The 474,542-nt window shown below is 42.0% G+C and overlaps 8 protein-coding genes and 1 long non-coding RNA gene across 33 annotated transcripts; 5 read left to right on the top strand and 4 right to left on the bottom strand.

The window, feature by feature from the left end:
- Nucleotides 1-1,538: 1,538 nt before the first annotated feature.
- On the top strand, nucleotides 1,539-120,197 carry CAMK2G (calcium/calmodulin dependent protein kinase II gamma). 11 transcript variants are annotated; one of them, XR_008432015.1, is made up of 23 exons: nucleotides 1,539-1,805; nucleotides 3,645-3,739; nucleotides 54,481-54,540; nucleotides 70,284-70,338; nucleotides 70,902-70,967; nucleotides 73,823-73,895; nucleotides 77,178-77,280; nucleotides 78,151-78,234; nucleotides 79,109-79,203; nucleotides 81,771-81,893; nucleotides 84,095-84,178; nucleotides 84,816-84,858; nucleotides 91,457-91,497; nucleotides 104,130-104,198; nucleotides 105,778-105,822; nucleotides 106,465-106,513; nucleotides 108,599-108,712; nucleotides 110,353-110,478; nucleotides 112,960-113,035; nucleotides 113,528-113,622; nucleotides 114,666-114,911; nucleotides 117,479-117,999; nucleotides 118,815-120,197. XR_008432015.1 is itself a non-coding variant. In XM_053948724.1 (23 exons), exons 1-22 carry the CDS (start codon nucleotides 1,741-1,743, stop codon nucleotides 114,896-114,898), a joined length of 1,827 nt encoding a protein of 608 aa, XP_053804699.1. In that variant the 5' UTR covers nucleotides 1,539-1,740; the 3' UTR covers nucleotides 114,899-114,911; nucleotides 117,479-120,197. The 11 variants fall into 11 exon arrangements, 10 of the variants coding, with proteins under 10 accessions (XP_053804699.1, XP_053804690.1, XP_053804689.1 ...); XM_053948724.1 differs by adding an exon at nucleotides 100,223-100,255 and having other exon boundaries at nucleotides 117,479-120,197; XM_053948715.1 differs by lacking the exon at nucleotides 117,479-117,999.
- A 5,349-nt stretch (nucleotides 120,198-125,546) lies between these two features.
- NDST2 (N-deacetylase and N-sulfotransferase 2) lies at nucleotides 125,547-257,230 on the top strand. 7 transcript variants are annotated; one of them, XM_053948984.1, is made up of 15 exons: nucleotides 125,547-125,635; nucleotides 205,655-205,714; nucleotides 231,805-233,205; nucleotides 240,265-240,352; nucleotides 240,528-240,682; nucleotides 242,179-242,364; nucleotides 242,758-242,886; nucleotides 247,882-248,064; nucleotides 248,865-248,961; nucleotides 250,113-250,236; nucleotides 251,719-251,893; nucleotides 252,122-252,292; nucleotides 253,640-253,749; nucleotides 255,202-255,304; nucleotides 255,457-257,230. In XM_053948984.1, exons 3-15 carry the CDS (start codon nucleotides 232,213-232,215, stop codon nucleotides 255,580-255,582), a joined length of 2,640 nt encoding a protein of 879 aa, XP_053804959.1. In that variant the 5' UTR covers nucleotides 125,547-125,635; nucleotides 205,655-205,714; nucleotides 231,805-232,212; the 3' UTR covers nucleotides 255,583-257,230. The 7 variants fall into 7 exon arrangements, with proteins under 7 accessions (XP_053804959.1, XP_053804962.1, XP_053804964.1 ...); XM_053948987.1 differs by lacking the exon at nucleotides 125,547-125,635 and adding an exon at nucleotides 131,793-131,852; XM_053948989.1 differs by lacking the exons at nucleotides 125,547-125,635; nucleotides 205,655-205,714 and adding an exon at nucleotides 205,831-205,953.
- A 5,504-nt stretch (nucleotides 257,231-262,734) lies between these two features.
- ZSWIM8 (zinc finger SWIM-type containing 8) lies at nucleotides 262,735-316,412 on the bottom strand. Of its 3 annotated transcripts, none has more exons than XM_053948833.1 (26): nucleotides 315,570-316,412; nucleotides 294,923-295,076; nucleotides 293,663-293,757; nucleotides 291,224-291,396; nucleotides 289,410-289,517; nucleotides 286,533-286,614; nucleotides 285,800-285,920; nucleotides 285,252-285,453; nucleotides 284,198-284,373; nucleotides 280,837-281,845; nucleotides 279,911-280,042; nucleotides 279,215-279,394; nucleotides 277,748-277,931; nucleotides 277,090-277,188; nucleotides 276,073-276,197; nucleotides 274,598-274,829; nucleotides 274,239-274,334; nucleotides 273,009-273,231; nucleotides 272,539-272,828; nucleotides 271,576-271,799; nucleotides 270,804-271,286; nucleotides 270,063-270,231; nucleotides 267,615-267,788; nucleotides 266,075-266,194; nucleotides 264,963-265,141; nucleotides 262,735-263,756 (listed from the first exon to the last, which is right to left on the bottom strand). In XM_053948833.1, the coding sequence occupies exons 1-26, from the start codon at nucleotides 315,745-315,747 to the stop codon at nucleotides 263,553-263,555; spliced, it is 5,412 nt and encodes a 1,803-aa protein (XP_053804808.1). In that variant the 5' UTR covers nucleotides 315,748-316,412; the 3' UTR covers nucleotides 262,735-263,552. The 3 variants fall into 3 exon arrangements, with proteins under 3 accessions (XP_053804808.1, XP_053804807.1, XP_053804809.1); XM_053948832.1 differs by having other exon boundaries at nucleotides 274,182-274,334; nucleotides 315,570-316,411; XM_053948834.1 differs by lacking the exons at nucleotides 266,075-266,194; nucleotides 267,615-267,788 and having other exon boundaries at nucleotides 274,182-274,334.
- A 366-nt stretch (nucleotides 316,413-316,778) lies between these two features.
- LOC128791709 (uncharacterized) lies at nucleotides 316,779-319,530 on the top strand. The gene is made up of 3 exons (XR_008432121.1): nucleotides 316,779-317,381; nucleotides 318,696-319,066; nucleotides 319,447-319,530. It is a non-coding gene; the product is annotated as an uncharacterized LOC128791709 (long non-coding RNA).
- Nucleotides 319,531-330,279: 10,749 nt separating this feature from the next.
- LOC128791707 (neurotrypsin-like) lies at nucleotides 330,280-349,494 on the bottom strand. The gene is made up of 16 exons (XM_053949542.1): nucleotides 346,485-349,494; nucleotides 344,647-344,940; nucleotides 342,563-342,608; nucleotides 341,105-341,341; nucleotides 339,708-339,831; nucleotides 338,819-338,994; nucleotides 338,345-338,492; nucleotides 337,346-337,524; nucleotides 336,816-336,957; nucleotides 335,717-335,919; nucleotides 334,612-334,753; nucleotides 334,156-334,361; nucleotides 333,532-333,610; nucleotides 333,175-333,297; nucleotides 332,359-332,639; nucleotides 330,280-330,843 (listed from the first exon to the last, which is right to left on the bottom strand). Exons 2-16 carry the CDS (start codon nucleotides 344,716-344,718, stop codon nucleotides 330,533-330,535), a joined length of 2,469 nt encoding a protein of 822 aa, XP_053805517.1. The 5' UTR covers nucleotides 344,719-344,940; nucleotides 346,485-349,494; the 3' UTR covers nucleotides 330,280-330,532.
- A 1,257-nt stretch (nucleotides 349,495-350,751) lies between these two features.
- Nucleotides 350,752-367,123, bottom strand: FUT11 (fucosyltransferase 11). Of its 2 annotated transcripts, none has more exons than XM_053949543.1 (4): nucleotides 366,425-367,123; nucleotides 364,513-365,138; nucleotides 360,477-360,759; nucleotides 350,752-350,870 (listed from the first exon to the last, which is right to left on the bottom strand). In XM_053949543.1, the coding sequence occupies exons 1-3, from the start codon at nucleotides 367,121-367,123 to the stop codon at nucleotides 360,612-360,614; spliced, it is 1,473 nt and encodes a 490-aa protein (XP_053805518.1). In that variant the 3' UTR covers nucleotides 350,752-350,870; nucleotides 360,477-360,611. The 2 variants fall into 2 exon arrangements, with proteins under 2 accessions (XP_053805518.1, XP_053805519.1); XM_053949544.1 differs by lacking the exon at nucleotides 350,752-350,870 and adding an exon at nucleotides 352,357-352,390.
- Nucleotides 367,124-368,254: 1,131 nt separating this feature from the next.
- On the bottom strand, nucleotides 368,255-406,588 carry SEC24C (SEC24 homolog C, COPII coat complex component). Of its 5 annotated transcripts, none has more exons than XM_053949002.1 (25): nucleotides 406,513-406,588; nucleotides 398,768-398,970; nucleotides 395,666-395,752; nucleotides 393,015-393,156; nucleotides 391,976-392,154; nucleotides 390,304-390,744; nucleotides 388,862-388,992; nucleotides 387,620-387,688; nucleotides 385,795-385,906; nucleotides 384,842-384,969; nucleotides 382,160-382,298; nucleotides 380,150-380,265; nucleotides 379,191-379,315; nucleotides 378,740-378,931; nucleotides 377,624-377,717; nucleotides 376,436-376,552; nucleotides 375,769-375,939; nucleotides 375,287-375,383; nucleotides 374,875-375,020; nucleotides 374,346-374,484; nucleotides 373,416-373,534; nucleotides 372,853-373,032; nucleotides 372,025-372,216; nucleotides 371,519-371,608; nucleotides 368,255-371,082 (listed from the first exon to the last, which is right to left on the bottom strand). In XM_053949002.1, the coding sequence occupies exons 2-25, from the start codon at nucleotides 398,940-398,942 to the stop codon at nucleotides 370,942-370,944; spliced, it is 3,522 nt and encodes a 1,173-aa protein (XP_053804977.1). In that variant the 5' UTR covers nucleotides 398,943-398,970; nucleotides 406,513-406,588; the 3' UTR covers nucleotides 368,255-370,941. The 5 variants fall into 5 exon arrangements, with proteins under 5 accessions (XP_053804977.1, XP_053804981.1, XP_053804978.1 ...); XM_053949006.1 differs by having other exon boundaries at nucleotides 390,304-390,543; XM_053949003.1 differs by lacking the exon at nucleotides 406,513-406,588 and adding an exon at nucleotides 406,031-406,094.
- Nucleotides 406,589-409,166: 2,578 nt separating this feature from the next.
- On the top strand, nucleotides 409,167-442,913 carry SYNPO2L (synaptopodin 2 like). The gene is made up of 4 exons (XM_053949538.1): nucleotides 409,167-409,271; nucleotides 422,550-422,701; nucleotides 425,171-425,832; nucleotides 440,578-442,913. The coding sequence occupies exons 1-4, from the start codon at nucleotides 409,167-409,169 to the stop codon at nucleotides 442,911-442,913; spliced, it is 3,255 nt and encodes a 1,084-aa protein (XP_053805513.1).
- Nucleotides 442,914-453,232: 10,319 nt separating this feature from the next.
- MYOZ1 (myozenin 1) lies at nucleotides 453,233-469,204 on the top strand. 2 transcript variants are annotated; one of them, XM_053949539.1, is made up of 6 exons: nucleotides 453,233-453,337; nucleotides 455,445-455,546; nucleotides 456,458-456,639; nucleotides 465,032-465,266; nucleotides 467,662-467,821; nucleotides 468,660-469,204. In XM_053949539.1, the coding sequence occupies exons 2-6, from the start codon at nucleotides 455,471-455,473 to the stop codon at nucleotides 468,889-468,891; spliced, it is 885 nt and encodes a 294-aa protein (XP_053805514.1). In that variant the 5' UTR covers nucleotides 453,233-453,337; nucleotides 455,445-455,470; the 3' UTR covers nucleotides 468,892-469,204. The 2 variants fall into 2 exon arrangements, with proteins under 2 accessions (XP_053805514.1, XP_053805515.1); XM_053949540.1 differs by lacking the exon at nucleotides 455,445-455,546.
- The last annotated feature ends 5,338 nt before the right edge of the window (nucleotides 469,205-474,542 follow it).

Genomic DNA, 474,542 nt, shown 5'->3' with positions numbered 1-474,542 from the left:
TCATTTGTTGGTTCTCTGAATTACACAGCTGTCTCAGCAGGTTTCCAGGTTTAAATGCTGGCATGGTGTAAGACGCAGAATGCTGTTGTTTCATAATCACCTTCTAGAGGTATTGCTTTGTTGTAATGCCACTGTTATGTTGTCCTACTTTTGCTATCTACTTTCTGCATAGGAGGAGGGAATTTTTGCACACTGCATCACTTCGATGTAGTCTTTGCAGCACTGGGCTGGCTGCATTTAACCTGGAGACAGGGAGCAGGGGGGGATATGCAGGTGGCTGCTGTCACTGCTTTTCATATGATTGAATAATATGATGATTTCATAGTCCAGACATGGCACAGAAATATATGGTACTTATACAGTACTCTTAATTTTCATATCAGTTTAATGCTACTCCTGGCTTATGGTACACTCATCTGTCTCTCTGAATGTTCTTAACACAGCTTGCACTCCCAGTCACGCAGGAGAGGCCAGTGCAGCCTTTCCCTCTCTGGATGGATCAGTGACTGCCCTATATAAATCTGCATATTAAGCAGATTTGGCAATTGTTCAGACAGAGACAGACTCACTTAAGTTAAAGGAGAAAACAAACTTGCTTATGAAGGCACTGCAGCAGCACTCTCAGATGCTGTGCTAGTAGAGACAGCACAGAGGCTGGTTTGTTTTCTTTTGTAGTTGGGAGACTGATGATTTCTGTTTGTCATCTGCGTCCAAGTCCCATCACCATAAACCACGCGTGTGCGCGAATGCCGGTTCGCACTCTCTTAACAGTTTCAAGCCATTTCGCGTGTTACCGCTTTACCTCTGCACCAGATGGTTCATTTCCTCGGGGACTTCCACACGCGTCCCCAAGGTCGGGCAGCCTGACAGCGCTCGGGAGCACAGGGCCCAACTTTGAGGTGGATCAGCAGAAAGGCTTGAGGCCCCGCTTCCATAGGTCGCGGGCGGCAGCGCAGCGTGCCGGGCTCCCTGCGCTGTGCGCCGGGCTGTGACTGCGGTCGGGACGGGCGGCGGCGGCCGGGAATTGCCGCCTCTCCCTCCCCGCGCACGGAGCGGCCGGAGCGAGCCGGCCGTTGCTGCCGGCGGGCCGCGACACGCAGGGGCCGGGTGGCCCAGCGTTAGCCCCGCTGACGTGCGCCCGGGGGAGGGCGGCGGCGGCAGCTCCCTCTTCCCTCCCCTCCTGCCGCACGCAGGAAGCTTATCCGGCCGCGGCTGGCCCGGCGCTCCTCGCGCGGGGAATTAAGAGAAATATCCGCGGTGTCCCCGGCCGGGGTCTGCTCCCGGCCGCCTGCGGAGCGCGTGGGGAGGGGGCGCGCCCGCCGCAGTCCGCCCGCCCTTGGCGCGGGGCGGGGGCGCTCACTGCAGTGCCCGCTCCGCGCCCGCGGGCGGGGGGAGCGGCCGCGCCCCGGCTGCAGCCCCCGGCGGGCGACGGCGCTGCGGGCGCCCCGGGAGCGCCCCCGGCGGCCACACCCCGCGGCGGGCCGGGGCCGGCGGAGGGAGGGGGCCGGCGCGGGGTGTCTCCGAGCCAGTTCTCGCGGTGCTGGCCAGGCTCAGCCTCCTTCCCCTCCCCGGCGAGCGGTGACTGTGCACGGCGGAGCGGGGAGCGCCGAGCCGGGCGCCGGGGGAGCCCGCGCCGCCCCGCCGAGCTAGGAAGAAGGCCGCCGAGCAGCGCGCCCGCCCGGCCCGTCCCCGCCGCCCTGCCCCATGCCCCAACGACGCTGAGCCTCCCGCAGCCCGAACATGGCCACCACGGCAACGTGCACCCGCTTCACCGACGAGTACCAGCTCTACGAGGAGCTTGGCAAGTACGGAGCCTGCTGTGCACCCCGCGCCGCGCCCCGCCGCCCGCCCCGGCCCCGGGACCCACCGGCGCTGCTGGGAGCACTGTGCCGGCGACCCGGCTCTCCCGGGAGCCGGAGAAGGATTAGCTGTCGCGCTGTAATCCCGTTCTCCAGCCCCCCGTCCACCCCAGCGGCACAGCCGCTGGAGGGAAAGGTGTTCTTGCCCTCCTGGGTCGCCCCGCCGCAGCGGGTGTCCCTGCAGCTTGTCTCGGGCTGCGTGCTCCTGTTGCACCCCGAGATTCTCTCTTTTCCCTCCTTTCCTTCCTCAGGACCTGGCTGCCCCGTTCTCCTTCCCGCACCGTCTCCCAGCTACACGTTGCCGTTCCCTGCAACTGTTTCTGCGCTGGGACGCGGCACTGTTACAGCCACTCCGCGATGCTTCAGTCCCCACTTCCTTGTCCCTGTGAAAGGACCAGGTGCTGCTGCACCGCGCTTCTCTTCCCTCCCCGCTTCCTCGCTTCTTCCCTCCCTCTCTCCGCACTTGTCTCCGCATTGGCAGACTTGCTGCTGCACCCTAGGACAGGGCTTTGCAGGGGAGCGCAGCTGGGCAGGAAAGCAGTGCAGAAAGGGCTAGAGTAGGATTATGGGGACAGTGCTTTCGTGGGTGCTGCTGCTCGCTCCCTCCCTTCCTGCACCAACTGCTGGGCTCTGCTGCATCTCTTCTCTCCAGCCCGGTGTCCCTGTCCCTCCCCAGGCTGCTGCAGCTGTGTGACACCAAGCCTGGGCCCCAGTGCTGGTGCTCACCTTGGTGCTCATTGGTTTGTATGTAGAGGTTGAGGAAGGGGGTAAAAAGGCAGGACTCTGCAGTATTGGAAGGATTCAAGCTATTTTAGGCTCCCTGTAGGACTAACTGTCTGCGGGGCCCTTGTGCAGCTTCTGTTCCCCTCTCTCATAGTTGAAATATGGACATTTGTCCCTAGACATGGGTTTGCATTCCTGATCGGAAGGACTTGGAATTTTCTGCTAGTTTTCTCATATTTGTCCTTTCCCCTTTTCAGATCTTTCCTGTAAAGCCAGTTGTTGTTCTTTACCCACCATGGGGTTTTCTTTTGTTGTTTTTAAAAAATAAGGGGCTGTTCCCAAGTGCTAATTGTGTAGTCCTGTAGATTTTTCAGTCTCTATCTTTTCACCTTGGTCTCTTGTATTCACTCTTTTTCCTCACAGAAATCCTTCTTCCCTCTTTCTCAGACCTTTTCTCCAAGAATAGTTCTCGTTGGAATAGTTGTAATAATATCAATAGATCCAGCTTGAGAAAATGTAGAAAGCTTTGTAGTTTTCTACTCACTTCGTTAATAGGTACATGGATATCCCCATTTTGTAAGTGGGTTGAGGGATATAAGAGAACTAGTAAGTTCTGCAAAGTGTTGCAGTGATTTTGTGACTGAGCATGAAGACATGAGTCCTGGTTTTGTGCTGTGATTGCTGGGGATGCAGTCTCTGGGAGATGGACTTACCAGCTAGTGTTTGCAGCATCCTTCGGGGCTGTTTGTTTCTTGTTTATCAATCCCTTCATGTCCTGTTTCTATGCCTGTATGGTCTCTCTCTCCCCACACAGTGTGCTCTTCCTACTGCACTGTCTGTGAGGGAGCTTGAGGAGTCTTCAGGAGGCTTGAGTACCATATAGACTTAAGTTTTTTGCTGATCAGACAGCATGCATTGTTCATCAGATTCTCAGGTGTTGTGTCCCTCCTCTGTATGTCTTCTGCCCTGTCCTTAATCTGGTCCACTCTGGGAACAGGAATTGTTAATATTATAGTCTCATTTTCAGTTTCATAGCACCTACCATCTTTATTTTTCTTCCAGGGGAGCCTTCTCTGTGGTCCGCAGATGTGTAAAGAAAAATTCTTCACAGGAATATGCTGCAAAAATCATCAACACCAAAAAACTGTCGGCCAGAGGTTAGTGTCTCTATCTACATTTCTTCCCTGTATTAGTAGGAAAATACTTCACTAGAGTTGAGGCTGTAATAAATTTAAGGGATCTGGAGTTGCTTGTTTCAGTCATTATTTTTAGGTGTTTCAAAATAATTGAGTTGTGTGGCAAAGACGAGCCTGAAATAAGGTAGTGTAGGATGATAGAAAAATTCCTGTGTCTGGAAATGGATACTCTGTAAAGTGATGTTGTCTTTTTTCTTCTTGAGATCTTTCTTCTTCAACCTGAGCTAGAGGTAGATTCATCTATGTGTGTGTCTGTACCAATCACTCATAATAAAGAGAAGTGTTGCGGACTTATTTTGCTGAATGTCTTTTTTACCTAGGAGATCTGTCTTACCAGAACAGATGTGATTATTTTTTTGAAAGATAGATGCTATATGCCTTGCTCCTTTCATGCTGTAGTTAAAGGTGGTGTGTTTGGAAGATTAAAAGTCTTCTTTCAAAAGCAGAAATATGTTGGATAGAGAAATCTTGCCAATTTGACTTCTCAGCATATTAAAACAAGGGGCTTGTGCTTTCATTACTCCTGGAGACTTACAAAACCTGAAACTAGACTGTAGTGTTAGAAAAAAGAAAAAATCTAACTCTTCCAGGCTGTTAGTCTTCTGCTTTCCAGGGACATACGTATGCATGAAGAGTAGTAGGCCATATAGTATGAGGGGAAAGTGCATCTTCTAGTGTGTCGGAAATCACTACAGGGATTGGATGGGGTGGGGTGGATGAGGGGGAGAATGAGAGAAATTGAACTGCAATGAAAGATGCTGAAAAGAGGGAGTGCAACAAGTTGAGATGCCAGAGGCAACTCTTTCTGGAAAAGGTGAGCAAGAAGAGTTGTAAGTCTTTAGAGTCCTTTCAGATTTCACAAAATTAATGTAGGAAGCCCTTGACTATCTAGTTGAGTAGAGGGCTTAGTAGGAGGGTTGACTGAGAAATGAAAGGGAAAAACATGAGGAGAAAGCAAGTGATCTTGAGAAATTATTTAGAAATGAATAATGTTTTACCTAATCCTTACAAAAAAGAAAAATAGAATATGTATTCTCCTTTTTGTCAGAATATGAAATGTGGTGATAAGAGCAGAAGACAGCTTGAAGAATAGTGAAAAATTTTCATTTACTGTAGTTTGTATGGTTTGTATGAAGAAGTAGTGTCAGTGGTAGTGTGCTTTTTTACTTCTGGAAGCAAGCATATCTGCTGAGGTGTTTAGTATTTAGCCTGAGTGAGGCTGTTTGGGGGGCCAACCAGTGGAGCCCTGGATTGTTAATGAGGTGGCTGCAGATCTTTTGAGAATCAGTGTACCCTCAATGGTCACGTGACAGTGCCTGCTGATGTAGGTGGGATATCCAATCTCTTGAGTTCAAAATTAGTTCAACTTAATATGGGAAAGGTTTGAAGAGTGGCTTTGCTTTGCTGACGGCCATTAATGCAGTGTTTGCTCTGCAGACTTCTCTGTCCATCTTGTAGTGAGGACTAAAGCTCAGGAGAGCCATTGTTCAGATGTTAGTGGACACCAGGCTGCTTGGAGAAGGGAAGGGGCAGTTTGATAAACTCATTGTGAAGGTTAAACCGTTATCGTATGAAGGACAGGGTATTGAAGTTAGCTCTGGAGATAATAAAAATGGGAAAAAAGGCATGCTGAATATAGTTGAAAATTCAAAAATATATTAGCTGAAGGCCAAAACTCTCAGAAAAACGGATTGAGTCAGTTTTTAAGTGTTTGGTCATTTAATGAGTAACAGAGGGAGAAATGTATAGATTCTAATTGTTTTTCATAGTAAAGTGATGACAGTTTAATGACCCAACAAGTAGGAAAAGTAAGTGTGGGTGAATATAGGCCATGTTTTGATCTATACTTACTATTTAGATTTCATACCTTCTTATAAATAAAATACACTGAGGCTGCTAGCCTGGTCCTCAGCTACTCAACTCGAGGCAGCTGGCAATGCTTTACTTAAAAGCTTACTGGTTAGGTAGGGTAGGTGTGAGGAGAACCAAGAAAGAAAATGTGTGTTTCTGCTACTACAGAGGAGTATCAAAAACAAGGTACTGATCAGGTTGTGTTGGAGTTTTAACTGAGAACCAAGGAATCTGTGAAAATTGGATGGTGACTTTAGCTGAATATGTAGGTTCCTCAGTTATTCCAGCTGTGTTTGCTGAGAGCTCAAGGGGTAAGTACAAAAAGTACTTATAGTAAAAGACTTGAGTATTTTGATAGGAAGTTGGTGAATTCACCTTGGAATAGGTCTTTAAAACATCGAAGGAGAAATGTGTGCTATTTAGACATTGCAGCTGTAAATCAGTGATTAGGGAGATTCAATTCAGCAACCTGAAAATGACAGTCTTGGGAAAAGGCGTTTCAGAAAGCTGTCTCCCTAAGGAGCAGAATTATGGTGTTAATTCTGCAGCATCTTGGATATGTGTTGCCTGATGCGTCCTTTTCCCAGGCTGGCACTTCTCCTTGGGCTGTCTGTGTCTCTGCCCATCAGTACCTCTGTCCAGGGCTCTCCTGTGCACCCAGCTGCACACTGTCCATTGTGCAGGGTAACCCAGCCTCCTGACCTGCCTCTCACACTGCTGGTTTTCTTCTAGGCATGGTCAGAGAGCCAGAATATTCCCTTATGTGGGGACTGCCAGCCCCTCTCCAACTTAAGCATAGCTACATTTAACATTTTATACTATCTCTAGCAGAATTTGAACCTGTACGGACACTTAATGCAGTAACTGCTACTTCAAGAGTCAGCATCTTGCTGCTGCTGCAAAGTATAGCCCACAGAAGTTTTGCCTGCTGTAGTGCTTTCCTTGAATCTGTTCAAGGCAATGGTAACAGAGCCTTGCTCTCCTCCTGCAGTACTTCTTGTTACCTTTGTTTTTCAAGACTTGTGATGAAGAAATACTAGATAGCTAGCTGGGAAGTGCTGAAAAGCTTACTGTATGTGGCTGAAAAGGAGGAAGAGGAATGCTTCAGGGTGAATTAGATGCAATGAAAGGGTAAAGACCTGAAGAGGCATGGTGTTTCTCTGTGAAAGCAAGGAGGATGGACAGGATGCTGGTCCTAACAGCTTCAGTCTAGTAAACTTCACCCTTCATAAAATAAATACCAAGTCAGCAGTTGAAAGGAGTCTCTTTTTTATATTGTCTGTGATTTTTGGATGCCTGTTCTCTCTTTTAATAAGTTTTGTCAGTAAGAGCTGGTCTAAATTAAAATTCATATTTTGGCTTTAGTGAAGTATTTGCTGTTATTCACGTTGTGTTGATGCATATGACTGCCCAGTGAAGACCATGCCAAGAAGTTTAATGTTAAATAGGGTCCAAATGCTTGTGGAAAGGGAGAGGAAACAGATTTCACCTTAGTCAGCATTCAGCTGACATATAAGAGCAGTTGTTATTACACATGGAGGAAATACAATGCTTCAGTCATCTGAAATTCCTATGGGATTGAATGCACAGACTTTTACCAGCGCTACGGGTAGAGGGAAGTAATAACTGTAATTTTTTGAAAGTTGTCTTGTGGCTTTCACCAGAATACTTTTGAACATGAAAATTCATAGCAAGTAGTGCTACAGTGAAGTTCAAATAAAGTAAAATTACTTGCAGTGCTCAAAAGATCAAGAGAGAAGCAGCAGCTTCAGTAGCAGTAGGGAGATATCCCCAATTTGACTTGCTAGCATATACTTCAAGAGAGACTCTGGCTTTTGAAAGAGGTAGGCAGAGCTTTAGGATTTGATAATTTTCAGGATGCTTTTTATACCAAATAGTATTTAGTTATCCTGCCACCATCTGTAGTATTTCTACCCTATTTTTTAGGTGCAGAAGGAAAAATCTCTGTGTATTACATCTATTGCTAAATTTAATTTGCTGTTGAAAATCTGTATTTTTTAACTCTTGCAAGTGACATCTCTTGATGAAAGAATTAAAAACAGCTATCATATAAGTTAGTCCACTTCACTGTCCTTACTGTGGCTTTGCTTTTGACTGTGAAATAGAGGTGGCTTCTCTCCCTGATTTTCATCTTTCCAAATTTGCAGATAAAAATTTGCAGTCTACTGAGTTATTTTGTTGTTGTTCCTGTAGGAGATTATGTGGATTGTGGGAGGAGCAAGGAATTACTTCTGTGTATCAAACCCCAACAGGGAAAAACCACTCTTTAGACTTCAAACTCTGCTATTTTCCCACTGTTGTCCGGGCTTTTGGTTCTATAGTGGTTGCTGATTTGGGCTTTACAATATGATTTGTTGAAGGTGTCAGCAGTAGTTTCCCTGGACACTAAAACCTTGAGCTTGAATGCTGCAGAGGAAGTTTAGCAGCATCAGTCCCTAACATCTCTCTTGATCTGTTCTGTACGTGTCCATAGCTGCTACTTGCATTAAAACTCCCTTGGACTGCTCTTGAGGCTGCCAGGATTCGAGTCTGTGTGGGGCAGTGCACACTGCTGGAATTGGCTGTGTGCAGGCTGCTGCACTGCAGCGGGGCCACCAGCTCCGCCAGGGCAGGCGAGCCCAGCACCCGGGCACAGGGGGCTCAAGCGCAAAGCCAGACTTGCATAGGAATGTCCTGTGATAGGCGTCCTCTATGTGTTCCTATGTTTGCAGGTTGAGGACAAATGTCCTTTCTTGCAAAGGATGGCAAATCAAACTGTGTCTGCTCAGCCATACTCGCTGAGCAGCCAAATCAGGTCCAGTCATTTGGTTTGGGAGAGAAGCTTTCTTTCCTGCAGCTGACTGAACAGCTTCCCTGCGCCCCAGCTCCACCCTGTGCCTCCCCTTTGCTGCCTGCAGAAGTCTGAGAGATGCTGTGATTAGGGAGCATATATAGCAGACCAGCTGCAGTGGATTGGAAATTTTTTGGAGGTCTTTGTACACGTGGAGGGAAGCAGGGAGCAGAGCAGTGTGCCGCACACCTCCCAGAGCAGTGCACGAGGCTGGGAACTGCCTGGTGGAGCAACTGTAAGAGGCTGGGTGCTCAGGATGGGGGCTGCAGGGGAGGAATCAGTTGGTTGAGTGGGCTTGTAGGTAGCAAAGGGCTGAACTCTTCACTCTGCTCCACAGCACACAAGTGCGGCAGGGGCTGGTGGTGAGCCTGCTCAGCTGATGTTAGAAACAGCAGCCCTCTACCTCCCACCAGCAGCCTGCCTCCCCCTGCTCTTCCTACCTGCCTCTGCTTGCAGTCCCCTGCATAGGGGAAGAGGGATTGAAATAGTATATATATACACCAGTAGGGGAAACTTCATTGGAAGAGGTGTTTGGAGAAGAGGAGGGCTTGTGCCAAAGAGGAGACCCTGACCTTGGAGGAGAGGTTGGACTTGGGAACTTAGTGGGGGGCTGCTGAGGGTTGGTTTGGCTTTTTGTCTTCCCCAACATATCAGTACAGACAGGAAAATGCTCTGCCATGAGAGCCAGCAGAGATTGTTGGGGTGGTGAGTGGTGGAAGCCTTGCTTTGCTGTGGCTCACTATGGCTAGAAGCTGGCTTCCTCCCACTGTGGATGTTAGTGATGGTTGGGGTTACCCCAGGTTGCCTCTCAGTTTACGCTGTATATTTTATAAAGGAGCTGGAACAGAGCAGACAGGATTTCAGCTTGTGTCTGTCTTCTCAGTGGTCACATTGAGTATTAAATTTCCGGCATTAACAATGGTGGGGGGGGGGGAATTGGGCACACAGATTGGGCAGGAATTCCTACTGCCTCTGCATGAGGTTAGAGAAAGGAGCTTGGTGAGAGAGTCAGGTTTCTTGTTTTCCCAATATAAACTGGATTTGTGTATGGCAGAAATGTGATTAGACTAACTCCTGCACGTGTCCCGAAGCCCTTGGCTCTAGAGCATTTTCTCTGATCAGCCAGCCATGGTTGAAATATTTGTAGGTGTCCCTGCGGTGCAGAGCAGGGTGTTGAGCAGCCTGTAGATATTTTGGGTAGGGAGAGCTACTTCGAGTTCTTGCAAGAAGGATCCAGTGAAAAAACTATTTGCTTTTTTTCCACTCTTTTAAGAGAGGACTATGACAATAATTTTGTTCCTTTCCATGCCCTGCAAGTATTCTAGTTGTTTTGGCCCTCCAGATTGGGTGAAGACAGTTTTTAAAAGGGACACATGCTAATGCAAAAATTTCTCTCCACTGTGCTGTCTGTGAGCACAACCCTGACAATGAAGGCATCACCCCCCACTTTTTCTGACCTGTCACCTGTTTTGGTATTTCAGGTGTTTCTTTTTGTTTCCTCTGCTCTTGAAATCTCCTGATTTTTACCAACATAACAGACGTAAAAAAAAATCACATTCATTTGCCAGTGTTTGACTATAAAGTGAGCTATTGCTGTTTTCTTGGTTGGGTGAAGAGGGCAATATTGCCTGGCACCAGGGTCACCAGCACAGGAAAGAAGCCTTGAATGCTGTTAAAAAAAGAAAAATGGAGTATCTCACATAATTGTGTGTTTGCTTGCAGCTGAAGTGATGTCAGTGCTCAGAGTAGTCATCTTCGAGAAAACAGAGGTGCACTGATTTCTGATGGGCAAATGCATCCTTAAAATTTTGAATTGCTCACTAGATGTTTTGGGGTTTTTTTTAGTGTATGGAGGAGATATGACTCTAACTTCAACTGCTGTAGTTGCTGCTGATCCGTATGACAATAAGCTTAATGCTTCAAAAATAGGGGTCCTATGAATTAGGCTGACATCATGTTCCTTTTTATACCTTATCAAATTTAAATACCACTTTATACTTTGGTAATGTCTCCCCAGACATTCTGGTATTGCTGCCTACATGATTTTTTTGAGAACAGTTGCAGAATACCTCTGAAGAAATGGGCTGGCAGTATCTTAGAAGTAAGCTTTCTGAACACTGAGGGTAGTCAAAGATAAGTGGGGCATGGATTAACTTTCTGCTGAAACTGAGTCTATAGTTGTTAGATTTTATTTCCTTGTGGCTTTTTTTACCTTTTACTCTTCATCTGCCTTTCTTTCCTTTTTAATTTTGAGTTCATTTAGAATGTCAATTTGTTTCTCATGGATCAGTTACTTTAACCCATAATTATATTAATTTATAATGCTTTGATTGAAAGTAGCCCTTTAGTAATGCTGCTTTACTCTCCTTCCCTCCCAGAGAATATTGTACAATTTCTGTTGCTCCCACAATTTAGATGACCAGACTGGGAAGTTTGGCTGTTGGTGCAAGTGGCTGCTAACTGGTGTCTGAGACTAATACAGACATGCCAGGAGAGCTGGTTAATGTTGTATCTTGCCTTTTTATGATGGAATCAGGAGAGGAGGAGATGACCGTGTGGCATTACTTCTGGTGTCAGGATCTGTCTCGCTCTGCTCCTGGCAGAGCCAGAGGGAGAATTCCCCATCTCTGAGATGTGAGTTGAGTAAATGCGATGACATTTCAGGGAATGTGTGTGTGCGTGTAACTTTCGCGTTATGTTCCTGAGAGCATGAGTTACATATCTCTCTGGTGACCCCCTGTCCTGCTGCTCCCGTCCAAAGTTCCCATCCTGAGTTAGCTCTTGTCCAAGCCTCCAGAGTCATGAGCCCTTGTCTTACCTGTGGCTGGACTGTGCTTACCTGTGACGCTGGGACAAGTCCAGGTTAGTCTGGTGCTTCAGATAAGGTTGCTAGCTAATCTTTTCTCTTTACTAGAACTTTTTGCTAGAAAGGTGATTTCACTGTTAAACACAAAACTTTTATTTCTGGGACAGCAAAGGTAGCATCTCTTTTTGTAGTGCTATTTTTTTGTGTGATTCTGTCAGAGTCCCAAAAATTGAGCTGAGAATTGTCTCAGTAGGCATTGTGGGAATGAAGACACAGTTAATTTTAAAGAAAAACGCCATGTAAACTTATTTCTAAGGAAGGAATATGCTTGTGAAGAGGAACCTGGGAGCGGCCACAGCTCTTTGTAGGCCTACGAGCCAAAGGCTAAATGACAGATCAGGCAGGGAGTGGCAGCCTGCCTGCTGTGGCAGAGCTGCTGGGTTATCTCTGGGGGCTGTTGCCATGATGACAGTGGCAAACAGGGACTGAAAAATTTACCAGATGCATGTGAGCCAAAGGATTAAACTTTCTCATAGGAGACAAGGGAGGGGAGGAGGGTGGGTGATGAATTAACGAAGGACAGTATCCTAGTGAGAAATACCAGGCTCACTTTCTATACTACTGGGATGGCAGGGGGGAATGCAGACTGGCATTCCTCCTCCAGTCTAAACTGAGCAACACTGCCCTGACACAGTTCCTCTTTGAAGAGAGGGTGAATGCATCCTGCTTTCACTGCATAAGTCATCGGGATTTGCATTGCTTTGGCAGGTGGAAAGTAAGAAGTGGGAAAAGATGGTCTCTCTTTTTTAGTATTTTTCCCTATTCCCTATACCTACAAGTAACTCTAGTTCTTTACTTTGTGCTTAGAGATTTTCTGCACTAGAGTTCATGCAAATCAAGTTTCAGTGTTGCCTGCAGGTTGCAGACTATCAAACATGGTTCTGACCAGCCTGCAATACTGTCATCAATAGCACAAGACTGTTGTCATTGAAAATGTCTGATGCAAAACCGTATCAGCACTACTAGGGCTAGTAGTGGTCTTGACCCTGCATATGTTTTTGTTCCCTTCCCAGAGCTGGGGCAGTGTCCCTGCATGTCAGAGTTGATAGCATGGTGGGCAGGCAGTGCATGAGAGAGGCTAAGCTTGGCAGTTTTCCCTCCACTGAAGTCTGAGGAAGTCCTATTCTGACCTGGTGCTGCGGCCTCCTTTGTGGAGGTTAACTGCAATAAGGACTGGTCCTAGGAGAATTACTGATTTGCAGCTGGCTGGGGAGGACAGAGCTGGTGAGGGGGTCTCTGCACTCAGTGCCCAAAACCTCAGTGCTTCATAGCAAAAGGTGGTATCACTTGGTTGTTTGCAGTACTGCAAATTATTACAATACCGTCTTGCAGGCAGCTTCAGGAAAGGCCTACCTGGCTGTGCCTGGAAAACTTCTGAACAGCAATATACTAGTATAAAATGTTTGTCTGAAGGCTTAGTAAGATAGAATTGTGGTAATAAAAACTAGGTTCATTCTAGAAAGGCTTCTTCAACTTAAAACATTTATTTATGGAATGAGACACTAATATCTATGGAAATTATTGATATAGGTCTTTCCCACCAGGCCAAATCTCAGTGGACTCTTTAAGCTCCTGTGAATACAGGCTATATGTGAGAACAAGGATTTTAAGCCTCCAAAGCCAGTTCCTGAAAGCCTATGGAAAGGATTCTTTCCTTTCCTGTCCTTCATTTCTACTCCTCTTCTAGGCACCTGAGTTAGCTGGTGTAGGCTGCAGTTTGTCTTATGAAGTAACTCAGTGTTTGGATGTGCTTTATCTTCTGCAGTTACTGTGTCATCCCTGATAAGTCAGTTGGTGTAGACTGTGGCAAGTGATAGCTGTGAAGACAGAGATGTCATTCCATGATGTTGAAGGCAACTCTTTTTTGAAAGAGGTTTTCTCAGTCCCAGGGGAGCAGTGAGAAAAAGAGAAGCAGTCTGACATAGCCTGACATCTGAGGTGAAAAAAAGGAGACTGAAGAGTTAAATCCTTAAACTTCAGCATACTTCCTCTGTTCCCTGTTCTTTTACAGGGCCCTCTCTTTCACAAGGGTCTCCTTGCCTGTGCAGCAGAATTTAGTCTGTAAAGTTTCCTGCAGCTCTGGAGATGGGTGAGATGTGTGTGTTTATCCAGCTGTGTTGGCTGCTAGAGACCTGATCTCATACACCTGACTTGAAATGTGACTTCACAGGGACAGTCCAGTGCTTTCTCTGCGATGCACTTTCTATATGCACATTTCAAATTACATGGGTACCCTGGAAGCTTTCTCAGGAAAAACAGCTGGTTAAAACTCATCCTATATTGGTCTCCAGTGCCTGCCAAATAAACTTTTTGTTTCTACTGTATTACAGCAACTGCCATTCTGAAAATGTCCATGTGTATCTTGGTTGTTTTTTGTTGTGTTTTTTTTTTTTTTTTTGTTTTGTTTTTTTTTTTTTTTTTTTTTGTTTTGTTTTTTTTTTTTTTTTTTAATTTTATTTATTTCCTCATATTCCTTTATGTCAAAGCATATAACATTTCATGAGTAATGGGCCAAGAAATTGCCCATTGGCTTGAGGAAAAAAATAGATGTAAAAGGAAGAACTTGTCTTTAGTGGCCCCCGGAACATTTTTCTTGGAGGCTACTAGAGAGTATGGCCTGGTGATGCCAAGCAGGACTTTTCTGTTGTTTGCCAAAATAATTGGTGTGCTGTTAAGTTTAATTTTGCCTGCCTCAGGGCCTGTCCATGTAAGCTTTGGGTATCAAATGTCCTCTGTTGAGATTGTGTCAGAGAGATTAGGAGCATTGAAGTTGCACAGCTTTATTTTATAACTGGTGCCTGTGCAGAGACAAAGCTTGATTCTGATGATGTGTTCTTCACTACAAGTTAGTGATTCATAGTTCCTGCGTTATTTTAAATATTCCTGATTTTTGGATTGCAGATTGAAAAGTGGCTTTCATTTCTGCCCATTTTTGTTTGACTTGTGTGTCATCTGGCCTAGAATCTGCCAGCTCTGCAGATTAGGATGTTGTGTTGTGTCTGCTGCTTGTTATTGAAGTTGCCTGGATTAAAATTTTTGATGCAGAGCAATGATCCACAGCCTTCTCTGTCTGTCTGAATTGCTCTTGCACTTAATAAGGATGATGTAGAGGACTGAAGTGTTGGTCAACTTGTCCTTTGTGGGGAAGCAGTTCTACAGTAGTAGACTGGGAATTGAGCTCTCATTTGTCTTCTCCAGACAGCCAAGTTCAGCAAGAAGAGATAGGAAAAAAGAGACCCAAGGCAGTTGGCTTTTTTGATAATCATTATCAAATATTGCTAACAAGTTCAGGTGACTCTAATTGCTGCTAGCAGTTTATGTTGCTGCAGACCTGGTTACAGTTTTAAGGAAGCACATTATGCCTTCTTAACTCTTTGTGGCTATGTACGTTTAATTTCTTCAGTAGTCCTGAAGCTGAGCTTAAAAAGCTTTCCCTCCCACCACTTCACAAATAGTCAAGTTTCTTATCTTCCTGATGAATTATGAAATGTTAATTGCTGAAGTTTTTTCTCATTTGAAAACACAGCCAAATTTCTTCCACGTCTTGGAAACAAAGCTTGGGTCTCTGGTTGCAGTCACCTTATCTAAAGGGGTGGTGGGGATTGGCTCAGGAACAAGGCAACATGCAGCTCGACTGAGCCAGAGGAACTTAAATTCTTCCTTCTGCATCTTTGAATTCCTGGATCCTGCATTGCAGTGACTTGACACTGCTGAGATCTGCCTCCCTGTCGCACTGTTACCTTGTCTGCTAACCAGCTGTAGTCTGATATGTACTTAGCTGGTTCATCCAAAACCACCGACGCCTGATGTGATCAGCTGATGGGGAGAAGAAGGGAACTTATGTCCAGAAATAAGCTCACTTGGTGTGTTTCTCTTTGTTAGGCTGTGCTCTTCAGGACCCTCTGTGCCTAGTGAGTTTAAGACAGAGCTGCTGGAGTTCTTGCACATGTACAGTTGCTGTGAATACAGCAGAGAAGGTGCTGATATGGCTGTGTTGCCTTTGGAGCAGCTCTGTGTCCTACTGTCTCACTTACTGCGTGTCCACTTTAAGAGAGTTCATCTGCAATGCAGCTGTTAGCAGGGAAGTTCTGTAAATCAAGAGGGAGTGAGTGCAAGTGAGCCCAGTGTCTGCAGTTGTGGCTGGGTCCTCCCCACAGCACAGGGAAACTTGTTCAGAAAAGACTTTTTGCAGGAGGAGAAAGGGATAGCAACACAGTGCTGATGGTAGGAGCCCCTCCCTTCTGTGCCTGTGTATGCATCAGCTGCTCAGGAGCGGGAAAACATGGAAAAGCACAGTGGGCAGCAATCCTGGAACTGGAAAATCCTGTCATGCTTTTCCCCTCCTCACTCTGCCACAGTCTAACCAGGTGTTTGCTTAGGGCCAGTCCTGTCAGGATGTCTTTACAGCACACTCCCTTCTTACACAGGATGTCCTGTTAGAATTTGGAGCTTGTTGTGATCTTCTGCACATCACTCAGAAGTGCACAGAGGCCCCATGGGTCACAGGTTTACAGTTGTGTTGGCTTTTGTTGCATGGCTGTCAGAGAGACCACGTGCTGGTGCAAAGGGATGATGCCAGGGAGAGAGCCCACAGGTGGAGTCAGCTGGAGTGCCCTGGCTGTTCAGGTGTTGCACCTGGCAGGCTGGGGACTGCTGATGAGTGACTTGCTATGAGGGGAAGGAGGAGGAGAAGAGCCATGTGTGCAGTGGCTCTGCTACAAGTGGGGTAGATGAGCTGTCTGAGGGAAACTCTGAGAGGATTGCAGCCCCTCCAGCACATGTCAGGAAGGCTGGCTGGGGAGCTTGTGGCTTTAACCATGTGGCTGAGGAGTGGACCGCTGGTTGTTCTGCTCTTCCCTTGCCTCTCCTCTGCTTCTCCAGGAAGTAGAAGCTCCTCAAAAGGCTGCCTGGCTATCATCTATGACAGGAACACTTGTACAATTTCTTTCTGGTTCCCCATCCATAAGTTTCTGAGGATATTCTGGTGAAGAAATTCCTCTGTAACTCACAGGGATTCCTAGGGCCCCTTAGTCCATTGCTGGAGAGGGCCCTAAAGGACCTTCCTCCAAGGTGGCTGCAGCTTATAGGGAGTGCATAATGCTTTTCATTCTGGTGCTTAGCAGGCAAGGCTTCCTCCTTCACAGTATTTAAAAGTATTCTGGGCAGACTTGGTTCCAGATTTCTATTTCAGTTTCTTTATTTTCACTTGGGAAAGTGTTTACAATTGACAGTCATTGGTGATGCAGAAAAAATTGATGTATGATTCAACACCCACTTTTCCTCCTCTGCTTTCTCTTTGCCTCTCCTGTTTTCTGGACATTTGTTGTCCCTCTCGTAATAACCAAATTGTGCTGTGTGTAAGCAATGTCCCTCCCCTTTTGCTGGGGGACTGTCTGACTTGTTGTAAGAAGTTATTTTTAGGGTTTGCTTCCTGGGATATTCTACCCGTGGCCAGTTATGGTGATGAAAATGTCACGGAGATGCAGAAAGGACTCCCAATTCATTGATAGCATGCCTGATCTTTCTTTTGTAAGGGTGCCCATGGAGATCATGAGTCCTTACAAATACATTGCCAGTGCTCAGGGACGCAGCCCCAGTGACTGTGCAGCCTGACTCCCTGTTAAAAGCATAATGGGCTTCTGAATTAGCCCAGGGCAAAAGAAGAAAACAAGAAAAAAAGAAATTAAAAATAAGTAAAGACTTTATTGGGTTGCAGTGGAGTTTGTTTCTTTTTTTTTTTTCTTTGTATAGGGATGTCAGTGCTGCAGTGCTGTGTGTCAGTGTACAGGCCAGTCCCTCACAGGCAATTTGCTCCTTGTACTGGATGTATTATGTTGCACTGGGTTGCTGCCAAATGGCTGGTCTAGGCTAGAGAAGAAGGTGTGTGCTTATTCTTTTGAAACACCTCTCCCACCCTCCAGGTCTGTGGCTTGCAACACCCAAAAAAGTTGATCTTTATGGCAGCTATAGCTAACAAAGCATGAATGTAATACAGGCAAATTACAAAGCTCAACTGACCAAGGCTGTTGGCTGACAAAATTCTTGGCTTAAGGAGCACCTGTGTCTTCCTCTGAAGATGTCTGTTCCCTCTGTATTGCAGCACATTTCCTTTTCAGTCTTGAATCAGGAAAGCAAGTTCAGAAGAACCATTCAGTAAGGAATTATTGAAGTGGTGGGGATGGGCAGTTATTTGTTCTGTGGGTAGACTGGAGATCTGTTTAGATCTTCATATTTCTTGGAGGAACTGTAGAAGGGGTTGCTTTAGTGTAGCTGTGGAAACCAGGATCTTCTGCAGCTGGGTCTGAGAAGAGTGCATGTGGGGTGTTATGTTGGTGACGTGGAGATGTTGAAATAGCTTTTTTGTGCCTGTATTGTACTCCTGGAAGAGAGCATAGGAAGCAGAGCCCCTTGAGTGGCTTTGGATCAAGGTAATGGAGAAGTTGAACTTGGTTTTCAGGCCTGATGCTGCTGGGATCAGGAAGCCGTGTGGCTGCAGTGCAGAGATGGTGGCAGCAGTCTCGAGTGGGTGGGTGCTGTGCCTGTGCAACACAGAGACTTGTCAACTGCCTGCAAGAAAAGCCTGTTACAGAAAGACTGGGGGAGACTTCTCCCTGATTAGATAGCATCTTCAAAGTTATCAGTGCTTAGAAACCCCTCTCGTGCTTTTACATACAAAGAGTTTCTATGTGTGTAATATACACACATAGCCCTGTGTATGTTTTTAAGTAATCCTGACATTTGAAATTGTTTTAGTGAGTGGTAGCTTTTATTATGTCTTCTTGCTGTCTTGCTTCCATACAATACCTTGAAGAGCCTGAGCACTTTATATGCAGAGGATGAAGTTCTTGGACTCTTCAGGAGCTGGAGGCAACCACGCTGTTGCTTTCCCTGCTGCCCTGTGTTCCTAACTGCCACATGGATTTACTGAGACATGGTGCACTTTGCTCTTTGGTACAGAAGTATTTTGGTGGCTCTGCTACAGGTGGTATCTGCTGTGGCACATGTGTGCATTTTAAATATTCTCTCATTTAAATGTCTGGTTAGCTGCTCTGTATTTACTGCTTGCTCTGCTTAATTTAAAGTTCTCCTAACATTGCTAGGGGAACTTAGCCTTAAAATAGATGGCTTGACCTTTTTTTTTTTTAATTATTCTAATCCCCTGAGGCTTGATGTTCCTTCTTGTCAGAAGAGCGTATTTTAACAGAGGTATTATCTCTTTCAGAGAGAAGTCATTCAGCACGGGGGTGCAATGCCATTCATCTGTGCCTTTAAGAAGATTTTCTATTTAGTTTACTTCTGTCATTCATGTCTCTCAAATATCAAATCAAGGCAGCATTTCCAGCATCCTTCCTTCTCCCAGCTGGCTAGAATAGCTAAAAAGAAGCAATGGATGTAGACTAGGTGTTGGATGGACACAGGCCCCACAGCATCTCCTGCAGTGAAGGATGGCATTATGCATTGAACAATGATGTTCTACTGAATACCAGTATTAGGAGTATGCAAAAATTCTGAGGTTTTGTTTCCCTCCTGAGCATCTCTCATTTTCATTCAAGCATAAATTTCCTTGGTTCATTCAAAATAAATCCAGCTGTTTGGTGACCAGTGGCTGCGTTATCATGTAGCATTTTATTCAAGAGCCACATTGTACAGATGTGTTATGGGAAAACTGGGACTGGATGCAGTAGATGTGCAGGCTTGGACAGCTCTGACAGGGATGGCTGAATTGGAGCACATTGGTTCTGAGAGGGAGCTTTTGTAGCCCCTTGTGCACAGGGAGAGCATTATGGTTTCTGTTCATATATTGGTACAGGTGGAGTCAATGCCAGGGACTTCCTCTTCCAAGTAGGATTTTTCCCAGGGTTTTGTTAATGTGCTTTCACCTGTGGGTGTTTAGTCTTGTTCTCCAGGAGATTGGTTCTCTTTGCCCCCACTGCTTTGTCCTTCCAAAATATGTATTCCTCTGCCTGGAGGAATATCATCATTCCACTGCAGTGTGCTCCTCTGCGCCACCAGGAAAGTGTTCCTGCAGCTTTTTTTTAACCATGTACCCTCAGTTTTACTTTGTTGTTCTCCCTGTCAACTGTGTAATACATCAACAGGTTTCATTAAGTATCCTTGATCCTCCCAGTACTACTACTGGGCAGGGAAGTATTAGCCCTGTTTTACACTTGGGAATACTGAGAAAGATGTAAATTTTCAAGTGCTTTCCAGAACACTTGGCAATGAGCCATGATGAGTTAGGAAAAGAGTCCAAGTCATATTCTTTGCTGTAACAGTGATAGGAAAAGTGTAGGTAGAAAAAAAAAAAAAACTGTGGGCATTTGACAGAAAATAATGTGGGCTAAAGCATGTAGTAGTACAAGGAGTTGTAGTATAGTTTGCTGGTTACAGGAATAATATTTTAATGTGTTTTCTGTACTACTTTTTGCTCTGATTTGCTTACTGTTTGTGTAATACAGCTCCAACATATGTTATATTTGGTATACCTTTGGACTCTCCCTTTCTGTGGTTTTTCCAGGTGAAGAGGATTGAAAACTCAGTAAGATGTAACTGCTGTTGGTACAGAAGGCTCTTACATGACAGTAAACTATAAATGGTTTTGTGTGTGTGTTTGAAGACCAATCAGAAAAATTAAAGGAGGTCACAAGGTAAAATTATTACCTTGTATTAGTCATAACTACAGGGACAGTACCATCTGCAATAGTTTATTTTCTGAAGTGTGTTAAAGTAAGGTGGCAAAAATGAAAACTTTAATCTCTAAGATAAGCAACTGTACCTAAGAGTTAAGAAAACCCCATTTTCATGACAAGAATTTAGGTAAACTCTAAAATTGTCTGCATTTTGAGATCTAATTAATTGATTTGGTTGTGAAAATTTGGGTTATGGGATGCTGTCAGGAAACTGTTCCTGCCCCACTCTTGCTGTGTCTTTTGGCTAATAATCTGTCTGTTAGTGCAATGGTTTCTGCTTCCTGGAGAATTTGGAAACATCCGTATTAATGCATGGTTAAGGCATTTGAAGTCTTTCTCCAGGAAACAGCTGTAGGTGCACAAGGTATACTGCTGCAAGCCCTCTTGACCATATGATAATGTCAAACTAATATGAAGTCTTCAGGAGCAGAAGTTCCTTTACCACCCAGGGAGGAATAAAATCTTGTGTGTGTTTAAGAAGATTACTGTTAGCTCGTTGGAAGGAATAATGAGAAGTTATGGGACAGAGCTGAAGACCTGTCATTAACTGAAAGCCAGTCCAGGGGAAGGAATAAAAACTATGAGGGAATGACCAGAAAGCTATTCTACACTTAATAATGTGTATACTGGGGATACTGCTTACTTTTCAAATTCTGTGATTCAGGTTTTGTTTAGAAGACAGTTAGAAACCATACTGTGGCAGTGCTGCAAGGAATAGCCATATAAGAGTAGAAGGAAAAGGAAAATAGTAGAGAGAGGTGGAATGTGATTAAGTTTAATGAAAGTGTAGCATGAAAACTAGTTAGAGTCTCTAGTCTGCCCTTTCTGTAATAAAAACAAACATGGTTATGCAATGAATGGAAAATTTATCTTTTCAATAATTCACTTAAAACTTGTTGCATTTAGACAAATATTGTAGGTTAGGAAAAAAGAATGAAAAACTTGTGTGTAATTTAAGCCAGCATATTTGAAGAGGAATGCTTTTAAAAAAAGGAATGGATTTACATACAGACTTATTTCTTCACGTTATGTTTTGCATTGCAAGATTCATCTGTTCTTTCTTTTGTACAGGATGACTAGGATCATCCTGAAACAAAGATACATGTCTTTTTTTTTAATCTTTTAATTGACTGCTGTTTTCTTCATAACTTCAGCAAAGAATACAGGCTTCCCTTTGGAGAGAAAGGTGCTCTCCTAGCACCTGAGCAGGAGAGTGAAAGATGGAGGAAGGGGTGGATATTTGACTCCAGCATTGGGAATGATTCATCCTATGCCTTGATACAAAAAAGCCCAAACAAATAAGCAAGAAAACCCACGAAAACCAAACCAAACAACAACAGAAAAAAAGCAGCAATATGCATCCAGACACTATCCTTTTTCAGTCTGTCCTTTCTGCCATCTGGCTGTCCTAATGTTCCAGTATGTTGCAAGTTGTATTGTTGCTATTCTACCTGAATTAGCAGGTTTCAGACACCCTTGGTTACAGAAAGTGAGGCAAAATGAATTAGAGGTCTGGCAATGAGTGTATATTAAATTTAGGAGCTGACAGTACAAGCCTATCATGACTTGACTTTCTCCACTTTTGGAAATTGTATTTGTCTTTTTGTGCTTGAACTTTGTTTTCATCTTTAGCAGGTTTGCATAGTGTGTAATGGTGCTGAGGACTAATGCTCAAGCATGGACCTATGCTAGCACTATTGCACATAATGTTTTGGCCTCCAGGTTGCAAAGAATTTTTCTGCTAGTTTGTTGGGTTTTTTTGATGGAGGACCAAGGAGAAAAGGAGAGCCTCAATAAAATGTAGCATTCCATGATGCTGTTTTTAGAAATTCTGTGTGGTGTAGGTTTATATAAAAGACACTTCAGAAGCATTTCCCTGCCACCCCCAGTTTTTTACCTCCTATGAATAAAAGAATGTTAATACTGTGAAGGAGGATGCAAAGCACTATTTTTCTAGGCTCAGTCCTATGAACAACCTTGATGTGGTGCATGGTTGGAATTAACTTTTTACACTGGAGCTATAAACATTGTTCTGCTTCTCTCTGTGGATGATATGCCAGTCACCTCCAAACAAACAGGGTGTCTGTTCATGTATAGAAATTCACTTTGAGTTAAGCAATATTTGAATTGAAAGTGTGAAGAGCATGATGTCAAGCCTTCTCCATAGAAAATTATATTAAAAGTTGCTAGCTGTTTCAATGCACAAGTTGTAGTGGTGTCAACTAACTGAAAGCCCTGGTGATTCTACAAGTTTTGTGAAGCACTAAAACACTGCAACAAGTGGGGAAGGCACTTCTCTGACTCTTGAGTGGATTATAATTTTCATGGAATCACAGAATCATAGAATGGTCTGGGTTGGAAAGGACCTTAAAGGTCATCTAGTTCTAGCCCCCCTGCCATGGACAGAGATATCTTTCAGAAGTCCATGTTGTTCAGAGTCCCATCCAACCTGGCCTCGAACACTCCCAGGGATGGGGCAGGCACAGCTTCTCTGGGCAACCAGTGCCAATGCCTCATCACCCTTACAGGGAAGAATTTCTTCTTAATATCTAATCTAAACCTCTTTAAGTTTGAAGACATTCCCCCTTGTCCTGTCACTACATGCCCTTGTAAATAGTCCCCCTCCATCTTTCTTGTGGGCTCCCTTCACATACTGGAAGGCTGCAATTAGGTCACTTCTCTTCTCTAGGCTGAACAATCTCAGTTCTCTCAGCCTTTCCTCATAGGAGAAGTTGATTAGATCCCTCTAATCAACTTGGTGGCCCCCCCTATGGACTTGTTCCAACCGATCGATGTCCTCCTTGTGCTGGGGACTCCAGAGCTGAAGGCAGCACTCCAGGTGCATGTTGTTGGCTCGTGTCCAGTGTCTCATCCACCAGCACCCCCAGGTTCTCAGCATGGCTGCTCTGGAGTGTTCATACCCCAGCCTGGATAGATACCTGGGGTTGCCCTGCCAGGTGCAGCACCTTGCACTTGGCCTTGTTAAACGTAATGAGATTCCCACAGACCCGCTTCTTGAACTCATCCACATCCCTCTGAACGTCAGCCTGGGCTGACTCTTCTAGGAAGAAGCCAACTTTCCCTGTGCTCAGTAGCTCTGTAGCTTCATAAAAGTGAAATTTTTGTTCAGGCTTCTCTTTGGGCTTCCAAACACATATATATTATTTCAGACTTTCAGTAGAAGTAAGAGCTCACTGTTCAGTCTGTATGTGTGGGGTGGGGGCAGGGGGGAAATCTGTAGTTGTTTCTTTAGGTTGCTTATATGCCTGAAATTCAAGGGTATGGTTGCATATCTTTATAAATCCATGATGTGATCATTAACCCCAGAAAGTTTCGCTTGAGTAAAGCTTCTATTTTAAAATGAAGTATTGTTAATTTTTAAGTCATGCTTAATTGCAAACTGGAGATCTTTAAAACCATCCTTCTCTTAACTGTCTACTAATTTGAAGTAACTGTGAAACCAAATGAAGAAAAAATAGTGCTTGGTTATGAATTATTGGTATTTATGGAAAGGCAAACTGTTTCCTTCCCTCTTGCCCTTGCCACAATAAGGGCATTGCTTTTGTGCAGTGTAAACTGCATTTAGTAATGGTCTTGTGCTTAAGAGCTTCTAGTTAATGAGACCTATTAACAATAATGAAAAATGGCATCCTTAAAGTGCAGAGCTAGTCAGAAAAATAATTCTTCAAGAATGACTGGATGGCTGTGGACTCTTTCTTGGCTTATTTAATTTAAGGGGTGGGGGAGGAGCATAGTCTTGGCTCTGAAACTAATTATTCTCCTACATATGTGCCCGTGCTCTGCAGTTCCTGCTGGGGATTTGCAGAGCTGGGGCTCCTAGAGGTAAAGAGCTTCCCGGACTGAGCCTAGCTGAGACTGAGGCACGTAGGCTTGGCTTTGCTTCCCCAAGCCTCAGTGGGAGCGGCAGTAGTAAAACCTTTTTTTTCTGTTCAAATGAACACATCTGAGTCAACAACACAGAGCAGTTGCATGGAGTAGAAAAGTGATTTTTTACATAATTATTCATCTGGCTATGTTTGTATTGTAGTGTGTTGCCACCTCCGCATCATGTGCTGTTTTAGTTAGACAGGATATACATTGCTTTTCAATATGTGAATAATCCTGCTTAAGGAAAGGGGAGGATTGGCAATGATTTTATTGGATTTGAGATACAAAAACCGCTACATTTGTGCATAGGAAAGGACACAAGGACACTGCCTGGATGATGGCTGTTCAAGGCATTACAAGGAAAGTCTAAAGAAGTGAAAGCTACCTTTATCTCTGCTTTGGTGTCCTCCCACTCAATATTGCACTCCTATGTACATTTTAGTAATTTCCTTTTCAGCTAGGACAGTCTGTCATGCCAGCCAGCAGACTTCACTTAGTACGGGACCACTTTGTCCATCTTCACTGAAAAGGATTTCTCTGGTTCTGTTACTTCTCTGTTTGTGCTAAGAATTATAGCTTTTTGTGGTTATAGGTTCTGTGTATTGGGAAAACTTCCATGCCATGGGACAAAGTGGGCACATTTTAGGACAAAGGAGAGATTTTAATGTAAAGGAAATATTTCTTCACCCACTTTGGGGGCAGCATTGATTTGTGAAGACGGACTTGATTTCTTGGTTCTGTACCCTGGCTGCCAACTAAAGCTAATGGTACCACACCCCTCAGGGTTTTAACTGAACTTCATCTCTAAGAAGGTACCATCCTATTAACTGCCATCTGTGACAGGATCACATGCTCAAAACAGTCCTAGATGGATAGACAGTGTCCAGCTCAGTGGCGATTCTTCTGTCTCTCTATCCTCTGGTGCTAAACAGAAAGGTGTCAGTGTCTGCTTACAGAGGAGCTGTTTCTGTGCTATAAAGAAAGCATTTCAAACCACTTTGTCCTTGCCTCTAGCAGGTTTTGGGAGGTTCATGTAATTTTTCAGGATATTTTATATGCTAATGTGTGTGTCCTTTGTGGAAGAGAAGAGTTGAAGTGCTTGCCATAGAGCACTCAACCCCTACTGTAGAGACTGTTGAGCCATCTGGAGGAGGCAATCACCTTCTTGAAAACAGGCTTCTGAAGCTGTTTCTTTGTGGAAATTGGAATCTAGTGGATACCTAGGGCATGCAGGAGCTTCCTTTAAAATGGAGCTGAGAAATATGCTGCATGGTGAGCTGCTGCATCCCCAGTGAAGCTGCAAGATTGTTAGACAGGAAGCAGGCCAGTGCATGGAGGATGAAGTGGCTGACAGTGAAGCAGGGAGCAGAGCACTGATGAGGGTATGCAGAGCGCTGCTCTGTAGGTGAGAGGAGAAATTAGTTCTTGGTGCAAAGTGTTTTGTGGCCTGATGGCCAAGGCCACTCACCAGTGCCAGCTTTGCATGCACATTTGGCCAGATTTTCTTTCCAGGTCTTGCTCTCTCCTGCTGTACACTGCCACAAGTCCAAGATTTGTGAGTTTAAACCAGAATTGCAAGGATATGCCTCTGCTCTGTTTACTTAGACCGGTGTGTTTGAAAAGATTCAGATTTCCTTACTGAAAAATCAAAACAGAGATTATTTCCCCTGGAATTTCGTATCTTCTAATAAGGTGTTAACAGAAGGAAGGGAAAAAGTAATTCAGCAGACCTGAATACTATGATGTAAGCTTGTGCTAAAACTTGGACTTTATTAATTGCCTCTTGCTCTCCTTAGCTTGTCTGTTTTTAAGGTGGAAGCACTGAGCACCGATGCATCTATTGGGCATAATTTATCTTGACATTCCCATTGTCAAGCATTCTTTGGGATCAAACATCTAATGATGCATTCTCTAATCACATCTATGATGTGGCATCACTACCAATTTGCATAGACACTGTTAATTCTGCTATTTTTTTAACTTCTAGGTATTTTGGAACAGATCTTAGGTATTCCATTTTTAAAAATATGTGTTTTGCCTACTGGATCAATATAAATATTTTTCCTCTTTCTCTTCATTGACTTGGTCATTCAGTGCTGCAATCCAGTGTTTTTTATTACTCCACTCCTGAGTATACTGTTGGCTGGTAGGGAAGGCAGGCTTTTACATCTATGAATCCTTTGCTAGGAGATAATGTCTTTTGCAGTAGCTGCCATTTCTCCTTCTATCTCCCTTTCTATGACTTGTGAAAAGTATGCAAAAGAGCATGGTGAACAAAGATGCAGTTTGTCACAATCTGCCATCACTTCCAAGATGTCTAGAGTGTCTTGACTAGAGTGAATCGGGATAAATGGCTGGGTGCCACTTCAAAGTGCATTTAATGTTTGGATATTAGAGCATAGTTTCTGTGTAGCTGGCATGGAGGAGGAGACACAAGAAGTGCCCTTTATTAGAAGCACCTATAGCAAATGGGTATCTCTGGAGCAATATTGCCCTTTTCCTTAACAACTTTACTCATAGCTTGTGTAATAAGATGATAAGGGAGTCATTGCATTTTGGTGTCTGCTGAGGTTTGGTATTAAATTCAGACAGAAAGCCCAATACCCCATCTTTTTTTTTTTTTTTATCCTTTTCTCTCCATAGTTTCAGAAGTAGCTAATGTCTGGTCAAGGCAAGTCAGATTGTTGGGCAGACATCATCTGTGGAAAAGCAGAGAGTCATACTGGGCCTCAACCTTTTAGAATGCAGACAATTTTGAGTCTTGGATTATGTTTCTGTAAAATGCTGTATTCTGTTATGGCTGGAACTATTAGGCTAAGTTAATTGTTGTCCAAAGCATCTGAAAATTTAGCGCTAAAAGTTGTCATAGGAAATGCTAGGTGCTCTTTTTGCAGCCAATATGAAATGCTAGATCTGTCTTTTGTTTGAAGAGCGTTTCAAATTCTTCTTGATGCTTAGTCATGACCTGTCTATATGTTAACATCCATTTTCTACATAGTAAATGCAAACTTTAACAATTTATGTACTGAGCAGATGGATCTTTCCTATAACATGAAATATTTGCTAATAATCTGTCATGTTTTGGGTCACTCTGGTCAACTGAGGTAGATGATTAGAGCTGGTCTAGTGATGCCCTTAGAGCTTTGCTAGTAGAATCTTATGAACTGAACCAGGAGCAAATATTTTATCTTTGTAATAAAATTTCATAAGCTGAGGGATCTCAAAGTGCATTCCAAGCTGACAGTGGTAATGGGACCACTGAATTGCAGTCATAGGCTGGGGAATCATAGAACAAAGCTGTATCTTACATTGGAGCTGAATCTGAATTCTCCTATTGCATAGTTCAGACATGGTAAGGACAGTTAACATGTTGGGAATATGATGGTTCAGCATAAAATCAGAAGAAATAATAAAGCTTTTTTCTTGGAGTGGGGGAGTAGTGATAGTTATTGCTCTTTTAAAAGTATGAGGAGCAGAGGGAAACAGCCTTGCACTGACGAACACAGGAAGATGCAAAATAAAGATCTGGGGTATTTTTGCCAAAATATGACTCATTGTTTCTCTTGTCTGACTTATATTCCTGGGAGCATCTGATCACAGAGTTGCAAACTGATTTTGCCCAGTGGTTAAGACTAAAGGATGCATCTTGTTATTATGAAGGCAACCAAAAGCTCCTAAGGACTGTCTTTTGTCAGAATAGCTGGATAGGACAAAACATCTTTACTCAGCAGGAGGCAGAGAAGACTGGAAAAGCACCTTAGAGCAGCAGACATTTGGTTTTCTGAGATCTGTTGCCCTCTTTCACCTCTGATGTCAGAAAGCCAACTGCCCCAAGTCCTCCTATGTGAGGACCTGCTTATTTGATAAACAAAGCAAACTCTTCAAAATCCACTCTTTTCCTGGTAAAATGGGTTTTCCCTCTCTGGACTCCACTTATCTTGTCTTCCCTGTGCTGCAGATCAGAGAGGCCAAGACAGGTTTATCTTAGTCCACAGCAGTGCAGCGTGCCATCAGTGTGAGTCTGGCACAGCACTTCCTGCCAGCCATGGCGATTGGTGGTGTCGCCCGGCTCTTCCTTCTGAAACACCTTCCTCCCACATCTGCCTGGGCTGTTTGGTAGCTGCTTTCCCCAGACATGTCTTCACTTTCTTTGTTCCTGTGGAGCCATCTTTGCGATTTTTCTCTTAGCATGAGAATTATGTATAGGCTGTAATAATGAAGAGCTTCTCACATAAGCAGTCACTGATGTGCTTTCCTGGATAAGTTGCTCTTCCCTTGAAGCTTCCATTTCTTTTAATTGCAGAGTCAAGTGTCCTGTTTCTCTAATATTTGAATTATTCTTGATGTGTGGCTTTATTCTTGTCAGGCAAACTGGGAAGCTTTAGCTGTCTCCAGTTTTAACTTTGGATGCTGTAAATGCCTCAGTGCTCTGACCTAGTGGTTTCCTGACCAGCTAGAACTAGAGAGAGAATTGCTCTTTATGCTTATGGACATAGGAGGAGATGCTGCTCCTTGCAAGTTCTTCAGTATATTGAATGAATGAAAGGGGGCTAAATGCAGATTTAGGAGTTGGTACACTGTAGTTTTGGCTGTACTTGTTAAAGAGCAGTAGGCAATCTGAAGGATATCACACAGTGTGTATTCTCATGGGACAGGTCCTTGGTTCTGACTGTAAGCAGCCAACTGCATAATTACTTTTTGGGAAATCGCTGTGTTTCACTGACTGCTAAACAGCCCATCTCTAAGCACTGCTGTCTCAATAGCAATGTCCTATTTGCCTTGATACAATCCAGATAGCATATGATACCCTGGTATTCTATGGATTGGGTTTTATTTCTTTATTTTAGGTGCAGGATCTGACTTCTTGCAAATTTCAAATAAATTGCTGTATTCTCACTCTACTTTTTTGATCTCCAGAACTGAGTATTTTTCTTCACTACATGAAACAAGGATGGTAAAGATAGATATTCCCTATGTACTTATAAAAATGATTGCCTCTTTATGAGTGCCAGAAGTTATGAAGGGAGAATATTAGGGGAGCTCTGAACAGTTTTCTCTTATGATGGATCAGAAACTAGGGGTAATTCAGTCAGGAGACTAGAACATCTCATGGTCTGACATGAACTGTGTGTGAGCAGTATCTTGGAGTATCACAGCAAAGGGTAGTTGAACTGTCCCCTATAGGAACATGAGCAGTCTCAGCCAGCATGAGCTCTGCTGCTGCTGAGAGAGGCAGTCTTTCTTCTGGCTGTTCCCTCCTTGCACTAGCACAAATTCTTTATATAGGTGTGTAGTGAACCAGGTTAATGATGGATCAGTTCAGTTATCCAGTTCAGTGCACTGCTGCACAAGTGCTTGCGTCAGCATCAAAAGTAAAGAGGATACAGGGCCATTAGCAAGAGGCAAGGGAAGGATGTGATTGCCAGCTGTGCAACAAGGGGATCTCCTTTACCTGCTGTTGGACAAATCTGCACCACAGACAGAAGAGTGATTTCTTTTTTTTTCCCTAGAAATACAAAAAAAAAAAAAAAATAGGCTTTATCTTAGCTGTGGCCTTTCACAGGAGGGAGTCGGGGTACTACATCAGTGCTGTAGTGGGATGTTAACTCCTACAGCTGTACCACTGAAACCCTCAATTCCAGTAGCTTATGTAAGGAATCAGAGGTGCTGTTGCATCTCTGTGCAGCTGAATTACTAAAATACTATCTAATGGGTATCTGGGCTTTTTTTGGAGGAAGTGTGAGATTCTTCAGGGTAAACAGTGTCTTACTTTGCTGATGTGCACTAGCCTTTGCTGAAGGAACTCTTCTAATGTAACAACCTGGAATTGTTATGCCTATGAAATTTATTTACTGGTAGACATGATCCAGACAGAAAGGAAGACCAGCAGTGGTTAGTATCACCTCTAGAAGGGAATTTTAATGTTCTGGATGGTGTTTTCTATCCCCTCAAGCCTCTGTGTCAGATGCTGAACCCAGCATTTGGGTCTGAGACTTGTCTGATTATCTATTTAAAGCTATTGCATGGTTGAAGAGAATGTCATACAGTCTTAAGATCACTTGAATGAAGAGATCTCTATGCAGTGTGTCCTTTGTCTCTGTGGCAAGTCATTTCATACAATTCAGGAGCTCGGCTCCAGGAGTGGGAGCGGTTATCTACGTGATCCCTCGCAGTGTCATTGCCCACACGGTGAGTCACTGGTAATGCCTGAGTTCTTATTTTTAGTCCTGTTGCTGCCATCGTGCTGAAACCATTGGCCGGTAAGAGACTTAAGCGAGGAGATAAACGTGTTAATCTCCCTAGACCTTCCCCCTCAGCTGCTGCCTCTCTGCCTTTGTGCATCTCAAGATGTAGCCTTTCCTGGGCTATTGGGCAGAACAATGTCCCCTGTGCACCCTGGTGCGATGTCACTCAAATATTTTCACAATTAAGCGCTGGAGCTGGGAGGAATGCCTTCCGTGCACGTGGGTTTGCATGTGCAGGCAGAACACTGTGCTTTGTCAGCGAGCAAAGCAAGCTGGGCAGGTTGTTACTGTTCACCCAAGCATCTTTGCCACCAGGGCTTTACAGGGAACATCGCTCTTTCCTCGGGTCCTGTCACCCAAGTGCCTTTCCCTCAGTTCCCTCAGAAGAGTTCTGAAACAAAGTAGCTTTTGTATAAGCTTGCTGTAACAATTAAGCAAGTCTGTCCCTTTTGGTGAGTTTTTAAAGTATCCTGTTGAATTCTTGGGCGAGGCCACTGGTCTCTCTGATATATTATTTTACTCTAATAACTGTTTTTGCATTTATTCTTAGGCTTCCTATTTTACTTGCTTTCTTGACATGGCAAGATAGAGGATATGGGAGTACTAGTGACTGCTTCTTTGCCCAGTAGTGGGCTGGTAGAGATGCAGACTGAATAGAGTGTTTTCTTCTGCCGTGTCCTTCTTGTGCTCTCTTTCCTAGATACTTCTGATCCTGCAAAATTAACTAGTTTGCAGATCCCTAGGGGTCCAGCTAGTTGTTTGCTGTGGTTAATTTTGTTAGCATGTTTGTCTCCAACTTCGGGGACTCTTAAACAGATTTACACTGTGTGAATTTTAAGGGAAGAAAGGAGTGTGTTCAGCTGTTCTACCGTTTTGTTAGCAGGGTTGATTATTTTCTTAAATTATGTATTTTGAGGGTTTTGCTTGGTGAAGAGAAGTGAAGGAAATACAATCAGCTGGTGGGGGCTTGCTCTTGCTCCAGCAATAACCTGAGCTCTCGTGGACCTCACTGTTTCAGAAGTCCCAAAACACACATCCATAGTTAGTAGCACTGTGTGTTTATGGGTGATCTGCTTCTCAGTTTCTTTGACTCAGTGGCCTCGGGTAGCCAGCTGTAGCTCGTAATTTGAGTATGGTTCAGACTCCTGAACTCCTGGCAGCATGTTGATGGTACAACAAGCACATGCTTAACTGGGATGGAGTTCAGTCTTGTTGATGATGGCTCTGTTGGTGTCATTCTTCTGACCTTCCTGGTCCAAAGCCTCTTTCAGTTCTGTACCCTCATTTTTGTTCCTGTCCATGTGCCTTTGAGGGTGGCCCAACCTTTTTAAAATTCAGAATGATAATTTTGAAAACCTCTTTTCTTTCTGATGCCTACCTTTTGGAGGGAAAATAATGAAATGCTGGGTGATTGAGGCCTGGCCTCTTTTTTGTTTGTCTGTTTGCAATCTCTTCTGTTTGTCAGACCTGGGAGAACATTAACTCAACCTAGGAATAGCACATTCAAGTATAGAGTTGGGCCATTGAACACAGTAACTACCAGTACTGCCCCATCCTGCTGGGTGATGAGATGTAGAAAGGCAGGTGAATGGAGTGATCACAGTTTTGAATGAGGAAGTAGTGCTGCCAACATGCTGAGATGAGGGACCAGTCCTGTGTGCGACTGAACTCACCTGCAGTGTCTCTGGAGGCTGCTCATTGCACTGAAAATGAATCACTTCACCCATATGTGCTGTGAGTTCCTGGAGCTGGTCTTCATGTGTCTCTCCCTTTTGATGTGTTTTTATGTTATTAGTATTTATTTATACAATTACTGTTATTGTATAATTTTGTTTTTGGATGTGCTCAGTGTTTGAGAGTAAAAATGTTCAGGACTGGACAAGCAAAGCACAATTAGTAATACTTCAGTGTCTGTATTCTCTCTCTGTCTCCCTCTGTCCGTTCCTTTTGCTGTGCTACTCCTAGTCTAAACACAAGTACTAAGCATCCGAAGCTGATGAAGAGAGAGCTGAGTCTCTGCTGGTAGTGTAGCAGAAGGTGATTGCAGCATGAAGGATATAGTTCACTAACTTTATTCTCAGTGGTGTAGAGATAATAGCATTGAAACCCCAGTGATATGGGTTTCAGTGGAGGCTAGCAGCTTAGGCACATATGTAAGTCCCCAGCAGGCCTTAGAATTTGTGTTCAAGTCTATGAATCCTACTATTACTAGTCCTGCTGGTGAGGTGTAGTGCTAACATGGATATGTATGTTCATGCTGTGATTAAACCTTTGATTGTGGAGTAGACATCTCCATAAAGATTTGAGTTCTTTTTCAAGGACAGAAGGTGCCCAGCAGGAGCAATATCAGAAGCTGGGTGTCTGTCTCCTGCTCATGAGTGCCAGTTCCAGAGGAAATTGTTATGCAGTTTGCTTATCACTTCAGTTTTATACCATCTCTCTCTCTCTGCTGCTGTACTTTAAAAGTGAAGGTCTTGGCTTCTCAGAGGACAGCTGCTCATGATATCCCCTTGCACAGGGTCTCATTCACTGAAGCCCAGCCTCCTGGAACTTTTCTCCTCTCTAACCCTATGGAGAAAAATCTGTGTGATCACTGGAGTCCTTATAGGCAACAGCTTGTCCACGATGCTGTATTAATCATCATCATGAGATCCAAGGGACGGCTGATTTCTGTCCCCTTAGTTGAGGTGAGGAGGCAGATGGATGGAAGACACTTTGAGAGCCATCCATCTGTCCTTTCATGGCACAGTAGCAGAGAGGGTTCTGGAAAGCCAAAGGATTTTGATAGCCTGTGTCCGTGCTAGCTGTGGTGTGTTAGGGGTGCTGGTGTTTTTAACGTCCTGAGAGTCAGTACTATGGCTGTAGTGTGCATGGGGAATTACCATGACTTTCATGGCTTATGAAATGTGAAAAAGGGATCTAAAAACTAGGAAAGTGACCACAAAGCCTAGTAACCCATGTGTGCTGTAGTATACCTTACTTTGCTCCTCCACACACCTTTCCTGCCAAAGGAATGAAAATGCAAGCGTGGGAATTATTAGCTGTGTTGGTGTCAAAGTTTCAGCAGTGGGATTGCTGGGTTGTGGTTTGAAGAGGCCTTGGTTTTTGTGGTTCGTTTAGGGTTTTTTCTCCCTCCTCACAAAGCTCCAGAGAAAACTGTGTTCTTGGAAAGGTGACTCAACTCTGCCTCATGGATGTGTTAGCCCTTCAGCTCCCTGGGGCAGATGCTTCGAGCACTGCAGTAAATAGGGGAGAACTGTGGGGATGGCAAGACTGAAACCAAGATCACCTGATTCTTGAAATCAAAATAAGAGATACCTGCTGCTTCCCTGCATGCTCTGGAGAAGGAAACAGCTTGCACGTAAACTGATGGCTCAGCCACCTTCTGTTACTCCTTTGCAGTAGCCTTAGCTCCATTTGAACAGCTGTTTCTGCTGGGCACTAGAGTGAAATCCTGTCCCTCATGCTGCAGTTTCTTCCCCCACTTATTCTTCCCCAGGCAGACATGCACAGATGCTCTATGCTGGCCATGCCATGGACTGCCTCTCTGAGCCCTCAGTTTTTCAGTGTTCCTGCTTCTCCTCAGTTGGACACAACTCTGGATACACTGCCTGTGTTGTCCTTCTTTGTTGTGCTTTACAACTAGTTCTGTGCTCTGAACCTCAGTTGTACTGATGCAGGGAGTTCCTGTCTTGGTTCCTGTGAAGCTCTGTGGCAGGAGATGAGAATTATCATCCAGCTTCTGAATGAGGGTACAGCCAGAAGGGAATTAGCCTCTGACGTATGGCTGAAGGGACAGTGAACGCACAACATCACTGATGGCATGTGGGCATAGGTTAAGAAGGTCAGGATAGCAAAGCAACATCTGCGTAATCCCTTTGCTATTTTGTGTGAAGATGAATGAGTGGCTGGGCAGGACAAAGAGGCAGCAAAATCACTGTTAGCAGGGCAGACTAGAGTGTGGCTACAGGTTTGATTTTTGTGTTGTTTTTTTTTTTTATTATTTTTTTAGCAGAAATGAACAGGTTTTTGGTATAGTAGCAGTAAAACATGCACTGAGCTGGCAGCCCTCTTCTCAGGAATTTGAGAACTTCCTAGAATTGCTCATGTGAACTGGAGGCAGATTCCCCACAGCTCAGAAACTCTTGAAGAGTTGATAACAGCTCAACATTTGAAGGGACAGCATACTTACTCTCTGATTACTCTTGCATTCCTCAGCCTGCCTGACCCTCCAGCCCTCTGGAATGTGAACCTCTCTTCAGATGCTGGTGGAAGCATGGCAGTAGCATTTCCTTGGTGGTCCCTTCATGCTGAGGGGCATGTCCTTCTTACTGCAGCCTTCCTTGTTGGCTGTAGCCAACACTTAACAAGGAGGTGTGCAGGAAGAGATGATTCCTGTTGGACTGCTGGGGATGAGGTGTGCTCAAAAAGCTGGAGCAGGTACAGAAGCCCTGCAGGAGTACAGTGTAATTCAGACACCTCAATCTACCCTGGCTAGGGGAGAGTCTTTGTGTATTTTGGGCTTTCTGCAGCATGCTGCAGCTTTAGGGAGGCAAAGAGGAGTGGCTGTCTTTTCAAAACCTCTGAACTGCTTGCCTTGCACTCTTCCTTTGTGGATGAGCTTTCATGAGAACAGTGACAGCTACTAGAGAAGCTGCAGCCTCCGGATTTTCCTGCATCTTCTCCCCGCCAGAGCTGGTGGTGCTGTTTTGATGTGTGTTTGATAGACCAAGCCTCGAGACAGTGTGGGCCAATGCCAATTGGAAGGATCCATTTTCCAGCTGCATCTTCCTAGTCGGTGTCTGTCAGAGAGCAGAAAGCAGTGCCTAGATGAAGGGATATGGAGACCTTGTGCCATTGTGAGCACTTTCTGGAAGGAAATGCACAGCAGATGCCCTTTGGGGCATGGAGGCCTTGTCTCCGATGGAAGCCGGGAAGATAGAGCCCTCCTCAGCTTCCTCTGGAAAAAAAAAAAGTGGATAACTAATGTACTCTGTGTAAATACAACTTATCCTATCAGTCCTATCAGTAACTAATGAAGGCTTTTTTCTCCCTTCCTCTCCTATCTCACTAATATAAATGCAGTTGCTCAGAGCTCTCTTTCCTCTTGTTTTATTTTATTCTTATCAGTGGTGTAGCAGGCGATGCAGGTCTTTTACAAAAGGCAGCTTATTGCTCCTTTTTCTCATGTGATACTTAATTCTAGATGGTAATTTGTGTATTCTTTTTTTATGAGGGTCATGGTGCATTCCTAAAGTGAATTTAGGAATTCACTAGAAGTTCCATATGGAAAGTTCCATATGCTGATCTTTGTTTCTCATATTGGAACCTGTGTCATGTCTACAATGCAGGAGAATACACCCTTTCTTTAAATTTGTTGGTTAGACATGTGACAGCATGCAGTTAGTCCTGTATGTTTGGACTGTGCTCAGACTCTTGCTCCTGATTGCACACCTAATCCTTGTGGAGGGGCAGCCTATTTTTTTTCCTGGCATTCTACTAACAGACAGCTGCCAGCCTGCAGGTTAGGAAGCCTGTGGGCTTGCTAAAAGCTCTTGGAGTAAGCTCACTGTGCTAGTGCCATGCTGTCTGGCCTTCACAGATACACACAGTATGCTAACAAGCTACCCTAAAGAACCAGAAACAGTATTTACCAAGATGTCGAGGGAGATACCACTCATGTGGTAAGTGCATTATTAAAAAGAAGGACTTGTAATTCAATAGAAAGCTTAGTTTTAGGTGGAAATGGTATATCAAATAGAAAAATTGCACACAGAAATTCTCTGAACCCTGCTCTGAATTGTCTCCATAGTCTCAAAGGTAATTCATCATCAGAGACAGATCCATAAGGGACTTGGAAGAATAATGTTCTTGAGTGCTGTCTTGGATTTGGCAAGCAGATTCCATAAAAGCCTATCTGACCTTGTCACATTGACCTTTTCTGAAAAGAAGTCTAGAAAACTGCTTGCAAGTTGAGTCAGGTTGTTTTGCACCTCAGATATATTTATATTTTCAAGGCAGCAAGGACTGGAAAAGATGTCTTAATGTTGTCAAATACTGTCCTTCCAGCCCTGCCTTGTGAACCTTCTGGAGAGAGCAAAGAAGAGCAGTACTTGGTAAGACCATGTGTCTTCTTTTGAGGGGGCCGCCAAGTGCATCTTATTCCTTCCCGCTCTGTGCAAACCAGCCTGTATAACATTCCTCTGGCAGTTCTATGTTGCTAGAGTAGTAGTTTAACTGTCACTGCAAGGTTACAAAAAATAATTTTTCAGATTTTTTTTTTTTTTTTTTTTGGTCCTTTGTCAGGCAGGATCATGCCTCGTTTACTCTCTGTTTTGCTCTGCAGCTCCCATCCTGCCCTTCCCTCCACCAAATCATGACTTGTTCTCTTTGGTTGCTCTGTCTGCCTGTCCTGGTATGACACTAAGTCTTCACTGCAGCCTTTCCCCACCCTCTCTTTATATCCAGCTTATAACTGACCTTAGTTGCTGCTCCTGTGGCAGGCTAGCTGCTTGCTCTTTTCTACACTTGTACTTGCAGGTCTCTGGGATGCTTGTAGAAGTGAATCATAGAATCACCGAATATCCCGAGCTGGAAGGGACCCACAAGGATCATTGAAGTCCAGCTCCTGGCACTGAACAGGACCATCCCCAGGTGTCTCACCAGGTGCCTAGGAACATTGTCCAAAACCTTCTTGAACTCTGTCAGGCTGGTGTGACTACTTCCCTGGGGAGCCTGCTCCAGGGTCCAACCACCTGCTAGGTGCAGAACCTTTTCCTATCCAACATAAACCTCCCCTCAGCTCTCAGGTCATTTCCTCAGGTCCTGTCACTGGTCACCAGAGAGGAAAGATTGGTACCTGCCCCTTTGCTTCCCCTCATAAGGAAGTTGTGAGTTGCAATGGGGTCTCTCCTCAGTCTCCTCCAGGCTGAACAGGCCAAGTCACCTCAGCCATTCCTCATAAGCCTTCCCCTCAAGGCCCTTTGCAATCTTCATAGTGCTTCTTTGGATGCTTGTTATATGTTTCTTAAATTGCGGTGCCCAGAACTGCCCCCAGCACTCGAGGTGAGGCCACCCCAGGGCAGAGCAGAGCAGGACAATCCCCTCCCTTGCCCAGCTGGCCCTGCTGTCCCTGATGCCCCCCAGGACAGGCTTGGTCCTCCTGGCTGCCAGGGCACTGCTGGCTCATGTTCAACTTGCCATTGCCCAGGACCCTGAGATCTCCTCTAGGGCTGCTCTCCTGCATCTCATTACCCAGTCTGTACGCACAAGTGGAGATAGCCAAGTCTTATGGTCCTGCCTGACTTTCAGAGGTCACCAGCAGTGGCCCTCAGCTGTCTTTTGGGTACCTTCTAAATTAAGATTTATATGAAGTTACTTGCTGACTTTACTATAAAGAGCCAAAGTATGCATTTTCTTCTATAGGCCTTTTGAGCTTGTTGTTTATATTTCAAAACGAAAAATAGTTTTATTTATAAGCACAAATCTATTGGTTAAAATGTGAAGTAAGGAAAGAGTCCACAATTACGGTGAGATGGAAGGAATATAAGAGGGGAAACTTGGACTTCAAAAACAAGAAATCTGTGCTGGAATCAGTCACAGGTTTATTCAAAGTCCGGTCATGAAATGGAAACAAATTTGCCATATAAAAAGTAGTATAATTGCTGGTAGCAACAAGCTGTTTCTCCTAAAAATGTTTCTTTCTCCAAAGAACATAGTCCCCTGCTCTATCCCACACAGGTTCAACAATCCTAGTGACTTCCTCCTCCCACAGACCTTTTATCTCTGAGTTCTTGGTCTCCTTGAAAGCTCAGTGAGCAGTCTCTTGCCCTAGGCTTCAGAGTTAGGCTAAAGAAATGCCGCTCTTAAATATGGCAAAGTGTGATTAATTGCACAAGCAGGACCTGAGCCAGTTGATATGAATCTGCCTCTGTCACAGATGTATAAGCAGTGGGGCACGTGATGTATGTTCTGTGCTCAGGAGCCAGATGCTTAGGGAAGTAAAGCAGAGATTACTTTAGAGTGGTATTGGATGGACCAAGCTTGACTGATAGAAGGAAATAAAGAAGTCTTCCCAGGTCTCCAAGTCCACTGCTTGACTTGTCCATTGCTGTACTTTTACATGATCTCAGTATAATGGGAAGATGCTTTTCTCTGCCCCTCCACAGTTCATTGAGTCCCTGGACCATTTTCTTCTAAAGCAAGGATTTGCTGGTTTAGGATACCTTTGCTAGAGCTGGGTGGAAGACAGAACTTTTTAAGGCAGGACATCTTTACATTTTCAGGAGACTTTAGAAGCCTCGTGAATAACACATCATTATCTTGGGCCAGCCTGTTTTTTGGCACATCAGCATTGCTAGCCAGGTGTTTTCTTGGAACAGGCAGCAGCACTGGGTGCTTCAGAAGAACCAGTGCGCTGGAGACTGGATAGAGTGCTTGTGACTAGTGTAAGTCTGTTTGCTTTGCCTGTCTTAGGGTACCATAGGCAGTACTTCATGTCTTGACCACTCGTTTCATTCATTCTCGTGCTGTTTCTCAGTGTGCACTGTGTTGGTCTGAAGGATGTAGAAATGATCATCGCTTTCCTCTTCACTTTTTAGTAACGCAGTAAAGGAGCTCAGATACACTTGTTTTGGCTGTTTCATTAGAGAAACCTGGCATCAAAGCTTTCCAGCAATTCCACCTGCATAGGGACTGCACAAGTAGTTTAATCCGTTGGCCTTTTGTCAGTATTTAGTTATATCAGTGACCCTTTATGGAGCTATTGCATGTATGTGTCCTTGGTAGGATTTGTTGTTAACGTGCCCTGGGTTGAGGCGGGTGCCCTCTGCAGCACCTTACTTGCTTTCTTGTGCTGCTCTCTCTTCTTCGTATATTCCTTGCTTTTAACCATGTGTGGCAACACTGCAGTCCTCCCATCATGTGTCAAAAGTTGCAGGCAGGAAGTTTTACAGGTGCATCTAAAATAACTGGGTTTTTTTTTGTGGTAGGGAGTGGGAAAATCACTGTAACATATATCTTCAGGCCAGAGGGAAAGATGGATTAGATGAAGGATAAGCTGTTATTTTATTTCTTTGGATTCTATGAAATACTTACAATAATGACTTGGAAGAGACACCAGTGCAATCTTGGTCAGTTTTAACTGTGAGTACAACTGTGTTTTGCCCAGGGTTCCATTTGTCCTGTAATTTCACAACCAAGAGTCATGAGGGAAGTTTGCAGAACTGTGTGACATAGAAAGTAGAATTTAGAAAATTGCAAAATGTAGCATTATTAGCCTGAAACTTGGGGTTTGTGGCCTGACCTTTTCTTCTGGGTATGAGTATCAGCTAGCCAGCTTCTGTTTCTGAAATCCTTAGCATCCAGCATGTACACCAGTGTTGTAGATGCAGCTAATTGAGACTCTCCTCCTTCGAGGTTCGTTTCCTTTTCTTGCCATGTTCCTTCTGGTATGTTTGTACGCTTGGGAAACCAGAGTAAAAAAATCTGTCACATTCTCAGGGAGTGAGGACAGTTAAAACTTCAGTAGCTGTCCCACAGGGATTGCATTGGGCACAGGACTTACTTAAACTCCTTCATTCTTAAAACAATGAGTGATGTGACTGCAGGATTTGCAGCGGTGGTGCCTCAGTATTACAGCATTTAAGGCTTTGCCTTACAGAGATCTAACTAGCTGGAGTGTCTGTTTTAGACCAGTTCCCTGACCTTGGTGCATCTGTAGTGGAGATGTTACATGTGGTATAGACTTGAAATGATTTGCTCTTAATTCTGATGCAATTTGTGCTTTGGGTAATTCTGCCTTCATCCTAAACTTCTGCATCAAGGTAAGACACTTCTGATCCAGCAGGATTTGTTGCTCAGATGGTACAGATGAAAATCCTGCACTGTAAACAACCTAATGCCAGTGCAGGCACTCAGAGCAACATCCTACATAGTGTCTTTATTACTATTTTTATTATCTATTTGCTTTCACACTTTTTTCAGTGTTTTCCTTGTCTAAATGGGCAAACTTTATTATGCATTCTCACTTGCCTGAGATCTCGGCCCTTGAGGGACAATTCCTGAAAGCAGGAGCAAAGGCAAGAAGAGACATAAAAGTCAATCATAGCCAAATGGGAACACCTGAGCCCTAATGGTGATTGTGACTACCTCTCTTGCTTGTCCACTAGCACAAGGATGGTGTTGTTCAGTGCAGGCTTTGTGCCCACCAGGAGATGAGCAGCAGGGATGCTGTGGGCTTAAGAGTTGGTTTGCAGCACCCATCATCGACTGGCAGCAGCATTTATCTAGGCCAGCAGGGATGCAGGGAGTGAGTGACTCACTCAAGGATTCATGCGCGCTTTCCCCCTCTCCTCCCCCACCCCGGCGCAGCTGTGGCTTGGTCATCAGCCATTTGGGAACTAGCAGCTTTATTTGGTTGCTGTTTGCAGTGGGCAGTTTCTGTTAGGGTTGTTAATTTTATCAGCTGCTTTCAAAGCTAACTGACTTCAGAGAGGACTTAAAATTGCCTTTGCTGCTCTCTTCTCCTTCCCTGCTCAAAGGGCTGTCACCCAAACAGCTGATCTGGCACTGAACTTGGCTGAGGAGGTGAGAACAAGCAAATGGGCTGGAGGCAGAAACTTCCTGAGCTGATCTGCCAACAGCATGGTCACTGTTTTGGATGGTGGCTATTGTGGTTAGGCTGTGTGCCCTCTCCGGGCACCTCCTTGGCTGTGCTGTGAGGACTGGAGGGTCTTATGGTTTTGCTCCAGCTGAACAGAGAAACATGGTTCAGTGTGTGGTGGAGGAGTGAATATGGGTACAGTGTGAAGAACAGGAAATTGTTTAAATAACTGTAAAATGAAAACCAGGTTCATTTGTGATTATAACAGTTGCTAAACTAATCAGAAGTTGCCAAACTTAATTTCTGTTGAACTCTGGGTGACATGGTCATTAAGGCTGCTGAGGGTTATGGCCCATGACGGAAAGCAGCCTGCCCTGGGCAGCCACTGTGCTGCCCTTTGCTCCCATTCACCAAAGCCAACAAGTCACATCTCTGAGTAGGGCCTTCTCATCTCACATGAGCCTGTTTTCTTTATGCTGCCCCTTTTGGTGGGTTCTCTGTCCTTCCCATGCTTCATACACGTGGCTTTGTCTTCCCTCTGGACACTTCTTCAGTTGTCTTTGTCTCCTGTCTCTCTTCCTGTCTACAAGTGCCGTTAATATTTTTCTTTTAGAAGCACATTTTATGCTTGCATTTCCCAGGGCCTGGAGGACACGCTCTCTAGGCCTTCCTGCCCGCTGGCTGCTGTCACTCCAGATCCTGGCTGTGTTAGATATAAGCAGCTTGGGAGATGTGCTGTCCCCAAGTCCTGAACACTGCTTCTTGCTCTGCCACTGCTCCCCTCCTCTGCTGGGTCACAGAACCCAGGAACCTCTTTTTCTGCAGAGACCAGTCCACAGGTGGCTATTTAGTTAGTTGTTTTAGGTAATGGGCCATACTGCTTTTTTCCATGTTCCTCAGCTGTCTGTGAGCTTGTGAGCTATGTATTTCTGTGCTGAGGCTGCAGCAGTATCTTCACAGTATACACCTGCAGTTGTCCTCTGCCTGCTGTGCTGGAGGACTGCACGATTTGGACACACTTATTGACAGAAGAACTGAAGAAAAGGAGAGAGGCTTAGAAAGGGACAGGGATCACCTTTGGTAGCATTCCCCTTGAAATGAAGATAGCAGCTTTAGTGATAGGATGAGCAAGGTCCCAAATCTTATTTTGCTTTACCAGCTGTCCAGGTAGAGATAGCAAAAAAAGTAAGCATAAGGATACATTTTTTTACTGTGCTGTCTGCTGCAAATGGTGCCTGTTCAGAAGCTTCTTCTACCAGGGGGTGCTGCAGTCTACAGCCCACCTTTGTGCTCCACAGATCTCTCATTGGACTGTGAAGGCTCCTCAGGCACTGGCATAGGCGAGACCATGCTCTGATGTCTTTTTTGGATTTGAAATTCAAACTCTTTGTGGAAATAACACAAAGAGTAGGACAGAAGTGTTCCTTTTAGGTCAAAGCTGAGGCTGCCTGGTGGATAATGTGGAGAAGATTTTTCTGCCACTCTTCTCATTTATGTGTTCTGTAGACAAAGAAGGGTTTTTAGTCTTCAGACGGGTTGGCTTGACATCTTAACCGCCACCTCATTAAAACTGAATCTCAACAGAGAAAGTTCCTTTGTAGCCATCAGTGTTAGTGCTTTAATAACTGTTTCACTTCATTTTCTTTCTCCATCTGACACACTACCCTTTCCCTTCTCATCTTTTGCCTCAGATAGGCAGCAATTTACAGAACTGTGTGCTCTGAGATAACATGAGGGCTACAGTTTCAACCCCTCATCTTCAGTCTTTCTTTGTGGCGGGGTGGACTTCATCAGTGAGAATGTTCTGGGTGTGTTGTCTGTTAATCAGCAAATCTGACCATCTCTTGAGATGCAGTTCAAGTCTGTTGACTTGATATGGTGCTGTGCAATTCAATGCCAAAATGTACCACATAATTTAGATCCAAATCACAGCAAAATACTTGGTTGGGGGGAGGTGTAGATGACCTTAAAATCAGTATTACAGTAATGTAGCAGCTTGCTCTAGGCAAGCAAGATCTAAACTTCTCTACCCAGGAGCATTAAACATTGATCAAAACAAGAAATTAACTTAGCCAAAGAATAAATCAAATCTGTAGCATAACAGCTGCTTTTTTGGAAAAAGGTGCAAGTCAGGTGCCTCATTCCCTGAAAATCTGAAAGCAAGCATGGTAATGGAACAGAGTGACCACTTTAAAGCTGTTGTGCACACCAGATTGTCCAAATCTGGAGCTTTCATGTGAAGAAGCTATTTTCAGGCTGTGCTCTCGTCAAGTGCAATGCAGTCTTTGTTGGGTGGCAGTTCCCAAAGAGACTAAATGTGGGGTTTTTTTAAAAGAAAAATATTTTTTTCCAATTCTGAACACCAGACCTCATACTAAAAATTCTTTAGGTCCTAGCATGCCATTGAAGTCAGATTTCATGCTTCCCAGAGTGAGACATGATGAGGTATCACAGCAGTACTAATGCTGCCTCTATCAATTTTTGCTTTGAGTGTTCAAAATCCATTAGATCTGAACTGCATTGTTTCTATCTTCATTTCTCTTTCTGCAGAGGGATGAAAAACGGCGTAGTGAAAGGCTCAGATTCCAAAGATCTGAGTTTGTTCATAGACTTGTCTCTGACATGTTTCTCTGGGTTTAGTACCTCTACTTTTCTTTTCCAGCTTTTTAAAGGTAGGGAAAGAAACCTCATGCTTCAAGGTTTTTCTGGCCTTATAGTAAATATTTAGACAGCTAGAGATTCTCCAAAAAAGATAGTATTGAAGTAGTTGTTCATTTATGAGCATATTTTGTTTGTTTTCTAACATATTTTTTTCCACCATTTAATTATCTGTCTTTTAGAAATTTACCAGAATTTCTATTTTCCCAAATCTCTGCTTGTGCTGTATAGGTTTAGGGGCAATTCCAGAGAGGTGTCTAAAGAGCACCTAAGGAAATACATTATTGTACAGCTCTGTGTGAACTAAGAGATGCTGCCATGCATATTACCCTGTCTATCTCATTGCAGAAAGCATATGGAACCCATTAAAATTTAGACTGTGTATTTTTTTCAAAAATCACTTATCCCCTCCCCATGTCTCTGTGAGAGCATATTGGAATGCTCTTTATTTAAGCATGCATCCTACAGCCAGCCTCTTGGATCTAAAACATTCCCCCTCAACTTTCTAACCAAAATATTGTGGTGTGTTTGTGTAAGTTTGCATTAGTGCTGCAGCCTCCTGCCTCAGCGTCTCCTAACCCGCAACTTCTCCCTTTCTCTGTGTGGGAGCCATAACCTTTGTGGGAGAGATGAGCTCCTTGAATGTTTGCCTTCAGTGGATCTGCTGGGATGCAAAGCTGGTGTCCCACCTTTTTTTGGACTTGATGGTTGGCTTGTAGGCGTGTGAGCTACCAGGTTGTCCTGTTGTGCATTTGCTCTGCACCTCTGCTGTGAGAGTGTAGGGGGAAGGGGCTGTGGTAAAGGAGGGGTGCGAGTAGAGGATCTGCTCTTGCTCTTAGCAAAGTTTCTGGTAAGCTGGTCACATGAAACAAAAAATACATCAGCTCCCTTCCCCCATAGACCAGAGTGTTTCTTGGCTCGGCACCCAAACTAGCAGCTGATCACGTGATTTACTTGTAAAATGCAGTTTAAAAAAAATGGTGCCCTGGCAGATGGGAAACTAGGGATGGGAGAGCTGGACTGGGCTGCCCTGTGTGCAGCTGGGGCTGCCATCAAGGGGAACGGGGCTGTCTCTCTGCTGAGATGCTGAAACTGGGGGGATGTGGGGCTGCAGAGGAAGGCGCAAGCTGCGGCAGGCAGAATGGAGGAGAATGTGCTGAACCACAGCCTTGCCGGGGGAAGGAGGTGGGCGTGCTGCATGTGGGGCAGGGACAAGGAAAAAAAGGACACTGTTGCACGTGGTGTGGCGGGCTCTGCTTTGAGAGTTGGGCTACACAAGAACTCTGAACTGAAGGTCTTCTTGCAAGAAACAGGGTCTGAAATGATTGTGACAGAGAGTTGTAGTCATTTTTGCTCTGGTTTGGTGCAAGAAAGGGAAGGTTGTTTGACCATTCACAGCTGGGGAGCTCAGCATCTTCTGTTTTGAAAAATTGTTCATTTTGCTAGTCTGCTTCTACCCACACTTCTTCTTTTCTCTGGGATATAGGCTTTTGAAAGCTTTTTAAATTACATTAAGCTAATATGCCCAAGATGAGCTAAAATAAGCTGTTATGCTCGTCGCACAATTAGTGGAGACCTTCAAGCAAATGCCCCCAATGTGCCAGGCTGGCCAGCAGAGCAATCACACCATTCTTAAGGGGTGTGCAATTGCACCACCTTTCTTCCTGTGTCAGGGCTGTGATGGGTGCACTAATGCCTCCTGGCCACAGCAGATAATATTTGTGCCCTTTGCTGTGCTTCTGTCACATGACAGAATTTGTGGTTGGTGATCTCCATTGCTTCAGATTAGGAGGAAGGTGGCTGCATTTTTGTTCTTGTCAGCTGGAGGATGTATTCCTTCAGGGGGGAGCTACAATCTGCTGCTGCGGGAATGGTTGCCAGTACCTCCCACTGCAGCACTGATTTTCCTTGTGTTCCATCCCACCCTGAGCAAGGAAGAAGTTCGTAAAGCAAGGAATGGCATTCTTTGCAGTAGCCAATGGAACAGGTGGAGTTGGTGAATGATGGGTAATTTTAATGGTCAGTTTGTAGAGTTCTTAATTATTGCAGCAGGCTGTAGGTGTTAATCTAGCACACAGATTTGCAGGCAACCTCTGAGCTGAAACATTTCCTTCCTACCCATTCACCACCAACCCTGGAAGGGTACTTCCTTCTGTGACTTGCCTCCATCATATTGACATGAAATAAACTGATGGTTAGCAGGGAAAAAGAGAAGGAATGAAATTCAGGTCAGAGGCTCTTGAAAATTCTTCATTGGTTTTTAGCAACTAAAGTAAATAGTTGATGGGAAAAGCAGATAATAATAAAGCAGAGTTGGCACAGGCCTTGTATATCCCACTGGTGGCATGGGAAGGATGGCTGGGGAGATGAAGAGATGTTTATCTTGCCAGCAAGAGAGACTGATATGTCCTGAAAAATGTGGACCACAAACAGGGCTCGCGCGTGAGATGGCATGTGTGTCATGTCAGATTTTATTGAAGACTCTAACTGGGGCCTCATTGGTGCTTTGGCTTCTGTCAGTTGTTCTGTAGGCAGGTATCCTCCACTCTCCTAATGCAGTCATGCTGCTGGCTCATTTGTCAGTGGCTGCATTGACACCAAGGCTTCCAGCTGAATCCACTGGGCTCTACTTGGCTCATTGCACTTTGCTGAGTAAGACTGGGAACAGTAAAGCTTTTGAAACAGCCTGAAGAGCAGGGGCTGCAGGAGCCTGTGACTTGTGGGGAGGGGGCAGTGTATGTTGTGGAGGGATGTCTCATGAAGGGGTTTACAAAATGCTTCTCTGAGTGCTGTAGAAAGGTCAGAAGGAGTTCCCTTGCCCAGATCCTGAGTTTATCTCAAGTTTGAAGCCAAGGACTATGTCTGCAGTGGATGGCTGGCATGCTTGCTCCTTCCCCTTCCTGAATGCCCATGCAGTTGCATTTCATGTTGCTTTGCAGTGCTGGCTTTGGTCAAACTGTGCAATCTTCTTCAGGCAAGAACCTAAGTGAATGGTTACCATTCTCTCTAAGATAGTGAAAACACAAATATGGCTTTATCTGTGCCTTTGTAGGCAAAGAATGGCATGTTAGGCTTGAGCACACTTAGTCTGCTCACATCATTAATTGCGACAGAGATCACTCGCACCTATAGCAGTGAGCCTGTGCTGACTCACTAATTTGGCCTCCTTTGATTCTTGAAGTTCCTGGAAAGTTGCCGGTGGCTCTGAGAGCCCAAGCTCCCCACTTCCTCTTAATGTGCACATCGGAGTGCTGCTGGTTTGCTTTATAAGCTGTACAGTAGGCAGTACTCAGGGTATGTGTTCCTGTTAAAAACAAGTGGATAGGAATTGTCTTATCAGGTCCACCTGTTGGATAATTCAAAGAAAAATTTTGGACAAGTTGTTAGCTGATAAACTGAAAAATATACATGTGAATAGAAAAGGCAGCTTTGAGTGTAGAAAGTGCAATGTCAAAGGTGCACACTATGACATTTTTAAAAAGATTCCTCTCTTCTAGGTATTTTTAATAGCTTTTTTGCTTTTGCCACTGTGGTATACATATTAATATCTGCCTTCAGTCAGATTATCTTTGCAAGGTAAGTACAAGGTAATGAAATGCAGGAAAAGAGAATAAATTGCCTTGGCCCACTCTTCAGGGTGCTCATTTGAGATACAAATAGAATTACTTAAACTGTCTTGATTTCTACTCTGTGGTGTTCAAAGTCTAATTTCTGTGTTACTTGAGCAGAAAAGTGGAGACTGTGCTAAGTTTATGTACGTTGTTTCTTTTAATTTGTTTTGTTTTCCCAGTACAGTAATACCAAGGGGTTCACAGATACTAGTGTGTGTAAACAGAGCTTGTGACCAACGGTGTAGACTTCAAGTTGTCTTTAAGATCTGTGTGTATGTGTACTGTTAGGGGTCATATTACACTTTTACACATGGAGTTGTTTGTTTCTGGGAAGTTGTGAGAGCATGGGAAAAGGCTGTTACAAGGTGTTGATGTTAATGGTTTTACTGGAGGAAAGGCTTTCAGAAAATATGTTTGCCAGCATTTCTTGAAAGAAGTCTTAAATTTGTTTATTGTGTCATGTTGGCACTTGAACCTCCTCCTTCTGTCTGTAGCTGAAGGCAAGAGATGAGGATTTTGCCACTGTCTTGTTTCTCTAGCTTTCACTGGCTGAGAAAAGTGGAGCTTGGCTCTTTCATCTTCACATGCTGGCTCCAGACATGTGTTCCCCTCGGTGACATTGTGACTCTTGCACGGTTGCTACTGCAGCGGTGCTGAGGTGCTGCTGTTTGGGTGTGGGAGCCCCTCTGCTCTTGCACCTGGGACATCGTGGTACTGGGATCATTCTGCACTGAGAGGCTGGAAAACAGACTCTGGCTTTCAGAAATGTCACCTGCAATGGCAGTAGTATGCTGCTACAGATTTATTAATTTTAGCTGGTATTTGAAATGGCAGTGTAGAAACACTGAAATGGAAAGGAGAGAGGGAGGGGTCATTATATGCTTCTTTTCTTTGCATTTTTTCTTAGGCATCTGCTCTTAGCTCTTGTCAGAAAGGATATACTGAATCGTTGGGGGCCTCTGGTCATTCCTAAGGCCTAGGATGATTTTTTATGTTTGTTTCTACTAATTCTGCAGATGGGGAAGTGGTGTCAGTCTAAGACTTGCTGGTATCCCTATCTAAGGCGGTGGTTTGGTATGGCATACTGTCCTCTGCTACCCTGTTGCAAAGGCTGAGACATGTCAGTTGTTCTGTAGTACAATCGTGCTGGAAAAAATGACAGAATATGGGGAGAAGTCTGTGTCTTGAAGTGTAGGATGAGGGAGCTAATTCGCTTTTGCTGAGAATGTCTCAGAGAGGAAGTTTAAATTTAAACAAGCATGAAGGAACCTGAAGGTTCAGACTAGTCTCACACTACAAAATGTATTTGATGTAGAATCGGTTTCTGTCTTGAAGCAACTCAAATGATATCTTAGCAGCTGGCACCAATTGACTATCTCCCGGAACTGGCATGATGACAGCAATCAAACTGAATTTATTGCTTTGAGTTTGATTCTTCTTCCGGACTCTTCCCATTCTCAGAAATGTAATCTAGAACGTGTTCCCACAGGAATGATAGTTGTAAGCCTCCTTTAACAGCAAGGACAGAGCATGGTCCTAATGCAGGATGAAGACAGGTGGACTGAGTATTGAGCAGCCAGATTGTGTATTCCAGTTGAGAATAGGAAGATTATGCATTTGTAAAGGAAGGAACACTGTTTTTTTCTTCATGACATAGATGCTTATCACAGAGCTGGTTCACATCTAAGTGTTAGTTTTCTTGATGCTTCTTTTTACTGCTTTAGGAAAGAATCTGCCTTTTCACTGAAGTGGCTAAAATTTAGGCTGCCAAAAGTAACCCCCTGCTCATTTTTCTTTTTCCTTTCTTAAGGCAGGTGTACTAAATAAAGAGTGAGCTTTAGACACAAGACCTTAGTGTGTATATACGTACACTATACATACATACATATTACATATATATATATATATCTGTAACCAGCACACTATGGTTTGGTAAAGTAAGCCAGTAAATGCTGCAGCAGATATAGTCCTTTGCACAGGGAAGCATTTTGAAACAGTGCTGTGTTTCTAATGCTTGTTGATGAAAGTATGTTGGAATTAAGTTTTTACACCTTGTTTTCTGGTAGGTGTGAAAATAATCACTTTTACTGATAAATCTTGGTTTATGTCAATAATTGTGTTGTCCAGTATTTAAATTAGTTTTTAATGCTGACTTCTACTTCCTCTTGCCAGAAGAGGGAATAACCTGAAACAGGTGTGCTTTTGCTCACATTTGTTCCTAAAGCAATAAATAAATTTCAGTGGAGGGGGGTGGGATTCAAAAAAGGCACTTCTCTTTCAACCTTCCTGGCAGGTGATCCTTTGTGGAGCTTATGGCAAAGCTGTGACTGGAGGGCATGTTCACATGGCAGCTGCCCGTAGCTGAAACAGAAGCCCCCTGTGTATCTCTTCGGAGCAGGAGTCACTCAGGGCATCACAGCTCTGTCTGAATTCGGGAGGATCTCGTGCTGTGTTGCCAGTGCAGGGTGGCAGTGCCAGCACCTGACACCTAACCAGCTCCTCCTGCTCTCTGGCTCGGGTTTGGCCCTCACCCCGCCTACTTGGGACTGATCTCCTTTTTGGGTTTGTGGTAGGTGTCGTTCTCCAGGCTCTGCCTCTCACAAGCATACCTCAGCTCCATGCAGACAGGTCTCTGTGCTTCCTTGGCAGTCCCTTCTCACACAGCTTCCTAACAGGCTGATTAGGCACACTGAACTTTTTCTTCATCTTGTTGTTGTTGTTGTTATGTAAATGTTCTCACTTGGCAGCTCTAGACTACTGGGATTGGTAGATATCCTCTACCTATCTGTGTCTGAAAAGGTTCTCCAGGTCTTGGGTGCTCTTGGAGGGGAAAGACCTGGTGAGGATGAACCTCCTGCAAAGCAGTCATGCATGTAGTAACTAGAGTAGAAAACTGGGAACTATTTCCCTGGAGAAAAATGGAGCCTAGAAAATGGGTCTCATGTTATTCAGCCATCTCTGCCACTGCATCTTTGGGATATCAGCCAGAACTGGTCAGACAATAAAATTATTTTCTTAGGAAACTGTAAGATATACTGTGCATCAGTATAAAACCAGTCATATTCCACACTCTGCTGGAGATTGCCAGGTGTTTGTGAAATGAAGTTATCTGCTTCTAGAATTTTATTTCTGTTGGGTATACCTTTCTTTAGCATCAAGTTATCCTGAGTGTCTGCTGAAGTTTGATACACTGTGGAAAATCAGGTCTGCTTTTGGTCTGCTGTCTTCTGTACTCAGGCAGGGTTGTTGTTTTAACCTTCCCAGTTAGAGTTTCTTACAGCAGTGACTTGACTGATTGTGCACAGCCATTTCTGTCCATCCATTGTGCATGAAGAGTCCTGCCTCAGTTAATGGACTGCATGTTTGTGTAAAATGCAGCAGTTTCATTTTTATAGGTCCTTAACTCTTACAAATGATGGCATTTGGTTATAGAAATAGAAAGCCATTCTTGCTTTCTATTTAAGTAAATCAAAATCAAAAGCCATCCCAGAGAAATCCCAGTTCTTTTAAAAGGCATTTTCTCATCAGGTATGTTCTCAAGAAACCCAGCAGTAATGTCACTAAAATGACAGTGCTATGTTTCCAGAGCAATGATGTTAAAGGTACTTGGGTTAAATGTAGGTTTACATGCTGAACAGAGATACAAAAATCATACTATATAAAGAACGGATAAAGATAAATAGATATTCACACTTTAGTTTGCGTATCAAACATTAGTAAGTTTTCTCTTTTTTTTAAGCACCATCTTAGCATTTACATTTTAAGTTTTGCTACAAAGAGATACATAGGCTGCACTTTCCTGTCTGTGTAGATACTCATTGCTTCAGACTGCAGATAGAATAATTTTCCAAATTGCAAGATTCTTTTTTTTGGCTGGAAAACAGTAAATGAATATTAGATGAGTGTTTGTAATATCCTGTACTTAAGTTTTAAGCATCAGCTATTGTTCAGGGCTAGACAGCTCTGTAACGTAGCAGGAAAAGAGCTTAATGAAATCCAATATTTGAAAGCAGGAGGTAGATGAATTCAGACTTGGAACAGCAGTGCCGAATTTTAACAGGAAGGATAGCTAACATTTGCAGTAATTTCTGTGGGTGTATGACTTTATTTATCACTTGAATTCTTGAATGTGAACCCTTATGTTTTCTAAAGGATATACTTTGTTTTAGGCAGATTATGGAAATTACTGGTTGAATTTAACAGTTTTGTGAAAGGTGGGAAATAGGCCCAATGTCCCAGGCCTAGAATCCTGTAAGGTAGGTCAGATGTGTTGTTGTGCTCCTGTTAGCTATAAGGTATAGTTCCACTGTGCATTAGGAATAAACACTTCCTGTCCACAAATGACCTGCAGAAATAAGTTTTATCTTTAGGGCAGAGGAAGGAGAAATTATTTCTTTGCGAGCTCTTGGTAAGGAAGGGATCTTTTAATTGTTATTTTAATACACTTAAGACTACTTTGCATTTTAAAGTTCAGAGAGACCCTGTATGAGAAAAGTGTTAAAGCCAACCCATTCACTGCTCTGCTGAACTCAAAAAATTTTGGAAATTTTGTCTCCTACTGGGAATAAACCTTTGTTAGACCAGAGTAAGGTAGAAAATTGAGGTTTTCTTTTTATTCCTTATGTGTTTAGGTACCAGGTTGTTCCCCATAAGTACTGAATTGACTCTGGTGCTGATTTGATACGAGTCAAATGTTTACACTGTGCCAAAGGCCACCAGGTGATGAAGACCTTTGGGGATGGGGTGGGTGAGCGTTTATCAGGTCACTGCTTGGGCTGTGTGCTGGTGCTGCCTGGAACAGGACGAGTGATCCTGCAGGAAGAGGAGCTGTGATCCTCTAGGACTCGCGGCAGGAAACCCACCCAGCCTGACCTTTCACTGCTCTCAGTCATGGCGGCTGACTGCTGCAGGCTGGTGCTCCCAGGGCTGGAGTGTGCTTTTTCTCTGTGAGTTGTGCTTGAGTTGGCCTGTTTTGTTGCCCTGGAGACAGAAGAGAGTGGTATGCTTTCCCCCCGACCAGAAATAGTTTCCTGTACCTTGTGACCGGAGTGCTGTACTCCTCCTCTGGTCTCCAGCCAGGCTGTGTGGTGCTGGAGGGATGGAGTGTGGGGTGGTGACCTCTTGTCACAAGTTCTGGTGTGGCTGCTGCCCATGAACACTAGCTGCCCTGCCAGCTCGCCTCCCTCTGCATGATGGTGTAGGATTTCAGGGGAGCAATTGCTCTTGATTTACATCTCCCATGGCATTTTGATGGTTATGTCATTTTGTTTGAGCCTTGCTCCTGTCAGCTGTCTGTCCTGACTGTCAGGACTTGGGAGCTGAATAGCACGTGGTGAGCTCTTGCCTCTTCTTCCCCCTTTGCTCAGCTGTTTTTGCTGCCTGCTTCTCTGTGTCCTTGTACTTGGGAACAGATTCTCAGCAAGTATAGCTGTGCACGAGGGCAACATGATCTGGGTAGATGAAGGATCCCCTTCTGTAGGAGTTCCAAGCAGAGCTGGGAGGGAAAGTGGGGAATTTGCAAGGCCAAAGCATGCGAGCAGTGGACAGTTTATCTTAAACCGGTGTCCTGCTGTGAGAATCTATGCTGAGTGCAGAGTGTGCAGCACTCTCTGTTGCTTTGCTACTGTGTTTTGCAAAACTTCATGTGTGAGAGATGTTGCTAAAAGGGAAGCAAAGACACCCCCACCTCTCCCAACCAATGCAGGTGAGAAAGTGCTTGCACTGCACCAAGGCCTCAGGAGCATGGAAGCTCTCCAGGCTTTCTTGCTGCCTGGTATTTTATTGGAGAGTGGTTCTGGCACAGAACCTAAAATATATGCAAACAACAACAATAATTTCCAGGACTGAGAAAGAAGGAGAGATGAAAGGAGTAATTTACCTTCCCCCATTCCTGAACAGTAGCAGATGAGGATGTAAGCACATCTCAGCCCTATAATGTATTAATTGGGACATTTTCTATAGTTCAGCAGTGGAAAAGAAGACAGGAATCGTGCAATGCCCTGAGTTTTTATTCCCAGCCTGGGAGAGAAAAGAGTTCTGTGCTGAGATTTGGCTCAGTCTCTGTCTTCTGCTTATGGGGAAGAGAACAATTGCCCAAAGCCTCCTTTACAGAGAGAAGGGAAGATGATGCAGAGACCAAGGAGCTGAACAGGCAATTTTCAGGCAGAGCAGTGCAGGGCACCTTTGTTGAAGTGGGTCTCCAGTGGGGTTCCTATAAATCAAAGGGTGCTGCGTTCCTACCAGTGATCTGCTGAGTAGTCCAACCAGCCAAGGGTCCTGCTTACTCCTGTGAAGGTCTGTGTGTCACAGGGATACAGAGTCACATCTGTGCTGAAGATCTGCTGGAGATGAAATGTCAAGAGTGGGCAGGGACTGCTACTTCCCTTTGCTATGTTCTTTAGATGGCTGGAACTTGAAGTCCAAGAACTGGACGTTCTTACTTGTCTTGTTCTAGGCATCTGCATCCACAAAAGTCTAGATTTTAGCAGCTGCCAGGGCTGCCTAAAAGATTTTGTCTCCCTCAGTTCCTTTCAGTCAATCTGTGCTTGTCCAGTGTAAGCATTTTACAGGAGAAGATGGGGTTGTTGTAGTGTAAATTCAGGAGTCAACCACTGCTGTAGTGAAATGTCTCAGTGGCTAAAAAGCCCCCCTGCTCCTTGGCTGAGAAAGGCAGAGTTGTTCTAAGTCCTTCTCCTTTCCTTGAACTCACACATGGGAACAGAAACCATTTTTTAGTCTCCTTGATATTTTTCTTTAATCCAGATGAATGTCATGCTTGAACTGATGTTGCCTTTGGGCTGGAATAAGCATACTTAGCATTTGAGCAGAACTTCTTGCCTGGAGATTTCTAAGTGCATGATCAGCATTTCACCGGCGAGTCTGTCCATGGACACTGAAGTATGGTTACCTTTACAGTTCACTGAAGCTGGCAGAGTTCTCTATTTCATGTGATGGTTGTGCACTAGCAGGAGCTGTATATTTCTCCCTCCTACTCTGCCCTTCTTTCGCAGGGTGTCTTTGGAGCGGAAGCAGTTCCTTTTCCCATTTCATGTGTGTTATTTCTTCTGAGACTTTTCCTCCAACTCTCCAGCCTTGGAAAAAGGATAAGTCCCAGAAAAGGTCTCATTGGAAGTGGCTTTGCATATTTGAGAAGCTGATGGTAGAGCAGTGCCTTTCATTCTGCAGCTAGTCACTTTGAATCAAAGGGTGCAATACCAGTTTAGTGCTGGCTCTGTAGTGTGAGCAGCAGTCCTTGTGCAGCCTCAGCTGCATAGCCCCTTCCTGAAATGCCTGTGAAGTTCTGGGAGACGGACATGTTCCAGCAGTTCTCAGCCTTCAGGATGTCTGCTGGGTCACTGTGTTCCTCTCTCTGTTGAATATGACCAAGAGCTTAATTCAGAGTTGTGGTACCTAACACCTTGTTTCTTATTCTCTTTCAGATCACCAGAAACTGGAACGTGAAGCTCGAATTTGCCGACTTCTAAAGCATCCAAATATTGGTAAATTTCCTTGGGCTCAGAGGGGTAGGGGTGAGGCAAGAGTAGCAATGCGTCTCAGCTAGCATGCTGTAAGAGAACAGATGTATTCTGAATGTTCACAGCAGCTCGTCAAAGTTGCCTGTTGAAATCACCTCAAGAGTTTCCCTCTCTGACAAATTCTGCATCCAGCCCTGTCCCATGCCTTAGCATCCTGCCCCAGATGTTCACCAAAGAGTGCCATGTTCCTGCCAGCTCACCCCTGCGGTGCTGTCCCTGCTCTTTGGGTGAGGCATGACTCTTGTCTGCTCATCTGACATTCTACAATGGAAGTGAGGTGTTGTGTTTGTTTTCCCCACATCCATCCTCTGTTTGTTCTCCTTGGCCCTTACTGAAGTGTCAGTTTAACTACTGTATTCAGAGACAAGCCTGAACTTAAAGGGGGTGGGCTAATTCTTCAGCTCCTCTCATTGCAGTGGCCACTTACTTTGCAAGCAAGGAACCAAGACCAAATTGCCTATATTGAAGGGGGAAAACAGAAGAGTACTGAAGCAAAGGGAATAGTTTGTCTAAAAATACAGAGGGAGGCAAAATAAGGCACAATATAAAAAAAACCTTCCTTATTTACTGAAATGTAGAGAGGGGATATGGTTTTTTTCTAGTTCCAAAGCACCATGGAAGCTTGGACCATTAATAACCCCCATTTTAGCTTTTTTAAATAAATAAAGCCTCTAGGATCCTAGCTACAATCTGATTTGAGCTAATTTATTTAAGAAAACATTAAGAAATACCAAACTGCCACTTTTAACCAAACCACAGTTAAAATGTCCATTCCTGGGAAGACTATGATGTATTACTTTGTATATTATTTTGCATAACTCAGTCAGTGGAGATAATACTTTAAAGGCATCTCTCTGGTCTTCTGACTTTCAGCTTTGTAATCATTTGCTCCTGTCCTCTGAGGGCCTGGGAGAGGAAAGGTGCCTTAGAGCATAGCCCATGGACTGGCATCTGTACTCCATCCCATGTGTGATGAACAAGCAGGTTCCACAAGCTCAGGACCTGACTTAATGGGAAGTTCCTTAGCAGCAGCTTTTAAAGAGAAAGAGCTTTCTTGCATCTGAGTGTAGTTGTGATATAGGTACGGCTTGAGAGGCCCAGGGGCCACCTTCTGCAGTAATTTGCACTGATTAATATATTAGCCAGCAAATTTATTGCTCAGCAATATTCAGACTGACTAAAACTCTAGTTATTGCACTTCATTTGCCCTGTAAGACTTGATATACTTAGTTTAGTAGATGATGTCACTTTTTATTTTGACCTTAACTTCACTTCCATAATCTCTCCTTTTTATAATCTCTTACATCTTTTCTTTCCAAACCTCTCACAGAGTAAATCTTGTACACAAAAGGAAAACCACTCTTATAAGTAAACAGCATGGATAGAGAAATATTTCACATTCCTGGGTCAGTTCTACAGTTGTGATGAGTGGCAGTGCTAGTCTCCTGTTCTGTTGTGGTTTGGAAGAGACAACAGTTTGGGGGAATGTCAGTGGTCCCTTGCATTTTCTACAGAGAATTTCTTGTCTTCCTAGAAAGAACAATTTTTCTTTTAAGAAAAGGAACTAGTCATTGTAAACTCAACGAATGCTTACAAATAAAAATAAGGGAATTAATTTTTATGCCTACAACACAAAATCAAAGTGCATTGAATAAGACCTCAAGAAGTCGTGTGGTTCATTTAGCAGTCCTGTGAAAATCTTTCATACCTGGCTGGTTCCAGGCATGTTTGTACTTAAAAACCTTTAATCCTTTCACAGCCCCTGGTGGCACTCTTTCAAATGTTTCATTTTTCTGTCAGTTAAACATTAAAAACATAATTTGCCTTTCTCTTAGCTTGTTGTTTCTAGTTCTATCTGGAGTATCTGGGGAAAGTAGTTTTTCTTTCTTGTAACAATCTTTTACATATTTGAAGACTGTTATCATGTCTCTTTTTAGTCTTTTTCTTCAGACTAAACAAACCCAGTTCTTTCAGTCTTTTCTCATATGTCATGTTTTCTAGACCTCCAGTCCTTTTTTTTTTTTTTCCTTTTTCTCCCTCTTCCTTCTCTGGACTCTCTCCAGTTGCTTCATATCTTTCTAGAAATGTGATGCCCAAAATTGGACATGACTGAGGTCATGTCAGTGCTGTCCAGAGGGGAAAGAATTGCTTCACCTGTCCCACCAAAGATGTTTGTTTTGTACATCAACCTTTGAAGCTTTTCATTTAAATATATTGTTGATGCACATTTGTTTTTTGACACATTATTGGTCCAGACTACTTTCTGCACAACTTCTGGCAAGCAGATTTTTTTTTTTTTCTTGCATAAAAGAGATCCCTATTGAAGTGAATGTATATTACCTTTGTCTTTATTTAAAAAGACAGAAAAAAGAAGAAATGCAGTTTGGAGGTTTGCCTCTCCACATTTGTCAAAACCATTTTGATTTATCTTCTGACAGTGTAAAAGGGTCGTAGCTCCCACAGTAACATGCTCTTTGATAACAATGCCATATATTGAATCATGTAGCTAGTTAATAACTGTCCTGGTTCAGGGCAAATTTGGGAGAGAGCCCCCAAAGGGGTTCCTCTAGAAGGCCCCTCCCCCCAGCCGGTTCAGGAAAAAATACTTCCTTGGAGAAAAGTGGAAATAAACGTTTATTAAACAAGAAAACCTAAACAATATTAAACAATGAAACTTCTTACGGCTCCAAAAGAGGGACAAACTCAGAAAAATCCCCCCCCAGGCTGCAGCTCAGCTCACTCAGTCTCCGATCAGTCCCTCCGGTGCTGGAAATGCCGCGGCGCAGGCCCGGCCCGGGCCACAGGTGTGAGCTGCTGGTGCTCCTCTGGCTGTTCAGTCCAGAGCAGGTTTGAGCAGGTCCAAAGAAAAGGAAAGCCACAGTCCAGGGAACTTCTTTGCCTCAGCTAGCTAAAACTAACTAAAAAGCAAAGGAGAGCTCTGCCTCGCTGTCTGTCCATCCGCAGACAACACAGTCCAGCAGCAGGAATGTGGAGGAGTGAGTGCAGTTTCTGAAAACAAACTCCGCGCTTCTTCTCCTCCCCTTCACTCCTGGAACAAGTCTTAAAGGTGCAAAACTTATTATTCAGCATAAACAGAACAGACAATTGGGGATAAAAGCATCATACAGTCAACCTAGGACAATAACACTGTTGAATACTGTTGGACTCCAGTCAAACTCTTGAAGATATCACTTGATACATTGTTCCAGTTTGACAATGATCAGTTTTGAGTATTTTTTCAATGAGTTGTATACCCTGTTGTCAGCTAGTTTTGAATACACTTTTTTTTTTTTCTTAATTGCTTGTGGAAAGAGCATGTAAGATGCTGAAGTCCAGATGCTACATTCATTGCTGCTTCCATGTTCCTTGGACTTGTTATTTTGTCATAGAAGGGAAACATGTTGTTCTGATATAGTGGGGTTTTTTTTCCTCGAAATGTGTATTAGCAGTTGGTAATCACTAAGTTACTGGCATTCCATGTTGTAAACTCTTCTGAGTGAGTGCTTGGTGTGTTGCCTCAGTGTGAGCTGCACAGACCATAAGGAATTCTGCAGCTTTTGCAGTTGCTTTCAATTTCAACTTTTGTTGTTACTGTTTTTGTTGCAAACTGTGTTGCAGCAAATCAACAGGGACATGAGCCTGTAGCGGGTCTGGGGCAGAAGACTGAAAGTTAGAACTCTGTGAGGCAGGCTGTTTTTCCCTCTTGCCTGTACACAGGATATAAAGCAAGCCTGTTGTTGAATTAGTGTTCCTATGCATTTACTGCAGGACAGTTGATTCTGAACTGCAATGCACTGACCATAACACTGCTACTCTGATAAAATAAAGATTCCTCTAGATACAAAGTAGAAGTGATATTTCCATTTGCTGTTGCTTTTTTTTTTGGGAAATGACTGCTTTCTGAGTTATCCTAAAATGCCTTCATCAAATATCAGCTCTAATTACAGGCTTTGGCTCTGTAGCTGGGTGTTTGGCTTGTCTTTAGATGCACATTATGGCCAAGGTAATCACAGTGGAGTAATCCCCCTAAAAGCTTGATGTTGCAATAAGGGTTTTTTGTCTGGACTAAAGAAAGTTGACTTGAGACAATTTTCTTCTGATTTCTGACTTACGGTATGCATGATATGGAATGTGTCATTATAGCTGGTCAGACTTCACTGGAGTAAGGACTTCTTTCCCTAAATTTCAGTTTGTTCTTTCTCCTTCTGACAACTCCTAGAGAACTTTGCATTCTGGCTCAGAGAGGCATTTGCCAGCCATGGTCATCAAATTCAACAGAAATGGACAGAGATCAGTCAGTGATCTGTTCTTTTCAAAAAAGGCATCCATTACTGAGGATATGGGTGTGTAGAAGAGGCAGAAGACACCATCATTAAAACCCCACTGTCCATAAAGAGATAAAGTGCCTGTGGAAGTTGGCAAGAGTTATGGCTCTGTGGGAAATTCCACTTCTAGAACAACTTAGTGTTCCAGTGATTCACTTACTTATAGATCTTGTGGCATTAGACATGGATGTATTTGTGAATGTGTAGGACTGATGATACACCTGCTTCCCCCTTTATCCCTGTTATGCTGGAAAGAGGCAGATTTCTATAAGAGCACTCACAGTCCTGAGCCTTCATTTGCACATACTTTGCTGGTTGTGCCACTGAAAATTGTGCAATTGCTAAGATTACAATGTCTTGAATATCAACTCCTGCTTACAGGAACAGCTCTTTTGGTCTTCTGCTTAGCTGAAAACTTTAGTCAGTCTGAAAATCTGAATTTGATTTTTAAGTCCTGTAGTTCATCCACTACAGACACTGTCTTGTGAAACATTCATTTTTTCCCCATGCTTCCTGCTACCCATCAGATGTTTAAAGCAGTAACAGAGCTAGGAACCCTAGAATCTTCCTGCAGGTTTCTTCAGTGCAAATACAAATTTCAGAAACATGTTAAACATGACCTTTCCTGTCTTATTTCCCAAAGCAATAATGATGCAAAATTCAATCAAAATAATCATTCATCATTTTGAAAAGTCTTTTCTAGTATTCTCCTACAAAGATAAGGTTGTGACTTGTTATGTCTGCTCTGTGTGTGGATTTTGTCCACTGTGTTTTTAGGTGCTGCCCTTCTCCTAAATTTTCTTTGTTATGGCCGTCTAAATATGGGCCTCTTCTCTGGATTTGTCACCATTTGAGCTGTACTCCTTCTTAGGTATTTTTAATCTAACTGTACAAAAGAAGGTCTTGAATATCTTTTGTTCATAGTTGGAACTGAACACTTCTGGTTGGTCATTGTGCCCCAGCTCATGGCAGCCCATTGCTGTGAAGAACTGCATGCACTTAGGTCTAGAATAATAAAAACACATATTTTAAGAGAGTTTGGTAGTAACCCAAGAGCCAGAGCCAAATTATTTTTCTGATTTCTGCCTTTGTATCCTCTGCTGAATGCTTCAGAGTTAATTTCTTTGAGGGAATTTATAGCAGTGGTGAAATGCTGTCCTCAGCATCTATCAGAATTATTGCCTTTTCAGGTTTTTCCTACTTCAGACTTCTTCTCCAAAATATGCTTGCACCTGAATTCTTCTTATTATAACTTCTATCTGTTGGCTTTTCTCAGCATAAAACCACAATTTTGGGCATGTGCTTATTTGAAATGGGGAGAAAATGGTATAGAAATCTCCTGTGAATTAGAAGAATTTATTTTGACCCAGCTGAGTTTTATTTCCTTTGACAAGTGGTCTGTCCTCCTAGTACCTCTGAGTTGTGGGAGTGATTTTGATGGATGTGTATAAGAAAAGGGCTGCAGTTTGTGTGCCCTTAAATGATGGTTACAGCTGAGGTGTGAAGTGGGGCAAAGACAGAAAGAAGGATGGATGCTGTGCTTCTGTGTCCTGCCCAGCTGGATTATCCCACAATGTTCATAGCGAGCCTTTGTGGGAAAGAGGGTGTGTGGATCATGTCTGCAGACTTAGTACTTGTCTTGGTGGTATCAGACACACTTCAAGTTCATTCATTCCTCATTTTAGCATACTAGTCTTGATTACAAAGCCTTCAGTATTTCCCCCCTGCTGCCATTTGGAATGTTTTCTTATCACCTTTTCCTTAACAAGAGATTTGAATTGCTTCCTTAGTGAACAAGAAAAAAAAACTGTAGGCTGTGTTTTGCTGTAAACAGCAGATTTCCTTGTTTTTTTTTTTTTGGCTGCAGGCATCCAGACTGCCTTTGCATTTGGGACAGAAAGGATGTAATGTGCAAAGAATAGTTAAAATGCTGGGGATTCTCCAGTGTTTTGGCCATGATTGCTGCCCTGTGGATACTCAGTGGTATCCAAGTGGGATGCTCCTGTGCATGTCTGCCTGTGTAAATTTGCTGCCCTGCAATTTCTATTGCTGGGGGACTGTTTCTGGTGCAGAGGGGATGGTATGGGGAAGGTGGAGTAGGGTGAAAAGAGACCTTGTAGTAAGAGTTATGCTTTGAGACTTTCTCAGTTACTGAGCAGCTTTTCCTTGGAAGTGTCATGGGGCTGTCTCAGAGGACAGCAAGTTGCTGAGCTTCCTAAGGGTTAGGAAGCTCAAACAATAATATTCTTGGACTTATACCTTTAACCTGCTCTCCTCCTACCCTGCCAAAAGGAAAAAAAACCCACCAACAAACACTCAAAAATCCCTCAAACAGACTATCAGCTGAAGTGAGTTCCTGCTAAAAAGTTTGAGCTTTTGAGCTGCAATTTACCATTTGTTATTTATAGTCCCTGTACTGTTAGAGATTTAGGTGAGTGCCCATGCATGTTTGCCTGCTGGAATGCTCTCCAAAACCCCAGGCAGTCATGTCTCATTCTGATTTTCATAGTTAATTATTTCAGTACTATTTACATCTGCATGTTTTCTTCTTTTACTGCCACCTCTTCCTATAGCTTTTCCTGTGGTTTTAAGAAAACTATTTCTCCGTAATCCATCTCAATTTGGGAAATGAATAATAATTGCATTTTTTTCCTTGCCAGGGGATATATTTATTCTGTATGTCTCTCTGGTCTGTACTAGAGACATATTTAGATTCTGTTATTCATCTATTTAGCTGTGAGATTTATCTGTATGCAAGCAATCCCTTAAAAAAATAGTGGGATAAGGGCCAGATTCTGTGCACTCAGAGGTACTGCAGAAATCAGAGGAGGATTCCCCTACTTTCTGCCTTCCCCCCCACACTGAGGAATGGAGAGAGCCTCCTTTGGGCTCCCTCTGCCCGAGGCCTGATCGGAGCAGGGGGTGGCTGCACTCTGGTCAAATCCTGCAGGCGACAGGCGGCCTTTGGAGCAGAGCCTGCGTCCGTGCCAGGGGGTCGTGGCTGTCCTGGGCAATGCGAGGCATGAGCTGAGAACATCAGGTTCACACAGCAAGGGTTGGGGATGGCAGGCAGAGCACCTGCCTGCATGGATCCATCCCTGATGGCAGAAATGCCAAGATGCAGAGCATTGTATGAGAGATCTAAAATTTGTTGTGGCCACTATCTGTATTTTATTAATTTTAATAAAGTGGGTGTTCTCTGCATATTTTCTTTGAGACACCAGTGAAGGTGGCTTGTTATTATTTTGGGTGTTTTTAGAAAAAGCTCTTATATAATACTAGTGGTTATCAGAAGTACTTTGCTTATCTGCTATGTGGCTAATAGGAAATTATTAATAACAATTCTGGATGGTCATAATTGCACAGTTATCAGGAGAGCAGGAAATATTCCTGTGAATGCACTTCTTTCGCTCATCTAATGTTTAAGTAGGGCATTCTAGATGTTATGTATCATGTGCTGAACTTCAGCTTTTCAATACAGACATTATAAAATCAAAGGAAAAATAACATTTACTTGGCACTGAAATGTTTTTTAAAAATACTTTGTGGGTTTTTTTTCTTTTTATTTTTGCTTTTTACTTCTTCAGAAAGATAGGTTTCTTAACAGGAATGGTACTGTTCTCCCTGCAGCTCTTTTTCTAGGCTGTGATTTTCTGTGCCTAAGGGAATTTCCGAACTGGGCACTACCTTAGCTTCATTTTTTAAGGCTGGAGAGTTAAAAAGGTTACAGTAAGAACAATGGCAAATGAGACAGGAAGCCCACCTCTGTGCTTGTGGGCCTTTTCATACTTCCTTAGCACTGTTCCTTGCCTTTCTTTGCAGAGCCTGCAGCAGCTTGGTTCTGCCTGAACCTGAGCAGAGTGTTAACGAATCCTACTTCTCTTCCATTTTCCAAAGCTTTGGAACTGCAGTTGGTGTGAAATGCTGTGTGCTTGGGGAGTTTACAGCAAGCTGGTATATGTCCAGCATAGCCTGACCTCACTGTGTCAGATTTGGGAGAGGACGTTTCTGAGGGGCTGGGGACCAGCAGCCTGCTATGTCCTGTTAGCTAACTGTCCTGCTGCTGCTGGTTACTGCTCTCATAGAGCTGGTCATTAGCTGCTGGGACAGATGATTTCTAGAGGATTATTTGCATTACACAATTTAATGCTTTTTAATAGCGAATTTTTAATTAAAAGGAGAGTCCTTTTGGAAGCTGCCTGAGCAGCTGCAACTGAATTCTGCGTGTTAAATGTAATTAGAGAAACAGCTGGGGTGGGAGCTGAGCACCCAGCTCACAGGCAGTCACAGGTTGGTGGTGGCTCCTCGTGGGACAGACATCCTGAGTGATGTGAAGCGTGCAGGAAGTGTCCTGGCACACAGCCAGGCTTGGAGATGGTGGGACAGTTCCCATCTTGGCTGCCCAGGCTGGTGAGCAGCTGGGGAAGCAGAGAGTGTGGGTGGTAGCCATCTGCGTCAGTTCACTTGTCACTTGTGCTGCCATGGACCATAGTGCTCAGTTTGCAGTCTGTCGGGCCATGTGTATTTGTAATAGCTTCAGTACCTCCTGGCACATTGCAGAGTATCAGTGGAAGAGGACATCAGGTAGGTTTTACCCTCCAGTTTTATTCTGCTGGTTCTGATATGCAGAGTGTCTTGAAATAAACCCTTGCAGCATCTCTTACCTCCTCCATTTCTCCGTGATACTGGCAAATGTCTGATATCTACTTGAAAGTTGCTGAGAAGTTAAGCTGTGGTTGTTCCTAATGAGTGGCTGATGTTTAAATGACGTGGCTCAGTCCAGAAGATCCCAGAGCACTTTTGTGTTTGCACTACTAAGGCTGCATGGAAGAGTTCCTGTGTTGCAACTACCATGACCCAGGAGACAGCCATAAACCTCTGCATTGTCTTTTATTGGCTCTGCAACACCAGCAACTTAATTTGAGAGCCCTAAATAAACACAGCACTCAATGTGTGTTGGTGCAGAGGTAGTTGGCTGATACTGTCCTTTATGTGCCCATAGTATCAAAATGCTTTACACTTCAGAGTACCAGTGAACCTACATTTAGCAGACAAGATTACCTGTAGCTCGAACACTTTCCCTAAGGACAGGCAAAGACCACTGATATGTAGGAGCAAGCAGATTTCATCCCATGTTACCTTTTCCTAAGCAGAGAGGAGTGATTGCTGCATGAAGATACTGGAAATTGTCCTGTGAAATTCTGCTTCTATACTTGGTTTTTGTTGCAACTTTGGAAATTTCTTTGCTTTAAGATATTTACTTGCAACTGGTTGCCAGAAATCGCCCTGTGTCAACAAGAGCCTGCCTGCCCCAATCATGGGCTAAGCCCTGTACAGCTCTGCTCTATTTCCTGTGGGTATGGGATACAGGGAATGTTCATCCTGGGGCTTACGTGGCAGGCATAAATCCTCCTGGCCTCTTGTGCTTGACGTAAGAGTAAAAAGATAATAATATTCAGCACACTGGACAGAGTGAAAGGGAGATGTGGGTCAAAGCTAGGCTAGGCATATTCTGTGTTTGTGACCCCAATAGCAATTAGCCTTTTAGATATGACCTTTTAAAAATGAGATGTCTGTTGCTTTTCAATGTCTTATGTTCTTGTAGTTCAGGTGGATTTTTATAAAATTGGATAGCTCTTTTCTGATTTCTTCATGATTCACTTCAACTTTTGCATTCACAGAGTCTTGCTTTGCGTGACTCAGCAGCAATTTGCATTTGTTGTTAGGCTGGTGCAGTTTGTTATGAAGGATATTTTCCTCTTATGTTCAGTTGGTTTTGTATCACATTCAGGAATCAGAGAGCTGAGGCTGTCTGTACAGGGTCACTTTATTCAGGCATGGAATGCAAACTATATGGCATGACTGTTACTGCATTGCTGGTTTTAGGCATTTTTAAAATGCCTAATTTTCTCTCATTATTATAATAGCTTATCAGTATTATTTCTTAGTAAAATAAAAAATGTAAGTGTACAAGGATTTTGGAACATTTTGAAGTAGCAGCTTGAAGTTCTGTTCTTGAGGCAAGATTTCCAGTGAGACTCTGAAGACAGCAGGCAGGGAAAAGTAATATTCACGGCAGATGTTCTTAGAAAGTGCTTGAACTCTGCTCCACAGCTGCTGTTAGGTTCAGTAACCGCAGCACGTCCCCTTGAGCCGCTCAGTGTGGTATCAGGCTCTTTGCAAATGCTCTGGATTGCGTTAGGGCCTCGGACCTTGCACACACACCCACACAAGACAGAAAAATCTTGCCCTAACTTGCAGGGTGTGCTGAAGATCTGAGTTTTTGGGGAAAGAGAGCCATTTGGTATCTTTGTTTTTCTGTTGTCAGTTACTTTTCCAAAAGACTAGTGTTGCGGGAGATGCTCCCTGTACAGTAAAATTAGTTTACATAGGTTAAGGCTGGAGAGAAGACTGAGGGAAGAAAAGGATGCTTAAAGCAGTTAGCTAGGTTGTGTCTTGTGTGTTGTGATGCCTCACAGCTCTTTAACAGTGCAGTTACGTGTGTGCATTTAAAATTGGACACACATTTAAAAAGGGACAGCTTTGAGTTGCACTCTCATCACCCTTGGTGAAGTACCACTGCAGTACCAGATTCAGGAGATACTTAAAAACCCATTAGGCTTTCTTTGTGGCTTGCTGAAAACATTGTTTCATCAAGATGCTGTATTGAAACCACTGCTTATTCCTCCCAGAATCTGTGTGCTTATTGGCAATATCATCCAAATGGTGATGCACACTTTCTCCTGACTGAGCAGCTGGTTTTGTTGGAAAGGTTTCTACCTACCAGTCTGTAATTGATGCTGCTCCTTTGGACAGTATTTGTTCTGGCAGTGCTTGCTAGTGCTCTGTGGTTTTTTAGGTATTATTTCGAAAGTTATCTGTAAGACTTATCAGTATGACAAAATTAGATGTGCTTGTGAACTCTACAAAACCTCTGGGTTTTTGGGTGGATGGGACCTTTTTTTTCTCCTGAATTAAACTTTGGGTGAAGTCTTTCACCATATCCTGTAATTGATTTAGTGCCTTGTTGTCTGACTTGCTTCTGTTTTCTTTCCTACTCCCCTCTCTGTCTGTTCTTGTGAACCTAACCATTGTATTACGTCCATCAGAGATCTTTGAATGGGAAGAATCATCAGGTGACTCCAGCTGTGAGTGGTGTTGGCAGGGTCTAATTTCCTACATCTAAAAGAATCCCTGTGTTAAAAGTGTTTGGCTAGGAAGGAAATATGGTTTGAATTGCTGCTTCTTGGTAATAGAATCAGCTAATAGAAATAATCCACCTCATCTTCTCGTGAATAGACTGAGATGAGCTTCCTTGGCAAATACTGACCTCTTTTTAGTTTGGTTGCATTTTGAAGGACACTCTGTTATTGTTGTGCAACTTCTCTCTTGCTGCAGCTTGCGACTTCTTTTGTGATGTGTGCATTTATCTAGCCTACTGTGCTAGACACATGCATCACTGGTCCCCTGATGAGAGAAAAAAAAAAAAAAAAGAGTACTGTAATATTTTTAAAGAAAAGTTTAACTGGATGAATACTTTTTACTGTTTTTCTTATTATGGATAATCAGGTTTCAGGAGTACTTTGCCCTCCACTGTCTCCATATAATGACATTTTTCACTCCCTTGTAACCTCTGTCAACAGGTTAACAGATATGAGCAGCTTTTGTGGGCTCTGCTCAACCACTGTGTTAAAGCTGAACTTGTGGTAGTAAAGGAGTTGTTAGACAGTGTGTCAAGACCAGCAGCCTGTGGAAGAAATGGGATCCTCTTTTCATGGGAAGATGTTTGAAACAGAGGACAGCCAGCCCAGTACTTGAGTTTTGCTCTTGGAACTGGCCATTTGGGAACCGGTGTTTTACCTTCAGGTGGAGGACATTTGCACAAGTTACCTTTAAGCAGAGAGGGCTCTATACTGTCTGGATGGTGAAGGTATCAGATGTTTTCTGATGTTTGTGTATCTTCATGGTGAATACTCACACAATGTGGGTCATATTTGTGAACCACCAAAGTGAAGAGGAGGCACAGAGACTTTTAAAATATTTTTTATCATTCAGTTACTTCTGAATATATGCCATTTCATGGACTAGCTGAATAGTTTTGGAAAAGGCAGGTCATGTTTTTAAGCTAATCATCCCTCAGTTAGGGATGTTAGCACTGTAGTAGAAAGCAGAGTGTTTTAACTTTGCAGGTCAGCAGAGTGAACCATGGCCTCAGAGCTGTCCATTGCAGACTCCTTGCTAGTCAGGAAAGCTCTTGTGGCTCTGCAGGAGGGTAGGTAAGCAAAACTTTAGGGTGAAAGGACACCAGGTTTTATTTCTGTTCTGCTACTTTGTATTGGTTTTGTTTCTTCACATCAGTGTGAAGTTAGGGCTGGAATTGAGAGTCACAAGAGTTTTGGTATATTCGGACTTTTATTTTGATCCTTTCTGACTCCCCTTATTGCTGTCCCACTTCACACTTAAAGCCTACAATTCTGAGCTGTCACTCATTATTCCTGTGCAAGGTGGTGGTACCCAGTGTAATTTTTCCTACAGCTTTTCTGGATTTTGCTATTCTACCATTACTCCCTGAGCTTCATTACCTCAGCAGATGAAATCCCAGGCAGATTTTATTCCAGCATCATTGTGGGCTGTTGTGAGGAGGCAGCTCCCTTGTTAAGTTAATGACCTGTGTCCTGCCTTCAAGGCCTTCTTTTGCTGTGCAGCCCTACGGTGGTGCACAACGTCAATATTTATGAACTGTCTCTGTCACGGCTCCTCACCTAAGGATGCAAGTAGTGTTTTACTGTCCTTGAAGGCTCCTTTTGCTGCCTCTGCCAGTTTCTGCCAGCTGAATTGCTACTTCCTTCCCTTTTCATAATGTAGTTGACAAAATTGTTTTCCTTGAGACAAAGGAATAGCTCATTTGTGTTTTATTTTCTGATGTAATTTGCTGCCCGAATCTTTGCATCAAAGTTTATCGTTCACTGTTCCTCACTTCTAACTGCCAACGTGTTTACATGTCTTTTTTAAGGCCACTGTTCTCAGCATGCTGGAGGCTGTACTCCTCCATCGTGATATTACTCGTGGCACTCTCCTCTGTGCTTGGTGTTTCTTGCAGTGCTTTGGTGACCATTCAGGTGCCAGAGGAAGGAGAATGCTTTTTCATGCCCACTGAGCATCACCAAACATGACCTTGTTAGTACATTCAGCTTTCCTTGAAGTTTCTCCATCTGTTCATAACGTCTCTCTGCAGACTTTTGCCTGTGTTCTGGGTTTCAGCTCTTGTTGATGTGCTTTTGTCCTGGTTTCACCTCAAGCAGTCTTCACTGGAGTGAAAACTGCCCTGCACTGGAAATCCAAGTGTCTATTTCAGCTGCTTTCTATCCTGTTTCCAATCTTGAATGGAAATCTCTCCTAAGAAATACCTTTCTTCTCACTTGTGTTTTTGTAATGCCACCTCTGCTGCTTTCTGCCAAGTGCTTGGGAGGCAAGTTTTCTTGTAAACACAAATTTGTGTTACAATAAAGTTATTACAAACACAACTAAAACTGCTTACTTGGAAGAATTTTTTGTTTGCAGCAAGTGATTTACAGGACATAGTTGGTCAGGGTGATGTGTCTGTTCTCACACATTAGGAACAGCATGTTGCACCTGAATGCTGTACTGACTTGTTCGCAGCATTTTGCTGGATGGAGTGCTCCTCCCAGACCCCTGCAGTTAGATATGGGGAAATGCTAAGGAAAGGAAACTAGCCAAGGGACCAGGTCAGAGAGCTTTTAGATAAAGGGAGAAAAAAAATGGGAATCAACAGGCAAAAAGAGCAAGGAAAGAATTAAATCATCTGAGGAAGGGTACTGGCACTGGTCTCTGCACATCTCTGCTACTCTCTCTTCTTTGTTTGAGTATGTTTGCATGCACATGGAAGGATGCCTGAACAAAGGAGAGTTGCAAGGAAGAGTAAAGAAGAGCACTAACAACATGTGCAAAAGCTGTTCCGTATGTGCCCAGTGCTAGTTTGAAACCTTCCCAAGACAGTGTTGATGGTAGCTGATGTCATGCACTGATAAGAGGTGCAAACTGACTTCTTGATACTGACAGAGAGAAAATCATGACGCTGGGAAAATCAAGGCAGGTCACCTGTGTTGTATGAGGAAGAGAATGGAAGATAGGGAAGAGAGGCAAAGGCAACATTGAAGTGACAGAGCAGGATAATGAGATTTTTCTTGTAACGATGAGAATGGTCAACACTACTTTGGTCAATACTCAATTACAAGGTGTTAAAGTGACTGAGACCCAGTCTTGTCTCTGCTTGTTGCTTTACTTGGGTGAATCGATAGGCAAAGATTATAGACGGTCATGTGAAGAAGACGTCTTGTTCTAGTCAGGATGTGAAGGCTTAGGAATTGAGTGAAAGAGAATTACTAACTTGTGACTGTTTGGCAGGGAAAAGAGTGATGTTCCGCAGCAGAGGAAAAAAACCAAAAAGTATGGTTTCTGTAGCCATATGAAGCTTCTCCTTTTGGGTTACAATAGTGCCTAGGTATCCAAGAATGGTCAAAGAAATTGAGATTTTGATTCAGACAAGAGGAAATGGCACCATGCTGAATGCATAGATACAATAGTTATTGCCTGTGTGTAACATGGGGAAAGGGGAACAGAACCTCAGAGATCCCAAAATATCAGGGGATAGTGGCCCATCATGGGCCTGGGACATAGAATGATAAAATATGAAAGTTAATTTAGGAAATAGGAACAGAATTAAGGAGGGATAGCTGAAGGTGGATGAAATTTTGAGAAGCAGAATGTGATCAAATATGTCATTGGAAACAAGCAGGTCAGAAAAATGAGACAAGAAACTGGTTCTGAATTTTGGGTAAGGATTTGCAGTGTAAGTCAGAATGAAGTGAGAAAAAAGGAATAACAGAAGAGAGAACATTATTGAGACTTACAGATAAATGGCAGAAAGGAGGCCAATGGTACTGACATGCAGGTAGAGTCAGAAGTCAATTTATGGATTGAGGGCTTGTTTCAGGACTCAGAAAAATGTTTGTTTTAGGAAATAGCGGACTAGGAGAGATGCCAAAATATGAGCATGTAGGAAAAACTTGGCAGATATGAAAGGAGGGTACTGAAATATTAGAGAGGAAGAATGAACAGGAGGTCAAAAATACTCCGAGCTTGTTTTGATGCTGGAGAGGGGTGAATGTATGTGCAGGACACCCATCTGTTCCTTTGAGATAACGGAAGAAAATAGGTCACTAAGGGAGTGCACAGAGTAAAGGGCATGGGGAATTAATAGACTGAGTAGGTTGAGGGAGAACTTGGTTGTGTGCATGAGTTTGATTTGTGAAGTGTCATATTTGCTCTTTAAATCTTCACTTCTTGATTATGTTTTTGCAGTGCGACTCCATGACAGTATTTCAGAAGAAGGTTTCCATTACCTCGTCTTTGATCTGTAAGTGTCTGTCTCTGATGCTTCACCAGTGATGCAGGCACGTTGGCGGTTGACTAAGAGTGGAGTAAAAAGCACCTGCATTAGTATAATTCTCCCTTTCTCTTTTGAGACCTGTAAATACCTCTGGCCTATTTGACAAAAATCCATTGACTGTGTGGTGGGGACAGACCAGGAAGGCTCCTGGTACCAGGTGTAAGTGTGGGATGGCAAAGAATGTCTATCCTGTGTATGGAGACAGTTTGATTTTTGTCTCTGAGGCAGCCCAGCGGGGGTCAGAGGAGGGCTGTCCTTCCCAAGCTCAGCATACACTACACTCAGCAGAGGTGTGTGGGCAGTTCATGTGCAGTGTGTCAACAGTGTCCTGTACACTGCTGGTAAAAAGGCAGTCCAGGGGCTCAGTCATGTGGATATAGCAGTGCTGGTGCCATGGTGGTGGAGCTCTGCCCTGGTTCCCCTGTAAGGCAGCATTCCACGCAGGCTGTGGCAAAGGGCCCAGGTGGGTGGCCAGCCTTTAACTGCACAGGCATGGGCTCTGTAACATCCTTTCTTCTTCTGCACTCCAGGGTTACTGGTGGGGAGCTCTTTGAAGATATTGTTGCTAGAGAATACTACAGTGAAGCAGATGCCAGGTAAGGCTGTTTCCAGACCCTTGCATGTGTGTTCCATGTACATGTACAAGTGGAATGAGTTTCCTGACTGCTGATCTGCGTGTGGCTTTGTTCTAACACTCTTGCCCCTTGTCTGGATAAAACAAATCCTCTTTCTGCTATTAGCATGAACTTAATTGTCACCAGACAGCCTGACTCAATATAGCTGTAGACCTTGCCCACTTGCAGACGTTGCTGTCTCTGCCACTTGCACATTCTGTGCTCTTTTCTGGGAGTGCCACTGCTAGCAGCTTTGTCTACCTGGCCTTTTTGGTGGGTGGTGACAGTGTGTCCTTACTGAGCAAACATAAAGGAGAGCTGTGAGGGTGCTGCCTGCTTGGCTTTCTTCTTCTAGCATGGTTTCCAGTGATACGCCACTGCTGTTGGGCAGATCCAATCAGTTTGCCTGTGTCTAGGTAGTGGTTTACTAGGCAGTGAGGAGAGGGGGCTTTGAAGGCTGTGTTTTTGTGGAAGCCCTCTCTGACAGTCAGCTGGTCAGTGCAGTGACAGAAGGCACAACATGAGAGACCAACCTTCATATTTTAATGTTAAAAAGATTTGGAGTTATGCCCTTCTGTTCCTGAATGTGTCCCCTCTCTCCCACATGTGAGTTTCCTGAAGTGGCACGTGCATGTCCCTGTTTATACAGGGTGGATGTTATGTGCAGCAGTAGCTGAGGGTGTTGTCTGACCCATCCATCTGCTGGACATGCAGCATCTGGAATCAAAGCCGGGATTAGGCCACTCCTGTTCTGCTTTTTTGCACGGCCTCGGAGTGACCCAGTGGTGACATTTCACCCTGCTGACTGAACACCCAGTCATGTTCTTATCCCATACTAACCCTTGCTGAAGCAGAAATCAGGGGAGCCGTGAGAAGAGAGGAGTAAGAAGGAAGTAGTGGGTACTGTGGCAGGTTGAGCTTGGTAGGCAGTACTTTAAGGACGATGATACTGAATGCAGGGAAGGAAAGAGAGCGTGACCTGGGGTATTGGTGTAGGTACTGCTAATGGAGTCTGCTGGCACTTATTTGCTTTCCCTGTGGTTCACTTACAGCGTCTGTCTTCTGGTCATTGCAGGCTTTCAAATGAGGCACTGCCCTGCGTGCTCTGCCAGGAGCCAACTGGTGATTGGGAAGGCCAGTGAACTCATCAGCTCTGCTGGAGCTGCTGGCAGAGAGGTCTGAGAGCCCCACAGATGTTTTCAGTGGGGTGTACAGATCTTGTAGGCACAGCATCTCAGATGAATACACAGTCAATCATGCCACTCTGCCTTGAAGTTGGGAAGTTTTGAGGTTATCAATCACAATCCTTCCCCTATTCCTCTTGCCAGTGCCTGTTCCCTGAAGTGCTCAAAAGCTGTCAGTGACTGACACTGTTCAGGAAAATTATGGCAGGGTTAGGGGAAAAGGAGGACTATCTGTTGCTCTGTGAGCTCTCCTTAGGGTGCTCAGCCCTCTGACTGTCAGCTGGTCAGGTCTCCAAGTGCCCATAAGATGACAGAGTGAAACTCCTCCCTTTCTCTCCCCATGCTGTGCTGAATTCCAGAGCAGTCTGAGAGAGCGAGGGAGCGAGGTCTGTGCCAATCTGCCGTGTTTGGCTCGCCTGGGACACCTCACACTTTTGCCATTTTTGGCCAGAAAATCTCTCTCGCTCAGACTCAGCTCTGTTCTAATTATACATTTTTGTTTTGGGAGCAGGGAGATTTTCATGGATTCCGACCCTGAGGATCATACTGCCAGCTCCAGAGGGGTGGGGGTAGCAAATACACAGTGCTGTACCTCCTCTCCTCTCCTCTTCCTCTCCTCACCCTCTTCCCATCTTTTCCTGTAGCCTTTTTTCAAATATTTGAAAAAATATTTTCTTTCAAATATTTCAATCATTTCGAATTTGTTCCTCTGAGATTTGTAGAAGTCAGTGAAGGGTCTGAGAGATCCTACACTGAGGACATAGACCTCTCTGAGTTGTCCACATCTGCATGCTTACCGCCCAGCTATAGTTGTCAAAATCCCTGTTCCATTCCAGATTCACCCTTGGGAACCAAGTAAGAGTTTATTGGAAGAGATAGTTCCAACCCAGAATCTCACCCATGGGTGGGCTGTGCTGTTGTTATGCGACAGGTGTAAATAACATCTTGGTTTTGTCCCTGTGGTTTACAGCAGTGGGAATGGTAGAGAGGGTTTTCTGTGAGCTGGGGGAGTGCAGCACGCTGCACTTAACAAAATGATTCTGCTTTTCAGATTACTAACCCCTTAAGTGGGATCTGTACTTAAAAGGCACCCAGCAAGCGGGTGTGTGTGCACATTGTGTATATAAAGTGCTTGAGATGCTGCTCTGAAAGCTTTGCAAACTGGCAGGCACCCAGGCGTCGTCATCCTGAATTTTCTGGGGGAGGCTGCTGCTCTCCCAAAGTTTATTCTTCGCTCGGGACTAGCCCAGTGGAATGTTTCCTGGAGTGACTTGATCTTGCTTGCACAATTTCAGCTGCTGTTTGAAGATATTCAGATGCCTTGGTTGTTCTGTGTGGGGTGGGCACTGTTGGCTGAAGGAACAAGTGAGAGGCTTAGTATGATGGGAAGGGAAGGAAGGAAATGATGGGAGGTAGGAGTGAGGCTTTGTGGTCCTGCTACAGAAAGGATGTTTGGCATCCTGTTGCTGGGGGGGCTGGTGTTGTTCAGCTGTGATGGTGCTGAGCTGTGGCATCCACTGGTCATGATGAAGAGATTCAGCACGAGCTCTTGAATGCCCCCTAGTATAAATATAAAAGTTAGGGAAGAAGTTCTGGGATGAGATGTTAAATGCTTGTGCGTAACTTTGTGTGTCTCTCCCTTTTATCTTGCAGCCACTGTATTCATCAGATACTGGAGAGTGTGAATCACATTCACCAGCATGATATCGTGCACAGGGACTTGAAGGTAATGTTTCCTCTGTGCTGTAGTCTAAGGAGAGCAGCCAGGGAATCATTGGAAGAGGCAAGACAGGAATATTGTGTTGCCAGCTGGCAGGAATTTTTGTGTGGACTTTTTTTGGGTTTGGTTGTTTTGGGTTTTTTTTTTTTTGTTTTGTTTGTCGTTTTAGTTGTTTTGGTTTTTTAGGTTTTTTTTTTGGTTTTTTTTTTGTTTTGTTTGTCGTTTTAGTTGTTTTGGTTTTTTAGTTTTTTTTTTTTTATTTATTTGAACTGTGTTGCAGGGCTCCTGAAGCACAAATTTGCTTCTTCAGAGTTTTCTAGAGGGCTAGAGAGTGTGCTGAACTCCCAAGGAAGTTTTCAGTCTTTGTGAACCTTGCCAGCTCTCAGCCTCTCTGAGGTAGCTCCAGGATGTGGTAGTTGTGAATCTTGGAGAAAAGTATGCTTCCAGAGAAAGTTGGGTAGCATTCATTATAATGAAGGACACTTTCTAGTTTGTGATTGAAGAGATCTCTAAAGACCTGGAGCAATCTTTGTTCAATCTGCCAGGATGAGTTTGTCTGCACAGAGCATGTATATTTTTATTCTGCAGTGTTGCCAAATACATGCCACTGCGCTAGGGCAGAGATGTTCAACAAGAATTTTTTGTGTTATGTCTTTCTTCTCTCATCAGTAGAAGCACTTTTAATCTAAAACCAAAACTGCTGGCCAGTTAAAGACTGGATGAATCAATCATTTGACGCATTATAACACATTTATAGCCCCTAAGCCTCCCCAGTGGAGTCACCTAAACTCCCCAAACTGGGCAGCTGTGCTGGGAGCTGGGCAGGCTCCAGCATGAAGAGATTTGTGTGGGAAAGTCTGCGTGCCCTGGAGCCTTCTCTGTCTAAAGTGGCAATGGTGATGGTCACCAACAGTCCAGTTAAATTAATGCAGGATGACACCTGCTGCTAGTGTTGGTTTGGGCTTGTTAAACAATGTACAAGGGAGAAAGTAAAAAAATATTTTGCAGAGAGCAAGGTAAAAGCACATTGCAAGCTTGGTAGCAGTGTTCCTCTGGTGTTTTGATCTGTGGAGAACTCTTTGTGTTTCTGACAAACTCCTATGCAACACTTTTGACCTTCTGCTTCACTACACTGTGAAAATATACAAATTATCTACTGTGGACTGTGGCTGCTCCTGATTAGACCCAACACCAGCTCCTGAGAAAGCAACATCCAAGAAGCACTACTGCCCAAAATTAGGGAGTCTATGAAAATCAATGTTTTCCAGTACAGAAGAAGCTTTTGTTGTGTTCAAATATAATCTGATTTCCTTCCAAAAGTTTTGTTTGTAGGAAAGCTAGCAACTTGTTCAGAATTTATCATGTTCTAGACACTCCCTACTGTAGTTAATATGTTTCTTCTGTTGCTTGCTCTGATTGACTGAAACTATCCAGGCCTGAAGAGTAACCATTCCTTTTAGCAATGAAAGTTCCTATGCTTTTTTATTTAATATTTAGCTTCTCTCCAAAAGCTTGGCCTTCAGGGTCAATGTGTAATAACTGCAGAGCCTGCTTCAAGTAAAGTTTTGTCTTTTGCACCTCACTCTCATAAGCCTGTCTTTTGGCTGACATTAAAGAATGCTATTAAAAAAGCTATTAAAGAATGTCAAATGTTGATCTGCCTATAGGGACTGTAAGAAATTAGGGAGTGCATTCACATCCTCACCAAAAAGTATGTGAAACCTGAGACAACCCATATGTTGGCAAACATGCACATGAATTAGCACCATTGGCCTTAAGGTGTTTGCTTCTAAAGTAGAGGTACAAAGTGCTTAACTAGCACAAGTCTGTCTTAAATGTTGCTCTTAGTCAACAGGTGCAATCTGGAGTTGAGAGGGAATTTCAGAATATTTAATTGTTCTTCTGCTTTAGGGTCTTGTTTATAGTGGTGAATTTTCATTAGTGTAACTTGATTACCACAATCTCTTCTTCTTGCTGAAAGGCCAGTAGCATCCAAATGTATGGAGACCCAGTTGTCCTTCCTTCCATGCTGCTTATGGCAAGGACTGTGTTGAGGAAGGCTTTTCTCCTTTCATTCAAAGCAGAAGTAGGCACATGCCCAGTACTTTAGGACAGATGAGTGAGCAAAGCACCTTGTGCCTGTCAGGCAGAACAGGGGTAAAGAGTGGCTATGGGGTGAAAATAGTGAGCAGGCTGTAAAAAAAACCTTTATCAGATTTGTTAAACTGAGACAAGCTCCTGTTTCTGGATTTCCAGGCTTCTATCCTGCTCAGTTAAAAAATCGACTTGATAACGAATTGCATAAAAGATGAGAAGAGGATAGGATGAGAAACCACCTATTTGTTTTGACCTGCCTATCTTCAAGTTGATTTTCCAGCAAAGCCATAATAGCCATCACCTTAAAGTCTTTGGGGTTTCAAGGGGTCCCATGTAACTAGCTGCTCTGGTGCCTCAGAGGAAGCTGCCAATTCTCAGTCCAGTTTTTGGAGCTGTGTAAAGCCTTCTCCTGAATTCCTCTGCTAGAACATAACAGAATTATGGTTTGAGTGAGATTTATTCAAGGTGGAAATGTGAGGGTCAAAAGTCTGTCTCCCTTTCCTGGCACATGGAAAAAGTGACATGGTTGCTTCTTGTATAGGTGATGGCAGCAGTAGCAAGACAGAATATTTTATGCTGCTGTAAATGTGTAGCATGAAAGAATTGCTTACAAGAATACTCACTGCTGTGCTGCTTATGCCAGTTTGAGGCTTTTTCTGTAAGGGATGAAAACTACTGCCTAGCCAGATGATGCCTTCCCACATTACAGCAGTGTATTTGGCAGCCCTTATTAGCATCATATTTACTTTTTCAGTGCCTTGGGGACTGTCTAATGTTCAAGGGGAGAAACATCACTGCAGATTGTATCTCCTGCATTGTCCCTCCCTTCTTCCCCGCTTCCCTTTCCCCTCCCCCCAGTTATCCTCTTTGAAGAGGGCAGAATAGAATTTTGGCTTAAGTGCTGCAGGAACTGTACTGCCAGTGCCCTCTGGTGTCAGCATGTAATGTATGGGCTGGCTTGGAAGAGGCTCTGTCTCCCACAGAAGAGCCAGAGGATTTGTGTTAGACTTAACAATTTTCTGCTGCTCTAGGTCAAGGCCATTCGTTGCTGTTGCTGTGTCTTCATCTGAATAGGTGTAGTACTGCATGCTAAATTCAGTCAGCAGGTGCAATTTAGTGAATGCTAGGTGAGAGGTTTTAACAAGGATGTCAGTCTTTCATTTTTACTCTCTTTTTTCTTTCTTTCCTCAGCCTGAGAATTTACTACTAGCGAGTAAATGTAAGGGTGCTGCTGTCAAACTGGCTGACTTCGGACTGGCTATAGAAGTCCAGGGAGAGCAGCAGGCCTGGTTTGGTAAGACTGTTTGAGCTTTCCCAGCTTTGCTCCCCTGTTTTCTGGTGGCTGGTTGAGTTGCATCCTCCTGAGTACTTTCTCTCAGCTCTTCCAGCTCACTTCTCTGTATTTGGCTGTTTCTTTGCCAAGCATGACAGCCTCTGGGTCTTAGGCTCAAGCCTAGGTGTAATAGAGGAAAAATTAATAAAGAACAAATGGCTATGTGTTTCTCTATTTTTCTTCTCAATTTACAGTAGATGCTAGTTTCAAAGATGAATGCAGCTGCTAAGTTTAGACCCTGATCTGAACTCTCCTACTGCTTAGAAGTGTAGACATCTGGAATTTGTTTGGTCACTTTACAGAAATGTATTTGACCTAGCCTTCCTCAGGCACATTTGGATCTGACCTTATCTTTGTTTAGCTAAAACATAATTAGAAATGAGACCTTTTCAGGTTAAAAATCGGCTCTGATACTCTGCAATGCTGCAGAGATTCTGGAAAAACGACTTCTTCTCCTGGTCGCCCCATATCACTCGGCAGTCAGATGTGTCCCATTTGTGTCTTGTGTTTTCAAACTCCAAGCCATTATATGTAACAATGATATAAGGCCTGGCATACAAGTTCGTGCCCAGCTGGTTGACATGGTCCCTCTTATTTGTCTGTTTTTCTTGCAATACACAGGCACTGGATCCCATCTGATTTTCTGGTTTATTTTGGGGTTTCTTGCCTCTTTTTGTTGGTTTACCAAGAGACAGCTCTAGCAAATAAGAGATGAAGGGTGGGAGAGACAAGTTTTGGAATTTGTTAGTTACCACTAGTGGATTTTGTGATATGGCAAGCTCTCTTCTGCTTGGGTACTGTAAGTACTTCATGTCATCCATTTTCTGGCAGGGTTTGCTGGTACTCCAGGCTACCTCTCCCCTGAAGTCTTAAGAAAAGATCCTTATGGAAAACCAGTGGATATATGGGCATGTGGTAAGATTTGACAAAATGTTTTACACTTAAACAACATCATTCCATGTAAAAGAGTGGTTCCATGTAGCCTGTTGCTGGGAGGGTGCAGAGTGCTTCTTCTTACTGGGTGGAGACACGAAGGCACAATTGAGGATAAGCACCTTGTGTAGATGGAATGAATACTGGAGCCTGAACTCATTTGATTCTGGCTCCTCATCTTCTCCTTGGGCCATCTATCAAATGTTTGAGACTCAAGAGATAGGACCTGTCTATACTTTGCAGTCAGTTGTTTAGATAACTGTAGCAATTTCCTATTACACTAACTACGTAGAAGATGAAATACTGAAGAGGCATGATTTTTTTAAGACAAAAGAAGTAAGTGTTAATGTATCTGGGATAGATAAGTTTAAAGATTTATGATATCAGTGTTGCCTGACATGGACTAAATGGTTCTCTGCAGGCCAGGAGTGTCAGCTTTGTCAGTGTCATTTTTGTCCCAACACCACGCACAGTAAGCATCTAAAAACAGAGTCCTTCCTAAAACAGAGTCCCTTGCTGCCCAGGAACCCTAGGAGATGTGGCTTCATCTTACTCTGAGAGCAGCTGGGAGTTGTGGCTCGCCAGCCATGGTAGCCAGAGGAGGGTAGAAGGACATTGTGCAGCTCGTTCTAGCTCCTGACACTGGCGTTAAGAGCTGAACATGAAGTGCCAGGGTGAGGTCCAGCAGATGACAGATTTGTACTGTGTTTTGCTATCTCAGAAGACTAAATATGATGGCAAATGAATATATGGAGAAATCATTGCCTTGGGGACTGTCAAGAGGGAAGGAAGAGGGGCTGAAGGAATAAATGGCACATTAGCCTAACCATAGTGTATCTGTGTCTCTCCCTCCCAGGAGTGATTCTGTACATATTACTAGTGGGGTACCCTCCCTTTTGGGATGAAGATCAGCACAAACTCTATCAGCAGATCAAAGCCGGAGCCTATGACGTAAGGGCACTTTCTTGCTGAGTACCTGCATGGGTGTAGAAGCCATCCAAAACATGGCACTGTCTTACCTGGCGTCCTGCAGCAGGCCCAAGCTTCTGTGCAAAGTGACGTTTGACGTGCTCATACACCTCGTTGTCTTCACTGCCTGGGATACAGTCCTGTCTGGGGCTGCTGGAGGGATATGAAGGGAAAGCATCACAGCGGGCGCTAGAACATTGACACTTGTTAGGGAAATGCAGAGGGTGGGACATGATGTCTTCTAGTAATGCTGATATTTTCAGTGGAGTAGAGTGAAGGAGCTTGTCTTTGTCAAGGCCTAATAAAAAGTATGGGGATGTATTCTGTAGAATAATAGCTTAAATTATGGTCCTTTACTCCTCTGTGCCGTAGTCTATGGAAAGCATGGAGCCCAGTGAGAAGACTGAATGGTGGGGGACCATTGGAGGGATGGCTTTGTGGTGGGGATCAGCATGGTGGATTGGGTCGGAGGCTCTGGTAAAAAGCCAAGCAGATCATGCAACACTTCTTAGAGCACGGCAAAACTGAGGTATAAAAAGTGTCTGAAAGAGGAATAGCAAGGAGGTTAGTACTGAGGGAAGCAAAGATGGAATAAAATGTAGTATGAGTACCACAGCTTTAATGTTTGGCATAAATTCTTCCATGTAAGGAAAGGCTTGAGAGGGAAGAAGGAACTCCTGGAAATCCTAGCTCAAAGCCTGTGGGCATGAATATCAAGAGGAAGTTGGGGAGTTCTTTTTGTAGGCTGTCTTGTGGTTTGTAGTAAACAAAAATAAAACCCCAAAAGGTGAGGGGTCTGCTGGACTCCTTCTGCTGGTTACCTCCCAGCTTCTGTGCTTGAGACCATGAGAGCAGCTGTACTGGTGAGAACAAAGGTCTGCCTGGGTCCTGGCTCTGTGGCTTTCCTGTGTGAAAGCAAAGTGATGTTCTTGTACTTGATAGCCTGGAATGGACTTGTGTTCTTCTCTTTCCTTGCTGCCCCTCCAGTTTTTGTGTTGGTTGTTATTGGAAGCATTTTTGCACTAATTATATCAATGGGGATTTTCAAAGCACTTCAGGGATTAAATACCTCTTTCTGTAAGTCTTGAAGAGTGAAGTGCCTGATTCCTCCTTACCTATCTATTGTTTTTGAATTCTTACCTATAGTGAACAAATTTTACTAGATTCTTCCCTCATTTTGCCTGATAGAAAACTGCTGCATTTTACTGATGCACCCGTGCCTGATGTCCTTACCCAGCACCAAGGGGCCTGTATGCACAGAACCAGTCTGTTGTTCTCCCTTGACAAGAGAGGAAGTAGCAACAGTGAAAACAGTGACTTTTTACTTTGTGCTGTTGGGTAGGGGTTTTGCAAGACATTACCACGAATACTTCAGAGTTCAGGTGTGGGAAAAGTGTCCTTGCTTGAAACTTCAGCATCATGATTTTTGAGTATCCTCTTGCAATATTTGCAGAACAAATTGTATAATACCCTAGTGATGCCTGCAAATGCAGAAAAGAGATTATATGCAAATCAAATACAGCAGGTATATTGTTATGACCCAACTGAGTAAAGCAATAAAAAAGCATGACAAAAAAAGATGGAATAAACTTTTTCTAAATTATGTCATACTGTAAGGAAACGTTTTCAGGAAAAATCCATTTTTTTTCTCCCACTTAAAGACAGGGAGCTTTACCCCAACAGCATATTTGTGTTCTGAAGTTCACCTGTATTTGTACAGTAGATTCATAGGATTTAATCTCTGCATGCTGTCATCCATACTGCATGCAAGCCTTTAAGGGATGATGCAAATAACTCATCTTTATCATCACTGGAATTATAGCAGAAAGCAGTTACCCCTCATGGATGATCAGCAGCTGAAATACTTAAAATTATTAAAATTATTTTCTTTGTTTTCATGCTTCTCTATTCCAATCCACTGTTACATCTCTCTTGCCCCCCAGGTAAAGATCTTGGTATGGTAGGTGGTTGCTAACAACTTGCTGGTGGCTTGCTACACCCAAGTGACTGGTATTGTTCCAGGATATTGTGTTTTATGGTGGGAAAAGTGTACCTGATGGGATGTTCCCTGTTAGTGGGTTTTGCTTTCATACAGTTTTGCTGTAGTTAACTGTTTGTGATTTTCCATAAGCTGTTAGAGCTTTTAGCATGCTGGAGAAAGAGACAGGTGGGGTAAAAGATAGTGCCTGTGTTTTTCATGTAAGAGCTCAGTTAAAAAGATCTGTGACTTTACTTTTTTAACTGTTGAGTGTGAAAGAAATTCAAAGGTCTGAGTGATTCCTAAAAGGCTTTTAAACTCTTAATCTTTTTGTTTATGTCTGGTGAATGGTACAGGTGTGTCCTGCTGTCTGGTACCATTCATTTGCTGGACTCTGGATGATTTTTGTTCAGTATGAGTTTTCATAAAAATTGGTGGGTTTTGCAAATGTGTTAGCCCTGGTATCAAAAGGGCAAAGGCTGGAATTTAGCTGTGTGGCAGGGGAGAATCTCTTCTGCTAGTAGAAGATATTTCTATTCAGTTCATTATCTGTGCCTTCTTCCTCTTTTAGTTCCCATCACCTGAGTGGGACACTGTGACTCCTGAAGCCAAGAATTTGATCAACCAGATGCTGACGATAAACCCAGCGAAGCGCATCACAGCTGACCAGGCTCTCAAACACCCATGGGTTTGTGTAAGTGTTCTCCTTATTACAGGTTGATTTGTGGCTTGCCTTGAATGGAAATTCCAGGAAGACTTGAAGGACTCAGTATATTTCAAATATTTCAGATTTTTTTTTGTTTTGTTTTTTTTGGATACTGATCTTCAACAAGCCAACTTTGTCATGCTGTGGTGCTTTTATTGCCACAGTAGTAAAAAGAATTCCCTTATTCTTTTAGAATTTTGTCAGTGTCCACAGTTTCTCTTTTTTTCCCCACATCTTTTCCAATCCATAGCATCCTAAAATATCAAATGGAGTTTGGCAACAGACAAAAATTTTAGGACCATTTTGTTCTTCATCTCTGCTTCAGTTTATGGCATAGCATCTTGGCAATATTTGGGACATTTCTGCTATGCTTCAGCTTAACTGGCTGTAAACTTGAAATCAGCAAAAAATCTTTTGCTGCTCTATGTAGTTTCTGCCTTGCCAGACCTCACACATAAGTATTTTTCATCTTTTGCAAAGTTGGCAAGGAAATCCCAGAACAAGCTGGGTGTGGGTGTAGGGGAGGGCAGCAGTGATGTGCTTTTATCTCTGCAGGATGAAATAGTTTGACCTAAGTCTTACCAGATGCTCTGGTAATGCCACAGCATACTTCTGAGATGGGTCTACTGTGCTCCTTCGCTCATTTGTTCTTGAGAAACTGTGGTGGTGGTGTCCTTATACCACAAATCAACAGATAGCAATTTAAAGTTAATTATGTGAATATCTGTCTAACAGAAGTGTCTGCTGTAAAATGATGCAAGTTCCTTGGAAGTCAAAACTTCATGCTAGCTGAGACTGCATCTCTTTTTATTCTTTGCATGCATATAATCAAGTTCCTGTGTTTTAAACTTTCCTCCCAATGCCTGTACCCAAAGTTGTATTATGGTAGCCCACTCCCTGTGGCAACTTTCCTTCTCTGAGCTAGGGAGAGTCTGATTTCACTTCCCAGCCATGTCAGCCTCTCGCTGAAACTGCCTCCTGTCAAGTCTGTTGTTTCCTTTTGCTTTGCAGTCCCTGTGTGCACAACATATGTTTTTTCTGGATATAAATGGCTGCTCTAAAGTAAATGTTGTAGGAAATCTAAAAACTTCTGAAGTATGTGTCCTGATTCTTGTGAGCACACATCGAATAACTGGGCATCACTGTCTCTCCTGAAGAGGCTGGAAGAACAGTGACCACCAGAGTTGTTTGAGGACACTTTGGCTACATTCTCCCCACACAGTGCTGTGTGTACTGCAATAGGTGGTCAGCTTTGACAATAGGATCAAAGCAGAGACTTCCCATTAAACTAGTTGAATATACGCACAATTTACAGTTCTTTTGGGTGTTGCAGAATTTTTTCCAAGTAAGAGAAAGTTAGTGAAGACTTTGTTCACACTTATCTGCCAGGTTAGAAATTCCCCCACTATCCTCATAAAGGGAATTCAGGCTTGTGGTTCTATGCAAGAGCAACAGCTACTTTGGCATTAGTCAGTGGCTTCCTCATGTGCTCTAAATGCTTGGCAGTAACAGTCTTCGATTTCCTCTTGTGGTCGTAATGGCTGCAACACTTCTGGGAGGTTGTCTTTTTGCAGTGGATGGCATCCCAGTCTGCTGTGGATGACAGATGTGCATCACTGCATAGAGATTATGCTCATTTTTTTTCCATTGGTACAATAGAAATACATGTTCTTTCCTCTTACATGATGAGAATCTGTTTCTGCAATACTGATTCAAAGATGCCAAGGCCTCTGCTGGTCAGCCTCTTGCATTCAGGGGGTTGCCATGTCCAGGAAGGCTGCTGCTCACATGTATTCCCTTACTGCTTGAAATTTCCCTTTCAAACTAGCTAATGCAGCTCAGGTTTTTTCTGTAGTGCCTCTCAGTTCCCCATGGTATGCTTGTTCATTTGGCTTCGTCTTCATACTGTCTTAAATCTTGTGTGTGCCTGAAAGGCAGGGAGCACTGATTCTCACCTTTACCTCAGCCATAAATTTCTTGGGTGCAGTCCTGTCACAGCCCATCTTGATTTAATGTGTCTTGATGGAAGTTCTCAGGTTATGAACCAGTTGCAGTGCTTTGCATCCATGCAGTGGTGAGAGGCTTGGCCATGTCAGCCTGAATGTGTGGATTGTGTGCAAGTGGAATGAACTTCCCTGGCTGATTTGGTATGGGTATGTTCTTGATCTTCTGCTGTTCCTGTTTTTCAGCAACGATCCACTGTCGCATCAATGATGCACAGGCAGGAGACTGTGGAATGCTTGAGAAAGTTCAATGCTAGAAGGAAGCTAAAGGTAAGTATATCTTAAGTTGCTTCAGGTTTGATTTTAGTTCTCTAAATTTGAGGTTAGTGCCTTCCTAGCAGCAATGCTTTTTTTCATGACTAGCAGTGTTAGATGCTATGTGATACTCCAGTATAGGGCACTGAAGTAGTATACTGAGGAGCTGGCTAGTTTCTTTCTCCAAGCTCTAACCTTCCATGCCTCTTCTGCTACATATTCACCCCTTCTAGTTTCTACCAGTGAGTTGAAATAGAGCAGATAGTTCTGGAACTTTTAGTTCTGAACACTCTGCACCTTCCAGTACTAGTGGTACCAGTTGCGTGCAGCTGGGGCAAAGCCTCCTGGCCTATGCAAAAGCAGCTCTCTGCTGTGTGAAATCTAGGAAGCAGCTATGTGTTGAATTCTTAGTGCCATTTCAGATTTCCTAGTCTATCCTGGCATCTAGCTGCTGCTCTAGAAAGGCAGGACTGCAAGTGGTCCCATGTCGAGCCTAAGAGCCACACGTGGGAATCCTGGATACACTGGGGTTCTTCAGGGTACCAGTGGTATACCCCTGCATTGGATACTGATGAGTTGTGTCCTCCATGGGTCAGCTCAGCCCCTTTCTCAAGTGGCACCTTCTTTTATCCCTGCTTTGTCTTCCCCACAGGGTGCAATCCTCACGACGATGCTTGTGTCTCGGAATTTTTCAGGTAAGTCCTCAATGTTCCCATCCTTCCTTGGTTTTGTCTTGTGTGAGTGAGCTGGAGAATATTTTAACCATTTTGGGGTCAAGTGGGAGGGGGGGAAATACGGTTTCAGTTCATCATGGTGTAATGGTGGTCACTTTGCTTCAGCTGGTGACCAGTGTGAAATAGGAAATGATTTGTTTGGAAAGGAGCACATGGTATTGTAGTCTGGTACAAAACATAAGTCAGCTTCCATAATCATCTCATGATATTTTATTAGCAAATTACTTATGAGAAATTCTAGCTGATATCATTAGCTTTCCCATCATAAACCAGGACTGAAGAGCTCTTATTAGGTAGGAGTGTTTCCTTCAGACCTGAGGCAGGGACAGGGAAGTAATATTGGTGAGAATAGGGACAGGAACTATTTAGGTATTGCATTACTTTGACTCATCAAGAATGGGTCTGAAGTGTCTGGCTATTAGTTTTCCTTCTTGGAGTCTCAGAAGTGGTTTTCATCCTTCTAAATTTAATAGCTGGTAGTCTGGCTCCCACCCAACTGCATTACGTAGTGCATTTACTGAAAATGCAAATCTCAACATGTAAATCCATGCTTTTTGGAAGATTATTGTCTTGTCTCGGCACACCTAGGTGACGCAGTCTTATCTGTGCTCATTTTCATTTGGGTGGAAAACCTCTATTTGTAAGTGCTTTTGGTTTATGGGATCTTTGTTTTCTTTACCCTCTTTGTAATTTTCTTTCTCTTTTAAAAGAGCAGTCACTGAATGCATGAGTCAGATTTTTATTGCATCTGGCTACAGCTGCTTTCAAGTGGACCTCTGCTATATGGATTATGTGATGATGGAAGTGTATTAATTTCATCTGGCCATTTACTAACCATTACTTATATTCTGGATGTTGTTACAATAAACTTGTAATTGGAATGAAAACCTCTGTGAAATGATCATCCCAGCACACAAAGTGCACATTTGTGCATACATTCTTCTGTGAACTCAAGGCAGCATTTTTAACCTTCTGTATGGTGATGTAAAAAAAAAATTTACATGAAACTATGCTACAATTAAGGGCCAGCCCTCACCAACATCCAAACATTTTTTTCTTGGTTCTTGCTTTCAGGTAGACCTGTGCCAGTATGTCAGCATTGCTTGTAGCTACAACAATTTCTTTTTTCTGCATTTCTCATAGTTTGGTCTTAAAGGGACAGAGTAATTTTATCCATTCATCTGTCTCACAATTGTGCTATTACAGTACTTTAAAATTCTGTACTGTTTTCTGGGATTGATTCTGAAATAACTGTCTGAGGAGCTATGGCACAATGACAGGACTTCCACAGGCCTCTACAGAGCTAAACATTTTCTTGTGCTTTCTGCTGGTGTGAACTGTTTTTGTTCTATTTACACAGCTCATCTTTATTTCACTTAATTGATGATTCTGAAATAGTCAGGGGTTTTATTCTTCTTTTTATAAACAGAAGTTTTAGATTAATTTTTAATTTGCAAATGTTGTCACTTGTAATGAGGCTGCAGAAGTGCTTGGGTAAGAAAATCTCTTATGGGTAAGATTTTGAGTATTTGAAATGCCAGAGAGAAGGGTTTTCCTTAATGGTGTGTGACCTATACATCCACTTAATCCCTGAGCTAGTACTGAGGAGGAAAAGACTTGCTCTACTCATTCTTCTCTGTGTCAAGGGCTGAAGCTGCTGGATGCACTTCAGTTAACAGCTGAAGAAAAGGAAATCCTAGGTGGCTCTTAGTGACTGCAGGGTTTGCAGTGTCACTGAGCTCTACTTTGAATATAAACTGTGATTCCAAGTATGAGACACTCAGAGAAACTGTCCAGAGAGAGATGTTGTGAATTTAGATGCAAAGCCTCTGTCAAGAGTAGCAATTCCTTACATTTTTATGTGTTTTTAGACAGATGAGATCATCTAGTCTTGTTTCCTTTGCAGGACTGTATGAAATATGAGCTTGACCTTTTAAAATTGTAATTACTTTTTAATTTACTTAGGTTTTCTAGTTGGCTGCAGTTGAAGTAGATGCATCTGCTGGAATTAAAGAATAAATGCATGCTAACTGAAAGTAATAAGTTAAAAAGTTTGTGTGGGAACGTTAGGTAGAGCTCAGACTTTTCTTACCATGACAAACATCTAACTGCTCTTGAAGGGTTCTGCAGTAATATTTCTTTCTTTCCCCAAAGCCCTTAAGGGGTTTTTATTTTTCTCTAATTGGGTGACACTATTTTGTGGGTTTTTAAAAGTCCCATTCCCAGCAGACAGGGAACTAGATTTATGAAGAGAGAAGCTTCTTCCTGCCTAGGGATGAGATCTCCTAAAAGCTTCTTTCATAGGTGTTTTGAACAAAGAGGAAAATGAAGGCTCATGTGACCCCAGTATCAATTAATTAGGCACGATTGTACTATCTGCAGGAAATATGAGAAGACTCCTTTAATCTCGCTGTCATTACTATCTCCTGTGTCACATTTTGTAATATGGAGTTCCTTCTCTGTGTAGGCATGTGACAAATTCCTAAAGAATCTGTAGCAGTACTCTCTCTCTTTTTAGCCCATCAAAACTTAATTTTTTTTACAAAGCAAAAAAAAAAAAAAAAGTTTCTATTCCTTTGTGAGTAATTTGTTGCTTGCTGTGTGCCTTTTGCCCCAGGCCAGTTAAGTTAAAGGATATCTGGTTCCTTTCCCCAGTTACAATATATTCAGCCATTTAATATTGGCTGTTTGTGGTTCTTTTTAGAAGATTGCATCTCAGGCCAGCTGTAGGCTATTTGTTAAAAGCAGGTACAGTTGCACTCCTTTCAGCATAAGGCAGGAAGTTGAAACCTGGTTACAATAAGGGGTTTGTAGCTTCTCTCCACACTTTGGTAGGTATTAATTCAGATGCAATCTAAATTTTACTGTAGGATTGTTAGGGTCACACCAAGGTATACACAGGATTGCTTCAGATGATCCAAGCAAGCACTGATCTGATCTGCATTCACTTACAGAATACAGAAGTGCAGTTGGTAAATCAACTGATTAGATCATATGCAAGAAACTCCTAAATCATCTTCTGATAAGTAAATGTATATTTATTGCTAGAAGAGAATTGGCAAGGTTTTTAGATTCCTGCTATATTTAAGGGTGCCTGGACTCATTTGTGTAGATAAAACTCTGTAAATAAGCTTGCTATTAGAATAATTTCTTCTACTTCTACCTCCCTCTCTCTAAAGTTCAGGAAAGCTCTGGGAATACTTCTTATTGTGGTATTTGTCCTTAAGAAATAGATATTCTTGAAGTTACATTGCATTCATGGGCATTGTGTGTGATGGTAGCCAAAAGTGCCTCTTGTGACTGCACACTGACTGTTGGCTCCTTTGTGGTGACCTCAGAAGTGACATCAAGTTGAGAAATAGTTAATATTACTTACTTTGAACTGAGAATATGAGAATGACAAGCTGCAACTCTGTGTCATAAGTCTGTGTTGGTATGATACAATTTTTATTTTACGAAGTCTTAGTAAAGTCCAGAATTCCTCAGGTATAAATGCTTGTGTTTAGAAGGCAGAACTTGGCTTGTTTGTTAGGATAGCATCATAAGTTAGTCAGACTTCATAAAATCAGCCTCAGTGTTCTTCCTGCATCCCAAAAAAAGAATTCTCTGGAAGCTTAACTGAAGTGAGAAATGTAACTGAGTTTTGGCAACTGAGGACAGGGCAAATCCAGGGACAAACTGGATGAAGGGTTGCTCTCTCTGGAAGAGGAAGAGGAAGAGTGGGGCTGGCAGTGGGGAAGACACTCTCTGTGGCTGTCTTTGGAGTGAGTGTTACCTCTTCAGTCACCTCTTGGCTCTGGTACATCCAGAGTGTCTGGTGTTTATTGCTGACGAGTTCAGCATTAGGGATTTGTGTTTCTGCCAGGAGCATGGTCCAGAGCCCAGGCTGTTTACTGTGGAGGCCAGAACTGAAAAATGTGGGAAGAGGGAGTGGTATGTGCAGGAGAGGCATTTTGTGTTTCTCTTCAGAGTTTAATTGAAGAGTGTCTTGTTAAGCTAGGAACAGAATTGTGTTTTTAAGTTACTGGGTTAGCAGCATGTGCTTTCATGTTTCTTTATTCTAGAAGAACTCTTAACTTCTAGAGGTTAAGAGAAGAGGGAATTTACTCCCTTTAACATGTAGAGGAAATGGGAAAGATAGAAAAAATTAATCCTAGCATCTCACACCTGGAAAACCACAGAGCATTGGTACAAGACTGTTTCAGGAACAGTAAAGAATCTGCCTGCATGTGTCTTTGCATATTTCCCCTCCTGTTGTCTCTTTGCTAATCTGCCTGTCTTTTAAAAGGATTATTGGTACAGGAAGTCTTGTCTGTTGCTTGTGCAGAAATTCCTCTTGCATCCCCTTTTATTTCTGTCTTGTAATTTGTACAGGTTGATCTGTGGGTAGACCTGCATGCATCCCTGTTGTCTGAGGTATCTGAGTCATCTGTGTGTGTAAATGCATTTGGGCTCTCTAGCTCTCTATAAACAGTACAATGCATGAACCAAATACACCAAGTTTCTTTCTACAGTACTGGGATGCTGTCAGGCCTGTGGGAGAGCAGTGTGTGCCATGCAGAGGTGCAATCAGGGAGGGAGGCTGGATGGGCAGGCTGCACCAGGGAACATGGATCAACATTACATAGTGCTGGGCTGCATGGAGGGACTTCTCTGCTGAATTTGCTGTAATGTTGTAGAATGGGATTTTAGCTGTCTTCTGTCCACAAAGACAAATATGAGGTTGTGGGAAAACTGCAGAAAGTGTGAAAAATGTTGCTTCCCTGCTTGTCTCTGGGATGTTCCCAGAACATATGGTGGTACTATTTTGCTTCTCTGATGGTGGGGTTTTTTTCCCACTTCAAGGATGTCCCATTTGATGTATTTGTTAAGTTGCAGAATCCTTTACTTCTTCTGAAGTGTTGTAAGGCTGTAACAGTTTCTTGTTTTCAGCAGCTGTTGTGTGAGATGCCTTCATGCATGTATGGTATGAATGCTGGACCCCTTTTGACCCCATAGTCACATGGTTCTCCTTCTCACTTGCATGTAGAATCAAGCTGGCCTTTGTCATGCCTTGAAGGTGGCAAGAACTTACTTGTCTTGCAGTCTTGCAATGCTTTAATATGTGTACACTCAGAAAAGAGACTGTTGCAGGGCAGATGAGTTGCTTTGCCCACCTTCATGTGCGCACATTGGAACACTGTTTTGGCACATCACATTCAGAAAACCTCTGCATAAGGTTCTTCCAATGTTCTTGGCTTCTGAGAGCTGGAATGAAAACAAAATTGTAATCTAGCTTTATACTTGCATTAGAGAGTAGAATTAGGAAAACAATTCAGAGATTCTAGTAAGCTTATATGGGGTGCCACCTCTTTGTTGGGAGGAGATGCTGTAGTCATTTGCACCAACTCAGCTAATATTGTTTAGTTAATCCATGTCTGTAAGGTCTTCTAGGGAAGGCAGACCAGAAAATATGGTTGACATAAAATTTGAACAGTTAATTAGATGTTGTACAAACCTTTTTTGCCTAATGTTGCTGCTTCTAGAGAGACTGAGCACTCTGTGCAAGTTGGTCAGTATGTCTTTGGGAATTTCAACAGTCATGTCAGCATTGTTTTAGGACTTGCCTTTTCTCTAAGCCTCATCTTTGCTGCACCAAAACCCAGAAGCTAGCTGCTTAGGAGAGCCATAGCATGTGTTGGTACAGTACAGGTACTTGCATGCTGTTTACAGAAGGTGATACAACTGAATACATTCTTCATAAGTATACAAGAAATGGTTTGTACCTGTTGAAGTTGCAGATGGGATCTTGCTGTTGACAATCATGGTTAATGTACCACTTTGCTGTAACAGATGAAGCAGCTCCTTCATCACTCCCAAGTGTGCCTTCTGCCAGGCATTTGTTGTGGGCTCTCTGTGTGGGCTTATCATTCTCTCAGTTTCATTGGTACTGCCAGTTGTTCAAGTTGAGCACAGCAGAACATCTTTATCTTTCAATTAAGAAATTCAGCCTAGTTCCCTAGTCTCTTTTGCCATTCTTCCTTTTTTTAGCAGTTTTCAGATGCTGCCTTTTACACTTTTTCAGTCCCTTTCTTTTAGCTATCCAGCTATCTCCAGAGAAACTGTGAATAACAGTAATTAGAAGGCTTCTGTATTATCAGCACCCCCTTTATAAACCACATATGTTATGTGAATGGCTGCACTTAGAGGTGCAGCCTTTATCCTGTTGCAAAAATCAGAATCAAAGGTATTTTTTGCCCCTGTAACTGCTGGCACTTCTGGGTGGGGTCACAGTGTGCGAGTGGGAGATTGACAGAGAAGCTCAGACTTGGTCTTCTTGAGGTGGTGAAAGTGGTAGTATTTTGCCTGAATAGGTGAACAACGGGCTAGATGACCTTCTGCTATCAGGATGAATTTGATGAGTGACTTATCCTGTTTTCTAGGTCTCCTGCTGCTAGCGAGGAATTGGCAGGATGGTTGTCCTTCTGAAGTTTGGTGCATTTTTGAGGGAAGTGGTGGGGAGAGAGAGAGAAGATAGTCTTGAAACCAGAATCTGACCTACTTCTGCTTTTCTCCACAGCTGCCAAAAGCCTGCTGAACAAGAAGTCAGATGGAGTGAAGGTAAGTTCTTGCTTTGCCATTTCACTGTCTCTCCCACCATCTGAACAGAAGGTAGCCAGTCTCTCTGGTGCCTGTCCCTTTCCAGGGTAAAATCACAGCCCTGTGGCCTGGATTGCTATAATCAGTGTCTTGTTATGGAACCCTGGGTGGGATCTTAGTGTTCCTTACATGCATAACTAGCTAAGTGGACTGTTGCAGCAGCAGGAATTCCTTTTCCCCTTTCTGTGATGTATGGAGAACTGGTCAGCACTGGATTAGAAACACCAAGGACTTGCTCAGTTGTTACACATGCCTCTGACTAGGCTGTTCTGTTCAGTGCTTCTGACTGAAAATTGCACAGAGCAATTGTGAGTGACTGATATACCCAGCAGACCCCATGGAAGTTTCTTGGTCTACTCATTTAGACAGATGCTGAAGGCTGAGCTAGGAAGAAGGGTGGGGAAGGAGGAGCCTCCAAATGTTCATGTTTGGACAGAACAGAAACTGAGGATTGTGTTAAAAGTTCAGTTCATGTGCCTGAAGTTGAGGCACTCTTCTATTCCCTTCAGAAGGGATTTTTTTTTTTTTTTTTTTTTTTTTTTTTTTACTTGAATGTCACTCTTTATGTTGCATGGTCATCATTTACTTCTGGAGGTCACACAGGCCCTTGCCAAAGCTCTGTTCTTGCAGGCAGCAGCCCTTTACTGTCTGGTACTGGAGGAGAGACAATTATAGGCTAGAGCATGGTCCTCCCCTAACTGTTCTGAAGGATAATTGTCCTCCACATGGAAAAGAAGAGTTGGGTTTATTTGCTTGCATTTTCCTTTGAAGTCCAAACCTTTCTCCACAGCTGCTAGGTGGAACAGTTCATCTCCTGGTTTAGCACTGTGGGCAGTCTTCATTCCTCCTGTGCTAGGGGGCTGACATTCACACTGTAGGACCAGCACACTTGTTCTCTCCTGCTCTCTGAGCCTTTGTCCATTTTAATGAGGTTTTGTTCCCCAGAGGGCTCACAGTACAAGCAAGCTGCTGGAAAAAGAGGTGTTTTCAGAAGAGGTGTCTTTGTTAAAATACGCATTCTTACAGTTCTGCAGTATTCTGCCCTATTGACATCCAGGTTTTGGGGTTTGTTTAATTTTTGATCAAAATGCTCTGTGAAAATGTTGTTCCTGCTCTAGGATTCTTGTCTTTGATATGTGCCTGCAAGAGTGAGCTTTTGGCCATTGCACCAGCCTGCCTCTTGTACAGACATGCATTGAACACATGCACACTAATACAGCAAGTATGTTAGAGTTGTTGCATCTGTTGATATTTAAAACATTACAGTAGAATTCCAGTGGAATAAGAATGGATTATCCCTAATGTTGTGAAATGAGAACCAACAGGTGGTTGCTTCAAAATCCCAATGAGGCAGGGGAGAAGTAATTGGAAAAACAGTGGGTTTGGTAGTACTTTCATGCATAACACATCTACAAAGTTTTGCTACCTATCTAGAAAAAAATAACGTCTTTCTTCTTAGGATTCTTGATTTCTAACAAGCTTTCAGGGAGTGTCACATCTTGGGTTAAAATATTCAAAAATGGACAAAGGATGTACACGTAAATCTTGAGGCACAACTTCCTGGTAATGTAGTTACAAGGGGACCCTGTACATTAGAACCTTCCAGCTCCTTAGAAAGCTTGTGGTGTTTGGTTCATGGAGTACACAATGTCTTCCTCTGTGAAAAGGATAATTCTGGATTGACTTTTCTTCATCCCTTTGCAGTGTATGTTGCTCCTTGTATGTGTAATTGAATACTTTGATAAAGTGGAATGTATATTAGAGAGCATAGCATTCTCTGTTCATGGTGAATGAGATTGTCCTCTGGAAACCGCTGCTTCTGCAGGACACTGGAGACCTGCAGTCAGGAGTCTGACTGCAGCTTCCTCCATGCAGCTTCCTCCCTCCCAAGTGTTACAGCAGTCTGGCTTTGCAGTGTGAACCTCAGTGTTGTCCATGAGGGGCATTGCTCATGTTCACCCTGAGCTGAGGGCCGCCAGGAGAGGTGTTTAAGCTTCCCATTTTTCCTAAATGGTATTTATCTTCAGGTATGGATTTTGAGTCCTTATTTCTGTAAGTGTTAAAACTCAGAAATAAATCATGTATTTCTTATTAAAGCTCCTGTTTAGAGTTATTCTTCTGCTCAGTAATACAGACTTTTAAAAGTACAAGTTGTTTTCCCCCAGTGCTAAGCCTGGAGAAGACAGAGAGTGCGTAATGGTCTGTGTGTGTTAGTAGGACAGCCTTAACACTTCTGTTGTAGGATTTCTGTGTCTACATGCTTATCTCGTTCCTAGCCCTACTGAAATGAGTGCTGCATCCCATTTGAAGTGTAATCTTTTACCACATTCATTTGCTTGTTGGAACAGTACTGGTCCATTGACTGCTGAGGACAGTCTTTGGGCTGGTCACTGTCTGGTTGGTGGCCTCACCATTGTGACCAGCATACTTGTCATGTGTTGCTCCTTATGCAGGAAACTTGTAATTTTAGCTCCACTCACTTTCTCATCCTGTACAGTTCTGACAAACAAGTTGTGCCAGTGTCTGGTTAAGGTAAGAGCATCTGGTCTTACTTGTGGCAAGCAATGATTTTCTGCCCATTGCAGTAGTGCAGAGCACAAATACAGTGGCTTGAACACCAACCAAAGATTTTCAGCTTTGTGGTATCCTTTTCACTCCCACTTCCTATACAAATTATTCTATATCTGATGTAGGTTTAGAAAAAGCACTTCATGCTGTACTTCTAACTGGAGTCTGCTGCTGACCACATGCCATCTGGTTAGGCTGTTTCTCATGTTTCCTCCAGATAAGAAGACTGGTTTGTTTTATTGTTGAGTTTTCTGTTTGTCTCTTACAACCTTCTTGGAATTCAACTCTTTATGGAGATTTGAGAGAAAATATGTTTCAGTTTCTTCATTGGTTTTATCTGATCCAGGGTGACTATGCACCATAAGACTGTTGTCACAAATATTCACAAAGTAGATAAGAATTGAAAGAGTATTTCTTCCACAAATGGATTATTGCACTAGTGTAAAAGTTAATGGCTTTAAAGACATTGAGAAAAAAGCATCACCAGTTTGTGTTAATTTACTTTCTGTTCAAAGTAACTTTCCCTTTTTTTGGCTGGTATTCAGAGCTGACTGTGCTAGAATTCCACATTGTTTGACAAGGATAGTGGGAGTTTCTATTACATAGTATTACACAAGCTTGAGTGAGACATACATCTTCCTTGTGTTTTATTCCCAATAACACCATGAAAATGTGTGTTGGTGAATTTCTGATGCAAGGTACAGCATGTACTTGCTGACTTAGTATAAATGAGAGAGGAATTATTTCATAGTCATACATGGTGATATGAGCATCTAGCGTGAGTTGTGTTGAGCTGATACTAAAAAAAAAAAAGCACAATTTTTGTTTCTCTAGCAATAGGCCCAAATCCTTCACTGAAGAACATTTAGCACTAAAGCACTGAGGATGTATGCATTTTACTTGGATCAGACCATTTTGGAAGGCAGTGGGAGAAGCTTACATCAGGAGGGGAGGACGGGAAAGAAACGTTTTTAAAAATTCCAATACTAGTGTGTCCACACTGGGGTTGTTTTGATAAATTTCCATAGATATGACTGCCCCCTCCACCAAATTCCTTTCCAAATTTTATTTGAAGCATTCCTGGCTTTCATTTTGCACTGTTGCTTCTATTTCAAGTACTAATTCTGCTAATTGGTAGAGATTTCATCAGCTTGGCACTTGAGAACTTTTCCATTATCTTAAATAATGAATGATTTAAACTGCCTTGAATCTTAAATTCTGCCTGCTCACCAAACCTTTGTAGTGCTGCACTCACTTTCTTCAAGCAGAACTTGGATCCAAGCTGTTGGAGTAGCAGCAGAAAGGCCCAAGTTTTATCCCCAAGGAATAGGGTTTTCTGCTTTCAAATCCAGAAAGTGAGGCTAGAAGATACTGAGTGATGAGTTGCAGAGCCCCTGTTGCATACCACATATCTTGTGGTCATCACTGTAGGTCCCAGGTATCTTTTTAAGATTCTAAATTTATGAGCAACATTGTGCATCTGCCATTTAAAAATTTATTTTAGATAGTTTCAAATCAGATTTATTTGCTTTCTTGTTCCCCTTTCTAACTGTAATCTGGAGTTGCCATCTACTGCAAGGTGAGAGGGTTTAAGGAGTGGGCTGGGGTAAACACGTGGATGAAGCTTAAGGACACTTTAAGCTGAGTGTCCTTCCTCTAAGCTTGTCATGGTCTGGGCTCCCTGTAGTGAGTGTTACAGTCCTACTGCTGGGGTTTTTTTTGGTTTTTTTTTTTTTTTTTTTTTTGGTGGTGTTGTTTTGTTTGTTTGTTTGTTTGTTTTTGGGGTTTTTTGGGGTTTTTTTGGGTTTTTTTTTGTCTCTGGGTAGCACTTCAAAGAGTCGTGTTCCCTTTTTTCCAAAGGGGTATTTCACTTCCTTCTGGTGTGAGAGGTTGTGTTGTGTGTGTTTCCAGTTCTAGCAGGGCCTGTAAGACTCATTTCTATAATCAGATTTTTTTAATGCACAAAGTCTTATTTTCAGTTAAGCATGTAATGATAATTATATTTTAAGTAGTCCTTCTCTAAGCTCTTTGTCAGTTTCTTTTTTTCTTTCTTGTTTACTTCTGACCACTTGGGTTTGTGACTAGGATTTACAAAATTATATCAGTAATGTTCCTCAGGCCCACTGTAACACTATACAGATAGTAAATTGAGGAGCATGCTGTGGGATGCAGGAGATTTTAACAGCATTCACTTGCAATGCTCTGCCAAGTCTGTTGATTTTCTACCTTGTCTTTCTGCCATGTGCACTCTGGTTTTTTTCCCAGTAAAAGCTGAATAGGACAGCTGAAAGGAGAACTCGACTGAAAGAGGAAAAATCCATTTATTTGGTTTAACAAGGTTAATGTTCTAAAATCTGCCCTATATATGACATAACTGCAAAGAGGTACCAAATACCATTTGTTCTACAGTTTGTAAGGAATATTGCAGTAAGTGTACATTTTATGCCTGATGTGTACCACTTTCCCTGCCCTTTGCCCAGTAAAGAGTATGTGGGGAAGGAAGGATGCTCTGTAAACTGGCATGGCTGCTGGGAAGCAGTTGGTGAAAGCATGCCTTAAACAGAGAAGGCACCGTAGCAAGGTAAAGCAACCTATAAAATCTGCAAGGGTCAAGTACCATTCACACAGTGACCAACAGGAGTTAATGCTCCTATCTCTGTATCTGGACTTGTTACTATCTTAAAGCCATACTGTTTAAAGATTGTTTAAACAGGGAGAACCCAAGTTCATCTGAACAGCAGAGTTTTGTGCTGAACTGTGCTATGCAAGACACCTGGGGAGTGCTTCAGATCTGTTTAAGTGCTGACATCCAGTAGCACATTATATCCACCTTCAATGCAGTTAGTTTTTTCACTGCATTGTTGTAATGCCTAGAAACACCGAGATCAAGGGTCCAGTGTGCTTAGTTAGTGGTGGCTAAGCAGAAAATCCCTGCCACTTAGCTTACAATTTAAATAGACAAGCTGACAAAAGGGCAAGAGAGAAGACGGATTGACAAAGATTACATTAATTGCTCAGCATTACAGAAAAGGGCTAAAGCAGAAGTAGAAATAGGACCTCCAATTTGCTGGTTCAAGATGACTCTCACTATGATGATCTGCTTTTAGTTCAACATATTTTTTTCTACCTTAAGTTCTGAAATGACTGTACTCTCCATAGGAATATGAGTTGCTGCAAGTGTGATATTTTAACATAAATACTGTCAGGATCAGGCTGGGGGAGAACTGCATGTAGAAGATGGAAACACAGAAAGCTGTCATAAAGAAAAATAGCCATGTTAAGTTCTTGGGACTGTGAATGGGACCTTGCTTGGAATCACTCTAATCACTCTACTCCTTATAGTATGTTTTAGTATGTGCCGTGGAATGATTTACACTCACCATTTCTAGTATTGCTGCCATGCTGAAGAGAAAGTGATTCTACAGATTGTCTTCTGTCACCTTCTGACTTCTGTTGATTGTTACCTAAAGCATGACTCTTCCTTAAGTTTTACTGTAGAGAATATGCTTCTCTTTGAGAGGTGAACACCTAAAATGCGCACACCTAATAAAACCAGAACTGTAACAAACATTCATCCCTAGGTTTGTTGTCTGTACTGCTTTGGGAGAATGTTTTGTCACTCAGGTGTAGGGAAACCCTTCAAGTGATCAATGAGGTACTTTACCATAGGCTGTGTCGGCCTTTAACAATTTTTTTCATTCCCTGGGACATCTCTGCCCTGCCTTAGTAGTTCTTAAGAGAGTTCTGTTTTATGGAAGGGAAAGAGAACTCTATAACTAAACTTCTGTTCTCTTATTTACTTTGCTAAGTTGCAGTCACATTACAAGAAGAACAAAAAGCTTTGCTCACTCAGCTAGTCACCTTGGGAAGGTAACAATAGATGGTTCTGATGCAGCTGTTAAGATGTACTGGGAGATTGATCTGGTTTAGTAACTTCCTTGTATATGATTTGACTTCATAAATTTTGATGCTTTAGCACTTACTACCAGTGCCTCATGTTGGCATTATCTAACCTGTCTTGTGTTTTAGTAGTACTGTCATGCATTACACAGACCTCACTCCCTGTCCTTTTCATACTGCAAACACAATACATAGCTTTTCTTCCACATGTTTTTATAGTAGCCAGTAATAATTTGCTTTCTGGGATTTCTACACTACATCATGCCCTGTAATAGACTAACACTGTTTTAAATTTAGCTTGTACTCTAATTAAGTTCCGATCTGCAGAGGGTTCTGTTTCCTCCTGTGTCAGTGTTACTTGTGCCTCTGTGTAGGAGGGTGTTTGTTTTCTGCATGGCTTGGTTGATTCTTTTCATATTGAACCTTTTGCTTGTATCCTAACATTTTCTGTCCCTTTTTTCTTTTGTAATTTACTGGAAGCCAGTATGAATTTCAAATGAGATTGTCTTTCTTAGAGACAGGTTTACCTCAGTATCCATATAGTTTCTTTTTGTCTGCTGCAACTTACAGGATACATTAAAAGTAAAAACAGTAGTTTTACACTGTTGTGAATTTCCACTTTTCCCAATGAAAAATTCCCTGTTGTGATGGGGTACAAGGATTTCTCTGGGTTGATGGCAGTCTAAGCTTTATATTCATGCAGTGGTAGTACATGCTATTTTAGTTCTAGCTTGAGGAAAAGCCTGTGGAGAAGCTAAAGAAATGAGAGGAAACACAAATTTGTAAATCATGTAATGGCAAGCCCTGTGTTGTGCCTCCATGAAATGGAAGATTTGTGAGCCAAATGGTGAACAGATCAGAGTCTGTCTGTTCTGGAATTAAATATCAGATGAGGCAGCAGCTTTGCTAGTTTGATCTGTTCATGCAGTGCTATGTGACTGTGGACTGTATGTTGTGATTAGGAATGTGGTTCTGGGTATGAGGTGAACATGGGCACTTCTGCTTTCAAAGACATGCCAGTGTGTGTGTGTGTGCGCTTGGGCTCTGATGTGAGGATAGCAGGGATGAAGGCAATATTCAAGGGAAGAGCTGTGAAGGCTCAGTAAGTGTATGAAGTGGGGAGCTACAGCTCCATGGCCTGTTCTGTGTTCTGCTCCAGGGGTGCTGTGGTAGTGTGCAGGACTCCAGAGCTACGGAACTGAGCCCACGCCATCGTGGGTTTTGACTGATGTGAGCTGTGCTGTCCTATACCACTCTGGGCTAGTCTGTAGTAAGCAGCAGAGAAATAGCCTGGTTAGTACCAAAGGAGAAGGGCAGATGGGCAAGGGGAAGGCATAGCATTATAATGCTGAAAGACCTGCCAGGCTCAGCTTGAACTGGATGACACTAAGAGTTTAGTGAAAGAGGAGGGAAGTGCATGCTGAGCCTCATTTACTGGAGAGTGCAATTTGGTGTGAAGGTATCTTTGAAGATGACTGAAGATGCCATTGAACAAGAGTAGAGTCCAAGAAGGTTGACTAGTGTTTGAACCTGTTTGTTCTTCTACAAGCATCTGGGAGTGCAAAGTGTTCTGGCTGTTGAGTGCTTCTGTCTTTCTTGTTCGAGCATTAGTGCACCTTACCTCTTCAATCTCTCCAATCTCTCCAAATTCTATGTGAGGGAGCCTTTCTCTTCCCCATGCTATGCACACAAGTTCCCTCTTCTTTCTTTAGTCCCTGTGTGTGCTTTTCTGTTGTGGCCTCCTCCCTACCCTCTAATTTGAGTTGCAAACACACTTCTGCATTCTCCAAATGTTAACACACAGGGGGTTTCTGCCTACCTCTTCAGTTTGGCTGGGGAAGCTGCCCCATTTTCTGAGGTGGGAGAGCACAGAGAGACACCCCCTTGTATCCCACATCGTGTGCATATATATTACTCTCTCTTCTTCTCTCCTTATATCAGTGTGTGGGGCACCTATATTCTGACCTCAGTGTTTGAGGGGATGGGGGTCTTCAGCCCTGCACTTTCCCCTGGTGTGTAGTCATGTGCTTTAATGGTGACTTCTCTCTCTGTTCCTTTTTTCTGTGTCTGTTCATTTCTGCTGCTGCTTATACCTGCCTCAGGGGAGCTTTATTGGCAGGGGGGCCCTTGCTGGCACACTAATGTGTGAATAGTTTCTGTGCTTTTCTTCTCATCTCCTCTCTTCCCTTCTCTTTCCCTCTCTCAATGATGTGTCCAGAAAAGGAAGTCGAGCTCCAGTGTGCATTTGATGGTGAGCACCTCCCGTAAGCTGCCTGCGATTCGTGCCTCCGCCATTTTCCATGCCATGCACGCTCGGCTTGTGCTCATCACCCTACATAGCATGTCCGTGCAAGGGGGTGGCAGGGGGGATCAGTGTGCACTCAGGGGTCCATGTCCTCACCAAAAGGCCTCTGTGATCCTCTAGCCACATACAGCTCCCATTTTGTGCAGAAAATCCAGCCGTTGGCAACTCAGTTTGACTTTGCCTGCTCTGAGTGTGAAATGAAAAAAGACAGTGGTTCTCCTGGGCTCAGCAGAGCAGGTGTGTGCCTTGCCTGGACATGAGGCTTTGTCATTCTGTTGCAGAGGTGCCAAAAAGAGGAACGGGTGCTTTGCCTGGTGTTGGTGCTGTCATCCTTGATAGGAGTCTTGCAGCGTAAAACAAACTGGGAGTCACTCCAAATGTGGCAGAGATTGATGGGGCTTAACTGCTCAGATGCAATGTGTGGGCACAGCACCACTGGGCAGCTCAGAGCTGCCAGTCACTTCTTTTTTTAGCATACTTACTGAAAAAGTTTGTCAGAGCCTTTATAATCCAAAATTTCCTTTTGTCCTGATCTTGTTTATGTATCCCAGCATGACCAAATACCCAGTAACTGCCCCCCCTGTTCATTTCCTTTTTCATCCATCAAGGTGTTTGGCATTTATAGAATTTGTTAAAAAAGTAGTCAAATCCACTCTCAAGGGTCCAAAGAGGAAATTGGCCAGTGTCATATTGTCAGAAGTCATACACAGCCCAATGACACACTTTGACACCAAGATATGAACAGTAACCAAAGGACAAGAATTCCTTCTTGTATCCCTGTGCACAGGAAAATAACAGAAAATATTTCTCCCATTTCAGATAGAAGTGGGAATGTTACACTACCGAGACAGCAGAATAATTGTTTTTGCATTACTACCTAGAAGATATTTTTCCTCTTCCACCTTCAATGACACCTTAAAACTGTGTAAAAAAACCCCACTAAAAAAGTAGTCCCAAAATACTGCTTTGAAAATCTGAAGTGAGTGACTAACTTTTCAGCAGCTCTGCCTTTATGCGGGGCGGAAGTTTGCTTTGCCTTTGTTGCCCTTCTTTTTGCCCACTTCCCACTGCCAGCAATGCTTAAATTCCCTTTGCATATTGTTTTAAAGCAGCTGGGATATGTAAACCGTGTAAGCATCAGCCTCTGAAAACATGGAAGTAGTGAAAGTGGCCGAATAACCAGACACAGCCCATGTGTTGGTAGTTACTTTCTCCTAGTTGGCTACATGTGTGTGTCCCTACGATATGAGCACTGGTCTGTTTTCTTTCTCTTGTACCCTCTGTGTTTCTCGTGCCTGTCTGTCTGTCTGTCTCTTGTCGAGCTCAGGAAATGTTGCCAACTGCTGTGCCAAAATGAATTGTGTTACAGATCTTAGGAAGGGCCTATCACCTTTTTAGGGAATGGGCCTCTTTTAACTTGAGTGGTACAGAATTACCAGGGATTGTAGCCTGGCCAGTGACTGATGTTGGCTGGCAGCAGGGGGGAAGGAGGGGTAAGAGTTGGCTGTGCTGCCTGCATCTCTGGGAAGGAAAGGCTAGCTTCTTCCAGGGTAGAGCACTTGGTTAGATGGCCACATGACGTGAGTGTGTGTAGGAAGCTCAATATGTCAGATACCTTCCTTCACCTGAGAAAGAGCTGTGAAAAATGTGCAGGCTAAGCTGCCTCTAATTTCATTGGGACACCATCCTGTAGTAAAATGCTATCCAGTTCTGGACTGGCAAACATGATACTTGGTCTTCTTCAGCCCACTGGCTGGGGAAGAATATCGTGGGTGAGCTGGGTGCTTGGTGCAGACTGGAAGGTAGGCTGTGTGCTTTGACTATGTGGGGCTTTGCACTTTATAAGGCAACATGACACTCCTAACAGGCTGTTGTCAACTTTTTATTTGGAACAGTGGCTTCGTGGATGTTTGTTTAGGTTTTGGTTGTTTTGTTGGGGTTTTTTTCCCATTTGGCCTTAGGTATAAAGCCTTCCAAAACAGTGGAATTGTTTTTGTATCGCTTCCTCCATGCTTATGTTATTTTCTTATCCCCATGGGCTTAGAAAAATGATTTACCTTCCTCTCACTGGAAGAGGTTTGGAAGATAGATCTCTGCATTAGGATCACTGTTTCTGAAGAAGTACAAGAGCCTCAGTGCTGTGTGGAGAGGTGGACCATTGTCAGAAGTTCGTGTTTGTGCCACAAAATAGCTTGGGATTAACTTTTTCAGGTTGATCTGCTCCTCTTCAACATCCACAATGACCTGTCATCTCTTCTGCCATCAGGCTGGAAATACATGAATAAAACAAAACTCTTGGAAGGTCAGAGTCTTAGGACAATGCAGAGATATATAGAAAGAGGCAGCAAACCATAATTTCTGTGGTATTTCTCCTTTCTTAGGTTAGAGTTTGACTGTAAGTGTTTGGGTTTTTTTCCCACAGACTTCTAAAGAGTTCATTTCTGCCTCTCTCTCTCTTCTACTTCCTCCCCCCTCCACCTGCCCCATCTTCCTCTTTTGTTTCTCCTCTCTCCCTCTCCAAAAGGGACAGTTAAGCCAAGACCTGTTGCTTGCGAAGAAGAGCCGAATTTTTAGTAGGTGTATTTTAAGTCTCGGTCTTATAAGATCTGTCACTGGTTGACAAAATTATACCTTTGGCAGATGTTTTCCAACTTAGCATTTGACTTCTCCATTCTTTGTGGTGTTTGTGGTGTGGTGAAGAGGGCCTGATGTTTTGCAGTATGAGTTTGCACTCCCTGAGTGGGATAGAGAGCCACTGCAACAAGAGCACTCTACTGTGAGTTCCCATCGGGTGCCCTGATCTGTAAAATAAGGAGTGTGAGTGACGCTCCTCAGAGACAATTTTGACCTTGCTGCTGGCATCTAGCAGCAAAAGAGACATTGCCTGGTGTGGGGGTCACACGTGGGCTGGATTTGTGGGCTAGGAACCCTGTACTTATGGATAGGTTTGTCTTCCTACAGATGTAGACTTGGCTCATTCCTGACATACATAACTCAATGGGATGATTCTTTTCAGCAAGCTGGTGATGGCCTCACTGTTGTGCTGATTGAATGCAGGAAATTGAGATTTTATTCTTCTACCACAGCTACAGGAGAGTCTGAAGAGGGGAAAGATGAAAAGCTGCTGGGCACCATCCAGAGAACTTTGTACTTGTGGAACTATATGGCCTTTTCCTTATGTCCCAATCCCATTCTTTTCAATATTTTGGTCTTGAAGTCTCTTTGTTCAGGTCACAGCAGGGATACAACATATAATACATTTCCTTTTCTCTACCTTTTTTTAGGGCTGGCCACACTTTTACTTGGCTCAGTAGATTCCCTGAAACTCTCAGCATTATCACATACCTAGAACTGTTTCTGTATACTTTGGGACACCTCAGACTTGACTCACATTTGTTTGAGATCATGACTACTGTGTGTCTCTCACTTCTGTAGTCTCTTTCTCTCAGGACAGCTGCCATGTCTCATTTTCCTTCACCAGATATTTTTTCCTTCACCAGATATTTTTGTTAGTGCTCATTGCAGGATTCTCCCCACCCCTTTGGGCTGCTGCCTTTTTGCCTTCTGTTTTCCTTCCTTATAGCTCTAGCAGTCCATTCACATTTGAATTTTGGTACATCCCTTACAACTTCTATTGCCTCTGGGAGAAGGATGATGTCCAGCAACTGGGGCAGCACTCCTCCTTCCTCCCTCTTCTTGGTAATTGAGCCTGTGGGGAGGGTCGGGTCTGAGAAGATGGTTGGGGTTGAAACAATACTGTCATTTTCTTGCTGCCACTGCTGCCCAGCATGGGAACTAAAACCATGTTTTTCTGTCTCAGCCACAGAGCAACAACAAAACCAGTATAGTAAGCACTGCAAAAGAAACACCCCCAGTGCAGACGTCCATGGTATCTTCCCCAAACGCTATTTTTTTTCCTGTTTGGTTTAATTTTGATTCTGTCCTCTCCCCTTCTCCTCCCAAACCCCTTCCCAAGTGCTGCTTGTGCCACTCTGTTTCAGCTTTGTTTTGGCTTCGTTCTGTCTGTGTCCCTGTGCTGCTGTGGGGCCTGATCACAGCCTCACAGGCTTTGGGATGGGGGTGCTGAGCAGAGCTGTGGTTGGATGTGGGGATCGCAGCTTGCCTGGACTTCCCCGTGTGCCACCCCTGTATAGTTCTGTGTGTCCCGTTCAACTGTTCCTGCTGGCTTTGGGAAGGATGGTTTTGAAGAAGAGAGTGTCAAGCTCCATCCACTCTCCAACACTCAGGAAATGGAGGATGGACTTCAGGACACCAGAGGAGAAAGGGCAGACAAAGGGTTTTTAGAAGAATCCTTTGCTGGCCTATTTGGCCTGCTCAGTTGAGTGGCTGATCTGCAGCTCACTGACTTGCTGGGCTGGCACTTTCAGTTTGGCCTGTGTGCAAGCTCTACAGTGCCAGTTCAGTGCCAGTGCCAAGTACATTGAACAGCACAGCTTGGGTGTGTGGCCTGCCTCAGCACCCGTGGAAGATCAGGCAGCAGTGCAGCGGGTAGCAGAGGCAGATGGGTGAGTGTACAGCACTGCCCAGCACTGTCCCTGCTGCCCTTGCTGAGCCACCCAGCAAGAACGACAGCAGTGGGAGGAGATGGTGCAGGATCCTGAAGTCTTGTCCTGGTAATGAAAGGATGAGTGCAGCAGCTAGTTAGCACCCATAGGCCTGGTAGCTGCTCTTTGTTGTCTGTCTCTGGAGAGTTGGATTTGGCATTTTTGGGGCATGGAGGGTGGGATTTGGTGTTGGGATTTTTTTTGTTGTTGTAGAATACAGAATTCTTGGGACACTTCATAATTTTCTGCTTTCCTTTCACTAGCTTTTTCATTTTTTTTTTGATATTGGGAGAGCCTTTCTAAATTATTAAATATGGTTATTATTGAAATTGGAGCTCATTTCAGAGACTTTTAGAAAAATGTGCCTTTTTTCACAATTTCTTAGCAACTCATCTCTGAGAGGTATTGAGGTGGTCTGGCTCATCCTATTTTTATTATGGAAATTATGAATGTCCCTTTTTTAGGGTAAAATACCCGGCAATCTTTCCAAAAAAACTGGGAGACAAAGACCCCAGCCCAGTATTATCCTCTCTTCCCCCTCTCCTGAAGCATTTTCCAGCGAGGATGCTGCTGAGGGGTCCTTACCTCATGAAGGGCTGCAGAGGGTGCAGACGGGCTGCTTGGTTGCCCCCTGGTGTCTGTGCCAGCCTGGTTCACTGGAAGCGAATTGGGAATTAGGGGCAGTTGCAGGGAAGCTGGGGGCTTTGTCTCCTTGTGGCTGTAGCTTTAGTGCAGCCTCTCTCTTAATGAAACTGTGCAGGAAGTGTGTACACACGCAGGCACACATGTGCTGTTGGAGTTTGTGATTTGATTTGACTTTTTTTTCTCCACTTGCTGGGGAGTGAAAGTAAATTAGAGAATGCTTTGGAACTAGAGTTTAATGATTCTTCCATCCTTTCCTAGGAGCCTCAAACAACTGTTGTCCATAATGCTACAGATGGCATAAAGGTAAGGGATGGGAGTGTTGCCAGAAAAACCTCTGCTTCTCTCTTGTTCTTGTCTTCATGTGTCTTAATTCAGTTTCTGACTTTCCAATGTCTGGTTTGTAGCATGCTCCTGAATACTGCTGACAATAGACTAGGAGGGTTGTGTTATATGGCTGTGGATCTCTGAAAGAGGCTGAGTAAAGACAACTGTTCAGATAGTAGCACATCTTTCCTATTGTGGTGTATAACCACCACTCTCATATGTGAGATGAAAGAGGAGATATAGGCACTTAAGCAATTTTTTTTTTCTTCTACAAATGGACACTTCCTCTGAGAAAGCCTAGCAGCCCTTCTTTAGCTTCTTGTGGCTATTCTTTCAAACAGAAGTAACTCTCATTAGATTTAATTTGACGGAGTTTGGTAACTTCCATACTTGTAAAAGTTCTGGGTTAAGAGCTCGAACATGCAAAAGCTGAGCAAAGATGCTGTTACATTATGCTTTGTATTTGGCCTGCTTACATTCAAATCTTCCTTGTATCATCCTCTCCCTTCCATCCCTGCCAACGTTTTTGTGCTTTTCCCCATCGTTCTTCATAAAGAAATCAAAGTATTTGCTCATTCTCCCGACTGCTGATGCCTGGTAATGCTCTGTTCTGCCATGCAGGGTTCCACAGAGAGCTGTAACACCACAACTGAAGATGAGGATCTGAAAGGTAGGTATTTTGCCTGTAATTTCTAATACAGTTAAGTGTAGGCAAGGGATTTTAGAGATTCAATCATTGCCTTGAACTAACTTCCCAGATTTCTGTGTCTGACTCAGTTCATAAATGCGCCATGACGCTGTCATTCCTGTCACAGTGGGACTGTGCATCGGGGAACCATCTGACTTGGCCTCTGTGGTATATAAACACTGAGCTAATTTGTTTTTGTCTCAGAGTTGGAATTCTTTTCTTGCATATATCATAATCTGTTCATCTCCAGTCCATTTCTAGGTGTGGAAAATACCCTACCAGTCCCTAGAGGTTTGAACTCTGCTTGTGTTTTTGTGCTTCTCTGTAGATTACAGAGAGTTGAAACCTCTCTGTTACCAGTCAGTCTCCCTTTTCACCCTTTTCTGGGAATATCTTTTGTGACATGCAAAGACTTCCCTTGTTATTTTTTCTCTTTCGGTCTATTTTTTTTTTCCTAAGATGAAGATCATTCTCAGCCTGTTGTCCTTGACTGAGATATCAGTAGAGGGAGAGGCTGAGAAGAGATTTCATGCCTTTCAGTGACCAAATCATAAATATTGTGTACTTGTAAAACTCTTTAAATGAAGGAGCTCCAAGTTCCATATGTGCTCGTGTTGTTTGAGCAGCTATCTTTTGCCTAACTTCCCTAATGAAGGAGGAGCAGACATTTTCCTGAATAAACAAGTTTGAGATGGGTGAAGGTAGTTTGCATTCTGAGGCAAATGTGTTAATAACTTGCATTTTGAGGCAGAGGTATTCTCATTCTCCCTGTAGTCCATTTGACTTACATAGCCAGGGAAAAATCAGTGCTGACCCTGTGATGTAGCAGCCATGTCACCTCTGTCAGTGGGGTAGTTCCTGATGCTTTTCCCATGGCTTGTCACAAGCCCCAGCTGATGCTTTTCCCATGGCTTGTCACAAGCTGCTGGCTTCTCTTCTGAGGAATCACAGGGAGCAGAAACGCATGTGAATGAATGAGCTCTGCAATACAGATTGTTTCAGATAAGACCTGGCCTCATTACAGGACAGTCTTCTAACTCCCACCTTTTTGCCAAAGAATAAGCCGTGGTTTAAGAACCTAGCTTTGAGGGACAGGAACTGGATGGATTTCGTAGTGCGGTAATAAATTTGATTTATCATCTCTGCTGGATAGCCATCCAGAATGGGTATTTGTCCAGAACCTTGTGTCCTGTGGCACTTTTTATTCTGGAGAGGTCACATGGTTGAGCTAGCTGAGCTGATGGGTGTTGTTAAGTCAGGAATACAAATGCTGCAAGGAAAAGAAGACTAGGACTGGAATAGAAAGTGGGGAGGAAGGAATGCAGCTGGTTAGTGTACACAGTTGTATAGGGCTACATTGCTACAGATCAAAACTGTGTTTTGGGTTTTTTTGGCAGAGGTTAGAAAATTTTGTTACGATTTTAATAGAAGGGAGCATTTGAATGGTGATTGGGAGGGAAAGAGTTTGCACAGTAGTGGTTTGTGCTGTGGCCAGCTCTGGTAATTTTAGTCCTCCAGTTTTAAGTGTAGCTGTGTTCACCAGTGTTCTTTTTCCATTCCTCCCCTTCCACGTTTTAAGATAAGCAAGCACTTGAGCAAAACTAAGTAGATCAAAAGGTTTGGGAGTGTTGAAGTTCTCAGTGTTCTGCATAGCCGTGACTCTCAGAAAAGGGAAGTGTTTGTACAGTTCCTCTGCCAACTTCTTTAAAACTTCTTGTTTTAAATAGACACCAGGATACACAGATCAGTTCTGCTGTGGTGTAGGAGACGTTATCTTTATCCATCAGTGACAGTTACCTCAGGGATATGTTTTTTCCACTGTGGTGGGGCTAAAGGCAGTGTGTGTCTTCGTTCTTCCTCCGCCCCCCTGCCCTTGTGTCATTCTAAATTGCACAGCAGGTTCATGTTGTCGAGCTGTCTACTTGGCTTTGCCCTGGAGGATACTCCTGCATGTTTTGTGCCCAGCATTGTGGTTTCTTTAATGTTCTCCTATTTACTTTCTCTTTTTTTATTTACTGAAATTGCGTGTTTTGTTTGTGTTTGTGTTTTAATTCCCTGCCATGCTAGCTCCCCCTCTCTCCACCGGGGACGGCAGCTCAGTGCTTGAAGGACGGAGGCACAGTGAGAGCAAAACACAGACTGAGTCCATGCAGTCCCAGCTTTCTCTCTGTTTCTCAGCCAGTAAGTCCAGGGGTGCAGTGCTTCACAGCATCTTTTTCTCACCCCTTCCTCCACCCTTCTCATTTCTCCTTACCTAAGATTTTTCCTTTCCTCAACTTCCTTACAAAATGTTGATTTTCCATTTCCAGTGTTCCAGAATAAAAAGAAATCATCTCCCTTCCTGCAAAATACCCCCCTTTGCACACTGAAATTTTCCAAACATTTCCTTCCCTTTCTGAAAAAAAAAACAAACCCAGAACCTCATCCTAGCTAATTTCATTCCCTTGCTTTCATCTGGGTGAGATGTGGAGTTCTCTGCAGAGACACTGCCTTTTGGGGTTTCCTTGGGCAAGTCACTGCATCTCTTAGTTCTCCTTGTGGTAAATGGGGTCAGTGGTGCAGGTCTGCTTATGGAGGGGATGCATGAGACTGAATTCAGTCTCACTTGTCAGAACTTCTGAGGACCTCAGACATGAATGGTGCTCAGAAGTACCAAAGGAACAAAAACCAGTATTTTCAGACTAGTTTAAGGTGCTTTCAGGCTGTGGCTCCTGAAAGACCCCAAAGCATTTTTGAATCCATTATCAGGTGTTTGAGTGAAAATCCTGGGATAATGTTGGCTCTGAAGAGCATTTGTCTGTCATGAGCTTTACCTTGTGTGTTTGTCTTTAGCTGAGTTAGCTGGTACTATGGTTAGTCTGTGAGTTATGGTAAGTTCTGCGTGCTATCTCCTGAACTTGCTAGCTCTGTAGAGGAGCCTGTGGCTGAAAAACTCTGAAAATGCATATGAAAAAAGCTATTAGGTTGGAGAAAATCTAGGTGGCATTCTCAGCCATTCTCCTGCACAGACATAGTGTACTAGCTGCCTGACTATTTAAAGCACTAGTAGAAGGATCTTTAGTGTGAGCTGGGAGCATCTGGAGTATTTGATTCTGTTCAGGTCAGTCTAGGAAGGAAGAACCAGGCGTGCCCTCTTCTGTCTCTTCCTGTTGTACTTCCCTGGTTTCACACAGCACCAGTATCTCATATGATGCAGCAGTTGGAGCATCTCTGTTACTTGTTTTTGAAGTGGCTCAAAGGATGCCAGACTGCTCGTTTGTAAGGTGCAAGTGGAAAGGTGTTTTGCCTAGCCAGAATGGAAGGGAAATGATCTCTTCTGAAGTCCTTTTTGCTGTGAGCTGTCCATCACTGCTCTCTTATTAATTCCTTCCTCTTGCTCATAGCAAGGCCCTGCTTGGTACACTGAGGAGTGCCGAATCACTTCTCTGCCAAGTCGGTCAGTGTTCTCCCACTTCACTTCCCTCCAAGTTGAGATGTGCAGTGATTTGGATATCCCTGCTTTCTTTAATCCCATCTTGTACTTGCCCTTGTGCTGCTGTCACTACTCCGACCACTGTTTTAGGTCTTCCTCAACCTCCCTCCAGCACTGGTGTTATTCCTGCTGTGCTTTTTGCACCAGTGCTCGGGTGGCCCATGCCAAGCAGTGTCTGGCCCAAGTGATGTGACAGAGGCAGGAGAGCAGGTAGAAGTTATTGGGATGTGGATATGTCTGTGTGCTGACTGGGGCTGGGGCTATGTGTGTCTCTACTTCTTTGTTGGTTTTTATTTTACTTTCTAATTTTTGTCTGTTTATTATTTTAACGCTTACATTTGTTTTGCAGCTACACAGTCTTGTGAAGAGAAGCTCCATGCCTGGGACAGCCCAGGGCAGACATTGGAGTTAGAGCGTGCTCGGTCGGAGCCTTTGCTAACTCCAGTAGTTCCCTTTGTACTTAACCGAGCACCGTGTAAGTTAGCAGCTGGGTAGCAGTAGTGGAATAGTGCAACTTATGCTAGTTACCCTAGATGTAAAGTTCCCTTCTCTCTCCTCCCCTGCCCCTCACCCTGTCCGTCCGAGCCGGGCCGGGGCTGAGCGCTCCGAGCCGGCGCCATCGGTCCTGGCGGGGCCGCGGCCGCAGGAGCCGGGTGCGGGGAGCGGCGGCGGCCGCCGGGGGGCGCCACGCGCAGGGGCGGGGAGCGGGGCCGCCCTCAGCCCGTCCCGCCCGCGGCCTCCGCTGCGCCCCGGCCCGCGGGGGAGACGGAGCCCGGCCCAGCTCTGCCCCGGCCGCGAACGGTGCTCGCTGAACGCGCCCGCAGCCCTCCCCGGCCGGCGGCGTAGCTGGTGTAGCTGCCTCCCGGGCTCGCACAAAGCAGGGTGAAGCAGCCGGGGGACATGCTCGATGACCGTGCTGGTGCGTGTCGCCTCCCGCTTGTGCCTCTGCCGTGCCAGTTTGGAGGACCCGCGGATTCATCGGGAGCGGCAGGCGCGAATGCCGTCCCCCTGCACGTCCCGAGGCTCTCTGTCCTTCGGACAGACTGGTCACCTTCCGTGTGCCGGTTCTAGCTCGGGACATGTAGTGAGAGCCAGGAGACCAGCACAGTCTGATGGGATGGGCTAGCGTTGAAGGACAGGCCAGATGTCCTTCAGGCATCAAGGCACCTTGGAAGAGGATGCAAATTTCCTTAAGATGAGCCAGCACAACATGACTTGTGGACTGCAGACTCCCTCACTCATCAGAAATGCAGCCTTTCCCATGCACTCCATCTTCTGGACATTGGTGGTGCATGGCTTGGAGGTCCAACAAGTAGCCCTTCTTCATGTGAAAGTAGTCCCAGACAACTTGCTTGTAAGGACATTTTTCACAACAGATATAGCCCACCATATCATTTTGACCCATTCCCTGTGTAGATCTTTTCACATGTGGTAGTGTATACAGCCTGCATAGTAAAACCAGCCACCTTATTGTTATGAGCCAGATGTCCCCTATCTAAGGGGTTTCTGAGGGTGGCTCAGTAGTAAAATTCTCTTAACTGATTTCCAGAGTGGGTACGGACATCTTTCATGGCCAGTGAAATTATTATCTTGTTGCTCTTTGGCTGCACTTACCCATGGCAGGATGGGAGAGCAGTTCAGAGTAGCATCTTCTGGCATTTAGAATGGAATTCAGCTTCCCTGACTTGAACATCTAAAGGTGGTAGGTCAGATTTAAACACCGTCCTTCTAATAATAGGCATCTAAGATGCCTATGTGAGACTTCCCAGAAGTCCCAATTTGTTTCAGGGCCCAAAGGGAGAACAGTCAGGGGACTGGTTCCATTTCAGACACCTATATTTTAGATGCTGAAGGGCACAAGAATGGCACTTTTAGTGGTAGGAATTGTATCCTATCTGATAACATTGAAAAGAATGCTAGAGAACCTCTTAAATGCCTGTATAATGTGCAGAAGAGTCTACCTACAGGTGTGAGGAAGGCTGAAGAGATGTAAGGTTGTGCATATAGGCTCAGGCATAGGTATGGTGCACATAGTAGTCATAGAATAGAATTATGTTGTTTAACAGACCTAATTGAAACTTTGTAAATGTTATTAATTCTTGAGACCAGCATGGATGATGGAACGCTGCAGAGGGGAAGGGGCCTGGGCAATCTGCTGTGGGGAACCAAGAGAAGAGAGTGCAGAGGTGCTGGGCACATGGGGGCCAAACAACAGTAGACAGACAGCCCTTGTCTTCATACATCTTGAAGTCCAGTGTGCTGGGCTGGCTTAACGGCAATGCTGTCAGAGTGCTGGAAAGAACTGTGCCATAGGGACTGGCAGAAGCTAACTGCCTGAGGAGCAGTGCACTCTCAGACATAGCTAGGACCTGCTCATCCAACCTGTCCATCCTGCTGCCATCATCTTTCTAGCTTGCAGAAGCCATCCCTACATGTCCCAGTTGCTTGTTTGCAGCGTTCACAATAGCTGAGGTATTGATGATGGTGATAGGCAAGTTGTTGGGAGACTCTTTCCAATTGGCTTGATCTGTGTGGTCATTTGTATATGGCTACTGTGGTTAAGGTTTTCCACATCTTAAGCTGCCAGACAACTACTTCACGTGGGCAGGGCCACTGCCATTCATTGGTCAGACTCCCCAGAAGCAGCTCTGACTGTCATTCAGGAGACACCTCTGGTGCCTTAGACCTTTCTGGAAGAAAAAAAAAAAAAAAAAAATGGTCTCTTTATTTCCTTTCTCCCTGCATTATGGGATCACCATTTCCCTTTCATACCACTGCCCCCCTACTCTCATGTGGATGACTGTCTTAACTGCATATCTCCAGAATGCAGGGAGCAGCATCCTATGAGATCTAGACTAATGGTGCTCTACAAATTGCTTGTAGGAAGCACCCACTAGCCTCATATTTCTACTGAACTCTTCAGCACAGCTAAATTGCTCTTTCTTCTTGTTCACAGTGCGTAAGCAAGAGATCATTAAGATAACAGAGCAGCTGATAGAGGCCATCAACAATGGAGATTTTGAGGCTTATACGTAAGTAGAGATGCTTTCTGACAGGTTGTTTATCAGTTTGTGTGCAAGTGATGCTCTGGCTTCTAGGTATGAGGAGCTGTCACGCAGTCAGGGATGGTAAAATGTTTAGCCTTCTTAGCCTACATCAGTTAGGAGTAAGAGATGGAGTAGTAGAGCTCTAAATGAATATCAAATCAGGTAGCAAAAAGCAACAGGAGCAACAACAGGAAAATATCCTGGGTTTGTAAGAAAAGTACAGGAGAGGGCAACGAGAAGAGCAGAAAGAGAATAAAAGGAAAGTCAGTAACCTAGAAATTTATTTCATGTGAAATGTCATCTAGTTGGCTCCTTGAGTTATAGTAGGGCTGAGTCTTCAGGAACTTACTTATTGGAGTAGGAAGATGTAGTTAGGTGGACATAGGGTGTGAGTCAAATGGCATACTAGCACTTCACTGTGTGAATAGCTCTTGGGATCAAATGCAAACTGTAAACCTGGGCTGCTTTTCTTTGCAGAAAAATCTGTGATCCTGGCTTGACCTCATTTGAACCTGAAGCACTGGGGAACCTGGTTGAAGGAATGGATTTCCATAAGTTTTACTTTGAAAACTGTGAGTGGGTAGATTTGGTAACTCCAACACCTTTCTCTCTACTCTTCCTTTATGTCACATTTGTGGGGGAAAATTTGCCTTGTTTTTACTGGTTATCAGAATAAGCAGGAACTTGATTGTGCTTGGGTTATGATGCATTCATAAAAGCAAGCAGCCTTTCTGTCAAAAAGCCTGTTCAGCAACAATTTCAATTCTAAACCCCATATCCCTTCACTCTAGGCATACAATCTGCCTGGTGGAAATGTTTTGTACCTGGCATGGACTGCAGGGCCTTTAAAAGTTTGACTTACTGTACTTCTTACTGATATGAAAATGGAAAAAATGATCAGATTTTGGTGGAAGCAAGATGTATATTTCGGGTAAACATACACAATGGTCAGGCATAAAGACGCTTTCGCTTTGAGTTTCCCTGGATGGTTTCAGATCTCTTAACACCTAATGAAACTTTTACATAGATATAAGGGTCACCTTGTCAGCCTGGGGCAGGAAAGAGTTAGCAGAAATCCTATCATTTATACTATGGGATTTGTCTCCTTTCCTGGATGTCTCCACAGGATGAGATAATTGAAATTTAAATCCTGAGCTGTTCAATCTGTTTTATTTTGGGGGTTAGGTCAAGGTCCTTAGTATGGGCAATATGTAGTTCTCTTAATTATGCAGAGACTTTGTCTCTCTCAACAGCCTCTTATGGAGTGTTTTTAACACTTCTCTGAGGTTTGTTCATATTTAATGCTATCCTGGCATAAAGGTCTCCTGATTACTGACTCCTTTGCAACGATATTCTCTAAGTGAAAGATCTTTCCCCATAACTGAAGACACAGCAGCAGAGGAAGTGGGGGCAAAGGGGTCAGGGGATTCCTGGCAATAAGTGTGCAGTTCCTAAGGAGAACAACAGGTGATAGGGGTAAGAATTGCAGGAGCAATTTTTGTGGTATTCCAGAATCCAGTGAAAGGTGAGTAGAATATAGAAGAGGTTGGAGAATGTGGGACGCTGATCCTTCTTAGTTGTAAAATGAACCTGATGGTTTTGCATGTCCTGCCAGTACTGTCGAAGAACAGCAAGCCAATCCACACGACCATCCTGAACCCTCACGTCCACGTCATCGGGGAGGACGCCGCCTGCATCGCGTACATCCGCCTGACGCAGTACATCGACGGCCAAGGCCGGCCCCGCACCACGCAGTCGGAGGAGACCCGTGTCTGGCACCGCCGAGATGGCAAGTGGCTCAATGTCCACTACCACTGCTCTGGAGCTCCTGCAGCACCTCTCCAGTGAGGATCAAATACGGGTATGGATTCTCAGGGAAGGAGTACATCACACGCTCAGCTGAGGCTGCTGTATGTGGGAATTCAGTGTTCAAGGCTGTTTAGCAGGCTGTGAGAGAACCATATTTAGTTGTCTGTAGGGCTGAAAACTTTGGCTTGTAGACGGTGTTCCTTTAAGTCCTGTCCTCTGGCATCAGTAGGGTTATCTGCCACTCCTGACAAATGGGAGTCATGTGCCAGGCAGCTGTTCCTGGGCATAGGTACCCTTGTAGCAGCTGTGCTTCCTCCCAGGTGCTCAGGTCTGTACTTGGACAAACACCTTATCTGGAGCAGAGAGGAAGAGTATCTCATGCTGTGCACAGGTTGGCCCTTTCACATCTACCTTTCCATGCTGGGGGTCATTTCAGAGGATTTTTTTGATGATTATGTCATTTTCTAGAAAGGATATTGTATAATCCATACAGAACAATTTCTGTGCCATAAGGGGTAAGGGTTTATTCATATAAATTTTACCACTGATTTTCTGATAAGCAAAAGCTATTTAATATACCACGTTGAGAAAACTCAGGGGAAAAGAATCTAAACAAATAGTAATATCAGAGGATTTAAAATGTCCCCCAATTAACTTGCCACAATTCATAATTTGAAGAAACTTTGACTCTAAAATATGTCATGATGAAATGATTGTTGCTTGCTCCTTAAGGACATTGGATCCATTTACTTCTTCAGCATTAATTCATTCTGGTTTATTGCCTTAATCATCTCTTTTAATTAGATATACAAAGTCTTTCTGCATCCTTTTGGTTTATGCTGAAATATACGTTACATTCATTTTATAACCCTAAGTTTCCTAATCTTAGGACCTTTTTACTAAGTATTTTCTATTTAAGGGCAAACACAACGAATATTTACAACTAGGAGGCAATCTTTTCTTAATGTGGTCATTTAAGGATGAACCACTCAAGTATAGTTGCTACTTGAGTTCTAGTTCTGTGAACAACTTGGTACTAAGCCAAGAGCAGTTTGTAGTCATGTGTTTTGAGGTATTCAACCCTACTGAAGGCACTGGGAAGGAATGTGAACTATCACAAGCAAGCTGCAGAGGTCACAGATGGAATTTGAAAAGCAGAAGCCAGTTGGGGGCACCAGAAGCAGGGAAGCTTTCAAGGGAGCTGGAAAATCAGCTGAATTTCCAGGGAGTAAGGCAGTGAGAAGGAAAAAGCCTTTGCAGGAAACGAAAAAAACCTTGGATCAGATTTCATCACAGAAATGTTGAGGGAGACATCTGTCCTGGACTTGGACGTTTGTCCAAAAAAATATGCAGAAGAAATTATTAAATTAAAGATCAGTATGGCTCAGTGGCTATGCCTAGGACTTCTGAGGAAATTTAGGAATGGAAAGTCTGCTGCAGAAGAGGTATGTTTCTTGGCTATGGAAATGCTGAAGCCCTCCAAAAGTATGTGCTGGAGGGTTTCTGCAAACTGCAGAGCAGAAGGTATTTCCAAACCACAAAATGTTGGTTAAAACAATATTTAAAAATACCCTGTAAACAAATAGAAGTTGAAGTATTTGCATGCATTTCTGGGTTCTGAAGGAGGTATACCCACAAGCAATTGCAAATGGGGTCAGTGTGGGTAGCCCCCATCTGAATGCACTGAATCATTTTGGAGTTGTGTGCAGTGAAAGCTAAGGCTGAAGAATGAATGAGGTGAGTAAGAATGATTAAATAGAAATTAGTGGTTTCTTCTCACCTGGAAGGCAGAGTTCAGTTCTGGGTAAATCATCTCAAAAGGAAGCTGCAGCCAGAAAATAAGTTTGATATTAATCACAGGACTTCTGTGTAAGGAGAAAGTGGGAACCAAGAAGGGAGAAGACTTATAAAGGAGATTCTGCAAAGATTTGCAAACTAAGAAATGGTAGAAAGAAGGGTTTGGCTATACTTTCATGACAGGATAATGCTAAACAGATAGGAAAAAAACCCAGACTTTAAACTGAACAAAATAAATCGAGTAATTTGGCACCTGAGGGTTAACTAGGAAGGGCCTTTGCTAAAAGCAGTCACTAGGGCTACAATTTCACAAAACTGCAGACAAACTCATACATTTGTTTAAATATTAAGTAAGTTCAGAGATAAAATTACTGAAGATTTGAAAAATAAAAACCCTAAGAAAAATATAATTATCTTTCAGTTCAAGGCAAAAGCCAATGGAAAGTGAAGGAGAAAATGTTCCTTAGAACCAGAGCCTTTGAGCACTCCTTAGGAAACTTCTTCAGCTTCTGGGTCATAGCTGTGAGAGGGTGGGCTCAGGGCTGCTCCAAAGCAGCATGTAATACATTTTAGCAATTTGTTAATTTTCACTGGCACTCTCAGCCACCTGGAAGGGGAAGTGAGTGCCTCTTACCTTTAGAGGTCTCCTCATGAGCCCCAGTTTGTCTTGTGTTAGGGGTTTCTACCTACCCTAAATAATTAACCTGTAGAAAACATGTTTTTTTAATTGTGTACAGCTAATGTATGGCTTTATTTCCTTCCATCTTCCATCCTGTTCTCCCCTCTCCTTTCTGGGTGGACACTACCTCTTCCTGACTGCAGCAACTTGTGGAGATACTCAGCTGGAGGGCAATATCTTCTTAGCAAGCAGCTCTGGAGTGCCTGAGTGACAGCAACGGTCATGTCTGTTTTGACATTAAAAAAATAAATACAAATTACAAACAGGCAGCAGCCAAATGCACGAAACCCTGCATGCATCTGATGCTCCGGGCACTGCCTTTCTGTTGTTTTCCATGGATCCATCGTGTCTGTTTCTGCTGTACGAAGGTGTTTTTAAATCTAAAAAAAAAGACATGTTGTTTGTATAAAATAATAAAAAAAACAGGAATAATGCTAAATAAATGACAGATTATCCAACATGCCCCCTCCCCCAGGGCTAAGAAAGTAGCAGCAGCCGGAACATCTTTCAGAAATGAAGTGAGGGGGGAAAGCAAAAGTGAAGGAGAGAAGGAGAGAGGGAGAGCAAGAAAGGAGGCAGCTTGAACAGCGGACGGCTGAACTGAGCTCCGCAAAGCGATGGTGGAAGTTAATACCACATTCGGGCTGTGCTGCAGCTACAGTCGGTGAGAAGTGGCAAGGAGACCCCAGAGGAGCCAGTGTGAAGACTGGGGTTCAAGAGAGAGGAGCTGCTTCTCTTCCTGTTGCCCAGCAGTCTGACTTCAGCCTGTTTCTTCTTTGATTTCTGCACAGCAAGAACGCTATGGAGACCTGGTTGCTCGGGCTGCTGGATCCCAAAACAGACTTTTCTTTTTTTTTTTTTTTTTTTTCTTTTTTTTTTTTTTAAGAAATAAAATGGAATGTTGATTTAAAACTAAAGATGGAAGTAGGGATTTAAAAATGGGTTTAAGTAACCCATTTTTAACCCAATTAATTAACTTGAATAGAAGCTCGCTCTTTAGTGATACTGGTTTTAGAAACAGCCACTACCTGGAAAAACATGGAGTTTTGAAACCAGCTTATTTAATTTAACAAAATAAAAAAAACATTTCATTAAGAGCAGAGATTTTAGAGGAAGAGGGTATTTGTATGGGATTTTCTATTTTTTTTTCCTTTTTAGTAGCATAGTTGGGATCCACAGTGTGCAGAACACATGTTCCTTAGGAAGCAAACAAAAAACTTAGTGTTATGTTCTTCATGAAAACTTGCACATACACTCCTATATGAGGCATAAATAGCGTGTGTTTTTTATACTGAAATATATGCACCCGTAGAATTAAAGGGGTTACCTGGCCTCCTGTATGATTTGTTGGTCTCCAGTAAAATAGCAGTGGGAGCCAGCAGCCCCAGCCAGGTGCTTCTCCCCACCACTAACCCATCTGATGTTTGTAAGTGTCATGTTTCCTAGTGTTTATTTGGGTAATTTTTCTATTTTTTACAGTGATGTTGTAACACAGAAAACTATCAGATCAGAACCTCAAAAGCTGTAGCTGAAGGAATCCAGGCCACCCCCCATCCCGTGTTGCCTCTGGGTGTTAGAGGATACCTCATGAAGCAGAGGGGAAAGGGAATGAACATGTGATCTGATGTTCGTCCTTTGGGCCAATTCATCTTCCTTTCTTTTCTTTGCTGCAAAAAGATTTCAGTTCCTTTATTCATTGGGTGGGAGATATGGAAGTGTTTTGTTGAGCTTACCAAGGAGGGAGCCTAGCCCCAAGAAGAAAATGGCCTTTCTGGCAGACCTGATGGGATTTGTCTTGACCAAGGGAAAGGCATCACTTGCAGAAGTTGGAATGGGCTTTTACCTGAATTTATCTACCCCTAATAATTTTTGGATCTCTAGAGAGTTAAAATTATTTCCATGACAGCGTACTAAGTGCGTGGCAATCTTTTAGCAGACTATAGAAGAGAAGAAAGACAATTTGGAATTTTAACCCTTATTCAATAAAATGCAGAAAATAAAAGCTGTTGCACAAAGTGGAGCTGTCACTTCGCAGCAGATAGCGCTCTGCTCCCTTTATTGGAGAGGTGCTACCCCATACCAGGATTAGATCAGCTTACCACTCTTGAAGGAAAAGACCATCCACACTTCCCAGGTTTATTTTGAGCAAACACCCTTTTCTTCCTCCCTCTGCTATCCCAGGGGAGGAGTGAGGAGGGGATTGACTCCATGGTGGGGCAAACACTAGATTTTATTATTTCAAAACATTTTAAAGACAGTGACTGAAGTGGAAAAGTAAAAAGCCTTGATATTACATTCAGAAAAATTTTTAAGCCACAAAGAGAGCAAACAGATTACAGTTATGCCACTTAAAAAAGATAAATACAAAACATTATGCATGCCTTCTTTTGGTCTGATCTTCCTTGTCTCTTTACCTGATAATTATTAATAGTTAAAAAAAAAGAACCCTCTATATTAAGTATATGCATCTTTCAGAGAAAATTTTAAAAGAACAGAACTGTTGTTTTTTTTGTTTTTGCACAGTCTTGGAGACAAACTCTTTTGGATTTTTTTTTTTTTTGTTTAAGTTAATGAGAACCGTAGCTTGGTATGGCCATTATCAAACACAGCTGTACACCTTTAGCATTCTTAATGTTCTCTTATGGGGCTAATGTAAGCATCTATATAATATATATTATAAATATCACATTTTAAACAGGAAATGGAAGGCATTTGATGCAGAATTTTTGCATGATATAGAAATAATTAAAGTTAGCTAGTGTTTGTTTGTTTGGTCTGAATGTTGGTAGAACCTTCATAGCTTTGTTACAATGAAACCTTGAACTGAAGATATTTAATAAAATAACATTTAAACAGTGTAAAGTTTGGAGTGTCACATTATTCTCCTGAGGAATATGAAATTGGTACTTCTGGGATAGGAATCAATTGACAGAAGAGGGTTTTTTTCCCTGTGTCATTTAAAAATGTAATGTTTAAAAAGTTAAGTGGTACCATACCTAAAAGGGGGGAGCAGAGAATACTAGCATTTAAAATAACAGGATGACAGAACCTGTTAAAATTACCTTTATGGCATTTCACTGACAGACCAGGGATAATAGAGAAATTCTGCTTTTGTTCCCAATAGCCTGCCTGATCCTTGGCAAATCTATGCTATTATTTCCTTTCCTGGTCTTCATTTTCCTCACCAATATTTAAGCTTCTTCTTGCTATTTGGTTTGCCTGATGTAAACATGCTGATCTCAAGTTGTGTGACTTAGTTATTTGTCAACTGTTAGTGTATTTTGTGTCCTAGCTGGGATGCTCCTGCAGAGGCACAGAACTTGTCAGGTCTAGCAGCGTAAGCATCATTTCTTAAGTTAAAAGTTAGTTGATTTTAACTTGTTTTGGTTTTATACTGCCTCTTGCTGTTAGCATTTTACGTATGCCCCATTAGGTAGGCTTTGTTCCGCTCAGGCCTTTGCTGCTTTGCCGTTTCTGTTATTTCCACCTCGCAGATCTCAGCTGCTCTCGAGGGCCGGTGCTGAGCCGTGAGGCTGCAGCAGGTGCTGCCCGCACCCTCTGCTGAGCCCCTGCCCGCGCGGGCCTGTGGGACAGAGACGCTCAGGGGCTTCCCCGCGCCTGTGCCACCCGCTGGCCTTGTGTGTGGCACGGTTCCTGCTGTCATTGCCTGGGGGACACGCATCTCGTTTTGGCACTGGCTGCAGCAAAGGGGCTCTAGCCAGCATGTAGCCCCTCCATTTAGCAGGCCTGACTGGCCTCCATTCCCCTGAGCTCTCCCCAGGTGTGTCTGGGAAGTGCGGCAGAGGGGAGGGGGTGGCTTTGCCTTATCACTGAAAGCGAGTTCATTGTGCTTAATCCCCTTTAACTGCAGCAATTACCCAGTAAATAGGTGTCAGCTGTTGCTGCTTAGAGAGATGATTACTTTTGCTGCCTGATGGAACAGGAGGAAAAAATCGTCCTTAGTGTTTAAAGGGAGAAGGTAAGAGTTTTATAGTCCGTTTTACTGGGACTAAAGGCAACCTGTTCGTGCCCAGAAGAAATGGCTCCTGCTATTTCGGGAGCAAAGAGACGTTCTGCTCTCGTTTCTGACATGAGGTAGGAGCATTCATCAGGTAAGGTTTCTCCTGAAGCAGTTAATCCTGTCTTAATGATCTTTGAAGTTATGTTGCAGTATAAGCTGATGAACACCAGGAAGGTACTCTTAAAATTAGTTGTGATATCCCACGTTCTTAGTAACTCTTTTAACCACGATAAGACTAATTGTAACACTTGTTGAAAGTGAAATAGTCAGACTAACACTCAGGTCAAGAATATTTATTGTAGTATATATATGGGGCCTGTTTAATGTCTTACGTTTTAGCTGACAGCAAGGATTGGGAATGGTACTTCCCTGCATTGTAATAGCTCCAGTGTTGAGCTATCAAACAGGGATGTTCCCAGAACCTTAGTTTCCAGTATGCTATAGCTATTTAAAATCTGTTCATCCTATTAGATGAAGTTTTGCAATCTTCCTACCAAAGACAAGTGTCTGAGCATGGTTTTTGAAGTTCCCTTCCAATTTGTGCACATACATGATTGTATACATAGGTGAATTACTCTCTGGGAGACCTGTAATTGATGGTAGCTTTTATTTATGCCCAAGTAGATTTCCTTTTAAACTAAGATTGCTTTGCTCTCACTTGCTGGGCTAATAGCACAAAGGATGCTCCTATACTTGTAGTATCTATGAGATGTGGGGAGAAGCATGGGCAGAACTGGACCCTGAATGTCAATATCCTTTCCATTTTATTATGAAAACTGTTACTTATGTGTAATTGATAACGTAGAAAAACAAACAGAGCATTTCACTAATGATTGGATTTGTGATCTGGTTTGGGGTTTGCTATGGCTTTGCAGGGTGACTGCAGATAAGACAGCTGTGTGCTCTGTGCTTCAGCTTTCCCATTTGTACAAGCAGATGATAAGGCTGACCTCTGTAGAAACCGATGTAAGGGACTGATGAACAGTGCTGCAGAGAAGCTAAGGTGGTATTGCTGCTACACATCACAGATGATTTTTTTTTTGCCTGAGAATTTGAAAGGTTTGGGACTGCAGATTAATGCACCTGGAATGCTTGGTTATTTGGGTTTGTTATATGTTTATTTAAGAGTAGAGAAAGGTGATCCTTTGGGGGCACTTAAAGCAGCTTGAATGGAGGATTATGAATTTTTTCCTTGAGATCCTTAGTGCCTGAGAACAACTCACCTGCCAGAATGTCCTCTTTGCCTGCTGATAAGGAATAGGAATTTACTGGTTGATGTGTAGTACTCTAAAGAATTTTAAGTCAATTTCTTATATACTTAACAAGTATTAGAAAACAAATATGTTTGTGGTTTTTAAGGCAGACTGGATGGATATCATTAAGTTAATAAAATCTCATTCTGAAAGTTTCTTGTGCTACAGGAAGGTCCTCTAAAGCACTGGTGGATGGGGAGAGAGGGAAAGGTGGTTGTGCCTAATTTGTTGCAATTTATATAGTTTAACCATAATTATCCATGAATGGATGGGCAGGATGACATTCACAGAAAACCATTTTGTTAATGCATCATAAGACTGCATATTGGCAGACTTGGGTTTTGGCAGTACTTGCAATGAAATACTGTCTCATCATGGTTTATTTCTCCTTCACGCTTCTGTGGGAAAGAGTAGTGCTCATACCAAGAGAGGACAGCCTGCAAAAATGGCACCAGGGCTCTGCTTCAGAGGCTTGTTTACATTGGAACGTGCTATAGGTTACATCAGTAGTCAGAGCAGTGCTACTGCCGTATGGTTGTTCCTGTTCCAGAAAGCATTTTTTTGTTTGTTTCTTGCTACATGTCTAGTTCAAAATAAACTGAAAAAATTACTTACACAAAAAAGATATGTTCTATTAAAGTGACATTTGAAATTCATTGCTTTAGATTTAGCATATTTTTCTTGTATAAAAAAGGCCCAAACTTGGCACAGATAGTCTTAAATGTTTTTAAGAATTGTAAGCAGATTTCAGTCTTTTTCATTCCAAAACAGTATTAATGCTGAAATTGTTTTATATATGGTAAGTTAGCAAGTTTTAACACCTTCTAATCTGTTACAATATCAGTAAAAATCTTCCATACCTATTACAAAGTCTATATTGATCCTCCACAGAAACAGCAAGACATTTAATCTTCTACTTTGACTTTCCCTTTGGGAAGAAACAGGCCTGAGCCATTAAATGGAACATCCAGGGAAAGATGGTTTATGTGACCTTAAGAAAGAGAAATTGCTTCAGTGAAGTGCAATGTTGCCAGGGATAGCACATGCTAAGTGAGGTAGGCACAGAGCAATGTGATAGCCTGGAAGATGGGCATCATAGAACCAAACACTCAGAGTGGTTTGGAGTGTGAGGAAGAGAGTGGAGATGCAAGATGGGGTTGAAGGTGTCTTGCAAGTGAGGAGAGGAAGTTACATATGAGGTAGCTAGAAAGGCAGGGAGGACAGTAGGATGGAGAGTTGTTTTGTGGTCAAATGAGAAGGAAAGCAGGTGAATTCTGTGCTGGTGGTTTGAGGAAGGGTTTGGAGAGATGGGGAATATTTTGGGGTAGTTTCTTCTATGGCACATTTAACTAGAGTTTTAAACTGATACTCTTGCACCTGTATAGCAAACTATAGTATACAACATACCCTCCTGTCACTGATTTCCCTTCCTCACTGTAACTGAGATAGGTTGGATTGATAGACTGAGGAAGAAATTTTGTTTGTTTGTTTGTTTTTTCATTTTATTTCTTTTTTTTTTTTTGTTTTTCTTTTACCAGACTATCAATTTGTACTTTGAAATGGTAAATCCCATTTCACAGAATGTAGTACTGGATGATAAATGCTACAAACACATGACACAAAGTTCTGAGTTGCCACATAGTGCCTCTGTTGGCTCAGATTTGATCAGCTGTTTTGGAAAGTGCAAGGTCTGTGGTAGACTGGGCATCACCTGTTGCTGCCACACTAGCTTTGGGACAGCTGCAGGCAGGGGAACGATATTAATCTGATTCGAGCACTGTGGCACGTGTTTGGATTAACTCAACAGAAATGCAATCCTGTGTTAAAATATGTGCTGCTGGGTATTTTGGCAGCACAGACCTGTGCAATGGGACTGCAGGTGGTGGGAGCAGCTGCCTCATCCACCTCTGCTGAGCGGGGGGTGCTGTCAGCCAGAGGCAGAACAGGCTTTTGAAGCATGCTAAGATATGATTGCTCATAGCTTAGTCTGCTTTTTTTCAGTTATTTGATTCACCTGCTGACATGGGCTTAACAGGCTTGCAGAAGTCTGGTCAGTGCTTCAGATGCAAATTGGTTAGCTGAAGATTAAAAACCCTCTATAAATGTGTCCATAAACCATGACTTTTGAGCTTTTTAAACTTTTCAATAGAGGAGCAGGTTCCTATACAGCAAATCTACATATTGCATTGCCTTTTTGAGGGTTTTCTGAGAGTTATTCACAAGGTGCCAGCGATCCTCTGACAGCAGGATGGGAAGCAGTACGTTGCCGACATGAGGCCTTATTCCCTGAGCACCTGCTTTCCCTTTGCTATCCCTTTTCTTCTGTCGCTTTTGACTGCTCCAGGTCCCAGTCGTGTTAACCTGTCCCAAACGTTTGCTCTCTGCAGCACGGTGGGTTCTTTCTCCACAGCAGATCCAAAAGCTGTGTAATAGCACTCCTGGACTACTGTCCACTCCTCCAGCCTCCCGAGAATGTTTCTGTGATGTGGCTTCACATACCATTCTGGCTTCCTACTACAATTTCCTCCACCTCTTTAACGTAGCAAATTGCACCGTGCGTGTTTGTGTTTCTCGGGCGGCTGCTGCCGGCGATGTCACAGCAGTGTCAATCCCTACCTACTGCTTTCCTGGGCATCCCACGCCCTCCGCGCTGCCGGGAGCGCGGCGGCCGCGACCGTGCCGGGCAGCGCCGGTCCACGGCGGCGCCGCCGGTCCCCGCGGCCGCGGGGCAGCCCCCGGCACGTGTTTGAGCGCGGGGCGCGGCCGGGCCGCGGGACCCCGGCCCGAGCCCTCCCCGGCGGGCGGGGCCCCGCGCCCCTCCCTCGCCCCGTCCCTCCCTCCCCGCGGAAGATGGCGGCCGGGCGGCGCGGCGGCGGCGGCTCCCCCAGCGGCCGGACGGACGCGCAGCGCCCCGGAGCCGGCGGGCCGCGACCGGCCTGAGCGCTGCTCGCGGCGCCGGGGGACGCCCGTCCGCTGTCCCTCCGGGACCCGTGCCCTGCCCGCTCGGCGGGGGCTCCTTGCGGCAGGTGAGGTGGAGGACGAGGAGGGCAGCGCGGTGGTGGCGGCCCAGCCCGGTCCGGCTCGGAGGGCGGCGGGGCTGAGCGAGCGGCGCTGGCGGGGCCGGGGGAAGTTGTGCCGGCCGGGGGCGATGGGCACGGGTGGGGGCGGTCTGTGAGGGGCGGCCGGAGCGTGGGAGGAGGCGGGGGGGCCGGGCCGGGGCGGGCGGTGCGGAGGGCGCTGCCCCCCGCCCCGGAGCCACCTGTGCGGCCGGGGGACCCCGCCGGGAGCCCACTCCGGAGGGGCCCGTGCCCCAGCACGGAGCTCTGTTGCCGGCCGTGCCCGGGGCCGAAGGTTTCGCAGCCCTGCCCGGCTGCTTTTGTCGGATGCTGGGCCCCCGACACGCGGCTGGGAGCGGCAGCCCCTGCCCCATCGTGGCTGCCTCCCCTCGGATCCCCCTGTGCTCCGGCCGCCGGCGGCGAGCGGGGTCCTGGGCAGGAGCTGCGCTCCCGGCCTCACTCCAGCTTTGTTGACCCCACGGCGTCGTGTTGCGGGCGGCGAGGTTGCCGAGTACGTCGGGACCGGCGCCCAAGTAGTCGGCATGCACCGGGGCAGGGGATGCTCTGTCCCCGTGGCGAGGCTGCGGCTGCACTGCCCGTGCTGCACACGCTGCTCTCTGGGGGCTGCTCTCAGAGCAGGCCACTGTGGATACAGTTGTGGTATTATAAAGACACAACAAACATTACATAGAGAAAGCCTAATGGAACGTGAGGAATCGTTCCTGTAGTATTTCCAATCATATTTTAGTTGTTAAAACATTTTTGCAGAGGTAAAGTGATAAATAAAAGCACGAGACGTCCCTGTTTGCTTATGCAAGAGTGAGTAAACTGTGTTGCCTGAATTAGAAGTGGGCAAATGTCAGACCTCTGAATTCAGCCACAAGTTACACTACTCCACGCTGGGATCCTTTGTGACCAATTTTGCCAAATAAATATTCAGAGTTGTTAATTGTATGTGCATTTCTCATTAGGAAATGTAACTTCATCCTTTGTGGCAGAGGTAAACTAGAAACTTCTGATGAATTGTTCAGGTTATGTACAGTCAATTATCTTTGGTAATTGGGCTGGGAAATTTTGGATAATGGCGGTATGGAGGGACACATTGTGTACAAAAACACACGAAGAGCCAGAAAAAATTAGAAGCTTAGTATCAGCCTCAAGAGTTCGTTGGCCTGGGTGCCTACATGTGCTGGTATTGCCCATGTGAGCTGGCTCTGCACCTGGAGAGTGATCCCAAAGCCAAGCCCTGTAGAGCTGCTCCACAAAGACACCTGAGGCGCTCGGTCCACAGTGGGTTTGTGCAGTGTTTCTTCATTGGGCCTCTCAGTGCAGCTGTTTTCATGGCACTGAGATCACTGATCTGCTGACAGAATGGACATAGAAAGGCATTTTAGTTTGTTCTTCACCCTGCACAAAAGTGATTGTGGTGTGTTGAGATAGTTGGTTCCAAAAACAGCCAGACTGCAGTAGACCAGTTTTGAGCCAGTGGAAAATCTCTGTGCTTACGTCTGGCAACCAGCAGAAAGTGGTCTAAAAACTTTCTGCTGTCAGCAGCAGTGAACAAGTACGTATCTCTTACAGTTATTATCTTGTTCAATTGCTGCTGCTTAAATTTTTCTTTCTTATCCCAAATTCCTCTCTTTCTTTGTTCTTCCCTTTTAGTTTTTGTTCTCCTCTAAGCACATGGTAGTGTTTTCCTTGTTGCTTCTTGAACATGGTTTTGTAATGGGTCTTCTCTTCCTCTGTTTCAGTATTTCTTCAGTCTTTGTAAAACTGCATTTTTGCATGTATATATGAACTATGAAGAGCTGGAATGTTCAAAAAAAGGTACAGCTCAGAATGAGCTGAGAGCAAGGACACAGAGCAGGAGTAGTGGTACATCTGTCCAAATCAAAATTTTTGCTCCAGTCGCAGAAATGACTTTTGCTTTTGGGTGTGGGTTCTCAGACTGGATGTCAGAATGGAGAGAGGGTGCCAGTCTGGCAACAAAATGAGATTGTGATACAGAAAAATTGAGGGTCAGTGTTTTGAGGTATGGTATAATATGTGCAATTGTTTATCAGGATGTGAGCGTGTGCCTGGGCAAGCTGTGTCTCCAGCAGCATCTAGTAGTGCAGTGATGGTGGGATCTGCTGCATGGATTTTGCATAAAGCATGTTTCACTATTGTGCCTAACCTTCAGTCTGATCTGCATCAGAATTCATGTAGGGGCCTGGTAAATATAGCTTGAGCCTACTTTTGTATTTACATTTGTAATTCCATGTTTGTTTGTTTTTTTTTTTTAAATGGGGGAAGGGGAAATAACCAAATGCAGCTAAGATTTCAGTGTGTCCTGAACCACAGCCTATCTCCCCATCACTGAGCCTTGTTTCAGAAGACTGAATGACTGTCTCAGATCTCTCCATGGTATATCTGGAGTATGTGGTGATTCTCTGAGCAGAGCTGCACAGATAAGATAATCCATTTCATTTTAATTGGCAGAGTTGTTTACACATGATCTCTTGCTCATTTTCCTCTTTTAAAGGAATGCATATCCATCCCTGATTACAGCTCAGGTCAAAATCCCTCAGCACTCGTAGCAAATCTCCTTTAATTGGTCTCATTTAACTCTCATAAGGTTGTGTTTTAATTCTTGCTCTTCTGAATTCCTTTTCCCCAATCTGTAATGTAATTTATTACAGGATATTTTATAGACAAGGGAGCAGCCTCTGGCTGTCATCAACCTTTGCAGTTTATCAAGTTTCCAGCTCAACAGGCAGCTGCAGTGGAGTTTGTGGGTGTAAGGCAGTGATGCTGCAGCAGCAGCACACAGTCAGTGGTGGCGGCACTGGGCATGAGTGCAGGGTTTGTCCTGGATTCTGGAGATAATTGGGATGAATGCTCCTGTTTGCTCTCTCTGCTTCTCTAGTCTTATTTTTGCTTTGCTGGTGCAGGGGTCTTTGAGTTCAATTTTTTCCATTCTAGCTGGCTTTCCAATCTCTTTGTTTCAAGGCAAATACATCCAAGCTGCTGCTGTTTTCTGATGACGGGCTTTGAGCAGCACAGGAGTGGTGAAAGGCAAGTACTGGTAGCGTATTTTTAGAAGGCCCAAAGCAACATTAGCTGTCTTTAGAAAATTCCCTGTGACTTTGCTGAACACAGTTGCTTTGGTTAATTGAAGATAATACGAAGAGGTGAAACTCTGTATTTCGTTATGCCTGCGCTGAGGCACTTCACCTCTGGCCTGTAACAGCACAGTCTGCAGGCACCACGTGCTGTGCAGCTCCTGCCTGATTGCTGGCTGCTCTGACATCAGCTGTGAAAGTCTCAAAAGTCTGGCTTTTTTCTTTTTTTGAGCTGTACTCTCTGCTTTTACACTGGCAATTTTCTCACTACAGTAAAATCAGAAGGGACCATGTGCCTCTGCTTCAGCTGTTGGAGATGGCAGACTGTATGGTGCATCAGTGAAGGTACAGACAGACCTTTTGCTTTGCTGATCCTGCTCGTGGAAGCAGGAATCTCCAGTAGAGCTGTGGAGCACACTTATGTCTTAAATCATCACTGAAAGATCTAGTGGAGTGGACAGATGAGAGCCCTACTTCTTCTTCCTGCATAATGATTTTTGAAGGTCTTTGTCCTCTGGCAGTTGCTGTTTGGGGACTGTTTTTCGATATAGATCCGTATCCTGAAAGGAAATTATATAGATCACTAGACTCAGTCCATATGTGCTCTGTTAAAAATGCAGTAGAACTCTCTAGACATGAGTGATGAATTAATCTTATGCACCAGGAAGCTACCCTCCATCACATTCTTGCCTGCTCTAATATTTTTTAGTAAGCTAACTGATTTAGCAGTGAATGTGAGGGTTTTGGTAAGATTGTAAGTGCAGTTTGAACCTTCTCAAAATATTTGTGGCTTATGCTGGGCAGTGTAACAAGATCTGTTTTCACAGAAGTGGGATTTGCTGTTTGCTTGTTTTCTAAAGCTGCCCAAATTCTTCAAACAAGGAGAAGGGATGGTCACACGTTCTCTCTATATAGACTCAGCCTGCTTTTAAGTTTGTCAAGGAAAATAAATAGTGGGAAAAAAAAAAAAAAAAGGACAGCTTAATGCAGCACTAACTTATGTACTAGCAGTACCAAGAAGGAAATACCTGTCTCTTCCAAATGTGTTTGTAGCTGTGTGTAACCACAGCTGTTCTTCCTGCTGGGGTTGCAGATGTGGTGTATCAACAGTGCTTGCAGCTCTTCTCAGGCTGAAATGTTACCACCTTAACTTACTCTGTGATAGTGCCCTCTTCTTCAATCAGATACCCACACTCATTTTTTTTCTCCAAAATCAAAGGAGGTAGAAGACAGATACATCAAAGGAGGTAGGAGAGATACATTTTGTCCTTTGCTTAGTGTACAGGCTTGTGCTGGTCCTAGTGCTGGTAGTCCCTGTGCTTTGGGTGTCTCTGCACTTAACATCTACAGCATTTTGTCACATTTTGAATGTGGAATGGAAGTGAGGGAGTGTGGGATACAGTTGTACTGCACTAGTACAGTAGCTCACAAGAGGAGGATGCCTCCTCAGGGAGGGTTTCCATGGTGGGGGAGAGAGTAGGTCATAAAGTTGCGTGTGTTAGATGGCATACCAGGAAGTCATAGCCCTCTCCAGAGCCAGGGATCACTGCTGAATTTATTTATTGATGTATGTGTTTTCTCTGGATTGAGTTGTTGGATTGGGAGCTGGGTTGGCATAACTGATGGAAGAGGGAAGGAGTAAAGAGGGACAGCAAAATGACAATTTTATCCCTACTTAATCTCTTTTTGCAGTTCTGGTCTGCCATCTGGTCAGTCTCTTTGAAAGCATACAACCCTGTCCTTACTCTTCCCTTTGTTTCTCCAGTCTTTTACATCCTTCACTTCTGTGTTAGGAGCTCTCCAAGAATATTACACTCCTCTGAGTGGTTTGTGTTGGGAGGCTCCTGTGTCAGGACCGTTAGATTAGGTGATGGAGCAACTTGTTTTCCTTTGATCGTATTTAGTTTTACAGTTCCAGATGATTCCATTAGCCTAATATTTTATTGGTCTTTAAGCTTGTCTTTAATTAATGCTAATTTGCTTGGCAGTACTTCTGAAGTAAAATCAGAGCTTGCACGTGGGTTTTTAGAGCTCTTCAACAGATCTTAACTCTTACATTTTCAATCACTTTGGTATTAATTCCTCAAAGGAAACAGTGGAATGATAGGCCTTAGCTGTCCTACATTGTGAGTAGTAGAGCTCAATTTAGAAAAGCAGAGAAACTTGAGATTTACTTCAGAAAGGTTAGAAGAACCACAGAACATTTACAAATGTCTATTTTTGTTTTAAGAACCTCTTATTGAATGACTTTGCATTAGCTCTTCAGGCTTTACTGATGCTTTAGAGTGAATGGAAAATTTTGTATCACAAAGGGCTTTTAAAGCAGTCAGATCTGGCTTCTCTTGGATGATGAGAGTTGGACTCATCTGATTACATGTGAAAATATAGAATGTAAATACAGCTCAAGTGTCCACATCCGAGCTGGGCACTGTAAGTTCCCTTGTTAAGGGTATATTAGGGCACTGTTCATTTCTAAATCTACCCTAAGGTAGATGTCCACATTTTTTGAGGTGAATCAGTTGCTGGAAGTTCTTTTTTGCTTTTCCATTGAATATATTACAAACTGAGAATGTCACTCCAGATGTAGAGAATGTTAGCAGGATAAGTATCTGAGCAGAAGCTGTGTTGAACACCTTCCAGAGTGACAACTAACTTGCTTGTAATCCTGGACTGCTTTTCAGTGTAGTACTTTTAATATAATCACTGTTAATAATGTAAATTTGTCTCTTCTGATCTTAACTACCTTTCCCATATTCAGAAGATTTTTTCTGTACATTTTTCTTTTTAAGCTAATGCTGATATGGGGATTCTGTGCCACTCACACTTTATTCTGAAACTTTTGCAAGTGCTGACTGTTACAGCTTGTTCTGCAGCTGTTGATTGTCTTTGCCCTAGCCTCTGTGGTTAAGTTGTTCAACAGCCAGGATTCCATTGTAAGTGGTAACCACGACCTTACTGTGGTCCTGGACAGCCATGCCTATCCCAGAGAAGAGTCAGACCAAATCGTTGGGTGGGTCTTTGATTCAAAATGTAGCTGCAGAGATTGTAGTTGACTCTAAGAGAGGAGAATGTCAAAATGTCAGGTACCGCCCAATGATTTTTTTCTGTAAAGAGACCGGTTTATCTCCTGCACAGTCTGGGTTTTGCACTCCTGGAAGCTTAACTTTGAACAAATGGTGAGATCAGCTTTGGAGTGGCCCAACACAGTGGCACATAGCATGACTGAGATGAATATTGCAATTTCACAGCAAGTTGAATATCTCTTAATATTTAACGGCCCAAGATGAACAAGGAACATAACAAGACTGGGAACTCTTGTGCAATTTAATTAAAGGCAGAAATTTCAGTGGAGAAATGTTTAGTGTTTTGCCTGACCCCTTAAAATGTCATCCTCTTGAATCTGTCATCACGCATGTTTTATTTGTGTTTCTTTTCTGGACATCACCTGTGTGTAGGTCGGTTTCAAGTATAGAGATGTGTTTGAAGTGTTATCCTTTGTCTCAGAAATGGAGCTACAGAACTGGTATCATCATCACCTAACTGTTGGAAAACTGCTTGTCCTTTTATTGAGGGCTGCAGAGGTATTAAAAGAGCAGACAAACTAGTGTAGGCACTGCATCGATCAACACAGAGGGCTGCTGTAGCTCCCTGTTTCATCAGCTGTGTGAATCCACTTTCAGGAGAATGATGTGAACTATTGTAGTGTTAAACCTGCTTTTTCAGTGGGATAAAGTGGGATCCTGGCCCAGTCCAGCAGTTGTGAAGAGGCAGATTCATTTCAGCACTGAAGCCTGGCATAAATTGCTACTCTCCATGGCTGATCTATTGTCCAGAACAGCTCTGAAACACGCAACTTTCCCCTGCCCCCCATTTTGGTTGCAAATATTGTATTTAATTGTTACTTGTAGTTTCATTGTCTTTATTTTTAATTAAATGCTCTGGATTCACTCAGTGATACTGAGTGCATGTGCTTTACTTATGGCTGAGTCATAATCATCTTCCTCATAAGCAGAGAACTGTCACTGTCTCCTGATTTAGTTTTGTCTGGAGACTTCTATCCATATCCTTCCTTTATGTTCCTTTTTCTGATCTGGTCCTTTTTCTGATTCTATTGTATCAAAGCATGATGTGAATAAGTCTACTTTCCTGAGTCAAGGCTACCATGAAAACGTGCTGTTATCATGTGCTTGCATCTATATTTTAGTATCCTGTAACTGTGCATGGAACAGGGTGTGTTTCCATGGCCCAAGATCCACATAAACATATAAACACAAAGCTTTCTGCAGGAAAACTTGCTTTGCCTCAAACAAAATATTGATGTTTGCCTTTCCCAGCATTACTTATAAATACAAATTCCTCACTAACCACACGTGGTGCTACAGTGCCTGTGGTAGCAGGCAGAGCTTGAAAGTTCTTTTTGGTATTGCGTTGTGTATGTGGGCAGGTTAAGAGCAAACTGGTCTTCAGGAATTGTCATAATTGCAGTTGGTGTTGAATGTAAGGTTTCTCTGGGGTTGTTAACTCCTGCATGTAGTAGAGCTATGGTATAATTATTTTTATGTTAGTCCTAGCATTTTCCTATTGCTAAATGAAAGCAGCGTGAAGATGTCCTTTGAGCATATTCCTCTGGTTGCATTTAAACTGATACTGCCACTGAGAAAAGCAATCCAGTTCTATAGTGGTGCTTCTCTGTATTGGTACAAGAACTGATACAGAGGATCAGGAAACTCATGTGGAAATTAAAATAACAGAACAAAGCAAACCTACTTTTTTGCTATGTTATCATTCTCCAGAAGGGAGAATGTTACTTATCAGTAAAAAACCCAGTCGGGCTCAAATGCTCTTGCAGTGGCACACCACAGAGTACCTTGAGGATAAGACGAATTGATGGCATGCCAGGGCAGCTGTCTTGGGAGGAGAGGAGTGACCACCTAAAGACATGCCAGATGGTCACCTCAGGACAGTTTCACATGGTGTAAGCTGAAGAGGAGTCTTGTGCTACTTCTCTCTGCATCAGTCCTGCAAAGTTTTTAAATCTAGGTTAGCCTTAACTAACAGTGGTCATGAGAAAGTCTGAAACAAGCAGCATGCCCCAGAGACTGAGAGCCAGTAAGTGCAGTCCTTTGTTGCTGCCTGTTCTTCTCCACTTCTCATTGGACACTGGATTAATTTTTATATTGCTGATTTCTTGTAAGGAGTAAGATTGAAGAAGTAATAGCAATAGTAATTTCTGATGAAAATGGGTCCTGAGGAAGAGCAAAGTAGTCATTTTGATGAAAGTGCAGACCAGCCCTGAATTCACAGGTTCTGCATTTTTTTTTTTTTTAATCTGTTCTGCACTTTATTTTTTTGCATCTACTCCAAGACTTCCCAGCTTCTCTGATGAGCAGTACTGTATTATCTTTATGGTCCTGTGCTATTTACCAGAACAACATGACATGTTATGTCAGAAAACTAGTTATGTTTCTATGGAATTAATCTTGGGCTTGATTTTTTTCCGTATCTTGTTGGGAAAAAAAAAAAACAAACAAAAACAAACAAAGAAAAAACCAAACAAACAATAGCAATGTTTCTGTATTTTCCTCAACAATTTTTTTCTAGCACCCTTGCACAGTTTGTCCCATGATACTATTCTGGACAGATCTTTGAGGACGAAATTGTTGGGAGTGCTCAGGCCCCTTCCCCTTCCTGCAATTATATCTTCCTGAAATGCATCCTGTGCAAGGGTGAAGATCAGCTCCAGGCAGTGCTGGGAGACAGGGCAGTGGAAATTGATACAGTGGCTACACTGGAAGCAAGGCTTTTCTTGAAGGGTATGTCTGTAAACTCTTTGATCTTAAAGTATACTGAGTACTTCTAAAAATGCAGAAAGAATAGAAATACGGCCAAACACATCTTCATGCAGCTCTAGGGCGTAAACCACAAATGCAAGATTCTGGTTTTCCCTGTCATTAGGCTTTATCTGGAGAGAGCATTTGGTGGGGATACAGATGTTACTTAGTTTTCATGGGTTAGTGATTTAGAAACCTCATGCTTGATCGGATGGGATGGGATGGGTAACACCAAGCCTGAAAATGAGTGTTAAGAGCGCTGCTCATTTTGTTCTGTCTTCGCATCTCTTTCACACTGGTGTTACACAGTCTCTGCTAGCTCCTCTCTGTTGGGATACTGTAACTTTTCCTGGGGCTCTGTGGAGTTCCATCCTCATTTGCAGTCATGACCTTTTACCACGAGAGTCTTCCAGTGTAGCTATGAAACTGCTGACAGAGCTGGGGAAGTGGTTGCAATGCTTATGAGGCAAATGTCAGGACTTTCATGATAGCCAGAATAACATGAGGGAGCTCTCAGCCAAATGAAGTGGGAATGACCTTGTATACACAGACATTAGGATATAACACTCAAGTCTTAAAATTTAAATTTCATAAAATTAATTATCCTTAGGTAATACTTTTTAGAAAATCTTACCTAGCTTGATTCCATCTGTCTTGAAGGAAAAGGAAGGAGATGCAAGAAGAAATGGGGGGGGGGGTTCATGTAAAGTTATGGGAACAAGCTGGCTACTGCAGTGAAATTCATTCTGTGAATGTGAGGAGACTTCTTATCCCTTTTTTCTGCTTGTAAGGCTGGCTTCACTGAGACCACAGAAATCAGTGTGGAATACAAGAAAAAAGGAGAAATGGGTTTTGACTAATACTGATCTGAATCTAACTTTGAGTTGGTAATGCTGGTGCAGAAGATTCTTTGTCCTATCACTGTCACCCAAGATCATCATAAACAGTGATGAGAAAGTGTCACACAAAAATTCTTAGAAATGTTAGTTAATTATTATTGGGTTTGGAAATGACAAATTCTAGGAAGCAGTCCTTGAGAGCAGTGAGTGCAATACTTTTTCCCCTGTTACAGTTGCTCAGATATATTGTCTCTCTCCTGGGGAGCAAGTCATACAATGCAATTTTTTGGCTTGGCAAGCTTCTTGCACGAGGTCAGCATTGCCATTACATGGCTAGCACAGCATAGTCATGCTTTGAATGTACTAGCTGCAGAGGTTGTACATCAGAGGTTGTACATGACTACTGACTTTTTTGAGTGGTACAATATTAAGTATTCAGCTTGAGGCCTTTTATTCATTGCCAGTGCCAAGTGCTGTAAAAATTCTGTGCCTGTATAATGTAGCTCATATTGGGCATAACTAATCACTGCTAGGGTTTAAAACCTTTGGTGCATAGTGCATCTGGGAGCAGGTAGCTATAAGACTGGGCAGAGGAATCCCCTTTTCCTTCTTCAGTAAAAGCTCTTTCATAATATGAAGGTCCAGTTGCTGCTGTTTCTTGTATAATGTGCAAAGCACAGCAGTATGTGGGCAGCAAACTAATGCAAAGTGTTCTCCTGTCTAGTGTTTCATTGTTCTTTCTGCCTGAGGCTTTGCAACCTTGGTCTTTTTTAGTTAAAATCTTTAAACAATGGATTATCTGTTTTCTCAGGCTTTAGACGATTTGATGTAGCAGTCACCCTTAGGCATTTGGCTCAAGATTACAGCAATAAATACATTCATCAGAGCCCCCTGGCCCTTCCAAGAGCCAGGCAGTCATAAGATTATCTCTACCATATTCATCTACTTCTAACTCCAGTGAAGTGTGTCACCCTGTTAAGAATTCGAGTTAAGCCCTGTTCTTCTGAGCATTTGCACTCAGATGGTTTGTAGGAAAAGGGGGGGTGTCTGTGGTGAGGTTGAGAGCACCTGCAGTAGGCAGACTTCATTCTTGCTGCAATATTGGCTTTTACAGCATTACCAATTTGTACTTTCCAGGAGATCAGAAACCTTTTTGGAAAACCAGCTTTGCTTCTTTTCCCCCAAGGTCCAGCAGTCTGAAAATTTCATGTGGCTTTAAAATTTTGACATTGGAATGTAATTTTAATCAATATTGACATTTCTGATCTTTGTGTGCCAGCTGCTATTTTTCTGAATGGTTCTGGGAATGGAGGGCCCTGTGCCAGAGATTACAAACCAGTTGCCACCCAGTTGTGATATCTGACGTGGCAGTTTCTGTAAGAGTGCTTCCTGATTGCACTGTTTAAAGAGTCCACTGTGATGTTTTTCTTCTGTTACTATGAGATCTAAGGTAGAGAAATCTGTGATGTCTGTATATCTGTGAAGATTCTGCTCTTAGCAGCTTCTATTGATTTTCACCAAGTACTATTTCCCGGCCTTCTGAGCTGTTGTTATCACACCATATCACGTTGCTCATCACAATTAACTTGTGCTGGTTGGCCACTGGATCTCAACTGGCTCTCAAAAGACTCTCCCAACACAGGTATGCAAATGGGAAAAAGAGAAAATGAGATTCTCTTTGGCTTTTGTACTTTATTTCTTCTTTACAGCAAGAAAGTAATGATAAACATTTATTCAATTACACAGTGTTTTTTCATAGTGTATAACACACATTACCTTTGCCTTGGAAAACTTCCAGCTTAGTTTTCAGCAACAGGTAACAGTATTGAAAGTGTTTGTAAATTGAGTGAGTCAGCTTCAGCCCTTGATCACATAATTTTACATCAGAAGATGGTGGAATCATGGAGTCTTTTTGGGGGGCTGGTACATGCAATGTTTGCAGACTAAAACTACTTTACTGTAGTTTTAGTCTTTACCACCATTTCTTAATTTGCTTTCCAGGGAAAAAGTAATCTTTTTTAAGTAGATGGATAAGAAATGGTAATTTAACTGAGCAGTGTAGCCAGTTTGTCTTTGCTCTAGAGAATCTTGGTATGGAGGCTGGGGTCTTTTCTTAATATAGATAGTGAATATAAACTATAGCGAACATGAATATCTGTTACTGTGGTTCTGACTATCAAAAAGAAGTATATATACAAAATAGATGTAGTATATGGTTACTAATATTGGCATTATACCTAGAATACTCTTTTGTGTTCCCATGAGAATTAACTTAGAGATGCAATGTCAAGAGAATAGCTCTATCTTTAGCATGGTTAAGACTTTGTAGGGCTGGCTAGAGATGCTGAAGATGCCCACACCACTGGGTATGTGTGAGCCTGGGCCTGAGCCTGATGTTCCCCTGGATTGCTGATCCATGCCTGTTGGATATGGTCAGCACTGGAGCCATGCCAAAACTGAGAAGCTGTCCTGTAGCCTGGACTCTGCAGTTTCTGTATAGAGGGGAGAGGAGGGAGCTCCAGTACTGAGACATCCCAGAATTGTGAGCTGGAGCAGGCCAGCGTACAGACTGATGGTTAAGGAAGATGGAAGCTGAAGCTTCTAGGTTGTGGGAACTATGGCTCTTGAAAAAGGATCGCAGAACCACAAAATACTGAGTTGGAAGGGACCCACAAGGATCATTGCATCCAGCTCTTAAGTGAATGGCTTGAACAGGGATCGCAACCTTGTTGTTAGTAGTGTCACACCCCAATCAACTGAGCTAATCTCAGTCTGATTTGAGGATATTAATGGGGTTCATAGAAATGGCAGATGTGCTGAGGGGCTACTAGGTTTTTGGGTGCTGATAAATGGAAAATACTGCATCAGGAGGGTGCTGCATCTGTCAGCTTGGGTTGCCAAAAGAGAAATGTTAGCTAGGGAATTGACAGATGACCAGTGAGGATGAGCAAATGTGGCATGAGGAATGTGAGAAGGTTAGATGGAAAAGACAGGTTTTGGAGGAGAACGGAAGATGAAGTAGCTGAGATACAAATAGCAGAAGTAGATACAAAGCTTTGTAGCATCTTCCTGTGCTGTGGATGGAATCTAGGTCTCTGAATCTGAAGACCTGGCTGTCAGAGAATACCTAAAACCTTTTGGCAATGCTGCTTCAGTTCTGTAGTTCTTCCACCCTGAGAACAACCACCTATAACATTGGGCTAAGTCAAAAAGAGTTGCTGTGTCCCTGTTCCTTCCATGGGTCGCAGCAGCCAAAGCTCTAGGTGAATTGGGCCATCTAGAGTGCTGGGTGGTCAAACAGGCAAACCTGATGTCCACCGCCATCAGCTCTCTCCTAGAAGACGAGGAAATTACTAGACAGGCCACATTTCAAAACCGCGCTGCTATAGATTTCCTTTTGTTACTGCATGGACATGAATGCCACGAATTTGAAGGACTCTGTCGCATGAACCGGACCTTGAAAGCCCCACATTGGGCGCCAACTGAAATAATTACCCCTGCAGCCCCTCAGAGTTAATAGACTAGCCCAGATCTGAGAGGGCTTTGGGGGAATATTTCAAGGTCAAGGCAAAAGATTCCAAAAGAGGCTCTAACCCCCGATGTAGTCCAAGACGTTTATTCTTGAAGGTTTCCAGGGGAGAGAGAGAGTGAACAAGGAAGAACAGGGCCTTTATCTAGGGCCTTTATCCTGCTCAGGAAAAGATAATTGGCTCTCAGCTACCCATGCGACCCATGGAAGGAACAGGGACACAGCAACTCTTTTTGACTTAGCCCAATGTTATAGGTGGTTGTTCTCAGGGTGGAAGAACTACAGAACTGAAGCAGCATTGCCAAAAGGTTTTAGGTATTCTCTGACAGCCAGGTCTTCAGATTCAGAGACCTAGATTCCATCCACAGCACAGGAAGATGCTACAAAGCTTTGTATCTACTTCTGCTATTTGTATCTCAGCTACTTCATCTTCCGTTCTCCTCCAAAACCTGTCTTTTCCATCTAACCTTCTCACATTCCTCATGCCACACTTGCTCATCCTCACTGGTCATCTGTCAATTCCCTAGCTAACATTTCTCTTTTGGCAACCCAAGCTGACAGATGCAGCATCCTCCTGATGCAGTATTTTCCATTTATCAGCACCCAAAATTGGCTCTCAGCCAATTAGGCACACCAAAATTGGCTCTCAGCCAATTAGGTCAAGAAAGGAAGGAAGGGTTAAACTAACATAGTTACAGCTACAGGGGTCTCTGTGGAGGGGAGAACCCTTTCCCAGAGGATTACAACATCTAACAGGTTGCTATAACTTATAGTTAGCTCAAGATGCCCCTGTGGCTTATCAGATGATTGCTCAGCCCGTGTGATACCAGTGGGATGCTTGTGTAGTGGAGTTTGTCATTCAGGATTTTGCTTTAACATGGAAATTGTAGACAGGAGGAGGGACACACATAGAGATGTGTATGGATGTACACTACCACATTCAGAAGGTGGTGAAGACAAACATAAGATAGAACATATCAGAATTAATTTTGTTTGAGCAGCTTTGGTATGTCCCTCTTAAATAAAACAAGTTCTAGCATGCACAAGTCATAAAAATACAGTGGGAAAATTTAATTTTTCAAAATGTGCTTGTTTAATTCTACCATATATATGTGCTTTATTGTAATTACTGTAAGGATGAAAGCATGCTATAGATTGAGTGTTATTTTCTGTCTTCTGGTATTAATTGATCTTTTGGAATCCAACAGTGTGAGTAAGCGTGTATTACTTCTTGCTGGTGTTTAAGAGTGGTATGTGCTGTTTACACATTTGAATACCCAATCTTGGGAGCTGAGCTTGCTCAGACTTTTTTGTCTGTCTTTGGGGAATAATGATTTGGGAAAAAAAATTGTACCTTGAATTACTTCCTCTGTTTTATCATTTGGTCTTCTCTGACAACAGTATTAGTGTTTTGGCCTAAATGATAGTGAGACTTTGCTAGCATATGGGGAGAAAAATAAACTAAGAACGTTTGGGAAGTGGAGAGGTTGAGGGTGGGTGATTCTGTGAAACACTTAATATAGAGCTATGAGTGAACAATTTCCTTTTGCAGCCATCTTGTCCAGATGGGGTATTTTCTTTTACCTTATCAAACTAGCCTCTTTTTCTATCCTGTTTCTTTAGGGAAAAAAAGTCTGCAAGAATAACATGGGGTAGGACAGGTGGTTTCTTTAGGACATGGAACTCAGCCAGGTGACAGGCAAGAATCCACAGTGGGAGAGCAGATGCCAGAGATGGTAGGATAAGTGATGGTCAGATCCCTTTCCTGATCAATCTCCGTTTCCTAGCAGCCCAAATCTCTGAGCACCTTGCATTGTGTTGCCTGTGAAGAAGTGTGCAGCTCCAAAATATATTCTAACATAACAACTAACATGCAAAGTCTTTAGACAAAACAAGTTATTGTGAGTGAATGAGAGGAAATCCTTTTAGACTCAAGACTGGGGCAGTTGTTCAGAGAGGTATGGCTCTCTTCATCCTAGGGCCAAATTATCAGAAAGTCATTTCACTAGTTGCACTGTTTAAAATTTCCTTTAGAACGGAATAGACTACTACTTTTTTATTATTGTTTTCTACATTAAGAATTCAACATTATTTTCCAGGAGAATTCTTCATTTGTAATTGATGTATGTAGGTATTTGAATCTGTGTGCTCTTAGTGGAGTTACTGGGTTTTCTGTAGACCCGAGTATTTGGTTACATTAGTCCCATTTGTTTTGCACTTGATGTAGCTGAGCAGTCCCTGTGGTCTGGTACTTAATTCTTAAGCAGTTCTAAACAAAAATATGTGTGATCAGCACTATAACTAAAGCAGACCCATTTTTCATATTACCTAGTTAAAATCCAGATCTTCACATTGAAGAGACTAGAGAAGTTAACAATAAGTTGATCACTATGTTAAAAAATAATATTTCACCTCTGTGCTGTTACAAGGCCACCTTATTTTAACACTCCTGCTGACAACATGCATGCAAATTTTGAGGTGTCTGCCTCTTTGGTAACTTTGTTGAAATTGTTTATTTGGAGTAGTCAGCTTTTATAGATTGAACAAGAAATACAGGATGCAGCAAACACTGGTGTTACTGCCTGCTTACCCGTGGCTGGTGTGGGCTTCATTTCTGAGGGCTGGTTGTGAGCCACCTACCCTTAGGGATGGAAGGAGGGCTGATGGTGGAGTGGCCACTAGATCTCCCAGAGCAGAAGGTTGGGGCAGGAAACAGTTGCAGACTTTGCTGATGGATTTAAAAAAAGAAACAGCAAGTCAGTCACCTTCCTCTACCTCTTCAGCAGCACTCAAAATGAAAAAGTTGCTGCTTACACTTTTCTATAGTAAAAGACAAATTCACTGTGCAAGGTGTTGAGGATTGGAAGAGAAACGTAGGCAAAAGAGGGAAAATAAATGCAGAAAAGTCCTTTTAAAAATGTTTTTAAAAGGAGATCTTTATTTGTAATTGACTTTTTCATTTTGCACACACCCAGTGTCGAATTCAGGTGTTTTGAAGTTCTCGGTAGATTGTCTGTGCTAGAAGTAATTATTTGGGCTCAAATGAAAATAACATTTGCTTAAGGACTTTTTGTGGAGTGCTCTTGCCTTTTATTTAATCTGCATAACATACATTGGTGGAAGGTGCCCATGGTATCTACTATGACCTGCTCCTTGACTCTTTAATTTGCAAGGAAGTATTTTTAGTTGTTTGTCAGTACTATTTCAAGGAAAGGTAAAAACGGGTGAATTCAGTAGAGCACAGATTACTCTGGAAATAGTTAAACTGAGTTTCCCATGATGGAAGGAGAGAAACAGGAGAGCAGTAGCTTACCTGCACAACAGATCTCTGTCCTTTCAGTGTTTGTGGGTAGATTATGTATTGTTGTTTCTTTTTTCACAAGACTTGCTGAAATGATGCTTCTCCAAGTAGGTGTGTCTGAATTGTGTCACAGATTCACTGGAAGCAAGTGTGCAGTGAAAGGGATAACAGCAGATACAGTGTCTGTGTCTGCTGCATCAGAGAGGGAAGAGTCATGTGTCTTTACTTACAGCCTTTGTTGACAAGGATGAACTCAGTGAATATCTATTATATTTAACTTCTTAGCATTAGATAAATGTGCCAAAAATGCTGTTTTACTGACATTTTGTTGTATGAACACTTTGAATGTCTCTGGCTCATCCAGACCGAACACTCTTTGTCATAACCTCTCTCTAAAGTGCTAAGAGACCTTTTTTTTGTATATCTAAAAAGCACAATGTCATCTCTACTTGGTCATTGCCAGCATCAAATGAATCAAAACCATTGCATAAGCTTGTGTCATTTCAGAATTAGTGGTGATGTCATCATTAGGCCTATCAGACACATCCTTTAATATTTTGAAAACTGTTGAATCATCTGGAATTGTTCTTCTAATAAATGGAAAGATTATTTGACCCAAGTAAAAACCTGATGGCTAACATCAGGGAGATATTAGATCTCTTTAGCAGTACTTAGATATCCATCCATGTTTTCGAACTGTCAATACAAGAAAAGCTGAAATCAAGTAAAAGTACCTTTGAAGATGGATAGCAAGATATTTAAACTATTTGAGGGACACCATTAATTGCAAAAGATGAATTAATGGCTATATGAGGCTTTTTAATGGGGGAGAGGGTCACACAGTTCCTGTCCATGTTTTCAGATGATGGAGAGGAAGCTAACCAGGACACTGATGAGGTTTGGCTTTTGCTGCTCTAAGTAGTTCTGGCCAGATCAGGACAGAAGATTCAGTTCATGACAGTGAAAAATATAAGAAAATGAACTTAGCTGTTCTAACAGTTTGTGGTGGATTAAGAGATCAAATTACTGTATTGGAATCTCAAGTAGGTTGTTCACTGTATTTCTTTCTTTCTGTCACTTAGTTGAGTAATCACAATTTTTATGTGTTGTTTGGCTGATTTTGTATGTGCTACCTCAGATTTTTAGAAAACGGCATCATGAGGACACCAGCTGCTTCAAATTCTGCAGGTAGGAGTCTCATATAAAGGCAAGTTCAAAAGAGCAGCAGTCCAGTGAATGGCTAATTCATACAGCTGTTCCAACCATCAAGGGAGGCATCAATCTTTCTGGTATACCACAGCTGTGCTGACATGTTCAGAAAGCTTTGTATTTATCATAACTCCTTGAGATAATGGTATTGCTGGTCCTGTTGTTCCTGGGCCTGGGTGTTAAGCTGTGAGGAAGGTGCTCTGAGCTCTGCCCTTCAAGCCTTAGTGCAGGGGCACATGAAGGGTAATCCTGCTGTTGAGAAACGTAGGCAGAGAATGTGCAGTGCATGCATTGTCAGTATCTTTCATACTGATTGCAGCATCTTTATTAATTACTGTGATTTCAGAGTCATTTCTATTTGTGAAATTGTTTCTCTGTAAAAAAGATCTTTCAAAAGGGATATTGACGATTTTTTGTTTGAAGTAGTGGCTTAGTTGAGAGACACAGTGCTGTCATCAGAAAGGGAGACTGTCAATTATACTAGGAAATGACAAATTCAGTTCTGGCCAAAGGAAATGTATTCCATTCAGTACACAAATTAGTGTGTGGAATGTATCGCTACACTACATCATTGAGGTTAAAAATGTGTATAGTCAAAAGTAATCTGATATTTATGTGTCAGTTATATAGGCAAATCCTGCAAAAGAAAACATTTTTAAGGTCTTCTGGACAGCTTCCTTGAGCTCAAGATATCCATAAGTATAAACACTAATAAGAAGGACTACTTTTCCTTACTCCTATTTTGCAAATTTGTCTTCAAGGCTTTCTTCTGCTAGTCTTTGAAATACCTGGGGCTGGACAGTACAGGTTGTAGGAACCAATGTGAATGAGTTTTAGGCCAAATTCAGAATGTGTTTCTTATGTCCTGTATTTTTCAAGTGTTTTAAATAGCTATGATTCTTTTCAGATCACAAAGCAATTACAAATATCCCATTTAAAACAAGGTGTTAAATTCAGATTATTACACTGGTGATAAAATATTTGGTAGAAATGTTTCTGCATTGCAGATTAACACTAAAAATAAATACAGAGTTTTGACAGGATTGAGAAAAAATGTAGTTCAAGGGGATGTGGTTTTCCCCTTTTTGTGATGTGCTCAAGAACTGTAACATGGAATACAACTATAACAGAGAGTAGACCTAGTTGTTATTTGGATGGAACAGGCAATGGCACATCTTCAACTTATTCTCCCACCATGTTCAATTTAAACCAAGTCCGGTGTTAGCTTATTTTACACAGACGTCTATGTGCTGTTGTGTTTGTTTAAACCTTTGTCCTTGTTTGGAAACTGAGGAAAGGTTACAGGCCTGTGCCAGCGCTCAACCCTTGCTCCACAGGAGTGTGACTTGTAAGTGGGCAGTTTCTGTGCTGGTCACAAACACAAAAGTATTTCCAAAGCAGTTTCTACCTCTCCTAAATGATTAGGCTTCTCTTTGAGGTTTTTTTTTTAGGGGGTGAAAAGGTAATATTCAGATCCTTACTGGTTTATTAGTCACAGTTTTTAAAAAAATCATTTGCTTTGTGTATTTGGAAACTACAGTTTATGACCAGAAGGTCACATCTGTAGTTGAAGGTCAAATTACTGGTACTGTATATGGGAGTTGTTGTTTGCTATCCATTCAATCATAAAGTGCCAGTAAATTAATGACACCAGTGTACTACCATTACAGCATGTTATCTTTTGGCTGTATAAAAACAGGAAGATGTTGCTTCTATTGTCAGCAATAGAAGATCTGAAGAGAAACTGTTTAAAACAATACATGCATTATAGTTTTGGGCATCTTCTGCATGTGTGTGTCTGGCTTATGCTTTTTCACCTTTATGCCGGAGTTTCTTGGCTTGAGCTCTGTGCCCTTTTTTGTTGTGATGTCAGATACTGGCCTCTCAGACAGGCATGACTGACCTGATGTGCTATCACAGTTTATAAATAGCCCTAGAAAATTAGGGCGTATTCCCAGTAAGGGCTGAGCTCTGTGTGTTGGAATTGCAGTGGTGGACCAGGACTGGGTAAGGTGTGCAGCTGCCAGGAACTGAGGTGTTTTGGGATGGGTTCATGGTCTCAGCTTTGGAATAGTAGATAAGGGAATGGGAAAGTATAAAATGGGATGAGTGCATTTTAACTGATGTTTTCTAGTTTTCCTTTTCCTTACTTAAAAATTCATTCCATGTGTGTTGATTAGTTTAGATTCTTTTCTACCTCCTTGACTTGTATTATTTCAAAGTCCTAGTGGTCTGACATGTTAAAAGATTTTTGTATACAGACTGCTGGAAGTACACAGTGCAAACAGGGAAAGGAGGAGACTTCTTGTAGAAGGGTCCAAACAGAATACATTTAGATGCCAAAGGCACCTTTGTGTAACAGCTGTTACTTAAGAATGACATTTTTTATTATAATCCACTGGAGAGAAACTAATGCTATTGAAAAGTTACTATTTTGTAGATATATATGTGATATTTTATGTCTCTCCTCTTTTAGCATATTCTGCACAGTGCTTTATTGCCATCTATGTCTTCTTGTCCCACTATTTTCTTTCATATCCTCTTTTGCTTTCTCAATGCTGAAGTCAAAATATATACTGCTAAAACTAGAAATTCTCTTTTTTTTTTAATCTTGGAGAATAAATTTGTGGTTGGAATTATTTTCATCCAAGATTGAAATTCTTTCTGTTTTGCTATGGATACTACAGTTGAAAGGATACTTTCAACTGATTCTTGGATACTACAGCTGAAAGGATATTGGCCATGTATTAGTGCATATGAGGCTGGAAGGGATATGTGGAAGTGAAAGTCAAAAGCTGGTATTTTATTTCCTTCTGTTTTTAAGACAGAAACTAAATATAGTGAATGTTAAACAGATGAATATGCTGTCGCATAATAAATATTTAAAGAAAATTAAATTATGTCCTGCCTGCTCACTGACGACAGTTCCAGCCCCCATAGTAACAGCAGTAATAATAATAGGAGGTTTTACAGTGTATTTATTTTTTAATTCTCAAAGTGAGCTACCTAGTAAGGTCATTTAAGGAGATATTTTTTAATGTGGGAAAGATAAGTGATGTACTTGAGGTCATCCAGCATGTCAGAGAGTCTCTTGAAAGAGCATGCAGTGTCCCCTTGACTTCCAGACAGTACGTTTCCATTTTAAACCGTGCTGAATTGCAGATACTTACTCGAGTACTTGCTACAGAACTTTGGGCTTTGATGTGTTTTTTTCCTTAATTGCAACCTAGTTGTTCATAAATGTTAAGTTGGCAAGAGGAGATAATAAAACCAGGCTTGCATTCCTGTCCAATGTACTTGAGCAAAAAACCCTGCACTGTAGGTCCTCTCAAGAGTTTTGTTGTGAAGAGACAGTGGTGGATGCCAGAGAGATGACGAAGACTTAGCTGAAATGAGGGGTTTTATTTATACAGCTGAGTTTCATCTTGTGGTATTAATAGCATACAGGCATTTCTTTTGGAGAGAGGGGATGAATACTGTATTTAGCAGAGGTCAGTGTGCTACTCTTTCTGCCATGAGCCAGAAAATCCCATTGCCTTTGACTGTTTGCATGCTGGGAGGAGTCTTCTGTAAATCATTCTGATGTTGCAAGTTTGAAAGCTCTGCAAGAGATACAGGATGAGGACAAGAACTGTAATTCTCTCACTTAAAGGTGAGAAGGCTGGATAGCAGATCAGGTTCATGGCAGCAACAAAGTTCATCTGGCTCATGGTCCTTCTTTTCCTTAGGATTCTGCAGATGTGCTGGAGAGCAGGTTGAGAAGTTCATGAATTGCCTCAATTACCTATTTCTTGCTAACTTTTGCCAATACTTTTCCATCCTCTGCAAGTAATTATATCACATAATAGAAGTGGAACTGGTGCTTATTGTATGATAATTCACATAATGGGAGTAGTTTGCTGCTGTATTGCAGCAGAGTGTATAATCTGGGGGGTGAGTAGGATGGTTTTTGGATTTGGGGGCAGTTTTTTTCCAGTTAGTGGGGAAATGAGGCCTGGAATTCTTCACTTCCTCTGTAAAAATTTGTCATCTGCCCCAGATATATTAATAGTATCATGATCTCTTACAGGCATGGTTGGTCCTGTTGCCTGGATACAAACATAAAGTGATTAGAAAGATATCGTTAATATGAAGTGAACAAAATAGGTCATAGAAGTACCCAGTTATATGTTTTTCCTATGTGCCCACTATGCATATTGGTACTTGCCTCTTTTGCTTGCTTGTTGCAGATTGTGCTTTGCTCTAATGCTGCATTAGGCTTTTCAATAAGCTGCAAGTGTGACCTGTGTGATATTATCTGCCAGCTCTTTCTCTGTGGTTTCTTCCCTGTTCTTTGAAATATACCCTTATCAGTTTTTCTCACATCATTTGTACCCTTCTGTGGTCTGTTACCTTTGTGTGTCTGATCAAATGCTATTGTGTCTCCTGAACTTTTTTCGGTATGCAAATGTATTTTTAGTTTCTGCATACTGCATTACTCTTCTTTGTAAATATATGCACTGTGTCACATAAAAGAGTATTAAAAATGCTACAAAACCCCTTGTTTTTTAACATCTCCCTCAGGTCTTGTGATAGATTTGTTAAGGCTCTGAGGAGATGTCCCTTTCTAGCCTAGCTTCTGGTTTAGCTCTTTGCTTTTCCATCATTTCCTGCAGCATTTCTGATTTTCTTCATAAAAACATATACTTACTTCTGATACACTCTTAGCTGGTTTTGCATGCTTTTTTTCAAGTGTAGATGAAAATGTCTATGGCTGGCTTGCTTTTTTTTCAGTTAGTCCTTTATTTCTTAAAGTCTGCACTCTAACTTAAGGTGTGATTTTTCTCTCTCCAGCTGTTCTAGTGTAGCACTCCATCGTACTGTAGTTTTTAGAGTGAAGAAACTAAAGCAATTTTTTAGTTCTCCTGATTTAACAACCAGCTGCTGGAGGTGGACTGTAGTCACAGAGTTCCTTGTTTCCTTCAGTTGTGAAATGAGCTTTTTGCTTAAACCCTGCTTGTGTAGGCCTTTGGTATGAACTGGCATGAACTTAGGAGAAGGAAGAATGAAAATAGTGATGTTGGCTTCCTAAATGCAGGATGGTAAAGAAAGAAAATATTTCCTGCTTTCTTTTGGAGAATCATTGCATGTTGTTCGACCACCACTGTTACTGTGAACGTGCATTAGGCGTGAGCGAGCGTCATCCATGTGTATTGTTTGGTGATAAGGGAGAGGAGAGGAGGATTGCTTTGTGGTTAATGAGCTTTGTAACTGTGATTAGAAAATTGGATCTAGGCTTCTTGCTCTGCTTTTCATGTGAACTTTGGTAGTTCACTTCACTGCTGTCTCAGTTCTGTTTGTGTAAAATTTGGATAAAACTTCTGTTTGTGTGCTGTATCCATTTCTTTTGAAAAGGATGTGGTACAACATCTGTCTTTTGTTAGGCATACAGAAATCTGATTGCATATACAGATACTGTTAGAATCATAGTGGTTTTGGTTAGAAGAGACCTTATTAGCCCTCCTGCCATGACCGGGGACCTCTCCACTAGCCCAGGTTGCTCAAAGCCAATCCAACCTGACTTGAATACTTCCAGGATGAGGCATCTGCAGCTTCTCTGGATCATGTATTGCTGTGCCCCACCACCCTCATAGTAAAGAATTTCTTCCTAAATGAAACCTGCCTTCTTTCAGTTTAAAGCCATTCCTCCAAGTCCTATTACTACATGCCCTTGTAAAAAGGGCAGCTGTGTAGATACATAATATGCAATGAAGTTAACCTTGGCTGAAGCCTTTTGGTGTGTGCTGTAATGTAAATAGAAGTGACAATATAGTTGAAACAAATGATACAAAGTTTTCTCATCAATTTGGTGATAAAATACTGTTTCCCGTTTTTTACAGTAGGTGACATTTTTAGGTCATAATTACTGTGTGGTGGCTTTCAGATGTCATATATCCATGCACAAATACATTAAAGATTGCTGTCATTTCATTAATTTGTTTATTTGATATCATTATTGTTTTATTTTAACAGTCAGTCTCCTTTCTGGCTTATTTTGAGGCATAGAATGCACTGATGAGAAATAAAAAAGGAGAAAAGAATGCTGTATCCAGTCATAGAAGTGATATGTGTAATACAGTGATCTGTTCTTAGTACCTAATCTGTCGTTTTGGAGGAAGTGATAGAATCTTTCTTTTTTGTATTATGGAAAATTGATCAATGGAAGAAACTGACCTGGGTTGCTCCAGTCTGAACTCAGATCATGTAGGACTGTTGTAGTCTTTCTCTTTACTGTGTTCTGGAACAATGGACCGCTGCAGATATTTTTGCACTCCATATTTGAGGAAAGATGAGGGCCAACTGAAAGTAGCTCAGGAGAAAGTAATAGCAAAGAAAACATGACCTACCAGGAGGAATGGAACAATCAGGATTATTCAGGCTGGAGGAGTTACAATAATGTAAAAATTTTAAAGTGTGCTGCAAAGAGAAAAAAAAAAAAAATCTCTCCTGTGTTCACACAGCCCAGAAGTAAAGGGTGTAAATTGTATAATTATAATTCCGGAAAAGTTTTCCAACAGCGCCAGCAGTTAAGCAGGAGACTGGATTGCCTAGAAACCAGGCATACTCTGTCCTGGAGGATACTAGCAGAGATAACAGGCAAATGTGGAAATGCCTTAGGTGTCACTGATTCCAGGCCTGTTTTCAGTACCCTTGAAATCACAGACATGATTTCTGTAGAGTTTCCCTTCAATTTTAGGTGTATTCTTTGCCCTGATAATTTTAATTGAATTTTCTTGAGGATTTCTCTTTCTGCTAAATATTGCTTCAGTCAAGCTGGACTTAAATACATTAAAGGTGAGGGTATAGGTTTAGAAAGTGTATGCTAGAGAATGCTAATATGTATAATGTTTTTTTTTTTTTTCTAAACATCTTGTTTACTTTTTTACAGGATCACATGACTGTTTTCACTGACAGACAACATAAATTTTTAGAGGGTAACAACAGGAAATTTATAGTTCATAATTAAAGAGCTCTCTTTCTGGTGTTTATTTCTTTCTCATTTTCTTTGTTGCTATGGTCCCAGACTGCCCAAGAGTTCTCTCTGCTAGAATTTCCTTAAATAATACACATTATTCTGTGTATTCAACCTGCCTCACTCAAAGTTGTGTCCAGAGGAAATTTTATTTGTTTTTGCTTTCTTTTGCAATTTTTTAATAACAACCTGAAAAAAATAGATGCTGATCTTTGAGGACTCCACAAATACCCTTCTTCCATGCTCAAAACTGATCAGTGATTGTTGTTTCATTTCTTTTTGCCAGTTTCCTGCTTGTGACAGTACTTTGTTCTTCTTGCTGCACACTGACTTGAGTAGCCCTTTGTGAAGGACTCGACCAAATCTTTCGAGAAAGTTCCAATAAACAATGTGTTTTTGTATTCCTTTACTCCATCAAGTTTTTTTTCTAATCCTTGAAAGAATTCAGCTTAACAGATCTACCTTGTGTTCAATTCATCTTGTCCCCTCAACTATGCAGAAATCTTCAGTGTTCGTTCACATGGTCTTAAGGGTTCTCCTCCTGTTTGTTTCTGAGAAGTCTCTGGGTTTTTGCAGACTTCCCAGTTACAGGGTGTCAGGCTTACTTTCTGATGCTAAGGTGATGCTCAAAGTGGGAACTCGGGACCCGATGGACATTTTCCGTGGTGTAAGTTCTCACACAGTCCCACTCTCCTGTCCCTGGGTAATCTGTGCAGAGTGCCATTACAAGTATTTGTGCAGATGCACAATGCACTGAATCTAAAATAGAAAAATAACCTGGCTCACCAAAGGGCAGTGATGGCACGACAAAGGCAATGTGCAGCTGGTTAATGTGTGGGGAAGGGAAGGGAGACAGCTGCTGCCTTCTAACAGCACCGCTGCCGTAACTGTGTCTCTTAACTGGCTAAAGAGACATCAGATTGTGTGTTTTGGTCTTTTGCATTAGATAATTTAGGCTGAGAGTAGGAAATTCTCAACAGGAAGTCACAGAAATGTAAATGTAGTAGTGCTGAAAAATACTGTATTTAGCCATGTGGAGTCCTTGTATTGTTGCATCTTACTGAAAAATGTATGGTTTTTATACCTTTATTAGTGGCTGGGGTCTTCCTAAACTTTTAAGATGCCAAATGTTAGAAGTGATTTAACTATAAAGACCCTAACAGGGGAACTAGAGATAGTAGAACTAATTGGAGAATATCAAAATAAAGTACTTCCCACTTGTGGGGAGGTACTGGGAAGAATTCAGTCAAAAAGGTTTAACAAGAAATGTGTTTATGTGTGCTCCAGGGAAGGAGTGAAACTGGAAAAACAGTAGTTTTTCAAGCACCAGAAGCATCTGGAGTGAATAGCTGCGTAGCAGATAAATTACAGATGTGTCATGGTAGCAAGTGGTAAATTAATACAGTTTTGAGTTACAAAAATTAAAGAGAAATTCCTTCTTGAACAACTGTGAGAGTTAACTTGCAAGTTGTACTAGACCCAAACTTCTTGTTTTCAGATAGATATAAATGAAGAGATTGGAGGGACAAATGGCAAAGGAATACAGACCAAGGGACCCACAGGCACACATGCCTTGTTGGGCTATATGATAATCAGAAGTGTAGCTGAGAGATGTGATAAGAGTCTACAAATATTTGAAAGGTGCATACTTGAAAGATAGAAACTAATTAAATGAGTAAAGTGAGAAGGAGCATAACTAGAAACAAGGGAATGAGGTTATAAAATATATTGAAGTATGGAATAGTCTGCCCAAAGGAAAGACTGGAAGAACAAATATATAAAAACAAATATATAATACAGAAGATTGATAGAAATAGTCAGGAAATAATCTAACATCAAAGACTCAGTTTTCTAATGAAAATAGATTAAATAATTTGGAAATCTTTTACCCATTTAATTTATGTTTGCTTTTGAGGTATTAGGACAAGTTGGCAGACTCTCTTAACTCTTTAATATTGCCTCCCTAATGCTTCCTGCTGATTCAAATCTACATTATTGCATACCAGTCTTAGATACTGCCTTTCTTCAGGAAAAAAGTGTTTTAAAAAGGAACGGTTGGGCAAACAGTGTGAAAAGGTGTAAGGGGAGAAGAAAGGTGAGTAAGTTTCAGGACTGATTTTTCAAGAATGGTGTCTTGCTACATTCTGCTTAAAGGCTGTAGCTGCAGATAAACTAATATCAGATATAGAGGTCTAGTTGCACTGGTTTGTTCTTGTTTGCATCTAGTGGGGGAAGATTAAGGAAGCTCCTGGACTGTGAATTACTGTTTGTGTTATGTGTGGCCACCTGCACATGATGTGATGGTATGAACAGGACTGAAACCTTTTTAACATAGAGGAAGGCAGCAGAGAATTTTTCATTAATGAAGTCAAGTGCATCTTAAAATTCCATTTGGAAAGTCAGTTTGGCTGCATCTGAACGGATAGGGAGCAGCCCTCTCTTTGGCTGGTGCCATAAGGTAAATAGTAAAATGTGTTCAGGTTCACTGTTCCCCTCAGTAACTTCTCTGGGTAGGTGCCAGGTGCCTGCTGGGCTCTGGTGTAGTGGAAATGGACAATGAGGAGTCATCACATGGAGCTGCTGCCCCAGACCCCAACTTGGGGGGAGAAAGGACTTGCCTGTGCTTGGCATTTGCTGGGTGGTTCCTGTAGGCTGGAAGGCAGCCCTGGAATTAATTTGAGGAGATTATTTAAAGAATTTGGAAAGTGTACCGGTCTGGTACACTTTTTTTGCAAAGCAAAAACCCCATATTCTTTGTTTTCAAACACAACTATGAGACAGCAATCTAAATTGCTCCATTCAATTTTCTATACGTGGTCTCTACATATCGCCAAGATCAGCTCAGTTGTTCAGAGTGTGGTGCTAATAGCACCAAGGCTGTGGGTTTGATCCCTGTACAGACCATTCCCTTAAGAGGTGGACTCGACCATCCTTGTGGATCTCTTCCAGCTCAGAATATTCTGTGATTCTGCTATTATGCAGTCTGCACAAGAATTTCAGTTGCTGTCTGAGCTCTGGTATTGAGGACTTCCTATGGAGGCATGTTTTAACTTTCTCATTATGAAGAAATGTAGTTATGTGAAATTTAAAGCCAAGTTCTCTGGCAGTTACAGTCAAGGAAGTTGGAACTCTCTTGCCTGGACTGTTAACTCTTAAAACAAACCAAGGGGTTCTTAGCCTATTCTTTCCCTTCCTGCTTTTCCTTCTGTATACTGGGGGTTGGTTTCTGTGATTGAGAAATACTGCATTTGCTTTCACTTGACATGTTTTTAGGGAGCCACAATAGTGTGTGCACTGTGTTGTTGAATATTTTCTATTTAGAACAAAGCAGTTGGTTACACAGCCTGTGTGCAATGCTCTTCATATGTGTATAAAATAAAGTACTCTTTGATCTTTCTTTCCTGTGTATCTCTAATCTAGACCCATTCTGGGGTTTTTTTTCCCCAGCTGGAGGGTGTGCTTGTAAGCCAGGCATTGTTGACTTTGCTCTGTGTGTTGGCTTCTGAACAAAGGCACTGCTGAAAAGGTGAGTGCTTAACTTCCATCCTCTTTGATGCAGATCTATGTTCAGAGGAACTGATAAATCCAGACTTGCCAAACCTGTCACCTTAAATTGTATCTAGGTTTGCAGTGGAGAAAGTCTAATCTACCAGCTCATAAAATCGTGAGTGTCAGCCATCAAAACACTGTGAGACCCTGGTTTAGTGTAAATTGTGTGGCATTCTGCAGCACTGGAGATCAGAGAAGGCATGTTTCATCTCTTGAACAGATCTGAATTTAGAGCTAGAGAAATCTGAGACCCTGAAAATAAATGATACAAATTACCCAGCCTGTAATCTACATGGAAAGGGATGGTTGAGGGGCATGCGTGACTACCTGTTTCCTACGTGGCTGTGTGAATTTCTCATAAGATTCTATGTTTACCACATCAACTGTCATCTGAAGGTAGCTGAGGTACCTGAGCATTAACTGAACAGACTTTTATCAAATTGACAAGACTGTTTATAACATGGGGAATAAATTAAATGGCATTGCTCTGCTGTGAGTTCTTATCAGGTGTTTTTCAAAATCTTCCCCTTCAGTCAGTGAAATACTGAGTGTGCCAGGCATGTAAAAGTGCAGTAACTAGGGGAGTGTCAAACTTAGTTTATAGGAAATAAACAAAACTTTGTTTCTAGGAAGTTATTAGTACTCTAAAGAAGAGTAGATGAAAGTAAATATGTGGTATTGTAATGTCTATATTCGTCTTTTCCATGTGACTGCGTTAACCATCAGCCCAATTTCAGGATGTATCTTTGAAACCATGAAAGGCAAGGCAAGATTCTCCTCCTCATTTTGTGTCTAGATAAATTTGTCTGGTAAAGCAAGATCTTGTTCTGTCATTATCTTGCTCTGTGATTTCAATGAGAAGAACCTATCTGACCAAGGACTCTTACAGTCTCCTAACTGAAGGACACTAAAATCAGTAGTTTACTGCATACAGCTCCAGAAGTAGTTCTGTGTGTCAAAAATGTGTCCCTGGCTGACATTTGACATGACAGTATGCATTGAATTTAAAATTCCATTTGGTTTGCAATGTTTCCTCTGTCAGGAAGTGATGAGATGCAATCATGAGGAATACAATATCAAGGAAGATTAGCAAGCAAGAAATAAGTTTAAGAGGTGACAGGTAGATGTAAGGATCTGTCCTGGAAGAAGTTACAGTTATGAAATTGTAATTCTATTAAATAATCATAAGGAATAATTCTCTGTACCTGGGGGCTTGTATAGAATAATCGTTTCTAATAAGGTTGAGTTCAGCAATCACAATGGTACTCTTGAGGCAAAGCATTTTTGGTCTTTCTACCATTAGTGCCTAAGTCGTGTGAGACTTAGTGATACAGCTGAACTGAGTTGGAAATAGCATTTTGGATTTTTTTCTTCTAAAGCTTGCTGTTGTAGACAAGGCCCTAAAAGCAAGTAAATCTTATATGTTGAAAACTGTAAGGGCAGTTATTAATGAGCCATGTGTTTTTGTGCTTGTCCTCTAGAAAAAAAGAGGTTTTTTAAGTTTTTTAAATCTTTAAGTTTGCCTTAAAAAGAGACAAACTTTCCCCCATCCCAAACAAACTCTCTTATTTCCCAGTGTGATGCTTTTATAAAATATGTAGTCTAAGGAATCTGCATCAAGTTGCTTCTTTCCTCTTGTCATTTCTCTCACCCTTCTAAATGAGTTACTCTTTGCCCTCTGCCATATCCATGTAACTGGCTGAACTGTAGATGTGCAGTGCCTTCATGCAGCTACAAAAGCAATATATAACGCACAAGCCAGTTTTTTTAATCAGACAGCCTGATGAGACCAGAGATATCCATCCCTGGATTTAGCGATGTAGTTTTAGGTATCGAAATAAGCTGATTGCTCATCCCTCCTGTTCAGTGGTATCTGTTTCTTTGTGCTTTGATTCATGAGGCAGGAAGGCTTGAATATATTTTTTGATACATGTAGAATCTCTAGAGGGATCTTTGATTAGCATACTGCATTTTCGCTTCCTTTTCCATACCAAGAGAATGGATTATTTGGAAGTGGTTGTAAGTACATAGGTTTACTGCTGGAAAACTTTCTAAAATCCCTTTTGAGGTCCTCACTCTCACCAGAAATTCAGGTTCAGGACAAAGTTTTGGACCTCTATGTTGGAAAGACCAGATTTGAACTTGGAGTTGTGTTCTGCTGAGAGCTTTGGGCATATAGGGCTGTATTATCAGCAACTGCCTGAAGCAGACCCTTCCTGCTGAGGAATCTTTTTCAACCAGACATCTCCCTCTCCAGTAAGCTGTAGTATCTTTGTGATTCCTTTCAAATGTGCTGGTTGTTGTGGATTTGAGTGTATGCAGATGGATATTGCACTGAATTTGGTGTCTTTCCCAAGCTGGCAGGATTGTTCCCAGCTGTCAGTGACTCACAGTAGCCGAGTTGCTGTCTCAGAGTTCAAGCTAATGGAATCTACAGTTCAGCCTCCCTTGATTTGTTTGGCAGAGATGGAATTTCCCATGAACTAGCAAGAGCAGGAGGGAGAGTCCACAAAGTAATAGCTTTGAATATGTATTGGTTCTGAAAAATTGCTGAGAAATGCTGTCCTTACTTCCTCAGCTCTTCCTTTTGAATAACTCCTTGCCAACAGTCATGCTTTCAGGTGTTTTCTTATGTTTTGTCTAGCTTCTTCCACTGTACTTAATGCCAACAATCTCCAATTTCCAGAACTGCATTAAATATGTGATAAATGTATGCCACATGATTGTCATCTTATTCTTTCTCTGAATGGATGGCAAACTTCATTTGTATTTAGAGGTTCTGTTTTCTCAGCAGGATAACTACTTTATTTATGCCAAACAAAAAGGGCACAAATGTCATCGATGCAATCCATTCATAGAAGTAATTTATTTACTGAGTGAAAAGTTACATTTTATCCTGTCTTTTTTGCCACTTGACATTTTTACCAAGCAGGTTATCTTATGGTAATATGGAAGGATATTTGAAAAAACTAGAGTGTACCACACTCCAGTGTGTAAAACCGCCTGGTTTTACATGTTGACTTTGACAGTTGTTCTGATAGTGTGTGATTCCTGTAGAGAGCCTGCTGGACTCCTATAGAGCTGTATTTGAATGTGGGCAGTATTAAGTGCTGGCTGCTGAACAGCACTGGTTCTTCCAGAATCAGTAGGAATCTTTGATTTTTGTTTATTTTCTTTGAAGCTGTTAGGTGACTGAGAATCACTGTCAGTTTCCAAAATAAATAGGTCTTCTGAAGCTTATTTGCCTTCTTGTTGCTCTGTTACAGAGTATCAGAATATTGGAAGCAAGTTCAGGCTGAACACTTGTAGCTGAATTATAATGCATGTGAACCTTGGACATGTGTATGAAGAGTACGAAGTTTCTGGTTCAGGGTGCTGTTAGAAAATGCATGCGAGTCCAAGAAAATAGCAGATGTTTGCTATTCAATGTTGTGGCTTTTCTATTGTCATTAATCTATTAGAAGAAAGCTCCAAGAAACTAGAGTAAGAAGATGATACTCAGTTCACTAATCAGTAAGCAAAGAAGGGAAGAAGTAATAGATACAATATTATTTTCTGGTTATACTAAGCAAGAACAGCCCAAGAAGATCAAATATGTATGTATTTCAGACTTAATAAGCAGGATTGCTTTCTCCTCTCCAGCTCTGTATTTGCTTCTGTTGTCTACCCTTTTATAAGTAATAATCTTGTCTTTTTCAATGGAATCACAGATAGTGAAACTCCTCTGTTTCTATGTCAAATCGAGTTTATAGGGCATGGTATTCATAGTGAGGTTAAGGACCCTTTCAGGGTACTTCTCTCTATTACTACAAAGTACTTGTTTTACTGCCTGGTAAAAACAGTTTTGGGGTTTTTTTGTGTTACATCCACCATCACAGGGAAATATTGAAATAGTTTTCCTGCCCCAGAGCTATTCTTAAGGCATGTGGAGGGCAAGAGTTTCACGTGTTGACTGAAGACTTGTTTGCATGAATGCATTGAGAAAAGGTTAAATCGTTTTACAGCTAGGAAGTCAGTATGTAGTAAACTCAAGTACCAACAAGTACCTTAAACCATGGTGTAGACTTCTTATTCAGAAAAAAGTTTCCCTGAGTTTGTTGTGTCTTTATACTTTCTAAATACCTGAAGAATAAAAGCTCCTATATATGAAAAGGAATTTTGTAATGATCTCCCCTACTGATTTCAGTGACATATTCAATTCTGCAGAAGACATACAGTACGTGCAAAAGTTCTTTATGTTTATCACTTGGATTTTTTCATGTTGGTGTTGTGGCACTGACTTTGGTGGTTGTTCAGAGACCTAAGAGCAGTCTTTGCTAGAGGACATGTTATAATTAATATCAGACTGATTGAAGTAAGCTATTTATGGTCTTAGAAATGTACGAGAAATTGTGCTTAGGAATGTGCAGTAGGTGATAATACTAAAAATATTGTGTAGCTACTCTTTGTTACCCAGACTTCAACATGCAGTGTTTTCTAGTCGCTTTAAAGCCTATGAAGGGATACAAGAGAAGCAGGGGCAGAGAGCTACATACTCAAATGAGAAGTACCACAGTACCAGATAAATATGATTCGAACTTTTTTAAAGTATCGAATGCTTTAGCACAGGATATTTGGAACCCCTCAGGCATGCACAATTGATGGAAAAGAGGTAAAAAAGAGCCAGATAGAAATCAGATATAAACTTGCACAATTATCCAATATTTGAGCAATATAAACTCAAGCTCTGAATTGTCCTCTGTACTATCTTACAGTTTCCTGATTTTTGTGAACTGATATAATTAACTGCAGGGAAACTGCATGAAAATTCACTCTGTTTCTGGAAGTTTTTTGTTGAAGGAGATCTTCCACAGAAGACTTATTAAATTTATCTTACTCTGTCCTCTGCTCTACCTTTTCACTCAGTTATGTAATTTACAACTTCTGTTCTTCCTTGCCCTCTTGATAGTTCAGAATTGCAAAATTTTCAGTCATTCTCTCCTTGCAGCTGCTGTCTGAATTAATTCCATCTGACTTCTGCAGTCTAATAGAGGAAATCTTAGACAAAGCATGTAATCTCATGTTTTGGAAATCAGGAACCAAAAGCATGTGTTTCAAGTGAGGAAGGGACTATCTCCATCTCAGAGTACCTGAACAGCTGTCCTAAGTGGCTCGTCCTGTGTCAAAAAGTGAATAATCTGATAAATTTCCATCTGTCATCAAGATAGCCAGTCAAAAACAGAGCTTTAGAGACAAGAATACTGTAGACTGTTTCTTTTATTGAACCACTTGAGGGGCTCTGAATGTAAAAGACTTTGCTGTATGTGCATGTAGTATTAAAGGTAGTAAATGTACAGAAGTCCTTCAGCCAAATCCTAAAGGCAGCAAGCAGTCTCAGGGTCAGCTGTGCAGCACTGACTAGTTGGCAAATTGTCTTCCAACCTGAAATGGCACCTCGAGCTTACAATTTGCTATGCCATTATTAAGAAAAGTACACATTTATTCTTTTGGCTCCACAATGTTTTAAAAGCAGTTTACAGCTTCATGTCTGTTCTCGCTTCTCCTAGTGCTCTATGACTCTTAACTTGTGTTTGACCTGTTTTCTTGCTCTTTTTTCTTGAGCTGAAATATTTTATTGTGTCATAAAAAGAGGTCCCTCTTGCTTTTGTTGTCTGTGCTGTAACTTCAGTAGCTGAATTTGAAGTACGGTAGTTGCTTACTTTCCAAGACAGTAGAGGTGAGGAAATGCAGCAATGTGAATAGGTGCATCAGTGTAACATATGAGAGAATAGTGTGATGGTGAAAGGCAGTGAGCTTCTAAATAAGCACAGGGAGAATGTGTGTGTGTGGTAGAGAGGGAGGTGTCTCAAAAAGCTGTGTTTGTTCTCTTGAGGCTCCCGAGTGCTATAATTGAGTCAACATGTCAAAGTGAAGTATGTCCTGAGCTTTGGGAGCAGGAGAAAACTGCATCTTCTGCATGTACAGGTTTGGATGAACCCCATCTTACAGCAATAATAAGCACTCTGCTTTTGCACTGCTGAAACTGCAACTCAGCAGAATAGCTGCCCAGCCAAGCTCTATAACTGATGTTTCTCTGAGAACTGCTTTAAATCTTTGGTTGGGAAGCTGTGAGTAATTGGCTTCACCTTTGCTTCTAATGCAGATGTGAACAAAGGTGACGAACAGAGGGGAATATGACTGAATGCACTATTGAGATACAGGCAAAACAGACTGAAAGGGTCTTCCTTAATTTATTTCTAAGTTTCAGAGAAACAAATATCTGTATGTCTTGGCATATTTCTTATGTTGGTGGAATGTTTTGGGGATGTACTGATTCTCCTTTACGGTAGGATTTTTGTGTTTTAAATGGATGGAAAAGGGTTGATTACAGCCCTTTGTCCTGGCGGTTTGTTGCAGCCTTTGGCTGTGTGACTTTATGCATAATACTGCACTGGCAGCTCTCTCCTTGGCCATAGCTCACTGCAGCATTAGTCTAGGAAATCATATGAAATTTAAAGCTCTTTAAAGCCCGTGTTTCTTTGCTAACACGCTAATTTTGTCTTGATTGGGTTTTATGTCTAATATCTACCTTTGGTGCTTTCGTATTTTATAAATTGTGCTTACTGACATATCTGATGTTCTGATTGTTTCCATAGTGATAGCAATGGCAAAAACCTGAAAAAGGTGACAGCACTGTATTTTTAAGATGAACTGTTTTACAGAGGAATGGTTTGAGGGGGTGTGAATACAGTAAATTTTTTTCAAGCAGTAACAGGATATATTTTTTCAAGCAGCAGTACTTACTGGAGGTCAGAGAGGAAAGATTTGGCTGGCTATTTTGGCATTTATTTGTGTGGGGAAGTAGTGAGCACAAGGTTAATCTAGGTAATATGAGATGTTTTCAGCAACGTCTCCTTTCTTGCTGCTCCAAAAGATGATAAAATCTTTAAATGCAGAAAACTGAAATGTGCAGATTATCTTCACAGGAAAGGTAGAAATCAATATGCTTGTGAGAAAATGTGTTACATACTTTTGTTTCAAAATTTCTCCCTTCCAAATTCATCAACTAAGCACAGGAAGCTTTTAGTATTAAAAATCAGACACAAAGCCATTAGTGAGAACTTCAATCTTCTTTTGTCCTTTGGTAAATTCAGTCAGTTGTTTTATTTTATATTCTGGGAACAAGGCTTTATTCCCTTTCATTACACATCATATTATTTGCATTTGAAAGTAAGATACCTTGAGGGAATACAGGCATTTGTTTAGAGTCCATGCTTTAACAGAGAGGGTTTTTTCAAAGCATTTTGTAGGAGACACAGGCTTCCCTAATATTCCCTTTTTAAGTTGGTGTTGATGCTTCTTCCTGTGGTGCAGTCACTTGAAGCAGTTGCCTGACATAGAATATATGCCTGCTGTTCTTATATCAGCACAGACAAGTGAGAGGAGATAATGTAAAAGATGCTTGTAAATGATGTCAAATACCTTCATTCAGGGGCTTTTTTCTGTGAATCAGTGGTTAGCATTCTGGTTGAATACCATACCTGGAGGTATTTAAAAGATGTGTAGATATGGCACTTAGGGACTGCCAAGTCTACCACTTGATTTGATTTAGGTGTACCTGACAAGTGCCAGCTTGATGGTTGGACTGCATCTTAAAGGTCTTTTCCAGCCAAATGATTTTGTGATTCAAAGCATGCTTCTCCTGCCCACCCCATCCCTGTGCCTAGGATCTGCAGTCAGGCTGGGGACCTTGTGCCCAGGCAGTTCTAGAAAGAGCTTAGAAAGGATAAGTCAGGCTGTGCTGCCCATCTTCAGGTGGCAGACACATCCTCCAGCCCTGGGGAAATCAAGGAGGCTGGTAGTAAGACACAGGTGCTACACTTCAATTTAACACATTGTTAAATTCATACCTCTTATGCCTTCCAGCCAAAATATGGCATCATACTGTAAACTGAATATGTGTTACATCTTATTACACTGGGGAAGAGAAGCCAACAGCTGAGAGTTTGTGTTGCTTTTTAAGTTGCACAGGTTGGTTGGTTATCTGTGCCTGAGGCCTCTTAGGTCACATCTGCATTAGTACCTCAGCTGGTTCGTCTGTCATTTTGCTGTCTTGGGAGTGGTGTGCATAAAAATATGTAATTTATGGTTCTTCTTTATATTTATCTGCAGTGTTCTGATCAGCTTGTTTAAAAGTGTTTAATTCTGGTTTTCCATTGACCTGAAGGAAGGGGAAGTTTCCCTGTTTTTTACAAATGGGATCACTGTGTAAAACAGGGAAGTGGTTTAGAAATCATGGGAGCAGTTAGTTGTTGCGGAAAGGCTGAAGAAAATTGTGTCATCTGTTCTAAAAAATGTCCTCTTATTTGCAGAATGATACAAATTTAAATAATTTTTTTCTTAAGAGACTGGTTCATTTATAGATACTTGAGTTGTTGAAATGCTGACTTAGTGGGGGAAAAAGATTGGTTAGTTGGTGTTACCTCCATGCCCCCACTGCTCCCCACCCAAAAAAATCCCCAACCCATTGTTTTTGTATTATTTTTGCTGATGGAGTTTTAAGGCATTGCTTAGTGCTTTGTCTTAAGTAATGTCCTGTGTCCCAAGCATATGTTGGATATCACTTGTATTTCAGTAGCATTATGAAATGTAGACAGAAGTAGACATTTAGACATGCCTCTGTCATGTGAAACATACTTCGTTTCTTAATATTTAGTTTCTTCAAACTTACAGGTTTAAATTTGCAGCTTCTTCTGATCCCCATTGGAATGAAGGGGTAGTGTTTTTCTTTCTTGCACTGCTAGTGATAGCAGTTAGTACTGATTCATTGGTGTTGACCCCTCTGCTGCTAGTTAAAAGACAGCTTTATTTGCAGAGGTATCACAGTGAGCTTAATTTGGCATGCTATATCTTTGTAGCGGTTTTAATCTTATATGAAACAGATGAAATCTAAAAGAAAATTGGGAACAGAAAGGGAAAAAAAACTAAATCAAAACTAACTATTCACATGTAAATATACCATATAAACCCATAAACCTAGTAGATTTAGATAGTATTATATTAATTTCTTGAAGTAGAACTTCCCCTTAGATCTTGGGAAAACATCTGCAAGGAAGAAAGCATCTCTTACATGTCTTTTGCTCCTAGTTCCAATTACAGGCAGCTGTCTGATTTATACTCAGTGAAAACTGCTAATTGTGCCCTTGTAAACTCTTTTCGTTTAGAGGAAAATGTATTTATTTGCATGAAAATGTTTGCATGTGAAATACTGAAAACCTTTCCTGCAGATATAAAATTTTAGAATTCAAAACATATAAGCCTCTAATGCTCTCCTAAAAGTTGTTCCTTCCCTGGCTGATAGCTTTTACCTTGCCATGTGTCATTAACATTTACTGCTGTTGCAAGTTCTTGGATAACAGATTGAGGTGACTTTGTGTGCTGGTTTAGATGGCATTTGCCAAACAAATTGTTGCGAATCTTGTAGTCATTTGCTCTTTGTCTCTTATGAAACATGAAACTCCTGTGATGCGAAGGATTTTGCATTTATTCTTTTTGTTTCTGAAGTAGTGGAGAGTTCCTATTTTATGAAAAGTTTTTAAAACACTGACTAATAAAAAAAAATAAGCTCAAGTAGGTTAAAATTTCAGTCTTCACCTCTGTGGCGAAAAATGCTGATTCCTTTGAAGAGCTTTTTAATAAAGTCTTATGTTTGATTAATTTTGTGGCACACTTGAAAATAGGAAACTATAAAGTTAGTATAATTTTGCATTTTAGAGAAATATGTTTTGATAAAATTGCATGCATGCAGTCCACCTGTCCTGTTTTGGGGTGTCTGCAGTGGGAAATGCCTGGTAATTCAGTAATTTAGTGGCACAGTATGTTCTTTTGCTGATGGCATGCACACTGTGTCACCAGGTCAGCCCTGTGTACTCTGTCTTTACTCACTCCTACCTTGAAATCACTTATGTTGAGAATAGCTCAGAGATATTTCAGCCATGCTTGTCAATTTAAATAAAGATGTTTTGGCTTTCCCAAGTGCCGTTCTCCAATTTTCTTGATGATTTTTGTGTGCTTTCCAATCATGTTTTTTAGCTTTTTTTATTCCCAGAAACCATTTGTTACCTGGGCAGGTGCAGTTCAGGATGCTGTGATGTGCCGCTGCCCATGCTGTCCCAGTGAAGTTCACCGCTGGTTCACTTCTCTGTAAAATTGCTGTTAGTAGAGATGGTAGCTTTTGTAATGCAAGAGTTGTGTGGAGGCCACCAAACTTGATCAGAACTCAAGTCAGTTTCGTTCTCAGCCAGCCTGAAGCTATTGATGTATTTCAGCTTTTATTATTGCCTGGCAGGCACACATGGTGGGCAGTCCTTTGAATCTTGGCTGTACTGTACCGTTTATTCTTCTACTTTGGAAGCTGGATAAGGCCTCGATTCTGTGTGGGCATGCTTCACCCTTCACTTCAGTACCTCTTGGTAGGGTGCCTTTTGAGATACTAGTTTTAGCCAATTCATAGTAGATTTGTTTCCAGAGTATGTATCTCTGTGAATGCCGCTGGTGAGACACATCAACATTTCCCGTCTGGTGGCTGAAAAGGAACACACAGTGGGCACTGTGGTTGGTACGACTCTGTGCTCTTGGACTGGTTTTTGTCACATTTCTGAATATTGGTAACACTGTCACTGTCTTCTTTCTTGTCTAAAGCATGCTGCTAGAACAGATTTGGGAAAGCTCTTCATTTCTAAGGGTATAGTTTTTGAATCATAGGAAGACAAGTGGATAATGTTAATAGATGGCAACTCTTTGAAGTACATTAGCATCAACTTCAGAGAGAAAGAAAATACCTTTCCCTGAGCTCCAGATAAACAACAATGCTTTCAAACCTTCAGGAGGATCAAGGTGAAATGCAGTGAACAGCAAAAGTGCAGGGAAAGATGATTCTGCTTTTATGGCAGTTGGCAAAAATACATTTTTTCTTCTTTGTTCTGCTGTAACAAAGCAAAATAACAAAGTACTCTCAGATTGTTCTATGAAAAGAATACAAAAAGCTTTCTGTGTTAAATACTCTCATCTTAATAGATGTTGGCAGAATATATTTTAAATGGGCTGGAAATACCTCCTTGGAATTTGGAAGTATCTTCAAAACTAGCTGAAAAGAACTGAATTCATCTGATCATGCAAGTGCATTTAACAGCATTTATTTGCTTATGTAGAGTTGTAGAAGGCTGACATCTTCCAGCTGAGGTGTGTGTCACTCCCACTTTAGTTGGCTTTAGCTGGGAAAGAGAGAATGGAGCAGTCTCATTTCTCATTTTCTTGCTAAAGTCTTCAGGAAAAAAAAAAGAAAATAGTTCAAAGCCATGGACCTGAAGTATATTTCAAAAGGTAAATGTGCCCTCCTTTGTCTAAGAAAAAGACTGTCTCAGGAAGGTAAGTTGGAGAACAAGTAGCAAGTAGGATTGTTCCTGCTGAGGTTCTGTTTTGGTCAGTCATGGAAGACAAAGGAGAAAAAACAATTCTTTTCAGAGGAGGAAAGTGATTTTCAAAAGCAAGAATGTATTCATGTGGCTTTGAAATGATTAGTGAGAATAAGGGCTGAAATTCAGTGGGCAGGATTGTGTATTGCCTTATGGGTTGCAATGTCATGAATGGTAAAGATCTACGTAAGAAATTGAAAGCTGCCTATCCAAAATTCAAATGAGTACAATGAAGAAAAATTCATAGTTTTTAAAGAACTATGATCTGAAGCATATTTGTTTATACATAAGGACTACTGAAAGAATTCAAAACAACTCTGCAGGTCACCTTTAACAAAAAGCTGTCTGTATAGATAATACTATAAATTATAAAAAAAAGTATCACACCAACAGCATGTCCCATATGCAATACAAAAGTGAGAACAAACTCCAAATTGAGAGGTGGTGGGTTTGGATGGGGGAGGGAGATTTAAATGTGTTTTTCAGGAAAGAATCAGTGTACAAAACTGAGAAAAAATAAGATGGCAGCAGCCAGCATTTGCAGAACTTTTCAGTCCTTTATTGGGTTATCTTGCATAAGTGCTTTAGCCAGAGACTCTTTTCAGTAGCTGCATGGGGCCAGCTTGGAACACAAACGTGCATGAATCCAAATGTAATTTCCCTGTTGTGCACATTCTGGCTGTGACAGCTCAAGTTATGAATGTAAAATAGCAGGGAAAAAAGTTCAGAAGATGGCCAGGCCTGAAATGTTAATAAGAACTGACTTACCATGAGATCCCTTGAGGCTGGTAAAGGTGCTGCCCAAATTTTAAGTTTGTCTGCTTCCATGCTTCATTTTGGTGTGCCTTGGAAAAGAATAAATAAATTCCTTGTTTTTATCTGTGCATCTAAGTTGTTTGGCATAACAGAAGTAACAAACATTTTCTTCCATGTAAGATGCAAAGCAGACAAGGAGAGTGATGTTAATCCTCCACTCCGGTTTGTGGTCAGCGCTGGCACACAGACTGAATCGGCATCAGTGGCTTTGATCTGTAGACAAGAAGTACTGTACAGGGAATGACAGTATCTTTTCCCTTTCAGACAGTTCTTTTTTCTGGGGGGCAATAATCTGCATTTTCCCTAAATTTCCAATGTTCAGAAGGCATTTGTCTTTCCTCTGGGTAGGATTAGTGCAGGATAAGGGATTTCCTCCCCCTACATCAATACGCTGCTTGCAGAAAAGACACCTCATCATGGCCACGGGACAGCTTGTCTCAGACTGTGCAGGCAAGGAAAGGGCTTTTCTCTCTTCTGTGTGCAACTTGCACAGCAAAGAGAAATTGCAAAGTTTGCAAGTTTCCCTGTGTCTTCAACATCGGATTTTTCCGGGTCTGTACTCTTCTCTTTTTTTTTTTTTTACCCTAACCTCCTTCCATCTGTTGTTACCATGGAGAATGAAATGCCTGTTCCATTCAAGTTGTCGGCTGAATAGGTTTTGAGGTTGATGGATGGTGAGAATCTCTTATCCCTCCTTCTCCAAACACCGCCCCTGCCTGTTTCTTGACATTTCACTTGCCAGAGACTGGCAATCAGTGAGTGGGAGCTGAAAAGGAGGCTGGCAGTGTCCTGCTGAGATGCTCTTTCAGTTCGTGGATGAAATCAGCAGCCGTGAGAAGGTCTTAAGGGCTTCGGTGCACAGCCTTGTCCTGAAGCTGACTGAGGCATGAATGCTCACTTGAGTAAATGTTCTTGCTTCCCCAGAGCACCTAGGGAAAAAAGAATTCATATGTGAAACCTGTTGCTGCTTATGACTGTGTCTCCAGGAGTGAGGTAACCTCTGTAATGTAAAGGGAAAGGTAAGGAATGAATGAATACAATAAATGCTCTGGCATAATCTGTTTCTCTCGTATATACTTCTTTATCTGTGTCCACATCACACCAGAAGTGGAATTTCTTTGCTGCAGTCTGACTTGGGTGGTTTCCTGGCTGTGATGCTGAAGTTAAGCAGGGGAGTCTGTGTTTCGTGGGATTCCAGTAGCCCCTGTATGAACTGACTGTGCATGTATGGCATCACAGTACAGTGTCAAAACAGATTTCTGAATAATGTACCTTTTAATAACAACTGTGTGGAATTGTGGATGTTGACAGGCCTAGGGTTGAAATATGAGTTTGGGGATACTGTTGACATGCAAGAAATGGAGCTGCAAAGCAGAAAAATTAAAATTATGGCTCTGTAACATTATGAAGAAAACATTTGTTTTGTTTTTATTTATTACTTTTCATACAAGATAACTATAGTTGTGGAGGGTATCAGAAAAAAAATCAGCGTATGCTGAAAGGCTTAAGCCTGTCCTTTTTAAAGAAGAGGTTGTTTTGACTGATGACCACTTAGTAGTGATGGCTTGTGAGAAGTGTATACCTGGCATTGTTTAATAGATGTGTGGATTTTGCATCTATAAGTAAAAGTAAATGTTATGACTTTAAATTTTGACATTGCTTCCATGTAGAAGCTTTTCACAAGCATATCATTGCTGAGAGAAGATATTCCTGTGAGTTTTCCGCTAAAACCTGCTGTGTCAGGACTGTACCAGCATAAGACCTAATACTGGTGGTATACTCTAATGGGTGGCATTTCAACGTTTTTGAGATCATATGTGAAAATTTTGAACAATTGGGTGATTTTGAACGACTCTGTTTGATAGGTGACTGTGGACTGCCTTTCAGTACATCTTTTCAGCACCTTGCACTGATAAATATTTTCACTCCTTCTCTGTATTCCTAAAGTTGCTAACCAGTACATCTCTTCACACTACCACCAACAGCTTTTGCATTTGTCTTAGCTCTTCAAGAGTTCACTTTCCATTTGACGCTTTATGTCCTGTTTGTTGTTGGATTGTTGTCTCCCTGCTGGACTTTTCCTCCTGTGCAATTGCTTTTCCTGTTGTGTAAGCCACTTCCAAAATGCTGTATATTAACAGCAATTTGGCCACTGGTGTGTTAGAAGGGAATTTTTAACTCCTGCATCAGAAAAGCATGTGTGTATGTCAGCACATACAAAAAATATATGTATATGAAATACATATGAATATCTACCATCCAGTTCCTCAAGTAGTTTATTCTAGAGATTGTAGCAGTATTTTTGTTCCCAGAGCTTGGGATTTCCTAGAGGGATGTGCACACAGAGGATTTGGCTGCCTGTGACCTTCAGTCATACAAGATAATATATGATAATATGCAGGGCTTTGATTTCCTGGTTGGCTGGGCTACTGCAGAAAAAAATAGATTTTTAAAAATACACCACAGAAGCAGCTTTTTTCTACCATAAATACATCACACAGGTTGGGTGGAGTTGAGGTAAAATGTTACAGAGAGGAAAAAAGGGGGAAGTCCATTGGGACAGAGAATGTAGTTTGGGATTAGCTTCCTGATAGGAACTCTGCTTCATGTTACCATTTGTAAGGGATGGGGAAAGAGTGAGCATCTGTTTTAATGTGTTGATTTTGAGTGAGCAGCAACAGCATCAGTATCAAAGCTTACATGTGTATTTCCATTTTTCTGTTAACCTGCTGCAGTTTTTTGATTCAGTATTATCTTCTTTATGAAAAAAATATACTCCTAGCAGCTTACGGGTTTGCATGAGATAAAATCCCAAATCTTTCTCTCACACTCTGTGAGGATTGTTATGCTAATAACTTTAGAGATTGTCAAATTTTTTTTCTGAGTATTACTGACAGGATTCAATCTCTGAAAAAAGATTTTCCAGTTTTCAACATGGATGTATTTAAATTCACTTTGCTGCCTGAAATTATTCCTCTTCCCATCACCAAGATCGACCTTTACTTGATTGGGGTGTTTTGATTTTTATGTTTTCTCTGAGGAGAATTTGACTGACTTAATAAACTTGTAATTACGACATAGCTTTGCTTCATTCCATCTGGTCTTTGGTTAAATTATTCTTGGAAAAATTCTCATGTCCCACTCCTTTTAGATTCAGAGTTATTTGATTCCTTTTTCCTGTCCTCCTTTTTTATCTTAATGGTAGTCAGAGCCTGTAATTTTTTTATCTTGTCCTTGCTGTTTAGATGTGGGCAGCTGGAGAACAATCAATCTCTAAACCCCTCTCTTGCTTGCTAGATGTTTTATTTCACCTTTTCCTTAGTGATCAGTGCCTGGTTTCCCTCCATTGCTTTCCCAGACAGTGCAGCATGGAACTGACCTCATTTGCTTCAGCTCCACTCCTGTCCCTGCTGCCTGGTGCCCCAGTGAATATGGGCAAAACTTTGTTCAGGGCAGGTGGGAGAAAAACCTGATCCAGCAGCAGGCTGAAGCTATGGGCTTACATGATGTCCATGGGCTTACAAAGACCGGTCTTTGCTGATTTGTACTTTGCAAGTTACCTTTATAACCTTGAAATCTGGAAAACTAATTTTAGTTTAGCTTTTGCCAAGACTTCCTACTTATTCTGTTTGAGTGAATTTTTAAGACCTTTATAATAGGCTGGTACATATGCAAAGAATGAACATAGTGCTCTCTGGTAAGTCATTCTCTTATCTCGAGTGTCATTTACTGGAATCTCCTTACTTTTGCCTCCTGTAAAATGTAAACTGAATTACAGGCATATAATTAAATCAGCATATTAAGTGTGTAAAGAATGAGAGGCAGTGGGAATTTTGATGGCTATATCCACAATAAGAACACTAAAATCTAAATCATCAGGTATCTAAACTCTTTTCTAGTGTACTGAGAGCACTGGCTGTAAAAGAACAATTTCCAGGTGGATGAAACATGTTTTGGTGCTAGGTCAGCACAACAGGCTATCATTTCTCCTCACCTGGCCAAGAGGTTGCTTCTCAAACCACGTGGCTGCTAGCTAAAAGACTCAGATGTGCAGTATTAGTGCTCATCAAGGAAGGGGACATTCGAATAATTACTAAATAGTTGTGAGGTTTTGACTGGGAAAAAAAGTGACAGTTTCATGTACTGAGGTATTTGCTTTTGCCTGTAATCCATGTCCAAGTCACTTTGTTTCATATAGCATACCTCATACTTAAAACTACCATGGTCAGTGTCTGAGACTGATTTTTAATTTTTTTGTGCCTAAGCGTCACTCACATAGTGTTGGTGCTGGCATTATCTAACAATATCTAAGAGTGTTTGCTTCTCAGAGATGAGACTTTTAAATTTATTTTATTTACTTTATATACCGCATAGCAATTCAAGTTCCTGTTGTCTTGGCCATAACCCAAATTTGGAACACAAAATTAAAAAGAAAAACTGCAAAACAAAATAAAGCACAGAAGGCATGACAAGAAGTGGGATTGATCTCTATAATGTAAATATTATTTTCTCTAACCTTGGATTTCTGATTAAGTGTTGATGTCAGTTTACTGTGAAGACCAGTAATAGCAAACTGTTGTGAGATGGAGTCAAATTTGGGTGCAACATGAGAGATGCCCCTTGTATTTGAGTGGATTTGTGTAGTGTGTGCCTCACAGCCAGTTGCTGGCTCTTACAGATTTGTCCCTGTGAAATCCTCTGCTTTAGTCTTGTTCCAGAGCTGTAGCACTCATCTCCAATACATCCCTCTCCAGCCAGTCTGGTTATCTTCTGTTTGCTCTGTAGTGCTCTTCCCTGGCTGTGATACTGGATTGTTATTCTATTAGTAGGGCAAAAGGGTAGGAAGTAAGCAGGGGAAGGGATATCTGAAACTACTATTGGCTGCTGTTTTAAATGAAAGGTAACATTTTTCATAGCAGAGAGATAGATACTGTAGAAGAAACAGGAGGGCACGCTAGGGAGAGCTCTTGAAAATGCTGTTTGTGTTTCAGTCTTGCTCAGAGTTTTGACTCCTAGAACATGTTCAAAGTTTGTTGCCAGTTAAGAGTTTAAAAGTCTATATGGACATAACCAGTATTTCAGTTCCATAGTGATTCTTGAGATACAGAACAAGACACACACATGAAAAATGATTGTCTAATGGACTAGGGCATTCTTTGGCCAACCTTTTAATCTCCTGCCTACCCCTTTAGTCTATATAATAAAGATAGTGTTTTGTGAAAGGTCATCTCAGACTGTGCTTCTCCTGGAAAGCTCAGTGTTGCTCTCACCTGCCACAGTTAGAGCATTCCTGTCTTCAGTTCCTGCAGTCAGGGAGTTACAGAGTGCATTTGAATAAGCTCATAAGTCTGATTGATAATAAATCTTTGGTGGATTAGTTATTTGGATCAGCGTGCTATGAATAGCTGGGGATGTGGGTCCACCTCTGTTGCTGGCAGCCACTAAAATTGCTTTATGCTCCTTGCAGAGCTGTACCCTGAAGCTCTTAACCCTCCACTTTTGGATAACCAAGTACAGCCTAACCCTAACCCAGTATTATGTTGCAGATGAGTACAGACAAGCTGAAGTATTTAAGCAGTATCTTGATGTGGTATAATAACTGAGTTGTGATGTGAGTTTTCAGACTCAGTTGGGCTGGGTATCATCTGCAGGAGTCAGGTCAACCCTGAGCCAAGCTGGCATGGCCATAGCTGGAAGCACACTTCTGTTCCATCCTCTTCTGTCTTCTCTCGTTATTTGCTCTCTCTTAGGCTTTGCACCATAGGACTGACTACCTCTTTCTATTTCATGGAATCTCAAACTTGAGTTTCCATCTGTGTTTTGCAACCCCACAAATCAGGCATTGCTAGAGGTTAATCACAAACACTAAACCCATGCTGCCCTGTGACATCCTGCGATGCCTCTGCTCCTGTGCAACAGAAGCTGCCTGTACACAAACCAGATGTTAGTGACCTCAGCCAGAAAACATTAGCATTAAAACATTGGCAGGGGCAGAACTGGCCCCACCTTCAGATGAGAACCAACAAGATGTCATCAGGAATTGCTCTCCTGCCCTAACTTGGAAATTGTTGTTGAGACACTCTACTTTGGTAGTTGATCTTCACAGACAGTATAGATCTTTTATTGCCTTCACCCAAAAGTGTTTTTTCTTGATTTATGGTGAATAAGTGGAATTTATACAGTAAAGGAAGTTGCTTCTAGTCCCATCTTTCTATTTCCATATTTTATCCAAAATTTGCTTCAGTTGTTAGTCTGGATCATGGATATAAATAAATACCAAAAGCATGAGGCCTTATCAGCTGTGAGCAGCTGTACTTGCCTTTTCGTTTTAAATCTAGACACATAAAGTGCAGATAAACAACAAAACTCATTTTTTTCTGGAAGGTGAAACTTTAAAATTTGTTGGAGTTTGTTGAAGGCTGTTGCATCTCTACTTAAAGTAAACTAGCATTAGCATTTTTGGGGACGGCTCTGACCTCCTTGTTAGAGCTCAGAGTTACAGTTCAGAGTAGTGAGTATTAGTGTCTGTAGTGGTTTGGTTTTGAAATACTGTCTATGCATGGACAGTCATGCTTAACCTAGTACATTGCTTGCATATATGGGACAGCCTAGAGAATTAAGTCGGATTTCCTTGCAGGTATAATCTTTATGTACTCTTTGCAGAAGTGAGTCTTGGGGAATGCCTGAGGATGCTGGCAAGTGAAGAGGAATATACTCAGGCAAAGCTTTAGAGGATGGGATTTTAAACACTGTATGGGAAATGTTGCAAATAACCTTTGTTAACTTGATAGGTTAATTTTTGACATTAGAATTACTTTGTAGACACAGAAATTTGCTTTCCTTCTGCACGGATACATTATTCAAGTAACAAGTTATCCATACTGAAATCCTGGGCTCAGACCTGGAAGTAGTACATAGGTTATGTGTGGCTCAGACCCTGAGCTTGTTCACCTGCTGAGCCCTCGCCAATGTTGCTCAGAGCTCCTGCTGATATCTCTGTTTTGTGCTTCTGAAACATGGGATGCTGGGAAGCTGGCTTTGAAAGTGCTGGAGGAGCATTTAGGAGCTATGTGGGCTCCACAACTCACAGATTTAGACTAAAGCTCTGGCTCTGCAAGACTTAGAGCCATGGAGCTGATGATAGCAGCACTTTCAGGAGGGATAACTGGTGAAAGAGTACCATGTATGTACTGTGATCCCTTCTGCTTTGAGAGATTTGTCAGATGGGGTTTCTCATGGGGCTGCCTTTGTACCTCAGCTGAATTGTCCTAGAGCCTGGAGTGCTACAAAACAGGGTGCAAGGGCACAGGGCTTTGGCCTCTTTGCAAAGGGTTTGTGTGTTCGGGTTTTCTGGTTATCTGGCTGTTCCCATCCCCCACTATTCTTGAACAGTGGAAAGCCAAGTTAGTATGTATGCTAGTGCTCTATGGAAGGCTCCATCAAGTGGTGTCTGACCAAGATAAGAATAAAGCCTTTAGTTATAATTTTATCTTTATACTTTATTGTGTTACTTTTGAAATGCCATGAAGTACAAGTAAGTAGTGACTTACTCAAGCTGAGTAGTGACTCTTTAGGTATTCAGGCCTGTATACTCTTGGAAATTACTTTTTTCCCTGTTGGTATTGGCACTGAGTTACAAAAGTGTTAGAATTTGTGCTGGGTATCTAGCCTATGTACTGTATAATGGTACTGTAGTGAAGTACATCAGCATTTACATAAATCAGCATATCCATATACATACATATATATTTTCAGATGAAAATACTGAGATACAGATTGCAAATTAAGAATTTACTAGTCTGGCTCTTGGGCAGAATCTCCTGGGTAGGAAAGTATATAATGTCCTCATGTATGCTGTAGCTATTAGTATATTAGATCTAAGGGTTTTTCTTTTTAGCTTTTCTGGTTTGTCCAGTATGCTCTTCAAAGATCAAATTTTTGTAGTACAATTATTCAAGGAGTACCTGAATATGATGATATTTAGGGCATATGAAGACAAAGCAGTAACCTTCTCCAGAGTGCACCTCTAGTTATTTTTGGCGCTAGCTTGCTGTACTTTCAAAACCAGAAGCGTTCATTTTGCTTCAAGTGATTTTGTCCTCCAGAGCTCAGTGGGATGATTCTGCACAAGACAGGGAGCTGTCACAAGTTCAGTCCAATGGGTGCTTTGATGCTGGGAGCTGGAGCAAACTCTACTGTTTCAGAGCAATATATTTATTTTCTCATCATCACCTTCTGGGAACAGTGGTAATAAGAGATTGTGACTTCTTGTCTCCCAAGTATTCCCTCAAACATGTATCCCTGCTAACTCTTTCTCAGCTACTCTGCAGGGTTCTCTCTGGCACCAGAAAGCACACATCTTCCAGCCCTCCGGCAAGTGCTCATTTCATGTTTCAAAATTGTTTTGAAAGGGGGAATTTAGAAAGGAAGAGTGGTCACACTTTCTGGGCTTGATTTCTTTGTGTTTAATGTGACTACCTGTTTCTGGGCTGGGGCTGGCTACGGAAATGTGCTCCTTGTAACAGGGGAGTGTTGTCACCTTGGACAGGTATTGCAGAGCTCACTGCAGTTCAGCTGATACAGTTTTACACTGGACAAGGGGTACCTATGTTAAATTGCAAAGTTTTGTGTTAAACCTGATGTTACTTTTCAGCAGCAAAAGACTCTTTAATCTTCTTGTTACCATGCCCCAGGGGAGTTGCAGGGACAGTAACATCTGTGCTTGCTGTATAAGGCTGACAGTTGTTTCAGGAGTCAGTTGGTCCTTTTATCCAGCATCTCTGAATAGCACAGGGAATATGGGCACTGCACCTTCCCGCAGGAGGTTTTACCAGGATAGCAGTAAGTACTGGCATTGCAACATGCTGAACCATGGGGCTCCATCATTTGCCTTTGACTTCTGAATACTTCTGAGATCCAGAGGACTCCAGAAAAGTTAGGAGGCATGTTGGCTGCAAGTGAGGGAAAGTCAATAGTCAGACAAACCCTGAGCTTGGTAGGTGACCAGAGATGACTGAAGAGATTGAATCAGGCCTTTAGTGACTGAATGGAATGGGTAATTTCCTTTAGAGAGTATCTTGGAGATCCCTCAGCCTCAACCTTTCTACAGAATTACCATATTGAGAGTAAGGGAGTATGATTTCCCTTGGCTCTCTTTGTTTCTGTACTGTTTCCTTTTTGCTTATAATTATTCTCCAAAGAAATAACAAAAACCCCTTACAATTTCCATAGTTAAGAAACTCTCCCAACAACAACAACAAAAACAAACCCAAAAAAACATAAAAGGGAGGTGTATAGGAGCCTCATTCATCACCTTTTGTCACCAGACTTGATTTGACATCTGAGACTACAGAGAAAGTTTGGCAAGTGCAATGATTTCCCGTGTGGGGGTAATAAGAGAGAAAAAACCTGTCAGTTGAAAACAGCAGGAGCTGCATTAGCAAATATAAATTAAACAGATGGCTAAGATACTGCAGCTGTCACATAGAAGCTCCAGGAAGATTTTTAGCTCAGAGCTGCAGGAGGCTATTTTAAAAGGAAAGAGGAAAACAACAACAAAGCAAACTTTAGTGTGACAAAAGAGACAGTAGAACCATTCAGATTATTATATAAAATTTATCCAGGTTTGTGGTGTTGGTATGTTTTTGGGTTTTTCAAAATTTATGTTTTCAAAACTTAGGATTCTAAAATTAAGTTAGGATCAGCTATTATTAGATCATTTTCAGATTTTGGTATCATTTCGCTTGTTTAGAAATACTCTTCTGTACGAGACACTGGCTATGACATGCTCTGGAAAGCAGGGAGACATGTAACACACCATGTCATTTTGTTCTTCAACTGTTTGTTTTACAGCTATTTCAAGAAAAACTTCTTATAAAAGAATTTATAACTAAAATCTTTTGGAAAAGTGGTGTGGAAAGTGTTAACATTCTGGTGGAGGAAGAACTTGCATTTTAGTCTTGCATGTTCAATCTTAAGATAACTTTTTTCAGACTCATTTTCAACTGAGAAGTGACTATTCCTTTGTGAAAAAAGTACTAGAACAACACACAAGTTTGTTACGTTAAAGTACAGACATACGCTAAAATGAGGACAAGTTGGAAATGCTGTGCTGTTTCTTAGGCACCAAAAGGCAATTAATTTTCTAAATGTTATGTCTTAAAGTACTTTTGTCGATTGGGGCTGATGGTTTGTCATAGATTATTTGTGCATGAGCAGAGATTGTTATGCTACCATTATAGTTAAAGGATAATGTGAATTATGAAATAAGTTCAGCTGCATTTGAAGCCTGTGTTTTACATTCAAAGAAATAGCATGCACAAATGGATTCCTAGGCAGGCTGATTGACTACCCAGAGTTCTGCTTTTTCTTTGCTTTCTTTACTGCAAAAGAGTAAAGAAGGCATTTCTTTATGTCTTTGTGGTTGACTTTTAGAGTTATACTTACTATGCAAGAATTTCTGGATTTTGATTGTACTTCAGCCCTTTGTGCAAAATTAGTATGTCTTCAGTTCTGCCTGTTGTTCTCCAACTTGCGTATTTCTTTACAACAAATATCTTCAGGTACTGTTACCTCTAATTTAAAACTTGTTCTATATGGATTATTCAAAAGCTACAAAATATACATATAAAAAAATTAAATCTTTTTTCCCTCTTTAGTTATCCTTCCTGCCATCATCCCCATAAAATTTGAGGTACAGAAGCCCCGGCATGCTCTGAAAGCTGGTGAACGTCCATTCTATTAGAAATAGTAAGTTCACCACTGAGATATGCATACTCTTTACTGGCTAAATCTTTAACCTGTCCTAGACTTTTTCCCATTCTTAGTGGTTCAGGACACAAATCATGAAGGACATTAAAGGTCAAAAGCAAGAGCTTTGGCTTGGACTTGATGAAGATGTATACCCTCAGTCTTCCCATACTGTTCAGTGTGCTTTAGCTATCTCAATAGAAATGAGCTCCTCATCATTTAACTGCATTTCTTTTGTGGTTGTAGCTTCATGTGGTTGTGGCTTCACGCATAAGTGTAGGAAAGAACAGCTGATCATGCTGAGTAACTGTTGGTTTTTCCCTTCAGATTTCATTTCTACCCCTGCAGAAACTTTGCAGTCCAGAAAACTAGGAGAGAAAAAGCCTCAGCCTGAGTGTATTTCTTTTCTTCCATTTTTTCTTAAGAGAAATGAAGCTGGCCTTGAAGTGTACTTGAACTTGAGAATTATAAATGTGGAATATCTTTGTCAGTGATAGAGGGATGTTTCACAGTAGGTGACCTTTCAGTGGGAAGCCTGGCCTCAGCCTCTACGTATTTTCTCCTAGGCTTTAGCTTCCAGTGCTTTAGCAAACTTCGCTGCCAGGACATACACAGCAAGAGAGCAGCTGTGTAGGCAGGACCCAAGGTGTACAGGAAGATCACATGCTGAAACCTACAAGTTCCCCCTGACTTCTCCTCCTGGGAAGAAACACAGGGATCAGTCAGTGTGATCAAAGGCTCAAGAGAGCTGACAGTTAAGAATGGATGGGAAAGAACTAAAACAGAGAAGTGAGTTGGATGGGAAGAAACAGAGGGGCAAGATAGCCTTATCCTGAAGGATGGTTAACCATAAATTTTCCTGCTGACTATCCCAAAGGCAAGAATGAACTTTTCCAGCCGGGAGTGTAATTACTGTCTAATGTCTGAAGCATGTAAGGCTGCATGGTTGTTTTGCTGTAGGTACAGCAAGTTGACTGCTGTCTGACTGCTGTGGCAGAGAGCTGATGAGGAAAATGTCTTTATAGACATTTGTCTTAAAGTCAAATGTCATATGTCTTTGAAACAAGTATGTGACAAAAATTTTTATATCATGTGAAGTGTTAGTATCAAACTCTCATTGATTAGGATCAGCTGCTTACATGCAAAATGTATGACAGTGGAAAAAGAAAACACGATCCAGCTGTTTTTAATACTCTCATGACAAGAAAGTGCATCTTAGGAAGCAAGTGAGCCCAGCCTTTTGGTGCTGTAGCTTTTGTGTATAGCTTAGCCAATCTGCAAAATGATTGAACCTTGATCTTTTTAACCCTAGACCAGAAATACCATGTCTGTTTTTTTTAGGTCAGTGTTGTTCTTATGCTATATAGACAGCTGCATCAGTGACTGAAAGAACATGTAGCAATTATAAATTGCTGCTTCTTATTATGCTTATAATTTCAGAGGTCGCATAAATGAATCCTAGGTGGAATAAAACAGCACATCAGGTAGTGCTGGTATGTGAGCTATGTATTCTACAGTGCTATATCAGTAATTTATAGTAGTTAGTCTTTTCTAATTTCTAATGTCTCAATAGCAGAAGATTGTTCATTTTACTTTAGAGTAATTTTAGCTTTACTTTTCAGTGGAAAGCAGCTGAATACACCTGCTTAAATTTTGGTTATGAAACCATCCTTCATATGCAAAATAAATATTGTCAAATATGGCAATTTCTGTCTTTGGATTCTGATCTCCATTCCAGATTCAAACGTGTCTGATCCAGATTAGTTTGTGGAATAATGTTTAGCCAGTATGTAACCCACCACAGTTTTGAAACATGACTCTGCCAAAGTCTTACACTTTAGTGCATTACTTTGGTCTGTTGGAAAATTGTATGCTACTGCACATGGATACAGAGTGACACCTTCCTAAAATAAATACAGGTGTCTTCCAGAGAAGAGCCTTCCAGAGATGTGAACAGATGAGTTTCCTTTCCCTTGTGTAAGCAAGCCCTTAGGTGCTAAGATCTGCTACAGGCTTCTAGCAAGAAGAGAAAATGTTGAAAGTCAAAAGGAAGATGCACTACTGCTGGTAGCTTCAGGCTGCCACCCTAAACAGCTCATAATAAGGCCAAGCCATAGAAAAATGTCAAGTAGTCATTTGGGAACCTGGCATAATGGTGCCTCTCCACCTTTGTCAGGAAACAAATAAAAGTTGGATATTTAGTGTTGTTTTAAACTTGAGTGAGAAAACTGAGGGTTTGAATGGAAAATAATAATAACAGCACAGTTCAAAAGGAGTATCACATGAATTAGTTTCTTGTACCACGATCTTTGTTCTTTGCAGTTGTCTGTGTAGTTTCTAGGCATTCATTCTAGTGCTGTTAATATACTGTTCTTTTCTCTTTGGTGGAATATATCTGACCCAGGCTTTGTCTTTATTCCTTCAATTATTTTGTATAAAATAGTAAAGTCATATGCATTTGCCGCTAACGGGATCTGTTTACAGAGGACTTTGCTTCTAGCTTGTTCCCATGAATAAATGAACACAGATGCTTGGTAGTGTGAAAGTAGTAAATACACACCCTTCGTTTGCACTCTCCGAAATATGTTGCCCCCAGGATTTTTTAGCGTAACTGTTTTGTTAAGACTGTGCAGAAATCACCCTTATTTGATGTACAATATCCTATGCTAGATTCAATTAGATAGCACCAAAAGTGTGCTTCTGCTAGCTTAGCATGTTTTTTTCAGGGAACTGGTATTAGCTGTTCTGTCAAAATAACTTTTTGCCTGCGTAAACCACATCTTGACTAGGCAGATTTGCTAGTATAGCTATTTTAGCAAAGCCCTTCTACTGTAGGAAAGACCTTATTGATAATACTGTGAGGTTCCCACAGCAGATGAAAGGCACAATACAAAGGGCTTTACAAACATGAATTAAGCTTCACAACACCCTTGTGAAATAAATCATTATTCTAGCTTGCCAATGCTCTGGTTTCTTTTAACATGAGTTGTTTTGCAGGGATGAGAAGGGAAGGTAGAAGATGCAGTTGTGGGGATTAATGTCTGGTAGCATTGCAGTGTTTCTAAACAAATTTATAACCTGTTCCAATCCCCTGTTCTCTTTGTCTGGTGTTTAAAATGTCCTCACAAAATCAGTGGTTTAGACTATCAAATTGCTTCTGATTGCTGGTTTCACTAATCTTTGGTAATACCAGCAGTTTGGATACTGACACCTGGCAATTTCTCACTTCTTGAAAACCTAGAGGGCTTTTGTGTCTATGATGTTCTCATTAACGCTGTTTTTAACTACATTGCTCTCTCTGATTTGCATTAGACTCTTGCAGTCTTGCTGTTCATGTAGTAGTTCAGTTAAGGGACCTCACAGGGAATGGAGAGAGGAATAAAAACTATAGGTTTATACACGATTGATTTTAAATTCAAGTCACTCAGATCAAAGTAGTCTGATATTGTGTACACCCACATGGTCTTAGCTTAGACATTTTTGAATGTTAAATATCATGTAATCTGTATTGACACGATCACATTCTATTTATTCCCTCTTATTTCTTAGGGAACAAGGAATAGAAGAATTCTGCTGGGGTGTAGGTTTATTTTCTTCTCTCCCATTCATCAGCATTGCTTTAGAATTCAGCCTGTAAACCTTTGGATCAGGCCCAGGCATTTCTGCAATTCTCTGTTAAACACCATATCTTGTATTCTGTATTAATACATCTTTCAAGAATTTAAGAAGGCTGTGCAATTTATCCACTTCCCAGTTTAGGGCCTTCAGACAGTGGTAGTTGTTCACCAAGAACAGCAAGGAACTCACATTTGAAAAGCTATACCAGATCTGAAATCTGGGTGATGGTGGAGACATCCAGCGTGACTGGGTTCCCTGTCCTAACCCTTCACGTGTGCTGGGGGAAGTTCCAGTAACTGTTCAGTGGTGTGCCTGGTCCTCCAAGAGATACTTGATCGAGTAGGAGAATTTCTGTGCTCTCATACTGTTTCCACAGCAACAGCACACTTCCCTTTTTTTTTTTTCTCCTCTCAAGGTGACTGTTGCCTTGAGAATTGGACATGTGGAAAAGCTTGGCCCTCTTGTTCTCTACTGAGATTTTGGTTTACACGGGTAAAGAGTGGAAGGAGTAGGATGAGGAGAGTGTGACTCTTGGCAGAGACAGTGTAATTATGAAGTGACAGTGGAAGTAATGAGTCTTACTTAACTGTGGCTTTAATGCTGATAATACGGTTGCTTCAAAAGTCACAGCTCTTTCTAAGCTCTGCAGATGAAAGGTCTGGGCCATTAGTGACTGTCATCGTAGTCCTGTGCCTTGTAATCATTTTGAACCCACATCCACTTCATGCATGTGTTCATGTGCCCTATGAAACCATGTGCTCCTTCTCCTGTCCCCTGCCCATAGATACTTTATGTGCATGTGACATTAAAAATGCTGCTCTTCTGTCACAGCGTTTGTCCTAGCACTGTGGGGAAGAGATTCACTTGCTCCACTGAAGTAGGATGTAGATGTTATGCCAACTCTTGGGTATGGTGCTTGCTGTGGGTATTGAGACACTTCCTTTCAAACAAATACACATGCCTGTCTCAACATCTGCTGTAGTGTGGAGGACTAGGAAGCTTTCAGTTTTTGAAAGAGTTCCATAGATCTGCCCCTTTTCTTACCATTTAAAGGTAAGTGAGAACAGAAGCATGTGGCTTGATACCAATCTCTTGCTGGGGTTGGCTTTTTTACCAGTTTAGAAAGCAGTCACCTCTTATATGGGTGGCTAACACAACCCTAAAAACAATTGTTTTATATTTTTCAATTGTTTTGTTTTACTTCTTTGCCAGTATCCTTGTCCTAAAAAATAAGCTGTCATCTTTTGCTCCAGAACATACAATTTGTGGTACTGAGCTGTTCCCTGTGATTTCTTTTTAAATTTTTTTTTCTTGCTTTACTCCTCTTCCCTTTCTTAGGAACTGCATGTTCTAGGGAGCACTGTTGTAAGTGTTGTTCTCACTAACCCACTATATCATGGAATAATTTAAAATTCACACAAGTCAATTATATTAATAATACTGAATTTGGGAATCTCCATTCCTTTAAGAGTGAATATCTTAAGCAATATCTGTCACTGTGTTATGGCTTTTGCAATAGAGACTTCTGCTTGATATGTGTTGTGGTTCTTTACCATCAGTATTTTAGGGCCTAACAGTTTTGAGTCAGGATGCCAGAAGTTTTTGTTATTTTTTTCTGACAAACAGTAAGTGAATGTGTTGACTGGGAAAACAAACAGCTAATAGATGAAATCACATGATCTGGGGTTATCTTGGAAAGGCACATTGCTTATAGCTGTCTTTACAGTTCTAAGGCCAGAAATGCATTTATCCATATAATGCTTATCCATCTAAAATGTTAAAAGCTGTTCAGGATTAAGTGTCCAAATCAGAAATGTCTTATACATATAAAAGCCAGAAATTAATAAAAATACCTTTTATTACATTTTCATTGTAAGCACATCTGGATGTACTTCTCCTGTTAAAAATCTTACATTTAGTTGAAAGATGAAGAGCATTCCAGTACTGAACCTTTTTAAAATTGAAAATAAGTTTATGATTGCAGGTCTTGCATTGCTTCACTTCAATTCTTTTGGATTGTATCTAGCTCTTTTTGACTGCATACTGAAGAAAGTGTACATTTTCATTTACTCAAGAATTTGCTTATTAAAAGACCAGAGTAAAAGATTCCATGTCTGTTTAACATTCAGTAATTTGCTATTAAGCTACTTGACACAAGTTAAAATTTATGTTAATACCGTCTTGATTAAACAGCACTCATTATCACACACTCTGATTTGGCTAAATTGGTTTCCTAGCAGATGTCTCAATAAAGGAACTCACTCCAACATGAGCTCACTCTTGACATGAGATGCTGGAGCATGTCCAAATTAAGTTAGTGTATTGCAGTAATGTTTGGCACTTGCATAGCATGTTTCATTTCAAAGCATTTCATACAGTCATGTACAATATTGAGAAAATGTGTTAGATAATACAATGGCCAAAGCAAATTTATAGATTTTTAAATAGCTAGAGAATATTTTACAATTCCAGCAGATGTCTGGTATTGCAATTTTTAGTGTTGACCACAATGTAGTTGTCTAGTGGTTTCTAACACAAAACTCAGTTTCCATAGCTTGCAGAAGAAGGTTTGAGTTAACCCTCTGGAGGTCTCTATAAAAGGACTTCAAATCACAGCTTCACACTTCTTTTTAAGTAATGCTTTTCATCCAGTCTTAGAATCATCAGTGCTCTTCAATCCTCTTTTCTTTTATTTTCTTTTAAAATTATAACCACAAAAATACTTGTGATTTCTCATCTTTACCTTCAGTTATTCTTTGGTGACTACTTGCAGCATCACTTAAATCTCCTGTCGTGTAGGCTTAACCAAACACTGAAGTCCAGAGGATGTTTTTTTCCATGTGCGGTGTTACTTCATAGCTGAGTTAAGACACTCCTCCTTTAGTCCTCACAGGTTTTTTTTTTGTGTATTTTGTTACTTCAGTTTATGTGTGCAGGAAGAGCTAATACAAATCATAATTGTGCATATGTAAATCTAAGGATTTTTCTGTGTTCAAATTGTTTGCCTATAATGTGCTTTTCCAATTCCCATTTTCCAGCCTTTTCAGTATTTGGAAATTGGATTATAGTTGCAGTGTAGTGCAAAGCAGGTATCTGACACATGAGACCTAACAAGTACCTGCCTAATTTTTTCTGCTTAGTAATTAGACTTACTACATTTTGCATTTCCTTAATGGTTATGTTTATCGATTGTATTTCACAGATAGCATAACTGAGTGCAGACACTGAAAGCAATTTGCCTAAGATTCCCAGTATTTCCTGTAATTCTGGTTCTGTTTTCCTGATTTGATTTGGAATGATTCAATTATGAACAATATGTAATTTCATAGATGTGTCATGTATCAAGTTTGTGGCTCATCAGATAACATTCAGACTTGCCTTTCCCCCCCTGCATGCACCTGTCTGGGTTTTCTTGTAACCACAACTCATTTTATTGTCAAATTTCCCCAAGTTTAATGTTACACGGGCCATCTTGTAAGGTTGATGTCCGTGTTATGTTAGAAGGTGAGCACTTCAGTTGGATTTCAGCCATCCTCAAAAGCAAAGAGTACGTTTTCCAAATATGAAAATGATTTCTTGAATTTGTTAGGTTTCTCTATAACTCAAAGGTGGATGAAGTGGTTTTGCTTAAACGAAGGATTAATATTCCAGTGCTGAAGGCAAAAGTTAAACCTGAGGAGCAATTAACAACAGGCTGAGAGGGTGGAGGAGCTAGGTGGCATAGCCGGGAGGCTGCGGGGCGCAGCCCTCCTGGCCCCCCCCTTTGATCCTGAAGCCTCTGTAATCTGCTGGCTGCGCTGCTGCTGGGGAGGTGCTAAATATTGGAGCTCTGAGTTCGATTTAACGCTGGTGCTGTAGCATTTAAAGGAAATGAAGGATATGGCAAGTTAGAACTGAACTGTGAGATCTAGTGAAGCTTTCTGAGGCATTAGGGGTCCTCCCAGTGGAGTTCTCTTATATTATTCATGGCCTTAAAGCTTTTAGCCAAGCTGAGCACTTTGCACTCAAGTGTAGTAGTAGAAGGTAAAAGGAAGTTAACCCTTTAGTGATACATTGTGATACTTGCCAAGGCAGTAATTTTTACTGTGTGTTGAGGGGATAGAAGCATGTCTGAGAGAGGGAAAAACTGATTTCAGCTCTGAATGGATCTCAGAAAGTGCTCAAGCAGGAGTATTCTGCAATAAACCAGAAGGAAGACCACTTGAACCTATATGCAAGGCCTGGAGTCCCTGCCTGCCTTAGCCTTCCTCATCTAGTACCTCTTCTAAATTTCAAAAGAAGGTATAACTTCAAGCTGCAAGATAATCTGGTACTCAGATATTTCCAGTGATATTATGAAAAGATTTGCTGTAGCAGGCTTCTGTGTGTTAAGGCTGACAGAAGTAGCCAAGACTTCACATTGATTGGTACCTATGATCAGGTACCAGAGACCTGTATCTGAATTTCTGCTTGAGTCTGTAGATTTTACTGTGCTTGTGATTGTTCATTTGCATACATTTACCTTTTCTTAGGTAACCTCCTTATGTTTAGGATTGTTTTTTCTTCTTCATCTCCTTCCTACCATTTTTTATCCCAGCATTATGTACATTAGGACTGCATGCTCAAGGGGGCTTTTAGAAAAGGTTCAGAAACAGGAGATTTTTAATGCAGTGGATCTATATTGGTAATTGATCTGGGGTATTAGTGCTGGAGTGGTCTCTCATATCCAGCTTTTACTCCCTGTCTATTTTCTAGCTCTTCTGAGGTTTCACTACAAGCGTCCAGAATGTAGAACAGATTGTTGCAGACTAGTGGAGAATGACCTCACTCAGAGACTAAGAGTTACACTGGGGGTAGAGTGGAGAAGGTGACAGTATACAGAAGTCCTTTGCTGGTGTGTAAACTTCAAGATGTGTCATTTCAACCTTTTGTATGTACCTTTTATTAATAGGACTAAAATATATACCTTTGGAGGCAGGGAAGATAACACATGGAAAAATGCAATACTTGTGCCAAGCACTGGTTAATTTATGAGCACAGAATACCTATTTCCCCATATGCTCACACAATCCTTAAATCTAGATTCCTCCTTTTTCTTTCATCCTTAAAGAAAACTGTGTTCAAGGGTAATATTTTTGAGAGCAGATTATGGCTTAGAAGCACAAGGTCTAAGGCTTTTAGTTAAAAGTCAGTTCTGAAAATTTTACTTTGGAATGTATGTGTCTTCTAGGCTGGAGAGAGTAGTTCTGGTTTTGTTGAAGCTAAGAATTTAATACATTTTTGACTTGACATAAGTCTTAAAAATAATTTGATTAGAAGACTCCGTGTTGGAGTCCAGCAGTCTGGAATAAAAGATCTCTGAACAGTATATTTCTCTATGCTTTGGTTCTCAGGAGAAGCTAAAAATGTTTGAGCCACAGCAGTAAGGATCAAGGGGAAAATGATACAGGGTACACAGTGATTAGTCCTAGTTTGAGAATCATAACTGCATCCAGGACCCTTAAAAGATAGAAAGGAGAAGTTTAAAAAACAAAACAACATTCTTGTGAAGATTGCTGCTCTGGGATTGTGCTCTTGATTTTGCAGCCTCATAGCTGCATCTGAAATGAGCTGTTGTGATTTTACCCCTTGGAGAATTTTCAGGCTACTAAACATTTCTTTTGCCAGCTGATATCAGCAGAATGTTCTGGAGATCCAAATGTTACTAATGGCAGCCTTCAAGTGATGACTGAGAAACTGTGTTGAAAGTTCTGCTCAAAGTATGTTAAACATTTGATAGTTAAGCAGTTAAACTCTTTTTGACATTGGTTCAACTATGGCATTTCCTTATAATTACTGCTGATGGCAGATAATTTTCTTGATGTGGTGTTTTTGCTCCAGTGTCCTTCAAGACATAGAATCAGTAACAAATGCATTGGAAAAGATGCTGGAAGTTCCAGAAAGTCTGTGTTGAAGGCCTTTAGCCGACCAGTCTTTCCTACTGCTTGGTTGTTAGCTTATGAGACACAAGCTTTTACAAGAGCACTGTTCTTGGTTAATTTTGTGAATGATTGCAAAAATTCCAATGTTGTTTTGTCCTTCTGTAAGTAATACTTTCAGATTCCTTGTATGTTTCTTATTTAAAGAAATCTCTGTAGTGTTACAGCCTCTATAATGGCACAAGCAGGTAGGCTCCCCAGCGCCCTTCCTGCTCAGTCGTAGCAGGGGGTCTCTGTACACCTGCCAGGTGTACAGCAGGAGAGCTGTTGGAATTTCAGTGCAGCCTTTGGTTTCTCCCCATCCACAATTGAAAGGGCACCACTGGGGCAAGGGTGCAAACTTCTCACTTGAAACAAAGAAGCTCTGTGCTAGTCTCCACTGCAGTTAGCAAAAAGGGAATCTATTGGGTTTTAATGGCATGGTTCTGGTAGTGGGACGGCTACAGGGCTGGCTTCTGTGAGAGGGTATTATAAGCTTTCCCTGTGTCTGATGGATCCAATGCCAGCTGGTACTAAGATGGACCTGCTACTGGCTAAGGCTGAGCCCATCAGAGATGGTGGTAACATCTCTGGGATAAAGGAATTAAGAAGAGGGAAAGGTTGCTCTGTGCAGCAGCAGTTGCAGCCAGTGAGGAGATGTGAGAGTAACAACTCTGTAGAGATCAGTGTCCTTGCACAAGGAGGGGCAGGAGGTGCTCCAGCTGCTACAGTGGAGATTCCACTGCAGCCCCAGGTGAAGACCATGCTGAGGCAGCTGTCCCCCCACAGCCCATGGAGGTCCATGGTGGAGCAGGCATCCACCTGCAGCCCGTGGAGAGCTCCACAGTGGAGCAGGTGGATGTGTCCAAAGGAGGCTGTGGCCCCGAGGGAAGCCTGTGCTGGAGCAGGCTCCTGGCAGGACCTGTGGACCCATGGGGAGGAGCCCATGCTGGAGCAGCTTTGCTGGCAGGACTTGGGACCCCATAGGAAACCCCTCTGTTCCTGAAGGACTCCACTCTCTGGAAGGGCCCCACGCTGGAGCAGTTATTGACCTGCAGCCTGTGGGAAGGATTCACCTTGGAGAAATTTGTAGAGGACTGTCTCAAGTGAGGGAACCCTGTGCTGGAGCAGGGGAAGAGTGTGAGGAGTCCTCCCCATGAAGAAGGAGCAACAGAGGTGATGTGTGATGCACTGACTGTGCCCCCATTCCCCTTCACTGTGCCCTGCTGGGGGGTTGTAGAGAAAATCAGGAATAAAGGGAAACCTGGAAAGAAGGAAGGTGTTTTTAAGATAAGGTTTTATTTCTCATGATCCAACTCTGATTTGATTGGTAATAAATGAAACTAATTTTTTTCCCCAAGTCGCATCTGTTTTGCCTATGACAGTAAATGGCAAGTGATTTCCCTGTCCTTATCTCGACACACAGGCCTTTCATTATATTTGCTCTCCCAGTTCAGCTGGAGGGGAGTGACAGAGCAGTTTTAGTGAGCACCTGGCATCCAGCCAGGGTCAGCCCATGGCAGGGAAATAAAAAACAGTAGTCCAAGGGTGATAGAGCAGGGAAACACCACTACTCTGTCAGAAATATAACAGGAAACTCCTGCTCTGGAGAACAGGTAAGCTTAGCCTGGGAAATAAGGGGGAGGAACTGCAGAAACTGGATTTCACATGCAGCATGCTGGCTCCATTTGAGTGTGCAGCATGCTTGCTATGCTTAAGAATGTTGGTATTTAAATAGTTTTAAGCAGGCTTTGAAGTTGGAGCCATGTTGAGTTAAGGTAGAGGTCAGTGTGTTGTAACTGTTGGCTGAACATTGCTAACAACTTTGTGTACTTTTACATTTTTAAGCTACTTGACCAAAAAAATTAGGTGTACGATTTTTAATCGTAAACTTAATGTTTGTAGTTTTATGTGGCAAACCCCAGCAAATCACAGAAGGCTGTTATTTTTCTGCATCCATAGTGCCTTTCTTCATGGCTTAACTGAATGTATCAAATGATACCCTTGGGCCTGGATTTTTCCTCCAACACGCAGAGAAGCGTATTTTTATGGTTTTAAATTTTAAACCGTGCTTGTCAAGTGTTTTAGAGAAGGAAATCCCAGGAAAGAGAGGAATGGATATCTCCTGTTCGAAGCGGCATAGAGGTATAATAATGGCCGTGCCTGGGAAACTGGTACAGAGCGGCACTTCACGCGTCAGCCCCTGCGGGCACTGGCAGCACTGAAACAGAGGAAATTTTTAAAAACAGTATCGATGTAGACAAGCCCAGCACTGCTCATGTGGAAGGAATTAGTCCACAAGATTTTATCTTTAGGTTTGCTATTTTCTGCTCATGTCATACCTCCTCACTCTTCTCTTTCTAACTTCCAGGAGTGCCTTCTCTTGCAGGTGAGGCTCCCCTTCCCTGAGCTGTGTTTGAGGACGGTGTGAGAGGCACTAGCAGAGCCTTGAAGAAGGGCATGCAGCTGTATTGCCTGTATTGTCAAGAGTGTTTAGAACACTTGGCATGGTGATTGCTGGAGGCAAGCTGCTGTTTCAGACCTTTTAAGATATAGTTGAGTGGAGACTGCACTGGTATAAAGAGGCCAGTATGGGTTGAATGAGCAATTACAGGAGAGCACTCCAGTGCAGGTGAAGTGGGAAAGAAGTATTTCCCAATTCCCCACACCTCCCATCCTCCCCCACCCTCTTTGGTGGGAATATGTTTACATAATTTGTAAGAAAACTGCCCTCAAATATCTGTAATTTTATATATATTCCCAGGAGTAAAAAAGCTCTCAAATATCTTTAATTTCTGTATATTCCCGTAGGGACAGTAGAATGTGTGATATAAACCACCTTTGATCTTTGGCACATCATCTGTCTGTTCCTTCTGATGTTCCCAGTCCTTTCTTGCACTCAGAGGTTGCAGAAAGCAACTAAGCATCAGCCCTGAAGGCACCAATGTCCTGAAAAACTTCATTCTGGCTCTCTACCTGTGCCCTTGTTTCCCTGGGAGTCCAGGGAGTTCCTGCAGCTCAAGCCTCAGCCTTCAGTCCTAGCCTGAGTGGCATGGTAGGGTGTGCCTGTCTCCTCTCCTGTCTCCAGCCTTGTTTTCTGGATGGACCCCACGGTCTTGTTCAGTCCTTGGCTCCATCTCCTTTTGCTATGAACTGAACGCTTGGGTGACCCTTAGACCTTTTCTGTCACTCTCCTTGCTTGGGATTGTCATGGACCTTGTCACCAACACACAGCTCTGCCCACCATGTTCAGATATGTGCGTGGGAGTGTGGCCCTTAAGGGTGGGGTTTCCACTCTTTCTCTGTTGGGGCAGCCAGCCCTTGAGGTACCCTGAGACCATAAGACATGGTGCCAGCTTAGTCATTTTAGGTGAGAAAAGTAACCACAAGTGATGGAACAAACTACCTGCAAGATCACTTTGTCTTTATGAAGCTGAAATAGTTGAAAATAGTTGCGAGCAGAGGGTTAGAATGCTTCTTTTCTTGCTGGTGGTATTTCAGTGACTTTTTTTTTTTTTTTTTTAAGCCGTTTCTGCCTGACACCAGCCACCCACACTACTGGTAAACAGCGTGTGGCACACAACAAAAATTCTGTTTTCTCTCTCCTTGTATTTGCTGCAGGACCAACAGTGGTCTGTCCTTCGTATTTAAGGGTCTCGATCCTTAAACCATATTTAAACAATCTCTAGAAATGCTCAAAATGCTCAAAACCCCCTTGATTTTAAAAAGATTGTCCCAGTATTGTTGATTAATGTTATCTTGCCTTCTGTTACAGCTTTGACTGTATGTCCTTCTGTTGTCTCTTTTCTTAAGCTTAAGCTAGAAGCTCTGTGGTCTACCTTTCTGTGGCACATTTCATAAGACTTTTTATCACTCTAGCTAGAGAGATATAATTTATATGTTTTTTTTCTTCAGATGAAACTGCTGCTGGTATGTCTTTTCCATTTTCCATAGTGGATCAGAGCATCTGTCCATCAAGATTCCAAGTTTTTCCTTTATCAACAATAGCTCTGTTTAAGAAACAACTTCTATAGAAAATTATTACATTACATTTCTCCTAGGTGTTTACTGTTATGTTTTTTCCTTGAAACGGACATGTTTCCTTTTTTTCTGATTGGTGTTTATTATTCTAATTCAAATATTCTACTTTCAAATATTAATATTTTATAATTTTCTTAACATCAGTGTAATGCTACAGTAAGCAGTACAGGATAATTGTGTATGATGCGTAACTATGTAATCTCAAATTACCCACATTTTTTGCCCTGAGTAGCATTATGTATTCCCTTGTTCTTTTAATTAGGAAACCAAATTAATAGTTCTTAATCTGACCAGCCTCTCCTCTTGACTGTTGAGGATTTTTTCATGTGCTTCTTAAACGCTTGTTGGATTTTAGAAAACAAAACAACAACAACAGCAACAAAAAAACCCCAGCAACAACAACAAAAAACCCCAACAGACTTTAGATGGTTTTCTTTGTTTTCATCAGTTAGCAATTTCAATCCATTACTTCAATGTTTTTCTGCTGTTTTAGGATCAACTGGTGAGAACTGAGCAGTGTTTCACAGTGGAATGCACATGTTAATTCTTGTACTACTCATCTCTTAGTTTCTTATGCATCTTAATATAACTTAATGTGTATTTTTATTGTCACTTTTTATTGAGCACACAGTGGACCTTCATTAAGGTGTCTAGTTTTTCCTCTTTTTTTGAGCTAGTAATTTAGTTATGACCCTGTTCAACAAGAAGTATGAGTGGTTATAATTTTCACTATTTAGTACTTTGCTTAAATATAATGTGTCCTCATGTTTCCTCGACATAATTAAATTCTTCTGAGAGAAGTACATGTACATATGAAATTACTGTTTGGATTACAGTTTGTTTGTATTGCCAAAGTGCATGGAGTCCTCCACAGGTCAGCTGTTAGCTGTTTTGGATGCTGCATGAATACAGCACAAAAGCCCAAATCCTTCATTTGAACTCATTTGTAAGCTACAGAAGTCAGATTTATTAATCAAAAACTCATTGCACTACCATTTCTGTATCTTTAGAGCACAGCATTTGTGACTTCAAATCTTTGAAATCTTTTTCTACTGTTATGTTTGATTAGTTCAAATAGTTGTATTTTCTGTTCATCAGTGTTACGATTTTACCAAACAGCTTGTTTTACATCAGTGTTGTGTGCCATTCTTTCTGAATTTCTGTTCTGTATTTTGAACCATGATTTGTATGATATAAAAGTTGTTTCCATATGAATTAGATTCTGTTTTTCTCCTAATAGAAAATATTTTTATTAGACTCTCTGTAATCCTCTGCATATGACAAATCTTTCCTAACTCATTAGGGTGATGTATTCTGGTTTGTAGCCCACTGTGATTGCAGCCTATGACTTCTGTCATTCTATTGCATTTCAGTTCTGCTTGTTAGATCATTCTCTTCTTACATGGCAGAGTAATTTTCTCTCTCCTTTATATCATTCTTCATCCTACATCAGCCTCTTGAGCCCCAGATGTTACTGGTCTAAAAATGGGACAGAAATTAACCCTGAACTCAGAAGACCCCAAACACTCACTTTTGCCATTTTTGCAGTCTACCACATATGAATGCATCTTCTGTCTCTCACAGGGAGAACATTTTTAAAGGGGCCAGGGCTGTTTCTCAGATTGTGATTTCCATGTCCCTCAGCTGTGAGGGATACCTGGAGTAACAATGGGCTGTGCAGATAAACCAGTTATCAAGATTCTCCAGCTGTGTTTCCCCCACCCTTTTCCTTTGCCCCCTACCTTGTGGGCACTATTCAGTGCTGTTCTGTCCCTAGGCAACCTGTACTAGTAGCTGTCTGCTACATACTCAGGGCTTATCGTCCACTTGTCAGCAATTGCATGTTATTTCATACCACAGCTTCAAAATCTGTCCTCGTGTTCAGAGCTCTGGACAGGCCTTGCTTTCTCACGTTGTCTTGGTTATAGAGCTGCCCTGTGCTACAGAGGGTACTGGTCAATGGGGGAAAGAAGGATCTGCTGGCAGAAGATGCTTGAAAGCAAAATACTGGGCAGAGTCCTTCCCTAGAGAGTGCAAAGTCTGCATTTTCTATTTCTACCAGCATTCTAAGCAGTCAAAATTCGTGTGCTGTATGCTGGGGCATTTTCTGATGTTTCCTGCGGCAGGAAGATGTAGGATGGCTCCAGTGCTTGCAGCAGCAAGGTGAGTGATAACACGTGTGGACACCTGATTCTGCTGCCCTTGGGTGCCCATAGGCCTCGTTTGTCAGCACAGCAGCGAGTGCAGGCTCTCCACTGTCCTCTTCAGTTCGTCTGGCTCAGGGAGCTGTTCCCTGTATCCCTGAGCTTTGCTGGGGTCAGGGGAAGTCTAGGCGATGAGACTTGTATTTTTTTTATTTGTGCGGGGGATGGGGAAAGGGCTGGCTGTTTTGTAAGAACTCCACTGTGATGGATTGACCTTCCTCTTGAATGATTGCCCTTGGCACATCCCGAAGCGATTGCGGAGGGCCCAGCCCGAGCGGGGCAATGGAAGGCTCTGTGGGCAGGGAGTGGCGGGGGCTGCGCTCTCCTGGCTCGGCCTCCTCCGAGGCGTGGGGCGTCAGGCTCCGTGTGCCGGCCTCCGTGCCCTCGCTTCCTGAGGGAAACAGCCCTTCCCCTCCCTCCTCCCGACAGCTCCGCTAGGTCCCTAGTGAACCTCAGCGGGAAAAGACGAAATTCTGTTCATGAATAGCTTTACAGTTCCCTTTCTCCCGCCTACCCTGCTCTCTGTCCTGGGAATGTGCTGCCCACACAGTGACCAGAGAGGAATTTGGAGACATTTGCAAGATAATGCCATATCAAATGTTCCATTCTCACACATTGTTCTTGAATTTTTCAAAACTGTTTACTACGTGTTTCCTTTCAGTTTTCATGAATAAGCACACTTCTCCCAGAGTAAAAATGGGGAAATGCATTTCCAAATGTGTGAAGCCATGTAACTGTAATAAATTGCCTTAATTATGTATGGTGTGGTTAGTTTCGGTTAGTTTCTGGAAGCCTATTGTGCATTTCTGCCTGCAACAAGTAGCTTTTCCTGTTTGCTTGCTGCTGTTTATCAGACTGGCTATCCTCCCAAAGTAATCCTCATCCAAATTCTTCACTTAAGAAATGCTCACCAAGAGCCTTTTTGATCTTCAAATGCTCAGTGTCACCTTGGTTGTTGCTCTGAGAGACAGCAGAAGGTAGAGTCTAGATTTCTTCATCAGAAATTTGATGTCTTAGGATGTTTTTAAGATACATGTTTTTCACCTGGTTTATGAAGTTGTTAGAAATATATAAAGTTACAACTCAAGGGAGAGTGAATACCATTTCAGACATCTAGTAAGCACAGGTAGAGGTCATTTATATCATCTTCCTCAGCTCCTGAGGTGTTTGCTCCTGGGAACTTGAGCAGTGCTCTTGCATGCTTTTCCCTAGTTACTGGTTTTTCTGGTAAGTGCCAATTTCTTTACTTTTTTTCCTTTCCTTTAGTGTTTGGGAAGACTGGGGAAATGTGCTATCGAAGTGTTTTGGCTTCCTTATTTTTTGAATGACAATAGATACAGAAACATAATTATTTTTACTCCTGGCTAACAAATATTTCTTACTGTTTTTTTTTTTTTTTTCTTGTCTGCTGTTGCCTGCATTAGACCTATTTGGTTTTGTTTCACTTGAAAATGAACAAGCTTTTTAATTCTTTCACCTTTTGTAAGGTAGATAGTTTTGGAGTTACTAAGCTGAAGTTATTCCCTATGACAATCAGTGACTTGAGGTGTTAGGAGGTATGAGAAAAGGTCTTACTTTGAAGACTTTCAACTTGAAGTTGAAAAGGAGGCAGAAAAGATTAAAGGAAAGTTTTTCTACTTTCTGTTAGGGGTTTTTCCCTATCTGCAGTGTGGAAAAGTTATTCAGTACTGTTGGGATTAAATTCAGAGAAGAACTGACAATAAAAATTTTCTCTTCCTCTGTAAAGAAATGATGTTTCAGAAGGTTTGGAGTAAATTTTGAGAGCTAAAACAACCCTTCATATTATGGTGACCTGTCTGTTCCCATCATATCCCTCATCTTCTCTAAGGAGCTCCAGTGGAGCTAGCCACAGTGATCCTAAGTGTCTAGAAGTATCCTATGTGCACCCCTTCCCACAGCTAGGAAACTGATAGTGTTCTTTTGTTCCTCTGTGCGAAGCTGTCTGTGTGCAAAAGGGAGATATTTGCTCTTCCTTCCTGAAGCCTTCTCTGTAGAAGTTGCTCTGCTCTCAGGATGCAATGACCATATTAATGAATTCATCAATCACAATAATCTGATTAAATTGATGGTGGAGAGGGAGCCAGTAGATGAAACAAACAGATTATTTTAAGATATATGAGATACCCAATTAGTAACTGACTCAGCAATTAAGTGAAAGTGTTGCTCAAGAGATTTCCTGGTAACCAATGTAATAAATTACCCCTTATGGTTTTTTGTCTTTGAGAAAGGCTCGTGCACTGTTAATAGGAACCTGTAAGTAAAGCAATAACAAAGTGTTACTCATAAGATATATCAGCTATATATTACTTGAAAAAAAAAAAAAAAGATGGATTTTTGTATGTGCATTTCACTTAGAAATGGACTAGGCTATGTGCAGTATCATGGAGAGATTAATATGGATTTTAAGCCTTGTACAGGTATTTCAGCCGTGACCTGCTGAATGTGTATTCAGGCATATAGGAAACTGAGATTTGAGTAGGAAGGGAGTTGCTTTGTGTCACTGAGGTTTCAGGGGCAATCCCCTGGAGTACAGAGATAATGGGAGGGAAGCTCTCTGTCAGGGAGCATATGTTTTTGTGGCGATTACACTGTGTATAGATTAGGACTTCTGGGAGGGAGGGAATGGGAAGATGTGCTTGGAACATAGGACCATCTGCCAGTACCTTGGCATAGTCATTTCATTAATGGGAAGCTTATTAGCTTGAGTCCTGCAGAGATAGACAAGAAAGGCAGCAAAAGAGACAGAAAACTGTCATCCAGCTGCCATTGAAAATGGGAAAAGATGGCTCTGATAACCTCTAAAATCAGATTTTATTAGAACTACTTGTGCTCTTCTAGGTAAGAAGGTATTAATCTTCTTGTTGCAGAAAACAAAATTCTAAATTTTGTGATGCAGTGTGGGATGTTCTTTGGTAGGGAAACTATTAAAACTGAGAGTGAGCTGGAACAGAAGAGAAGGTGCTAGGAAGAAAAGGGAAGGAATTGTGATTTTTAGTGGGAAGTTATTTTTTTCATCAAAATCTGCCTTTTCCCTTTGGTAAACACTTGAGGTGACCTGTATTGAATGTTGGATATTTAATGTTTGTTGTGATCTGGATAACACCTGGAAGATACAACTCTGAGAGCACCACAATCCCAGCCCTGGCCTGTGCCACAAACCTCAGAGAACATGGCCTATGTTCCACGGGAGGCAGAAAATTAGGGGGATGCGCTGGCTGGACACAAAATAGTGTTCCAGAGGCAAAAAGGCAATGGTTAGAGCCTGTGAACTCTGTTCCTGTGTCCTCACGTATCCAGTTCTGCTGCTGACATGGTAAGTGTCCAAGCTTGTGTTCTCTTCCTCAGTTTTGCTGCCCTGCAGATCAGAAAAACTATACTTAGCCTGTTTTAGGGAGAGCTCTGCTATTCTGTTGACAGAAGGCTTAAATGCTGCTGTATTTGGACAGCTCTGTTTTTCTTTTGACAGTTGAGTCAGACTTGAGTCTGGGTGAGGGTGAGATGGCAGAGCCTTTGCCTGGTGAAAATGGTGGTTGGAAGTACAAAGTGATTTAAGTGCTGGCATTTGGGAAATTATTTTCCTTTGGTTTATACAATTCAGGTTAGACTGGTAATTAAGATGAAGGGAAGGAATGAGAAAAAAACTGTTTCCCATGAAAAGCCTTATAATCTGCAGGTGCCTTAGTTCATGGGAGTGTGGGTGTGTTCAGGGCAGTGTGAGGGTTTATGCAGTTCACCAGCAAGATGGTTTATTATCTAAGGCTGGACAAGTTTCTGTTTGCACTGCTAGGATGGAAAAGGTTTTTGCTGATTTATGAGGTAACTCAAATGGAGCATTGTCTCTGACTTTGTCTGTTGTAAATCTAGGGAAACAAAAGGAATACACATTTTCAAAAAAATGAGTAGAAAAATATAGTTTAGGAGTGTCAAAACACCTAAGTAGAGTGATGCTTAACTGAAAGGGGGTTGGTTAGTCATCCACTTTGCAAATTCTCTTTTTGTATTGAGGATGGAAGAAGATTAGTGAGATGAAAATCTATGTTATTACAGAGATAAGAACAGGTTATGGCTGGGTCCCAAAGGAGAAGGAATTTTTTAATATTATTTTAAAAATCCAACCCTTTGCTGTGATTCATGTGTAATGCTTAGACAATTACATGCAAAAAAATTATGGTAGTAGTGTACAGCATGGTGTTCATATCTGTAAATGTATGTACAAATACTGACATAACATAAATTTAGATCCTGACCCAGTGCTTGTTGAATTCAGTGGAAATACTTCTGATGGCTCTGACAAGCATTTGATCAGATTCTCATGCTGATACGTGAATGTCTTTTGAAACTCAAACCGAATCTTCTGCTTTCAAATATTTTTTCTAACCGCCTTAGAATAGAGCAGAGTTGATTCAAAGCCTTAAAAAATATTTGCTCTGCACATGGGACCATTCTTTGTTTTTTTCTACTGAAACACTGATAGTGTCATACCATGATAATATTCTCTTGCCATGTTGCATGATTTTTGTGGAGTCACAGAACCATAAAATAGCAGAATATGCTGACTTAGAGGGGACCCATCAGGATCAACAAGTCCAACTCCTGTCTCTGTGCAGGACACCCCAATAATCCCACCATGTGCCTGAGTGCATTGTCCAAACTGACAGTTCATGTACTTTCTCTCTCAAGTAGTGGAAGAATGTTGTTGGCCCCACAAGGGCATGGTAGGTCAAGGTTTTGGCTCAGTCTACAAGTCTAAAAGGCTTTTCACTTAGTGAAGCCATAAAGAAACCTCCAGCTGGCTGGATTCCTCTCTTAAAAACACAAGTGTGGCCTTATTCTGAAATGATGCTCAGGGAAAGTTGTGCATGCCTCAATGTCTTGGGATGAGAGGAGTGGAGGGGGGCCTTTGCTGAGATTCCAGTGAAGCCAGGAAAGTCAGATGTTTGTATGAAAACACAGGGAATTTAATCTGATTGACTCAGAATTACTGTGAAAGGATAGAATAAGACAGTGGAAGAGAAAGAAGGATGGCAGCAGAGAGCTTTTAACTTGAGATATGAAAGGAAATTAAGAAGGTGAGCAGAAATTTTCATTTCATTGCAAGCACAAAAGCTTCTTTAGCTGTTTATGTGAACTATGAAATTGTGGAGCTTTGTGCAGTGTTTCCCTTCCAGCAGAAGAGCACAGAGCTGAGTGCTGCCTGCATTGGGAGTGTTATGTACAGCTTTAGTGCCTTTCTGGGTCAGTGGCTGTCAAACAATGCCACACAGAGCTGCTCTAGTTGTGCTTCCATGAGTCAATCTGTAAGTACTGACACTTCTCCCTGATCATAACCCAGTGTCCTAGAGAATCTGCAGGCTTTTCTGACTGCTAATCTCAAAGCATTTGTGGTGTTCCTTGAACTCAGGTTGGTTGATCATGTATACCTTTTTTCAGATGCCATTCTTCCTTACAATTCAATCAAAGTCAGATTGTTGACTTCAAAAAATCAAGTAAAATGATGCAGCCAAGTCCTTGTACCTTTAGCATTGAAAGAATTGATAATGCTCTCCTCAGATTGTTCGGGCACTGCTCTCTCAGTAGCCATAATCTGTATTATTATCTCATGATTACTGATTTATGCAAAGATTTTTTTTTCCAGGCATAATGTACAGTAGGATCAAGCAACTGCATCATTTGTAGTCTTTCAAAATAGGTTTGTGCAGCAGATTGTTTTGCCTCTGCATGCCAGAAAACATAAAGGAACAGGAATGATAGTGTAAAATAGTATATTTAAATATACTTCCAAACTAGCATATATGGTAGTGGAGATTTCTCTGGGTGGATCAGGTATCTATTTCCAAATGTGGGAAAGTTTGGTGATGGTTTGAGCATTTATACAGTCAACCTCAGTGACAATTGGGAGCCCCGAGGGAGGGAGGAGGGAACAGTCTGTTCAACATTTGTGTATTCCTCAACTGACTGCACCTGCAATCTTAATCATCAGGAATCAGGTATTTGGGCATGTTGGAAAGTAGTAGCAGTGAGGAGCACAGCTTGAGAAGACTCTGTGGAAAGAGAAAGAAGGCTGTGGTTCCTGAAGTGTGAGGAAAATCCTGAAGATACGTCTATTTCTGAGCATTGGCTAAGCCGATTTTAGGGCTGAACATTAAGCAAGTATGTAAATAGTAATTGGGTAAGAAGTTTTAATTTCTTCTTTCCCTTCACTCCCCTAAAAACATGATTTTTTTTTAACCTGTTTTCTCTGTTCCATGTATGGAAATAAAACAGGTGTGGGTACAGGCAATCTGCAACAAGTCTTGCCCAATTTGGCTTCAAGATATTATACTTACTCTTCTACATTTGGATTTCATTCAGCTCTGTGTGTTTGTATCCAGGAAAACTATCTGTAATTTTTTACTTGGTTTATTGGATTGAGTATCTCTTTTCATTATACATACTTTTCTGTACAGCCAACTGTGGTATGGCCATGTTTTGGGCATCTTGGAGGTTACTACTATGAATTTCAAAGTGCATATGAAAAAAGTTGTTTAAACAGCAGATTTACATTGAACTACGGGCAAAACTCAATTTTTTATTGCAGCGTGTCTTTACCATCATATCAAATGTGTTTTATATTTGTGTATAGATTCATGGCTTTATTGGCCTCCTCCTTTATAAAAAATGAACAATGTTAATTCTAGTTTTAATTCATTCCTTAGTGGGGGTGTGTCATAATTTAGAATTGCAGATTCATATCATTATAGGCCCATGGGTGAGGTTAAGCAAGGAGCTGTTTATACTTTTTTCCCCAACAGCATGTGACATATTGGAGGAACCTGCTCTGCAATATAGAGTGCACATCATTTATGTTAAAAGACAGAGATGGAAGTAAGCATAAGGAGCCTGAAGAGGCAACACTGTCCAGATCAAATATTGACAGTGATAAAGGAAAAACATAAAGTCGACAGGCTTCTGACTTAGTTTTCTTTATTTAATAGAAGAATAAAATGAGAGAAGCAAATTATCCTCTTCAAATTCTCCATCATGGTAGCTGTCAGCTTCACTGGAGGTCACCATTTAGGTACAAAACCTTTACATAGCTTTTGGTTGACATTAAGTTGATTCCTGTGGGATTTGGGCACCTAGGTGTTTTCAGGCTGTCTGGAAACATAACACATGATTGTCTTTCATAAATCTGGTTATTTATTTGCTGATTTTTTTAATGCTATTTTTCTTAAGATAGCAATGGCTTTGTGACCAGTGCAGAGGGATAAGGCATTGCTTTGACTGTGTGAGCCATGGTTTACTAGGACCAGGGAAAGACAAGTACCAAACTAGGTGTCTTCAGTCCTTTTGGGTGCTCTTAATTTGGAATGCTTTGAGGAGGATTAGCCTAAACAAGCCATTAGCAGAATTGTTTAAATTATCAGAATGGGGTGAAAGGTTTAAATGCAGTGCTGTACTACTTTAACCGAGTATTTCAGAGAATACCCAATGCTATCAACTTAATTACAGCATTGCTGCCAGGAGGCAGTGGCTCTGTGGCAGGATGGAAACTGACAGTCATTCAAGATTTATCTATCTAATACATAAATCATAGTTGTTCCTTCTTAAGGACTCTTCTTTGCTCGTTAAGGAACGGTCACAACCAAAAGGTGGGAGTGGAGAGGAAGGGAGGAAAGCAATGGAGCGTAATCAGCTGAGAAGGCTGCTTCTTTCTTACCACCTGATGAGAGCAAAAACAAACGAGAACTAGGAGAGATCTTTTTGTAATATTATAGTCATTGCCCCTTTCTTTACAAATTTCTTCTCACAAAGGTGGCATGATTTTAGCTGCTAGGTTGCAGCCCTGGGAAGAAGGCTACTGATAGCTTTTCCCCCGTTGACCTTGATTGCAGTTGGTTAGCTTTTTTGCTTGTCCAGTGGCATACAGCTAAGATGATAGCAGGAGAGGAAAGGGCAGAGGCAAAAACAGCATTACTCTTTTAACACTTCACTGCTTGCATTGGCCTTTCTGAAAATCAGACTGCTGAAGCAGTCAGGGTCATGAACATTTCAGCAGCATGGTTGCAAGCAAGCACAATCATGCTGATGGCAGACAGGGCCTGGGCCTCCTGCCCTTAGTGCCATGAATAGGCTTATAGGGAGGAATCCTTTCCTTTGTGTACAGGCAAGGCCATGCCCCATAAGGACATGCAAGATCTGAAGTAGGGCTTTGGATGAATGATGAACTGTACTAAGCCATTTGCTTTAGATTATCAAAGTGATCATAAAACCTTGGAATATTCTGAGTTGGAAGGGACCCACAAGTATAATCAAAGTCCAACTCCTGACTCTGCACAGGAGAGCCCCAAGAATCACATCATAGGGCCTGAGAATGTTAGCCAGACACTTCTTGAACTCTGGTAGGCTGTGTGCTGTGACCTTGATGCTTCTTCTTCATCAGATGGTTCTGCTTTTTTCTTCTGTTGTGAAAAATTTGCTGGTGAATTACATTAAAGACAACCCCTCATATAAGAGGGAGAGGAAAAAATTAAGAGATCAGATCTAGAATTTTGAAAATTAGACTGCTTTCTCTTGTGAAAAATACAAGTTCACTTGTATTCACTTCAATGTGTCTCAGAAAACATTTTCCTTCCTAAACCAATTCTGCTGGATCTATGTGAATGAGTAATACAGGAACTATCATGAAATCACAGAATGGAAGGGGCCTCAAAGATCATCTCATTCCAACCCCTCTGCCATGGACAGGGACACCTTCTACTAGATCAGGTTGCTCAGAGCCCCATTCAGTCTGGCCTTGAACACTTCCAAGGATGGGACATCCCCAGCTTCTCTGAGCAGCACTGTTTCAGTGCCTCACCACGCTCACAGTAAAGAATCTCCTCCTACTATCTAATCTAAACCTACTCTGTTTGAAGCCATTCCCCTATGTCTTGTCACTACATGCCCTTGTAAGTAGTCTCTCTCCATGTTTCTTATAGACTTCCTTCAGGTACAGGAAGGCCACAATTAGGTCACCCCAAATTTTCAGTTTTCCAGGCTGAACAGTCCCAATTATTTTAGTTTTTCCTCACAACTAAGTGCTCCATCTCTCTAATCATCTTGGCGGTCTCCCACCTTTTGGACTTGGTCCAACAGGTGGACGTCCTTCCTGTACTGGGTATTCCAGAGCTGGATGCAGTATTTCAGATGTAGTCTCAAATAAATGTCAAGGCAACACATCATGTGTTTTGATGTCCGATGTCCTTAATTAACTATTTCAAGCATATCCTTGCTACCTAGTTTCCATTTCCTTCACTTATTTGGAGATTCTGGCACTGAATGCAATTTTCTGCACGGTCCTTTTTCTTGAGCATTTGCAGTTTCTGACAGTAGTATTTTCTGATAATTGTTCCTTGGTTTCACTCATTCCCAGATAGCTTTGTCTTTCCTCGTCTCCTTCTCTATGTATATTTTCCTTTTTTCCAGTTTGATTGTGGCAGTCCATCCATACTTACTTCCTATAACCATTAGAAAGCCAACCATGTCTTTGCTCATCTTTTTGCAGCTTTGAACTGTAAAACTGCACAATTCTTATTAAGTATTTGTTGAAGAAATACAGACCTTAGGTGGCTGTGGTTTTTATTCTGAATTCTGGATTTTTGCAGAAATTAACTCAAATATCCACCATTTGGTAAGTAGGGCTTTCTATTCTGTGTCCTACTCTCTATTTCTATATTTCTTTCTCTTCTCATATTCCTGTAAATATTTGCATATTTTGACTATATCAAGCTATATTCTCTTGTCCCCATGTATGCTTTATCATGATATGTTTTCACTGTGCTTTGGGCTGTTAAAATGATTAGTATTTTTAAGCTAAGGACATATTTCTTTGGTGTAATTACTACAGAGACATACAGGGTAGAACTGTTGTCTGTCTAGTGTAACTTGGATTGTTTACCCAGACTGAGGATAAGATCTTCATGGGAAAATAGTTCTGCCTGGTTGGGCTCCTGTGTGAATACTATTCTTCTGACTAAGAGGACCCTGTTATATTTTATTAGTGTAAATATTAAGGGTTTTATGCTTAAAAAAACCAAGCACCCTTCTCATTTTCCTGAAAGCTGTTTTATCTTGTAATGGTGAAGAGGGACCACACACGTGCTCTCATATATGCCATGGGATTTCCAGACACCATCTTTTATACTGAGATTTGGCCTTTATTCTGGGGTAAAAAAGTACTGTGAAACTTCCAGTGTGACTGGTGTTTGAAGAAATAAAACTGTCAGGAATACAAATGTCACTGCTTATTGAGTCTCTGTACGGTGCACACCCTGACTAACAGGAGCTCCTGCAGGAGCCTGCCTGGCTGGCACACAAGCTCCTGAGCTTTCCCACTCCACTGTTATGGCTGGTAAATTTGCAAGTAAATACAAACATGGGAAAAGATATGATGCTTCTAGAGTTAATGGCATCCTCCCAAAAATCACTTAATTGTGTGCTAGGCAGAGTTTCATTTCCATTAGTAAATGCTTTGATGCCTAGAGATGAAATGTGGGGTTGCTTCTTTCTGTTCAGCATTTGGGAGCTGGTATTAAGCAGCTGTTGATAATGGTAGTAATGTACATTTTGTGCTTAGGGCTTTGCAAACATACAGATCTGTTTGCTTCTCAGGGATGACATAGGCACAAGAATATGTATGGAGGAGGGAAATGGGAAATTGTTAGGTAAGTTTTTTGCCACGTCACTTGGCTTTCTGTGGAAATGACAACAGTGTCATCCCTTTCATGTTGCTTTAACCTGCTCCTTTAATTTGAGGTTCTGTAAAATAGATCTTGTAGTGAAATCAGATTTGGCCAGTCCCAGTCTCATTCTACTGATAGATTTTTCTATCTGGTTGATAATATTGCTCTGTTCTTTGTGTTTAATCACTTATCAATTATTGCATTCAGTTTAAATTCCCTGTTACGCCATTCAGCTGGCATTCAATTCTGCCCCCTTCTTACCAGGCTCTGTTGCATTTCTGCTTGTATCTGTTTTGACATGCCTTAGTGGAAAATTGGCACAAAGAGCAGTTTCTTCACCTCCTTGCTATAACAGTTTTCTGAGTTTCTGTAAGCAGGAGTAAGTTGCATTTTTAAAAGCTGAAGACAAAATTATTTGAAACTTGCGTTCCTCTCTAAGTGTCTCCCCTGAATTTGCTATCTGCTAATCCTTTTGGGTTTTTTTCAAGTTTTCTGTATTCTGGAAAGTAAACTCAAGTAGATCAGAGTGATAGTATATCTTGTTCCAAATCAGCACTTTGGTAATAGTTTATACCAGACAGTGCAAGATATTTTGCAGTGAAACAGAGAGCCAACCCCTATGGGAAACTTCTATTAAATGCTAGTAGTTGGATGTTGGTGTATCTACTTGCATGGGTCTTACCAACTACCATGAGGGTACAATTTTATAAATTCTGCTAATAATTAACTTCCTAATTTGACTGTTTTTCTCAATTACTCTCACGAGGTTGTTATGTGAAAAAAAACCCATTTCTTTAGTTGTCTGTTCTTTTTACAGTGAAATCAAACATTCACATCTTCTGTAGTTTGGTTGCTTTGTGGTTTCATCTGGCTGTTCGGATGTTTACCCTAGTGTTTTGGGATCTGTGAAGGCCAGGCATGCAGGGCTTCTTATTCTGCCTTCTCAAATTATTTAGTGAAGGAAGATAAGAATTATGGATCAAAATAAAAGAGAAAAATTGTGTCCTGCAGAAAGATAGTTGGCTTTTTGACTAAACTAATCTTTATCTAACTAGGAAAAAGTAGAAACTTTTGCTCTTGTAATTATGTGAGGAAGGCAGAGAGCTGGGTGTGCTTCATTATATCTACAAGCAGAGCAATTGTGGCTCTTGTTTAGTAATTGGCTGTAGAGGTATTAAAGATTATTGGAAACTCAAAGGTCAGAATTTTTGCTGATGTGAAAGATCTGACTTCAGAGGCTGTCCAACAGGTATAGTAAAATTATAGCAGTCGAGTCTGTGCCCTCCCTTGAGGTGTTGGTGACTCTTGAGGCGCCCTCCCTGGCCAGCTGCTCTGTGTGCCTGTCTGTGTGTGTGTACATACATGCGTTTCCTGAGCTCAGTTGGCTTCACAAAGTACTTCCATCCCTGTGATCACCTGCCAGGCAAAGGTTTGGAGGAGGGTGCGACTCCCTCCTTGGAGTGGCTTGTTTTTGTTTCACAGTATACCTAATTGTGAAGGCTTTGAGAATAGACTACATAGACTTTGTCACACCATTGAAGTTTTACTTAACTGATTTAGCTGTGGCTAAGACAAAAGAAGGTAACATCTTATAGTTTGCTTTGTTGGTTGTTTCAAAGACAACAATATTAATGAACAGGTGTGAGAAATCCCGTTCAGATTGTGCTGGCATTTCCAGTTCTCTCAGCTCATACTGAATTTGTTTGTTCTGTAAACTTCTTTTTCCTTTGTGGTTCTAAATCCAGGTTCCTGGTTTGTTGATTGGGGGGATTTTTTCCCCCTTGCATTTGCCATTTCTCATGTTGTCCCACTCTTTCTCACTCTTGCACAGTTGAGCTTGCTGCAGTGCAGCCCTGTGTCATTTTCTAGTCATTGCCAGCATGGCTGTTGTCATGGCCTCAATCTGTCCTCCTGCCCTGTTTAGTGTAATGTAATCATTACCTTGGTTGTGGAGAGCGAAGGTGCTCCTGATAAGTAAATGTTTACCGACACTGCTGAAGGCTAATGTTAGGGAACAGTGAGAGGGAAAGATTGTTTTAAGTATTGTTTTGTCTCTTTATTTATTTTAAAACAGAACCTTGTTCCTGAGTGAAGCAACGGATGTGTATTTTCCTTCACCAGACTGTGACCAAAGGTAGGTGCACAATCTTTTGCATTTTTATGGACTGACCTATCCAGATTTGGCGAGGGGAAGGCCTCAAGTCCTTCTGAGCAGTCTCGTGTCAGAAAAGAGACACAGATTAGGAGGAGGTTAGACTATTTTGCTGCAGTGTGAAGTTGCACTCCTTTTTCATCCCTCTATAAGGAATTGCAGAGGAAACAATTTCATGTCTTTGGTCTTCAGTTGTACAGTTGGCAGCATAAAGTTGGCAGGTGAGTTAACTTAGATCAGGAAGGAATTTCTCATGCAGTTCTGGGACTGCGATACTGTGATAGGACTGGGTGGTTGCTTACTGCTAAATATTACTTTATTTAGATGGAGTTACTACTTCCATACCTTCTGGGCAAAATTTGGGGCAATGTCATTCATTATCCATTAACTCTGCCTTTGAAAAGAAATGGGAAGGATGTGGGCTAAAAAGCTTTTAAAGTTTCAGATTTTGCGTTTCACAGAATCTCTGACCCATGCATAACAACTGTAAGATCCCTTTGGGAATAACTATTTATGTTGCTCCCAGCATACTGGAACTGCATTCATGACTTAAACCCACAGGAAATATCATAAAGGTAATTAAAAATTAAAAATAGAAATACTGGATTGGTCAAAATTCTGTGCTGAAGGAAAGGAGTCCTACTTTTTTTTCCCCCTCATTTCTGTCTGGATGAATAGTGAGGGAAGGTTATTCTTGTGGAGTTTGTTTAGTATATACGTTTGAATACTACACTCTAATGTAGCAAAAAAAAGCACTGTTCTGCCAAGTTGTCTGTCGGAAAACTCGCAGAGATTCAGCCTCCTGTAATATTTATAATTTTCAGGTGTTAATATACTTACAGAAGTTTTAATCCTGTCTTAGGAGTGGAAGTTCCTACAATCAATGGAGTAGAAGGATGAATGATGTGGTCCAGCGAAAGGTTCTTAGATTTTTTTCTTGGAAAGAACAGAGATTATTTAGTTTTGTATGTGTGCTGAACAAATCTGATTAAAATACTTTTTCATGCCTTAAAGAGTGCTGTATGGATTTCTCAGATTGCTTTATATGAGTAGACCGCTATGGCTTTAACTGTGCAGAAAATCAGGGGGCAGAGAAGGGAGGATGAAGCAGCTCATGACTTAGGCAGGTAGCCTGGGTTTATAGAAAGGAGATGGCAGAGCTGGTGCTTAGTGCTGAGTTCCAGTGTAGGGTAGCTGAGGTGGTGGGGAAAGGTGGATATGCTGAAACAAGGACTTTGGGCTCTTTGAGCCCTACGCATGCTACAATTCTGAATTCCTTTGTGTGTCAACCAGAAGCTGAACTTTACCTTAATTTTCCTGTTATGGCTCTGATACTGTTACCCAAATGAAAGATTTCTCCCCAGGCTGATGTCCACGCAGGTCCCACTTTCTTTTGGCAGCTACTCACACTGCAGCTTTATGCTTTTTCACAACCCTAACCCTAACCCTGAGTTTTCTAGAGATAAGAGTCCTTAGGCCTTGGATAGATAAAAGGATTTTGGAAGAGAGGTATGCCCTATGTAGTTGGTGTGGCCCTGTTATCATGGCTCATTCCAGTGTGATAATAATACTAAATCTTGTCTCCTGTAAACTTTTTAACAGTTTTGCAGAGAGACTAGTAAAGGAACAAAAATAACCTGAAATGTGTGATACATGTTTGTATACTTGCAGTACATTCTTATGAAGAGTAAACTGGTAGAAGAAGCTGCAGCTAAGTTTGCAAACTCAAGATTTTAAAAATACACAAAAATTTGAGATGGAGTAGAATGAATGTAGTGACCACATTAGCATTCTACTCAGCTTGAATAGTGGTGTACTTCCAGAGATACTTGGTGTAATTTTCGTGTGTGAAATTGGTAGATATTTATAGTAAGTGAAAGAGTTTAATTTATTAATTTATTTTTATTAATTTATTAATGGAATCCTTCACGTGTTCTACTAGTGTCAATGTATATGTGACATCATGGCTAGAAGAGCAAAGGGAGAGCAATGTTTGACTTAAGGTACAGCCACAGTAAATTGCTACTGCACCAATGATTTCATTGACACAAAGAGTAGAAAATGGGAAAGACAACAGAAATGTAGAAATTATAGGAGATGGAAAGGGGACCATGCAGTTAGAATATACAGCCAGGTAGTCCATGCAGAATCCATTTCACTCAACATGAAAGCAGAGTTATTGGAAAATTTAAGTTATTGTTATTAATTTAAAAGTGGAATTTAGGCTTTTCTTGTACTAGTATGTAGTTAGTTCATCCTCAGCAATACTTACTTATTGCTTAAGACTAATGTCTTAATGTTTCCTGCATATGCCAGCAATATCCCACAGTTAAATTACAGAAAGTGAGTGCCAAAATGCCTGTAGTTTACTTTTCAGAAAATCTTTATTTTCCCAAAAGTCTTTATTTTCCTGTGAGATATCTCAGCTCTGTTCAGTTGTAGCAAAAATAGAGGGGCAAATAACTTATTTTCTCTTCTATTATATCTTAACTTTCTCTGGTTCCGAACTGTGTCTGTTTTGTTAGTTGGTTCTAGTAAGAATTTATCTGCCAGGTATTCCTTTGCAGTCACGAGTTCTTCATCTCCATGTTGGAGCAGGTTACAGTAAACCAGTTCCTCTGAAACTTTGTGGAATTGACCTAATATTATCAAAGAGGTGCTGTCATCGAAACATCTCCAGAGATGTGCCAGTTTATTTAAATGGTACGTCTTCATGACATTGTGACACATTTATTGAGTAGGGATGAATTCTAGTGCTTGGACAGGATTTGGTTTTGAACATTTTAATTAGCTTATTGGTCTGAAGTTTGAGAACTGGCACATTCATGGTGGATTTTTGCCAGTTACAGTTTACATCATTTTTAAGGATTGGCTGTTGCTGAAGATGAGTCTGTCAAGTATTAAAGATTAATACAAAAATTAATTAACTATCTGAAATTGTAAGCACTATGAAGTGTAAAGACCATGTAAGATTAGCAACCTGCATAGCCATACCCACTAATCTCATTATCCTTTCCTCCATATAAGCATACTTTGTCCCCAAGTGGGCCTTGGAGATCTGTGAGATAAGAAATGTGAGCACAGCTGAACAGAAATAAAAAATTAATTACAAAGCAGAAGGGCATGACTTAGGGTGCTTTGTGAGGGCATGTTCCTGCCTCTTGGATGTATCGTCTGTTTGTCAATTGAATGGCTTAGCTCTGACCCTTTTCACCCTATTCATCATGCATTTTAAATGAATATCATGGTTGAGGAATGCTGCATTCATTAAGAGCTTTTCTCCTCCCTTAACATGGAAAAGTAACACATTATTGTTAGGTTTTCTTCTACAAATGTAGATTCATATTCTTCCTTTCTTTCACCTTCTTCCACAAAATGATTCATGTGCTTAATACACTACAAAACTCTGTTAGTCTCTCAGATGATATTTACTGTATCTGGTATTAAAGTTGTTGGTCCAAGGCCCACACCAAACTGCCAAGGTCTGTCTGAAGGCCATGCTTAAAGGCTTCAGAAATCAACTTAGGCTTTGATTATGGACAACTTGGAGGGTTTCCCAGAAAAGACCTGGACAGCTGACAGTTAAGAGATTAATATTGTTTCCACTAATTTTTAAATTTGTTCCTGCAACCACTATGCACCAGCCTCTTGTGAGGGTACAGCACGAGCTAGGAGCTGAGGCAAGTCAGAAGGCAAGGGTGACCCCAGTGCAGTAGTGCCACCACTGATGGGGCACAGTTCCACAGGGTCTGAGCATGGCAGGCAGAGCTGGCTCCTAGTGACAGGGTTTGTTGACACTCCCAGGTAAGATGGAGCAATGAGGTTCTATCCAGGAGTTTAAGACGCGGCTGGAGACAAAGCAGCAGCATGGGTTCAAAGGCCACCCAGGAGACAGGGCCAAAGACAGAATTAGGTTCAAGTTACGCCATATATACGAGGGATCTTTCCAGAAGAAGAGCTTCCTACAGCCTCAGTCAATCCAGGAGACGAAGCCAGAGGCAAGGCTGCAGACAGGTATACCTGCAGCAAAGTTCAGGCAGAGAGCAGGGGGCCAGGCCAAGCCTTAAATCATGGTGCAGGGGGAGTGCATGGAGGTCCACTTGAGAACAGTCCATGTCATCAAAGGCTGATGGTGCCCTCAGGTACTGACACCTTTAGTTCCTTAATGGGATGAAAGGCTGCTTGTTCCCTGTACTGCCATCTCACACAAATTTTAATTATATAACTGGTACCAATAACAAAGCCTCTTTGTTTCACTGAACAAAAAGAAAAGAGTTTTCACTGACATGTCTATTCTGGCTTCAGAAATTGTTGTCTCGCTGGATAGGCACTCATTCCAAATGGAGTGGATAGTGGTTCACTTGACTCCTGCTTTTAGAGACAGAGATGTGTTTTTAGGATACAAACCTTTTACTGTTGCTTTGTTTTGCTTTGTTTTGTTTCCCCTCTTAATTCCAACATCAACTACAACCAGAGTGGCAAGAAGGACCTTTTCAAGAACCACTCTTGTTTTCCATTTCAGTGCCAGGACAAAAAAAAAAAAAAAAAAGGATAATATGACATAGCTGTCTTTGATTGAATTTCAGGTAGGGTAGATTCCACCAGTGATGACATGAACATCCAAGCCAACTAGAAATGTACCAAAATATGTGCAAATAAAATGAGTTGATTGAAGCTGAAGAGATTCTACCCACCCAAGTCTGCAAAGTCAATCTCTATTCTCAGCCCAATCCCAGCCTCCATTCTGGCAATGTTCACATGGCTTGTTAAGGCAATAAGCTCTTGTTGGATTTATTTGTAGACTTCCTTGTGTTTTGGGGTGCTCTGTTATCCTGAAAGGGGAAATTCAGGAGAGGAAGCTGTTCTTCTGTTAACAAGCAGATATTGGCTGGGTTAAGTGCATCCTTGAATCTTCTGTCTCTTCCACAGCTGCTAAGCTGCATGAGCAGTTTTATCTTCTCCCTTGGTGATCCCTAGAAAATCTTGAGTTGTGCCTAACTATCTTTTATAAAAGAGATAAGGTAATATATATTCTGTATCGATATTTGGGTGAGGAAGAATGGAGAAACTCAAAGGAAATAAACTTTTTTTCAGCTAGTAAGTGCGGTATTTAAGTACCTCAATAGTAATCTATCTTTGCTGGTATTTTTTACAGGGAAATTTACACACATATATGTTTGGTCTTTGCTGGCTTCAGTGAGAGCTTCAAGATTTATGGGACTGGCTACATTATATACTGTGTATTGTCTCCAGCTGTAAATATGGTAAACTGAATTAGTGAGATGGTGGACAGAGCCCTGGGGGACAAGATCTGTGAACAGGGTAGACTGGGGATGGGGAGGGGGTGTGTGTATGTGACTGAAGAACTTGTGTAATTCTTACTTGGCACATTACCATAAGCCATTCTAGATTTGTTATGTGTTTCTGTCTGGAGTTTAAGAATTGTTCCTGGATAGAACTATCAGTGCTGTTGTGTCATGATGACTTACAAATAAAGCTTGATCAAGAAAACAATTTCAAAGAATGTAAACTAAACAAGCACATGTCTTCCTATGTTTTGGTAGCCAGAACTATTTAGGCCTTAACTGTTTCTCAAGTGTAATCAGTGTGAAAAGCAACATAAACCTGAGGTATTTTGAAAAACATGTAACAGAAAAACATATCCTTTGAGCGTGGCAGGGCATGAAAAATGTGTTTTGTCCAGTTGTTTAAAGTCTTCATGAAAATTCAAGTAAACATTGTAGTATAGCTCAATAAATGAGAGGCATCAGACAGGATTATCAAGTGTCCTGCTTTATGAAGTTAGGATTTCAGTATATGTCTGTTAGCAGATTTGCCTGGACAGTCAGATTTTGCTATTGTTTTATTTACTGTTTCAAGATTGGGTTATTTACAAACTAAGACCACTTAGTCGAAACATATTTCCCTTGGTATCATGTGCTCTTTTAAACTACTGATACAAAGCACAGCAAGAGGTTTGGGTCTTATCAATATCTTAGAAATTATTCCATTACACAGTATGACCCTGGTTAGGAGGAAATATTGCAAATACTGTTAACATTTTTGTCAAAACCATTATTCTTTCTTAAGGTGCAGGTACTCTAAAAGACACCTTTCTTTCTCTGAGTTAATAGTTCTGATTTTTAGATGAGTTTTCCAGATTATGGGTATTAGAAGTAGAGGAAAGATACTGACTGGTCCAGAAATACTGCGGCACGCATGATTTCAGCCAGTGACAGAAGAGAGACTTTCATCTGAATCATGACTAGGTATTTTGAGTCTGTTTTCATTTTTCTGGGCATTACCCTCACAAAAATTATTTTTCAAATCTGTTTTAATTCACAGACCTAAAAAATTATGTAATAAGGATACTGACATTTTTACAGGGAATTAAAACTTCTGAGGATTGGCTTGATTTTCTTGGAAACCTGTTCTTGGACCCCTCAGAAGTAGTCTGGTGATTCTGGTGGAGACCCTCTGCTCTGGCGTTGTATGATTCTGCAGTTGTGCCTCTGCTGTCTCTGTGATTAAAATCTGTTGAGTAGCAAATATAAAGATCATGCAATAGTGTCAGAAAGGCCTTGTTGTATATCACAGCATGGGGCATGTTATTGAAAGACCTACAGGGTTATCCCAATGACTGGGGATCTGCCTGGAAGGGGAGACTGTCCTTAAATTGAGCAGCAGTAGAGACTTTGTTAACTGGTAAAATATCCATAATTTCTCCCTTTATTTCCAGGGCTCTTTGGAAACAATCACCACAAACTGACACTGTGCAGAGCTACATTGTTGTGTTATGGCAGGGTACTTAGGACTGAACTGTGTAGAAAAATACAATTGAAATCTCACCATAACTACCTGCTAGCATGAAGATGTAGTCCATGTACTTGCCCCTAAACAGTGCTTAATCTCAGTTGGGTTAAATTATTCCTCTGCTTGCCATTGATCTAGGGGACACTGTGGAATAGTTGTGGGAGTTGGCAGGGCATGGGAACAGGCAGGAGGTTTGGTTAAGGAAGATGAAGAAGAGAAAATCTAGCCTTTGAGAGAAATAATGAAGGCAGTAGCAAAAGTTAATTGTGACTTTAGGCAGTGAGCAAAAGTTAATTGTCTTTGTGTATATGGAGCATTAGTAATTCTTCTTTCTAATATTTTCTAAACTAATAGATTTGACAAGATTACCAGCAAGTGTCCAGTAAGCCTGAATCTCTATAAAACACTGGAGACTGGAGAAAGGTGGAAACCCATCATGAAAATCGTGGTTATTTTACAAATTGGTTCTTTGTTGTGTGGAGTCAGAATTTTCTGTCATCTTTCTGATTAGTGGAGTATCAAGAGATTTCCAACATCTGCTGTTTGCATACTGCAGCTTGAATGGAAAGGGTTTGTTTACTGGCATAGACGAGAGCTAAAAAATTTAATGGTTTTAGGTTATGATTCTATGAAAATTTTTGTCAGCATTATCCATCTGCAGTTCACAAACAGGCTTGCAGATTTGCAGCGCTGCATTGTAGCATGACATGTATGTGAGATGATTTTTTTTTTAAATGAGGCATAATAGAGAATTGTCTTCTCTCTTAGATATGGAAACAACATTTTTCAAAGGTGCTCAACTTCAATTTATCTTTCATTGATTGATTAGAATAGCAGCTCTAGTTTTATGTGTGTAATCCTTATCCCTCAGCACCTCGTCTTTTATTCACCGCTTAGCAATAAATATCTTTGTGGCTATGTGCTTTCCCTTCTGAAAGTGCTTTTTTCAGTTTTCATATTAAATAAATGAATGAAGAATTTGTGCTCTTTTTTTGTAATATAAGGTAATGTAACGCTTTTGTAATATATCTTCTAGGATTAAAAAACACTGAGCAAATCATTGTGCCATTGTAGGACAGAAAGAATACATATTGTGTGCCTATTCTGAATGAGTTTTATTGTTAATTCAAAAGGAAAGTAATTTACTCTCAATAAATATTTTAAAACATTTTCTACCTTAGCTTCCGGGGGGGGTTTTGGTCCTGCCAAAACAATAAGACAGTAGGAAATATCTTTGAGGCAGACCTTAAAGCTGGACATTCTACAAAAGCAGGTTAAATCATAGCAGGTAAACCCAAGAACCTGGTACTTGACCCTTGGTTTTGATTTTAGTTTTTAGTTTGTTATTGTCAGGATGAAATTTTAAGGCGGTGCTTTTTTCACTTTATAACAGAGATGGCACTTGATGAATCAGTGAGATTCAGGCTTCTTCCAGAGTGCTCTCTACTACCCTGTAGCATTCCATTGCATTAATGTCTCCCTGTGTTACTACAGAAGTGTTTGCTGTGCACTGTCAGCTCCTGTTAAAGGAACTCCTCTAGAGATGTGTGCTAGTATGTCATCCTGTCTGAAAACCCTCTACTCCCAAACCCTGACTGGGAAAGGATACAACTTTGAGCTTACCTGGGGCATTGCATCTTTGAAGAGCAGAGTATGCTGCTGTGGTAGGAAGTGCCTCCTTTCCTGCCTGTCTCTCTGCTTCTCTACAGCACTGTTTCCTGTTACCTTTTGAAGTAGAGAGCCCTTCTTGTGCCAGGCTTTCAGGAATTTAGCTCCTGCCCCACCCCCCAACCATTGCTACCAAAAGTGCTTACATAGGGACAGAGTATAATCTGAGATTTATGCATTTGTTCTTTTAACATGTTAATTTTTTATTAGTGGTGCACAAGAAGGTGATTTTTCTTTGTCCCTCTGTAGATTTATTCCAGTCTCCAGATTCCAATAATAGTGTCTAAATATACATAGTAGATTTGCTCCCTGCACTGCCCCAAATGAGATCAGTTCCCTGAGATCAGTCCCCTGCAAACCACATTAGGGCAAGAGAAGCAATTTACTGCTGCTGAATAAATTTTCTGAGTGTAGTTTCTCTCATCTTGTCAGCTTGTCAGTCTAGAGGCATCCATAAACCCGTGACAGCTTCAGAAGATGAACTCTGGCAGCAGGCTGTCAGGGTGCCAGGCACTGCTGTCTGTGGGCTCCCTTTTCTTGCTCTCCCCCTTTGCCTGCCTGCTTGCTCTCCCTCTGCCTGCCAGCCCCTCTCTTCTTTGTCTCCCTCCTCTTCCCCCACTCACTCCCCACCTCTCTCTACCTTATTGATGTGGGTTTAGGTGCTGCTGTTCTTGGTGGTGGTGCCTTTTCAGTTTCCTCCTTGATCCTCTTGCCACTGGAACAAAAGGAGAGCTGCTGCCCATGGTGCAGCACCTGCCTTTGCAGCCTGAGTAGTGAAAGGGAGGAAAGTGGGGCGCTCTGCATCCTCGCCTGCCTGCGCCAGCAGTGAGCTTGTTCAGTCACTTCGCTATGAATGCCTTTGAACTGCTGCCAGATCCCATTGTCTGCCGTGCAAATGGAGTTCAACGCCCCACCGTGATTAGATGCACAGTGTGTAAGAGGAGGAAGGAATGGAGCTGTTCCCACCCTGACGGAGCATCTCGAATCTGCTGTGTGCCATGAGAAGCTGAGCACTGGACCATGCTTTTCTTTGCACTGGACCGTGCCTTCCTTTGCACACCATCTTCCTTACTTTCCTCTCATTGTTCCTGAGATTTCAGGGAGTGACATGGAAGCTTTTCAGAGAGGAGCTGCAAGGCAAGATAGTTTCTGGGGGGAAGAGAGCTGTGCTTTTGGACTATTTACATGGGACTGTGCTTTGCTCAGCACCTACCTGTAGCTGCAGTATGGTATAGCTGCTAGTCTTTAATGGTGCTTATGCTCAGCACTTATGTGCTCTTTTTAATAGCATGAATTTATTTACATTTTCCCATTTGCCTGTGCTTAAAATTACAGCATCCTTGGGTTCACACAATGTGAGAGATTTTGGCAATACTGAGTAAAGGAAGGCAGCCACTGGTACTAATGGTTTATCCATCTACCAACTGTGCTTCTCCAGAAAGGCCAGCTCACTGTATGATTTTTGTGAAGACCAGCTCTCAGGCTTTCTTGCTTTCCATTTGGCTCCATGTCTTTCCTTGGGTTGCTGTCTGACCCCTTTGGATAGAGTAACTGCATGTAAGGATTCCACTATTAAAGGTAGGAATTTGAATCTTTGTGCCTATCTTCACTATTCCTTGTCTAAGTGCTACCTAGGTTGTTACAAGAAAACACTGTTTTCTTTCATGCCTTGCTGTTTGACTGCTTGTTAACCAGTCATTATCTGCAAGGACAATGCTTTGAGAGGAGGATGGAGGAGCTGCTATTTAGTGACTGTATTAGGCAGTGCACTAAGTGGAGTTGGCAGGGCTTGTATCTCATACTGATATGCCTGCTATAGTTCCTTGCTCATTAAGCTCCTTGTTAGTTCCTTCTCCTCTGCCTCCCCCTGCTCTCTTTTTCCCTCCTCACAGAATGTCTCTGCATCTAACCTTGCTGCTGGGTTAAATTCAGGTTCTGAAATATGCTGGAGGAGGATGAAGTCTGGTCTGTGATGAACTGGTGGCTCATTAATGCACTTGAGTAGCACAAGGAAGGTGGTTGTAGCTGCGCACGCCTTTGCCCAGGTTACTGCTCATGATGCACTATAAATAGATACTCTCTTGAACCTTCATTGTCACTTTATGTCTTGGCTACCAGACTGGTAGATGAAGAGATATCAGCAATATTGGTAATTGATGAAATCATTGCAAAGATCAGACCCATTACAGAGAACATTTTTAAAATCAGATGATGTCTTATATGTTTCCTGAGGACTAAACCACAATTGCTAGTGTTTTGTCACACAGCAATCTAAATTCTCATTTGCATCTCAAAAGCAAAGCTAGTTTTGCTTAGTTAATATTTAGCAAGATGAAAACTTAGAAATTGAAATTTTTATACATATTATTTTTCCTTTAACCACAGATAAATGATGATCCTTTGGTTAACAGTATATTTGATTTCCATTATTTTTTTAGTTTCTTGGGAAAAGAGATTCACTTGGAACATTGAGGGTTTTTCTGGTCAGTAAGAGAATTCTTGATCCTCGTGCTGACGTGTAGCTGCCATTCTCCTTGTCAAGGCACATTAAACAGAATTTGGGTCTTTGAAAAGATTCTTTTATTAACCAGTCACGTTCATGTTGATAGTACAGATGCTTCTGAAATTTGGCCAGACACTGCAGATGTAGAAAGCAAGAGCATGGCCTGGAGCATAGACTTGAGACTTTTCACAAGGCCTCTTTTCTTAATGGTCTTCGGTTTTTCATCTTAAAGTAACAAATATAAGTTAGGTGGTTAGCCTGCATTGTAAGCAACAGTGTAGATGTAGCTCTTGCCATCTAAAACCTGCCCACTGAAATGTGGCTATATGGAAGAGGAAACACAATTTTCAATTACCTTCTCTACCCTTCCCCTTCACTCCCTAAATTCTGCTCATAAAGGATGAGGAAGGGTGATGGTTTCTGTTTAAGTGATGTCATATGTGTCAGGTTAGCTAAAATTGCAGTGAATTTTTTTCCATATTGTTTCAGGATATGGCCTTTTCATAAGCCATCCAGTTCAAGAATCCCAAAGATATAAAGAAAAGGTATATTTTGATAGGAGTACTTAACCAAAAGAGAGACAAAGAACCCTGTTGAAGGTTGACTTGCTGCTAACTCAGAAAATCTTGGATCTTACTTCACTGCTGGAATTGTCAGACAGCTTCCCATGTGGCTTTTCAGCTTTGATTTGAAGGAAATTACTAAAAAATACAAATGATCTTTCAATATAAACTTTCTCTATTTCTCTAAACCATTTGAAATGCTGTATTAGCTGTTCACCTTAGATGAAATATAACAGAAAGTTGTTAACCCTGCTGCTGTCCTTCCTGTGGAAGAACCATGTTAGGCACAGTAAGATGCTGCAGTATGTCAGAGGTGTTTCAGGAATACAGCAGCCGTTTGCCTCAAGGCATAGTTAAGCTCACATTGCAAGGCCCCTGTTCAGCCTGGTGTTACCACTTGGGTATATATAGACATGTTCCTATTGTTGTACCTCCTTTCATACCTGGACCTTGCTGGTTTTTTTTCCCAGCAAGGTGAAGTGCCACTTGTAGAGCAGAGCTGGACAGGAGCAGGTATTAGAGTAGTTATCACTCCATGGGGTGCCTGTTTTCTGATGCTTCATGATGGAGTCACCTGGTGCAGTAGTAAAAGCATTCAGTTACGTTTGAAAGCTGGGAACTTTGTTTTATTCTCTGCAACACTCTAAAGAAAGTGATGATTTCAATAATCTTGTTTCAAAAGAGACACTTGATAGTGGTCATTTGTAAAAAATGTTGGGTTGCTGGAAAATAGGAGGTGGAAGATGTAAAGACGGAAAGTTTGCAGACTAAGCCTGCTTGCACACATTATGATGAGCCCAGGCATGAAGTGAAAGGAGAACTCTGAGCTCTTCATTGTCTAATGCTCCCTTAGGGCAATAACAAACTCACTATAGAGTCAGCAAGCCCGGCCCGGGGGCTTGTGGAGAGGGAGCACACATTGTTCTTAGAATATGGCTGGTGCTGGAATATTTCACTGCAAGTATGAAGACATTTTTAATGCAAAATATTCCTCAAAGGAATTTGGTTTTGTAGCTTGCTGTTTGAAAAGCTGCTTTCAGTCAATGTGATACCTTCTTCCAAACAAAAGGCTGTGAAGTTAGGTATCGTACAAACATAGTATAGTCTTGCTTTTTCATACCCCTTATATGAGCTGAGATTATGCAGAGACCCTCCTTTTTGGAACTGAAAAAACCCAAATGGAGACATTTACCTCTCTCTGCTTTGGTGTGTTATAGCTTTTCAGCCTTTTTGTGGTGCTTAGTGACCACTCTATATTGTGTGCTTCATTTCAGGATAAGTAAATTATTTTTATACTGAAAATTCAAATGCAGAATATATTTGTATAAAGGCCAAAGAGTCTTCCTGGGGAGAGGGATGGGGAATGTGGGAGAGCACATAATAGAAACCACCAGAGTCTCCCACTGATAGATTGTTTGATTTGTATTTCTATAAGGAGCAAGGGGGAGAAGATAAAGTGTTACTTCTGAGGTGGAAGCATTCATGGCATTGATCAGCCTGCAGATGTTACATCAGTTGGTTGACTACTCTGTTTAGCATTGTGGAGGGAAGTGGAACTCTCCCAGAAAAACAGAGGACTCATATATGTCCTCTTCATTTGTATTCTTAGCAGAGTATTTGTGGAGTCCAAGGTGATTCTTCATATAAGCAGTTTGACCTAAAATAAACTCTGTCTTCCCCCTTTTCAATAAATTAAATGTCACTGCCTGTAGTTTAACCTCCGAGGGGGCTCTTGTTGAATGAATGTGATTCCCCTTTTGATGCAAATAACAGCAGTGAAGGAAAAGAAATATATGAGAGCCTGGAAAATGCAGTGGAGGGGAAGAGAGTTTTCACCCCTTCCATGGAGCAGCCTTTATGTTGTCAGCAAACCAAGCTGCTTCTGCTAATTGAGAACTAATGGAGAATTTTTTACTTTCTGTCTGTCTCAGATCTGGTTCTCTGGAATGTTTGCAGTAGAGCAGCAAGTGGTGGCAATCCCACCCTTATCACTGTTTTGAAGTTTGTGTTTTACCCAGGTACCACCAGAATACCAATTCATTCTGATACGTTCACAAAGTGCTGTAGAGGCATTGATGCTCAGCATCTTTGTGTAATGTGATTCCCATTTTCCGGATGGAGTTCCGGAAATGTGTAACCACATCAAGGTAAAAGTGGAGTAAAGGACTGAAGTCAGCCTTACCCTTAAATCCTCTAGTGTTTAGGATGTCTGGCTCCCTCCCACAGGGTACATGAAGAACTCTCACTGTCTCAAAGATTCTTTGAACCCATTTCTGCTGTTTGTGGACCAGTGCACAAAGAAAAAAATTAAGATTTTAATGTCCCACCCTGTCTTATCTCCTGTGATAATGCTGCTTGTCCTTTTATTCTTCTAACCCTTCAAGAACAGAAAGACAGAAACCAAACAGGGCACTGAAGTTCCTCTGGCAGCTCCTAATGTTGGTCTTTTGAACACAGAATCCTCGCCTGTAGCTCATCTGTGGAGTCTTCCTGTCTGAATGCTTTGGGAAGTTGGCATTTGAGTGAGAGGACAGAATTGCGTCCTTAGTGTATGCATGCAGGAATTAGAAAACGGTCACCCTGTCTTAACTCTGGAGGAGTTGAGTGAGGGTAGCAGAAAACTTGATAACTCTTACCATGCCCTGTGGCACTGCTGCCCAGGGACAGCCTGGCTGAGCACAGGGACACCAGGGCTTGAAACCAAGGGCCATGTCCCTGGGTTTCCTGAGGCTGAAATGACCAATGCATTTGTCAAACTGTCACCTTGTGTGGCTGAGGAAGAGAATGATGTTCAGGTCTGCTCTCCTGGGAGCAATGGGGCAATACTGGTGAACTTGAATGAACTTCTCCATGCCCCTCTCAGCTGAGAGGGAGGTCAGGCAGTAAAGCTGGCACCTGGCAAGCAGAGAGAAGGCTGGGTTGCATCCAGTGGCAGCCAGCTGCCTCATGATGCTGCCTGGTCATGTCAACTAAATTGTTTGGAAAAATTCAGGCAGGCAGTGGGGAATACGGGCAAAAATAAACATGAAACCACTGGGGCAGGATTCTTGCTATAGGTACCAAAATGTCAGCAGGTCCTCTGAATGTGCTTTCTATTAACACTTGCAATCACAGATACTCTGCAAGTCACTTAACACTTCAGGGGAGAGTGGGGACAAAGTCAAAGCATTTCAAATTACTGCAGAAAGACTAACCCAGATGCATAATGAAGACTGAATTTTACAGGCTTCAGTTCTTTGTTGTATAAGAAAACAGCATTTCTTTCAGAAAAGTTTAACCTTTATATTTCAGCTACTAAATTAATTATGTGAGAGTTAAGTAGACCAAATAATTAGAGATAAAATTAATTTCAGTATTTTACTTCTAAAATTAATGTCTAAAAATTTAAAATATGTTTATCATATATATTTTAGTAACTTTAGCTCTTCAAAGTTGCTGTCTAGCTAAAAATTATTTAGTTCTAGTGCTTTGTCTGCAGTGAAGAAGATAGGAAACTTCAGAGCTGGGATCCAGACTGCCTTTGCTCTCTCTTTTGCAGCACTGTTGAGTAGGAAAAGGAGGAAAACATAATGTGTGGAAGTATAGTATTAATCTAATTTGAGGCTATAAGAAAGCATTAATTATTTAGTTATAGTGTTGCTGCAAAGTCGAGTTTGAATGACTTGAATGCTAAATGCAGTTGTTTCTCTCCCATCACATCCAGGCACAAGATACAGTATTAAGTCATCTGAAAACTATAAAGTATCTGTTACTTCAGTGAGATCAATTAGCACGTGTGAACTTGGGATTTCAACATTAATTATGATATTTCAGCATTTATAATGTTTCTTGGGATTATTCTTTAATGCAGGTAATCTAAACTGTCAGCGAGCTAATACCACTTTTGTCTCTGTGGGACACGGTTCACAACTGAAAGGGCAGAAAGCACTGCTGGAATGTAGTTGAGGCAACTTTCTGCCTTGATGTAGCTCTTGCCTTCCATTGCTCCAGAATGCTGCTTTGCTTTGTTCTGGACAAAGGAAAGGGATGAATGCAGCAAGTACAGCAAGCATATTAGATTTTTCACAACCAAACCAGTAGTGCCTTTAGTCAGGATATGGATGCAGTAATGTTGCGGTGTGTCTGGAATATTGTGTGACATGGTGAATTTCAGAGGTCCAGACTGTATGAGCCCTCCTCTGTCAGCATTAAATGCATAAACTCTAAGCATGCTGGCCTGTTTCTGGTGAAATTGAGTTGTTAAGCCTTTTAGACCATATTTTTTTTGGTTATTAGAGAACCTATGTTTTTTTTAAATGTAGGCAAGCTAGACCTAATGTCTTAGGAAAATTCTGTCTTTAGGCACTACGTTTCTGCCTCCTTAAGCAACGTGAGCTGTCATTTTCTCTTACTCCCCTCTGACTCGCTGTGTATTCCTTGGTTTATCTCTTCCTCCTACTCTCCACTTTGCATTTTGTTTCACACTGCCTCCTATTCCTGGAACAATCTCCCAGTCTCTACTGCCAAATCCTCCCTCCCTTTCTCTGCTCTTGTGAACCAATTTCTTCCACCAGTCGTTCCCAAGTTGTTTACTTGACTAATTGTCTCTGTTTTGTAGCCTTCCTTTCTTATATTATATCTCCTCTTCTGGGTCATGTTTCTTAATGTGAGATAGTATGTACGGCAAGATAAAGGAGTGTATTTGCCACTATTTTGAACATTGTTTGCATTAGATCTTCATACAATGATTAGTAATAAATTCCCCTTCTCATTTTGAGTGCAGAATTTTTCACATAGTTGGCTATTTTCTGCATGCTGTTAAAGAGCCATATTTTATCTTAAAGTAGTTGCCAGATTTTGGGGAGTAGTGTCTGTATTACAGCAAGTGCCATCAGCTAGCCTGTCTGTATAGGCAGGGGCTCTGGGCAAACCTGGTGGTGCTCAGCTGTACTCCTGTCATTGCACAGCTTCACTGCAGTGGTGATTGTGCTGCCATGGCTGTTATTCCCTAGCATGGACAAGCTCACAGTGGCAGGCCACGAGATGGATCTGCTTACTGTTTCTAAACCATTTTGTGTCTCCTTCTTTGTGGAACAAGTCTTTCCACAAAAACAAGCACAAGACCCACCATACTAGTAGAAATACATGTTGGTAAGTGATTATGTTGTTGTATGCAAGTGGTGGATCAAGTTACTGTGCTTTTTGCCATGCATTTTACAGACTGAATACCCTGTACCAGGCTAGACCAAAAAAAAAAGTGCTCGCTGTCCTCCTGAAGACCTTACCAGACAGGCAGATGCACATTTCTACTTGGAGAGAATTTTGCTTTTCTGGCAATTATCTTCTTCTATTTCAACTGACATAAAGCAATTGGATCACTGATTTTTTTAAAAAAAAATTGTGATTTCCCGTTTTCCTGTTCGCCTATTTGAATTAAGCTGAAAATTTATTAAGAAAGCCAAAGAATCCCGAACACATTAATGTTGTGTTAGACTAAGTTTCATAATCAACAGTGTTCTGAATGCTTCTTTTTTCTCAAGTCCCGCTTCTGATATCATCTGTTCTTGTCTCTTACTGCTAGATGTGAAACAGAAATTGTTTCATAATTGTTTTATCCTGTAAATACTTATAAAAGCTTGCAAAATGGCACAGACTAATGCCATTATTTTGACTCAAAGGTTAAACATGTTTTATCATTATCAGAAACTATAAGTAAATTTGATATTTAATTTCTCAGTGGAAAAAATGTTCATGCTTCAACATATAAACAGTTTCCATGTTAATAATAAAAAATCCAGTTTTCAGTAATTGATTACATTTCTTTGGGCATTTTACTACTACCTGTAAATTTGGGGGCAGAGTCCCCAAGAAAGCAGAGTTATTCTCCAAAACCTATAATTGGGCACCTTGCAGTTTTCAATACCCAGATCAGTTTTACTTCAGCTGCAGTCCAAAATAGAGATCTATATTTTGCTCAAAAGTGTTGAGCTTTCCTGACAAAACTTCAATTTTATCAGAGGGTAGATTTGATTGCAAATATGGCAACTTTTTTCTTGAGTTGTCCTGGGTACTCTTAATCAAGATGTTAATGAGGTCCTGGACTTAATTCTGCATGAATTAATATTTTAAGCATGCAGTGCTTCATAGCAGAAAAAATCCTCCTTGTAAACAGTTGACTAATTAAAAATGTAAGAATATAGCACCCACTCTAGTAATTAAGTCTAGAAAATGGGAGAAAGACTAAAAGTTAGTGGCATGTAATTACTATCTTTCAGATGTATGTCTTTTTAAAAGAGTTTCATTTCTGTGAGTTGATTATCTAAAAATAAGGTACAAACAAGGGGAAACAGAAGGTACAGGGTTGAAGTTATTGTTGTTTTTGTAGTGAGCATGGCATAGTGTAAGGTATGGAAATAAGCGTGCATTGCCTGCGATTTTGTAACAATTGCAAACACAGATGGTTTGAGAGAAAATTAAATAATTCCACCCACATGAAGACAGGGAAATCTAACAATAGTCACAACTTTTTATCACCCTGTTTATTTAATAGTCTGTCCTCCTGTCACTTACACATCCTTTGTCTATGGAAAAGTAACAGTGTGTAAGCTGCTCTGGGCTCCATCAAGGCCATAAGGACCACCCACACTAGGCTGGAGCTGCCTCACCTGAGCTGCAGGGTGGGAGCTGGAGCTGCCTCACCCCATCCACCCTCTGCTGGCACAGGCAGCATCCTCAGCAACAGCACCCAAAGAGCACAACTACAGAGGCAGGCAGTGATGGGTGCCAGGTTCAGCCTGGAGTCCAATCACCAGGTGAGTGCACAATGATCAGTCAGGTCAGCGAGGCAGAGCATTCCTGTAGCATGGTTTGGGTCTGGCCTAATCTCAGGAACAGCTCACAGCTCAGGAAGTGGAGGCTGGTCAGGCATTCAGAGGCTGTTGGTGGGTGCAGTGCCCCCATTGAGATCTATTTCTGCCATAATGCTTGTGAAAAAGCAAATAATGACTTTTCATTTCACAGATGGCCATGAAGGCTTGGAGAGGGCAGTAGAGCACTTTGGATTTGCTCCTGTCTTGTAAAAACCAGGCCTCCAAACAGTTGTCTCACCCAACCTGTGTAATCTTCAAAGACCTCAATTCATGCCTTTTTTACTCATTTCACTTTTCTTCCCATTGTTTGTTTTTACTCTTTTTGCCTGGCCAGATTTATAGATTTGTAATTTGCTTATATCACTTTTGGCTCTCTCTCTCATTTTTTTTTACAGGAGTTTGCATTGTGTTAAGGCCTGTCTTGCAATAGACAAGCCAGCAAAAATGCAAATATTTTGTCTTCTGAGTCCAGGAGACTTACTTATTTCAATCACACTTAGATAATAGAGAACTGGAAAATTAGATACTGCAAAAGCTGGGAGATATGCCATGAATGTTACACTGGGTGGAGATCTTGTGAGTAGAACCTCTCAGTTGAAGGCAGGTAGGAGAGAGCTGCTATACACAGCTGGGGAACATGTTCTTTTACGAGCCCAGCAGATTCTGATCCTGAATGTTAGTGCAAATACACCAGAACAAGTGAGCACAAGAGCTTTCCTGAGGTTTTAAGATTTGATAGAGCATACTTACAGTTTTCTTTTGGTGTCAGTTTGGGTAAACTTTCAGTGTCATGGTATTAAACCTGTTCCCTACTGTCATACATTCCTAGATAAAACTGATTGTAAAATATTATCTCCTATGTGTTATGTGACAGGAGGAAGCAACTGAATATAGAAGATCAGCCTCTTGTTAATTAAGGTGAAATTTTCTAAGTCCTTACAGGAAGAATGGTTAGGCTGCTTTCATAACAATCACAGATAAACTTCCATAATATACATTCTATATTAAGACACTTCAACTCTGACTGACACTCAATTTTCTTGGTTTTGCCGGTTTGACTGTATTTCCCCACTTGATTAAGTTACTTAGGAGAAATCACCAAAGACAACGTTTTGTTTTCTGCAGCAGAATAGCTGATCTGAATTGTGATAAGCAGGGAGCATGAGAGAATGGAAATGTGATTCTTGTCCATATCTAATGCGGAAGGAACTGCATCTATTTCCTGTTCCCACAGCTAAGCTGGAGATGTTCTGCCATGATAGAGGGTACGTGTGGATTCCTGATGAAAGCAAGAGGCTGAAGATGGTGTATTCCCTCCCTCTGGGGTGACTGAAGAACTTACTTTCCACCTGGGGGAGGATTGTAGAGCAGCTTGGACTGCCTTTGTGTTGCAAGGCTCTAGCCTGCACTGTCTCTGGCTCTCTGTCCCACAGCTCTGCATGTCTGCGTGCAGAGAGGAGCTGCTGTCTCATTATCCCCTGGTGTGGGACAAGGGTTAGGGTCAGAGTGGGCACAGACCTATGTGTCAGGAAAGGCACAAAACAGAAGGAGAGGTATGGCCAGGATGCAACTGCTGTTGTTCTGGTGGCCTGATCCCTAGAATTTAAAGGCTCAGTACCGCATGAAATGAAGCAAGGGATACATCCCTTCAGTTGTCACTGAGGAAAGTGTCTCCTTTCTCTCTGGTGAGCAGTTGCATTACAGAGACCTGTGCATCCCCAGAGCAGTTACATACCCTTAGCTGGTGGAAAGCTCTGACTTGTGTGCTTCCACTGCTACAATACCTGTAGTCTTTCCTTTTCAGTTCAGCAGAGGTGTGCTGCTGCCAAGCTACATATTATTTCTATCAAGCAGCATCGGTGACTGCTGAAGGCTGAAATTTTATTGTTTAGTTTTTTAACAACTCTTCAGGTTCCTTATTTTCAGATCCACTTTTTAAGCAGGCTGAAAATACAAAACAAACTGTTTTCCTTTCCCAAATTTGTCCTATGCTGAGGCCATGAAACTTGTTGGGGCTTGTGGTTCTGACATTTAACTTGAGGGAATACCTCAGTGTAGAAGTCTGAAATTCCCTTGCTTTGGAAAATTAGGTCAGTTGTAATGACCCGAAGCAGTGAGTGTATTATGATGGGGAGAAGGCAGGGAGCTGAAAATGAGATTTCCTGGCAGCTCTTATGAGGGGGACCTTTTTGTTTTCAGGGGAAGGGATTGGTTGCTAACAGGCAATGCTGGGCCATGCCTCTGTCATTGGCATGTGAAGGAGTAAACCTATTGTTTGGTTGGTTTTTTTTTTTTTTTTTTTTTGTAATAGAAAAGAGCAAGGGAACAAACAAAGATCTCCTGCAAACAAAGGTACCTATTATGTACCCAAACACCAAGAACCTTGCAGGAGTCCTGGGATCTCTGTGCAGCCTGCCTGGAGCCGGCCTCTCCAAGATCACTGCCTTCATGTTGTCTTCAGGCTTCATTGCACTGGCATGAGGGTAAATGCACAGCTGCAGTTGGGTTTCCACCAGGCTGGGATGAGAGGAGTGCATGCAGATCTGTTTAGCGTGGACTGGAGTTTGTTGCTCTTGCAGAAGTTATGAAGTTACATACCTGTCTAGGAGCGATAATAAAAGAATTAAAATAATTATTACTTCATCACACAGGTCTTCTCCTCTTACATCAGACTGGCACATTTCAAGCTTGCTGGCCAGCTGGCAGCTTTCTGGCTCGGCACAGGTCTGTACTGAGAGGCTCTTCCCTGCATGGGGACTTGCCCAAGCAAAACACAGAGCTGGCTGGAGGCTGCAGCCCTGTCTGTCAGAGCAGCATGGGCACCATTAGTGTTTCTTGCATCTTTGATCTGAATTTTGTATTCCTTAGGCAGTCTCTCATGGCAGGATTCGACTGGCAGTGCATGTTAGCTGAAACACATGGCCAGAGCCCAAAAATGAGCATGGCAATTTCATTGCAATGTGGCTGTAATTTCCACAATATTTTTTTTTTACCCAATATGTGAAATACAAGCAGCATTCATTCTCCTTAGCTTTCTATTAATTCTTTTGCTGTGTGGCTTGCTGTGTTTTGCTGACACTACTTACCAGGTTCCCCATCTTTGTGAGAGAGGGGCTCTACTTGGAGGTCTGGCATACAGATACCACCACAGACAAAGAGAGGGGCTGTGGTGTCTCAGAATGGAGTAGACTAATGAGGAATTTTGTGTCTTGATGACACCATTAAAGTGGAATGGGTTGGAAAATCAATCAGATTCCTTCTCTGATTACTGTGTAACTCAATTACTGCAGTCTCCCTGGGGCCCAAAGCAACAACCATCTCACAGGAAGTGCAGAAGAAAGGCCTCTGAAATAGAGCTATTGTGGACAAAGGCAAGATCTTGCTGCTGTGCATTCCAGATGGAGAGATTATATTATGAATAATGAAAAGGGCTGGGGAAATGTACTGATGACACTGGGGTTTGGGTGGTAAGACCTTCTGTAGCTCATCAAGGAATGCACTGACAGTTCTTGATAAAGGTATCAGATGATACCCAGTATCTTCCATGTGCCTCAGCATGAATGTACCAGAAGATCCAAATACTTCTATTCTGGTCAGTGGTTTTGGGTAAGTGCTGGTCTTGAGCGTTTGTACTGACCTCCCACAATCATTTCCAAGCACTGGAAATATCTGGAAATCAGATGTTAAAACCACAGGGTTGGGGTTGTTATTGTGCTTTCATATCACATCAGTTGCTATGTGGCTTAGCAGATGATAATTCAAAAAGCAGTTTATGTTTCACATTAACACCACATATCATTAGGAAACAGAACATCTAAGTTTGATGAAGCCTTTGTCTTAATGCTGGTGATCTTTTGGATATCTGACCTTACAGCTGATGCTCTCTGATCTAGAGATGCTTTTCTGGCAGGACGGTGCCTGCTGAGCCTGCATCCTTGGGCCTCTGAACACTTCATTCTTGCTGTGCATTCTGACTGCCACCTCCCTCAATTCACACTGAGGCAGTTCTGGCAGGAGTTCAGAGTGGACCTCAATTTATCTAGAAACCTGGTTTTTTTTGTGGTGTTAGATTCCCAGGAGTTTGATGTCAAAAGAGGACAAAGGTATTTTCTTTTCCTTTAAGCGGGAATAATTTTCACTGTAATTCTTTTTTTTTCTTTTCTTTCTCCAGTATAGTTATTTCTCAGCTTTTTGGGTATGACTGGTTTCTGACAGTTCTCTCGCCTTGTAATATAAATTTTGTTCAGTGTATTTGTTTGTTGCTTTTTTTCTCTTTTAGTTTGAACCTAAACCAGCTGATGCAGTCCCCAAAGAAAGAAATGCATCCCATGCCAGCTGGCGTGCTCTCTGGCTGTGAAGCCTTGTTAAAGAGATCAGAGCTGACAGATTCTTGAGCAGCAATCTGATACAGGCCCTTTTTTTTAAATTTGTTTTTTTGAGCTCACCCATGTAACAAATGGGGGTTTGTTTGGGAGCTTCGCTAGAGGCTTGAATGGAATCATTGTTATCAAAACACTGCTGTGATTCAGAAGTGCCCAGCAAAAGGGGTTCTTCTCCCTGGTGCCCCTCAGCTGGGCACTGCAGGTGTGGCAGCCTAGCTTAAACTCTGGTTTCATTCTTATTCTACGGAATAATCCAGTTGTCCTGTGATTTTCATCTTTAAACTGATAACTATGAAGCTGAAGCTACAGTTCTTTACAGAACAGAGTCAGTTCAAAAGTTAAAATTAAGTTGGAGAGATGAATGAGTCCAACCAGGGAAGAGAAGTGTTCTCCATGTTGGTGCTTTGGGGATAAACAGTTGTAAAAGTAGAACCTTGCCAGACTTTTGCATAAATCAACATCTTCTTGGTTTTCTTACCATTACCCTGGTGTTTAGATTACAAATTCTACTCCAAAAACACTTGCTTGGAAATTCAGAGAAGTAACACTTAGGCTCTTGAGTTTCTCTTTACATTATTTTCTCCTGCAAAAACAACTTTGTGTGTAATACATGTTAAGATAGTGAATCTTTAAATCCAAAATAGTTCTTATGTTTCTATTTTATTCAGTGGAATTGAAAAGCAAAAGCAAAAGGAAGTGAGTTATTTGGGAAGGCAATAACTTGGAATTCTCATGTTTCTCCATCAAAATTGACTATTATTGGAATCTGAGTGAAGTGTTCAGCATGAATTTGTTGCACAGGAGTAGAATGAAGATCACTTCTCATACATGCAGCATTGTGATATGCATGGAGCCATGTATTACTGTGTCTTAAAAGGAATTCACCTCATAAAAAAGATACAGCATTCTTTGTAAGTTTCTATTTTACCTCTCTCTGCCCTGCTGAATTCTGCCTCTGCTGGCTTCTGCCTCTCTGCAGCTTTGAAGCTGTAATGGCAAGCAGGAAGGTGGTAATATTGTAGTTTTCCTTGCAGAGTCAGTGAGATGGGAAGGGCTTGTTGTGGAAGGCTATTTTCTGGCTGCTTTTGGAAAGTGGCACATGTTTTTGGGTATGATGCTGATATACTTGTATTCCTGGTGTATTACAGGGACTGAACTTGACTTGAGAAGTCATGTTCTATGCTCTGTCCAGGGAATCATATATTCAAAATCAGTAGCAAGGAAAAGAAAAAACTATACAAGTTCTGTTTTTTACATCTTCACATAGTTATTTCTCACTTTCTCTCCCCTGTCCTTTTTCCAGTAAAAAGTTAACAGTATGTAGAGACAAAACTGAAAGATGATCAGTTGTCTGTGATGAAGAAAACACAGCTTATTGTTGCTGACTGAGCTGGATTTCCAAAGCCAGCTCTGTCATTACAGAGGGCCATTTGGGACTGGATACCCCAATTCATTTGGAATCTTGGGAACAGGGATAATTCTACCAAAAATCCTGATCCATCTGCCATATTGCAGTGCAACCTTCAGTAAGTTTTGCTGTGTCTCAGTTTCTCCAGTAGAAAATTATTTGTGTGATATACTTTACACTGACAGTCTACAGCTATTCTGAAAACCTCATCAGGGCTAAGGTTTCATTGTGCAGTACACAAACCAACCCCTGCTCTGCTGAGCTTATAGCAGAAGCGTTGTTTTAGATAATACTTAATGGTCATCATAAGGTTTGTGTAAAGAGCCACTCTGACTCTCTTCCGTTTGCTGTCATAAAGTTAGCAGTATTATGTGTCTTCATATAAAATTTGTTTGTGGTTTTTGTCTCTGCTTCAAGCTGCAACAACAGTTTGGAAAACAGCCTGGTGGGAGTCTTTCGAGTGGGACTTTTGGCCTCATCTATGAACTGATATTTTCCCTGACTCAGAAGGATTTTTTTCTGCCTAGTAATACACATTACAAAATTAGTGTCTGTCTGACAAGTAGTTCCTTTTCTGGTGGAGCTGGTTATTAGAAACCCCTGGCTTTACTATATAAGAAACTTATGTATGCCTTGAACTCATAGACAAATTAGTCTTCTCATATTCTTTATTTTATCAGAATGGTAGTAACAGAAAAGCTCAAAAATGGGAGGAATGGAGAAAGTATGAAGATCTCTTTTAGTAATATTATTTGCTATTACTTTCTTGTGCCTCCTGGTGTTGCAAGCTGTGCCAGTTGAGCAGGTGGTTAGAAGGTCTGTATGTGGTGGAGCACATCTGCAGGAGTTGGGGAGGTGACTAAAAAAGCTTTTTAAAGAAAAAAGACAGTTTAATTTTTACAGAGAAGTCATCATGAGCATGACTGATTTGGTGAGCAACATCTGGCATTGAGGGTGTTCTTGCATTGTTCTGGGAGAGGCAGCAGGTATGCCCCAAAAATGTGCTCATATTCCAGGAAAGGCACACTGCTGGTAAGGGAGAGAAGACTCCACTGTGACTTTTACTTTATTTTTAAACAAAGGAGAAAATCAGTTAGTTTCTGTGGTGTTTGTTTTGGATTATTTGTTATTTGTTGGCTTTGTTGGGCATTTTTTCCTCAAAAAATAACAACATATGGTGAAATAGTCTGCTGCCATGAACACAAAGCAGGAGGTGAGAGAGCTTCATAACAAGAGGCTTTCATGTATTTGAGACCAACCCAAATTTATGTTGTGCTGTTACTGATTTAAAACTGGCTTCATGTTCTTCAGTGGCATATGAGAGAAAGTGATGAAGGTTTCAGGAGATGTTTCATCTCCAACTGCCACTGAATCACTTGGCAACCTTTAAGTGTGCAGTGCATGGGAGCCTGTGTCCCCTGCCCTCTGTGCTGCCTGAGGGATGGTGCCTCTCCAGAGCTGTATTTTGTGACCTCTGGAAGAAAATGAGTTCCCAGGACAAATGGGGCAGCTTTGCAGAGAGTGCTCTCTCCTCCTCTTGTTAGCTTTGAAAAATAAGCTAGAATAAAAGGGTTTCATGTTTTCTGTTTGGTGGCTTGCAGAGGGCTGGGGGAAGGCCAGATCTTGGCTCTGTTTGCTGTAGTGTGTGAGAATCTCACCCAAGGTGAATGTTTAGTTGCTGTGCACTGTCAGGACCATTCTTCCAAAGGCCGTTTGGTTGTTCTGTCAAGCTCCCACACAAATGGGGTGTGACACTTCCCAGGGACCAGACCTGTTGATGGGCTAGTGATGCTGCCACCCTATCACCCTCTAGTCCTGCCATTTCATCTTGAGCCTCTTAAATGCTGGAGTCATACTGAGAATTGACTTTTTCTTTTTAAATTGCAGGATGCAAAGAGAAGGTGCCATCATGTGAATGTGAAACACCTAAATGAGAAGCAGGACACATGGGAAGGCTGAGCTGAAACTGCTTGTGCACAGAATGACAGACTGATTTGCTACTGGAGACGAGATTCTGGAAACCTTGCTCTTCCAGAGACTTCTGAGTGAGAGGAGAGGAGAGGAGCCCGAGGAAGCACACAAAAGAGCGATGGGAATTGAGGGCCATGGTTACCTGAGATAAATGGCAGATCTCTGGGAGTCTCGCCTTGTAGCTGTTTGCTTTAGCTTTTTCTCTCTCTGCAGTTGCACTTTCTTTTTTGTGAGCTGCTGCCGGGTACTGCCACGGTGCCACTGGAGATTCCAAGCGCGACGTGGCTCCGGAGCGTGAGGAGGGGGTGAGCCGCCCGCCTCACCATGATTCAGCTGTGGAAAGTGGTGCGGCACGTGCGACAGCTGGAGCTCCACAGATTGATCCTGCTGCTCATTGCCTTCAGCCTGATCTCCATGTGCATCCTGGCTTATTATGTCACTAACAGTCCCAAAATCAAGGAGCCGCCACCCCTGCCCTTCAGCGACTGCAGCAACCAGCACCGCATCTTGATCCCACCGCAAGCCAGCTGGAGGCTCACAAAATCTGTGGACACCTCACGCACAGATCCTGTGGTGCTCGTCTTTGTGGAAAGCATTTACTCCCAGCTTGGGCAGGAAATAGTGGCCATCCTGGAATCCAGCCGGTTCAAATACAGGACAGAGATCGCCCCTGGTAAAGGGGATATGCCCACCCTGACAGACAAAGATAGAGGACGCTATGCTCTAATTATCTATGAGAACATCCTTAAATATGTGAATCTAGATGCTTGGAACCGAGAGCTGCTGGACAAATACTGTGTAGAGTATGGAGTGGGAATTATAGGCTTTTTCAAAGCTAACGAGAACAGCCTGCTCAGTGCACAGCTCAAGGGTTTCCCCCTTTTCCTACATTCCAACTTGGGGCTGCGGGACTATCACATCAATCCTAGTGCTCCCCTGCTCTACGTCACCCGGGCTAATGAGGTGGAGCAGGGTCCTCTGCCTGGCGATGACTGGACTGTGTTTCAGTCAAACCACAGCACCTATGAGCCAGTGCTGTTGGCCAGCACGAAATCATCGGAGTCCATTCCTCACCTGGCCACTCACAAAGCATTGCATGCCACAGTGATGCAGGATCTGGGTCTGCATGATGGCATCCAGCGGGTTCTCTTTGGCAATAACCTCAATTTTTGGCTGCACAAACTCATTTTCGTGGATGCCATTGCCTACTTGACTGGCAAACGCCTCTGTCTGACACTTGATCGCTATATCCTTGTTGACATCGATGATATATTTGTGGGAAAAGAAGGCACTCGCATGAAAGTGTCTGATGTAGAGGTAAAATCCTACAGTAGATACTTCCAGAAGTTCTAGACGGATTTCTGATGTGTATGGTGTACTGGGAAAGTCAAGATGGCATTTAATTTGAGGGAAAGCATTGATTGCTGCAGTTTTACTCATCTTATACAGAGAATTAGCCTGCAAGATGCTGAGGCACCATGTGTGATGCTCTCAACAGTTTTGCAGGTTGAAATGGAGCACTTTAGGAGCTGGCCTCTCTCAGTTTAAGAGGAAGATGCCTGTGGTGGTCTGTCCTGTCTCCTCTTTGATGTAAGGAACAAGTGTATGCAGGTTTCCTATGCCAACCTATTTGTAGCTGTAAACTCTGCAGTTCAAAAGGAAAAGGCAACTTGTGTTAGAACAGAGCAGAAGAATGTATTTATTATTATTTGTGATACGTATAAGCTGTATATATTATATTGCAAAACTGTAGGCCAGTCCATGCAGTGTAAACTGATACAGTCTATATTTTTGCCATCTAGCTTTTCAACACACAACTAAATTGAGAAAGGAAGTGTTTTCTCTTACCCTTTGCACCCTCCTCATGTCTGCCACCAGCAACCCTCATCCCTGAGGGAATATCAACAAATTCACCAGAGAAACATGGTCAGACCAAGCCTTCATGAGAACCATCTCTGTGGCCTCACAATTGAAAAAGAGACACGCTAGCTCTGTGGTTCGTTTTCCTTGGCAGTTCCTGGAATAATACAATGACCTATTAGGAAAGGTTATGGGTGAGACAGATTTTGTAGAGGAGAGGAAACTGAAACAGGCTAAGATAAAAATAAGTAGGAAAAAGGTAAAAAACTTAAGTGCTCCTTCTGATTCTCTGTGTCCTTGAAAGTAATGATGAAGTGTTCTGTTAAGTCTGTGATCCATGTGCATGTGATGCTTTATGGAGCCAAGGACATCCCTTTGTGTCTTCCCCATCAGTTGTGGTTTGTAGCCATTGAGGGAGGGGCACTGCCTCTTTCTCAGGTGTGCTGAGGTTGTCCATAGGTACAAACTCTGGATTCCCATTCACCACTTGCCCTCAGGTGAGTCCTGGACAGTACCAGCCATGATAGTGGTAAGCTGGTGACAGCAACTGCTTTAGCATGTTTCCAAAACAACTTCAAGGTGAAGCACCCTTTAAACTTACATCCAAGGCACAAAATATTTGAGGCAAAGGTGTAAGAAGAATACTGTTGTACAGGTTTGGCCCCTTACCTGAACCTTGTCTGTTACATGTTCCCAAGAGCCCTCTTCCATCTCCCTAGGAGTCTTACCACCTTTTCTACATGTTTTATGCATCCATGCAGCGTATGTCTTAGTTCATCTCCAAGGTTTTAGGACTTCAAGATTTTATGTTTTGTATGTAGTATTTATTTAAGGAAAATGCTAAAATTTTCTTCATTTCACTTCAGTGTCCCTGTGCTTTGAAGTGCTGAAATGTTCTGAAAGAGAATGTTGTTTTTGTTTTTGTCTTTTTTTCTTTTTTTCCTTTTGTGAAGGATCACAATCTTATCTTGGTCCTAAGAAGGCCCTACACCCACTAGTCCAAACCAGCAGAGATTCATAGATTCTCACCTCTGTAGTGTTTGTGCAGGTTACAGACCCATGTGGGAAGGCAGGATAGGTAGCCAAAGCTCTTGGGAACAAAGGCTGCTCTAGTGATGTTAAAAACAAACCCAGACAAGATTATTCCAAAAGATGCTTTGTTTGGGTTTTAACAGGGTGAAATGGAGGAATAATCTGTGATCAGTAAGCAGAGAATCTCAGGCAAAGCAGATAAAACCCAGATTTATCCATTTAAAAGAAGCTCTCTGATTGCAAAGCCACGTGGGGTTAATGAATTTTTATTTTTTAAAAGCGAGAAATAACTACATGGATTTGTTGATAGTCTCTCACCATGGGGAGAGAGGGGGATATAATGGTAACAGAACAGCTGGAATTTTCTTTGGCCTTTTATATGAAAGCTCTGTTTCAAGGCTGATATCTCAACACACAGCTCCTTATCTCAAAGCTTAGATTACAGTGGTCAGGGTAGTGGTTTGAAGACTGGATGTTGTGTGAAGGTATAAAATTGACTCTGCTGTCCCAGTGAGCCTCTTTGCCATATGCAGGTCCACATTCAGAGACCTTCCTAGACAAAATGACTATTAAAAGAAAGCACTGAATATAATCTGATCAGATGCATGCCCATAGTACATGTCTTACACAAGAGAAATGTTTTTATTTGTGATGCTTAAAGGAGAGCTGAATAGCTTTCTTCTTTAACAAGAAAAAAAGGAATTGTGCTTGCTTCTACTTTAAAGATGATAACCCTTGAGTTCCTGTTTCTGCTGAGAGGCTGCAGCAGGAGCTTGCAGTCTTCAATAGAAGTGGAACAGTTGGAATTTGCACAAAGAAAATGTTTTTCCTTTGAAGAGTTTACCAGAGATTTGAGCTGCACATAATTAACAAAACAAAATCTCAGAGAATCCCTTTTATTCCACATTCAGTCTCTTCTAAAATCATAATCCTTGGAATTTACCAAACCTACGTGGAACTGGCCAACAAAGACAGGCCATTTCTAATGCAAAAGGATCTGGCTTTTGTGATCCTTTCTGGTCATCTTTAGGTATGAGGAAAGAAGATTAAGTAGATGAGTTTTTGCCTCTTCTGCTGGTAATCTCTGCAAGGGCATAAATAGTGAACAATCATTGCAAGTGAATCTGAGAGCAAGCTAAGTGAAAATCAAGGATAGTAATTTCTTCTTGGATTATGAATGATGAGGGTGCAGAAGAGAGGTGACTGTCAGCCAGTTCTTGTCATTCTAAATTGTAGAGGATGATCTTACCTGCAATTGAAGTACTCAGCATTTTTTAACTCCCTGATTCTAAGACTGCATGGGAGGTGGACATACCAGTATCACGAGAGCTTTCTTTTTTGCCAGTGTTGTTTTGAGCTCTGCCAGTGCTACTGCTGGGTGGTAAGAAAACTGCAGGAACTCCTCTCAAAAACGTGCTGCCTGGTGCAGTATCTGCCAAGACCGTGTTTCTGCCACATGTTCCTAGTATGGTTTGCATGAGCATTGAGAAGAGGCTGCAAAAGCACTCAGCTTTCTTCCTGTGTTTTTTATCATCTTTTTATCTTCATTTGCCCACGTACTGTTTTCTTAGAGTCATGTTTTTCTCTTTTCCAAGCATCTGACTCTCAGCCTTATTTACCCCTTTTTCTTTTGCCTCTTGTTAGAGGGAGCCAAGATAGGTGACATTTAGGGTTTGTGTAGAACAGCTATATTCTCTGCAAACACTTCTGGAAGTTAAAAATTTCTCAGCTTAAAAAACAGAGTTGCATTAAGATTTAGCCCTGTATTACTCCAATGCCAAGGACACCCTGTTATCTTTAAAAAGTATTAGGTCCTAAAGAAGCTCCTGATACAGTCAGAGCGCTGTGCCTTTCCCTGATTTCTTCCTCACTCCTAGAATGAGGAGAGTTTTTATTTTCCCTGGATAACATCAAGAGCTTCTAGTGACTGTTGAGGAAATCTTTGCAGATCTATCAGTGAGATACAGATATTTAATGTACTGCAACAAAAGGCACAATTCTAAATTGTTTTCCCCTAACATTTGCTTAAAAGTAAATATTTATTGTAATTTGATATTATTAAAAAGCCTTTTATAAAATTATGAGTATTGAACACCAGAGTGAAGCTTGGACATTTTTACCATTGTGTCCAAAAATGTGCCTTGGAATGTGGTTTTCTGTCACTTGGGCCTGCAGCATGGCTGCCACAGTTAAGTACTGAAGACCTCCAAAAATACAGGTTGTGCATGGCAGTGAATGCTCTGATAGACTGTGACAAGTGTGAAGCAGGTCTGGCCTTGATGTGGCTTAAGAATTCCTGTGGCCAATGCTGGGAATCTCTTTGGAGACCCCATCAGTGCCTTGCTGGGGTGAGCCTTACAGTGCTTTAGCAGGGAGCATAGCTGGGGCAGGGGCCTTTCTGGCTAGTTAGTGGGCAGGCTTTTATCTTGGAAGGCTTTTTGAAAGAAAAGATAACAAAATATAAAAACAAAAAGGGATGGATGGATGGTTAGAGGGGCAGTTTTCTAGGGGAATAAAGTCTGGCTTTTAGAGGTGGGGGATAGCTAAAATGCTAGCCCTCTCTCATACCATGTGAGCAACTAAACTGCTTAAATATGCAAATGAAGATCTGTTCACATCTGGCTGGCTGTTTTCTCTCTTAAGGGGTAGCCTGCTCCACAAATCTTGATTGCCTTTTGTTTGAGTTTTAGAGCATATTATGGATACAAAAGAAATACCACTTGAATCGGCTCTTAGATATGGTTAGTACTATCATATTCATCTTACTTTATGAGAGTGCAGAGAGAAGTGCCACCTTCCAGCCTGTTCCCACACCTCCATTATTGCACCTTACTACAGCTTACAGACCTGGTGGAACCAATGTAGAACCAGGGAACACGGAATGCAAAATGTGTTGTAACAAATGTTCAAATATTGGCACCTTAGTCTCCTTTATCCTGTTCAGGGGAAAGACATTTCTTCAAACCTGTGCCACCTTACGGCTGTGACTGTGACAAGGACCCAGCATCAGCAGAGGGATCACACACGATTAACAATAAACTTGCCAGAAAGCAGGACTCCATAGGACTCTATAGTCTCTGCATTTTTGGGGCCCCCATAGTTCCTCCCTGTTCTCTCCCTGCACACAAAGGATTGCAGCCTGCTGGAGCAGGGCTTTTTGGGATTTATTCTCAGACAGATGTGTTGTCATGGTAACCCCAGCCAGGCTTTAAATCTCTTTCTGTGCAGAGGAATGCTAAGCCTCTTAACCGCTGTCTTTCCTCCCACCACTTTCCTACCCAAGCCTGGGGAACTGGATGTGCCTTTCAGGGCAGCAGAGGGAAATGTTGGGGCTTGGGACAGCTCTGGAGAAAGAAAAGAAAGTGGCACTTTCCTGTGTGAATTACTGGGTGATGTGTTCAAGGTGCTGGTCCCAAATTTGAAATGATCTTGTAAACCATCATCTGGACAGACAGATGTACAGCTTTTAGTCTGTGCTCCCTGATGTGTGGGGTGAGTCCCAGCATCTTGCTGGGCTACATAAGGGGAACTTGACTTCCCATTGCCTGTTCTGGGTCTTGTACTGCAAAGTAGGATTCAGCCATCAATGTTGCTGGCATGTCAGTTTTTAAAAGCACTGCCTGTATTTGTGATAGATTCTGGAGATGTCACATGCCTTGCATTTATCAAATTACTGTTCTTGGGTGTGGACTGAGTTAAAGATGTGGTAGGCAAGTGGACATGGAAAAGCTGAAATCTTTGAAATTTGTCCCAGGCTGCATTCGCTGTCAGTGTTGTGTGGATGTGGGAATGAGGAACAGGCAATGAAGTGTGTCTGTAGGGAAAAGTCTGAAAGCTTAGTTCCCTCATAGAGAAGCATTGAGAGTGTCTTGTGGCACTGCACATGTAATCTGTCTTCCCATCTTGCCATGGTCATGGACTGCCTGCCTTGAGTGTAAAACCACTTGGCCTATGTTTGAGGTGAATGGGTGATTGAAGTGAATTATAGAAGGTATTTTTAAATCAATGTGATGACCAGTGTTTGGTTAACGCTGGTTTGATATAGCAGTGACAGCAGTGATTTGTCAGGTTATCCATAAGAAGTTGGTGTCAAGGCACCTCCATGGAATGAGAGTCTGCCTTTGTGAGTGCACGTTCATGGCTGCGGGAGTGGTGCACGCACGCAGTGCCTATGGAGTGTGAGCTATGTGAGGGCACCTTTTGGTGCTGTTTTGTGCTCCTTGGGCTTGGGGAAGGGCAGCTGGTGCAGGAAGATCTGTCCATCTTCTCTACACAGTTTGGTAGGCCTGTGTGCTTTTCCCAGAATTATATTCCATGTTTCCTATGTCATTATGTCCATCTGAAGTCTGCTGTTGAGAGGTCATCACCTTCACCTTGGTGCAGCCATGGATCCATTGCTTTCTGAGAAAAGCTATTAAAATCTAAACAGCCCAGACAAGGATGGAGTCTGTCACCTGCCAACAGCCCTCCTGCCATCCGCTGTTTGACTGGGAATTCTCCCACAGGGAGATGCACCAGTGACAGTTCCCCAAAGCACACAGGTAGCAGCAGAGTGTTCATCTCACAGCTGCTCTCTTTTTATCATTTTCCAGCAGAAGAAATTTGACTAGAATTAGTTTGTGTCCTACTTGTCTGTGACACACTGAGCCTCTGGTGTTTGTTTTTTGGTTTGGTTTTTTTCTGTCATGGCTGTGTGCTGTCTTACTCTGTACACGGCTGGACCCTGAGGTTCGTGGCACAAGGCACCTTCCCTTTGGTTAAAGCAATTACTTTGGACATTTAAAGTAATCACAAGTGAGCGCGAGAGAACCTGTGGGAGATGTGAGGATTGTGAATGTTGGCTTTCCCAGGTTTTCTTCCCAGAATCGAGGAAACTTTTTCTGCTACAAAATTTTGGCACTTCCAAGGGAATTCAAAGTCAGGGAAACCTCTCTGCTGTGGCAGGACTCATTGCATGGGTAGTTCTGAGAATCCACCTTTCCTCTCCAAATAAAAGCCCCCTCCCTTATTATTACTTAGGTAAGTGATATTATTGACTTCTTTTCCTTCATCTGTGCACCATAGGCTGCCCCATCCTCCTTTTTGCTAGCACATAGATTGAGAAGGGGCAGAGTTTCATTAGCAAAGTCCCAGCCAGCATGGGTGGGGAAGGGAGCATTGAGGCTGAACCTGTAAAATGTAAATTGCTTTCAAGTGAGATTTATTGTCCTTTTGCCTTAGCACAGACACTCTGGGTCCCTCACTTTGGAGAGCATGATCTGACTGTGGTTTTAAAGAGGCATCATTTAGTACAGCAGAACTACTTCAAGTCAAGGCTGTGTATGAGGAGCACTTATCTGCTCTGCTCCACTCCAAGGGAAAAATGCCTAAGCCCCATCTCCTGTGATACCTCTTCAGACTCAACTGGGCACCAGTAGAACACGAAGTCATGTTATGGAAGAAAAAATATGAATATAAACATTGTTTTTCCTTTTGTTCAAACAGGCTTTACTGAGCACTCAGAATAAGCTGAGAACTTTAGTCCCAAATTTCACCTTCAACCTGGGCTTCTCAGGGAAATTCTACCACACAGGTAAGCCCCTGACACTCCTTTGTCTCAGCACCTGCATACAGCCCCCACCTTGGGGTGTGTGTTGTGTGTAATGCAGTAGAGGGAGCATAACTTGGAAGGGAATTAGCCACTGCTTTTAAACATTGAGCCTCTCTTCTGCCTTTTGATTTTGCACTTCCTTTTCTGCTTTCTGTAGGTACAGATGAGGAAGATGAAGGGGATGACATGCTGCTCAAGCACAGGAAAGAGTTCTGGTGGTTCCCTCACATGTGGAGTCACATGCAGCCTCATCTTTTCCACAATGTCACTGTGTTGGCTGAGCAGATGAAGCTGAACAAGCAGTTTGCTGTGGTAGGGAACATTGCAGTTTATTTACTTTACAATGCTTATCCTTAAACATTTTTCTCCTGGAATAGCTGTTTGGACTGCACTGAACCCAAATACTAGTCTAGTATTTCAGCTGCATTTCTGGCAAGTTCTGGAAGTTCAAATTGATATGTGCCTTCTGCTGTCTTGAGGCAAGAAACACCATTCACATGTTTGCCTGTTCCATGGGAAATGTTTCCCAGCACCTGCATGGCCGCAGGCAGCTCTGCTACATTCCAGGGTGCAAATCCCAAGGCTCTTGTTTCCTGAGGTGTGAACTTGTAGCATTACCATCCAAATGCAATTAATTTACAAGCTCTGGCAGTGAGCAAGCATTTCCTTTTCCATCCTTATTTAGTGTGGCTCTGTAAGGAAGTCACCTGGTGGTAGTATAAAATGCTGTCTGTAACAGCCCTTCTTCTGGCCTTCCAGACAATGTTGAAGGAAGTTACTTATCTAGGAAGCACAGAGGAAGTTGCCTGGGTTTTGGCAGAGGAGGGGGAAGCCTTGAACATCCTGCATTGATGGAACAATGTCTGTTTAGTTCTTACAGCTCAGAGTTGAATATAGCATACATGTTTCACTGAAAAGAAATGTCCTCTTCACCTCTAGCTTGGTTTTTTTGATGGTAATCCCCTTGGGAATAACAGGCTGCTGTCTTGTGTTCCTATGACACACATAGATTAGGAATGATCTTGAATGCAGAGCACAGTCACAGCATTATAGAAACAATTTAGGCTCCTCCTTTTCCTGCTTAAATAACAATGCAGTCTTTTGCAAAGAGAGACAAAGCACAGAACACAATTACACATATTTAACATAAAACAGGCTAGCAGTCAGAAAAGGTTATTGCTTCATTTAGGGGCTCTGGTTTTATCATATACCACCAGGGCAGAACTGTCATCATTGATATTGTTACCAGAACCATTTAGTAGAATTAAAACCCAAGAAATTCAGAAATTTCCTGTAATTTTAATGTAGCTCCAGGCCCCATATCTTCACCTGCAATAGTCTCTTGCTCCTTGTCTGCTTTTCTTTGAATTGCTAGAGACAATACAGATCCCAGTCATCTTCCTTTCCTCTGTATCAGTTAAGGAAATTTTGTTCTCCTTCTCTAGTGACACACATCTAGGCATTGTGGGAGTGAGATGTGTCACTTAACAGCATTGATTAGTTTGTAGTAACCAGGGAGCCCAACCTGAGGGTTCTGAATTAATCTGATCTGTCACAGCTGCAAGCTACAAGACCATTCTTACAGCGGCTGTTACCAGTGCTGAATGTCCTTGTTGGTACAGAATCACCCCTGTATTTCTACAGATGCATAAAGCAAGAAGTACGAGCAGTATTTCAGGTTTCCCAGTCCAGACAGTTTCCATGTTCCTCTGTCATCTTGCTCCAACTTGAATGCTGTTGGTAAATATGATCCTTATTAAGGCTATTAGTTAAATACCAAATTATCAGGCTGTGTATTCTGCTTCCAGGAGCATGGGATTCCCACAGACTTGGGCTATGCTGTAGCCCCCCATCATTCTGGGGTTTATCCTGTCCACACACAGCTCTATGAGGCATGGAAATCTGTTTGGAGCATCCAAGTAACGAGCACAGAGGAATACCCACACCTACGGCCTGCCCGGTACCGGCGTGGATTCATCCATAATGGAATCATGGTGAGCACAGCAGAGCCCACTTACCTGCCCAGGGAATGGTCTTCTCATGACCTGCATCAGAGACATTAATCTTAATATCACCAGTGTTTCCAAAATCAGTAAGTGAGGCAAAGAAGAAAAACTTGGCAGTTCTATGTTTCTCAGAACAATTCAAAGGTCAGTACTGAATGGAGAGCAAAACCAAGCCCATCCAGACTAAACTGAAATCCCAGTGGCTTGTTTGCAGCATGATAACTTAAGTGGTTGAGAGGAATAGCAAGAGTCCTCTGCACCTATGTCACTTACACCCCTTGCTCTTTATATTGATTCATAAAGTGCTGCTTTGACTCATTCTCACACAGATGCTGCTGCATCTGCCTCTTGTCTAACTTTGCTTTTTTCTGATATTGCCAGGTTCTGCCTCGACAGACCTGTGGTCTTTTTACTCACACCATCTTCTATAATGAATACCCTGGTGGCTCAAAGGAGTTGGACAAGAGCATTCGTGGTGGTGAACTCTTCCTGACGGTGCTTCTGAACCCAGTAAGTTCATCTGAAAGGGGAATTTGTGCACAGCTGTCCCAGCTTATGTGCCTGATATGGGAAAGGACTAGATCTTGTTGGAGATTCAGTGTCACCCCCATCACATTGTGGGTATCTCCAGTGTTTTGCTAAGGAGATGTGAAATGGAGGTCCAAGGAAGTACTTGCTGGTTAATGGTGCTTTTCTTTACACGCTGCCAAGGGAGCATCAGTATTGAGGGTGTTGAGAGCTGCAACACTGAGCAGGCAGAAACCAGCCAGGGTGACATGCTGACCATGGGCCATAGCACAGGGGGTGTTACCTGGGCTGCTCTGTCTTCATGAATCACAAGTGAGATGTGCCTTGGCTCCTTCTGTTCCGTGCACATCTGCTGCCTGCGGCTTCTCCCCTGGTTTACTGATAAGCTTTGTTCACAATAATTGCCTTTGCTGGGCTTTCATTATGAAGTGTTCTCCCCATTCTTTCAGTATGCAAACACTTGAAGTGATTTCTGGTTTTGCAATGTAGCTGTTACACTAAGGGTTTTTTGTGAGAAATGGGTCTAACAGAGGTGTTTCCTTTCCTTTCAATACTTGACAGCTCTGTTAAGCCACTAAGCAAATGTAGTACCTTCAACACCCTGCAGTCCCTTCTTAGAGCCATGGACAGTAAATCACATGAGTGTCTCACTTCCCACTGACGCTGTAATGGTGTACTAGGAGGCAAGAGACACAAAAAAACCTGGTCATTTTTAGAAAATTCTAAATGGGTGGAATCAAGAGATGAAGTTTGGTAGCCCTTTCCAGTCACAGAACACACTTCCTCCTATTTCTGCTTGTTGGCTGCAGCAAGAAGATATGCTGCTCTTTTTGTTCATACAGTAACTTTCTCAGTTCTCCACCTGAATTTTTTTCTTACTAAAGCTGATTTGACCCACAGCTGCTTGTCCTCCATTTCTCTGAATAGACATTGCCTTGCAAAGTTTAGACAATTATTTTAGAATATCTAACTTTGTAGTTACTCCTGAATATAATAATGCTTAATCTCTTCTCATGAATTCCATATTTATACCACCTTCCTTCTCCTTTATACACCTTTTCCACCAGTGCCTGAGTATGGACAAGGAGCCATGCAGAGAAAGTATGTTGATTCTGGCTGGTTTCCTAGGGGGGAACCCTGGAGTACCAGTGCCACTCCTTGAGTACTTGTTTGTGGGATTTTTTCATGTAACACCAGTGACTCTGTTCACTATGATGTTTTCTTTTGTTCCCTCTTCCTTTTGCACCTTGATTGCAGGGTTGAATATGCAGCTTTAGCCACTTTTGGTCAGGGCTGTAGAAGACCAGCAAACCAGAAAATCAACCTTTTTCCATCAGTGACCTTATTTTCTCCTTTGTCTCTTGCTTTTTCTAGTGTTTAGTAAAACTGATAGTGAAAAAACCCTCACAGTGTACTCTGGCTACACCAGACAAGAGAGGCTGTAGTTGACAAACAGGCCTGGTGTTACTGAAGGTTAGCCTGTGATCAGCTCTGGCTTGTGTAGGATCTGCAGATGCTGTGGGTCTATAACAGCCCCACTAAAAAGCTGTAGGAGTTTATACTTTCATGTCTGGAAGCCAGCCTTCTGTCCCTATTGCCTAAGACAGAATTGTTTTCTTTACACACCACAAGCAAACCTTCCTGCTTGATAAAAGTTTGGAATGAGGAGGTTGTTCTTTGCATTACATATGGAGTGACCAGTCAGATGGAAAGAAACTGTTTTCTCTTGACAATTTCTTTCCTGGGCTTGTGTTCCCATATGCTGGGTGAATTGCACCTTGCCCCACTCTGTAATTGTCAAATCTTGAAGCATGCAGAAACAGCCTCTGTGAAAGTAAAGGCTATAGGTTTCTCCTGGAAAACAAGTTGCTATGCTGTAATCCAGAGATCTTTACTGATCTCGGAGACTGTGCCAAAGAATTAATAGAAACATAGTATCTACAACTACCCAATAAAATTTACTGATAAGATGTGATGGTCAAAGCAGCTGGCAGTAATCTGTGATCCAAATACAATTTAGGAAAATTGTGTTCTGGTACAGGATGAGCTTATTTGCCAGATTTACTGTTGGCCCTTTGTGGTGACTTAAAACTCTTTCAGGCACTTTCGGATGCTTCCCATGTTTACACTTCTGCTTCCTTTTGGCAGTGTAGCATTTCTCTGTGTCAGAGCAGAGTGCTGTGCTCTAAGCTCCTCTGGTGTTTGCACAGTGACTCAGACCTTGCATTCCTCCCCTTGCTGATAGAGCCATCTCAGGGGCCTGAGAGAAAGCTGGCCAGCTCTGCAGCCCCAGCAGTGATCCATAGCAGACTTGGACCAGGCTCTTTCAGCCCTTTCTGGTGCTTCCAGCTCCCATTAAGTGACATGGAGGAGTCTCCAAGCCTGTATGTGTATGATCAACTCCACAGTGCAAACAGAAGATGTTTGATCTTTTGACTAGTGAACAAGGTCTGATGTCAGAATAGCTGTTGATCCTGAGCACAGGCTGATTGCTTCTCACAAACACTTCTGCTCACACTGTGCAGGCCGGTTACTGCTGTGCCCACAACTGCTGTTATTGCAAGGGTGCTCATATCCTTCTGTTTCTGTATGCTAGGCTCTCTGGGACCTTTGCTTTCATCTTTCCTCAGTGTGAAAGAAGGGAAATCACAGCACACTGACAGTTGAAGGGAGGGGAGAGGAGGGAGGTGTTACTTCCAAGTCAGTCTGCAGAGTCAGTGGGTGTGGATGGGAGGGAGGGAGGGAGATGGCCCTGGAGTGTAGCTTATGTCAGAAGTAGTGCTCGGAGCTGTTCTGGCAGCAGTAGCTGTGATGGGGCAGAGCAGGCTGCCAGGCCTTGTTAAACAGTGCACATGTTACAGGCCATGACTTCACACTCAAAAGTCCAGGGAAATGGCTCATCAGCCGAGTTTGTCTTTTCTTCTTCCAAATCCAGTTGCTTGGGACTGTTTGCAGGTGGCAGCATTACCTGCGTGAGCCATTTTACCAAATGTAGTCAGTCTTGAGACACAGTTGCCAACATGGAGCACATGCAGGCTGTTTTTTTATTCTGGAAATCTTGAAGGGGTCCCAGGTAGTCTCCTTTGTCTTCCCTGCTGTGGTATTTGATTTGTGCCAGTGAGCCAGATTCCTCATGCAGCAAATTTTTTCTCTTCATATTTCACCAGCAAGTGAAAGGGATGAGGCATATTTTGCTGTCACAGAACCTTCCTGATGTCTCCCAGAAAGGGGCAAAATACAACATGAGATGCATGCTTTTGCCACCATGCCTTGCAGTTACACAGATCTTTCTGTCCTCTGCTCTGTGTAGTATTTAGCACATCCTTCTTACATAACAGCACCGGACACATGCTGCTCTTTGAAGTGGTGCCAGAGCCTGTCTGGCAGGGCCTCTCTGTCAGCTCAGTAGGGAACCAGAGGTGAAAAAGTCGCAGGTAGACAAACATGATAAATCTTGATCTCCACTTACTTTCCATGTGTCCCAGAGTCCTACCAGTGTTTTCTGTTGCCAACCCAAAGATGCTGGGTTGTGAGCACCTTATGGACAGAATTAGAGAATTAGTTTTGTTTCATATGGTCTTGGGGATGGCTCAGGCACAAAGAGCTGCTTTCTATAGGTATCTCTTCTCTTGCTGAGACCAGCCCATGGTGACACTGGGCAGAAAACTGAATTCCAACTTCCTCAGTGCCAGTAAATGTCTTCATCCCAAGACCATCTGTCTCCTGCTTCCCCATTTTGTTCTTTTCCTACTGTGAGTGGGAAAGCCGTTCCTGCCCCCTGCCAGGAAAGCCTGTCATTGCCTCCTGACCTTACGTGGTGTCACCAGAATTGAACCCAGGACTGTACAGCAATGGGTGCCCCTGCTGTGATTGAGGTCATTTTCTCTCCCTGCACTTGCAGACAGTGGACAAGGAGCACTAAATCAGCCATTCCTCCACTGGCCTCAGTGTTCTGCTTTTGTTTTTCTAACTTCTACCATGATGTGGTTTATGTCTGGCAAAGTGCCATTGTGTTACGGGCACTGGGATGCTGAATTTCATGGGACATATCAAAACCACACACTAGAGTTAAGCTGACAAGAGTCCTTTGCACTCTTTTCCAAAAGTTAAAATAGTGAAAAACTGACAGGAGAAAAATGCATCTGCTTGAGGGAAGAGATGGCTTGGCACAACAGAGATAGTACACAACCCCCTGAGCGCTGCAGTGCTGCCACGGCTGTTGAGTGCCACTTTGCCCATGGATGTTAAAGCTTGGCAGGATTTTTTTTCAGGGGCTGCCTGAAGGTTCTTGCAGGCTAAAACTTAGCAGCCGGTGTCTGTTTCTAGGACAATATCCTACTGCAGTGTCTCTTTGCAGTCCCTGTTCAGATCCCCAGACACACCTGTTTATATTTTAAAGTGGGAGTTGCCAGTTGTTCCTTTACATTTGAGATGTCAGCTCCAAAGAAAATGAAAGTTGATGGGCTGTGGGCCCAAGAAGGACTCCTGTGACAACCATTCTTGTGCTGTGTGGCCTGGCCTGCAGCGTGGTGCCCCCTCCCTGGCTTGCTGCCCTGCTGTAGCAGACTCTGCAGCTCAAGAGGTTGCCCTGGTTGTACCTTGGGGAGGGGAAGGGAAGCTCCTGTTTTCCCATGAAAGAGGCTTTGTAAGGTTTTTGACTAGTAGGTAGTTGCTAAGCCTTGTTCACCTAATGTCCTAGAGCCACTTGAATGGGATTTTGAAACTGTTCTGGACTCAGATCCAGGGTTCAGTTATCATGACCCTGCACCATTCCTAGGGATTACTGAGAGGTCTGTGACCCTCCTCTCCTGAGTTCTTGTTTTCTAAGCACTGTTTCCTGGCAGATAGACATTTGTCAGCCAAGACAGCCATGGCAGTCTGAGTTGTGAACAGCTTCTTGCTGACCATGGAATCAAGCTAGGCAGAAACAGTTCTGTTACCTGGTCTACCAGTATCCCATGTCTTTTTTATTTTCAGATCAGCATCTTCATGACACACCTGTCCAACTATGGGAATGACCGTCTTGGACTGTATACTTTTGAGAGCCTGGTCAAGTTTGTGCAGTGCTGGACCAACCTTCGCCTGCAAACATTGCCTCCAGTCCAACTTGCAAAAAAGTACTTTGAAATCTTCCCACAGGAGAAGAATCCCTTGTGGCAGGTGAGAAGGCAGCTTTTACTGCTCCTAGTGATTTTGTAAGAGGTGTATCCCCACATTTGAAGTGTAGCAAGACTGCTGATCCAGAGTGCAGAGCAGTAAAGCATAAAGCTTTTAGGTTTAAATTTGTGGCTTCAGGCTGCCTCTGGCAAATGGCAAGGTGGAAGGGATGGGGAGTAGGAGCAGTAGGACACAGTCACAGTGTGAGCTGAGGGACAGGGATTGACTGTCATACATGACCGGGGTCCAGCTTGCAGGCATTTGGGTCATTAAAGGGCTTGTATTAGAGCAAGCTGCTGTGAAATGTAAAGTGTGCAAGCAAGAGCCCTGGTTCTGGAGGAGCCTGCAGGCATGTTAATGTGATTAATCTCAAAGTAATTTCACACTGCAGAATTCATGTTCATTAAATAAAAACGCGCTTATTCCATTTTATCCCAGTGCAGCAACTCTCTGCATGGTAATGAGCCGATGAAATTAGCTGAAGGTGATAGAGTTGTCTGTCTGCCAGAAGTTCACAGATGCTGAGCTGTGCTGTCACGGTGGCCCAGCCCAGTATGGCTACGATAGGGCAAGGCCTGTGGTTAACACTCTCAGAGGGACTCTGGATCCTGTGTCACTGGAGCTTTTGGAAATAGTCCCCAGTGTTTTTACTTAATACTTGATGCCTGGCAAAGCAGCAGTGTGGCTCTGAAGTGTTCTTCATATGCTAATAGCATTTTCCCAAGAGGACTGGCCCTTCCAGCTTTTCCTCCCCTTGCCATTACCTTCTGTGGTAATGCTTAATCTCATCACTTGTGTTACAGAATCCCTGTGATGATAAAAGGCACAAGGATATCTGGTCGAAAGAGAAAACGTGTGATCGACTCCCCAAGTTCCTCATCGTGGGACCTCAGAAAACTGGTAATGTGAACACTGTTACATACATTGCAGCTTCCATTTCACTCTTGCAGAGAGCTGGGCAGGTCCGTGCTGTAGATTTGTATGGCTGCCCTTTGCACAAGCTGCCAAATGGCCACAGAGGACATTTCAGATAATCTCAGATATGTTCTAACCTAAATCTGGCAAGTCTGTCAGTACTGTGCTTGGCTTGTCCTACCTGTTTTGGCTTTACATGTAAGCTCAGAGAACCTGTGACCTTAGTGGGTCACAAACAGGCTGTCGCAGGACCAAGCATACACACGTAGCAAATGTTACAGTGAATGTCCCCTAGTGCTTTTATTGCTGCAGATCTGTGTACCCACTGCATGCTCCATGTCACTGCCATTAGGAAGGAGAGAAACGCCTTTGTCTGATCTCTGTCACCACCTTTTAACTGCTGTGGCATTGTGGTTGGCAGTGACATAGATGCATATACTGTACTGACAATTTCCCTTCTAGGCTGCAGAGAGCAAAATCTCTTCAGCTACGACCAGGTCTACAAGCCTTAGCTTTCTGTGTACTGCAGTGCAGCAGCAGTACCAACTATCCACAGCAAATGGTGATCCTGGACTTGGAACAAAGCTTGTCCCAGGAGAGTTGCTGTCCCCTGGCTGTGTCACTGGGAAGCTCTGATGGTGTGTGTGCAGCATGAGCCCTCCTGTATCACGACTCAGGCTGGTTGCAGGTGGCTCAGTAATAGCAGGGTAAAGGGAAAACATCTCAGCAACATACAGCAAAGGCAGGACAAGGTATCTCTGGTGGAGTTCTCACCCCAGGACACTAATGTTGCCCCTAGCACACCTCCTGCCCAGGCCACCTCTCATGTGGCAGGTTTGCGTTCTGCCACATGGCAGTGTGGCTGTGCCACTGGCATGGGAGTAGCTGACATGGGTGGCAGCTGTCTTGCAAAGGAGGCAATTCAAATCAGCTGCATGAGTTAAAATGTGTATTGAACTTGACTGAGCAGTGCTTGGTGTCACTGCTGTTGTAACCTGCATGAGCTACGGGGTTGGTCTGCTACAAAGGAGAGGAGTGTGCCCACCTGGGAACCGTTTCTTACAGTGTAGGTAAGCCTTTAATTCAGCCAGAGCATTATGTGTGACTCAGATCCCATTAACTGGTTCCTGTTGCAGGCACAACAGCTGTGCACTTCTTCTTGACCATGCATCCAGCTGTCACCAGTAACTTCCCAAGCCCATCCACCTTTGAGGAGATCCAGTTTTTTAATGGCCCCAACTATCACAAAGGAATTGATTGGTAAGAAACCTGACACATGTTGCCTTCTCCCAAGTCTCTCTGTATGTCCACCTTGTCCCCCTTAGCAGCTTCTCTGTTTCTGAACAGCTGTTCTTCCTTGCTTTGCTCAGTGCATGCTTTCTGTTTTCCTAGTAACCCAGCTGTGTAGTCCCAAGAGCAGCACAGGTAATTTCTCATTTTACTGACTCTTCTCCAGGAGAGTTGTAGGCCTGATTTAGCTTTAAAAATTCAGGAAGTCTTTGTTGAATGCACTGCTGTCATGAAGTTACTTTTACTTTGACATGCATTTGACATGCAAAACAGACAGCAGTGTTCTCATTACAAAGTTCTTCATGGTTTCAGGTTAAAACACATAATACTGGAGGGGACAGCCTCTTTGCTATTATTCTCAGGCCTTGACACTTAGAACCACCACTGTGTTCCTTATGCTGGCTCCAGTATCCATATGCATACCTGGGAGTTTGCATGTAGAAGTTTCCACCTGGCAGGGAAATTCTAGTGTCACCATGGCACTATTATGCCACTGGGTTTCCAGGGAGAGAAAGTTTAAAGGTGTTCCTTAATCAAAGCAGTAGCTTTGGCTGACAGTGGCACTGGCCTTCCTTGTGTGTGGCTCTGAGGGATGACTCTGTGGCACAAAGGCATTCTGGGATTTCTTTCCTCATGAGCTGTGGGAGATGGACTTCTCTAATCATTTAGGGGACTTCTGAAAAGATACTGGAAGATGGTTAGTACTTGAGCAGAGCTCACAGAAGTCAAGCACTACAGAGCCAGTTACACTAGCTGACAGGTTAGAAAGTGAGGGTTCCTATGTGCATCCCCTGGAAAAGTCCTCCAGATTGATCTGAGTGTGGCATCACATGCAAGGGGAGAATCTTTGTATTTAACATGGAATTTGCGTTTGTTGCACAGCTTAGATTTGAGCACAGATCAGCCTTCCAGTGCTTCCTAGTCCCCAGCCTGCCTTACCCTCTTACCCTGTTAATCATATATCTTACAGTTTCCATGTTACTTATTCAACAAGCTCCCTGTGAGGCAGGGCAGAGCTCTTTACCGTGCACCTCAGCTATGGATTGAGGTACAAAGAGACAAATGCTTTAGACAGGTTTAAGCGAGTGGTTGGTGACAAGGCAGGCAGACAATTCTGACTGTACTCTTGGACAAAATGTCTTTCATGCTAAAGCTTGCAACTGGGACCTTACCCTCAGGTTTTTCTTTCCATTGCCCAGGGATTTGGGGAACACACTCTCAGCAAAATATTTTCTTACCTTTGTATCATTTCTCAACTTTATTTGTCATGTGCCACCACCCCTTTTTGAATTATGTCTCTGCTACATCTGCACTCCTTTGTTCATCCCCTGCATTCCTGGGGAGGTGCAATTTTGCTGCAGCTGTGTCTGTTGAAGATGAGTAAGGGCATTGTGGGGCTGTACCTTTTCTTGCTGGGCCATGCTGCTCACCAGCATCCCATCTGTTTGGCAGGTACATGGAATTCTTTCCCATTCCCTCCAATGCCAGCACAGACTTCATGTTTGAGAAGAGTGCCAATTACTTTGACACAGAGGTGGTACCAAAACGTGGTGCAGCCCTGCTGCCTCGAGCCAAAATCATTACTGTTCTGATCAACCCTGCTGACCGAGCCTATTCTTGGTATCAGGTAACTTCCCTGCACTGTGCTGGGGGTAAGGGCCACAGAGATATTTCAGTGAGGGAGGTCGAAAGCCCATGGATGTGCTTCCCTGGAGGAGGCAGGTTCCCTGCAGGGTGTGGACAGATTCACATACAGAGGCATTGGTGGGTGGCTGTGCTGAGTCATTGGGGCCTGCACTGAGAAGCATAAGGCAGAATCGTGTTCCTGCTCCTGAATTCAGCTTGTGTTTTTCAGCACCAGCGTGCTCACAATGACCCTGTGGCGCTCAATTACACCTTCTACCAAGTGATCTCTGCAAAATCCCAGGCCCCGCAGGAGCTGCGCAACCTGCAGAGCCGATGCCTGTTCCCTGGCTGGTATTCCACTCACCTGGAGCGCTGGCTGACCTACTATCCCTCTGGGCAGGTAGGAGAGGGTCTTGTGGAGCCCCTTGCAGGTTTAGTGTAGAGGAGAGGGGAACAAACTGATTCATGAGCATGTGCTCCCCACATGCTCCAAAATTTAATTTTACCTTCTTTCCTGTCTTTTGGAACAAAAGCCTTTCTTTTCTCCTGTTATGAGTGGGTAAAAAATCAGGCTTGAATACTCCAATTTTGCACTTTATTGTATTTGTAAAAGAAAATGAGTGCAGGAGGATACTGTGGTCTCCTAGAAAGCTCCACAGTACTGGGAATTTCAGCAAGAAGAGCAGTGTTAGAACTCCCTTCCTTTCATCTTGGCAGTCTGCAGTCCAGGGACCCTCTTCAGGCCCAGAAGGTCTTCAGCCACTTGCTGTGGTTTTGTTGCTTTACAGAGAGGCTCGTGGACTCTGCCTTTTGTTAGTTCCCATGTGTGAAGTCTTCAGCTGTCTGCTGAAGGGAAGATTTACTGCAGAGATGTCAGGATTCAGTGTTTTGTATATAAATTTGCAAAAATGCAAATTAATAGATAGTGTGGACTATTTCAGTCTCTAAATTCTGAAGAAGTTTCTAAACTAAGATATCTATCTATCTATCTATCTATCTATCTATCTATCTATCTATCTATCTGTGATTACTGTGAGTCAAGATATGTTCTTTCAAGTACTTTCTCCTGCTGGAGTTATTCTTAAGACAGTCTGTAATCCAGCAGAGGTTTATAATGTCCATTTGGTCTCTTATTCTCTGCCCAAGCAGCAGAGCCTGAACTGTACATGACAGAGCTGTCAAGACTAAAAGAGAGATAAATGGTAAAGCATTCTTAGGCTTGTATCTCATTGCCTTACTGTTCCTGAAGGTTATTGCTGTGAGGAATGATGGAGCCAAACACACACCTCCTTGTTCTTACTGCAGAACAATCTTCAGTTCATGTGATTATTGCTCCATTCTGTTCTTTGGAGTAGGTAATTTATTAGCACAAATGTTGTTATTTGTATGACATGTAACAGGAGAATACCCAGCACAATGGCTGTTGACATCAAAAAAAAAAAAAAATAAAGGTTTCCAGAGACAATGTGTACATGCTGCTGCTGGGCCTTAGATCTTAGTTACAGGGCATTTGGCCAAAGACAACTTTATTAAGCAAAGCCTGTCATGATGCACTGTTATATGGTACTTGTGGCCCATATCATAACTTCTCTCTCTCTGGTGACAAAAGGGCCACATCCCCCCACTGATTTCTACAACAGACAGATTTTGGCTGCTTGTACTCACAGGTCAGGGCAGTTAGAGATGGAGGAAGCTCAATGGTGTCAGCACAAGCTGGTAGAAGCTAAGGCAACTGTTCTCTTTTCAGCTTCTCATTGTGGATGGTCAGGAGCTGAGACACAACCCTGCCTCTGTAATGGACAACATCCAGAAGTTCTTGGGAGTTACGCCGCTCTTCAACTACACCCAGGCCCTCAGGTAGGGAAATAACTCCATTTTGGGAGGATGCTTTCTCAGCCAGGAAGCCCGTGACTGAAAGAATACTTCTTGTCTCCAATCACAAGATCTGCCAGGATGTCAGTTATGCCTAACCCTAAAATTAGATTCAGATAGCATGAGATGCTTTGTGGAGACTGGAATCATACCTTGGTGTTTCCTGAAATTTTGACACTGTCATGGAGAAGAATGAAGTTGTTCACAGCAGTAACTATGATGTTTTTTCCATTTGGTCTTTGTGTTTCAGAAAAGGTGCTGGAATTATTAGCACTCCTTATGCTTTGTGTTATACCTGTATCTGACAAAAAGTAGAGGAGGTATGATAAAAAATGTGTGACAATCTGCTCATATCTTCACCCAGATGGAGATTAGGGCTGCACTGCACAGTTTTGAGGTAAAGAGCCTGTTATTAGAGATGACATGGATTTGACAGGTGCCCAGAGCTGTCTGAGGGAGCATTAGCAGAGGCACCACCTCACTGCTACAGTTACAGGATGTTACGGAGTTGTGACTGTGATCTTGCCCACACTACATGTACAGTTAATTTGAATAGATTAAGTGCTGTTGTAGGTGTACTGTGGCCATACCAGTGTTCAGTGGAAACTCTGCAAGCCCACTGAAGATGCTGAATATTGTTCTTTGCAGCTGAAACCTATTTTCACATCTTCTTTGCTGTCACAGCCTATGCCAACTGAGGCTGGTGGGTGGGGATGCATGCATGTAGACACAGAACAATTGCCCTTTCCTTTCACATTAAAGAGAGGACAGCTAATTCAGTTCTCTCCCTACAGCTGTTTCCAAAGGGGTGGCACACAGCTCCCCAGGAGGGAACACATTTAGAGAAATGTCAGGTTACTTGAAAGCTTCACTTGCTGCAGCACATGTGCTGATGGTGAATGGAGTATCTACAGTAGTGGTACTGGCTGATACCCCTCAGCCAAGGTCAGAAAATAGATGGGATTTGTCAGCTTGCCTCAGATTTCTTCAGGAGACTTGCTCAAACCTCAAGCTCACCTTTGGCCAGCTGAAGGGACAGACCAAGCCAGATCCAGACATGGATCTGCCTCATGCCTGTGTTTTAGCAAGAAAAGAAACACTTGACTCTTTATAAACAGTCAGGGGATTCTCTAATATTCAGCTATAGAGAGGAGATTTAAAAGAATTTACATACACCAAAAAACTGATTATTATCTTTCCCCCAGCTGAACAAATTGTGTAACCATGTTACATCTGAAATTCACATAAAGCTGAAACCATCATGTTCGTAATAGATTTCTTGTCAAAGTAGTCCAGTGGTAAAAAAACCCAAGGAACCAATATCACAAAATAAATAGGTAAAGCACGGAAATAGGAAATAACTCTGGAGTTACTTAATTTCTGCTGCTGCTAATTGGGTATTTAGCTGTATCTTTCAAAGATAAATGTCTTTTTCAGATTTGATGAAGCAAAAGGATTTTGGTGCCAGCTGCTGGATGGAGGAAAGACTAAATGCCTAGGAAAGAGTAAAGGAAGGAAATACCCTGATATGGATTCCTTGGTGAGTAGCTGTCTCAAATCTCTTGGCAACAAGAGATGTAGAAACATCCCAGCAAACCCACATGGATTTTCCTACCATCTGCTCTAGATGACCTGTGGAGCATGTGTTGAGGGTAACATCCTTCATGCTCATGTGGTCTATTTTTTCCACAGTCACGGCTCTTTCTAAGAGACTTCTACCGGGAGCACAACATTGAATTATCCAAGCTGATGAACAGACTGGGGCAGCCCCTTCCAACCTGGCTCCGAGAGGAACTGCAAAACTCCAGCTGGAGCTGAGAGGGACTCCCTTGCCCTCAGTGCCATTGGGCTGTGTGGTGCTCCAACGTGTGCTATGATGCCATCTCTTGTCAAGCCAAAACAACTGGACAAAGGAGCAGGAGCAGAGAATGTGCATGTGGAGCCTTGCCCCACCCTTGGAAAGGGCTGCTGCCCTGACACTGCCTTGGGGCATAGAGTGCAAGTCACATTCTTGAGTATTAATGGTCTGCTACTACAATTCAACTTTTACTTAGAGGAAGGATTTCAAATGCCTGCCCTATTTAGAGCAGGGGAGAGAGCAGAGTTAACACTTTGTGTATTTTTAAATTACTTTTCTCAGTCTATGAAAAGGCACGAGCTGGAGTTAATGTGTTACTCCTCTGAGCCCAGAAGTAAAGGCTGAAGAGGGGAGACAATTGAGCCCGCTGCTGAGAAAAGAGCAGCAGCCTAATAAAAGGGGAATCTAGTGCAGTGAAGCCCAGCTTTTATCCATAGTCTATCTGGCACAGTGAGGCCCAAAAATGCCTTGTTCCTGCCTGTGCTGCTGTGTGGAGATGGTGGGGACTGCACCTGTGGGGACAGGGAGAGACAGGTACCCTTATCTCTCCTTATCTGCAGTGCTTTGGGTGTGATACAGTGTCTAGTGACTCTAGTCAATGAATTGTTATCTTAGAGAAAAGGCTTGCCACATGTGGCAACATGGCAAGTATTTCTCTGCAGGGACTTAGGACATTTCAAAAGATAACCAAGGAGCAGTAATGTCCCTGTAGAGCACTTGGGAGCTGTGTGTAAATGCAGCACAGCAGCAGGGGGAGGCAAAGCTCAGGTATTGCAAAATAAGGCTGATGTTTCAGCTGAAAGCAGGCAATTCAGTTCCCCATGTCTAATCAGCTTAAAAAAAAAAAAAATCCCTTTCCAGCAGTCCAGTGCCCCTACCACATAGTCCAGTTGCTAGCACTGTTTTAATCTTCCTGCACACCAACAGTCCAAGGAGAAAAGGAAAAAAAAAAACCAGTTAAAACTAAGTATTGTTCAGATATAAAGGGACAGCTGTGCACCAGAAGTGGCTTCCTATGCCTAAAAGGGGCTTCTGTATACGGTAAAGTAAGTACACTAAGGTACTTTGCCTCCTCCTGCAGTTGCTGGATAATTATTCTCAGAGGAAATCCTCCATCATGGTTGTATATATTTTCTTTGAGCCCTCCTTCCCAGGCACAGGTGGTCCTCAGAGTGCTGCAGAGGGGCAGGATCCACATGAACAGGTTATGGAAACTTCCACAACTGTCACAAGCCACTTCTCTCTCATCCAGAGAAAAGTTGCTTCAACTGAGCTTTTCCATTGAGCCTTAGGTATTGTGTATTTCTGAATGAATGGTGCATTTACCGTTGTATGTAAATGTATATAGTATGCAATATAGTATTTTATTTCATGTACCCTTGGAAAGGGTTATTTTGTGCAGCCAAAAAACAGATGGAAAGACTAGAAACCCCTCTCTCATTCCTGTTAGAGAGAAAAGCCCAACTTCCTGCACTTGATTCATGTATAGCATCATTCACATTGAATGATTATGAAGAAATTCTTGGCTCTCGAAGCTGAGCACATGTGTCTGAATAAAGGCTAGAAGTAGTAGTAAGTGGAGATTCAATAAATGTACTACTTATTTTTCTTCTTTGTGATGATTTGAAGTGGTGTCATGGATGCTAAGCTGGTAACAAGGGTAAGAAAAACTGAAAAGCCTCCTCCAGGCCTTAGAGCTGGTATTTGGAAGGCCAACAGTGGTGTTTAAATTACATTTGAAACAATGTAGAAGCAGTGTGCTACAGCTTGCAGCCTGGAGTTTGAGACTCATTCTTACTGGTTTGCAATAGTGGTGACTTTGGGGCCAATCCTGGCTACTGCAGTTGTTTCCAGCTGCTGTGCCTGCCATAGCAGAGCTTGGCTCTGTTCCTCCTGTCCAGGTTGCTGTCCTGGCACAGCAGCCCTTACAGTAAAAACTGGAAGGAAAGCATTGTTTGAATAGTCATGCTTGTGAGAGCTCTCCCTTCACCAGACACTTCACAAATAACCCTGGCAGCAGCAAGACATTTTCACATGCTGCCACAGGAGGTGGAGGATCCCAGGACCAATGATTGTGCTGCTCCCTTAAACGTTTTCCTGCTCTTAATTCATTATAGGCTGTCACACAATTACTTCATGCTTTACCTCAGACTATGGTACATCTTTGAGGAGATGCCCAGTAAAAATAAATGTGGTATGAGGAATAAATGTTGGGAGGGGCTTAGTAAGTCAGTGTTACTTTACTGGTAATAGTCTGTCACTCAAGGCAGCAAATGGCAACTGTGGAAGTCTCATTACCTATTTCTTCCCTCACCTAGTTGACTAATTTCTGTACTGCACTAGTTCTTACTGCTTATGCTAATGACAAACAAAGCACCTGCTATGGTCAGCTCCAAACAGAGGATGTCCTTACCTGATGAAGAGCTGTTTTCAGATCTGCTACCCTTCTCTGACTGCACATGGATGCAGAAGCTACCTGCTCCCCAGCCATCTCTTCAAAGCTGTGGAATCAAACACTACCTCCTAAGAGAAGCATGTGTAATATCAGAAGCTCTGTGAAACCAATAAGGCAACAAACTCCATCTTTTTTTAGTGAGAGACACTGGATACTAGATCCTGACCCATCTGGCACTAAAACATCCCAGATCCTCACACTTCCATAGTAGAAACAAATCTCGCCTTCTTGCCTCACTGCTGCATAACAGAAGTTCATGGTAACCAGTTCACTTCTAAGACAAAGGAAAATGATAAGCACAAAAGAGGACCTTAAGGGTTTCTTTGGTAATGTATTAAAAAATACTTCTTTAATCTGATGCAACTCCCATTTAAAAAGGAGTAATTTGACCCAGGAACCAAAAGGTCATGTGATTCTAATAGCCAGGTGCATGAAAGGTGAGAACTGGCAAAACAACACTAGGAAACTCTCTGGAACCTGTGCTTGCAAACCACCTAAGGAATTCAATCAGGAAGATACTTAAAGTTGTCTGCTGCCTCTTTCTAGTCAGCACAACATTCAGGGAACACTGGTATGAATCTCAGCTATAGGGTGAAGACCTTCTAAGAGAACTGGAGAACTTCTCTGTAGGGTAACAGCATGTATCAATTCTACACAAAAAGCTGATCTCTGAAAATTGCAATTTTCATTGGATGACAGCACTGCAAAGACATATTTCTGACAGAAGCTTGCAGCTCCTGAAAGTCAGAATGACACACAGGAATCTAACAAGTCACTTGATCAATCTCATCCTGATGTTTTTCAGCCCTTACATGCAGTTGGAAAGAAAATCCTTTGATTCTTTGCCAATCATTTTCCTGTATCAGTAGTAACATGGCCAGAAGAGTAATGATAAACAGGTCTGAACCTGCCAAATGAATCAAACAAATCTGCTCAACCCTCTTGCTGAATCCTGAGGGACTCCTGGCTGACATGGTGCAACTGCACACAAGACACCACCACAGTAGCAGCCCACACATACAAGTGTTTTCAGGCTGCCTCAATTCAGGAATCCCATCCCCCATCACATAGCAGAATGTGGATGGAACACTGGTACCTTCTCTCCATTTATCAGTTTGTTTGTTCCTTTTTTCTTAAAGGCCTGTGGGGGTTAAAAAACACAACAAACCAAGTAATATTCACCTCTGAAACACTTAGCAGGTTGTTATGCTACAAAAAGTATTCCTGACATTCATCTTCACCATTCTATGTAGAAATAAATAATCTATTTTTAGCTTTAAAAAGTGGCTTTCTTCCAAGATTTGGTTTCTCACCTTTCTCATCTCCATAGCTTTGTCAGCTCTCACATCTCTCCACAATGCTTGTAAACCAACAGGTCCATAGTGGTGACACCATCGCAGCAGTCAGAATCCAGCTCATGGTTATGTCACTACAGTAACAGGATCATAAATCAGGCTGGGCCATAACCCAAAGGTCACTGGACAAGGTGCTTTTCAGGACTTAGAGAAAAAGTTCCTTAAATGACTTAAATGAGGCGATGTAAGTAGGACATGGAAGAAAATGTCAGGGACCCAGTCCCTGTTGACAATGCATGCTATGTACATATACCAGATACGTACTGGATTTAATGCATTTCCACCATTTTCCCCTTAAAACTCAACTCCTTCGTGGCAAAAAAGGAATTGTGCAGTGCAGCCTGGACAGCACTAAGTAGTTATGAATACTCTAACTGGGAGCCCTCAAGATAAAAAGTCACTTGTTTACAGAGCAGTCTTTACAAGAAGCAGAAACACTATTCAGTAATGGCAGCTCCTGACAGCACGGAGTTCATCTGCATGGTGCCCTCAGGGAAAGCTCAAATGAAAAGCCTCACCCAGAACAGCCCCAGCTGCACTTCCAGCTTCCACAAATTAATGCTACTTTGGGAGAGGTGCCTCCACCACCCTGCCCCAAATGCAAATACCCTTAAAATGGAAACAGGAAGCAGAAATGAGTTCAAAAGCCACATCTGAATTATCCTGGGAGCAAGGAGATAGTGAGGGGGAGGCAGTTTAAAAAAAACCAAAAACACCACCAACCAAAAGATCCTGCTTTCACCATAATCATGGCAGTGGCACTTAAATTCAGGCACAGAAAGAGAAAACACAAAATATTTTAAATAAACTGTAGTTGAGAGCCATTCAGTCTATGGCTTAAAAGGGTTTAAAAGAAAAGTCATACAAGAGTCATGGTGAGCAAATGCTGAGAAGTCCTGATGGCCCAACCTTTTACTTTCTGCACTTCAGTAAAAAAAAAAAAAAAAAAAAAAAAAGTCAGTAGTAGCAGACCACTGTGAGAACATATATCTCTTTTGGCACATTCTCTTCCCAGTTGCATCCTGAAAAATTCATTTTTATATCCTGCCCCTCTCTTAATGCCTAGGTAAGAAAACTACAACTTTTCTGCCTCTTATAAAAAACTATTCTAAATTTATGCCGTGTTGTTACAGCTGACAACTTTGACCAAGAGGTGGTGAAGAACTTAATGGGTACTTCAGTGCTTACCCATTTCCACTGACTGAGGTTTCCAAGGTTCCACAGAGCACACCAGCACTGTGTAGCAATAGCCAAGCTGGTGCTAAATAAGCTGGGAAAGTAAAAGCTGTATTCTGCTCCAAAATACCACAGTTCCAGAAGGCTTGATAAAAACCAAACCCAAGCAAAAAAATAGTGCTGAATAGGCTCTCCAAAAACCAAAATAAAAATTACAAATAAATAGTAAGGACTGTAAACAAAACTAGACAGGGGGGCTTTTCAGGGTATGGCTAATTACAGCCATACCTGTTGCCAGGCACGTTATTTCATTACAGGACGGCTCCAACTCACCTTGTTCATAGGCTGTACAGACACTGAAGTTCAAAGGCAAATACTGTTCTGTTAACTCATATTCCTGTAAAGTGCCTCCAAAAGAAAATTTTCACAGACAAGAAAGATGGTAATAGGTGAACATGTCCACAGATGAAGACACTTCACATTTTGCTGGGAAAGTCCTGGAGAACAATTACTCCAAGTGAAAAAACACGTGTTAACTGAATGTCACAGGAAATTTGAGTTGCCTGCAACCTCTTTTACAGGTCTTCTGTTGAAATGCCTTTTCAGAATTTCTAAGCCTATATATTTTTCCCACTCCTGGAATAATAACCGACTAACAAGACTGCAGTGGGTAATAATTATTCTGTTTTAACAGGAAATGAATGCTTCTGGGGCCATCATGGCTCATCCCATCTCTTACAAAGGAAAAATACCTCAATAACCTCACAGCCACATGGCAGTAAAAAACATCATCATCTCCTTCCTCACTTCTGTCCTTGCTCAGATATATTTAATGGGACTTGGCTCAGGAACAACAACAAATTACCAGACACAGTGGTCTGAAAACTCACCTGCTCAGGGTTTAAGTGTATTTTTCCAATCAACATCACAGATGAGGCTCTGACATTTCATTTCCCTGTTCAATCCAAATCCTTAATACTACAAGTCACTTCTGCTCCTGATACTTAATATTCAGCTCTTTTACCCATTTCCTTTCTGCTTCTTTCCTTCTAAAACAAACTCCCTTCTCTTCCACAGATTTTCCTTTGTAGCATTAGAAAAGATTAGACTTTATTAGACTAATAAAGACATTTTTCTCTAAGCTCCTTTCACAGTTCTGAACATGCAAGAACCAGAGCACAGAAAGTCTTCTAGGAACCCAAACCTTCCACACATAATCAGATTGTGCTCTCCAGTCAAATCCAGAATAACAGGCAGCTGATAGTCAACACAAACTTCAGTTTAAAAACCACAGAACCTAACCTATTATTACAACCATCTGCATTTCTAGTTAGCATGTGACTAGACACCTTATGGAGGAATACAAGGAGCTATAAGGAGATCTTTAAATAGTTACTGTTGCACAATCAGAAGTAGAGGAACCTAAGCCATACTCTCTGGCCTGTGCACTACACAAAGCAAAACCAAAAGAGCCTGTTCATCTCTTTCGCCCTGTGCCTATGAGTTACTTTATTCTTTAAGAGTATCATTGAAAATATCAAACAGGCACATATTTCTAACTTGCAGAAACTAAAACTCATTGGCTAAACCCAAGTAAGAAGCAAAATACGTTACTGGTGAGAATGGGATTTTTAACATCCATGAGTCATCCAATTTCCACTTTTAAAAGCCCTGAAATGTATGTGGTTATACACTTAAACTATCTAAACTTAATTTTCTGCAATGCTGTCCCTACTAAATATCTTTCACCGTCCACCAAATACCTCTTTAAATGCATGGGAGCAGCTGGTGTTCTGCAAAATACTTGGGAAATACAAGGCTCTGCATTATCACACAGTATCAAGGCTAGAAAAGGAACCCAGTGACTGACAGAACTGTAGGAAGAACACCCCAGGCTTACCACCAACTCTCCCAACACCCATCAAACATGTACCTCAGCCTCTGCAGAGGCAAGGTCATTATCAGAGCAGTACCAGGGAAGAAACCTTTGGGCCCCAGCTTGTGCTGGATTGCTGCTCCCCAGAGCACAGCAGACACCTACCAGGGCCCACAGGAGCTCCCACTGACACACAGCTGGCCAGCTCCTTCAGACTGCCAACATCATAGCAGAGAGAAGAGAGAGTCAGTCTAAGAAAACAAGTGTTTAATCAGGAAACGAGAAGAGACGAGGGATAAGAAAGTGATTACAGGAAAGTAATACCCCAGCCAAAAGAAACAGGATTGTACAACTTGTAACAACCAGGATCGAAACATTCTATGAGCCAGCAGTTCCCAGTGAGGGACGCTCCTGAGAAAGAGCTCAAGCACTTCTGGCAGTCTCCTGGCAGCTCAGTGCAGTCAAGGACTCACTGCCCCAAGCTCCAGCCTCTGTCCTCAGCTGCTGCAGAAAGCTGCAGAGGTGGCCCTGGCCTTGCTACTCCAGTCTCAGCTTCTCTCACCAGGAGTTGCTGAAAGGGATGGAGGGACCACTTGCTGAGCACAGCGGCTCCAGCCACTCTCCAAAAGGAGATGGTGTGTGGAGTAAGAGAAGCCCATACAAAAAAAAAAAAAGTTTACATATTTATAAATGCCAAAATAAATATTTCAGACAGAATCCCCAACCCCTCTAACATGTGCGCAATCACACTGCAAACTGCTCGCAGGACAGCCTCCCAGGGCTCAGGGAAAAAAGCGGTGACTACACCACAGGGCAGCCAGCTCAACTTCCTTCTCATTTCCTGATGCTTCTCAAGCCTGCAGCCCACTGAGAAGGAGGAGGAAGGGCGAGCAAAGCAGAGCGCCAACACGCAACAGTGCTGGAGAGGAATGTCATGGTATAAATACATCAGATCAGTGGTTTCCAACAAGTTAAAACTAAAAAAAGACACCAGAAGGAAGGATGGTGTAAATGGAACTACAACTATGTTGGGCAAAAGGTTGTGTGTCCATGGAGCTCCACCTGATGTCATGGTGAGAAGGTGGTCATTTCCAGAGAGACCCTTTGCCACAGCTCCTTTGTCTGCTTGCTGCGCTTTAGGTTCTGGAGAATATCATTAAACTGCATCATGCCCATGGGAGTCAGGCAGAAGGCGCTTCTGGCGCTGCGGATGGCATTCACAAAGTCATCGTAGTCAGCTGGAGTGAGATGGATCAGCCGATGATGGATGTACTGGATGGAAAAAGGGAAAGAGCCTTAAGGCATTTGCTCACCATCCTCCTGCTGGTGAAACTCAGAAGATTGAGTTCCCAGGACAATAGGTCACATGGTCCTGCTACCCACTAGTGGTCCCCAGACTCGCAGCTCTGACAGAGTACCTCCAACACAGAAGTGCTGTATCCTACACCCCAGCACACCCTCAGTGCAAGGGAGGGCAGTGCTCCCTCAGAGCACCAAGATGCAGCACACAGCATCAGCAAGTGTCCTCTATGTCATCAGCCCTGTATTGGGCCACAGTACAGCACTAAAGGGCCAGGTAACATTCTATGCCACCAGCATCCAACCCTCACAACCTTTCATTCTGCAGGTTACACCCATCTTGGTCGCTGCACATCTCCTTCACTAAGGGACATGGGCTGAGTAAAGTTTACACTAAATTGCCACAAAATATCTGTAGGCTTAATACTGTCACTTCTATCACCTTCTCAAAGAAGGCTCCAAACCAGCAGGCTTAGCTTTTGAGGTCAAATGAAGAAGCTGTCATGTCTCAAAAATACCACCTAGGGTGATAGAACAGCTAATCCAATCTGGACAATAAGGCTACAGAATCACCCTTTGGTCGTTTATTCAAGAGAAGCAGGTGTATGTGAGGTGTCCTGATCGCACTGTTTTAAAGAACAGGCAGCTTTGGAATTCCAGCTGGCTCACTGAAATTCTGGCTTCAACAAAGCCCAGGATATCCGTGCTGGTAGCTGACCAAGCTGTTTCCACTTTTGGCGACAGGACTGACACACCAGACAAGCCAGGGCTTCGTGAGGAGGGGAAAACAGGCTACTACTAACAAGAAAGTAAAAAGGATGGGCTAGGGACAGGGACAGACAGGAAGCTTGAAAACATAGCAAAGAAAGTTCAGAAGTTAAAAGGTACACATAGCATTTGGAGTGAGGAAGACACAACTACCCCAGCCTTCATGGAAGAGCACAGGAGGCAGAAGGCCTTGACAGAAGCAGTACAGTGAGTTCCTTTGCATGCAGCCCCCATACGGGCACGTGATATCTATTCCAGTCCCAGCTGAGGGAGAAGGATGCATCAGGAAATAGACCACTTCTTCTCCCAGCCCAAGACCCTTCCCCTCTGCACATGCACACAGAGGCAGCACCTTCAAGGCAGGCAATGGCCAGGCAGCTCTTACAGGCAGGAAGATAAGCCACACGTTACCTGCATATAGGCCTGCTGGCACCTCTGCACCAGCTGGTGGAAGGCTGGGGTGCGCAGGTGGTTGTGCACATGGGCAGGGTTGAGCCTCTGTAGAGCTTCCATGATGATCTCCTGGAGCACAAAAGGGCTCAACACCCCCTTAGCAGCACCAACGCAAAACTGATGCACGTAGTTTACACCTGCACAGGAGGAAGTCAGAACAACAGTGCTAAGGTAACAGACACAAAAGAAATCACACTTCACAGCAAGAACCTGGATCTGGAGCACCTTCTTCTCAGTGTAATGTATCCTCCAGCAGGCTTGGTGAGACAGTCTAGCAAACTCATGGGACAGAGAAGATTCTGCTATATCCATCAGGTCTGAGGACAGACCAGCTCAGTTACTGGTGTTCCCAAAAATCACTTTTCTTTACAGGAGATGTGAAAGGAAACTAATGTGGCAAGGTTACTAGAAAGACAGGGATAACACTGTACCTTCTCCATTGTTTCCTGACTGCCCATCAAGGAAGCACCTAAATGCCTCAGCACTCAGGCTTTAAGGAGGCTGTAGACACAAGTCAAGCTTCCCCACCACTTCCTACAGTGGAGCTCTGCCAGCAGGAGCAGCAGAAGCTGTGCGACTAAATAAGCTGTTTGAAAGGTTTTTTTTAGTTCTTATTGCTTACAAAAGAATTTAGAAAGTGAGCTGACAAAAAAGATCCAAGAGCCAAATGGAAGTAAAAACAAGCAACCCCCCTAAAAATAGGTGTTTTGAGCACCTATTGCTATAAAAAGTCTTCACAGAAGGTAAAAATATACATAAGAGGAATACCTACAGTATAATGGAAATGGAAAAGAAAGAATCAGTACTACAGAATGGAAGAGATACAAGCTCTGAACCCTGTCCAATCTCATGTACTTCATCCAGTGACTCAAAATTCAACAGCATGCCTACAGAACCCAAAAATGGGACAAATGAGTGGATGAAAGAGCAGTAGGGATCTTCTCTCAGGAATGGGATTGATATGAGGCTTGCCCAATCTTTGGGCAAGTTTCACTCCTTCAAGAGCTTTTTCCCACCATGGCCCAAATCCCAGCGAGTGGATTTCTGCTAAGTACTGCTCTGAGCCTTACCTAACTTTGCAGCTAACCCAAGGAGCCATTTTACATCCTCAGTGTAGGGCGGGCTGCGGGAGAAGTTGTTGGGATGGTCGTTGTGAGCTCTTCGGCCAAGCATCTCCAGAGCCAGCATCCCTGTGAGAAAGGGGCAGCCACAGTCAAGCAGCACTTCTGCCCAGTAAGGCTTAGCCTAGCATTTCACTGACTGCAACATAACCTGACTGGCCTGCCATTCACCAACAGAAAATTCCACAGCTGCAGAGTCCAGACAGAAATAAAAGGCCAATCTTGGAGCCTGCCAGCACAGGCACTATCTTCAAGAACATCTGGATCTGCTGCTCCAGGCTGGGAAATCTGCACAGCCCTCACCCCTCACCAGAGCTGCAAAGAGACACTCAGGCACCCACGGCAGCGTCAAGCAGAAAACCCCAAAGGCTGCACTACAAGAGATGTCCTGAAAACAAAGCGTTTGGTCTATATTCTGCAACAGAGAAGCCACCCAAACCAACCTGCTCTGCAGCAAAGACAACAGGCCACCACTGAGCTGCAATATTGCCAATCTGCAAACACTTCACTTAATGCCATTCCAGTTCTTCAGACAAATCCACCCATTTAAACAGTATTCAAATACCAACATGTGCCACATCCTGATCTTCCAGACCATCTTCCCTGCCTGTGCTTCTCTCTTATTCAGGTTATTAAACACTCTTCATGGCATGCCATGTACCACTGATATTTTAAATGACATCTGCATGCCTTTCTAGCTAACAAGTAGTCTCTATTCTAGCTGTCAACAAAAAAGTTAAGCTTTCCTTCCATTTTCTTGTTGTTTCTCTTCTTTTAATTATTTTAGAGGCTTCCTTCTCCTACACCAAGTATCCACTGGGTTGAACCATGAGTATGTACAAGTAGCTTACTACTTACTACTACAGTAGCTTACTGCAATCTAAGCTTAATCCCAAACCCTAAGACTGCTATCCTTTGTACCAATGGCAATTCAGGCAGAGACTCTTATTTTCTCATAACCAGTGTGACTAGGGAAGGAATGCTAATTACATACCCACTCTTCACTAAATATAAGTTCCCTCTATCTTCTATCCATCTATCTTCAACAAATAACTGGAGAGCCACAGGGCACTTCTTTGTGCATCTGAAGACTCGGCTGGTATTAAACTAGTGGTGTGCCCTTCCCCATCCATGAGCAGGAGCCAAATATCATTTTATCATATAGTCACCACTTGCAGAGTCACATACTCTGAGCCCTATTCAGGCTCATTTATGTACATCTGCTGAAAAGCAAGACTCATCCCAGCTTTAACCCACTTAGCTTTCTTTTCTGCTCTGATGGACCTGAAAAGCAATTTTTCAATCTTACAATGCTTTGCCTTCATTTTTCGATTCCACATCTGATCATCAACTTGCTTTTCCCATGTCCCTCAGGTGCATTCACCCCCAACAGGCATAGTAGCAAATTGCCAAATTGACAGTGAAAACCTGCAGCCTTGCCCTGAATCCCTCTCAGGGGAACTACAGAAACCCACTTGGCCATCCTTACCAACTCGGTATGCAGAGTGGAGGTAGTGCAGACCCTGGGGGCTCACAGGCTGACTGTGCTGCTCATCCTCGGCAGGAAAACCCCCCGTAACAAGGGAGTTGGGCTGTGAGGACAGAGTTGTCAAGGAAGCACCCTGAATCGCTGGGAACGTTGATCCTGCATGGACACTGCCTACTGAAGAGAGCAAAAGAGCAGCATTAGGACCCAGCACCAGCCTAAAAGAAGGTTTACTTGGGACATCATCTCCTTCACCTGACTGCCTCTGCCAGTGTAGGGTTGTATTCCCCTAAACAGAACAATACAGCAACCAAAACCCACAATTGAAATACAATGGGCCAGGAATAGCTCTATTCTGTTTGCAAGGTGGGCCTGACACGGTCAGTTACATGTGTATCCATTTCTTCTGCAGTATCTCATGAACATGCACAAAGTCCATGTTTTACTTGTAAACGTGCATGTTGAGTCAAAGGCATTTGCTATTACTAAATAAAACGTTTGGTTCTGATTTCTTGTCCAAGGAAACAATCATGTGTATGTCTATACCTGATGAGAAACTGCCAGGAAAATTACTGAGCAGGAACAGAATTAAGTCACTCAAAGATCAAGTCCAACAATGCGAGGTTCTTCCACTTCAGCTGTACAACAGCTGTCACTCTGTTCAGGAAGGATGTTACTGGAGGCTGACCTCCGATTTGTCCCTGGAAAAAACAGTCGCTGCACACACTGGCAGCACGTATCAACAGTAAAAACAGCAAGGAGACTTGAGAAGTTTTCACCTTCAGACATTTAACTATTATGAGCAAACTCAAGGGATATGACAAGTTTCAAATGCAAATCCATTGCATTGTACCACCTAAACTTACACAGAGAGCAGTAAACACTGAGTCACAAAGCTGCACTCTGACAAGACTCAAATTTACCTGTCCCTCTCAAGAAAGGTACAAAGAGTAAAAAGCAAGGTTTGCTTGAGACCTCCAGAGCACAGATGCCATTAGGTGTGTGCAAACTGTTATCCTTATTTCACAGCTTCTCCGTGATGTTACTACACCATCTTGAGCAATGCTGTAAGTTCCTCTTTTTTTCCCCCTCCATGTTTGCTAGTGAATAGTTGAATACCTGAGAACAATGCATCTCCCAGGAAAGACCTGTCCAACCTCCTCAACTAAGGAGACACAGGGTGCCAAGCAACGCACAAAGCAGGGCAAAATTCATACTGCATTTGAAGTCTGGCCAAGGAGAATAACCCTAAGAATGAGGTAAATTATTGCCAGAGCTCAGGCATCACCCCATGATTCTGTACTTCAGGAACAGTGAAACAGTATTGTAAGAACTGAAAATAAGCTTATGGAAGCCATAAACAATGGCAACTGGAAAGGGTGCAGTTGTTTTCTCCTTTCGGTATTTTAAGTGTTCTAGGATGAACTAGCACTTCTGGAAGATTCGTAACTCTTTGGAGGAGTACAGAAATGGTTTCTCACAACGAAAAGTCATAGCATCAGATTATGACTAAGGCTGGCAGCTATCAGATCCTAATGCCTTCAAGACTGGAGGCCTTTTATTTGCTTTTTTATTTGCTCTTGTGGTAATTTTATAGCATCAAAATACAGGATCAAAAAATAACAAATTATTCTCCTGATACTCTGAATATGAAGGAGACCAACACAGCTCTTCAGTATTTTTCCACATACCAGTCTTCCAGCACCTGGTGAGTTGTAACACACTGAAAACAGGGAAATATTACAGCTTCTCCAATGAGAGGTTTGCAGAGATTGGGGTCAAGCATGACCCACTGATGCAGAACTCCATAGCAATGACAGCATGTCCACAATCCAGTCAACATCTGTTGCCCCAGTGCTACACGCTACTTCATGGATTTTCACCATCACTTGAGCCCTAGCACAACACATTAGCAACCATTCCAAATGCTATTGACATGACTCTTGATAAAGCATCCATCATCTCTGATAGTTCCATGTTTGGGCACTGGCTGCCTCCAATCCTTTCAGGCAGGAAAAGACATTTAGTAGTGCTTCTGTAGCAGAGGTCTGCCTCCTTCCTGCACTCTGTTCACCTGACCCAACAGAGTCTGACCCATGAGTCTGCTCAAGATCATCTATGCTCACCTTGCTCAAAGGAGAGCAGAAATTAAGCTTTTACAGGTCAGAAATCAGAAAGACCACAAGAGCTCCGAACATGATTTAGTCTTGAGGCCAAGATAATCTCATACTGGAAATTCAGCTTAACAGAAGTTTCTCTCTGCTAGCTGTATCAGGCCCCCTTGGGAATCCCAGTACCCCTGAGCACGCACACCTTCAGAATGGTGTGCATTTGGCCAGAACTGCAAGAACCCTTGTTCCACTTGTAATCAATGAGGAACAGGAGCTCACTGGGGAACAGCTAAGAGACAGTAAAGAAACTTCTGCTCCCCAGCCCAGAGCTGTAACTTACGCGCTACATTGGAAGACAGCGACAGTCCCGTCTCACTGTGATAGGGATGCACCGCAATCTGCGTCATGGAGGGGACGGGCACGCCAGGGAAGGACACTGCTGTAGCTGCCAGTGACGGTGCTGTTACTGAGTAAGGGTACTGCGCCCCTATGAATGCTGGGTGGACACCCTACAACAGAAGGTACAGAACAGTCGCGCCTGACCACTCAGAAGTAATTCAAAACATCGTGTCCCCACACAAGCCCCAGAGCTTGAAAAGTCCAGTCTGAAGGAAGCAAAGGAGGAAACATGCATGAGCATTACATCTGCTTGCTCCTCCTCCTTTTAAAAACCTAATCATTTTGCAGAAAACCACTCCAAGACCTTCAAAAATAGGCAAAGCTTAAAACAACCTTTATTTGGTTTTCCAAGCGTAGTCTCTATTTAGCCTGCAAGCTCTCAAGAAAACAAGCTTTCCATCCAGTGCCTTCTGAGAAACTACAGAGCAACAGAAATTAAGAACTACTGATGTATCATATTTTATATTCTCTTGAGACTTTAAATGCAGCCACAAAAGGCTCCTTATTGTGCAAATGCTGAGCTGGACGGCCAAAGTAAGTGTCACCAACTGGCAAGTGAGAGCAGAAGCTTGATCTCAAGTCATGACAGGTCTGAGCCCCATGCTCTTCCCACTCCAACATACTCCCCCAGAAGCAGCCACACAAGGTCACAGTAAATGAACAAGGCACAGCCAAAACTCACCTGCGGATACGCCGAGCCAGGGACCGGGAAGACAGCTGGGCGCGGCATGTGCTGGATAGTGTGTCCAATATACTGGGGGTTACAGGGGATGTGAGTCTGAAGGGTGGTGTAAGGGTGGAGACCCTGCGTGTGTGTATGTGCCATTGCTGCCCCTGCCACCGTATGCTGCTGGTACATGGTCGACCCCACAGAGATCACTGGCATGACAGTTGCTGCTGCAGTTACTGCAGCTGCCACTGTCACCGTGGTCGGCTCTGAGGTCACCCGGCTGTCTGCCAAGCCACGCGCTGCTTCAGACGCGGCCCGTGCGCCACCGGCACTGCAGCCAGTGGCACCTTCTCTCTGGGCTGGGGTCCCACCAACAGTCTGTTCATAAAGCCAGTACCACTGATGAGCTACTTCAAAGAGGACTTCTGGGTACACACCACCTCCTTTAGCTGCCTCTTCTACTGCCATGCAGGCCTTTTCCAGCATCAGGTTGTCCTAGGAGCAGTGAAACAAAAGAAGTTGTTAAGAATGTAAAATGAGAAACAGAAGAAGGAAAAACTACAAGAGGGGAGAAGTACAAGGCACTCTAAAATAACTAATACTATGGGGACCAGCCAGATGCTATGCAGCAGAATAACCAGTGTTACTCATGAAACATAAGAAATCCAGAGAACTGGGATTAAGGCTGGGCAGTAGCAAAGGAACCAACCCCATGGGTAACAAGTGCACATCCTTGATGCTAGAAATCAGCCTCCACTAGCCAGAGCTGCCATATGATGCTCACCTGTTCCTTACACTGCACCAGAGCCCTCTGGATCTCGTTTGGGTTCAGGGCATGGGCATGAGGCAGGCAGCTGAGTGCCAGTTCAGCAGCTGCCCGCACCATGTTGGAGTCTCTGGCCCGTGAAGCTCTGTCTGCCAGTGATGCCACCTCTGGGGGAGTTAGATGTCCATCCCAACACTCCACCAAGATGTTCAAGGCTGCGCTACCAATCTCCATGGCCTGCCCTAAGAAGAAGAGTGAGAGAGACTCTCACACCACTGTATGCCCAGCACAGTTACAGTCAGCTTTCTTTCTACAGCAGGTGCACTCTCTTCACTTCCTTCAGGAGCAGTGGCACAGCCCAGTTGCTTCTGGGTTCACATCAAATTTAGGTGCTTCCTCCCAAAACACAGGACAAACAAGAGCACTCAATGATCAAGTGGTGAGTGAGGACACCATTACTTAAGCTAAAATGCATTGGAAATAGCAAAAAGTACTTGCTATAGCTGATTTTAGTACCCAAAAACCAGTCTGGACTGTCGGTCTATTAACTCATGTCAGGAAAACATGAATTTTCAAAGGTGTGGTTTTTTCAGGCCTCTAGAAGCCGTATGGATAGGTAGTAGGTATGGGTGCAATCAGAAGGAAGAGGAAAGTGAAAAATGAACACAGCCAGAGAGCATGTTCAGACTTGTCTGTCTCTTCAGCACACTTCTGAAGGAGAGGTAAAGACCAGTCTCTGTATGAGAAGTGGGCTTTTTAGACTGAAGCATGTTGCAGTACAAACAAGAAAGGTCACAAGAACTTTCCAGGCCAAAGTAACCACCACTGTGTAAATCACTGCTGACCAGCAACTACTGCAGCTGTGTGAGCTGCTCACATAGCTCCTAGAGCACATCAGTAGCACCATTTTCAAGAACAAGCTTGCCTCTCTACCCCACTTCCTGCCCAAAAGTTAGCTTCCCAATAAAGTTTTGCTGTAACCTGTGATCCAAGAGACATGGGAGGAGTAAGTTCGAGAGAGCCAGTTGGGAGACACGAAGTTGTGCAGCCCTAGTGCATACAGCCCAATCTCAAAGGCGCAGAGGTGAAGATTGCGGTGTGGTCCCTGGTGCCCACCACTGGAGGAAGGGTGGGTGAAGATAGAGGTACTGCTGTTTCCACCTGCTTTGATAAGGACTGTCTTGGCCAATTCAAAGTAGAAGTGAGCAGCTGCCTCTGAGGGCTGGTTTGGGACATGAGGAGCATGGCTCTCCAGCCGCCTCCCTTTATACCTAGAAGAAAGACAGGAATCTTTCAGACAAGTACCCCAAATTTGCCAGATGGAGCTCCTGTCTTTGGGGTCCAGAGGAAACAAAGCAAATTTTCCCCATAAAGTATTTCCTAAGGCACATGTGCCATGGCCTCGACATCAGGTCTAGAGGTTGCCTCTGTGCATTGGTATTATTCATTACCTGCCAACTTCCACAGTCTTTGCACGGGCTCCCCCACTTGCTCTCCTACTGCCACTGGAAGAGGAAGATCCCAGAGAATCACTTGAAGAACTGCTGATGCTGTCACTGTCCTGTCCTCTGCCCCAGGATGTTGTTGCCCAGCCCCCACGTAGGGGACGCCGACTGAGCGTTGGAGAACTGTCAGAAGTGGTTTCAGGAGCACTGCTGTCAATACTAGCCATGCCTACAACACCAGAACCAACACAGAAATGTCACCAGCGTTGGTAAATGCAATGCATGAATGTAAACTCTGAACCATATCACCTGCAGTACCAACTAAGATCAGTTGTGTCAGTGACTGCCTTAGGGCTGACAGGCATTCAATTGTAAACTAAGAGATTAAATTAAATCAATTTGGCTACAGACAGCAGTGACATTTTGTAATTCTTGGATTAAAAAGCAGAAGAGTCCAAGAACATGGCATCTTTATTTCCCTCTTCACACCATCACAGCCCCTCACTCCACCTGCCAAGTTTTGTGGCAGAGTATAACAACAAGAAGCAAATATATATAAAAAGTCAAGATCCACAGATCACACAAATAGGAAGAAAACCCTTCACATCCTCTGCCTCTAACTTCTACCCTTCTCAAAAGAAGTGTAGAGAGGCAGCAGCTTCTCTGAATTTGTTTCTGGATCCCGGAGCACAGTGCTGCACTTCCAGAGTCAGCAGACATTCAGATCCAGGTATCTAATCCATCACACAGAACATAAATGCTGCAAGAAAGGCATGGTAACTTGCCATATAGAAAGGTGCAGGAAATTTATGGAGCAAATCTTATTTGTCTATGTCAAACACCTCAGAGATACTTAGCTGCTTCTGCTGTACAGGAAAGGCTGACAAGTAAAATCACAGAGCCATAGAACAGGTTGCTCAAAGTCCCATCCAACCTGGTCTTGAACACTCCCAGGGATGGGGCATCCACTACTTTTCTGTGCAAACTGTTCAGAGCCTCACAACCTTACAATAATGAACTTCTTCCTAATGTCCAATATAAACCTCTCATCTTTCAATTTAAAGCTGTTATCCTTTGTCATATCACTACATGTCCTTGTAAAAAGCTCCTCTCTGGCTTTCTTGGGTACAGCCCAGCAGACTGCCTAAGAGAGCACTAGATGAGCTAGTCCATTCCCACCTGTGTGTTTCTTCTTCTGCCTGACAGGTGAACCCCAGCATCTCCCATTATATCCACCTCGGTTTCCAAGGGCCAGACGACTGGGGACCTTTCCCTCTTGTTTCAAAACAGTGGCCTCTGCAGCTGGCTCACAGGGGGACCTCTGAGAGCTCTCTGCATAAACAGAACAGTGGCAAGGAAAACATCATCTTGTTTCTGTATCTCTAAAATCAGACATGGCCATTTAAAAGATACAAATAGCAAAAGATAAAGGATTTTTATAAAATGAATGGTATTTATGAGCAGGATTATCTCAGTTTTCTTTCACTTATAAAGTAGATCATCTGACACTAGACCAAGAATATTTAACTCAAGATTTGGAAAATAGGCTGTAACTATGGAAAATTTTAGCATAGCTGTTACAAACCACTTCTTACCCTGTGTACTCTTCTCCACAAAGTTCTCAGGACTGCTCTGGACTGCAGTGCTTACAGCAGCTTGCTGAGTGACAGAAGTCCCTGGAAGCTGCTGGATAGCTGCAGCAGACTGGGCAGCATGTTTGGAAGGAGATTTTTGATTGGCAACTGTAGGCTTGCTGGATGAGTAGAAAGAACTCAGCGTCTGTGGTTTGTGAGTTTGACTCTCTCTGTCCAGGAGTTTGTCTAAAATCTTTAACAATGAGGGAAAATAAAAAAAAGGCACTCAGCAGAAGGGTAAGAGACCAGGCATTACACCAAGACAAAGAGGTAAAATACCAAATCAGCTTTCTAGTGGACAACAAACTTCATTTGTTGGAGAAAAAAAGAAAACTTATTTTCTACAAAATATGCATCATCTTCCTGCACCAAAGAGCAATGCAATGCAGAGTTGAGACCCATGTGGTCTGCATTACCTGAGGAAGCAAAGACTCAGTAATATCACATTTTCACTTGAAACAGCCACTGGCTTTACTTGAAAAACACCCAAAACTCACAAAAAATAGCAATTCTGGTATATCAAGGACAGAATGGAGAAGTTGAAATTTTGTTCTGCCAGATGTTGTTTAAGTCAGAAATTTCATGCTCACCATTCAGAAAATCCTGTCATACATTACCGAGAAACTGGCAAAGCCACTAGAGAAGCTGCTTTATACTGGCCTACAGTAACATTTTCTTGTCATAATTTATTATGTAATTGGGGAACAATGCATCACCATATTCTAAAGGTTTGTCCACTTCTACTGTTTGTTCTCCATATTTAATCAACACCAGAAATCTGACAGATCATTTATGCGCAGATGATTGATATCACAGTGTCCCTGCTATTCTCTGGAGAAGAGTATAGCAAAAATGCTTCTCTTTTAGGAGACAAAAATACACTAATAGTGTAGTTCTTCCTGTGTAAGAGGATTTCTGAATTTAAAAGATTAATAAAACCCTTTCTAAAACCTCAGCAGTTTTCAATTTTTTTCTTCCTTTGGGGTGAACAGGGAGAGTTTTACTCTCTCTTGCATAGGAAATTAAGACACAGGTGGACTGAACTAGTATATCAAAGAGGTGAGAGGTTAAGAAGCAGAGGCTTTGCTAGCTATACTGCTCTACAAGCCAATATCCCTGCAGCAAAACATATGCAATTCCCACACCACATACAAACTGCACAGCAAAAACCCTTAGGAATGGACTTATCTTAGCAATAAAAGCAGTGACAGCATATCTCCTGACTGGATCTTAAGAAACCTATGGAAAGAGTGCCTCTCCCAGGACAATGCACTCTATACAATCAGGTTTTGCAGCAGTGGATGAATATAAATACCACAACAAAGCTTGTAAAACATCAGTATGTGACACAGCAACTTACACTCACTGGCGAAACGATCAAATCCATGAAAACCCAAACATTCCTTCTCCCTCTCCCCTTTCAAAGGGAAACTCACCTTCTTCAGCTTAGACTGATCATCCTTGTAAGTAATCATCAGGGCTAGTGCCAGATCTCCTTTCTCCCTTCGTGTGCCTTCACACAACAGAGGATGTTCTGCTTCACTGACAGTTGTTTTCATACCTGCAGCCCATAAAAGAGCATGAAGAGACAAGTGAGCTCATGGGACTACACTACATCCTGAGAGCTGTCTATACTTCAGACTGTTTTAATCGCCTCACTGTTACGGGCAAAAAGAGATTTTTTCTATTAACTTCAAAAATAGGCCATGAATAAACAGAAGCTACAGAATTCTGTCCCTAGAATACCAAGTTAGCCACAACTGTCAGAACATCCAGATACTAAAAGGCCACAGGAAGAGTCCAGGCAAGCCTACAACCCTATCTTGAAACAAACCTTTTGGTTTCTGCAGATGCTACAAGCATTCCAACACCATAAAAAACTCATCTTTTTTCTTTCAGAGATGAGGCAACAAACAACAGGTCTTGTCTAATCCATTTTATTCCTTTTTGCATACTGCTTTAAAACACACATACAGTATTGTCAATATAACATGTATATAATCACTGTTTTGTTGTTGAAGCAAATGAGGCAAGAATTCAGTACTATGCTAAGATCCTGAATGATATGATAATGCTTGAGAGTACTTCTGCTAGTCTTTCACTACCATTGTCTAATGTCTTCAAAAATTATTGCCTTTTGTTCTCTGAAACTGTCCATTTCCACTGAAGTCCAGGCAATACATATTTCATGACAAAAGAGCGAGCTGAAAGCTAAAATTCATGTTACTACCTAAACATTGAGTTCTCATCCAGTATTCTTCCATTTTTTCACAGCTTTGCAATGATACCTCAACCCTGGCATGTAGAATCCTGCATCTGGTTCTGTCAAACTCTGCAAACGCTTCTATTTCTGCTCCAAACTGGAATGAACTACTAACTCTCACCATTCAAAATGGGAAAGCATTTTGAACAGAACATGGATAAGGCAGACTTTTCTTGTAAAAGATTCTTACCAAGAGCAGCAACAGCTGCCTCAAAACCAAGCTCTTCATCTCCAGGCATTTCATTATTCCAATTACGGCTTGGGGGTCTAGAGCCTGTAGGAGAAACCACTGAAAGAAGACAACAGAATTAGTATTCATCTTTCAAAACTAAGGCTTCAAAGCAAAAGACATTTCTGAGAGCTTCTGAATTTGCAGAGCTTCCTGTGGTCCTATTCTTAGCCTCATACCAGTTTCAAGACCAGAGCACCTTACAGTGTTTTTTTCCCATTTCTTTCTCTAAACTCAGAAGGCTCCAAACCAGTATATCGCCAAGTCAGTCTTCTAATCCCAGGTTGCTGTGTTCTTTTTATTGACTAGATTTATATTAGCTTCCTCTGAATATAACCAGCATAAAAGCAGCAAAGTCAGTAATTTATAACTATTTTACAAACACAGAGTGCTGAAAAGTCTTAAGTAGCAGTTGTTTTCAAATGTAGGCAGAAGGAGAAACAGTTCCACTGGGGAACAAAATATCTTTAAAACAATGTAGAGGCAAGCACAAGCAACAGCGCATGAAGAATTAAATTTTGGTTGTTCTTATACAGAAGACAGTTTCTCTTTGAAAATCCCTCAAGACCTGGCATCTCAGAATATGCCCTGCACACACTCAAGCCAATGAAGTCAGTACCTGGAGTGCACAGGACATCAAATATAAAGCTTGCCAACATCAGAGGCAGGACAGGACGGTAATCACACAAGGTCCCTTCTCGCAGTTCTTCAGCTCTTCCTCGAATAGTGTTCATCTCATTGGTGCCCAAGGGAATCTTCTTCAAGAGGGCCGCAATCTCGGATTCCTGATAAGCCAGCTTCACCTGGTAGTATCCACAAGGAAAAAAACAAAAGCTGTCAACAGCACAGTCCCCTGTGGGGAGCAGACCGTTTTCCCCTATACATAAAGTACAGCAATAGTTTTTATTAGTTTATTAAATGATAGCAATGCTTACCAGCCCTAGCCACCACTGCCATTCTCTCCACAATGAAAACAGGTTTTCAAATCTAATAACAGCCTTGCTTCATATTTATACATACATTTTTTTACTCAAATGATCACTCTTCAGCTGCACACAGAAAAAAATGCATCAGCTCTCTTAAGAACATCAGCAGAAGTATCTGACTGGATAGGCCAGTGGAAAAGGTGGTTACTTGTAATTGTAGGAAGAAAGGATGCTATGTTTAAGTGATACACCCATTTGAGATACCAGAGACTGATTAGAAGAAGAACGGGCACAGCTGCAGCACACATGCCATCAGGATGAAGACATTTCACTACTCTGTGACTGTATTCTCTCCGTTCTTAACATGTGAAAGTAAGAGTTTTCTTTTAGGTAGCAAGTGACTGCCAAACTCACAATCTTCTAATCAGACCATAAGAAGTACAGATAATGGTAGTTGGTGGATAATTAGCAACAATACACACTCTAAGGGACTGAACAACCCTGCAGTGAAAAGCAAGGTAGCTGTAAATCACACAGACATGGTCTTCACTGGACGCTTTTTTCAAAACAGGAATCCTCATAGTAATCAAGAGCATCCAAAATAATATGCTTACACGGTGCATATGCTTGCTTACCAGTGGATGAGGTATCAGCAAAAGCAACAATTTTCAAACACATAACAATTGCACCAATTCACCCTAAGGAATAACTTTCAAACCATTTCACCAATGCAAATATGGACAAATATGGATATTTACAAGTTACTTTGTTTTCCCCACATTAGCAAAGCAAAATGAAAACATATTTAAGATAAGAACTAGGCTGTTCTAATTAATATAATACATTCATAGAAGATTTTGTACTCATTTAAATATTTTCAGACCTATGTGAAATGTGAAATCAAAGACCTGTTGACACATGAGGTCTGAGCTTCCTATCAGTGAAGGTAACAACAAGTGAAGTGATATTGCTAATAATTTTTTTAGGAGATCAACATGTCCTAATGGGATGTGCACTCAATTGATTTAGTTCCATTGCAATCCATTTTAAGAAAACATATAAAAAGCACAACCAAACTTCAGGTGTTGAAATTTAAACCATGTGAGCAAACACATTCCAAGAGAACATTTATGGATACTGTCTTTGAGATATTTCATTACCTCCAGAGCCTTGGTAGAGGCAGGCGGTCTCTGCAGCTCCAGAGCAAACATTCCTATTTGGAAGGCCAGGTTGTGGTACTCCAGCCGCTCACTCAAGACAGTCAGCAAGAAAGCAGCTTTAGATAAGGTGTTGGTTGCCATCCATGTCTGCTTGCTGGTTGACACCTTGTTCTTTTTGCCCTGTTTGAGGAGGAATTTGTCACAGGACACTTTCCTAAACATCCTAAATGACACTATGTTTGTCCTCTTATTCTTTGCAGTAATTACAGACAGGAGAAAGAATAAAATACATTTTGATTTTGTTCCTTTGCTGAGGAATCTCAAATTTCAGTGGTTACCATTGATCATTGCTTCCCCTATGTCACCCCAGCACAACACAGTGAAAGAATTGGCCTGTGGACAAGACACATGTTCTCTATTGGACTGATGCTGTGCAGGCAGATGTCACATGCCTGTCCCTTCCAAGGGAAGCCTTCTATACAACAAACACTGCTTAGTGTCACTACAACTGAGTTTCCAGAAGTTTATCCTTACGTCCAACCCTCTTATCCTGAAGCAGCAAAACTACTAACATTTCCAGTGATGTACACTATGAAATAGGAGGCTAAAGTTTTGGAGAGAATCACAAGAAACAGGGTCACCTGCACAGAGCTGCACTAGCATCATGACTACTGATGGTTGCTGCCATCTCTCTACCTTAGTTGGTGGCTGCTCCACTTTGAGGTCTGGGGGGTTGGCCAGTAGGTCCCTGGCAAGCTCTACAGTCAAGCGGCAAGCCTCATTACTGTATCCATGTGCATACAGTGCCTCTGCACAGGCAAACAGGATCTGCAAGAAGGAACAAATGGTCATGTTCAAACCACACTACCCCAGCCTGGCGTTAGCCTGCTCAAACCACTTGTCACAAAGACTGCAAGCACAATTCACTACTAACTTCAGCATCAGGTATTCTCAGAGTCATCCTTGCCTAGTCCTTCACCACCACTCCTTGAAGCACTCCTCTAAAAAGCCTTTTCTTACCTTATTAAGTCCTGTCCTCTCTCCAAGTGCTATGAAATCAGAGAATAGCTCAAAAAACACTAAACCTCAAACTACCACTACTTCCATGCATTGTCATTTGGCTGCTTGGTTATATAGGTGCAATCTCTAAACACATTTTGTGGTTATTACAGGAATAAGACACAGTTTATTTCAATTGCTTCTCCTTTCCAAAGAACTTCTGCTTAAATGGTTGGATTTCATTTTTTCTTGCAGAGTATATCTCAGTCTCATTTTTAATTTCAGATAATTTTTACCTTTTCTAAGGGTAAGACTAGGTGAAAAGTACACACTGTTTTGTCTACATTTATAAACCGTGGAGTGTGAGATGGGACTAACCAAAACTGGGACACACTTGCAGTTAGCACAGAAATAAGGAATCAAGCTTGTGGGAAGCAGACATATGCTACCATTGCACTAAGCTTGTAGATACCTTATGACACAGTTGGTTATCACAACATTTTAATTAAGCACTTGATTTAACAACATCCTAGGTTAAGTGTGACAGCTATGAGGGTGGTGAGACCATGATTTATGCAATACATAAAAGAGCAAAACAGCATTTTGAACTAGATTCAGCTCACCTCCATCCGGTTCTCCTGTTCCAGAGGCTTTATACCAGCAAATATGTCCTGCTCCTCTTCAATTCCCCCTTCAGCTTTGTCATCATCTTCCTTGGCTACCTCTTGTGGATTCAGATAGTATACCTGGTAATCATCTTCCTCTTCCCCATCATCCCCTCCCCCTGCTGCACCATTCTCTCCCACTTCTTCTGGCTTCAGACTCACACCACCAGAGTTCTCATCTGCAGAAGGCAGGTCATCATCGCCACTACCCATCTCTCCTACAGGATCCTTGGGTGGTTTTTTGGCCATGGAACCGCTCCTGAGAGTGGGCTCAGGTCCCTCGGAGAAGTACACTCCACCATCCTCCTCAAAGGCATCCCTGTAGCTCCTGCTCAGTGGACTTTCTGTAAAACTAAAGGTGTTGCTGGCTTCTGCCCCCAGTGCCAAGCTGCTGTCATCCAGGCTCATCTCTGCCAAGTCTGGCTCCAGAGAGCTGTCCTCACTGCTCATACGGCGTTTCCCACTATGTTTACTGGTCAAGCCTTTGCTCACTGGCAACTTTGCTTTGCTCACTGCAGTCTTATAGACAGCTTTATCCCCTTCTGCCGAGAGCCGTCTCAGAACCCTCTGCGGCGTTTCAGAGACAACTTTCCGCTTCCCAGTGAGCTCTTTGGGACGAACCGCTGGCTCCTGGGGAGAGGGCCGCAGCCTGTCCCCGGGCTGCACACACTGTCCCCCAGGCTCCTGCCCGTGGGTCCTACCAGCCTCACAGGCACTTTCTGCACACTGCAACCGGCAGCTCCTCTGTTGGATGGCCTTTACCCAACAGAACGAGTTCTTCTTGTCAGTGCTGCTATATGTAATCCCAGGAATGGGATAAGCTTCCTCCCAGTTGAAGTAGCAGGCTTCTACAGCTGGCTTGAAACCTTGGAAGAGCTTCTCCAGTGATTTCTTGTGCTGACCCCTCTTAACATTATCTATGACTTTCAGCTGCCACTGTCTGAGCTGTGAGCAAAGATCCCTGCGCCTAAGAGAAGAAAGAAGACAGGTTAGGAAGCAGACACAAAAAGCACCTGCAACAAACTACAACTTAACCCACAGAATACTTCCTCTCTTTGGCCAGAAACATCATCTGCTGAATTAAGCTAATGCTAAATACAGACAGCACTAATAAGAAGATAGGCTGAAAAAAGCAAACAGGTATATTAACAACTGGGATCTAGACAGGTTCATGATCCAGAAACAAAACACGAGCATTACCAACATGAAAGCAAAATACAAACTGGGAGGTTTAAGAAAAAACACTGTCTGCCCTGTTTGCTCATCTGCCCTAAATAAGGTGTTAGTGATTTGAGTCTCAGCACTCTCAGACGAGTGAGTACCATGGGGAACTGCCCTTGGAAACACTCATAAACCAGTTGCCAGCAGCTGTGAAACAGCCCTGTGAATAACTCCAGTTAAGACATTCACAAATACAACCTAAATAGCCTACCCAGGGAAGCACAATGACAGACAGGACCACCTAATCTCCCTCCCAGGCATTTACCTCTTTACCCTAATATGCCTATATAGAGACCAACAATTTAATTCAAGCTTTATAAGGCTGTCCTCAGGAGAACAAACTGTTGCAAACTATAAGGACAGCAATAATTGATGTTCAAGTAACTCTGAAGCAGCAGCAAGCTGGCAGGACTACATAGACTCATGTTACACAGTTAGTCCCATGCCCCCATATTACTATAGGAAGAACAAAACAGTTCTGCATTTTCCAGCTCCGAATCTGACATAGTGCCTATGCACTTGAGCAAAATAGTATAAATGGTGATCTAATTCAAGAGAAAAAGACATTTCTAAAATTTCACCAGGTGTATCAACTGCCATTCTGTTTCTGCCACACATTTTTGATGCATAATCTCAACACTTAAATCCTATCAAAAGTAAAACAACAAGAAAACAAAATTAAAATTGAGGTGGCCCAATTTAGGTGCAAAGGGAAAATTTAGGACAAAAGGGACTAAATGAAATGGACTACTTATATTTGTCCACTCAAGAAATTAACTAACCAGGAAATATATTGGTTAAGAAGATGATTTTCAGAAGGAAAAAGGAGCAGGAACTACTTGGGAAGGGTAACATAAGGATGAGAATCTGTGAAATCTCCTTGTGATTCACAGTCAGGATGAGGAAGCACAAGAAGAAGAGGGTCCTTGGAAACTACTCAAACACCAAGAGAATAGGTAATCAAGCAGGAGCATTTCAATTATTCATTAGCTCAAGTAGGAGATCTGAGCAAATCTGAACTGCATCAAATAACTCAAATGTGAATATAGATAGCACAACTTCATACGTTATTAATGGCCAAAACACTTTATGCTTTTTCTGTCTGATTTGATTGATGTTTGTGTTTATTTTGAGCCTCATTCCCAGTTTCCTACAGTTTTTGTCTTCAACTCCTATACTTAGCTACTTCATATTGTAAACCGTACAAAACAGAAACTGCATCCATTTTAGCAGAGCATTTAGTCCTGGTATGCCTTTCATAGGGCGTTTTATTAACATTACACAATTCAGAGAAAGCGAATCCTGTTAACGTGTAATTTTTCTGAAATTATCATCCTGCTTTCATTTGTTCTGAGAAACTTCTGAGAATTTATAGCACATTAAACTAATCCAATACATTTTATACACCACACTCTGTAGAGAAGATGTACAAAACAAACTATTACAACATCAACCACAGTATCTCAACAGGAGCTCTCAGCACCTCCTCTGCTATTCAACTGGTGCTAAATAAAGATGGTGCTAAATAAAGATGGCAGTGACTTACCAGACCACAATATGGTTTAGAAATCTGCGGAAGTCACACAATTTTTTCTCAGACAATTGAAAACACTGACTGAAAAATCATACACTGGTGACACTGTTTACTAATACACTGCAGAGAACAAACTCCCTAAGAGCACAGAAAGTAAGAACTGGCTCCTCTTGAAATACACAATAATGAATGATTGAGCTAAATAGAATTCCATTAAACTGCTGAATGGTTAAATATAGAAACCTTTAGAATTAATTGGTAGCTGGTGCTATCATTCAAAGAAACGTTCTCCACTGGGACCAAAATGCGGAATTACACCCATATGTAAGAAAGGACTCTCAGAAAACAAATCATACTACTTGATGCTGCTAAAAGTAAGCAGCAATAGCAATTAAAGTAATTACAGTGCTTTGAACATCACATAGCACATAGTCCAGAAGGACTAATGGTTGAACAGGTATTGAGGTAATGATACAAACACAAGAAATACAGAGGATGAAACTCTTTAATATGGTTGAGTATCACAGAAATTAAAGAGAGACAGGAACTGATTCTGGAGCTCACCTCTGTGGACTAATAGTTGGGTCAAGGACAGCCAGCCTCCAAAGAACCACCATCTCATCACACATGCTTGCACAAGCATGAGCAGCTACTTCTGATTGGCCATTGCTGCGTCCTGTGTGCCCACTGGCACTGCTGTGTGACGCGGATGTTCGCACACTGTACCACCAGCCAGTTATCTGCAGAAGAAAAGGTTCAGTGGAGCTGTGTTGTGGCCAACATCTCATCCCCTGCTCTCACTTTATCTCACAATCCCAAGGAAGCAGGATCTGTAGTTACTACAGGTTTTCATTTGACTCCAAAATAATTATGACCATTAAAGCAGTATTGGTTTGAGAGAACTATGGGCCTCAAAATTTCTCTGGTTAGAAGGCACATACCCAACGAACAAAACACTCACAAGACATTTATTTCCTAGAGGTCTTCACACTTGGAGAGAAAAAGTAAACAAATGTGATAAATGGAGCATTTCCTTTCCCTTGCTTAAAGTCGAGGTATGGGATGGAGCAATAAGGAAACTTACACCACAATTCATATTACAGACTGAGGTCAAAGTCCTGAACTATCAAAAGAAATCTTTTTTCTAATATTATTTTAACAAAATAAAAGTACTGCTTCAATCCACCAAAAGATATCTTCCATAAAGATAACAAAAGAATCTGAGATTCTATCACACAGCATATATAATCAGCTTTTATCAACATGACAGCTCATACATGACGTGCTTTGTTTAAAAAAAACAGAAACAGAACAACTATAAAATAAATCACCTTGATTAGGAAGCAATCAAATCAAATATGCTGAACAAAAGAACTCAGACTCTACATATTCATGTTAGAAGAATTGAGGCATTTGGGAATACAGTGTTACAGGGACATCACTAAATCAGAACAAGAGCAAACTGTAACATCCTTGTAGTGTGGAGAAGCACCTGCCTAGAATGCACATAGGCTATCAAAATTATTGTATTCAGCCATGGGTTGTATAGACACAAAGCACCAGTTACTGGCTCTGCCTGATTCCCCAAAACATCCCCCCACTCCAAGCAAAGAGATACCTGCTCATAGTTGAGACACTGGTCAGTCAGAATCTCCAGCAAAGGTGCTGCATTGCTATCCCGTCTCTTAAACATCTCCCGCACAATAGAAAGCAAGTTCCAGATCCCTTCAGGTTCTCTTCCTCGCAGGGGACGCAGCAGACAAGCCCACTCAGCAGCAGCTGGTGGCTCAGTGGAAGACAGATACATTGAATTCACATCACTGTACATAAAGCAGAAGAATAAGCAGAAAAAATTAAGTCAAGCACAGTCATGCAAAATCCTGAGTATAATCTACATCCAGAAATACGTTTGCCCTTCAATGGCACAGACACGAGTAACCTGAAAGACAGAATGCAAAATGAGCTAAAGAACACCACAAAAGCAAAATATTGTAGAAATACAGTCTCGTCTACTGAAATAACACTGCAGAAGCTACACAAGAATACAATCCAGAAGAGTGACCATGGAACTGAGCATCCTTCAGTCCGAAGCATACAGGCTATATGGTGAATGAATTTACAGATCACATGAAAGTCACATTTTCCCTTCAATGGGAAACAGCTTACCTGAAAACAACAGGAGTGGGTCCACAGAATTTATGAAGGGTTTTCTTGATGTTGTCACTCAGAGTAGATTCATCTAAGTACCAGGTGCTTTGATCTGATGCAGAAGGTCCAGCAGTGGGATCTTACAAAAGAAAAACACATTTACAGTCAGCAAGCTTTGAAGATACTTTACGTGCCCAACGACAGAGTACGCAGGCAGTGCTACCCAAGTTATTTCACCCATTGCTGAGCACCCTATTCAGAATTATCTTAAAATGTTACCATGACATTACCTTCAACATTAACAACATTAAATTAGCAGCTTCTTCTTGACCAGAAGGGTAATGCAGCACTAAAACAGGAATGCTCTAACATCTCTGGTAACCAACACTTAGGTAAGCTACCCCAAGTCACAGCTAACCCAGTCTAGTGTTGCAAACAGTCCAGTTTTAAGCAGGAACTTGGGAGACGTTCCCTCCAATCGACATTCCCAGGACTCCATATTTTATACCAAATTAAAAAGAAAAACACTTTGTTAGAAAGTGCATTGCCTGATGCTCCCTTCTTCTGCAAGCACTCTGAGGTGCCTGTTGTTGTGCCATATATATATGTAGGTGCCAATACTCATCCCTTTTCCTTTATTTCCATCTGCAATCCAAGCTACAGGCTAACAAATCAGTTCAGAAACCTGAAGCAATGGAATCACTCTCTTCCTATCTGTGATACAGATTGCTGAAAGAAGTATCAAACTTACCTGGGGCTCCACACACTGTGTTGATGGCAGTAGACTGAGAAGATAACAACTCATCCAGCAAGCGCTGAGCTGTTGGAAGAATCTGAAAACATGAAGCAAACTTTCAATATACACAGTATTTCTTATCCTGCTATACCCAGCGAAAGATCATGACAGAAGCACTCTGGGAATTTCGGGAGTATGGAATACAGAGCTACGTTTTCAGAAAGGACGACAGAGGGTGCTAAAGATCACACAACAGCCACCAGCTGTGAAACCTCTCACAGCTCACGAAAGGCTCACTTTCTGCAGTCACACCCTAAGACATAAGCAAAAGCATCACTATTTATTAGCTCCTTTCTCATTTCTGGAGGAATAGGAGCCTACAGAAAGTGATACTGCAACTAATTTTGAGAGTTAGGGAAGCCAATGCTGTCAAGGTCACCATTTTCCCGCACTTTGAAAGATCTTTACTTCTTGCTACTAAATAATTTCTCTAAAACCCAAGCAAATGGGAGCAGGGGAGCAAACTATAAAATACATCTATACATAATTTTTGGGGCAGACTTTAGCTTATTTACCATCCAGTTAGCAAAGGGATTCAGTAGTAGATGAATGCAATTTCAGCACTAAACTAATCATAGCTTCTGGACCAGCTCAGAGCACAAGCAGAAAAGGTTCACACTGATTATAAAATCCTATGTAGATATACCCTTAACATGCTATTTTTGAAAGAAAATTGCACAGTAGCAAGAGTTTTCTTCCTCACACTAAGTCTGGGCTGAAAGTGTAGACCCATTTCACCTTTAGTATATATGCACAGAACAGGCAAATTGTTAATCCACATAATTAGGATTAAAATGACCTGCAGCAGAATACCTGATATCCCCCACCTCTCTCCATACAACAGCTGAGGTAAAAGATCACTCTTACTGTAAAGAAAGGCATATTCAGTACACCTGTATTTGCAAATAATACAGATACATCTCAAACAGATGGAAGAAAAAAATGCCTCCTAAGGATATTTTGCATTTCAATCACCCAAAGAAACAAATTCAGCATTAAGCAATTTTGTACCTTTTTTCCACTAGTACCTATTTTAAGAAAATTCACAGGTCTCAGCAGTGTCACACCTGAAGGCTGAGGTACCAGGGACCTGCAGTGACTCTCCTTCAGTCTTTTTTGCTAATATATTCATGCTTAATTGGAATAGAAATACTGGCTACATAAGAGGAAATAGCTCTTGGGTGAAGAACTAGGTAACAAATTCCAGCTGCTTTTCCATGATTTTCATAGATACAGAAAACACTTTCTACAGAGATTCTGAAAAACACCTAGCTGCATTCCTATAAACTGTCATTCTCTTACACATAAAAGTATTCAGCATTACAGTACTGTAGCATGTCATTCACAAACTGGAAATAAGGTTAAAATAGAATCATGTGTACAGCCCACTCTAATTCTACATCATGTAGTCAAAATATGGGGTCCCAAGGAATTAGAGTATCTATCTCCACTCAGAAATCTCAAAGACCAGGAATAAGACTGTTGAAAGAATTTGGGACATGCCTTGCCTTTTTCAAAGGAATTACACAACATAGGTTAAGACATATCTCCCGATCAACCCTAAACTTTTCTGTTGGGCAGCATTCATCAGATTATCTGGCAAAATTGTAATAATTAATTAATCCAGATGTCCCTGATGCACAGCTGGTACATGTGACCAAAGGAGAAATAAACCCTGAAAGGAGCAGACAGACACAGAATATCTGAAAGCTGAAACATGCCAACTCACATGCCATTCAGGAAACAACTACTACCACTACTAGCCTTTCAAAGCCCTCCCCTATTAAGCACCAGATTGTACCATAAAGCTTAGTCTGAGGAGAGAAAAAAGCTTTGCCTGTTACATAATGCAGCAAGAAGCACACACTACTGGCACTCATCTCTCAGCAACAAAAAAGCAGTATTTTTTTATCACTTTCATATTACACAATTCTTCTATTTCCTCTCATAAGACGATTAGTATTTCTGTAGGAAATGTATAGGATGTTTTAGCAATAGAATATCTTAGTGTCCCAAGCACAGAACCACAATATGAATTTTAGGCACATGCTGCCAGTAATCTAACTCCTACTTAAGAGGAGTGTGTTACGAATGCACTGCTGAAATGTGACAGATACACATTGCAGGTCAGTTTTTCTCAATCTCCTTTAGCTGAACCAGCATAAAAAAGTTGCCAAGCCCTTGTAATTTTAAAGCAGCCACTTCACAATCACTTGAGTATTCTTGTCTACTTTGTGCAAACATTTTAGGCAGATGATACAAATGACCTGACCCTGGACAACACAGATATTTAAGGAATGAGAGAGCAGACTTAGCCTTTGACTAAAAAAAAAGTCATGTCTATTATACCAAATGATTCTTATGAATCACCAAGAAGCTACACCGGGGGAAGTCAAAAGGTTACAAGTTAGGTGCATTAGGAAGTGCCCACTTAAAGCACATACAATATTTATCAGGGCAGTTCTCTCCACTTAGCTAACTAAATACACAAAAAAGAAACAAGCTGATTTGGGCTGACCTAAGTTTTCAACAATCATGAACTGATTTACTGTGTTTGACCTTTCACAAGCTCAGCATATATTCATGCTGATATGAATAGCCACCACTCTTCTTTTTCCTTCAAATATACTTCTAATCTTTTACTTGGCAATAGAAAATTGTCAAATAATAGAACAGCAAAACTGAAAAGAGCAAGAACTGAATGCTTTCCCAGCTGTTCACAATTGAATAACATAACTGGTTATGTTGCAACAAAAGACATCATATAAGTTGACTCAGAATAAAGATAACTGCATTTAACAAGTTGTCAGTCAGATGATGGTCCCCACTTACCTGTTGTGGAAGTTCACTGATTAGGTACTGAGCAAATTTTTGCAACTGATCTCTTTGTAGCCGAGACAAAGACTCAGAAACAGGTGCTCGTAAGCACACTGCAGATGCCTGAAGAAAGAAAAGGAGACACAAACTACCATTAATGAAGCTGTCTCCACCAAACTGATGAAGAGTCACAAACACTTGCTATGCTGATGCATACCATGCTTGGTCTTGATGGCCAGTTTTTTTCTCTCTGAAATTATGGAGTGTGTTGCAGATAAGATGCAAATAAGCTGTCTAAGCATTATAAAAACTGGCTTTAAGAGGTTTTTTTTCAAGGAAACTGATGTAACAGCTGTGTTTAAGATCTGTTGTTGCTAGCAGTTACACAAATACTGGCAGAAATTTCAAAAACAAACCTCTAAAATAGGACATTATCCCTTAAGCTTCTGGCAAACGAACCAGCTCTGTGGGGGATTCTGTTTCACAGAATCACCACCATCTCATTTATCTCTTTAGAGTTACTTAATTCAGTCTAAAAATCTCTTTCCATATCTTAGAACAAATTAGATTATAAAAAACCTCACTACTAGCTTCTTAACCTTTTTCACTCAACGTAACGAAAATGTCTCACTTAAAATTTAACCTGTATGCAGTCAAGAGCAGTTTGATAATAAAGATACTTCCAATATTGTTTTGTCTACATAGAGTATTATACCTTGGCTTGTAACTTGCTAGTGTCAGAAGTGAGTTTATATAAACACAGAAATTCTTTCACTGTAACTTTTCAGGTGAGAAAGGATTAGAAACAAAAGAATTATTTTTATCTTACACAGGGTCCAAATATTGAATGCAAATAATATGAATGACAATTTCTTTTTTAGCCTCATTCTCCATATCCACCTTTTAAAACTCAAGCTAAGAATTCAAAGCAGAACCCACTTTTTGCCAGTTCTCCAGTCCTAAATACAGAAAGTCTACCAATATTCAGATTATTTCACAAAAGTATAAATTTAAGCCAATTGCACTTGTCCATTGTGAAATACTAACAAGCTTCAGGAGGTTATTAGAACTTATTAAAGAATCTAGAGTTGATCATAAGCATGTTAGCTGTAAAATGTTCTGTGACAGCAGAAAATCTTCTGTTCCTTTCAATCATCAAAACTTAATCCTCTGTGTTTCTCAGCTCCCCAAAGCAGAGGAAATTCAACTGTATGCAAGACTGAACCCTCAACTGGTATTTCATGTTGATTCTACACATTTTCAACTGAAGTTGGTTAGGATGCCTACTTCTTGCTCTATGGAAGGCCACATAGAATAAAAGCAGTCAAATAAAAACATAAACCTGACTGCTTGAAATCTTCAAATCAAAATGACAGTTATCTCAGTAAGTGTAAAAATGAACTGGTGAACATAAAGGGCAACAGCGATCAAGATGACTTTCCTTCTGCACTCTGATCAAACAACATAAAGAGTAAGCTTTCAAATCCTGTACTTACAAAGACTTTTAATAAAAGAAACTATTGGTGACCTTCCACTCTTTTCAGAGATGAAGAAATACTGAGTGATTTTAGCACTGAAATGAGAAATAGGAAGGGGCCAAAAAGCATTCAGTATCTACCCTTAGAAATCTGCACGTTACCAAAGGACAGTCTGCAGTTTAGGATCTCAGACAATTCAGCCTACAAACAGCAACTGCAAGCAGACATTTGCACAATCTGTAACCAAAAGGAGTGTCAAGAACCATTTCCCTAAAGGGAACGTGTGCTGCATAGAAGTGCACTGAGGAGAGACTCGGAGAAGGGGAGAGCAGAGCTGTGCTGGACACCTACGTTGTGGATGCGGAAGAGGCAGAGCGCCACGACGTGAGCGCACCACTTGGCCCCGGCACCGCAGGTGCAGCTGCACGACGTGATCCGGCACCGGTCAAACATCACCGCCACGTTGTACGCGCCCTTGGGGGGCACCATCTGCGGGGGCACCACAGTGGCACTCAGATGGAAACCTGTGGAAATTCACAAGTCCAAAGTTACTCTTCAGGTATTTGGGGAAAAGGTTCAGCCAGCACAGAAATACAGGTATATGCCATTTAAACACTGAAACAGTATGTCTGGCAACAGTATCCATATAAGGATGGACATGGATCTAGAGTCTCCAGTACTTCTTTCTTCCCAACCAACTATGCCTAAACATTAGCAGAGAAGCATAATGTGTTGTAAGAGACTCCAACATACCAGCATTTAATACATTAATTAATTTCTCTTATTATTTAACAGAGAAAAGCGGAACTGGATACAGACACGCCTGAAAACTATCATGTTTTCTTTACAGGGTCAAAGCTAGACTATACATATATATTTTAGGTATAACTTCTGTGCTAACTCTGGAAGCAGTGCAAAATGGGCCAGGTGACTTGTTTGGAATTATTTCCAAGTCAATCAATTTTCACAATTTCACAGTCAACTAAAGAAGGAGCACTTAACCTGAACACACACATTTTCACTTTGTGGCTTCAGAAACTACTCATTTGTCATCAATTATGCACCTCCTTGCAATTTTGTTAATATCCCTTTTTTATAAATCCTGACCTCAGAAAAAAAAACCCAAAACCTCTTGCTTAGACTAAAACAACGGAAAGGAGAAATTTTAGAAGTAACACTTGAATCTAGCCCCATTAATCAGTGACCATAAAGAAATAAATTATGACAAAGGACTTTGAGGAGGCTTAGCTTCATGTAAACTCATGAACAGCACTTATGACTTGTACTCATAATGCAGCTTCCTCTGGAGATGTTGCTCATCCAGAGGGACACATATGATCAGAAAAGGCCAGCAAGAGCATTCATCTTCTGTCCATCTTGAAGGTGCCTATCAGCAGTTAGTAACCCTCTACAGCAACAAGTATCAGCCTCAGAACCTTTCTGCTAATCTGGAATTCAGTTTTAATGAAGCACAGAAAGCACTGGGGCATCAAAGTCATAACAAAACTTCAGTCCAACAGTCTACCTTAAGTGGAAAAATGTGGCTTGGGACAGATAATAGCTTTTCCATCATGAGGACAAGGAAGTAGATTATAAATCCACACCACTAATTTTTTATTATGATATCGTGAGATCATAAAAATGATGGTGTTCAGAAGCGCACGACCTACTAAATTTATTCCATTTAAAATAATATGCATAATTTCCTCCTCAAAATATAATCCCCATACCAATATAAATTTGCTCTTACCTTGCTTAACCTTTCTATTTGTCCTGTTCACCACAATTCAAATCCTCTCCCTTATGTGAGTGATTATTTTGATTAGTACACATAATGCCACCCAAATTCTTCAGCCCTTTTAGCAATTGGAACAGAATCAAAACAAAAGGCATTCACACAAAATTACTGCACTGCCTATTACCAGATACAGTCCCACATTTGGTTAATACAACCCAAACAGTTCAGCTAGTCCTTCTGTTATAGTAAAAGCATCTCAGAGTAATGCTCTGACTTTCACATAAGCAAATTAAGCATTTCACAAGTTGGAATTTCAGGAATTCTGTTATACTGCAACAAAAGAAATATACAAAAGGTGTTAGAGAAGACTGGATTCCAGCTCCAAGTTCTTACCAAGCCCCTACTATGACATTCTTCTTTGTATATGAAGACAATTAAATGATAATGCAAAAAGGGAAGAACACTTACAAAAAGATACAAAATTTAAGGAGTTTAACATGACATATCACAAGCTTCAAATCAATCTGTAGCTTGACAAACACGTCTGACACTTACAACGCTAATTCAAGCAGTACTGCCCAGTTAATTCTTTTGCAACACCAATCCTGCTGTGCTTAACAATAGTTTGTGGGATGGCACAGGAAACTGTATGAGGAAAGCAATCTGGATTATAATTAATGGTTTCTTTTACCAGGCACTTTAGGCATTGATCATTTGATCAGAAAACTAGAAAGTTGAGTTCTCTTTAGCAATGGGGAATTTAAGCATTATGGAGAAAAAGGTATCCTATACAGTTTTTTGCAAAATGCTAAGATAGATTAAGGATCAGAACATTTCTGCTCTTTCAGTCCATTTCACAGCTGAGCTGATTGAGGCCAAAATAAAACACAGCATTTAGCTCAACACATTACAAAGAATAAATTTGCCAGGGAGTTTCAGCTAAGATGCCAGACAAGCTTGTTTTGAGACATGATCATAGCACTGCTGTCCCATTGCAGATATGATGTTGGGACTCTGAAGTATCTAGAGACATAGAGCTGCACTGTTCTTACCTATCTGGAGAGGGTCTTTGACAGCCCTCACCCGGAAGAGCTGCTCCCCTCGCTGGAACTCATCTGCACTGCCATTCGCCAAGCACGAGTACAACCTGCAAGACATAAACAGAATGTGTCAGCATCACTCTGGTTTTGAGAAATTTCACAGTATTATCCTCTTTGCTGACATGGCTTTTTAAAAACCCTTGCTATCTTGAATATAAAGTCTAGGTCTCTCCTGCCATTTCAACATTACAATTCAACCACAAAAATCATTAGTCTTGTCCTAACTGGGTTTGTGTATAGTCACCAGTAGTTTTAGGGATTTCCACCTAAGGCTCTGAAATACAAATTCATTCATAGGCTAAAATTAAGCCTTCCTATAGTGTAGTATAGTTCAAGGTCTAATGTTAGCATGCCACAGTAAAAACTCCTTCTAGACTAATTATCTGCATGCTCTTGTGAGTTTTTTTTATATCTGTGTTCATCAGAATAATGAGCATGTACAACCAGCTGGCTTGCACTATTCCCTAGCAGGTGATCTTATATCAGCACTTCTGACACTACCTCCCCCATCTGATACCTGAATCTTAGACAAACATATCCAAGAACTTTCACCAAGATTCTTTCTAAAAGAGTGTAGTATCACTACTTTGCAACAAAATTCTGAATGCACAGTTACACGGGTAGACCTCGTATAACATAAAAGCTTCCAGAAAGCTTAGAAATAGATCTAAAAGCAGAAAAACTTTGTCTGTGTAGTCACACAGTTAATGTGGAAACATAAGAAATATAGTCATCTGACTATAACAACTCTGATCACTGATGTATTCAGCAAATTCTGGTTCTCCTGTTTACACAAACAAAAGGATTGCACAGCACACGGAGCAAGCCCTCTTTGGCAATTTCTGAATTGTTAAAGCTTTGAGTCCAGCAACAGGTTCAAATTGGAAAGATGATTTTGCAAGACTAACGTAAGGACAAAACTCCACAAGCTAGCCTACTGTTAGCCAAATTAAAGGATGTATTTATTTTGTTATCCTTTACACACAGAACCTAGACATCTACATGGTTTTCCTGGCATGTATGCAAGGCAGCTCACACCAGAATAAAACCCCGTACCACAGGATATCCCACACTAATCTATCCATGTATTACAAAAGGCACATGAGAGCCACAGAAGCACCAAATATACAGGACATCAAAAGGACAATGATTCTCCTCAAGTGAACAAAACCTCTTCTTAAGCATCAGTGAAAAAGAACAAATATTTATTACCTGATATCCTCCTCATTTTCTGGGAAACTCCAGAAGGCGATTCGAAGCTGCAGTTGTTCAGGCACTGGAGGATAAACTTTCTCCACCACCTCAAATGGAATGTGAAATGCAACCTGCTTTGCAGAGAGTTCCACCAATGGGATCACCAGCCCATCTAGAAAGACAAAAAACAACACACAATTAGCCATTCAGAGAACAAAACTTGTGAGAGGCTAAAGAGGTCAAAGCAGGGAGTTCTTCCACCTTCTCTTTTATCTCACCACGTTAAAAGACCATTTTTCATGGATAGTAAAAGTCAGCACAGAAATCTTTTGAAGAGCTGTCTCTCAACTCCATGTTTGTTTTCAGCCACTCAGGGCGCAGGTACAAATCCCCAGAAAAACAGTCCTTGGTCAAAAGAGCTGCATCAGCCTAGCAGTTTGTCTCCTGACAAAATTGACATTGTTTAGAAAGACTTAAGGTAACCAAGTATTTTTCACACATTTCTGTTACAATGTGGCAGCAACATCCTGCAAATTCCAGTAGTCTACACAAAAAAATTAATACAACATATATGCACAAGTAGCAATGGAATGGTTATCCAGGAACCTTAGTGTTGACATTTTTTGACAACATTCAGTATTCACCTATTTACAAGGTTTTAATTTCAATTAGTATTTGTTGGTTTATTCCCTTCACCGTCACCTTTCATATGGTATCTGCCTTTATACTTCAAGTTCTTTAGAGAAGCAACTGGGAATTCACATATCAGTGCAGTGCTGACTACACAAAGCTCATGAGGATCTTAAAACAGTAAAAGCTTTATATAAATACATTTAACCATCACCTTTCTACCAAACTACTCCACTTTTTATGTGTTTACCTGTAGATGAAGATTTCTTATCATCAGGCTACAGAACCCTCATGTTTCTGCTTTGCTCTGACCCAGATTACACTTCATACAAAATGCCAGACTTGTTGTATGTGCAAGTACATACATCCCTGCTTCACTGAGATCACCTCCTGACCCATCACTACAGCAGCCTTGGTTCCCCCATCTTCCAAACCCTGATGCCAAACCCCTAATGAATTCAGATATTCAATGTTATGTCTCTTCACCTCCCTCACCAGCCACTAAAACACCACTGGAAGCCAGGACGTAAACCAATCTGGCCTTCAGCTTTCCCTCGACACCAGCCTCCAGGCAGCATATCAAAAGAAAAGTTAAGCCCTGATTTCAGTAAGCACTTTCTCACCCTCTGCCTAGAGAGGCTCTCCAGTCCCAACAGCTGGGAAAGATAGGACAGGAGAAGGCTTTGAAAGTGCATGCACACAGCAAAGCAGCCACCATCTCCCCCAGCACTGAGCAGACCCAACAAATGAAGGGATTACATAAATATGGAAAAAAACCCCCACAGTTTTCAAACATCCACATTTATGATTTGTTTTTGCAGTGAAATTAGATTCATTAGTCACCATTCCCTTCTCCCAGACAGAGTCAGTCTTTTACCATCAGGGTTGGTTCTCCACCACCAATGATTTTTACTCTGTTATAGATCCAGTGTATATTTTACAGTGCTATAATCCCATTCACAAATGTGAGAGAAGCAGATTATAAAATGAACAACACTGGAAAAAGATGTGCCCCTTTCTCTACAGATAGTGGATAAACAATCTTTTAGCAGAAAAGTAATTTCATTTACACTTTTGACAACCAAAATAGGTGTAAAGCTTTCATCAAGACACTAAAAAATATACTGCTTTTAATTAGTCCCTAAAAAGTGTACTGTTTCTAATTAGTGAAACATAGTCAAATTAATATCATTCCCACTGTTACAGTAGTAGTAGATACCACAGCGAGTCCAAATTGAGGCACTTTCATACTTGAAATTACTCTGAGCAATGAAAATGGTTTAAAATGCATTTCTTCTACAGAGGTACTCTATTCAACACAATACGAGAAAAGAGCTAACACCTAAACAACCTCTACAAGGCAAAAGGCTCAAAAAATTACTTCAGTAGTGACTGAAACACCTGTACATTCTTCTGAGAGGTGCAAGCCTTCAGCCTAGATGGTATTCCTTTTTACCATTCCTTTTTATAAAGATCTGATGCTGGGATGAAGGTTAGATTAGAAATACTACAACATGAGACCTCCTCATCTGCTCCAGCGCAAGTCAGCCAGCTTGATTTTAATTACTGTACAAAGTGAAGTAAGGTAAGGCTGACTTTGCACTGAAGCCATTAACTGATTCATCAGCTGTACTGTGTTAGTAGTAATGAGCAGAAGGCAGGTGGCCAATTATGTGGAATAGCTCAGAGCACACAGCTGAAACATCTTGGGAATAAGGCAAAAGCAGTAAAACCTGGAGGGGAAAAAACAACCATCTTACTTATAAGACCATGCACCATTATGAAGTTCAGAATTTTCAATAAAAAAGAAGAGAGATAGAAAAAAATGGTAGAAGTTAACTGAAAAGTAGAAAATAATTTGTCAATCGTCCTCCAAGGGTGAGTGAATTCACAATAGCTACCCTGGCACACATGTAAATGCTAAAATTAAGAGGTTAAACTGCCCTAAGTTTCAAGGGGGTAGTCACCCATGTAGCCAAGGTGAGACAACCCTACCTGCAAGATGGCTCAGAGCAGTATTAGAGGGTCTTTCCCATTTTTACTCCTGTAAAGTCAGCTGGACAGTCCTATTTTGGTGATAAACTAGACTTCAAATACTCTCATCTGAGTCCTAAACAAAGAGATATATTCAAGAAATTTATTTCAGGATACACAAATCCTGGGTTGGTGGATTTATACCTACTTGTAGGTAGATTCATATCCACTTGTATCAAGAGGTATTATCAATAAAACAGACAAAAGGTACTCTCAGGTTCTGTAATAAATCTTTTTAGCAAAGAAGATAAAAGGAAGTCTACTAAAAAGATAAAGGAGAAAGCACCACAGCTTCTGCTCATAAAGCAAAGATAAGTATAGGAAGGAAGACTGCAAATTTAATATTAAAAAAATTAAACAGCAGTGAAGTCAAATTCTTGAGATAAAACTATCCAAGGGAGAAGATAATTTTACACTGTGGAGCATCACTATTTGCTCTTGGAAGCAGACATGACCCAACCAGAACAAAAAGCACATTTCAAGTCTTGGAAGAATAGTCACAAGTAAAGCATAAGCAACCTGAAATAATTCTCACAGGAAAATAATTCTTCCAGGTCTGGAAGGGATTTTGAGAAACTATCTAATCTGTATCTCCTAACTAAAATGCAAGATCAAGCATATCTGAACCATTCTGAATAAATCACACCTCATTATTTACTGACACACAACAAGCAGCTTTGATGAAGACTATCCTGCCCTTTTTGCTACTGTTTTACATGAATTACAGGTTTGATTTTTATAGCCATTTTGTAACAGCTGAAACTTTAGCATAGATGTAATTATTCCTGCTGGAACAACAACAACAACAACACACCTGACCCCAAAACAGCCAACACAAACTGTGCACACAAACCTGTATTTTCACCAGCAGAACAACTTCTGTGCCAGCAGGACTTCCCACACAGAGATGAATGTGTAGCAGTTGCTTAACCTTTCCTATTAGAGAGTAGGCTGCAATAAGGTGCAGCCAACAATTACTCATAAAAACAGATCATGTTCAAAATGATGTAGCAGTATTCCTTCAGCACAGTAACCAAAAGGCAGAGAATAAACAGCTTGAATAATCAGCAGAACAGGGACCATGAGAATACCAAAGAGCTATTAAAACACAACAAAAAAAAAAAAAAAAAAAAAAAAAAAAAAAAAAAAAAAAAAACTGGGCTAAACACTGAATATATCTGTTATCAGGTTATTTCCATTGAGGAAATAAGGTTATTTATTTTCATTTGATACACATCCTAAGTTAACTATACATACAAGTGAATGAATACAAATGCAAGTAAACAAAACTCACAGCAAGAGATAAGACACAGTACAAACACATTGCTTTCCCTAACTTCAGAAAAATGGCATGTTAGGCTGCACTATCTTTAGATGTAGATGAGTCTACAGCTTTGATTTTACAGCAATCCCTGGTCCCCATCTGACCTTTCCCCTCGGCTTCACTCCTAAATATAACAAAGAATAACAAAGTAATATAACTACACACAGAACAAGAAGATGAAGAAAATTCAGTGAATCACCTGTGATATCAAAAGCTAGTGAGAAGAACAGTAAAACTAAGAGGAAATATGCAGAGTTCAATCTTGACTGGTGAAGGAGATATGGGGGGGTGTTACAAAATCTGTTTTACAAATCTCATTTTAAAAATAGTAAATTACACATTGCTTTTTACAGGATTTCCCATGTAGAAACATAAAACTGTTGTTGTAGAATGTATGTAGAACATTTCTGCTTAATTTAAGTGCCTGTCAGTAAAATGCCCCTTGGCTTAAGTCAGTGACTCACTGTCTCTCTGATATCACTTAAAACCAAAATATGCTGAGAATTCTCAAACAGGCAAGCAGAGGAAGCATTGCATTTAATTGACATACCTAAAGCAACTCTTTAAAAATATTTGTTTTCTTACTGTTTTCTGTACATTTCCTTCTAAAATTCTGCTGTCGGTTTTAGTTTATTCTCTTGCTCTTTTTTTTCTTTCTAGAAATTTATTCTGAGCTGATGCCTTTAAGAAGTAGATGCCAGAGAAATATAGTCCTTCAGGGCTCAGACTTGGCAAGAAATATCAGAAAGCATCACCTTTGTCTTTAACTCTGCAATACTTGAGGATGAATGCTGTGAATGTGTTTTTAAAACAGTTTCCCAATGTGAATATTAATTAAAAGGCTTATGTTTCATTTTGCAAAGATGTATTTGTTATTTCAAATAAATTATATATCCAAGACATTAGGCCATTGTTTATAATTATTTTTTTTCTTCCATTTTACCATATAATCAACATCTTATAAAAAGCAACATCTTATAAAAATCCATCTCTGAACTGCAGATAAACTACATGGTATGTACCAGAAGCATTTTGCAGAAATCTGAAAATAAGATGCTTTCTCTTCCTTTAAAGGTATTTCTCATGCAAAGCTCCATCCACAAGGCACATGAATTTTAGTTCCCTATTCAAAGAGGTGTTAATTAAGAGCAGAACTGATTAAATGGGTCACAGACACACCATCATCAGTTGGTTTTCTACCACACTAACATTTTGCCTCGTTAAGTCCCAGCCCTACAAAGTCAACAAAAAGGGAACATCAGAAGTGTTGAACTAACATCCTTGCAGCCTACATAAGCAGTAAGGGTCACAAGACACATTTGTGTCTGCTTGCTGCTCTGTGGCTTTCAACCACAGACCTGTGAGATGAGTAGTGAATATTTACTATACAATTTCTCAAATATCAGGCAACATTATTAAAAAACACAGACCATCTATAATGCACTAGTACATAATACATAGAGATGATGGAATATTAAGAGCATCCTTGAATAGTCTTGGGATTACAGTCTTGGGAGTAAATCAGACTAAGTACAATTAAATCAAGGTTCATGGTCCAGTCACAAACAGGACAGCCGTGTTTTCAAAGAGATAAAGGAAAAGTCCTCCACCTAAGTGGAAGAGATTTTTCAGCTACTCTGTGCCTGTAAGACTTGGAACACAGGAAGTACTGAAGCACAACCACCAAGCTCCAGAAGAAAGCTAAATACTTAATATAAAAATGCAACTGAAATAACTAAGATAAATTTAAAAATATGAAAGAAAGGGAGGTAACATACAAGCACTGAAAACAATTGAACTACTTACCTTTAAATAGCCATACTAAAATAAGTCCAAGTAAGGGGAGAGAGGATTTGGAATAGAAGAGTGCAACTAAATTGAACATCATGAGAAACTTCCATTGTAAAGGCTCACAGATGAGCACCTCTGAAGCTATACCATATAGCAAAAGGCAGATTAGCTACACATATGCTGAGAGTAGACCATCCAAAGAAGCACTGTAGATAATGAAGAAAACTTCACTCAAGATGCCCTCTTTCAGGCCAGTATTCAGATACTTAGAACTAGGGATTCATTTCCCTTCAAAAGATCATCAATCTCTCAGCTGCATATGATCTCTTCAAATCACACAGCTGGTCTCAGTGGTGTTCAAAGAGCACACACACATCACAGACTGCTTCAGCTCAGCTGGAGCTGCTGGGTTCTTACAGCAGCCCAGCAGACACAAAGACTGAGCAGACACCAAGAAGGGCTGCCACTTTCTTGTCCCAAATACAACACAAGGCAACAAAACCAACAGGCAAGCCAAGGGGTGAAGACCCTGAAGCTGAACCAAGACCCTCCTGCATCAGAACCTGGCAGCTGAATGGACACAGGGAGCTTCATCTGCACCCAGTCATGGTCCTGCTTGACTACATGCAGAATGAAGCATCTGAAAACCAGAAGACACAACTCAATATTCAAATACTGACTTTCCAGCTGTCTTCAATTAGCTGTTTTCAATTCCCCTGTTTCAGTTTAATAATTCCATGCCATTTTGTACAAAGGGAAAAAACCCACAATGTTTCTTTGTAAGAAAAACCAAGCAAACCACAGTATTGCTAAAAAGTAGCTGTTTTTCTTTTACAGGTTAAGGAAGCTAATGCAAAGATACAGGTTCCTGATTCCCAACTACTTGTGCAGCATCAATCTTAAAAAAATAAGCAACTTCTTTACACTGAAATACTTGCTGTACCAAGCTATAACAAAGTTTCAGCTATTTGTTTCTCAGATACTACACACTCCAAACAAATTCCCTGCAAAACACCACAGTATTCACAAAGCCAACGGCAACAACAAATGGAGAACAACAACCTTTGATGGAATTCATCTGTGTGAGTTTTTCACACACTGTGACAGAATAAGAGGGTTAGACAAGAAAAGAACAGGGATCAAGTGATGGAGATCGGATGCTACAAATGCTACTGCTGATTACTGTTAATCAACCTTGCTCAGACTAGAGGAAACGTTCTGACCTGAGTGCTCCCTTGGTTTTGTTTTCTCTTAATGTTTCTGTACTTTCAAAATATCCACATACTCATGACAAGCAAGCACAACTAAACAAATGATCTAGCAAAAGCAGCAAGGGCAGGACACTGTAATGCAACCCTCAAGTATTTCAGGCAATTAGCCACAGGAAAAACTCTAAAAATATGGTTTTATCCAAGAGGTTTGTATGGCAGGATGATATTCTCATCATGGAAGAATGAAAGTATTTATACACACACATGCACACTTTTTTTTAATAATCAAAAACATATTCCTAGAGAGAACTAAGTGATCAACAAATTAGCAAAATGCTCCAGAGAACAAAGCAAGAGTCACTTTGAATCACAGGTACACTAATTTGTTCACAAAAAGAAACCATACAAGAAACTAGAGGATTATTTGGCTTTTTTTTTTTTTTGTCTATGCAATTCACTCATTAAATATGCACATTAGCCTTCTTACTGCCTGTAAATAGTGCAGAACTCTCAACTAAAAATTTGGGGTTTTAAATTTACGGACAAATCTGCTTCTCTTATTTGCTTTTATCTTTCTCACTCTCCATTGCTACTACCCACATAAGCTTAATAACAGCACTAAAACCCTAATGGGATCTGTGTTTACAAGATATTCTTATATATCTTTTTTCCTCAGCGGGAGTTATGCAACTCTATCTGATCACATAAACATTTTGCAGCAGTGAAATGACATTGAAAATTATGTCAATGAGTTGCAAATGCAGAGATATAAGACCATGTTGAAAGCAAAAATAATTTGGGGGAGGCCTACATCAGCCCTAAGCCACACAATGAAATTTTTATGTACAAAACAGTTGAAAATATGAATAAGCAACATCATTTTTTTCATTAGCATTTACTGGATAAGACTGATGAGATTCATAGCCACAAACCATTAAAAAGACAGATCCCAGATGGGCAGATTACAGTCCAGAGTAGGAAACTTCACACTTAACTGACAAACTGCAGCAACTATTACTTCACAAATTTCTTTACAGACATCACAACATTTTAAGAATGGCAGTATTTTTAACCCAATGCAAAAAGGGTTGTTTTATCACAGGAGGGTGTCCTTTGTTGTGTTCACCCACAAAGTCTCTGCTACTTGCAGCAAAAGCCATAGCAGAGTCAAATTTCATCTGAATTCAATTTATGAAAACTGCTTAACTCTACATCACAAACAGCTTGTGTGTGTAAGTCAAAATATTTTGTGGCTCAAATTATTTTTGGTTGCTGGATTTGGATTTCCCTTCAAAATGAGAGAAGTATATTATTTTGCTGAAAGCCAAATAATCCTGGCAAATATCTCCTGGCATCATGACTTCTGCCTCCAAGATTAAGATAGTTTAGGAAGCTATAATTAGTTCCTTCTATAAGGCAGGCCTTAATATACATTAAAATATCAGGAAAACAATACTTGTATTTTATTTGCACACAAGCCCTGCAGAATTGCAGAATTAAAATGATTGCAGATTTAGAGGACTGAGTGGGTGGGGGCTTTTTTGAGTGTCATTAGTCTTAAACCTGTTAAGGCTTGCAGTTCCCTTCTGCACATTTCTGATAAACCCATTTCACTATGGTTTTCTACATTAGCTCTCTGGATGCATACAGAATTAAAAAAAACCCACAACTGAAAACCATCTGACTTAACTTTGCTCACCTGTGGAGAAATGACATTACCACTGTGTTAACATCAATCAGAGAGACTGCACCTGAAAACAGGTTTTGCTAATGAACCCGAGCACCTAACAGAGGAAGAATGCCACACTCAGCACAATTTCTGCTGTTTCAGTATTAGGCTGAATTTAAACTATTTTATCTTTTGCTCATTATTTTTGAAGTTATGTCTTTAAGCGAAGTAACACCTTCGCTTGACTTCATGAAACAAAAAAAGCCCGAGAAAAAAGAAAGCTGGTTAGGTTTTATAATGGTAAGCAATAACTGACCAGAGAACTAAAATTCAGAAGATGCATGATGTGTAATGATGTTTAATCCAACATTAAGAATTCTAACACACTAAGAATTTAAAGAGGTGCATGTCTGAAAACTTTCTGCACTCTGAAGGTCAGCTGGCTGAAGAACAGATTCCCCTTCTTCTCTTTAAAAAGCTCTCTTCCTTAATGTCCTTAAAGCCTCATAACTACAACATTCTTACTATATTAGAAACCAGATCTCTACAAAGACCGCTTTATTAACATCCTCAGAACTACAGTTCAAGGAAAACATAGAAAGCTACAAGTTATATTTGGTAACAAAGAATATGTGTAATGAGGGAGGGGAAAAAAATCCCTTATTCGTTTCCATGACTTCAGGACAGAAACACCAGCACATTCCTCCAACACTGACTTGAAGTCCTAAGATCCTACTCACCTTTGTTCTGCCTAATGTGTCAAAATTTTGTTGCAAAGGCACACAATGCACCCACAGAAAACATCTGATATGAGAAAATGTAAGGACCTCTTCAAGCACAACTCAAATCTAGATCAGAAAGGTGTTTTTTCCATTTAATTTTATGGCTAATCCTATGCAATAACTGTGAAAATCTGCACAAGGCTATGTTAGTGAAACAGGAATATTCTATGGCCTTTTTTTCAACTCTCAGCTACTCTAACGTGACTGAGATCCTAAAACTCTGATACCAGTATTAGGCAGGTAATGCAGCATTCACAATTTGACAATCTCCTCTGAAAATTCAGACAAGAAAATTCTTATAAATTCATTTCATAAAAAGAGCAGCCTGGGCAAGCAAGTGACAGCTGCTAGAAATCCTAAAATAAACAGCAGATTTTTGTAAAGCAAGACAGACAGTGCTACAAAACACTGCATTCATGCCAGTGCTGGCCAAGGTTTCATGACAAATTGGGCAGCTTGCATTCAAAATAAGTCCACAGCTGATGAAGCAGATTAGCTTCAGGCAAGTCAATTCCCCTGCACTGTTACTCCTTGCTCTGTCACCCCGTGCAGAAACAATTCTGCACAACCAGGATTGTGCATTCAGAGCACAGACATAAACAGTCCCTGCCTCCTGAAAGCAAGACTCAGTATTACCAGTTACTCCCACTCCTGCCCCACACAAGGTATTTCAAAAGCGCAGAATCCAAAATTCTCTCCAGTGGCCTATGAGCAAAAAAAAAGCTACAAAGACCAACACAGACCAAATATTTTTCTGAATGTAGATGAGGGAACACAAATAGAAATCAAAGTCTGACTTCACCACAGCCGAGAATCAATCTCTATCAAGAAGTATTGATATGTTTTCAGACACAAAAGGAAGTCATACAAAACACCAAGCAACCTCCACTACTTATTGTGCTGTTCTCTACAGCACCAGCCTTAGTAACTATCCTTAAGTATACACATGCAAAATTAATTTCTAACCAGCATTTTTCAAGTGTCTAAATAAATGCCAGAACAGTATCGCTTGGCCTCCAAGTGCTAAATGCACTGGCAAACACTGAAGAGCTGCATTTACTGAATGTATCAGCATGACATGAGACCAGTTTTTGGGGGGTTGATGGGAAAGTTATCATCTGAAAAGAATAAAGGATAAAGCATTCTCATGTCTAGAATAAGAAAAATAATTAAACAACTGTCAGGAACTAGAAGAAAGCATCACCTCTTAATATCACCACCTGGAAACCAACAGAGGTTGAAATATCTATTTCATAAATACAAGTAAAAAGGAGTTAGATATCTGAATTATTAAAAAAAAAAAAAAATCTTACCTGACTCCTTTCTCTCTCCTTTGGTTTTGTAAAAATCTGCCCAAATCTAACCTCAGGCTTTATGCGAGGTTACAGAGCTCAGTCAGCAATGTCCTTCAGTACCAGGTTCTCCCAGCACAGTTTCAAGGCACAGCAGAGCAGTCCCCAGCCAGTCTGAACACCCCTGCTGGACACAAGCTTGCAATGCTGGCAGCTCCTACCCTGCCTTAACCTCTCAGCCCCTAGCAATTACATTTTCTCCCAATCAAAGTGAAGTATTCACCTGATAATTCGTTAACCTACAGCTGGAGAAAGTCCCTCTTCTAACAAGAAAAAAAACTCCCATTTTCCTCACATCACCTGTAGGGAGAACAAAATGGGCGGAACAAAACTGGGTACAAAGGCACATATGAAGCAAGCAGGCATCTACAGAATGTTTACAGAAGAAGGATTAGTTACAAGCATGTCTCTTATTTTCAGTGCACAAAAATAATACCTAAAGTATCCCTGCTGTGAGGCACTGATTAACTGCAGTCCATTGCATAAATTTGGCTAGGCAAAAGAATAGTATCTCCCAGGATCTCCCTAACATCACAAGACTGAAGCAAAGTCAACCATCTTCTGAAAATGTCCACAGAACACAGCTCCTATTCATTACTAGACAGGCAAAACAACTCCCCATCCTTGAGAAGGATAAGCAGCTTAGCTGACCCCATGCACTACTGCTTTAAATGCAAGCAAGTAGTCAATGAAACTTTGAGGCATTTTAGGTCAAATACAACCTTCTCTGCAAGACATGCATAAAAGGCCTAATTTACAAATATTTTCACCTGGACCTCTGGTAAACAAATTAACCAGTTACATTGCTTTTTTCCTCCCATCTCAGCAGTCACTGACCTAAATATGAGGTAAGAAATGAAATTACAAGCAATATGCAATAGGAACTGTAAAGAGCTCAGGAGAATTGCTAAATGATGCTCGATAGGCTTCACAAATGTATTAGCTTCTCAGAAAAATGATAATTTCATTTGTACACCTATTAATTACACACTACCTGCAGGACTACCATGAAGCTTCAATGTCAAACCCTGACCAAGTATTTTTACATTAGCAATCATTTCCTAAAAGCATGGAACTTGGGCACTCAAGCCACCATCAAGCTATTCAATTAGCCTCAAGCATGGATTAACAAGACTTCATGTTGGTGCACTCTCCAAAGGATGAGCCAGATGTGATTTTACCACATAAGAATTCCAGTACAGGGATATTAAAAAGTAAATAAAAATCAGTCACAAGAAGAATCAGTCTCAAGAATCACAACTGGTGATACACAAAGTCAGGCAAATGGGAGCATACGCAGAGAACAGTAAACCTGAAACAGGACACGGTCAGATTCCATAAGGCCATACAGTACCCAATATTCACAGGTTCAGAAACTTTTCTGTACTTCAACCAAGAATCTCATTTTGTCACACACATTGACAAGATGCCCATCAAGAACGGCTCTAATGCACACAGGCATTATTTTAATGAATATCTCTAAGAAAGAGTCTAGATGGTATCTTGACTACTTTTATTTTAAGGTTGACTCACTTGTTCTTTCCTTCTGAATGGGGAGACATGCTGCTCAAAGCAGCATCTTTAGAGATCTTAAGTGTAATGAACAGAAAACCACACTTAACTTTTTCCACTAGTTTATCTGGGGGGGGGGGTTGGGGTAGGAGCAATACCAATTGCATTTTAAAACATTGGTGCTTTTATGTTCAAGTCTCCATCAACAAATTATTCATGTTTACCAGTATTTCTGGATAGCAAAGAACAGTGACCATCTGCTTAAATTTTTCATCTCTCTGAACAGAGGAAGAAGCCAGACTCAGTGGCCCAGGTATTCACCTGCCCACTGCTGCAGTAAGTCACCACATAAAATGTCTTAACTTGGGAGAAAAAAGTACCCCAGGATGCTTCCCTATAAAGACTAACTGCTTGCAGATCAGTTCTGGGTAATATTTCTTTTATCATGCTATTTATATTTTTGTAAAAAAAAGGTGGACTTCTTTTTTTGAATTGTATTTGATCTCTGAGGTCCCACTTGTTCCTTCTGTCAACTATGTTCTCCCCTCCAGCATCCAACTTTTCTCCCACAAAAGGACAGGATTTCTTCTGAGGACAGATATTTTTCTTCCTTCCTCCATCTTATTAATTTATCCTTTCCCTTTCTTTTACGTGCCAATTTTTATCCCACAAGAGAAAGAAGTGTGAAAGCCCTACTATATATCTTACAAGATAAACCTAGAAGAAAAAAGGAAGGCAAAAAAGTCACTGAGACACCAAGAAATAATACTCCGGTCCCCCAGCTTGCAGCAGCTGAATGAGAATGTTAAGTTTTTGTTAAAAGACAATACTCCTGCAATCTTGTCAGGTTTCCTTCTTCTATGCAAAGAGAATGTCTTAACTTCCATTTTTTTTCTCACACCAGCAGAGATTAAGGTAAATGCAAAAAATCAACACAAGCTTTTTCCAGCTTACATATGTTCAGCTTTTGCCTAATTGATACTGGTAAATACTGACACCTTCATTTTTCTTAATTTTTCTTTTTCTTCAAGCAATCTAGAAACACTAATAATGATTCATCACAGAATGAATATTTTATTAAAACCAGGTACTTTTCACAGCATCACTTTTCTCAAAACACGTAATTCCAGTAGACTTTAATTAATAGGTATATTGCAACCTGACAGAGCTCCTTTGTTTCACTCTTTTCAAATACAGTACATTTCCAGCTGAATGGAAGCAAATATAGATGAACTAAAAATAATCAAAACAGCAAAGTTTCCACAAGTCTTGCCCAAAATGTTTAAAGCATATGGGGAAATGTGGTCAAAGACATCACTTTCAGTATTTTCTGTTAAAACTGCTACACAACTACCCACAGCCTTGCCAGAAATAAAGAAGAAACAAAGAAGAAAAGATGCATCAAAGAACACACAAACTGTGAGAAGAATGAGAATCTTCTGATTGGTAAATCTTACACTTAACTACTCAAGACTACACAGCTTCAGAGGAGGCAATTTAAAAATGTGTCATATGGCATTTTGAAATTAGAATCAGTATTTCAAGTATTTTGTACATTATGCACCACTAATATTTAATGTTTAAAAAATAAAATTCTAAATGTAATATTTTACCTAGTTGACACCTATGTGCTTTGAATTTTACTTTTGGAGGGTTTAGAAGGCTGTTACAAACCAGGAAGAGGGAGGACAGTGCTTAATACACATAAAGTGCATTAAAATAAAGTTGAAAAAAACAACTTCTAGCCATGACACTATTTTACATTAGTCTTATAACTGCTTTACACTCTTACACTTAGATACCTAATACAAAAAGTTATTGATCTAAAAGGAGCAATGAAATATAAAAGACATTATTCAACTTCAAGAACAAAAGAATGCATAGGTTTTGACTCTTTGAAAAATTTCTTATACAAAAACAAACCAAAAAAAGCTTCCAAGTCAAGTATTGATATTCTAAATAGACAAATATGTACTCCAGAAGTTCATTAAAGTATGTAAACATCTTTTGAAACTGTACATTCCTTTTTTTCCTCTGGAACAAAGTACTTTATACTACCTAGGACACAGACTATTTAAGAGGAGATGCTCTTTGCTCCTGGTTTGTAACTGGCATAAGAGACACTGTTCAAATCACTGATGTCCATTTCTGTTCCCTCAAAGGCATTGCTGGGGGAGGGAGAGAAGAGGGGTTTTGAGTGTTTGTTTAAAATACTGCAAAACAGAGATTTCAGAGAGCAGGAAAAAAGGGCCTGGCCACAAGTCAACACGAGTGATGCAAGTTCTAGTCCCACAACTCATACCCTGAATGATTTTTACTTTGGCTATATTAATACCTCGAAACAGACTTTCCTAAGTTTGATCAGTTGACTTCTCATTTCTTCCTTCCTCACTAAAGAAATATTGTACAGAAGGTGCTAATTTCCTGCATATAGGTTGTGCTATGGATTTGTTGCTGTTCCTCAGACTGAACTGGAACTCCAAAATTGTAGACTTGCATATTAAATTACACTTAACTGGTGGGTCTTTAAACTTCCCATCCCTTTGTGAACTCATTAACTCAAGGAAAAAAAATCCCTAACAGGGAGAGGGGGAGATAAAGAAAGGGATAGGAAACAAAGGCAGAGTACAATTCAGAGTCTAGATCAAACCTGTACCCTTATCCTTGCTCCTCCAGAGGTAAACATGCCATGGAAAAGAATAACCCCTGTAGTTTCAGTAAGCCTGAAGTTCTTACAAATAGATCCTCTGTAATCTCTGGTCATTCAGCAACACAGGGATCTCCATAAGGTGAATAGAAAGAGAACATAAACACAAAAAGAAAAATCCATGGAAGCCTGAGTAGAAAGATGAGACAAAAGAAAATGAAACATTTCCCCGTAGAAAGGCAAGACATGAAAATAGGCAAAGAACGTGCAAGACTTTTTGTGAGGGGAAAAGAAACTTAACTAAAGGGAAAGCCCAAAAAACACAGGAGAGAAATAACTGGAGTGACAATTTAAAATCTCAGTAGTAAAAAAGCAGTTCCTGATAGATTCTTTATGTGATTTCTTCAGTACTCATTTCTGAAGAGAGGGATACACACATTCAGTTACCTCAGAAAGGCACAGGAAAATGCAAATGAAGAGACAAATGCATGAGAACCATTCAAATTGAGAATGATTCTCAAGTGGAAAATCATTCTCAATTTGTCCATCTTCCAAAAGACAGAGGTATTAATGCATTGCAAAACCACCTTTTTTTAGAGACAGCTTCTGAAATCTGCATCCCAGGCCCAAAACCATGCACTTAATCATGCCCATCAGCCTTGACAAACCACTGTCTATGCAGCTTCTCTGCAGTGTCTTCAGCAACAATGAACTAGTCTCCTTTATACCTTGTATTTATTACAAGGCAGTAAGTCCCTTCCTCAACTTGAAGTTTTGCTTCTGCTCCACAGCAAATCAACATCATCACCAAAGATGGATTAGAGTACAAAAGTAAGTGAAATTCATTTACTAGGGTGAGAAAATATAGAGAAACCTATCTTCTGCTAGCAGCTAAGCCCTAACTTTCACATTACCTTTGCTCTTTGGACAGCTGATCTCTGTTTATTTCATAACCACATTTATCTTCTCATCAACATTTTTATCTTTAGTATTCTGTTGCTTCTATAAAGAAACTCACTAGGGAGCCATATAACCCTTTTGCTCAACAGTTACTGTTTTGGCATTTTACTAATGAAGTTAGATATGCTATAACAGATATATTTGAGCTAGAACAGATTTGTCATGTGTTGCATTAAATTAGAAAACACAACAAACAAGACACAGTACACCTGTACCTCCCAGAAGTGTGAGTTGACTACAAAATCTCCTTCTTCATAGCAGAGACACAAATAAAGCAGAAAAAAAAAAAAACAGTTGTAATATACAATAATGGCCAGTAACAAAACAGCAGCAAAGCACAGAGTCTCCATTTCAAGCTTCACTAGGCTCAAAGAGTGGACACACTTTAGGAAGATACCAGCATTCTTCTCTGATAATACCAAGAATCTGAAGAGCACACAGTATGAATTTGAAAGAGACTAAATATTCCTTCTGCTCTTTTCTGAAGTTACTGCTTGAAAAAGATTAACTTGAATTTCTTAGTTACTGGCAATCCTGAGGAAGAAACAGTGCTCTCTATGCCATTTATTCTTTTCCTGTATAAATTAATGAAAGTCAGTCACTGTTATTTTACCAGCATAGACACTGCTCAGACTCTGATCGCCGAACTGATCACATCTTCACCTCAGGCTCTGTATATTCTCTGCCAATCATTTTCTCTATACAGCTTGTAGTTTTGAGACACTGTGCCCAAAACTTCACGTTGTAGGTGCTCCTAACAGCTTGAAAGAACAAAAACTTTGTTCATTATCCAGCCCCAGTCAGGGGCTGGATAATGAGAATATTTTCCAAGAGAGCACAACCTGCATCATTTCTTAGTCAAGTCTGAGGGGGTTCTGAAATACAGTATAGAATAGTTCAAGTTTACAGTAAAGAAAAAAAGTCCAGTTTTTTCACTAGCTGCCTACTGAATACAGTTTCAACACAACTCATCAGCACACTTCCAACAAAATCCACCATGAATGAATAAATATAAAATGAGTACATATATAGTGAAGGCACTGTTTAACAATCCTACAGTATTAATGCCATCTTTTTAAATGTTTCGTAAATATTTATGCTTCAGAAACTGTGAAACAAAGGACTAAGGTGGGAAAGAGCTTAGAAGCTTTCACAAAGAAACAAAGACAGCAGGTTTGAAGAGATAATGAGTGTACTTGAACATTTATTCTTAAAAATTCTATCACAAAAATACTTATGTGAAGATAACATTAGATGTTAAAACTTCTGCAGAAAGACTACACTTACTTCAATTACCAATGAAAAATACGACTGCTTTAAAAAGCAAGAAAGGCTTGAGAGGATCATAATGGCTCCTGGGAAAGAAGAGAGTGTCCAGAAAAGTGGAGAAAAGGCAGGTGGGTGCATTTGTTAGTCGATGGGTAACAAATTGGTGGAATGTAATTTGGTATGTAAGAAAAAGATTTGGAGTTACAGACCAACTCTAAGAACCAGATAGTTCTGAACACTCTGCAAGGACTCTGTACTTCCAAACATCCATTCACCTTAACTTCAGAGCAGAACCCTCTGTCTGTCCATGCAGTGAAAGCCTCTAATCAGTGATGTATACAGGTAATGACTGGCCAAATATCAGTTAGAAGCATTACACCACTCAAAAACACAAGGGGCAAAGTAAGCAATCAAGGCAGTTAACAAGAGAACAAGGCATTCCTAAAAACAAACATTCCAAATCATCACAGGACTCCCAGTACTCCCAAAACTGACAGGTTTCCTCCAGGATTTCAGTGCAGGTAAATTAGTGGAGATTAAGAGTAGTTTCAAAATCTAAAGGCATCCATGAAGTGGACACAATGCATTCCTTCTTCACACTGGCAATTTTACACTTAAGGAGAAAATTCCTTTCAAGAGTGTAGTATAGGAAGACTATAAGAGGACTTTACCATAACATAAATTAAATGTGAGAAAAATCAGCCAATTACAATTCTATTTTTCTGATGTAACTACTCAAGATACCTGATTTTATAAAGAAATCAGTTCCAAGGATTATATTAGAGAAACTCAAACATTTCTCTCCCCCTTCCATCATCTTTCTAGCAAATCACTGGGATGATTTACAAACAAGTAAACACCTCATCTTTTTGGCAACTCTTTGTAGCCAATACTGTGCGCATTTGCAACAAGCTAACCCAAGCCTTATTATGAAATTTCCAATAAGCATGACAGTAATATTAAAGATGCCCAAGAAGAAAATAAAAACTTGCAAAAAGTAAGAAAGCCATAACTACCTGTGTGCAGGTAGTTTGTTTTTTTAAGAGACAGCCAACAGCTCTTCCATAGTCTTAGGGGGATTCTCTTTGAACCAATTATAGAAGAATTGGACAGAAGGAAAAACTGAAAACAATTGAAAATGCTAGAAATCCTTTCTATTACATAACTTGTCTGACTAATTCCACACCAAAATACAGGCTGAGCTCCAAACTGGAGGAAAAGACTAACAGAATATAATTCAATTCCTCATGTTTCTTCTTAGCATTTAACAGAATAACCTAGTGTCTAACCTCACTTTTTGTTTGCATAGGCAACAGTAAAATGGCAAACTGTGGAAATAAAAACACACAGCTCAATTTTGAATTATCACATTTGAAATGACTCACTACAAACAACAACCTCGGGACCCAGCAAGTTCTATGTTTTCTGACTTAAAAACACTGTCAAGAAGAGGTATTAAAAACAACAAAGTTGGTACAGGAGTTCTGAAATCCAAGGAGATTGCAGACAATGACAAATCTCACATCAGACCAGACTTTCTGGCGGCAACACAACTGTGTACAGTAAAGTACCTGCAAGTGCTCCACATTGGTAGTATCATATGTGACTTCACAGTGTGAATAAATAATTATTTAGGCTGCAAATTCACATTCTTCTAAAAATAACTCTGACCAGAGCCTGGGAATTGCCAGCAAGGGCCTTAAAGGAGGCAACAGTATCCTTTCAAATGTCCCTCCTGTTAAAATAAGATTCTCATACAAAGGAATTAGGTGTCTACAGATAAAACCTGAAATATATTAACCAAGTATAAGCAATAAAAGCCTTGCCTATGCAAGTCTGCAGAACCCAAAACAGCAACATCTCAATATCGCGTAAATAATTACAATTATCACAGCAATGTTAGCTATTGTGTTTTACATGTCAGAAAAGAGCCTGAAGATTGCAAATAAGCACTATCTACTGATGTGTCTTTTAATGTAACAAGTGGGTGTCAGCAGAGAGAGCAACTGCTGCTTGATTTAATTCGGTCAAGTGAGCTCAAGGATCTAGGTCAAGAACATGCACTCATACACTGAACCAGTGGAGAAAAGTTGGCTAAAAGCATCTAGAAGTTGAAAAAAAAAAGAAAATCACCTTTGCAAACATCAATCTGACTTGCAGAGCCATGCAAACCAATTCCATACATCTCTGCCAAACTAAAGATGTTTTTATTTCCACACCAGTACATTTTCAAAAATTCAGCTCCTTTCTAACAAGATATGCAACAAGACTTAATGCAAAACATGAGATAAATATATATGTATATGCTTTGCCCTATACACAATGCTTACTTCTACATCTCAGGACTCACAGCTTTTAAAAATGGCAACACAATTCCTTTACAGCAGTAGAATTTAAAACTTAATATGCTCTGGAAAGTCTATGGTTAATGCAAAGTGTACTTTATGGTACTAAACCAGCGAAAACTGAACATTTGTCCATAGCACAACACGGCCAGATTCCAACTCAATTCAATATAAATTCCATTCTCTGTTCATGTAAGGGCAATATTCAGAAGAGAAAAAAGCTTTATAGTTCCAGATAGGGAGATACCAATGAGGCAGGTAATGGTTAAAGATCAGGAAAAGTACTGACACTGGCCTGAGGAAACAGGAGATAAAAAGAAAAGTATAAAGAGTTTGTGTAATTTCTGTTAACTGTGTATCTGGCTCTGCTTAGTGCAAACATCACCTGAATTCCAGGGTCACAATGCAGTAGATTAATAGAGAAATAAAGTTTTGTTAAAAAGAAAAAAAAAATCAAGCAAAAAGCTAAGAACTATATGCTAATTAAAAATCAAACTCAATTGCTAATGTTACTTAATTTGCTGTCTGCCATTAAATATAAATTATCAGCAGAAAGGAAATAACTCTTGAAGCAGGCACATTGCTGTTTGCCGACTTCTTTGCGACAATGGTAAGGCCCTCTTACTCCACTATTGCAAAAGAAAGAGCTAATTTACTAGAAAAAGGAGAAATGCCAAGAATCAGACAAGGAAAATTAACTGCTCTATACAATGACGGCTTACATGGCTTTACATGAGTAGCTTTATAGAAGTAACAAAAACCTCTATGAAACCTTAGTGGACTTCAATCAAAGCCTGTGGGAACCTTTGCAGTTACTCCCAGCCAAGTCTGCAGCTTGTTTATAGAAAACAGTTTTCAGATTTCCAAGAGCAATCCCACAGAATCTACTCAAAAGAGTAGCACCGCAATCCTAGTGCACCCAGGTGAAAACTCACCTAAAAGACAGCATTGTCTTAAGAACCCCGGTGAACTTACAGTTGCAATCTTTGGACAAAAATTATCCCGACAATGAATCATACATAGGGATTCTCTCTGCTCCTTTGACTTTCCTTCTGCAGATCTCCTCGCCTACCACCCCCCACTTGCCCCACAACTTCCACGAATCCAAAGAGCATCCCAATTAAACCGGGTGACCTCACCTTTCATTTTCACAGTGGGGGAATTGGGTCCAGCCGATTGCTTCCTCCATCCTCTCCAGTTCTGGCAAAGGCTCTCTGCCTCAGAGATGAAGGAACAAAGAGAGTCTTCCTCAAAGCGATCGGAGTCTTCAAATGAAAACCTCTCCCCGTCCTCCCACTCTGCGAACATGAGTTCCATCACATCCGACAGGCGACGTGGGGGAAAAGAAGAAAGACAGGAACACCACTGCTCACTTTTAACAGGTGAATGGACTTGACAGCTCTTGCAATACTTAAAATCTCGGTTTTGATTTGATCCCCATACTACAGTACCAGGAAAAAACAAAGTCAGCGCTGCCTGAGATGGGAGAAGCAGGAAATAACTAAGGGGCAGCTGGTAAAAATTCCATGGGGGAAAAAAAAAAAGTTCTTTAAAAAGTTAAAAAATGCTTATGTCCACAGAATGTACTTGAGGCGGAGGGGGCTGGTTAGTCCATGAGAGCTGCCTCCAGCTGGGACAGGTGCGTGCGGGCACACGGAGGGTCCGAAGGCTCCCGGCGCTGCAGGACGAGAGAAGGGGCCGGCTTCCTCCTCCGGGGCTCCCGCGGGGGGGCCGCCGGTGTCTGTGCCGGCTCTCCCTGAGGTTGTGCTTGTCTCACTCCCGGCGCAGGAACCGAGGGGAGGGCGGGCACGGGCACCGGCGGGGGCTGGGTGGGGGGGGAACAACTTCCCTCCCGCTCGCAGGGGCTTAAAAACGGTGGGGCCGCAGCGCCCGCGGAGGAGCGGCGCGACCTCCCGGCTGCTCGTCACGGGCACCGGCACCGGCAGCGGCGCGGGCGGGCAGGCGGCGGCTCCGGCCTCACGGGGGCGCGGGCGGCGGCCGGCGGGGAGCGCCCGGCGCTGGTCCCGGCGGGCAGGGCGGGGGCAGCCCGTCGCCGCTCCGGTCGCGGTGGCCCCGCGGTGTCTCTATGAGCCCATGGCCGGCGGGCCCTGCTGGACGCCCCCGAGCCCGGCGCGGCCCCGGCGGTTCGCGGCCCCGGCGGGTCCCGTCCCTGCCCGGCGCGGGCACCAAGATGGCTCCGCGCTTCCCAGCTTCACCTGCGACACCCCCCGCCAGCTGAGCGCCGCTTCCGCCGCCGCGCTTCCGGCTTCCGCCGCGCGGGGCATGCCGGGGGGCAGCCGCTCCCGGCCGGCCGTGCCGCGCGCGGAGCCCGGCGGTCCCCGGGGACGGGCCGGGGCTCGGCCGGCGCCTGCCTGGCGCCTGCCTGCCGCCTGCCTGCCGCCTGCCTGCCTGCCGCCTGCCTGCCGCCTGCCTGCCTGCCGCCTGCCTGCCGCCGCACGCCCAGCGGGGCGCTTGGAGTGGCCGTAATGAAACAAAGGCCTGTGTCTTGTGCCTCCCGCGCCGCCGTAGGCAGCGGGAGAGCGCTAGTTGTGGGGGTTACCCCGGAACGCACCGAAGAGGTGCGTGAGGTAGAAATCACTCAGCTGTGATCATCTGATTGGAGATGAAAGAAATATACGAGTTCTCAGTAACAGTTATTTTTTTTTTTTTTTTAAGAAGAAAAACAGCAGTAAGGAAGATCAAGGGAATAAAAAGGAAATAAAATGAGGAGACCGTGGCTCGAGTAAATCCCCTTCAAGTGCAGTGACCGCTTTCTTTCGGCTGTGAGAGCCCCTCGCTCTCTCAGGCCGAAGGAGAGGAGGGGTCTGAGGAGCCGCTCGGGGTGAACAACTCCAAAATCCAAACAGAAGAGATAACACCTGCCAGGTCCATGAGGAATTGCATAGGCTAGCTAAGGTCTTCCTATCCTACCCAGTCTGAAAGCAGCAGAGGTGACGTTCTTTTATTTTTTTTTTTTTCCCTATAATTCGATTTCTTGGAGTTCTAGTTCATTGTTGCATTGAGAGAGTTGACTGGTAAAGTACTAAAGGATGAGTTTGCTCTTTGAGTACATGTCAGCCAAACCACTGGACCTACACCTCCCTCCCTGTGTTTGTACAGAGGGGAAAAGCAAATGATGGGAGGAAAAAAAAAAGCTAGGGAAAAAGGAATGACATACTAAGAAATGGTAAGCGTAGAGCTGAGAGAAACTGAAATGCATCTGGCAACACTCACTATCTCCCTCATCTCACTCTAGTCCTTGATCCAAAAAAATTGTATTAATTGATGAGTCTTCACAGAGGATCCTAAGCAATGTGCCTTGGATCTTAAAGGAAACTTCCTTACAAACATAATGCTTCCCAGTTTAAGATTTCAAACACAAAGATGCGTTACTGCAGTGTCTATCAGCTGTAAGAGGTACGGTCACTCACTGAGATGTCAGATCCTCCTGTGCTACCGAGGCAGACACACCCCAGGTGCGCTGGGCGAGGCAGCTCGAGGCAATGTGCCGCAGCACAGCATGCCACGTTCTGGCTCGTGTGCTGCCTAATCCTGCACCAAAGTTGTCCTGTGCTGATGCCTGACTCGATCAAATCTGTGCTGCCAAATAACCTGCTAGTGCCATGCCAGCAGTAATTCAGGAGAGAGACACACCTGCCTGATAATGGCAATTCTGGTGGGTTACATCAATAGCACTCTGAGTCAAGGGCATTGCAGAGAATCTCTGCCACGTGAGAAAGCAAAGATACACAAAGGCATTGTAATGCTTGGTGCAGTGTTGCATTAAAGAAGGATTTCACCTTAGGAAAGGTGTTTCCCTAGTGAGAAAAAAAGCATTTAGAAGACTGTAGGAATTTCAAAGAATAAAAAAAATACAGCTGAAATTTTGAAGAGTATTTTCATGGGGAAAACGAGATTGGGAAAAAGAAAAAAGAAATTAAATGCATTGTGTCCAAGGAGTGAAGAGGTAATTACAGGTGAAATTCAGCACCCAACTCGGATGTTGTGGCACTTGAAATAACAGAAATGGGCAGGGAAACATAGTGATGCCATAAGGCTGATGCTGCTCACCAATATCTTTTGACATTGTGTGCAACACAGCACTGTTAGATTTTACCTAATTCTAGTAGAGAATACACATTACATCCAGAAAGGGCAGAGGACAGAAGGAATACTGGACAGTACTAATTATAAGGGGCTTCAGTACATTGTGTTTGATTCCATTAAACTGTAACAATCCTCACTCCCATTCCTCTTCCTTCCAGCTTTGGGATACCACAAGTTATGGAGATTTTCAAAGAAATCTTGCTTTCACTTTCTTAAACATCACAGGCTGAAAGCATGGAAGAGGTGATGAAAATAACAAGACAAGCAAAGCAGAGTGAACATTTGCACTTCTATCTTAAAGTGCATTTCAAGACCCTGTAAAAATGTGTCTTCTGACTTGTGCAGACCAGGCCTGGGTGTGTTGCTGCCCTGGCCAACATGAGGGAGTGCAAGTGTGAGTGCTTCGCTTCTTGTCCTCATGGCTTGGAAAGGCACACAAGATGCGGGGGTCTGCATGCCAGAGGAGATTGGGAAAAGCAACGACCACTCAATATGAGTGCGAATGCAAGTCCGTTTATTGTCTACAAAGGTACAGATTATATAGGATTTTTACTAGTACAGACTACATGTAAGAATCATAGTAATTGGTCCAGCTAATACTAACATTTTGTAAGCTAACTACTGATTGGTTATACTTTGATCTATTCCCGTAATATTTCGGTATGTTCTAACTCTCACGAAGGCCTCTCTCCAGATGTCCGCTTTTCCAGCTTATCTTTGTTCTTGTGCATAGTTGAGGATGATTTACAGTTTTGTTTTTCTTCTTATAGTTTCCTTATGGTCTTCAAGGTCGCACTGACCTTGGAGCTTTTTACCAGGGGAGTCTTTTACACATAGGATGTAGGGTGATTGCTCCAGCTAGGCCTCCAACACACAAGTTCATAAACACTCTTCAATTTTTTTTTCCAGCCAACTTATTGCATGAGACAGGCATGTATTTCCCCTTGTGGATCTTCCGACAAAAACTAGAGACTGTGAAAAATAATATCTGACAATTTCAGCAGTGTCCTGCTAGGAAGAAAGAAATTCAGTAAGAAATCCTGCAGAAATGACAAGGTTGCCAGTAAGATGCTTTCTCGCTTACAGGGATGTACTTTTTTTCTTTTCCTATTTCGGAAAAAGGAAATTGCTGTTCAGAATTCCTCTGTCTCCAATGCAGACAATTTTCAGAATGCAGCATTCCATATGAGGGAGACACATGAGTGCACATGCCTACCCTAAAGCAGGATTGCAACATTTACATTTGTTTCCTGTCTTAAGCTCTCGCTGGGGACTAAAAATCAATGAGAGTCTGCATTGCACCTCAGAAGTGTCTGCTTTTCACTGGTGAGTCATGTGCTGCACTGCAAGTCATATCCAGCATGGTTTTTTTTTATTTCTGATTTCATGGAAAGTAAAACACATCCTTGCTATGGCTTGAATCTAATACAGACTCAATAACAAAATACAGCACTCTGGAGATTTTCACTGCAAGTGCAGTGGGACCCAGCTGTTCAGCTCCATTCTGACCCAACAAAGGTTTCATTGTCTCTTTGCATGTGATAATGCGCTCAGAAATGACAAGCAAAGGCAAATTCTTAAAGCACACATATGGCTTTGTGTCTAAGTAATATATTGGCTGTGCAGAATTTTTTTGTGCTCTAGAACTATGGCACTCTGGCAAACTGCCAAAAGTTCCTGTTCCTCCTAGATGATCACTGTTTCATGCTATACTGATCACTTAATAACTAATATTAATTACTAACAGATATTAAACATCTCCACAGACATAACAACCAGCCACCATTATTTATTCCAAAACAGTAAGCCTGTACAACAGATGGAGCAAATAACTGTTTTAGCACAAAAGAAGGGACAGCACACAGCTCATTGCTCATTGCTCTGCTTCTAACGAGGCAAATGGCTGTACAAGATGCACAGAGCTTTTCCAGACAATGCATACCAGGGAGCTGAAAGCAAAGCTGTCCTGAGGTATTACAAGCAGAATTTCCCCCATTTGGATTGAGCATTTTCCAATCTTTGACTAATCCTTGCCACAGAAGACTTTGAACTGATGTTGTCCAAGGTGCTGTCTCTGGGATCTTAGAGAATATTAACACATGCCTGATTAAAGCCTTATTCAAAACTAAATTCACCATTTGTGAGATAAGTGACTGGTATGTACATACGTACATGGGAAATAGAGTCAGTAGGGAAACACTGTGCAACAGCTGCTAAAATTACTGTTATACAGCAGGAGACAACAATTATGGCTAAGACCTCATGTAGGAATATAACTGCTACTCCTCAGAAAGAGAAGATGGCATTTACAGATAATATTGCCTGCAAGAATTACTGAGCATATGTTGTCTGGCATCTTGTATTTCACAGTATATTTTCCTCTTCCTTTCACACTAACCTGCAGGAGCATTTGTTTTTGTTTTCACACTTTCTTCTGCCATTACCAAAGCTGACAGTCTGGCAGGGTCTAATATGCACTATACATTCACAGATAAAAGCACCAAGCTAAAGGGAACTGAAATGTTCTCTATTTTGCAGAGGGGAAAGAAAACAGCTATTACACTGCAAGTCCTCTTTTTTCTCAGTCAGTATCACATTTGGACATTTCCTCAGCCAGTGTGAAAAGATTGTGAAAGCAGTATAATATCTCTCTCATTTGTCTGGAGAGCAGGTCAGATAAATCCTTTATGGAAAATCAGCAATTGATAATTCAGTTTGCTAGTATTACCCTAACTAGCAATGTTATACCATTGAAAGATTCCTAAGTACTCCAAGAAGACTTTTTTAATGCAGGCAAAACAGGTTCCTTGGCTTATTTTCAGTTCACCCAAAAATAATCAAGGAAAATTGATAAATGGGACACTTCTTCTCTAGAAATCTACAATTTTAGAAATCAAAAATGGTAATTAAAAAAAAACAAGGTCTGCAGTAGCTGACCCATAACACACCTTTGCTGCAGAAGACAGGTTTCTGTATTTGTTTTTGAGGGTACAGTCAGCTGGTAAGTGAAAGATAACTGTTAGGGAATATAGGAAGCCCATTTCTTGTCAAGGCCAACATGCACTGCTCTGCAACGTATGCAAGTACATCTTGGCTAAGTGAAGTAATGCTCTGCTATATTTACATGCTGCTCATATCTTCAGGAGCAAAAGCTTTCCCCATGCTATGGAACCTGCTCCTTCAGATGAAGCTCACCATAGCAAAATTTGCACTATACCTGCTTCTTAGCAGTACAGTCTTTCAAAATAAATAACAGGTACATTAGTACTTAAATATAGGGATAAAAGATTGACAAGAAAAGGTGATTCTAAAATGCAAGAATAACTGTGTACAATATTATGGACAGTAAAATGGTATGTATTCTCTGCAGCCTTTCCATAGGAAAATAATCTAACCATGGAGTTAGAGATGTGAGGGGTTTTATTTTAAAAATTGAGTTCGTCCTACCTCTCATCAGATCCCAATGGGAAGTTCAATCATCAATTAAATTGTCAATCTAAGATAAGGTTCTCTCTTACAAATAGTGTGGTTGCTACAACCACGCAGCAACGCTTCATTTAAGAAAACACACCTGACAAGTTTTGTGCTCATGGATGTGAGTAAGGGTCAGTGCTCTTCCAGTTACATATGTTTAACTGGCCTCTTTTGTGTAAGAAAGAGGAGACACTGACAAAGACTTGATGCCGTGATATTATGTCATGATGACTGAAAACTACCTGGACTGCTAGATACAGAGACAACACCTCAGTCACTTTTCTTTTTCTGTAATAAGTGAGGGGGGAAAAAAGAAATTTCCCTAGACCTACTGACTTGAGCAAGTAGGATTTATTGCAGGGTGCTCTGTAAAACAAATCAGTCAAGCCTTAAAATTATCTGAATGCTTATTGGTAAAGAGTGTTCACCTATTCTACCTGCAGATCTGATATCCCTGGTGTATTCAGGAGGCAAGCTCTTTCACAACAGGATCCTCCTTTATGAGACTTAGAGATTCTCAGATTAAATCCACTGCTTCTATTTTCATCTCTCTTCTCTAGGCAGGTGACCAACCCTTAGCAGGTACTGACAATGGTTGTTTTGTGCACTGCCTCAAAGGCTACCCGCTTTTTTAGTTAGATCTTAATTTTCAGCCATGTTCCTGCAAAATGCTGTGACAAGATCCTATAAAACTTCCTAGCCAAAACTTTAATGCATTCCCCAATATAATTATTTCACATAACTTCTTAGGGGAAGGTAACTAGATTTGTGTAATTCTATCATCACCTTTAGTGTTAAATTTAGCAAACTGTATTTATTTAAATGTAATAGTAGTAGGAGTGTAGTGAGTAGTGGCACACTTTTTGCTAATTTCTTCAGGAATCTTGTGTGTGGTCACGCCTGACTCATCTAAACAGAGGCATCTGATTCAAATAGTGCATCATCCCTAAGTTTCAACCACAAAGTTGCATCAGTTTAACCAAATTGTTAAACACATGTAACTGTGAAGACAAGCCTTGAAGGAAAATAAAGATTTCTCAAGTCTTAATCAACCTAGCTGTGGTTTAAACACGTGGGGAGTTAAAAGGCTTTCTGTTGAGACTTCAGTGTAATTGTGCTGAATAACAGAATCTGCTTCTTAGTCTTGCAAGGGATAACAAAATAGTAAACCTGAAGCAAAGGAACTTTCTTCTGTTATGGTTGGTTACTGGTTCTAGAATCCCACAGTCAGAGGTTATAATCCTACTTTACCTCCAGCAAGCCTGTACATGCGAGTGGGGAGGGGGAAAAGAGCAAGGAGCTAACCTTTAGAAGCACATGTTCTTTTCATACAACTCTGGTTTACACAGAGCTGATTAGTTAAATTGCAAAGAAAAGGGTCTCGTTGTTGTTTGAAGTGGTTCTGTCCTGTTTCCAAGAAGAAAGTGTCAGAAGAGTATAAACTTTTGCAGTGGTTTCAGCTGAGCTGTCCACTCACATTGCCACAGTAAATCTCCAGTCTCTGCAGTGACAAGGGTGCTGTCCAGGCTGGCAGGTGGGCAGGCAGGAGAGCATGCTGCTGCAGTACCTGCTGCTGGCTCCTGAGCCCCAGGGCTGCCAGGGGCTGGGAACCAAGACATCCTCAGCAAATGCTTCCCAACAGGATTCACTTGCTGAAATTTTAATTCCTGCCAGCTTGTTTCTTCTGTTGGGCAGCAACTGAACATGAGCCCAGCACTGAGTTCCCCCTGTTCCCAGCTCAGCCCTTAGCTGCCCTGATGCTTGCATGAAAACCACTGCAGATATAAAGGGATAGGAGAAACAAGGCCTTTTGCTTAGCTGACAGAGCAACACAGCTTCACAGCTTCTCATTAGTAAAGCTGATCCAAAGAAGTTGGTTCTTCTTTCAGGTGACAGGCTAGTTTTGAAAATCTGCAGAGAACAGTGCCTTTTATTTCTGGCAGAATGTGTGGGATTTGAAAAGCAGGGAAGAGAAGATCAAGTGGTGTGCTGGAATTTCACCAATTTGTTTGAATTTGTCTGTTCTACACCTGTCCTCCATTACCACATCTTAAATCCAAAGGTTTTCCTAAACATAAATTACTCCAGCTGGACCATCCATATTTTTGCTGGCTCTGCTCCCTCTTTTCACTTTTGCACATGAACAGAATTCCATAGAAACCTCCTACCAATGCCAGGAACCCATTCTAAACAGGCCAGAGCACGGGACTCAGCCCAGCAAACCAAGGCAATTTGACCAGTATCCTGTCTACTTCCACTAGAAAGAGGAAATTGTACCCAAGTAAGATTTTTTTTTTAATGTCAGTAGTGATACCTGAATGCCCTTCTTCCTCTCTCCCAATGAATATGGTAGCTATCCTCATTAGAAAATGACATGAAGCTCAGTTTTCTCCTCATTCATATTTCACTTTCAAAATCCAAAGATGTCTTAAGAATAGTCAATCTGAAACAAGCAAGCTCGTGCCATATACTCCTCCCCAGCCTTTTCACCACAGGAAGGCAGTAGTCAAGTGCTTTAATACAAAATGACATTTGACAGACTTGTAACCGTAACCACAGCTTCAACATTGTTTCTTTTCCAGGCAGTGACTACAGAAGAGCTCTGCAGGATTCATGGGATGAAAGAGTGCCTGCTGACCCATGGAAGACCAGCTAAAATGCCTGAACTCTGCTTCCCAGTTTTGCACAAGCAAGAAGGAAAATGTAGGTAGGTGTAGAAAACCCCAAAGGCAGACATGAAGTGAGGAAAGTGTTAACTACAAGCAGTTCTTTCTTCAGTGAGTGCATGTTGGTTTCCAACAGCAGGCTGGAGTCAGTAAATTCAGAAACTTACACACTATAATTCTTGGTGTCTGCAGGCATCAGCCACACCAAGCTTCAGTCTAACCCCAATGACTTGGAAAAGTCTTTGCATACCTTGCAAGGAGCTGGACCATATTTCAAAACAGACTTTTTAAACAGAAATTCAGGTTTCAGCGGTGGGGCAGCATGGGTAGAGTATAACAGTGTTCTCAAACCAATGGCTCACTCAAACTGAACTTCCCTTATCCCACTTCCACTTTTCCAGAGGCTGGCTTTGACTCTTAAGAGTGATGACGCATGAATTGTAGACTAAAAGGAGACTAAGTCATGCCAAACAAGTTTGTATAGGAAGATCACCTTTAACAACAAATTAGATGTATTAAAGCCTGTTAACTTTTTAAATGCAATGAGCTGACCCGCTCTTTACCTGTACCAAATGGCAAAAAATGTGACATTTGAAGAATTGTTGCCTTTCATTGTAATGGCAGCTAATGTGATGCTGACCTTGTGACATGCTTTAGCATGTTGAAGCTTCTCAAAAAATAATGTTAACAGAAAAATTTAATTAACTCAACTCAGTGCTGAAAAAACTCCCTAAAATCTGCCCTTGGAACAGATTCCTTTATTAGAAATAAAACAGAGCCCCACACAGTCACAGTATAATCCATTTATTAACATAACTTGTGAGCCATTGGTGGTGATTCAGGGGACAGCTTTGGCACTTGACTGATTTCAGAGGTACTCAGCCCTTAGTAGAAAGGGATTTTAATAGGACTTGTGTGGGCTACTAGACAAACGAGTTTCTGATGTGGAAAATTAAATATTTTTTCAAACAAGTGAAAGTGCAGCCCAGGAGATGTGCATTAGTCCAGGTCACAGTGCCTTGTTCTACAAGGAGTAGTCTCAACTTGGTTACCACCAGAGGTGATTCTGTTGTCTCTAACTGTAGGAAACTCCCAGTGAGTCTATCAAGATAGTGTTAAATACCACAGTGTAGTTTCAGCTCTCCAAAGTTTTCATCTGATTGTCGAATATACACATTAAAATCTCTCTTCAAGTGGTTGATGAATCACTGCAGCTCTTTTGGGGTGAAAAGACTTCAGGATACAGGCTTCAGAAAGAAAGGAAGACAGACAAAAGGCAGATCTACCTCTGTTACCCCTGAGATAGCAAATGCCCACTTTCCTTGTTCCTCACCAATGCCTCCAGCCATACCTTAGAGAAATGGATCTGTTATTTTCTGCTACAGGTTTACAGAGATTACAAGGATAATTGACATCCTGTCCAGGTTAATAAACAGCTGCCTGATTAATTGTAGCATAGAACATAATTCATAGAATTAATCAGAACAGTGTTCAGCCACAAGAAAGTGATAAATCTTTAATCCAGCTTCAGGCAGCCAAAGTGTGAACAGGTTTGAGATAGTACCACTGCAGGCACTGCAGGTCAGGAAGACCCCAGTACTGGGGCTGCCTTTGGAGCACTGGGACAGCCTTTGGAGCACTGGAGTATTCTCTCAAAGAGGGATAGGATCAGCACTAAGAGCTGCTCCTTAGATCCTTACCATAGCCATGTGTCTACTCCTGCCAATGCTCCTAGCCACTCACAGTGATGTTCCCTTTCCCACACAACCACAATGTGCCACTCTGCTATGGAAAGTTCTCTCAGAGCATCCATGTGGCACACTGGAGCCACCAGCAACACTGACTGAGCTCTCAGCTCCTGGAACCAGTGCACATGCGTTAGCCTTATCCAATGGATCAATGCTGTGAAGGTGGACTGTCTCAGCCCTCCACATATGTCAGCCCAGGGAAAGGTCTACACAGCTCTCCAGGTGCTCCCTGCCCAGAGCTCCCCAGACAGACCTACAGCATTTTCTGTGAGCTCGGTGGGACAGCTGCACCTACCTGAGACACATAACTCAGTGGGTTTTCATCCCCTTGAAGCAAGGCTGCCATCAAGACCACACTAGCAAGTTTAAAACTAGCTCCAGCATACAAACATAGCACTGAGATCACTTACAGAATTGCCTGCTATAGAAAATGTACTCAGATAATCAGCTGGGGATACAGCCTCCCCTGGCGAACTGCATTCAGTTGTTTACCAAAGTTTAAAGACCCACCAGAAAGAGAAGATACGGAGAGACACTCAGCATGTTTTCAGACCCCTAGACAGTTTGGATTGAAGAGAGACAGAGAAGCCAGTCTTAGAAAAGGAGCTAGCTCTAGAATAATGCATAACAGAGAATATAAAGCCAGGCCCCTTATTTCTTCTTGTGGCTGAGAACACAAGGACAGATGGTACTTAATGAAAACAAAAGGCAATTCATTCAGGAACCATAAAAAGAAATTATGTGCTATGGAGAATAAAATTATAATGGTTTTCATTGCCAGAAAATACTGGGATTGAGAGCTTAGATTAAAACTAAAAAATTTAAACATTTATATGGAAGATGAAGGCTGCTACATTAAATAGTTTTTAAAAGTTAGGGATATAAACTCTTACACTTTAGGAAAAAAAAAGAATGACAAAAGAATAGCGCACAGTGTTTGTACAGCACCTAGAGGATCAAGTATTTGTACTTCCATTCCATTTTTAATGATGATAATAAAAATGCAAGTAATTAATTTAAATGGATCAAAACCAAAATTCCTCAAAAGGAAAAGTTGTTAAAACTTGTTCAGCACAACTCACACATACTATTCTTTGAAATATCTGTTGTCCGACATGACAAAATACAGTCCTAGGGTGACTTGAGTGCTGGTCATCCAACCAGGCAGTTCCAGTAAGCCTCAGTGGCAAAGCACATGAGTTTGGTTTAGGCCACAGTCCCAGGTTAAACAGTGAAGAGCAACAGCTGTGTCCTGAAACAGGCCAGGTCAATGTAGGAGAGTACTGACAGGCTCACCTACAGCACCAGTGAGGTATAAAAGCAGGCAAAGGAGATTGGATACTTCCTTCCCTCCTCCTGGCTCATGTAGGACTCAAAGGGTGTTAATTACAAGGATTCTCACAGCTTTCATAGTGACAAGATCTAGAAGAAAGGAATATTGTTAACTAGAATATGGGAATTTCAGAAGACAATGCCAGGCCCACAGTGTCACTTGCATTAAATGGTAATTTATGCTAACTCCTGAATGGCCACTTGCTAAATAAGCTTAGGGAAGTAACCTCACAGCATCATCCTTTGGGTGTTTCTATGCCTGTTGGGGTTATGGGTATAAACTGAAAGATCAGACCAGGTTAAACTAGAGATGTCACAGCACCCAAGGCACAGAAACTCCATTTGAGCTGCTGTAGCATGCTGGCTCAGGGGAAGCTGAAGGTAAAAGTCAAATCCCTCCATGTTTCCCAGAGAGGTACTGCTCCTGCCAGTGTAGAACTTGGCATTTCATCTCCCACAAGATGAGAGGTCTGTGACATAATTGCCCTTGGTCATCATGGCATTTTAATTCCTGGGAGATAATGAGCAGTCTGCAGCTTGCATTTTAGAGACTCTGCCAGGAGCCATAGGACAACACAGCCCATGTGGAGCCAAGCACAGTGCTGCCAAGGGATCAAGTCTGGCGTTTTAAACAGGGTTATCAGCACAAAGCTGTGCTGAAGACATTCAGCACCTCGAGAAGAGGCACAAACAGATCAGGTTTGTCTCAAAGGCTAGTTTGCAGGGGTCCTGACATTGCATGTTTTAAAGATTCTGACAATTCTTCATTAAAATAAAGTTTGCAAGCAGGGTTTTAGAACAGTCCATTGCAACACTGGTAGTCCAACTATCCTATAATACCTGGAAAGGGTAAATGAAACTGGTTTAGTTTAGCCTTCATACACAAAAATCAGCCACCCAGTCAGGTCAGCACCTCTACATTAAGCTAATTTATAGAAGACAAATTAAAGCTTTAGGCAATCACTGTTTCTTGAACACAAGGCAATTTCTAGGATTCTGTCACCACATGCCCACCACATTGTAGTATGACCTTGCTAATCCACAGACTGTGCTCTGCCTTCTGTTCTTGCATTAGTAATACCCAGATACTGAACACCTCAATGCCCTGAGTGCAAACCTTCCAGACAGAAGGTCAGTGCCTGACCCAGTTACTGCCTACCCAAAACATGCACATCTGGCACAAGTTCCACATGTCCCATCCTGTATAAATCCTCAACATTCAAGCCCTTGGTTATACATCAAAGCTTTTGCTCCTCCTCCTACACAGACCTGTCTCCTCTCTGCCTTATCTGTACACAGTGAGAAGATGCTGCACTGCACAACTATTAAGGCACTTGGCTCTTCTGTCTACTTATATTTTTTTATTACTCAAGAATAATATATTAATTTTAAAAAGTGCTTAAGGCATAAGAGGGAACTCTGTTCATTTGTTTGGATGAGACAGAAAGAAGAAATTGTAATATTCAATAACCCCTGCTTTCTCTCAGCATTATATCTGTTCAGGCTGAGAACTACAGCTTGATGACAGTCCTTGCATACCCTCAAGTTAATCCAGTTTACTCCCACTGAGAGGAATGAAAAGAGAAAGAGTGCAAAGAAGAGAAAAAGGGAAGCGTGGCCCAGAGGTTTCAAGAATAGGACATACTTCACAAAACTGGGAAGCTGTTTTGCAGCACACTTACTGTTTTTCACAAGGAGTGAGTAATTTGCTTGAGGTGTATCTATACCCCAGGAGTAATTCCATGTTTCATGGAAAACTGTGAACACAGAAATACTAAAGACTAGCAGCACAAACAAAGGGCAGCTAATAACTATGATGAATAAGGGACCAGTAGGAAGTCCCCACAGTCCTGTTAAATCATGATTCAACACCTGAATGTTTGAGATTAACATTACATTTGGATTTAAGAAAAATGACAAGTCTATTCAGCCACTTTAGGTCAGATTTTGAAGTTCTTCATAGTAATCATGAGGGTAAGAAAGCTACTGCCTCTCACACCAACAACTGATTCTAGAAGATGCTACTTAGGGGAAACAAAAAAAAGTCCAACCACACACATGAACTACTATAGCAAAAAAGCAGCAATAAAACCACAGCATCTGGCAGCTGGAAATGTGTGACAAAGGATTACAGCAGGAGGAACAAGCATCTCTTAGTCTAGGCAGACACTTGAAAGGGATCCTATGGGAGCAGACCTACTATTCAGAAGAGAAAAGGTTCCCCCTAGAGACATATCAGGGAAGCTAAAAACCCCAACTGTTAGCCTATTGCTCAACTCAGGTCAAATCTTCTGATTCCTGGAACTGAAGAGAGCTATTATGAAAAAAAAAAAAAAAAAAATCTGAAGATTTCCACTATGCCAGCACCTGGTGCTATCTTCCAAGCATCTCACCTCTCCTTGCACCATGTTTCAACTGTCCAAACATACAACCATGAATAGATTTGCAGCAGTAGGTGTCTCTCTACTACTACCATTTCTGTATGCCAGGGCAAAGGAATAAGTTGCATTAAAAGATTCAGGTATTTAGAGCAACGTGTACTTATCATTGTTACCACTGTGCACCTGCTTTCTCTGCTTACAGATTACAGACTAAAGTGAAACCAAAGACTTTAAAGAATCGGTCATAACTGTTTTCCTTCCAGTTCTACATTAAAATCTTTTGCCAGTGTCCAATGACAAATAAATCTCCATCAGTCAAAGGCCAGAAGCCACGGCCTTCTGCTACTGCAGGGCAAAAGGACCATATGCTGAAATTCCAAGAGCTCAGTCATTTTCATTTTAGCTTGGTCACTTTCTTGATCCAGGGTACGAATTTGCTGACCTTTGTGTACACACCGGGCGAATCCTTCCGACCACAGCCATACCCCCAGGAAGTGATGCCCAAAATGACCCAGCGTCCATTTGATCTCTGACACATGAGTGGCCCTCCACTGTCACCCTGACAGCTGTCCACCCGTTTATCTTCAGAGAGGTTCCCAGCACAAATCATGCGGTTGGTGAACTTCCGCCCGTAACGGGCCTCACAGTCTTCCCGTGGGAGAAGGGGCACCACCCCCTGCAGCAGGGTTCTGGAATAGGATTTCCCTGGAATAAAACAGACCAGCCAGACTGATTCACATACAGGCAACAGTAGCAACCTGGTGCAACAGTGCTCCCTACAAAACCAGACAATTATACATTTCATGTCATGTCTGCAGCACAGAAATAGGCTGAGCTCAGCATCTCTGAAACCACAAGAACTTCAGAAAACAGTGATGCCAAGCCAGACCACAAAAAAAGAGCTGTAAGATCAAAGATATGGGGAAGAGGATTGTAGAAAAAGGTTAGATCAAAGGATGAGTCTTACTCCTGATTCTGTCAACAAGTAACTTAAACCTTGTTCAATTCATCTCACCTCTCCAAATCTCAATTTCCTCCTCAGTAAAGAAAGGACAGTGTTTTCTCAAGAAAATAAACGCAGTACTATCTGTTAAGTGCTCAGTCCTCAGAGAAGTTTCAGAAGATGTTTCAGAGGCATTCAAATACTATTCAAAGGGAATTCCCTTCATCTTTGGCCATACTTGAGTCTATTTGATCACATCTCTTTACTAGCCCAGGGTTTCTCAGAACATAAGGCTAATGTGCTATATTAGAGTATGACCTTTCTGTGCCCAAGGTTTATGTAAGTTCACAAGGTAGTAGGTAACTGCTCCTCATTGAAAAAGCTGGGTTTGGTGCGTGGGAAGGATTCTAGCCATTAAGCTCTAGTACAGCTTAAGATGGTTACATGGCTAAATTGCTCCTTGATCCACCCCAAATATCCTGAAGTGACACGTGCAACTAGAACAACTGGACTCCAAAGACAAATACGTACTTGCAGTTAAAAAGCTGCGGTAATAGCTAGGGAAACAGCTGACAATGACAGGCAAGTTCAAAACCAACAGATGAGCTTCTGGGGCTTTTGGCAGGAAGCCTTTCTGAACATATGGCTTTTTTCCAGTCATAGCAGCCCCAGAAAGGCTTCCATGCGCCCTTTTACCTAGCAAGCTTCACAGCAATATGCTCAAAGAGGATAGGTCCAGGCTGTCTTGAACCCAGGGCAGAAACCAGACTCAGAGTCCATCTGTCCTTGCAGAAATACACAGGGAGATTAAGCAAGGTAGTCCAAGAGAGATTTCTCACTGAGGGCTCCTTCTACCTCTAAGCCCTCACTTCACTATGACAGTACCATGAAAAAGGCAGGTCATGGAAACATGGGGGCCTCCCATGGGCTTGGGAGCAGCTCTGCACAGGCTGGTCCCTTAGGGGTCTACTGTGGGCAAACACGTGTAGAAATGGGAAGAAAGAGGACTGTGGCCAGATGGCAGCATTGGTCTCTCCCACAGCTTCAGAGGGATGCTATGGAAACCAAAGCTTTCACCAATACTGACCAGACTCAATAAGCCTCAAAATCAGATGAAAACGCAATAGCACAAAACCCCACTCATCTTCCTATTCCTTAGCACCGTGCGCTGGCACAGACAATGGGAGCAGTGAGAACATAGCCTTGAATTGACATAAATTAATGGCTTCTGAAGGCAGACTTCCTCACCTCTCTTGTTTCAAAGCCCCACCACTCACCTGTGTCTCCCCAGCCAGAGATGATGCAGGCTTGCCTGTTGATGTCAGACCTCTCTCTCCTGTCAGGCAGGCAGATGGGCAGAACATGGTGATTGAAGGAGAGACAGTGCCCTTCTCTGCCCCGCATCCGGACCAGGGCTATGTCATTATCATTGCTGCCAGCCCAATAGTTCCTGTGGAGGACAATCCGCTCCACAGGCAGCTCCCTCTCAAACTCATCCTTCACACCTGTGTGGTAATCGCCCACCCGCAGGAGGTAGCGCCGCACATCAACACCAAACCTGGAGAGAAACAGACTCAAGATTTCAATATTCCTACTAAGAGGAAAGCAGACTCACACAAGTCTCAGTTGCTATGAGACTGAACCACCTCCTCACACCACAGTGGTAAAACAGTTCCAGCTGCAGGACTGTGGGACCTCTTTAGCAGATATGATCATGCCAGCTGTTGCAGATTTGGTGTCCCAAATCACTATTTACCAGGCACAGGAATTTTTTTCCTATAAAAATTATTATTATAGTTGCAACAGGCTTGTGAACTGACCTGTTCACAGTTCCTTAAAGCACTTAAAATGTCAAAATGCTGGTTCCCTTCATACTGTAAAGCCTTAAGAGTTAAGAGGCCAGGTCTAAGCAGTGAAGGAAAAAGCAAATCTACATTGAGTTATCCCCATAAGCACTCCAAGACATCATAACCTGGAGGTCTTAGTTTAGAAACTTTGCTCATGTAGTTCCACTGGGCTAGGAGGATAAACTTGTATGAGGTTATCTTGTCCATCATTAAATATCCCTTGGGGCTCCCCAGTCCCAAACACACCTTTTGAAGCAGTGGGCTGCAGTCACCACCCAGCAGCTGCTGATCAGTGTTGCTCCACACAGCAGACGAGTATCTCGACGAAAACCCTTCAGCCGCAGTGAGGCCTGCCATGGCCAGCTGCCTCTGAAGAACAAACAGGAATAAGTGGTCTCACACACGTGGGACCCATTTTCCTCTTTTCCCATCCACTCTGTCTCATCTGAGCTCAGCTGGCTTGCATTCTTCCTAGATACTGGTTTAAACCAAGTTCAAAAATCACCAGTGAAAATGCATTAATGTAGTCAGCATCTGCCAGACTATTTCCAGAGCCTGAAGGAAAGCTGGAACCAGTCTGACTCAGCAATTACAGGGTAGTACCTCAGAGACTTGTTTCCACCTATGATCCTTTTCTTGCGACGGTGAAGCAGGCGCATCCCACACACACCAGACTCTGGACCTGCACGGCAAAGTTAGAGCAGTTGGGTAGAGACCTTCACCTTGCTATCACAGAGCCAAATACCATTCAGCTTCTCTGAGGGCATTAATCCTCAAGGTACTCAACTGTGTTGTATTGTGCATATGGAATTCATAGAACATTTGATCCCATAGGTTTCCTTAATTTCACTGGAGGTGCTTACCTGAACTCTCTATAGTCTCATGCCAAGAGTGGGACCTATACTTATACTTCCTCAGTACTCTAAACCCCAAAGGCTGCTTATGGGTGCTGTTCTAAGGAAGAGTATGGTGACTTGGCTGTGGGGAAATTCTGCAGGCTCAAAGGCCTGACATGGGTGGAGCTCCTCAAACTAATTTGGAACACTCTGTGCTGCTAAGAAGATACACTGAAAACAAGAAAAACGTAGGAGGTGCAGGACAGGACATGCTTATTTTGTAGGTAAAGTTTCAGCCAAAGACAAGAATGACAGGGAAAAACCACAAAAGCATACAGAGATCCTACAACCAGAGCTCCAGATTCCTGCATAGAAGAAATGGGAATGTCACCTGTTCTCCTGATATCTTGGACCTTTTCTTCCACATAGTCACAGATCACCCCAGCATCCTCACTGTGCCAGCAGCTGTGAATCCTGGTGTCAGGCATGGCACATTGCCCCAGGGTATGCTCCATGCCATTGCATTCTACGTTGTCCAGATGGATGGGCCCATGGCCTTCGCCAAAATAAGCCATTGCCCTGGCTTTTGCTGTACCACTGCAATTAGAGAGAGGGTGGCTAATCTGCAGTGAGCAGGAGCCAAGTGAACATGAGGCACCAGTGCATTTTAAGTGGAATAATATTTATGTGTCACTCCACACACATACAGTAGTGGAGTGAGAAGAGCAACTTACTCCCTCAGGCATATCTGAGCATGCCAAAACTAAAATTAAGCCCCCAGAAACAAGTCCAGAAGTGCTCCCGAGAGCTGTTTCTATCTGTAAGATGCCTGTACCACTGCTCTTACCTGAATCCCAGTTGCCTGCAAACCACAGTGGCATCTCTGTCTGTCCAGTCATCATCACAGACACTGCCCCACTGCCCATTCAGCAGTACCTCAACCCGGCCCTCCTTGGTGCTTTCTCCATCCACCAGCCGCACAGGAGGCCCTGAAGGAGAAAACACATGGGCTGCTGCAAGCAAAATAACCAGAGGGGTCAGGTGTCCAAAACTTGGGTTCTACAGAAAAAGATGAATCCCAGACATCAGTAAGCTTAAAACAAAACAAAAAAAAAAAGATAATAAAAAGAAAAAAGTGCATCTATATGAAGACATTTTGCCTCTGTGCTGAATCAGTAGACTGTATACATACTAATTTATTTAATACATACTAGAAATCATCAGTGGATCATACTCTGAAAGCTGAGTAAAGAGGAGAACAAGAACAGAAAGAAAGTTATTAACTCCTAAGGCAAAAGTTAGACAAGCTTAAACATGCCTGGGAAAAAAATCAATTGAATTGTAAAACTATTACATTATTCTAAGCAAGAGAAGAGTTCTACATCCAGAAAAAACAAAAATGTTGGATGCCAAATATTTCAATAACAAATGTCTGACAAAACGTCACCTGTAGTAAGGAAAGGGAATAGTATCAGGCATTATATAAATGACGAAATTATGCTAACTTGAAATACTTTCACAATTTTAATTAGAAGTGTGCCATCCACACAAGGGAGTGCAAACAGCAACCCCTTGCATCTGAAATCCTCCTGTCTTGGCAACGTGTGGCACTAATGTAACCACATCTAAGTTTCCTCAAAGGTCCAGTTAAAGGGTTCCCTTGAGCAATGGCCCATTAAGGCAGCCACTGTCCCTCAGTCCCTGAGGTTTGTTTCAGAGACTGCCAATACAACTTTCTCCAGTTTCCATTTATCTCTGGTCTGATAGTAGGTCTAGTGGAGCCACAGATTTGTGGCTCTGCCCCAGTTCAGCCAGGGCTCATTCCTCCTCAAAAAGCAGACCCCTTGTTGAAACAGCACAGGGAAAACTCCCACATCTGCCAGAGCTTCCAACTGAACAGATTAAGAAGGTGAAACTTTCCCACTGTTCAGAGCAAGAGCAAGGTGAGTTACCCAGGCTGCCATCCATGACCGTGTTGCTTTCTGGGGAACAACGGACTCCCAGATCCTCAACATGGGAGCAGTCATGCTGCCCCCAGTTGCTGTGGGGACAGTCCAGGAGAGACAGCTCTGTCCCCACACATGCCACATCATCCAGTAAGATGAAGCCTTGGCCAGCAGCATAGTCTCCTTCAGAGGCCAGGGCAGCAGGACCACTAGAGGAAGGAAACAGAAAATAACATTGAAACTCTAAATGCCACAGAAGGACCCAAGCTCAGATCCAAAGAGAAACTCCCCTGCTTAACTATAGTACTGGTGGCCTCCTGGCCTAAACCACTCAGTGGACACACAGGATGGCAACCAAGCACCCTCACATCTCTCCAGCTTCAGTTTTCAGGGAGGCCTTCTCAGACCAGTCCATTTTCTAGTGTTTGGTCAAAGGCATGTTCAAAGGCACAGAGGGCCAGCAGAAGCTGCTTTGCAGTTATGGCAGGTACATCAATTTGGGGAGAGGCTGGTAGAGGAGGCATCAAAAATGTTGACATTTAAGACATTCTTTTTATAGGAAACAGCTGCCTGGAACTGAACTGCAAAAAGCTGCAAACTTAGGCAGTGGAAGAGATGACAAACGTAGTATGTAGCTGAACTCAAAGGGAAGAATTTAGTTTAGTCTTTCTTTCATCTGTAAAATTGAAATTTTAGAAGGATACCCTAATCATGTCAAAAAAATCCACATAACCCCATTTTACTAGCTCAAAGGCAAGAGTATCCTGATTTTAAATCTTTCCCAACTCCTACCTGAAGGGATGACAGCTCAGCAATGGGCTGAAAATCCCTATTATTACTCTTTTTTGCCCTGATGATCTTTGTTCAGCTACTGAAGGTGATACATTTGGAGCAGATAGGTGATATGCTTTTACTGAAAGAGTAGAAATAACACCTGCAAATTTAAGGAGCGTTAAAGAAAATTCTCTGACTTTGCTGAGGGGTTCATAAGGACAGTATTAAGCCTGTTATCTGCTTCCAAAACAGGCTGAAGCAAGAGATAACAGATTTCTTTTTGCACCTTGGAAAATTAGGAAGCACAGACACTACACACTCTCAGTCCTACCTGAAGCCCAACTGCCTGCAGACCACTTGGGCACCGAGGTCTGTCCAGCCATCATCGCACACTGTGCCCCAGTCTCCATTGTAGTAAACTTCCACCCTGCCTTCGCTGGGGCTGCGGCCGCCAGCCAGCCGGACCATGCCCTCTGCAAGGGGTGGGAGAAAGAAAGGGCCAGCACTCAGCAGGGGAGAAAAGAAACAGCCTGTGCACCACTGCTAGGTCTCTGTACCACCCACCAGTGAAAGAAACAAAAGATACAGATATCTGTGGATATTCAAAATACAAGCATTCATTACTTCTAAATATACCCATCTGTCAGGGGAGGATTCACTTCAGCCTTTCCACACTACCTGAGCAAAACCGTGGGAACACCACCAAGTCTGCCTCTGCTCTACTCTCTGCCTCCACATCCGACAGCCCTTGTGGGAGCCGTATATGGAAGCTGTGCAGGATCCTGAACCAGGGAATTACCTGCTGAGTAAGCCAAGTAATGTGGGGGAGAGACCGACCGCATCTGACTGGTAGAGCTGTACCTGTGAAAGGGTCACAGGACACCCCAGCGTCTTCAATGTGGTCACAGTTTTGCTGTCCCCAGTCACTCTTCTTGCACTGATCAAGGGACAGTTCATTCCCTGAGCACTGCACTTCATCCAGCAGGATTGGGCCAGATCCCTGCCCATAGTGAGCCCATGACAAGGCTTTTGGGGTCCCACTGTAAACATAACAGACATATATGCTCAGTAAGGAAGGCCACAGTCTTGTGTCCTCAGATTCTGCTTTGCACAGGGACTCTCCTATTCTGGGTTGCTATCCTCCCATAGATCATCTGTATTTTTGACACAGTGGAGTTGCCAACTGTTAATTGAAATATGTTATTGGAAAATTTGTAATGAGCCCTTCCAGCAAATAAGAAAAATGTTACTTCAATACAAACAGTTCAGACTTCTGCAGACAATGACTTAACATCAGTCTCGGTCACAATCTCATAACAGGCAAAATTCCTAAAAATTGAGGGATCTCAAATTTGAACAATCTATTTTAAATAATGCTGTACTGATGTGATTTTCAAGAATGCTCAGTATACAACAACTCCCATGTTAAGCACTGAATGGCACACAGAAGAATGAGGTGGTCTCTCTTGCTTTCCTGTCTGAAGAGGATAAGGGCACCCAGTGAAACTAGAGGTGTTTAAACTTAACCAAATAAGCACCTGCAGTTCACATAAGGAAATCACCATGACAAGTTGTCATTGAGGCTAACAAGATTTGTATTAGGACGTATGCAAAAATGATGAACAGTAAACACAAACAATCCTGAGACAGGAATGTACCTTTTTTTTTTTCACAAACCCATAAAATTGACAAGAATGGGGTACAAAATCCCTTCATAGGAAGATCAGTCCAGAATTGTTTCCCAGGGTTTCTGTATATCTCCTATAGGAAGGGCTGATAGTATAGTGAAGGGACATGCTCTCATGTTCTTCATTCTGCCTACTTCTGTTACTACTCCATGACACACAGCAAGGAAATTACCTGAGTCCCAGCTGTCTACAGACTACTTCAGCATCCCGGTCGTCCCACTGATCATCACAGATGGTTCCCCACTTGCCATCATGGTAAACTTCCACTCGCCCTTCAAAGCTCTCCTTCCCCCCAACTATACGAAGTGGGGCACCTACACCTGTGCTTCAAGAAAGGGAAAGAGAGCACAACAGAACAAGACAGAGACAAAGCACATCCAGAGGTTTAGGGTGTAGAATCATTCTCTAGCCAGAGGAGCTCTCGTGATGCTTTCTTACCACATCCTCCTCTCTAGACCCCCCACAAGCACTTGTGATTGCAGTCCCCAGAGTGGGGTACTGCTGGGCCAGAGATGCCTCTTTAATTGGCTGTTATGGTGACCAGGAGTTTTCTGCCTGCAGACAAAAACCTGGCTTGATAAAAAGGGGATGTGGTCATAAGCATCAGCCATCTTTGGGAGACTGAGATCTTTCCCTGGAGATTTACCTTCTGGAGGAACACAAGTTACCACGGCACTCCCCTGGTTACAAGCTCCTGACAGAGCTTCCTGATAGCCACACTGCAGCAGGGCTTCCTCATCTCCATGGCAGTTTGCTGACTGCAGGTGCAGGGGAACAGGCCATGGTCTGGAATGACTCTTCTTCCCAGCTGTGCCGATCTCACTGGTACAGAGGATGCAACAGAGCAATGAAATGCCACAGCATGGCTTCACTTACAAGTTCCCTCTGTTGTCGTGACTCTCCAGTCCAGTTGTGGCATTTCACATCCCGGTGTGCCCAGTTAATTGGAAGTGCGTAAAGGGGTGACCATTTACAGTCTAATGGGAAAGCACAAGCAAGCATGCAGCACTTCCTAATCCTTTGATGTGCCCACCTACTGCAGAGGAGTTGGTGTATTCAGAAATGTCACTCTTGTTTGAAAGCAATGAGCAAACCCATCAATAGACTCAAACACCAAACTATCTGAATCACCTTCCCTATCTGTGGACCTTATCTCCTTGCTATTTGGAAGCTTGGATGTCCAAATCCCAGATACCCAAAGAGAGTTCATACTCCTAAAATTTCTGTTAGATCACTATAGTAAACTCCAGCTGATGATCATAAAAAGGGAATGTGATCTCACAGCTCACTTTCCACACTCAGGAGCATGAAGCAGAAACTATTGTTTTAAAAAATTCTTCCAAATGCTGACTGGGTTGGGGGTAGCCACAGAAAGAAAATAGTGCAAAAGGACCTTGGTAAGTGGGAAATTAGACCACAAAACAAACTCCTTTCTGCCAGTCAACACACTCTGACAGAGGGACTGTAACCACAGAGGCTGCTCTTTCAAAAGCCACACTAGCAGGTACCTCTCACAACCAGACTGAGGTTCCCACCTGAGACCTAGTTGCCTGCAGACAACACTGGCATCCCAGTCAGTCCAGTGGTCAGCACAGATGGTACCCCAGAGTCCATTGAAGTACAGCTCCACACTACTGTCTTCAGCCAACCGCACAGCACCTTCCAAAAGAGGAAAAAATCAACCTAAAAGCAGCTGCTATCTGCTGACAGAAGTTTCAGACCAGCAAGTCTTGGACTTTGCATGTAGCCGAGCTGAACTGCACTTGGCTTCTTTCATCCCTGTTTTACCTGTGCTGGCACTAAAGTGATGTGTGTGAAAGAGTGTGGGATGTGGCACCTTCCCCGTCCCAGCAATGGCTGCTTGGAGGATGGTTGGTGTTATGGTCTGTTCAAATCCATGTTAATACCAGCAGGAAATTTGGCTTCTGCAAAAGCTCCTGGATTCTCCTTCTGTGGAATGGAAATGATTTTACATGCTATCTTGAAAGGGTGTGTGAAAATCTATCTAATTACTTCCGACACTCCACTGATCTATTTCCATCAACCACTTCACCTGCATGACTCTGTTGCTATAGTGAGATGTTCAGTAACAGCAGATGAATCCTCTAATTTCTCTAAGAAAAGGAAGTGCCAGTGTAAATACCCTTTCAATTCCCACCCCACCAAAAATTTTACCACTGTTTAGAAAGCACATCTCCTCACTCAGTTATGTACTTGTAGAAGGACACACCTGTCTGCAGTACCTCAGTGCAGGCACACAGCACCACTACACCTATATTCTTCCCTTTAATGGAGCCATCTTTGAAAGCACATCCACTGGCAAGGGAAAAGACTGTCAATTCATTTATTAAACTGGTGTTTCAACTGTTCTGCAAAATGCAGGGAAAGCAAAGAAGGTCAGAAAACAGGACATTTTCAAGAATGCTGCACAGCAGCCAATGCATTGGGAAAACTCAGCTCCTTGCTTGCCTCAAAGTAAACAGTTGTCCTTCTGCCAGCACTGAGGAAGTTTAACACAGGCCTATGACCTGCCTTGCCACGGAAGATTTTATATTGAAGAAGTTTATATTTGAACTGCTACACTTACATGAGGAATGCTCTGATATGGACTCTAAAGGAGCAGAAGTGGGTTGTTTTCTACATAACTGAAACTGTTTTCAAAGTGGCATAAGTTAGCAGTAGAAAAAAAAAGAAATCTCCTTGTATGAGAATAAAACATCTATACAAGGCATTACAGCTACAGCAGCTTAAATCCACCCCCTACTATATACAGACGTTCTTCTCCCACACAGGCTAGCCTCTAGTATTAATTATTTCAACAATTCGGATCAGCCTTTGTACTGTGCTTTTTTCACAGGGTGTTCCACCTGCCACTTGCAAGTCTGTGCAGCACACATGTCTGGCTTGAGCTCTGAGGCAGCACAGCCCTTACCTTGGTTACAATCACAGTTGGCCCAGCCAATGGCCCCTGACACAAGCCTGTAGAAGCACCAGGGCGTTGTTCCCTCATCTGGGTTCCTGCAGAAGTTGTGGTCCCCCAGGCCACGGTCTGGGTACTGCTGAACATAATCAGGGAACTCTGCCCAGTTGAGACACTCTGCCCCGGCCTCGGTGACCGCCAGTGAGCCATTGTAGTACCCGAAAGGTCCCACAGCACAGATGCTGGGCGCTGGGCACAGGAAGGGAGGGTTAGCATCACCTGAGGCATTACACGCTGAAGCTCGGACAACATGGGAGACACCAGCTGCTTATGAGAAATACCCCTGTGTCTGCAGTCTCAGCTGCTGCTTGCTTGATTCAAACTCTATCACTCTTCAAGGTGCTGCTCAAAGAATATTCATAATACTCACTGTCTAAACCACAAATTGATCTGAAGCAATGAACTGCCCAGACCGACCTTTGAAGAGTGTTAACTTAGGGCCCAAACATGACAATTTGAACTGGTTCCCATTACTGTACATGCAATACATGTACTCACTTTGGAGCAGATCTGTACAAAGCGGGAAGGTGGGAAATGACACTGTATTTCATAAGCATGTATATTCCCAATACACATGAGCAGATCACCTGGCTTATCTGAACTTGGTTAATATATTGGAAGGGAAAGGGAATTTATTTTGCAGGAAGTGCATGTGCCAACATTTCAGTGCCCATGTGAAATATCCAGTGTAAAAATACCCAATAATTAATTTATTATGATCCTCAACAAAAGAGAAAACTCTCCATTCATGGCACTGAAATAACAAAGTGGGAAAAAAACCACCCAGGTTTTGTGGGCTTTATAGAGTCCATAACATGAGAAAAGTAGACTGAGAAAGGGACATTTACAGCTCTATTCACAAAGTAAACTGAAAGAAGCCAACACTTTCAGAAAACCCTTCTGCACCTGGGGCAAAGAGCAAGGGTACAAAGTAGCTTTGCATCATGTAATTCGCCTTCTAGCCACTGCTAGGCCCAGAGGGGGTAAGTGACAGCAAGGTTAAATGCAAGGTACAAAAATGAAAAGCAGTTGGAAGTCAGTTCCAAGCATCTGGAAAACAAATCATATGTGTGGCATCAACTGGGACACTCAGAGAGGGTGTCTGAGAATTCACTAGTTATTAGAGCAGAGGAAAGGTAAGCATGCAAAAAAGACCAAGGCAAAGAAAGAGATTAAAGAAAAGAACATATGGGAGGAGCAGGGAGCTGCAAGAGCATTCGACATGAAGGAACAGAAGTAGTCTGGCCATAAAGGAGACAAACAGGCATTGGGACAAGAGAAAAGATTGAAGAAGTGATGAAAAGAAAGGAAGAAGGCCAGGTAGCAGTGGTTCATCATGCCTATGGTCTCAGATCACCACTGGAGGAAAGAGTCTGCCCAATGACTGAATTAATAACTTCTTGTTCTTACCTGCACTCTGCAAATGGTTTTGGTTGGGCTTGGATCCCAGGAAAGCCTGGGAAATGAAACACAGCAAAAGCAGAGAGATGATTATCCAATGAAATAAATATGGGCATGTCCTAAAAACAGCTCAGCTTTAGGCAAACACACCCTAGTAACCAGCCTCTTCCCTGGTCTCCCCATTGCTCCTCTTCAAATACAATCATAGCTCTGTCCACTAACAACAAAATGAATAATTACTAGCCTGCAGAGATTTACCCTTGATCTAAGCACTACATTACTGGGCTCTGCTTGGTTTTTTTCCAAAAGAGTTGGAATTCTGAGTGATATACCTAGAGAATGGAAATCTAGAAGAAAATAATTATTATCAGTAAGAAAAATAATAACTACTCATTCTCTCACTGTTTATAGGGCAAGTCATCTACAGCTATAGTAGCAGATATTTATCTACTTGAGTGACAGGATGATGCCCCCAGAATACCCGTTAAAATGGTAATAAACATCCATGTATAAAGTGGGAAACATCCAAGGAAGAAAATCCAAGGCCTTTTGAGGATTTTGTTTTTAATACTTGAAAATATGATATGGCCTATGGTGTTATTATCTAAATGGGGTTTATAGCTAAGACCAAAAAATATGAAGCAAAGTCCTCAAAATTCTAGCATCCTGTCTGGCCCCAGAATTGCATTTCCTCTTATAGGCAGGGTTTTTTTTTTGTGGTTGTAATGTGACTATAGGCTGAGAGATAGAGATCTCCACTCAACATCACTACATGGTGTGCAAGCAAGTGCAAGACCTTCACAGACTCAGAGTGAAAAGAAGAAACTCTACATGCTTCTGCTAGCTCCTTGTAGTTTAATTAGTTTCTAAACATTGTAAATGAACATTTCTAATATTTTTATATGAAGAAAGAGTTATAATTCACAGAGCAGAGATGTGCAGCTAAAGGATACTAGCTATTGGTAATGGTTGTGGTTTTCTTCAAAATGCAGTAATTTTGCCTCTCTCAGCTTCACCTCTTCCTGGAAAACAGGAAAAGTTAAATTTGGAATTAAACCAAATCCACTTCTGGAATAAGTAGAGGCAATTCCCACAGGAACCTGACAAGAACAACACCTATTCATGTCAGATAAAATTTTCAAATCAAGTTTATGAATATGGTCCAGAAGGTGCTGACAACCACGGCCAAGCTCCAGCATCACCTCCCAGAAGTCAGAATGGGATGCTGTATATGGAAGATGAATTCCTTTCCTGGTTCAGTAGTAACAGATCAGATCTCAGGTTTTCATGCACAAAGGGATGCACAGATAAACCCTTTTCAGGCAAAAAATTAATCTAAGTGCATGTATCAGGCACATGCAAGCCCACATAAGGGTTTCTGGACCAACAACACTGAAGGATCTCAAAACTCTTTGCAGAGAGTAGAAAGTGAGCTAACCTGTATTTTTGTGACTGCACCACAATCCAGGTCCCTCAGTCCCTAGCTTTTAGTGCATGCCTGCAGACATATGGAAGCCTGCTAGTGATATAAGGATGGGTCAGACTAGTAACAGGATATATATGAGAGACTGAACTCTTCTTGGACCATAAACAAAAGTACTGCAGTCCAAGTAATAAGCTACCCTTCTAATGAAACATTAGTTGCTGCCAGTTTCTGTAGCAGCTTCCAAAATACTCCAACACTGACCATCGCCACCAAGTAAATTCAGTGCAAACAGCCTATGCTGCAGGCATTGTCCTAGGTCTGTGCAGCTATAAATCATCTCTCCACAAGCAAGAGAGACAATCAGCAAAGAACAGAAATAAAGGATCTTTCCTGCCAGGGTCACTGCAGTGCCTGAGAAACACTGGAATCTCAAGCCAAAGCATCTGCAAGCCCTTGTGTATCCTGCTTTCCTGGTTTATTTCTTTTTCTGAATTTATATGCACAATGAAACAAATTTCTCCCCAAGCCCCCAGTCCTTCCCAGAGACGACAACTGCCTAAATGCTCTAAAAAACATATTCAAGTAATAACAAGATCCACTTACAGTGAGAATATTAAAAGAGCCATGTGACTTCTGGCAAGCAGATAGAAAAACAACCTTTTCTTACCTCCACACATCTGAGACAGAATAGCAGACTTGAGAGCTCTACCAAGAGCCCGAGTATTTTGGAGATTTCCATCCCTCATGTACAAAGTGAGCAGAAGGTTCTTCAAGTATCACATCCTCGTTCAGCTGCCAGGGTCTGCTTTCCCATGCTAGCCGCTCCGCACTGGAGGGAGCAGGGTGCCTTTTCCATTTCTACGCAGGGAAAGGGATGTGAGGAAAGGGATCAAAGTTCCTCGCAGCATCTTAGAATTTCACTTTGCCGTTCCTCTCCCCATCTCTTCTCATTGATTCTTCTCTTCAGAAAGGGAAAGAAGAGAGGAGAGAAATAAGGGAACAGAATACGTCCCCGAATTTCTCTAGCAGACTCGAAGACGGGCGGAGGCGAGCACAAGCGGTGGGGCACAGCCCTGAGCCCTCTCAGTCCGCTGTCCCCTCCTCTCCACAGGCTCCCCCGTGCTCCAGGTACGCGCTGCTCCCAGTGCCAGCCTCCGCCTCCCCGCCCCTTCTGCCCAGCGGCGGGGCCAGCCGCCCGCTCCTCTCCTCTCCTGCAATGCTCCTTCCCCAGCTGCCTTTTCCTCCTCTTCCCAAGGCACAGAGGCTGCAGCACGGCAAGGAGCTGGGGCTGCGTCCTATTGCAAAGCCCCCAGCAACAACTGGGAAAGGCAACGGCGTGTGCGCGCACATTTGCCAGAGATTAGACTTCTTGGAAGGAATCTGGACTTTATCCCCCCCCACAGCTGCCTCCTCGATTAGCAGCTTGCAGCTTCCCGAGGTCAGCTCTCCTCAGATTTGAACCCAGGTAAATGGGACCCAGAAAACTTTGTTAAGCAGCTTCCAGATCTCCCCTGGAAAACCCACAGGTGGCACAGCCCTCTCCAGGGTGCTCCCAATTTTCAGCCCTGTATCTTGCCATCATGGGTATTGCCACCAGAGAACTTTGCCATTGAGCGTCTCCTTGACCTTGGGCTATATTTTCCCTCAATTGGCTAGGATGCTTTCCAGAGGGTTAATCATTATTGTATTACCATGAACAATCACATCCCATGGGGTTTTTTAGTGTTTTCAACTTGCTGGTCCTTCATATGAATTAGGGTTCAAGGCTACAGGTTTTAAACACTATTAAATCTAAGAAGGCACTTGGTTAATTTGAAGCTGTTCAGTCTTAGAAATATATATATATTTTTTTAAAAAGGTTCCTTGTGTTGCTTCTCAGCTCAGTCTAATGGACATTTCCTATACTTATATTCTGATTTTGGAGCAATGAACTCCTGGTATTCTACAGCATGAAACATGAAGGTCACCTTTAGAAATGAGCTCACTTCTGGCCAAGTCTGCTGAGCAGCACTTCCAAAGACACCTTCAGCATAAAAACAAGGAACAGGCTGCTAAAAATCTACTGACTTGACAAAAAGCCTTTTTTTTTCTTCTTTCATTTTTGCCCATTACTCACTTCATGTGACAGTTTTGTGTTGCCTCATCCTCAGTCACTCATCAAAGGGAAGGAAATTTCCCTACATGCTGGATCTTTTACAGGAGTCACTAAGTGGTAAAAACAAGCTGTTTCAGGAGTGGATTTGGCCAAGAATTACACTCAGTTAATTAGGAGCAAATCTCCTATATCCTCATAGTCAGGGAGGCAGATGATCAGGGCAGCAGGGGATGGAAATAGCTTAGATGCTATAACATATGTAAGTCTCAGGCAGCAGTAGCACAAAGAAGCAGCACAAAATAAAAATATGGGACTGTGTTAGAATTTAGAACCACTGAACACACAAGGAAAGGACATACTGGAAACAGGAACAGAAATTCTATTAGCATTCAGAGAAACTAGCTCCTTACTAGAGGTTGTTGATGCTCATTCAGAACTCCATCCCATGAGACACTCCCTGTTCAGGCCTCTGACACACAGGGTTTAACACCTCTAGCAGAAGCCTGCACTGGATTTCTCTTGTGGTAACTTCTAAGTTGTTTGCCTGTCAAGGCAAAGTTTTCCTAAATAAAGTGATTCAATACATAAAGTAACTTTAAAGGAAACACAAACCAGTGCACCAAAAACAACAGAAGTCCAAGCCTGTATTCACTTTCTGGAAGAATGATGAACTGGGAAGATACAGTGGGTTTTGCAGTTGTCTCCTCTCTGGCAGGTAGTGTTTTGGAACTATTTCCTTCTTACCAAGACTCCCCTAGTTTTTTTGCACACACATGACATTCCTTGAGAGAAGTGGATCTCAGATTCTCAAAAGCTTCAAAGCTTCTCATGACTACTCTCCAAGGTGGAGAGGAAGACCTAAAAGGGAATTATACCAATATAAATACAGCACTTTAGATCAGTAATGTTACAAATAAGGTAAAACATCCTGAACTTTCTAAATCTTCTATTTAACAGTAGTCACCTTCTCACCCTGATATAAGCATAGTTCTATTACAGGAAGTCTATGATTCCCTACAGAGTCTGTCTTGATTTTGCCAGATTTTTCTGTATTGGCCCTTCTGAACAAGAAATGCCATCTTCTAAAATGCCCCTGGCTCTCTGGAATTCAACCTATTTCTCCTGAACTGGCAGGACAACTATTCATCAGGACCAGCCAAAATATTAATGCTACCTCCACAGTGAAAGCCTAAAAGGAGTAGTTAACAGCAATCATACCCAGAACTGGTATAATAGTCAAGCTATAAGGTACAGGAATAAGATCAAGGAATTCCAGCAGATCTGCTTAAATCCTGTAAATCCGACTTAGGAGGGTAGAACAGCTAGTCAGCTTTTGTTTAATTCTTTCCTCACCACGCAGTCACATACAGGTCTCTGCAGCAACGTTCTTAACCAGTGTGCTCAACACGAGAACAGAGCTTTCCTTACCCCCCAGCAACAGCATCATGGGGTGGTACAAACCCCAACTCAGAAAGAACAGTGCTGTTCCCTGGGCACACACATGAACTATTAATGGAGTGATCCTCAATACAAGCATGTCACAGAATGCATTTAAAAACCTAATATAAGCTTAATGGTGAGATACAGGAAAATGGCCAGCAGCTGAAATTGCCAAGGACAATCAGTAACATGAGGGGTTTTGGTTACAACAAAAGCAAAAGAATTGCTCAAGTACTTTTAAAGGAAGCAGTGTAAAACCTGGGTGCACCTGAAAAGCATTGCTTCCTTCCTCTCAATAAATAAAAGGATTGGAAAACCTTAGCACAGTGATTTCAAGCTTATAGTAGACATATAAAAGGTTAGACAAAACCCCAAACAACTGACTTTGTGAAGCTATGAAGTAGTATAATGCAAAAATAGCTGTTCAGATTAGTGGGAGCTGTGCAAAATTTCAAAGTAAAAATAGAAAAAGGTATTAAGTTTCTCTGTTACAGCCTCTTACATAAGAATGTTCCTTGCAGACACAAGAATTTGGTACATTCAGCACAGGTGCTAACTTAAGAGATGCGTAACACTTTTATTCCAAGTTTTAATATGAAGAAAAATCATCATCAACAGAGTTGAATCAGTTCCTAACTCTCAATCTAGCTTATATCCTCCAGAAATGAAGAAAGTAGCACTCCTTTTCACAGTGTCTTCTGGAAAATGTCACAGAACCAAAGTGTTTTCCCAAACTCAGATGTGGATATTGTGTTCTTACTGACCCCAAGTCCTCTAAAAACCCAATTATGCCATAATAGCAACAAAAGAATAAGCTACCCTGGATTATCCACTAATGAGCTACTGTAATTAACCACTAAGCGAATATTACTTCACTAACTTGAAAGCCTTCACCTGACCAAAATTTTTGTGATGAACAGGTATCGGCCTGGGGCTCCAGAGTACTCTGCTCCAGCAAACTCTACAGCCACCCATGGGTAATTAAAGAGTATGCGTGTGCCTGACTCTCCTCTTATTCTGCTTCTTCTACACGCCCAAAAGAATTACTAATATAAACAGTTATAACATTAGTTCTCTAGGACACTGCATTTTTCCCACCAATTAGGTACTGGTCCCAAGAACCTGCCTGTAGTTTTGTGGTACTGCAATGGCAACTGCCCCGCTGCCCCCCGCAAAATCAAAACTAAAAATGAATTACAAGAATTCTTGGATTGAAATAATTACATTATTTCAATTATCAGTCCATGCTTTAACTTTCTCTCCCCCTTTTAGTTTTTTTACCAAAAAACAATGAAAAATTTTCTTGTAGATTATGAGTTGCCCAAGTCAAACACCAGTCTTGCTTTATTACAGTACAGACAAAATAATCAAACATATGTCGCACCATACCTGTCCCACCTGCAAATCAGAGGGTCAAAATCACAAACTTCCACGTTAAAGTTATGTTTGATACTTACCAATGTATTGTGTATTAACAAGGTATTTTGCTGGAGATTTTTTCTACATTTTACAGCAGTGGAAATTTAAAAAATTTCAAAAGGCACCAGATTGTGCATGCATCCATGTAAGAGTACGAGCCATCATACCATCAATTACTACCATCATTACTATCAATTCTAACTTGGCTCAGTGTTTGTTGAGCCCAAACACTTATTGACAGCAGCTCCAGAGCTGGGCAAGAAGCTTGCATGTGAAGAAGTCATGCCCTGTTAGGAAATGCATTTATATGAATACCTAGGTGGTTTTATTTAACAGTCAGGACCTGAGTAGGCAAGCTGAACAACACACTGCAGAAATCCTAACAATGCAAGACACAAGAGTCTCATGAACAAAATCAGGTGATACTCAAGTTTTTGTTCTGGAATCAAAAGCAGGGTCAAGATCCACACACCACCTGACATCAAACAATCACTTAACTTGACTATCCTTTTTTTTGACCGAGACCCCAACTTTAATTGCTTGTCCACAGTCTCTTTCATAAAGTACATTATACATAACGTGTGATCTGAGGAAACCTCTTCAGGAGCTTGTTCACTTTGCTTGAAGGCAAATTTCCCCTGGACAACACGGTGTCCTCATTTTGTTTCTTCCGCTCTTTCTGAAAGAGAAAAAACTCCTCAAAATATTTACCGCTGTTTATTTGCAGAATTGATGCTCATTCCCAGAGACTACTACTAATTGTATGGGGATGTTTCTTTCAGAAAAATGCTGTTTTCTTTAAGGAACACTTACCATAGCACTTAGCTCAATAATCACAAGCTGATGACCTTAAAATGATGCAATTAATGCCTGACATCTTGTGAAGATTATATCCTTCCATATTCTTAGTTAATGATGATATAAACTTCTGGTAACAACCCAGATTTTTTCTTTTTGCTTTCTGTTATTTTATGATCTTTGTTTGATTCTTTGTCACCTACCAAATAAACCATGGATATTTTTTCACTTATGCTGTCAAACAGCAACAGTTTAAATAACTATTTAAATGATGACACTTACTGTCATCATTTAACTGATGAAAGAAAATGTAAACCTGAAACGAGTTTAAGGACAAGTTTAGTACATATACTTACCTTTAGTCTATTTTGAAAATTATTTTATTTCAAGCTTATCATATAGTATTATTATATAATATGTTAATATATAATATATAATCAGAAACCTCTAATTTTCAAATAGTATGAAATTTATTTTTCAAAAGTGTCTGGCCTTCAAAGTCAGAAACAGGTTGGAAAAGACCTCCAAGATCATTGAGTCCAACCTTTGACTGATGGCCACCTTGCAAACTAGACCATGGCACTAACTGACACGTCCCGTCATTTCCCAAATGCCACCAGGGATGGTGACTCCACCACCTCCCAGGCCAGCCTGTTCCAATGCTTCAGCACCCTTTCAGTGAAAAAGTTCTTCCTGATGTCCAGCCTGAACCTCCCCTGGCACAGCTCAAGGCCATGTCCTCTTGTCACATCACCAGTTGCGTGAGAGAAGAGGCTAACCCCCACCTGGCTACACTCTCCTTCCAGGTAAATGTAAAGAGCAATGAGGTCTCCCAAACCCCAGCTACCTCAGCCCCTCCTTGTGGGAGCCTCTTCACCCGTTTCATTGCTCTTAGTTGTTCAAATGGGTCACAATCAAATTTTTCAGAGAAGATTATTCTTACTGGCACACAAAAAATAACTGGAGGCTTCCTCCTTTCCTACTATTAGCCTTTAAGAACATAAAAGAGGCCTTAATTACTTCTGCCTTTGCCACGCAGTCATAGAACATCCTGATCTCCTCAGCACAAGGCGTGTCGTTGAAGTCATTCTGTTTCCAGCAGGCCATCATTACTGACATCTCCGTAATGCACGTTGCCTCTAGAAAGAAAAGACAAGCAGAAATCTCAGGTGTTTGGGATTTCATGCTAACAACCTCCACAGTGCATACATCTCCAAAGAAGTTTAATACGGGGTAGAGGCAGGTAAGAAAATGCATAACTGAAGATCCCAGTTTTGCTTTGGGCAGAGAAGTTGTTGCTAACAGAAAGCAAACCGCTACAGCATCTGACTGAATTTTTAAGGTAAAGGCAATGCTACAACGCAACGTGTCTGACATACGACGCAAACTTAGGCAGTGTGAGGAAGCGATCCTTCCCACGGAAACCACGCACGAACTCCATGGCCCACACCGGCCCCTCCCCTCTTGCCCTGCGGAGCACAAGGCGCCGCCGAGCTCTGCCAGCAGCGCGGCCCCTCCCGAGCACAGCGGCGGCTCAGTTCCCGGGGCAGCGCCGGGCCCGGCCTGCCCCTCGCCACCGCTCCCTGCCGCCAGCAGCTCACCTGTCGACTGCTCCCGGCGGTTCGCCACCCTGTCGGCCAGCGCCAGAGTCCGGGTCGGGCGGAGCGTCGGGGGCCGCTTCTTGTTCCGCCACTGCCCCGACACCCAGCGCGTCACCCAGGCGGGGTACGCGGGCGCCGCCATGTCCGCGCGCGGGCGCCCTGAGGGCGGGCAGCCGCCTGCCCCGCCCCATCCTGCCCGTCAGGCCAAGCATAGGCCATGGAAATCGAGTAACTCCCCTCAGCTTCCGCATTGGGCGGAACCACTGCGTGCTGCCCCGACAATCTCCTACCAAAAACTCCTTCTGCGGCGAAAATAGCAAGGGAAGGAGCAAACACACTTCAGCCAGAGTAGCAGAAGTTGTGATTGTCTCAAGTAATTCAGATGGAATTAAAGGAATCACAAAATGGGCGAGGCTGGAAAGGATCACAGTGGGTCATCTGTGTTCAAGCAGGGTCCCAGAGCACGTTGCACAGGATTGCATCCACATTTGTGGAGTATTTCCAACGAGGGAAACTCCTCAGCCTCTCTGGGCTGTTCCGGTGCTCGGTCACCTGCACAGTAAAGTTGTCACTCATGTTCAGATGGAGCTTCCTGAGCATCAGTCTCTGTCTGATGCCTCTTGTCCTATTGTGCAGCACCACAGAGAAGAGCCTGGATCCTTCCATCCCTTTGACGCTCTCCCCTCAGATACTATAGACATGGATGAGGTCCCTCTCACTTGACTGTTCTCAAGTTCTTCTGCAGCTGTAGGGAAACTCTTTTTGGTGCTTTAAACTCTCATCCCCTCATTTCTCTCTGTTACATTACAGCTGGATCTCCCCTGCATTGTTCCTACTGTTCTTCCAAGAAGATACTGAAACTGCTGCTTCCAAAATGAAGCAGCATTGTTCCCACAGCCTCATACTCAGTGGTGGAAAAAAAACTCTTGTTCCCAGAAGTTTCTTCCCCAGGTCCTGGAAGTTCTCAACTCATCTGGAGTGCTTATGTCCCCAGCTGAAAAAGGCATACAATCCAGAAGGCACAGGAGAATTCCAAGGGCTGGGATACAAACAAGTCTCTGCACAGCAGGAGGGACAAGGTAGATGCACAAAACTGAGGAGTTAGATGCTGAATACTGGGGACACAAAGCACTCAGATCCTTGTCATGGAGCAGTTCCTGAATATGCCTTTTTACCACGGTATCAGGAACTGCTAAATTCCTCTGACCATATACAGAAGACTAAATAAAAAATGCTTTTCTTTGTATTTTCCCCCCCACAGGACACCAATTTGAATTAAAATATATTCAACTTCCTAGACATAAAACCTAAAGCATGCCCCTTTGCCTAGTCAAGGAAGCTAGAGACTTCAGAAATTCTGTTAACTTGAGCTAAAGATCACAATATTCTCAATATGGTTACTAGAATTTACTGCATCTGCTGACAATAAATCCTGGTATGTCCAATTCTAGAATTATTTTTGTGTTACTTTTAAAATAGTGTATGCTTAGAGTCCAAATTAAAGAGTATGAGAAGACATGTTCAAGTAAACAAAAGATATACTTTTTAGCTCTCTTCTGGGAGTAATTTTTCATCTCTTAAGGTCCAAATTCAAACACTTTCTGGAAATTCTGAAACATTTTGGTAAGCAGAGTGTTTCTCTATTCCCATTTTTTTTCCAAAAAGACAGGAAACAAGCTATCCTTTGAGCTTGACTACCAATAGAGAAGAAAGAAAACAAGCTGACACCTTCAAATTAGGCCAGAGGGCTTGCACTGTGCAACTCTGAACAATAGAGACTTTAAAAATCCCAGACAGGGACATGAAATACATTTCAGTATTCCCATTCATGTGAGGTTCAGCTATTCTTGGTTTTGCCTCTTCTTGCTACCCTTCCTACCTTACTGCTAGCCACCCACCTTCCCCTGCTGCATTTGCCTCCTGCAATGTCTAACTAGATCAGCACAGAAACAGTAGCAAGGAAAGACAAAAGTACTAGGACATAAGAAAAGCTGAACTCCCTGTAAATCAGCCTCCCTTTTCCCAAATTACATTAGCTAATGGTGGCAGCACCTTCAAGTCCTTTCACCTTCAAAAGCTGATCTCTCATTTAAGTAATTCCAAGAAAAATTATGTGGGGGAGGAGGGTAAGCTGAGAAATAGAAAGGCAAACTACACAATGAGAATTGTAATAGCTTCCTGTAAGTTACTGCAGTCTGCATTAGAACTAATTTTTTGGCATCAGTCCCATATTAGAGCCTCAGCATAAGAGATTCCCAAGCAGACAGAATAAGGTACATGATGGTGTCTGCACACACCATGCAGAGATGTCTGAAGCAGGACACAGTTTTATTATTAAACATTATTGTTTAATATTACACATTAATTTTAAGGAAGAATGCGGAACTACAAAAGGGGTGTGTTACTCAATAGCCAAATGTCTCTATAACCTGTATTTTGTATAGCTGATAGCACCAAGTCACTAATGGATGGGACAAAAGTGCTGACTTTATAGGGATTGTCAAAACCAAATTCCCTCAACAGCAAACCCCAGAGATGTTTTACTGTGAATCTTGAATGTACAGCTATAAAAAACATGTAAAACATTCATTAATTAGCATTTACAACTTTTTTTCTTGTATCGACACATTTAATCCTAGCTTGCATTTCAGCTGGTCAAAACCAAAATGAACCACATAGCTTAAACTATTAATATTAGATTTGAAAAGAATATATATCACAAGTGTGTAAGGGCCACATATGATGCTACAGTAAATGCTATGCCACAATTAAAAACAATGCTAGCAATGCTGTGATAAAATACACCCTTTAAAATGAGATTGCTATCTTAAATACATCTTTAAGAGATGAGAAACTACACCATGTATTCTTCACTTTCTGGTGTAGTTATGTAAAATGTCCAGATACTACCTAAAAATCAGTTAGGAGATGAGGCTAAGAAATCTGTTGTATTGGCAAAAAAAGAATAGATTTGATATCCATGTCTTTTTGACTGCCTGGATCCAGCTTTCAGGCAAATTCCAGTATATTCACACAAATTTATCCTGAATACTAGTTCATAATGCCCTCATCTACCACACTTTATTCTCATCTGTCTCACCCTGACCTCCTTAAAACAATTTAATTAGAGATGCCTTAAAATTTAAAGCACTTCCACTTTAACTTTAGCAGTGAAACTAACCAGTTTGCTAAGATTCCAGGTGGTTCAGACTTAACTCCTGCCTGCTGAGCTATTGTGTTTGGACAGTATTAGTACTTAATGCACTTATTAGCACAATGTATTCATGCACTCACAACTGGATGTGTCACACCCCATTCCAACTCCCACAACAACCCTTATCCTGTGCTATCTCAATCAGACCAGCTGCCCTGCATTTTTCTGTCAGCCTGTGTAGCAGGCAGAGGCCCTGCAAGTCCTCCCTGGCAGTCACTCGCCAAAGATAAGAAATGCCCAGTCACGATGACTGGACCAAAGTAGCCCCCCTTCCGCCCTCGGACCCTTGTTATCTATCTGTAAGGCCATAGCTCATATTCTTCTCAACCCTGGCCATTGGACAATTTGCAACACCCCGGTACCCTATATCAACCCCCATCTCTGCCCAGTTAGGCAGAAGAGCTGTCCCTGCATCCCTTCACAGGAGCTGAAATTAAAGGACACCGCTGTGGAACCGCATACAGCCTTCTCCTCTCTCTATCCCTATGCGTCTGCCCGAGGCACTTGCGAGCAAAGAGCGAAATCACTAAGAGCTGAATTCACAGAGCTGAAATCACTGCAGAGTTGCTCGCTAAGTTGCCTGCGGCTGGGAGCCGAGCCTGAGGGACCCAGACGGGCTGTGCCTATCAGCCCAGCGCTGTCTGGGACACCTACGGCAGCGGCAGCCGGGGGTCGGACGGACCCCCGAGCCCAGGCTGCACTAAACCTGAGTAGTTCTAGGCTGCCATCCCTAATTCCCAGGATCGAGGATACTCAGCCCATTTGCTCTGCAAATTACCTGTGCCTTCTTATTTGCTCAGAGATGCCACAAAGTATTATAATCTGCTCTGATCCATTCCAAGATCCCCAGAATCATCTCTAGCTGAGGCACCTGCACCGTAAATGGGTCTTTTCTGCAGTAAAAAATGTATTTAGCAGCACATAAATTAAGATGCTAGTGGTGTCAGAGTTCTGGAACAAATCCTGTAGGCTCCACTCCTCTCTATCCTTCCTAATTCCTCTGCAGGGCCATATATCTCTCACTGCCAGCCCTGAGACAATGGACCATAAAGAGAAGTACAGTTTGTTAAAGCCTGACGCAAGCTTTGGCTCAGTCGGTCGTATCACTAAAAGGATTTTGTCTCTGATTAATTTCAGCCTGTCAGTAGCGGTCTCTGGGCAGAATGAAGGAACCTGCCACCCTGTATGTTTCCAATTAATACAACTTCCCAGAAGGTGCCTGGAGATCCATCAATAACCTTAATTAAATACAACCAAATAGATGACAACTAATGATTAAGGGAGTGGCTCTCTTGGGACTATGGCTGAAGAGTGTGTATGGCAGGACAGTAAGCGAGGCAGATGGCTGCTTGTCTAACACAGCAATGCCTGTTAAAACTCAGATGTCCCTGATGGCTGAGTTCCAAGTCAATTTACCCTTTTCCCAGTCATTTAGAAGTTGATCTTCCACACTACTTAAAACTACCCTCAGTCAAAATGCAAGAGGGGCATTTCTGCTGATTCTCCAGCTGCTGCTGCAATTAGCAGACCATTTCCAGAGAAAGCAGCTCATTCTCTTTTCCTGCTAAACATATACATCCACTGTTGCTTGGATCTCATTCTACTTACCATTAGAGAGGACCCAGAGGTCTTTCAGTTTGACATTACTACAGTGACTGAAATAAGAAACGGCAACTCTTTTTGAACTCCTTTTCTAGAAATCATGTTAGGTATCAAATCAATATTCTTCAGTGAGGTTATATGCTTCCTACAAATTGCAGTCCTTGCTAAAGGACAGAAAACACAGACTACTAGTTCAGTAAATAAAATAACTGCCTTCTAACTGAAAAAATAGGCAACACGTGGTATCACAATTTTGGCAGAAGAATGAGAAATGTGGCTTGTCCAATCATTGAAATGCCTTGGACTGCTAGATTTTTAACCTTCAGTCAGTTATTTGTTTCTCGTTTCTCACCTCTCAGAGAATATAAATTTATTCTAACTTGTCAAGTCAATTCTGAGACACAGCATCAATAGACATCTACTGGTGTTTCATGTGAGCAGTAATGAAGAGATACTTATTTTTAGAAGAGTAATGCTAGTGAATAAAGCTATCCTGACAGCTTTGAAAGCCTCCCTTTAGTCACACAGTAAACAGGCACAATTCATGACAAGCAGTGAAGCCACTCACCCTAGTCTGTAGGATCCTGCCAAAGTGTTTACACGGGTAAACATCTTCAATATTTGGTATCTTTGATAAATTCCCTATTAGTCTCAGTTTTTGTGAATATGGGTACCTGCACTGTAAGGACATGATTAAGATAAATGTTGCATCTATTGTGTTCAGTCTGAGCATCACATAGCCTTCCAGTAGTCACAATATGAATGATGACATTCTTGCTGGTTTGGATTTAAAGCAGTGAGAAATCCAATTAGCCAAGAACAGAAATCAGGAAACTTTTTCCAAAATAATAATGTTGTAGTGACCTTCTTCCTTGTCTGCAATAACATGCTTGCATTAGTAGAAAGACAACTAGGAGGGTAAATTGAATTCACTTTGGCTACGACTGGCAGTACATGTTGGCACTATATAGCAATTCTTTCAAATGCATTATTAAGTAAATTAATTGCAAACTCTTCAAGGGTATGAGACCCAGCTTCTCCTCCTGTCTCCTCCAAGTAACAGGAGAGAATGAAAGCAAAGCCATGGCAAAATGTTTACTCAACATTTTGTAGTCCTTGCTGTGCAGAGCAGTAGATGCTGTGAAGGTCAATCAGCAGCATTGAACACAACTGCAACCACAACTCTTTATCCACCTGGGGAGGATTCCCACCTCTCCTGTCCCTGCAGAGTTTGCCTGGCAGCTACACAAAGTATTCACACCATGCACTGAATATTCCAGCCTTAATTCTTGCACACCATACATAAAAAGTGAAATAAATTTACTGTATTAATAGAGGCCACAGACACACAGTTTATAAGTCATGGAAGTATTGTGACATAGGGGAGATGAAAGCTAGTATGATCTATGACTACAGAAAAAACCACTGCAGATACAAAAGAAACAAGGCTTGGGTGAGCCTCACAGCTAAGAGTGGTAGCTAATACTCATTACCTTTTGAGAAGTTCACCACCTCCAAGACTGTAAAAAACAGTTAAACCTAGGAAGACACTAAAAACTCAGAAAAGAAAGCTATCAAATGACTTATGACTCAACTACAAACTGGAAGTTGCACTTTGAAAACCAGACAAACCCCACAGAATATCTGTAATCAAGTTACTTTCAGATCTGTACTCTTTTCTTATCCACTTTAACAAGACAGATGACAATCAGAAATACTCATGCTTGGCAACAGTCATCAAGCTCAAAGCAACAGCCTTCTGTAGTACAGACACAGAGCAAGCAACAAAGAAACCCTGCAGCACTAACAAAATAATCTTGTTGGCTGTTGATTGTAATATACCAAGTACATGAAGTACATAGTGGCGAAGGAATACTCAGCTGTGAAATAGCTAATGAACAAATCAGGGCCCCAAGGAAGAAGTTTTTATCTACTTTGCTAGCTACTATTCAGCTTGTACCACCGTATCTTCAATGCTACTGTTAGTTGAGAAACATGCTCATGTTGCTGAGCAGGAAGACAAAATGGGACTTTGGACATCACTCACCAAGGACTAAGCAGGTGCTGATGCACATACTTATAATGTACTTCCTCCTGTTACTCCTGTAGGGACAGTGCATTAAATATAGCATGTCTAATTTTGGCAACAGCACATACATTATAGTAAAGACTTAGAAATTATTATAAAGGCTGCACTTCTGAAAAATCTGTACTTAAATTCCAGGATGAAATAGTAAAAGTTGCATGTGCTAGTACTTGGTTCTTATTTTTTATGTTTAGTACAAAAAGCAAGATCATAATTTCTCCTAGCTATTCCACCAAACACTTGAATAAGAAAGTGTTTTGAAATACTGCTAATTAAGAGCATGCAGTTAAAGAAGACTGAATTATTTTCTATACAGAAACATGAAATTAAGTAACTGAAGGCATTAATTCACACAATCATTAATTTGTTTAGTAGAAGTCAATATTCAGAACTAAAGCAGCCTTAATTTGTTTTATCCTAATTTACTTCTCAAGCAAGTGGCTTCTTCAATCCTGAATACACATCTGTAATTTTTAATCTGATTTGAGTAATCCAGCTTAACAATTAACTAAGATATATTCTCTTAGGTATTCATGTCTCCTGAATTACTGAAAAAAAGGAACTTAAACGGATAAATGCATTTTAGCTGAAGAATCACTTGTTACTGTTATTAGAGAAGAGAGATAAAAAAACATTCTTCTCCTAAAAACAATTAGGTGAGAACAATGTACAGTGTAAGCATTTTCTACATTAATAAAAATGCAATGATAGTCATGAGTCTGAAGTTTTTGCTGTCAAGGTGCCCCAATTTTAACATGGCAATATTGTTATGTCACCTGAGAGGCAAACATTGAGATGATCATTACCTATACTGGTATAACACCTGTAATACCATATCTATAACATTATGAAGGGGAATTTGAGGGGAAAGAAAAAGATATTAAGTGAGCCATACAGCACTAAGCAATAGACAGTGATGTAATTAGGGAGAGAACGTAGAGTCACTGCTGTTCCTAACTTTTTACTGACAGACGTCAGACTTCCCACAGCAATGCATAAACTGCCTTACAAAATCAAATTACACAATAGACTGTAGACTTTCATTACCAACAATCTATCTTAGATAGATAAACTCTGGCTCTTTAGTCAGTAGTTAACTTCTGAAGGAGGGGAAATGGAGAAAGAAAATAGGATTATACCATTAGAGACATCACTGCAGTGTGCCCATATTTGCCTGTGCGTTTCTACCTTTGACCCTGAATTAATTAGTTTCTTGCAGTAATCCACTGCAAGATCAATTATTTCAGAAAGATACCCACTATGGCAGGGAACAATTGAGTTTATTTATACCTGTAAGCAATACAGTATAGGCTAAGCAGCAAGGAAGATCAATCCACGTGTTGTCACTCAGGAACTCTAGACACAGACCAGGATCACAATGTGTTAAGGTCGGTAGAGGACAAAACCATCTCAATGCACCTGCTCTGATCACCTATTTCAGCATATAAAGACTTCAAGACTTGTATCCAAACTGCAGAGACCACTGGAAAGGCACCATTGTTAAAATGAATTTGTCTTGGCAGAATGCTGCACATACTCAAAAGGAAAAATTGCTAGCATTAAGGAGATAACAAGAAATCAAGATTACAGATTTCAGTTTGATGGAAACTTAAGAGAACCAAAGCATAGAACTTTATTTTGTTCTACACAACACCAGGTAATACACTTCCTGGTGTGATATACTTTGTTGAAAGTTGCAACTTAAATAATTTGTTCTCCCATCCCATTGTACATATGATCTGCTAAGTCATCAAAAGAGGAAAATAAGGCAGAGAGTTAAGTGACCTCCCCGTGGTTATTCAGTTAGCTTGAAAAGGAGGAGTATTTGAGGCATGTTACTTGGGGAGAAGAGATTTTATTGCAGCAGTTTCATAAGGCACGATTGCTCTTCACAGATGTGTCTTTTGTAATTCCTTCACTGGAAAAGCCATCTGTTAATAGCAACTAAAAGTACATCTTAATGAAGAGAATATGTGATTGATAAAATACTTTAAAAACCAACTAATATTCTGAAGACTTAAAAAATCCCTGAAATAACTTAGGGCACTTGAGCAAGAGCCTGAAGTCATGTAAGACACAATAAAAGTATAGCAAATGCAAAAAGAGAGTAAATTCCTCTTTTGCCCCACATGTTCACACCTGCAAGCCAGGAGTGGCTTCACAACACAGAGATGAAACTCAAACCAAAGCAGTTACTAACACATCCACTGCTGAAATCCAATCATAACAAAAACTTACTCACTTTGTGCACCAGAAAACATTGTCTCTGTGACAGTTTTTTTGGTTTTGTTTTTTCAAGGCAAACATTTGAAGTGAGTAAGAATTCACAGTCTTAACTTTCAATGTTATTTTCAAATCAAGCTCTCACAAAGATGGGTCAGTGTTGCCTTGTCCTCTTCAGAAAAATCTCATGCATGTAGTCCCAAAATCTTCCCTGATGAGACTCATTGCGATGAATCATAGCAGTGAGGGCCTCACCCTGATCAAGGCTTTGCCAATAATCCTGCAGCCACATTTCTTTCCAACTGAAACAAAAAAGAGACACCATCACAAACAATTAAAAAACCCGAATTAGTCTGCAGCTGTAATAGCACTGAAACCATATTTTTTCTTTCCCTTAAGATGAAAACAGGCCCAGAGATGGTCATAACAAAGTATGTTGTTAGTGTGCCACTGTGCTCCAAGTCATTTAAAGAAACTTGCTTTGAAAATTCTCTGTAGCAAATAGAAGTTCACTGTTAGCTTTACCACATTCTAGAAATATCAGCATATACTATCACTATCATGTTAACCACAGAGACGAAATTACTAATTGAAGATAATAAAAACTTTTATTAAAATAAAATCTATCACAGGGTCCTTATATTATTTTGAGAGTAGCTTTCCCTGCTCAGTATGCATATAACAGTCTAAAAATCAGGGTTTTTTTCAGATGATCCATTTAAACAACTACAAACTCAGGTTACACATGACAGAGACAAAAATTATTATATTCCTTAACACAGACTCTATTCTTCTTTTCCAGACTACATGGACAAGTATGGGCTGTCTCTTCTTCAGGGCATACAGTCTCAAACTTTTCATAGTACAGATTGTATCCCTGCAAATTTCAGCAATTCTTTTCCAGTTCATGACCACATGGACGACTTCTCTCACTTGTGTTTTATCAAGGTATGCCAATTATTGACCTCTTCTCCATTATTTCTGCTACCCAGAAACAAATCACACATTTTGGAAAAAAGGACCAAACACATTGCTCTTTATAATATGTCCATAAGAATTACCCAATACTTGTTAACATATACGCAGAGTTTTTTGCTTCTTCTCCCTCCAAATCACAGAAATAAATAGAGTGGCTCCTGCCTTCCCTCTGTACACCATACACTGAATCCAGTGTGACTGCACTGCCTGGAAGCAGATCTCACCCACCACTGCAAGAAGGCCTGCAAGAAAGGCACAAAACATCCCAGTGCCTGTCCTTGTGGAGTGGCAGCCTGCACACCATGGGAATCAGCTTCTGTGGTCAACAGCATCACCTGTGATGGCACATTTCTGCAGAGTACACCAACACAGACCCCAAAACAAAGCTTTTATCACAGATTCCAATGTCAAGGATCATAGACAGAGGCTTACTTCTGCTTTAAAAAATAAATATCTTCCAAAAGGTTCCTTTGCACCACTTGGATGTGCTGTGAGAGCACATTGCCTACCAGCTAAATTCATTATCCTTTGTTCAAGGACTCCCAACATGAGTTACTTGCTTTTTGCAGCACTGAGTAAGGGCACACGTTTGGAAAATGAGTCTACTTGCATAAGGTACTAGACCCAAGGTTAAGTGGCAGCAAGGAACAGAAAAAAAAAGAAAACATTTTCCAGATGAACTCTATGGAAACAATACCAAAACGAATTCCAATATCCAAGTGAAGACTTTATTGAAAGAAATTTTAAATTGCTGTTATTCTTCTGAGAAAATAATTTCACTCTAATCCTGTAAATTGGGAAAAATCAGTATCCCAGGATGAACAGGACTGTACAAATCACCAGAAACTACCAATTACATACATCTGACACATTATTATTATGAGATACAGATTTATCTTTAATCCTGGATGATTATGGGATTCTATTGCAAGGGCCATCCTTCACCTGGCAAATCTGATACACTGTTAACATTTTTTTCTCATCAAAAATAAATTGTGACATCAACATAAAACAGAACTAGCAAAACCACGATGGTTTCACAATTCCTTTATCAAAGGCACACTGGTTTCTTTTTTTCCTATGCCACCACAGACAGAAACTTTTGGTAACTAAAAAGAAATTGCCACTCAGTGTTCTTATAGTTAGATCCTCCAATATCCTACTTTTGGAAAATGAGCCTTTATCAATGAAACAAGCCAAACATTTCTCTTACAAGATGGGAGTTCAAGAATAACTCCTGATTCTGGATTCCCCCAAATAGATATTACACTCAGCAGCAGTACTGCAACTCACAATTTTCTGTACAAAGCAGCTAAGAACTCAATAGATTGTAGTGACTGACCACAACCTGACACATACAGCTGCTTGTTCTACAGTTTTTTTTCCTTAAGCTTACTTGGGTGTGAAACCCAGCAGTCCAAATACAAGTGAAGCTCAAGCATAAGGACTTAAAAACCACATCCCCGCAGATACAGCTAAAAGTGTAATAGTGCTCCAGCTACATATACCTACACAGAGAGAGATTCTGATTGCAGCAGCATTCTGACAATTCAGCATATCTATCAACCCTAAAAACAAATTACATCTGGGAATAAGGGTTCCAGAGCATGCAAATGTGTAGTGTAACCTTACTGTAACTGGGTATATGCTCTAACATTAACTCCTTTGTTGTCCTCCGAGTTCAGAAGGCTCCAGAACCACAAGTCAGTGTGTGTTTATAGTCAGACCTTTCCTGTTGCATATAGTCTATCACTTGTATCCCCACTAGATATGTGTCATTTTTCCACAAGAATGTTTTTCTAAAGTAACAAAACACTCCACAGACCAGCTCAGTAAGCATGCATCTAAATTGATCACACTGTTAAATAACATTACTGTCAATCTCAGACAAAAATATAGGTATGCTTAGCTAATGTTTTGATGGAAATTTTATGCTATTGTCACCAGTTAGAATTCTAAGCAGTCATCTTCCATTTTGCAAATAAAAATGGGTAAAGCTTAGATGCTTATCAGATAGAAACCACTGTATTTCACAGGAAATGCCCATGATCATGCCTTGGGAACTATGGACACATATCTTTATAAAGTAAATAGCAGTGAATGTAAAAGCTCCCCCTGAACAATTTTTGCAGACACATCTCATGCCTACGAATGGGGAGAGTAACAGTGAGACACGGAAACTTCCCTGGGGTGAAACTGTAGCTTGAATTATGGACCAGCTGTTCAAAACTCCCTGCTGATGACCTCTGTGAAGAATGATGGAAGCACCTGAGCCTGCACGTGGCATTGGAAGCAACTCTGTGTGTGCCTTCAGAGGTACTTCTCTACTGCCACCTCATGCTCAAACAGAAAACCTCTGGAGCTGGACCGCTTATGAGCTCTATAGAGTAGGGTGCTGCATAGCACACTACAAAGAAAAAAAAACATTTTGCTATCGAGACGGAGAAAAGGCATTACCATAAAAAAGCTCCATTAAATCAGTCAACCAACAGAAAACAAGGGACAAGAAGCTGCTCAGTCTCTGTCCAGCACAGTCCCTCTCCTAAATAAGTGGGATGGCATCCTTGAACACAGAGTTTTGTTGCACAAAACAGCATTAAGTATTGTATTCTGGGTGAGCCTTTGCCAATAGACTGTGAAGTCTACAGGAGTCAACCAGGCCTGCAGTGAATATTGGCAACCCCGTTCTTAACGCAGTCCTTTGTAAGGAGGAACAGAGTTGCTTTTGCCTGAGGGCTGCCAAGTGTTTTACCATCACTGTACTGAAAAACATCCCTCCCTCAAGCAAAGAGGCTAAGATAGACAAAGGATAACCCCACTGCCTGAGGTAACAGAGCATTTTAACAGAATATTCTGTCACACTCCTCTTCAACTGCCAGCTCCACTGTTCAAGCCTCTTGCTCAGCCTCAGGATTACACAGTATCAGCAGGACGCCCTACACCACCCACAAGACGTAATATAAAATGTAACTAGAGAAGTAACAAGAGGTCCTTTAAGTAAGAAGTGTTATTGAAGTTACAGCTCCTGTTACTCGAAGCTATTTTCCCTTCAAAAAAGCATAATATTGGCACATTACCTGTCTCCACCAGAGAGGTCTTCAACACTTCCAAACCCAGGGGTTGGCATAGGACATCCCATGTGCTTGAACTGAGCTATATGAGGTCTGGGAGCTGGAATTTTTCCACGAGACTTCTTGTGTTCCTGCTCCTCTTTGACGCGGGTGTTCTCCTTGTCACAGATAAAACACTCGAAGCCGTTCAGGTAATTGGGCAGAGTCATGTCATTCACACCCCACTCCCGCCTCTCCAAGCTCTCTAGCAAGAACTGGTTTTTGATTCCACCAGCATTTTTATACTCTAGATACTTCAAATATTCCTCTCCATTCTTGTCCAGGAAATCAAGATACTTTGCCAGTTCTTGGGGGCTGTCAAAATCATCTATAAGGATGATGGAGAGGTTGTTTGGCATCCAGTCCCGCACAGCTGGGGAGCCTCGGTACACTGGGACAGCACCCAAGTGCATGGGACGCCACAGCTTCTCTGTCATGTAGTCGTCACATATGGCATTCTCCAAGGCCAGATGAAACTTGTACCTGGCAATAAAAGTCATAAATTCAGAATCTTCTGTAGTGGCTGTAGAAGTGTCTCTCAGTCGCTCACTGGGGAGCTCACGGTTATGCAGGCATTTACCATAGGAGTCAACCTAAAATAACAAACAGCATCTTTACAAAGTGATTTGTTCCCCTGGAACTTGTTTTCAGACCTTGTAGTTCTTGTAAAATTCCTAACTTGGATCAGTTTGTAGCTACGTAAATTTAGCTTCATTTTCACTCCAAGGTCTTCCCCTTGAGACTATTCCTAGAGTCCAAGTTCTCCAAGCTTTAGAGAAAAGCATGTGCTGAGTTTCAAAAGCAGTATTAGCCACACTACAGACTGAGGGGCAAGGGGAGCGCACAGATGCCACCCGAAAATGTATTTATTATCAGATAAAACAGAAATTGACAAGTAAGGAACAGCATAAGGAACTCTATGTCGATTTAAACATTCCACTTAAGAGACATAGTGCTTTTCCAAACAGTTATTACAGAATACCAGCCAGTCTCAGCAAACTGACAGAATTTTTCCATTTCTTAGACTGAGAAAAATTGATATAGGGAGCTAAAAGAATTCTGTCTAAAAATACAAGGCAACATGCTTGAGCTGGAACCTGCATCATATTTAATTTTTTTTAAAAATTCTTTTGCCTTTGCTTCACTACTCAGTACATGATGACCTTACAATAACTGAATCATGACCAATAGAAACAACAGAAACCACTAGAAAAACAAGTCTCTGGCAAAGTCTAAAAACAGATTTTTTTTTTAAATCAGTCTAATATCCTTTACACTTTTTAAGAGAAGAAATGCAATATGCTTTTTTCCTGCTTGGAAGAAACATTATTTTACTTTATGAAGCTACTCACCATCAGCTGTACCATAGCAGTACAAGCCATCACAGAAACAACATGGTCCTACCACAACACAGGTGAGGAGCAGATTCTCACAACAGAGCAACCTGCCTTTTAACTTCACTCCTGTACTTTCAAACGGGAGCGAGGCTTGTAAAGTGACAGCCTTCCTGTATGCTAACTTCAAAGTCCAGAGATTTCAGCAACTTCTAGCACTTGATCGACAAGACTGAACTTATTCAGGCTTTGCCCAGCTTGTAACTGATCCCGAATGCGGCCAACTCCACATCTAACATCTGCATCAGGCCTACCTACTGATATGCGGTGTAGTCTAGATCACGCTTTGGGAAGGAATACAACTAGTTTTTCTGTCCAGCTTGTAGTCAGCATGCATCCCGTTATGATTCGTGTCTTGGCTAAAAACAAGGACAAACAAACCCCATTAAAACGAGGCGGTAGAGGGGGGCAGCCAGGCGTTCCCAGCTCCGACAACTGGGAACGGACACCACGCCACAGCTTCCCCGTGCACTCAGCCCACCTACCTGGATGTACTTCATGAGCTCCCGCACGTAGCGGTCCCTGTCCGAGGGCACATCGCAGTGGGACTGCATGTACAGCACCGGGCCGTAGCCCTTCCGCCGCCACGCGTCCTTCTCGGCCAGGGCCACGGCCGGGGCCCGCAGGTACGCGGTGCCGGGCAGCCACTGCAGCGTGAGCGGGTAGTCGGACTCCCGGCGGAAGGTGGCCGTGTAGTTGAAGAGCCGGATGCCGGGCGAGTGCGAGAGCACGTAGTTGTTCATGGGGGACTCCTCGTGGAAGAGCGCCCAGGTCTGGTGGGGCAGGCGGGGCAGCGGCGCCTCGTACGCTCTGAAGTCGGTGCCGTAGAAGATGAGCGCCTTGGTGCGGCGGTGCCGTGCCACCCGCCGGCTCCGGGTGACGAGGCAGGAGCCGCGGGGGCAATCGATGCGCTCCGTGTCGCCGGGGAAGTGCGGGAAGAGGCTCCCGCTCCACCACAGCAGGATGGGCAGCGCCTTATTGCTCCGCGTGTCGTTGTTGCCGGGCCCGCGGTACGACGCGGCGGCGACGAAGGCCGCGCCCGGCGGGACGGCGTCCTGCGCCCACCCATCCGCTCCGCACGGCTCGGCCGGCTCCTCCGCGGCCGGAGCCACTCCCGCGCTCCAGGCCAGCGCCAGCGTCACCCACAGGCCCGCGGGCCCCCACCCCGGCCCGGCACCCCCCATGCCCGGCCCGCCACCCCCGGGCCGCGCCGTGCCCCGCCGCGGGCCCGCCCCGCCGCCCCAGGAAGCGGCTCTGGGCCCGCCCCGGTGGTGCCGTCACGGGGGCGGCACTGCCTTCCCCGCCCCTCTCAGCTCGGACTGTCATTGCGCCTTTGCAGCGGCTCGGAGGGGCGGGCAGCGACACGTACCCCTGCTCCGGCAGCAGCGGGAGCCTTGCTGCAGCGGCACGACGAGGTGACCTATTCGCAGATCCCTCCCAACCCCGCTGTACCATGGCTGAAGCTGCTATAAACCTCTCTGCCTCCACCGCTCCTGCATCCGTCTGTGCTTACACCGGCCCCCGCAGTACCTGCAGCTGACAGAGATAGAGCCGAGCTGTTCCCCGAAGGCGCAGCACGCCGCGACTGAACGCACCTGCAGAGAGAGGGCTCCTGGACCAAGCAAGCGGTCAGCTGTTACAAGAAAGAGCCCCCAGCTCAGCTCCTGTTGGAGACCATAAAGGGAAGGAACAGAAAACACCTTTTACTATTAGAAATCTTCTGTTTGGGTTTTTGGTGGTTTTTTTTTTTTTTTTTTTTTTTAATATCTACAGGTAGTTTTAAAGCTCCCTTGAAAGCTACTTTTCTATACTAACCTTGAATAATTCCTACAGTATTAAAATATTCTGTAAATGGGAAAGTGGTTTGGGCTACACTACATAAATCCAACAGACATATTCTAGAATTACCAGTCAGTTGCTCAGTTACACAATTGCTAAAAGCTTCACATTAACTTCTCAAGAGACAATATAATATTTATGAATTATCAGTTATAATATAGGACATTAGTTAGTATGGACACAAGGCAAAAAAGTATTCTTCAGCTGTGTTAGACAAGCTAAAGAGGGAATAGTTATCCTTTCCTTTGCAAAGTCAGGTGTAGACACTGCTTGGGCCTGCTCCAACAGCACCACATTGTCCTCCACTTGGTAACAGACATGGGCTCTCCAAGACAATTTTCACAAGCATCAGGATGTGCTGCACAATTTACTCCACAAGATTAATGTACAAGATCCACAAGGCCCATCATTATCACACCAGTTCTGTGGCAGATTCTGGACATAATGTACATTCTATAGGAGACAAAGCTCAAAAATACTCGACAGCAAATTTAGTATTATTGGATATTTAGCAATGATTGTCTTGTGCTTTCATACAATTTGTTATAAGTCTATCAGCAAACTGTACAACAGGAATATTCATGGGTACAATCAAGATAACACTGCCAGTTCACTCTGAACTTTATTTTTGCAATTAGCAACACTCCCAGCAAAAAAAACCCACAACCCAACCCCTCCACCCCAAAAAAATCCCACCAAAACCAAACCCCACAAAAAAAAAAAAATCCCACAAAAAACCCAGCCAAAAACCACCCCCCAACCAATTCACTCAGGTACCCTTAACTCTGAAATATGAGCTCTTTTAAGACTGCTGAAGTAATAACTTGACATTGTCACAAGGTAAGGGCAATATTTATATAAGTAGATCAAAAAACCCCCCACCCAGTCAATGACTCAAGCACAAAAGGGAATTTCTTTATGAAATGGAAGTTCAGACAGGGTAGAAAGTCAAAACCCAATCACCTAAATAAAGTAACACTGAGATTAAACAGTACCTTTTGTCTGTTGACTTTTGTTGAATTTCTTATCATTCAGTGCGAATAACAACAATGACAGAAAAAGAAAGACTGAACTTGGTTAGTAGAAGATTGGACTGTAAAGGATCAATGAGCTAGACTTCAGCCCTTCCCATTTCCCCCCCTCCCGCAAAATACAGGGTTTGGAAAAATAAGCAGTGTTTATTTACTAACAATGACATAAAATACATCTTATAATATTTTTATTTCTTTACAAATTAAAAGATGCATTGGAAAAACAAGTGAAGAAAATGAAAGGTTCATTCATGATTTCATTTCCACCCCCGCACCCCCCAATATTAATACTAGAAATTAGTATTTGTGGAAGTCTGTGGTTGCTGTGCATTATATTCCTCGGAAATTCTTCTTTCCTCCCTCTGATTAAAAATCCTCTAGATTTTTTTGGTTGGAGGCAGTACATGGAGTAAAAAGTCAGCCACATTCATACAAAACTGCTGAAAGTTCTGTCAACTACATCTTGAAAGAGTTTCTACATTACAATTTTCATGTTCCCCTTTCTGTGTAGTGATGGGAGGGAAGACAAACTAGCAGCATTAGAAGAAAAATGGATTTATATACATGCTACAGGACATGGAACTAAAACCACAGCCAGATATTTTTCTGATCTTAACAAGGACTTTCCTATGAAATATCAAGCCCAGATAACATGTTCTCTAATCCATCCACATTCTTCCTTTCACTTTTAGTGCTACTGGTAGCTTAAACTCCTGGGTACTGGAAGAACACCTATTAAGTGTTCAAGTTAAAATATACAAGCCCCCTTTCAAAAGTGAATAAACAAAGCCCTTAGAATTCTGAATTTGATTACACTAGCTCCCTCTTCACAGGAGTCTTCTCATCCACCGTTGCAAAATGGAGCAGCAGAGCAGCCAAAGTGGATGGATTAATCTGTCTGAGGTATTTTAGTTTAACAAACAGGCTTATAAAAGTTTTGTGCAAGCTGATCAGTAGACAGAATGTGGAGGGTATAAACATCCAGTAATGCAACTCTTTGCTATGGCCCAGGTGCTGTCAATAGCCAAAATCAGGTACTTGCAATACCTTTTACAGTACAGTCTAAATCTTAAGGTTTTGTATCCCCTTCCATGTGTTCCAGGGTACAAAGCAATCTCAAATTCATGTCAGTATAAATCAAACTCCTGCTTGTTGGCTATGATTCACAGAAATATGGTTGAAAATGGCCACTTCCTTATCATTCAGTTCTTACACAGTCACTCGTCACCTTGTTAAAAGTATTTTCTGCCTAAGGTTAAGAAGCTTTTGTTCCCACCACCATCTGACAGACAGGTAAACTCTGCAGGAGAGGTCATGGAACATGGATTGAGTAGGACAATACAGAGCCGTGCAATGAGAAGGAAAGGAGTCACCACACATGTCAACAGGAAGTACCGTCTCTACCCCTACACTCTTCAGAAGCTGTTGATTTTGCTCACTTAACTATTGATTACTCCATTACAGTTCTGCACAGCAACTTATAGTACTGGGAAGATTGTAGAGAGAAGTTTGCCCTGCTGCCTCCTGGCTTACTACTCATTTCATGTTTCATGGCTTTCTGGTTTGGACAGCCACATGATACATCTGTGCTCTGACAGATCATGTTTCCCTCTTTAAAGGAGATACAAAATGTTTGGCTGCTCCAGCTCCCATCACCTGACCTACCTCTTGCCCTCCCCACCTGTGCATCCTCTTCACACTTGGAGCATGCACACACACCCACCCAAATGCACAGCAGCTACCAGAAGAGTTTTGAAGAGTTATCGCTTTTTCACCCAAAGTTGAATCATGTACAGTGAACTGAAAAAACCCCTACATTCATTACAACAGGATTAACGAGCATGGGGTGGGGTGGGGGGTGAACTCCTGCCAAGCACAGGAAACAATTTAGATGCAAATAAAAGACCTGGTATCAAAGGCCTTTTTTTTTTTTTAGCCCTCACCAGGAAAATATTTCATCTCTCATATGGGATTGGGAAAGGTTGAAAGGATTTCTGCTAATGCAATGTGTATTAAAAATTATGGAATTGTACAGATTTCTATGTTGTCCTTTTTGAGGGCGCTGGACCTTCTGATCAGGTCATTAGTGGAGACTGAAATGTCACTGCTGAGTTCTAGCACCACTCACTCCTCTAGCTCAGTAGCTGTCGAATCTCCTTGTGCATGTGACACAGGAAGTCCACATATGAAGCCCCCCCACTCAGGCTCTTGTCCTCCACTAGAAAGTGTTTGAACAGCATTTCCAGCTTATCTTCTTGCTTCACAATTATCAACTGCAAGAAACCAAATAAAACAAGAACAAAACCAACAGTAAGTAGCTATTACAATTAATCTTCATGGGGAAAATAGAGCAAAAAGCTAAATGCTCAAAACTCCAAAGATAGCCAGCCAGAATCACAGCATATAAGGCTTATGCACTTTGACTTCTGTAACTCAGCTGGGTTAAGCCTCAATCCTTTCTAAACAGAAGGAAAATACCATATATGTAGTTCCTATAGTAGCGTATTGTAATAGGTCTGAAAAAAGGAAGTTTTAGAACTATGGTAAGCACAAAACTCCAAAACTAGTGAAATTTGTTTTCAGATTCTTGAAAACTTTGAATAACATTTTTGAGATTGGGAAGAGTAAGTTCAGGACTGCAGCATTACCAGGCATTGACTCTACTAAGAGGGAAGGGGATTTAAAGGTGTAAATGAGGGACATTTTTACCTTCATGTAGCGGGATCTCTGCCCTTGAAGCATATCAACAATAGATCGCACTTTCTTTGAAAAGGGGTTTTCCAAGACTGGCAGGGTACTCTGGAATGAAAGATATCCAATCCCCATTAGTTTTGGGGAACAGAGCAATGTTAAACAAAAGTCAGGAGTTTTGGCAGTCTAAAAGGGTAGAGAAATATCTACCCCCATTAGCATACAATCTCTTTGACTTCAACTACTTAAAAGAGAATATAACATGAAATCAGAATTAGAGGTCAATTATTTATTCCATTTAGATATCAACTATTCTCTTCAGTTATATGACTTGTCACATAAACCTAGGCAAAAGCATGCTTGGCATGTCCAGACTATCAGCATTTCCGCTGGTTTCACACATCTGTGCTTCTCTCATTTCTATTATGAAAAATGAAATGCTATTTTTTCTACTGGCTTTCTCATTGTTTTAAGTTTTGGGTGACTATCACAGACTCTAGCTCCCACACTGCCATCCAGCTCACCAAGGCATTGCTAATTTGACTGAAGGATGACACTCCAAAGAGGTTCTGGATCAGGCCTTGCTGCACATTGACTCCCACCCATACAAAGATGTTCAGCCCGTTCTCCAGCAGGTAGATGTCGCCCTTGGAGAGACGCTCCTCGGAGTTCCGAATGGCTGCTGGCAAGGAATCACTGTCAACATCTGCTTTGGTCTGTTTTACAGGGAAATAAAAATGAAAGTAAAATAAAAGTTATAAAACAAGAACATCTTATGAAGTCCTGAAAATTTCTGCCATGAAGACCCCAATGATTTTCTCATTTCTAGGACTCTCAAGACTGCAATAATTGTGACTGAGTAGAATTTTCCTTAGTTTTCTTAATCGAAGTGACACAGAAGCAGTTCAGAGACTCTTGGTCAGTAAAAGAGAACACAAGGCTTCTGTGAAAAGACTCAAGCTCAAATATCACCTCCTGGAGTAGGAATGTAATTTGTTTTTATTCGAGCAACTATGGTAATGAAAAGTCAGAACAGTACGTGGAGTTATCTTGCAATACTGAAAATTACTACAAAAAGTTGTAAGCTTTAGGACTTTCAAAAAAGACTATGAAAGGGTCAAAAGTGTCTTCTTTGTCACTAGTCATATGCTTACAGCTCAGGAAAAAAGTGTCCCCCAAGAAATTCACAAGGTGCAGTAATGCTGAGCAAAATTAAGTGAAATATCCCAAGAGATGGCAGATCCCCAAACACTTCTCAAATCACTTTCCCTAAAATATAAATGCCAGTCCTTAAGATGAGGGAGTGAGACAACAGCAAGCCTCAAGGGCTAAGCAGATCTTGAATTACTCACCAGGGGCAAAAGCCTGGGGTAAAAGAAAACGTTTGTTTCGGCCACGTCCATGGACGTCACTAACTGACGGATGTAGGCACGGTCATCTGTTGTGACCTCTGGGCCGGGCTGAAGTACGTCACTCTTCAACACACAGTTCAAGTACACAGGAAGCAGCTTCATGCATTCGGGGAGGATGAGCTAGAAGTCACAAGCAGACAGAAGCTGGTCAGCTGTCTTGCTAAATAAGCTTTTGTTTGACAAAACAAGGCTTGCATGAACCGACAAAGTGTGGTACAGCCATGAGGAGTGAAAGCCGATAGTCTACTTGTATCATGGACTGCAAAAGAAACATAAAACCTTTCCCTGAAGCAGGCAGTGCTCCCTGGGCTCCAGACAGATGTCCAAGAAGCCACTTTCAACTACAGTTTTACTTGTAGTAGTGTATTTACTTTCCTGAATCTCCTCTTTGCAAATTTCTGCTAAGGAAAGGAATTGGCTTTTTTTTGAGCAGGCTAAATAAGAAGCTGTCATCACTTTTTAATTTCCAAGCCTGGGATTCAAGTGAAAGCACTGGAGTTTACCTGGCCAGCAGAAGAGGGACTGGCACAATTCTTTCGATAGCAGGCGAGGATCTGGGCACACTGGTTGATCAGTGCATCTCGTACAGTCTTCACTGGACTACTCAGGACTCCACGATATGCTGCCCAGAGAGAAGAAAGAGATGGACTGCTGTCAAGTTGATTGCTCAAGAACAGCTAAACCCCAACATTACTTCCACAAAGGAAATCTAAACAACAATTGTTTATGGAAGCCTTTATTCTTCCCGCTTCAAATTTGTAGGAAAATGACAATATATTCATATTGAAAACCTGAAGAAGCTTATTTACTCCCTTTTATTACATAATTTTGAACTCTCTATCTCCTACGTACTTAAAATGTACTTATTGTAACTCAAAGTATGGGGTTCTATAAAAATTCCTTTTATAGACTGGCCATCTTCCATTAATGGTCTGAAAATGGACTGTTTCCTTCATTTTAATGGCAATAAACATACACAACTCTCAATCTCTGTTGGATTTCTAGGCTTTTACTGCAAGCTAGAAAGGGTAAATAGGGTACAGTGCATAAGTGTATGACATTTAACTCACATCTATGAACAAAGGCCACCATTTCCTATTATGAAAGCAAAATTCTTCAGTAGTTAAGGAATGAACTAGAACAGCCCAAAAATATATACAAGGATGAATTCAGACAGCTGGCAATACAAACTGTTATTAAAAACATTTAGAAAAGAATTTGTATGAAGAATAAGCCTACACCCTCCATCTGTACCTCTTGTCCTAAGCAGCAATACAATCATCACAGCTTTATGCTCTTTCCTGTAACTGACTGAAGTGTCAGAACTGCCACCTGACATTTGAAGCAGGAAGAATAAACAGGTGTCATTGGGTGACAAAACAGGCATTTTAGTAGTTAAAGGCTGCAATTCTTGTTTCCATATTTACCCTTACCATACTTAGCCAAGTAGTTGATGAGGGTGTCAGTCTCACAATTCCGATAGAGGTCAGCAAGCTGCGTGCAGCAGTTTAAGGAGAGATTGTGAATGCGGAGTCGTCGCTGTCCTGCACAACTTGTATACAGCAGAGCACACTGCAGGAGACAAAAATGCCAGGAGACAGAGAAATGAGGTCCTGCTACAACAAGAAGGGCAGGGTTAGAATATACTTTATTATAAGGTAGGACTCAGATGCAAAAACAAATAAGGTAACTATGTAAAAGACTCGGACAATAAGCTAAAAGTACATGCTAAGAAGCATGGTCAATGAAAGGTAAACAAGAAGCAATTTTAGCAGCTGTATTAAGGGACCTGGTCTTAGAAAACAGGACTGTAGTGTGAAGTAGTCTAGGTCACCCTCAGAAGAAGTATGCTGGAAGGGTATGGTAAGATGCAGAAAGAAAGAACAAACAATTCCTTGAAGAAGTGTCCAATAGTTCAGTTCAATTACCAACTCACTTCTTCTACAAAGCCTTCCCCCTCACCTGAAGCAGTGCACCACTATCTTCACTCAATTTATCATCATGCTTGAATTCCACTGTGATTGTTTTATCACAGTCCAGACCTGCCATCTCTACATCAGTTGTGTTGCTCATATAGAAAGCTCCAAAAAAGTCTGTTGCTCTAATACCTAAAGAGGGAAAAACCCAACATGAACCACTGTTTTCAACAGAATATGAAGACAGTCAGCCTTTTGACCCTGACACCAAGTTACTCTGACAGATTTCAGCAGGGATCTTTGCAGTCTCAACAGAAGTCTTAGAATTTCAAAGCTTTAGCAGAGCTTTTGGGATAGCCTAGTCACCATGTGTTTTAAATTGCAGGAAGATTTCTTTCTTCCCATGAGACATGCTTGAAGCAGTCAATTTATTAAGATTCCTCCATGCTAACACCCACCTGTGCTTGTGCGCACTCTCATTACAGCATCAAATCCCACTTCTTTCTGGACATCCCTTCTCAAGTCATTCAGGAATCTGTACTGGTCTGTGTCCAGCTAGAAGGCAAGCAGTAATTGAAGTTTCACATTTTCATAAATCAAACTGGCTTCATAAACCATAAAGTAATTTAAAACCAGATACTATCTCCTGTGGTCTTACTTTAAAAGGCAGCCGTGATATCAGGCTCAGTGGCCTGCTAATAAAATATTGTGCTAAGAGGTAACAGCCTAGCTCTTCCTGTTGGGTTTTGTTATTAACAGATGTTTGTATGAAGAGACAAAGCTACCAAATAATTTTGCTGATTATCTTGAAATTTGAGTAGCCATTTACTTCCAAAGAAGTATTTCTTCACTATGGTTTCCACTATGAAAAAAAGAACTCTCAGCTAAACAGTAATTCCTACTTGGATCAGACAGCAGGCTGAGTCAATGTCACTCCTACCTGGAAATATGCATACTTATAAATGGAGCCTCCTGTCTGGTAAGGTACCACACCCAGCGTGGCCACATCCAAATACTGGTTTGGAAACAGGAATAGATCCACACAGCAGCCCTGGGCCACACAGTCCTTGGCCAAGTTGTTGTAAAAGCTCGTCTGTGGTTGAAACAAAGTCTAAGAAAGGAAATCAGAGATGACATCAGAAATTCATCCAGGAAAAGCAAAGTGAGATCCAGTTTATAGTCCCAATCAATACTCTTATACTAAGTCTTTCTTCAGGAAATCTTTCTTCAAGTCTTTCTTCAAATAGAATCATGTAAGTTCTCCCTGACTCTACCTTTGAAGAACTATTAAATATTATGAAAAGTACTACACATTTTGCTTTAATTGTAAATTCAGCACATTTACTTTAACCCAGATTTGGTATTTTACCCTGTATAATAATCTAGAGCTAACTCTTCTTGTTCTCAGACTAGAGCTGTCCTTATGATGTGAAGTCTCCATAGCCCTGCTTGGGAACAGAAGATAAAAGTGGAATGTTAAAAGATATTAGCTGGGACAGTTACAGTATGTGCTATCCTTGTAATTTTTAAAATGCTGTTTCAGTTATTTTATTTAATAAAAAGCATAATATACACCCTTATGTAAGAATTATGCAAACCATTATTACCTTCTCCTTATCTGTGTTGATCAGTTTCCTATCATCCCTGTTCTTTAACTTTCCTGGAGCCTCTGCAATGGGCAGAGAGGTGTGGAAAATGAAGAGCTTGCCAGCACACTCAGCTGCCTGCAGGAAAGTGAGTGCAATAACAGAGATTAGAAACATTTACAAAAACTGTAAGGGAAGCTGTGATTCAAGAACAAACATTCAAGCAACCTCATCACTCTTTTAATGTCAGGGTCATTCTACCAGACACACAGGCTCACTATCACTTGGTTATGTGACTAGTGTCCAACAGAAGGAGCACAAATTACTGGCCAGTTACAGAAGAGCAAGTTTGAGCTTTACTGCATTTGTGCTAATTCCATAGCAGGGAGAAAAGGACTTTCTCCAAGGAGACAGAAAAGCAGGACCCAGATACAAAAGGTGTTGTGCAAATGTGTTGCATTGTCTTCTTCCCTGATTTACAGTTACTGAATTTGTGGAACAAAGTCACAGAAATGACAGAACTTTGTAATCTGAGCTTCGACAGATCAGTAATTTTAAATCAACACCCTATCGCAACATTAGCTAATGTTTAATAGGTTTCTTCTCTGACACATCCAGTATGTAAAAAGTCAATTAGCAATTTTTACTATTTCTTGATTGAACAATTGTAACAAAAACTGAGTTTGAGACTTTTAAGGATCATTCCCCCTGCACTCAGCACTGGTGAGGCTACACCTTGACATTTTGGGCTCTTCACTACAAGGAGACTGAGATGCAACTTCAAACTTCTCTCCTTTTATTTAAGATTCTACCAGACTACAGGATTAAAAAGACACCAAACTACAGAACACCTCCATGAGACTTAACAGACTTCAGCACCTGTTTTTTAATGCTGGAGGGTCTTTTTTTTCCCTGCAGGTTCTGTAGACTGTTTAAAGCAAAACCCAGACAGACAACTGAGAGTAAGCCATGTTCTTGCACTTTGAAAAAAAATATTTAAAAAAGAATTGGGTAAAGAACATATGGATAGCTGCACAAAACAGAAGGTTCATGCACTTCAAGAATGAGGCAAGTACTCCCTACATGTAGTGCATCTACTACAAGGAGCTTACAAAATCTTTAGAATTGTCTTATTAGTGTATGTTAGCAGAATATGAACTTCAGAGGACCTGGCTGAAAACAATTTGTCATAAAAATGCATTTACTAACCTTCAGCGCCTCCAGACCTGCTTGAATCACAGGTGCAAAAACAGTTTCTGTTTCTCTTGTGTCTGCAAACATTTCTGGAATCTGATCCAGCAAACTAGCAAAGGACATGAAAAAAAAGAGCAATTCAAGACCCCATTTAATAAGAAAAGCCACACAGTTGTAGTTGATGATTTATAGGATTAAGGTGGTTTAAACAGAAGTCCCTAATAGGTCTGTAAATTTGCATAACTTTTGTAGTATTTGGCATTTCATCTGTGAAAAAAATGCTGTATTGTTCTCCATTGGCTTCTCTCATCTATATCCTCAGCGCCTTCTGTATAGCCTCAACTGATGCCTATTCCACAGATCTTCTGTATTTCTTATCTTTTAATGTATTCCAATATACATAGGTAAGTAAATTCTTAGGAAATACTAGTGACATTTGGCCTCTGTTTGCCAAGCATTTTGTGTACTACTCAAAGGTTAATAGGTTTAACCCACAGTTTTGTATTTAGGCTTGTTTAATGCATTAAAAAGCAGGCTAGAAATTTTCTCTAAAAACATGCAATTCCGGGTCTATTTCCCAAAATGTAATTAGCAACACAACATAGATTAACTATAGTTCAAGTACCACAGTAAACAGTTTGCCAAAACTTTGCTTACTTCTTTCTTTCCTTTCAGATTTTATCTTCTCTATCCCACTTACTCTGTTTTCTCTACAGAACCAAAATGGACACCCCTGTTGTCTCAGTTTGCAGTTATTTAAGCAGCTGACTGAAAGATAGTGATTCAGTATTCTTACAGCTTTCACTCTGCATCATCCTAGTTGTGTTTTGCTGTGGCTTTATTTTAGGTGGGTTTTTTTTTTTGGTTTCAATTTTGTTTGTTTTTCCTTTTTTTCTCCCCAGAAATGCCCTTCTGCACTAATTCCCCTTATATACACTTTCTGCCAAGCTGGACTATGAGCCAAATAATTCCTTAGCCCTTCAATTTCCCCATCCTACTGTGCCAGCTTAGTCTCAAAGAGTATAGTAAATTAAAATACATGGAGTGACTTGACATGACAATTCAGCACATAACATTTGAATCTACCAAACAAGTATTTTACTACACTCATTGTAAATCAATTTTTATTACCTGGCAATAACTGTCCTGGACTCATTCACATTCACCAGAAAACCATCAAGGAGTGGCACAAACATATCTGCCACATCTGAGACCACCATCATTTGCGGCTGTGCCAGTGAGCTCTTCACATTATAGAAGTGTAGAACTTTGTTGTAGGTGACAAAGCCTACTCGAATGGCTGATTCCTCCATGTTCCCTTCCCTGTAAGAGATATTCTTGCCTTCACATCCCAGAAGAGGGATAAGCCATTACATATAACCAACACATTAAGGGCAAAATGAAAGGAAGTAGAATTTATTTTCACCTAGAAGGGTATCAAGAAAGAGGTTCTGCTTGGCCTTTTTCTGAAGAAAAGCTTGACAGGATTCTCAAGTAATTTTTAAACTTCTAGCATTTTTAAAGAGAAAAAGTAACAGCATCCCCCATTTTCACTGACTACAGTAGTTCACAATATACCTACCTAGGCAGATAATCTAGGAGCGACTTTAATTCTTCACATATTAGCCTCACTAAGCCACTCTTCACAGCATTGTAAGACACATCAATCATAAAGATGAAAGCAGGTGGACTAGGAAACTTGTTATTCTGTGAAAGAGAGGGAAGAAATGACACTATTGCCATGTAATGCAGCTCACGTAACAGCTTCCTAACACAGACAAATCAATGCCAGTCAAAACTTAGTTGCTTTCATGTACCTCTGTAGCCATGAGCAGCAGCTGTTTCTTAAGCTCTCTCTTCTATCCTTTTCCAACTAACAGACATGGTACCATATTATGTTTGAAATGGACTGGTATTAAATGCCCTAGACTGACTTTACCATTGATCAGAGAAGAACAGTTATAACTAAATAATCCATTTACATGACTAAGCTAGATTGGAAAAGTAGATAGGGAAGATTTCTTAGAAGTTAATTAATATTTAAATCTTTAATTTAAAAGCAAACCAGTTATGAAATATACATTTCCACACTATTCTTGTGCTTCTAGTCACTCTGGCTGTATTTGAAATTGAAGTTCAATAGGTGAGGTCTGCCTTGGGGAACAGGGGGCACATCACATAGTTACTATTGTACTTGCATTGAACCTCTCCTACAATCCCCTTTTCTGCCAAGGACTACTTCACAAGAATCCCTTCCTAAGGTAAGTGCAGCTATAGCTGCTTATATAGCTCCAGAAAAAAAAAATACAGAGACAGCTATTAAATTATATTATGTCATGTGTGATCAGGACCTCCACTGGTTTTGTAAGTAAGCAAACAAACATGTTATTTTACACAATAAAGTGGGCTGGATTAATGCTGTTAATTATCTCTGCCAGCTAGAAATCAGCCCCAGACAATTAATGTCTTTCTTACTTCCAAGAAAATAGTCTTTTTACTTAAAAGCAAAATAAATACAGCAATAAAAACATACTACTCTACCTTGCAATAGTCAACTGTTGCTAGAAACTCGTATGACCCCAGTGATAACTCAGGTCGGTCATAGAAATCTACTCGCTTTCCAGTATGATCCAAATGTTGGAAGTAGTGAGGTGGAACTGGGAAAGGAAAAATCATTAAGCTCAGTGGTATGCCCATAATAAACACTGTAACTAGAGAGCCAACATGACAACAGCTGTTTCAAACAAAACTCCAGAAAAGTAAACTAGCACTTTGGGCTAGCACAGAAGTACTAAAAATATTAATGCAATTTAAGAATATCATTAAAGCAATAAACAATGCAAACTTATTCCAGTCTGTCTCATGCACCAGACAGCACACAGTATAGTTACTGTTATACATTTCTTGAATCTCCTTTCCATTTCATTTTACATTTCATATCAGAAACATCACTACAACACACTTTAAGGATTATTCTGAAGGATCTGGTCCAAAGGAAAATACAACCATCCCATATAAGTAGTAACAAATTACTTAAAAGAGAGTTTGAGACAAACTACAGGCTACAGCATTATTGACTCAAGTCAGGCTTACTAAAATACTGAACTCCTTATTTTGCTATATAAGTTAGCTTTTCCTTCCCTTCCTGTGCTGCACAAGAGAGAAGCCTCCAGGCACTCTCATGTGCAGAAACTCCCATAATGTTATTATCAGAATAGACAGAGTACTTACAGTGGATTAAGCAGGAGGAACAGAAGTGCAACCACATCCCCAGAACCCAGTACTTTTTGTGCTGGTACAAGGTATCAGAAAATAAACTGGGAGTGAAGCTAAATTTTTGCCCACAAAAGTCAGCTGCAGAAACAAAGTATTTCCCTTGTGTCCCAAGAACTACCTTTACAGACACTCCCTCCTGCAGAACTGCTCAGGTGACAAAATTTATAGCTATCTATACAGCCCCAGATTAAAATGAGATTACCTGGAATGACATTATTTGCCATATTTAAACTATTCTAAGCATTCCAAGTTTCAAAAGTTCAAAAGAAAACAAAGTGATATCATTAAGACTATATATAAGCTTTTATCACTCTTTTCTCCAAGTACACATCCCATACAAGCTAAATGCCTTGGTATTGATGGTATTTGCAGAGAGAACAACAATTGTTTTAGGTAAAACTACATTGTGTTTTCACAGTATTGCTTTTCATCAGCAGTCTCTCAGCATCCCTCCCTTTTCTGCCCCTGCTCAGTTACAGGTACAGCCCTTCATACAACTGCTGAGTGAGCAGGACAGGGAATGCATGCAGGCAGAAAATCACCAGACAAAATTGTTTTTCTAAAGTTGGCCATTTCTAATCCCCGTTTTGGTTAGTACAAACAGTTGTACAGCATAACTGAGGCAGTAAGAACAGTCCATTAAAAGCCATCAGTGCTACCAAATGGAACACTGAAAACATCATCGTAAGGTTTGTCGTACCTTACTTTGCACTGTGCCTTCAAAACAAATCTACAAATGTCATGCTATGAGCAGCTCATTGTGACTTCTGCTTAAAAGGAAGCATATTCTGTACTAATTTAGAAGTGCAACTAATATTAACTGGCCTGTACTGAACACTCTTATGAAGCTGTAGCAGATTTAACTGCAATGTCATCTCTAAGGAGTGTTAGGGAGACAAAAAAAAGGCTTTGTGAGAAAAAAAAAATCCTAACACATGCTACTGACTAGGTCTGTATTTCAGTCTGTTAAAAAACCCCGTACTTTTGAAATACCAAAAGAAAATAAAATAGCCTTTTATACCACTAGGCATTATGCTACAAATACCTCATATTAAAAATCTTCTACAATACTACAATGCATAAGCACCTTTTTGAACACAATTTCAGGATTGAACACTGAACATGCCTTCCAATATTTTTTTACAAGACTAGACACATACTAAATCATGGTATTCATTATAAATGACCATAACATGATAAAGACTTATTTGGCTGCATCTTGTTCAAAGACCTTTCCAGTAGAGCCCAGAGAGGGATTTCCAGAAGGAGCCTTACCCTCAGTGACACAGCTGCAGAAACAACACTGGAACCTCCTTCCACCTTCAATGAATTGCATAAAAGGGCACATGTAAGCTTTGCACCTATTACATCGGACAGGACCGGATTCTCCGTGGTCTACCAAATAAGGAAGGGTCTGTGGAAGCAAGAGAAAAAAACATGAAAAGAAAGGGTCTCATGATGAGGAGAAAGTTTTAAGCTTTGCATTGTGTGGTCATTTCTATCTCCCTGTACACCGCATAGGACTTAGCATTTGGCAGCTGTGGGAGAGTGCAGGGGATGTGGGAAGCCTGAACAAGTATTTAAGTGCTTTTCAAATCAAGCTCTAGCACAGCAGTATTTTGAGGGCTAGAGTCATTAATGGGCTATCCCAACTAGCCAGTAGTTTGCTTGAAGAACACGACCACACTGTACCACCAGATATATCCCAAGTGAACACAAAAGACTGAAAGTCACTCTTCACCTCTTATCTCTTCCCCTTGTAAAAAGTAAGCTTTTTGACAAAAGCAAAGCCAATCATTGCATTCCATATATTCCAGAATATAGAGTGTCTACCTCAAAATTCCACCTGTTAAGACTTATTTTCAACTCTATCATGAAATACATTATAACCACAAGCTCTCAGTGACTTGACCCCACTGTACAGCAAGTTCCCAAAACTGTTATATAGTGACACCATTTTTGAACTACTACTTATAATGTTCTTTTTGCACCCAAACCAGAATAAGATGCTTCGCAACTTGTGCAGCTTCTCAACATCAGAACGAGTGGGAAGCACTTGAAAATGATTGAGACATAACTTGTGCAAGTTATAAGCTGCATTCATAGTACAAAGCACCAATGTTTGCACACTAAGCTAAGAATTTAGCTCAAAAATTTAACTACTTCCTTTTAAATTTTCTGCCAGTAAAGATGTCTGGTCTTAATTCTCTCAGTTAACCTAAATCTATGATTATGTTTAAGAAACAATATATTCATTGAGCAGAAGATGAGCAAATGCTCCAGTCACTTTCATCTTCATGCCACAGATGTGTTGTGTCTTTTTATTCAACCCCAGTAATTATTTAATGGCAGTGCAACGGTTTTGCAGCCAGCATTTCTCATTTCCTGTAGCCCAGGCTGACCTCTTCAGAGGAAACAAATTTTCAAGTTTTCTGATTGGCAGGCAATGTTGGTACTGTACTTCAAGACAATTAACACAATTTTCTTTTCCTCAACTTCTTCCTCTGTAACATGTAAACAAATTACCAGGGTGCTGGAAACAGGCAGCAGAATACATAACTTGTCATTAACCACTTACTCCCAGAAAACGGACATACTTCTTGTCAAAGCTTCAAGCTTGGTTTTCTCAACAGCGCATAACATCGGGCAAAGGTCCTGGTTTTGGCTGAATTTTTATATTTCCTAAATTTATCTGAATGCTTCTGTTTCATAAGATATTATTTTCATGAAACATTTATCCTTTCTTGTATGTAATGCTTTAGCTCTATTTACAGTCTTGTTGCTCTGAACAGCTGAGCCCTCATCTGTTGGAAGGGCGCCTCCACAGTGAGTTTGCCCTTGCCATAAAGAACTTCCAAATGCTCGAGGCTGACTGGTCTCCAGGACAATTTTCCAATGCTAGCCATTTTTTTTCTGGACGCCACAAGTGTTTGTTCCAAGTATAAACACATCAGGAGACCAAACAACTATCATTTGTAAAGTTTCTCTAAAAATGTGTAACTCTACAAGCCTCCAAGTTTCTCAAGTAAGACCTTATTCTCCTACCATGGTCCTTTTAAACTTCAGCCACAGATCAGTTTTATCATAAACCAGTTTTTAAAATTCAAACCATAGTTTAGGGACACTAATGAAACATAACAGGAGAAAAACACCCTTAAAAGACCAGAGGAAATTGCTTTCCTCAGCAGATGCTACACTTAGGTTTAACAGGGCACAGAACACCGCAGACCTATGTATTCAAATTTAACAAGCCTGTTTCTCTTTGTGTCACTGCTCCAAGCAGGTTAACACTACACAATAGCCAGAGTATTTAGACTACTCAAAAAAATGCCAAATTCTGTAAAAGTCTCTGAGCTTTCATGTTCTCAGCAACCAAACACAAGTGGGTAAAAGGCTCAACAGCCACACATTACACCTAGAAGGAAATAAGTGCTGAGAGAGAAAGGGCAGAAATACAAGTGCAGCTCAGCAGTGCTCAGTACTCAGTGTTGTGCTGTGCTGTCATCCCACACAGTGCTGTGCATATACATGCATATTAGACAGCCCAACCAATGCTGTTCCATACATTCTCATCCAATTTCACAACCTGGCATTCTAGAAAAGACTTAATACCTATGATTAGCAACCTTTTAAATACTTCAGACTAAGAAATAAACTGAGATCAGCAGGAAGTGTACACCTCTGTGACCATCCTAGTATTTTGGTCACTTAGTCACAGTGCTTGACAGCCACTGCAAAAAAGCTGAAATTATCATGGCTGTCAAAATACTAAATGCTTTGAACACAACATTCTTCTGCTTTACAGGTATCTATCGCACACCTGCTGGAGAATCAATGTTTACCTGGTCTTCATCACCTCAATATGCCTTCTAACCATATGTGTTAAATGTTGACACCTGAGAACACTCTCCTGCCGAGCGCGCACACGGCACACGTAACCCTACGCACGGCTCTCACCTCCTCCGGCGGCAGAGCGGCCAGCGGCTTTATGACGGCAGCCAGGGGAACTTGGGATTGTTTGGCCATGTCAGAAGTACAGGGAATATTGTAAGATGTGCATCTGATGTAGCGGGGGCTTGCATTACCTGCGGAACACATTAAAAAGCCCCACAAATTTCAGTACAAATTAAGTTTATATTCAAGAACAGAAACAAAGATATCTTAAGCTGTGCCATTAAGCCACAGACACTATGAGCTTAGCTAAATATTCAGTTTTAATCTATGGAAAACCTGAATTCCAAATAAAATACCTCTTCATGATTAACTATATATAAAAAGACCTTAAAATAAACTACACTTAAATAAACTAGACTCCCTGTCAATCTAAACCTATAAAAAAGCATTTCTGTTTCATATATTTGCAGACTAAAACATAATGTAGACAGAAAACTCTACTCAAACATTTCTACTGCTTTATTTTGTAATTTGGGATGAAGAGTAAAATACTTGATTATAGAATGAGATTCTGAAGTTTTTTCTGGAACTTTAAAACTCAAAAAAGTGTCAGCAATTAAAAGATGAAGTATTTTTTCTCTACAGAGCCCTTAGACCAATTTACATCCCTCTTAATTTTAAAAAATAGTTGTTAGTCCAATTCTAATGATGTTGCTAGTAGATTTCACTTCTTAAGTTTTTTATAAAGCTCTACAGAAGAGGCTTCATTTGCTGCTTTGTGATATCTCTGCTAATGCTGGTCCTAGGAATCTGCCTTGGAAAACATTTTTTACCTGCAAATTGGTTACTAGCTACCAAACAATCAGGAGAACCTAAACTGAGATCAAATCAACACAGGACCTGAAACTAAGCTTCTGTTGGTAAAACACGTTTCCTTTAAAGACACAGTTCTGCTGTCACTGACTCTTTGGGATTTGTGTTTTGTTTGCTTGTTTAGGCAAAGAAAAATAGTTTACCTTGATCCTTGACCAAGAAATTTGTAGTAACAAGAGGTGGGACCTGCCCTCTCACTCCAGTGACAAATGGTTCTGACCCACGGTTATTTCTGTCATCTTCAATCACTTGAATCTGTGATGGAAAATATCATGTTATTATGTGGAGGCTTGGTTTCAAAGTACTGTAAAATAAAAAATCTCTAAGGCAGTAAAAAGGGGACCTGAGGCAAACATTACTACCTCTAAAAATAGGAAGAGCAAGTAAATTTTCTCAAGCAGTCACCTCTCAGTTTGACTTCAAATAGTACTTAATGACTATGATAAATTGCAAGCTGCAAATAGTATTTTTCCCCAAGTATTCTTAGTAGAAGCATATTTTGTGTTTTAAAGTCTGATCTGAACTCATAAAAGCCAAATTCAGATCAAGAAAAGAATTTTTGGTAATATTCCTCTGTACAGTTCTAGTCAAATAAGAATTAGAAGTTTCTGTAAGCCTCAAGCTGAAGTCCTATAGGTAACCTGGCCTTTTCTTTCCATTATGATCCTACTGTTTTCATAGTATGCCTTTTTTTCTAACCAATGTAACTCTGGGCTAAAGACAAATGACTTGCAAGCTCATGTGGAAGTCTTCATTACTATGTGGTGCTCAAGAGTTTGTGTTTTGAATTCTGGGAATGTGGAAAGTGAAATTTCAATAAACTTGTCAATAAATTAAACTTCAAAGCCTGTAAAAATCTTCAATCTCTTGGTATTTCAAATTCTTCACAATTGCAAATTTGCTTAAGATAACAGAAATGTATTAAATAAATTGTCTTAACTAAAATATTCACTGATCTTTGTAGCTGTACACAGTTCAAACCTACATTTCCTTAGTGGTGACTGAATGAAAGAATTAAAGCTAGCAATCATTCTTCTGCTTTTATTTTGTCATCAAACATACCTTCCTTTGCCTAGAGTAAATTCTGAAATGCAGATGTTTGTACGGCAGAACCTCCACCCTCTCACTATAGATTGCAAGCAGAGAGCCTCCCATAGTTTCAGTGACTACTCTAGAATAAATCTAGCCCCATTTCATAAGTCTACAGGCTGACTGACGTTGGTGATCTCACCACAGGTACCTGTTAAATTATGAACTTTGACTACATGAGGAAGAAGTGACACATGGTAACAAGAAGCCAAAAGTTTTATTTGCCTTCCAATCCAAAAGGTAGCTGCTTTTTTCTTTCTTTAGATAAGATTCTCCAACATAACATTAAATTTTCAAATTCAAAATTTAATGGTTATGCATGTGCACAGATTATGAGAGAATGTTTATAGCTCCCCATGCCTCATACGAGAAGATTTGTATCAGGAATTAACATTAAAAAAAACTCTAGTTTATCTGCAATTTTAGAACTCCAGAGCACTAGTCCAGGACTGGTATATCAACAAGAACAGTAATCAAATTCTGATCAAAACACAGTAGAAAACATGGCTACAACAGCTCATGCTGTGTGCATGCTGACATGAGACACACATTGCATGGGCAATTACACACTGGCTTACACTGAAAATGCCAGCTGGAATCTGATGAAGGCAATATCCTAAATACCAGACAAACTGAAGGGGAGACATTCTTCATGATCTGTTTCTGAAACACTGCTTTCTATTGCCTCACCATTCATCACGGTAGATTTTAACAGCCTCATGTGGTGTAATGTTACTCATTTTGATAAGGCAAGCAGAAGACAGCAAGGAAAGGGTAAAAGATTAATGATGGAGGGTTAGCAAGGTGAAGTTCAGTTTTCAGGCATGCACAGATGGTCACCAACACACAGACTACAGTTGACATATATACAGCACTTACTGGACTAGGAATTGCATCTGGGTCTATTCTGTGCCTGGGTTTCTGCTGGGGTGGCAGCTCATTAAGTTGCTTTTTTTTTTTTTTTAAATAAGTAAGAGTGCCCAAAAAAAGGAAAAAAAAGAGAATAATAAACCAATAAGAAATAGTGTTACTTCTCTCTACCCAAACCTGTAGCACTGGAATTAGATACATTTAGATACTGGTTCATGCAACAGGACACATCAGCTTCTGCAGCATACACTGATCCCAAAACCAGTCTTGCCAGGATATTGGGCTCGGCTCTGAACACCTTGCTAATGGAGGCAGTGGCTCACCTGCTAATTTTGGTTAAAAATTGGGGATTTATGCTTTAAGAACATGCTAACATGAAGGCAACTCACACAAGCCATTTGAGATTTCATTTAGTGGAAGAAAAGAGAGGAAGACAAGCAATTAAATACTTATATTCTATGCAAAAAATCCAGTAGTAAGCTTTACATAAACCTGGAATCTAAAGAGGTAATCTTTTCTAAACAGAAGTACCTTCTGAATAAAATCAGTTCCAATCTAACTCAAGACTACATTATTTCATAGATTTGAAGTACAGAAACAGCATCAAGAGCAGTGGAAGGAACAGCACAGTAGACTAGTGGCAATAATGCCACCAGGCTTAATATTACTCAACACTGCTAACCACTACATAAAACTGCTTATCCTGTCTCAGAACCTCCACTCTGAAAGACAATCCCCATTTGAGAAGCTGTCCATATTTGACTGATGTAGCATCATGACTTCATGACCCAAAAAAACACAAACCAGCTTTCTGACAGATTATAGGAAAAGCACTACAATCACCTCCTACTAACCATACTTTAAACATAGATCACACAGTTCACAGACTGTCACCTCAAAATCTGAAATTAGTTCACCTTGGAAAGTCATTATGCAAGAATCCAGAAATGGAGAAACATGTTTAATCAAAGCCCTCAAGGATTCTCAAAAGGTAACAGTACAGAAAAAGACCTGAGGAATTAGAGCAGTGATTTCCATATGCAGTGCCTTTCTTTAGTCACCAAGAAAAATACTGCCTCTGGGCTTATTCATCACAGAAGACTGAAGCTAGATAGAAGAGAGAAACATAAGCAGGAAAATAGACTAATGCTCCTTGGAATGAGAAATCTGTTTTCAGCTTAGGTCTTTGTCAGTTGTTTTATGCAAAGACACTACAGAAGAGTTGACAATGGTAAGAACAAGTAAGCTTACAGGGCTAGGAATGGAATCTGGATCCAAGCGTTTTGGTGGAGGTGGTGGTCCAGGCGGACTTCCATAATTTGGTGCTCCTGGATAGGCTCCTCCATAGTTTGGCTGGGGACCCCTCATCTGTCCAAAGGAACCTTAACAAGAAAAGAACATAAAAATCAAACAGTGGCTTAATACCAGGCATTTCTTCATTTGGCACTTCCCCCATTTCCTGCCATTATTAAAAAAAAAAAAAAATCCTCAAGAAAATTAAAGTCAGGTGTTTTTCAGTTAATTACAATTAAACATATTTATCACAGTGTTTCAGCTTAGACTGGTACATCTCTATCAACAATCCAATAAACTGAAACTGACAGATACCATCTACAAAACTAGACTTAAGGAAACAGAGGATTTTAATCGAAACTCTATTAGCTCTACCTCATCCCAAACCAGGACACTACTGTTAAGTAGTTTTAGAGTTTGTAGTTGTTGATTACAATGCACATTAAGATCATGCACTATGAATGTTTACCTGCAGAACTATCTAATGGAAAGTGCACACAGAACAGCCAAATAAGCTAGTGGACAGTCCCTAATTCTTCAAATTAAAGAAATGCAAGCAGTTCCCTTGGGCAGTTTTAGCTTGTTTGAAATTACAGTAATAGGCTAATGTGTGATTTTCTCTTTTGTTTTGTAACTACCTGAAGCTATTTCGTATTATTTTAGATAATTCCAGTAACTTAGAGAGCATGATTTAACCCATTCGTATTTTTACAGTTCATAGAAATTTGAACATATATTTTTAAGTAATTTACCTGTCCAGCTGTGCAAAGCTGCATGGGGAATGGAACTCTCCGTCCTAACATTTGCACATGATTACTTTATCCCAGCTATCTCTAAGTGTTATTGATTAAAAACCAGCCAAAACTGGTTTTAATTCAGAAAGCTTAACTGGTTTTACTTTTAAGTACATTTAAGATGTGCAAGCTTCTACAAGGGAGAAAAATATGGCTATGCAAATTAAAGGAGAACACATAGCAACTCATTTTTCCATGTTTAACAACTCCTTTCATACACATTGCATGTGCACAGTGGCCACAAATTTAAAAAATATAAAATAAGGCTTTTCAGTATTTCCGATGTCTATTTTCAAACAGGTGAAGTTGCAGACATCAAATTGGAGTATATAATAAAACTCTGATCACAAATTCTGGTACTTTATGGAACTAATTGCTAAACACTTTTTTGGCCAAGTAAGCTAAAATTCTTTTAGTTACATTAATCTGATTAAAACCTGTATTATAAAGTATCTTAGAATGACACGTGATATTATCTCAGACATGAGCACAGGGAAACAAGAGGGACTCAGCTAGGAGCCCACAACTGACAATGTGACATCTAGTTCTCAGTTTGCAGCATACAGAGAATACTTAACTTAAAATTCCTATACTAGGAATACTCACCATTCTGCTGCATTTGGTATCCTGGCTGAGGAGGATGAGTGGGAGGAGGTGGTCCATGGAGACCACTCATGGGAGGCCCAGGGTGCAGCCCTGCCATAGTTGATGGAGGTGGTGGTGAGGATACGTGATTAGGCTGGGATGATGGTGGTCCAGCAACTGTCTGCCCAGGCAGTGGTGGGCCTGGCATGGCAGGTGGCCTTGGAGCACCTGTGGTAGGAGGGTAAGAGGAAGGTCCAACCCCTGTAGAAGGAGGAGGTGGGGTAAAACCAGGAACTTGAGTAGGCAGGCGCTGAGTTGATATTGTCTGACCAGGAAACGGAGGCTGTGCCAAAGGAAGACCCTCAGACACACTGGTAAGAGGGGGTCCTTGGCTCGTGCTGTAAGGTGTGTGGAGACCAGATCCTGTTGCACTAAAGCTTCCTGAGACTGCAGGAACCGATGCTGGGGGACACAGTAAGAAAAAAAAGATATAACATCATTTTCTTCTATCCTCAAGACAATTAAGAAGCAAGAAAAACCCATTTGCTCCAGATCACCTGAGTAAATCTACCACTTTCTCATCTTCAGATGAACTTACCAGTACTAGAAGAGACAAATCCTAAATGACCATTCTCCTAGATTGATCAGAGAGCTGAAATTCTTTCAGTGGATCTGAAACTTGATAGTTCTTTCATTGCCTTCTCTCTCAAAGTCTAAGCTACTTATTTTACATAATCAGAATACATTTCAGGATTCAGGGCCAGAAAAAAAAGGGCAAAGCCAGGAATATGCAAAACATTAACCACCACAAGTCTATCCATAGATTTTTTTGAACTAAGTTTCTGTCTTAAACTCCACACTCAGTTGGAGCCTATACATCAAGAATGGTTTTGAGCTTTTTAGTTTTAATAGCATGAAACTAGCACCACTTGTATGTGGTGCTTTACTATTTCTGAGAATAATTTTTGACAAACATGCTGCCAAAAGGCCAAGGAAATCTGTATCCCCTACCTGCTCCTAATTTTCCTATAAAATCTGTCTTACGAGATGCTTGTTAAAAAAGTACTTTAGCAAAACAAATTTTAAATAGTCAGACCAGCTTACACATAGTAAAGACAAAACACTAGTCTTCAATTTTAAAAGCCCCCTAATCTACAGCAATAAGTCTATAGAATTATTACCATAGAACAAAGTATCTAAATTCAGTTTCTACTGTTAATTCAGTTTAAGTAAGTGTCTTCTTGACTTCTACCAGAACCCTACACACAATCATTCAGAGTATTTTCAGCCCTTTGTGATTTACATTTATGGGGCCCTTTGTCCTTTTTTTTTTTTTTTTTTTTTGACTGGGCTGCTGTACAACAGTGGCAAGACATGTAGACTCTCCAACAGGTGACTTAGGGGAAGACTGTTCTGTGTTTTACAAGATTCACCTAGTCAAGGACCAATGTTATTACTCTCCCTTGTTATTCATGTCAAGCAGGGCCAGCAATGCTCCCTACAATAGTCTCAGTCCTGTTTTCCCCAGTTATGACCTTATTAAAGAAAACTACTGTTTACTATGGCAGATGTCAACACCCAGAGAATTCCCATAACCATATGGTAATGAATCACTGACAAGAAAAAAATCTTTTATGAAATTACTAGCAAAAATGAAAATCAATAGCATACTTCAGTAGCCAGGAAACCTTACCATAGCCCAGTCCAGCTGGGGGAGGAGCAGAGGCTGCAGTAGAGCCAATTGTCATCCCTGCCATATGATTCCTGAGCTGCTGCACGCTGGCTGGGGGGGGCCCATATTGCTGGAACGTAGATATCTGGCTGACAGGCGTGGGTGCTGAGCCTGGCAGAAACGGCTGAGAAGCAGGTGGCCTGAGAGGGAAGATGACAAACTGAGCTGATACCTCATTATAGAAGAAATTACAATTCCCTGTGCCTTTTAAAATTGTTCTAGCACATAAACACTATCTGGGTCTCAGATATTTACATGAAACACTGTAGCTCAGTTTTGGAAAAAAAATTACGTATTCTGCATGTATCTGAATCTCTTTCACCAACCAAAAAAAATCTATTAGCTCTTAAAATACAAATTCTGTGTTTTTATTAATTCCATTTCAGTTACCACAACAAATCAGAAATGCTGCATAGAGTCTATAGGGTGAGCAACAGTAAGGCCTGCACAACTATGTAAGAATGTTCTGCCACTCAAAGCATTTGAGCTCTCCAGGACTATTGCCACTTTCAGCACAGAGGTAATGGCAGTATCTTTCTGGAAAAGATGTTGAAGAGCCTTAGATGACAGTAATTCCATAAGGGATCCATAAGGGACAGAAGAGGGTCCAGAATCAATACTAAGAAATTATTCAGTAAAGACTGCCACATGCTCCACAGATCATTTCACACTGCTGAGGAACAAATACTACAGTTGTGTGGATGCAACTGATTTTTTTAGGGGAAAATGAAAACCACAAAGAATGTCTTAGGAGGAGAAGAGGTTTCCATCAGTCACTGACATCTGCTCACATTCTTTCACAAGTTTTTCATCTCCAGATATATCATTGTCTAATGAATACCCCTGTGGCAAAACATTGCTCCAAAACAAGAACAACAAAAAAAAGTCAATATCCTACAAAACCCCGAAGTACTTAGTTTGATTTAGATCTAAAAAGTCTAGACCTAGCATGAGTCTACCAAGGTGGGATTTTGTTAAAATTCACTCTTCTCATATGCACCTCTGCATTGGAGCTGCTGAGGCTGGAATTCCATTCTGCACATCTCCATGTTCAAACTGACTGTATGCCAAGTGGCCAGAAGGATGAGATGCTCCAGAGGCTGGAGGGGGAGCTCCAGATGTTGGCGGGGCTCTTAATGAACCTACAAACATAAGAAAAAAAATTAAAATATCACAAATTATAGAAACAAGGGCTTGAACCAACTACCATGAAAAATTCAAGTGCAGAATTGCCATAACAATACTCCATGAACAACAAATAATTTATGCACAAGTATTTTTAGCCAGTGTCACTAGTTACCATCTCCACACAGATCAAGCAGAAAGTGTGTGCTGTGGAAGGTCTTCAAAAAGACAACTTCATCTTTTATGAAGAAAAAAAAAAATTATCTCGTCAGTAAGGTACTGAATCCTTTCCCCTCCAAGTCCAATTATTTTTACCTAAACCAAGAGTATTCAGTGGAGTCTAATGTTCATTACAGGTCAGTTTTCCCTACATCAAAGGTAAGCAGGCTATGCAAGCAGATTCCATTTTCAAAAACTATATGCCTTACTGCATTTATACATAGCATAATAGGGGCCACCACAGACCATTTTTTCCAGCCTCTCAAGCTTGAAGGCTAACACAAATACTTTCCCATCTTTCAGACTGAGCTAGTTCAGTCATAGCCCAATTGTATTTGCCTCACAAACCAGTCTTTCCATAGACCACAAAATGTTAGATACAATACCAGCAGACCAAGTGCAGTTTTTACTTACAAAAAAGAGAATATAAACTTCTCTTCTAATAATACCGTATTTTTACTAATACTGTATTAACAATGCTGGTCATTATAACAATTGTATGACCATGCAGGTTAACCACAAGGGAACCTATTTCACATATAGGTTATCATTAAGTACAGATGACAAACTCCCCATGAGACCAGGCCCACACATACACATTGTTGTGTCACTCTGACAGTGACTGGCATGGCAAGTTTCAAAGGGATTCTGAAACCTTCTTGTCAGGAACCATTACAAAATAGGAAATAAGGGGAGCCATTTCTCAATTCTACAGTATCATTTATACCCTAAAGCATGAGGTTTCAACTCACATATTTTATCTTATCTACTATATCCAATTCTTAGCAAACCTGGGGGTATAAAGTCAAGGAAGGAATTAACTAGATCTTGTATGAATAACTGATAATTTCTTGGGTTTCTTTCTTTATTACTAAACATCCTCCTGTTCTTCATTTTGAGACAGGATTTAATTACTCCTAGAGACATTTAAATTTTTATATACTTTTATCTCATTAATCTCATCTTTTCTAAACTACTGTTAAGCACCTTCATCTTACTGTTTCTCTGGCTAAGCATTTCCTGATCTCCAACTATTTGTATGTTATTTCTTTTGAATTTCTTCTGTGATACCTTGCATCTCTTTTCCAATGTATTTCCTTTGATAGTACATGTAAACTGTTTGGCCTTCTTATCTTTTGTCTTTGAAGGCATATTTATATTTAATCCAATTTCTGGAAGGACCCTACACACTTTTTAAATATGCATTAAGGTAAATTCATCCACCCCCAAATTTAACAGGCATACTATTGACAAATATCTGTTTACATCAGAAAAAGCTTTGTAAGTATTTTTTTGAGTTCCCATCACAAATATACTGCTGTCACGCCTACTGCAGACGGCTCACACAGTCACTGAAAAAGAAATAACTAGAACAGATATAAGTATCTAGTGGCTTATTAGCCACTATTATTCATTAGCTACTATTATTCATTATTCTTGACAAATCCTCAACATCTTTGTGATGTTCTTACTCATTACAGCAAAATGGGAAATGGCTATGATTTTCCTCAAAGCCCTGAGCCTAGATGGTTGTCTTCTGACACCCTAATCTTCTAAACAAATCGACACCTCCAGAAATAGCTCTTCCAAAATACAGAAATCCAACAGTGCAATTATTCAGCACTCAAATTTCAGTCTCCCACTTCTGTTAGTTTCAAGACAACTAGAGGCACTTTGACTGTTCAAAAAAAGGGAAAGTACAATATGGTTTCTTGCAGCATTTCTAATTCTTACATTTTGATTGCTAGTTGCAAAAAGATATTTCCTTCTTCAAGTCACAGCTTTGGGAAAAATAATTCCTAACATATACTTAGATTCTAAGTATAGCCAAGGAAGTTAAAGACTTGGTTTTTTCCCTTTAAATGAAAGCACAAGCTACACAAATCTTATGACTTCCAGTAACAATCTCCTGGTAGTTTGCAGAGATTTTTCACTTCTTTGCAATGCTACCATTTCAAACCTCACTTTTCCTCTCAAGGGTGAGACCAAGTTCTTTTAAGCTAACGATTGCACCTGACAGAACCTGAACGGGCCAATTCAGGTTTTAAAATCAGACTTCAGAAAACATTAGTCACAAGTCAAGTTTTATCTATGAATCTGCATGCATAAGGGATTTCTACTAGGGTTATTTCTTCATATCCTATTTATGCTTCTGGAATGCTGCCTACAAATAGATTGGGAAATGTCCCACCCACCTCTGCCTGAACAACCAGGTACCCAGCCTTTGAGATAAGTATCCATATTAATTGGGAACTTGGCACAGAAGCGACACAGCACAAACACTCCCACAGAAAGGACACCATTTACCTATGAAATTAGGTGCAAGAGAAGAAGTGTCAGAGTTGAGAGATACAGGAGAGCCCTTCGAAGGAAACCCCAAGGAAGGAAAGTAACCTGAAAGACAGAATACACCAGTAAATCAAGCCTGAGAGAAAGCACTGAAAGACAGCCTTTCCAATGCTGACAACAGTCTCCAGAAAACATCTCATACACAAAATTCCTGTCATCTACCACCTTGTCCTTTAAGCAATACTCCCTCTCTTCTACCATGCACAACATACTACAAATGTAGTCTTTACATAATACAAGTGTTAACATTTTCATAAAGTAAACCTATGTAAAATGATCTACAGCCTAATGGTTACTGGTATTCAGATAATTGTGTTTGCACTTTCAGCTGCATGACCTCATCTGAAGGAAACCAATAGACTGACTAAAGGACAGGGGCAAAATTTTCCTGGTTATTTCAATATTCTTGTAGCAAGAAGCAGCTACTTTCATCTAGCAACACAGCACTCCACTTCTGGTCCTCAAAAAGACTATGACCACTGCTATAGCATTCCCATGATTCCACTTAGTTAGAGTAAGGGTTTGTCACATAAATCAGATGCAAAACACTCCCTGACTAAGGATGGTACTGGCTCCCAACATTTCTCCGCTCAGTCCCCCAAGTAATTTTTCCTGTTATTTTAAAAATAAATCCATAAGGCAACTACTTTGAAATTACAGAATAACATTGGCAGTTTTCCCTTTACCCCTCAGTGTTTCCTAAATTCCTGCCTCTGAAATTTTCTCTCTCCTCTCTATTATGCAGCCACAATAGGTCTCGCCACAAAGACTTGCAGTAAACATAATGTGTTGGAGGTGGTGGTGGAAAGGATAACTGTCACTATTTTTACTATAACCTGTCTGCTGTCTCTGATAATGTGTTGTTTGTTTGACTCCCTCTTCCATAGGGATTTCATACGCAGCAGCCACTGACACGTCAACCTCTGGCTGTTGTGTAACATCTCTTTCTTCTAAAGATCTTTTTCTTTTACATCTCTTTCTTCTAAAGACAGGAATCCTAAACAGCAGGTCCAAAATGCACAGCCTGACAACTGAGATTTCCTTAATACAGCCTGCTAAGTCCAGGAATGATGGTCACAGAAAAAAAGATGGGAAAAATCCCCACAAACTCTAGATGGCCTTTGCCTGATAATAACATTAAAGTACATGAGATACTACTTGAGTAGTGAAACACAGTTTTGTTGTTCAAATGAGACTACCTTCACTGCCCTCAGTGTCACACCACCTTTTAATCATTACTGGCACAAAATCTGCGTTTTTAATCTGCACAAGTTTATATGAATGTTATCAAGGTACCTAGGTATGTCCTTACTGAGCTGTCTCAAAATGAAAAAAGGCAAACTAGAAATAATCTAGAAGAAAAAGGTTAATTCCCTTAAAAAGCAATGCTTTTCAGGCTTGTGAAGTCTGAAAATTCTTGAAGCATCTGATAGAAGATGCTCATCATTTTCTTTTCACAAACACTCTAATCATTCTTCACGTTGTTTACAGCTAAAGCCTCTTTTCTATGAATAGCTGCATTGATTCAACTTTTGGTAATTTTTGTTCTTGAATCCCCTTCTCTCTCTCACTAAAGCAAGTCCAATTTCTCCCCATTCTTCCACTGGGCAGAAAACACCATTTAGTTGCTGGCTACAGCGAGCAGTCGGACAGAGCGCTCATTGGCAGAGCTCTGCCTCTGCTCTCCCAGGAAGCAGCGTTTCTTTCCTCCGCTCAGAGATGATTTTCATTACTTTCACAGGAATTCAAGCCCCTTGTGAAATTAGTTCAAAACTCTCAGATTGAAAGTGCTGTTAGAAGACATTTATTGAGAGCATGGGAGGAAAAGGATTAAGGAAAGAAAAGGAAGATGGAGCACCTGGATAACCTATTCTTTACCACACCACACTCAACTTTTTTACTACGCTACTCTACTAACTCTAGACAAAAATCCAACAGTGCAATTATTCAGCACCCAAATTTCAGTCTCCCACTTCTGTTAGTTTCAAGACAACTAGATGCACTTTCACTGTTCTTTCCTTCTTATTGAGTCTATGTCAAAATTCCAGAAGTTGCAAAAGACTGAGGATGTACTTGCAGGGGGAAGAGTACAGAGATGATTAGTATGACCAGCACGGTCCTAATTACATTAGAACACCCATCTGCAACCTAAACAAGTATTTTTAAGTTCATGTTGTGCTAATTTTAGCAAAACTGAATTCATCCCTGTGATCTGAAAAGGCAGACATACTTGCATTCAAAGCAATAGTATTTTCTCCTCTTTATTTCAAATGTTAAAGTCACTATTGATTTCCCAAAGCGATTAACATAACTGAAAACCAAGACTCACAAAGTTCTTTATTAAAGTCAGACTTTCTTTTGAAAACAGGAAAACAAAAGTTGAATTACTTTATTTTTTTTTAACAGACAAAAATAGCAAGGGATAGGATCCTGCAGAATCACTGAAATTCTAGAATACATTAGCTTGCCCCATATCCACAAACTTATTGAATTTAAAGACATTAGAGAAAATAGCTTGAAATATGCTTTCTATGTAGAGTTGTATGTCCATCTTTCAGGATGGAGTGCAGATCTTTCTATATTGTCCTAGGTTGACTGTATGATGCTTTTCTCTCCCAAATTTACCCTGAACCAGGACAAATACAATAATGTAAGGCAGTCTCAATTATAAATCTGTTACAGGCCCTAACTGCTGCCTCCCAACATAACCTCATCAGGAAGACTCTTCTAATCAGGTGCTTTAGTAACATAGGGATATGGACATAGAGAAAAAAGCAGGCTGTTTCTCAACATGTTAATTTTATGACCTACCAAAAGAACAGTAAGCCCTACTAAACTGGACAAGAGACAGCACAATAACCTCAGAATATGGGACGACATGATTTTTAGCATCCTGCAAATTACATAGAGAAAAAAAGATAATCACTACCACAAAAAAACCCAAAGACTTACAATAGGATATTGTATACAGCAATAGGACATAGTATAAGCATACAGCAAAAATTCCATGCACGCCATAATTCACAGGTTATCAATCATTAAGTATTGACCGAGCAGTACCTTGTGGAGGGACTGGCTGTTGATATCCTGGCATCGGCCCATTATAAGCTCCATACTGCGCCTGAGGAACCCCTGGCAATGACTGTCCTCCGTAGGCAGGCTGCTGGTATCCCTGATATCCAGGCTGAGGTTGCCCGTAAGGAGGCCCCGTGTGAGCTTGCTGGTTTACACTCATTGTATTCACATCCCCAACCTAACCTCACCTGTAAAAAGGGGGGGAAAAATGACTTTAAGCAGATATAAAACCAAACTGGTCAGCTTTCCTACTGTGAAAAGTAGAGTGAGAGATCGTAAGATACTTGGGAAGTTAGAACAATAATGGTAACTTACTCTTGCACAGCAAGTCAGATAAATGCTTTACAAGAGCTATCTAAAACATTACTTTCAGAAATTATGCTTTCTAATCAATTTAGTTAGCATTTCATCCTGGTTAGACCTGTGATCATCATCTTAGATAAAAATACCATCATTTGCCATTCCATAGCAGATTATTATCAAGCTTCCTGAGAAAACTTTCGAACTACTTCCACTTCACAGAATCAGACCAACAGAAAATAGATTTCATTATATAGATGAGTGATCCCTTAATATAACACTTCAGTAACACTGAACAAGCTCAGCTGTCACCTCTGTGTTAGTTTACTTGGTCATGCTTCCTCATTACAAGCAGCAAGCTTCACCATCCACAAAGGCAGCTGCTTGAAGTGTTTGATAGAATCTAAGACAGGACCAACATAGGGGGCTATACCTTTTTGTTTTTTTAGCAATAGATGATTTAAAGTCCTTGCTATGTACACACACTTCAGAAAACAAAGATATTCCAAAAGCAACATTTTCACCTAGGAAAGGTGTTCAAAATGGAAAATAATTACAGGCAAAGATGGCACTAAAGGAGTTTTACCAAACTGTAAGGCTTGAAACAGAATATCAGAGACAGGAGAGACATTTCTTAGCAAACTTTTTCAAGAAATCTTGCTCAACTGACAGATTCCCAACTCCCCTACCTAACTGTATAAAGAGACTGACTAGCTTTATAACAAGAAAAGCAAAACTGCTATTGTAAGACCCCAAACCAAACACACAATTTTTACAACAGCAAGCAGGCAGATAACCCACAGTGCCTTTCATTTGTGGAGAACCAAGATTACTTCAGGGGCAGGAGATTCCCTCATGGTATGTTTCCCATAAGAATATTTTGCATTGCTTGTACTTCTTTGGACACTCCATGTCACTGTTAGCCTCTTCAGCTAAGACTACCTACATTAACACTAAAGAAACATGTTTAGGGCAATTAAATTATTCATTAAAAACATCAGTTTATATAAAAATGCAAAGTAAAAATAAACTTAAAAACTAATGTTGCCCTCACATTTTTCTCCAAACTCTATGATGAACTTGTGTGTTAAAGATACAAAGTAAATCATAACACAGAGGAAACAGGTGCAACAGCCACCAATAGCAAAGCCTGACTAGGAATCTGTAGCTTAACTCAATCAGGTACCAAAGCCCCAAGCTGGTCTGCCTACACTCTGATTAGCACATGCCAAACAATGCTAAGGTTGGTTCTTCACTTTACCAAAAATATGATGCCAAAGAATTATTTCAGCAACTGACATCACAGTTGTACAGCAAAGCCACTGGAAAAACTACAGCTCTGTAAGAATCATCCACATGAAGAAATTATTTCATACATTTAATAAAGGGAAAACACATATATCATAATAGAGAGATTTAATTACTTACAAAAGAAAGCTAGCACAAAACATAAAAACTACATTTAACCTCCTACAGCTAGTAAACATGACAAATGTCAATACTAAGATTACTAACACTTACTCTTAAATTGGATTTAAAACTTTTTATGAAAAGAAATGAAGTTTTACATTTTTATTCTCCAAATTGTATAAAGGCAAAGATAGGGCTTTTGTTTAGAAAAAGATCTCCTCTTAAATATTTAAAGGTAATTTGCTCTTGAAAGCTAACATGTCATTTGCAACAGCTTAGAAGAGCATGACAAATTTTCATCAGCCCATAGTGGTTTTAAACATGATTACTCTCTTACTATAATGTTTATAATGTGTAATCTCTAAAAATTCTGGTTTCCCACACTACCTTTGACTTAGTTCTGCAAAACAGTCTAACCTGAGCAGCCATGTGGCCAGGAAGTCTGGACTTTGGGACCTGCTCCCTTCCCAAGTTCTCTGAAAGGTTAACCTCTTACTGCCCAGGAAGGCAATCAGTGTGACCACACTGGAATGACAGACCTACCCTCAGCCACCACCTGCTCTGTACAAACAGTAAAGCAAGAGAGTGCCTCCTGCAAGGGTGGGAGTATAGGCAAGGAAGAACACATCGAGAGGACTCCTCTACCTGCACATCTTGGAACATCTGGGCAGGGCTTTCTGACAATGAAGGAGGGCTGTGTTCTCTTCTTCCTGCCCCTGCTTATTGGATTGCACATGAGAAACCTGGCTCCTGGTCACTGCTCCTGAAAACAGGTCACTCCTCCAGGAAGAGCTGCAGAGTAGCAGTATTCCACAGGATAGCTCCTGTGCTACAACCACTAAGACACTTTTCACAAGTTAGACCTACAGAAATCCCTGAACAGATCTAATGTTCAAACTAGGAATTACTACAGGGCAGAACATGAATCTTTCATGCTTTTCCTCCTGTTTTTCTAAAGCACTATAGGATAAGAACTCAAGCATGTCCCTTGTAAACCACTTCTAACTCACTGTTGTGAGTATTTACTCAGCAAGTGATCTAACCTGATGATCTTTTACTATTCCCTTTTCAGCCTTCCTTCCCTCATGTGAGTATCAGTATTTCCTGCCTGAGCAGGTGGTATCTGTAGCTTGTTGCTCTGTCCACAATACCACAACTGAGAGGTAAGCTGATTTAATGCGTATCTTAGAGGGAAAAAGTTTTGAGAATCTCCTACACTTTTGTGGAAAAAGTAGCTACACAAACAAGATGGTTCTAACTCAGTGTCCCAGCTGAAAGGTGGATACACCTCAGACCTTTAGCTAGCCCATGTGCCAGCCAGCACAGGTTCAACCTCCACCACAGCACAAGCTGATACTTGCTCTACACTGGCAGAAGGTCAAGGAGGGATACTTAAGAACAAGTCCAGTGCTGAAGCTGTGGACAAGGCTGCTTCATTGTTTTGGTGCCTTGGTTCAACTTGCTCTGAACATAAGGCTTGTGGCATGCTCGCTCATCACTGATGAGAAATACCATAAGGCAGGACCAAGAGTATTTGCCTCTGAGAAGGTGGAAGACAGCTGTCACTGAGTGAGTTCGTTTTCCCTCTTCCCCAGTACAAGTTATTTGTATCAAACATTCATTTTGTTTCCACTCAAAAAACATTTCTCTGTAAATTAGAACTTGGTCACTTGAAGAGATATGGAGAAAGGGAGAATTTCATCCTGTCTTATGACACAAAGGGTGGCTGGGGTATAGAGAATATCAGAAATAATACATATACCAGATAGAGAGAAATGGAGATAAAAGGTCATTTCACTGGATAAAAACGCTGAGGATATTCCTTTGCATGTAGTAACACATTACCAAAACTGAGCCAAACTTAATACTGGCACATGGTGCTGAACACCATATTACTACTCAGCAGTTACAATACACAAAGCTCAAATAAGCAGGACTGATGCTAGAGAGAAAAATCCAATGAACAACAATTTTCCTGCAAAGCAGGAAGCAGCCACTCTATACCATTTTCTACTCCTCTGTATAAACGCAGCTGACCATGAAGTTTTGGTCAACACAGTTACAAAACTACAGAGAACCAGTGAGGATCAGTAATGAACCGATGGGAGGAGAATACACAGGAATAATGTAGGGGGTGATGAATACCTAAATTTTTACAATAGCTTCAAGATTACTTAGTATCCAAGCAAATCAGACCACAGTGAAGTTTTTATGATATGCTTTAAAAAAACCTAGTGATTCATATGAGCTCGTTTCAATGAGCAAATCTCCCAAATCACTGAAAACTTCATATTCATCATTTTTTTATAGTCTGCATTCACTGTTAACTCCCTTTTGAAAGTGAAAAGCTTGATCTCATCACTTTTTATTCACTTTCTAAAGGAAAGGCATACAGCAAAATTACTTTCCATGAGAAAAGTGCTACTGCCTTTTTTACTGGTCCCAGAGAAAGAAAAAGTTGTTTATTTCAACTTCTGAGGAGACTGATATTTAAAAAAAAACCCCAAACCTACAACAACAAAAAAAAATATACAACCCAAGTGAACCACATGGCCACGAAGGAAATATCTAATTTAACACAAAAATCAAAACTATTTCCAAAAGATGGGATAGAAGGAGAGCACCAGTAATTCAGAGTATTGCCTACACTACTTTTAATGTTTCTGTTCTGTAACTTTCTGGAAGCAACAAGCTTTTGCTGTTCTTACAAAGACCTAGACTCTGGAGCTAACAACACTCTTCAGAAAGGGAAATGTCCTTGCTTTTGTTTCATTGACAGCTTGACTAGGTCTTCTACGAGCACTCACGGAACACTTGGTTCTTTTCAGATATAAAAAATTACTGGGTGGGGTTTTTTTGTTGTTTTTTTTTTTTTCCTGTAGAAAATCCCAGAAAAGAAACTCGAGTCCTAGAAGTCATAAACTGCCAACTAATCTGTAAGCTCACAGGCTATTGTAACAAGTGCTTCCCACACATTTGCCCCAATCAACCAAAATGGCAATACTGGAATCCACTCCAATCTGGTTGTAATATGTGGCACTCTCTCTTCCTGCCTGTGCAGATTCTTAACTTCTTACACCACAGGTAACATTTTCTTCATCTATGCATTTTGAGTTACTGCCAGAAACATTTGTTTTAACAGTTCAAGAAAAGTATAAGACAGTTTTCAAAGTGAATCTAAGGTGTGATCACTTCCATATTATTTTGAAGAAGGCCACATTAAAACCCAGTTTTGTTAGACTTATTCACCATCCTGGGCAAGGTACAATACAGTACACAAGTTACAAGAGTGAAAGTGATTAAAAACTGAATACAAAAAACCCCCAGCTTAGTTTTGACCTAACCTTAAAACTACCAATACTTCCAACCCCTGCCACCACTACCAGATTTCTACTTCAAGAACATTTTACACTTTGTTGACTCAAGTCTCCTGGTGGGACTGATTCACATCTCTGTCACTGTAATAAAGCTCACAGAAAAGATTTGAAAAACACCCAGCCATGAGCATGACTTCTAAAGAGCAACCCCATGGAGGCAAGAGTTACTGACAATACAGCATCAGCAAAACCACAGCGAAGGATCTCTGTTTCCTAGCTACCTCCACATACATGTGGACATATGTTACAATGAGTGAAGTAATCTGAATAATTTCTGTGACTCTTGCACAAGCATAATAGATTAGAAAAAGTTACATGAGCAGTTTCAACTTTAGGGAAGAGGGCAAAAGGAAGAAAGGAAGAATGGAAATATATAGAATAAGACTAAAAAACGAGTTTTCTTCACATATATTGTAACACTGGCCATCTCTGTGCTCTGACTTCCTCTACACAAATACACATTACATAATTTCCATCACTTGCAAGAAACAAAAAAAGGTCAGAATTAGCTCTTCCTAATACCTACTGCCAGTTTATACTGTCTTTTAATGCTTTCTATGTTAACAATGAATCTTGCTGAACATATAAAAACAAGCTCTATCTTCACAACTAATCCCTAACACATCTTTTCAAATATAAAGAACAAGAAACATACACCTCTCTTCTGCAGAGACCTTGTTGTTGATTACTGTTGGTGACTCTGTACCTTGCCCTTCCTTAGCCAACCATCAATTTTTCCTTTGATTTTTGACCCTCCTTCTGATAATAAGTGTTACAGGAAGATAACATAGTCCTACCACAGCAGGAAAAAACATTCAAAGAAGTACAAGCATCAAACCACTCATCAAAGATATTTTAAATAGTTGTTCACTGCTATAAGTCACCTTTCAGCCATGAAATTAAAACCTGGAGTGAGAGTTACAGCATATTAAGAAGCAATTATATATTCTTTAATATTGCTGTCCTCTTCATACTCTGTCTACAACCATAAAAGAATCCTGAATGGCACAGCTTCAAGCCAAAAAGGGTAGTTCCATTAGCAAGAACCTGTTCTACAAGAAAATGGATAGAAATATTTATGTTTTCGCAGAGCATATATATGTGATTGAAAGTAAGTCACCTTTAAAGAGGAAAGCTTGGAAGTTTTCAGCTACATATATTTCTATCTGTCCCATAACTGGAACACCTACTCTAGGAGAAGGTTGTGGGAAAGAAAAAAACAATGTTAAAGCCAGAGTTCCCTAAATTTACTCATGAAAACTTCACATTAATAAAGAGCAAAGACTTCAGTACAAAATCAGTAGTCATCTCCCATTTCAGTGATGTGATTTTATACTGCTTGTAAAAAACAACAAAAAAGAATTTGCATGTTATACCTCAGATACTGATTTCTGTCCAACATTCCTCACAACATTTGGTAAAGTTGACTACAGAATCCTGTAACATAAATGGATCTAGAAATATTTTTAATGAATTATTACATTAATAGCTAACAATCAAATTAGTACCAAACTGGAAAAAAACCTGTATTTTCAATAACAGTACATTAATTGACAGGACGTTAGTTCCTGTGGATAACTTCTGACATAGGTAAGCAATTCTCTTATGTCCCGGCAACCACTTCCATTAGTCAGTAAGTTTAAAAAGAATTTCAACTACAGCCCAGCTTGGATGGTTTTGCAGTCCCTTTCAGAGATCAGTACAGTCCAAAAACAAAACTAAACAAAACAAAAAACCAAACCAAAACAAAAAAAACCCCAAACTAAAGGAAACTTCACCGTACTCCATCAAAAGCATTTCTCAGAACGAGTGAAAGCAAATTCCAACAATAGAAAATAAAACACATTTAAAGCACCATCTACATGGAAAGCAAGAGTCCCATCTTGCATAACCACCTTTTCAATACTACACTTCAATTTCGATCATGGCATCTCCTTTACTTCCCTTTTTCCTTTTTTCACAGCCACACAATCACTAAGTTTTACTACCAAATCCAACCAATCTCAGCCGCCAGATCTCTGCAAGGGATGACCATCCTTTGCAAAGCTCGAATGAATGAAAGCTTGAACAGCACAGCACAAACGCCAGGGAAAGGATTCGCGGATTACAGGAGATTAGAGAGGTTGCAGAGAGGGGTATCTGACTCGCGGCGCACCCTGACCAAAAAGAAGCACTCGGTTCTCCGTGCCGGACCGACGGCCCGACTCGCAGCCGCCGGGTGTCGCCGCACGACACCGGGACACCGACGGGTCTCTCGGGGCAGCCCAGGCACTGGAAGTGCAGGCCCCGCCGACAGCCGGCCCGGCCCCGCAGGCCGCCGGCACCGGCCGGGCCGCGGGCGACGCGGACGCTCCCGCCCGGACGCATTCCGGGGAGCCCCGGGGCTCTGTAGAGCCTCCCGTGGCGCGCAGCACGATGGGCCCGACGCGTCACCCGACCGGGTGCCACCGGGCCTCGGCGGAGGAGGAAGCGGCAGCGGCGGCAGCGGCGGCACCGCCTCGGCTCCGGGCCCCGGCCGGGCCGCCGGACGCGGTGCCAGGCTCAATGCCGCCAGCTCGCTCGCCCGCCCGCCCGCCCGCAACGGGAACCGCACGGCCCCGCCGGTGGGCCCGGCCACCCGGAGCCCCCTCAGGCCTCACTCACCACCGCTGCCGCCACTGCCGGGCCCACTTCCGGCTCCCGCCCCGCCGCTCCCCGCCTGCGGCTCCCGGCTGCCGCTGCCACGTCCGCGCTCCGCCCGCCAGGGCCCGGATGCGGCGCAGGCGCTGGGAGGCCCCGGCCGCTGACGTCCTGGCTGGGGCGGGAGGCGGCGGCGGGGGAGGGACAGGGGGCTGCTCCTCGCGCAGCCCAAACCAGCGCTGTTCGCACGGGCGGCTGAGCCGAGCGCTGCTGAGCCGCGGTCACCACTGACCACGGCCACCATTCACCACGGTCCTTGGTCGCCTGTCCCACCAGCGGCCTGTGAAAGACCGCGACAGGGGAGCACCCAGGGCCAGTTCTGCACCAAGGTGCAAAGAGTTGTTCACTCTCTGCTAACAACAGCGGAGCGATCGTCCCTCGGTACTCAGCACTGGTGGGGCCACCCCTCAAGTACTGCCCTCAGTAGGCCCTAGTGGCTCCCTCACTTCAGAAAGGGCATTGAGGTACTGGAGCCTGTCCAGAGAAGGGTAACAAGGCTAGAAAAGGTCTAGAAAAGTTGTCTTACAGGAATGGATGAGGGACCTGGGATTGTTTTGTCTCGAGAAGAGGATGCTCATGGGGGATCTCATCGCCCTCTACAACTGCCTGAAAGGAGATTGCTGTGAAGTGGGGACTGGTCTCTTCTGTAGCTACAGAGAGGACAAGAGGAAATGGTCCAAAGCTGAGACAGGGGAGACTCAGATTAGATATTAGAAATGTTTTCACTGTTAAGGTGGCCAGGCATTGGAATAGGTTGCCCAGGAATGTGGTGGAGTCAGCACCCCAGAGGTGTCTGAGGCATCAGGATGTGGTGCTGGGTGATGTGGTTTAGGGGTTACAGTGGTAGTGCTGGGTGGATGGTTGGACTTGATCTCAAAGGCCTCTTCCAACCTTGATTATTCTGTGATTGTGTTGGTTTGTGCCCACTACCAATATGCAATGGCACCGGATGAGTGGTGCTATAGTACTGGCAACGAAGTAGTCAACCAAGCAATGGTGTCACAGCAAAAGTGCATCCTCTGGATGTCACGGTATAAGGATATTAGTCACTGAGAGCTAAGCACACGCAGAATAAGGAAGACGTAAGGGTAAGCTTGTCCTCGGGACCTTAACAGAAAATTATGTTTTATGCCTTGTAGGAAAGGGGGAACATGGACTTTAATTCTTATATAACTCCCTAGCTTGGGAGGGCTAGGAAGTTGTGTCTGTCATGATCCTAAAGAAAAACCACTGAAAGACTGCTCCACTATAGTGAGACCCCATCCAGAGACCTGTGTCCAGCTCTGAGGTCCTCTGCACAGCAAAGACATTAACCCATTGGAGCAGGTCCAGAGAGAGGCCAAGAAAATTATCAGAGGGATGAAGGCTTCTCTTACTAAAGAGAGGCTGAGAGAGTTGGGCTTGTTCAGCCTGAAGAAGGTTTTGATGAGACCTTATTGTGGTCTTTCAATACTTAAAGGAGGCTTTTAAGAAAAGCTGGAGACAGACTTTTTAGTAGGGCTTATAGTTACAAGACAAGGGGTAATGGTTTTAAATGAAAAGAGGGTAGATTTAGACTAGATATAAGGAAAAAAAATTCTGCTACCAGGCTGGTGAAGCACTGTAACAGGCTGCCCAGAGTGGTGGCAGATGCCCCATCCCTGGAAACACTCAAGGTCATATTGGACAGGGCTCTGAGGAATCTGATACAGTTGAAAATGTCCCTGCTAATTGCAGGTAGATTGGGCTAGATGATCCTTAAAAGTTCCTTCCAACCCAAACTATTCCCTGATTCTATGACTTGGTTGGGCTCTCTTGGCCATTGAGTCTGTGTAAGCAGTGCCTGCAGAGAACTGTGTGAATCCTGTGTGTGTAGCTAATCCCAGCTATTCTTGTCCCAGTGTCTAGTATTACGAGTGGATGTAGGAGATGTCAGGGAGCAGCACACTGCAGAGGGAGCACAGTACATCTACACTCTCCCTGTGGCTTTGGGGGCAGGCACATAGTGCTGCTGTGTACTAACACTAGCTGCACAGAGAAAATAGAAGTGGAAAGCACATTCATTGCAAGCTGGTTTTGTTCAATTCATAGGGTCAGGTGCTGTCACCTGATTTGTACAAGTTTGTGCCTGTGACATGTCCTTGCCTGAAACTCAAACTAATGGATCCTGAGTACTGAGGGACTCTTAGGATTTGCATTTGGAATGCAAAGTGGAAATAAATTTTTAGCTGAAATGCTTCCAGCTTTAAGAGTGTCAGACAAAGCTCTGGGGAGACAGGAGGTGTGCTATTTTCAGCCACGTTCCGGTGAGAGATCCATCATGTATGCGGGGGGGTACAGAGGGTGAGATTGACATGACACGTGTGTAGGACAACTCTGGCCCCTTACCAAGGGCAGAATCAAATGTCTAATCATAGGCAGAGCAGCAGCTGAGAGTCCAGAAGAGCAGTGAAGGCTGGGCTTGACAGTCTCAACTCTTGTGTGTGTGTGTGAACTTCAAGGAGAAAGTGAGCAGAGGGCCTTGTCGGGACTGGAGAGTGGTGGTGTGAATTGTGAATATGGGAATAGAAGATTCTGCCTGTTAAGAACTGGAGTCTGTACTGAAGTTGTGAAGACAAAATATCTAAAGCACAGAAATCATGGGAGCTGAAGAAGAAATGCTCATCACTCTGTCTGGAGGTGCCCCCTGGGGTTTCCGCCTGCAAGGGGGTTCAGAGCAGAAAAGACCCCTTCAAGTGTCAAAGGTAGGACCTTGAGGTGCAAACTGTGAGAGCAAAGTTGTTCTGCTGAACTAAGATACCCCTACTGAGTTGGGCATCTTTCACTACTGTTAAGGAATACAGGAACTCCTTACCATGGCAGCAGATATTAAAAGGAAAACTTGGGTGGTGTGCTCAAGCAGGGTGTGAGGTGGGCTGTGGGTCCTGGAATAGGTGCTACTGAGGTAGAGACAAGTGTCAGGTGAAGATCTGCTTCAGTACAGGTCTGTACGGCTCAGACGCTTTGTAGGCTGTACAACTCTCCTGAGTTGTCAGCAGAGCTATAACCATAGTGACAGTGCAGGGAAAAGGGTTCAAATATGGAAACTTCAATACTCATGTAAGACATTCAACTAAAGAAAAAACACATTGAAGCAGTAAAAGCCATATTTTTAATTCAACTGTCTCTAACACTTCATTACTATATTCCAGCTTTCAAAATAGATGTACATTTCTTAGTGCTTCCTCTGTTGGTGAAAGTTTTTCAACACTGTCTGAAGTGAATATTTGTGATGCCCCAAGCAGCAAATACTGGTTGAATTTCAAGAATTAAAGAAAAACAGTTGTTTGTATGGGAGATTAAAAAAATGGAATAAACATGAACCTTGTGTTGCACTACTTTTGATAAACAGCTGTTACTGTTGTCTTTTCAGAAAGACTACTTAATAGATTGAAAACTAGGGGAAAAAAAGGTCCTCTTTATTAAGCTCAAGACAGCTGCATTAGCCTTGACACAATGATATCTTGGGATGTCTCACTGGAAAAGCACCCAGCAGCAGAAATGAAAAAATGCTCTGCCCAGCTCCTTCTGTTTCCTTAAGCAGACTATACCTCTGACAGAATTTTGAAATTAAATGTTCTGTGTCACTTGGCTCACCCCAAATCATGTAGTGTTTGTCTGTAATTTCTGCCAAATTGTTTGGAATTCCATAGCTTGGCCTTGAAACAAATGTTTCTTATGTAGAGAAAGATGATTTTTCTCCAGAAAAACAACTTCTGCACAAACTCATAGAGTTTCAGTTTAAAAAGAAGGACTCAATATCCTTTAAACAAGTGTCTGGCATCAGTGGTTCTTAGGAAAATGGAATTTTCAGGGGCTACATTAACTCTGCATGGTCTAAGATTATTTTGACTCTTGTTTTTCCCTCAGTAGATAAGAAACTGGGACTGAAGAGGGAGGAGATTGTGAGTGTCTATAAAGATTACTCAGGATTGAACAGCAGCAAGAACTAGTCATTACCCAGGCTAAGTTGCACCTTAAGGTGAATGGAATATTGCTCAAGGATTAGCAGCACTTGCAGGAAGGTATTAGCTAGCAGCAGCTCTTACCCAGAACTGGGTGCTGTACTTAAGTCTAGCAATACAAACATATAGTTTTACACTACTTGGATATTGCATTAAAAATAATTATGGAAAATATAATTGATACAAGTCCATTTGAGGCTCAAAGTATACATCATTCTTTAGGCAGGATTTTCATTTTATAATTATCTTTTTTGTCTATTATCGCTCAGAATTTAATAGCATCTGATGATCCTACATACTATCTTAAAGGCAACACCAATTAAATAGTCTCCAAAGAATGGATGGTCCTTACCAGGTACTCGGGAAGATCATATCTGAATGTAACCTGCTTAGAAGAGAATAAACTGCCAGGTGTCATGTGATAGAACATATGGCCATGAATAGCTGATAGGTGCCAGAGATAACTGAGTAGATACTGTTTGTGTCTCAGAGATTCCAGTGCTGTCATTTCAGACAATTTCAACTTCTAGGCTAGAAAGTCATAGTAGTAACACTAAGGAAAGATGCTTACCTTTGGATGCTGAGTCAAATGATGAATAACTGATAAAAAGTTAATTTGGGAAATTAATCAAGTATAGCAAGTACATTATATATAAATGATACATATTGTACTTCGGTAGAGATGCTGGATTTGCTAAGCCAGAGTAGGTTAAGAGTCACCTCTTGTCCTGCTTCCTGCTTCCTTTGTGTTTCCTGCAAGTATTTCAGAGGGAGTTGTAAGTTTCACAATGCATCTAATTTTTGTGTAATGCAATGTGGAGGGAAATCCTTTCCCTTCAGGTAGTTATCAGCATGCCCTGGGAAGTATTCCTAGTGGTTTACCCTATAGATAAATAGAAAATTGTTTCTGAACAACTCGTACCGTACCTGTCTAAGTCTTATGTGATTTCCTAATGAAGATTTGATAACACCAAGCAACCAGACATTCCAAAGATTAAACATTGCACTAAATGGGATTTCCTGCTTGAGTCGCTCTTGTTGTATTACAAAGCCCTTCACAATTCCTCATCTTACATGACCAGTGTACACAGTTCATAGTCTTCTTGCCTTTATACTTTTTAAGTTTACATCACCATCATCTTTTTATTGTTTCTCTTTATGGATATTATGATAAAATTAATCACTGATTGCTGTTCTTGGTGTCTTTTTTTTTGTTTTGTTTTCCTGAAAATTCTTTGGGTGTGCTGCATGGTTCATTTCTCCTTCCCTTTCCCTTTCCCTTCCCATCCCATCCCATCCCATCGACGGGGCCTCTAATTGATTGTTCTCTCATAAGGTGTTCACAAGGATGGCTTAAATTATTGGCTTTTTTCAAATTGCAATTAACTCGAAAGGTACAGTGAATATATGCATTTGAAACTATTTTCTAGTGCAAAGTATTCAACTGGCTGTAACAAAATAAAGTACATGAACATGTTGGAAGTGAACCCATTTTTCTACAGACTAAAAGGATGCATAGCTGTAGTTTCTTTCAACTGTTTCTCCAAGCAAGGGATCCATTCTAAACCTCAGTCCAGCTGCCACAAAGGGGTAGAAAAGCAGCTGTATGTTCATATGCTGGATGCAGCTGCCACAGAGCTTCTGTGCCATTCAATAAGTCCCTGTGGGTTATGGGTTCAGGGACACACCTGGAGAAAGGCACTGGGATTACATCCTTGTGGACAGTCTCTTGGGTTGGATATAACTGGGCATGAGCCCGCAGTGTGCCCTGACAGCTTAGAAGGCCAACAGCATCCTGAGCTGCACCCAAAGAGGAGGTGGAGGGAGGTGATTCTGCCCCTCTGCCCACTTGGAGCACTGCATAAACCTCTGGGGTCCTCAGTGCAGGAAAGATGTGGACTTCCTAGGATCTAGAGGATCTAGATGATCCAAGGGATGGAGCACCTCTCCTATGAAGACGGTCTGAGAGAGTTGGGTTTGTTCTCTGGGGAGAATTCATTGTGGCCTTCCAGTACTTGAAGGAAACTTATAAAAAAGAGGGAGAGATACATTTTAGATGGATAGATAGTGATAGGATAAGGGGGAATTATCTTAAACTGAGAGGAGCGATTTAGATCAGATGTAGTGAGGCACTGGAACAGGTTGCCCAGAGAAGTTGTGGGTGCCCCATCCCTGGAAGTCTTCAAGGCCAGATTGGATGGAGCTCTGAGCAACCTGGTCTAGTGGAAGGTGCCCTGTCTGTGGCAAGGGAGGTTAGAACAAGATGATCTTTAAGATGCCTTCCAACCATTTTATGATTCTATAATAACTAATTCTGTGTTCAAGTAAACTTAGGGAGCCAAACCAGCCTTGGAATCAGAACATTGCTTCTTCCAGCAGTGCCCAGTGAATACGGAGGAAAAAGCACAATTTAAGTAACACAAGAAAGATTGAAATGCTAGCACTAACACCAACTGATTACATAGTTCCAGATCTGTAACTGCAAATGCCCATTCCTTTCATCTTAAACTTGCATACAAGAGCACATACTGACTCTTTTGTTCCACCAAAACAATAATTTGCAGTGTCCAGGTGCTAAAATTGCCTAATGTGAATCTGAAGGCTACCATACTGATTGTTTGAAAGGCATACCATTAATAATTCATCTCATAAAAACAGATACTATAAGAGTAGAGAGTGAGATCAAAAAATAAACACAAGAAAACTTGTGTCTGGGGAGCCTTCAGTGAGAAAGAATATATGATTTTTCAATGAGGGTTGTATTAAAGTATCATGCTGTAATGAGTAAGCTGAAAGAAAAGCAGACATTGATGTGCTCATCAGCACGATCAAACATCAACAGAGGACATGAATAATTCTGCAGAAATTAGAAAGGATAGGAATATTGAGAAGTAGATAAACAAATAAAGATAGAGATAAAAACTAAAGAACACAAAAAGCGAAGGATAATCTTAATTTTGTTCTTAGTTACAGCAATGTCTTTTTAAGGGAAACCAGTTGAACTACTCTGGATTCATATTGGCTTATTGTGATTCCTAGTGAATCTTTTATCTCTTACCTAATGAAGCAGAGAAACTCTAGTGGGAGTTTACCCTCAACAAAATAAAGCTGATTTGGTTTAGCTCAGTAGCTGTGGTGCAAGTGACAACACAACACAAAAAATCTTTGACCAGAAACAGTCTTTAGGAAAGAGAACAAACATAAACATGAGAAGCAAAAAAGATCCATAGATGGCAAGATTTTTATTTTAGAAAGGCTGAGGGATAGTACATGGTTCTCACATGTAGCTGTAACTGATGAGAAAGTTAACCCATTCTGTAAAGAGAGTAAGAGAAAACAATACTATCAGGTTCCTGGAAGATTTCTTTGCAGTAAGGACATGTGCATCAAATGCTTTTGAAACAAAACAAAATGAAAAATAGCTAATCTGAGAAAAGTTGCAAGCACTAATGCCATTAATCAACTGAAGTAGAAACCTAACATGAAATTATATTATGGAAATAATTTTTATGAAGATGAACAGGACAGTTTTAGGATGATGCAAGTACATGAAAACCTGCCTTTAGGGATCCTGCTACAAAACAAGATTTATTCAATGAGGGGCAAACATGGTTACTTTCTATAAAAAGCAAGGAAGGCATTTCTACCTCCAGCACAAGTACAAGTAATACTGACAAGATAAGAGGAAACTGTCTTTACAGCTGGTACTGATAGCAGAGGCAAAGGACCTGGGCATAACTAGTGCATCACCAATAATAAGCCAGGAAAATTTTATGAATGTCTGAAAAAAAAAAAATGGCAAACATAAACAAATGAGCCTCGGGTAGGTGTGTCTCACAGAGATAGGAAGGCATTGATATTACTGTCTAATGCACAAGGGGGAACTCAATGGAAATACCACACTTACAGAATCAGACCCTTTCAAGGAAAATAAATGTAAAGTAGAGCAGCCATAGAAGAGGAGGGGAGGAGTGAAGGCTTCTTTCACCTAACAAAATATTGAAAGAGGTGACTGCAATCTACAAGTAGATGTTGAGCAAATACCAGCAACACTATTCAAATATAGGTGACAGGATTGACAGGATGGAACAAATAACCAGGGAGGTTCAGCAATGACTTTCCAATCTAGAAAAAGAACTGAAAATCTTTTGAGTCAGTTTATGAACTGGGGTAAACAATATGGCCTCTGAAAACTAGAAGGGATTGGCCCTGGTAGCTCAAGAGACTCCTTTCAGTTGGCTGTTCTGTGCAAATACTCTGCAGCAATGTTAAGAGAAGTGTTAGGGGAAGCAGTAGCACAGGATTATGTTGGTTCTAAAACAAAAAAATGTTTTTTTTTTTAAGAGCAGTTCATCACAACCTCCTTTTTAGCTCCTTCCTACATATTCCCACTTTTTCCTTTATGGTTCTCTGCTGATAATTCACTATTTCTACTGTCTCCTCTGCAAGATATCCTTGCTGCCTGTTTGCCATGTCACTGCTCCCTGTGACACACAGCCTGGCTGCTGTATGCCATTCTCCTATGCTCATGTGACATTATTCCTGCTGGAGGTGCCAAATCTAACCCAAATAGACCTGATGGCTTCCAGATTTGTGAGCACCTTCTCTTCCTCTCCCCTTTTCAGTGAGCAGCCTGTTCTTCATCTGTTTTCACAAATGTTTACTGTCACACCTAAAAAAGCACTGCTGGTCTGTAGCAGTCACTAATGCTGGTTTTGGAGTGCCTCAAGTTGCTTTGGGAGTATTCCTGGACATATTTTATGGCCTGTTGTCACCTAGGCAGGTGCTATGTTTGGCCGTTAGTGAGGGAGCATATGCTCTGGTACCAGTGGAACTTTCCGAGGATCTGGAAGAATCTCTTGATGAGAAGTTACAGTGAAACCATGCATGCTCCATCTATACCTGGTGCATTAAATGTACCTGGGACCATTCTCTGGCACTTATGCCAGCTGCTACAGAGTGTAATGAAGCCCAGCAATTAACATTTTCTATTCTTCCAAACAAAATGGCCACATGCCCATAGGCAGTGGCTCTGGGACTGGTCTGTTCTAGCTCCCAAATTGTGCCTGGAAATAGTTCTGGACAGCAATAGCCAATCTCAGCCAAAGATGTGCCAAGGATCATTTCAACATTTTACCACAGTAGTTGCAGTCCAGAGCTCAGGTTCATTTGCTGATATCATTCAGCCTGCTACTGGCTAGAACTACTGAATACATCTGTGGAGGCTGAGCCTGGTTTTTGATGCACATTCATACCTACAAGATGACTACAAAGATGTTGCAAGGCATGGGAAGCTCTCTGTACCTAAGTGCCCTAGATTCTTCAGGTGAATGGGGTACTTCTTTAATCCATACTTGTGGCTGATCCTGTCCTTGCTGCCACAGAACAACGGTGCTTATCCTCCTCAGACTATTGCTGAGAGGCTGCCTTTGGGTTAGTGAGTGCTGTCTTTTGGTGCAGTAACCCACTCTTGCAATATTATGAATGCTGTGTTCAATATTTTTTTGCAAACAAAGTGATCCTCATTCTATCAAAATAATAGTAGGTATGTCTTCTAATTTGCCCTCTCTCAGCATAAATACTGTGGAGGCATAATATACTTAAGACTGTTGCTGTTCAACAATGAGTAGCAGCTGAAAAGAGCCTTCTGTTTTGAGAAGGGTTTTTATTCGGGGCTTGCAAATGCTCACGGCCCCTTAGAGCACAGTATCAGTATGCAGCGTGAAGGCTTGGGAACACCTTGTTCTGGAGGACTGAAGCCATGTCTCTGGATAACTCTGCCCTCTGTTCAAGCATATTTTCTTCCTTCCATCCCAGTTCAGTGCCTGTACCTGTCAAAAGACATTTTGGTTGCTAGGTTTGCTTATGAGCTTCAATTCCATTAGGTTTAGATCCTAAAACATGAGCAAGCACACGAGCCAGGCTGAGTCTCTAGAAAAAGGACTTACATGGGACATGTGTAAGCATGTTTTTTTCTGAACATTTAGATGCTTTTCTCACAGCTCCTAAATATGGGACCTGGTATAAATATTTGACAAATATATCTGTTCCTTCTGAATCCTTGCTTCATATAAAAAACACTTGATATCTTGCTGCTTACTCTGTTGAGGGTAAAATGCTTATCAAGTACTCTTAGTATCTATTCTAGTACATGTGGCATTATTCTTTGTCATTGATATTACATTTCAATCACTTTTCAGCTAATCTATCATCAAGTAACAAATAGCTATGGAGATTATGCCTCTTTTTATCTACCTGGGGCCACCTTTGGCTAGAAACTTGCTCCCCACAATGATACTTGTGCTAAATTTTTTGCTTAGGAAAAGAAAGTGGATTGCTTGAGGTTATTTTTCTCTCCCTTCTCTTGTATAACCACAACAAAAAACTCATTTTAAGCACTTCGTTTCAGTAAGGGAAAACCAACAGAGAGAGAAAACCAACAATCCCCGATTGTTTGTGTTTGTTTTATATCAGCTTGTATCCCCTGGTACAAGTCAGAATTAAATCTAGTGCATCTAAGAACTTGTTCTTTCATTCCTGTACCAGTACACTCTATGCAGTAACATATTTTACAGTAGTCTGACATGTACTTAACCAACTGAGCAGCACTAGCATCCTCTTCCACTACCAGCTCTTGTTGTTAAACCACTTGCCCAGAAGTCTGTCCTGCCACTTAAGATACATCTTTTCACCACTTTCCCTTGCTGTGTCCATCCCACAAAGTATGTGTTCTCTTCCCTCTTTCTTTATATAAAGACTCCCTAATTAAGCTTCACCATGGATGACCTGTGAAGTAGCTCTGCAGGGACACTGGACATGCTTTACCAAGAGGCAAATCTTCCGGTGTCATCTCTTAGGAAGGAATATGATGTTTCATCACTAAATTACTGGAACTAACTTCCTGTGTCGTTGTAGTGCTTAGTGTAATTATTACAGATATTCTCCTGTAAACTAGCTTCCAATAAAAACATGGCATTGACATGAGGATGTGATGTTATTTGCTACTTAATAGATAAGGCATAGGAAAAGTATCTCACTGGATCTCTATGTTCAGGTAGGCAACTGAGATAAAGAAAGACTGTTGGAAAATGTCATGGTTTCCAGGCTCCTGCCTTTTATGGCTCACAGTCTGAGTGTCTTCTCTGAGGTCCCATAAAAAATCATCCAGGTCTTCTGAATCCCACTCTAGCCATCTACCCTCTCTGGCCATCTCCTCGCTCTAGCCACAGGAGGATCCTTCCTTACACAGAAAGAGTAAACCCTGGCCTTGGACGAACACCAAACTGGCCCAATAACCAAAATTATATGAATACACATCTTCAGAAAGAAGAAGAGATGAAGGGTGTTTGTTTCTGCTTCTGCATCTAGTAACTGCTCTGTTTGTGGTTCAGCTGAGCAGGAAGCTCTAGGAGGAGCAGGCCCACATGCTGGTTGGCTCTTGCTTGAGTCATTCCATTTTGGTAATGCTTTATACCACAAAAAGTAATTTCTTATCTCTCCATGAGAACCCTGTGACAGGATTGCATTTCACAGAAGGCGGGGAATGAAATTTAAACACTGCCAAATTGTATAGAGTTTTGGACCCCATGTCATTGTAGCTTCTGGGGGAAGGGGATAGCTCTGTGGGGGAAGGGGATAGCTCATTGAGAGATGCAATCAGAGAGTGGAAGGGCATTGGGTGGGAAGATGAATTGTATTCAGTAAAAAACTCTGACTTAGACTGAAGCTACTAGGTTTCTGCTGGAAAAATTGTAGGAGATTAGGTGCAGACTGATAATGAAATTTATCTTCCTACCTTATAGGCTGAGCTCTTCCAGTGAGAGGAAGTAGGAGGTGGCTTGGGAAGGCAAGGGGAGAGATGGATGACATGAGCCTACACTACAAACCACTTCTATTTACCCACAGCCTACTTCATTACAAAGAAGCTGTGTTGGCCAGCAGGGAGAGTAGTTGCAAAGTTTCAAGACAGGCTCCCTGGCCTGTACTGAGGCAAGATGTGAAGCCACTGAGTTACTATCAGGATTACTCTATTCTTAGCATCCCAGCATGTGTTCAGTCCCCACATACCGCTATCTAAATATAGTCCCTACTGAAGGACAGATGCTGCCAAGTTGCATCTGACCCTCTCCTCTCTTGCATTCTGTTCCTGAAAGCTAGGCTGAATTCCCCAAGACACGTCAACAGTCAGCATGTCCTTTTGTCTGCCTAGGGCTGTACAAGGAAACCTGTACTGTACTGTTAAAGCCTCAACTCAACCCTGGCCTTCCTGGCCTCTCTTAGCACTGACCTTCCTTTCAACACCTTTACACCTTTTCTTATTCCTTTCCTCCTTAACTGTTGCCTTACTCTTTTCCTTTTTTTTTTTTTTTTTTTCAGTCTCAGCTGCCTCTGTCCTTTCCCTTCTGTCTGATTGAACATGATCAATGGGAGGAAGCAGGCAAAGTAATGAAAGAAAATGTGTGTGTATGTGCATGTACATAGGTACTGCAAACACCCAAACCTCTCTGACAAGAGTTCTTTGTTGCTACAGATCTCCTGCTGAGAGGGCAGGGAGATGGACAATTTTCTGACTAAATGTGTTCCAGTTTTTCACATTGATTTGTATTTCCAGTAGCACAAATCCATAAGACTCTGAAACTGGGATTTCTTAAACCTATCTGAAATCTAAGCAGGACATACCTTGATGTGAATATGCCATGGGAGAGTGTGTCTACTGAGGCATGGAGTGGAAAGTCTAACAGACAATTACAAGAGGCTCACAGAATTTGTGGGGCTTCTCACACAAAAGAAGAGGTCAGTTCTTGCCAGTATGTGCTAGAAGGTCAGACAGTGTAATCTCCCAGGGTCAGGTCTGGGGCCAACCCTGGCCACTTGTCAAAGTCTGTCAGTGGTGCTTCTCATTTGCACAAGAAAGCTCTTCAGGTATGTGTTACAGAAAGCAGAGAGGTTTTCTCTTTGAAACACCACTTTTTCCAACTTTTCCCACCTCTTCATAAAAGCTGTTGGGTGACACCTTCCAAGCTTTCTGCAGCTTAAGCAGAAGCTTCCTCTTAGTGACACTTCATGTGGCTCACTGGATGCCCAGGAGAGGGCATCTTTTGGACATGGGGAGCAAGTGGCTGATCCTGAGGGCAGCCTGACCTTCAGGATGGGCAGGGAGCCTGGCTTTTGAACTGAGCAGCCACCCTGGCCTGGGACCTCAAAGGCTCAGTGCTGCTCTCGCTGTACTCAAGATGTGCAGGTTATGGGTTGTCTCTACAGCACAGAGCTGGCAGTCATATAAAAACTGGCAGGCTTGTGTTGGTCTCTTTCCAGAGGCTCTGCAGCCTACAGCACACTGCACCCTGCTGTCGTGGCTGTGGATTAAGTCCTGTCCTGCCCTTCTTTCTCTGCACAATCCTCTTCTGTGTTTAACCCCTTTGCCTTCCTCCCTGGCAAATGCAGTGGGGTAGGGGTTTGGCATAAAATGAAGCTGTGGATAGTTCATTTCCCTCTGATCCCAGGAAGCAAATTCATAAACTTCCAAGGAAGGTTTATAAATCTGTGGAAGACTGAGCCAGACACATGCTATTTTCAGACTCTATAGGTCTCTTCCTGCACTGGAAGAGACCTGGTCCTGTTTTCCCAGAAAGGAATGGAGACATGGAAAAGTCCCCATGGATTGTAGAGCACTGAAATACCAATAGTTGCTTTAGTGAATGTGCTTTCTGTCATCCGGTAAAATTTGAGCACAGACCCAGCATCTTCACTAACCATGAGAAAAATGCATTGCCTGCTCATGATTATCAGCCCACATGGCCTGCTTGAATCCCACCAGTCTTCTCTGGTATAAAGGTACCTGAAACAGCATCAGGCAGTGTTGAGAGCACAGCCTGATCCTTCCTGCCTGGGAACCCCAAACAGTTGCCTGTGAAGACTTGCAGTACTGAGGGACTAGAGAATTGCAGGAAGTTTACTGTTGCTGTTCTGGCTGGTCACCAGCCTACATCCTTGGTTCCAGTGAGCAGGGAGGAATACCATATCATGTGAGGAATGTACTGAGCAGCTGCTGACAGCCTTTAACCCCCAGTCCCCTTGCTTCACAACTGGGAGAGATACTCAGCAAGTATGTTCCCATCCAGTGCTAAGCACCAAGTTCTTGGCTATGGAGCAGCAGTTAGCCTTTTGGGGAATACTGGGAAACCCTCCTTTTAACCTCTTTTCAACTTCCTAACTCTTTTCATTAGCTGCTGTGTCAGTAGGCAGCACTGGAGAATGTGTCTTCTTTACCTTCTCAGTTAACAGCTGCATCTGGAGGAAGTATGAGGAAGCAGCATTTATACTGTAACAGTGGTTCTTCAGCAGTAGTTCATTACAGACCTACCCATGCTCATTCCAAGCTTATATTAACAAGGAGGGAGATAAAGGACTAGAATGACAGAGGCTGATGGATGTGGCAGCTGGGATGAGCCAGTCCCTATTTTAAGCATGCAGGCAAGATTTGGGGTCAAGTTGGAAAGGGTACAGAGTGATAAAGTACCAGTAAACACAAAAACAACTTGAAGCATAGCTCTCCTCTTTCCATCTTCTTCCCCAACACCTCTCAGTCCTGCTGACAGGCTGACCTGGGAGGAGTGTTGTTCTTGTCTGCTCAACACAGGCCAGCAGGGTCAAGCCCAAGGCATGCACACACCCCATGGGTGCAGGGGGCCTGGGCCACAAAGACCAGCCAATCAAGGCATGGGACTTCCTTAGGACTCCATCTCTCTCCTCTCCTCTCCTGCTCCTCTGCTGCTCCTGCAAGGGCAGCAATCCTCTCACATTCACTTCTCTTTCCTGAAGCTGCCATGGGAGTGTGGGCAAAGTAGCTTTATAGATGAGTAGGTATAGATGAGTCTGATGGCTTAAGCAGCAAGGCTGTGAGATATGGGCAAAGGTGCCCTGTTGAGTATTACTTCTCTGCAGGAATCTGACACAGTCTGTTCACTGCACCCTTTGTTAAACAGCTCTGCACTGATTTGTCTTTCACTTAACTGCAAGATCTGAAGAAATATTGTAGAAGAATCTACAAATAGAGTGTAATATTAACTTGTTTCTGACTTGCTCTGACCCAGTGATTTTACCTAGCTATTCTTTTATGTGAAAAATGAGTACAATATGGGTGGCGATCTGTCTTACAAGACTATCCCCATTGCTTGCCTTTGTGGGAGAGGTCTGTGGTTTTTGGCTGAGTGGGAATTTGGTTTGCTTTCTTGCTTGCCTTAGCAGAAAGGCTAGGCTGAGTTGGAAAGAAGTTTAACTGATGGATGATGGAATGAAAGGGAGAGTAAACACTTGGTGCAAGATGGCCATGAGAGGCCAGATCTAGGAGCTCGCCTGGAACCGGTGACTCTGCCTCCCTTCTCAGATAAAGCAATGCATATCTTGCACAACTCCTGTTAAGGCTAAAGGTTTATTCCAAGTTTACACTTGTGTAACAAGACACCATATAGCCTGATGCAGATGTCCAGAAATACACTGACCAAAGCCATTGGAGCAGGAATGCTTAACACCAGAATATGCCTCAGAACCACCACCCCTCCCCAGTGTCAGCTTCCCTGTGGATGGTACTTGCAGAGGCTCTGCACGAGTCAGGGATCATTCCAAGGAAGTACAGTAGAGGCACACAGAAGGACACATGGACATGTGCAGGCATAGTCTGTTCCCTTTCTGAAACACAGACTCCCTAACCAACTTAGGAGGCAGGGAACAAGAGGAGAAGAGCATGTAGATATTCTTGAGTCTTTCATCTGCAGTAAAGAACTTGAACAGGGTTGGTGATCAGGTCAGGCCTATGCTCAGCAGAGTGGTTCTTGGAATTAACAGAGACCAAAAGGCATAGCCAGGGCTCATCCAAGAGGATTAGAGCTCCACTCTGTCAGCACAGTAGTCTTAGGCCTTATTTTATTCTGTGAGGAATGGAGCAATAGAAGGGCCAGCAACTGAACTAAATAGCTGTTGTTCTTCCCTTCATCCTTATCCTCTCTCCTGCTTTTTCAGATTCGAAAGAGAAGCAAAGCGTGCCGTGGAGGCCTGTGGGAAAATGATGTTCTAGTATCTATCAATGGGAAGTCATGTGCTGGCCTGTCCCATGCTAATGCCATGCAGATCATCGATTCCTCCAACGGCATGCTCAACATCCGTGTGAAAAGGTAACCTGCTCCAAAGTGCCAGTGCTGTGACAGTGCAGGCAGTAGGGTGCTTTCATCCAGTACAGCAACTGTCCACATCCAGCAGAAACAAGGCAGGCAGGAAGCCTTTGTTTCCACCAAAGTGTACTAGGAGGACTTACCCATGTCCTAACCTGGCTAACATGTCAATATCTCAATGTTTTGCCCTGTCTTACAGTGGACTGTTGTAGTCCAACAGTCTGTATACTGACTCCCACAAAGATGAGAGGTGTGTGGCTAAACCCCTTTTTTATGACAAGAAATATCTGTGCCAGTCTCTAGTTCAGGGCAATACTGGAGATCAGGCTGAAATTTATGGACAAAAAATAGTCCCAGTAATGTTCCTCATCCTCCCTGTCCTAAGTTAACCCAGTGCGTCAGTGCATGCTGGATGTGGCCCAAGCTATAAATGAATAATCCTATAAAGGTGAAGGCAGCAAAGCTGTGTGAGGTCCTAGCTAGCCCACACTACTGCCTAAACAGAAGTCACCCTCAGAAAATCAGGCCCTGGAGAAGGGGGCTGGGAGATGTGTTCTTCCACAGTTCTGAAAAGACAGAGAGAGCACTGTGAGCATTGGGAAGGGACAGCCACGCTGGTTGCTGTCATCTGTAAAGCAGGAGCAGAGGTGAGCAGTGCTCAGAGAAGGAAAGCCTGAGTATGTAGGATCTTCCCCTTGGTTTCAGAGAAAGTGCCTTCTGATGTGCTCACTCTATACACTAACTGTAAGTAATTGGGATGGGTAAGTTCTGTACAAGGTGTCCAGAATAGCTCCTGGTCTATTACCAAGGCCTTATCTCACACCATTGGAGCCTATCTGCAGCAAACAGATGCCTGGGCAAATTTTATTCTGTCAAGATCAGCACACTTTGAATGAACCAAGTGACAAAGGCAGGCTTCTTGCATCCCTCTGGATGGAGCCAACACTGGAGGGTTTGGAAATAATGAAATCAGTTGGCTTCATTTGGAGTAGTAGAGAAATCATCAAATGTTGCTTTCTTGATCACATGTCTATTCCTACTTCATCTTTACATTCCTACTTCATCTTTACATTCCCAGAGAAAACACCAATCATTCCTGTTCAGAAAGGAGAGGTAGCTGGATGACTCTGGAGTATGTATATTTCAGAAAAAAAGGAAGGGAGAAACACTGACCTGACAGTACAGAACAAGAGAAACTGGCTTACAAGCAGTTATGCTTCTCAGTTACCTGATCAAGTGTTTCAAGAAGAGGAAGAACTGTTCTGTTTTGTTTATGGAATGTTGAGGTTGCTCCTCAGTGAGATTTCATAATGGCAAATAGTATTAAAAAAATAAACTGCTAGAGAAATTCTCCCCCTTAGCTTCCACAAAAGTTTGCATTTGACATAAATAAAATTTTTTCACAGTTTAGAATTGGGATCCAAGTCATGAGTTGCACAGCTTTACAGAGGCAATGCTGTCTGCCTGGCTTCATGGTATGCATGTTCAGAAGGCAAATACTTCGGACTCCTTTATAGATCTTATAAGCCCTGGTGAGTCTGACAAGAGAAGGAACAAGTTCCCAGCTCTGTCTGTGTGGGCTGGAGTCAAACTGCCATGGAAGTCCAGAGTCACTCTTGAGGAGAAGGAAGATAGAATGGGCTCTTTTTCTGCCAGCACAGCCAATTCTCCTTCCCTCTGGAAGCCAGCAGTAGGGTTGACTGCCCCAGTCTGCCTGACATCTATTCCTGTCATCCTTCCAGATGTCTTAGAGGCTTGAAATTGCTATGTCTAAGCCAAAGGCAAATGCCACCATGGATTGGGCTGGCCAGCATGACTGCAGGTACTGATAGTTAGCTTGTGATGCAGTCCCACAGTGATCAGGCTAAATATTAGAGTGGTCTCCTACCACCAGATACCATAGTCCTATCCCCAAAACCCACTTGGGCCTTTATATCCTATTTGCTATTTACTCCCATGTAGAGGTCAGAGCAAACAAATAGCACAGACTTCTTGGGAGCCCAGTCTGAACTAAAGCAGTTTGGGGGTGCCAGGATCTGCAGATCTAACACAGTCTCAGCTGCAGGAGCAGCTGTAGTGCAGTGTGATAGCTGAGCACCAGCCGTTCTCTGCTGACAAGCTGCAGGCTGAAGGGTAGGTCTCACTGTCCTGGGGAATGTTTGCTATGCAGGAATTCATCTCTCCAGGAGAAATGCCTGGGGAGCTGATTAGGCTTGGTAGATTTAGGGCATTCTGATTTTTGAATGTTTAACACCTGGTTTCCATAGAGCTGTGAAGCAGAAAATCAGAATGAGAGCACATAGCTGATGTCAGGGATAAGTCTGTCCTTGGCATCCACACTTCAGGTGTCTGTACCACCTGAAAAACACCTGTAACATTGTGCCAGTCCATAGCCCTCTCTCATGCCAGGGTTTCCTTCCAGTTTAGCTACACAAACAAAACCTCACTCACCACTTTTCCTTCTCCCCACAGGATAGTTGGTGGGGACCAGACTGGCCCGTGGCTCCAGCGTTCCCCTTCTCCAGGGCAGCGAGTGCTCTCTCCACCATCCGTGCCCAGCCCCTCAGCACAGTTACTCAGCTCTGAACCAGCAGGAGCCCCAGTCACCGCACAGCCCTCACAGCCATGGAGGTCACAGAGGCACCTGGAGAGCCTCACGTCCCCACCGGACAGCGAGGCCTACTATGGTGAGACAGACAGCGACGCTGACAATGTGGCGCAGGAGAAGCACCGCCGGGCTCGCAAGAAGAGCCCGCGCTCCCCACCTGACAGCACCACCGGCAGGGCGGATGCACCTCAGGACGAGGTGTCCCTGTCTGAACAGAGTGGCTACGAGAGCATGCCGGAGGCTGCTGCGCAGGGGGGAGCAGAGCTTGCCAGCTCCAGCGGGGTGGCCAAGAGGGAGATTGTCTGCCTGCCTGGCAGTCGCACAGACACTCCATTTTCAGACAGCGAGGGACAGTTGCGGCCACCATCAACAGAGGGTCGGGAGCCTTCTCCAGAGGCAATGCTCCTGCCCCATGCCACCAAGGCTATCCGAGCGGAACGCCATCTCATCCCCATGGTGGGGCCAGTGGAACATCCGATTGATGAAGACCTAACCACCACTTATACAGAGAAAGCCAAGCAGGCCAGTAAGTCCTCTAAACTGCCATTCACCCATGCCTTTTCCTTGTGCTGGATTCTCCTTCCAAAAGCCTGATTCCTGCAAATGCCAGGTGGGTTAGCTCCTCTAACTTACAAAGGAGCACCAGTCAAATCAGACCTGCAGAGACCAGAGCTTCCTGCTGCAGCTTTGGCCCTGGGGTCTACCTCACCCAAGGCATCCTAAGAAAAAGATAAGATAAAGGGTCTGGGGTCAGGGGTCTGGGAGTCACTCACAGAGGCTGCAGCCATTCAACCAGATGTGCTGTAGTACCTATGCGTGCTGGGAAAAGGATGGATGTAATTGGTTTCTTCAACACTTTGGGCTAAGAAGACTCAGGTGACATGATGGTGTCAGGAAAGAACTTGGAGGTTAAATTTCCCTGGCTTTCCAGAGATCTTATGTCAGCTGAGTTTGCTTCTTAGCTACCTGTTAAGCACAAAACACTCATTTCAAGAGGCTCCCAAGGAGCTGTTCAATTCAGCTCTCCATGGACACAGAGGCATGCAGTATTACACAATTAAGGATGATGAGAGATAATTTGTATATAGCATAGCTGCAAAAGAGTCTTGTCAGAAACTGATTTATTTCTCTCACCCTGTCCAGCTCAGGGAGGGACTCTTCTACATCAACTTTCCCTGCAGGCACTCACTTCAGCAAGGATGCCATGTCTGACTGGCAGCAGCTGGTGAGTTCAGGTAGAATTTATAATTTTTTAGGTGTTGGCAGTGGAGGGTTGCCAGCAAGGACAGGCAGGAGACGGTAAATTAGCTCTTGAAACAGTTCCTTGTAGGGCCATCTCTGATAGTCAAGACATTTCCATGTGGAATAAAGTACTGAAAAAGGTAGTGTAGTATACAGGTGATGGACCTGAAGTGACCTTAATTGTGAATATCTTTCCTGGTTTCTGCTACACATGGAGTATTTCAAGCACAAACATGAGGGCAGAACAAAGTGTTATCTGATTTCACAGTTGTGATCTATCTAGTAATATTAAAAACAAGGTAATCATAAACTTATTTTCATATATGTACCTCAGTGTAGTATAACTGACTAGTTTGCATTTCTGGAAATAAAGCAGGTTTTAAGAAAGTGACTTTTAAAAAGTGACAGAATGGAAAACAGAGACACAGAAAAGTTACTAGAAACAAAACATGTGGATTCAAACTTCTGATCCTCTGCTTCAAATGCTAGACATTTTACCCAGGACAGATAATTCTGCAAGGCAATTATTAAAACTCTCTTTTCTCTTATCCTTGGGCTAAATATTCTTTTATCTGTTCTGCCTAAGGAGTCATATAGAGGTAACTTGCAAACCTAGGTGCTTCCTTCAGACAGGGCACTGTCCTACTGCTCTTCCCAGTTTTACGAGGGGAGGCTCAGTTGGGTCTCTTATGTCTTGCTCTGCTGGGCAGTGCACCTAACCTGATGTCTTGGTCTACTTCTTCCTAGTCTTTAGCTCTCATTTTCCTCAGGACAGGAAAGAAATCAGCAATTTCAGCCTCCCTAAAGATGAAGTTATTTTTTCCCCCTTTGAATAATGTACAAGCATGAGATGAATGTTGACAAAGGCATGTTCAGCTGCTCCCTGCCACCCGATAGTCGTAGCAGTAGAAGAGCAATTGCTTTACATCAAGACTTATTTCCATGGACGGCATCAGTACAGAGGGATCCCAGAAAAGCTATGTATTTAATTCAGAGCATTTCTGATGGCAAGATAATATCCCATGGCAGGAGATGATGCAACAATATTGCCAGCTGGAATTAGGGTTCCCAAAAGTACTGCAGACTGAGGTAATATTTTATTCTCCTATCACTCCTTCACTGCTCACCCTCTTTTTGTTTTATGTTTGGCCAGGTGTGTCCTTCTGTAGGAGTTACTCTGCCAGGGATGGTAACTCACAGAGTGTTTTCTTGCATTAGGAATCTTATCATTAAATGAGAAGGTAAAATTCTACATCCTGATCATGCTGGAGCACAGCAGCCATTAAAACACAAGTCCAGTTCAGCAGCCAGTGATGGTGAGGGAAGGAAGCAAGTAAGAAAGAGGGATGGAAGGTGTTCATTATGTGGTGAACAGAGCTGAAGAACACCGATAACTGGAATAAACATGGGTATAAACACAGCTGGAGGATGGGGGACTGCTGAGCTGCACTGGCTCCATGGGAGGCTGCTTAGACTGGCATGGGAGGAGATGGTAGAGCATCTCTTGCCAGAAAGGTGTAGCCTTGGTGAGGATGTCTGGCTAGCATTGCTCCAGCTCCTACAGCTGCTCTAGGCTCCCATGGAGACAGCAGCATTTGAAGCTCTGTTCCTCTGCCTTTCCTTAGCAATATCCATAGCACAGTAGCCTACACTGGGACATAGACACTCCTGGGTTTCGCTAAACAGGAATGCGAAATAATGTTTTAGAAGTCAGGCAGGGTTTTAAAACCTGACTTAGCTCCAGGAAGTGACTTGGACTATCAGTTTTGAGAGCCTAAGTATTAATATATAAGCAGGAGACATTTAAAAGCCAGTGTGAATACCTGAACAGATGGCTGCCTTTTGAAGCATTATTTAAATATATTCCCAGTGCATCTGCTAATACATCCTCCTTGCCTTGCCACAGCCTTCTTCAGCTCCCACCACTGCACTGTAAGAATGTGAAAAACTGCTTTTTGTTTTGTTGGGACTGTTCCCCAGATGGTTCCTTATCCTTTCTTCCTGGAATATACTACTTTGTCATGTCTGCTCTGATGTTTACTTCAGTTTTGGGGGTATTTCTCTTGTCCTTTGTTTTAATTCTTTCTAACTTTTCACAATCATTTTTAAGCTCCAGAGACTGTTTCCCTTTCCCACTTGTCCCTCCACCTCAAGCAAACGGAATTGCAGATACATTATTTCTAGATGAGTATTTAGAAACATCAAGCCTCTATATGAATAACTAACATCCCAGAAAAAGAACAGCGATACATAATAATTCTTTTGCACACCACAAGAGTAGCAACTGACATTCTTCACTTCTCTGTTGCCCTGCAAGGATCTCAGTAACACTGCTACTGCTATCAGCTCTTGGGTTTCCTGTAGCTTTGTTCTTTACCTCCTATCTCTAGAACTTTTGTAGACTTCTGTCCTCACAGTGTGTGCTCCAGAGCTCTCAGCTTTCCAGATCATAGGCAAGTGGACTCAGCTCCCCTGTCTCCCCTTTCCTGTATGACTTTCCTTTGTTTCTGATGGTGTTAGAAAATCTGATCCGTGCTGACTATGTATTGTCCTCAAGATCATCAATGAAATGAGGAAGTGCTTTCCGTATTCCCTCACCATCTTTCCTAGTTGTACCAGGATAGGCAATCACTCTTTATGTTCTGGTTGTTACTGAGGCATTTTCTCTTCATTTTCATCTGATGAACATTTTTCCAGTACATGTATTTTTTTGCAGTAACTCCACTAACACCTGGGAAGTACAGCTGCTTTCCCTGCTTTCCTTAGAGGATATAAATCACGTGGTAATTGCTGGAGGTGATGCTGTTGTTTGAGACCTGCTTTGCATCACAGTAATATGGGAGCAAATGGAGCTCCCTTATTTACATTAAGCAAAGCTTTGACTCCAGGAGCAGAACACAGTGTGATGGCAAGTACCAACAGCTCAAGATCAAGATGGCAGCAGCTGATGATGCCACCATGATGTCCTGCATGTCATCAGCTGCTGAGCTGTGCTTTTTCTTCCCCAGCAAAGACACAAGGTCTTAAAGCTCCTTAGAGAGCCAACAGCCCCTGCAGTGAGGTTTGGGCCTCTCTCCTTCCAAAGTTCTTGCTCTATTTGCACATTGGTATTGACTCATTTTTCTTAGCCTATGCGATAAGCATGTATATCATCCCAGATCTCCACAGGACACATGACTTGGATGTGCCTGCTTAAAACCCTCTCAGAGCATTACTGGTGCAGACTGCTGGGGCACTGTGGGGAGCCACACATCACCCAAATGCAGGGGAACTTGCCCTACAAGTAAAAAACTTCAGTCTGCATCACTACCCAGTGGCTTCCATGCACCCTGGTGTTTTGCTCAGTGGGGTAAGAGAGCAGCCAGCAAACTGGGACTCTGCTATATTTTAAATGAACTATTGAACAGTCATGTTTGTGAACAGCTGGTATTTTGCCTAATCTGTAGAAATATAAGTATGAATTTGTTTCCTTCCCACTAAAAATGTACATTTCTCTTTTTTTGAGAGGTGATTACTCCCTGGGGAAACTGGGGATCTTTAGACCCCTGGTTTGTCATCCCTGTAAAGGGCCAAGCTAAGTCCCTTCCTGAGATGATTTATGTGCAACTTACACAGTGCAGAAGAAAAGGAAGAGACAGAAAGACAGAAAATACAAATTTAAAAATCTACATTAGTTTCAGGAGGTTAGCAGAAAGCAAGAGCTTGTGGCAGGGAGAATCAGACTATAGTTGTCACAAGTAATTGCAGGTGATGTTTTTTGGTTTCCCATAGGTTCTGCAGTGTCCTTCTCTTCTCACCCCACCTTCAGAGGCTTGGGATCCATCTTTAGCCAGGGTTGCTTCTTCTCAGCCACTTGTGCTCTCTGAGGTGCACTGTATTTTCACCCCCATCCTAAATCATCTCACAGGACAAAAGGCTCAGCCTTTCTCACAACTGGAAATAGGATAGACATACCAGGACAGCAGTCTATTCCTAACTTGCTATCACACTATGTCAGTGAAAGAAGTGTTTCAAAATATCTTAATTTAAACTTATCTGCTGAACTATTTTTAGTTCCTAGGATTCAAGAACCTCTCCATGTATGGTAGAGGAAGGGAGGGAAAACTGGGTGGGGAAATTTCCTCCTCTGCTTTATATGGGCCTGGCTGCCTGTGCAGAGTCATCAAAGTTACTACATTCCATATCAGAAAAGGAAATCCTTCTTGTTCAAAGCGGATGTACAGCAGCATCACTTGAAAAGACAGGATGCTTATAAATAAGTGGTCTGTTCATCAGCAGGTCATAGAGATTACCTCTTCTAAGAGTGACTGCAGTCACGTTTCTCTGCAGAGAGGGTGAGTGCAGCAAGCCATCTCTCAGCCCGTTACAACTGGTATAGGCCACAGGGGCTGTGAACAAGATGAAGTACCTGAATGGCAGTTTGAAGTTATTGCACCACATTTTCTATTTGGCTTTCAGCTTTGACAGTTGTAACTCTAATGATCACAGTTATGTGACTGTTAGACTAACTTACTGGTTTTGTCATTCACTGCAGTCTGGGAGACCAATAGGTTTAGGATAATAGCCTACTACTACTACATCCTACATGCCTTAAAGTAAAATAGAAAAGCATTCTGCTTAGACCAGGAGATTAAAATTAATTGCCTGAACTATTGATCTTACAGAAGTGTGTTCCTAGCAATGTGAAGCCATGCTGAATCACCCTTGGCCCTTGCCACTCAATGAGCAGCCAGCCATTCGGAAAACAAGGACAACAGCTTCCATGGTTGAATCACAGATGGAGAGACTGATCTCATTTCAGCACACATGAAACTGGAAATTGCTTCCACTTGGGAAATTAGTTTCCATACACTGCAGTAGCACTCTAGTTGTATGTGTTTGTTTAAGAAACCCCACTTAATAACTCATTCATCTTTGAATTCTCTGCCACTTGGAAGGCATTTATTAAAGACTACAGAGAGATAAACACCAGGAATCTAGAGCCCTCTTTCTCCACCTTTAGGCATGAGTACGACATTTGATCTTATTCCTTCAGTTTATGTCCTTCTATGGAAAGCAGAGGTAATATTTTCAGGCTGATATATTAACAGGGCAGAAGCCAGATTATAAACTGCTGTTGTCTCTCTTGGCTAGCATGGATGAATTTTTCATTCTTTCTTGAGTCATCTCATAATTGTCACAAGTAATTTGCCATCTTCCTCAGGTATTCTTACTGGAGACCTCCAGAATCATTCCCTCAGGCATCACTCTCATCCAGCATTTCAAGGAGGATGTTGTGGGTTACAGCACTGGAAGTAAAGCTGATAGAGCTCTGCTCTGCTCTACCTTTGCACCTCACTGCAAACCTGCTGCCCCAGAGCCTGACAAAGACACAAATTTAGCTGAATATGTGCTAGATCAAGATAAATCTATCTGCAGATAATATTCTCTGGAGGGGAAAGATCTTTAGCATTTGAAGATGTATAGAGGAAAACTATGCGATCCCTGAAATGAAAAGGTGTATACTCTCATTTGTCCTTGTACTTCTACTATATGAGATACCATTTGAAGCACCTTTTTTTAAACTATCAGTTACTCAGACATTACTTCTATGTTATTATTGTCAGCACAGGGACTCTGACTCTGGGTCACAGTTCTCAGACATGATCAGAGGTCATTCATCATCCTGCTGCTTGTGAAGCAGTATCAGAGTTTGCTTCCAAGCTGACACTTCCATGGTCCTTGCAGAGCCCCAGTTAGTGATTTTTCAGACTGTGTTGTCTCATATGTTAAGTTAACATAGCCTGGCCTTGCACATGCACTTCTACTCTGACTTGGGATGTGTAAGGCTGATGGGGAACAATGGCATTAAATCAAAATTTTGCCAATAGCTCAGATCATAAAGGTGATTAGAGCAATTAGCACACTGAAACAGCTATACACATAACCCCACAGACTATCTTAACCAAGCTGGTAGTTTTAGATTCCAGGGTTTTGACATATTAGTTGAAAGAATTTGTAATGTAAACAGACAACAGGAATCCCTTTCCCCATCTAGTTGTTTCCATCAGTTCTGAAAGTGATATGGGACAAGGTTGCTGACAAGGTAGGGACAAGTCTGCTCAGGGACAACACTGAAATGTTTTTGAGACAAAGTGATAGTGATGTATGAGGGAGAGGCATAAAAGGGTGAGGCATAAAAGGACTTTGACAAGGAGTGATTAAACAACAGCCGTTACTCAAGAGAAGTGAGAGAAAATTATAGCTAGGAAGGAGAAAGCTGTCAGCCTGGCTAATACTTGTTCTTCAGTTTCACTTAAACCCATCATAGGAAGGGACATCAGTTTGTTGGGAAATATGTAAAGCTTTACTGTCTTCAGTATCTACTTACATTAACTAAGAATCTTGCTCTTTGCAGAAAGAAACAGGAGCAGAAACGGGGGCGAGTAGATTCAGCAAATCTTGATACACTGACTATACTGAAAGGACAAGGCTGAGTCAGCTTCTCTGTAGAGGTCAAATGTAAGGAATTAATGAAACTTGTATCAGAATGGTCCTCAGTCCTTGCCAACTACCTTGGAATAATAAGAAGGGTCTCAGGGAAAAAGACCAAGAATATACCCTTCTAGCAGACATAGGCTCTGACAATAAGAAAAAAAAATAATTTTGCTTCAGTTAGGTGCATGAAGTAGTTTTTTCATGCATGTTTGCAGAAAACAAAATGAAAAGTAAAATCAACATGGACTAATAAAAAGTAGAAAGAGTCTTTGACCTGCTCATAAGATAGAAGATAAGACTTCACAGCTGAAGGAATAATGTGAACACAGCATATACTGGCTTCTATAAGATACTTGATACAGTTCCACATGACTTTTCCAATGAGAGAAATATGGATGAGATAGGACTACCGTAAGGTGACCACACAATTGGCTAAGAATAGAACAGAAAACATAACTATTAATGGTTCATGATGTCAGATGAGCTAACTGGCTAAGTTGGTGGTAGTGTTTCACTGGCCTTCTGAATCTAAGAGGACTACCTCTATATTTTCACCCTCAGAGCTTTAAACACTAATGTCAATCAAATGTCCTCTCCACCTCAATGTTATATGACTGGCAAGGAGACAGATGATAAAAAAATCCCAACCCTCTTCTCTTCTGTCAGTGGATCTTACCCTCTGGCTGCATCTAGACGGAACAAGCCCAAAACTGCTGTTATTCAGATCTGGAACCTAGCTGAGACACCTTGCAGCTTTTCTCTGGTGTTTCTTCCCAGAGAAACCCAGGTGTGTGGGGGACACAGGGGAGGGAGGGGGGGTACCTGGATTGAGGAGCTCAAAAGTGTTCCCAGGTACACCACTACTGTCTTCCTATCTGCTTTTTTCAGATGCTAATTCCTGCTAGTGAAGCTTTGTAAATGTGGCTTGTTTCTCTTGAGTGTTTTACCTAGAAAGTAGTTACAGGAAATAGCAATAATACCATTTTCAATGGGTGTCATGAGGATTCAGTGGAGATTGCTATGTATTAATTGGCAGATGACATAACACATGGAATATATACAGTTGTCTCATGAAAGGCTAGAATTTTTAATGTAGCAGGAGCTTGAATAGTTGCAGAAAATGACTAAAATCAACTGGTTAATGAGACTATATGGCAAGTGGATTAATCAAGTCCACATAGTGAGATGGTGAGCAGATACTTGTCTGTATTACTGGAGTAGATGTTGGATAGACTGAAAGACAAAGACATGATCAATCAGTGGTATCCTGCTGTCAGACATCAAGCAATTTTGTAAGCAGCAGACTTAGCAGATCCTGGCATCCTTTTAATTTATGTTTTGTATGTGATAACTCATTCTCTCATGTCTAGTAAATGCAAATCTGTCTGATGTCTGTCTCTCACATTCAAAATGAGAAAGCATTTGTGTGTGTGTGTGTATGTGTGTTCTTCAGTTTTTGATGCCTAATTAAGACTGCACTCAGGCTTCTCACTTCCTATGCTGGGGTCTCTCTCCTCTGCTGAGCCTCCTATTTCCATGTAAACTTTGGAGCATTGTATCTTTGTGACTTCAGACTCTTAAAAGTAGCAAATGGACTCAAAAGCTATTAGCATGAAATGGGTAAGATCAAAAGGCATGCAGCATTGACTGCATAAACCTTTCATATGAAATTGGGTTAAAACTGCAAAAGACAGATTCACTAGTGCATTCAACAGGTGCTGTCCTGGCAAAAGAAAGTTCTCCTTTGGGAGAAGGCTATATAGGGAATATCCAGGGCCCAGGTGTGAGCTGTCAGCACAGAAGAACTGGCCATGTGTGCTACCTTTTGCACTTTTGCACTTACTTTTCCATCCAGCTCAAAAGGAAGGGCAAACTGTCACCCAGCTGAGAGATTTTTTTTTGAATGACCAAGCTATTCAAGTCTCCAGCAGGATACCATGAGACTAAGATATTGCAGCCATGCACAGTGATGTCTCTACAGCCTCTCTGCCTAACAGAGCTCTCCAATAGCAGTATGGCTAAGAATGGTCAAAAATCTACAGAATTACTGAGCATGTTTTTTCCCCTGGGCTGTTAACTTACCTTCAGAAAAGCCTGTTTCTTTCTGTTTTCCCAAAACCAGGAGATTGCAGTGGGGCAGTGTCTCACCAGCACACTTAAAATCACTAGCCATTTAAAAGAAGAAACACTGGTTTGATAAATATTATAACTATTTAACCTCAGATACATGATAAAGTATTGCAGACTTGAGTAGGACTGTAGCATTTGTCTGTAGCATCCTAAATTGGAGCTGAAGCCTTATCTATGTTTTATATTTTGCACAGGTTATGTGATGGAAGTGTGCAAATATCCAAGAATGACAAATATTTCCTATCCCAACAGTTTTACCTTTACTTTGAAGTAAAAGAATATATACTCCTCTGGTTAACTGTTTGCAATTTAAACACTGATCAAAGCTTTAAAGGTTGAAACTTTCAACAGGGAAATATTAAGAAGGTCAATATAACCTATCCAAATCTTATTTTGAAAGGACTTCAGGTATGTAAAGTATGAGATGTCTGTAGCCTCTAATGGCTTACTGAGATATTTGCAACCTTGGCCATGGAAAAATGACTTTGTCTAACATAAATAGCTGGAAGAACAAAATTTGAGGTGACCCCATCTGAAAAACGCAGTTGACAAGTAGCATTTCATCGCAGAGGAACCAGCTCTTTATCTCTAGAAGTAGCAGAGTACCTTATTTTCTATAGTAATGGCTTTTCTAGAATTTGATCTTGGTAATAAAATTTATCATTGTTTGTTTCCTAGAGAATATGAACAGTATCTGACCTCATGTAAGCCTGCTTGTTCAGTAGCTTACCTGGGCATTAAAATGCTTTATTTTAATAAGGCCTGATCTTGAAAAGATTTATACTTTTTACACTTCTCTTTACTGTAATTAGTAACAAAAATAATTTCACTTCAGTGAAACTTAGTTAAGAGGAAAACTTCCATAGGCTTTGCTTAATAGAAATTTTTCCTTTTTGTGGATTCTTTCCCACAGAATTCAGTGTGTACATGAAATAAGTTCTTTAGAAATTAATAAAAAGTTTTCTATAGAAATTATTCATCACACCAACAGAATTTATGAGAGTTTCATAACCCTTCCTTTTACTCTTTAATAAATTCCATTTGAATGTTCTTACAAGAGACAGAGCTGTATTTTCATTCCAATGCTATGTATCAATATTACAAGGTTTCCCAAAAGAGACATATATATACATATATCCCTATATGTGTAAATATTCATGAAAGAAGAGACTGAACCACTTTCATTGCTCTTGCTCTAAGAGCCTCTGTATGACACATGACAGTCTCTGTACAGCAGTGTTGCCTTATGGGAGTTGTCTTCTTGGTGTGCAGTGATGGCTGCTGGATTTCAGCATGTATGGTCAGACCTTCATTTTTCCACACTCTCTAACGTTGGAGATTGTCTGCCAAGATTACAGAATTGCTAAGGCTGGGGCTGCTGGGAGGGAGACTCATGGGAAGGTGTCCCTTGGCCACAGCTCTGGGATTGTCTCACAGGAGCTATTGCTCGAGTACAGAAAGGATTGGTAAGACAGGACCTAGACAAAGTGTCAAGAGATGCTGAGCAGGCCACAGCTGCAGAGATTTGCAGACTTCCCAGCACCATCTATTCCCTTCCTTCCCATCCACCACAGTCCTCACTATCAGCATCTCATCTTTCAACACCTCTTAGTCTCCTGTGCTGGAGCTCTGAATGGTGCTGCCAAAACACCACTCCCTGGTTTCCAAACTCTCCATCACCCTCCCTGGGCACAACCACACTTTCAAGGTAACAGCCTCTGGTGTTTTAATTCAGCTAAACTTCACTGCAGGCATCCAGAATCCTAATGCTCCTCTGTTAAATGTTCTTCAGTTGTGTACACAATGGAGATCTGAATCATGGACTGGTTCTCCTCAGACATGGAAAATTGATATACACAGGAAAGCCTCTGCTCTCTCTTTTCTTTCTCTTTACCTGGAGCTGAGTGCTCTCTGGGAGTTTCAGGCAAGGAAAGTTATTTTCCTCCTGTGCAGATTTCTTCTGCCTCTCCATGTTGGACATGCACACTGTGTTAGTTTTATCTCTCTGAAGGGCTCTTTGGCACAGAAATGCTGGCCATTGAGGCATTGGTAACACTAACTTGAAGCTTGCACCCTTCTAACCTGAAGCTTGCACCATAGAAGCTGTGATAATATAGAGTATATTTTCTTATTTTAAAATAAAAAATAGGAGTTTCTCCTTACAGAGAGTACAGGGAGGGGGAAAGAATAAGTTTAAGTGCCAGGTGACAATGTCCATCACACTGCTCAGTGATGAAGCTATGAAGACAAAAATAGACAAAGTGACCTCATGGATTTCAGCAGCAAAGCCTATGAGACAAAAGAGAGGCTTTAAAAGGCTTGTGGACTGATAGCAAAGAGCCTGGAGATCTCAGAGTTTTGGTTCTGCTCCAGAAGAGCTTTGCTTTGCTCGTCTCTCATTGCCTCTCTTTCTGTTTATGGGGAGTTGTGAATTAAACGGGCTTTGTGACATGCCCAGTTCTCCAGGTCTGGACTCTACTTTCTCAAGCTTGGATCAGCCTTATGCAGGTACTTTTCTTTTTTCTTTTTTTTTTTTTTTTTTTCCTTTTTCTTTTTTCTTTTTCTTTTTTCTTTTTTCTTTTTTCTTTTTTCTTTTTTCTTTTTTCTTTTTCTTTTTTCTTTTTTTTTTTTTTCTTTTTTCTTTTTTCTTTTTTCTTTTCTCTTTTTTCTTTTTTCTTCTTTCTCTTTTTTCTCTTCTCTTCTCTTCTCTTCTCTTCTCTTCTCTTCTCTTCTCTTCTCTTCTTCCTTCTTTCCTTTCCTCTCCTTTTTTTAGTCTACTCTCCTTACCCCATTCTTTTGCCTATTCTGATTTCATTCTTGCTCTTTACCTTCTACAAGTCATCTTAGGAAGATTTCTCTTCCTGCTTTTTTCTTAAACTGTTGTGGAAGATTGTGGCTTGAATGACCATTTTTCTGTTGGGATGACTGGTGTAATTAGTCGTGTGCCTTAGCCTTTGATGAGGAGAAAGGCAGGAAGAAGAAAAGAGGGAGGTGAGAAGCAGGTCCCAGAGGGCCCTATTTGCCAGCTCCTTCAGAGCACAGGACAGTGCTTTCTAGGGAAGTTGCACATGAAGCCTAATGCTGAGCTAGGACTACAAGCTGGTGGAGTTAAAGCCAAGACCATCTTCTGTTACATTTTCTCTGACAGTATTTTCTAGCCCAGACTTTAGAGTTGGCACTTCTGTGGTAGTCTGCTGTCAGAAAGGGCTGTGCAGACATTACTTTGAATGGTGTTGCTCCCTATCTGTTAGCTCCTGATGCTAGAAATCCTCCTGTGAGTCACTCACGCCAGAGTTTACATATTCTGCACTTGACTAAGATTCTGTGGTGCTGCTCTTTCTCCTTGTAAATTTAGAAGCAAAATACCAACAGGTTGGTGTAGCTTGTAGTAAGGTTGTTTGTAGCAACTTCCCTTATTTTCTCCATTGTCAAAATCCCTAGAGACACAGGCATGCAGATTTGTAAATGAAATGGGCAGACCTTCAGGGACTGTAGTTTGTTTCTACCACGGAGAGCAGGTCTTCGAGGGCAAGTCTGTGACTGCCCTGAAGAACACTAAATCTACACAAAAACCTGGACACTACTTCAGTCTTGGTTCAGCAAGGTGGAGTTATTCTGTAAGGAAAGTTTTGCAAAGAGCCTTCACTTTGCAAATGCAAGTACAAATAATGAGGCATTTCAGCATTGCTTTTCCTGTTTCTAGTTCTGGATGCAAAGGAGAGGAATGGACTGTGCATCCACATGAAGTGATCTCAAACCACAGAATTCCCCTTGCTGAAATCCCAAAGCAGCAGCATGTGCTATGGAATGGCTGCAAACTTTGAGAGCCTCCTGGAAGGATCACTGCTTTGCAAATCAACACTTTATTTTCAGCATGGGGTGGGAAAGGGAAGCTCTTTCTGCTGTGGTTACACTGATGTAATATGGAATGATGACACTTGCCACAATTGTGTAGACTAGAAAGGTTTTGGGAGACTGCAGCCCTCAGGAAAACTAGTAGATTTCTTAACTAAGTTCCCTGTCCCTCACTGCAGGTGACTTTGTGACATTAACAGGTGCACATTGAATGAATGCTTTGTGGTAAAATGATCAGAAGTGAGATCCTGAGAGGACTGAGCAGCTTCCATCATCTCTTGAGCTAACACCATCACTCAGCACTGCCTTGCACCTTTCCTCTCCTCTCCTCTCCTCTCCTCTCCTCTCCTCTCCTCTCCTCTCCTCTCCTCTCCTCTCCTCTCCTCTCCTCTCAGCACAGCAGACTTTATTATATCTCTCTTGGGAATGTCAGGGCTGGACAAGGTGGGTTTTTTTGTCAAATTATTAGATGTGTACAGTGGATGGTTGTTTCATCTGCACTATCATGCTGGGAAAAAGACAATAGGAAAGGGTGAAATGAAAGACATCACAAATTAATCTGTTGTTTAGGTATGTGAGGTTTTTTTTTTCTGTGCAAGGTTAATGCTGACTTCTGTCACTTCAACAGTGATTCAAGGCATGTCCATAATTTCATTAGGGCAGACAAGTCTGGTTTTGCTATTGAATCTTGTTCACCACCTGCTTTCCCTGCACACAAAGACAGAGGATACAGTGTTCCTCCCTGGGGCTTTACTGACCACAGAGCAGGTGGAAAATTATTATCCCACAATTTCATGCCAGTGTCCCAACAGGTGTTGTCTTTTCCAAGCAAGCCTGTCTAACTGGATTTCCTTCTGGTCTGGCTGATCAGCTGTGGGGATCTGGGATTCTTGCTCAGGAGCAAATACTCTTCTTCCTTGCCAGGCATGGGGCACAAGGAAGAGACTGCAGCAAGGATGAAATCATGCTTCCTTTGCCTCCTGCAGTGACAGGGCTGCTGCAGAGCAGCAAACAGCCCTACACACAATGCTGCTGCACAACACTGACTGTAGCTGACATTGCAGGGCTTAGATCAGGAGCAGCCCTGCTGTGCCTGCAGAGCACCTCTCCTTTTGCACACATCCAGTCCTCTATATGGTAGGAGGAACAGCTACAGAAAGCAGGGCTCCACCATCAGGGTGATAAATAAATGCTAAAAATTTCGACAAGCAAGGGAAAGCACTGTAAAAATGTCAGGGACTCTTGTTCACATGCTTCAGAAATAATAAATCTCAGGTCTGATGAGGAAACTTAGACCATCAGTGGGAGGATTTCCCTCCCCACACCTGCATTGACTTCTATTGTGCTTGCAGGGAAAGAGAAAACTGCTCCTGAATTTCTACCAACAGTTTATAAAGACACATTTTATAAAGACAGTTTTTATCATCAGCGAAAGTGGAATGAAAAAGAAGGCCAAGGGGTGTATTTCCTCTTATGTGCACTAGAACACCTATAACCATTTCACTGTCCACCTTTGCCCACCCACCCTTTTCTGATTTCTCTGAGTGCCTCTTTCTATCTCTTTCAGAGCTCCACCGCCACGAAAGCATCCAGGAGAAGAATGTGAAAGAAGCCAAAACCAAGTGCAGAACCATTGCATCCCTGCTGACAGATGCACCCAACCCCCACTCCAAGGGGGTGCTGATGTTTAAGAAACGCAGGCAGAGGGCTAAGAAGTATACATTGGTAAGCTTTGGCAGTGTTGACGAAGACCGCTCCTACGAGGAGGAAGACGGAGTTTTTCCAACTAGTGAATCTGAATTTGATGAGGAAGGTTTCTCTGATGCCCGAAGCCTAACTAACCATTCAGACTGGGACAATACTTACCTAGACATTGAAAAATCCAAATCTGACTCTGAACAGAAGGAAGAGAAGCAAAAAGGTTTGAGTGAGGCCTCAGGTAAAGGAGCACGATTATTTGAGCAGCAGAGGGAACGGGCTGGGAAGTACACAGTTGAGAAAACTCCAGTGCAGAAGAGCCCAGAGCTTGCCCCAGCTGCCCAGCCAAAGCAGGGCACAGTGAACGGAGACATGCCTGTGCCAGAGAAGGCAGACAATGTGCCCCTCAGCATCCACCTGGAAGCTGTGCAAGTGCCCAGCAAGCAGCCAGCCACTGTCCCCACTCAGCTCCTGACTGCTCCCAGCCCCACTTCCTTCCCTCCTCCCCCAAGCACCCCCGACCCCTTCTCTGCAAGTTCAACAAGCATGTTCAACAGGTCTGCACGGCCCTTTACTCCCGGCTTTTCTGGCCAGCGTCCAGCAACATCCTCTGTCATCTTTAGGCCACCTGCACCCAAAAAACCCACTGAAAGTCTGGGTGGGCAAAGCACTGTGGTTCCCCCTTTCTCACCTCTGGTTCCAGGAGCACCTGCCAATGCACCAGTGCCAACACAGCGTGGTCCAATCAGCTCCTCCACATCTCTGTATATTCCTGCACCAGGAAGACCAACATCACCACTGCAGTCACAGCCAAAAGGGGAAGGAAGCGCTTCAGAGATCAAGCCTTCTGCCAACACTGCCCGGACATCCACCACCTCTATCTTTCTGTCAACTCCCTCAAAGCCAGGAGGGGATATGGCCTCTGCAGCATCCCAGCCACGAGTCCCTGGAACAGCCTCTTCTTCATTGTATATTAGTCCAGCACCATCACAGAACATGAGAAGCAGTTCCCCTGTGCCAAAACAGCCTTCTCCTGCTGTCACTCCAGCAATGCCACGACCTCCTTCAGAGCCCTTAACCTCCAGGGAGCAGAGGATTGCTGTGCCAGCTCCCCGCACAGGCATCCTGCAGGAGGCTCGCCGACGGGGCAACAAGAAACCCATGTTCAGTAAGCTTGAGGAGAAGAAGAAGAATTCACCCAACCCTGAGCTCCTGTCTCTGGTGCAGAACCTGGATGAGAAGCCAAAAGGTGACCACCCTGCAGCAGGCTTTGAGTCTGGGCCTGAGGAGGACTTCCTCAGCCTGGGTGCTGAGGCCTGCAACTTCATGCAGTCCTCAGGCCGCAAGTTCAAGACCCCACCTCCTGTGGCCCCCAAGCCTCAGCAAGATGCTGGATTGGTAAATGGGGCCCAGGACATGCCTCAGCTTAAAGGCAAGGGGGCAGAGCTCTTTGCCAAACGCCAGAGCCGCATGGACAAATTTGTGGTGGAAACAACACCAAAGCCAGAGTACAAGCCTAGGACCCCCTCTCCATCCCCTTCTCTACCCTCATGCTGGAAATATTCGCCAAACATCCGGGCTCCCCCTCCAATAGCTTACAACCCAATGCATTCCCCTTTCTATCCCCTGGCAGCCAGCAAATCTCAGGCTAGCAAAGCAGAGAGCAAAGTGAAAAAGGCACCTGGCCAGAAATCAGGGATCAAGGTCATTGATGTAATGCGCCACCAGCCCTATCAGTTGAAGTCAGCCATGTTCTGTTTTGGGGATCCCCCAAGCCCCAGCACTCAGACTAGTCCTGGTCAGCCAACCCCACAGGCTAGCTCATCCTTCATGGCAGCCAAGCAGGTCCCTGTGAAAGTAGCCAAGACCCAGGAGATTCGTCGCTTCTCCACTCCGGCTCCCATGCCAGCTTCCAGCAGCCTGGCACCCACTGTGCTTATGCCCCGCTCAGCCACCACGCTGGATGAGCCATTGTGGAGAACAGAAATGGCCTCTTCTGCCCCTGCTACACCAGCACCCTTCCAGGTGGAGCTCAGCCCCTCCCCTAAGCCATATCAGAGCTCCCCAGAGCCTGGACAGGTGGGACAGGGACCTCCTCCAAACTCAGCCTCTGCCTCTCGGTTTCAGGTGGCCAGGCCCAAATTCTCCCCAGCAAGAACAGGCATGCAGGCCAATGTGTGGAGGCCAAGTTTTGGCCATCACTGAGACAGGCACCCCTCCCATCCTTTCTGCAGCCCCACAGAGATAGCGCTTGTTTTGTCTTTCATGTCAGCTCAGTACATTGGGATGAGTGACACAAAATGAAGAAAAAAACCCTCAAAAATTACTGCCCTTCTGCACCACCCCCTTCCCCAGCCTCCCCTTGGTCTCAGATGGGATGCTTCATGGAAAGGCTTACTGGCTGTGTCTACAGCAGGAGGAGGAATGTGGAGAGAGGGCACATGTGTGGTACACAAAGACTGGGAACTTGTACACAGCAGCAAAACCCGCCTCCAGAGGGAGTGAATGGCAGAGATTATCTCACATGGAGACACACATGAAGCGGTAGTTTTCCTTTCCCAAGAGCTTTAGAGTCACCTCTGCATGGAAGGAAACTAGGAGGCAAGAGCTTTCCAGGAAGAAAAGTGTGAGAGGTGGGATTACAGAACAGAAGCCCCAGCTTTCCCATGAGACTGCTCTTCTCTGACCCTCCCAATCTGTACACATCCACTCATGTGTGCACACACACATGCACACAGCAGCACTCAGCAGGGAGTGAAAGGACAAGTGGGGCCTCACCTGGGACATTTCTCCCAGAATTCCCTCTGTGAGGGCATGGGAAAGAAGACAGAGTGAGCAGAGTGAGCAGTGGTGTTTGCCCATGCCCATGCACATGTGGGCAGTGTGGCTTGTGCCCAAGAGTGGCCATGTGTGCCTGTTCCTCCAGTCACCAGGGCCGGGGGTAAAAAGGAGAGTCATCCTAGGTGGTACTAATTAGCAATATCAGGTCTGGAAATAGTTTGCCAAAGAGGGACTTTGAGGGAATTTGATGGGGCTATCACCAGCTGCGGGAACTGCAGAAGGAAGTATCCATTTTTGAGGATACACAAAGTCAAAGCTAAGCTCAGGCAGTGTCTAGTTGGCACAAAGAAAGACCCTGCAGCATCAGTCCCACTGAACAAAATATGGATGCTGTAAGTAGAAAGGTGGATTGCATAGGAGAAGGTACAGTTGACTTTAAAATGAGGCAGGACTGAATATGCATTTGTTTGTGATCTTTTGGTTTAGTTTAGGACAGAAGTGGGGCTAGATTAGAAATGGGTCATGACATAAAACTTGCTGAAAGCTTTGTGATGAGGGGAAAACAGAGGGGCCTTTACAGACATTCTCAAAATGGAAGTGGAGGTCAGGAAAACAGAACGTCACAAGTAAAACTTCATACAAAACGACTTAGGTATTATTGTGGGGCCTATTTGGTAAAAACTGAAGTGCTCTGAGAATCCCAGAGGATCTGCACTCATATATATATACACAGTTCAGTTTGCTGGTGATGCTGGGGAAACAGTGCTGGTTATTCCTTGAATGTCCCAGGCTAGCCTCCAACTTAATCTCTACACTCCAGGCATACAGGAAGAAAGCACTGCCTTCCCAAGGAAGAATTCAGCATTTTAGTAGGGACTGTGTATATGTGTGTGTGCATGTCATCTATACCCTGGTTTACACACCCCCTGGCCATTTACTTTCTGCTTGTGATCCTCCTTTGCCAGCTGCCACTCTTCCAGTGTGATCCCACAAGTAGACCATTGCTCCTGGAAATCTGGCTCCAAACACAGCAGATGCCCCAGCTGCAGGGAAGGTCCTCTGCCACCTCTTTCTGGGTCAGGGTTGCCCAGGCTTTTGCAAAACCCTTAGGAATGTGTACAGGAGGCAGAATGACGGTCTCATAGCCCTCTCTCCTTGAGACAAGTCTCCCTCTCATTAGACTTGCTCCTCTGCTTCAAGCAGTAGCCATTCCCTGACTGGACAAACTTTGGATTTACAAAAGTGTAGGTTCTGGAGGGAAAAAAAGGAATGCAAGTGGGTCTGAAGCAGTCTGTGTGCAGTGCAGCTAGTGTTGTTTCATACTAAATCTAAGCCAGCCTTCCTCTGCACAGCAGGGGCTTATGATGAGTAGCTTTTTCATGATAGCTGGGGCTCTACTTTTTCTTGGAGGCTTGAAAGTCTTTCTCTGTGAGCACCTGGAGATTTTTCATATGTGCTCTCCTATGAAGAAAAAGAAGGCCGGAAAACCTAGCTTGTTCCTCCTGGACAAGCTTGGGAGGGAGAGAATGAGAGAAAAGGAGAAGTTATTCACAATTCTGTCTTTGAATCCTTCACACTCTGGCTGGACTTTTTTGCACACATGTACATTCCTGGTGGCCCTGAAACATATAATGAGCATGTTGGGAAGAGAGGAGGACAGAACTTACACCTTACTTGGCACACTATCAGCTGTGGGAGAGGATTGTAAGAGAAGCCATGGTTATACCCTGAGTTAATGGACAAAGGTGAGGCCGAGTCAGAAGAGATGCTGCATCTGGTTGTATGACATAGGAGCAGCCAACCTGAACTGATGAGGAGATTGTGTCCCTGAAAAGCCCCAGAGAGGATGTCTTAGGAGAAATCATCACTTCAGAGTTAATTCAGATCACCAGAATCCACTTAGCTCCAGTGAAGTGGAGCAGCCATGCTAGAAAACCTATCTCAGATGATTGCTTTCTCACTCATCCTGTACTGCATTGCATTGCCAGCATTTCTGAAAGAAAAAAAAAAAAGATTAAAAAAAGTAAAAAAAAGAAAAAAAAAGAAAAAGAAAAAGAAAAAGAAAAAAAGAAAGTTAAAATAAAAAAGAAAGAGAAGAAAAATAGAGACCTGTGTGCAAACTCAACCTCTGTGACTCTTCCCAAACATGGAGGGAGGAATCTTCTGTTTTATCTAGGAAAGCTCTATGAAGGAACTCAAGAAGTAGCAGTGCTCCAGAAGCTTTGTCTCTCATCTTGTGGAGTGTTGTCTGTCCCTGGCTAGTGATTTAATCCATTAGCCTTAGACAGACAAGCTAGCCCAGGCTGAAAGCATTACCAAACTCAGGTGTAGAGAGGGGTTGTGTGGACCAGAGGAAGGGTACTCAACATAATTCTGCAGTCAAGAAATAACTTCAGAAAGTTTGAATCTTACTCCAGTATTCCTTTCCCTCAGGCCCCTAAAGTTAAGTGCTCTCAGGGCCTGAAAGTCTCAGGAAATTCATTTTGTCACTGGAAAAATAGAGAAATCTGGCCTTAGTATGTAAGGGAGATTGCATGGGTTTAGTATTTTGGTGATCCCACTCCAGATTTCCGGGAGACAATGATTTCTGCTGAGGAGTGATTGCCAAACACCATTCAATGTTAGATATCATGATCCAAGTGGGTGGAATAAATGCATTTCCCCCATCATTTCTGATAATGTAATGGGCAGGAAATGAAATATTTAGGTTTGACTGGAGAACAAATATTAAATATAAGAGCAAGGAAAAGAGCCAGAAAGCTGGGAATCCTGCATTTTACTTACATCCTTGCTTCAAATCTATGTTTAGAAGCAAAACCAAAGTAGTTTAATGGATTTCAGCCCCTCACAAACTTTTCTGGATCCTATGCTGACACAGGACTTGATCTGCAGAAGCAGATGCTGTTGCAGATGAGGCCTACAGTGCTCGTGGTGTATTCTAAATAAAGTCTGTAGCTGCAAGTAGCATGAGATGAGAAATTATACTGAGATGTATCTGTTAAGTTTTAAAGAAGAAAACTGATCTACTGTTGGCTTTAAGCAGCTCTGCTAATGTCTGCTCATGAAAATACTGTGGCTGGCCTGCTAGAAAGGTCACAGGTGAGGTTACAAGGAACACTTTTGAAACATGTAAGCTTGTCTTGAGCCTCTCCAAATGTCTAATTCCTCAGCTGTTGAACAAGCACAGACATAAACAGTTGTTTGAGAAGTTTTAGCTCCCACCTGCTAAGTTATAAGCTGCAGTGGTAGGCCAAACCCCAGTGTTCCCTCGTTAAGTATTTGAAGATGTCTTCATGGGCTCTGATTCGAAACTGCCCTCCTGATTTGAATCATCCCTCCTCTCTAGCATGCTGCAGGCTACACATTGCAGCTATGGCAATTCAGGGGTTTTATCTTTGCTTCAGAAGTAACAGTCCCTTCCCTCTCAATATATGGGAACACTTACCAGAGATAACCTCAAGATCCTGCAGCACCTGGGAGGAACCATCTCAGAAGAGACTGGTGTGATGAGGAGTCCCTGATACCAGACATGAGCACAGTGTGAGGCGACATTATTTCTTGTAAAGAATATGCTCCCTTTCTATTATAATATCCAGCACCCCCTACAAAACCCCTTTCCTAGAAGAGACCCATCAGTGCTCTGAAAATGGGAGCCCAGCAGCAGTGCTCTGTCTGGTTAAAGATGTGACCCCAGATGAACAGAGTTGGCATCTTTGTTTATGGAAATACCTATTTTCCTTTTGTGTTTTGTCTTTTTTTTTTCCAATTTACAATCACTTTCTATTTGTTTGTGCAGAGAAATAAACTTGTGATATGCACTTTACATGTGGCATTTTGTCACTTTCTTTGCTTGGCACCGAGGAGGAATTGCTATGTGTACAGCACATGCATTTAGCACTACCTACTGCAAACTGCTAAGGACAAGAGAATATAAGGAGTTCAAAAAAGGATGGGATGTCTCAGCAATAAAAACACCTAGGTTGGACTTAAAGCCTCTATACATTAAAAAAGCCCCATGCAAGCAAAAACTTAAGTGAGATCCAAAAGTTTGGTACTACAGACTATAAAACACTCACTCACTGACAGGTTGAAGGCATTTATAGACCAGCCTGAGCTGGCCTGCCCCGTCACTGCCCCTTAGCCTGTTCTAACCTAAACCCCACCCTCTGCTTGTAAATCCAGTATCAGGGGAAGTTGGTCAGCTCTGATAAATCCAAATATAAACTTGCATTGAACAATTCAACTTAATATTTACCAAAATATCAGAAAAACAAGTCAGTCAGAAAATCAAATATATCCCATTGTACTCCCAGGCTCCAAATCTAATTCTAACTCTAAACTTAACCCAATTTATGTTAAAGTCTACTCCATTTCTGGGTCCTGAGAGGTTCATTGTGTTCAGTTTAGGACAAGTGTTAGCAGGTTGCCTTTTCCAGACATACCTCATTCACAGATAGCAATTCCTAAGCAGTGCAAAAGTGCTTAGGATCAGCTAGGATCCCTAGCAAAAGTGCTAGGGATCAGCTGTAGGACTAGACTGCAGGCTCTGGACATTTGTCCAAGTATAATTTTGTGGATGTTTTTCAGTTTAATTGCAAGGAGGACTTCCTTTTGTAGTGATTCCTTTTGCAATTTCTGATTGACTTGCCATCAGAAAATGCAGAAGGGGGCAGCAATATTTGCTTATGCCAAACCTAAGCTTTTGTCCAACCAGAAGCACAGCTCCCAGAAAAGTGAGTATTACAGATGCACAGGCTGCAGATTAGGTCTGCATCTTGTTTTGCTTAATAAATCTGACATAGTAGGATTATGAGCTACTCCAGATGGTTTGACACATTGCAGGATGGTTACTGTATATAGGGCTCTTAATTAAATTCCCTGTTAACCTCTACAACCTTCTCAAGTGAGAGTCATTTCCTCTCAGAGCAGATCATGTCAGAAGGAGCCAGACAAACAGACTTTGAAAAGTGGGAGCCTGCCAAACCAAAGGATTACTAAACAGCTATGTAGCAGCCTAGGGATTAACCTGGCCTGCAGTACCCACCTTAGAAAGGAGTTTAAAACCAGAAAATAGTAAGGGGCCTAGTAGAGATATCTACTGCCAAACAATCACACCCGATGGAAGGAGAATGTGTAGCAAAGAGCACAGCAGGGAAGCATGTGGCACACAGGAAAGACAAGGCTGTTCCCCGACAGTACAGACCTATAGCTTCAACGGCCACTAGATGTTGCCACTGTTCTGCTCTGAGTTACCTGGGGTTTTGGCATTCGCCTGATGTGGTGTTAAGTCTAGAGGGTTTAAAATCTTAGGAGGTCCTTTCTTCCTAATCTATCCTCTTTTGACGTTCACATATGGTGTTGCTCAGTCCTACATATCAGAGGAAAAGGTCAGGCTCATATCAGAGAGTTTTGGCAGCGAGGGGTTGCTGCAGCTTGGAGGGGATTCCTGGGTCACACAGACAAACAGGCTGCCCAGCAAGTAACACACCACGGGAACGGCAGCTATTTCCACACACACTCCAGCTCTGTGGTCAAATCCAACATATTTCTGTCCCAGTCCTATGTCTTATCATGCATTAAGCCCACTTAGTGGCACAAAAGAGCCTGGCATTTATTGTTTCTCCTATTTTGGTGCTACAAAGGACTGACAAGTCTCCCTGATGTCTGTGTAAACTGGAACAGGTTAAGAATACATGAAATATTTTATAATAAAAAAAATTACATTTATTTCATTGTCATCATCACCTTAACAATACCCAGGAAAAAAGCACCAAATCAAGAGTCCTGCAATTTTTTTTTCAGAATAGATTGGATCATGTTGGAATCTGCTGTTTATGAATACTTTCAACACAGATCAGTCCTGGGCATCAGGGAAAAAGAAGAGTAAGGATAAGCTTTCATTCTCCATCTTGGAAAAATTAAAGTGGTGAAGACTGATGCTGTTTTCCTGACTTCTACATGATCAGAATGTGCTCTGGACACAGCTCTGCTGCTGATGCTTCTCTGCTGCTTGTGTCCATTTAGCAGCACAATAAGGCAAATTTCATGTGCTACTTTTGCAATGAGTTTGTAGGCATTGACAACTTGAAGTTAGACCATTTGAAATTAGGTGTACAAGAATGCAGAGCAAAAATAAATTAATTTTGAAGATACATGTCAGAGAAAGCAAAGTTTGGTTCAGGCTGTTCCTCAGGTCACTTAAATGAAAGGTATATTTGGAAAGAGGGAGGTGGTCACAGTGAGAAAAAGACAGTTTCTTGTATTATTATAAACTCTCTGAAGTGGTGAAAAGTCCTACAGGCAGCACATATACTACCCCACTGGCATTAATGAAAATGCCATGTACTTAAGCAAGGATTGAAATCAGCCACCACACCACAATCCAGGTAGACCCTTCCACCCTAAACAAAACTAAACCACCTCAAGTATAGCTTGTAGTGATTTAAAACCCTTAGCATTGACTAGTATGAGTGGGTAAGATAACAGTAAGATAAGATATTTTCTGAGTTCATTGCATTATTTATGGCAGGGATAGAAGATTGGTACAATATTCTCAGTGCAAAAAAGCCACTGACCTGCTGAACCTGGCACCGTGGCAGGACACAAGTAAAGTCTCTGCTAAAGCCACAGTTGACATTTATAGACTTGTGAACTAGACGTTCCAATGTCTCAGGAGAAATAGAAAGGAGAAACGAGCAGGATTTAGTTCTCAGTGTGGTAACTGAAAATAAAGACATATCATTTTATTTGAAGGTGGAGCAGGAAGTAAGAATCTCAGTTTAAGGTGTGTCTTGGTGCTTAAATGTCAGACACAAGAGTGCTTTATACAAATCACCCTATAAATCCTGGTGCCATACTCATAGGTTCAGGGTTCAGGCTCTGTTCAGATGCACTCTTAGGTCCCATTTCTCACTTGGTATGTGTATACTTCTCACATGAGACCTTGACTAGGCAAACAAATGCTTTGTTCCCATCAGACCACGGTTCCCATCACTCCTTAAATCTGGACTTTAGCATCCTTGGTCTTGACCCTGACCCTGCTTGCCTCTTGCCCTTGGGCTGGGGATCCACAGCAGACTCTTGTCTCCTGGAGCTGGCTCACCCTGAACTGTCAGTGCCTTGTTCCTGGTACTAATTGCAGGGCAGGCCTGCTCACAGTCTGATTGAGATCCTGACACACCATGCTAGGCATGCCTTCTCTTCATCTTGATATTGCTTTTCCCTAGTCTCTTCTGAGTTTTATAAGAGGGATCACATCTGTTTCCTGCTCACTTCAAATTACCATGGGGCACTCTGCTCCCTTCCAGCATGCTCAGCTTCTCTCTCTCTGCAGCTGCCTGAGGTGGGAGGAAGCAGAGGTGCACCAGGTTATGTGACATGGAAGAGCCTGCTACAACATCTTTTGGAGCTACATCATGCCTCAAAATCCATCAGGTTCCCACATGATATCCAGCTGGCACAAACTGTTCCCTAAGGTGTAATTTATGCTCAGGAAGGCCCAGGAGATGACTGGAGAAATAAAACAACAGCTATAGAGTGGTCTGGAAACAGCTGCTGGAAGCAAGTAGAGAGGAGGCAGAGTTTAGCATCAGCCTAGTTACTGCAAAAAAATGCCATGTAATGGTAGCTGCATTTCTCAACTTCTTTGATGATTAAATCACATTAATTTCTCAGATGATTATCAAAATGGAGCTAGAAACTTCTTAAACTTAGATGTAATTCTACCTCATGCCTTTGGGAAAGGAGAGGCAAAGGACTCTCCTTTTAAGCAATAAAGCAGCACATTGTGTTTGCTCTCACTCTGTCCCTCCATATGCCACCACCTTGTGGCAGGCAGTATCTCCCTTGATGAATGATGAATAAGTGTTCAGAGCACAGGAATTTGAATAGGAGAGCATCATCTCAAGGAGCACAACTGGATGTCACAGCAGACACTGGGCACTCTGGCCAAATGTCAAGCACAGTGCTAAAGCAACCCAGAAGAATTAGCGTGGTGAGAAGAACACTCCTCCTTGTACAATCTGCAGTGAGCAGGGCTTGACAACACCAGGAGACCCGCTCCTCTACGGCCACCTGCACTTGTGCAGAGTGAGTGTGATGTGTGGACAGATGGTCAGCTGTGATAGTAGCATTTGACACCCTCCAGCTTTGTGCAGATGTAAATGCCTTCACCAGGCATGAAGCTCTGTGATGGTGCCCAGAGCAGCCAGTGGGTGTTTACAGTTTAATTGTGCTTATTTTACACTGGAACTGCTCCAGGGATTTGCTCCTGAATTACTGGCATGGGAGTGTGAGGGCAGGATCCAGGCTGGACATCACTCCGGTGTATCATCCCAGTTCAGTGAAGGATGCAGTGCTCTTGTGGGCAGTGGAAAGCGTACATCATGCTGTTACAGTAGATATAAATCAGGGAGAATCAGAGCTGTGAAATGGGCACAATGCAAGGTATACATCGTGGTTATATGGATGCAAGCAAGAGGAAAATGGGAAATTTTAGGCCAGGAGAATGCCATATGTGCCCTAACTCCAAGCAGGATATAAAAACTGTTTATTGCCCATAAGAATGTTACAGCAGTCTTCTATAGGACCTTCTTAACAGTACTGGGGATTAACACGTCGTGCTTTCAACCCAGCTATCACACTGTAAAGTTTTATATGCATTTGGTGCAGGAAAAAACAACAGCAGAGTCTAGGGAAAAAGAAAAGTGGCTATCTCCTGATGTTCCTTTCTATCAATTTTGTTTGTAATTCTCTGTGCAAATGATTTTCTACTACAATCACAACTGTGTTTTGGTTTTTTTTTCTCCTCACTAGACTCTAGGATTATTCAATGGATAACTTGATCCAACAGGGATTCAATCTTCCAATGTGAAATAGTAAGACGATGTTTTCTGGAGGATTTTTGCCTTACTCAGAAACTGAAAGGTATGTGCATCTTTGAGTACTCCAGTAAAATGAGATATGTTTTCTTCATCCTAAAGCCAGAACCTAATTGGGTAGGCAAGAAAAAGAGGGAGAGTCACCTCAAAAGTAACAGGAGTTAAGGGGAATTATTTGAATGTAAAAAGCTGCACCAAATGCAGGATATCAACCCTATTTCTGTCATTAATCAGGAAATTAATTTCCTTGCTCTTTGATTCAGTTGGGTTTCCCATACATATTAAATAGCTACTTCCTAGAGTTCTGTAAATAGCTTTCTAGACGTTGTGGTTTTTCCTACTACTTCTTGTTTCACGCATACCATTATTTTGCCACTGTATTTTCTGAAGCATTTTAGGAAATATGTATGACAGCCTAGAGGACACTGGGGTGAATGACTAAGAAGGGGCTGAAGGAGGGTATAAAACAGCACAAGACCCAAGGTAACTTTTGAGGCATTACTGACAAACAGGATATTGAGAAGGTTTTATGAATTGCATCAAAAAGGAATAGGAAGGGGAACTGCATGTTTATTTGAACAAAGAGGAGGAAGAAGTGAGCTGCCTGTGGAGGGCCTGGTCTTCCTGGGCATTGAGACAGTGACTGCAGGAGACCTGAGGTGCAACCTTTTCTTTTTCCCTCTCCTCAGGGATGGCAGCAGTGCTATCTGAGACTCTGCCCTCTAGGTCTTTGGCTATTAATAACCACAGGATGCCTGTGCGAGCAGCTTTCAGGAGTCAAATTCACAGCACTTTGCATCAGCACTTTGTGCTGGGCAGAGCTTCCCTGCACCCAGGCACCCTGGGAGAGGGGGGCTGCTGGACAAGCCTCCCCAAGCAGCAACCAGAGACAGGCTGGGAGGAAGAAGCCACTGCTGAGCTCTGGGGCAGGTGTGTGAGCTGGTCTGAGCCTGGCACTGCAAGCCTGAGGTGAGTCGACTGGGCAGCAAAATAGTGCAGGTGCTGGAGAAGTAAAGACTGGTTTGGCTTGCAGCACCAATATCTGCTGCAAAGATCGATGCCCAAAAAGACAGAAGAATTGAAGAAGGGGACAGAGCTGAGGGAGAAAAGCCCTGGCTTTATGTATGACATAGTGAGAAGGATGGGGTTTGAGGCTCCCGCAGCTTCTGGGAGAGCTGAGAGAGCAGTAGTACCGTGTAACTCTGAACCCTGTCCATAGAGACTGCTGCCCCTTCCCTTATACTAGACCAACTGCATGCAGTGGGTTTTTCAAGCTTCAACTAATCCTGCTGGATTAGTAAAGAAGGACAGCAGAATGGGATAGACTTGTCCTCACTGCTGCTTGGGAATTAGTGTCAGGAAAACAGCTTTCCACCGTGGCTGTCCCTTTCTGCCTTGCCCCAGGAAGTCCATGCATGCGGCATACAGATGATTTCTCTCTGTTTTGTGAGTTTTAGGACCCATCAGATGGGCCATAACCTCTCACCTCTGCTGTTTCCTGGCAGCATTGCCCCTTTCCTGTCAAGCAGGGCCTGCTTCTTTTATACAGCCAAGCAGATGTCTGGCTGCTTAAAGAGAATGTGCAGCGTGTGCGTCATGGCTGCACCTGCTCGCACTTGCTTTGGGAATACCCCAGGATGGGCTCGTTTATGATGTGAACTACACAGGCAGCATCTCAGTAAAAGGAAAAACTTGCAAATCTGAAAGAAAAACTAATCCAAGGGAGTATCTGCCAATGTGATTGGCACTGTTTTGCTGTGGCTGGGCTTCTTTTAACAGTTATCACAACTCCATCACATAAAATTATGTTGCAAAAGAAGTAACGGTGGAATGATTCTTCAGAATATCAAGGAGATAAAAATGTCTTCATCAGAAGAGTAGTATACAAACTTCCAGTTACAGCTGTTTGCTTGCTAGTTTTAAAATATAACTCATAGTTCAAAGTTTTTCAATTCTGAAACCTTAAGCAAGTAAAGTACAATGAATCACAAGGACAGAGGCAGTTAGTTATTGCTGCAGCTGAAGGTAATGGGCCTTTGCCCGTTTTTCTTTGTATTGTATCACATTATATTAGGTAGGGATCTGTCTCCTATATGCTGTTGTTTGGACATGGACAGTGCTGAAGTGAAGGCAAGACACTTGCTCTACTTACATTATGTGTAATTACCCCTAAGAAGGACTCTCAAAAGCTGCCTGGAATGGAATTGCTGAGATTGCTCCTGATTTTTCCTGGTTTTGTAGTTCAGATCTCTCATCCTATTTGGGGACAGACATGGGGAACACTGTACCAGAAAAAAATCTTCCTCTTTTCCTCTTTCCCCCTTCAAATGGTATGGGATAAGTTCAATACATAAGATACAGATGCAAGTGACTTCAAACAAATTGGGTGAACAACTTTAACAGGTTTTCCCGTGCCTTCGTCCTCCAGCCCTTCTGTAACAAAACAGTAGCAGACAGAACTACTTGGAATTTTGTTTTGTTTCTTTTTTTTTTTTCCCCTTCCAAACTTACAGTCTGGTGACTTTTTGAATACCTATTCTAATTCTAAAAGGACTATCTAAATATTCAAATCAGAACTGCACATGATGCAAAGTGCTCCAAATAACTCATGGATAGACCCGAAATCTTTATCCAAAAATATATATTACCATCAGTGATAACTGCATGTTGTTATAACATTGCATCATAGAGCAAATTTTCCAAGTGACATCCTGTTACTGCAGCACAAGATGACAACAGAGTACCCTTACAGTACATGTGGATTCTGGGAGACTGCCTTGTTGCAATTAAATTGCCTCTTTTGGATGTCAGTGCTATAGGGCACCTTGGCAATGCTTCTGCTGGGATCTGCTACCATATTTTGTCAGAATGCTGAGTCTCCAGAGAACCCCAGAATGGCCTGCTGATGATATCCTGTATGGGATGATACCTTCCACTAGCTCCATCACGGGGAAGGGATAGAAAAGAACCTGTTTGTGAAAGGAAGGCTGTGTATCTTTTACCTGTAGATGACAACTAAAAGAGAGGCAAGAAATACATTTCCAGTGTTTCATTCTCCATTTCCTTGTGTGTTTAGAGCAAAGCAGAGAACTCTTTGTGGGAATGCCCCTTGCAGGGACTCCTGCTCCTGTTAAAAGGAAAAAGTCCACTAAACTCATTGGGAAGCTGACACATGAAGGTAAGATATGCAAAACTGCACATGTAAGAATTGTTTGGATTTCAACCTGAATTTCAGCCTTTAAAATTTCACACCTTGCCTAACTGAATTCCCAAAGCAAGACATTCAGTGAACATACCAGGAGGCAGAGCCACAAATTTTACTGAAGCCCAGCCTTTAACCATGTCACATTTTCTATCTTACAGCTGAAAAGCATTGCACACGCTCAGGCCAAAATTCGACCTAGACTGCACTCTGAAAACTTGTATTCTCCTGCAGCATTAATTTGGATGCACACCAGTGTAAATGGACAGAAAACATGATCTTTTACAGGTGTCAATATTGCAGTGCCTACATATATTTTATGTCGTTCTCTCTCTTACAACCTTTGTCTCATACTTGTTTTCTCTCTGTGTGAGTTTCTTTGATTCCAGCACTCGTTAGCTGAAAAAGACAAAATCTCTTAGAGAAGTTAACAGAGCAGGAAGAATATAACGTGGAACATTTTTCTTTCTACAGAATATGTGCGTATTGGGTAGGGTAACTTTTAAATAAGTGTGATGTCCTTATCTTTTCTTTACATTTGACAGCATGAGGAAGGTTTTAGGGGTTTGGAAAAGTAGACATTTGAGGCAGTACCAAGAAATCTAGCTGCACTGACTGAGATGCTTCAGGTGTGGCAGACACCCATCTAGCTCCACCCCAATGCAACTTCTCTCAGCAGATTTGCCTTGATTGCAGTTCAGAGTAAATACCAAAGATCTATATCCAAAGTGTCATCAATGTAAAAACTTGGTGGATAGATAATGCCCTAAAATCTTAATTTAGAAGATAATTTGGGTGCTTGAAGTCACTACTGATGCTAGGAAGCAACAGACGAAAGACAAAGACCAGAGTACTTCCTAAAGTGTCCCACTGTATATGTTTTGTAGCTATGCCACAAGAGGTGTCCAAGCTGAACCTGGGGAAGAAGATCAGCATCCCCAGAGATGTGATGCTAGAAGAGCTTTCTCTCCTCACTAACAAAGGATCCAAGATGTTCAAATTACGTCAGCTAAGAGTGGAGAAGTTCATTTATGAGAATAACCCTGATGCCTTCACCGACAATTCTGTGGTAAGTTGAAAATTAAGACTAAAATGCTACTCCATACACTCAGGGAAAACAGGAATGGAGTGTGCCCAAGCTCTATTCTGTTTTAATGTGTGTGGGCAGGGGGTAGGGAGGGTCTTCTAGCAAAGCAGTGAAAGAAGAAAACAAAATTACATAAATACCCAAGTTTTATTTCCTTTTGGCAGCAGCATTAGTCTCCTCTGGCAAATAGTTGGTATCACACATACAGAAGCATGACAAAATTCAGTACTGAGTGATGAAGGAAGGCTGCATGTTTGGCTCAGAACTCAGGGCAGGGCTAATTGGTTTTGTACCCATTCCATTTCTTCTTTGCATGATGGCAATGATCCATCCAGGACTGACTTCAGCTCCAGTAGACACAGTGCTATTTTTAGTCCAGGATACTTTTATGCTTTCTGCTGGACAGAGTCCTCTGCTAATATCTGCAAGTTCCACAAGTGAAACCTCTAACCTGACTCTGAAATATTTTGAGTTAATTTGCTAGGAGCCAAGTTTGTTTTCACCTAAAACATTTTTGTTTCAGATATGGTATATAAATACAGACATTTGTTTTATTTTCCCTTTCCCCTGCATTAGTACTGTTATTTAAACTTCTTTCTACAGCTAGTTGCAGGTGTAAAGTCTTTTGGAGACACCTAAACTTTTACAAATGAAACTCTCTATTCACATGATTATCAGAATTCAGTAAAAGAAATAGAAAATGTCTAAGGTTCATATGCATTTTGAACATCTTCTGATGTTCTTCAAAGTTGGTTTGGTGACATTTTATCCCTTTATGGCATCTATTTTCCAGTCCAAGGAAACTCAAGGAAAACAATAAAAGTTAAGCTGAAGAAAATGTTTTGCCAAACAAAAACACACTATCTTTTAGCACTCTGATGTTTTCAAAAGCATCAATAAGAAAATATCTGTGGTTCACTTCTAGAAATGACAACTTAAAAATCAGAATGTGGAAAGATGCCTAACAAAAAAAAAAAAACGTTAAAATTAAACAGTAAGATTACAGATGAGGATGACAGACCAGAGATATAACAAGCATATCCTGTGATGTTAAACTTTGGTCTGTTTCTTCATCTCTTTGTGCTTTAGGTAGTTCATTTCTTCAGTCAATTATCTCCTAGAAAGAATGTGAGAATGAATGGTATATTAAACTTTGTACTCCACAGATGAACAGCCTAGAGAAATGCTTGCTATTTTTATAAATACTCAGCAATCTCAGAGTTCCTAAAACATATAAGGGCCAAGTTTATATGTGAAAATCTGCTGCAATGAGAAGTGAGAAAAAAATAAATAGATGGAATAAAAAGGCTAAAGTCCAAAGTGTCAGAAATTTGAGGGTGTCACTAAAGAATGTCCAATAAGGACAATCCAAAACAAAAAAGTTGTGACAAAATGACTCAAGACTGGACATGCACAGTCACTCCATGACTAACATTACAAATGCTGATGACAATTGCTTTTCTTTTGTTAGCAGTTTTTCCTACTTTGTTTATTCATCTGCGCCGGACTTTCACTCCATACCCCTTCTGTAGTGGATCTCTCTCTTTTGTAAGAATACATCTGCCCCCAAGATCTTTTAACATGACTGTTAAGATCCTGTGCTATGGGGAAATGTAGTTGGGGGTTAGAAAATACTCTAAAAAGCTAGGATTTTCTTTATTGCTTTGCTGTAAAAGAACCATGGCATGGTCTCCGAACAGCAGCTGGCATTCTGCTTAAAATCCTCCATGATTCACTTACAGGTCTTCTCTCCACATCCATGGAGAGACAACAGACAACAAAACTCCATTGGTCAGTGCAGGAAGACTTCAGCCCTCACCTGGGGTCAGTTTAGTAAGATCAAAGCATAATTGTTACTGTTTTCTGGCTGCTCCACGAGCTCGCTGGTTGCATCCACTGCCTTTGCGGGTAACTATTCTCATCACGGCAGGCAGCACCAGTGAGCAGCTTTGCTGCAGTCAGACCATTAAGAAAGGCTGAGCAATCACAGCAACTGAGCCGTTGTCTTGGAGAGCTGGGTGCTCTTGAGCAGGTAAAGGCAACAGATCTGTAGTCTGTTATCTTCAAAACCATCAGGACAGTGCCTGACCTTAGCACCAAATAACTCTCATCAAAAAGCCCTTTTGATTGCAGTATATGGTTAGCTTTCTTTTCCTTTCCTTTCTTGCCCCTCTATCTCCTCAAAGGCAGATGCAGAAAAGAAAGCTTAAATAAAAGATAACTGTGTGGGGAAGATAATGGCAGAGCAAGAAGTCCTACTGCTACACCCAGTTACTTCCCTCTCCCAATTAACTTCCATGTCCTTTGCACCCCATCCCAAAGAAGTTCTTGTGTCTGTGAGGCTGTGGGACAGAGAAGGAATTTGAAGCTGGTGGTGGGTTTTCTTCTTTTATATCATAGATTGCTTAACCGTCTTGTCCTAAAATATTCTCAGGACACACTTAAGAAAGCAGGGCAAGGCAGGTCTGGGATGGAGTACGGATTGTTTCTTTCCCACAAAAGAAGTTTACCAGCAAGATAATGTAATAAAAAACACACAGAGAGAAAGGTTATTAAAAATAAATCCAAACCATATAAGGGGTTCCAGAATAGCCTGTGCTGTAGCCATAAACCTTCCACACAAGGGAGAAGATCTCAGCAGTCATGTGTCATTGACCCACCCTTCTGCTTCTCTCCTCCTCCTTTTCCTCCGGCCAAAAATCCACACTGGACAATCAGATCCTCCTTACTTGTAGCAGAAAAAAATGTATATATTGTGTGTGCATGAATGTCAGACAGCTCCATGCAAAAGTGAAAACCTATCACTCTCTGTCACTGCTGCAGCTCTACCCATTCAGTTAAAGGCAAACGGCAGCTAAAGGCCCAGTCAAAAGGACTGACCATTCCCAACATGAGTAAAATGAAATGCACTACTACTGTAGAGCTGTTTCAATACTGTGACTCTCTTTGCTTGCAAATATACAGTACAAGGGGAAAGTTTTAGGGAGGGGTGAGTTTGACACCAATATCCTGCCAAACAGGGAGAATTTGGGCAACATCCTCTTTGTTTGGTCCTGCACTGGAAAAGCTGGGCTCTTCTGAACCCTGTCTAGTAAACCAGATATAGGATTTCTTCTCCTTACCCCAGGCAGTGCCACCCACAGGAACTGTGATTATCTCCATATCTCAGAGAATATTTTCAACTTCATTGTGGAGCTGCAAGATATAATTTATTACTGACTAAAGACCATGATGAAATCCTATCTTGCTGTGTGCTCTATTACTGTATAATCTGGCCAACTAGAGAATGAGGGAAATCACTTCATTTATTTTTTAACAGTGAAACTGAAGCATAGGGTAGGTTAATGAGTCATCCAAAATCACAGATAGGGTCTCTGTCTTGTCTTTGAATCTCCTAAATCCCACTTCACTGTTCAGCAGCTAATAGATCAACAGTTCACAGACCTTGCCTTCATAATGCTAAATTTGTTTGGCTTCAAACACATTAAGATCATGTGAAACAGTATTTCTTAGCCCTGCAGCCTCACTCATTATTGCCCTAACTCCTTTTGACATCCCACCTCTGCTTTTGAACCTCAGTGTAAGAGCTTGCTGTCATGAAGTGGAAACTGTCTCACACCTGGCTGCCAGGCATTAAGAAAAAATTGAAAACAAAGCCATAGCTATGTGTCTTGGATGTTGCCATTACTCTTTCTTCCAGTAAGAATCCTTAAATATGGTCCTTCTGCTAGTCAAAACCTGTAGCTTGATTCGGGTTACATGTAGGAGACCTCCTTTCCCCCCCCCCACCCCCCTTTTTATGTTTTATTATCAGATCTTAAAACAATTAGGAAAGTAAAATACCCAATATCTAAAGATACAATTATGAGCAGTAGTACCTCAAAAACCACACTGACCCACAACCAAAATCCCCACCTTGGTGCTTTCTTACACTCACCCACAAGTTAAAATAAATGCAGCTTCCAGTCATGGCAAAGCTTGTATGAAAACAAACTAAAATGTGTTGGCAATTTCTGCTGGACTTCAGGTCAAGAGGTCTCTTTTAAGCTGATACTAACTGTGAAACAAAATCTAAGAAGTCTAAAGAATTGGATTACTGCTCTTCTGGATAATGGCAGGAGTCAGTCAGTACTTTTTTCAGTGCTGGACAAGAACTCAGAGCAGGCAGAAGCAGCAGGAAGAAAATGGAAGTGATTATGTTACAAACCAAAAGTGATGTTTCACAGCAGACAGCAGTACACCACCAACCTCAGAGATCATACACAGCCAGGCATGATACAGTGTCTGAAGGAAAACAATGATGGAGAAATGTTATCATGCAGCTGCTTGGTTTATTACAGGGGCATGCAGTGATGACTCTGTATGCCCCTTAATGTACTTAGATGAATGTCAATCAAGATCAGTGGAGTTAAGGTTAAAGGGGAAATGTTAGGAGAATAATTTTTTCTAGGAGTTCCTTTCTGTGTGGAATGTTAAACCTCTTGAGCAAACATTACAGGATAATTGCAGGCTAAGATACAAGTCTCAGGTTATGACCTAAGTGGAGCGAGCTGGGTAAGACTGTAACTCCTCTAACAAAATGAGCCTTGCTGCACTGGAGTTGCATTGATGCAGAACACCTAGAGGTCCCACTATACCCAAAGCTGTGTAAGAGTGGACATGGAGTCCACTTACTCAATTCTTACTCAAGAAGCGACTGGAGTGGAAAAAGCAGAGTAACAGCAAAAAAGAGCCTTTTATTTTCCACAGCAATTTGTTTGAAGCACTGGGAGAAAACTCTGGACCAAAATTCTGAACAAAATTTCTTTCATCCATGAAGAAAAGGTGGCAAAGATGATACAAAATATACAAACAAGATATATCTAATTTTGGGTAGCATTAGATAAAAATTCATGTTATTTAGATGGGTAAATTCAAGCACAGAGGCAAAAAATATTTTGCCTAAGATTACACAGCAAGTCAGAAATGGACCTAGAAATAGAAAGCAGCAGCTCAACCTGCTGTGCTTCTTGGGGCAGCAAGTTTAAAAAAAAATAGCAAAGATACTTCAACAGCTTATTTTCACCCTTTTTTAAAAAATGAGTCATAGGTTTAAGGCTATGCAATTCCAAAAGAAGGACTGAGGCCCACGCTTTGATAAAAACAGCAGGCAGTCTATGAGACTCTCCAAGTGTCTGAATTTTAAATCTCCCATCCCACCATTAAGGAGCATTTGAGTGGCTGCCACAGAGACGACGCAGTCCAGTAACTTCAGAAGTGTTAGTAACTACATAGGCATCAAACATTTGGGGAGCTCTTTATCAGTGAGGTGGAAATAGAAACACATTTGGTGGCCTCAATCATTTTCTTTAGGGCACAGCAAGGAGCTGAAGCACACAGTGTCTCTCCTGGGGAGTGCCTGCAGTGACGTCAGGGCCTTGAGATACTTAAGAGATCTCAACTCCATTAGTTGGATCATCTTTCATTATCTAGTTTTTATTAGGCATATGCTCTAGAGAATTCAGAATTTGTCCATCTAAGCACTCAGCCTGCAAGAGCAGGCACTTGCTAGCACTAAGGACTTCAAAGACATGAGCCCAATTTGTTTAGCCAACCCAGGAGACCCAGCATGTGAACTTGCAACAAGTGTTCTCTTATTAGAGTGGATTTAGGGATGCTGGGGACTGATAATACCCACTACGTCCAACAATGCACAGAGGGGAGGAGCTGTGTGATCTGTCCTCAGACCCAACAGGAGAAGGTTGTCAGCCATCTCAGTTGACATTCCTGGACTTCTCTCCTGGAACTCCCACCAAGACAAGTCAATCAATATTAACTGAGAGGCTAGTTTTAAGATGTGAATATGCATATATGTAAAAGTTCCACATGATGTTAGCAGTGGCCCAAGACATTCATTCTCCTCAAGTGTGAGCTCCAAAACTCTAAAATTCCACTCTAAAACTCTGACCAGAGGTCTGCTCTAAGTACTGGAGACAAAGCTGTACCTATGCAGCTTCGACTATGTTGAGACTCCTGCTTGAGGCTGTCATTCCTGAGCTCCACTGTCTTGGAAAATCTTTCAAAAAGATTATTTTCCTTTTGCCTCATGTTAATTTGAGCTAAGGCAAACAATTGTGGTGACCAAAACTAAAGAAAATTAAATTTTTGTTCTAGCAGGTGAGTAGACTGGGTGTTGCATGGAAAACATGTCTTTCCTCTCTGAATGGAGTTGCCTACTTTTAGCAGATCAGATGTTTTCTCAGCAGGCCCATGAAGAATGATAAACTAGCTTAAGGCAAATCAAATTAATTTAATTTGCAGCTAAATAAGATTTAGGAGTGGCTTTCCTGATACAGACCTTCTGTTCCAGAGAAACTTCATTCCTACTTAGTGATAATACTGCAATTTAAAATAACACCAGATGACAATGATGCCCCTCCCTAGTCACATCAAATATTGCTGTGAGCAGAAACAAAACAGTCAATTTTACTGCAGCTCACGTTATGCTGATGTTTTGTGACTTTTTTTTCTCTTGCAGGAGAGGCATGTAAGTAACCACAGGAAAGGAGAAATAAGCATTTAATTCTCAGAAAGGGCAAACAGCATGGGTGAAACTTGAAGGAAAACAGACGCAAATTCTGTTTTGAAAGTAGCTAGCAAATCAGTAGAAGCATTACCTTTGCATATATATTAATTTTGAAAATAACCTCATTCTGACCCCTAACCATCAAAATACCCTTTTTCAGTTTGCCTTTTTACAGCTACATAGCTGCCATGCATAATCGAGCAGATTGCCCTGTTAGCTCCTGTGTACAGCTTAATGCTCACAATCCTCTCCCCTCTCAGTTCTTCCTGACATTCACGGGAATGTTATCTCCTGTGTTCCTAAAAAGGGAGTTCTCTGCAGCTAGGAGAAGGACAGACAGTCCCTAAAGGCCCTGGGGGCACTAGCTCTGCCACTTCAGCCTGCAGCTGGCTGTCTGCCTGGGTTGCAGCCTGGTGACCTGCTGTGAAAGCCTGGACACTGTTGTGGGAGACACAGGGAGCAGAGGGTTAGCTAATTCTGCCGAGAGCCTTGTGGGGTTTTCACTTCTCGACTATTTTTAGCTGACTGAACAGCTGGCCTTGGAAGCCTGTTTACAGCCTAGAAAGCTTCTTTTTGCTAAACTGTGCTAGGTGTAAGAGCCCTGAGAAAGCTTTAACCCTTTAAGAGCCATCTCTGAGGCTGCCTGAGATTAATTTATACAGGTAGAACCACAGCATGAGGAACCAGATTCAGTGTCATTCAAGTATAATTGTTGCATCTTTGTGCATCTAACAGCCAATCTCCTAGTGCAACAGGAAAGACTGTATGTGATATATAACCCAGGTTACTTGTATTATATAGCTGTGTGGGCTGTACTACACAAGAGATATCTTTTAAAGTCTGATAGGAGTCAAGTTTTGATTCCCCTTATGACCAATATGTGAAACATTTTTCTAAATATACTATATCAGTTTCTATTCCACACAAGCATTTATTAAAGTTTCGGTGTGCAAAGACAGGATATTGTGCCAAAATGTACACCATAAGGTCAAGAATTCCTGCATGGATTGCTTGCCTCTTTTACTACATACTGCAGAGATTGTGCCTTCTAGCCTGACCAAGGGAGAGTAAATGGTCTGCAAAATAAGACCAATTTAATTGTATTGATGAATACAACTTATTTTCTTTCTTACGCTGTCACTGGTTAGACTTGGTTTGCTAATTCACATACTGCTACAAACAAAACTCTTCCTTTTTGTCATTTCCCTCTTGTGGTCTTCAGGAAGTATTTTCTGTTTTCCCAGGGTGCTATCTCTTCAGTTTTTCTCAACATGTAAATTCTCCTCCCCAAGCAGACCTTCATATATATGGAAAACAGGCAAAAAGGCAGCTATCTCCCTGGCTTTTGTGTTGTCACAGATACCCTCCTGTTCTGGTGGCCTGTAACACTTAATTCCCACACTGTAATTGAGCTGGGGTTATGTTAACTTTGACATGAAAACACTTTCTTGCCCAGCTTGCTTTCCCACAGGTTAGCCAATGTTATCTCTGTTTGGACTTTTACCTGCTCTGGCAAAAGCTACATTTCCTTTCCCCTCCACCTCTATTTCATAGTCATTGTTGGGTTCAACAACACCCTGATCCCATAAAATGACTATGAGGCGAGTGTGCTTCCATTGCCACTTCTGCTGTTCCACAGAATAAAGGGAATAACTCACATGAAGTTCTGCCACTGGCTTTGTAACAGAGACACAGAACTGGTCAGATCACAGAGACTCAGGAGTTCACATTCTGGGACCCAGCCCTGCAAACATGAATACACCATGTCCTGTAACAGAGGTTCAACCACCACCTTTTCTCCTCCCCTAGGATCACTTTCAGAAGTTCATCCCAGCAGGAGGCAGTTATGGGGAAGATGCTCATGGCTATGCCCATGGGCGGATGGTAGGAGGAATGCCAGCCGGGCAGCACGGCTCCAGTACGCAGCAGCATCCCGGGGTCCCTCCCAGGCCTGGAAGCAGAGGAGGTGCTAGAGATGGTGAAGGGGAGCATGCAGGGAAATCATCTGGAAGTGGTGGAGAAGGAGGCAATGGTACTGACAAAGGCAAGTATCTCTCTGCAAGAATAAGAAACTAAAGCTATCAGACCACATGCCAAGCCTACTCTTAAGGACAAGCAAATTAATCTAACACCTTGATTCTTCCAAACAAAGTTCCAGTGTAAAGCCTAGAAAAGTTGAACTGCTTTTAGTTTGATGGTTTTGTTTGTATGCTTCTATGTTGCTCAACCACAAGCAGAAGGCAGAAATACCCACCTTGACTGGACCACAGAAATTACAAGAAACTTATCTGCTGAGCTCCTAAGGCTGGTAGAGCAGTAGGCCAGTACAGCCATGCCATGCCAGTGTGGCACGCCTTCCTTTCAAAGATTTCACGCTGACCACTACTGGAGAGAGTGGTATTAACTCTTTAGATCAGTAGTCTGATCTGAGTATCAGACTTGAATATCGGAGACCTGATTTCAAATCAAAGCTTCTACCTAAACAAAGAATACTTTTTGGATAATCTTCAGAAAGGAACAGCAATATTTCTAAAAGGTATGTGGTAACCACCACTGGGCCACTGAGGCAATATCTTTATGAGTAAAAGCAGTTTTAATTCAATTTAGTCTTTGCCTGACTTTATCCTCTGTTTAGTTTGGCCAGAAATAAAACCATGACTTTAACAGTCCCTATAGGTTTTTACAAAAAAAAAAAAAAAAAAAAAAAAAAAAAAAAATCAAATTTGCTTTGGAACCAGGAACAACTGCCTTGAGTAACCAAATGAATGACCTGTAAAATCCAAGTTTATTTCATTTACATTATGGAATAATGTGCATTTTATATCAAAATCAGCTTTTACATTTCCTGTGAAAAAGCAATCTGTATAGACTCTTGTAGTTTTCTTACAGGAGATTTTTCTTCATTGTTATTGTGTGTGTAGGGAGAAGGGGGATTAATATAATCCTATAACTTTCACTGCAGAGACAGATCCCCCCCCTGCTTTTATGTTTCAACTCTCGCAATCAATTTGCTGGTAAACTGCTTAGTTTAAATACTTCACAAAAAAGGGCGGAGTAGTTGTTTTTATTTTTTTTTATGAAAATGAGATTCTTGTAGATGTTTGCAATTCTCTGAAAGCAGGGAACCCCAGGACTTGGCATGGTTTAAAATAAACAAGACAAACAAAGGAGGTGTGATAAAGAAGAAAGATTCAGATAATAGTGTTCATTCTTTGCCACTTACTTCATAAGGGTTTGTTTTCTACACAAAATGTAGCACCATGAGAGCACCAGAATGTCTCTCTCCATTAATCTATTATTCTCATCTGCCCTAATCAAGCTAAGCAGATGTCATTGCTCAGGAGTTTTAAGATTTATGAAGGATGAAAATATTATAAGTGTGCTACATATCAATACAAAACTTATGCTCTTACTAGCAAGGTGGTATTATACAGAAGGGAAGGGAAGGGAAGGGAAGGGAAGGGAAGGGAAGGGAAGGGAAGGGAAGGGAAGGGAAGGGAAGGGAAGGGAAGGGAAGGGAAGGGAAGGGAAGGGAAGGGAAGGGAAGGGAAGGGAAGGGAAGGGAAGGGAAGGGAAGGGAAGGGAAGGGAAGGGAAGGGAAGGGAAGGGAAGGGAAGGGAAGGGAAGGGAAGGGAAGGGAAGGGAAGGGAAGGGAAGGGAAGGGAAGGGAAGGGAAGGGAAGGGAAGGGAAGGGAAGGGAAGGGAAGGGAAGGAAGGGAAGGGAAGGGAAGGGAAGGGAAGGGAAGGGAAATGCAGAATGAAATCCCTTGTCTAAACTCATTTGCTTAATGGAGCAGCTGGAAGCTAATCTAAAATTTCTAGCAATCAAGTATCTGACTTTACAACAAAGTGCAGCTCTAGTCACTGATAGGATTTGAACTTCAAGTGAGATACCACATAATATTTGCAAACTGATTTTAGTCATCCTGAGGTGATTGAGACAGACTTGTCTCTAACATCCCCGTTCAGAAGGAGAAAAAGACGAATGTCTGTTCATGTAATCACAAAGAAAATGCCATGTCATGTCTGCTATGATCTGACAGAAAATAAAGAAAAGTAAATGAAGAAATTATATAACATCTTTCCTTATATAAAGCTTCCCCCCTGTTAGTGGAAGAGATGATGAGGTGAGGACTTTGGTTCTTTCTGTATGAGCAACCAAAAAGAATGAAAAATTAGCTTCCAAATACATGCTTTAATGCAAGTTTCTGGATGAGTGGCTCTTAGACTATGGTACTATCTGCTTTTGTGGATAAGGACAGAAGTGCGGTATGATCGCCTTTTTAAAAGAGAAATCTAACCATAAAAGGTTGTATTGATATAGGAGTTACAGAATCTGGAAACAAAGCTGGTGCCTCAACTTCAGTAGCAGAATACAGAAGCACAATGCAGTTAAGAGTGCCATCTAACTAGACTGCTTTACCTTCTTCTGTTTACAGATGGGAAGTCAGGAGGCAAAAAAGTTACTATATTTAAAACTTATATTTCCCCTTGGGAACGCGCGATGGGTATCAGCCCTGAGGACAAAAGTCAGTTCTCCACGGACTTACTGTCATACAGCCCCAAAGCTGATTTCCCCCACTACAAGTCTTTTAACCGGTAAGTCTTCTTAGATGTTCAGTGCAGTTTGTTTAGAAAGAGAAAACACAATAATGCTGACCATAGCCCTCCTGTCTTGTGCACTGTAAATAAGTTTTAGCTGCACGTCATTCTGCTTAGCACAATCTCCAGTGGATGAAATGTTCGGAAGACTACAAAGACAAAATATGTAAAGAGCTAGGGATTTAAATTCAGATTATGCACAGAAAATCTATGCAGTTGGATAAGAGGACTTTAATCCTATTTGCCTTTCCTTCTCTCTCCATTTGACCAGGGGATGTAGTTTGCCACTGTTTTTTACTGCAACCCTTTGAAGTTCAAGAGGTCATGAAAAATATTTACAATCAGCAGCCATATACTGCACATATTACAGCACTTCATATACAAATCAGGATGTTTCTGCTGTTTCTGATAAGCACTGAAAGTTTCACAAATATTTCTAGAGCAGCAACAATTTTTTGTTAACCTCTCTAAACAATTTTGTCACCCACCTCCATAGCCTGAGGACATCAGCACCAAGAACAAACCCACATCCCACTCATTTCTGCAATAATGCAGCCTCTGCCTGCTACATGTACAGACAACTAACAGGTGTGAAAGGTGTATGGTTTGATGGAGATCGATGCAACAAGGGTGAAGGAAGTGCACAGCAGCGTGTGTGTGTTCACATAATTTTTAGTACATGGGCAATGGATACATCTATGTTCTCATGAAGGATTTGTTGGCCAACCACAAAAGTAGCACAATTTAAAATCTTGATAACTTTGACTATTTATTTTATAAATGCTGTTGTTTACCTATGCTCTGTTTGCTAACTCCATGTATTCTCCTGTGCCAGGACTGCCATGCCTTATGGGGGTTTTGAAAAAGCAGCCAAACGGATGACCTTCAAAGTGCCTCAGTTTGATATCTGCCCTTTGCTCCCAGAATCTCTGATGATATATAATCAAAATTTCAGCAAAAGACCCTCCTTCAACAGAACCCCAATTCCTTGGATGCCTTCAGGAGACTTCTCAGAGTATCAGACTGCAGTCAATGTGCCAGTGAGTGGTGAAACAGAAGAGTTGTAAATCCCCACTGCCAAGACGTTCCCTTTTTTCTCAGCCCTTTCTATATGCAAGTTGATAGTAAGGAGTGGAAAAGCACAACTCTAGTTCTGTTAGCTCTTTCTTTTGCCTGTAGCCAAGACAAGTCCCAAGCAGGTTCTAAACTTCTCTTCACTGTATTGTTAATCTAAATCAGACACAGTTTGAGGAAAAGCTGCTTTTTATTCACCAGCACATAAGAGGCCAAGACTAAGGAAGTGTTTTTCTGTTTAGCAATGCTACATGCTGCCTGTCTGTTTGATAAGAAACCTGTTTTGTCATGTGTTAACAAAAAATAAAACACCAAGATGAAAAACATCTTTTGTGTTTTCTCCTTAAAAAGTGCTGCTGAAAGAATTTGGGGATTAGCAATAACAAAAGATTCAATCTCACAACAAGACTGTTAGCCTGGGATGAAAGATCAGGGACTAACAGGGATGTTCATAAGATTTATATACATCCAGATGGCTTGGAAAAATACTGCCAAAGTGATGGGGAAGAATAATGACTTTGAGAGGAAATTAGAACAACATCAGAAATGAAATAGCAAGTCAGCCTGTCAGCAAAACAAACAGCTTAAAGTATTTCACTGAGACCTAAGATTCCCCAGTTCTCCAGAGTACAAACTAGGTGACAGCTTAATCAGTTTTTTAGTTCTTTTTTTTTTCTTCTATTTTTTACAGCGAACATAAAGTTAATAGGTTGGGAAGCAACAGAGGAACACCCAAGTAAGATGGCTTGCCCATAGTCACAGAGCAAGAAAACAAATGCTTTAATAACAACAGAGCTAATTTGACACCTACCACAGTGCATTACTTATTCAAATACACACCATCAAAGTCTATTCCATTTCTTGCAGCAGTTTCAGCAATGCCACACAAATAGGAAGAAAGGCAGGAGCTGTGGAAAACCACTAAAAATTCCGGCTTGGAGACTGGTTTGGAATTCTGTTCTGGTGCCTCAACATTTCCTCCTGTAAGCAGGGTTGAACAGCTTATTCATGGGGACAGCTTCCACTGAAGTACTTTTAATTTAGGAGTTTTTCCTTCTTGTCTAGAAATTCCTGCAGCCGTGTATTTGATTTTTATTCTGTCGGGATAGTTATGTGGTTGGCTTTATTACACACCTCTATAAAGTTACTGACAGGGCTACTGTGAGATCTTTTTAAAATTATGCTAATAATAAGCATTGCTAAATGTTCTTTAGCAATGGCTAAAGAACATTTATTATATATCCTATTATATTATTAAGAGGTATCCATAACTCAGTTCTGTGACCAAACTTAAAAATATTAAGGTGCTACTTTGAGCTGGAGAACATTTCAACAAAAATGAAAAAGCTCTGTTTCAGCTCTGTTTGGAGATAATTTTGCTGTTTTCCAGTATTTTAAATCAATCTAGCTTTTCAATTGCATTGTAATTAGGGAGGATGGATTTCTTTTTCAGTTCAAAAGTACTTTAATACAAGAATTCAGTCCACAATGACAAAGATAGAAATTCAGAAAGTCAGAGGAAATTTCAGAGAAAATAAGGTGATATTAAGCAAAATATTCACCCAATAAATAAGCCATTTATTGCCTCTCCTTTTCTGACACAGATTTTATCCTACTGCAATATAGAATTACATTATTTTTTTGAAAAAGTGAAGTATATTATGCTTTTGGGTAAGTATGTCAGGAATAGCAGAAACAAGATAGTTTGGTAGCCATGTGTCATGATCTATTTTCAGCAGCAGGTATTCCAGATCATGGGCCAGTTAAGGAATGTCAAGGTGCAGAGAGGACTGGCTGCTCTGAGGAGGGGTTGTCCCAAACAATCATAGCATAGGTCTCAGGTCCACCCAGGAGACAAGAGTGCAGGCCAGCACCTCAACAACATCGCTCACACAAGGGGCCCCAGCACTGGATCTGAGCTTAAAAGAGATTTCTGGGCCATAAGTGGGGTGAAGGTCCCAGATGAGCTTAGTCAGGTCCAGGAAGGGCAGCACACAGGGTGCACACAGGACAACGACAGCAAAATGTTTGGGAATGCCAGTAGAGTCACAACAACCACTTGAGTTCTGCTTTATCATAGGAAAAAAGACTGAATAAAATATGTCCTTAAACACACAGGGACAGGTAAGCAAGACATGCAGAAATAGCACAGTGCTCTCTGGTGGTGTAGTCTCAAAGCTCCCAGGTACAAGGAAAACAGCATGATCCTGCAGGTAGCTAAAGGGCTGGGCATGTACCCAAAGCTCTGTCTGGTTCACAATATACTGTTGGACACTCCATTAACCCAAACCCTAAATGGAGATAGACCTTACAATGTCCTTGGAATTCGTATTGCATCACCGGAAAGTATTAATAATAATCCTAGAATTCATACTTGCAAGATGTTTCCTCAGTTTTGCTACATGTGCTTAATAAGGCACATAGCTCTTCTTTTGCCAGTGTACTTCCAAGCTCAAATCCTGTCAAGCAGAATTTATGTGCTTTTGTTTCTAGAACAAAATGAGAAATACAACTACTACTACGTGTTGTAGAACAATTCAGACAACTATTGTCTTGTTGTTTACACAGCCTAAATTACATGCTAGTTTAGTCATCACGCAAAGTAACGTTACAAGTGAGAGAAAAATCAGTAATTCAAATTCTGCCTCAGAAATAATTACTTTGAGTAAGGCTTTCAGCTACTGTTAATTACTTCTTAACAGAAGTTTGTCCATAATGATCAAATATTTAAAAGGAAGTAAGAAACAGCTCCTGTTCTTTGTTTTCCTTGGGCTGTGATGTAGACTCAGGGGAATTGTCTATGTCAGAGAATTGTTTATATTGGGAATTAGAGGGTTTTATTAGATTTAATTACAGTGGATTTTCTCCCACACAGTAGAAGCTACAAAATGGAAAGTCAGTCATCTGCTTTTAAGCAGGATCATCATAGAGATAAAAAAGAACAAATTATTGAGCTCATCCTCTTGAAAAGGCTACAGTTCCCTTATATAGGATATACTGCATATTAAGCTTATATTCCATGGAACAACAGCTAAAAATCCATTTAATAAGGAGGGGCTCATCCTTGAAAAATGGATTGCATATAATTTTGTGACATTCAGATCTTTCATTCAAAACAAAATGCTCTCACTCTTTTAGTTATTTACACTGTCATTTCTAGTAATATATTTTTACAATTTCCAAACTTTAACATGTTTCTCTCATGAAGACAAGTTCTATGATAAAGAATCCAAGCCGTGTAAAAATGCATTAAAAAAATATTGCCCACATTTTAATGTAAAAAAAAAAAGGCATTTAAAAAAATCTCAGCCTTATTATCCAGAAATATGGTCTCAGATGTTTTAAAACTTTGTCTGAAGTTATAGCTGATGGCATAAATATTTGGCAGGTGGTAGCACAGTTAGCATGCATGATTCTCTGTGTTGTGCAGAAAACCTTCCATTTGACTCCACTGTATTCCCTAATCAAAGGGAACAGTTTGACAGATCATTGACAGATCATGTAGAAGAGATGGCTTTGGCATCAGACTTACTCTCTGAAATAAAATCCGGGAGAGTGTCAGGCTGTTAAGAGAATATGTGCTTTGCCTTTTTGACTTTTCTTTTCTTTTTTAATCATAGTGTGAATATATAAAATGTATATTCACTTTTCTTCACAAGATGGCAGGCACCAAACAATCTATGGTATTTTTGTTATGGAGCAGATGTCTGCACGCGGCCATCCCTCCATGGGAAAGTTTTGTGGCACAAGGCTTGAACATTCACTGCACTGAGGGTTTTTTCCCCTAACTAGCTTGTCTCCAAGTATGTGTTCTCTTCCACAAAAGACTGCTACAGGTGTGATCATCTGGAAAACGTCCCACTTCCAAAGGGCTGCCCCTTGGCACAACAATGCTGTTAACCGCTCTGGCAACTTACAGGGGCCACTGCTGCCCACTAGACCACATGTAAGAGTCTCTCTTGATTCAGCATTAGAAGCTTTCAAGCCATCCTGCTGGCTCACAGCACATTATGGCCAAATTGCAGGTTATAAACTAATTTAGACAAGTTGCCTATTCTGTCTTGCAGATGTGCCTGACCAGGGTCACAGATAACCAAGAACTTACAGACAGAAGCCAGATTGCACATATTTTGTGGAGCTCTAAGTTTTGTGAACTGAGAGTATGTGGATTTTGAAACCTTTAAAATTATATTAGTTATAATCATATATCTACTAGTAAAAATCTCTTCAGTTAATGTAATTAATTAGCAGCGCCTTTATGTTCTTGCTCTCTAAGTATTTAGCACACAGTAAGTGTTATCTCTCTGACAATCTTCTGCTTGTGTTACAACTTAATGAAACTTTAAGGAGTACAAGTACTTGCTCAGATATATTTTGTGTTAATTAAGACATGCAGTAAAGGGAAGAGAACTACATAAACAACCCTGAAGCAGTGCTTTTAAAATGTAACCTAAACTTCAGTCAGCTTAATAATCGAATTCTCAAATATAAACGCTTACTTTGATTTTCAATTATACTTTTTAGAAACATTATTTACAGCAAAACTTTTAATGCATATTGTCCAACTATTTTTAAGAAAACCTGCAGGGTTCTTCTTTGTGTATTTGTTTTGATCTTTTGAGTAACAATAAAAGAAACAAAATGTTTTGTGCAGAGTTTTAATTTTAAAATGTTATGTGATGTTTTGTATACATTTTTAATTTAAACAAAACATCATCTGAAATACTTTCAGAGAGAACTGATACAAATAAATTTGCAGACAAGGGACCACCCCTTTAAAAAAACTGGAGCAGAAGAAGTTAGGTATAGCTCAAGCCAGAATGATAACACACATTTGCCTTTCAAAAATCCAGAGTGAACAAATAAATGCCCAAGATGAGATTAATTTATGGTTATAAGTTCTTCAGGGGCCAAATCAAAATAATTATTCTTCCTGGTTCTTGTAACAGGGCTTACTGGGAACAAATATTTTCTGGAAATTCAGACAGAGACAGTGCAATTGTACTACAGAAGGCTGACAAAGGTCTCAACTCTTCCCAGGCTCAGACATCATTGTTTTACCCCAGGTTCCTGCATTTGCAGCTAGGGAGAAGAAAAGCATACAAGGAGGACACAAAGAGCAGTGAAAAAGCTGGCCAATAAACAATACTGCACTCCTGCTCCAAAACATCCCTCTACACAAAAGGGTAAATAAGGACTCTGTGGACTTTGTGTTCTTGCTGGGAAAAGTTCCTGCTTTGAGCAACAATCCCATCATACATCATTCACTGCAGGGAAAACAAAGTGGTCCCTGGAAGGAGAGACAAACAAACGAGAAACTTTCTGCTGGCCTGCCTAAGGACACGCTATGGGCCGTGTGGCACCGGACCTCCCCTGCTCACAGATGCTACACAAATTCAATTACACTGAGGAGTGCTTCAGTCAAACCCCACAGTGCCTGGCTCAGACATGCAATTAGTTCCATATTCTATTACAAAAACAGCCATACTTTCATGGGCCTGAAGCTAGCACATATTCAGGGCTTCATTACATCTACTCTCTCTAAATGTTTCTCTTAATTATCTTTGGTCCCTTAGAGAGGCTTGAGGCCTTCCTCATTTGCTCTTCATTCCACTATGGTTGGTTAGATTCCCAAAGCAAGAGT

This window comes from Vidua chalybeata, chromosome 8 (genome assembly GCF_026979565.1).
Source record: "Vidua chalybeata isolate OUT-0048 chromosome 8, bVidCha1 merged haplotype, whole genome shotgun sequence".
NCBI classification, from domain to species: Eukaryota; Metazoa; Chordata; class Aves; order Passeriformes; family Viduidae; genus Vidua; species Vidua chalybeata.
This window is presented reverse-complemented; position numbering and strand designations above follow the sequence as displayed.

Excerpts from the sequence above, each read along its gene's own strand:
- CAMK2G (XM_053948724.1), top strand. The coding sequence starts at position 1,741 with ATGGCCACCACGGCAACGTGCACCCGCTTCACCGACGAGTACCAGCTC. Across the intron at positions 84,179-84,815 it reads ATGCTAGAAGGAAGCTAAAG|GGTGCAATCCTCACGACGAT; the intron begins GTAAGTATATCT and ends TCTTCCCCACAG. Across the intron at positions 84,859-91,456 it reads TGTGTCTCGGAATTTTTCAG|CTGCCAAAAGCCTGCTGAAC; the intron begins GTAAGTCCTCAA and ends TTTTCTCCACAG.
- NDST2 (XM_053948984.1), top strand. The coding sequence starts at position 232,213 with ATGATTCAGCTGTGGAAAGTGGTGCGGCACGTGCGACAGCTGGAGCTC. Across the intron at positions 233,206-240,264 it reads TGAAAGTGTCTGATGTAGAG|GCTTTACTGAGCACTCAGAA; the intron begins GTAAAATCCTAC and ends TTGTTCAAACAG. Across the intron at positions 251,894-252,121 it reads GAGCCTATTCTTGGTATCAG|CACCAGCGTGCTCACAATGA; the intron begins GTAACTTCCCTG and ends TGTGTTTTTCAG.
- ZSWIM8 (XM_053948832.1), bottom strand. The coding sequence starts at position 315,747 with ATGGAACTCATGTTCGCAGAGTGGGAGGACGGGGAGAGGTTTTCATTT. Across the intron at positions 293,758-294,922 it reads GAAAATGAGGAGGATATCAG|GTTGTACTCGTGCTTGGCGA; the intron begins GTAATAAATATT and ends TATGTCTTGCAG. Across the intron at positions 274,830-276,072 it reads ATCAGTCTAAGCTGAAGAAG|ATTTTAGACAAACTCCTGGA; the intron begins GTGAGTTTCCCT and ends TCATTGTTAAAG.
- LOC128791707 (XM_053949542.1), bottom strand. The coding sequence starts at position 344,718 with ATGGAAATCTCCAAAATACTCGGGCTCTTGGTAGAGCTCTCAAGTCTG. Across the intron at positions 332,640-333,174 it reads GCAGCCCACTGCTTCAAAAG|GTTTGGTGTTGATGTGCGGC; the intron begins GTGTGTTTGGGA and ends GTTTCTCTCCAG. Across the intron at positions 330,844-332,358 it reads CTCTGGCTGGGGAGACACAG|GGAAATCCTATTCCAGAACC; the intron begins GTGAGTGGTGGG and ends GTTTTATTCCAG.
- FUT11 (XM_053949543.1), bottom strand. The coding sequence starts at position 367,123 with ATGGGGGGTGCCGGGCCGGGGTGGGGGCCCGCGGGCCTGTGGGTGACG. Across the intron at positions 365,139-366,424 it reads AGCTCATGAAGTACATCCAG|GTTGACTCCTATGGTAAATG; the intron begins GTAGGTGGGCTG and ends TTGTTATTTTAG. Across the intron at positions 360,760-364,512 it reads GACCTCTCTGGTGGAGACAG|TTGGAAAGAAATGTGGCTGC; the intron begins GTAATGTGCCAA and ends TTTTTGTTTCAG.
- SEC24C (XM_053949002.1), bottom strand. The coding sequence starts at position 398,942 with ATGAGTGTAAACCAGCAAGCTCACACGGGGCCTCCTTACGGGCAACCT. Across the intron at positions 382,299-384,841 it reads CCGCTCTGCCGCCGGAGGAG|ACCCTTCCTTATTTGGTAGA; the intron begins GTGAGAGCCGTG and ends TTGCTTCCACAG. Across the intron at positions 380,266-382,159 it reads CTGCAGCTGTGTCACTGAGG|TTCCACCTCACTACTTCCAA; the intron begins GTAAGGCTCCTT and ends TTCCTTTCCCAG.
- SYNPO2L (XM_053949538.1), top strand. The coding sequence starts at position 409,167 with ATGGGAGCTGAAGAAGAAATGCTCATCACTCTGTCTGGAGGTGCCCCC. Across the intron at positions 422,702-425,170 it reads CTCAACATCCGTGTGAAAAG|GATAGTTGGTGGGGACCAGA; the intron begins GTAACCTGCTCC and ends TTCTCCCCACAG. Across the intron at positions 425,833-440,577 it reads AGAGAAAGCCAAGCAGGCCA|AGCTCCACCGCCACGAAAGC; the intron begins GTAAGTCCTCTA and ends TATCTCTTTCAG.
- MYOZ1 (XM_053949539.1), top strand. The coding sequence starts at position 455,471 with ATGCCCCTTGCAGGGACTCCTGCTCCTGTTAAAAGGAAAAAGTCCACT. Across the intron at positions 455,547-456,457 it reads TGGGAAGCTGACACATGAAG|CTATGCCACAAGAGGTGTCC; the intron begins GTAAGATATGCA and ends TATGTTTTGTAG. Across the intron at positions 456,640-465,031 it reads CCTTCACCGACAATTCTGTG|GATCACTTTCAGAAGTTCAT; the intron begins GTAAGTTGAAAA and ends CTCCTCCCCTAG.